The sequence below is a fragment of the Pogona vitticeps genome, chromosome 4, assembly GCF_051106095.1.
Source record: "Pogona vitticeps strain Pit_001003342236 chromosome 4, PviZW2.1, whole genome shotgun sequence".
NCBI classification, from domain to species: domain Eukaryota; kingdom Metazoa; phylum Chordata; class Lepidosauria; order Squamata; family Agamidae; genus Pogona; species Pogona vitticeps.
In genome coordinates, this window is record NC_135786.1 from 115,408,139 (window position 1) to 115,984,854 (window position 576,716).

The 576,716-nt window shown below is 42.3% G+C and overlaps 4 protein-coding genes and 1 long non-coding RNA gene across 8 annotated transcripts; 3 read left to right on the plus strand and 2 right to left on the minus strand.

The window, feature by feature from the left end:
- The first annotated feature begins 36,846 nt into the window (after positions 1–36,846).
- Positions 36,847–215,163, plus strand: XPR1 (xenotropic and polytropic retrovirus receptor 1). The gene is made up of 15 exons (XM_020789740.3): positions 36,847–37,317; positions 54,432–54,483; positions 98,623–98,724; positions 128,526–128,749; positions 139,479–139,628; positions 139,997–140,080; positions 141,097–141,178; positions 151,869–152,056; positions 155,630–155,809; positions 167,203–167,368; positions 167,811–168,005; positions 196,969–197,135; positions 203,220–203,359; positions 205,624–205,845; positions 207,631–215,163. Exons 1-15 carry the CDS (start codon positions 37,249–37,251, stop codon positions 207,689–207,691), a joined length of 2,082 nt encoding a protein of 693 aa, XP_020645399.1. The 5' UTR covers positions 36,847–37,248; the 3' UTR covers positions 207,692–215,163.
- Positions 215,164–217,438: 2,275 nt separating this feature from the next.
- On the plus strand, positions 217,439–283,675 carry KIAA1614 (KIAA1614 ortholog). Of its 3 annotated transcripts, none has more exons than XM_072998146.2 (10): positions 217,439–217,526; positions 228,343–229,321; positions 233,687–233,750; positions 243,318–243,461; positions 247,105–248,819; positions 256,108–256,291; positions 271,766–272,033; positions 273,144–273,271; positions 277,481–277,665; positions 280,506–283,675. In XM_072998146.2, exons 2-10 carry the CDS (start codon positions 228,367–228,369, stop codon positions 280,694–280,696), a joined length of 3,834 nt encoding a protein of 1,277 aa, XP_072854247.2. In that variant the 5' UTR covers positions 217,439–217,526; positions 228,343–228,366; the 3' UTR covers positions 280,697–283,675. The 3 variants fall into 3 exon arrangements, with proteins under 3 accessions (XP_072854247.2, XP_020645421.3, XP_020645419.3); XM_020789762.3 differs by lacking the exon at positions 217,439–217,526 and adding an exon at positions 221,504–223,501; XM_020789760.3 differs by lacking the exon at positions 217,439–217,526 and adding an exon at positions 221,504–223,424.
- A 5,148-nt stretch (positions 283,676–288,823) lies between these two features.
- STX6 (syntaxin 6) lies at positions 288,824–337,982 on the minus strand. 2 transcript variants are annotated; one of them, XM_020789728.3, is made up of 9 exons: positions 323,652–337,982; positions 315,543–315,712; positions 314,954–315,048; positions 312,503–312,565; positions 311,447–311,569; positions 301,487–301,593; positions 299,614–299,708; positions 297,998–298,081; positions 288,824–294,778 (listed from the first exon to the last, which is right to left on the minus strand). In XM_020789728.3, exons 1-8 carry the CDS (start codon positions 323,684–323,686, stop codon positions 298,002–298,004), a joined length of 768 nt encoding a protein of 255 aa, XP_020645387.1. In that variant the 5' UTR covers positions 323,687–337,982; the 3' UTR covers positions 288,824–294,778; positions 297,998–298,001. The 2 variants fall into 2 exon arrangements, with proteins under 2 accessions (XP_020645387.1, XP_020645388.1); XM_020789729.3 differs by lacking the exon at positions 297,998–298,081.
- A 27,028-nt stretch (positions 337,983–365,010) lies between these two features.
- On the plus strand, positions 365,011–366,891 carry IER5 (immediate early response 5). The gene has a single exon (XM_072998148.2). It carries the CDS (start codon positions 365,238–365,240, stop codon positions 366,159–366,161), a length of 924 nt encoding a protein of 307 aa, XP_072854249.2. The 5' UTR covers positions 365,011–365,237; the 3' UTR covers positions 366,162–366,891.
- Positions 366,892–518,367: 151,476 nt separating this feature from the next.
- On the minus strand, positions 518,368–526,822 carry LOC144588874 (uncharacterized). Its single transcript, XR_013544616.1, has 2 exons — positions 519,309–526,822; positions 518,368–519,271 (listed from the first exon to the last, which is right to left on the minus strand). It is a non-coding gene; the product is annotated as an uncharacterized LOC144588874 (long non-coding RNA).
- Between the last annotated feature and the right edge of the window lie 49,894 nt (positions 526,823–576,716).

Consider the following 576,716-nt stretch of genomic DNA (forward strand, 5'->3'; position numbering starts at 1 on the left):
AAGAAGTGGGTAGCCTGCTAGAGCTTTCGTGGAAAAGCTTAGTGGTGGGACTTCTGAACCCAACTGAGGGAACTTAAGATATGGAACCAACTCTAAAGAGTTGGTTCCATAGGTAAAAAATCCTTTTCACCTCAGGATTTGACAGACCCAGTGGGCTAGCTCGAAATCAAAGGCTCTGAGAGAAAATGAGCAGTGGTGGATAGGCGTGGAAGCCAGAACAGATCTGAGGTGATAGGAAAATAAAAAGCTAAAAAGAAAATTATTCTGGGGTCTTGAGGCAGGGATTGCTCAAACAGAAAGAATAACTAAAGTTGTGTGCTGGAGAGCAGCCAAGGAGAGCTGCTGGGTATAGCGCAACAAAATTACTGAGGGGAAAACAGCTGAAAGAGAGGTTCTTTTAAAAACAGTATAATAAACTACACTGACTCTAACATGCCACCCAAAAGAACAAAGAAATCAGCTATGGAAGGAGTTGAACCTCAGGAGGCTGGGGGATGGAAGCTGTAGCGTTCAGCCCTGCCCTCACCTGTCCGTCACAGCTAAGCAGTGGAAAAGGAGCCAATGAGGGAACGGAAGGTGGTGCTAAAGGGGGAGGTGCTGGGATATAAAGGGGAGTGTATGGAGTATGAGAGGGGTTTTTTAATGAGATCTGTGAGTCTGTGTGAGAGTGAGCCAGAAAGTCAGTGAGAGTAGGGTTCTGTGTGTCAGTGAGTTCAGGGAGTGAGAGAAATTGATTAGCAACTTGTGATTTACTTATTTTATATTACTGATCAAATAAACAAGTTTAAGTTTCAAAGCAACATATGTCTCAGTAAATAATTGGGACTGAATTGATATTGGTGGTAGCAACTAAAGAAGAAGTGTGAGCACCTCCTGAAGGCCTGAGATAATAGAGGCTTCAGCGCGTTCGCAACAGAAACCCTCAAATTTAGATTGAGAAAGAAACTGAGGGAACGGTGGTGATTGCCTCAGAGGAGGGAACTATTCAAAGCTCCCAAGATTTTGAAAAATGGAAGTTGTAAGTTGGAACAAGAATTCAAACTTAAGTAGAAGGAACTAGAAATTAAAGCCAGGGCTGAAGAGAAAGCTAAGTAACTAAAGTCAAGGAATTAGAGATTAAGGAGAGAGGGGGGGCTGATGCCAGACAAATGGAATTAAAAGAAAGGAAATTTGAGCACAGAGAACTTGAAAGGAAAAGGGAATTTGAGCTAGAAAACAGACAAAGAGAAATGCAATTTCAAATAGAGATGAAGAAACTGGAATTAGCTGCTCAAAATAATAATAGTAATAACAACAATTCTAGTGAGGTAAATCTCTCAAAAATCGACCTAAAGAAATTTCCTCAATCTAGAAAAGGGGATTGTCCTGGATCTTCCCTGATTTCATTTGAGAGAGCTTGTTGGGACTTTGAGGTAAAAGATGAGAGGATGATAATTTTGAGATCACAAATAAGTGGGGTGTTAGCTGGGCTTTATTCTCAGATGCCTCTGGAGTAGGCTAGAGATTTTGAGGCATATAGATAAATGGTGCATTCCAGATTTGGAATTAATTCAGAACACTTCAGAAAGAAATTCAGATTCATTTCCAAGAAACCTGAGGAGTCTTTTATCCAGCTTGGAGCATATTTGATGCAATTGCTCAATAAATGGTTGAAACAGGAATATGTCTCTGCCTTAGAACAAATGAAAAACGTGATTGGATTAGAGCAATTTTATTCCATTTTGCCAGGGGAATTGAGTTATCTGGTCAAGGACAAAGATCTTAAAAATGTATTACAGGCATCTGAATATGCTGATTCCATTAGTGAGATCAGAGATCCTCGATTTTCTGAGGTAAAATTTGGTAGGAAACTGTGGGACAACAGTAAACTTGTAAAATGGACACTGAACCTGCAAGACTTTGACTTTGTGATCCACAGTGTAAAAGGGACACAGAATGTGGATACTGATGCCTGGTCTCAAAGGCCAAATGACTAATGGGTGGATAAAAAAGTTTGTAATATTGTATTAAATGTTTTGTTTGTGTAATAGTTATGAAATATGATTAAAGTGCAAAGTTTGTCTGGATGTTGATGAACTGAGAGGTGTATAGTGATGGTAAAAATAATGGTGAGTAGCCTTATTAATATAGAGGTAATGTAATGTAATTTGTATTAATGTGTCGCGCCCACCCAGTGTCCCTTGTTTATTCTCTCTTAAACATAGGTTCACTCTCTGGATGCATTTCCTCTTTACACGCTGCCACCAAGTATTATCCACACAATACCAAATACGTATTTCAGGCACATGTGCTGCCAACTATAACAGGTTATTGAACTTTTAAGTTTGAGAATCACAGGAGTAAATTATAGATTTACTTTTATTGTTATGTAAATCACAAAGGGAAAATCACAGATGTTCTGGATCATTCATTAAATAGGATTTGGTTATGCATTGGTTTGAATGTATTTTTATTCACAACAACAATATACTTTTATTAGTTATCTATTCTCTATTCCTTATAACTCTTTCCCTAGTCTCTCTGTCACTCCAACTGTTCAATCTATGTATTAACTTTCTCAATTCAATCTCCTAACTCTCCCTCTTCAAATCCCTATCTCCTGCTTCTCTCTAACTCCCCAACTGTCATTCTCACTCCTCAACAGTCTCTTTGACTCCGCCCCTCCTGCCCTATCATAGACTCCTACCTTTTGAGCTTACATGATGGACAGACAGGAGTGACGTAATGTGATGGAATATTGTATTAAGTGGTTTTTTTGTGCAATAGTTATGAAATATAATTAAAGTGCGAAGTTTGTTTGGATGTTGATGAACTGAGAGGTGTATAGTGATGGTAAAAATAATGGTGAGTAGCCTTATTAATGTAGAGATAATATAATGTAATTTGTATTAATGTAAGTAATGCAAATGTTTTAACTGTATTGATTGTCTTGGTTGTTTGAAGAGGTAAGTTTGATTTGATGAACACAGTAATAGAGAGAAAACTGTATTATAAGGTATGTATGTATTGGTAAGTTATTGTTATATTTGCATGTACTTAGCTGTTTGTTTATAATGGCAAACTGATAAGTTTACCCTCATAAAACAAACTTATTAAGGGGAGAGGACTGTGGCAATCACCCTGCTTTGGCTCATATCAGAGATTATTTGCTTGTATCAATGGGAGCTGCTGGGAGGCGGAGCCAGAGGAACTATAAGGGAGGAGTGAGTCATAGTCTGGGAAGTTCAGTCAGGGAGAGTCAGAGATGAGAGTCTGAAGTAGAAGTTAAAGAAGGCAGTTAAGACTGTGAAACTTATAGAGATCTAAGAGAGTTAAGAGTGAAACAAGTTATTACTAATCTAATGAAAACATTAAAGTCTGTGAAGAATCTGTTTAAACAAACTGTAATCAATAAGCCTGTGTTGATCAACTTTATACTCAGCTGGGACCTCAATCTTTCTAATTAAAGAGTGTTGACAGAGGTCAACTGGTGGCAGCAGAAAGGAGAGAACATGTCATGGGCCTCAGGCTAGTGAAACAACCTGGGGACATGTGAGGAGAGTGTCCCATTTGGTGTCAGCTGGTGCGATATGTAGCTTGAGCTCTTTGCTTGGTGAAACAAGCAAGGGGCTATGTGGTAAACGTCACAGACCTTAATAGGATGGAGCACTGGGCCGAAAGCAACAGAATGAAATTCAACAGGAATAAGTGCAAAGTACTGCACCTTGGGGGGAAAAAACCAATTGCACAGTTATAAGATGGGAGATACCTGGCTCAGCAAAACTACAAGTGAGAAGGATCTTGGAATTATTGTAGATCACAAGCTAAATATGAACCAACAGTGTGATGTGGCTGCAAAAAAGCAATGCTATTTATTCTGTTTGTTTATTTATTTATTTATTGCACTTATATGCTCCCCATCTAGACATTGTCTACTCTGGGCGGCTCACAACAGACAGGATAAAAACAATTAATATATAATAACAGTTACAGCATTATACAATGAAAACAATGGTTCAAGATGGGAAGAAGAAATTTAAGTAGTGCCTGGAGGGAATGCCTGTTTGAATAACCAGGTCTTAACTTGGTTTTTAAAAATGCCCAGCGAGGGGGCCAAATGGATCTCGGAAGGGAGTTTGTTCCAAAGAGAAGGAGCCACTGCCAAGAAGGCCCGGTGTCTTGTTTTTTCTTTCCGGACCTCCCTCAGCATTAGGCTCCTCAATCACCCCTCCTGACTGGATCAAGTGGTACGGGTAGATCTAGGTGGGAGGAGGCGTTCTGTCAAGTATCGAGGCCCTAAACCGTTTAGGGCTTTGTATGTAATCATTAAAACTTTGAAATCAACATGGAAGCATATGGGAAATCAATGCAAGGCAGCCAGGGTGGGGGTGATATGTTGGTGTTTCCTCACTCCACTGAGAAGTCTGGCTGCCGCATTCTGCACCATTTGGAGCTTCCACATCAATCTCAAAGGTAGCCCCACATAGAGTGCATTACAGTGGTCTAATCTCGAGATTACGGGCGCATGGACCAGAGTGGTGAGTGCCCCAACAGCAAGATAGGGACTCAGCTGGGCAATCCACCAAAGATGGAAATATGCGGAACGCATCACTGATGCCACCTGAGTTTCCATGGTGAGCGCTGGGTCCAGATGTATCCCCAAACTGTGAACCTCATTCTTCACAGTAAGAGTCACCCCCCCCAAAAGAGAGGGAGTTTCCCAAACCGCCGATGGTGGGGCCACCCACCCTAAGGACCTCTGTCTTGTCCGGGTTCAGCCTCAGCCCATTTCCCTGCATCCATTGCAGTACAGTCTCCAAGCAGCGGTGAAGGAACAGAATGGCATCCACTGTGGTTGGAGAAAAGGAAATGTAGAGCTCAGTGTCATCAGCATACTGATGGCACAATGCCCCACAACACCGATGACCCCACCCAGCGGCCTCATATAGATATTAAACAGCATTGGGGAGATGATCGAACCCTGCGGAACTCCACAATTGAGGCTCCATGGGGCCGAGTCCCCCTCCAAAAGCTGAACTCTCTGAGGACAGTCCTCCAAGAAGGATTGGAGCCAGGCAAATGCCAGGCCACCAATTCCCAACTTGGAGAACCTCCTCAGGAGGATACCGTGGTTGACGGTATCAAAGGCGGCTGAGATATCGAGAACCAACAGGGACATTTCCCCTCTGTCGGCCTCCATCAATAGATCATCTAACAAAACAATCAATGCCGTTTCTGTACCATGCCACAGCCTGAAGCCCCACTGGAACAGATCCGGGGTGTTTGTTTTATCCAAATGCGCCTGTAGCTGATCAGCCACCACCCTCTCGACTACTTTACTGATGAAATAAACATTGGCGACGGGTCTATAGTTACCAATATTGTCCGCCACCAAATTGGGTTTCTTTCTAATGGGTCTAATGAGTGTCTCCTTGCGGGCGAGGGGAACCCTGCCCTCAAGGAAAGACCCATTAATTATTGCTGTGGCCCATTCTGTTGTTGTAGGCCTGGCTGCTTTGATCAAGAGATGAGGTGGTGGACCGACAGCGGTCTAGCGCTTTGTCCACAATATCTGACATCACAGGCTGAAAGAGATCGAGACTCACCAGGCAAGGCAAAGCGCTGGACATCTCTGCTCGATCCACTGTATCCTAAAAAGGAGAAAGCTCCCAGCAGATGGCCTCCACTTTAGATTTTTTAAATGCTACAAATTGGTTGGGTGAGATACTAGGGGGAGGCCCATCACTTAGACCAATTCCGGATAGGTCACGAACTATATGGAAAAGTTCCGCTTGCTGATTTGAAGCCTTGCTTATGCGGTCAGCGAGGTGAGCTCAACTAGCAGCCCTTATCTTGGCAATGTAAAGGTTAGTCGCGACTCTGACAGCTTCCTTATTACAGTACCATATTTGCCTGTGTACAAGATGACTTTTTTGGCCCAAAAACATGCCTCCAAGTGGGGGGGGGGTCGTCTTGTACACTGGGTGCACTTCATTTGGGCCAGGAAGGAGCCGCCGCTGCCGTTGAGTGAGTGACGTGGGGCCGCGCTGGCCAGGGAGGAAGGCAGGCAGGCAGGCCGGCAGTCGGTCCGGATGGAGGGAGGGAAGCAGAGACGGCCATGCCTGAGCGGCCAGAGCCCGCTGCCGGGCTGCCCGCCACCCCACGCCACTGAGCCAGCTGTGTGCTCGCTTGCCCGCAACCCACCTGCTTCCCCTCTTCCTCTTCCTCTTCCTCTTCCTGCTGCCGCCCACTTCCCCTCCTCCTCCTTCTCCTGCCGCCGCCCACGTAGCTTCTTCCCCTCTTCCTCACTCTCTCACTGCTGAGCCAGCTGCGCGTGCACTTGCCCGCCACCCGCCTGCTTCCCCTCTTCCTCCTCCTCCTCCTCCCCGCCCACCATGAACTTCCAGGGCGGGCCCGGGCAGAGCCCCAGGCAGCAGCCGCCGGCGCCGCAGCAGAGCTGTCCACTCTATATTTTGAGTGGAAATGTTGGGGAGTCGTCTTACACAGCCTTGTATGCCGGCAAAAACAGTATATTTCATTGGTTTCCTTCTCCACTTGCACTCTAGCCTTCTCCTAGTTTGCTTCATCGCTTGTAGTTCCTGATTAAACCAGGACGCAGGCCGAGCTCTGCGCCAGAGAGGGCATTTAGGAGCGATTGTGTCAACAGCCCTAGTGGCAGCTGTAAACCAGCCTTCAACCAGTGCTTCTACAGGAGCACCAGCCAGATCAGTCAGAATCCCTCTTGTGGTATCCTGGACTCCTATAGGATCCAGTAGCTGTCAAGGGCTGACCATTAAAATAGGTCCTTGTGAGGTGGGAGGGCCACTGAGAGGTTACATTTTATTAGGTGGTGATCTGTCCATGACAAGGGGACCGAAACAAGGTTAGTCACCATCAGACCACGCTCACTCCAATTGGTGGAAAAAACCAGGTCTAGCATATGGCCTCCCATGTGTGTGGGGCTGTTAACATGTTGGGACATGTCCAGGGAAGCCATGGTTTCCAAGAACTCAAGAACTGGACCAGAAATCTCCGCCTCCGCATGGATGTTGAAATCACCCAAGACTAAAAGCCTCGGGGATTCCAACAGTGCAGCGGAGACAAAGTCCACCAGCTCTGGTAAAGAGATGGCTGGGTCGCGGGGAGCACGGTAACCCAGCAAAATCCCAATACCATCCTTGGCCCCTGTTGACACGTGGAGGGCCTCCAAACCCGACTTCACCATCACAGAGTGCCTAGTAATCTCCAGGGTGTTTTTATATACAATGGCTACTCCCCCCCGTCCCTCCAGTCTACCTTGGTGCTGGACAGCATAACCGGGAGGACAGACAAGGGTCAAGGGCGGACCGCCTTCCCCACCAATTGGTAATGCATGCCAGGTCTCCATTCTCTTCCAGAATAAGATCATAAATAATCTGGAATTTATTAGATACAGACCTGCCATTCAACAACACCAATTTTAGAGTGGAGGGTTGGCAGTTCTGGCTAGCTCGATGCTGGCGTTTGGTCAGAGCCCCAGAACAGTGTACAGCTTTCAAACATCTGTTCACCATACTTCTAACATGAGTAGGGACTCTGCCAGCACCATATCTCCCTCTATACATAATCACCCAGATGTTCAATGGCCCCTCGCTGGGAAGGCAGGCCTTCCACTCCATAACAAACAGCAAAAGAAAAAAAAGGCTGAGAAAAAACACCAAATTAATACTGTTGAACAATAACGTGATAAGAAAATATAGCAAAATGAACCAGACGTATATAACAGTAAAGTATTAAACTAAGCAGTTAACAATAATCAAATTAAACAATTAAGTGCATAAAATTAAGAAAGAGGTGCATAGACCAATTAAGAATGAAATAAACAAAATAAAAATAAAATAAATAGAACAAAGCAAAATAACATAAAGTAAAATAACTTTAAGTAAAATAAAATAAAAATAAACAATAAACAATACAAATAAACAATGTATAGAAGGAAAGCAGAAATTAAACCCTGACTCCCCCCCCCCCATGCCCCATACACTTAAAGCAAATACTGTAAATAAAATTAAACCCAAGATTTCCCCCTCCCACTCACAGTCCTCTTCCGTCATGTTCTGTCTGGAGATCTTCTAGTTCCAGGAGTTATTAGAACACTTGAGAGGCAGTTTTCCAAGTTAAGATTGGGATATGTTTCAGTGTTGAGCAGGGAGCACAACAGTAGCAAAGGAGTTGGTAAGTAAAATGGCGCTACTGTTGCCGTTCTCCGAATCAGAAGGGCAGCCAACAAGTCCCCACTGCATCTAGTCTCATCAAAAGAAAGGGCAGAGAGGGTAGTTCTTGAAGGGGTTGGAGGCATGGCAGCAAGCAAGGGGGCAGCTAGCTGGATCCCACAACAGATGGGACCTGCCACTAGTTCCCCCACTCCAAACTCCCCAACGAAGCCTCCAGCTCTCCATCAAGTTGGGAACCGCCTCCAAGACTCCTGGCGGCATTCTCCTAAACTCTCCATGCTGTACCCTGCAGGCTTTCCCATCAAGTCCCTGGTTCACCTCCAGGCAGGATCCGTGGAGGACTTGCAGAGACTCCTGGCAGAGACTCCTGGGTCTCGGTCCCCAGCGTGCTGTACCTCCGAGCTCCGCAGACAGCTTCAAATCTTGCAATGTGCTAGTCCCCCTCTACTTAGCACTGGTTAGGCCTCATCTTGAGTCTTGTGTCCCATTCTGGACACCACACTTCAAGAAGGATGCTAACAAATTGGAACAAGTTCAGAGGAGGGCAACAAGGATGATCAGGGGGCTGAAAACCAAGCCTTAAGAGGAAAGGCTGAAAGAACTGGGCATGTTCAACCTCGAGAAAAGAAGGCTGAGGGGTGAGATTATAGCACTTTTCAAATATTTGAAAGGCTGTCATCCAGAGGAGGGACAAGATCTGTTCTTGATCATCCCAGAGTGCAGGATGCACAACAATGGCTCAAAGGAAGCCATATTTCAGTTGAATATCAGGAAAAACTTCCTAACTGTTAGAGCAGTCCAACAGTGGAACCAGTTACCTTGGGAGTTGGCAAGTCATCCAACACTGGAGGCATTGAAGAAAAACTTGAATAATCACCGGGCACTGAGCAGGGGGTTGAACTTGATGGCCTTGTAGGCTCCTTCAAACTTTACTTTTCTATGATCCTATGATTTTCACCCTAAGATGTATGTCAGAAATGCATGTGTACACGAGCTATATATATATATATATATATATATGGTCATTGCCCGGTGCTCAGGGAAGCTCGCCTTTTCTACTTGTTTTTGTTCTATTTCCTTGCCGCAACATGCCACACATTAATGGTAAAGTTCGTTACATCACATTTACAAATGAGCTTTGACTGGATGTTTGGATTTTTCCTACTCTCTTATCATTGGTTAACTGATCTTTGTCCTTTGAGGTGCATCTGTCAGATACTGTGCCTCCCCCACTCCCATCCCTGTCTGAAGCCAAGTAAAGTAATCATATTTACTTGAAAAAAGTTAAGAGTGTTTAGTAGATTGGAAGGCTGTGTAAAAAAAGTTGAACTTTGAATCTGTGTTTGAGTCTGTTTTATTACTGGAACTCCTGAGACGCCTTGGAGGAAAAACAGTGCTACTGTGGCTAGACTTCAGAACCATGAAATCTATAGCTTGAATCAGATACCTCCTGCACTGCATTCTAGGACTTGTTTTGCAGCCCTAGGACCTGGGCACCTAAAGCTTGGCTGAAACTGGGTCATGCAACAGAATAGTGATCCCAGCACACCAGCAAATCTACAACAGAATGGCTGGAAAAGAAAAGAATCAAGGTGTTGCAATGGCCCAGTCAACGTCCAGACCTCACCCCAATTCAAATGTTGTGGCAGAACCTTAAGAGAGCTGTGCATAAACAAATACCTGCAAACCCCAATGAACTGAAGCAACATTGTAAAGAAGAGTGGGCCAAAATTCCTCCACAATGATGTGAGAGACTGATAAAGTCATACAGAAAATGATTACTTCAGGTTATTGCTGCTAAAGGTGGTTCTGCAAGCTATGGAAATGTAAAGTGCACTTAGTTTTTCACACATGGCTTCTCCACTTATCTGGTGTAATATGTCATATGTTCTTGTTCATCAGAGGTAGTATTTACCTAATTTTCAGACCTGATAAGGACCAGATGATTTTTATTATGTCCTCCTGATATTTAAAACTATAGAATTCAAAGAGAGTGTACTTTCTTTTTCACATAACTGTATATGCTAATTACTTTGGATTACCTAGGTACTTTAAAAGGGCAATAACCTGGACTTCTGCAGTTGCACAAATGCACTTCTCCTATTTGCTCCTTTGTTTTCTGGGGCCTGCAGAGACCCACTGCCCAGGGAGATAAGTTCCCACAGAGGAATAAAGTGCCTGGTTCACCAAGTAAACAGGGAACAGATGAGGAACAAGGAATGTGTTTCTCTTCCGCTGTTGATTGATTGCAGCTTCCAAACTCCTTCACCACCAGCTATGCCAGCAAGGACCAATGCGGGAGTTGCAGGCCACTAACACCTGGAGGGCTATGTGCTCTCCAGCCCTGAGACAGAGCAACAGTGTGATAGAAATCACAAGTCAGCAGACTAACCCCTGCGATACAGGACTAGCCTGCAATCTCCTACATACTGTACTTATTTAAGAGTAAATCCCATTAATTGTCACTTGCTTTGCTTCTAAGTGGACATGCACAGAATTGCACTGAAGATTATGGTTAACCAGCCAGGTCTGGATTAGGGATCCTATAAACTCAGGGATAAACTTTGTTTTGAACAGCACTGAGGAGAAGTGATCAAAATGAGCATCAATGCTAAAGAGAGTAGAAGGGAATAAGAATAGCTCTTCTCAAGGTAACCCTCAATATTTGAGGCCAAACCATGGTTTATTTAATAGAAAAGGAGGGTCTGCAGTGGCTGCTACAAACAATACAAATGCACAGATTATCTTAACTGGAAGAGAGCATCATCTAAAGAAATTCAAGAAATGCACTTGAATAAACACCAAATAAAAGATTGTTAAGGCATCAAACCATTTCAAGGTTATGAGTGGCCTGCTACAGGTTTTACTGTTTCTACCATGCAGTAAGTTCTTGGCAATAAAGATTTTTACCTCCATCCATGCGTGAGAAAGAATCTTTATTGGCAAGAATTTACTGCATGGATGGAGGTACTGGCACCGGATTTTGTAACCCAGAGGACACATGCATGGGATGTGCTGCCTAAGGAGGGGGATGAGTACTCCATGACTCAGAGGATTCATCTTCTGTTCTCCATTTTGTTCCAATGGCAGAAATATATTTTAAGATTATATTTTGAAAATGTATTCATACCACAGAGAAAGAGAGAGAATGATTTATCACAAGTATTGGAGGTGGGAAGGAGGAGAAAGAAAGTTGGCTTAATATGTTTTGGTAACTTTAGAATAATGATTCTGAAATTTTAGGCCATCCCAATATGCAGACTGCTTCCAGTGAATCCAATAATGAACTGAGCTAATATAAATAAGCATTATACAGTCTCATGACATATTACATTTTAAAGCAAACCAGCTGAATCAAAAAGATAATGCCTACAGTCTTGAAAGTAAAGTGAAAATTAAAAACAAAAACTCAATGCAGTGAGAGAACAAGTGAAACATCCATGCTCAAAACTGTATAGTGGCTGAAGCGAGCAATTTACAATATTGAAGAATTAATGCAGTTGGAATTTAGAACAAAATAACATTTCAGTAGATATTGTGCATGTTGCCTTTCCAGCTCAGGGCAAGAGAAAGAAATGATAAATGACAGACAAAGGGAAAGAATGTGCTTTCTGATAACATCCTCACTGAAAAGATTAAACCAAATACAAATAAAGTAGACTATCTGTTCTCCTGACAATTTTTGCTGTCTAGTGAGTGACTCTTTCTGCAGCTGTACTTCCAGATGTTATGCCCATGTGAATCGAGGCAGCTGCAAGACAGAGGAACAGAAAATGATGAGCAATTGTGGTGATGGCACCTAAGCTTAAAAGTCACATGTTTGTCATCAGTTGTTGTCTCCTACTGCTAAGGGTCAGCTGGGTATCAGCTCAGCAGCATGATGAGAGACACACATCATGGAAATGTGTGCGGCTACAGAGAACCCTCATAAGAATGTCAGTCAGCTCTGTAGCAATGTGACACTCAACAGTTTCACATATAGTTGTTTATATTAAGGGTGTACTTGCCTCTGTATTCTCCTTACATTATATCAGAGCTCAGAAAATGTATTAACACACATCAACTCACTATAGGCTGAGCCCCAAAGATCAGCTATGAAGCTGGGATCACTCTAATACAGGAATGGAGAGCATATTACCATCTATATGTTGTTGAATTACAACTGCTACCATACTTTACAATCAGCTGGGCTGACTGGGATTGATAGGACTTACAGCCCAGTAAAATCTAGAGAGTCACGTATTCTTCTTAATTCTGTCTGGCACCCTTATGATGAGTTGCCAACATTACCTGTAAGTGTCTGGAAGTTAAATGCTGCTATGTTGCTGTTTTTTTTCCCCTTATAGCTCAGCAATACTCTGTTATGGATAGAATTAGTAGGCCAACTCAGAAAAGTAAGTGGAGAATTCAGGCAAGAAGGTGAAGCTATGGATTAATGGTTCCCAACCTTGGGTAAATCATGTGTTCCTGGACTGCAATTCCCATAAGCTTTCACCACCAGCTGTGCTGGCTGGGGTTTCTGAGAATTGCAATCCAAGAACATCTGGGTTACCCAAGGTTGGGAACCACTGCTGTAGATAATTCCAGGTGGGGCTGGGGACAAATTGCAGGCCCCAGAGCAACAGAGGTGGATGTTGTTCCAACAAAGTGCAAAGGCCAACTGGAAGTCTGTCAGGGTTTCTAGCGAAGAAAGTTAATCAGTGCTTAGAAGGTCCATGGTCAGTTCTTCAATTGATGGCTCTTAGGAATCTCAGAAACCTTCTTGGACATGGGGTAAGAGTTGGAGCTTTCAGAGCATGGACTGCAACGTGATATCTTCAAGCTGTAGGTGGCAGTGATATTTTGGGGTTCTGATTTCATGGGAAATCTGTTTGTGCAGGGTTTTCCAAGATTTATTCTAATGGCAACTCCTGCAATCACTCTTCATTCTCATCAGTTTTCACACATCTTTCTTCTGGCCACAGAGCACTTAGGTGCCCCTCAGTCATAAGAGGCAGTTTATTGGTAGATGAATTGAGCCCTTCATAGGCTGAGGTGGCCTAATGTCACAGAAAGCTTGGACAGGCAGAATAATGGTGTGGCTCACAAGGTAGGGCAGGCAGGATTGCCTCTTGTGGGGAGGAGACAGAGGAAGAAAAGGCCTAGGAAAGAAGAGATGTCGCTGAGAATGAACCAGGCTTTAAAAGATGTGCTAGAAGAGAGAAGGAATGAAGGTAAAGCCAAAGGAAGTTATGTGAAATGGGAAGAAATAGTTGAGTGAAAAGAGGCCAAGAAGAAATGTCCAGATGGAAGTTTCTACCCTCATAATATTGACAAAATGTTTCAGTCTCTTTGGCTTGGCTCGTCCCTGAGTACAATGAGTATGTGGTATTGCTGAGCCTCCCTAGCTACAGCTACTAACAAATGAAAAATACAACTGTTGGCACTGAGTCTAAATCTATCCATCCCCCCCACTCCTCCTTTTATGTATCCTAGGTAGTTCTTTCATAGTGGGACTGGCTAAATCCTCTTATAATTCCTGGCTCAGATCACCTGCTTTTAAAAACCACCACCGCCATTATTGCACAATGTTTCCTTCAGATCTTCACAGTCTTTTGAACTCCCATTTCTCCAAGAAACAACTGTCTCAGCAACTGAAATCTGTCAGAGGGTGAACACACAGGGAACAGCTGTGATTTCTTTTCTTCCTCTGATCTTTCTGACACTTTTTTCAGAAAAGCACAAAATCTTTATTGGCAGGACCAGTAGCTACATGGGTGGCTAAGTGCACACAACTTGGTTGGCATGACAGTGAATAATTGTTCACTTGTGCCTTCTTCTTGGAGCCCAAGCTTTGCTCTCACTGCCTTTTGCCCTTTATTCACTGGAATAGCATGTATTTGAATACAGGCCTTCCAGGATCAGGCCTTTCTTCATCAAAATCATGCAAACACTTAGTACAGAAAAGATACTACAGATGCTACAAGTGCAATGGCTTATAGATGAGAATAGAAAAAGAATGTGTGTTTCAGTCTTGAAAGAAAAGACACCAGCTGAAATTTTGTTACTCAACTCTACGTATGTCTGCAGTGTGAATAATGTCACCACCAATGGCAAATCACAGCTGATTACAGTCCTCCTTTGGTAATTGTGTGGTCCATGAGACTTTGTTACATTGTGTACAAAGTATGTGCATTCCAAAATTGCCAGAGGATGCCTTTAAATCAGTAGCCATTTGCCAAAGCTGATGATATCATCCCCACTGTGCCTGTGGAGCTGGTCAACAGGATTTTCACCATTAGAGGAGCTGTTCTTCCAATGCTACACCCTCTGTGCTGCACTGCTGAGAGGAAGACAGTGGGCAAAGAAGCAGGCAGGCAGAAGTGCCTGCTCATGCCTTCTCTCTAAGGTGTCTTCCTCTTTCTGCTGAGATGTCCAGAGAGGATGAAAAAAGAGGAGAAAGCAGTAAAAACTATTGCTATGTGCTCTTGCTTGCATGCGTTTCCAAATATAATATTCCGAGAGTGACAGGATGGGAGAAAAACTTGTGAGCTTTTCTAGCTGGGGAATCCCTCTACCCTACTATTTTTCAACATATGTTGAAAGGGCAGGGAAAACAAGGAGCAACTCCTGCTTAGTGTATGATACTTGCTTCTACTCACCTATCAACTACCTAATTTTGAAGACAAAAACAGCACTATTAGGCACCCTTTTTCAAATGTGCATTTAGTTAATCCTTAGAAGAGAACAAATTATCTGTTTCCTTAAGTTCTCGACCAGAAGAAACAACATATGGTTTATTTGGGGATTCTTTGTGGTGCTGCAGAATTCATCTTGCCTCCAGTCCTGAGTTAGGTTTCTGAAATTCATTGTTCTGCTGCCTGATAACTAAAGAATGGTGCTAAGCTAAGCCCTATTCAGGTTTCACCTTACACGCTAGACTTTTTAATTCAACTAAAACTAGATTGTTTTTCTATGCCATTTCAATTCTTTTTGCTTATTCCAGCATCATTGCATTGAGAAGAAACATTTCAGCTTACTTGGGCAAACACAGGGTAATCATATACAAAGCAAGCCAAGTTTCATGTATAGTGAATAGCCGGGTGAAGTACAGAATGTTGTTAATTACAGCTTTTCTCAGAACTGCATGAGAAGATATAGTCAGTAATGTCTCCTCTTCTGTACAATATTAAAACAGGAGTCCTGTTTTTCTTTGCATCTGTTCACTCTACTGTAGATGCAGGGCTTTTTAAAGTGCAGTTTAGAACAGCCTAGTGACACATGCTCTTAAATTCATGTACACATTATGCACCATGTCCATGCATTTCCTATATATACTTGCTTGCTTGCTTAGAGCCACAATCAATAACATTTAATAGCTTACTATGTCAAGTGTGTGTGTGGAATCCTCAGAACTGAGCATTTGCCATCAATAATGTAGAACAGCTTAGCATGAACGGCACAATGAATTCTAGCATAGTTTTATTTTGGAATAAAAGAAGAAGAAGAAGACCGTTGTAGGGCCACTGCCACCGCCTTAGATCTTTGCCTGGCCTGGCTTTTAAAAACTGCCAGGCCAATAATCATGGAATAGGCTTCATCAATCATCAATGTGCCTCTCAAAGAGGACCGGTTTCCCTGTACCCTCAAGGAGACACTCATCAAGCCCATTCAAAAGAAAACAAATTTGGAGATGGTTGATTGTAACAGCTATAGACCCATTGTTTATATATTGTTTCTGAGCAAGCCAGTGTAGAGGGTCGTGGCTGATCAACTTCAGGCACTTGTGGGCGAAGCCAATGCCCTTGATCCATTCCAGTCCAGGTTTGGGCCGTGTCATGGCATGGACATGGCATTGTTTGCCCTGCACAATTAAAGACCTTCTGAGGGAGCCTGACAGGAGCAAAGTGTCCCTGCTGATTGTCCTTGAACTCTCAGCGGCCTTTCATACTGTCGACCATGATATCCTTCTAGGGAGGCACTCGGGTTTGAGGGCTGTTGGCCTGACATTGTCTTGGCTTCGATCCTTTCTTGAGGACCCACTCCAGAGAGTGCAGCTTGGGGAGATGCGTCTCTGATTCGTGGACTCTAAACTGTGGAGTCCCACCATAGTCAATCATTTCCCCTTTGCTATTTAACATCTACATCAGACTGCTTGAGGAGATCATCCAGATATTTGGAGTACTGTGTCATCAGTATACACTGATGTGTACACAGCTCTATCTCTCCTTTCACCCATCTGCAGTCGATCCCATCCCATCCCTTGAGTGCTGCCTGACTGCAGTACTGTAGCAGATGGGGGCAAACAGGCTGAGACTGAACTCAGACAAGAGGGAGGTTCTCTGGACGGGGGCTCCTGAGGTCTGTGGATTGAGTGACTCTGTTTCTTTTGGAGAGGGCATTCTCTCCACCAAGGATGAGGGTTGCAGTCTGGGTGGACTTCTGGACCCAGCCCTGTCAATGGAATCTTGGATAATATCTGTGGTACACTCAGCCTATTACCATCTCAGACAGATTATACAGACCCTTGACTGAGGGTCTGTGCTTTGGTAAGGACAGATTATCCACTCTATGTGGGGATGCCTTTGAGACTGAGATGGAAACTTCAACAGGTCCAGAATACGGCAGACAGACTAGTCACAGGATCGTTTAAATATTATCATATCACCCAATACTGGCCACTCTTAAAGATCAGGTTCAAGGTGCTGGCTCTGACTTGTAAAGCCCTTAATGGCCTGGGATGTCAGTACGTGGCTGGCTGCCTCCTTCCAAGTGGAACTGCCCATCCTACTACTTCCCAGGCAGGACATTTGAGGTTGCCAACCCCTAGAGAAACCCAGAAAGAAAGGACAAGAATCTGGGCCCTTTCTGTGGTTGTCACCCATCTCTGGAATGATCTTCCATCTGAAATTTGCCTGGCCCCTTCCCGGGTAACATTAACAAAAATCTGAATTTTTTTCTATTCAGGCAGGCTTTTAAATATATTCCATCCAACAGCTGCTGATTATGTATATTTAATATCTATTGCTGCCACCTGTTTTTAATGTTTATTAATTCTGATTTTTTTTTCATTTCATGTTATGATATTATATTAATTTACTATGATTATGATTATTGTGTTTTGCTTTTCTGTACACCACACAGTGTGGCCTCCGGATAGATGGCACAGTATTAGATAGATAGATAGACAGGTAGGTAGGTAGGTAGTAAGATAGGTAGTAAGATAGGAGATAGGAAGATAGAAAAGGAATATAGAAGCACAAATACAGTATAACAGTTCTGCAGACCTCTTAGTACACTGACAGACTATGAGGTCCTGAAACACCAAGGAAGTAAACTCTTAAAGAAATAGCAATTCTTCTACTGCATGTTCGTTACAACATGAATAGAGAAAAATAGTAAGAGCACTTGAAGTATATGGAAGAGGTTTTGCTCACACTGCTGATTTAACTTGTCTTTTTCTGCTTCTCACAGGCCTTGCCAAAAACAACTGGGTTGTAACAGGCAATTGGAAGAGACACAAAAACTTAAGGCAAAGGCTTGCACTCTTGTTTTGAGAGACAAAGAGCAACTTTCTATGCCAGTAAGATTCCTCCAGGAGCTTTCAATGTGTTTCTCTTAATGGGGCAGCTGTGTAGGTGGGAAGGAAAAGCACACTCCCATGGGGGCAAACCAGCACAGCCTAACCTGCTGCTGGGCACTTAAGGAAAAGGTAAATTCTTTTGCTACATTAAAAAGAACAGGTAATGTTTGTGCTGTATTTTTAAGTTTATAATGTTTAGTATGTGTTTATGTTTATTTTGTTTTGTTTTATATCAAAGCTAATGGCTTTGGCAGCAGTGCATGCAAAAGACAGGTCTGGGTTTGGGCTTCTAAAGGAGCCTGAATGACTTAATTCACTTTTTTACTTCATTATCATTCATCTCTACATCAGCTCCCAGAAGGCAACATTTGCATGACTTAAATTTTTGAACTGCCTCAGTGTTCTTGTTGAACTGACCTCTCTCACTGTTACTTTCTGGGTAAGTCAGAATTCTTATTAGGGAAAATTGCATACTGTCCCTATTCATGTAATACCAGCACCACCATAAAAATGGGGCATTATAATACTGGTGATAATTCTGGACTGCAAAAACATACATTCTTTATATCAGTGGTCTTCAGCACTCCAGATACAGGATTCATTAATACTAAATGTTATAAATTTTTCTTGAACTTGTTATGTTTTATGTTATAAGCCGTCTAGAGTGGTCGAAATGACTAGATAGGTGGGGTATAATAATAATAATAATAATAATAATAATAATAATAATAATAATAATAATAATAATAATAATAATAATAATAATAATAAATTACAATATGGAAACTAAATTTGTATATTCTTCCTTCCTTCCCTTCCTCTTCTTTCTTTGTCTCTAGTCATCTTCCTCGTCTTCTTTATTTTTAAGCAACAACATTTTAAAAAAAGGATACCTCTAGCCAGGACACAATCCATTTATTCCAGACTAGTCTGATTACCTGAAAAGCAGTGATTTCAACAATCATTTCACAAATACCTCTCTATATACTTCAATATTCCATCTATAGAAACTGCCTTTCTTTTACATTACGTGTTCATTCTTTTTTAGCCTTCTGAAACTGCTTTTTTCCTTCTTCCAATGCAAAAGCTCTGAAAAGTGTGATTACTTTAAAGACCTGTTCTATTTATGAAAGATTCTATGCACATTTGACAAAACAAGCAGAAGACGCCACAGTACTAGGGAGTAGATTCCTAACAGTTCCCTGTTTGAATGTTTGAATGCAAATGATGTACTTGGAGACAAGGAAATGATATAATAGAGAATTAAAATAAGAATGGTTTAGTAAATCTGTGGGAAGGAGAATAGGAATGCATGTGAGAAACATGTGTTATGAGGCCTCCTTCATGCCAATCTGACAGGGAAAAGAATGACTAAATACATCAGAACCTCACTAACAAGAAAGCACCTCCATGGTCTCTTTAATGAATATCTCCTAGCTTAGGGAATTAATTAAAAGCATGTCACGTACACAGTGGTGATATAAATGGAAAGAACATGTAAATGTATATGATCTAAAGCCTCAAAGCCAGATGTACTATTAGGCAAGAGAACTGTCTTCAATTAGACTTGTTACAGACACTGACAAGCCAGCTGCTGGATGTAAGGTAGAGTTGAGAACTGTTGGCTTTCTGTTATCTGGTTATCATAACTGTTATCCCTGGTTATGTCCCTAAGTCACTCACTACATGAATCAAGGAAAATATAGGTAAGGAGGACTGTGAATAAATTACATGCACAAGAGGAGAACTCTTGCTAAACACCTCTGATGTTATTTTTGGGGAGAGGGGGATGGTGGCTTTACCTCAGGCTGCATGAGACAAAGCCAGTGAGCACTTGGAACTGGAAGTTACAGCTGAGCCAACTGCCTGTTCCTTGTCTAGAGAAATTCCACATACACACACATACACACACCCAAACAAATCTGAACAGGAACTGAGGAAGGTCAAATGCTTTATGTCACACACACCCAGTTCCCCTGTTTGTTCTCCACACAACCTAGGTTCACTTTCGGGTATGACATTTACTTTTCAACCCTTTTCGCTGCCACCAGAGGATTTATTCCTCACTCTATTAAATATGACTCTTAAATCTCAGTTATCCAATAGAACAATGTTTATTTATGTGTTTATAAGTAAATCATATAAAGTGAACCATGGATGGTCTTATTTTATTCATTCAATAAATTTTATTCATTCAATAAATTGTGCTTTGGTAACATTTATATTTGCTTAGGTAGAATCATTTTAATCAAGATATTTATTCATTTCTTATCACTTCTAACTCTTTCCAATCATAACCATAAACCATATGAGACTTGTACTTTCCTTGTCTTATTCTCTATCTTTTTTGTAAGCCGCCCCGAGAAGACATGGTCTAGAGGGGCGGGGTAAAAATCAAATAAATAAATAAATAAATAAATATCTCTCTATTACTCTTCTCAAACACGAGGCTGGTCCTACCTGCCTAAACTGCTTCTCTCTAACTGATATCCTTAACTGAAGTCCCTAACTCTAACTGATCTTTAACTGTCTTCCATTCTTCTTATATTTCCTTAGTTCCGCCCCTTCTGTCCGACAATTGGTTGTTAAATCAGGATTATATTGTGATGGACAGGAGTGATTACTGACCTGTCCATCACACTGTCCTTCTGGTCAATCATCCCATATCATTGGTAAATGTATCCTTGGGCCTGGACAAGGCTTCCTCATGCTTTAAAGGTCTGGCATAATGAAATATATCTGACTTTATTTCCAAACCAACAAGATTTATGTAATTGTTAAACAGGGACTTCCATATTTCTTTGAGTTACAGACTTCTGATTTCTACTCTGAATGTAATGGCTAAATTTGATCCATGCTTGCTTGGCTTACGTTGCCTCTGCCCCTTTTGCAGTCTACGATATTATGAATGTTTTGTTTCTTCATCCAAATTTCTATTTACAAAAAGTAATTTACGAAAACACTACATGCCCAGGAAGTATGTAACAGGCAATGATAAGATTTTAATTTGGTTTGAGGTCAGTACTTTTTGAACTGCTGATTCTTATGTTAGCACCCAATTTTAGGTTTCAATTCTCCGGCAGGGAATAACAGATAAAGACAGTGCATCAATCAGTCTATGTAATTTATTAAACATAGAACTGGACCCCATCCTAAAGGCAGATTGGGAACCCATCATACATGTGGTAAAGCATTTTATAAGTTTCATACACAAAGTACAATAAGCACAGTGTCCCCTTATTGGTCTCCTGAACCCTATGGGTGCCTGTTGGGTCATCCTATTGGCCGTGGTAGATGTGAGAAAAATACAGTGGGGTCTCGACTTACGAACGACCCTACTTGCGAACAATTCAACTTACGAACCCGCCCTATAGGGGAAATAAGGACTTGACATACGAACTTCCCTCGAGTTACGGACAGGGGAAAAAGTTCCCCCTCCCTCCCCTTAGAGGCTTCTGGAGGGGGAAAAAGGGTCAGAAACTTAAAAATAAATAAAAGAAAGTCATTTACCAGGCCTTGGTAGCCCCCAAACAGCAGGAAAAAGAGCAGGAAACAGCTAAAAGCAGACACCCACGGCTCCTGCACCCTCCTCTCCCCGCCTATCAGCTGATGGGCTGGCTCTGAAGAGGCTTGGAGAGGCTTGCTCAGCACCTAAAAAGCCTGCCTGTGTGTCTTTGTGCTGAAAAAATCAGCACAACATGCTTTAAAACATGATTTAAAATTGGCTTCGTTGACAAAAAAAGATTTCTAAAGTGCTTTGCAAACTGTTCCCTGCCTTCCTCCTGGATTCCTGAACCTAAGGGGAAAAAAAGAAAAAATATCCCCCTCTAGTGGCAGAAGGCGGAATAGCAGCTTCCCATTAGTTTCTATGGACGGAAAAGAGCAGATACAGATTAAATGGTTTTCAGTGCATTCCTATGGGAAATGCAGATTCGACCTAAGAACCACCTTCCAATACGGATTAAGTTCGTAAGTCGAGACCCCACTGTATCCAAATTGCATCCCAGGGTTAGTGGCTGCCAAGTTTGTGAATTTGTGTGAACCATTGTGCAGCTTATCTTAAATGTGTTAATGACGGATTATGTGCCATCTATGTTACAGTCTTTGCCTGAAGCGCTGCAGAGTTGGCCTTGAATGGGGGGTTCCCACAAAGCTGTGTGATAATGTAGGAATGTTTCTGTGAGTGCCAAGCGGGATGGGTCAGGAGATTCAATACTGTGAGATGAAATGAGGATACAAAATACATTGACTATAGAAAATGCATGCATATAGAATATCATTATAGTAAGGAAGGTACAAGGCATGATCACCTGTGCAAAATGCTGATTATGAATGCCAAGCACACATGAATCAAATAGCATGTGTTGTCTTAAATTGTAAAGCTGGTACTTCGTATATGTTATATCAGAACCTCATTCTTGCCCCCTATCACTCCCCCCTTTTAAAAATTTTGACAGCTGTTCCTGCTGGGTAAATCCCAAGACATGGAGGCTGTTTTGCTCACAAATGTGAAGAAACGAAATCTGCCCAAGCACTATATGATGATGTTTATGGTAAGTGTGTTTTGCAGATGAATCAATTTCTTCTTCCACTGATGAGTGGTGTTTTTTTTTTTCAGATCAGAGGAACAGAGCCTCTGCAAACCTGGAGAGTAGGGCTTCTGAGCAGTAATTTCAGTATCTCAAAAGTCTTTGGTGTCTGCATTGCTTTCTTCCCTCCTAGACCCTGCTAAACAAAAGTATTCAATGGTTCAGAGTTACATTTAAATATAAATCTCAGTCATTCTTCTCCACTTTTCTTTCTCTTCAATGAATTCTCTATACTAGACAAGAAACACAAATAAACAAAAACACCCCCACCAGGAGCCAAAAACGTTGTTGCACCGTCAAGACTGCTATACTGTATTTTAATGTGAACTTTTATGGGGCAAGTCTGCTTCCTCACTGTCCGAGGCACAGCCATTTCACACTCCCTGCCTCCACTCCCTTGCTCCTTATCTTTCCTGTCTGCTGGCTCTTCATGCTCCCTCTTGTCTAGGCCATTTCTTGAGTAACAAACTAGTCAAAACATGATGCAAAGTAATGTAGAAGACTGAAGTGGTAGTATTCCAGAGTGTACCACTTTAGACTGAAGGTGTGTGAAGGGGGATAGAGAATTTTTGTGTTACGTAAACTAGCACATTATAAAGAGTAGAGCTCTCTCTCTCTCTCTCACACACACACACACAAACTCACACTTTTCTAGAAGGGGGTAAGTCACACTGTAAGTCTGGGAAAAGAACTCTACCTATCTTTGTACAGGGATTTATTACTGTTTTTAACAGAGGAGCATTTGACCATGGGAACCCTAATCAGAAGTCTAAATCTTTATAGCCCAAGCAAATGCTTACCATTGCCTTTATCAAAACAGGGACTTTATAAGTACATGCTCATTTCCTCTTCATCCCTCCATTTTCTCCTCTGCTTCTCACTATCTTCCCCCCCCCCACTACACCAGCCTTTTGGAAACCCACCTACCTGATCTTCAGACAGCCTTTTTAACCACCCTGTTCAGGGAACAGCTGCTAACCTGAAGCAGAACTGCATTAGGCTTAAATCTGTACTACAAACATCACAAAGAAACTGAAGCTGTCCTCTTGGAATCATCATCATGACCCTGATCACAGTGGCAACCTTGAAACCATTGTTCTCTTTGGGGTAATCTTGGCAAATCTACAGTACATAGATTGGTCTTGGGCCACTCTGCATGTGAAAGAGTGGGTACTTGTAGGCATCCTCCATTCCAACTGAATTGCTTTGGGATCTGGTTCAATTCTCCTGCATTAGTAGATGTTGGACATTTGCCACCTCCAGAGACATTCACCACTCCTGCGGACCCTACACAAGCATATGTATGCATGTTTCCCATGCTGGTGTGGAAATTCTGGGAGCTATAGCCATCCAACAAAGTACCGTAACTTGACCAAGCTTGCCAAGGAGTTGACTTTCTGACTAACTGCACCTAGTCACAGCATACAGTACTTGTGGGCTGAGATAATTGTAGCATGCTTAAGGCTACTACTGTACCAGCTTTACTTTGTCTATGTTTATTTACAATCCAGCAAGGCTTACTTTCAAGTAAAAGCACACATCAGCACCCTACCTTTTGTGAAATTGTAGCTAAGGTGATGATTGAAATGGGAAATTCCAGTTAGGATTCCCAGTTCTTCGAACACTGACTGAAGCCTTTAGGGGATTGCTGTACTTCACTGGGCATCCAGGTGAGAAGACAAACTGCAGACTTAGTAGCCCTGGAGTAGCAGAATGTTAGACATTGTTTGTATGAGATGGTTTTAAACCTTGGACGTCCCAATCTAGTCAAGTTAGTGCATGAAAAAGCCAGGTGTAAAAGGAGGGGAATACGGAGAGATATCTGGTGGGTATACTTCCTTGGTACCACTCCGTTAGTTCTATAAGGCTATATTTTTAAATGAGTATTGCAAACACAATTAACTTTGCAAAGATGCAAAATGTTAAATCATGTAGCAAAAGCAACAATAACAACACTACCAGCAGAGTCAAATCTTGTTACATAAATATATTCCTCCTGAGTTCCATATACCTGTGAGGTGCCAGAGTAGGAAATGCTTGCAGAAAAGTTCTACAAGCTCTCTTTAGTCCAAAGAGCAGAGCACTCTTGTATCCCACAGTCTTCTTTTGTAAAAAGATTCAAGGCACAAAGATACATACCTCCAAGGGGTAAAAAAAAAAGTAAAGCCCCAAATAAAGGTGATAAAGGCCTGATTCCTGCTCCCAGAAGAATTAGCCCCCTCTCAAAATTCATACTTTACAAGCATAGCTCCTTCCCAATTATTTCCCCACCCACTGGGCTAACCCTAATACGAGTAGTCTACCAGGATTACACATCTACTTGGTCCACTGTGACATTCAGAGCCAAGCAGGGAGTGGAGCATGTAACTCCTCAGATTTCTTGCTATAAAAGTCCTGGCATCAGCAAGCCAGGTTCTGAAAAAACAACACCTCTTTTTTCCAAGACTACAGATGTGTCTTGGAGGTAAGGCCATGCAGGATATCAGCCTCAGTGATGATGGCAGCAACTACTGCTGGGCTCATTTTGCTAGCTAGTCAACTGCCCCCTGTTCCCCCCTGCCAGCTCCCATGTTCTAAAACCATTTACCTAGATTCCCCTCGTGCCCATTTCCAGAACCATCCAACTTCAAGATGTTCTTCTCCCACAAACCTTGCCTGCTCTGCTTCCTGTACCATCAACAGAACCATCTATACACATAAATCTTGGCTCTCAGGGAGGAGATGCTATTAATCTCATTAAACTCTCTTGGCCTTTATACTAGTTATAAAATAACACAGATCCATACATTTCTTAGAGGTGATTGGGTGGGGATGGATGGTTAAACAGCATATTGCACTGCCTATGTACTGCTGGGGCAAGAGACTGGGATGACTACTGAAGGAATACGAGTGGAAACCAGCAACCATTCCCAGGACCATCTTGTCTTAATAAAGAATTAAGAATCCAAAGGGGGAAAGAGAATACCAGCATAAGGAAAATATAGTGGAGGAAAACAGTAACTGCTTACCTGTGTCATACAACTAACTGACTCTCCAGGATATTAATTTCTTATGGTAAAACATATAGACTATTCTATCCCCTTGTTGAATACACACCCTAACATGGTCAAGGGGTTTAAGCATGCCAGTGAGGTTAAGAGCAATGCCATCAGGAGGCAAGGTCACCCAAGGCAGATTTGTTACAGTTGAGATACCAGACTAAGATGCATCCATCCTTCTTCTTCTTCTTCTTCTTCTTCTTCTTCTTCCTCTTCTTCCTCTTCTTCTTCTTCTTCTTCCTCTTCTTCCTCTTCTTCCTCCTCCTCCTCCTCCATACAAAACATATAGAACAGCAAAAAAGAGAGGACATAACAAAAACAACAAAGGACAGTAATGCTAAACATCTATACTACATATATAGATGAGAGATTTCACCATCATCTAGGTGATCTAATATAATCAAAAGGTTCTTGTGAGCACTGGTTTCCACGACTATCTCTTTCAGTAAGTTCCTGCCTGTTTCTGGACCCAATTGTATATCAGTTTCCAGCTTTCCTTTACAAAACATCTCGGTTGATCCCGTACTGCCTCTGAAAGCATATCTAGTTCTGCAATGTCCAGTAGCTTCTTTAATAGATCCTCCATCGTTGCTACTTCTTTTTATTTATTTATTATTGGATTTTCATCCCACCCTTCTAGACAGGAGTCTACTCAGGGCGGCTCACAATATATTGTGCACAAGCAACTTAAAACAACAATTAACATCTACAATAATACTATAATCAAGATGGGAGGATAAATAGCAAAACAAAGAAAAGTAAAAAGTCAAGTATTGGCAGGAGGGAAGGCTTACCTAAAGAGCCAAGTTTTTAATTGGCTCTTGAAAACACCCAGCGAGGGTGCCAGGCAGGTCTCTGGCGGCAAGCTGTTCCAAAGCCAAGGGGCCACCGCTGAGAAGGCCTGGTTTCTTGTTCTTTCTTTCCAGGCCTCTCTCACTGTCAGGCCCCTCAGCCGTCTTTCCTGGCTATGGCAAGTGACTCGAGTAGATCTAGGTGGTAGAACGCGTTCTGCCAAGTATCAAGGTCCTAAAGTGTTTAGGGCTTTATATGTCATCATTAATACTTTGAAGTGAATGCGGAAATGAATGGACAGCCAATGCAGGGCAGCCAGAATGGGAGAGATATGCTGAAATTTTCTTGTTCCACTAAGTAATATGGCTGCTGCATTTTGCACCATTTGAAGCTTCCGCATCAGTCTCAAAGGTAGCCCCATGTAGAGCACATTACTGTGGTCTAATCTCGAGATTACAAGCACATGGACCAGAGTGGTGAGGGGCCCGCCATCAAGATAGGGTCGTAGCTGGGCAATCTGCCACAGATGGTAATTGGCGGAGTGGACCACTGACTCCACCTGGGTTTCCATGGTAAATGCCGGGTCCAGATGTACTCCCAAGCTGCAGACCTCACTCTTCATTGTGAGAGTCACGCCCCCAAAAGAGAGGGAGTTTCCCTAACTGTCAATGGAGGGGCCACCCACCCTCTTGTCCGGGTTCAGCCTCAACTCATTCTCCTGCATCCATTGCAGTACGACCTCCAGGCAATGCTGAAGGGACAGAACGGCATCCACTGAAGTAGGTGAAAAGGAGATGTAGACCTGCGTGCCATCAGCATACTGATGGCATGAAGCTCCACATCCCCTGATGACCCCACCCAACGGCCTCATATAGATGCTAAACAGCATTGGGGAGATAATTGAGCCCTGTGTAACCCCACAATTGAGATTACACGGGGCCGAGATACTCTCCCCAATCTGAACTCTCTGAGGACGGTCCTCCAAGAAGGATCGGAGCCAGGCAAGTGCCAGGCCACCGATTCCCAACTCGGAGAGCCTCCCCAGAAGGATACCATGGTCAACGGTATCGAAGGTGGCTGAGATATCGAGGAGGACCAACAAGGATATTTTGCCCCCATCAGCCTCCCTCAACAGGTCGTCCAACAGTGTGACCAGTGCAGTTTCTGTGCCATGGCTTCGCTTCGTCCAGCGAAGTTCGCCCAGAGGGAAGCCATTTTACGAGCGCAGATCAGCTGTAAAAATGGCTGTCCTGCGAAGCATGGGTCCGGAAAACACATTTTGTGAAGCCGACAATCAGCTGTAGAAATAGTCGTTTTGCGAACAAATGGTCCGCGAAGCACAGACCAAATCAATGTCCAGCGAAAATTGCCCATTGAAACCACTGTTTTGCGAATCACTATAGCGATCGCAAAACATCATTGTTATGCGGATTCGTCGTTTAGCAGGGTCATCATCTAGCAAGGTACCACTGCACCAAGTTCCTTTTTTTCTCACCCCAACTACATTGATCCAGATGCTCTCAATGGGACAGCCAATCTCTTCCTCCTGTATTTCTGTCCAGGAATGTGTATTTTTGATATATACTGCAACTCCACCTCCCTTTCTAGTCTTCCTGTTCTTTTTCAACATTTTATATCCTTCAACTACTCTATTCCAGTCATGGGAATCATCTCACCAACTTTCAGTTATTCCTATCAAATCATATTTGCCCTTCTGAGCAAAAACTTCCAGTTATTTTTGTTTCCCATACTCCTGGCATTTGTATATAGACATTGGAGATTGTGTGATTTGTGGCCCGCTTTTCTTTGTACATTTTTATGAATATTATTATTAATGTTAATGTTATCATTGACTCCCATTAGAATTCTTCGGTACATTCCTCTTATTGTGTGTAAGGCTTCATCTGTCTTTACCTCTGTGCTTGTGTCTCCCTCCCCCTTCAGTTTAAAGCACTCGTCATGATGTTTTTCATGCTGTGGCCAAACACATTCTTCCCAGTTCTTGTGAAATGCAAGCTATATCTTGCTAGCAGTCCCTCTTCCAGGAAGCTTAGCCTGTGGTCCCGAAAACCAAACCCCTCACTTCGACACCACCTTTGTAGTCAGTCAATCACCTGGAGAATTTTCTTTTCCCTTCTACTCCTCTTCCGAGGACTGGTAGGATAGATGAGAAAACTGTCTGGGCCCCAAGTCCTTAGGTTTCTTTCCCAGAGCTTCAAAGTCTGTTTGAAAGCTTTAGGCAAGCATCCAGGAAGAAATTGATCATGAACCAAAACAAGACATACAGTGGACCCTTGACTTACAGACGGCTTGACTTACAGACTTTCTGAGTTACAGACTTCTCTGGCCGCAAAATTTAGGTTTGACTTGCAGATTGAGATTTGACTTACAGACCAGAAAAAAACCAAAATGGAACAAAAACGGCCTGTTACGGGATTAATCGGTTTTCAATGCACTGTAGGTCAATGGAGACTTGACTTACAGACTTTTTGACTTGAGAACCGCCTTCCAATACGGATTAAGTTCTCAAGTCAAGACTCCACTGTACTTATAATGACAGGTGACTGGAACACAAAAGCGGAACCAAATGTTGTTGGAAAAGTTGGACTAGGAGAAAGAAATTAAGCAGGATAACAACTCATAGAATTCTAGAAAACAAAGTCTCTTTACTATGAACACATGGCTGTACATGTGAACCTCAACGTATGTCAATAGACAGATGGAAGTAACTACTGTATGTAATTGGAAGCAAGAGACAGAGAAGCTGTGTTCTGTCTGCCAAAAAAGACCAGGAGGAAACTGTGGTACTGATCATGAAATGTTCAATTCCAATATTAGAGTAAAACTGAAAATGAATACTAAAGGGATCATAGTGCCAAAATATAATTTCAGTAAAATTTCTGATGAATTTAAAGTGCACATAAGGAAGAGATTGGCAGTATGAAACTCAATTGACTGTGAGCCAGAAGTACTGCAGATTGAAACCAGAGATCTTATTAAAGAAAAAGACAATTCCTGTAGTAAAAAGAAAGGGAAAACCTAGATGGATGATGGAATAATCACTTAAAATTGTAAAGGACAGGTGAGAAGCAAAAGTGAAAAGTGACAGAAATGGGGTCCTAATGCTGAATGCAGTTTTTCAGCGACTGTCGCATATAGATAAAGAGAACTATTACAATAACAGTGCAAAGAAATACAGGAGAACAAGAGGAGGTGGAAACCAGAGATGTCTTCCAGAAGATCCAAGAAATGAAAGGGAAATATAAGCCTAGATTAGGCATGCTGAAAGACCAATAGGAAAACACACGCTCTGACCAGAAGAAAAAAAAGAGAAGGTGGAAACAGTACACTGAAGACCAATACAAAAGAGATAAAAGGAGGAATCCTATGATGTAGAACCTGCAGTTCTAGACAGTGCAGTGAAAGCTGCTCTGAAAACAGCAGGAAGAAATAAGTCACCAGGAGTAGATTGCATACCAATGGAATTATTTCAAGCCACAGAGACTGAATTTGTCAAAATTCTAACAACTATATGTCAATAAAAATGGAAAACAAAGCCATGGCCCACGGACAGCCAATATTCAATGTACTTTGCAGTCCCCAAGAAAGGAAATGTGAAGGAGTGAAGTAACTATATGGTCATTACTTTAATTTTCCATGCAAGCAAAGTAATGCTCATGATGTTGCAACAAAAGCTTTTACCTTATATGAAGTGAGAAATGCTTAATGTTTAAGCTGGATTCTGAAAATGAAGAGGCACATGAGATCATATTGCAAATATCCACTGGCTACTGGAGCACACCAAAGAATCTCAGAAGATCAGTCTAGGTTTTATAGACTATAGCAAAGCCTTTGATTGTGTAGATCATGAGAAACTATGAGTTGTTCTGAAAGAAATGGGTGTGTCTCAGCACTTGATTGTCCAGATGTGTTACCTATATTTTTGGACAAGAATGTATCATTAGGACAGAATATGGGGAGACAGAATGGTTTCCCATAGACAAAGGTGTCAAAGATGAATTTCATCCCCTTATTGATTCGATTTATATGCAAGAACATATCATATGGAAAACCAAACTAGATTCAGATGAAGGACTGAAAATTGGTGGAGGAAACATTAGCAATTTAAGATAGGCAGATGACACCATCTTTCTGGCAAAAAGCAGCAATGATTTGAGATTACATTTAGTGAACATGAAAGAAGAAAGTGCCAAAGCAGGACTTCAGTAAAACATTAAGAAGACAAAAATCATGACTGTGGAAGAACTACACAACTTTAAGGCTGATGAGGAAGAAAATGAAACAGTAAAAGATTTTGTATACCTTGGCTCAATCATCAATTGAAAGACTGAAGCCAAGAAATCAGAAGAAGATTGAGACTAGGAAGAGCACTAATGAAGGAATTAGAAAAGATAATCAAGTGTAAGGATCTGTCACTGGAGACCAACACCCTTGTATTTCCAATCACCAAAGGTGGGTGTGAAAGCTGGACAGTTAAGAAAGCTGAGAGAAACAAAAAGAAAAAAAGAAAGCAAAGGAAAAAGATTTGTTTGAAATGTGGTGCCGGAAGAGAGCTTTGTGGATATCCTGGGTGTCCAGAAAGACAAACAAGTAGGTCCTAGATCAAATCCAGCCTGAACTATCTCAGGAGGCAAAAATGTTGAAATTGAGGCTGTCCTACTTTGGGCATAGGATGAGAAGGCAAGATTCCCTTAAAAAAGACAATAATGCTGTGAAAGGTGGAGGGAAAAAAGAAGACCAAATATGAGATGGACTGACTCTCTAAAAGAAGGAATAAGTTTGAGTTTACAGGAGCTGAGTAGGGTTGTTGAAGACAGGACATGTTGGAGATCTCTCACTGCATAATGTCAAAGGTGTCTTGAAGGCATGTAACAACAATAGCAACACAATTATATTCAATTCTGTGTGCATCATGTCTGTAATTTGTCAGTAACATTTCTGGAAAAGATTTTACACACGATAATTATGATTCATCCTCCTCATACCTCAAAGTGGACAAGTGCTTGCATATCATTCTACCAATGAGTCAGTGTCACACAATGAAGATGGCCAGTAGATAATACAGGAAAATGTGGAAGCATGTTGTAGTATGGAGGAGGGAAAATATTGCTAGCATATGACTAAATTTTTAATTGGTCTTGGCACAACGTTGTCTGTGGGATAGAGGTGCCATCAGGCTGTGTTACCTTAGAGAGTTTGGCTTATACCTGTTCCCTGCTGCAGTAGACTGGCAGGGATACTTTATTCCTCCACTCTCCCTCCCCTGCTTGGGTGCTTCTCTGCAATTTCCTGCCCCACATAGAGTCTTTCATAAGTAAATTTGGCCAGCAGGGAGATGCACCAGTAAGGAATTGTGCCAGCATACCCTCCATATTATCTTAGCATACATGTTCTGGCTGAGGTGTTATCTTAATAGACATGAGTGTAATGGGCCTTTCTCCTTATTCTAAGCCCCACTCAAGCTGGAATATCTGGAGTACAGGCTTGAAAATATTCCTACTGATTTATTCTCTTTTGCTGTTAATGTTGTTGTTACATGCTGTCAAGCCGGAACCATCTTATAGGGACCCTAATAGGGTTTTCAAAGTAAGTGAGATATTTTTCATCAGTTCTCACTCCTTAATTGCTTCAGCAATATGAAAGAAATGTTTGCTAAAGGTATATAAAATATTTAAAAGCAGCAAGGTAAGAAGTAGATGTTTTAATTGTTCCTTTTGTGCTACAGAAGGGCGTTTCGTTTTTTTTTTTAACTTTTAAGACATGGTGGGCAGGTGTGGGCCTTTAGATGTTTTAAGTCTATGGCTTGCTTAATCTCTTATAACTAGCTATGCTGGCTAGAATGTTAAGCTAAAAAACATCACAAATGCAACAGTTTTCCACCCTTGTTTAAGGAGTAAGTCACACTGGACTGCTGGGGAGCTCAGTGGTTGAGGTATCCATCAGTGGAGCCAGAGGCTGGGAATTCAGTTCCTCACTGTGCTTCCTTGGCAGGGGCTGGACTTGATGATCCATGAGGTCCCTTCCAGCTCTTCAGATATAACATGATAATGATGCATATGTACCATATAAAAATAGATAAGTAAAAGAGAAAAGGCAACTATCAGGCATTATAACTATCTTCTTGCCATCAATTATTGGCCAGAATCCTATTGTAGATTTGCACCAATGTAAGTGTAATTGCATAAAATGCACCAGGCTTCTGCCCACATTCATGATCACGATCATGTGCTAAATCTCCATATCTACCTTTTCTCTCCACAAACCGGTTTTGTTGAAGTACAAGATCCAGCCTGCACCCCTTCATGTGCTGATGACAAGGGACTTTCACCACATGACAAGAATCAAGGGCCAGCGAGCTCCCTGCTGTGGCTCTGTCAGTTTCTCAGTCTGTTTGCTCCAGGCAGCTTTTTTGTCCTTGAAAACTCAACATATAAAGGCCTTCTCAGCATGGAGTTGGTTCTATAAAGGACAATGCACCTGTGCTATCTGTTGAGCCACTGTCCAAGGTGTAGGAACTCTACTGTGGTGACTGTTTACAAACCCCATACATTGGTTTTACCCTTTCAGGATCTCCCTCAACCTGGATAACATATACTTTGCTACATGTATTCTCCATTCCTTGAGAGGAAATTGTTCGTGCAGACTTTTCTGCGCCAACTGACTTCAGGATGGGCAGCTAATTGAGCTTGATGGGCTCAGGATAGTGGCTGTTCAGCAGGGCAGCGCCCGGTGCAGCAACAACCATACAAAGGCTGCTCATCCACCCCATGAGACAGCCTCTGAGTGGGCCCCACTGTGCCCGTCAGCAGGCAGGAGGTGACCTGTTGAAAACCCTCCCCCTGTGCTCAGTTCCAAGGCCCAGACTCCTCCCGCCAGGAGAAAGCTGAAGTCCGGCCATGGAGCAGGAGGCGTTTTGGAGTGGGGGTTCTGTGGAGTGCAAAATCCCACGTGCTATTGCTTCCCACACCCCCGCTGAAGTGTCCGGTGGTGGTTCTGGTTGCTGCTGCTGTTGTTGTTGGGTGCCCTCAAGTCGCCCCCTCCGCACACTTAGGGTGACCCTGTGAATGCCCAGAACGCCCTGCCCTCTGCAGCCCTGCTCACCTCTTATAAACTCAACCCTATGGCTTCCTTGAGGGAGTCAGTCCATCTCCTATTGGGTCTTCCTCTTCTCCTGCTGCCTTCAACCTTTCCCAGCATCATTGCCTTTTCCAAAGAACACCCCCCCCGCCTTCTCATGAGACGCTCCAAGTAGGACAGCCTCAGTTTCATGATTTTAACTTCCCAAGAAACTTCAAGCTTGATTTGAATTCGGACCTACTTTTTTTTTTGGCAGTCCAATACTACTGCATAACAAGTACCCCCATGCACGGACGCCCCCCATGATGCCCCATTCATGGACGCCTGGGGCGGCAACCCCCCCGGTCCTTGGAAAATTGGTCTCCAACAAAACCTGTCCCTGACATTAAAACAGTTGGGGAGCACTGGTCCTTAGAAGGAGTCTTGTGGTGCTGTGGTTAAACTGCTGCTGCTGTTTTTTAGCTGTTAAGTCATGTCTGACTCTTCATGACCCCATGGACCAGAGCACGCCAGGCCCTCCTGTCTTCCACTGCCTCCCAGAGTTTGGTCAAATTCATGTTGGTAGCTTCGATGACACTGTCCAACCATCTCATCCTCTGTTGTCCCAGTCGCGCACCCCCAGTGACCCCTGTATGTTTTGCCTCTCACACAGGTTCACCTTTGGACACAACTTGTTCTTTTCCCCTTTTTCGCTGCCACCAGAGGATATTATCCTCATTATATCAATTATGAATCTCACACTCTTGCTGCCAAATATAAAAAGGTTTATTTATGGAGTAGTAAGTAAATCACAGAAGGAAAATCATGGATGTCCTATTACAATAACTTTCATTCAATAAACGTGGATTTGATTACATGTAAGCTTGCCTTCACGCTTTCCCTACATCAGGGTCTTTTCCAGGGAGTCTTCTCTTCTCATCAGATGGCCAAAGTATTGGAGCCTCAGCTTCAGGATCCGTCCTTCCAGTGAGCACTCAGGGTTGATTTCCTTCAAAATGGATAGGTTTGCTCTCCTTGCAGTCCAGGGGACTCTCAAGACCCTCCTCCAGCACCACAGTTCAAAAGCACAAATTCTTCGGTGGTCAGCCTTGTTTATGGTCCAGGTCTCACTTCCATACATCATTATTGGAAAAACCATAGCTTCGACTATGCGGACCTTTGTTCGCAAGGTGATGTCTCTGCTTTTTAAGATGCTGTCTAGGTTTGTCATCGCTTTCCTCCCAAGAAGCAGGGGTCTTTTAATTTTGTGACTGCTGTCACCATCTGCAGTGATCAGGGAGCCCAGGAAAGTAAAACCTGTCACTGCCTCCATATCTTCCCCTTCTATTTGCTAGGAGGTGATGGGACCAGTGGCCATGATCTTAGTTTTTTTTTATGTTGAGCTTTAGACCATTTCTTGTGCTCTCCTCATTAAGAGGTTCTTTAATTCCTCCTCACTTTCTGCCATCAGAGTAGTATCATCTGCATATCTGAGGTTGTTGATATTTTTTCCAGCAATCTTAATTTCGGTTTGGGATTCATCCAGTCCAGCCTTTCGCATGATATATTCTGCACATAAGTTAAATAAGCAGGTAGACAATATACAGCCTTGTCATACTCCTTTCCAAATTTTGAATTTTTTCCTGCTGTACTGCAGCCAAATCTGTGCACATGACCTGGGGTTCTATCCTAGTTTGCCAGCTCATGGTTGACTCAGCCTTCCATCTTTCCAAGGTCTGTAAAATGTATACCCAGCTTGCTGGGGGGGGGGGCAATGTGTAGCCTGCATAATTAACTTGTAAACTGCCCAGAGAGTGCTTTAAGTGCTATATAAGCAGCACACTTTGCTTTTTTACTTTGCTTTATTGATCATTTCTGCAGTGTTGCTTTGCCTCAGTGTTACCTACTAATGGATGGCAAGAGCAAAGACATTTACTTTGTTCCGTTTTGCTAAAGTATGTTTTCTAAAACAGATGAAAGTGTTCCTCCCTTCTGCCCTCCATGTGAACTAGTACTTCCCATCGTTACCATCACCCATGCGTATCAAGGTCATGGGAGCTCTAATCCAGTGTCTCTGGAAGCCACCAGCGTGGCTCTTCCTTAATTAAGCAACCACCTCAGAATGATCTCCGTCAGGCTCATCCATGCTATGACTGGTCTCCCCCTGTGCCATCCTGAAAGGATTCAGAATTCTGTTGTCTGCGCTGCAATCTTAGACATATGGGGGAATAAATCCCACTGAAGTTATTGGAAATCACTTCATAGCATTGTGTCACATGAATGTTTCCCCAGTCAGCCAGAAGTAGGGCACATTTTCCCCATTTTTAAAATATGTCCTATATAGACCAAAGACAGGAGAATGGCTTGATATATCACACGTATCCATCATGAAGATCTGAACTCTCAATAAATATAAAAGTTGTTGAAGGAAAAAATAAACTGATACTATTGAGCATACAGTATCTTACCTGCTTTCCCCAGAACAGAAACGGTTCTGATAGATAGGGAAAGGATCCAACTTTCCCTGTCCACCCCGCCCCCCCCCCCCGCTGCCAATAACAACTCAAGGTTCTATCACATCACTTGCTACAACCAAATTGGAACATTTACAAACAACCCCCTCCATCCATTTCACCTTAAGATGCAAGGCCAAGTTTACCTTCTCGTGTCCCTTCACCCCACCAACTTTTTGTAACATCTTGCTTGACCAAGAGATGTGGAAATCTCGAAAGTTTGCACATTTTTGTGCCCACACAATTGGTCTACTAAAAATATTACACTAACAGAGACATGGAAATCTTGCACACTTCTTCATACAACTGTTAGAAAATTAAAACATTTGTCTGTGTGTAAGTGCGCTTGCGTGCATTGTTATCCGTACATGTTTTAAAGGCGTTTCTGAATTACAGAGGCCATAACAAGGTTTTTTGAGGTAAGTGAAATGGTTCATTTCTTTTCAGAAATGGCAAGAGTGGTTCACTGTCACCACACACGCACCCATCCCGAGTTTCCACGGTTGAGCCAGGGCTCTCTCTGAACGCTTGCCTCCCGAATCCTCGCACCACGCTCTTTCCATTACATTACCCGGAGTCTACGTGCGCGCCTGGGTGTCTGCAAGCGCATATAGATATGTACACGTGCATATAGATATGTGTCTCAATTTTTATTTTCTGCGTTCCCTTTGACCAATTCTCCTCTCTGGCCGATAGAACGGAAGTTTCAACTCCGCTATGTGAAAGATAGTTCCCAAGGCGCTCCTTTCTCAGTCTCCGTCGAGATCCACTCTCCATCCGCTCCCGATCACATTAGACCCCGTACAGCGGAGCAAGGGGGCGTGCCACCTTTAGAGTTCGGCGTTGTTAGGCGGGCCCGGACCAATAGGGGCGTGGCGTGGGCGGGCTTCCGAGGGTATTAGCCGCGACCTCTTCAAGCTCCTCTTCCTCATTCGGGGAAGGAGGGGGCGGGCTAAAATGGGGAGAAATGGGCGGGGCTACTAGCGATGGTGTTTCATCCCCCCCTCCTTTCCCCTCACCCCTCCCTGTTCCCCCCCCCTTCCGTCTCCTTCGCTCTCAGGCAGGCGGTTATCGTGGCGATGACGTCAGGCGGGGAGGGTATAGAAAGGCGGGGTTAGCCGGGGGAGGAGGGAAGATGGCGGCGGAGGCTGCCGCTGCTGCAGGAGCGTCGGAGGACGCTGCGGGGCCGCAGTGGGGGGCGTCGGCAACGACGGCGGAGGCGCTAAGGCGACCCTGAAGGGAAAGTTCGAGAGCGTGTTTGTGCCTGTGTTGTGAAGGGGGGGGGAAGAAAGCGAGGAGAGGGCCCATGTGTGGTGGAGGCGGCACCAGCCCCGGTCCGTCGCCACCAGCAGAAGCGCCCACAGGCGGCCCCTCAGCCGGGTTCTGCTTCCGCTGAGCGGGGGCTCCGGGACAGCCCGGGTGGGAACGGGAGGGGAGAGGACGGGCTCCTTTGGGCAGGGCTGACGAGCCCGGCGGTGGAGCAAGATGAAGTTCGCCGAGCACCTCTCCGCGCACATCACCCCGGAGTGGCGAAAGCAATACATCCAGTATGAGGTACGTGCACTTGCGGGGGGTCAGAGGAAGGAGGGGGGTCGGGCCTTGGGAAGGGATGGCGGCGTCGGGGGCACTGTGGACGAGGGAGGGGACGGGCTGGCGGCGGCCTTGGGGGTTTTGGATTGAATTCCCCGGCAGAGGACGGCGGGTGTGTGTGTGGGGGGGGGAGAGGGAGGTTTGAAAATGCGCTCGCGGAGGGAGTGTCGTCGGGTAGGCAGAACGAACAGTTAGGAAGAAAGCGAAATTGGGAGGGTAAAAGGGGAAGAGGCGAGATGGAATAGAAGAAAGGAAGGAGATTATTTTCGAGTGAAGGCTGGTATCCATTTTCTTTTTCTGGTTTTATTCATTGGCGTAGCGGTGCCGCAGATGACTCGTTCTCATCCCACCTGCCTCACCCCCCCATGAAACCCCCTTCCTCCCTCCACCGCATTCTGCTATCCCCACAACGAATGTGCTTGGGTTCCTCCCATCTCTCTGTTGTTGGCTGTGCTTTCCCTCTTCCTCTGCAGTCACCCGTTTTTGCAGTGCTGCTACAACAGCGCTGATTTCTGTCTCCTTGCCCGCTTCATTTTATCCTCTTCCTCTGCGGATTTCCAAAAAATATGCCCTCACCTTCATGGCGTTCCACTTTGGGGAACCGGTCGTCGTGGAAAGGGGTGTGTGTGTCCACCCGCTTACAGTGGGAAAGAGCGGAAGCTTTGGGGCAAGCAGGTACCTTTGTTGAGGGACATAAGGCTGGTCTTAGCAATTAGGTTGGATTTGAAGTCCTTCATTTGGGATATTAGTGTTGTGAAAGAACATTTGGAAAAATAGAGCCTCATAGGCGTTCTGCCAATCACTTGACAAGGAAGCTAGGTGGCACCCTATGCTAGAATTACTGATGCCCTCTAGTTTTGACATTTCATTTTGTGTTGTTTTTGCCTTCAGAGTTAACAGGACTTCCCTGTGTTAGATTTGAGGGTAGGATTAGAAAATCTTGATAAGATCTGTCCTTGTGGGTGTCATGTTTCCTGGAAGTAGTTGTGGTAGCACCCCATCTTCCCTTGGCATTTTAAAAATATTTATGGCTTCACTTTTAACTTCTAAGACCTGTACCATAAAGTTCAGCGAGATCTTGTACAAAGAGCTTTGTCTTCCTTCTGCTGTCTCCCTTCCGCCCAAATTAGGATACCTTTCCATTTCATATGTTATGTACTTTTCTACAACAAAAAAGCACATGCATACAGCTGACTTGTATATACTGATGGAAACCCTCAAAGGAACTTTGTTCTTGTCAGCCACAGGGCAGAAACAGATATTAGGGCTAGACCATGATTACAGTTGAAAGCATGTTTGTGTTGAGGTGACTGAAGTAGTCTTTCTGTGTCTATGAAATCAGACTTCAAATGAGTCCCCTACTTAAGTTCTGAAGAACAAATGCAAAACAAGGCAAGCTAATCTGCACAATCCAGAGGGGGTGCTGTGACATTTAAGAGTTTTTCTATTCCAGTCACGTGCTTTCTCTAACTTCTGTTTCTGACTTCAGTTGTTCCTACAAATAGAGTAATTTACTTTATCCTTGTACTGTAATTTCTTTGACACCTCATGAGTTGTAAGAGTCTACCTCTATAGATTTAGGTACTCTTCTGAGTACTAGTTTCATAATTTGAAGTGGAAGCAGTCTTTCAGCACCCCTGTAAGTTCTCAGCATGCCACAGACTGAAATTCTCTTTAGCCCATTGGACCCTTAGTAAATTATTTCAGTATTGTTCCAAAAAAGAAGTGAGGAGAATTGTGGACAAAGACTACTTTATTGCTTAGAATTAAATATTTGGCACATTCATAATATTGCTGTTCTCAGAAGAGTACTATATGTTCATAATGAGTATATAACCTTATAGAATTCCAGGTGTACATGTCCATTGTCATGTTTTAAATTTTCTATTTGTTTGTGCAGAAGCATAATGTATGCTTTAAGCAGTGTTTCCCACCATAGCTGGGTGAAGGGTTCTGGGAGTTGCAGTTCAAGAACATTTGGGTTACCCAGAGTTGGAGACCACTGCTCTGAGCTGATCAGAGGCCATGAGCGTTTTCCTCACAGATTTTGTTATTATTGTTGACTGTATTGGATAGAATGCAAATAAGTTTAGTTGAAAAATAGCCCACTGGCCTTGGCATTTGAAAACTCTTTTGGAATTCTTTAAAATATAATTCGGGTTTACAAAAATGAAAATCGTTGTAGTAGCAGAGAAGGCCTGTGACTGGAAGGGTGGAACTCTCAAGAGTGGTATCTGGAATAGAGATGGGCAGAAAATGCAGTTTGCCCTGATTTGGCATGGAGTTCACACATGTGTTCTGTGTGCTGTTCACTCTCGTCCTCCACCTCCTCCAGCCAATCACCTGCTCATCGTCACCAGTGCGCTTGCCTCCTCTGTCTCTTCAGTGATTACCTACTCAGAGGTAGCACCATGGGCTTCCCTGCCCCCCCTCATCTGAGTGGGTGACCAGCAGAGGAGGGAGGCACACTGCTGCCAGTGAGTGGGAAATCACCTTTAGCAGGTGGAGAAGGGAAGTGCACAGTGCCCCATGGAACACCTGTGCAGGTGCTGCACCAAGCCATGGTTAATGCCCATCTCTAATCTGAGAGATGGAGCCATGAATTGGAAATCCCTGTTTAAAGTTTACCTCTACTATGAACTTAGTAATTTGCCCAAGGCTTTTCCTCGTCATCCTGCCAACCTAGCAGTTCAAAAGCATGTTAAAATGCAAGTAAATAAATAGGTACCACCTTGGTGGAAAAGTAACGGTGTTCCATGTCTAGTCACGCTGGCCATGTGACCACAGAAACTGTCTTCGGACAAACACTGCTCTATGGCTTGGAAACAGGGATGAGCACTGCCCCCTAGAGTGGACACAACTGGACTAAGTGTCAAGGGGAACCTTTCCCTTTCCCTTTTTCCTTGTCACTGTTCTGATTTTCAGTATGGAAAATAATGTTGACCATGTGTTGTAGTAGTGCCAAACCTTATCTTCTTGTAAGATACTTTGAATGCTCCGAAGCACTAAATAAATGCTTGTTACTGATCTGTGGCCTGTTCAGTGAGAGTTGGCTTTGAATTGTTATCTGTTTTCTAGCTTTAGAACATGTGATTTCATACTCTCTGTCTCTTAAATGTAAGAAAATTGGGAAAACTGACTATAGATTTCCCATGAGGGCTGAGATTTGGTCTTTGCTACATTCTTTAATGAGCTAATAATTTGAACCATTATTAGCAAAGCTACATATAAATATCAGCATCTCATAACTGCATGAAATACAGCTTTATATGTTATGAACATAGAGGGCAGGGACAAAAGTTTGGGTCATCCACAGCCACCTTAACATCTTAACTGGTTCCTTGAGTGAGAGACAAGTGAATCTGAAGACTTGTGTTCTGTGGTGGGAGACAGGATTTTAGTTGATAACTCAGGTGTGTGATCAACACACCCATTGAACCATTCTGGTGCATTTTAATGTTATAGACTTTGCAACTGCATGTTAACAATAGAATTGGTCATCCTGTTTTACCCTCATACTTTGGAGGTTTGACATGGGAGCTTCATATTCATCTCCTGGGGAAGACAGATACGAAGCCTGACAGCACAGCTGTTCCAACTGCCCATTCACATAAACCCCCAGAACCATCCTGGTCCATTTACTGGGCTCCTTGCCGCCTACCTGCCTGGTGGTGGTAACATCGTGCTAATTGTGGAGGAGCCCATGATTGAACCAGCCCGGTCCATGGTGAGTATTCATCTCCCCTATGAGATGAATATGAAGCTCCCATGCCTAGAGGAGACTTTCAAGGTATCAGGAAAGCATTTACTTAACACCAGCACACACGCACAGCAATATGCAGTAAAGAAATCCAAAAAGCAGAGTACATAGAATAGCTTTATACATTACATAGAAATCATAATTAATTAAGACTGCAGGAGTAGGTAATACCTTTATAGACAATTAAAACAACGTATTTGCTAGCTTTCATGCATCGGGATGCCTACTTCCTTAGGTCTGCATTAAGTTTGTGCAAAGAACTTAGAGTCCCAGAAGTTTATGGCAGATAGATGTAAGTTAGGAAAAATGCAGATTGCATTGGGCTTTAAAGTCACACCTAAGGAAACTGCTGATTGGATATCACACCCCACTTCTTCAGATATTGCATAATTACAGGCATTATGTATACACTTTCTCATTTGGCCTTTCTTTGAAACTACAAATGTCACAAAACCCTATGGAAATTAATAAATAAAAATTTAGTAATCTCATTAGATTTAGCCAGTTTGGGTTGAAATTAAAGTCAAATTAATATTACCTAGTGGTTGCAATCCTGCTTTGCTTAGATGGAGAGTCCACATGTCTTCTTGTTGGTGCATGATGGTGGTGGCTATTCTTGGTATCTTCATAATACTGTTGAAATAAAAGAGAGCCATGTGGTCAATACACAGTATAAATGCAAGAGTAGATGATACTTTTAAAGAAAATAATATAAATAAATAATATTACTGCTAGCTTTCATTGTAGATTCTGAAGACTTTCCAAGGTAATTCCACATACATGTGTAACGTTCCACATATAGCACTAATCCAAGAATATCATAACTATGTTATGTGTTACCATGGCCAAATCAGAGTTCCCCAGGACAAAGCATAACTTTCTGAGAAAAAAAGTCTCCATGCTATGAGGGTAGAACAGAAAACTGTTATTTATTTCAAGCTTTCTTTCTCAAAATCTTTCTTGGAAGTTCTTTCCTTACAGGATTTTTAAAAAACATTTCCTTTCATCTGGCCTGTCAAAGTGATGGATTTGAGTTGAAGATATGTTTATTTTGTGATATCTTCTTTGTTACAAGGATGTATATACTTTGTAAGAAATGGCAGTTTCCCATAATACATTGGGCTTTGCTGTACTACACACTATAAGAAAATACATTATCTATACAGTACATTTATATAATTGCTAAATTTTAATAGACAGCAGTGCCTCGCAAGTCGAATGAATTATTTTCATCTTGTGAGGCATCAGTCTTGGGGAAAAATTGTCTTGCGAAGCACGGCCATTGAAGGAGCCCTCTTGCGAGGCACTACAGCAATTGCAAAAACCATTCATCTTGCTGGTTTTTCGTCCCACAAGGCGTTCGTCTTGCGAGGCACCACTGTATATGGTTATATATTGGAGGTTACAATGAGAAGGAATCTCGTCAATAGTGTACTACACTATATGTTAACATACTAGTAATCAAAGTACAGTATATTATTCAATTGGCCTGCATTTTAATCTGACTAAACTTCACAAATAACATTCTTAAATTGACCTTTCTGATTTACAGTGTGCTTAGAAGAGATGATGGGAATCATGGAGCAGTATGGAGGGCATTCTGTTTTATTAATCATGAACAGGGGATACTGTTTTTCCCTCCTTAGAGAAAGAGTAGTGAAACACATAACAGCTGCTACCTCTTCTGATCCTCTACCCATCCAGCAGTTTTAGGTTGCAATTTCAAGTAGCTGTTCAGCTTAGTATGTTAGTAAACACCAGATTGGTCCACAGCAATCAGTTTTTATCCACAATATATTTACTTGTGGATGGAAGGTCCAACTTTTGTCATTAACAGGCCCCATTGCGTTTAGAAGAGCAGGAAGGTGGACGTCTGTCCACCTGCATACATGAGTGTTGTATAAACATATGTTGGAAGATCAGTGAGCATGTGTTGCAGACATCAGTGAGTAATCACTCATCAGAATGTTGGTCTAGTTAGGTGCCAGGTTCAAGTATCAGTAATGGGTTGATGCAGAGAGACAAATTAGGGATTCTGTTGTTACCATTTACCATCAGTCTTTCTGCCCAAGCTGTCTACAGTGGTGTTAGGTATGGTGTTGGAAGAACTTGTTGGGATTGTCAAAGATGGCTGGAAAAAGTCTGTTCTGGCTGACACTTAAAAAAAGATTCAGTTCATCTTAGTGACTCATATTGTTCAGTGATAGCAATCACTTGACAGTATGTTGGACCCTTCTTTTGATCTCTAAACTCAAAAGTAACTGGGAGGGCTGATCAAGGTGGATATGAGAGTAATGAATGCCTCCCAGGAACAAGACAGTGCTCCAGGATGCCTAAGAGAGGTTATAGTAAGATGATTGACAGAGAAGCATTTCTTGAATCGCATAATATTGGATAACTAGCAACCCATCTCCTCTGTTCTGTTCTAGGGTAAGCTTTTGGCATTTTTTGTGACCTCTCTGTTCCAAGGGTTTCTGGAAGAGATAGATTATCTAGATCCATTTCGGCTTGATGCCAGGCCTCATTATAAGATAGAGATAGCTTAGGTTGACTTTGTAGATGAGTTGTCTTGAGAACTAGCTTAGTATAGTGTGTACATGTTGCTTCTGCTGCAGTTCTCTGTTACATTTGGGATCATCAACTGTGATATACTTTGGGGCTGTCTCTTTGGAGTTGAACTGGGAAGCATGGTTTTGTATTGTCTGGAAAGTTGAACTGAGAAGTACCAGGGAATCCTGGTTGCTGCCCTGACCATTGCCTGAGGGAGTCCTTCAGGGTTTTGTTCCATTTCTTGTCCTCTTTAACATAAACATAAAACTGCTGGGAATGGTCCAACATTTAGGGGTTTGGTATTTCCAACTCTGTTTCTGATTTTTTTTTTTCCAAATCTGAGACAATTGTTCTAATTTTAAATTGGTGTTTAATGTCAATAATGAACTGGATGAGGGAGAAAATATTGAAGCTTAATGCAGACAAGTCAGAAGTATTCCTTGTCAGTTGAAAGCAGATCAGGGAATAGGGACTGGGAGTAGGGAGTTCTGGATGGAATTACACTCCTTGAAAACTCAGGTTTGTAGCCATGGTGAACTCTGGACTTTTTGCTAAGCCTGGATGCCCAGGTTTCAGCAGTGGCCAGGAGTGTGCTTGTAGCTAAAGCTAGTACTCCAGCTTTGATTGTTCCTGGAGAGCCCCGATTTGGCCATGGTAAAACATACCATAGTTATATTGTTCTTGGATTATTATATGCTGTACATGGATTACCTTGGAAAGTCTTCAGGAAGTGCCTTTAGGCTGTAGAACCCTCTTCCAAGGAAGGGCAGGTTGGCTCCTCCCTATTGTCCTTCTATTACAGGTAGATAATTTTTCTGTTCAGGGGAGCAACTAGCAGTTTTAATAGGAGATGCTGTGCTTTTAAATTATTTTATTTTTTTAATTTTTTGATTTTAATATGATGATATTAATTGTGTTTTAATAGTGTAATTTATTATACTTTTAAGCTACAATGTTTGAATGTTTCGTAAGCTGCCTGAAATTCCTTTATTTGGAGAAAGGTGGGTTATAAATAAATAAATAATGAATGAATGAATAAATAAATGTAGGAATGTATAACTTGAGGCACAGAATTGTAGAAAAGTACAGGATACAACTTCTGAAGTTTCTCACACCATAAAGAACTGACATGTGTGCAGTACAAGTATTGCAAGTGACAAATAGTTTAACATCAACTGATTTGGAGTACTAAATACAGAAAATCTTATGAAAGTACTAAAAATAATGTTTTGCAAAATCTCCCATCTGTTTCAGAAGCAAACATTTGAGTAGACCAGATAGGTGGGGTATAAATCAAATAAATAACTAAATAAAAATAAACAGAACATATTCAATATTTGTTAGAATTTTACTTTAAAAGTGAGCTAAACTGTTTTCAGCTCCTTTTCAGAGGTGTTTCACAGATCTTTCAAAAGATGGTAATGTATCATCTTCTCCCACAAATCTGTCTGTGGAAAAAAAAGGTACTATCAGGCATTGAAAAGAGTTGGGAAGTTGTCAAGAATTGATATCCTTACAAAATAAATAAAAGAAGAGGTGGACATAGTTTTTTAAACTTAACACACTTCCAGAAACATCAAGGGTTACAGCATGGGAAGCAAGTAAAGTCTTTTTCTGGGGCTTAATAATAATAATAACAACAGTAACAGTAGCAACAACAACAATAAGATTTGCAGCAAAGAAAAAGAGAGGATGGCAAAATAACAAGAACTAGAAAAGATACTGTCTTTGTGCAAAAAACAGTTAAAGCAAAACCAAAACAAAATTGAGGAAGAAGCTAAGTAACACAATATCAATTAAATATTTTGATGACACAAGAAATTGTGAAAAGAATGAAATTTGCAAGACAGTTTTTTTGAAAATACAAATAGATCAGGAAGAAAGAGGAACATCCATAATTCAGAACTTGAAAGATGAGTTGAGGAGTTATAAAATCTAGACAAGAAGAAATAAAGAAGATTGTAGAGAAATTTTATCAACATTTTTATCCAGAAAAGTAGATCCCCAAAGAGAAACAGCGAGAATATTTGGGTAAACACAATAATATAACACTGACTGGTGAACAAAAGCAGATAGTGAATGAGCAATTTTCATTTAATGAAATAGCAGAAGCCTTTAGGAAGCAAAAGAAAGGGAAATCCCCAGGAGGAGATGGGATTCTGGCGGAATAGTACAAAACTTTTGAGGTTATATTTCTTAAACCATATAAGAAACTGCTAGAAGCTGTATAACAAGAAAGGGAAATCTCGCCATCATGGACAGAAGCATTAATTACCATTCATAAAGAGGGAACAGACTCTATGGAAATCAAAAACTACAAGCCAATATCACTCCTAAATGTGGATTATAAAATTTATTCTACAGTATTGGCAACTAGACTGAAAAAGTTCTTTCACAAGTACTTCACCAGGATCAATCCGGTTTCCTACCAAAGAGGCAAATAAGAAATAATCTTAGAGTGATTCTAAATATACTTGAATACTATGAAGTGCATCTGGAGGAATCAGGGGCTGTGATCTTTTTAGATGCAGAAAAGACATTTGACAATCTGAACTGAAAGTTTATGATACAGCAATAAGAATTGATGGACATGGGAAAAAGATTTATCACGCCATTAAAGACTGTCTATACTAAACAAAAAGCGAAAATTAGAATTAATTAACTAATACATTAAGATATAGAAAGGGACAAGAGAGGGCTGTCCACTATCGCCATTACTATTTATAATCTCATTGGAAGTCCTCATTGAGCAAATCAGGACTAGTAAAAACATAAGAGGGTTAAAAATAAGGGGAGAAGAATAAAAATTACAGGCATTTGCCGATGATTTAGTTCTGATTTCGGAATAACCCAGTAAAGCTGTTGATGATATGTTGGAAATGCTAGTAAGTTTTGGGAAAATGGTGGGAAAGAAAGCGAATTGGCAGAATACAAAAATTTTAGGCAAAAATATTTGAACACAGGAGATTCACAAAGTGATAGACACAACAGGCTTTGAAGAGGAAAAAAGAGTTAAACATTTGGGAATCCAAATGACAAATATGACAAGGACATTAATGAAAGACAATTACATGAAGCTTTTAAAGGAAGTACACAGAGATCAGGAAAAGTGGAAGAAGTTATAAATTTCACTGGTGGAGAATAGTAAGAGTACTCAAAATGAATGTGCTACCTAAACTAATCTTTCTTTTTCAGACAATACCAGTGATGCTAAAGCAAACACTTTTCAGGGTTTTAATTTGTAAGTGGGTTCCTCTACTTTTGGGGGCAACCCTTCTTCTTCAGCGGGAAATGACAACAGAGATGTCTTTATAACTTTCGAACTTTCATCTTTATTAACACTTATTTACTCCAGCGCATTACTTATAGGGTCAAAAACTCTTAACTCTGGCAACAGGCCAACACTCATAGAACCAAAACTCTTGCCATAGTCCCATGAACTTAACGGGGATGCCCCCCATGCCATCCCTTGTATTCCAGTCTTGGGGGAGGAGTACTGCAGAGAGCACAGATCCTGCCACAGCATGCGTGCCGTATCCAGCCTGTTTCGTCAGGTCTATTGTAGAACCTGTTGTGGACTATCTTTGCCTCTCGTCGTAACACCACCTCACGAGGTACCACAATCGCTGTCCATTCTTTTGTCATATACATCGTTGGTTCCGAATCACCACAGCTAGGCTCAGGCAGAAATCCACTAACCTTTAAGTTCGGAAAGTCTCTTAATAGTCTTTGTGTCCGGATCCTTTCAAACTCTTTCCTTCTGGTTTCAGCTCTCTTTCGTTCATAATCTGCCACCACTGAACTAAACCAGCACACCCCTTATTTATATTTTCCTCCCAAACTGAAATTTCTTGCTCCACCCCTTCTTTCCCTCTCGCCTCTTCTACTAGGCAAACCTTCCGTCTTTCCTGCCTTTTCTCCTGATTCTATTTCTCCCGCATCTTTTGTAACTGTCACCCTTCATCTTTTTGTTCTACCTCCCTTTTTCTTCTCCTATGGCCTCTGTTATCACGGATGGCTCACTCGTACACTCCCCTCCTTCACATAATTAAAAAATAATGAAATTTGTTTGGCCAGGAAAGAAACTGAGGATTAAAAGCAAAGCATGCTGCTTATATACCACCCCATAGCACTTCAAGCACTCTCTGGGCGGTTTACAAGTTAATTATGCAGGCTACACATTGCTTCCCCCCCCCCCCCCCCCAGCAAGCTGGGTACTCATTTTACTGACCTCGGAAGGATAGAAGGCTGAGTCAACCTTGAGCCGGCTACCTGGGATTTGAACCCCAGGCCGTGAGCACAGTTTTGGCTGCAGTACAGTGGTTTAACCACTGCGCCATGTGGCACTGCAAGATTCTAAAAGGACAGGTTTTGGTCTCCCGGATTGGAATACCTACTACAGGGCTTGTGTACTAGCCTGGATTAAGGAATGGATTGCTTTGTAGAATGAGAGACTGCTTAGATTGGAAAGGACATGACCTTAGCCTGGGGTGCTTTTGTATGGTACCAAAAAGCTAAAGATCATAACGTTTTCAATAATTATATGATGTGCAAATGATAGGTATGCACCAGGTATGCAAATTTGTCTTATCTATGTTTTTCATTTCCTTTCAAGTACCTGAGATTTCTGGGTGCTTTTGTTTTTAGGGGGGTAAATCAGTGGTAATTATATATTCTAGAGAAGGGCCTGAACTGCAGTTCAGCATGTTCAGTGGATTATGCTCACAAATGTTGTTTGGGCACCCCAATTTCCCCGCCCTGCCTTCATCTTCAGAATGGGCACCCCTGGGAGGAGATGGGGTAGGGAATCCTGCATGCTTGTGCAACACCTGTGGGTCCAATCCTCCAAACCACAGTTCGTGCCCTATAGTATGAAATATTGTAAGAACAACTAATGAAATACAAATTGAAATAAAAAGCATTTAATAAATAAATATAAAATTAATGTAATACACACACACACACAGTCCACTAACTAATCTCGGTGGCTTACAATAACATGACCTTGACATAAAATAAATTTCAATAAATAAATGTGAAATTAAAACATGAAACAAAAGGAAAGCCACTCCTGTACTAATTAAATAAAAAGTAGTTGATACAAAAGAGAGTGGCAGAACAAAGACAATTGGGATAATATAGGCATGTGTATTTCTGGGGATAGTTAATTCAGTCATTGCTAATAAATTAGTAGTTAAAATCTGAATTTTAATATGCTAAGAATAGAGGAAGGCATGATTTATACGAGTTACATGCCACCTGTGTATGAGTGGTTTAACTTCAGTCACTGTTGTAATGAAAGAAAAGGAATGTATCTCTTTCCTACAAATATCAGCAAGAATCATAACAATCTGCTTCTTAGATAATAATGGATTAGTGAAGTTCTCAGAATAGGTGGTGTGAATGTTGGTTGGATCTTAACAGTGAATTATTGTTGCAAGGTGTGAGGTTAGCAGTGCTAAATATGAAAACATTGTGCTGTGGATAGTAAATTCATCTGTTTTGTAATTTTAGTTCTCCATGTGATTTATCAGAATCGCCCTAGATGGTAAGATCTTCTTTAGCTGGTGGCTTGGATGCTAAACCTTTGGAGTTCTTTGTTCCTTTATTTCTACCATTTTCCTTACTCTTTAATAAATAAATATCTATTATCTTAGACAACTTACCTACTTTGTAAAACTTTAACTTTAAGTGAGCATTTCTTCATATGTGTTCTACACATTTTTGTTTGCATTCTCCTAAACGTTGAATGCTAGTCATTCATTTGTTCTTAAAGGGTCAACATTTCGATAGGGAAAGATAAGATCTTAAAACTGAAATTAGTAGTTTACAAAATAATTAGCACTGTAACACTCCGTTGATTTCATTTGGCACTTGCCATTTTTGTTTGAGCATTGCCATAGTTCCTGAATAATTAAAAGTAAATTGGTTGCTGTAATAATAGAAACATATTGGCTGAAATCCTGAATCTTAGTGTAAGAAAATTCATGGCATTCAGTCCATTCCTAATCAGCAAAGAAAGAGTAATTTGTTGTGATTTTTAGAGATGTGTACCCTGAGAATTGTAGTGAGGATTTGGGGGGGGGGTGTCAGCAAGGAATGGACTGAATGTCTAGCACTACGCAATGGGATTTCAGCCAGTGACTTATTAGAATGCTGAATCTGAGTCACTTGCAGAGATCGAATAATTACTAAGCAGAAATTATGCATAACAAGTCACCCAGATTAATCAGCTGATGGTACCAATGGTAATACAACATTCTTTGCTCCCAGTACACACTGTTCTTCAAGTGGGAAGACTTGAAGAAAACATAAAAATAGATTTAAAAATAAAATAAAAAGCAGACAATGTCTGCCTTCCAGTTTAGAAAGACACATCACAGTGGGAAGAAATGATTGGGAAGAGAAAGACCAGAAAATTCAGCATCATTTTTTGTTACACACATCATACAGTGATCAGCCATGATGGAAACCATCTGATCAGTTGGAAGAATCAGGCCTTAAAAGTAAGGAAATCCTTGCTGTTGTCTTTTATTTATGAGTGGGCATAGAGAGATTCTTCTTTGTCTGTGATTGTATGGGGTTTCAGTGAAGGGAAAAAAATCGGGGGGGGGGGGTTTATCAGGATAGATTCTAACTCTTGAGGAGCCAAATCAGCCATGTGAGTTGAAGGTCTCCTCGACTGGTACAAAGGCTCTTTGAGCCTTTTGAAAAATTATTATTCATTTTTGATTGGGTAAGGAAAGATCATAGGGAAGGGGGTTTGGAACAGGATAGTGTACTGGGGTAAATATAAAAATACAGAATGTGATAGAGAACAATATATATCATTATTACTTTTGCTGATATGTTTTCTTACTAAGCTTACTTAACACCTACCTTGCCATTTTTCCTAAGTCTTTAAACTCTACAATTATATTTTATATCTTCTTCCTTATAATTTTAACCCATTCATGTTCTCATCCAGTTATACAAAGATAGGTTGATGATGATGCGTGAGGTGTCTAGTGTAGGTTTTGGTTGACTTGTTTGGTATTTGTTGAATTTCTGTTTTTGTCTGGCTGTGTGGTCCACCATTTCTTTTTCCATCATTATGTATGAGAGGGCATTGATCTTGTCCCAATCATGACTTCTCATTTTTTGGCTGATATTGTATGATGTGAAGGAATAGTAGTTCTTTGTCTGTGGAGTCCTTTTTTTGTGGGTTATGTGGATTCTTTCCCATAGGAAAGAATGCCCATGGGGAGCCCCCTCAGCTCGGTTATAGCGAACTTCTACATGGAACATTTAAAAAAACAAGCCCTGACTTCAGCACCCTTCATACCCAAATCTGATTCAAATATATGGATGACACCTTTGCAATTTGGAGCCATGGTGAAGAAAAACTGGAAGAATTTCTAAACCATCTCAATAGCATCCACCCAAATATACAATTCACTATGGAAAAGGGAATAGAGGGCCAACTCCCTTTCTTAGATGACATGGCCATACGCAAACCTGATCTATTGGGACACATGGTCTACAGAAAACCCACCCACACAGACTGATACCTACACAAACACTCCAACCACTACCCTGAAGAGCCTCGTGGCGCAGTGGTTAAACTGCTGTACTGCAGCCAAACTGTGCTCACGACCTGAGGTTCAATCCCAGGTAGCCAACTCAAGGTTGACTCAGCCTTCTATCCTTCCAAGGTCAGTAAAATGAGCACCCAGCTCACGGGGGGGGGGCAATGTGTAGCCTGCATAATTAACTTGTAAACCGCCTAGAGAGTGCTTGAAGCACTATGGGGCGGTATATAAGCAGCACACTTTTTTTTTCTTTACCCATGACAAAAAAGAGGCATAACCAAAACATTGACCGTGCGAATCGGAACTGTGAAGCTCAGTTTTTCAGCGCTGAACTCAGCCATCTGAATTGGGCCCTACAGACAAATGGCTATTCCAAGAACAAAATTGCAAGAGCCATCAAACCGAAAAAACACAAAACTGAAGAAGAAAAACAGCCACCCACAAATGAAATATTTTTGCCATACATCAAAGGGGTCACAGACCGCATGGGGAAACTTTTGAAAAAACACAACCTACAAACAGTATTCAGACCCACCACAAAAATACAAAAATGTTTCGGTCAGCAAAGGACAAAAGGGGCCCCCTCACCACTGCAGGTGTATACTGGATACCTTGCAGTTGTTGCCAGTTATATATTGGGACCACAAAATGCAGCATCCACACCAGAATCAAAGAACATGAGAGACACTGCAGCCTCGTGGCACAGTGGTTAAAACGCTGTACTGCAGCTAAAACTGTGCTCACGACCTGGGGTTCAAATCCCAGGTAGCCGGCTCAAGGTTGACTCAGCCTTCCATCCTTCCGAGGTCGGTAAAATGAGTACCCAGCTTGCTGGGGGGGGCAATGTGTAGCCTTTATAATTAAAATTGTAAACCGCCCGGAGAGTGCTTGTAGCGCTATGGGGCGGTATATAAGTCCAATAAATAAATAAATAAATAAATAAACTACCAGAAAAATTGAGTGTCTAAATATGCCCTGAAACAAGCTGGACATGAAATCCTGTTTTGCGTGTGTTTCAAAACACAGAACTACTGGACAATACCAGTAATCATTATCTTAGGCTACAAAGGGAAGCCATTGAAATCCACAAACACTGGCAGAGCTTGAACAAAAAAGAAGTCTAAAACTCAAGAAAGCCTGGCTCCCAGCACTGAAAAATACAGCCTGTAAAAAGGTCAATGGACTCTACCCAGCCACAAGGACTGGTGATCACTGTACACACAAGACTAGCTAACAACACCCATCAATCACAATGACAGATCACCTCCCCCCAAAGCAAAGCTGCCCATCGCAAATATACACCCATAACAAGAAACACCCTGATCACCGTAATCATCCAGTCTCCTGAAAAGGACAAAAAGCTGATCCCACAGCTACAAATAAGTTCTTAAGTCCGTATGTCATGACTCAGTTTATGAGCTTAATCCATCCCAGAAGATGTTTGTAGGTCGAATCAGCATTTCCCATTGAAATGCATTAAAACCAATTAATCCGTTCCAGCTCTTGTTTGTATGTAGAGGCATCGGTTGTAAATCGAAGCATTAGTTACCATAGGAACTAATGCAAAACCGGTTAATCTGTCCACTACCCCTAGGGGGAGATTTTTTTAAAACCTAAGATGACTTAGGTTTAAAAAAAGGGCAGGAAAGGAGGGAAGGAGGGAACAATGGGGAAAAGAGGAAAGAAAGAAGGTCATCACTGGGGCACACAGACCCATCAGACAAAGGTCTGTGCTTTTAAGCACAAAAAGAGAAGACAGAGACAATGTTTTTTTTTCCCCATTTGTGATATCTTTGTGACTTCTCCCTTGGTTTTTTTGTATCAGTTGTATCAGTTGCCCTTTGGTGTTTTTCCTGATGCTTTTGCGGCCATTTTAACTAAGCTGTGTGTAAGATATATCAAAATTAATGTACTCCCCCTAAAACAGAAATTCAGTTTGACTATCAGATCATTCAATATTGAATTATAAATTATTAATATAATAAAAATATCACATCCATCAATGTCCCAATGTCTCTATATTCTGTTAAGGTAAGAATGGAAATTAAGTTAATAGTCTTTATGTTTTCTTCTTTCTTCTGTCTTCTCTTGAAAATCCTTGAACCTTGATTAGCTTTGCTTTCCACTCTTCTGCTGTTGATTTGAAGCAGCAGATAGATACTTTCCGTTGTTGACCAACAGAGGAAAATCCTTTCAAGTTATGCCAGCTGTTCTTCCTCCTTGGGACAGCCATTTCACCTGAGAAAATGCCTTGGACGGTATGGATCCTACCAATTGTCTGTTGGCCAGTGCTGAGGGATCATAGAAATCAGTCATGCTGTTCCAAAAGAGATGGAGGACTCAAATCTCTCATTGGCCAGAGCATCTATTTGCTCAGTTTTGGTGAGAGAACAATAGTCTTGGCAGTTAGAATGGATGAAGCTGGACCTCTTTGAGTATCCTATCAAATATGCCTCCCACCTTCAGAGGTTCAATTTTGAAGGAGCTGCTTAGTGGGGTTTGATTACTTTTCTTTAATGTGGTCTTTATCCCAAGTTATAATATGTGTAATACTGTACTGTTGAATCTATACATTTCAAAAGCCTCTTTTGCTCTTTTACTTTAATGACCTATATAGAAGGTTTGCATATACAGCTGAAATATATTTTTATTAATGAGAGAACTGATGACCTTTAATGCAGCAATGTTAAAATTGGCATTTGTAGGTATACTCTTGGGCACAAAACTACTTGCTGACCAGGGGAAGTATTTGACTTTGGAATGTGATAGGTTTTATATTACAGACAGTTTTATTCAACCTTTTTAGAGCATACAGTTGTTCAACAACGTATTATTGTAGTAATTTTTAATGCTAATAAAATCTGTTATGTTTCTCCTTTCCTTCCCAGCCTCCCAGTTAATTTTATAACTTTGGCAGTAATCTCTTTAAAATATTTGCTTGAATGATCGTAGTCAGAGAATGGAGGATCTTGAGAATGTTTGGCTATTACAGCGAGCTGTTGTATGTAGTAAGTGTACAGTACAGTATTTATCCTCTTTGTACTGAGAATATATGTAACTGAATTAACTTCACATTCAGTGTTTTTCTCTGTCAGCTCTGAGGAGTAAAAAGACTTTAATTGCTACTCTGTAAGACAGACTGATCAAAGTAACTTAGTGTGTTGTGCTGACAGGTTTACCCTTTTTTCTTTTGGCAGGCTTTCAAAGAGATGCTGTATGCAGCCCAGGACCAGGCCCCTTCTATAGAAGGTAAGCAAATTATAACTTTATTCCTAGTAGTTTAGCTTTGAACACCAAGATCTTACCTGATTTAATGTTTCTCCTTGTAGTTATTGAAAATACTTTCTTTAAAACATTCTTTGGTGCTATATATAAGCCTAGACTGGGAGATGCTGGATAGCTTAGTGGTTTAGGTCTCTGGTTGTGGAGTCAGAGGTTGGTGTTAGATTCCCCTTTGTGCCTCCTTGACAGGGGCTTGACTCAATGATCATTGAGGTCCTTTCAAGCTCTGTAGCTCTAAGATTACTGTTGTTCTTTGCTATAAAGCACAGCTCTGTGTGCCCAGCCTGGTGAAAATCTGTGTGGATTGGAAGATAACTTTATGAAGTTTTACTGCTCACCTGCCCTTGTCTTTTGACTGTGTGCAGGGACTTTATGACTTTTAAAAATTTTTTTGCAGGCAAGTATATGACAATGCTTGATCTGGTTTGCGTTAGCTGTGGATCTCCCCAAAATGGGCACATTTAATACATAATCTAAACTATTAGAGAAGGAGGACCTTTAACTAGTTAAGAGGCTTTCTGTGTGATTTCCTCAGTGCTCTGTTTGAGATGTATGTTACAGTGCTTGACCTCTTCAGTTTTCTACTATGTCTCTCATCCCATGGAAAATGAAGCTGGCATGGTGGCTGTATATTATCTCCAGTATCAGAAGTAGCATTTCTCTGGATTCCAGTTTCAAGGGGAAAGGAGAAGATGAGTACCGTTGTGTGCACGCCATGCGATTTGCGGGCTTTCTATAGGCCTCCAGTTGACTACTGTGGGAACAGAATGCTTTACTAGATGTCCTTTGATGTGGTCCATCATGGCCCTTTTGTTCCAAACAGCCATAATCCTGGCTGGAAAATACTGGTGATTGCATAATGAGAGAAGTAGGAAGATTCTAATATGAACAGAAAGGGTTTTTTACTGCTGAAAAATACTGGCTAAATGGTGAAATTGTGTTGTATGCTCTGTAACATGTATTTATAGTAATACAAAGGAAGTAACCATAAGGTAAATAAAAAATTTCTGATAGCCTAGTAGAAAAATGTTGCAAATGGTTGAATGGGGCACATCAGAAGGTACATATGTGAACACATTTACAGAGTTTCCTGGCATATAAACATTATAAAAACATTCATTTCTACTTCGAGTGGTCGAAGGGGTAATGAATATCTCCATGTAGCAAGGTAGCATCCTGACATGCTTAAAGGAGGCAGTAATAAGACTGTTATTGAAAAAGCCCTCCTTGGACCCCACAGCGCTGGATAATTAGCAGCCAGTCTCTAATATCTCATTTCTGGGCAAGGTGCTGGAATTGATTGTGGCTTCTCAGCTCCAGGGGTTCCTGGCTGAGACAGATTATTTAGCTCTGTTTCAGTCTGGCTTCAGGCTTGGTTATGGGACAGAGACTGCTTTGCTGGGAACTGGACAGGGGGAGTGTGCCCCTGTTGGTTCTGCCGGACCTCTCAGTGGCTTTCAATACCATCAACCATGCTTCTGGATTTTTTTAAATGATGTAAATAAACCACCTTGAATTCTTTTTGAGGAGAAAGACAGGATAAAAATATTCAACCAACCAAACATTTGTTGCCATAGTTCAAAATAAGATTGGCAGAAGAAAATATAAGCATGGACTTGCTCTGTTCTTTTATGTTCACAATCTGTTTTATTTTTCACAGATTTTCTTTTGTGCCTCTCTCCCTTGAAGTTCATGTTTTTCAGAGCCGTTTGTCACTTTATATTTTTATTATCAGGAGTTGAAACTGGATTTTTTTCAGTACAGCTTATTCATGTATTCACACTGCTGGTGGATACAAAGCAAAATAAATGAAACAGTAGAGCATGCATTAGCTTAACAAGAATGTAATCTTACATGCACCTTACTGTTCCTTGGTTTTGTTGTCTAGTAGACAAGGTTGTTGTAATTATTTTAGTTAAGAGCAGTAATCCTTTGGTTAACCATTAGCTGTTATAAAAAGATTACTATGCAGCTTCTTAATTTCTAAAAAACTATAATCATGAAGGTTGTTGTGGGTTTTCGGGCTCTTTGGCCATGTTCTGAAGGTTGTTCTTACTGACTTTTCGCCAGTCTCTGTGGTCGGCGTCTTCAGAGGACTGGAGTACAGTAGTAACTCTGTCCATGCTCTGTTGCTGTTTGTTGGATAGTTGACAAACAGCAACAGAGCATGGATACAGTTCCTACTCCAGTCCTCTGAAGATGCCAGCCACAGAGACTGGCGAAACGTCAGGAAGAACAACCTTCAGAACACGGCCAAAGAGCCCGAAAAATCATGACATTTGCTGTCAGCTGTAGTGGATGATTCATTGACTGCTTCAAGTAAATGGTCAGATTGGGTGATACAGGAGAAAGGATAGTTATCTAAGAGAACAGCAAAAATAGGCAAAGATAAGTTGCCATTTTTGCTCCAGAGAATGCAGTTATAAAAATTATTTTGTTGTATCAGTTTCCTTGACATCTTTATGAATTGTTGTGTTAAAACTGGATCATATTCTTAAATATTGTCTCTCCCTGTGCTTCGTGAAAAAATATTGAAAAGAAAGAACAGTTTAAACAGAATGGCAGGGCTCTGGCTATCAATAGCACAGAGATTGTTTTTATTGCAACCAAATTTATGTATTTAAGTATAATTCTCATTGAATTTTTTCTTATATGCAAGTATACTGAGATTTGCAGCCTAGAGCTTGTTCCATGTGCTTTGTTGGGAGTTTCTTTCCTGCTGTAAGTTGATAGTAATCCTTTGCATTGAGAGGGATCTGTGATTAAATTATCCGTCAAGTTCCACAGCTGAGCATGTAAGACATATTGTATAATATTGACATCTGGGTTCAAAGAACTGAAAGCTTCATTCCCAAATAAGTTTATAACATGCATTCCTGGACTTGACATTTCACTTACTCCAGGAAAAAATAAGGCTTGCTGTCTTTTACTGTCAGGAATAGGTTTAATATAAGAGTCTTCTGAAATAGATGGATTGATAGATAGGAATAGTACTTGTTATTCATTGATGAGCAAAAATACTGGTCTGTTTATGAAAATGGTCTATCTGAAATCAAAGCCCATCAGAAATCTCTGGATGCATCATATCCTTTCTGGGACCAAAATCCTACTGAAGAAAACTTTTTGTAAGGGCTAAAGAGGGAAGGGCATGGCCAAAAAGGCAAATTCACTTGTTTTTTAAATTGTTTAATTGTTTAAAAGTTGCTGGAAGAGTTTTGTTAAATCCCTTTTTCAGCTAATTTTAAAAAGCTTTTTTAAACCATTGTGACTCCTAGTAGCCCAAAGTATTTTTTTTGAAAAGTTAAAAAAAATTGGGCATATGCCTTCCAGGATACCGGGCCCCCTTCAAAACATGGTAAACACACCTCTCCCTGTTCCTTAGGGGGAAGATGGGGAATTTCTGAACATTTAAAACTTTTTTAGGAGTTGGGATTGGGGGCTCTGAGGGGTGCCCATGGCTTGAATGTGGCCAACCCGTGTCTAACTAAGTCAAGATCTGGAACTTTGGTAGGCAAGTTTGCTGAAGCAGTATTACTGGTTCAGGATGGTAAATGTGCTTGGAACCATTATGAGTAGAGAGAGGTTTATTCCAATACACTGAGACCGTAAACTGCTAAATAAGTTTCAAGGTCATTTTTTTTACTTTGTTCTTCCACACTGGTGTGGGAAAATTGTGTGCAAAGCTTCAGAGAGCACCTATACCCATGATAGTTAAATAACTTCTTCAGTCTCTGGCATGTCAGCTGTTATCTGGTTTGGCAGCTTCCAGTCAGCAGAAATGAAGGGAAGAGAAAAATTATTTCTTCACATGGCTTTCTCTTTTCAAAGAGCTTCAAAGCATTGCATTGGTGGACAGATTTACTTGGAACTGCTTACTTATCTTGCTCTTTCAGGCTTTGAGGATCCATATACGTACTGACAGTCATGGATTGATGAGGATTGGTATCCAGGAAATAAATGTTTAGTTCCATATTTTTGGTTACAATCAAAACTACAGCTAATACTTTGCTGCATTTTGAAATTATTGTGTTTTTGTTTACAAAGGGTAACATCTAATGTTGTTTGGAAAATGACTGAAGGATCTGTTTAACTCAACAAATAATTTTTAAAGTGTGATTTGATGTCTGTTAATTACCAAAACTGACATGTTACCTGAAGTCAGATACCTGGAGTCACATTATATTAAAGCAGTTTTTATATTTTCACATGGGCAAAACATTAAACTAGAGCCCGCTTTCAGTTTAAAAATGTTGACCAGTTTGGATTGAACAAACCAGAATTCTGCAGAATTTTGGTTTATCAATAATGAATAAACACATTAGTACACTGTGTCTAGTCATACTCACTTCTTCCTTTTATTAATGAGAGTGGATTTGCCAGCTAGGAGTATGCTACCAAAAACTTGGTATGTTTTATCTTAACTGGATCCTTGATGTGTCATTTCCCAGCACACCTAGAATCCTAAGTTAAGAACAACTTAGAGAGGCCATTACCAAAGTACCTTGTTTCTGATAGTAACAATGTTCTTTATGATCTTGATGGCATTTCCAGATGGCTTTCATTTCTGTCAACCCCTGGTTGTGTTATAGGGGAATGTTTTTAATACACTGGAGAGCAGTGCTTGCTTCAATCTGGTGTTTTCTAAAAACTGAGAGCCCCAGTTTCTACTACACCAGAAAAAGAAGTTAAAGTCTAGCTGCCTGCCCAAGCTAGTTAAAGTCTAGCTGCCTGTACCACTTTTATCACTTTGGAAGTCTTTTTAGTTTGTGGACCTACAGTAACTGTTTGATGGATGAGTCTTCCAGTGTGCTGACTGAAATATTGCTGTCCTCAGTTAATAATTGGGGGTGTAACTGAAGAAGAAAGATAGTGGCTTGTTTAACCTGGTATGCTGCTAATCTGAAATAAGTAATTACATGTTAATGTTTTCACATTAACTAATGTTTTGCTTCTGAAATGTATTAATCACTAGATAGTACTATCATTACAGAATGGTATTATTGTTGTTGTTTAGTTGTTAAGTCGTGTCTGACTCTTCGTGACCCCATGGACCAGAGCACGCCAGGCCCTCCTGTCTTCCACTGCCTCCCTGCGTTTGGTCAAATTCATGTTGGTAGCTTCGATGACACTGTCCAACCATCTCATCCTCTGTTGTACCCTTCCCCTCTTGCCTTCACTCTTTTCCAACATCAGGGTCTTTTCCAAGGAGTCTTCTCTTCTCATAAGATGGCCAAAGTATTAAAGCCTTGGCTTCAGGATCTGTCCTTCCAGTGAGCATTCAGAGTTGATTTCCTTTAGAATGTATAGGTTTGATCTCCTTGCAGTTCAGGGGACTCTCAAGAGTCTCCTCCAGCACCACAATTCAAAAGCATCAATTTTTTATGTATTTCCATACATTGCTACTGGAAAAACCATAGCTTTGACTGTTCGGATCTTTGTCGGCAAGGTGATGTCTCTGCTTCTAAAGATGCTATCTAGGTTTGTCATCACTTTCTTCCCAAGACGCAGGCGTCTTTTAATTTCGTGGCTGCTGTCACCATCTGCAGTGATTATGGAGTCCAAGAAAGTAAAATCTGTCACTGCCTCCATATCTTCCCCTTCTATTTGCTAGGAGGTGATGGGACCAGTGGTCATGATCTTATTTTTTTTTTTTGATGCCACACCATTTTTTGTGCTCTCCTCTTTCACTCTTATTAAAAGGTTCTTTAATTCCTCCTCACTTCCTGCCACCAGAGTGGTATCATCCGCATATCTGAGGTTGTTGATATTTCTTCCGGCAATCTTAATTCCGGTTTGGGATTCCTCCAGTCCAGACTTTCGCATGATGTATTTTGCATATAAGTTAAACAGAATGGTATACATTCATGTAAAACATCAGCCAACTATGTGATAGTTAAAAAGTAATTATGAATGCAGCTTGAGAAAGTACTTTAGATAATTTAACAAAAAGTGGGGGGAAGCTGTGTGGTCCTTTTACATAATCCATAGAAAAGAGTGGGTGATACCTTTATTAGACAACCAAAGTATCAGAAGGAAAACATATCTTGACTGTGTGCAAATCTTCATCAGGCTGGACAGTGCAGAGCTGACAACATAAAAGTTACAAAATCCATGGTGAGGACAATTTTTTTGTTTTTTGTTTTGGTGTAAAGCAAATTCCAAAATGGGGGCTGCAAAATAAACTCAGAGGTGGTAAGTTTAGAAAAGGTTAGTCTGTATAAGCATATAAGGCAAAACCCAAAGGAAAATAAAATAAAATAAAAATTAAAAAACAAAAACCAGTGGAATAGACGAAAGGCTATCAGAACTCTTAATTTTTTTTTTTTTTTGCTTTCTCAGCAGTGATGTAGATTCATTTGCAAGTTAACGCAAACATTGGACAGTAAGATTAAAAATCTTCCATAAATAAGAAGGTTGCATACGTAATAAACATTTCTTTGATTAAGGATTTATAGAACACCCAACCTCTGGGCTGGTTTACTATGGAACAGTTGCAAGTACTCATTTTATCAACCTTGGGAGGATGGAAGACTGAGTCAACCTTGAGCTAGCTACCTGAGCCTTTTGGGATTGAATTCGGGTCATGAGCGGAGATTTGACTGCAATACTGCAGTTTGACTGCTGCATCACAGAGCTCCTTGACTTTACATTATTGTTGGCTCACCATTCAGCAGTTGAGTCGGTGAATCTGCTTTAGTTGGGAATAGTGATTTGAGTTAGTTCCTAGTTTGTGTATGATGAGCCACCTGTTTGTCACTGAACAAAGTTCGTTGCTAACTACAAGTTAGCAGTATGTTTGCCAGCTAGACTGTGAAACTGTTCCTTTTTGTAAATGTAAGTAGAAACAGGAGCCCGTATGAGTTCCTCCTATGGAATGACTATTGGCTGTGATTCTTGGTGTTCATAGTTTCTTTGAACACTAGCACAACCATATATCTACTGCCACAATCGTTTCCCTTTATTCAGTAAAAGAGTAATAGATTAGGGAGGAAGGATGTTATGGAAAGGTGCCTGCTGAACCAAGGTTGGCATATTAAGCTCAGTTAGGTAATAAGGATTTTACTGTAACACCCAAGTGTAATTACTGTACATAGGGAGAAGGATGGGACCAATACCAGAATTATTTGGACTTGCCTCTATTTGTGTGACTCAGTCTACTTTTGGCATTGACTCCATCTGCTGTTGACACTGGCGCTGTCTACTATTTTGTTTTTCCATGTTCAGGATCCATGTTAGCATAAAAAATTCCCCTATCACTTTGCTGTGTGCCATAGCCTTATCAGAATAGAGGAGGTGTGATGAAAAAAGACTCAGGACATAACCGGACAGGTATTTGTGCTGTTCTTTGTTCCTTGATCTTTTGGATATTTACTTAGATAATCAGACAGTGTTATTGCTCTTTCCAAATAGATCCCATATTTCTGTATGAGTATGCAGTATATTTTGCATATTCCTGAGCGCTCCTTTTTCTTTTTGCTGTGTTTCCCCACTTTTTTGGTTTCTAGTGTCGTTCTGGAACAATGCTAAGACATGTCTTGAGACCATAGATTGAGACATACTGTATATGGTTGAAAGTTAAAACATATTTTGTGATATACTGAAACACTTTTCAGCATTATATTGTTATTTTTTTTGGAAAAAAATATGAATCAAGATTTACATGCAGTGGAAGTATATGTACCATGAAAATTTTGAGAAATCCATGTTTCTGAAAACTGTAGTTTTAAGGGATGATTGCTTCCTTCATAACTTAAAAAGATTTGTACTATACTGATACTCTTTAAAAACATTTCAGCATTAAGGGTGGGACTTTTGAATTTTCTAGATTACAAATATAATTCTCTATTCTGGGAGTTCTGCCTACCTAATGGTGCCCTAATTGTAATTCACCTGGGGGAAAGTGAACTAGACAGTTTTGAGGCTTAGCTAGGCCAAGCTCTAGCCAGACCGCCTTCCTAGAAAGAAGTCTCCCAGCTAGCATCACGGCAGGGCCAGGAAGCTTGGGTAGAACTTGGTCTAGCTAAACCTCAAAACTTTGTAATTGGATCTTTCTCCCAAGTACATCACAGGCAGGTATTTGTAAGATATCTGTAAGGTAAATAGAACTGCCATAATAGAGAATTGTGGTATTTGTAGTCCAGAAATCCTGTCCTTATTCAGCACTACGTTGATAGCTGTTGATCAAATGTCCATTTATAAAAGCTGCCTGTAACGTATCATGGTAAACATATAGAAAAAAGAGGTAATTCCATGTTTCTAAAACCTGTAGAAACCCTACTCGCTTTGTTTAATTTAGAAACCATATTTATAGCATTTTACTGAAAAAAGGCAGCATACTTTTAATTATTACCTATCTGCTGAGTGTAAACTACTTGAAAAAAGCCTTTCATTTAAATAGCAGAGTAGCTGCTAAAATTCCAAATCAAGTGAGTAAATGCCTGACATAGATCATTTCTGGCATGTTTACTGTAGAGTTGGCTTTCTTGGCTTAGGATGTTATGATTTGTGGCGCCAACTTCAAAACTTAGCTGCTCAGTTTGTCTACATACATTTTTCCAACCAGTAATTTCAGTGCAGGTAATTGGTAGAGAGCAGTGTATCCTCTGTATATTTACTGTTGCTTTTTCATGATAATTATAGCAGGTTATGTTACAAATAAAAGAAAGAACTATGCTACACATATTGCCAATTTAGGGATAGGAAGCCTACCTAATGTACAGAACTGTTAATAGATACATATAGTCAAACTGATTGTTCACATTGCTGGATTTCAGAAACACAGGTCAGCAAGAAATACAGTAGTTAATAGTTGCATTGCCAAAATTTCACCTATAGATTATGCTGGAATTAAGTAACATGAACACACTTTTGATAAAATAGGTTTTTCATTGATGAAGATATAAAAAAAGTGAGGAGTGGTGTTAGACACTCATTGTATTTTCATAATACTTTAAGATTTCTGTAGTAAGATGAGAAATAGTTCAAATGGTTAGCAGAAACCTGGCATTTGGGGAGGAAGAATACAGTGACTTTGAATTATGAGCTAGTACATAATTAAGGGTGCTGATTCAGAAAGTTTATATTTGCACAAAAGACTACATATTTACCATGGAGTTTTCATCCCCCACCGGTAGTTGCTGTCTTCTATAGTCTAATAATCAAAGAAAAACCTGTGCAGACTAACTAAATGTGAATTATTAACAGTAACTATATATTCTTAAAGTGCCATACCAATTTAAATATTGACAGAATTTCAGTCAATACAGAGTACATTCAGTGTAACCACTCAAATCTACCAGGAAGCGGAGAGATCTTGCTCGAACATATCCAACTTGCATGATCCAGTTTTTATACTTTAGAAAACTCCAGTCAAGACTTTTAAGTCCCACACTTCCCTTTGTAACAGAATTTCCTCGCTTTAGGTGCGTCTTGCATTGTCTAGCAATGTTTTTCTTTAGACATGTCCTCTACTGTCTTTGCCTCATCTTTGCTGAAACAGGCAGGCTTTTTCTTGGTGACTGGCTGTCTAATAGGGGACTCTTTAATATTGGACTGTTGTGTTTCTCTTGCTTCCAAAGTACTTTTAGTATGATTTTTATCTACTAGTTTTTAATATTATATTTGTTTACTTTTTTGAAATATATCAATAATATATTCTTTTCAGCTTTTAATATTGTTTATATTTTAATACTGTGAGCTACCTTGGGTCTTTTTTAGGAGAAAGGTAGGGTTTACATATTTTAAAAATAAATAAATAACATGAAAGCCCATTCTCCGAGATTTACTTTGTTGAAGGAATAAATAAGCCTGATGGGTTATTTGACTCCTAGCTTAGTTATTTAATATTTAATGTAAGCACTTACATAATAATAGTCATATATTGTCAAGTCAATTCAGACTTAGTGATTCTTCCTAGGGTCTTCTAGGTATAGAGTAATCAGAAGTACTTGTTAGCCACAGTTACTGTCAACTTTTCCAAGGATACATAGGCCAGCTCTTCTCATGGGAGGCACACTGGAGAACCAAATTCCCAATTGTAGCTCCACAGCCAAAAATCTAACTCACTGAGCTAGGCTTCTTAAGGCCATGCCATGATTTTTGAAATTATTGCACACTCATCTTCAACCAACAATAGCCCATATAGGCCTCTATGTGTAGGGATCTTTGTATGAACTGAGCTTTAAGGATGTTTTGATCACATGTTTCATCCACACTGAAAATTCTATATGTGGTACAGAACAGGTGCATCAATTTGCATGCTCATTAGATTATGTGCTGTGGGATCACTTCCAGTTTATGGTAACCCTATAAATTAGTGAACTACAGAAGTTGCCAATATTAATAGCCTGGCTGAGGTCTTGAAGACTCAAGTCCATGGCTTCCATTATTGAGGCAATCCATCTCATATTTGGCACTCCTTTTTCCTGTTGCCTTCAGCTTTTCCCAGCATTATATATTTTTTTCCTAGCAACTTTTCTCGTTATGTACCGAAAGTATGATAACCTTGGTATAGTAATTTGTTTCTTCAGAGATTTCAGGCTTGATTTGCTCTGCCACCCAATTAACTTGTCTTTCTGTTTGTCCATGGTATCTGTAAAGCTCTTTTCCAACAGCATCTTAAAAATCACTGGGGTTTTTTTCTTGGTTTTCCTTAGTGTCCAGCTTTCATATCTATAAATAGTGACTGAGTGAATGCCATAGTATAGATGATCTTGGTCTAGGACTCCTGTGACTCATTTCATCATCCTCTCTAATTCCTTTATAGCTGCTTTTCAAAATTTCTGTTTTCTGTTTTCTTGGTTGCAGGTCTTCATTTGGATTGTAAGATGCTGTTGTCTTAGTTATTAATTAACTTTACGAAGTCTGATTGCTTGCAAACATGGTATTATGTGCACAGGGACGTTAAGATATTGTTTGATTTGATGTTTAAGATTAAACAATAATCTTAATTCTACTTTGTGTTTTCTTAGCAGGACCTTTCCTAAAAAAACCTTAACTATTTGACAGAATCTGTACAATAGAGAATACAGATTTTTTTTGCCTATAGGCCTACTTCTATTGTTTTTATAGGTCCTTTCCCTAAGTCTCATTCTTACATGCAAGCTTGAAGAAGAATCCCCATTGTTTTCTTTGTTCACTGATTGTAGCTGAGGGTGGGAAATCATCTTTATTCAGCTTCTCCCCCCTGCCCCCCCATATATGTGGAGAGTAGAACTTGCCTGCAGACATCTTGGTGAATATCCGTCCTCCCTCTCTCCCTCCCTCCCTCCATGCAAAATGACCTGTATTTATTTATTTTTTCCTCCCAGAAAGGGCAACTTCTGTTGCTGAAAATTTCATTTGCTTTTGCAAGGTACAAATTATTTTATTTTTTTAATTTCACATAACAAAACCTGTTCTTTTGAAATTTAGTACCTGCTCTTTTGAAGTTTGGCAGGCAGAAGGAGTTATCTCTGTAACAGAGAATGAAAATTTATAGTTGTTTGGTTTCCAGTATTAATCAATAGGCAGTATAGAATTGATTTGATTGGATGGACGGATTGGATTTGAATACTGCTTCCATTAGTGCCAAGGCACTACTCTGGACAGTTTGCAATAAAAACAGCACAAACTCAAATAAAACTACTAAAACCTATTAACAAATAGCCAGTAAAACTGATGGTGCTGAAACAATAATGCAAGAAAATGGCAGACAAAAAATGGCCAGTCAACTAGGGCCAGTGTGGAAAACCTCCCTGAAAAGCTGTGTCTTCAATTGTCTCCTAAATTTCCACAGGAAGGGGGCCAGGTGAAGTTCCTCTGAACGGTAGTTCTGCAAAGTTGGAGCCGCCACAAAGAAGACCCTATCTCTTGTAGATGACCTATGGGCCTCCTTTGTGTTGGCAAACTGGAGAAGCCTCACCTGTGAAAATCTAGCTGGTTGGGCAGATGACAATTAAGGAAAGGCATTTTGACAAGTAGCATGGTCCTAAACCATGGAGGGTTTTATATGTGAGTTTCAGAACCTTGAACGTGACCTGGGACACAACAGGTAACCAGTGGAGGTGAACCGGAACTGGAATTATGCAATTGAATTTGCTCACACCAACCACCAGCTCGGCTACTGCATTCTGGACCCACTGTAGTCTCTGGGTCAGCTTCAAGGAAAGCCTCACATAGAGAACATTGCAGTAGTCAATCCAGTAGATGACCAGTGGCTGCACCAAGGTCCTGAGGTAGCCCTGATTTGGGTAGGGGGCGGAGTGGGACAATAAGCCTCAGCTGGTTAAAGGTTGATTTGGACATGGCTGCAATCTGGGAAAAGAGCCAGATCCAGAAGGAAGCCCAGATTTTGAACTTGGTCCCTAAATGGGAAGGCAGTGCTATCCATCTCAGGGATAATCCCCCCAATCCTTCAGCTCTTCCCCCAGAGCAGAATCTCTCTCATGTCTGGGGTTCAGTTTGAGCCTGTTAACTCAGGTTCATTCCAGTACCGAAGCCAGGCAGTGCTCTAGCATCTGCATGGCATCCACGGCAGAAGAGGTAATGGAGAGAGAGGTAACTTAACTCTCCTGATGATACAGGTTTCCAGATTAAGCTTTGGATCGGGTCGAATTAGCTTTCCTCTGAATTAGTCCAAGGTAGACTTCAGTCTTAATTTAATCTTGTGGTCAATGCTCATCCTTACTATTAGACATTTCTGTACTGTTTAAGATTTTAAAGTAGCTTCTGAATCTTTAAAATCAAGATTCTCTTTCAGAGCTTGCTTAGTTGAGAAGAGCACACAGTCAGTGGAAATGTTTCTCACACTTCTCTTTCAGACAATTTTAAACTGGTGTAAATGAAGCAGATAGTAATTTTGTTCTGTACTGTAGACTAGAGAATGTACTGTGAGAATTTTGGAATTCTCTTAACAATTAGGAGCTGCTGCACAGGACTGTTACATTTCATGCTCAGCTGCCACCAAATGTATTAAGTAGCAATAGTGTTGGCAGAAGTTCATTTGGCACACTGTCCAATTCTGGAGACTCGGCAGCACAAGTTGCATAAAGTAGTGTGTGTTTCAACATGTTTTAAGAGTTCTCTTAATCGTGAAGAACCTAAGGCAAATAATTTGTATTATACCCTGCCTATTTAACACAATTATGATGACTGCAAAAAGTCAATTACATAATTCTGTAATAATTCTGTGGCAAGATCAGCTTAAGTTTAGAGGCTGAGTAAATTGTTACTTTTGATAAAGAAATGTTCCAGGTTGTCAATTAACTTATTTGCGTTTGGTAATTCATGACTATATTTCAGGTATGTTGGCACCGTCTGCATCACTTATGTCTCAGTACTTGTTTGTTATTGGAAACACTAAATATTCACATATTAACCTTGTTGTGAATTGAATAAGTAATATAACAGTGGCCTGTTTCATAGCTGTACTGGCACAGCAAGAGGGATATTACCAGGAGAAGCAGATTTCAGCTAAGGAGTTTCTGCTTTGATTTCCAGTTGTGTGTGACTTTTTTGCATTGTTAATATATCATGTGCAATTCAGAACAGAAATAGGAACTCATTAATTGCACATAGTCTGCCACCACTACTTATGCAGCTCCTGTTGTACCAGTAGACCTATGGATCGTGGTACTGGCTAGCATTACAGATTTTATGCAGTTATGTCTCGTTGCCTTATAGATTTTATGCAGTTATGTCTTGTTGCCGGATAAAGCAAAATATCAAAGCTTTGTTTCCTTGGAAAGTGTCATGACCCTGGAGTGCTACAGGAACCTGGAAATGAACTCAGCAGACTTAGGCACTCATGGAGAGCCAGAAGCTCAAACCTGATGTTGGAGGCCCTGGATCAATCCTGGTAGCCCATGAATCTAGCTCTAGAGCTTAGGACAGCATGCCTCTTTCCAAGAACCCCAGAATCAGTGAGTCATGTATTATATGCTAGGCACGAATCTTTGGGGAGATGAATTGCTAGGCTCCAGGCCAAATGACCTTTCAAGACATCCTACTTTATGGGTCAGGGTGGACCCAAGAGAAATAACGGTAATCAGACCCAAGAGAAATAAAAGGGCTTAGCTGAACACGAGCTCTTGTTGGAGGAACCTTCTCACTGAGAACCTTCTTGTCTGCTGCAATAACCATGCTACCCTTGCACATTGTCTTCTCTTTCCTTACTACTGTACATGTGATGCACTTCTGTTACTTTCCGATACATGAGAGAAGCTGCTTTAGAAAGTATATAGGATAATAATTGAGAAAGATCTAAAAAGGTTTTATCTTTCAACACATTTACAAATATATCTGCTATATTAACATTACACATATTGAAAATACAGTGGAACCTCAACTTACGGAATTAATCCATATTGGAACGGTGGCCGCAGGTTGAAAATTCTGTAGGTCAAGTGTCCATTTTCCATAGGAATGCATTGAAAACCCTGTAATCCGTAACTGGCACAATCGGGGGGGGGGGGGGACCTCCGAGAGGCCTCCCATGGCGGTGGAGAAGCCCTGGAAGGTATTTGGAGGTCCCCCTCTGGACCTTCCCGGGAAGTAGACTTCAGCCCCACAGTCAAGGTGGTTCCCCCCCCCCCAGGTGTAAAGGGGGCCCAAATGAAGAGGGAGGCTGTCAAATCAGGAGGCGGCAAGCAAAGGTGAGCTCTTGATCAGGCAGGGAGATTCACTCACCACCTCACAGCACCTCATAGCACCGCAGACGAAGGCAAAGCAGGGAGGGGGAGAGCCGTGTGGGATCCCCAGGCGCAGCTAGAGGAGGAGGAAGAGAAGCAGGGACTTCCCGTCCATCGGCTTCACTTCAGCGACAGCCACCTTGCCGTGTTCTGGTGGCAGCTGCTGATGGCAGAGAAGCAACTCACTGCCACCACCAGGGTCCCGTGTTCAGATCATGGCGCTGCTCCCGTCCTCATCTCCCCACACGGCACCCCGTCGCCCTTCCGGTGGTGTCTCACCTCTCCACCACCACCGCGGCGGCTGCAGCCTTGAGGAACTGAGGGAGGAGGAGGTGAAGCTGCCGCTGTGCCGGGGAAAAGTTGGCAGCGGGCGTCGCGAGGTGAGTGCAAAGTTCCAAAGAGACAGCCAGGCGAGCTAAGGCAAGGCTCCAGCATGGAAGAAAGGAGGGAAGGGGCCCTCCGGATGCCTTCCAGGGCTTCTCCACCACCATTGGAGGTATCTCGGAGGTCCCCCCGCCGCTCCTGCCACTTCCGCCTCCGAAGTACGGGCGGCGGGGACCTCTGAGATGCCTCCCACGGCAGCAAAGCCCTGGAAGGCATCCGGAGGCACAATCGGTGGCCTACAGATTGGAAGGAGGTGGGGAAAGTGCCAAATTTGAATTTGGCGCTTTTCCCCACCTCCTCCTCCTGGTCAGTAGGTTAATTCTGCAGCCGCAGGTCAAAGGGAAATTTTGCGGCCAGAGAAGTCTGTAGCTCGAAAATTTCGTAAGTGGAGCCCTGCATAAGTCGAGTGTCCACTGTAAGTGGAAGAGAGAGTATGGCTACCTGGGAAGGTGTCTGCACCACAACTGATGTTCAGCACATATCAGAACCTTCTCTTTCACATGTTTCCTTGAGATGCGACTTAAGCATGAAGATGTGCCTAGCTGTCTGGCATTATAGTTTTTGTGTACTGAGAAGAGAAAGACAGCAAGGGCTTCTTCTGCTTTTTTGTGTTCTCCAAACTCATAAATGAATTTGCACTTTTCTTATAAGTTCTCCAGCAAGTACATGAAGTTTGGTATAGTGATAGAATATTCCTTTACTCTTCCATTACTTGTCTGTTTCAAAGATAGAGACTAGTTATTAAGCCAAAATGATATGTACGAAACCCTGGTTGCTTTGTTCAGCGTGTTTTGCAAAATAAATGAATTGTAATTGATTATTACAAGTATTCCCTCAAACCTTGATTATCGTTCTGCCCTATAGTAGAAGTGGGAAGAACCAGACATGCTGCATTTGTGAAATTAGCTGCTTCTTGCCTGAAATAATTACTTCCAATGATACTGATGCAAAGTTGGAGCTTTTGAGTGCTTGGCTATACAGTGTGCAAGACATTCTTAGAGCAAAAGTAATCTGAATACCAGCCTGAGATATGAGAACACAGTGTTCTTTTCTGGTAGATTTCGTTGCTTGTAACCAAGATTTTGTATGCTCCATAGCATACTGAAGGATCCTAGCTGATAACATGCACCATTATGTTGCTAATTAAAATGTTTTAAAACTGTATCTTATCCCTACAAGTACAGAAGCAGAGGGTAACTATAATTGCAGACCATAACAGCACTACATTTTCCTTCCTTCCAGATATGAAAATTTAGTTTGAACAAAATCCTTGTCTTTTGAAGAAAATACTGTTGCATGCTTTATATCTGAGCACTCATGCAAAACGTGACATTTCAGAATTTATAGAGCTAGTGTTCCTCACTGTTAAAAGTTATAACTGCATAAATAAAATTTGGCTACTAATTTTTTTACTGAATATGCATTCTGAGAGTTTGTTTTGCTCTTATCTCATTTCATGTGGCATGCACCTTTTTCTGTATAGGGAAGGACGTGGGTTGAATGGAGCAGTTTTCTCTGGAGTAGTGCACAGGTATTAATGCACCTCCACATGTACATTTTAGTTTCTTTGCAGTCTTTCACTAGATGGGACACGATTGAAACACTAAGATGCCTATGAACGTTGTAATGTTCTGTTAAACATTGTATCAAAACATCAGAATGTTGGTGTTTCTCTTTTGTCGTTTTTATTCTTGCCAAGTTGTTGGACGTTATTCAACATGCATAATAAGCTAGTATAAAACTTTAGGTGGTGCTTGGCAACCTCATTACACATTTTGAATGAGCTATGAGTTTTGGTGGACAAGCCAGAATTGTAGCAATTAGCAGTCCCTAGGGATGTTTCTGCCTCTGTGCTGCTAGATGGCTAATATCAAAGCATTATTACTTGGTTAGTCTTACAGAAGATAGCAAAACGTTTATTATGAACTTTGATAGAAAGTAACAAAACATGCAATAGGAAGGACATGAACATTGTAAGCCAACAATCAAGGAGCTGCACAGGCTTTTTAATAGCTGCGTCAGAAAATTTTATCAGATTTGAGACAAAATTATTACCTTCCACAAATATTCTTTTTTTTTAAAAAAATAATGAAACAAAGGAGAAAACAATTGTAATCCCTATCCTTCTTTAATCAGTTACTGCATTCTATGGGAGAAGGTTATTAACAATTAAAATTCTGGAAAATAGTAGCTTGTAAGTAAAGGAGATTCTCACTCCTTCTCAGTGCTTTGCCTGCTAGAGCAACACATTTTTGATCAGTTAGGATAACTCAGGTGACCAGTCCAAGAAATATTACCCATGCACTTAACTAGTTACATTTGCTTTCAGAGACATTATCACTCAGTATATGCTCTCTTGGCAGGGATCACTCTGGGAAGTAGATAAAAGAGGTAAGAATAGCAGTGAAGCAATAGCACCAGCCTTTATGAAATAGTTGTGGATAGTTGTGCCTTATCAAAAAAGCAAAAACAAGAGCAAAACAAATAGCTGGGAAATTATTTTGGCCTACTTGAAATCTATCCATTGTGTAGTAAAATATTGAACATTAACTTGAAGTTGTATACATCTCATTTATAACTCAAGAATAGCTAGAAAACCTCTGCTTTGAACTGTTGCTTCCTTTGCTTTCTGCAAGGGGGTGCTGATAAGTATTGAGCCTTTCCCAGAAAAAATCAAGCTAGGAAGCTGTAACTGCCACACTATTCTACATATTCCCCCAGGAAGTCAATGCACTTGTGACATCTGTCCTGCAGTTTCTTAAGTCCCTGCAAATAAAATTCTTCTGACTGCTGGTGTAACCACTCATTTGCAGCATTAGTTGCCTCCAGAACACTCCCAAATCATTGTCCCTTTAGGTGGTTTTTTGTGTTTGGGGAGCAGATGACAGTCAGAAGGAGCTAGTCGGGAGTCTAGGGTGGATGGGGCATCACTTGAAAGCCTAAAGACATCAGTTTTGCCATTGTTTCACCTGCAGTGTGACGAGGTGTTGTCATGCAACAGGATGACACATTTGGAGAGCTTTCCTTGATGTTTTTCCTTGATGCTTTGCCTCAACTTTGTCAATAAAGCACAGTAATATTTTGTATTGATAGTTGAACCCTTTTGGAAGTAGTCCACCAGCAGAACTCCCTTCTTATCCCAAAAAACTGTTGCCATTTGCTTCTGCACCAACCTTTGCACTCGGAACTTCTTTGGCTTGGGGGAACCATGCTGCCTCCATTCCTTAGACTGTTGCTTTGTTTCAGGATCATAACAGTAGATCCATGTCTCATCACCAGTTACCATTTTGCCCAGGAAATCTGACTCATTTCTTGCAAAATGTTCCAAAACAGCTATCAGTGACTCCACATGTTTCCTCTTTTGTTCAGTTGTCAAACGTTTGGGGATCCACTTTGCTGCCAGCTTTCTCATTTCCAAGTCATTGTGGATCATGGCACCGACTCTCTCACATGATATTTTCAGAGATATAGCAATACTTTCGGCTGATATTTGGCAGTCCTCCATGATCATGTCATGGATGGCTTTCACATTTGCAGGTACAGAGACAGAAACAGGCTTTCCACTGGGTTTCTCACTTTCAACACTGAAATGGCCAGTTTTAAAATTGACAACCCAATGTTTAGCTGTTGCCTATAAAGGGCCACTGTCACCCATAATTTGTGACATTTCATCATGGATCTGCTTTGAACCTTTCCTTGGAGAAACAGGAACTTGGTTATGGTCCTATGCTCTTCCACATTGAACTTTTCTGGAGGTGCTGCCATGTTCACTTTGGACCTAAACATGACAGATAAGTTAAAATCATAGGTGCAGTGGTGCCTCGCATAGCGATTGCTCCGTTTAGCGACAAAATCGCTTTGCTGGAGGTGCTGCCATGTTCACTTTGGACCTCAACATGAAAGATAAGTTAAAATCATAGGTACAGTGGTGCCTTGCATAGCGATCGCTCCGTTTAGCAATGAAATCGCTTTGCAACACATTTTTGCGATCGCAAAAGCCATCGCTTTGCGATGACTGATCATCGCAAAGCGACCATTTTCGGCCAGCTGATCGGCGGTTTCAGAATGGCCGCCGGGAAAAAAACATGGCCGCCCGCTGTTTTCTGGGATGGATTGATCGCTTAAGAGGCACCAGAAATGTCCACGCTATGGAGGATCTTCGCTGAAAGGTGAGTTTTAAGCCCGTAGGAACGCATTAACCGCATTTTAATGCATTTCTATGGGCTTTTAAATATCGCATAGCGCCGTTTTCATTCTGCAGCGATTTTTGCGGAACGAATTAACGTCGCAATATGAGGCACCACTGTAGTTGATTTTTGCACCATTGAATACAGACAAATTGGCCAATGCACCTGCAATTTATAGCTTCCTATCTCGATTTTTTTTTTCTGGGAAAGGCTCAGTACATATCTGCATTGCCTCGTAATTGAGGCATTAATTCAGACAAACCTTGTTATTAGGCGAAGAGGATTTCACAGCAAGTAAAGTAATAGAAGTAATTTCATATAAAAGTTTACAGTATAAAAGTATTGTAATTTAAAATTACTTAAAGATTTAATATCACTTGATAATTGCTAAAAATTATTTGGGTCCAAAGAGGGATTCTTAATGACCAGCTTCGACATTTCCTGTTCTTCTTCATGGCCTCTATGAATCATACCCTGGCTGATTCGTGCCTGTGCGGAGCCTCATCAGAAGATTCTAGAGCTTCTGTGGTAGCAATGAACACATTAGAATATGCCTTTTCCCACCCGTATATGCCCCCACCTTGGCAGCAAGCGACCCCTTTCAGTTTCTTTCAACAGCCATGTTGAGAGCCTCATATTTCTGCTTCTGTGGGTAAAATAGAAAGATAGCTTATTTTTGATTCCTTCCTGTTATCAGTCTTATTGTTTTAAACTATTAGATCAAACTGCAGCACCCCCACCCAAACATAGCTTTTTCTCCTCAATTATTTTCTCCTGTTCATGGACCCTTTGGGCCCGTTTAAGTACTGCATTGTCTGTGATAATAAGATCCCACTTCTCAAAGACACACAAATCGAAACCTTCCATACCAAAGTCATCGACTTCGAAAACAACTTCTAAATGTTAGAGACCTACTGAAGCTGCTCCAGCTCCGGAGCCTGTTCCTCCTAAATTTATTTTATTTATTTATTTAATTTATATGCCGCCCACACTACCCAAATGAGCTAAACAGTCTAAGCCTACAGACATCCCACCACAACCACAACTTTCTGAATCGATTTCAGTCGGATCTCCCTCAGATGATGACAGAGTTCCATCTTATCAACACTGTTCTCAGTCTCAAGAATGGGATGATAGAGTCGATCAACGATGTTATTCCATCGCCCGAGGATTCCCATCCCAAATGGCTTGACACCGTTCCATATTCTATGCCCTTGAATCGACCACCAATCCCTAACCAGGACCGTCGACATCAACAATCTTGACAACTCGCTTTATCATGTGTGGTTCAAACAGACGCTCAGCACAAGCATCGGGTTGCCATTTGCCCTGACCAGTGCTCTGCTCAACAAACTGCACCAACTAGTCAACCAGGTGTTTTACCCGGTTCAATAATACCACCTAATAATCGGCCTACCTCTCGACAACCATCGGTGTCGAAGCAGCCACATCACCGAGAGGTGACTATACCTCAACCTGCTCCCCACTTGGTATCGAAAAAATCTTGAACAGTTTAGTAGATTTCAGCCACACATGAGGCTTTTGCAGCCCCAGCCTCCCGATACTTTCCTAGTACAATAGATGATGGAAATCACTCTTCATGCTCAGCATCACCAGCGTCAATTTATTCTACTGCTATGCCATTGCATCAGCAACCTCCGTTTCAACATCACAGAGACACAGGCTCTGATATCGACAATCCTCAATATTCATCCTGGTCTGTGGACACTTGCTCCATTCCGTTACATCAACACAGTTCCCGTCCTTTGGTAAATCCAAGTAATCGACCCGGCACCATTATGACACCAAACTCGACACAGAGGTCCATCCCTACCAGTCGAGGTCCATCGATGCTCAACCACTGTCTTTCAATGTCGACGATCCTCGACATCGACAGATGTCCATGGACATGCTGCCTCCATCTTTTCTGAATCATAACTGGCAATACTACTAGACAGCCTCTCGACACCAAAGTTGATCGACAGTCTGTCGACGCCAGACATGACCTCGATGGTTCTGACCATGGATCTCAGCCCTAGACTCCATCGGTGTTACTTACCTCTCCAGAGCTGGACATTGTTGATACCGACCCGCTGTCACTGGCAGAGGATTTCCAGACCTATGCCCAACTTATGATTTGCTTGGCTAAATCACTTGATCTGCAAATCCACCGACCATCAACAGAACCAGCCAATCATCTATATGATCCAATCTCTAAAAATACAACCACTCTGGTACATATCAATGTTACCATCTCTCCTTAGTACTGCGCAGAGATGCTGGACAAAACCAGCTTCCTCCCATACCATGTCTAAGCAGATTCATAACCTCTATAGAATCCATGACCCAGGAGCCATTTTCTCCCCCCACAAAAAAACAACCAAAAACTCAGCTCCAAATTCTATACTTGTCGAAGCCAACAATCTCTCATACCACCCAATAAAGACAGCCGATGAATAGACTCCATGGGTAGATGGCTTTACTCTTCCGCAGCCTTCACCAGGCAAGTTGCTAATTATCAAGGAAACATGGGAGCTTACCAACGCTTCTTCTGGGACAACATGTCCACCTTTATTGAATCCTTGCCAGAGGATAAAAAGATAGTAGCTCAAACCTTCCAACAAGGTCTCTCTGTTGATAAACAACAGATGCTTTTCACCCGCCACACTGTAGACGATATAGCCAAGTCCATGGCCACTTCAGTAGCCCTACACCATTTTTCCTGGCTCAGAATGTCTGACTTAGCCAAAGATGCTTGGGCACGTATCAAAGACCTCCCCTTTGATGGAGCAGGTCTTTTTCATGCTGAAACTTGATGATATACTAGAGAACGTACAAAAGAAACATTCAGCAGCCAGACATTGGGGAGTTTTGCCTTCCTACCAGCAACATCCTCAGCAAAATCAATGGAAACGACCCTATAACTTGTACCAGAGGTTCCAGCAAGACCCTCCACGACAAACCTCTTACAATCCATACTTCAAAAACCAAAGAGCCAAAACTCGGCAACAGCCTGCCACTAGGCGGAATGACCGGAAACCCAAACACCATGTTTGACATTCCTCTGACCAAGATAGTCACTCACCCCACCAACCCTGCCCTCTGGAAACACTTACCTGCATGGGAATCCATCACCACAGATTCCTCCATCATCAAAAAATGCTACCACATCCACTTCTTCAAACTTCCTCCAATACGTCCTTACTCCTCCATCACAACCCGTGCAAGAAGAAATAACGAATTTACTTCTCAAAGATGCCATACAATCCGTCTATCAAAACAACACCGGGTTTTTCTCTCACTATTAAGATTATTAAACAACTACATTGTCACCACAAAATTCCGCATGGTTACTGTAGAAACAGTTCTTCCCTTTCTTCGAAAAAATGACTGGTTCACTGTCATAGATATAAGAGATGCTTACTTTCATATTGCAATACATGGATCACAAGCATGCCAATTCAAAAGACTCCCGTTCGGCCTTGCAACAGCTCTGAGTGTTCATCAAGTGCATGACGCCGGTAGCCGCCTAGCTCAGACTTCAAAACATTCTCATCTTTCCATATATTGATGGCTGGCTCCTTGTAACACACTTCCATCGCAATGCTCGATTTATTTATTTATTTATTTATTTATTTATTTATTTATTTATACATACATACATACATACATACATACATACATACATACATACATACATACATACATACATACATACATACATACATACATACATACATACCCCGCCTATCTAGTCATTTCGACCACTCTAGGCGGCTTACAACATAAAGCATAACAAGTTCAAGAAAAATTTATAACAAATTAATTAATTAAATGATTCTGCAAGATGGGAAAAATACAAAATAAATCAAATAAAGAGAGAGAAAAGGAAAGAGGACAGGAATTAATTGGAAGGGAAGGCCTGCCTATACATCCATGTTTTTAGTTGGTTCTTAAAAGTACCCAGTGAGGGTGCAATGCGAATCTCCGGAGGTAGGTTATTCCAGAGGCGAGGAGCCACCACCGAGAAGGCCTGGTTTCTAGTTCTTTCCTTCTGGGCCTCCCTCGGCGTCAGGCTCCTCAGCCTCACCTCCTGGCTCGCGTGGGTGATACGGGTAGAACTAGTTGGGAGTAAGTGTTCCGCCAAGTATCGAGGTCCTAAACCGTTTAGGGCTTTATATGTAAGCATTAACACTTTGAAGTCAATGCGGAAACGGATGGGCAGCCAGTGTAGCATGGCCAGAGTAGGAGAGATATGTTGGTATTTTCTCACTCCAGTAAGGAGTCTGGCCGCTACATTCTGCACCACTTGAAGTTTCCGCATCAACTTCAAAGGAAGCCCCACGTAGAGCGTGTTACAGTAGTCTAATCTAGAAATTACGAGCGCATGTACTAAGGTAGTGAGCGCCCCCATGTCTAGGTAAGGTCACATCCGGGCAATCCGCCAAAGGTGGAAAAAGGCAGTGCGGACTACCGACGCCACTTGCGTTTCCATGGTGAGCATCGGGTCCAGCTGTACCCCCAGGTTGCGGACCCCACTCTTCGCGGCCAGGGCCACCCCCCCAAACATGAGGGAGTTTCCCAAGCCACCATCCACAGGGCCACCCACCCTCAGAATTTCCGTCTTGTCCGGGTTCAGCCTCAGCCTGTTCTCCTGCATCCATTGCTGTACGGCCCCCAAGCAGCGCTGGAGGGACAGGACGGCATCACCTGCAGTTGGTGAAAAGGAAATATAGAGCTGGGTGTCATCAGCATATTGATGACACGATGCTCCACACCCCCTGATGCCCCTACCCATATAGATGTTAAACAGCATTGGGGAGATGATCGACCCCTGTGGAACTCCACAATTGAGACTCCACGGGGCCAAAATACTCTCCCCAAGCTGCACTCTCTGGGGGCGGTCCTCCAAGAAGGAACGGAACCAGGCCAGAGCCAAGCCACCGATATCCAACTCAGAGAGCCTCCCCAGGAGGATACCGTGGTTGACGATATCGAAGGCGAGATGTCGAGGAGGACCAACAAAGAAATTTTAGCACTGTCGGCCTCCCTCAACAAGTCATCGTACAGGGCAACCAATGCCGTCTCTGTACCATGCCGCGGCCTGAAGCCCAACTGGAATGGATCCAGGGCATCTGTTTCATCCAGATGCGCCTGAAGCTGGCCCGCCACCACCCTCTCGACCACTTTGCTCATGAAAGAAACATTGGCGATGGGCCTGTAATTGCCAATTTCGTCCGCCTCCAAACTAGGTTTCTTTCTTATGGGCCTAATGAGTGTCTCCTTGAGGGCAGGTGGAAACCTGCCCTCAAGGAAAGACCCATTTATTATTGCTGTGGCCCATTCTGTTGTTATCGGCCTGGCTGCTTTGATTAGCCAGGCCGGGCAAGGGTCCAAAGAGGAGGTGGTGGCTCAACAGCAGTCAAGCACTCTGGCCACAGAATCAGGCGTGACAGTCTGAAAGGAGTCAAGGGTTACCAGGCAAGGTGGAGCGCTGGGCATCTCTGCTCGACTCACTGTGATTCAAAAAAGGAGAGAGGTCCCGTCGGATGGCCTCCATTTTAGATTTTAAAAAGGCTGCAAACTGGTCAGGTGAAAAACTAGGGGGAGGCCTATCATCCAGACCAGTTCCGGATAGGTCGCGTACTATACGGAATAACTCCGCCTGCTGGTTGGACGCTTCGCTTATCCGGTTAGCGAAGTAAGTTCGACAAGCAGCCTTTACCTTAGACAGGTAAAGGTTAGTTGTGACCCTTACAGCTATCCTATTATAATCCGTCGGGTTCTTCCTCCACCTATGCTCCAGCCTTCTCCTGTGTCGCTTCAGCGCTCGAAGCTCCTGGTTAAACCATCCGTTGGATGAGCTCTACGACGGAGAGGGTGTTTAGGTTGCAATCATGTCTATAGCCCTGGTTGTGAAGGTGGACCAGCTATCAACCAGAGCGTTGAAAGGAGTGCTAGCCAGGTCCGCCGTGACCCCTCTCATGACGTCCTGGAATCCAGCTGGATCCAGTAGCCTTCGAGGGCAGACCATAGAAATAGGTCCCTGCTCCCTGCGAGGGGGGAGAGCCACTTTGAGGTTACATTTTATTAGGTGATGATCTGACCATGACAAGGGGACTGACATGTCGATGAGACAACCGTTTCACCCTCACCCTTCTTCGCGATCTCGGTCTAACTATCAATGAACAAAAATCAACATTAAAACTTACAAGGACTATACATTAGATAGGCCTGCTCATAGACTCCACACGGACCCGTGTGTTCCTCCCTGCAGAAAAATAACAACATCTCTTCACCTTACTTCGCGGCTTCACTCCACATGCCTTGATACCTGCCTTAACGGTGCAACAAGTTCTAGGCACCATGGTCTCTATGATGTCAGTTGTACAACATATGCGTCTCAAAATGAGATCACTCCAATCCTGGTTCTGGCCCTATTCAATCCACTAACAGACTCTCCCCACACTCTCCTAAGAGTCACTCCAGAATTGGCCTCTCGGCTTTAATGGTGGCATTCCCATACCAACCTTTCTATTGGGTGACCGTTCCAACAACCTTGCCCAGAAATACAAGTCACTACCGACGTCAGTCACACCTGCTGGGGGGCTCATTGCAAATCCCTCACAGTCCATGTCAAATGGTCTCACAGAGAAAAACTGCTCCACATAAACAAGTTGGAGCTACTAGCCATCATAAAGGCCTGCGAGGCTTTCAGAAACCTTTTTGTTGGAAAAATGATACAGCTCGCCACTGACAACACCACAGTGATGTATTACATCCTAAAACAAGGCGGCACCCCACCCGCCAGCTCTCCTCTACCTAGTGGTCAACTTCTGGGAGTAGTGTCTGCAACATCACATCTGTCTCACAGCCTTACACATTGCTGGTCAAGACAATGACCTAGCAGACTCGCTCAGCCATACAGATGCTCAAGCTCACGAGTGGGAACTAGATCAATCAGTATTCCGCCGACTATGCCGGAAATGGAGCACACCAACTCTCGATTTCTGCCTCCCGAGCAAATTGGAAATGCCAACTGTATTGCTCCCGAGCAATAGAAAAACATTCCCAGGGAGATTCGTTTGTTGGCCATTGGCCCAAGACTCTTGCCTACCTTTTCCCACCATTCCCTCTCCTCCATGAAGGTGTCATGCGTCTACAAGAAGACAAAACCAATGCCATTGTTATAGCCCCTTGGTGGCCGAGACAGACTTGGTTCCCAGTTCTCTGCAGTCTCTTATCAGACATCCACCATCTCCCCCGCCTGCTAAACCTTCTCATACAGACCAATTCCCAAGTCCTACACCCAGACTTGCCTGTTCTGCACCTGGCAGCATGGAGGATTCTCCCTCGTTAATGAACGTTCTTCATCATACAAAAAAAATATTCCACAAGGAAAGTCTGCCTGTACAAATGGAAGAAACTTCAATCCTTTACCAAATCTTCCTCATCATCCTCCATCAATCCATCACTTTCCACTGTTCTTCGCTTCCTTCTACATATCAAATCCAAGGGCCCCTCCATCTCATCCTTGAGAGTCTACCATTCGGGAATAATATCATACCAACATTCCAAATTCTCCAGCAGCAAACTTCTTCAAACATCCAACAACAAAAAGTTTTCTGAAAGGTCTCTCTTATCTACCCTGATACTCGACCTTCCTCTCCACAGTGGTCGCTAACTCTTGTTTTGAAACAGCTGAACAAAGCTCCTTTTGAGCCATTAGCTACAACTGACTTAAGAGTCCTCACCTTTAAAACAGCTTTTCTCGTAGCCATCACCTCAGTTCGACAAGCTAGTGAATTGGCAGCTTTACACTATGTCTACTCTTATCTACAACTTTTCCCCGATAAGGTGAAGTTATTCATGGACATTTCTTTCCTCCCCAAAATTGTCTCTCAGTTTCATCTTTCCCAGCTGATTGTCCTTTCTTCATTTTTTCCGTCACCTTCAAACCAAGAAAAAATACTCCATACATTGGATGTCAGAAGAGCTCTTGCTTTTTATCTCCAACGTACCCAACCTTTAGACAGTCATCTCTTCATAAGCCATCAAATACCTACAAAAGGTCATCAGGTAACTTCCTAATCTGTCTCCAGATGGGTTGCCTCTACTGTTCATTTGGCTTATCAACTTGCTCGACAACCAGCCCCTAGAGTGGTTTGCCCTCACTCCACCAGAGCAGTGGCAGCCTCTGCAGCCTTTCTCTGCAGCTTACCTCTTCTACCTCTGCCACTTGGGCACAGTGTTGGTGTAAGTTAGCAGAGTTTTGTCCCATTCCAGGCATTACAGTTGAATCACACAGACAAAGACAGCTTCTTCCTTCACCAAGGGTATTTACAATATATACAGATGTTCAGCAGCACAAACCAGCAGCATGACATTCATAGAAGAGATCCGTACATCTTCTGCACATGTCCACACATGTCCATACACATACACATTTGCATACAGCCAATCAGTGTGGACATTGCATCATCCTAGGCTGCATGACTCAGCATTTTGCACACCTGTAAAGTATGGCTGCTGATTACCATAGGCCTTGTTCTGCCTCAGTATGAAATTATCCTTGACACACAGTCGTCCACGTTTATTCATCATTATAGACTCAACCTCCAGAAGAAGACAAAGCCAGTGCCATTGTTATAGCCTCTGCAGCATTTGGACGTGCTGTTCTAGCTTCTACCTTGGCGTGACACCCTGCATCCGGGTAAGACAGTCACCCAGGGTGTGATTCACAAAGGCCATGAAGAAGAACGGCAGGTTACTCAACTGTAATTGTAGTTCTTTGAGTGGACCTCTGTGATTCACACATCCCGCCCATCCTCCCCTCTGTCACAACATTGTTTGCTTATTATTAACCAGCGGTTGACACAACTGAAAGGGGATGCTTGGCGCCAAGGTACTTATATGGGTGGGGAGGGGCATATTCTAATGTGTTCATTGCATCTGCAGAAGCTCTAGAATCTTCCAATGACACTGTGCAGGCGCAAATCACCCAGGGTGTGAATCACAGAGGTCCACTCGAAGAACTACAATTACAGATGGGTAACCTGTTGTTTCAAAAGAGCAGTGGTGCTCTTTTTTGGAGGGAGACATTTGCCATCTTTTGGATACAGATGTTCATTGGTGCCATCCTAATATTATGGGGCAAGGGTTGAGCAATACACTTTACTGAGTACTGCATCAACATAATTGGACCTTTTACAACTAAATTTCTGACATAATAATAAACCATATGAAGTCTGAATGTGGATATGTTCAAAGATACAACTGCCCCTTTGTGATATCCAAGTGGATTTGAGTGTTTCTGTTTTTAAAGCAGTTGTGTGCATTTCATAAACAATATTGGGGGCTTCCTTCTTTCAGTGGCAATGAAACTGCAGTTCTTTTAATAAAATAAACATGGTCTTATTGGCAGAAGAGAAATGTCGTTGGGTAAGTGGATATAAAAACATTAGAGGCACATTTCTCTTTAGTTTAGGGTATCTGAACTGTAACATGTTTTACACAGACACACTTGTTAGCAAATGTTATTGATGTAGCTGAGTATATAGCTAATGGTAGACCAGGGTTATACATAGTGTGTGAACCTGATTGATTTCTGCTTTTGAGACTGATTTCTTGAGGGTGATAAAGTGCTGAAAATTGGAGACTGATTTTAATTTTAATTTCATCAGTGGATATACACATTTCTCATTAAATGGCTAATATAGTACTACTTTAATACAAAACTGTTTTGCTTCGATACCACTCATTCATCCTGAACACACCCAGTCTTGTTTACAATTTTTGAACTCAGCAGTGTGTGGCCTGATTAATAGTTGGATGAGAGATTGTCAGGGAATGCTGGGGATCCCTAGGTAGACCTTGAGAAGAATTGTGTCTGAAACCCTGGGGAACTGCCGCTAGCCAAGGCTTGTAAATAATCATTTTTGAATCTTTCGAGAGGTCCTGCCATCATAGCTGACAATACTGGCCTAGACGAAACAAAGCTCTGATTCAGTATAAAGGATAATCACATATTCCTATAAAACTGATCTTTGAAAAAATTGTTTGGTCAACTCTTGGATTAATGTAATCAGAGTGATGTTGTTTGTGTCAATCTAATCTAAAATAATGAGCAATAATTGTGTGTTCTCAAGTTAATTCTGACTTCCAGTGACCCTTTCCAGGGTTTTCTAGGTAGACAATACTCAGAAGTGGTTTACCATTCTCTTCTTTTGGGGGTGCCCTGGGGTTGTGCACCTTGCCTATGCTACCCCCCCATCTGTATTCTCCTCCTATACTATGGCAGTGATTCCCAACCTGGGATATAAACAAGGACATTTAGGGGGATGCAATATATATAGCATAGTGGCAGGAAAAGCCACATCTGTCAACAGTGTAAGTGATTTATTTATATCCTGAGCAGTGAGAAACTCATTGGCTTCTTCCTTCTCTCCCCACCCGCCATGTGAGAGCCCAGGCAATCACCTTTCACTCCAAGGCAGTGTCTGTTCTTCTTCCGCCACTTAACTCTGTGTGTGTGTGCGTGTGTGTATGTGTGTGTGTGTGTGAGAGAGAGACCGTGACCTGCCCCTTTCCTGTCGATAGCACTTTACACAGGACAGAATTCCTTGCAGATTCTAACCCTTTCACTGGTGCACTTGTGCATGCTACCAAAGGCAATGAGAAAATGGCCTGAAGACAAGAGGATAGAGAATCTCTCCAGCCCCAGCCCCTAATTTGAAGGCCACAATTCATGGAAGTGAGCAGCCGAGGCGTATGCAGTGAAAAAAATTGAGAACCATTGCTCTGGAGAAGTATTGTTCTGCCAGTTAATTGATTGGAATATATTGTGTAGTTCACATTTATTCTTCTCTTGTTCCCTTTAAGTCTAAGCAAGAAAGGCTAATTTCCTCCAAGTGTTATGCACCTTGTTGCGCTTCAGCCCCTGGAAAGTAAATATTAAGAACTGAAATACGTTGTAGTTCAGTCAGTGGGTAATTGCTTAAAAATTCATTATGGCATTAGTTGCTGTACAGTAGCAGTTTACATAATTGTTTCAGCATGCCGGATCCAAAGCTCTGCTATACTGCCCTGCTTCTGCTGATGGCTTGTTAAGCCCCAAAACCGCAAAATATTAACTGCCATTGAGTTCCTGCTTCCTTGAGAGAAAGTAATAGTGATACCAAGCATTCTTATATGCTTGAGATTTCACAGTATTTTTTTTTTGGTAAAGTGAGAGCTGATTGTGTTAATATGCAGTTGCTCAGGTCTTAATAGGAATAATGTTTTAACATCTCTATTAGCATGGTTAGTGTAGTTTTAATTGGTAATTCCTGTAAGCAGGAGGACTGCTTTATATAAATAGATGATTTATCATAGAATCATAGAAAAGTGAAGTTGGAAGGGGCCTACAAGGCCATCAAGTCCAACCCCCTGCTCAATGCCAGAATACAATCAAAGCATATCTGCCAGGTAATTATCTAAGTTTTTCTTGAATGCCTCCAGTGTTGGAGCACTCACCAGCTCCCAAGGTAACTAGTTCTGCTGTTGTACCACTCTAACAGTTAGGAAGTTTTTCCTGATATTCATCCAAAATTAGCTTCTTTTAACTTGAACCCGCTGTTGCCTGTCCTCCACTCTGGGATGATCGAGAACAGATCCTGCCCCTCCTCTGGATGACAGCCTTTAAAATATTTGAAAAGTGCTATCATATCACCCCTCAGTCTTTTTTTCTCGAGGCTAAACATGCCCAATTCTTTCAGTCTTTCCTCATAGGGCTTGGTTTCCAGCCCCCAGATCATCCTTGTCGCCCTCCTCTGAACTTGTTCCAATTTGTTAGCATCCTTCTTGAAGTGTGGTGTCCAGAACTGGACACAGTATTCAAGGTGAGGCCTAACCAGTGCTGAATAGAGGGGGACTAGCACCTCATGGGATTTGGAAACTATACTTCTATTAATGCAGCCTAAAATAGCATTTGCCTTTTTTGTAGCCACATCACACTGTTGGCTCCTATTTAGCTTGTGATCTACGACAATTCCAAGATCCTTCTCGCTTATAGTTTTGCTGAGCCAGGTATCCCCCTTCTTTTAACTCTTCTAGTAACTGAAAGCAGTTTTGTAGTTCCACCGGGGAAGAGTGTCTTCTCCTTCTTTGGTTCCTCCACTATGTTTGTAGTCTCTACAGCATTTTCCTCCACTGCAATGTTTTGGTTTTCTTCCATCAGCAGTGCCCCTTCTGATAGCTGCTGCTGGCTCAAGAGTTCTATCAGTGTAGATTTCATCTTCCCTTATAGCCTTGAGTGTGGCTACTCGCTGCTCAAGGTCTCTGAGTTTGTCTTCTAATAGTGCCACAAGCTTACACCTGTTACATGTATACAGCCTTTTCCACTCAGGAACAAAGTCAAACATAACACAAACTTGGCAGGTAACCACAACTGAATTGTCTTCTCCCTCCATAATCCCTTCTAGCTTTCAAACTTTCAACTGTTTGTTTAGGATCCCTGTCCCTCTTGTTTTGTTAGTTTAAATGTAGTTGTATGTATACCCAAAGGAACAAAAAAATTGTTAGGGGCCTCCCTCCTTTGCCTCCCCCAGCAAACTCCCTGTTTGCTATCCTGTTCTCGAGCTCTGTTCTCGAGCTCCCTGGGTCTGCCTTTAGCTTTATTTGTCAGATGTGCTCTGCCTGGAGTCAGGAATCAATTTGACTGATCCATTTTATTTTTTAAAATTAGCTACCAGTGTGTCCTCATAAATTACTGTCATAGCAGAGAGTATGTACTGACTAGAATATGTATGTATCTGCATCTCTCTTTACATTGGTTTCAGGAGATCAGAAGTGGAGTTATACCATGCTGTTATGATTTTGCACTACAGCAATCTACAGTGATTTAATAGGATTACTTTGTGAATTTATTTCAAACAGGACAGGTGGAGGCTGCTGCTGGGCCTCCCTGCAGCACTGTCAAGTAGGGTGAAGTTATAAATGTACAGTGGTGCCCCGCATGACGACGACAATCCGTTCCATTAAAATCGCTGTACAGCAAAATCATCGTCATGCGGAAAAAAGCCCCATTGGAATGCATTGGAAACCAGTTAATACGTTCCAATGGGGAAATACCTCCTCGTCCAGCGAAGATCACCAATGGAGAACCGTCTACCAGCTGTTTAAAATTGCTGTCTTCCTGAAGCTTCTGTCCGGAAAACAGCCATTTTGCAAAGGGAGGGAAACCATTTTGCGGAGCCGGAAAAAACATCGTTTTGCAAACAAACGGTTTGCGAAGCAAGGGCCTAATCAATGAAAAGTGGATTTCACCCATAGGAACCATCATTTTACAACTGCAATAGTGATCACAAAAAGTCATCATCAAGCGATTTTGTCATTTACCGGGGTAAGCGTCTAGCGGGGCACCACTGTATTTGCACAGGAAGAGTTCTTAAACCTGCACATCTTTTTAAAAAAATCATGTCTGGCTTTTTGATTGTCATAGCTGAGTTGGTTGCTAGATGTAAACAGAAGGAAAGAAATGTAAAATTAAATATTTGTAATTGAGGGATTACTAAAAGTGTTACTGGATTTCTTACTACAGTCATTCCACTAGCAACTGCCACTGGTTAATGTTCATAGGATGTTCCCTTCATAGGAATGAGAACAGTACTTAGTTTGTAGTAGTCTCACTCTAAATAAGAGTATCTTTGTTCCTCTCTGGTCTATTCCCTTTGGAAGAGTTCTATAAGTGGGGTACCTGTAATGGAATGGCATATACTCCCAACAATATAATTTCTGTTGTTTTCAGTCAGTGACAGAATGAAGGCATCCATTTGATACAGAAATGTAATCAGAAAGGTGAATCTTGTGATAAAACTCTACTGTCTCTTATTTTGAACCACTATTCTTATGTTTTGAATTAGCTAGAAATACAAGTTTTCAAATGGTGGTACTGATTTAATGTTACTTCAGCTTTAAGCACTGTATCGTGAAAATAAGTGTAAATGTAGACTTTTCCATAGTAACAATCAGAAGGAATCAAGACCACCAGTTTATATATGGGAATCTTGGAGCACATTCTACTCCAGTATGGCTAACATGAGAACATATTTTTTCACTCAAATCTTAGTTGAACGGATGGAAAGCAAAAACATGGTCATAAGATCATCAGGCATTTCATATTGCTTTTGATTTGAATGATAAATTTATCATTCCAAGAAAATAACATTAATGGGGCCAAAACAAATGTCATTGAAGGGTGAAAACCTATTAACTCAGTGTGATGCCTAAAACCATGTGTAATTTGAATGTCCTGACAAAAACCTTGCACAAGAGTGAAATAGGAATCTTGTTTTTGCAGTGAAAATGGGAAAAAGTTGTTTTGAATATTTGTCTTTTGGCAAATTTGTTTTAAGAATAAAAATATATTTGCTCTTAAGGTGTTTTTCTGCCATCAGTAACCAGGTGGCATCAGTCTTGCTTCCTTGCAGTAGCTATTTTTCCATATTTGATAGTTATCCTAATATTAACAAGGGATACTCCTAGTAGATTATTTTGTTTAATGGTCTTGTTTTTTCTTTCACTCATAACCCTCCTTTTATTCAGTGTTTCTGTAAAAAATGAAACAAAACAGTTTTATTAGACCTCCAATTCTGTTTTAATATAATTTTCCCTTTAACTCTGCTTTCTTCTTTCACAACATATATGGTCAATAAATTGGACAGATGTTTTCTTTTGTATCTTGTAATGTGGATATCTTTTAATTGTGAGTGTCATGTTTTAGCCACCTGAGTTATGTTTTCTTTATAAGTTGCCATTATTTTTACATTGTGCCTATCAGTGGTTAGTAATATGTCACTGGTACTGATAAGAAACAAAATCCACAGGCATACTGAATGGTTAAGACTATGAAGTTCATTTTCATTGTTATGTTTTAGGCAAACTGAGTTTAAATAGAAGACAAGAACTTTATGTTAATTTTGCTAGAACTTTGTAGTAGTATACAGTTAATTTTTATGCATTACCGGTATATATTTTTTAATTATTCAGATACATTGTTATGGCCAACACATTCTTCTTCATGCATATGATATTGTAAGCATGAGCTTTTGAATGCAAAGTCAGCATTGTTAAAATAATAAAAAATTCACTAATTAACGGGTATTGTTTGCTACTTAGTTAATGGGGCCCAGGAAGTGGGAGAAGAGATTGTTACTCACTCAAATAAATTGAGAACTGTAGGACTAAGGATAGCCAGCCACTAGATTTTCCAAGCAATATTGTACTAGTGGCATGAAACCAGAAGAAAAGTTGCTTCATTCAAGAAGATGAGAAACGGTCTGCAAATAAACCTGAAGAAAATATCCACTAGCATGGGTTTGACTTTTAATTCTAGTCTGAGATAATTGGTTTGTAGATCTGAAACATTTATATACAGTGGTGTCTTGACTTATGAATGTCCCAACCTACAAACATTTTGAGTTACGAACAGCTCAATTCACAAATTTTGCTTTGACTTGTGGACGGAACTTTGACTTACGAACAAAAAAAATGTGGGGAAGGCGGGAAATTTGAACTTTCAGTTAACCGTTGGCGAGCGAAGAGGCTGCTTGTCTGTTACCTCGCTCGCCCCAGCAGTTAGAGAGTGTGGATATGGAGAGAGACTTCAGACTGCCTACTGCCTCTGTACTGCCTGATACGGTACTGCCTGGTACTGTACTGTACAGACTGTATTTTTTGGCTTTTTTATTTTTGGATTTTTGAAATTTTAAAAAAGAGACTGCCTGTTCTGGGTGAGTACCCTGTATTTACTGTACAGGAGTTTTGCAGCTTGGGGTTGGGCTAGATGGCTAGGTGGGGGCATGTTTCTGTGCTGGCTGTTGGTTTTAAAATCAGAAAACTTTTTGCAAAGGTCTAGCTGGCTGTTGGGCTTTAAAGCTAAGTGACCTCTTGTTTTAAAAGGTGTTAGTGGGTGAGTTTAAAAGGTGCTTGGTTTGGTTTAAATGTGTTTTGTTTGAAAGTTGTTTGGTTTGTTTTAAAATGTGTTTGTTTTAAAAGTTGCTTGGTTTAAAATGTGTTGTAAAATGTGTCAGTTTAAAATATTTTTTTAGACTCCAAATTCTCCTCCCCAATTGTCTTCTCTCTCTTTGTCTTCTCTCTTTTTCTGAGGGGTCTGTGTGCCCCAGTGATGACCTACCTTCCTTCCTTCCTTCCTTCTTTCCTTCCTTCCTCCCTCCCTCCCTCCCTCCCTCCCTCTTTTCCCCATTGTTCCCTCCCTCCTTTCCTGCCCCTTTTAAACCTAAGTTCATTTTAAGTCAAAAAAAGAAAAACTCTCCCCCTAGTGGTAGAGGATGGATTAACCGGTTTTGCATTACCGTATTTTTTGCTCCATAAGACGCACCTTTCCACAAGACGCACCAAATTTTTAGGAGAAGAAAACAGGAAAAAAATAATTTGTTTTCTTCTCCTAAAAATTGGTGAGCCTTATGGAGAGGTCCATCTTATGGAACACATCCTAGGACCCTTTGGAGGCTCGCCCTGCCCCCCCAGGGGTCAGAGGGGGCGAAATCGCCAGGTTCTGGGACTTGAGGCTTGGGAAGCTTCAGAAGAGTCCCAGAAGCTGGCGATTTCCCCCACTCTGGCCGAGCGGGGGGTGGTGGCGGCAGGGTGAGCCTCCAAAGGGTCCTAGGGTGTGTTCCAGGATGCTTTAGAGACTCACCCTGCCCCCCTTGGGGATCAGAGGGGGCAAAATCACCACCTTCTGGGACTCCTCAGAGGCTTCCCAAGCCTCAAAAGACTCCCAGAAATTGGCGATTTTGCCGGTGATGGCCCTGTGCGGGGGGGGGGAGCATGGCAAGGGTCCTGGAAGTTTCCTTTGGACCCTTGCCACCCTCCCCCCCCCACGGGGCCAGGGGGGTAAAATCGCCAGCTTCTGGGAGTGTTTTGAAGCTTCCCAAGCCTCAAAACACTCCCAGAAGCTGGCGATTTTGCCAGTGCTGGCCCATGCAGTGATGGGAGTGTCACAAGGGTCCTGGAAGGCTCACCCGGACCCTTGCAACGTTCCCCCCATCTGGAAGCTGGTGATTTCGCCGGCGCTGGCCCCATGGGGGGTGGGAGAGCCTCGCAAGGGTCCTGGAAGGCTCACCCGGACCCTTGCGACGCTCACCCCCATGGGGACAGCGGCGACGAAATTGCTGCCTTCGGTCCATAAGACGCATGGACGTTCCTCCCCACATTTTGGAGGGAAAAAGTGTGTCTTATGGAGCAAAAAATACGGTAGTTCCTGTGGGAACTAATGCTTCAATTTACAAACTGTGCCTTGACATAAGAACAGAAAACAGCTGGAATGGATTAGTCGGGTTTCAGTGCATTCCTATAGGAAATGCTGATTTGAACGTTGCTGATGAACGTTTTGACTTACGAACATCTTCTGGGACAGATTAAGTTCATAAATCAAGGCACCAGTGTATTCATATATTTAAATATAATTCTCTAAATATGTCAGAAGGTGATTTGCTTAAACTTACGTTATTGTCTTAAACAGCAATCCCCTGACCCCATCTGTGGGTGGTATGTTCCAAGACCTCTCATGGATGTCTGAAACTGTAGATGGTAGCAAACCCTATATATAACATACAGGGAGTGGGACAAAAGGCCTCTTTGTATGACTGTTTTGGCCATGATAGCCTATAGATAACTGAAATCGTGGATACTGAATCTACAGATATAGTGATTCCTTTATAACACTTTTACTGTATATAGATTCAAAAGCTATAATCAGTTAACAATACTATTCATGCATAATGTATGTGGAATCCTTTGACTTATACAGTATTTGTATTTATTTTGATTTGTCAGGTGCTAACCTGTGCTTCTCTTTTCTTGCTTACTATAATTTCATGCTTCCTAGTGAGTCTGTAATTATTTGACTGTTGGAAACCATTAATATCACTATTGCTTCAGAATGAGAGGAGCAAGTACATTGTCCTTCCACTTGTGTTTTTTCTTGGGAATCATACTATGGATATGTGCTTAAAACAAAGAACTTTGAAATCAAATGTATTCTTGCTCTTCCATGTTCATTTCATGATTTATCCTATTCTGCATAGTTTTCTACCTTGGCTAATTCTAGTTTTGCCACTTTATGATCTGAGACAATGAACTAATATGAAATGTGCCTATTAGAAAAGTCCTTAATCATATTTCTGGGATTTTGCTACACATTTCTTGTCCACATTTTCAAGTATATAATAAAAGCTCCACACCAGAATTGTAAAAGAAAAACGGAAGTACTCAAGCTTAATAGCTCCTTCTTTCTTTTTCTTTTCAAATGAATTCTAGATCTATAGTTGTTAATTGCCATATTAGTGAATGCATTGTCATGTGGGGTTTTTAAGTTTTAACCTTTAAGCCATCAGAGTAGTGCTCACACTAAAGGGGTGGTATATAAAAGAAAGTAAGTCTGTCCTGCACTTGTTTTCTTTGGACTCCTGTGGAATTGCTTTGTAGGTACAATCTCTTTATGGCAAAATTTGAGAATTCCTTTAAATGACACTAAACTGAAAGTGCCTTTTCCCCTATCCAATTTAGTATTGGCATGTTTTAATTTAGTAAATCTTAATGTTGTAAATTGTTTGTTTATGTCCTAGGCATGTCTTTTCTCCCTGCAAGTTGCCCTGCCCTTTTCTAAAAGTAATTGAGCATTCTATGTTAGGTTTAATATTAGAGGACACAAGACAGGGTTTTGTGTCCTCTACCATAATAGCTCAAGAGATAGCTGTCCCATGAGATTCACCTTTGTATGACTTGGTTGCAAATAAGCATGTTGCAAATATGAATGAACATAATGACAGTATTTCAAAGCCAGTATTGTACAGATTGTGTGTATGATATCCATATGATTTCTGTTCCCTGAAAATGTGAACAGAGACTAAAGGAAAACTTAAATAAACTTAGATGAAGTAGAATGTTCAGTTGAGTGAACATGTCAAAATGGGGCACAAAGTCTAAAAACAGGGAAAGAAATTTGGCAGGAGCTCAAAATTCAATTTTTTCTGATGATGGCTGTCTTCCATGGACAAATTTTCCCTCCTCTTTCTTTTCTTTCTAATAGCTTTGCAAACATGTTGGTAGTTGTTTACAACCTACTTTTTGGTCTAAAACAATGTGTCTAAAGAATTTGTCCCAAAAACAAGTAGGCTTTTTTCCTCTGTCATGGACTGAGCATTTCAAATTGTTACATTTCCCAGAAATGTTGTTCCTGCAGGCTTTTTAAAAAAGGTCTTTTTCTTTGCAATCAAAATTATGCTTCTTTTGTAGAAAATTGCATCTTTTGAACATAAAGTATATAATTTTGTATTTAAAGAATTTTTTTAAATTTATTGCCCTCTAGCACATTCATAATCTAATGAGAATATGTAAGCTATATGGTTGGATTTATAGATATATACACTAAACAAATATCAATATTAGATACCATAATTTAGAAACACAGAAAAACATACAGTACCTCTGAATTTAATAAATAATAATCATGTGCCATCAAGTCAATTCTGACTTGTGGCAGCCCTTTTCAGAATTTTCTAGACATAGAGTACTTAGAAGTGATTTACTATTCCCTTTTTCTATGGGGTACTCTTGGACTGTGCACCTTGCCCAAAGCCACACTGGCTGGCTCTACTTTACAGGAGGAACAGTGCGGAATCAATCACCCAGCCTCTGACTCCACAGCCAGATATCTAAACCACTGAGCTATCCAGTCAGCAAATTCAATAAATACACATTCAGCAACGCCCCTATTTATCTAGGTCAGTTTAAAGCCTGCTTAAAAATGAAGGCCTTTGCCTGCCAATGGAAAAAGAGAAGGAGGGGGCCAAAGTGGCATTCCCAAGGAATGCATTTCACAACCTGCGAGCACCCATTGAAGACCTTCTCTCATGTCCCCCACCCGTGAGGCCACTGGGACCAAGAGAAGGTCTTCCCCAAAAGATTTTAAAGCTAGGGAGGCTCATTTGGAGTTAAATGATACTTCAGATAGCCTGGATGAGAAATGGGGGCTTTATATTCATATACAAATACAAAGCCCCCACGGCACAGGCGGCTGGCCTGATTACCTCCCAACCCCAGACTCTGCTGGACCACTTTACACATGGTGGGTGTCATCATTAGTGTGCCAATCATGGCAGTAAAGTGGGGTCTCGATTTAAGTAATTAATCCGTATTTGAAGGCAGTCCGCAGGTCGAAAAGTTCGCAGGTCGAATATGCATTCCCCATAGGAATGCATTGAAAACCATTTAATCCGTATCTGCTTTTTTCTGTCCATAGAAACTAATAGGAAGCTGCTATTCTGCATTCTACCACTAGAGGGGGATATTTTTTAACAAATTTTCTTAGGTCATGAAAAGTTCAGGAAAGGAGGGGGGGAGTCAGGGAACACTTTGCAAAGCACGTTTGAAATCGTTTTTTCACCTTGAAGCACCTTTTCAGCCAAGACAAGCCAAGACAAGGGGGAAAAGGGGGAGCAAAGGAGGGAGGGAACACATTTTAAGCCAAGAACCTTTCAATAACAGAACACCTCGAAAAGCACTATTCAAACAAGCCAAGCCAAGCACCTTTTGGGGGAAAAGGGGGGCAGCAAAGGAGGGAGGGAACTTAATCCCCCCCTACACACAGCAAGGCACAGAATCCAGCAACCATTCTTCCAGCACAAAAATGCCTGCCTTCCAGGACAAACACCACATCTCTCTCTGCCTAGAAAAGTTCTCCCAGTCTCGGTCCTTCCTCCCCACTCCCCCATCCCGGTCTCTCATACCTTTGAGCTGGTCTATTGCCTCAGTTTGGACCTGGCTTGCTGGGGAACTTTGCTCCAGCACTCAGTGGCGGTGGCGGCCAGATTCCTTGCCCGGGTGCAGGTGAGGGGGAGAGAGGAGAGGGCAAGGGAGGGGAGGAAAGTCAGGAAAGGCATGGGTGGGCATGGAGGGAAAGGGGCTCCCTGATGCAGCGATAGAGGGAGGGGAAGCAGCCATGAGGGACCTGCCCTGCCCTCCTCCTCCTCCTCCTCCCCCTCCCAGGGGACTCCCGGGAGGAGGGAGTCCGAGCATGGCTGCGATCGTGCGGCTTGGCTCCCTGTAGCGGCGGCGGCCAGATTCCTTGCCAGGGTGCATGTGAGGGGGAGAGAGGAGACGGCAGGGGAGGCATGGGTTTGCATGGAGGGAAAGGGGCTCCCTGTAAAGAGGCAACGATGAAGGGAGGGGAAACAGCCATGAGGGACCTGACCTACCCTCCTCCTCCCAGGGGACTTTGCTTCTCCTCCCGGGAGTCCGAGCATGGCTGGGATCGCGCGGCTCTGCTCCCTGCAGGTGGTGGCGACGGTGGGGAGGGGGAGACCTCCAAGCTGCCTTCCAAGGCTTCTCCACCACCATGCGAGGCATCTTGGAGGTCCCCCTCCACCGCCGATAGTGGCTCCAAAGCACTATCGGCGGTGGGGGGGACCTCCAAGATGCCTCCCATGGCGGCGGATAAGCCGTGGAAGGCATCCAGAGGCACGGCCTACGGACTGGAAGGGGGACGCGGGGAAAGCGCCGAATTTGAATTGGGTGCTTTTCCCACTTCCCTCTTCTGGTCCGTAGGTCGATTCTCTGGCCGCAAGTCAAAGTGGAATTTTGCGGCCAGAGAATTCCATAAGTTGAAAAGTTCGTAAGTGGAGCCAGACGTAAGTTGAGACTCCACTGTAGTTTGACTGCCGCAGCTTCTCCTCCCTGTTTGCTTAGCCGCTCCAGCAAGGCAGCGGGAGGACAAGTCTCTCTGCTCTGCTGCAGAGTGGCTAGACAAGCAGGGAGGCGGGGCTGTGGCAGCCGAGCTACTGCCTCAGTTGGCATGCTGACAATGATGCTGGCCACACACACCATCCAATAAGTCTGTTGGGGTCTGGGGGGGTATGTACAATCACCTGTACTGAGGGGTGGCTTTGTATTCATACACCTATACAAAGCCACCATCTCTATCCTGGGTCTAAGTCAAAGGGATTTAGAGCTGAGGGCTGTTGTGGGTTTTTAGGGCTCTTCGGCTGTGTTCTGAAGTTTGTTCTTCCTAACGTTTCATCAGTCTCTGTGTTCGGCATCTTCAGAGGACAGGAGTAGCACTCTGTGCTCTGGTACAGTTTGTTTGGGAGTTGAGTATAGCTGTGGGATCAGCTTTTGTCCTTTTCAGGAGATGGGTGATTATGGTGATCAGTGTGTTTTTGTTGTGGGTGTATTGTTGTGATAAGGAGGAGAGATTATCTGCCACTGTGATTGATGGGTGTCATTAGCTGGTCTTTTGTGTGTAGTAATCACCGTCCTTGTGGCTGGGTAGAGTTCGTTGACCTTTTGCATGCTGTATTTTTTAGTGCTGGGAGCCACGCTTTGTTGAGTTTTAAACTTTCTTCTTTTTTGTTGAAGTTCTGCTGGTGTTTGTGGATTTCCATGGCTTCCCTGTGCAGTCTAACTCTGAACAAGCTGACTTCTCTCTCTCTCTTTTTCTTTGTCAAATCTAGACATAAATAGCTTCACTGAAGCGGAGTAATATTTACTGTACATTATTCAGGAAATATTCTCCCTGTTTGGAAGTGGTCAAGGAAAGTTGCCCCTCTTCATTAATAACATTGACTCTTTTTTAAAATTCCGTGTATATTGGGCGATCCCCATTTATTAGTTGCTTAATCTCTGTTTGTTGGTTGCTGTCATATCCTTCCATATTTCCATATCCCTAACGTACTGGATTATTATAAGAAGGTAGAGGGGGGAAAGCAGATACCAGTGAGAATACTGTAGAACTGTTATATAAAGGGTTTTTCTTTTCTTTTTGGAAATACAAACATGGATGCAAAACCTAAGGTGGGGAAAGGAGGTTTGGCACCAGAAAGTACACCATTGAGATTGATGCAAGAAACTCAGTCTTCTTTATTAACGAAATAATATTTTGAGAAGCTCATGAGCACCATGCTCAGCCAATAGACAGCCCATTTTGATAGAAAGTTTGATGAAATTAAGTCTGATACTTCAGCCCTGAAAACTGAAGTGTCTGGCCTTTCCAAACAACAGGACGATATAAATGTACAAATGGAGCAAATGAAAGAGGATGTGCCACACCAGAATCAAGAAATACAGAAGACAGTGAGATTAGCAAAGAAAATGGAGAAGACAGTAATAGAACTTCAGAAGGACTTAGGAAAAGTTGAAACCAGACAAAACCAACATGAGCCATCAAGAACTCAAACCCATATGAAGAATGCATTACATAATCTGAGAATTTGGAATGTACCAGAAACTCAAAATGAAGACCTCCTAGAAGTTACAACTGATTTATTATCAGACTGGGCGGACTGTGAGAAGGATGAAATTAAGTGGAATATAGATGTGGCCAGAAGAACTTTCTCAGTATGTATTGAAAAAAATTAGATTCATTAAAATCACATATAGAGGCAAAATTCTGAAAGCAACGCAAGACAAGCAAAAAGAAGGAAGGAATCTGAAGACACTGAAACATATACCTTGGGAAATGAGAAATAAAAGGAAAATGTATGAGAATGAATAAAGATTATCAGCTACATAATCAATAATCAGAATAATAATATATCTGTCTGAATTTGATTTTTCCCTCTCGCTCCCTGTTTATATTTCTTTCTGACATGTGGAACTATTACTAGAAGAGAATGTATAGAATTACTATGAAAAATATTGATCTGTAATGTATCTGTTCAAATCCACCCCCTCCAAGAGTACCCCATCCCAGCTGTCCCTTACCTTACCCTACCTTTATAAAGAAAAAAATGTTTTTTTTTAAAAAAAGTTAAGAGAAGAGATCATTGCCCTTCACAAGCACAGAACAGGAGATAAAAAGATAGCAAAGGCACTGAATGTTCCTAGAGACACCTTTAGAAGCATAGTTCACAAGTTTAAAGTTATAAGGAAAGTGGTTACATTACCTGGACCGGGCAATAAAAGGAATCTCTGTTAGTGGCTGTGAAGTTTTGGAATTCTGTTCTGTGGAGTAGTGAGACGAAACTGGAACTTTTCGGCCCAGTGAATCAATGATATGTCTGGAGGAAGAAGAATGAAGCATACGCTGAAAAGAACACTCTGCCGACAGTTAAGCATAGTGATGCTCTGGGGCTGTTTTGCATCATCCGGCACTGGAAACCGGCAGCGTGTGTAAGGCAAGATGGATTCACTAAAGTATCAGGAAATCCTAGGATAAAACATCATGCCATCTATGGGGAAGCTGAAGCTTGGGCATCATTGGACTTTCCAACCGGACAATGATCCCAAGCGTTCCTCAAATTCCACCAAAACTTGGTTGCAGAAGACGTCCGGGTAGATTCTACAGTGGTCATCACAGTCACCTGAGTTGAATCCCATAGAAAATCTCTAGTGAGATTTGAAGAAGTCTGTCACAACATGCAGACCCAAGATTATTACTAAAATGGAGGCCATTGGTCATGAGAATTGGGCTAAGATTCCCCAGGAATGCTGCCAGAAGCTGTGTCAGGCAGTGCATCTCGTTTGCAGCAGGTTGTAACAGTAAAAGAGTGCTCTACTAAGTACTACAGATGCTTGCCATGAAGGGGTTTAATTATTTTGAGACTGCAGAATTCATTAAAAGTTTCATTTTCAGTTAAATTCCCTAAGAAACCACTTGAAGCATTTGTTGTGTTGAGCTATTTCAGTTGCTTTTGTTTGATTTGTTTATTGCAAACAGCTGAAAGTCTATGAATTTTGACATCAAATCTGATTTGCAACGGGGTTTGAATAATTTTGATTACAACTACTATTTCAAATGGACAGGATTAAAAATGACATGCGTTTCTCTTGTCTTTATTTTTTTACATTTTTCTTCTCTCTTTTTCTAGTCACAGATGAAGACACTGTGAAACGATACTTTGCGAAGTTTGAAGAAAAATTCTTTCAGACTTGTGAGAAGGAACTTGCCAAAATCAACACATTTTATTCAGGTGAGGTATTTATCTGTAGCTTTCAGGATATATAGAACATAATCTGGCTTTATTGTGACACCAGTTAAGACCTTACACTGTTAAGAGTGGCTTGACAACATACAGGAAGTGCATATTTTATAGAATTCGCCGTATACCTACTTAACCATGATTATTAGCATTTTTATCAGAATCTGCCACATGAAACTCCTCATACTACATGCTGACCTCTGGGATTATTCCCCCTACCCCTGGCCTGGGGTGTTCAGGAAGTGGCTGTTTGAAGGATTTGGAGAGTGACAGTTGACAAAGTTGGTAGCATGCTAGGGGTGCCAACTAGTAGTTTTCCCAGAGAACAAAGTTGCTCAGTGGGTAATCAAGCAAAGAGACAATACTGATTGTAGAAAGATTATATTGAATCAAGTTTGCAGCAAGGTTCATACATACAACATAGTCTTTATTCAGTCCTTTGGTCATACACGGCAATATCAACAGGTTCAGTCCATAAATCAGTCCAATAAATCTTTGTCCTTGTTAAATCTGTCTCTCAGTATTCCTCCTTACTCCTCCAATCCATGCCACAAGGTTGAATGCTGGAACTGCTGGCTTTATTCCACCTTCAGCCAATATTGGTTTCCTTACACAGCTGTTACAAGTTTTACTACATATCTAGTCACTTCACAGCTGTCTAAATCAGTATTTTACAGTATTTCTTTACAGTGATTCTTACAAATACTTACAGTATTTATAAGTTCTTACATATGGTTTTACAACAATGTATTAACATTCTACTCAGGTTCTTGTCAGACCTGTCAACAGTGTACAGTGGTGCCCCGCATAGCGACATTAATCCGTTCCGTTCCGGATTAATCGTCGCTATACGGAAACATCGCAGTGCGGGAGGGAAAACCCCATAGAAACGCGTTGAACTTCGTTTAATGCGTTTCTATGGGGTGAAAACTCACTGCTATGCGAGGTTTCCTCCATAGGGCCGCCATTTTCGCCGCCTCGGTAAGCGAGGGCAGCGCAGGTGGCCATTTTGGAACCGCGAATCAGCTGTGTGAAAATGGGGCCTTTGAGAGGAAAAGCCCCCATTTTCACACAGCTGGCGGGCTGGGGCGCTTCGGAATGATGGCGGGGGAACCCTTCCCCTACGGCCGCTCCGAAGGGCCTGCCGGCCAGCGGCTCCAAGCAGTGGCAGCGGCAGTAGGGTGTGTGTGGGCATCCGGAGCCCCCCACCCTGCCTCCGCTACCGGAAGCCGACCCGCGCCCACCTATCCCAGCCATGCTCAGACTCCTGGGAGTCCGAGCATGGCTGGGATAGGCGGCGCAGGGCGGCTTCAAGTGGTGGCGGCAGGGTTGGGGGGGGTCCGGAAGGCTTCCAGTGCTTTGCCTGGAAGCCCTCCGGATCCACCCTGCCCCCGCCGCCGCTGAGAGCCCTCCGAGCTCTCAAAGGTCTTTCTCCAATGTCAGAGGGGGGCCCTTTGAGAGCTTGGAAGGCTAGGACTGTAGACACGATCGCTCCTAAACGCCCTCTCCAGCACAGAGACCGCCCGGCACCCTGGTTTAACCAGGATCTCTGGGCGTTGAAGTGGATCAGGAGACGGCTAGAGCGCAAACGGAGAAAGGACCCGATGGATTATAATTGGATAGCTGTCAAGGTCACTACTAACCTTTACCTGGCTAAGATAAAGGCCGTCAGTCGAGCATACTTCGCTAACTGGATAAGCGAAGCGTCCAACCAACAGGCGGAATTATTCCGTATAGTGCGCGACCTATTCGGAACTGGTCTGAGTGATGGGCCTCCCTCTAGTTTTTCATCGGATCAATTTGCAGCATTTTTAAAATCGAAAGTGGAGGCCATCCGCCGGGACCTCTCTCCTTTTTTGAATACAGTGAGTCAAGCAGAGATGTCCAGCGCTCCTTGCCCGGTGACTTTCGATTCCTTTCAGCCTGTCACGCCTGATTCTGCGGCCAAGGCGCTTGATCGCTGTCGTGCCACCACCTCCTCCCTTGACCCTTTCCCGCCCTGGCTAATCAAAACATGATTATGATCTTTACAGAGACATGGCTTGATTCTTCCATCCCAGGGGAGGTAATTGAACTACAAGGACGCAGAGTACATCGAGCAGACAGGTCTATTGAATCTGGGAAGAGCAAAGGTGGAGGGGTTTGTGTTTACACAAACGATAATTGGAGCACAGATGTTAAAATAATGGACATTCACTGTTCTCCTGATTTGGAGTATTTGGCAGTGAAATGCCGCCCCTTTTACTTGCCTCGCGAGTTTAATGTTGTTATAATAACAGCAATATATATACCTCCTGATGCTAACACAACCACAGCTTTGAGTTGTTTGTTAACTGCTATCAGCAAACAGCAGCAGGCCTACCCAGATGGAGTGCTGGTGGTAGCAGGTGATTTCAATCAAGCCAATTTAAAGACCGTCCTCCCTAACTTTTATCAGTATGTGGACTGTCCCACTAGAGGGGAAAATACCTTGGATCAGGTATATTGTAACATCATGCATGGATATAAGATGAAGCCATTGCCTAGCTTGGGACAGTCAGATCATATATCTCTTTTTTTGATTCCATCGTACAGACCCCTTGTTAAAAGAATCATACCATCAATTAGAGAAATACAAGTGTGGCCAGTGGATGCAACTGAGCAACTTCAAGATTGCTTTAGGAGCACTGATTGGACACTGTTTGAGGAGGACAATGTTGATACTTATGCCTCGACAATACTGTTTTATATCAAAAGCTGCATCGATGTTATTACTACCACAAGACAAGTACGAGTGTTTTCTAACAACAAGCCTTGGCTAAATAGAGAAGTGTGACTTTTATTAAAAGCCAGAAATGCTGCTTTTCATTCTGGTGATGAACTACATTATAGAGAGGCCAGAGCTAAACTGAAAAGGGGCATTAGGGATGCCAAAGCTATGTACAGCCAGAGAATTGAACAAAACCTTGAGAATTCTGACACTCGTCAAGTATGGCATGGCCTACGACAAATCACGGGGCAGAGTAACAAAAACAGTCTGTGTAGCAGCAGTGATTTTTTGGCTGAGCAGTTAAATCAATTTTTCAGCCGTTTTGTGGTGGAAAAAGGAACAACCATTATTCCAGCACCTACTGTCCATAATACATCACTAGAATCTACCATCGACAGACAACCACTAGTACTGCAGATTTCAGATGTGAGACGCGCTTTCCAGAATATTAATTTTCGAAAGGCAGCTGGACCAGATGGAATCATGGGACGAGTTGTTAGGGGCTGTGCTGCAGAATTAGCTGGAGTTTTTACGGATATTTTCAATCTATCCTTGTTGCAGTGTTCAGTCCCCACTTGCCTGAAGACATCTATTATAGTGCCAGTCCCGAAGCAGTCAGCTGTGGTATCTCCCAATGATTATAGACCAGTAGCTTTAACATCTGTTATTATGAAATGTTTTGAGAGATTGGTGCTGGATTACATTAAGGCTAGTCTTCCACCTTCTTTGGATCCATGGCAATTTGCATACAGGAGAAATGGATCTACTGACGATGCTGTGTCCATCGTACTCCATACTGTATTGAGCCACTTAGAACAACAGGGAACTTATGCGAGGCTGTTGTTTGTGGATTATAGCTCTGCTTTTAACACCATTCTACCAAATAGGTTGTTTTTAAAAATGATCAACCTGGGATTACCTCAGGAGATCTGCATGTGGATAAAGGATTTTCTGACAGATAGGCCACAGTCAGTAAGGATGGGATCCCACCATTCTTCTACCCTGGTACTAAGTACAGGAGCTCCCCAGGGCTGTATGCTAAGCCCCTTCCTCTATTCCCTGTACACACATGATTGCACCCCACTATATAACACCAATGCAATTATTAAATTTGCGGATGATACGACAGTGGTGGGACTCATAAATAAGAACAATGAGTCTGCTTATAGAAAGGAAGTACAAAGGTTGATACTATGGTGTAAATAAAATCATCTCACACTTAACATCAAAAAAACTAAAGAACTCATAATTGATTTTAGGAGGAAGAGAAATGTACATTTACCACTGTACATAAACGGTGAGGAAGTGGAGAGAGTTGGTAGTTTTAAATTTCTGGGTACTTGCATCTCAGAGGATCTCTCATGGACTATAAATGCCAACATGCTAATAAAGAAGGCACAGAAGAGGCTGTATTTCCTGAGAATGCTCGGGAAGTTAAATTTATCACAGCATTTACTTCTGTCCTACTATCGTAGCACCATTGAGAGTGTCCTAACTTACGGCATTCTGGCATGGTTTGGGAGTAGCTCTGTAGCGGACAAAAAAGCTCTAAAGAGAACCATTAAAATTGCCCAGAATATCATCGGGCTCCAGCTACCAACCCTGGATGACATCTTCACATCCCGCTGTCTGAGGAAGTCACACAGCATCCTGAGAGACTCTTCCCATCCTGCTTATAACTTTTTTGAACTGTTACTGTCTGGCAGAAGATATAGAACAATTAAGACTCGGACCACACGTTTTCTAAATAGTTTTTATCCTAGAGCTATAATTGCAATTAATAATGAGCTTAAAGACCATCAGTAGTGAATAATTAGTTGGACTGTGTTAGTTGGCCTGAGGTGTAGATGTTTGTATTTTTAGTGGGGGACTTCTAGTGGGTGGGGAGTGTTTGGGGAATGTTATGTGTGTGCATGTGTCTGGTCTCTGGGTGTCTGTGAATTTCGTTGTATGGGTATACTGTGTATATACTTACAATGACAATAAATTATTATTATTATTATTATTATTATTATTATTATTATTATTATTATTATTATTGTAACAACGGAATGGGCCACTGTAATAATTAATGGGTCTCTCCTTGAGGGCAGGTTTCCATCTGCCCTCAAGGAGACACTCATTAGGCCCATGAGAAAGAAACCTAATTTGGCGGCGGACAAAATTGGCAACTATAGGCCCGTCGCCAATGTTTCTTTCTTAAGCAAAGTGGTTGAGAGGGTGGTGGCCGACCAGCTCCAGGTGCACTTGGACGAAACAGAGGCCCTGGATCCATTTCAGTTGGGCTTCAGGCCGCGCCATGGTACAGAAACGGCATTGGTCGCCCTGTGTGATGACCTGTTGAGGGAGGCTGACAGGGGCAAAGTGTCTCTGCTGGTCCTCCTCGACATTTCAGCGGCCTTTGATACCATTGACCACGGTATCCTCCAGGGGAGGCTCTCTGAGCTGGGAATCGGCGGCCTGGCACTGGCCTGGCTCTGTTCCTTCTTGGAGGACCGCCCCCAGAGAGTGCAGCTTGGGGAGAGTGTCTCCCCCCCGTGGAGTCTCAATTGTGGGGTTCCACAGGGGTCGATTATCTCCCCAATGCTGTTGAACATCTACATGAGGCCGCTGGGTGGGGTCATCAGGGGGTGTGGAGCCTAGTGTCATCAGTACACTGATGACACTCAGCTCTACATCTCCTTTTCACCAACCGCAGGAGATGCCGTTCTGTCCCTTCAGCGCTGCCTGGGGACTGTACTGCAGTGGATGCAGGAGAATGGGCTGAGGCTGAACCCGGACAAGACGGAGGTACTGAAGGTGGGCGCCCCCACAGCTGGGGATTTGGGAAACTCCCTCTTTTGGGGGGGGTGACTCTTCCCGCCAAGGATGAGGTCCGCAGCTTGGGGATCCATCTGGACCCGGCGCTCACTATGGAATCTCAGGTGTCGTCCGTGGTCCGTTCCGCCTTTTTTCACCTTAGGTGGATAGCCCAGCTGCGGTCCTACCTTGATGTTGGGGCACTCACTACCTTGGTGCATGAGCTTGTAATCTCAAGATTAGACCACTGTAATGCGCTCTACGTGTGGCTGCCTTTGAGGCTGCTGCGGAAACTACAGGTTGTGCAGAATGCGGCAGCCAGACTACTTAGTGGAGTGAAAAAAGACCAACATATCTCACCCACTCTGGCTGCATTGCATTCACTGCCCATCTGGTTCCGCATTGACTTCAAAGTGCTGATGCTTGCGTACAAAGCCCTAAACGGTTTAGGGCCTCGATACTTGGCGGAACGCCTACTCCCACCAAGATCTACCCGTGTCACTCGTGCGAGCCAGGAGGTGAGGCTGAGGAGCCTAACGCCAAGGGAGGCCCGGAAGGTAAAGACAAGAAATTGGGCCTTCTCGGCGGTGGCTCCTCACCTTTGGAACAACCTACCTCCTGAGATTCGTGTGGCACCCTCACTGAGTATCTTTAAAAATCAACTAAAAACATGGATGTTTCAGCAGGCCTTCCTTCCAGCCAGTTCCTGATGCCCTCTCCTCTCCCTCTCCTATTGTTTCCTCCCTCTCCTAAGCTTTCTTCTATTTAAAACTTTTTATACTATTTTATGCTGTTAGCCGCCTAGAGTGGTCTTAACCAACCAGATAGGCGGGATATAAATAAAATAAATAAATAAAATAAATGTCGGCGGTTGGCGGTGGCTTCGGTGTCCTTCCGAGGCCGCCGCCCACCACCGACATTTTCCCCCAGCTGAGTGGCGGGGCTCCCGCTGAGCTGGGGGAAAATGCCCCTTCCGAAGGGGAATGCAGGCGGTGGCTTCGGAAGGACCCTTTGGAAGGGTCCTTCCGAGGCCACCACCAGCATTTTCCCCCAGCTGAGCGGCGGGGCTTCAAAGCTCCAGCCGCTCAGCTGGGGGAAAATTGGGCTATGGGGAAAAATCGCAAAGCGATTTTTCCCCATAGTCAACATCACAATGCGATCGCAAAATCCGCATCGGTATGCGGATTCGTCGTTAAACGGGGCGCTCGTTAAGCGAGGCACCACTGTATTCCCATTTAGACACTGGAGAATCATGGTTCTCTGACCAGTGTAATTCCCTATATCCAAAGCAAAATATCGATTATATGGGTGTGACAATTCAGGTATAATATATGTTTGAATAATACAGTAAAGTAGATGATACACATTTGTAATGGCCTTAATGAATAAAAAATGCAAGGTAAGCCTTGTGGACCTCTCCGCATTTCTGGAGATGCTTGTATTTTGTGCAGGCTAAGCAGTATTATCTGATACTCATAAGGCTACTGCAGAAGCTTGTCGAAAACTATGCTTGGACTTGTTCTTTAAATGGGACAAGCACATAAACCAATGTTTAATCTCAGTTTGTTGCACAAACCATAAATTAATACAGGAGAAGAATTAGGATGTCCAAGGGCAGCAGGTAGTCTCAAGGCGTGTTTTGGGGTTTTTTTGCCCCTACATTCCCCTTGACCTTGGGAGGAAATTTAATTTAAAGACAACAGCTGCTCTTGAAATTCTCCAGAAGTGGCATTTCTCCTTCTAAATGTGCAGCCCCCCTAAACAGTTCCAAAGTTTTTGAAAAAGCATTTCCCAGTTTGATTTTCCTCATTTGGGGACATTAGTGCAGCAAGCAGCTGGTTATCAGGTAGGAAAACTGGCCTTTGGATCCCCCAGAGCTTGCCCATCCCTGGTTTTAAATAACAAGTGCTCCCCAATGTAGGATGTAATGAGAAACTCCAGTTTAAAATAGGAAGCTTCTGATCTTGCTGCTATGTTGGAAAAGAACTGTACCAGCTCTACAGTAGTCATACAATGTTAAATGCCAGGTTAGTTTTGTATTGAGACAGCTATGTAGTACATGCCTGGAACTTGATTTTTATATTAAAAACCTGGACCATTATGAATACCACTGAGTGTATACAGAATGTATATATACAGTGGTGCCTCGCTTAACGAGTGCCTCACTGAGCGATGAAATCGCTTAACGAGGCGCTCTGGGCCATCGCTGGAGCATTCGCTCAGCGATGGCCCCTATGGCGATTTTTCGCTTTGCGATATTCGCTAAGCGATTCGCTTAGCGAATATCGCATAACGAAGCGGGGGAGAACAGCTGATCGGCGGTTCCAAATGGCCGCTGGAAGGTCCGCGCCACATTTTCGCACCCTGCCCTCGCTTACCGAGGGCGCGAAAATGGCGGCGCTATGGCAGAACCTCGCACAGCGGTGAGTTTTCAAGCCATAGGAACGCATTGAACGAAGTTCAATGCGTTTCTGTGGCTTTTTTATTTCCGCACAGCGATGTTTCGCTATAGCGAAGGTTAATCCGGAACGGATTAACCTCGCTATGCGAAGCACCACTGTACATAATGTATAGGAATATTCAATAGTATTTGTATATATTATGAATATTACTGAGTACAGTATATACAGAATGTTTTCTCCAAAATATTCGGCAGTTAACCTGTCAGTTTGAATAAGACAAAAGAACTCTGCAAGGTGAGAATTTCATGAAGACTTTTGCCTGTAATTCCTTTCACAAATTAAAACCTTGCAGATGTAATTCATAAAGCTGCTTTGCTTAGACCAATTCTTTTACTGTTTAAGAGGAAATGATTTGCTACGATAGAGATGCTTTTCACCACAATCACCTTAACCAAGCCTTGACTGCTTGTTCCTGCTGACACCTGACCTTTTGTTTATATAAAGAGTATCTGTTTGCATAGTCAGCCTTGCAGATTTACAACAGTCACTGGCACTGGGAGTTCATGTGCCAGGTCAGGCAGTAACAGGAGTGTCTGGAAATGTGATTGACAGTGACAAAGTCTAGCAAGTGACCCAGGAGGTGTTGCCTTTCCTTAGCCAGAGAGGCTTTCCTTCTTATAGCATACTTAGCAAATTGCTCAGTCTGTAGTACACAGCAAAGATGTAGCTGTGTGGGTTCAGACAGACGTAGGAGGCTCTCGAGTTGAAAAATCAAAACTGCGCTTTATTGGAAACTCAAACAACAAATTATTATTCTCTAGGTTAGTTTTAACATTGTCACTCGCTGCCAACGGGTCCTACAAGGACAAGCAAACGGCTTTGGTAAATGGGTTATAGTCCAAGTCAGTCCAAGGTCCCTTGGTAAATGGATTACTTTCATCCATGTCCAGAGGGTCAGTCCCAGGTTCTAGTAACGGTATTATCTCTTCATCTCTCCCCTCTGGGTCGGTCCTCGTCTCCTCGTATGGGAGCCGATGGTCCTGCAGGTACCTCCTCCGCCGGACTTCCTCCAGCCTCCATGCTCGCTGCTCTCTTTCCGCTCTCTCCACAGCTTTTTTCTCCTCTCTGTCTCCAGCACCACTCACATGCCTCCGATTCCCCCCAATAAGAGGGTTGGGGAGGCAGACCCCTTCTCCTTCTGAAGTCTGCCTCCTCCCTTGGAACCCGCACCTTTTCAGACTTCCCAGTCCAGGGATCTTCCACCCATATTAACTCCCAGCCCCCCCCCCCAGTATATCGTTTCTTGCCCCTTTTATATTGCCCATTCCTGCCTCCACAGTGGATCTGCCTCTTTCTTCCTTTCCTGCCATTTCCCTCTCCATCTGAGTGGCTACATTCAATTTAGACAAACCCCGTTCTAACTCACAGGTGTCCACTCCCCATTATACCGTCTCAACGGCTGATGCAAGCAGGTCTGTTTGCGTCTCCTGTTCTTTCCTGAGGGAGGACGACACTCCGGCGAGGGCTTCTACCCCCCTCGCTTCGCACCTCACATACCCCCCCATCCAAGAGGGTCGTCCTCTCTTAATTCCTGGCCCATGGCCCCTGCCGAGAGAAATAATTTACATTAGCATGCTCGGGCCCCTTTCAGTATTGGACATTGAAGGCAAATGACTGCAGGGCAAGATACCACCGAGTAAGCCTCGGGTTGGTTTCTTTCATCTGGACCAGCCATTGCAGGGGAGCATGGTCAGTTACTAAGGTTAAGGGTGCACCTTGTAGATAATATCTTAAGGCATGGGTGGCCCATTTAATGGCCAGAGCTTCTTCCTCTATAACCGTGTACTTTTGCTCTACCGGTGACAGTTTTCGACTTAAATACAGTACTGGGTACTCCAGACCTTCCCTTACTTGAGACAATACAGCCCCTAACCCTCTATCTGAGGCATCTGTGAATAATGTAAAGGGAAAGTTGAAATCTGGGCGAAACATTTGGGAATTTCGCAAATGATCGATTTGAGGGTCTGAAATGCTTCTTCTTGGGCCTCTCCCCACCTCACTTGCTTTGGGGCTTTCTTCCTGGTCAGGTTGGTCAGCAGGGCAGCTATGGTAGAGAATTGTGGTATAATCTGTTGTAGTAACCTACTGACCCCAAGAACTGTTGAATCTCTCTCTTTGTCTTAGGTCTGTATCATTGAGATATTTTTGTTACCTTTCCTTGTTGAGCTTGGATCTCACAACAAAGGTGGATCTTTCTTTAAGGTCTTCGCACTCTGGCCCTAACTCTTCCTCCATCTCGGTTCCATATAGACATTATCTATCCACCTTTTCAGTAAATTTACGTGGAAGACTTGTTTCTTTTTCTTCCTATCCAGAGTCTCTATTTCGTAGTCCACCTCGCTAACTTTTCTTCATACATTGTAAGGCCCATGCCATTTTGCAAAGAGTTTGGAGGATTCAGTAGGTAACAGCACTAACACCTTTTGTCCTGGTTCAAATTCTCGGGGCTTGACCTCTTTGTCATACCTGGCCATTTGTTTAACCTGGGCCTGTCCAAGGTTGTCCTTTGCCATTTCCCATGCCACTTCTAAACTGTCCCTCATTTCCACAATTTGTTGTAGAGCACTATGGGAGTGATCTTCTCCCTCTTCCCATTTTTCTCTGATTAAATCCAACACCCCCCCTAGGATTTCTTCCATATAACAATTCGAAGGGTGAAAACTCTGTTGACGATTGAGGGGCCTCCCTGACCCCAAACATTAAGGATGGTAGGAAGGTGTTCCATGTGTGTGTGTTTAGTCGTTTAGTTGTGTCCGACTCTTCGTGACCCCATGGACCAGAGCACGCCAGGCCCTCCTGTCTTCTACTGCCTCCCGGAGTTGTGTCAGGTTCATGTTGGTTGCTTCGCAGACACTGTCCAGCCATCTCATCCTCGGTCGTCCCCTTCTCCTCTTGCCATCACATTTTCCCAACATCAGGGTCTTTTCCAGGGAGTCTTTTCTTCTCATTAGATGGCCAAAGTACTGGAGCCTCAGCTTCAGGATCTGTCCTTCCAGTGAGCACTCAGGGTTGATTTCCTTTATAACTGATAGGTTTGTTCTCCTTGCAGTCCAGGGGATTCTCAAGAGTCTCCTCCAGCACCACAATTCAAAGGCATCAATTCTTCGGCGGTCTGCTTTCTTTATGGTCCAGCTCTCACTTCCATACATCACGACAGGAAAAACCATAGCTTTGACTATTCGGACTTTTGTTGGCAAGGTGATGTCTCTGCTTTTCAAGATGCTGTCCAGATTTGTCATCGTTTTCCTCCCAAGAAGAAGGCGCCTTTTAATTTCAGGGCTACTGTCTCCATCTGCAGTGATCATGGAGCCCAGGAAGATAAAATTTGACACTGCCTCCATATCTTCCCCTTCTATTTCCCAGGAGGTGATGGGACCAGTGGCCATGATCTTAGTTTTTTTGATGTTGAGTTTCAGACCGTTTTTTGCACTCTCCTCTTTCACTCTCATTACAAGGTTCTTTAATTCCTCCTCACTTTCTGCCATCAGAGTGGTATCATCTGCATATCGGAGGTTGTTGATATTTCTTCCGGCAGTCTTAATTCCAGCTTGGGTTTCTTCCAGTCCAGCCATCCGCATGATGTATTCTGCGTATAAGTTAAATAAGCTGGGGGACAATATACAGCCTTGCCGTACTCCTTTCCCAATTTTGAACCACTCAGTTGTTCCATGACCAGTTCTAACTGTTGCTTCCTGTCCCACATATAGGTTTCTCAGGAGACAGATAAAGTGGTCAGGCACTCCCATTTCTTTAAGAACTTGCCATAGTTTGCTGTGGTCCACACAGTCAAAGGCTTTCGCATAGTCAATGAAGCAGAAGTAGATATTTTTCTGGAACTCTCTGGCTTGCTCCATAATCCAGCGCAAGTTAGCAATTTGGTCTCGAGTTCCTCTGCCTCTTCGGAATCCAGCTTGTACTTCTGGGAGTTCTCGGTCCACATACTGCTGAAGCCTACCTTGTAGGATTTTGAGCATAACCTTGCTAGCGTGCGAAATGAGTGCAATTGTACGGTAGTTGGAGCATTCTTTGGCACTGCCTTTCTTTGGGATTGGGATGTAGACTGATCTTTTCCAATCCTCTGGCCACTGTTGAGTTTTCCAAACTTGCTGGCATATTGAATGTAGCACCTTAACAGCATCATCTTTTAAGATTTTAAATAGTTCAACTGGAATGCCATCACCTCCACTGGCCTTGTTGTTAGCCAGGCTTTCTAAGGCCCACTTGACTTGGCTCTCCAGAATGTCTGGCTCAAGGTCAGCAACTACATTGTCTGGGTTGTCCGGGATATCCACATCTTTCTGATATAATTCCTCTGTGTATTCTTGCCACCTCTTCTTGACGTCTTCTGCTTCTGTTAGGTCCCTCCCATTTTTGTCTTTTATCATGTTCATCTTTGCGCAAAATGTTCCTCTAATATCTCCAATTTTCCTGAACAGATCTTTGGTCTTTCCTTTTCTGTTATCTTCCTCTATTTCTTTGCATTGTTCATTTAAGAAGGCCATCTTGTCTCTCCTTGCTATTCTTTGGAAGTCTGAATTCAAGTTTCTGTAACTTTCCCTATCTCCCTTGCATTTTGCTTCCCTTCTCCTCTCTGCTATTTCTAAGGCCTCGTTGGACAGCCACTTTGCTTTCTTGCATTTCCTTTTCTTTGGGATGGTTTTCGTTGCTGCCTCCTGGACAATGTTACGAGCCTCTATCCAAAGTTCTTCAGGCACTCTGTCCACCAAATCTAGTTCCTTAAATCTGTTCTTTACTTCCACTGTGTATTCATAAGGGATTTGGTTTAGATTATACCTGAGTGGCCCAGTGGTTTTTCCTAATCTCTTCAGTTTAAGCTTGAATTTTGCTATGAGAAGCTGATGATCAGAACCGCAGTCAGCTCCAGGTCTTGTTTTTGCTGACTGTATAGAGCTTCTCCATCTTTGGCTGCAGAGAATATAATCAATCTGATTTCGATATTGCCCATCTGGTGATTTCCATGTATAGAGTCGCCTCTTGTGTTGTTGGAAAAGAGTGTTTGTGATGACCAGCTTATTCTCTTGACAAAACTCTATTAGCCGTTGTCCTGCTTCGTTCTGAACTCCAAGGCCAAACTTCCCTGTTGTTCCTTTTATCTCTTGGCTCCCTACTTTAGCATTCCAGTCCCCTAGAATGAGAAGAACATCTTTCTTTGGTGTCAGTTCTAGAAGGTGTTGTAAATCTTCATAGAATTGTTCAATTTCAGTCTCCTCAGCAATGCTGGTTGGTGCATAAACTTGGATTATTGTGATGTTGAATGGTCTGCCTTGGATTCGTATTGACATCATTCTATCATTTTTGAGATTGTATCCCATTACAGCTTTTCCCACTCTTTTGTTGACTATGAGGGCTACTCCATTCCTTCTACGGGATTCTTGTCCACAATAGTAGATATGATAATCATCTGAGCTGAATTCGCCCATTCCTGTCCATTTTAGTTCACTGATGCCCAGGATGTCGATGTTTATTCTTGCCATCTCCTGTTTGACCACCTCCAGCTTCCCAATGTTCATAGATCTTACATTCCAGGTTCCTATGCAGTATTTTTCTTTGCAGCATTGGATTTTCCTTTCACTTCCAGGCACGTCCACAGCTGAGCGTCCTTTCGGCTTTGGCCCAACCACTTCATTAGCTCTGGAGCTACTTGTACTTGTCCTCCGCTCTTCCTCAGTAGCATGTTGGACGCCTTCCGACCTGAGGGGCCCATCTTCCAGCGTCATATCTTTTAGCCTTTTGTTTCTGATCATGGGGCGTTCTTGGCAAAGATACTGGAGTGGCTTGCCATTTCCTACTCCAGGTGGATTGCGTTTAGTGGAACTCTCCACTATGTCCTGTCCGTCTTGGGTGTCCCTGCACGGCATAGCCCATAGTTTCTCTGAGTTACTCAAGCCCCTTCGCCACGACAAGGCAGCAATCCATGAAGAAGAGGTGTTCCATGACTTAGGCTTTTCTGTCACCGATTTTTAAGCATACCTTTCAAGGTTCGGTTAAAGTGTTCAACCAGCCCATTGGCTTGGGGGTGATAAATTGAGGTTTTCAAAGGTTTTCAAAGACTTTAACTCCAGCATTTCCCACATCTGTTTGAATGTCAAACTCATAAAGTTAGAGCCTTGGTCTGTTAGCACCTCCTGGGGATAACCTACCTGTGAAAAAACCCCTAGGAACTCTTTAGCCAGCACCTTGGCGGATATGGATCTCAAGGGAATGGCTTCCAAGTACCGGGTGGCATAGTCTATTATCACCAGTATATATTGGTGTCCCCCGGCTGACTTAACCAAAGGTCCCTCAATGTCCATGGCGATCCTATCGGGTCTATCGACCAAAGGCATAGGCATCATCCCCCCTCCCCCCTGTCCAGCTTTAGGCTGGGTGATCTGACACACAGGGCAAGACTGGCAGTATTCGTCCACCGATTTAGCCATCTTCGGCTAGAAGAACCTCTGGCAAACTCTATCCAAAGTTTTTTGTGTGGCTAAGTGTCCTGACAATGGCATGTCATGTGTCAAGTACATGATCCAGTCCCGCCACCGTTCTGGTAGCACAAGCTGAGTCTCTTCTCCAGCTTCATTCTTAGTAACTCGGTACAGTAACCCTTGCCTAATCTCAAAGTTCGTTTCTCCTTCTTTGGTTGTCTCCTTAGGAACTGCTTGCAACCAGCTTTCTTCCAGCCCCATATTGTCTTGTTGCCAGTTCCTTACTTGATCTCTGGAAAAACCCCATACTTCTGATTCCATCACACAGTTCGCTAATTCCCTGTTACATGCCTCAGCTACAGTGTACGGCAACTTTTCCACACCGGGCCAGTCTCTCCCCAGGAGCATATCTCTTCCTAGCCCAGGTACTATGCCTACTTCCAACATCCTCTTTTGGTCCCCTATCTCTATCTCGGCCAGGGCTGTTTCATATTCTTTGGCATCTCTGTGTACACACTTGATAATCATGCTTTCGGGCGGGCGTGCCCCTTCCAGTCTTTTGAGTAGGGTTTTACTACACCCGGCATCTGTAAGGGCCCTTTTCCATTGTCCATTCACTTTGGCCTTTGCCGCCCACCCCGCGTGGTCTTCTTCACCCACCTTCTTTGTGACGGCATAGATGTCAGTCCATGCACACTCTTCTGCTGGGCAGTATTTTTTTACATGACCATATTGCCCACACCCAAAACACGAGATCATCTTTTCTTTGTTCATGTTCCAGGTCGTCGGTTGTTTTTTGGGCACCGGGTCCGAAGTTATTAGGGGCCTGGGAATCCGGGTTCTGGACGGGTTCATGAAATCTATCCGGTCTGACCTCATCGTCTTGTATCCCGGCATCACTGGGCTTCTTGTTGCAGCTCGCATGGTAGTCTCCAGCATCTTCTCCTTAGTTCTCAAATGTTCTGGCTATGTCATGGGTCTGCCTTGCCACGTCTTGTCTGCTTCCATATAGTCGTCTAACGTGGTGGGCTTATGTTTCATCACCCAATTCCTTGGTCCCGAGCTTAGTGTGGATATTCATTGTTCCATAATAATGATGTCCATTATCTGTTCTACGGTTTTTCCCTTTGGCTTCATCCAACGCGTGGCATTGGCTTTCATCTTTTGTGCCACTGTTCTGGGATGTAACCCTAGTTTCATCCTAAGGTCTCTAAATCGCCTCCAGTATGCTTCTTAGTTTAAGTTCAACGTGTTTAGGATAGCCATTTTAATCACTTGATAGTTATATGTCTCTTCAGGATCCAAGGTGCCTACTATCTCCTGTGATAAACCGCTCAAGTATGGGGTGATGATCAAAGCCCATTGTTCTGGTGGCCACTGGGCTGATGTTGCCACTCTCTTGAAGGTGTTCAGAAATACTGCCGGATCGTCTTGAGGACCGATTTTCTATAGCTTTATTGGTGGTCTGTTCACCATCGGGTTTTTGGATGACTCCTGTTCACCCACCAAATGAGTACTTATTTTCATGTGTTGTAATTGTTCTATAATCAATTTCTATTTTTGTGCTAATTGTCATATGAGCATTTCTTGTCCTTCCGTGATGTTTTTGAGCCATGCCTCTGTTTCTCTGTTGACCTTCGGAGGCCCCCCATTGGGCACCAATATGTGAGAGTTCAAATGGAGTCTCTTCTACTTTAGACACAGATGTAGGAGGCTCTCAAGTTGAAAAATCAAAACTGCGCTTTATTGGAAACTCAAACAACAAATCATTATTCTCTAGGTTAGTTTTAACATTGTCTCTCGCTGTCAACGGGTCCCACAAGGACAAGCAAACGGCCTTAGTAAATGGGTTATAGTCCAAGTCAGTCCAAGGTCCCTTGGTAAATGGATTACTGTCATCCATGTCCAGAGGGTCAGTCCCCGGTTCTGGTAACGGTATTATCTCTTCATATCTCCCCTCTGGGTCGAAGGGGTCTCCTCGTATGGGAGCCGATGGTCCTGCAGGTACCCCCTCCGCCCGGCTTCCTCCAGCCTCCAGGCTCACCGCTCTCTTTCAGCTCTCTCCACAGCTTCTTTCTCCTCTTTCAGTCTCTGGCGCCACTCACATGCCTCCGATTCCACCGAATATGAGGGTCAGGGAGGCAGACCGCTTCTTCTTCTGAAGTCTGCCTCCTCCTTTGGAACCCGGACCTTTTCAGACTTCCCAGTCCAGGGATCTTCCACCCATTTTAACTCCCCCCCGGTATATCTTCTCTTGCCCCTTTTACATCGCCCATTCCCGCCTCCATGGTGGCTCTGCCCCTTTCTTCCTTTCCCGCCATTTTCCTCTCCATTCAATGTAGACAAACCCCATTCTAACTCACAGGTCTCCACTCGCCGTTGTACCGTCTCGACGGGTGATGCAAGTGGGTCTGTTTGCACCTCCTGTTCTTTCCTGAGGGAGGACGACACTCTGGTGAGGGCTTCTACTCCCTCGCCTCACGCCTCAGAATAGCTTGGTTTAGATTGAAGCATCTTTTTAAATGCAAATAGAGCTCCATGCAAGTATCTAAAATAGAGTGGGTAATTTGAAAGTATGACCAGAGAGGGGGTTCAAGTACAACCCCCGGCTGTCACTATCTTCATGGGGAGATGTCTGAAGAAGAAAATTCAAGGTTTCTGATTCTGTGGAGAGGTTTTGCAGCCTATTTCCTTTCCAGGCTGTCCTCCTTTGCCTGTTCATAATGGGTAAAAGGTTGTCGAAGGTGAGACACTGGGCATATTCACAAGCAATTCCTGTGAAAAAAAAAGTGAGAAGCATCTTTAAAAAAACCACTGGTGTGGATACATAAAGACTTTCCCCATGATCTGTGATTGTAACTATTCACTTTTTCAAAAGAAAAACAGTGATCAACCTAGCAAAGTAGAATGAACTGCCTTCTAATCTGAATGACATAAAGAGGTGGTATGGGAACATTTCACAACTTAGGAGAATTCAAGTCTCCAGTGCCAGAAGAACTACATCCAAGAGTACTAAAGGAAATTATGTCAGACCCTTTGTGTTCTCAAGATTTCTTGGAGGACAGGAAAAACTGAAGACTGGAAGTTGCCCCATTTTTCAAAAAGGGGGTGTGGTGAGGTTATATAGGTAACTAACCAGCTTGACACACCATCAAGGATTTTATAACAGATAATTAAATAGTATATGAGCCCTTAGAAAAGACTGAGTTTATTATTAAGAGACAGCATGGGTTTCTCAAAAACAAGCCATGCCAGATTAATCATTTATTTTCCTCTTTTTAAAAAAATAGAGCTACAATCTTGATAGATATGGGGAGTCTTTGTTTTAATATTCTATGTTAGTAAACCTTTCATTGAGAAATCTTACCATAGTGCTTTGACTAAGCTGATAAACTTTGGGCCAGACAATACTTCTGTTAAATGGAATTCTACTGGTTGATTCCCACCAGGCCTAAGACACATCCTTGAGTTCCTGCCTTCTCATGATGTACCCAAAGTAGTGGACTATAATTCATTATATTCCCAAAGTCATGGACTATAAATTGTACCACTCTTTTCTGCTTTGGTTGTACCTCACCTGTGTTCTGGACCTCACAGTTTAAGAAGGAAATCAGTGTGTTAAAATACATCAGATGAGAGTGATCAAGATGTTGAAGGTCTGGAAACCAAGCTTTATGAGGAGTGGTTGAGAAGGCTAGCCACCTTCCAGTATTTGAAGGACTGTGGAGTGGAAGATAGAGCAATCTTATTTTCTACAGCTCTAAAGAATAAGACTGAAATTAATGAATTCCAATTAGAGGAAAGGAAATTTTAACTAAACTTTCAGAAGAATTTCCTGGCAATGAGAGCTATTCAGCAGTGGCATGTTTATTTAAATTGTTTATCAATTGTCAGATCATTAATAGTGTTTAATGTATGTTAACTATAGTATTGTTTACTCATTGTTAAATTTTGTATATTATATTCGTTTACTCTTTTCTCTCTTCTCTTTTTATTCTTTGGAGTGGAGCAAAAGGCTGCCCCCCAGCTCTGGAATATATGGATGATTACGGGTAGAGGGAGCTAATGGTGTTGCCACAGCTGTTGCTCATTCCAGAAGAATGGTGGACAGATGTCTGAAGGCTGTCCACTGTTCTAGCTCTGTGACCACCTGCCTGGCTTGAGGTAGCCAGCTCAGTTGCCCCTCCACTCTAAACTTGGTCCTGCTGAATGCCAGATCTGTATCCAATAAATCCCAACTTATCCAATACAGTGGTACCTCGCAAGATGATTACCCCGCAAAATGTTTTTTTTGCTAGACGTTGACTTTTTGCAATCGCTGTAGCGATTCGCAAAATGGTCTTTCCTATGGGGGATTTTGCTGGACGATGATTTGGTCCATGCTTCGCGGACCTTTTTTTTTTTTTTTTTTTTTGCAAGACAACGATTTCTACAGCTGATTGGCGGCTCCACAAAATGGCTTCCCTATGGGTGATTTTGGCTGGACTACGACTATTTTCCCAATTGGAATGCATTAAACTGGTTTCAATGCATTCCAATGGGGAAACAATTTTTGCTAGACGATGTTTTCGCTAAACAGCGATTTCAATGGAACGGATTAACATCGTCTAGCGAGGCACTACTATACCTTATTCTGGAGGAGGATGTAGATCTGGCTTGCATAACTGAAACTTGGATGGGTAGTGATTGAGGTGTTCCTCTTTCTTTTGCCTTCTCTCCCGGTTATGCTGTCCAGCACCAGGGTAAACCAGAGGGGCAGGGAGGGTGGGAGTTGCCATTGTTTGTAAGAATACCTTTGAGGTTGCTAGGCTCTCTGCCGTGGCAATGCTAGGTCCTGAGGCCCTCCACGTGTCGATTGGGGCCGGGGATGGTATTGGGATCTTGCTGGTATACCGTGCTCCCTGCGAGCTGGCAGACTTTGTCTCCACGGCACTATTGGGATCCCCAAGGCTAATAGTCTTGGATGATTTCAACATCCATGCAGAGGTAGAGGTTTCTGGTCCATCTCTTGAGTTCTTGGAAACCATGGCTTCCTTTGACGTGTCCCAATATGTTAACGACACCACCCACGTGAGTGGTCACATCGTAGACCTGATTTTCTCCACTGAGCAGAGTGAGTGTGGCCCGATGGTGTCTAACCTTGTGTTAGTACCCTTGTTGTGGTCGAACTACCACCTCATAAAATGCAACGTCACAGTGGCTCTCTCCCCCCGCAGGGAGCAGAGACCTATTTTAATGGTTCCCCCCCCCACAGGCTACTGGATCCTATAGGATTCCAGGATGCCATGCGAGGGATTCCGACTGATCTGGCTGGCGCCCCTGTCAAGGCTCTTGTGGATGGCTGGTATACCGCTGCCACCAGAGCCGTTGACATGATTGCACCTAAATGCCCACTCTGACGCAGAGGTCGTCCAGCGCCCTGGTTTAGCCAGCAGTTGCAAGCAATGAAGCGGAACATGAGGAGGCTGGAGAGCATTTGGAGATGGAACCTGACGGAAAATAACTGAAAAGTTGTGAAGATAATGACTAACCTTTACCTTGCTAAGGTGAAGGCTGTGAGAAAAGCTCACTTCACTGTCCGTATTAGCAAAGCTTCGAACTAGCAGGCGGAACTTTTCTGTATAGTATACGATCTATCAAGAACTGGACACAATGACTGGCCTCACCCTAGGATCCCATGTGACAGATTTGCAGCATTTTAAAAATCAAAAATGGAGGCCATCCGCTGGGACCTGGCTCCTTAATTGGAAACAGTAGATTGAGCAGGGACATCCAGTGCAGCACCTTGTCCATCAAGAGTCACAGGTTTCAGCCTGTGACATCCGTAGAGGTTGACAAGGTGGTTGATTGCTGTCGTCCCACCACTTCCTCTCTTGATCTTTGTCCGATCTGGCTAATCAAAGCAGTCAGGTCTGTGACAAATGAACGGGCTATTGCACCCTCAAGGAGACACTCATTAGGTCCATAAGGAAGAAACCAAACTTGGTGGCAGATAGTATTGGCAATTATAGGCCCGTTGGAAATGTTTCTTTTCTTAGCAAGGTAGTAGAGAGGGTAGTGGCCGACCAGCTTCAGGCCCTGTTGGATGAAACCAGCGTTCTGGATCCGTTTCATTCGGGCTTCAGGCCGCATCATGGCATGGAAATGGTATTGGTCGCCCTGCTAGATGACCTATTGAGGGAGACTGATGTGGCAAAATGTCCTTGTTGGTCCTCCTTGACATCTCAGCCGCCTTTGATACCCTTGACCATGGTATCCTCTTGGAGAGGCTCTCTGAGTTGGAGATCGGTGGTCTTGCTTTTGCTTGGCTCCACTCCTTCTTGAAGGGTCATTCCCAGAGAGCACAGCTTGGGGAGAAACTATCGGACCCGTGGTTCCTCAATTTTGGGGTTCCGCAGGGTTCAATAATCTCCCGAATGCTGTTGAATATCTATATGAGGCTGCTGGACAGGGTAATCCGGGGGTGTGGAGCATTGTGTCGTCAGTATGCTGACGACACTCAGCTCTACATCTCCTTTTTTCCATCTGCAGTGGATGCTGTTATGTCTCTTGAGTGCTGCCTGGGGGCCATTCTGCAATGGATGCAGTTGAATGGACTGAGGTTGAACCTGGACAAGACAGAGGTTTTGAGGGTGGGTGCTCCCAGCCTCAGTGGTTTGGGAAACTCCCTTTCTTTTGGGGGGTGACTCTCACCACAAAGAGTATGGTTTGCAGTCTGGGGGTTCATCTTGACCCAGCGCTTACCATGGAGACCAAGGTAGCATCTGCAGTTCGCTCCACCCATTTACATCTACGGCGGATTGCCCAACTGCGTTCCTATCTTGATGTTGGGTCACTCATGACACTTGTCCATGTGCTTGTAGTCTCGAGATTAGACTATTGTAACACTCTCTACATGGGGCTTCCTTTGAGATTGATGCTGAAACTTCAAATGGTCCAGAATACGGCTGCCAGGTTACTAACTGGGGTGAAAAGATTCTACCATATTTCCCCCACTCTGGCTGCCTTATACTGGCTACCTATCCGCTTTCGCATTGCCTTCAAGGTTCTTATAATTACATATAAAGCCCTAAATAGTTTAGGACCTTGATACCTGGCAGAGCACCTCCTCCCACCTAGATCTACCCATATTACCCATTCTAGCCAGGCTGGGTGGCTGACGGGCCTAACCTCAAGATAGGTGTGGCCTTCTCGATGGTGGCCCCTCGCCTTTGGAACACATTGCCCATGGAGATTTGCCTGCCCCCCTCACTGGGAGCTTTCAAAAGTAAATTGAAGACCTGGTTCTTTTGGTAGGCCTTCCCACCAGCTAGTACTTAGCTCCTACTCTCATCTTTCCTGTCTTGGATTTTCATATGTTATTTTTATTTTATTTTTACTATTTGTTTTAATCCTGTGTTTGATTGTAAACTGCCCAGAGTGGATTTCTCTAGATGGGCAGTATAAAAATTGAATGAATGAATGAATGAATGAATGAATGAATGAATAAATGGGCTACCTTGAAAGATATGGACTCCACTTCATTGGATGTTTTTAAGCAAAGGTTGGGCTAGCTGCTAGGCATGCTTTATCTGTGGACTTCCTGTATTAGCAAAAAAATGGATTAAATTTGGAATTGGGAATTTCAGTTAAAAATTAGTCTTCTTTTCTAGCTTGGTTCAGTAATCAATTTTATGTCAAAAGCAGGCAAATGGAAAAATGGTAGAAATGATGGATATGTTCTGGTTGGATATAGTAGGGCCAGGTTGATTATTGTACACTGGCTTTACCACTAGTTAAATGCTTTGTCGATTAAAAATTAAATTCACTAGGGACACGGTGCGACTTGCAAATGATAGATAACTTGTCCGTTTTAAGCTATATGGTAACAGGAGTTGTCAAACAGGCAGCATAAAGCATTCAGAAGCTTATACAAAAGGTATGAAGCTCAGCACAGCTAGAGTAGCCATCTTTTAAATCTCATTGAAAATTCAGAGCAGGAACTCCATTCTAAGGCTCTTTCTTCAGTTTTTAAAAACTAGATTGTGGAGACTGGGATCCCAAAGAATAAGGCTTTGTTTGGCTTTTTGCTGGAACACTTTTCTTTTGGTATTTTATTAAAAGGCCTGTTCCCAGTAAACTGGTTGAGGCTTTTGCCCCCTTTTGAGTGTGAAACTAATGCCAGTAGCATTTTCCCATGGGAAATTAAGTCATTTTATAGCATAAGATGAGCCTTCATCTAGTACAGCATCCTTGTTTTTACAGTGCACAAACCTATGTGAAACCCACAACCAAGACACAAGTAAAAACAAGCAATGTCCTTTTTTTGTTTCCTTGCATCTAACATTCAGACACATACTGCCTCTGATAATGGAATTACTGTAGACCCCCCCCCCCCCCATCTGCTGTTTTAGTTACTGCCGTTTCACTTAACTGCAGACTTTTCATCGTCTGCCTCTTCAGGCCAAGAACTGACAGCACATCTTCCCAGTGATTGCTTCGAGGGACAGAACTGAGTCAAAATATTTCCTCCAATGGGCCAGGATGCCAGTGGCTCAAACACTCCTCGGTGCCTTACTCCTTGCCTTCTGCCCACTCACCTCAGCACAAACTGGCAGCAGCATCCGTTGCTCTTGCATAAGCACTGATGCATTGAGGTGGAATGTGATGTGTCAGCCATAGGAAGCCAGAAGAGAGGCAGTGGAGGCAACCAGCAACCAGTGTGCACTGAACAACTTACTCACACTCTACCCACTGATCTCAGAAGCAAAGGGCCCAGTGGCAGCCCTTTACTTTTGAGTTTGCTGCAGCAGTGTTTGTTACTGTCCATGATTTCAGGCATCCATGGGGGGAAGCATGGAAACTATCCCCCACAGATATGGGGGTCCTACTTTGGTACAGCTTGCATAACAAGTAGCTGTTGACAACATTATGTGCCCTCCTGTCACATCTGACTTATAGCAACTGTAATATGGCTGTCAAGGTATGGGAGATATTTAAGGAGAGATTTTAGTACAGTGGTGCCTCAACTTACCAATTTAATTGGTTCCGGAACTCCAGTCGTAACTCGAAATAATCGTAAGTCAAAGCACCATTTCCCATAGGAATGCATTGAAATGCAATTAATCTGTTCCGGCCGAAGGGAAAAAAAAAAGAACACTGCAAGACCCATCGGAAACTCGATTAATCTGTTCTGGCCGAAGGAGGGGGGAAAGAAAACAAACCGTGCAAGACCCTTCGGAAATGGGGGGGGGAAGAAGAGCAAAGCAAAAAGCAAGCAGACACTGCAAGAGCCTTCGGAAATGAAAAAAAAAAAACCAAAGCAAAAAGCAAACCCTGCAAGACCCATCAGAAATTGGGGGGGGCAAAAAGCTAACAAATCCTGCAAGACCCTTCGGAAATGCAAAAAAAGAAAACCAAAAAGCAAACAAACCCTGCAAGACCCATCGGAAATGGGGGAACCCCCCCCCAAAAAAATCCTGCAAGACCCATTGGAAATGTGAAAAAAAACACCAAAGACTGCAAGAACCATCACAGCATAGAAACATAAATCCCCAGCCCAAAACCATGCTGCAAAACCCACCCAGAACAGTTTTTAAGAAGCAGAAAGCAGCACCTCACCAGACAGTCCAAAGCCACTCCAATTGCGCACACTCTAACTGCTGGGGCGAAAGAGCTACAAAGAAGCAGCCTCTTCACCATGAACGGTTAGCAATTTGAATTTCCCACCTCCCCCCCCCCCGCATTTTTTATCATAACTTGAAGCTCCAGTCGCAAGTCGAAGCAAACTTTTGCGGCCAGAGCTGGTCATAACACGAAATGGTCGTACTGTATGTTGGGATGTTTGTAAATCGAGGCACCACTGTATTGTTACCTCTCAGATAGTTTCCACAGCCAAACAGATATTCAAACCCAGGACTACTTTGTGTTGATGGCGTTAAACTCCATGAATGGATTGAAGCCAATTTAAAAGTTATCCAAGTTGATGGCAATCTCTATACAGTATTTGTGCACTGTGTACCAAATTCATTTTTCAGGGCTTGTAAAATTTTAGAATGTCTCACCAGTCAGTCAAAAATTTCACCAGTTAGCATGACCAGATTATAACCTTGCAATTTATATTTAAATTTAAATTTAAACTAGCCACTTTCTACATGTGTACAAACTAGAGATGAGGACAAATTTTAAAAATGTGATTCGTTGTGATCCATTATTCGTCAAGGTTAACGGATCAATGAATATGAATATACGAATATTCTTCGACAAATTGATCCATCGATTCATCTGCACTTTAAATGGCTATAACACCCCCCCCCATGACTTAGAGACACCAGATATGCAGGGAAGCTTCCTCAGTCGCTTTTCTACAACTCCTGAAAGTTTGGTGAACATTGGATCATGGACTCCCGAGTTATATAGTCACAAAGAGGACTCCCAAGAAAGCTCCCCCCAGATACTTAGAGAATCCAGAATCACAACGGAGCTTCCTATGTCTTTCCCCAACATGCCTGCCAAGTTTGGTGAAGATTGGATATCGGAACTCCGAGTTATTCACCCACAATGACTCCGTCAGGCACTGAGGAAGTTGGCAGCAGGAAAACAAGCTCTTTTTGCCCCATCGGGCACTGAGGGAAAAGGAAGCCGGAAAGCAGGGGGTTTTTTTGGCTGCATTGGGCACTGAGGTAGTTGGCAGCAGCAAAGTGGTGTGTCTTGCCCCATCAGGGCGCTGAGGCAGAGGGCAGCAGAGCAGACTCTGGTCTTCTTCAGCAACATCAGATTTGCCTGCAAAGGAAAGGTTTTTGTCCCCAGGAAGCAACTGAGGTTACTTGCAACTTCCAACAACACCAGGAGCACCATCAGATGAACATGGTCGGTGCTACTAACAGTGGTTAATCCACGGGGCTGTCAGAAACAAATCAGCTCTGCAATCTGAAGCTGGGTGATGGGGCAGCAAAGATGCTTGTTTAGAACTAGAAAACTGGGGATTGCAACTTGGCTGCTGAGACTACCTGGATATGATAAATATAGCTCTTGGAGGTTTGCGGGGGCTTAAACAGGCCAGCCCCCTTGGCACGGCTTGAAAACCAGATGAGCTCTGCAGTCTGAAGCCAGGCAATGGGGCGACACCCGGACATGGATTGGGTGGGGCAGAGCAGACAGACCTTTTGGAATGTAACCCAAGCGGAAAGAGATACAGGATTAGGAATTTTTTCAAATAGCCAGCAACATCATTGAGTTTTTGTCCTGTCAGGCACTGAGGAAGTTCGAAGCTGGAAATCAGGCTTTTTGACCCCATCGGGGCACTGAGGCAAAAGGCAGCCACAGGAGACTCTGTTCTTCTTCTTCTACAACATCACATTTGTCTGCAAAGTTACCTCCAGGTAACCCCAGGAGGCAACAGAGGTTCTCAAAGCAGCAGCAACAGGAAGAGAATAGGGTCCGACTGCAAGGTGTTACTAACAGCGGTTAATCAGGGTAGCTGCTGGGCTTCTCGAATCAATGCAATGGGGTGACCTGAGCTCTTGTTCCTGCTTCTGCCTACCTACTGAGTTAAACTGCTGCTGAGCCACTAGGCTTGTGGATCGGAAGGTCAGCACAGCAGTTTGAATCCGTGATGTTATCAATGGATTTCTTTGGAGGAGAGAGTTTGTCCACATGGAATTAATGCTGTTGGAGACCTAACTGATTATTTACTTGTCTGCCCAATTTATAAAGACTTTTAAGAATAATTCTGTTCAAAGAGTTAGGTTCACATTTAATAGATCTGATGCTTATGTGATAAATTTTCTGTTGGGGGATACTGTAACATATATTTCTGAAAAGGTACCCTGCTTCGCATTTAGAACAGTGGTTTTAAGGAGGAGGTTTTGTAGTGATGATGATCAGGTTTTATTTGTTGATTGAATTGTGTCCTTGAGAATATTGATTTTAGATAGCTTTATTTGAGTAATGTATTTGATTACAGTGGTGCCTCGCTTAACGAGCGCACCGTTTAACGACGAATCCACATAGCGATGCGTTTTTTGCGATCGCATTGCGATGTTTTAGATAGGGAAAACATCGCGTTGTGATGATCGGTAAGTGTTTCGCTTACCGATCTTCGCATTGCGATGTTTTACAAACAGCTGATTGGCGGTTCTAAAATGGCAGCGCCCTGCCCTTGCTTACCAGGCAGGGAAAATGGTGGCCGGATCGAGGATTCCCCGCATAGCAATGAGTTTTTCCCCAATAGGAACAGAGTTTAATGCGTTTCTATGGGTTCCCCCCCGCATAGCGACGAATCCGGATAGCGCCGTTAATCCTGGAATGGATTAACGTCGCTATGTGGGGCACCACTGTACTTTATATTATTCAAACTTCTTTTATAATGGCCATGGCTATGCAAATAAACTTTTCTGTTAGCTCGAGTCTTCAGTGTCAAGGATATTATTGGCTCTAAAGTCCATTACTCCTGCATTAACTCTGAAATGAAGTAGATCCTGCTCTTTGATGCTATGTGTTAATTGTCATTGACAGTTTATAAAGCATAAAGGCTGAGATTGACCCCTTTGATTCCGATACCGAAATGCCTCAGCATTGGGAGGCTAAAAAGAGTATCAGGATAGCAAAACATGTCATGGTGGTGCTTGACCAAGAAGCTATGTCCATTGGTGAAAATTTTGAAACCCAGGAAAAATAATTCAGAATGGACAAGTAAAAGGAGGCCAGAACACAAGAGTTTGGGCTCATAAACAACAGAGTCCAACTCAAAAAGAACTGAGCTGGTTTTTGCAATCATAGTCTAACCATTTATCTAGAATATAAGTAGAAATTATGGAAGCACACACAACTAGTCTCTTATAACATAAAAATAGGCCTATTTTCTAGTTTGGGATAGTCTGCCAGAGGCTTAGTTTGAGTTTTATAGAACAGCAAAAGAATTATGGCTAGTTTCCAAGTATATATTTGCTAACAAGGATTATGAGTGTTATGGTACCTGAAATGAAATAGAGAGCATGTTCCATGAAACTCATCACATTTTGGCAATTGTTTTGGAGGCCTTTACATTATCTCTGCACAAATATATGCTTTTTGTGGGGCAGGCATGACATCATTAATTTACCTAAGAGTAAAGGGTATGTGTAGTTCTCCATTGTGTGTGTTACACTTACTCACACTTTTGCTTCTCCATTTCATTTTTGGACATTAAGTCCAAAAACAGCCCTTCAAAATATTTTGGCACAAAGGGACTACAGCCACATCCCAGCTGTTTTTGCCTCTGTCCTCTCTCAGCAGCCATAGTACAGATCATATGCTCATCTTCTGGGATCCTTTAGCACGGGGTTATGCTCTGTGAGGGAAGTTTTTGTTAGAATTTGTGTGTGCGCGTGTGTGCACCCGCCCCCATCTCTCCCTTCTCCCCCCCTCCCCATTTTGAAAGCCAAGAAAATCCCATTTTAAAACACAGGAAAAAAAATTTAATTCATTTTCAGTGGAAATAGGATTGGGGTTGGGATATAAGGGGCAGGAGGTATAGATATGGGTAGGGGAAAGGTGAAATTCCAAAGAGCTAGACAGCATTCTTTACATCCGCCTATACAGTTATACTAAAAGGAAGATCACAAAAACAATTTAGCAGATTTTACCAGAATTTCTATAGTTAATAATCTCTCCATTACCTACTTGGACCTTGATACTCTTCTTTTATCTATATTTTCCAATCCATATTTTGAGTGCCAAGTAGGTGTGGCTTGTCAGCCATGGAAGGCAGCCCATCTAGGAGAAGGAAAACTCCGATTTCAAACCTCCACTGCCTTGTGGCTATATCCACTCATGGAAAAGGCTTCATGAGTTCACTGGAGCTGGAGTCCCGAAGACAGTTTGTGTCGTTCTGCTAACTCCTGCGACGTTGCTGGAACCAGTTGTATTGGATCTTGCCTTTCCATTGGACCATTTCAGCAATGTGGAGAGGGGGGATCTGCTGCTTGGGTAACAGCCTATCCTCCATATTACTTTACCTAGGCTTCATGCTCTGGAGAGGACACTCCTTGATTCAGAGCATGTTACCATAGTCTCTCGAGACTGAAGGATGCCTATGGAATTTTGAGTACAACTATAAAATTGTGATACCCATCCCAGAATTTTACTATATGTTTGCTTTTGTATCTTTTTCCAAACGCATAACAAAGACTTCCTTATCATAAGATTATAGAAAACTTTATGATCTTTAGCTTTTTGGTACCATACAAGAGTATGCCACCCCAGGCTAAGGTCATGTCCTTCCAATTTGATCAGTCTCTCATTCTCCAGAGTAATACATTCCTTAATCCACACAAGCCCTGTAGTAGGTTTTCCAGTCAGGGAGACCAAAACTTGCCCTTTGTTTAGAATCTTGTAGTGCTTTCACTTTAATCCTCGTTTTTTCCCTTGCCACACAAATTTCATTATTCTTAAAAATTAAAATCCTGAATGTGTGTGTGTGTGTGTGTGTGTGTGTGTGTGTGTCCCCATGCGTGCGTGCATGTGGGTGGGATGGGTGTACATGTATTCATGCAAGGTGTGTGTGTGCGCGCGCCTGCTGGGGAGTGGGACCGAGGTGTGCATGCAGGTGGCATGCATGCGGGCGTCTGTGTCTCTGTGGAGGGGTGCGGAGTGCACATGTGCGTTCCTTTGGCCCTTGAAGATCTGTCTTGGTGACCTGGTCCATCCAAGGCCACGGACCAGAACCGGTCCGCAGCCAGCAGTATACAGGATATACTCTTGTGCTCGCTACTGTTCACACTTGTTGAAAAGCAGCCATGTCAATTGCTTTATGTTTGGAGGAGAAAGCAGTTAGCTTCTGGAAATTTCCCTTGCTTTGTGTCACTTTGTGAATCCTGGTGTTTTGAACTGTGCATACAGAAACACAATATCCCACATTAATATAGCAGAGAGGGTTTTTTTTAATGATAATGAATTGATAGGACAAAAACATTGTTTCCATTCATAGTGAGAGTGTTACCCTTGCTGTGACAGATATGAGATTTTGACCCAAAATATATCTGTAGAGTGCAGTGTTGTCATTACTGATGGGAATATTTTTTAAAAAAATACCAAACATGTAAATCAGGAAACAATTCAGTTGTGCATAGCATAAGAGAAAAATAAGCAAAGATGTATGAAACCGTGGTGTCCCCCCAAACAAAACCTTCCCTTTTTGCACTTACATTTTTAATATTTGAACATTTGGTACACGTCTCAGTTTTCACTGCAGATGTTAATGTTCATCTTCATTTTCTGTCAAGACATTTGGCACATGTTCATACAGTATTCCTGATGAAACATCATTGGGTTAAACTTGGGTATATTGTCATTTGCAGCATTATGTGACCACATTCTATTTTTTTTCTACAGAAAAGCTTGCAGAAGCTCAGCGGAGGTTTGCTACACTTCAGAATGAGTTGCAGTCAACTTTGGATGCACAAAAAGAAACCAGTGGTCTTACCACTCTGCGTCAGCGTAAAAAGCCAGTCTTCCATCTGTCTCATGAGGAGCGTGTTCAGCATAGGAATATCAAAGACCTAAAACTGGCCTTCAGTGAGTTCTACCTCAGCCTCATTCTACTGCAGAACTATCAGGTACCAATTGTAGTCCTTAAAGGACAGTAATATCATTTGCTTGTTTCTTGCACATTTTAAATGTTTAAGCTGGAGATAGTGGCCACATATCTTATTAATACAGTGGTGCTTTGACTTACGAACTTCATTGGTTCCAGAACTCCGGTTGTAAGTCGAAGTACCATTTCCCATTGGAATGCATTGAAATGCAGTTAATCCATTCTGGCTGAAGAAGAAAAATCACCAAAAAAATCACCCCAAAATAATCACCAGAAAATCATTGCAAGACCCATTGGAAAAGCAATTAATCCCGGCCAAAGGGAGTGGGGGGAGAAAAACAAGTGAAGCATGCAAGACCCATTGGAAATGCAAAGAAAGCAAAGCAGAAAGCAAGCAAAGCGTGCAAGACCCATTGGAAATGCAAAGAAAACAAAGCAGAAGGCAAGCAGTGCGTGCAAGACCCATCTGATATGCTAAGAAAGCAAAGGAAAAAGCAAGCAGATCGTGCAAGACCCATTGGAAATGGGAGAAAAAACCAAAAAGCAAACAAACCTCCCAAGGCTCCCCCCAAGGACGCCAGACAGATCAGCTGGAATCCCTCTCATGGCATCCTGGAAACGCAGTGGATCCAGTAGCCTTCGAGAGCGGACCATTAAAACAGGTCCCTGCTTCCTACAGGGAGGGAGAGCCACTGAGAGGTTACATTTTATTAGGTGGTGATCTGACTATGACAAGGGAACTGAAACAAGATCAGTCACCATCAGACCACACTCGCTCCACTCAGTGGAGAACACCAGGTCTAGCATATGACCGCCCACATGGGTGGGCCGTTAACATGTTGGGACATGTCCAAGGAAGCCATGGTTTCCAAGAACTCAAGAGCTGGACTGGCGATCTCTGCCTCCACATGGATGTTGAAGTCACCCAGGACCAGAAGCCGCAGGGACTCCAACAGTGCCATGGAGACAAAGTCCGCCAGCTCCTGTAGGGAGGTGGCTGAGTCATGGGAGCGCGGTAACCCAGCAAGATCCCAATACTATCCCTGGCCCCAGTCGACATGTGGAGGGCCTCCAGTCCCAGCTTCACCACCGAAGAGTGCCTAATAACCTCCAAGGTATTTCTGTAAACAATGGCTACTCCCCCCTGCCCCTCCAGTCTACCCTGATGCTGGACTGCATAACCAGGAGGACAGGCAAGGATCAGAGGAACTCCCCCTTCCCCGCCCATCCAAGTTTCAGTTATGCACGCCAGGTCTGCATCCTCCTCCAGAATAAGGTCTTGTATAATCTGAGACTTATTGGACAGAGACCTGGTGTTCAACAGCACCAGTTTTAGAGTGGAGGGCCGGCTGATCTGACTGCCTCGAGACTGGCAGGTGGTTACAGTGCCAGAATAGTGAACAGCCTTCAAAGATCTGTTTACTGTTCTTCTAAAATAAGTAGGCACTGTGCCAACACCATATCTCCCTTTACCCGTAATCACACTGATGTTAGACCCCCTGCTGGGGGGGGCAAGCCTTCCACTCCATGTCAAGAAAAGAAGAAAAACAAGATACACTAAATTAATACAGTGAACAATAGTAAGAGAATTAACAAATAAGTTCAACATTTCTTGAAAACAATAATACAAGCTCAAACAATGATCAATTATTAAATAAATCAAATTATTAAATTAAACAATCAAATGGAAATGCAAAGAAAGCAAAGCAAAAAGTAAGCAGATCATGCAAGACCCATAAGAAATGGGGGGAAAACCAAAAAGCAAACAAACCCCCCAAGACCCATCAGAAATGAGAGGGGAAAACCCAAAAAACAAACCACCCAAGACCCATCACAGCACAGAAACATAACCCCCAAGTCCAAAACCACATTGCAAAACCCACCCAGAACAGTTTTTAAAAAGCAGAAAGCAGCACCTTACTTTACCAGGCAGTCCGAAGCCTCCTCTGATCGCACTCACTCTAACCGTTGGGGCGAAAAAGCTACAAGCAAGCAGCCTCTTCACCTACCAACGGTTAGCAATTTGAATTTCCCTCATTTTCCCCTGCCTTTTTCTGTTTGTAACTGGAAGCTCCAGCTGTAAGTCAAAGCTAAATTTTGTGGCCGGAGCTGGTCGTAACTCAAAATGGTCGTAAGTTGGGATGTTTGTAAGTCAAGGCACCACTGTAGTTAGTTTGATGATTTCCTTTGTTATTTCTGTTGAGATTTATAACATTGCAGCTTGTCACCTGATTCAGTACACAGGAAACAACTGGATGATATCTTGCAACATGAGTTTAGACTCTTCTGCATCATGATTTGGGGTATTAAGAACAAATCACATGAAGAGCAGAACCTCGCATCTCAATTCAAGTATTCCACACTATGATCATCCAAAGCATTGAGCTCAGTGGTACAAATCATTTTGTCAGTCTTTTCAGCCTGGGTGAATACTCTGTGCATATACTCTGTGCTTGGCACCTTGATTTTTAAAATACAAATACAAATAAATATAAATACAAATACAATAAATACAATAAGTACAAACCGAAAATTTGACCAAAAGCAGCGATGTAGCATTGCAGGAATTAGTATGCATTTAGGTTCTTCGTAGTGGCCTCTGAGAATTCACACAAATGGATTTATTCTGCGCCTGTGCAGGACGTTTGGAAGATTCTAGAGCTTAGGAAAAAGAAACAATTTAGTTCCCTCCCAGGGTGCAAGCTCCACCTCCTCAACTTTCCTTTCAGTTCCTCTTTTTCTGCCATTAGAGTAGGACGTGAGGAATAGCAGAGCGTTTAAGGAAAGTGCTATTGCCTTTTTTGTATTCTTATTTTGATTTCTATTCAATATGATTGTTTTTTTTAGGGATAGAACAACTCTTTAAGTTCTTTTGCTGTCTTTTTGCTTCCCCCGCCCCCCGGGATTCCCTTGTTTTTATGGCCCCTCGGGGTTTTAAGAAGTACGCCATTTGTATGCCAAAAAAAAATCCCTTAACAGACGGACACAATTTGTGCTTGTTTTGCCTGGGGGAACCCATCAACCCGTCGTGCTCCGCGTGCATAAGCCTCTCTAAGCAAGCTGTTAAGCTTCGACTACAACGTTTAAGGTCTTTTCTCTACAAAAAGACCCTTAATCCCGCTATGGAAGGGTAACCTGTTCCTTCTCCCCCTCCATGATCAGAACTTGCAAAGCTTGCCCCCAGCCCAGCTGCACAATCTTTGTCGAGCACGACTTCTCTACTTACCAAGTCCAAGAATTCTCAGAAACCAGCCAAACCAGCCTCTTTTAAGGCTCCTGAAAAGCCAACCAAGTCTGCAAAAAAAGAGGAAAGATAAAGACAAGGTTAGGAAGCAAAAGACTATTGTTAAACCGGCTATTACTCCGCTCCCTACAGCTCCAATGCATTTGGAGGGATCTTCAAGAGACAATCTTGGGCTCTCGGATAGAGAGGAATGTGTCATTCCTCCAGCTCACACACCTCGTGCCTTGCTCAGTTTCTCTCCAGGTTCGGGCCATGGTGAGGCTGATGCAACGTCCAGCCCAGCCTTAGCCCATTTTAGCCCTCGATCTTCAGGGTGGGCAGATACTGATGCCGAATCCGAGCAGGAGTCTGCTGTATGCACTCCGAGAAAGAGAACAGAGAAGCGAAAGCATACATCTCCATACCAACCATGGGGCCATGTGGGCCAATACTATCATCCCAAGGGGCCGCCGCAATATGGCTACCATTATGATGGATACCAGCCATACCTGTACCATGGCTACGCATACCAAGAGGAACACAGGGGATTTAATTATCCGCTACCACCTTGGTACCCTTCCGTGCCATCTCCGCTGGAAGCCCTTGCTCGACACCAAGGGGATGTCCCTACCCCCCCAAGTCGAACCATTGCAAAAGAAGACTGTGGTACCGGACCCCACCGTTCCAGCTAAGCACCTCAAGCACAGCAAATGTCATCCTTCAGTGGACACAACCATGCTCTACCCTGGCCTCCAGGGCCATCATACTGAGCCTTTTTCAGCATCCACACAGTCGGACGTTGAACCCCATCCTAGGGTTCGCGCGAGAGGCTTCCACCGCTCACCTTTGAGGGCCTCTGTTTCTCCAGATAAGGACGGCTCATCCTCCTGACAATCAACACCCCCCCCCCCCAGAGGATATCATGGACAGTCAACCTTTTTCATCCTCGGATTATTACACATCCTACGCCCAACTTATACTGCGTATGGCGAGGACCTTACAACTCGATGCTTAATTATCAGCACAGCATGAAACGGATCTAGTTTTCCATGACATGGACCAAGACAAATAGCCTCCACCTAGCCTGATCCTCATCCTGGCGCTCCTGAGACTCGCTAAGGAGTCGTGGGATAAACCACCCTCTACTCTACAATTGTCACTTAAAATCAAACACCACATGGAGTGGACGCAGACTTCCTCATCAAACATCTGATCCCTAACTCTATTGTGGTCGAGGCCACTCAGAATAAGTCCTGCAGCAGATCCTTTATGACTCCCGTAAACAGAGAGAGTCCGAACATTGACTCTTTGGGGAGAAAACTTTACACTCTAGCGGTGCTGATGATCTGAATTTCTAACTACCAGGCGGCGATGGGCACCTATCAGGAATATCTGTGGGACAGGGTTCTCCCCACTCTGCAAGCCCTACCAGATCCACCAAAGGCTGAAACTCTGAATGTCTATACAGAGGCCAATATGCTCGCCACACAACAAAGGGTCGCGGCAAAACATGCTGCCAACACCGCTTCTAAAACCATGCTAGCTTCAGTAGCAGTCAGGCGGCATGCTTGGCTTAGGGCAGTTAACATTGTGGACGATACTAAGAATAAGATTGAAGACCGCGGGGCTGTTTAATTCAAAAATGGATTATATCATAGAAAACATCCACAGGATGAGAATGACGGCCAAATCATACATACCATGCCAACCATATAAATATCAGAAGCCTTCTTACAAGAGGCCCGCATACCAACAGCAGCACCAGTATCAGCCCTTTTGGTACACTAAGCAGCAGCTGTCTGAGCAGGCTTATCAGCTGCCACAAACCAATCCCCTGCAATTTAAACAGCAACAGTTCCAAGGCTCCAGACACCCCTTTTGTAAATCCCAACACAGGGGTAGGCAATTCTCGTAATTTTTTCAATAGCCCCATGAGACTCTCCCCATTCCTCCCAGAGTGGTGGAGGATTACAACTGATAGGTGGGTTCTGGCTATCATCCAAAAAGGCTACTTAATAGAATTCTCAAAAATCCCTCCATCGAATTGCATCAGGCCCACCCCTTTCTCGGTACTTTTGCAGGAGGAAATATCCCTCCTCAGAAAGGGTGCTATAGTCGGGGTTCCACTTTCTGACTTGGGTGAGGGAATCTTCTCTCGATACTTCACCGTCCCTAAAAAGGATGGTGGCTTTCGACCCATCATGGACCTCAGAGACCTTAACGAATACGTACTTTATAGAAAGTTCCGTATGCTGACGCTTGACTCCATTCTCCCTCTTCTATCCCAGGGGAACTGGTTTGTCACCATCAATCTCAAAGACACCTATTTTCATATATCAACCCACCCGTCTCATCAGAAATTCCTCAGATTCAGGTTTAAGGATACAACTTACCAATTTGCCACTCTCCCCTTTGGGCTTTCAACAGCCACCAGAACATTTACAAAGTGTATGGCTCCTGTGGTGGTGTACCTCCCTACCAAGGGGGTGAAGCTCTTCCAATAGATCGATGACTGGCTCCTGGTTGCCCAATACTACCACAGCACCATTACAGCCACTCAAACCACACTCAACACATTAGACAAATTCAGCCTGAATATAAATCGGGAAAAGTCCCACCTGAGGCTTTCCCGACTTGTCAGTTACATTGGGGCACAACTCGACGCCCTGCAAGCAAAAGTGTTCCTGCCCCTCCAAAGAATCCTAAAGATCCAAAAGGTGGTACAACGGTTCCAGCCTCACAAGCTTGTAACTGCCCACGATTTACAGCAGTACCTTCTTGGTCTCATGTCATCCACGACGTCAGTGGTCCTCCATGCCAGACTAAAGTTGAGAACGCTCCAATCCTGGTTCCTATCTCAATTCGACCCCTCGACAGACAGCCCATTGAAGAAGCTGAGGGTTCTGCCATTCCTGGCAGACCAACTAGTCTGGTGGACATCGTCCACAATCTATCAATGGGCAGACCATTCAAGCCACCTTGTCTCTTGATACAGATAACAAGAGACACCAGCCCCTCGGGATGGGGGGCTCATTGTCAAGAACTCTGGATACACGGATTATGGTCAAAGAGAGAAAAAAATGCTCCACATAAATCAACTGGAGATGCTGGCCATCATGAAAGCCTTTCAAGCCTTCCTCCCACGTATCGAAGGAAGAGCCGTTCAGCTCGTAACAGACAGCAGAACAGCTATGCATTATGTAAATAGGCAGGGAGGAATTCGCTCCCTACCCCTTCTTCATCTAACCATAAAGTTACATTTTTCTTCATAAAGTTACATTTTCCTAACCATAAATATTTTCCTTCAAGCAATCCACATCTCATTGGATGACAACTATCTTGCAGATCGCCTCAGTAGACTACCCACCCGCATGCACGAATGATCCCTAAGCAAGACAGTTTTTCAAGACATATGCCTCCGATGGGGACAACCAGCTATAGACCTCTCCATACCGTCACAATACCAAGTGCCTCAGATACTGCTTGACCGCCAGCATAGACACAGCATCCCTAGGGGATGCGCTCATGATACCTTGGTCCGGAGAACTCACCTTTTTCCTCCGATACCCATGCTTTTAAGAACAGTAATCAGAATCATCCAGTACCGCATGGACGTGATACTTATCGCCGCATGGTGGCTGCGTCAACCATCGTTTGCCCACCTCAAGGAGAAAATGAGGGAAATGTTTCACTTACCTTCCATACCAACGCTCCTCTCCCAGAACGACAGGTCCATTCTCCATCCAGACATCCGATCCCTCCTCTTGACGGTGTGGAGGATATCCCTGAGTTCCGGGCAATCTTAGATCACGCTTGGAAACTGTCCACTTTGCAATCCTTCATCAAATTCACTCAATCCAAGGGACTCTCACTGGTCCCGACTTCCCTTAAAACGAGACTTACCTTTATCCTACACCTATTTCGTCTGGGACTTGCACACTCTACGATCAAAGTGTACGTATCAGCTATGATAGCCCACCAACCGACCAACTCCTGATCTATCAAACTTTTGTCTTATCCCACTGTCAGAGGATTCCTCAAAGCCCTACAAAATATCAGGCCCCAACACAGCAGATTGTACCACAGTGGTCTCTTCAACTGGTCTTGGAAGCACTTACCAAATAGCCATTCGAACCCATGGCCACCTGTAACGAGAAACTACTTTATATCAAAACCACCTTTCTTGTCACAATCACCTCTGCAAGAAGAGCTAGCAAATCGGCCGCTCTAAGAGTGGACCCTCCATATTTACAAATGCATCCAGATAAAGTTACCTTATACCTGGATGTCTCCTTCCTACCTAAGGTGATATCAGACTTTCATTTAAACCAGTTTATTACACTCCCAACGTTATTCCCATCTCCATCCACACCAATTGAACGAAAACGTCATACGTTGGACGTAAGAAGAGTCCTCACTTTCTGCCTTGATAGGACAAGGCACTTCAGAAACTTTCCTTGCCTATTCTTATGCTATTCTTATGCTATCATGGACCCAACAAGGCTCATGCCTCCTCAGACGTTGAGATGGATAGTTCAAATGATTCAGTTGGCGTACCAACTTGCAGGCAAGCCGATACCGGACCACTTGAAGTCACACTCTACTAGAGCAGTCTCAACATCAACCGTTCTTCATCGGGGCATACAGATGCAGAACATCTGTAGAGCGGCCACTTGGTCTAACCCTCTGACATTCGCGAAGCACTACCGCCTCAACGTCAGAGTCAAGACTGATGCTGCATTTGAAAGGGCAATACTGTCATCTTTGCTACCGTGACGTCCCTCCATCCGGTGAGTAAGCTTGCTATTCACCCATTTGTGTGCATTCACAGAGGCCACTACAAAGAAAGGTAGATTACCTACCTGTAACCATGGTTCTGTGAATTCACACATCCCTCCCTTCCTCCCCTCTGTCCATCACGTTGCCTGTGTTGGTACCTACTCTTGGTAATGGCAGACTTAGGGAACTGAAAGGAAAGTTGAGGAGGTGGAGCTTGCGCTCTGGGAGGGCACTAAATCGTTTCTTTTTCCTAAGCTCTAGAATCTTCCGAATGTCCTGCGCAGGTGCAGAATAAACCCATTTGTGTGAATTCACAGAGGTCCACTAGAAGAACCATGGTTACAGGTAGGTAACCTAACTTTTCTTATCTCTCTACTAGTTTTCAAAATTAAAAATAGCCCCATGGAACTCGCCTCTAGAGTAGGTTTATGGTACATTACTGTCACCCACATTCCCCAGGGATAGGGGCGTAACAGTTCTGAACCAATTTGTCTGACTAATGTTTGCTGCCTTGAGTCCCTTTTAGGAAAAGGCTGGGTAAAAAATATTTTAATACATAATAAATAAATGTTTTCCCAATTGCAGTCTCAATACTGCCCCTCCCTCATTTGCTATAGTTAAGAATAACATGGACTCTTGACAGCACCACATGAATTTTTAAACTTTTCACTAACTTTAAAAAATAATTTTAGCACATAATGCCTTACTGAGATTAGGAATTCTGTCAAGTGTTATTTGGGGGTGTAAATGCACAGGTCAGTCACAGGTACATAAATTCCAGTGTCTCTGTTTCTTTGCTTCTTTGCTTTCTTGTTCTTGGAGGGAGAGGACAGTTGTCACTATTGTCTGGAGAAGATTAAAAAAGGACTTAAGAATGAGCTAAACAGTCTTTTTTCCAGGCATAGTATGTATCACTTAAGTCTTCACCTTCTGTACTTGGTGATATTTAAACCTCTCTCCTTGGTTGTGTGACAAAAAGGAGTTTGAGTTCACAAATATTCTAAGAGCCACAAGCTGTTCTGTGCTTTAAAAAAATAATTTGAAGGCTCAGACCATGCAGTGCACCATAAGAATAAGCCCCGTTTCTCCATCCTGGGTTTACATTTTTCTCCTCTCTGAAATATTTAAGGTTAATATTCTGTGTTGAATTCTTTGTCTAAATTGTGTAGTTAGATGGAAAGACTTATAAAGAACTCAAGCAAATGTGATGTAGTAATACCAGGGCTGACAATAGCTTTACTTCCTGAAGCATGTAAAAAGCTATAATTACTCCCATTACTCCCATAGCAAGCAGAATTATTCCTCACAACAAATTCTATGGCTAAAATCATGACTTAGATTTGTTTTTCATTTCAGCTTTATGAACCATAGCACACAGGTCTCAAGGGAGGAAAATACTGGGTTTCTTCAAGAGAAAATAATTAAAATTTCTCTTGGCAGTAATATGGCTCATTAATGCATTGGCTTCCTGTTTTCATCTCCTTGTCCCTTCCCTTCCCTTCCTTACGTCTGTGTTCCATTATTAAATCACTGTAGGTGTAATTAAATTGAAAATAATTTGAAAAGAGTTGTTGTAGCTTCCCCATATTATTTTAGATATAGTTATAGAATAGATATACAGTACTGTAAAGATATTTGTTCAAAATGTGGTTGGGTATTTGTTTGGGTCTTAAATAAAATCAGTTTCCAAATTACATTATTATATAGCTTCAGATGTATTAGTTTCAAAAGGAATTTTGAAATAAATTAAACCTAATAGAACATTATCAGATTACAGTGGTGCCTTGCTTAGCAATTGCCTCATTTAACGATGTATTCGCTTAGCGATGAGGTTTTTGGAGCGATTTTGTGCTCCATTTAGCGATGTTTCCTATGGGGAAATTTCGCATAGCGTTGTTCGGGACCTTGCCTCACTTAGCGATGACAGTTTAGGTCCCCCTGTTTCGCTTAGCGATGTCCGTTTTCACTATTTTAAGTGTGTCTTAAAATGTTCAAAAACTGTTTTAAATGCTTGGAATCATTAGTGCACCTTGTAAAACCTTTGCAAACTTAATTTGGCTTTGTTCTGACTCTTAGTTAATTTTGGGTGAATTCCCCCCCCCATTGGAATGCATTGAACTGTAGGTTTGACAGCTGTATCAATGGTATCAATGTATTTCATGTGCAAGCATAACTAAATTGTAGAATAATTTTTCGTCTGTTGGCTAAATCTTGTGGATTACTCACATCTTTTCCTCTATATTATAAATTCTAGCTATCTCCAATTTTAGAAAATGAAACAGCAATAATGTATGGGGTAAGCAAGTTAACAGTAGATTTTAATAAGATATTAAACTTCTGGATAAAGCTCAAAGAAAAACATACCTTATAGAATTTGGAGTTCCATCAACAAGTAATCTCAAAAGCAGAGGAAGTTTTTAAAACATACAAGGCACCATACATATCAATTTCAAGAAATTATGAGAATATGGTAGCAAGATCAGTTCATCCTCCTCTCCATATTAATTTGAGCAACTGGAGTAGTTCAAAAATCTTTTGTTATTGAAGGCTAAAAAAAAAAAAGCTAACTTGCTTCCTGAAATCCAAAAATCAGTGATTTTACATGTCATCTCACTCGCAAATTGGTAGGGATTGACTCTTCATTTTTAGTCTTGACCCTTCAGTCCATCTAAAATACCTTTGCTGAGAAATAAGAAGTGTAGTACAGCAACAGTTATGATGAAATTGTGGGGTTTTTTTATCTTTATAGAATCTAAACTTCACAGGATTCCGTAAGATCCTAAAGAAGCATGACAAGATTCTTGAGACACCCCGTGGCGCAGATTGGAGAGTGGCTCATGTAGAAGTAGCGCCATTCTATACTTGCAAGAAAATCAACCAGCTCATCTCTGAAACAGAGGTATGATGTATTGACTTGTATATATTGTTGATTCTTAACCAAGCCAAAATATACTGGCCTATAGCTGATGAAATGCTGCTAAATTTATTTTTATTGCTTTATTTATTTAAGTTATATGCCGCCCACACTACCCAAAGGTCTTTGAGTGGCTTACAACTAAATAACATCAGGCATAAAGCTAATTAGGTACTTGAAAACTCCACTGAATTGTTCCCACTTTTTCCATATATCAGTGCCTTAATTTCACCTTCTTCTTAATGCTATTCCTATGGTAGCTGAAAGCAATTCAGCTCTTGCCTGTCTTTCCTTTGCTCGGCATTTATAATGCACTGGTCCTTAATTCAGTCTTTTGTTTGTTTGTTCTTTAGACTGTGGTAACTAATGAATTGGAAGATGGAGACCGACAGAAAGCCATGAAACGGTTACGTGTCCCACCACTGGGAGCAGCACAGGTACTAGAAAGATTAGAAGCATTTAAATGCATGTTATCCATTAGATGTAACTGACAAAAATTAACACTAGGAGTTGAAGGAGCTGACATGAGAAAATTGTGATGCGCCCCTCACGTGTCTTCAGGTCGTTTCACTAGCCTGAGGCCCACAATCCATTCTCTCCTTTCTGCTGCCACCAGTTGAACTCTGTCAACACCCTTTAATTAGAAAGATTGAGGTCCCAGCTGAGTATAAAGTTGAACAACACAGGTTTATTGATTACAGTTTGCTTAAACAGGTTCTTCACAGACTTTAATGTTTTCATTAGATTAGTAATAACTTGTTTCACTCTTAACTCCTTTAACTCTTTATAAGTTCCACACTCTTAACTCCTAACTCTGTCACACTCTCTAACTTTTACTTCAGACTCTCCTCTCTGACTCTACCTGACTGAACTTCCCAGACTTTGACTCACTCCTCCCTTCTAGTTTCTCTAGCTCTGCCTCCCAACAGCTCCCATTGGTGTATGCAAACAACCTCCTACATGAGCCAAAGCAGAGTGATCGCCACACTCATTTTCTTAGGATGATACTTTTTAGTCTATAGCAAAAAACATAGCATTTTCTAAATGAAAATGGTAGGAGTCCTACAATAGCTCTGTTACATAACATGAGATTTGGGGTTAAGGCTAAGTAATACAGATGAGGGTCAATAATGCATTTGCTCTTCTCCATGGCAGGGACTCATTTGCATATGTCTTGGCTGTTGTAGATATACAAATAGAATTGATTATGTCACAGAAATGGGGAAGAGATGCAACAGCTTAATGATGACCTTGCAGAGCTTGCCTAATTGAAGAAATTGGGTCTGTTAAGAGCATTAAAAATATAGATAGCACTTATATAGAATTTTTCCTGAGATCCATGTGCTCAGGAAAATTCTGCTCATGAAGTGAAATTTTCTCTAGTGTGACTGAAAAATTGAATTTTCTCTCTAAGTAGATGGTTTTTCCAGACTATTTTCTGTTCTGTTTGCAGCCTGCACCTGCATGGACTACTTTCAGAGTTGGATTGTTCTGTGGAATATTCGTTGTGCTGAATGTTACCCTCATACTTTCAGGTTAGTTTCTAACTATAATTATAACTATCCAACATTTGCAACCTGAGTCTAGGGATGGATTTTTCTGACCTGTTCATATGTTGATTGATGGTTATTAACTAGCAGTATGAAACATTACCAGAAGGCCAACAAATCATGAGCATAAGCCAGGTGAATACTAGAGTCAGATAAAATATTTTATAATAGAACTATTGTCTTGTGATTAAAGTTATAGTGCTACTTTTGAAGGCTTTAAATTTTTTTAGACAAATCATAGTTTTAAGCTAATATAGTAGGAGTGTTAACATTTTATTATGTTGCTATGTTATGACTTATGATAACCATAATTGATTTTTCAAGGTATGTGAAATATATATGCGTGATATTTGTGTTTCACTTGTGAAGAATGTTAGTGTATGTTATAAAATGTTCAGAAATGTAAGCTGGGTTAGCTTCAGACTCCATCAAAACCTTCTGTCATTGAAAAATTGTCTTAGGATTCCTCTGAGTCATGTCTGGTTTCAATAAAGCTTGCTTCTCTGGGAGTAAAATTGTAAACAATGCCAAATAATTGAAGTTATCTGGACCTCCATAATTTCTGTTGCTTTCCTTCCTTAGAAATTGCTAACTTGGAGTACATTACTAGTTGATGTTAAATTGTCCCATTTTGCACATATTTTCTGGCAATTGGGTTTTTTTCATTCAGTTAAATAAATGACATTTTAAAATGCCTAGAAATAAATCTCTAAATAATTCAGAGACTGCTGTTAATGTTGTACATAGTCACGTAATATACAATATGTAGTAGTCTGGGGCACTAACAATTTCATGAATTAATAATCAATATTTATCGTTTTGACAAGTTTAGTCTGTTTGTGCAGTTTAATTAATGGACCAACCTCCCCATCCAGTCTCCTAATGCCCCTTTGCTAATTATTCTTCCTTAATCAAAATTTTCTGTTTTTACTTTCCATGTAAAGGTAATGGGTACAGAAATTTAAATGCAGTTTTGGTAAATGAGTGAATGTAAGTGAAAACTACAATAACAATTTTTGTGTGCTGGCTTTCCATGTGCAGCTCTACTGAGTGCATCCTTATTGTCTTTTTTTTGATGTATTTGCTAGTTAGGAAGTTGCTTCTGAGAAAATGCATCTGGCAGTTATGACCAGAAGTAGTATATGTAAGTTTGGTCTTCAGTAAAGCACTGACTCTTGGGCTAATCTGTCATTCAGGATTATTAGTCAGGGGTATATTACAGGCTGGCCCCCAGGAGGATAGTGCAGATAGCTCGCTGTGAAAAATTTGCACAGCACTTTGTAGGCAAAATCACTCAGATCTGCTCTGATGGACGCTGTAGCTAATACAGGTCCTGAGGATGTAATATGGTACCTGATTATCCTGTGTTAATGGGTAAGTATAAGATTTCGTGGCCTGGTGGTGTGGACAGAACCCTTGGAGGGGTGAAGGCCACCACTTGTCTGCTGGACCCTTGCCCTTCCTGGCTTATAAAATCTGCCAGAGAGGGACTGGCTGCGAAGTTAGTAGGGGTGGCAAATGTCTCCTTGCAGCAGGGTAGGTTTCCAGCATGCTTAAAGGAGCTAGTAGTAAGACCATTATTGATACGTACCATTGACTGTGGTACCCTTCTGGGTCATATTTCTGGGATGGGACTTGAAGGCAATGTCTTCCAGTGGCTCCAATCCTTCCTGCAGGGAGGAACCTAGAGAATGCTGCTGGGGAACTCTAGTTCAACACCTTGACTGGTGGCCTGTGCTGTCCCACAGTATTCTGTTTTGTCCTATTTAATGTTCATATGAAACTGCTGGAAGAGGTTGTCTGAAGTTTTGGGGTTTGATGCCACCAGTACACAGATGACACCCAACTTTATCTCACCTTCCCATCTAAATCTGAGAAGGCTGTTTCAGTTCTATGTCTGGTGACAGTAATGGACTGGATGAAGGCGAATTAACTGAAACTTAATCCAGACAAAACTGAGGTGCTCCTGGTCAGTCAAAAGTCCAATCAAAGAATACTGTTTCAGCCTCTGCTGAATGGCATTACACTCCCTCTAAAACACAAGTGTGCAGCTTGAGAGTCCTTTTGGATTCATCTCTGAGCCTGGATGCCCAGATTTTGGCAATGGCAAGGAGTGCCTTTGTATAGTTAAAACTATTGTGCCAGCTATGCCTGTTTCTTGAGAGAGCTGATCTGGCCCCAATGACACATGTCTTAGTTACATCTTGGCTGGATTACTATAACACACTCTACGTAGGGCTGCCTTTGGAAGGTGATTGGAAACTTCACTGGGTCCAAAATGCTCCAGCCAGATTGCTAACTCAGGCTGGTTAAAGGAAACTTAACTCCCCTGTAATAACACCTCCATTTGCTGCCAGTCTGTTTCTGGGCACAATTCAAAGTGCTGGCTTTAACCAACAAAGCCCTAAATGACTTGGGTCCAAGCTATCTCAAAGATCTCATCTTCCTCTGGGAGCCTGATCATCCATTAAGATAATCAGGGGAGGCCTTTCTCTCATTCCTGCCGCCAGCCATTTTTAATTGTTACCTCATTTATTTGTTAATTGGGATGTGAAGATAATTCCTGGTAAAACAAGAAAGATTGAGCCATTTCTAAGATTCCTGAAGAATAAGAATGAGTTGTCTTGAGCTTCTGCTCTTTTTTCAACCTCTGTCACATTGGATTAATATTTTGTTAGGCAATTGAAATCTAAATCTTTATTGAAAGAGTTTACAAACAGCAATACAATTACTTTATAATATGCAAACAACTCTGAGATTAAATTCCACATTTGCTTCATGGCTGGGACAACTGAAGAATATCTTCAGGAGAGGTTTACTTAGGGAAGTGTACTTCCTGGTTGCGTATGTGGAAAGGCCATAAAAGTTTGGCTTCTTCATCGTGGTCTTCTGTGAATGCACACAAAAGGGTTAACCCAGCGCCAGCGTTGGGCCTCTCGGAACATTCTCGAGCTTTAAGAGAAAAGTAACAAGTTTAAGGCTGCCTATACTGCGCATGCTCCGCCCGCTCCAGCCTCAATTCCATTTTTCCGCCTAGCGGTTTGGAACCTCTCGCTTCGAGCTGTATATATTTTCATTATTCTGACTGATTTTTACGGCTTTTGACTTTGGATCAAATGGAATTTGTGAACTGTTCCTTTCCCTGACGCGAACTGTTCTTTGGCTTCACTCCGTTTTGCGTTTTTCCCTCGGTTTTGGCTGCTTCGGACTTTCCCGCCTTTCCCCCCGCCTTATTAACAGCTACCAGTAAGACTTTCCAGCTTTTATGTCCCCTTCAGGACCCTTTAGCCGTTGTGTGGTGTCCTCCAGGAAGATTCCCCACCAAGACGGGCATGATCGCTGCCTTTTCTGTTTAGGCAAGTCGCATATTGCTAAATCTTGCAGACATTGTAAAGCCTTCACTAAAGCTGCACTTAAAGCCAGGCAACAACGTCTTAAGTACCACCTGTGGGAATCTACTTTGGCTTCTACTGAACCTTCTGACCTGGAAATGGCCTCACCTTTGGCCACCCCTCGGTCTGAATCTGGAGCTTCCATGCAATTGGTTGTTTCTAAAGTTACGAAACCTCCTAAAAAAGCGACCTCTTCGAAGAAATCCGCTTTGACATCTAAATCTTCAGCAGCGGCTGCAGCGAAACCTGGAAAACAAGCAAAGGGGAAGGCTTCGGTTAAGTCCAAGGAACTCCCTGTGCAACTTCCACCTATTTCTGAGTTTCTACCCTCGCCGATTTTGGAGGATTCGTCGAGAGACCATGAATCCTTGTCGGAGGCAGCCCCATCGCTCCCTCCTCGACAAGTTGAGCCTTCTCTACCAGCGGGAGTCTCATCTCCAGCACCGAGTCAGCTTGCTGGAGCCACTGCAGGCTTGACTTCTGCCCCGCATAGCCCAATGCCTCTTGGGCAGGGGTCTTCGGCTCCCTCGGTCTCATCATCGCGTTCGAGGTCGAAATCCCCTCGGAAAAGCGCCCGTAGAAAAGGGAACACAATTTTTCGACTCGGCGTCGAGCCAAGCACCAACGTCAGAATGGATCCTGAGACTCTGATGACTCTGAGAGACCAAGGGCTCATCATCACCGTCGACGTCGATGGGAAGATAGCTCCTCTGATTCTTCTTCCTCCACGTCGAGCGATCGATGTCAAAAGCACAAGAAGGCGAAATATGTCTACATTTCTTCTTCTTCTGAGTCTCCACGTCCCTGACACTGCCATCGACGTTGACGGGTCGACATTGAGGGTTCAAAGGCTCCTGTACCACCCCCTGCGGACCCTGTTCCATCCACATTGACAGCCGCTATCTTTTTTTTTTTTTTGTATTTTTTATTTTTTATAAGGGATAACAAAAAGGAAAAGGGAATTGGGATTGATGAGGAAGAGGGGAGACAATAACATACTTTCATCCATTCTGTACCTATTGCCATATCAAGATTTTAAATTATTCTATTTACTCTTTTCTGCCTTCTAGATTCAGTTCTCCTTTCAATATGTACTGTTCACAAGCTGCCTGTTGATTCTGTCCACTTGTTAAATAGATCCCATCTTTCTGTTGCCTTTTGCAAGGGATAGTCCTTCATGACTTCTGATAAAATGTTCATTTCGGCTATTTCCCGTATCTTTTCAATAAGATCTTCTTGTTTCGGTACCGTTGATCTTTTCCAATTTTTAGCATATAAAATTCTAGCTGCCGTAAGACAGCCGCTATCTCTTCACAGCAAACTCAGTCTTCTAATCTCGACGTCGAGAGACTTCCTCACAAGAGGAAGCAGGACGTTTTTTCCTCGGATCCGGATGAAGCGCCTTCGGTAGCATCCTCTGATTTTGAGCAGGAGCTTCCGTTGCAACCTTGCCAGGGAGACCTGCCTGAGGGTGAGGTTGTCGGCTCAAATACTGATGATCCACATGCTTCATCTCCCTCAGAGGATTTTTCTTCGAACTCTCAGATGCTCTCAAGATTAGCAAGGGCTCTGAAATTGGAAGTAGACCAGCCTGCACCTCCTGGGGAGGACCTTATCTTTGGTGATATCAATCAAGAAAGGTCTCCTCCTCCAAGTCTCACCTTCGTCCCAGTGATTATGGACATTATCAAAGAGTTCTAGAAGCAACCTTCCACCTCCCCCTCTATTTCTCGTTGTACAGAGAATCTTTACCGTGTTCATGGCAGTAACACGAAATTCTTATTCAAGCATCCAATACCAAACTCTCTAGTGGTGGAGACCAGTTGTACTAGGCCCATTGGGAAATCTCATGTTACCCCCACTAACAAAGAGGGTAAAAAGTTAGAGATCATTGGAAGAAAAATCTACTCATTGATTTCTTTGCTCCTACGGATCATCAATTATCAAACTGCCTTAGGCACTTATCAAAAACAGCTTTAGCTTAAAATTCTGCCTGGTCTCAAGATGACCCCTGAAGATGTTCGGCAGGGTTTTCTTAACTCCCATGAAGAAGTTCAAACTGTATCCAAACATCAGAGATTGTCCACTAGACATGCAGCTGAGACTGCTGCCAGAGTTCTTATGTCAGCCATCACTATTCGCAGACATGCATGGCTGAGGTCTGCTGATATCCTAGATGACGTCAAGGCCAAAGTAGAAAACCTTGCCTTTGATGCAACCAGACTGTTCAGTGAGAAAACCAACAATCATTTGGAGGACCTTCATAAGGCAAAGAAAACTGCCAAATCTTACTCTGTCCAGACACAACCCAGGTACAAGAAATTTCAGTGGAGAAGGTCTTACTCTCAATATCAACAATCTTCGCAACAGTACAGACCTTGTAAGGACTTACCTCAGCAAAGGGCATCTCAGACTTCTTCCTCTGCTCCCAGTTATCGTCCTCCGCAATCCCAGCATAGACAATCCTATAAGCCGGCTGCCAAAAAATCAAAACAGTGTCTTTGACTCTGTCATAACTGTCGCCAGCAACCTCATCACCACACAGCTTCAACCATTTCTGGAAAACTGGTCCGCCATCACAAATGACTCATGGGCACTAAAAATCATCCAATTCGGCTACCGGCTGGAATTTATAGAATTTCCTCCCTTGGGGTTCGTAAGTCGCACTGCTTTCGACCCTGCTCTAGAAGAGGAAGTTCTATCTCTTCTAGGAAAGGACACCATTCAACCTGTCCCAACCACAGATCTAAAAAATGGATTCTACTCCTGGTACTTCGCCGTGTCAGAGAAAGGTGGGGGTATAAGACCTATCCTCGGCCTACGAATTCTAAACACTTACCTGCATCCAAGACGCTTCCGGATGGTGACCTTGGAGTCCATCCTGCCCCTGCTAAAGAAAAACAACTGGTTTGTGGTGGTGGATCTAAAGGACGCATACTTCCATGTGACCATCCATCCAGATCATCGCAAGTACCTTCGATACATCTTTCAGGGAACCATTTACCAATTCCTAGCCTTGCCCTTCGGACTTTCAACAGCTCCCAGGACATTCACAAATGTCATGGCTCCTGTGGCAGCTTACCTACGTCTCAACGGCATCCACGTCTACCCTTACATAGACAATTGGTTGGTGGTCTCCCCATCCAGGGCTCAGGCCCTGAAAGACACAAAGTTCATTCTACGGCTACTGCCACGGCTAGTACTTACCATCAACAGAGAGAAGTCCCACCTAGAACCATCCAAGATAGTGCATTACATCAGAGCATGTCTGGACACCATCAGGGTTCGAATCTTTCTGCCCAAAGACCGGATTCGAAAAATATGCAGGGCTCTCAGGAAGTTTTGGCCGGGGGCCCGTGTGAGGGCAAAACACGCTCAACACCTGTTAGGGCTTATGGCCTCTACTACTCCGGCTCTCACTCATGCATGCCTCAAACTGCGGTCCCTGCAGTATTGGTTCCTGGCACTCTTCAGTCCCATGGTAGACAGCCAGAAGAAACACCTTCGCTTCACTCCAGAGCTTGCCCAACAACTACAATGGTGGGACTACCCTCCACATCTGAGGATAGGCAGACCCTTTCATCCACTTCAGCTCACTGTACAGGTGACAACAGATGCCAGTCCGACAGGATGGGGAGCACACTGCGGACGGCACAAAGTTCATGCTCTCTGGTCTGCCCAGGAGAGAAACCTGCATATAAACTATCTGGAGATGATAGCTATCATCAAGGTCTTCAGAGCTTTCCTTCCCATGGTGCAGGGTCATGGTGTCCAATTAGTGACAGAGAACACCACGACCATGTACTATATCAACAAACAGGGAGGGATGCGCTCAGGCTCGCTTCTCTACCTTGCCATTCACCTTTGGGAGTGGTGCTACCAGCACCATGTCTTTCTGGTAGCGATTCATGTGGCCACCACAGACAATGTGTTAGCAGACCAGCTGAGTCGCCTCACACGTCAGACATATGAATGGGAACTAAACGCCCAAGGGAGGGATGCGCTCAGGCTCGCTTCTCTACCTTGCCATTCACCTTTGGGAGTGGTGCTACCAGCACCATGTCTTTCTGGTAGCGATTCATGTGGCCACAACAGACAGTGTGTTAGCAGACCAGCTGAGTCGCCTCACACATCAGACACACAAATGGGAACTAAACGCCCAAGTATTTCAGCACCTCTGTCACCTATGGGGGACTCCTGCCGTGGACATCTTCGCCTCTCATCGCAATGCGAAGTGCATTGAGTATGCATCCAGAGCCGGACTGGGCAGGGGCTTGTTAGGGGATGCATTCATGATCCCGTGGGATCAGGGACTCCTCTACATGTTTCCTCCTCTTCCTTTAATGCTGAGGTCTCTAAGGAAGCTTCGTCACTCATCTGTGGGAGCAATCTTCATAGCACCATACTGGCCCCGGCAAGTATGGTTTCCAACGTTGATGAGGATGTCCTCAGAGTTCAAGAGACTACCAGCGTTACCCGATCTCTTGACAAAGGATGCAGGCAGAGTGTTCCACCCAGACGTGGAGACGCTGCATCTAACGGAGTGGAGGATCTCCCCGAGATCAAGGAGGTGCTAGATCGCGCCATAAAGCCGTCCACTTCTCTACTATACAACTACAAGTGGAAGAGTTTCCTAAAGTTTACTGAAGCCAGGGGTCTCATTCCATCCCCTGTATCTCTTTCTACCTTATTACAATACTTGCGTTACCTGTTTGACTTCAAATTGTCTCTTTCCACTATTAAAGTTTACCTTGCTGCAATTATCTCCTTTCAGCCTAAGGACTCAACCCCATCATGTCTTTTTTCCCACCCCACAGTTAAAGCCTTTTTTAAAGGACTTGCTAATTTGAGACCTCCAGTTCGACCACCTGTTCCACAGTGGTCCCTTCAGTTGGTGTTGCATGCCCTTACTCACCCTCCCTTTGAGCCAATGGCTACCTGCGACCTCAAAATGTTATCTTTGAAAACATTGTTTTTGGTGGCAATTACTTCTGCCAGATGAGCAAGTGACCTCGCTGCCCTTTGTTCTGATCAACCTTTTCTACAGCTTTTCAAAGACAAAGTTCTATTACACCCTGATGTATCTTTTCTTCCAAAGGTGGTTTCAAACTTTCACCTCAACCAGCCTTTGCTGCTTCCCACTCTGTTCTCTACACCAGTGGTTCTTAACCTTTGTTACTCGGATGTTTTTGAACTGCAACTCCCAGAAACCCCAGCCAGGACAGTTGGTGGTGAAGGTTTCTGGGAGTTGCAGTCCAAAACTCCTGAGTAACCCAAGGTTAAGAACCAGTGCTCTACACCTACAAATGACACCGAGCGCATGCTCCACACTTTGGATGTCAGGAGGGCTCTCGCCTTCTATGTATCTAGAACCAAGGAATTCAGGTCATCCAATAGACTTTTCCTCTGCTACTTTGGGAAAAAGAAGGGTCTCCCAGCATCATCTTCAACGCTCTCCAGATGGCTTGTCTCCACAATCTCCCTTGCTTATGAGCTTCAGCATAAGACTCCACCTGAGGGACTCAGGGCTCATTCCACCAGAGCCATGGCCTCTTCTACTGCCCTCCTTTGTGGCGTCGATCTGCCTGACATCTGCAGGACTGCCACTTGGTCTAATGTCTCCACCTTCATCACTCACTACAGACTAGACCTGAGGGCCAAGAAGGAGACAAGTTTCAGGAGAGCGGTGTTGATGTCTGTCCTCCAGTGACAGCCCACCAGCCGGTGAGTAGGCGTGCTAATCACCCTTTTGTGTGCATTCACAGAAGACCACAATGAAGAAAGAGAGGTTACTTACCTGTAACCATTATTCTTCAAGTGGTCATCTGTGAATTCACACAATCCCGCCCTGCCTCCCCTCTATCTGTCACTGGTTATATCGAGCTCATGCTCAGGTACCTGTGGCGGATAAATTGAACTGATGCTGGGGCGGGTGGAGCATGCGTGGTATAGGCAGTGTTAAACTTGTTACTTTTCTCTTAAAGCTCGAGAATGTTCCGAGAGGCCCAACGCTGGTGCTGGGTTAACCCTTTTGTGTGAATTGACCACTTGAAGAACCATGGTTACAGGTAAGTAACCTCTCTTTTTAATTTTAAATGAATGGGTAGAAGACATGTATCATCCCCAACCCAGAACTTATTCTTGGATCAACGCTGTATGTAGCTCTGCATAAATGAATTTGTTGGCTTTTTTGGAGCGATCTTGTGCTCCGTTTAACGATGTTCCCTATGGGCGAGTTTAGAATGCTTGAAATCATAAGTGCACTTAATAAACCCTTTGTTAAACTAATTTGACTTTGTTCCAACTCTTTTTAAATTTGTTGTAATTTCCCCCCCATTGAGATGCATTGAATAGGTTTCAATGCATTTCAATTGGGGAACCGCGTTTCGCTTAGCGATGTTTCCTATGGCGATTTTTATTTATTTATTTATTTATTTATTTATTTATTTATTTATTTATTTATTTATTTATTTATTTATTTATTTATTTATTTATTGGACTTATATACTGCCCCATAGCGCTACAAGCACTCTCTGGGCAGTTTACAATTTTAATTATACAGGCTACACATTGCCCCCCCAGCAAGCTGGGTACTCATTTTACCGACCTCGGAAGGATGGAAGGCTGAGTCAACCTTGAGCTGGCTACCTGGGATTTGAACCCCAGGTTGTGAGCACAGTTTTAGCTGCAGTACAGCGTTTTAACCACTGCGCCACAAGGCTTTTTGCTTAAGGACGGTAATCCATTCCCATTGGAACAGATTGTCCGGTTTTCAATGCATTTCTATGGGAAACCGCGTTTCGCTTAGCGATGTTTTCCTATAGCGATGATTTTTTTGGAACCAATTAAAATCGTTAAGCGAGGCACCACTGTATTTGAGTATATTTCAGTTTTGTGCTCCGTGGTCGTTTAGTGTTCATTTTAATACATTATTTTCCCTTGTTTGTAAGTCCCATCCCTTCTTTCTTGTTAAGAGAAAACTGAACATAAATGAAGATATGTTACCCAGCAAATCATAATTGAGTTTATGTAGATATGTCTCTCATGGAAATTTATACGAGAATCTGGGTTTTCTACCTTCCACATTTCAGATGTCTTAATCAGGTTGCTCAAATTTTGAACAGTGGTGGCTGCATAATGATTTAATTCAAGGGCTATAGCTTTTAGTTTTTAACTGATACTATAATTGTAGAGCAGGGAGTATTCCATTGTGAAGAAGCAGGAGGCTAATAGTCTTTACTAAGTGGTTTATTCTGTACATCTTTTAATTTTCTCATTGATAGCCATATTTAAAATGAAAGGATCGAACGTATGGCCACTTATAAGAATCTATCGAGGCGGCTTTCTCCTGATAGAATTCCTTTTTCTCCTTGGAATTAACACATATGGCTGGAGGCAGGCTGGAGTGAATCATGTCCTCATCTTTGAACTCAACCCCCGCAGTAATTTGTCCCATCAGCATCTCTTTGAGGTAAGTATTGGAAGATCACAACTGATGGCAAAGGCTCTGCTCTTTCCCTCATATAACAGTGTAGCCTCATCAAGAAGAAGAAGATAGTGTTAGTATCTGTATGGTTTGATTATAGTGTAACTAGATTCTTTAAAAAGGTGATGTTTCATAAATGTTTAAAGTATGTAGGGTTTCAGAAAAAAAAATCACAGGAATATAGCCAGAGAGCCATAATTAAACTAAACGTTAAGGGTACATCAGGGGGTTAATTGTCTTTTACCTCCCTCAAGTGATTGTGGATTTTAATGCTTTTTCAAGGTAGTGTGTACAGAGGTTGTATAAGAAATGGCAGTTTGGGATGTATAAATCTTTTCCCATGGGTGATAACATGCCTTTTACATAAGAATGCCTTTGAAATTTCAGACATATATATACATGCAAACATACTTTGATTTATTTACACATTTCTAAAGCACATTTTACCCTGAAAAAGCAGGTTCCAGGGCAATGTACAGAAATAACATATCAACAAGAGAACATACTAATAAAACTTTGAAGGATTAAACAGCAAATCATCAGTTAGTTCAATGACTTATAAGCAGATTTAAATGTGGGAAAAAAATTCTTGAAAACCATCGCTAAAAAAACTTCAGCCTTGGCATTAGTCATACTTTTCTTAAGAAATTTCAAAGTTAGGGCACAACCACAAAAAAGTTCTTTCCTTTGTGCATGTACAATGTACTTCTCTCACCAAAGGCACCAAGATACCAGGGTGGTGATCTTCATGTATGTGAGGAGTTCGGTACAGAAGGACCCACTCTGGGTCATATTTTAATTAAAAGCATACACAAGCCTTTTGAATCTGGATTGAGAGCAGATTTGCAGCCAGAATAGTTTTCTTCCAGAATTGATGTATTGCGGCTCCACCTAGAGCAGTGATAAGCAATTTCAGTACAGTGGTGCCCCGCATAGCGACGATAATCCATGCAGCAAAAATCGTCGCTATGCGGGGAAAAAAGCCCATAGGAATGCATTAAAACGCGTTTAATGCATTCCTATGGGCAAAAAACTTACCATTATGTGAAAATCCTCCATACGGCCGCCATTTTCGCTGCCCGGTAAGCAAGGAATGGGCGCGAAAACACAGCGGGCAGCCAGTTTATTTACCCAGCAGCCATTTTGGAACCGCCAATCAGCTGTACTAAAAACATCGCTATGCGAAAATCGGTAAGCGAAACAGCTTACCGATCATCGCAAAGCGATGTTTTACCATTTAAAACATTGCAATGCGATCGCAAAAACGATCGCAAAAAACATCGCTATGCGGATTCGTCATTAAACGAGGCGCCCATTAAGCGAGGCACCACTGTAGTTCTAAGGTCTGTTTCCAAATTGCATATGCAGACTGAAACAACCCTTCTCTAGGCGGATCATATCTGAAGGTCACTTTGGGGAGTCCACTGGAATAGTCTAGTTGTCATTATTCTGTCAGGTTGAATTATTCTGTCAGGTCAGTCATCTTCAGGCACTGCAACAGCTTTTGAACCACCATGTATCAGCAAAATGCATTAGTCACTGCTGCTGAGATATGCCTAAATCCTTAGGAATGTTGAGTAGGACTTTTTTATTATGAATATCAGACCCCAAATATTACATCTCAAACAGTTTTCAAAATTTGTGCCAGTTCCACAAATTCTCCTATGAGGCAAAAAGTAATAAATAAATAAATAAATAAATAAATAAATAAATAAATAAAAGTACTACATGTATTAATTAATTAAAATATTGTTTGAGAAAAAATTAGTCTTCTGAGGTGTTTTTGGTTTCAAGCTACTTTTTAAAAGCCCAGATAATAGAAATTCCTTTGGTTTACTACAACTCTGGTTTCTGTTTGCAACTTGTACTTTCTCCTTCACCCCCAAAATGCCCTGGCAAAATTCTGGAACAGATTGTAAAGCAGTCATTGTGCAAGCACCTAGAAAACAATGCAGTAAAAACTAGAAGCCAACACAGATTTGTCAAGAATAAATCCTGCTAAACTAATTTGATCTCAGTTTTTGGTCAGGTCACCTCCCTGATAGACAGAGGGAATGCTGTAGACATAGTATATCTTGACTTCAGCAAAGCTTTTGACAAAGTGCCCCATGATATCCTGATGAGCAAGCTAACTAGGTGTGGGCTGGATAGATCGTGTCAGGTGGATACACAATTGGCTACAGAATTGTACTCAGAGGGTGATGATTAATGGGTCCTTCTCTAACTGGGAGGCGGTCACAAGTGGGGTACTCCAAGGCTCAGTCCTGGGCCCAGTGCTCTTCAATATTTTTTATTAATGACTTGGATGAGGGAGTGCAGGGAGTGCTTGTCAGATTTGCAGATGACACAAAATTGGGCGGAATAGCTAATACTAGAAGACAGAAACAAAATTCAAAATGACCTTGATAGGATGGAGCACTTGGCTGAAAGCAACAGAATGAAATTCAGGAGGGATAAGTGCAAAGTACTGTACCTTGGAAAAAGAAACCAATTGCACAGTTACAACATGGGGGGGGGGGAAATACCTGGCTCAGTAAAACAATGAAGGAGAATGATCTTGGAATTATCATAGATCACAAGCTAAATATGAGCCAACAGTGTGATGTGGCTACAAAAAAGGTAAATGCTATTTTAGGCTGCAACAATAGAAGTATATCCTGCAAGGTGCTAGTCCTCCTCTATCTATGCCTCACTTTGAATATTGTATCCCGTTCTGGACACTACACTAACAAATTGGGACAAGTTCAGAGGAGGGCGACAAGGATGATCAGGGGGCTGGAAACCAAGCCTTATGAGGAAAGGCTGAAAGAATTGGGCATGTTTAACCTTGAGAAAAGAAGACTGAGGGGTGATATGATAGCACTTTTCAAATATTTGCAAGGCTGTCATACAGAGGATGGGCAGGATCTGTGCTCAGCCATCCCAGAGTGCAGGACACACCAAAGTGGGCTCGAGTTAAAGGAAACCAGATTTCGGTTGAATTATCAGGAAAAACTTCCTAACTGTTAGAGCAGTACGGCAGCAGAACCAGTTACCTCAGAAGGTTAAACACTGGAGGCATTCAAGAAAAATTTAGATAATCACCTGGCAAATATGCTTTGATTGTATTCCTGCATTGAGCAGGGGGTTGGACTTGACGACCTTGTAGGCCCCTTTCAATTTCACTTTTCTGTGATTCTATGATTATTGTACTGAAATCTAAAATCACAATGGAACTAACAAAACACAAACAGCCCAAAACAAAACAAGTCAAAATGTATAACTGATCTATAAACAAAGCACAGAGTTGAATAAAAGATGTCCATATATTCAAATATTTATATGCATTTATCTATGTCACCTGCTGTTTTCAGTCCGTAGTATTCTTAAATTAGTCAGTTATGTTAATGCTTGATCGAGTTCTATCTGAAAACATCAATTTTTTCAAAAATATAAATAATTTTTCTAAATCTTAAAGCTTTTTGAAATATCACCTGTTTGTGCAGAACATAACCATTAAGTTTGGGAATGTTCTGCATGTACCACTGAATTCTTTTTTCTATCTTTCCATCCTATTAGATTGCTGGATTCCTTGGAACATTGTGGTGCCTGAGCTTACTGGCTTGTATATACGGTCAAGACACTGAATTTCCTATCCAGACAAACCCGCTCATCTTGTATGGATTTATGTTACTGTTTCTCATCAACCCTACAAAAACTTTATACTATAAATCTCGTTTTTGGCTACTCAAACTCTTGGTACGGTGAGATCTTGTCAAAATCCATTAACCCGTGTTTGCTTCTCCCCTAGATAAAATTTTCAATAACTGAATTTTCTTACAAGGTGGTGAGTTGCTTGACCTGTTTATCAACTAGCAATTTGTACAAAACATTTGATAAATGTTGCCAGTGTTGAGGAAAACTTAAAATAACAGCTCCATTTTGAATATCAGTAGATGTTTATGGTGCAATAAGTATCATTTTTCCTATCCCAAAGGTATTTTGACGGTTTGGAATACAACAACTCTGTATACATTACTTTAAAAAATGTTTATTTTAGATACCATCTTATTTAGATTATTTTTCTCATATGCTGAACATAGTGATTCCCAACTTCAGTCCCCAAAATGTCTTGGACTAAAACTCCCAGGAGCCTTAACCACTAGCTAGCACAGGATTTCTTGGAGTTGTAGTCCAAAAGCATCTGTGTACTTGCAGTGTGATGCCCCCATGCACATCCTACTGGTAGTTAAGGATTATAACATTTGTTTTTATGACCAATAAGTGGTTCAGTGATTACTCTGTTCTTCTTCATGGCCTCTGTGCATCACACTCTGGGTAGAGCCTCATCGGAATATTCTAGAGCTTCGGCGGTAGCAAAAAGAAACATAAGTGTGGCGCCCTCCCCCCGGTATATGTACCTTGGAACCAACGCTCTCCCTTCAGTTTCTTTTCAACCGCTGCGTTGAGAGCCTCTATCGTAGCTTCTGTGAGTTTTCTTTTTAAAAAAAAGAAAAGAAAAAAGAAAGAAAATTAATTACCCTTTATTATTTCAAAACCTCTTTCTTACCATCTTTATTAATTTATTTAAAATACCACTCCAGCCTTCGGGCCGATGTCCCCCCGCCTTCTCCAGTTTTGGTTCATGGGCTCTTCAGGCCCATTCAATTGTTGCTTGGTCTGCAATAACAAAATCCCACTCTCTGACAGTCAGACCATGTGCCTGTTTTGCCTTGGTGAGGCTCATCAAACCTCTCCTTGCCCTCACTGCAAAAACTTCAGGTGCAGAGTTCTCCATAGTCACCTTTCTAGGCTCAAACTTCAGCTTTCGGAACAATCTCTAAAGCCTACTAAATCTGTAATCCATGCTAAAGCCATAGATAAAACTGTTTCCGAGGTGGCAAAACAGCACCCTTCGGCTACTCCATCTCGTTCTGAACATCAAGAACCCATTTTGCCCCCGACGTCGACTCTGTTGACTGCCCTGTGGGCTCACAAAACCAAGCATTCAACATTGAAACCTTCAACATCAAAGATAGTCGCCAAACAGAAACCATTGACCGACATTTCCTTGGCACCTGAACCTTCAGCACCGAAGAATGCTAAGACATCGAAGTCAAAACCCTCCAAAGCGGTTTCCACTCTGACTTCACAACCACCCGAATCTGGAGACCTCAGTTGTGTCGGATCTCCCTCCGATGCTGAGGCACCTCCACCTCATCAGCCGTCACCATCGCAGATTCCCAAATGGAAACACCGTGTCGACCGACTCACAACTATTACTTGGACCATCCAGTCTTTCTTGATGCTCCACCTTGGCACCGACGATAGCCTTCATCCACTGCTGTAAGGCTTTCACCCCTCAAGCCTGAACTGTCTCTTTTAGTTGCCGTGTCAGCTCCTTTAAGACCTCAGCCTAAGCATCTGTATCCAACTCTCAAGGTGACCCTACTTCCAGAGTTGAAGCATCACAGGCTCCACCACACATAGCACCCTGGACTCAAAGATTTCGGCCTCGGATTCAAGATGCCAACTTCTTGATCAGCACCAGGGTCAGAATCCAACATTCGATTCCAAGCCTCAGTTCCATCACACTCCTTCAGTCATCCCACATCAACTCAAACCAGACTACCCAGCTCCAACTGCCTCACTAATGACTCCATCTCTCCACCAGAGTCGACCCAGCAGGGCCATAGTCAATCTGTGGGCTTAGATGACGTGCCCAATTCCAATGCGGCCTCTGTATCATCAACAGGTACTCCCTCAGTCTTAATAACTAATCCAGAATCCGATGTTGCTGACCCTCATCCCCCTTCTCCCTCTCCATACTTTCAAACCTATTCTGAGTTTGTCCTCTGCCTAGTCAAGGTGCTTAAGCTCCAGTCTAGAATTCCTCCTCCACACTGTTCTGATCCCCATTATGATCCAATAGACAAAGCTAACACTGCTCCAGTTCACCTCACTTTGATGCCTGCTTAATGTATGTTGCTAAAGTTCTGTTAGACAAACCTTCCACAGTGCCTCCGGTTTCTAGAACGGTTGAGAGTTATTATAAGATTTTTGACACAGTAATAAACTTCCTGGCCAAACACCCAATTTCATTGCGGTTACTACCTCACAATCAAAATCTAAAGGACACCCAAGATGGGCAGGTCATAGTGGAGAATTCTGACTAAACGTGATCCATCTGGACTGCAGGTAGGTGGGGCTCGTCAGCCTTGGAAGGCAGCCCATCTTGGAGAAGGAAAACTCCGATTTCAAACCTCCACAGCCTTGTGGCTATATCCACTGATGGAAAAGCCATTGAGGTGGTGCTGGGTAGGGGAAGGAATGGCGGTGAGGGTAGAACATGCCCAAGTAGGAGAAGAAAGGTTAGATATCTTACATTTATCCTCTCTTCTAGTCCTACCCCCAACCAGATGGTATCAGGTCACCATATCAGCAAACCCTCGAGCCACACAGTGCTGTTGAGGAACACCAGGTCAGTACAAAATAAAACTACCTCATCCATGATGTAATTCTGGTTGAGGGTGCTGACCTGGCGTGCATTACTGAGACCTGGGTGGGAGAGGAGGGTGGTGTTCCCCTCTCCCAGCTATGTCCACCTGGGTACTTGGTCCAGCACCAATGTCGCTCGGAGGGTCGGAGAGGGGGAGTTGCTATAGTCTATAGGAGTTCTGTCTCCTTGACCAGGCTTCCTATCCCTTTGAGAGGAGGTCTTGAGGGCCTGTATTGTGTGTTGGGCTTGCGAGACAGATTAGGGATTCTGTTGGTGTACCGCCCACCCTGCTGCATACCAACAGTCTCCCTGCCTGAGCTGACAGAGGTAGTCTCGGACCTGGTGTTGAGGACTCCCAGGCTGTTGGTGCTGGTGGACCTCAACATCCATGCCGAGGCTCCCTTGACTGGGGCGGCTCAGGACTTCATGGCCACCATGACAACCATGGGGCTGTCTCAATGTGTCATCGGCCCGACGCATGAGAAGGGCCATACCTTGGACCTGGTTTTCTCAACGGGACTGGAAGATGGTGGTTTGGATGTGGAGGGGCTGGTTGGGACCCCATTGTCATGGTAAGACCACTTCCTGGTCAAGTTTAGTCTATTAGCTTCTTCTCCCCTCTGCAAGGGTGGGGTATCTATTAAGATGATCCACCCTTGGAGAAAAATGGATCCAGATGGATTCCTGAATCTCTGGGGTATTATCCGTCTGATATGGTTGGCGCTCCTGTCGAAGCTCAGATCACCCTATGGAATAGGGAGATGACCCGGGCGGTTGACACGATTGCGGCTAAGCACCATCTCCCTACACGCAGAGCCCAGACAGCTCCTTGGTATACAGTGGTGCCCCGCATAGCGACGTTAATCCGTTCCAGGATTAACGTCGCTATCCGGATTCGTCGCTGTGCGGGGGGAAACCCCATAAGAACGCATTAAACTCCGTTTAATTGCGTTCCTATTGGGGAAAAACCGGTAAGCGAAGATTCCCCCATCCGGCCGCCATTTTTGCTGCCCAGTAAGTGAAGGTAGGGCGCGAAAACACTGCGGGCGGCTATTTTGCTGATCCGGCGGCCATTTTGGAACCGCTGATGAGCTGTTTTTAGAACATCGCAATGCAAAGATCGGTAAGCAAAACGCTTACCGATCATCGCAATGCAATTTTCGGCCATTGAGAACGTCGCAATGCGATCGCATTAGCGATCGCAAAAAACACAACGCTATGTGGATTCGTCGTTAAACGGTGCGCTCGTTAAGCGAGGCACCACTGTACTTCTGAACTGCAGGCAATGAAGCAAGAGGGGAGACGGCTGGAGCGCAGGTGGAGGAAATCCCGCTGGGAGTCTGATCGAACATGACTTAGAGCCCATTATTGGGCCTATTTCATGGCAATACGGCTGACAAAACGGCAATATTTCTGTAACCATATTGCTTCCTCAGAATGTCGTCCAGCAGAGCTGTTTCGGGTGGTCCGTGATCTTCAACCGGGAAATCCGGTGGAGGTCCCAGACTGCTCATCGACTCGCTGCAATGAGTTTGCCATCCATTTTGAGGGGAAATCACTGAGATTCGCAGTGGGTTGGACTCCACAGTTACTGCAGAATCAGAGGATGTGTCCAGTGTGCCATGGTTAGGTCAAGTATTAATGGATGAGTTTCAGTTGTTGAGACCTGTGGACAGGGTGCTTGGATCTGTTCATTCTACCACCACTCCGTTCGACCCTTGCCCATCCTGGCTAATCGGAATATCACCCAGGGGGTTCGCACCTGGGTCCAGGAGGCCGTGAATGCCTCTTTGAGAGAGGGAGTAGTCCCTACCACCTTGAAACAGGCGGTAATTCGACCATTCCTTAAAAAGCCTAACCTGGACCCAAGGCTGGTGGTTAACAATCGACCAGTAGCGAACCTCCCTTATTTGCGCAAAGTGTTGGAGCGGGTTGTGACTGGGCAACTCCAGGCGCTGCTGGATGAAACGGATTTTCTGGATCCATTTCAATCGGGTTTCAGGCTGGGTTTTGGTACGGAGACTGCTTTGGTCGCCCTGTACGATGACCTTTGCCGGGAGAGAGATGGGGGAGTGTGACCCTGTTGATACTCCTGGACCTCTCAGCGGCTTTCGACCTCATCGACCATGGTGTCCTTCTGGATAGGCTGGCTGGGTTGGGAGTTGGGGCACTGTTTTACAGTGGTTCTGTTCCTTCCTGGCTGACCGTGTCCAGAGGGTGGTGCTGGGGGACAGTTGCTCTGCCCCATGGCGTTTATGCCATGGGGTTCCTCAGGGCTCAATACTGTCCCCCATGCTGTTCAACATGTGCATGAAACCACTGGGAGAGGTTTGGGCTGAGGAGTCAGCAATATACTGACGATACTCAGCTCTACCTCTCATTTTCCACCAATCCAGGTGAGGCAGTTTCTGTGTTGAACTTGTGTATGGACCTGATAATGGACTGGATGAGGGTTAATAAATTGAAACTCAATCCAGACAAGACGGAAGTACTATTAGTGGGTGCTTCACCGGACAGGCTGGAGGGCCATTTCCCTGCCCTGAATAGGGTTACACTCCCCCTAAGGGACAGGGTTGACAGCCTGGGGGTGCTCCTGGACCCCAGTCTAACTCTGGAAGCCCAGGTGGACTTGGTGGCCAGAGGCACCTTCCTTCAGCTGCGGAAATTATACCAGTTACGGCCCTACCTGGACGAGTGGAGTCTCATGACAGATACATACACACTGGTAACATCCCGCATAGATTACTGCAATGCGCTCTACGTGGGGCTGCCTTTGAAGACGGTCCGGCGACTGCAACTGGCCCAGAATCGAGTTGCGCGGCTGGTGAGTGGTGCGGCCACTAGGGAACATATCCAGCCAATTCTGTTTAAGCTACATTGGCTACCAGTTGCTGCCCGGGCCCAATTCAAAGTGCTTGTTTTGACATATAAAGCCCTAAATGGCTTGGGCCCTGGAAAACTGAAGGACCGCCTCCTTCCATATGAACCTACCTGGCAGTTACAATCTAGCCTGGGGGCCCTTTTGAAAGAGCCGTCCCTTAAGGAGGTAAGAGGGACCGTTTGTAGACAAAGGGCCTTTTCAGCAGCTGCCCCTAGACTATGGAATGCCCTCCTGACTGAGATTCGTCTGGCGCCGACACTGATGACATTTCGGCGCCAGGTCAAAACCTTCCTGTTCCAGAAGGCTTTTAATTGAAATAATATTAGCTGTGGGTCTGATGGCAATTTTTATATATATTTTAATTGCATTTTAATTGTTCAGAATTTTTATCGTATTTTAAATGTTGTAAGCCGCCCAGAGACCTTTGGGTAGTGTGGGCGGCATATTAAACAAACAAACAAACAAACAAACAAACAAACAAGTAAGTTAAGTAAGTAAGTAAGTAAGTAAGTAAGTAAGTAAGTAAGTAAGTAAGTAAGTAAGTAAGTAAGTAAGTAAGTTAAATAAAGGCTTCAGGAGTAAGCCTCGAGGCAAAATCCAGAGCTAGAATCCCAGAGGCAGTTCGTGTCGTTATGGCAACTCCTGTGACGTAGCTGGAACCAGTTGTATTGGCTCTTGCCTTTCCAGTGGACTATTTCAGTGACATGGAGAGGGGGGATTTGCTGCTTGGGTAACAGCCTATCCTCCATGTTATTCTACCCAGGCTTTGTGCTCTGGAGAGGACACTCATATAGAGCGCGTTACCATGGTCTTTCGAGACTGAAGGATGCCTAAATAAGTAAGTAACAGGGAGGGCGATAAATTGGATTCCATAGGTAGGAAGGTCTACTTCACTGCCTCTTTGTCACATATTGCCAGCTATCAGAGTCCAATGGGTGCATATAGCAGGCATCTGGGTAGTCAGTTGCAACCCTTTCTGGACAAGCTACCTGAGGATTGCCATGCTCAAGCCAACCAAGTGTACCAGAAGGTCCTTGTAGTTGCCACTCAACAAATGTGAGCTGCGCACCACACTACGTAGTGCACAGCACACCAAGTGTCAATGGCAGTCTCTTTGCACTGTCATGCTTGGCTGTGTTTGGCAGGCCTCCCTGATGATGCCAGAGCCCGTATCAAGGACTTTCCTTTTGATGGTTTGTTTAACACCAAAACTGTTGACATCATGGAGGACCTCCAGAAAAAATACAAACACAGCCAAACATCTTGGGGTGTACCCCCAAGCTGTCCAATTCGAATTTTTCTACCCTTATATGTGCCATATTCCATATCAAACTACTAGACCACTGCTTGAGAGGCCACATTGCACCTATTCTGTGTCAACAACCTACGTCCCCAAACCATCACGCTCCAGGTATCGCCAGCCAGCTGCCACCAAGTTCACCAAATGCAAGTCGAAACAGCCTTCTGACCTCCTTCTACTGAGGTTCCTGCAAATATTCCACCCAACTTCTCACCTTTTCTCTCTCAGTGACGAACCATCACCTCCAAAACCTGAGGTCTGTCTAAAATTTGAAATGGATATGCCATACAATTCCCTTCACCATCCACTCTCAGCATATTCAAGCTCGCTCTGCTGAACACCACACTCCGTCTCGAAGTGTCTACCCTCCTCAACAAGGACACCATAGAACCAGTCCCCCTGTGCAACTACCATCACATTTTTTTTCTCCCAATACTTCACCGTTCCAAAGAAGGATGGGGGCCTGTGCCCCATCCTTGATCTTCGCGACCTCAGTAGTTTCATTACAACCTCAAAGTTCTGCATGACTACCTTGGAGACCATCCTTCCACTTTTCCATTGGGGAGATTGGTTTGTGGTCATCGAGCTTTGCCTATTTTCATATTCACATCCGTACAAACCACAGACTCTTTCTTTCACCCTCAGCTCTCAGGCTTTCCTTTTCAAAACTCTTCCCTTCAGCCTTTCTACTGCCCCATGTGTTTTTACAAAGTGCATGGTGCCTGTGGATGCTTACTTTCACACAGAAGGCACCAGGGTCTACCCATACATCGACAACTGGTTGCTTGTAGTGTCCTCCAAGCACAAGGCCTGACATGATATGCTTTTTACCCTCAGGACCCTGCAGGTCCTTGGCCTTTGCATCAATCCACAAAAATTCATCCTTCACCCTTGCAGAACAGTTCCCTTCATCAGAGCCATCTTGGACTTCCATTTGGGCTGTGCTTTCCTCTCTACAGAGAGGTAACTCAAGATTACCGCTCTTGTCCCTGTGTTCTCTCTGGATGCTCTTGTCTTAGCCCTACCGGCTGAGAAGCTACTATGCCTGATAAGCATCCACCATGTCTGTTGTTTCATATGCCCGACTTCGTATGAGGTCTCTCCAGGCTTGGTTCCTCTCTCAATTCAGTCTCCTCTGGGACTCCCAGACCAGACTTCTATGTCATCCTGGAGCTCAGTTCCCAACTGCTGTGGCGGTCCCAAGTGAACAACACTATGCTTGGCCGCAGCTTTCGCCCACTGTGTCCGAGACTTCAAATTACTACTGATGCCAGTCTGTCAGGGTGGGGCGCCCGCTGCAAGGGTCTTCAGGTGCGCAGTCATTGGGCACCCTCAGACAGGGCTCACCACATAAACGAGCTCAAACTATTAGCCATTCCTTATGCACTCAAGGACTTCCTTCCACTTCTCAAGGGAAGCATAGTCCTGGTAACCACGGACAACATAACCGTGATGTATTATATCAACAAACAAGGTGGTACTCACTCCCCACATCTCCTCTACTTATCAGTGCTCCTTTGGGAATGATGCCTAGATCACCACATTTTTCCCATTGCTATCTACCTACCAGGAGTGGACAACCTACTGGCCAATTCTCTCAGCCGCACTTAATCTCAGCTTCACAAATTGGAGCTTGATGACAATATCTTCTGCGCCATCACTACCTCTAGGGCATTCCAGAAGTGAACCTTTTTGCTACCTCTCAGAATACAAAATGCAGCCTGTTTTGTCCAAGGGGCAGCCTAGGATCCAACTCACTAGGAGACACTTTCACCATCAGATGGAAATAAAGGTTTTTCTAACTGTTCCCCCCTATTACACAGGGTAGCTGTCAAACTCGGTCAGGACAAGACCATTCTGATCACCCCCGGTGGCCTCGATAGGCCTGGTTTGAACCTCTTCTCCAAGTGCTACCTTTGCCTCCTGAACTCTCTGAACATCCTTCTTTAGAGCAATGGCCGGATCCTCCACCTGGACCCATGGACGTTTGCCCTGACAACCTAGAAGCTTTCCCCTCATTGATTGAAGTCTTCCAAGGCTCACAGTGCCCATCCATCAGGCTCTGCTATTCATATAAATGGCAAAAATTTGTATCCTTCACAGCTTCCAAAGGCCTCTTGCCTCTTCATCCACTCCTCCATCTCATGTGCGAGTTCTTTCTTGCCTTAAAGAAGGACAACCTTTCCTTTTCCACCATCAATGTTTATCTCTCAGCCATTGTGGCCAATCAATCCCAGGAGTCCCTGGCATCCCTCTTGTCCTGACATTGTACAATCAGATGCTTCCTCAAGGGCCTCCATAACTTCTTTCTGGATGTCCCCTCACTCCAGTGGTTTCTTACCTTGGTTCTTCACTCTTATGCAGTCTCCCTTTGGATCCTTGGCAACTACTTGCTCGTGTTTCCTTATGCTGAAGACGGTCTTGTTTCCATCACCTCTGCCAAGAGGGCTGGGGACCTAACTGGCTGCACTTCGCCATGATCCACGATTAATTCAGTTCTGCAAAGACAATGTGGTGGTGTATCCGGACATCTCCTTCATCCCCAACATGCACACTCATTTCCACCTCACCCAGCCAATTGTTTTCTGTCCATCTCCTTCTTCCTCATTGGAGAGGTCTCTGCACTTGCTGGATGTCAGGTGCACCCTAGCCTTCTACACAGCCAGGACACAGCTCTTCTGCAAGACTGAAGGTTCTCCTGTCTCAGCATAGAGATTGGCCAGATAGTTGGTTGACACCATCACATTGGCGTATCTCAACCCCCTCTCCTTACGACAGTGTGAGTGCATTCCACAAGTGCACTATCATCCTCTACAGCCTTTGCCAGGGGTGTCCCCCTTGAAGACATTTGTGCTGCTACTGTGTGGGCTCAGCCCTCTACATTCATATCTCATTACTGCCTTGATACCCATGAGCATGCCTCTGCCACTGTGGGTAGAGTGGTGGTGGCTTCTGTTCTCTCATGACAACGCACCAGCTGGTAAGTGAGTTTGTTACTCACCCATGGTGTGCATTCACAGAGACCACCAAGAAGAAGGATAGGTTAATTACCGTAACTATGGTTCTTTGACTGGATCTCTGTGAATTCACATGTCCCTCCCACCTCCCCTCCTGTCACGCTGCTCTTTAGCGGTGGCAGGGGAACTGAAGAGTGACCCAGAGGCTTGAACAGGCAATGTGGGAGGGCAGGGCCTCTAACAGTCTCCAGATTTTTCAGCTCTAGAAGGTTCCAAAGATCACGCATGCACACAAGCAAAACCCATAGTGTGTATACACAGAGATCCACTCAAAGAACCATAGTTACAGTAACCTGTCCTTTTCCTTTGAACATTTGTATTTCATTTGTTCTGCTGCTAATGGGTAGCTCAAATAAAGAAGGATTCTGAAAGAAGAGCTTAAGGTACATTCTTTAGCAGGGACAGCTACAAGCCACCTGCATGTGCTTGAAACACAGCACAAAACCTTCTTTTGTAGCCCTTTCTTGTATTTGTAGACATGATCATCAAAGCTAGATAATCTTAGTGTTGCCCTTTCAGCATCAGGATGTTAGTTGTTGTAACTAACCAGGCAGGAAGAGCTGTAATCCAAGCTAAATGGAGCATAAAATGGCCTAGCTTGAAAGGTATATAGCAGATTTCTCACCCTGAGGGACAAATGGGCTGGGATGGAGAACTGTCTTTTTCCTTGTAGTTCAGACTCCCTCCAGCCATAATGTTTGCAGACTCATGTGAGAGAAAAACATCTTCAGTTTCAATATTTGATGCCAAATAAATATCCTGCACCTGGTACAAAAAAAGGTTATACTATCTATATGAATGTACAGTTGTAAAATCGCTAATGTATTGTTATTACAAGTTTCTAAGTGGAAAACTAGCTGTCAGTATAGATCTTTCTACCACTGAATTCTGACAAAATTGTGTTCATATCAATCTGAATGCTGGATATGTTCAGAGTTCTCAACCCATATACTTAATCCAATATTGTGTGCTAATTTTCTATGAAAAACAGAATTAGTGTGATTTATACATGTATTGTAGCACTATGTATTAGCATTTATTAAAAAGTATGCAAGAGCACAGCACTAGAATAATCAGAGATTCCTATTACATGGCAGTTCTTATACAAAGTTTCATACTGTATCCAATAGTCTTTACATCTGTTTTATAAAACTGGATTATAGAAACAATGTATTTATTCAGTTGAAAAGAATATAGTAAGGAACTTGTGGCGTACTTCTGCTGCTTCTGTGAAAGCATACGGTTTCTGCTTCCCCCTGCAGCCCCCATGCATCCTAAAAGCATGTTGAGGCTAAAAGTAGACTGTGGAATGCTTCAGTACAATGGGAAGTGCAGAAAGGCCCCGTTCTGCCAGTGATGGCTGCAGACGTACAGTCTTTGATACAAAAGTACACCATCAAATCTGTCACCTTATGTTTCTGTGCCACTTTTTATTCTTTCTTATTTTCTTTACAGTTCCGGGTGTTCACTGCCCCCTTCCATAAGGTGGGCTTTGCAGATTTCTGGCTAGCTGACCAGCTTAACAGTCTGGCTGTGATACTTATGGATCTTGAATACATGATTTGTTTCTATAGCTTTGAGCTTCAGTGGACAGCCAAAAATGCATTGTTGGATAATCCAGGTATGCCAGTGAGAGGCCAAATCTAATAACTTCCATGTATGTGTGTGGAATATCTTTAAGCAAATTTGAGCTTTTTTGTTCAGTGAAAAACTGGAAGAAATTTTCTCCATTAAGTCACATTTATTGTGGAGGAGGAGGAGAAGATGTTTGTTTATACCCTTTATTAGCAGCTTGCTGCTTATAGAAAAATAAATCTTTTACAGCTTGGTTCACTGGGAGTCAGGAGGGAGACGGTTTTTGCACAGTGATGTTACCATGTTTCATTTATATGATGTACTGCTAAGAATACTTTTAATCAGTGGATTCGGACAGTTGGGAATTAACCTGCTGGTACTTCTAGAATTAATAGATATTTTTTCTTGGAAATAATGGACATATCTGGGGGAAAATTAAAGGAACCTCTTTCCTTCTTATCCTTTGAAATTTCTCTTTATTTTTACAGGTAGTCAGATCTGTAACACCTATGCCTATGGTGTGAGAGCAGTCGTTCAGTGCATTCCTGCTTGGTTAAGATTTGTCCAGTGCCTGCGCCGATATCGTGACACCAAACGGGCCTTTCCCCATCTTGTTAATGCTGGCAAATACTCTACCACCTTCTTTATGGTGACATTTGCAGCTCTTTACAGCACTCATAAAGGTATCGTATTTGATATTAACCTGGTTTCTTTATCTTAAATGTAAACTTCTATGAGATCTCTCAGATCTGTTGGTGGTGTGTCTTTATTTACTTTATATGCCCTGGATCTGTTCCAGTCGGGCTTCAAGCCGCGGCATGGAAACAGCATTGGTCACTCTATTTGATGACCTATTGAGGGAGGCTGACAGAGGCAAAATGTTTCTGCTGGTCCTCCTCGATATCTCAGCCACCTTTGATACCATCAACTACGGTATTCTCCTGGGGAGACTCTCTGAGTTGGGAATTGGTGGCCTGGCTTTTGCCTGGCGCAAGTCCTTCTTGGAGGACCGTCCCCAGAGAGTGCAGATTGGAGAGAGTTTCTCGGCCCCATGGAGCCTCAATTGTGGGGTTCCGCAGGGCTCGATTATCTCTCCAGTGCTATTTAATATCTATATGAGGCCACTGGGAGGGTTCATCAGAGGATGTGGGGCTTCGTGTCATCAGTACACTGCACTGATGATACTTAGCTCTACCTCTCCTTTTTTACAATTGTGGATGCTGTTTTGTCCCTTGAGCGCTGCCTGGAGGCTGTTCAGCAATGGATGCAGGAGAGTGTACTGAGGCTGAATCTGGGCAAGACAGAGGTCCTTCGGGTGGGTGTCCCAGACATCAGTGGTTTGGGAAACTCCCTCTCTTTGGGGGGCGGTGACTCTTACTACCAAGAGTGAGGTTCGCAGTTTGGGTGTACATCTGGACCCGGCACTCACCATGGAGACCCAGGTGTTGTCAGTGGTCCGTTCTGCACATTTCGACCATCGGCAGATTACCCACCTGTGTTCCTATCTTGATGTGTGGGCACTCACCACTTTGGTTCATGCACTTGTAGTCTTGATATTAGACTACTGTAATGTGCTCTATGTGGGGCTGCTTTGAGACTGACACAGAAACTTCAGATGGTACAGAATGCAGCGGCCAGACTTCTTACTAGGGTGAAAAGGTGCCACCCCCACTCTGGCCGCCTTGCGTTGGCTGCCCATTCATTTCCGCGTTGATTTCAAAGTTCAGCTCGCTAGGCTGAATATCTTTCCATCAGCAGCCCACTTTGGGAGATTCACTCGAACCCCCCGCCCCAACAGATTGTGTCATTCTTGTGCATCCGAACCCGACTCCCTGGACCACATCTTACTCCGGTGCCCATCCCACAACATCCCCCGTAAGCGGCTACTAGGCCCACTCCTCTCTTCCCTCTCCCCTTTCTTCCTCGACCTTACCCCCATACTCCTGAGCGATTTCTCGCCTTTTATCACCAGTCAAGTTGCTGACTTTCTCCTAACTGTTATGAAGACCTCCCCTCCCCCCCCTCCTCCTCCCCTAAACCCTCTATAAATCTCTTTGAACCTAGCCTACTACAATCCCAACCTCACCCTTCCCCCCATCCGGTATTGGAATGTAACTATCCTGTGTACTCCCTGTACCCTGTAATGCCAATAAAGGTTTCTGTATGTATATGTAAGTTCTTATGATTACATAAAAAGCCATAAACAGTTTAGGACCTTGATATCTGGCAGAGCCCACCCAGTTCTGCCAGAGTCATTTGTTCCAGCCAGGCCGGGTGGCTGAGGAGCCTAACGCCAAGGGAGGTCCAGAAGGAAAGAATGAGGAACTGGGCTTTCTTGGCAGTGGCCCCTCACCTGTGGAACAACTTGCCAGTGGAGATCTGCCTGGCTCCCTCTCTGGGTGTTTGCAGGAACAAACTTAAAACCTGGTTGTTTGGGCAAGCTTTCCCTCGTGCCGTATCTTAATTTCTTACACTTTTGCCATCTTGGATTTATAATATATGTTTTATAGTTTTTAAATTTGTAAACTGCCCAGAGTAGACCTTTGGTCTAGATGGGCAGGATAGAAATCTAATAAATAAATAAATATAAAATGAATACATGGTGGGAAGCATAACTGAATTAATAACTGTGCATATCTATTTCCAAGTGAATAATTTATTTGCCTTTTTTCTATCCTGCTATCTTGGTTGAAATTTGTGATAGTCACAGTAATTCAGTGAAACTGCATGTGCTTCATGCCCATATTTTCAAGCAATTGTGGTTTTATTCTCAATGTAATGAGAAATACTACAGTTCCTTTCCTCCCATTGAAAAATGTGCACAGTGTGGAAAAGTATCTCTTGAATGTCATACATATTTTTTAACTAAAGATGATAAAGAATTGCTTCCAAGCCATTAATCTGCAGAATGAAATCTCTGAAGCATTCTGTTCTCTGATATCCATGGAATCCATAATGATTTGCTTTTGCTCATCTTGTAGCTTAGTAAACTTTTAGTTGTGTGTGGCAGGCAATCACACTGTCTGTTTCTTTTCCCTCAACTCCCATGTCAAGCAAGAGCTTTCAGTCTGTTCTAAAACAGGTACAGATATAGGCATATGTTGTTAAACATACTCCCAGCTTACACTTTGCACGGGAAAGGTCATGGGGGTGGTTTGCTGAGAAAGAAGCAAGGTTGTGCTTTGGGTAGTGATATTAGAGAGAAATTATAGTCCCTTTATTAGAGCATCATGAATAAAATACTATTTGAGACTTTAACAAATTTTGTTTCTATTCATTTTGCACTTAAGCCACAAATAATGCAGTCCTGGAAGTGACAACCATGATCCATTTCAAAAGCACTGTGACTGGATGCAAAAGGAGAAAATGAGTAAACTTGTTCCTTGATTAAAAAGCAGCATTCATTACTCACGTGTCGGCTTCCATGGGCCGCTAGAGCCATCACTGCTTCTGAAGAAGAATGAAATGGCTGGATGTGGCAAAGCTCCATGACAGGTGCAAGAAATTATGGCGAGTCATTAGGTTCTATAAAGTGTACATCCCCCCCAAAAAAATACTCCTCCCATAATCCCTTGCAGATCCCATAGAGTTTTGCCACAACCAGCTATTTCTTCCTCCTTCAGAGAAAGCTCCTATGGGAGTAATGAACCCAAGTGTGTGGACTCAGATTTTTTCACTGCAGCATATAGAATCCTGGCTGGGAGAATTCCTGGTGAATTCTAAAAAATTTGAAAGTCCCATTCTTAGCAAGGAGATGGTGCCAAGCATGTTCACTGCCAGCCCTAGCTTAAGAGTTGAAGCTAAAATATATAATCTTGATACAGACATTAGGGGACTCAAGTTTTTCCTCAGATGTTTTCTTATTTGCACTCTTAACATGCTCAGAGAGGTCTATACCTATCAGGCATGATGTTGGCAGTTCACTGGCAATCCCAATTCTCCGCCAACCAGTCCACCCTTGATATTTTATTGGTATTTTTGCCACTGGTAGTGTAATTATCTCCGTCCCTATTCCTTTGACTTTTATGCTTTCTCCTTTCACTGTAAACTCTGAAGGGATTATTTCTGGGTGGCATAATGTCACTTGAGAGCATGAGTCTTTTAGAGCTGGATATTTAGTCTCATTTATATGAATAGTATCCCCAGAATATTTCATAAGTTCCTGATTATTTTCTACCAAGTAAGTAATATTGGAGAATTTGAGCTACTGAAAGTTGTTCTTGTGGTTCTGGGTTCTCTGCTCTAGCACTAACTGTGGTTGCCATGGCGCCTGCTTCATCTGCCTGTGTGGGTGCCTCCTTTTGCTCTACACAATCTACCTCCTTAGGCAAATTCAAATTCTCTTTTTGTTGCCCAAAATCTCTGTTTTTAACACATTGCATTTTAAAGTGGCCTTGTTCTCCACAAGAAAAACATCTAACAGCTTTTCGTTCAAAACTAGGAGATTTTTCTCCTTTCCCTTCCCAGTTTTTAAATTTCTGCTGGCCCTGCTTGGAGGACTCGCCTTTAAAATGGTTTCCAACTGTCAGTTGATCTCTGAGGTACATTTTGGGTTCTCTCTTTCTGTCATCCCAAGCTTTTCCCTCAAATTTCACCTCAGAATAATATGAGTTCTTTATTCCTTTTATATATACAACTGGTTTTGATAAGTTCCCCTCAGGATTTGAATCATTATTAGTATTTTTATTTTGGGCTGATAATTTCATTTGTTTCTTTTCTATCTGCAATTTCTTCTCTTTTATTTTCAAATCCAGTTCCTTTTGCTTAGCCTCAAACTCAGCCCTGATCTGTAAAATCTTTTCCTCAGCCCTAGCTCTTATTTCTTTTAATTTTTCTTCAGTCCTAGCTTTGATTTCTTTTAATTTAATGTCTTTTTGCAGATTCCAATTTTCAAGATCTTGCTTACTTTGTCTGGCCTGCGCCTCATATTTTTCTCTTTTTGAAATTTCTTCAACTGATAAATTGTTATTATTCTGACTTAGGAATGTTAATTCTAATTGTGCCATCCTAAATTGGTGTTTCAGTTCCATTTCTTTTTCCCTCATGTCCATTTCTCTTTCTCTGGCCTCTGCCTCTATCTCATCTATCATCTTTTCTCTTTCTTGCTCTATGGCCAATTGTCTGGCTTCAGCTCTTTCTTTTGCTTCTAACTCAGCCTGTCTTAGCTGAAATTCCCTTTCCCATTTCCACTTTAGAAACTCTTGGGAGGTTACAGCAGCTTCTCCTCCCTTTGAGGCATCATCCTCTTGAGCAGCCACCTCTTAAGCATCATCATTTTCTTGCTCAGCTACTTCGAGAGGACTTTCCTCTTCGTGAGGTAACCCTTGTCCTTCAGGTACCTCCATAGCTAACCTTTTCCCTCTCTTAAGAGGCATGTCTTATGTGTTCTCAGATTCAAAAACACAAACCTCTTTTTAAAAGGGACCTATTTTTTTCCCCTCTGTGTTGGGGAGAGATACTTAGTAGCTTACACAGCCTGCTTTAGGCTTGCTTCACTACTTTGTTATTCCAGGCACCCTGCCTGAGCTCCTTGTGTGATACACTGTTTCTTTTGGCTTTCAGTCACACACACTTATTAATGTTTTTTTTTCAAGCTTTCTGCTTGTTTCTGTTTACCTCAGATCTGTGTTTTGACCCTGGCTTCCGCTTCTTGTCCTCTCAGCACTCTCTTCTCAGAGCCTAGGACCCCAAAGCTAGCCCTCCTGGTCTTTCACAATCTTGAGGTAAACCTTAAACTGTTGAATTTTCCTCAGAGCTTCCCCTTTCTGTAGTCTTTCTCTGGTCTGCACTCTTTTTAAGCTTTTCACCAAGCTACTTCCAAGGGTCCCACTCCTGCCCTGGCAGCATCAGACTACTAGGTTCCCCAAGCTCATGAAATTCAATTTTTTCTTTGGTTTACTGGAATCTTTTTGGCTCACTGGATTATCTTTCGATCCCACTTCCGCTGCCACCACTTGTGGCGATCCCCCTGGTTGCCCCTTTATTTCTTTGGGCTCCTCAAGGTAAACACGCTTTTTTTCTTCTTTTCGCTGCCGCCAGGTATTTCTCTTAATACCACTACAATTCCCACACACAGGAGCTGCTCATATAACTTAGGAATCAAGGGTTTGATCAAATATTCTTTTATTAATGAACAAAATCATAAGGAGAATCAAATATATAACTGTGTCAGGTGTGCATATATTTCAGTGGTTCTTAACCTTTTTGAAAGAAACGCCCCCTTGAGCCATTGAGGAAGTTATCATCGCCCCCCCTCTTATTTCTTATTATATCTTATTTATTTATTTATTTGTTTGTTTGTTTGTTTGTTTGTTTAAGACACTTAAATCCAATGACCCCTGAAAACAAAATTCAATTCCAAGAAAATGAAATGCCCCCAAAAAGTAACATTTAATGATGTAGTTGCAAGCGAATTTTAAGACTCAAAAAGAAATATAAAAAGGGCATAAAATGCAGGAACTAAAAATTTCAAGACGAAAACTCTGAAACTAAATTAAGATAGGAGGAAAATATATATTCATGCACATTGTAAAAAGGCTGCAGCCTTCTTCAGAGGTTTGGCTTGCTCCAGCGCCCCCCTACCGCCCCCCTTCTGCTCCAGCGCCCCCACACCACCCCTTTTCATTCTACCGCCCCCCTGAAAAATGAAATCGCCCCCTGGGGGGCATTATCGCCCAGGTTAAGAACCACTGTATTAGATCATGCATTCAATCACTTGTATTTCTCATGTTATGCTTATGTGTTCATTACTGCTTGTTCGATATGTTTTACTCTTTCAATTTTCCTTTCTTAACCCCTTTTTATCTATTCCTAAACCCTAGCACCCTCTCCACATCTTCTTGTCCCTACTTCTATCTATCCCTATCTGACTCCAACTGTCTCTCTAACTGTCTCTTCCAGCTGTCTTCACTGTCCTTTTAGCTCCGCCCCTCCTGCTCTATCCTCTGATTGACAGGCAGGAATGACGTCATCTTTTGGATTCTGCTACACAGACAGACACTGATTTGGCAGGTCAGAAAACAGACAGTTGAGAAATTTCTCTTGAAATAGTGGAAAACATGGAATACCTTTTCACTAGAAGCAGTCACTGCAACCTGTCTTTAACCCCGCTTTATTGTGACTGAAAAGCCAAGTCATTCCATGCATCTTTCAGTCTGTGTTCATTGATATTCCAGCTTGTCTGTATATTCTAGCTTTCTGGTTAGCCATATACTGGGTAGTGTGTTGTGTATTTGACTTCAGAACTAGGGATGGAAACCTCAGAGTAGCTCCTATGCATACAAGCATCCCAAGATATAGATGTTTAATAATCTGGATACCACAAAAGAACATGAAATTCAGAACCTAAGTCTTCACCATTCAGCATGGCTGTGATTCTGAAGGGATATTACTGTAAAAGCAAGGGGGAGGGAACCTTGTTGCTTACTGCCAGAATTGTGCAAAAGAGCAGACCTGTAAGGGTTGCCTTGGTAACAGAAGTATGTTCATTATTTTTTAAAAGGCTTTTCACCACCCCCACCCCATTATGCTCTTGTATGCCAGTTGTTAGCTTCTGGGAGAAGTAGGGGCTCTGAGCTTAGAAACCAATAATCCTCTTTTAGAAGGTCAGTATTTTGTTGCCTGCCACCATCCCTTTGTGTGTGAGTTACTGAACATGTACAGATGTTTTGATGGGATTGTTTTCCTTAATTGATTTTTGCAGTCCAGGAAATTTCTGGCTTACTCCCAGTCTGAATCTCATGCTCATATTTTTATGTAGATTAGTTAGATGCTGACTGACTCCTGTGGGACAGAGTTTGAAACAGCCACATCAAACACTTCATGTAAGCTACATTCATTGCCCATGGCAGTAATCCAGAGAACCCTTTGGCTGCTGTTATGATTAAAATTATTAGGATGTGCTTCATATAGTGTCTTGAAACTGAAATGTTAGAATTTTTTACCAGTATAAATACCTTGTAGTTTTTTCACATATTGACCTACAGAAATCATATAACCAAAGTAGTACCATACTTTTTCATTCTGTTTTATTTCAGACATAGAAATGTGCCAAAGATTAAATCTGATTGCTCATTCTAACCCACTGAATCAATAAGACTTAAGTAGTATTGACTTAAATACAGTCCATTTGTCTGTTGGACCTACTCTAGTTGGGACTAACAATTGGATTTAGGATTTAGCCTTGAATCTCCTTGCTTCCTCACACCTCCTAACTTATCAAAAGAGACCAGCTTACATTAATGTGATATGTTTTATGTTTCTTTACATTCTGTTAAATAAGAATGAGATACCACTCGTGTAGGAGGAGCCTCATGTATAGTGGTGCCCCACTTGGCAACGATAATGCATTCCAGCAAAATTGCTGTACAGTAAAATCGTCATCAAGCGAAAGTAAAAAACCCATTAGAATGCAGTAAAAACCGGTTAATGCATTCTAATGGGGGAAATACCTCATCGTCCAGCAAAGATCCTCCATAGGGCGGCCATTTTGCGGTGCCTGTAAAGCGAGCAATCAGTCCTAAACACACCGGGGAGCCATTTTGCACAACGGGCGGCCATTTTGTGACCCGCCGATCAGCTGTTTCAAGACCATCGTTAAGCGAAAAATCGGTTCCAGAAGCAGGGAACTGATCGTCGTAAACCAGAAAATCCCATAGGAATCATCATTTTGCGATCGCAATAGCGATTGCAAAAAAACTAATCGTAAAGCAGATTCATCGTCAGGCGGGGTAATCGTGAAGCAGGCCACCACTGTACTTAGATTTCTAAGGTGTGTTGGGAGAATTGAGAAAATATAGGAGAATTTTTGTCCTCAGTTTTCCTTCTGATTTGTTCCTTTCTGCTTTACTTAGCTTTGGCCTGTTCCAGCCTCTTTCCCACCAAAAGGGGACCATACACAAACCTAACATGAACACCAACACAATTCTGCTATTACAGTCTGTGTGAATAGAGGAGTAACATTTTAAATACAAGTTATATCTCATTCTTCAATCTAGAAAAGATTCTTCCCTAAAAGGAGACAGAAATGGGTGTCGGTAACTTGAGGCTTCTGAAGTTTTTTTTTCAAGCAGCAAAACCACAAATAAAACATATTTGTCAGAATCCTGTTGGTTTTTGCATAACAATTTGCATAAAATTATCATGGCTAATTGTGGCTTAGGCATGTGACAAGGCATATGACTTCCAAAACTGGAATGACTTCACCTACTGACTTCTGATTTTGGTTGGAGAGGGGGGGTCATGGAAGTTGGCTGGTCTGTGGGGCCTGTAGAGGGCTTCAGGGACACATAATTGGGTCGTGGACCACCCAGAGTTGCCTCCTCCTGGACTAAGATTGGGTGCAAGGAATGGATTTGATAAGGATCTGATTGGCCTTTTTGCACAGATGATTCTTAGTTGTTACAAAGTGTCAGGGTGGCACGATGAGGCCAGTCGATGTGCTAGTCAGGTGTTGGTCAGGCAACCATTCACAGCTTGAGCCCCGCACAAGCTGCCATGAGATGCTGCCACTGTCCAGCGCACCAGCTGTACACCTCCCCACTTCCACCTAACTACACCACAGATGTTGAATAGGATCTTCCCCTGAAGACATGATAAAAGATAAGGGTAAGTTATAAAGGGGAAATTACTCAATATGAACATTCCATTAAATTCTGTGAATGAGGCAGGGCAACTACACAGCCACTTGGCATCTCCCTGCCAGAATTCAGGGAGTAGTTCTGGTAGTATCTAGAATATTACAGATCCTGTAATATTTCTTTAAAGCCTGTTTTACTCCTCATGGTGCTCCATGATTCAACCAATAGATTAAACAAATTACAAGAGGTTGGAGATACCTCTCTTGACATGCAAGAATAGGCAATATCTTTATATGCCACAAATAAAAAAAATCATATATTCAAGTTTCATGGACATGTGTTTGGGGTTATTTTTAGCATGGAATCCTATATCTTTGAATGTATCAGGCAGGAGGACCACCAACACATTTTGTCCAAGAAGCATGAGAGAGAGAGAGAGATCTAATTGACAGCACCAGACATGCAGTTTTGAGCATACACCTCTGACCTGAGACTCATTTTAAAATTTGCTTTAAACAGAGAAGCCTGCCCAAGATTTTGGAACTTTTATGTTGTTCTTGTTGTTGTTATTTGGTATATTGCATGGCTCTGTGTGCCCAGGCTGGTGAAAATCTGTGGATTGGAAGATAACTTTATGAGGTTTTACTGTTCACCCGCCCAGTCGTCTTTTGACTGGTGCCATATGGCTAACGTACCCTTTAATTTTCATCCCGGCTGGCCAGGGCTCCACCTCTCTCATGACTCCACCCCCACACACAACCAAAACCTAACACAACCAAAACCTAACAGGATTGCTACACAGAGGAGGGAAACAGCTGCACGGAGGGAAGCGGATTTGTGCGCACAAACACGCGCGCCCGGCTTAGTGGGAACCTTGTTTATGGCTTTTTTTTTCCGTTTGCAGTCAGGCATATGAAAATGTTTGCTCTGGTTTGTGGTAGCTGTGGATCTCCCCAAATTGGGCACATTTAACACATAGTCTAATAGAGAAGGAGAACCTTTAACTAGTTAAGAAGCTTTCTGTGCAATTTCCTCAGTGCTCTGTTTGAGGTGTATGTTATAGTGCTTGGCCTCTTCAGTTTCTCACTACGTCTCTGATCCCATGGAATATGAAGCTGACTTGGTGGCTGTATATTATCTCCAGTATCAGAAGTAGCATTTCTCTGGATTCCAGTTTCAAGGGGAAAGGAGAAGATGAGTACCGTTGTGTGCACGCCATGCGATTTGCGGGCTTTCTATAGGCCTCCAGTTGACTACTGTGGGAACAGAATGCTTTACTAGATGTCCTTCGATGTAGTCCATCATGGCCCTTTTGTTCCAAACAACCATAATCCTGGCTGGAAAATACTGGTGATTGCATAATGAGAGAAGTAGAATGATCCTGGTATGAACAGAAAGCGTTTTTTACTGCTGAAAAATACTGGCTAAATGGTGAAATAGGTAAAGCAGAGAAAACAGCAAGTCTCTCTCTCTCTCTCTCTCTCTCTCTCTCACACACACACACACACACACACACACACCTGGTGAAATAGGTAAAGCAGAGAAAACAGCAAGTCTCTCTCTCTCTCTCTCTCTCTCACACACACACACACACACACACACACACACACACACACACACACACACACACACACACACACGATTAACATTAAGTCAGAATATCTGTTATCTTACTTCAATATTTATCTTAATGTTAAGGCAGCCTTTTGATAATCTCCCAGATTTCCTGTTGCTATTATGATGGCTTCAACAATCAACAGAAACTGGCTTTAACAATAAACAGAAACCGCAGTTACCTGGAGTGGTTGACCCTCCCAGAATGCATATCATGACCATTGTGCTCTGTGGCAGTTTTCCAGTAAAACACAACATTGATTTTTTTATCTCCCAAGTTGTATTGAGCAGAATATATTGTTTGCTTTCTGTATGATAATTGAAGATTAAACAAAGACATTCTCTTGAAGCAGATTTAGTGTTACCATTATGTGCTATGGAAACATTTCTGTTATAGCAGGTGTTTACATGGTGCATATAAAGAAAATCTGAATGAATAATTATCTCAATATTAGCTATGCTTTCTGGAATGAGCTGTTGGAATTGAAGGTATTGAACTGTCTAGATTTTCTGGCTTTTTTAAAGGGACAGCCAAGTTGTCAGCTCTGCTGTGCCTCTTGAGGGAATTATTGGCTTCAGATATATGTTCTTCTGGCAACCCATCTTTCTGGTTGTCTGTTGATAGTATGCTTTGCATACTATCACAGATTATAGAAGGCAAGAACCACATGTTTAGGTTTAATAAATAAAGGATGGAGTCCTTTAGAGGGGAGGGAGGGAGGAAAGAAGAACAGTTTCATTCCAACAATTGGTTTCTCAAAAACCCAAAATTTACTGAGCAACAGTAACACAAAAACCTGTGCAAAGTCATTTGAGGCTCCATGTCTAATTCTGTAGCAGGAGCACAAAATTATGCCCAGGCGTAGCACCCACCATAACTTCAGCATCACCTTTAAACAATGCCCCCCCAAATATTAATGCTAGAGAATGTGACTTTTGCAACATGGCTTTCCATTTTTCTGCTTTTAGATTTTGCTGTATGGGCAGACTATCATTTTTGAAGAATTAGTATTTTAGGACTTAGGCTACAATGAAACTATCGGTAAAGTATTCAAATAGCAATACAAAATAAATGTACTATTTTGTGTTAATTTGCTGTTACTGATACACTATATTCAGATCACATTTCTAAAATTCATGATACACTTTTGTAGTTTAGCTACAAAAGCTACTTGTATGTGTAGCTGAGAGAGAGAAATAATGTATACAGAGAGGAGAACTGGTATTTCTTCTTCTTGGCCTCTGTGAATTCACACAAATGAGTTTAAACTGTGACTGCGCAGGACTCCTTAGAATATCCTACAACTTAAAAGCATGTGATTAGTAGGACGTTCCCCTGTGGCACACGTGCTCCGCCTGCCCGTAATGCCTCAGTTGCTTTTAGCCGCCACTGACTTTGGACTCCTTTAGCGACTATTAGAGCTATTTCTATCCTAATTATTCGTTTTTTTTATCACAGACTGTTTTTCGTTTACGATTTCAGATAACTGACTTCATTCTTAATCTACGGCATACGATCTTGGACAGTTTAACATTTACAGCTTTGGATATCAGACGTTTTCCCTGTGAGTTCTTGTATCCCCCCCCCCCCCCCGTTCAACTATCTAGGAGAGAGACATCAGACTCACTCCTGTACGGAGTGCAAAAAATTAACTAAACCAGCTCTTAAGTGTTTGCAAAGGCTTTGGTCATATCTCTGGGAAAAGTCCCTCAGACCCTCCAGCCCACCTACTAGCCCTGCGATGGAACCTACTGGTACTCCTGTTCCTCAGTCTGAGCTCTCTGTTCCATCAGCTCTGACGACTCCCTCCCCGAAGACCTCATTGAAAGTGCAAACACCAAAAACTTCTTCAGCATCAACGTCAACCTCAGTGTCATGGGTGTCTTTGGTCCCAAAGGACTGCTCTCCTAAGAAGAAGATGAGAGTAAGCAAAAGAAGACTAAATGGGTGTCTGCTCAGCCCCGTGAACCTGCAGCTGTTCACATTTCCCTTCCTTCCTCGATCCTGGAAGAGTAATCAAGGGACATCCTGGATCCAGATTCCCTTTCAGAGGCTGAAGAATCGGGACCACCCCCACAGGCTCAAGCTTCAGTGTCAGTACCAAGCTTGTCCACATCTCAAGGCCATTCTGAGGCTGATGTCATCTCCAGCCCGACCTCGGCCCATTCTAACCCTATTTCGATCGGGCGGGCAACTGTAATACAACTGTCCGACTCGGAGGCATCAGCCCCTCAGTCACCTCTGCAGAAACGATTGACGAAGTGTCATCACATCTCTCCAGCTTGGCAATATTCCCAGTACAGAGAGGTGATTCTTGTTCCTCATCCATCACGACGCCATGCGGTGTCAGAGTGTGGCGAACCCCTCTGTACCAAGTTGGATCTACATTCTGAGCAGTATTGGTACCACATGGATGAGATCGATCCTCATTACATCGAGGATTATTACAGACAATGTAAGCGTGTTCACTACACTTATGTCTCTCCTGACTCTTCCCAATCACCCTACCGCCTCTGCCTCCTCGGCGTCGACATCTAACACATCTCCAGGTCAATCCCGTACTCCCAATACCAAGGAAGTCTGCTTCCAAGCGTGACTTGCCTCAGTTGGAGGCCCCTTTGGAAGCAGTGCCATTGAAACGGTCACACACAACCTTGGTACAAGCGGCTTCGGTAACGCACTCGAGTGTTCTCCTCTCTAGATCCTGTTCACTTTATCATGGTTCTACCTCAGTGTCGACTCCTCAGTCAACACTGAGCTACATCTTGTAGCTACATCTTGAGCTCGTTGTTCTCCCTCACCTCCTCTCTCCATCTCTAGAAGTTCTTTGGTTTCTACTGTTTTTGAGCATGATCCTCCTTCTGAAGCTTCCAGGGAGTCTCCTTCTAACTTATCAACCCCCAATTCAGACGTTGCAGATGTTCATCCTCTGTCCCCATCCGAAGACTTTACCTCTTATTCCCAACTCATACTTTGGATGGCCAAATCATTGGAGCACAATATCGAGCAACCTCCTCCCCCTAAACAGGACCTCGTCTTTGACAACATAAATCAGGAAAAATCCCCTCCGTTGAGTCTAGCATTCATACCAGCCATGCTGGACCTTATTAAAGAATCATGGGACAAGCCATCTACATCCCTCCAAATTTCCAGACGGGTCGAGAGCCATTACTGAACACATGGAGCAGACACAGCTTTAATTGTCAAGCATCCGTCCCCAAATTCTATGATTGTATAGTCTAATCAATCTCACGCTGGTAACTGGTCAACAGTCACTCCCACCAACCAAGAGGGTAGGAAGTTGGATGTTCTGGGTCGTTGTTTATATTCTTTGTCTTCCTTTGTGACGAGAGTATCTAACTATCAAGTGGCAATGGGCGCTTATCACAGACAGTTATGGAACAAAATCCTTCCAGTCCTTCAATCTGTTCCTGAGGATACCAGGGCCAGGGCCATTAATACTCAACTGGAAGCCACTACTTTGACCAAACAGCAGCGCCTTGCATCCTGCCACATGGCAGATGCTGCCTCAAAGGCTTTGGCTTCTGCCATCACCCTCAGAAGACATGCTTGGCTGCGCTCAGCGGGGATCAATGATGATGCTAGATCCCGTATTGAGGATCTTCCTTTTGAGGGAGTTGGTCTTTTTAATGAAAAGATGGATGAGGTGATGGACAATTTACACAAAATTCGTAAGACTGCCTGCTCCTACTCCACTCAGCAGCCCAGATACCAACGCAGTCAGCAGCATAGGCAACCTTTCTGTCGTCCTGCAAGAAAAAACAAGCAATACTTTTGACTCGCCTCGTCTGGACCTGTTTCTCCCCTGCCCCCATCATTCACGGCTAGCCCCCTTCTTCAGCATGTGATTCTCCATCACCAAGGACACGGGTGCTCACCATTATACATTATGTTTACCTGTTAGAGTTCACGGAGCTTCCTCCTATTGGTAATCTCAGACCCACTCCTTACTGCCCTAGAGGATGAGATATCTTTTCTTCTCCAAATGCGCTCTATTTTGAGAGTACCTCCCCAAGATGTTCTGAACGGATTTTACTCCTGTTATTTCACAGTTCCCAAAAAGGATGGAGGCCTCTGTCCCGTCTTGGACCTGCGACTTCTCAGCACCTACATTCATGCAGGCATTTTGCATGGTCACCCTTGAATCCGTTATCCAACTTCGTTCACCAGGCGACTGGTTCATAGTTGTAGATCTACATGACGGATATTTTCATATTTCGACCCACAAGCACCACTTCAGATATCTCCGGTTTCGTTTCATGGGCACTGCCTACCAATTTTGCACCCTTCCCTTTGGTCTGTCCACTTTCACAAAGTATCTGGCCCCTGTAGCTGTCTATCTTCGTCTGCACAACATTACGGTATTTCCGTACATAGATGATTGGTTGATAGGAGCAGTATCATATGCTGCAGCCAAAAAGGATTCTACCTTTGTGCTGCGGACTCTGGCAGATCTTGGCCTGCAGGTCAATTACAAAAAGTCCCATCTCGAACCATAGCAGATCACAGATTACATCAGAGCACATCTCGATTCGATCACGGCCAGAGTATTCCCCCCTTCTGAAGGGATACGTTAAGGCAAGCCATTCACCCTTTTCGCCCTTATGCCACAGTCACTGCTCACCATATGCAGCACCTACTAGGTCTAATGGCTTCAACCACGTCTGTGCTCCAGCACACAAGACTCAAAATGCGGTCATTACAGGTTTGGTACCTGTCCCAGTTCGACCCTCTCTTAGATCATCCTTGAAAATGTCTGCTGGTTACCCCAGAGTTAGCTCATCAACTTACCTAGTGGAACTTTGTCCCTAATCTCTTGGTGGGCCGCCCATTCAGGCCCCTTCAGTTGACAGTACGTCACAACAAATACCAGCCCAATAGGATGGGGTGCGCACTGTGGTCATCACGAGATTTACGCCTTGTGGTCCAGCTGGGAGAGCTTGCTGCATATCAACCACCTGGAGATGCTAGCAATCATAAAGTGCCTCAGAGCCTTTTATTTTCTCATCACAGTTTGCGGCTTCCAGGTCGCCACAGACAATATGACTGTCCTGTATTATATCAACCAACAGGGTGGCACCCTTTCAGTGACGCTTCTATATTTAGTGATTCAGCTGTGGGAATGGTGTTACGGTCACAACATTTTTTCTGTAGCGATTCACGTGTTGACAAAGGACAACGCGGTGGCCGATCATCTGAGCCGTCTCACCACCCAAACTCACGAGTGGGCCCTCGATGACTCCATTTTCTCCAGTCTCTGCAGTCAGTGGGGAACACCAGTTCTCAACATCTTTGCCACTCAGATCAACTCAAAGTGCAGCAGGTACTTCTTTCAGACAGGAAGGGGCAAGAACTCTCTAGGCGATGCCTTCATGGTTTATTGAGGCGACACCCTTCTCTATCTCTTCCCTCCCATTCCTCTCATCCAGCGGACAATACTCAAGATCCGTCAGCTGCGGGCCAATGCCATCTTAATAGCTCCTTGGTGGCCTCAACAACCATGGTTTACCCCTCTCAGAGCCATGGCATCCGACTTCCTGAGATTACCGCTCCAGCCGTCCCTTCTGACTCAGGACAGTGGCCGGCTTTGTCATCCTGTCCTGGAATTTCTACACCACGGTGTAGAGATTCTCCACACCACGGTGTAGAGAATTCTCCACACTCCACAGTGTGGAGAATTCCCCCACTGTAGTGGAGGTGTTGGATAGGGCTAGGAAGCCTTCTACTAAGTTGTTATACTCTTATAAATGGGATGTTTTCCTTAAATGTGTTACTTCATGACGTTTACTCGCAGTCCCAGTTTCCTTGGACATGCTTCTCAAGTTCCTTCGTTATCTCTTTGATCAAGGTTTGGCCCACTCAATGTTGAAAGTTTATGTTTCGGCTGTAGTCTCATATCAGCCTGTGGCGTCTGAGGCTTCTCGTTTATTTTCTCATCCTACACTGAAGAGGTTTCTGAGAGTTTTGCAGAATATGCGCCCACCTGTCCAACCTCCACTCCCTCAGTGGTCTCTCCAGGTCGTTCTCCGTGCACTCCGTGATCTCCATTTGAGCCCATGGCTTCTGCACACCTCAGACTTCTTTCCATCAAGACCTTGTTCCTTGCAGAGCCTCAATTTTATCCCAACAAGGTTATGTTATATCCAGATGTATTCTTTCTTCCAAAAGAGATTTCTGATTTCCATATTAATCAACCTCTAATTATTCCAATGTTATTTTCATCTCCTTCTGATGTTGAATGCCTGCTCCACTCCCTCGATGTTTGTTGCGCTTTAGCTTCTTATATTTCTAGGACTAAGGACTTCCACACTTCTCAGCAACTCTTTGTGAGCTTCCACAGTCCCTGACATCTGTCGAGCAGCCACTTGGTCTATACCCTTGACTTTTGTGATGCATTACCATCTAGACGTCAGGGCTAAGAAGGAAGCAAATTTCAGCAGGGCTGTGCTGACTTCATTGTTAGCCTGATGGCCCTCCTTCCGGTAAGTTAGCTTGCCAGTCACCCATTTGTGTGCATTCACAGAGGCCATGAAGAAAAAAGAGAGGTTACTTACCTGTAACCATAGTTCTTTGAGTGGTCCTCTGTGAATCCACACATCCCGCCCATCCTCCCCGCTGCCTTTCCCTTGGTGTTTTGAGCTTTGCTATGGTCAGAACTTTAACAGCGCCAGACATTTCGGAACTGAGGTATTACAGGCAGGCAGAGCATGCACACCACGGGGAAATGTCCTACTAATCACATGTTTTAAGCTCTAGAATATTCTGAGGAGTCCTGCGCAGGCTCAGTCTAAACCCATTTGTGTGGATTCAAAGAGGACCACTCGAAGAACTATGGTTACAGGTAAGTAACCTCTCTTTATGAAGAAATTGAAGGTAGCTATAACATGTATGCCTTCTCACTAACATAAAACTTCAGTGTTTGGCAAGCAGTGTTTATGTAGTATTTGTCTGACTGATGTTATCTTACTACATTATGTGTCATCAAGTTGGGACCTTGGAAATATAGCAACCTTAATAGAGCTTTTAAGGTAATGGAGATATTTAAGGACTGATTTTATCTGTGCCATCCTCTGTGGGTTTTTCCAGGCTGTGTAGAGATTTGAACCCTAGTTCCTACTCCATCACTCCCTCTACTACACCACACTGGGTATCTATGTATAATATAATAGGAAGAGAAACAACCATGTACCTTTTGAAGTATGATATGAGATTTGATGTATGTTCATTTGGCAAAATAACCACTTTTTCTATGGTTCAAAAGTGATGAGGATAGTTTTCTTGCACTGAGATTGTCTTTGGAGTCTACAATTTTTTAAAGGAGAGAACTTGAATTTCTCTAAGTCTGACCAGCTATGAATCCATTATTCTTTGTATGTTGTGCAGATAACAGAAAACAACATGTTTGTAATGACCATTCATTTATAATCAACAGAATATGTAAAAGTTATTAGGATACAAAGAGTCTATTCAGAGTAAGGAAAAGTAAGTGTGTAAAGGTTCCTAGCTATTAATTATGTAGTTTATAAAAGATAATGATGTAACTCTGTTGCAGCCAAAACAAGGAAAACATATTATGGCACTTCAAATTAAAGACTTTGAATTAAAGACTAAGTTTTGAATTTGTCACTATGCTGCCATCTTTTGGGAAGTGGGAGACCCATTTACCTTACTCTCTAGATCTCAAAAGTGCCCCCAGGCTGGATATATATTAGTGCTTAAAAGATCATGTTGGATGGGGAAAGGCAGATAGTACCACCAGATACTGAGGGGGTGGCTCAACTTGACATTTAAAGACTATTTGAATGATCTTGCATCTGTTTCATGCCCAGTTAACCTTTTTTTTTTAAAAAAAAAAAACACCAAAAACCAGGAAGTAATTGGGACATTATTCCTGGTGTCTTTAAAAAGCTGGGAGGCTATTTAGGGCTTGAAACAGCGCCTGGGGAAAGTTAGCCTTTAAATAGCAAATTGTGCTCCTCTTTCCACCGTTTTCCAAGTGTGCTGTTATCTTTTGACAACTTTTTTGCCATGGGGGGCTGGATTGGAGAGAAATGGGGGATAAGAGCTGCATGCAGCCCACAGACTATGCTTTGCACCCTCCTGCTTTAAAAATGTATATTAATAAGTCACTCTCTAGAATTAACTATAATTAACCAGCTCTTAACTAGAATTATCTTAATAACTAATATTAGCATGGGTATAGGCTAACCTGAATTTCTGTGTGTTTTGAAATGACCATAACAAAGGTGGGGGCTATTTTGTAACTTGGAAGAGAGAAAGAAACCCCACTATGTTTGGATCTGAAAGTAAGTAACAGATGTTAGGTGCAACATCTTTTCCTACACACTGCCTGATTTTGTTTCTATCACTTGGCTAAATGAAAGCTCATCAGCATAATTTTCCCCCAATATGCAAACACAGCATGGACCATTTTTCCAAATGAAGCAGGCTTATAGAACTTGCAGGCTCTGGATGGAATACCAATGCCCTAATTTTTCAATCTTCCAAATAGTACTGGAGAGGGCTGCTCAGATTCACTAGGCTGAGATGTAATTGCTTGCCTAGAGCAACATCTTTCTGCTACATCACCTGAATACTAATTAGAAGAAATCATAGGGAAGAAAGGTGATGACCTGAGTCCTTTTAAACAGAATGTGGGGGATAAGAGCAATAGCATTGTTGGCAAACTGTCTTTAGTGAGCTCAAGAAGTGAAGAAAGTAGTTTCTTTTTCAAAAAATGTGTCTTCCGTGGGAAGCTTGCTGGTTCACTATAGTATAAATTATTATTTTCTAGCTCTGTAATTCAGCAAGAGGGCACCACCTAGTGCAGCTGCTGTTGTAGAGAACTATGACCTAGGGGTGCAGAGAGAGAGAAAAAATCTCCTTCTGCAAATTAACACTTAGTGCTCCTTTAGCTAGAAATTAGTAGTGGTCTCTCTGGCTCTTCTTTTCAGCCAATTACTTTTACTTGTAGTCATTTTTTAAAAACTTGTTCTTGTTTGAGCATTTTACAATTCTACGTGCAGCTTAAATATTCCTGGCACAAATTCAAAATGTTGAAAGCATAAAGAATAACTGTGTTTCTTATGGAGGTTGAGGGAATAATGTAAACTTCAGACTGATAGATATTTAAATACCTAAAAATAAAATGTTTCATACAGGATTCAAGGAATTTTTCTAATTCATAGCAGCAGCCTCATATTGAGTGTTGTTGCCTCTAGTGGGTTTACCTGGCAATATGTAGTTAATGTCCAAAATCAAATGGTGGCATCACTGAATGTCAGGCCATACAGATCTTCTGCCCCATAGCACTGCATGTGCCCAGTAGGAAAGCCTATTCTTTGCACCATCAGGGGAACTATAGCAGTTGCATTCTCTTATTCTGCATTGTAGCAACAAGTTTCAAATAGTTTTCCTCCTGCACTTCATTTAGTAGTGCAGTCCAGTGGAAGAAATGAGGAATAGTCCTTTGTGAATACAGGTTCTGGATACATACGGTATTCTGCTTATAAGTTAAATAAGCAGGGGGACAATATACAGCCTTGTCGTACTCCTTTCCCAATTTTGAACCAATCAGTTGTTCCATATCCAGTTCTAACTGTTGCTTCCTGATCCACGTATAGATTTCTCAGGAGGTAGATAAGGTGGTCAGGCACCCTCATTTCTTTAAGAACTTGCCATAGTTTGCTGTGGTCCACACAGTCAAAGGCTTTTGCGTAATCAAGGAAGCAGAAGTAGATGTTTTTGTGGAACTCTCTGGATTTCTCCATAATCCAGCACATGTTAGCAATTTGTTCTCTAGTTCCTCTGCCCCTTCGAAATCCAGCTTGTACTTCTGGTAGTTCTCAGTCCACATACTGCTGAAGCCTACCTTGTAGGATTTTGAGCATAACCTTGCTAGCGTGTGAAATGAGTGCAATTGTACGGTAGTTGGAGCATTCTTTGGCACTGCCCTTCTTTGGGATTGAGATGTAGACTAATCTTTTCCAATCCTTTGGCCACTACTGAGTTTTCCATTGATGATTATAAAAAAAAAAATAACACACTGGTCCTTTGATATTGGGCTGTGGCACCAGAGTGGGTGATACAATCTTTAGCTTGGCTTGTTCCTTTTTGCACACCACACACAGAATAATTAAAGTGGTAGGAAAAGCTCCCCCAACTCTGCGATGGCTGTCTCAACCAAGCACGTCATTGCTAGTACCACTCTGGCAGCCACTGATGATGATTAAATCCTCTGTGAGCTAACAAAAATTTAATGCAACTTGCTAGGCACGTTGGACGCCTTACTACTCCCCATACCACCCCATGGCTGGAGTGCAATGTGTTCCAGCGAAAATAGTGCACATCTTTATTAAACGTGGTGCATCCTGCTAGTTTGATACATATCCTGGCAGCCATTGATACTGATGATATATCCTGCTAGTTTGGTACACAGCCTGTGTAGATTCAATAATATTTTGAATTCAAATGATGTATGATTTCCTTCCTTTCAAATCAAGGGGGTAATGTCAGTGTATATAAATTTTTGGGGAGGTAAAAGGTAAAAACGTTCCCTGACCCCTTGTATAGAAGAACCACAGTTCTTTTTGTTCTTTTGATTTCTGCTATATGTAATGCTTAAATGCTGTGGGTGGAATTTGTGTTACATATATAGAGCCTATACAGTGATGCCTCGCAAGAAGAAATTAATTTGTTCCGCAAGTTGTGTCATTTTGCGAAAATTTCATCTTGCGAAACGCAGTACTAATGGTTGTACTATTTAAAACAAACCAAAGGGGGGGGAATCATCTCGCGAAGCATGGCCATAGAAAAATTTGTCTTGCGAGTCACCAAAAAAAAATCGCAAAACGCTTTCGTCTTGCCAGTTTTTCGTTGCATGAGGCATTCGTCTTGCGAGCCATCACTGTATTTCATTTTGAATGGAAATTATCTCCGAGTAATGCATAATTTGCTGATTCTCCTATCTGCCTCATGCAAAGTCCTGTCTAACTTGAAAAACAGTAATTTTCTGTGTCACAGCCAGAAGCCACTACATTCACATTCTAAACAGTTGGGTTTGATTTTTGAGTACTTAGAATTCAGATTATGTTGAGAAGAATAGTGTTTATTATGTCCAGCCTTTTGTATCATTATATAGAAATATTTTTTAAGTTCTAATAAAGGGGAAAATGGGAAAAGTTATCTGATATATCATTATGTGCAAATTAGGATAATTTAAAACAGACTCTAGCAATTTGATAAACAAACCGTCTTTACCTATTGAGTCTTCCCAGATGCATATAAAAGGAGAAGTGGAGCTGAAACACAGCTGGATCTTGCATTGTATTACTGTTGTCAAGAATATAAAAATTCACACTCATGGAGAGACAGCCCTGCTTGCATTTTCACCATTTTCAGACCAGACCAATTCTTGTGCTGGATCACTTCCGGTTCTGGTGGCTTCACACACTCATTGATACATGTTTCCACTTGGCAAAATGCAACTGAGCTTACTTTCAAGCTGCCTTTAAGAGTGAGGGTCCTTTCCTCCCTCCAGCCTGCCCCGAGATCCGTCTTCTGATACTCTCATTCTGTAGCACTAGGTGTGGGCAGAGCTAGTATATTTAATGCACGTTGCAATCTAGAGTTTTGTGCTTATTCAAAATATTTAATATATTTTGAGGGATTGAGAGTGGCTAGCCCCAACTTTAATGTTTATATGATTTTTCCTTTAATACTAAGATGTCCTGACCGAAGAAAACTTCAGATTCTGTTTAAGGGGGTATCACTTCATGAAAACTTGCTTATGCCTCAGTCTGTTAGTGTTTAAAGTGGCACAAGACTCTGGGTGGGGTTGAGGCATATATATTATTGAGTAGATAAACTCAAATTAGACTCAGTGGGATTTAATTAAATCTCATTTACTTTAGTGGGCTTACTGTAGGAATAACTAAGTATGGATCCAGTCTTCTGTTTATTCCTATGTAATAGATAACTGTCACTATTTGTAACCTACCCTGCATTGTACTAGAATTGCCAATTGGAATGAAGCTTCATCCTGTTTTGATAAATAATCAGATTTTCACAGTAATTCTTCTGTATCAGATTCTTTCAGAAATTTTCAATAGAATAGAAGCAGCAGAGATGGATAGTTTAACTGAAGTATTAAAAGACAAACAAATTGTTGAGGCTAGAAAAAAATGGGAACCTTTGTATAATTGAATGAGAGATGGTTTAAAATTATGAGGAAGAAGATATAAGATATAATTGTAGATCTTAAAGGCTTAGAAAAAAATCGGTAAGCTTAGAGTGAAGTAAACTTAGTAAGAAAATATATCAAGAAATTTTCTGTAGAGAGGCTTTACAGAAATGTGATTTGGTATAACAAAAGACTACTTTCCTGTTTCTCTTTCCATCTGTGAAGCATCCACTTCCCTCTACTGGCCAAAATGAAAAATAGCAGTTTTATCATTGATTTAAAGAAAAATAATCTATATTTATGATTTTTTCCCCGAACCACTCAACCTTCTCCTATTCATGACACTGACCATCTTACAAGATGGGCTAGAATTAACTATGCTGAAAGGTTTGTGGCTGTTTGAAGGTGATTTCTAATGAATTTATTTAAATAAGAAAACAAAATAAAACAAATCTGATTAAAATAATTGATTTAAATCAGACTTCCTTCATATATTTCTCAAGCAGCAATGCTAAACTAGCAATAAACTGTACTAATTTACAACTATGTGGAGTATTATATAGTGTTTTATTCTTACAACTAGGTTGTATCTCTTTATTGTACTGTATGCATCTTATATGGTTTTCTTCCTAAAATATCTCCATATATTACCTTTCTTACAACCAACAGATATGACAATTTAAAGTTAACTGAGATCATGTGACCTTGAAAATTAGTTAATTATATTTTCAGTGTTACTTTTACTGTGTTCTGAGCTATCAAGTCAGAATAGATTCATAGTGATCCTAATAGAATTTTCAGTGTGAGTGAGATATATCAACAGTTCCAGACACACATACACCAGTGAGTTTCCATGGCTGAGTGAGGTCTTGAACCCATATTTCCTCAGTCGGGATCCATCATTCTACCCACTGCACCACACTGAGTATCTCATTTTGCTATAGGAAGCCCCCTCCCACTAGCAAACAAAACTAAATTTTAGAGGTGTCTTTGGGGATTTGGATAAATCTCAAATCTAGGATGATATTGGGCTGATGTGAACTGAAGATATCTAAAGTTAAGCAGTGCATCTACGAATGGATTGAGTCAGAATCTGAACACTGAAGGAATTCATTGCAATTTAGATTTGGAAGGTGTGTGTCTCCATTTTCTCCTAGTGAGCTCATTTTTCTCAATAAACAACTCATTAACTGTTAATAAACTTCCCCTTTTTCTACTGATTTTCTTAATTGTCCCTATTTGATTATATTTGTTTTTATTGATTTTAAGTACACTTAGTAGGCATGAGACTTCTGGGTTAACACTATTGAGAAAACATGAAAGAGTCTCATGTTATCCATGTCCAATTCGTTCTGTAATTTACAATAAAGTCTGAAAACTGATTCATTTAGTTTAACTAAAGAAAGGATCGCAAAATAATCAGATCTCCTCTATTAGATTGCCTCCATTTGACCTACGTATTTAAAATTGCTTCACATTGATATTCCGACAAATATAGTCTCCCCGTCTCAGTGTCCTTTCGTCCTTTCCTCACAGCCACCACTTCTACATGCCTCCTGGCCCTGTCAAACAACCTGTTATTTCCCCTCTCTCTCATTTTCCCTCACTGCCACCCTTGCTGTGCACCTCCTTAGCACATTTGCCCATCTCACTTTCCTCCCTTGCCCAGCCCCAAAAACTAATGAAAAAACAAAAACAAAATAGTCAGAAAGAGGTGCCTTTTTATAATAAATGAAAAGAGTGGTACCCTCCCTCCAAAAAACAATAATTAAAGAGCCCACCCCCAAGAAACTGAACCAAATGAAACAGAACCAAAAGTTTCTGTTCTGCACATCCCTAATAATCAGGCTTGAGAGTTTTGCACTGAAGAGATGGCTATAAATTTATAAAGTAAAAAACAATATCTTTTAGCCCAATATTATCTATTTATGAGAATGCAGAAGGGTTCTTTTCACTGAAAGAATGTAACACGCTAAAGATCATTGTGGCAGAGGTAAGATATACAGTGATGCCTCGCAAAACGAAAGCGTTTTGCAATTTTTTGGTGACTCGCAAGACGAATTTTCTATGGCCATGCTTCGGAAGATGAATTTTTCCCTTTTTTGGGTTTGTTTTAAATCACACAACCGTTAGTACCGCACTTCGCAAGATGAAATTTTCGCAGTACGACACGACTCATCTTGTGAGGTATCACTGTAAATAGGGGATTTGCTGTTTGAACTCTTAATTATGATAAACAATATGGACTCATGATCTTAAAATCTTTTTTAGAATTGTAGCATAATATTGTATAATATTTCAGATCAGACTGTTTATTACAGGTTCAAAGATACAATAAAATGTGTCCAAATTTCAGCTGGAAAGAAACTTAAAGGTAGAAGGAATAAATAACCATTTAAACTAGTCATACAAAATACTGGCCAGAATCCTGTTAGTGTTTGCATACCGTTTATGTAACATGCTGCAGGTAATTGCAGCTACAAGTATCTCACAGAAGTGAGTACACCCCCTCAGATTTCATAAATATGTTAGTATATCTTTTCATGTGACAACACTGAAGAAATGACACTTGGCTACAATGTAAAGCAGTGAGTAGACAGCTTGTAAGGTAAAGGTAAAGGTTCTCCTTGACAATTTTTGTCCAGTCGTGTTCAACTCTAGGGGGCGGTGCTCATCCCCGTTTCCAAGCCATAGAGCCAGCGTTTTGTCCGAAGACAATCTTCCATGGTCACATGGCCAGTGCGACTTAGACATGGAACGCTGTTACCTTCCCATCGAGGTGGTCCCTGTTGATCTACTTGCATTTGCATGCTTTCGAACCGCTAGGTTGGTGGGAGCTGGGACAAGCAACGGGAGCTCACTCCGTCGCGTGGATTCGATCTTACGACTGTTTGGTCTTCTGACCCTGCAGCACAGGCTTCTGCGGTTTAGCCCACAGCGCCAACACGTCCAAGCTTGTATAACAGTGTAAATGTGCTGTCCCCTCAAAATAACACAACACACAGCCATTAAATGTCTAAACTGCTGGCAACAAAAGTGAGTACACCCCTAAGTGACAATGTCCAAATTGGGCCCAAGTAGCCATTTTCCCTCCCTGGTGTCATGAGACCCATTAGTGTCACAAGTCTCAGGTGTGAAGGGGGAGCAGGTGTTACCTGGTCACTGGAAGTTCCACGGGACCTCATGGTAATAAAGTAGCTGAGGATCTGAAAAAATGAATTGTTGCTCTACATAAAGATGCCCTAGGCTATAAGCAGATTGCCAAAACCCTGAAACTAAGCTGCAGCACAGTGCCCAAGACCATACAGCGATTTAACAGGACAGGTTCCTCTCAGAACAGGCCTCACCATGGTCGACCAAAGAAGTTGAGTGCCCATGCTCAGTGTCATATCCAGAGGTTGGCTTTAGGAAATAGATGTATGAGTGCTGCCAGCATTGCTGCAGAGGTCGAGGGGGTGGGGTATCAGCCTGTCAGTTCTCAGACCATACACCTCATACTGCATCAAATTGGTCTCCAGGGCTCTCGTCCCAGAAGGAAACCTCTTCTAAAGATGATGCACAAGAAAGCTTTTGGTCCCGTGAGACCAAGATAAACTTATTTCTTTCAGATGATGTCAAGGGTGTGTGGCGGCAACCAGGTGAGGAGTAAAAAGACAAGTGTGTCATGCCTACGGTCAAGCATGGTGGTGGGAGTGTCATGATCTGGGGCTGCATGAGTGCTACCGACACTGGGGAGCTACAGTTCGTTGAGAGAACCATGTTCCCTCAATGAATGTCAACATGTCCTGTGACATACTGAAGCAGAATATGATCCCCTCCCTTCGGAGACTGGGCTGCAGGGCAGTATTCCAACATGATAACAACCCCAACACACCTCCCAAACAACCACTGCCTTGCTAAAGAAGCTGAGGGTAAAGGTGATGGACTGGCCAAGCATGTCTCCAGATCTAAACAGGATTGAGCATCTGTGGGGCATTCTGAAACGGAAGGTGGAGGTGTGCAAGGTCTCTAACATAAACCTGTTCTGTGATGTCATCATGGAGGAGTGGAAGAGGACTCCAGTGGCAACCTGTGAAGCTCTGGTGAACTCTATGCCCAAGAGGGTTAAGGCAGTGCTGGAAAATAATGGTGGCCACACAAAATATTGACACTTTGTGGCCAATTTGGACATTGTCACTTAGGGGTGTACTCACTTTTGTTGCCAGTGGTTTAAACATTAAATTTGTTGCGTTAGTTTGAGGGGACAGCAAATTTACACTGTTAAACAAGCTGTCTACTCACTGCTTTACATTGTAGCCAAGTGTCATCTCTTCAATGTTGTCACATGAAAAGATATACTAAAATGTTTATGAAATGTGAGGGGGTGTACTCACTTCTGTGATATACTACAATTAACAATGTGCCATTGATTATATCAGTTGCATGCCTGTTCATGCACCTGACTTAGCAACTGAAATGTGCCGTGGTACCTCAGCATTTGGTCTCAGTAACAGCAGATTAGACAGGTCTTACATTACAACAAAAGGATTCCACCCAGTGCTTTGTATGACTCATTTCTGGCCACTGAGTAATATCTGCTCCAATGACTGTCTTCAGTAGTAGTCGTTCTTCCCCCAAATAAAACAATAAGCATCTGGTCTGCTTAATTATCTCCTAGCAATGGACAGATACTATTGATAATCTTTCTGTATTGTAGTATCGTTAATTCCTTTTAATATGCTGGTTTTCTATAAATTTTGAGATTTATGTCTTCCTGACTATGCTTATTCATATGTTTCAGTAGATATGGGTCTTCAAAAATCATATCTTAAAATCCTTGCCAATTTTAATTCATAATGATTATATGCTACTGTTATAAAACTACCATTGTCAAACATACCACAATGAATCCAAAAGGGATAACTAACCTCAGTACTGGGTGAGTAATATCCTATATTAGAACACCCTAAATTCAAGATAAATACACACAATTTAAACAATGGAAAGAGAGAAGAATATGTAGAATAAGTGACTTGGTTTATACAAGGAAAACGTATTACAGTCGGACAACTCCAGGAGAAAACTAGGTGTATAGCAACTAATTGGTATCAGATAACCCAAATCAGAAATTTGGCAACTCAACTGCATAAAACAAAGGACTCAAATATGTAGACCATTAACAGTAGACCATTAACAGAAATAGAGAAATATTGTATAGAGATAGGAAATAAAAGGAAAACAGGGTTAATTTCAGTAATTTATAAAAGTATTATAGATAAGCAACTTGGAGACAATATGGGATCCAAGATAGTTAGGGAGACAAACTTGAAAACTGAAATATTAGAAAACACATGGAAAAGAATATGGACCTCTCAAACTTGCAAATCAGTTTCATCTCAAGCTAAAGAAACAGTGTTAAAAGTAGTGCACAGATGGCACTTATACCCCGTAAAATTAAATCGAATAAATAAAGCAATATCGGACATGTTTTGGAGGAAGTGCAGGAATAAAAGAACTTTGGAAGATATGTGGTTAATATGCCCAAGAGTGGAAATTTTCTGGTTTGAGGTAATTAACTGATTGGAAAGTATAACAACAAAAAAAAAATCTCAAATGAAACTTTGCTACTTTTTTTTATTTATGAGGGAACGAAAACATTATGAATAAAGAACTAATTGCAATAATATTAGGAGGAGCCCATAATGAAATTGCCCAACACTGGAAGGACGCTCAGGACTTGTTCTTGTAAATGTTTCAAAATAGAATATGGAGACTGGCTCTGGTGGAAAAACTGACCTATCACATTAAACTCTATAGGGGTGAAATAAAACAAGATAAATTTATGGAAATATGGAATCCCTTGTTGGCCTGTGGTGCAGGAGATCAATTGGAAAATGGGTTGAAATTCTGGTTAGTTTGAATAACTGTGCGGTTAGAAGTAGAACATATATAAATGTTTAAATATTATTAGTATACTATAGATAAGAAAATTATTGAAAGGATAATTGTATTTATAGGTAATTATTACTTTTTTCTTTTTTGTTATGTGACCAGAGGATTATTATTATTATTATTATTATTATTATTATTATTATTATTATTATTATTATTATTATTATTATTATTATTATTGATAATAATAATAATAATAATAATAATAATAATAATAATAATAATAATAATAATAATAATAATAATAATAATAATAATAATAAAAACTAGGTTATAGTTTACTCACTGTTAGTTAACATTTCTGTTCCTCTTTATTGTAGTGCAAAAACATGGTGACACACCAGTGTTCTTTTATCTGTGGATCGTCTTCTACTTCATCAGCTCCTGCTACACCCTTATCTGGGATTTGAAAATGGACTGGGGTCTCTTCGACAAAAATGCTGGAGAAAATACTTTCCTGCGAGAAGAGATTGTCTACCCTCAAAAAGTGTGTATAAGCACATGGGTTTTGTAAAGATGTACCTGTATATTTAAAAATGCTTTGGGGGAGAGGAGTCTGGACCACTGAAACTGAACTATTTCAAACAGGCATGCTTTGACTAGATAAGTTAAAAGAGGGTCAATAATAATTATCCTTTATGTTGTGAGAACACTAAAGAATGGGGCAGTTGAGAGATCTGCTGGTATTTTCCTTTCTGCACTGCAACATCCTCATCTCTCTTTCTCCCCATCCCTCCTTCTCCCTCTCTCTCTGTCACTCATACACATGCCTCTCTGTGTGGTATGAAACAAAAACCACCAGCAGGTGATGCACTGAGGTTCTCTGACCCATCAATTGAGAGAAGGATATGTAGCACCTAGTAAGTAGTTACTGCTTGATACAACAATGAAGTGAAATGTAACATGCAGAAGCTTTTATGCAGCAGGCAAAACTTTCAAGACAGTGGGATTCCAGAATCCAGCCTTACTCTTTCAGTGCAGGTTTCCTGTATTTCTTGCAACTGATGGCTGAAATACAGTAGTAGGTTACACTCTGTCTGTCAGTCAGTCAGTCAGTCAGTCAGTCAGTCAGTCAGTCAGTCAGTCAGTCAGTCAGTCAGTCAGTCAGTCAATCATCCAACCTTTTTCCTTAAAAAGAACCCAAGGCAGCTTACATCATTAAAAAGCCACCCAGAGTAGACTTCAGTCTAGATGGGTGGAATATAAATTAAATAAATAAATATTTAAAAAGCTGAAAAACAGTAGGTATGCAAATATTAAAAAGAATTAAATAAGTATTACATTAAAAGCAGTAGCAAAACCAACACTAAAACACATTTAAAGCAACAGAGCATGACAATCCATTTAAAAATCCCTCTCAGACTACCAGTTATTAAGAGAAAGCCTGCCCAAAGAGAAATAGAGAATGTTACAGTAATCCAATTGAGATGTAACTAAAACATGTCACTGTGGCCAGATCAGATCTCTCAAGAAACAGGCGTCTGATTCACTAGTTTTAACTGTGAAAGGCACGCCTGGCCACCGCCAAAACCTGGCCATCCAGAGATGAATCCAGGAGAACCCCCAAGTTGCACGTCTGTGTTTTCAGAGGGAGTGTAACCTCATCCAGCACAGGCTGCAACGCTGTTCCTTGATTGCTTTTTGACTGGCCAGGAGCACTTCTTTGTCTAGATAAAGTTTCAGTTTATTTGCCCTCATACTGACACTAGGCACTGATTTAGAACTGAAACAGCTTCCTTGGATTTAGATGGAAAGGAGATATAGAGTTGGGTGTTATCAGCCTACTGGTGACACCAAACCTCAAAACTCAGGACAATCTCTCCCAGTGGTTTCATGTAGTTATTAAATAGCATAGGGGACAAAACAGCTTCCTGGGAGAACAACACAGACCAATGGCCAGGGTGTTGAATAGGACTCCTCCAGCACTACCCTCTGGGTTGCCCCTTCCAGGAAGGACCAGAGTCACTGTAAATAGTCCCTCCAAATCCCATCCCAGAGAGACAGCCCAGAAGGATGCAATAGTTGATGGTATCAAAAACCAGAGAGATCCGGCAGAACCGACAGACTCCCCCTATCAGGTTCCCAGCATAGGTTGTCCATCAAGGTGACCAAAGCAGTCTTTGTCCCATAACCAGACCTGAAGACAGATTGAAATGGATCTAGATAATCCATCTCATCCAGGAATCCCTGGAGCTGAGAAACCACAACCCACTCCAGCACCTTCTCCAGGAATGGGATATTAGAGACTGGCCATTAAGTATCCAGTACTGTGGGGTCCAAGGAAAGCTTTTTCAATAATGGCCTTATTACAGTGGACCCTTGACTTACAGATGGCTCCACTTACAGACTTTTCGAGTTACAGATTTCTCTGGTCGCAAAATGTAGGTTCGACTTGCAGCCGGAGAATTGACCTACAGACCAGGGAAAAAAACAAAAGGGAACAAAAACGGCCAGTTACGGATTAATCGGTTTTCAATGCATTGTAGGTCAATAGAGCCTTGACCTACAGACTTTTCGACCTCCAGCCACCGTTCCAATATGGATTAATTCCATAAGTAGAGGGTCCACTGTACTTCCTTCTTAAAGCATGCCGGGATGCTACCCTGCTGCAATGAGGCATTCACTACCACTTGGACCCATTCATCCAATTCCTCTTTGGTAGCTTTTGTAAGCCAGGAAGGGCAAGGGTCCAGGAGACAAGTGGTAGCCTTCACCTCTCCAAGGGTCCTGTCCACATCATCAGGCTTTGGTGAATCAATTACTCCTTAAGTTCCATTGATTCAGTAGCTCTACTCTAGTTTTGACTTACTACTAAATTTCAGCCAGTGTATTGCTACTTAGGTTTAGGCATCCTTCAGTTTCGATAGACTATGATAACACACTCTGAATAAAGGACATAGAACAGAGTCTAGTGTGGCTGAGAAGGCCAATTCAAGAGTGACAATCCCTTCCACACTGAAGACAAATACAATCTGTCCCCTGTCGAGCTCCCTGATTTTGCTGGTTTCAGAACTGCCTCTTTGCCTTGGCCTGCTGGACAAGTGTCTCTTCAAAATGGGAGAGGCCATGCTGCACTGCCTGCCTCCAGGCCGGATGCTCAGATGTCAAGGTTTCCCATCTGTTGAGGTCCATTCCTAAGGCGTTCAGATCCCACTTACAGATATCCTTGTATCACAGCTGTGGTCTCCCTCTGGGGTGATTTCCCTGCACTAATTCTCCATACAGGATCTTTTGGAATTCGACCATCAGCCATTCTCATGACATGCCCAAGCCAATGTAGACGTCACTGTTTCAGTAATGTATACATGTTAAAAATTCCAGCTCCTTCTAGGGATACTCTGTATTGCTACTGAATGAGTGAAAAATATAAACAAATATCTTAGTAACTGCCTGTTTATTTATTTATTTATTTATTTGTTTATTTATTTGTTTGTTTATTTATTTATTTATTTATTTATTTATTTATTTATTTATTTATTTATTTATTTATTTATTTATTTATTTATTTATTTATTTGGCTTCTATTTGGCCTTTTAGCACAGACTGGGACTCAGGTGGTTCACCCTAATATTAAAATAGGTAGAAATACAACATACAGAAACTTGTAATGCAAAACAACAATTAAAAATATAGTGTGGAACCACTGTTAAGCTAAAAATGTTTTATGAAAGCTCTTTTTTAAAAAAAAGGGTAGAGCACTACGCTGTTAATAGTTCATTTCTCAACATCCTGCCTTAATAAAAAGGTCTTTGTTTCTTAGCAGAAGGATAAAAGGGTGGAGGCCTGCCTAACCTCCCTTCATAGTGAGTTCCCCAATCTAGAAGCAGCCTTCAAGAAGATATTTTCTTGTATCCCAATCAAACAAGATTGGTGGGACTGAGAGGGTTCTGCCAAACATCTTAGGACCAAGGCAGGCTCCTATGGCAAAACTTGGTCATTCAGATCATCTGGGTCAAAGACATGTATAGCTTTCCACATAATAACCAGCACTTTGAATTGTGCCCAGATGCAGATATATAGCTGATAAAGCTAACAAGAAATGATTTGGGTGCTATCTTTCCATAGTCTCAGTCAGTAGTCTGGCTGCAGCTTTTTGAGCCAGATAGAGGTAACTTCACCCAGAGTGTGTTATAGTACTCCAGATGGGATGTAACTGAGGTGCCCATCAGCCACTTCCAGGAATGGGCATAGCTGATACACAGAAACTTCTGCCTCAGTTCTTAGAACTGAATCCAGGGGAACACCCAGATTTCATACCTAAATCTTCAGAGCCGTTGGATGGCCACCCTAATATCACTTACAGACAACCCTCCCAAATGAAAACAGCTACTAGCATTTAACAGGCAAAACAACATTCATAGATAGATAGGAACAACATTCTGCTACAAATCAAGATGTCACCTCTGTCCCCACATCTCCTGTGGCAGTACCATTACAAGTCCCACAAGCATCATCCACAACATCAGGAGCTTATTTAGTTGTTTACTTCTAATGTGATATAAATTGTTTACTACTAAAGTGATATATTGATGGCAGAAAGTGAGGAGGAATTAAAGAACCTTTTAATGAGGGTGAAACAGGAGAGTGCAAAAAATGGTCTGAAACTCAACATAAAAACACCAAGATCATGACCACTGGTCCCATCACCTCCTGGCAAATAGAAGGGGAAGATATGGAGGCAGTGATGGATTTTACTGTTTTGGGCTCCCTGATCACTGCAGATGATGAGCAGCCACGAAATTCAAAGACCCCTGTTTCTTGGAAGGAAATCGATGACAAAGCTAGACAGCATCTTAAAAAGCAGAGACCATAGGTCCATGTAGTCAAAGCTATGTCGACAAAGGTCCATGTAGTCAAAGCTATGTTTTTCCAGTAGCGATGTATGGAAGTGAGAGCTGGACCATAAAGAAGACTGACCGCCGAAGAATTGATGCTTTTGAATTGTGGTGCTGGAGGGGACTCTTGAGAGTCTTCTGGACTGCAAGGAGATCAAACCTATCAATTCTGAAGGAAATCAACCCTAAGTGCTCACTGGAAGGACAGATCCTGAAGCTGAGGCTCCAATAATTTGGCCATCTCATGAGAAGAGAAGACTCCCTGGAAAAGACCCTGATGTTGGGAAAGTGTGGGGGCAAGAGGAGAAGGGGATGACAGAGGATGAGATGGTTGGACAGTGTCATTGAAGCTACCAACATGAATTTGACCCAACTCCGGGAGGCAGTAGAAGACAGGAGGGCCTGGTGTGCTCTGGTCTATGGTGTCACGAAGAGTCGGAAATGACTTAACGACTAAACAACAACAACAAAGTGATATATGTAATCAGCTGCCAACAATACTCCTTTGCATTCTACATAGAATAAAGCAGGACTGTCTCTACCCAAGAGATTAAATGGACACAAATCTAACATCACAAATAGCCACACACCGAAATATTAATAATCTTAGAACTGCAGAGCTAAAAGGGACCTTATGGATCATTGAGCCCAGCCTCTGTCAAGGAGGCACAGATGGGGGGAATTGAATTCCCAGTCTCTGGCTCTGCTAGAGTTTCCAGTAGTTCTGATTTTGCCAGTGTTAGAATGTTTCCCAGGAGACTCTGTTACTGATCTTAAAGTGGCTATTATACTAAAAAATAAATCAGAAGGGAAGATTTGAGAAGGAAATAACTGAAGTTGAGTTACATTCATAAATTCCAGCACACATCTAGAGGATTAAACAGAGATCAGAGCTTTTTAGTACACTATATATATTTTAACAAGCTGGATTTCTCAACCAAATATAACCAAATACTTGTTTTTAGCAAAATTCTGACCACAACACAATCTACTCTACCTGAAAAAAATTCTAAAACCCAGGTCGTAGAAATTTAAATCATGTCCATCTTCTTTTATCTCATCCTCACCGTTCTCAACACACATATATTATATACAAACCTGTAGTCCAGATATTGTGCTCTGTATCGCTGAAGAAAAATATTTCATGTATAAGAACTCACTCTGAAAAGAAATGGTTAATCTTAAATGCTTTTACTGTATTTTTATTTTTGCTAAAACAGAGTAACATGGCTGTCTCTCTGAAAATGGCTTTGGAGGAGGGTAATCATGTTCACCACAGGTTTAATCCCTATTCTCTAACTTGTCCAGGAGCACCTTGGTGTTTTTTCTTTCCCTGAATTAAGCTTTTAAGTCTTTCTACTATTACATGGTGCAAGTGTTTTATGCTATGAATTTAAAATTCTTTAGCTCTCTGGTAAGAAATTATGGAGAAGGCAACCACCGTAAAGGCAAGAAGCATGTCAGCTCTGGAATTACAAGAAATGAAGCATGCTCTGTCATGTGATATTCAGCCAGCTGTTAGAATTTCATCTCACTTAATGAGATAGGGAAGGCAGATTACTATTCTGTCAGCAGAGAAACTCTGTCTGACTGTGACAGAGAAATTCTGTTGTGTATACAGAAAAAGCATATCCAAGAATTAGCTGGCTCTTTTGCTCTGCATATTTATTTGGACCTTGATCTGGATTGGTATTCTAGCTCTGTATTATTATGACTACATCTGTCTGTTTCTTCAGGCCTATTATTATTGTGCCATTGTTGAGGATGTGATTCTGCGATTTGCATGGACTATACAGATCTCTCTCACTGCTATGGAAATCCATCCTTATGCAGGAGACATCATTTCTACTGTGTTTGCTCCACTTGAGGTTTTCCGGTAAGATGTGTTGGTTAAATAAGTAGTGACGGGGTTTTGCAGACTTCTTTGCAAATGATGATAAGCAATATATAACTTCAAATGGACAGAAGTAGTTTTCTTGTATATCTTTGCTACAGGCTCCCTGACTCTTGTCTTTCAGTTATAAGTTAATGGCCAAAATTCTGTTGACTTAATCCTTAATAAATCGCAGTAGGGCAGACCCATTGAATCAACTGGGATTTCAGAAGTCAGCTCCTCCATGAATTCCATTGATCCAAATGAGCCTGCTCTAACTATGACTTATGTTAAAGTGAGTCGCAGTTAGAATATAGCTGTTTGTATCAATGGAACTTACAGAGGAGTTGACTGTCCAAATCCCATTGGTACAATGGGCCTTCTCCAGTGCATATTACTATACTAAGCAACAAGATTTAGGCCAATATCAAAATACAAAGCAAAAGGTTTGTTCAGGGAACAATATTCTTTGAAAGCTACCAAGAACCAGTTGCAGCACATGACTACAAACACTAAGAACTACTACTTTGACTCTATGCAAGTCTACAAGTGGATACAACAGCCCGGTATGATGTAATTCAGCCCATGCTAAACAGGCAGATGTGAAAGCTGTAGAAGCATTGCTAGATGCCTAATGCCAGTCCATATGTAAAATAAGTTACCCAGCAGGCATTGCACCCAGTAACATACAGAGAGAGGTAGCAGCTTATAGTGAAAGATTCAAATCATTTGCATCAATTGCACATCTGCTCTTTAACAACCATCTCATCCAACTTTTTCCACATTAAAATGCAGGAAAACTATTTTCAGAACATCTGTCAGTATTTATGTACTATAGAATAGGGGTCTCCAGCCCCCGGTCCATGGCCCAGTGCTGGTCCATGGCCTGGGCTGCGGAGACAGATCTCTCCCCCCCCCACATGCACTCCTCCCACAGAGCCTTCGTGCATGCGTGCCCCCCCGAGATCCCCACCTCTTTGCTCATGCACACATATGTGTGCAAGTGCCCCTTTGTGCATATGCCCATGTGAGCGAGTGTGCCCCACCTGTAGGCGCACGAGCATAGGAGGTATCCTGCCTTCCCTTCACATGGACCCCATCCTCCCCCAACCAATCTACAGTGTCAAAAAGGTTGGGGACCACTGCTATAGAAGACAATGTTAGAAGCTACAAATGTTCTTGATGTTGCCCAGTATTGTGAAATTTGTCTGATATAATTCTTAATTATATTGTGGTGCTTCTGCCATGAGCAAAGAAAGATAAATTATAATGGCATATCTTGTTATCACAGGGGTTTAGAGAAAGTTATTTTTAATCATTAATATAGCTGGCTCAGCCACAGGAGGCAGTCAGTGATCAGGGGAATGCAGTCATACAGAAGACAGGAAATAGTTATATTTACTGTTATTCTCTATCCCTTTCTTTGGTTCATGGCCATTGATACACAATGATTCCTCCAATGCTCCTACCTTTCATGCCCAGTTTTGCATAGTATGTCAGAACATTCAGAAAGCTAGTAAAATGTATGCTGCTCTGCAGTCAACAAAATTTGTTAAAATCAGTTTGTGGAAAATCGCAGTACATGACTTAATTGTAGTCTCTGAACTTTGGTTTGGCATATGGAGATCATACCCAGCCTTGTCTGCTGATAATTGGTACTCTGACATCTCAATTTCCTTTTTTTGCTTGTGAGTTCCCAACACTATAAATAGGGTTTATTTTGTTCTTACAGTGATCTTGTGTGGTCACTGAAGATGAGAAAAGATAGACTTGACCGGGACTTGTAGTTAAGTTTTATGGTTTCAGCAAAGAACTGTATCTGAATTTAGCGCTTTGGTCATCATATGACATTGTAGCTGATATTAAGAAGTTATGCTGAAGTTATGTAGGAAAACCACATAATTTTATTGATCATTGAGCTAAAATATTACTACACAGAAGCATCCCTGATACTATTTGTATACAATTTTTTTTCTTTGTCACTACCCTTTGCAGCAAAGAAAAATTTTTAGTTCACTAGTGTAGTGGTTCCAAACCTTGGGTCCCTAGACATTTTTAGACTGCAGCTCGCAGAAGCCCTTGCCAGGATAGTTAGTGGCGAAGATTTCTGGGAATTGCAGTAGAAGAACATCTGGGAACCCAAGGTTGGGGGACCACTGTACTAGTGGCCTTATTTCAGGTTTCTTTGCTCATAGATTTTAGCAGCTGCAAGGAAACTTTTACAACTGCAATATACTTTTAGCTTATTATTGTGTTTTGTTTTTCAGGCGGTTTGTGTGGAATTTCTTCCGACTGGAGAATGAGCACCTGAACAACTGTGGTGAGTTTCGTGCTGTCCGGGATATCTCGGTGGCTCCACTGAATGCAGATGATCAGACCCTGCTTGAACAGATGATGGACCAGGAAGATGGTGTCCGAAATCGCCAGAAGAACCGGGCCTGGAAGCGTAGCCAGAGTGTGTCCTTGCATAGACCACGTCTTGGTTCACAGTATGTATTTGTTGCTCTGTAGAACAAAGGGCTCATCTCTGCCCTCCCCAATTTTCATTTAGACAAATGTCCTAATATTGTACCTGGAAGACAAAGCTGGCTTTATGAGCCAGTTGATGCCATGCATATTCTGACACTCGGCTCACCTAAGGCTTGTAGAAGAGCAAATGCATTCTTTATGCAGTCAGGGCTTACGGTGTGTGAAAGTTACATTCTAATTAGACATTACTTGATGGGAGATTCTGAGAGCTATCTTCTAAAAAAGAGGAAATGTTGTAAGCCATGATTTCCAGTTGTACATAGTTTCATAATTAGGGCATACAGGATGTTGGAAAAGTGGAATTAGTTTATTATATTAATGTAAGAGAAAAACTATTGGATAAATTAATCATTTTGCTTTTTTATAGGGACTTCACTGATCTGTGTATACCCTGGTTTGAATACTAGTATATACTGCATGTTATTGTCATATTAGCAGTTCCCCAGCAAAGGGAGCACAGCATGCAATACTGGTTCGGTGTCATAAAGATTAGTACAGTGGTGCCTCTCATTACGACGTTAATTCATTCCAGCCAAATTGCTGTAGAACAAAAACGTCGTAATGCGAAAATAAAAAGCCCATTGAAACGCATTGAAACCCCTTCAATGCGTTCCAATGGGCTGGAAATTCACCGTTCAGCGAAGATCCTCCATAGGGCGGCCATTTTCAGTGCCTGTAAAGCGAGGAATCCATCCCAGAAAAGAGCAGGGAGCCATTTTATTTACCCGGTGGCCATTTTGAAACCGCCAATCGGCTGTAGGAAAATCCTCGTTTTGCAAAGAATCGGTTCCCACCGATCATCGCAAAGCAAGAAAAGCCTATTCAGACCATCTTCTCCGCTCCAGCCCCTCCCCCTCCCCGCCTCACAGCTGATCGGTGCTGGTCTTAGAAGCTTCCCCAGGCTTGCCCAGCAGGTAAACAGGCAGTGGAAATGCACTGGGGACGTTTTGAAACCTGCGCTTTGCCGGGGTGGGGCTGTGGCAGGAGCAGGCCTGCCATCCCCCGCGCGCGCCCCCACGGCAAAGCGTGGCTTTCAGAGGTGCATTTTCACTGCTGAACAAGCCCCAGGAGGCTTCTGAAAGGGGCGCTTTGCTGCGGGGGGGTGAGGGGGGTGGCAGGGGGTGGCGGGCCTGCCCCTGCCACACCCCCACACCCCGGTAAAGCGCAGGTTTCAAAGCATCCCCAGTGCATTTCCACTGCCTGTTTACCTGCTGGGCAAGCCTGGGGAAGCTTCTAAGACCAGCGCCTATCAGCTATGAGGCGGGGAGGGGGAGGGGCTGGAGCGGAGAAGATGGACTGAAAGCTGCGCTTTGCCACGGGGGAGTGGCGGGCCTGCCCCTGCCACACACCCAGCTACCCGCACCCCAGCAAAGCACAGGTTTCAGAGGCTTCCCTAGTGCATTTCCACTGCTTGTTTACCTGCTGGGCAAGCCTGGGGAAGCTTCTAAGACCAGCGCCGATCAGCTGTGAGGCGGGGAGGGGGAGGAGCTGGAGTGGAGAAGAGCACGCACACACCTAGTACCACTTTCAGAAGTGGGGGGGGGGCTTCGTTCTGCGAAACAGGGCCATAGTAAAAATCGTCTTGTGAAGCACAAAAACCCTCACTGGACTCAATCGTCCAGCGAATGCTTCGTCCTGCGAGGCAATCGTCTTGCGGGGCACCACTGTATATAAGGCTGCTTGGGTTCTGCTTTTGTAATTCAACATACTTCTCTTCAGCAATTTTTAATTGTATGTTTTCCCAGGTCCAAGTCTCGTGATACCAAGGTGTTAATAGAAGACACAGATGACGAAGCAAATACATGAAATGCTCGCAGAAAGAAGTTCCACATCCCTCGTGTTCTCTTGCTTTACTACCTTCCCCTCTTCTACTCCCAATCAACCTCTGGTATTGTTCCAGCTAAAAACAGGAGAAAAATCTGAACACGCTTTCTGAGCTCTTCCGGACCGGATCCTATGGACTCCAACAAGCTCACTGTGTTTTCTTTTTTCTTTTCCTTTCTTGTTTTTAATTTGATTTCTTGTTTTTTAAAATGAAAATGTAACTTCGTTTTGCCAATCAGAGGGACACTTAAGGAAGGAAATGTCTTAAAGATTGTTTACAATCTCAACAGGACATATGATCTGGATGAAGAAGCATCATCAGAATTCCCTCATGGGACACTAATGAGAACTTACTCTGTCTCTGCTCAGTCCAGTTTTGACTGGTTGAAACTGGACCTATGTTTTTAACTCTGGCTTGCGCTCTGGTTTTTGGTGTTTTTCTTCATATCCAGCGCCAAGGCACTGGCTGCACTTGCCGGGAAAGTGCACTTAAGAGCAGTACCTTCATTCACGAAGCTACTTTTTAATTTGATGTAACTTTCTTAGAATTCTTTTGGAAATATGATGTATTTGTTGCACATAATTTTGACATTATTTATGATAGTTAACAACCATATGAGAATTGTTTTCAGTCCTGTGCAATGAAGTTGGTAACTCTCTAAAAATAAGGCAAGTGGTGGGGGGGAAGGGGATGTAGATCCTGCATCTCTCTTGCTGCAAGGTTAAGCCCTTTAAAAATACCTCTTTGATGAGAGAACTTGCACCAGTTTTATCTGGATTTTTCCCCCTTCTGTTTGATTTTGTTTTAAACCAAAGGTTCTCTAGTGGGTTTTACTTGCTGCTGTTTCTGGTTCCTCAGAAACCTGGGCATCTTTCCTAGCCAGATCATCTATGAGTGTATGTGGCTGTGAAGAAATAGTACAAATAATCTTCAGATTTTTGATAAAGGAAGATTAATTTAAACCAATCCTGTGCAGTCCTTCAGACAGCCATGCAAAAAAGCCTTAGCTTGAAGGTTAAGAATTGATTTGCTTTTAATTAGCTGAGTAGGACATCATCCCATTTTTAAATAGGGAGCTCCAGCACCATTCTATTCACTTCAGCTAAATAATAGAGAATTTGAGCAATGAACTATTTGCCTTTTGTGGGATATAAGATGATGCATTCATCAGTTTATATGGGGGTAGAGCAGATATGCAAGAGCTTGTCACTCGGGTAAGCAAGAGGCTGTGTAGTCTCCAAAGACTGGGGAAGTTGGTATTGCAACAGAAAGGGCTCTTTAATTTTTTTTAATTTAAAAAAAAAACGGCCATACTTTGGCAAAGACTTGTCTGACAATCACTGGCCAAGAACATCCTCAGGTTAGCTTTTATGTTTTCCTTTCCTTTTCGAATCTATCTACCCCAAATCCCAATTTCCCAGCTTAGTGCTCGGTCTGCCTTTTACAAGCATTATGAGTGGCACTGCTAATTGGACTAAGGGTAAATGGCTGTAGAACTTAGGAAATTCTTTTTAAAATGTCCAGCTTCATTATTCCTTTAAAAATATTCGTATCAGCCTCCAGAGCCCGTAGGATAGAGCAGCATGGATGTCTAAGATGACCATATCCACTTGTTGTTGTTGCAAGCCTGTGTTGTGTACGCCAAGCAATTTGTGCTTAATGTTAGCAAATGAAATCTTATTTGTGCTCTGTTACACAGTGTGTTTGTGTATAAGGTCAACACCGTATAGTGGAAAAAGCTACTTCAAGTTTCTTTAGCTCTGTCTCTAATCCAAGACTCCACAGCAAGGACTGTGTTGTGTCTTTAAACTGTTTCAGGAAGCACCCTCTTTCTAGTTCATTGGAATTGTCTCTGGTTTCTAAATCATAGGCATACTTTTAAGCAAAGAGGATTCCTCCTTTAACCTCTTCATTTTTTTCCTTAATTCCTAATCTTATTCCTGTTCAAGTATTTATTCCTCACATACCTTCCCAATTCATTTCATAACACCTGTTTTATATAACAACTGTGGCTTTTTAAAATAGTGTGCATAACATGTCTGTAGCCCATAGGAAGTAGAGACCTACAGAAGAAAACAACTGAGTATAAAACTTAGTCACAGTTATGTCAGGGCCCTATGGCTGTTTGGAGAGTCATTGATTGAATCCTGGGATCACAATCACTTTTATTGTGCTTTAGCTTGTCAAGATAACTGCTAGTAAATAAATACACTTAACTCCAAATTTTAGTATGATGGAAGGCTAAGGCTGTGATAGAGAATGTGGAGTTATGCATTTTTAGTGTTTCTTGTTCTTTAAGAGCCACTTGACATTCTAGCATCAGGCTGCTCCAGAAGGAAGTAGCTTGATACAGAATCATACCCACATATTTGGGACCATTAGCCTCTAATCTAGTCATGCATTTTTGCTCAGATAAAATAAGAAGTAAAGTACAATTAAGATACCCTTTTTGACAGGTCAGCAGTTTTTGTATTAAATCAAACAGTGAATTTTTCAGACAGCATGCTGGTTGGTAACTGAAAGTCACTGGCTATTACTGAGAATAATGGTGACTACTTCTGCTTGTCAATAAGACAAAAGAATTAACCTGTGCCTAGGTTGTTGGTTTGAATGAATCATGTCCTCTTCCATCTTAGAATATGTACTGGAAATACTTACTGCATTTGTGCAGAAGGGACTTGACAGAGGAATTTGACAGTGGCTAAAAGCCTATTGCTTAGCATTGTAAATCACACTGTCTATTGAATCAGTTGGGATTTGTTGAGTGAACTCCTCCATAAGTTCCATTGAATCAAATGGGCCCACTCTAGATGTGACTTACTTTAGTGTAGGAAGTCACAACTAGAGTAAGCCTATTTGAAAGAGTGGAACCTATGGAGGAATTCATTCAATAAATCCCCACTGATTCAATGGACCTACTTTATTGTGATTTACTACATTAATGAACAGATTTTGGCTAATGTGAACAGAACAGAAGGGGCAACAAGTCACTGGAAAATCTCAGCAGCCATTTTTCTCAGATTGAATCAAGGAAAAGGCTACGGGCTTTATATACCTGATGGTTATAAACAGACTCAAAAATGATACACAAGTGTACTGCTGGCCTTTGATGCATACAGAGTTCTTTGTGTTTTGCCGCCTGTGGTCAGACATGTTCCTAAAGCACTACAAAGCAGAAAATCCTGATTACTGTAGCCAGTTTTATAGTGACGGAAGAACGTGTCACAAATAACAAAGTCTCCTTCATTCTACCAACACTACTATATCTGGCTTAATATAGCCAGTTCATTTGAAAGAATGAGTTAGTCTAGGGAACTTGATCAACTCTTGTGGGCTGCACATTTTTTACTTTTGATTACAAAATATAGGAGTAATTTTCACTTTCCAGCATTAATGAAGTTTTCAGAATTCAAGATCACAGTCAGAGGAGATATTATTATAAAGCCACAGAAACCTTGGTATGCAGCTTTCTCAGTGAGTTCACTGGTGTAATCTTCCATTCTAATCTGTGAAGATTCTCAGTCATCCAGGTGAGGTTATTGGGAACTTGAGTCATGGCAACTGGACTTCTTTATTAGGTTGAAACATTCCACTACTCATCCAAGACAGAAGAAGCTACTTGGATGAGTAGTGAAACATTTTAACCTAGTAAAAGATAAGTCCAATTGCCACAATTTAACTTCCAGACTTCCATTCTAACATGGATGCTTGAAAATCAGTATTTCAGTGTTGAAGAACTTATTTCTCTTAATGCTACATAGGGACTTGCATTTCTCACCAATTTTGAGATTCATCTGTTGCAGCTTGAATCTCAAATATTCTAATCTTGTGGATAAGATTGTTGAATTCCTGTTCCATATGTTTAGATATGAGCCAGTCATATTTCTGAAATCTCTTTAAAATATGAATCTTCAAATTCTTCTTCCAAGTTGTTCTTTTAATGCATAGTCACTGTGCAATGGGGGATTATCCTGTAGTGGTCACTTTCCTTAATAACACTAACAGGCAGTGATCCAAATCTTCTTATTTAGTTATGCTAGCATAGCACTAATGGTGTAACTTTTAGAGACAAATTGCCCCCAAATTAAGAAATCACAATAGACATTATCAGTTGCAACTGAGAAAGTCTATGGTAACTTCTTAACCTGTGGCAAGTTAAGCTATTTGCCTAGAGGATTTTGTCCAATGTTTCCTGAATACCTCAAACGGCAAAGCATAGTACAGACTGGAATGTGGGATATTTGGACAGCCAGAACATTGATTCCATTGTCCTAAAGTGGAGACAGACATGTTACTTTTTTCAGTAGCAGTGGTGGCTTGAAAGAATTATTGCATTTGGTATACATTCATCCCTTTCCAACTCCAATAAATAAGTTTTATGTTTTTAATTTCTAGAATCTGTTTCACCTGAGATAACGGAAGGACAAAAGAAATATTTGTGGGTTACATGGGAAACAAGTTGTCTCTGAAACCTCTTTCAGCTATATTAGAAATGAAAGCAGTGTGGTAGAATTTGACCCCAGCCACAGAATTTATAGTGTATCTTGTGTAAAGATATACAGAACCTGCTCACTGCTTTGTTTTTTATTTTTGAAATTAACCTTCCCCCTCCCACCTGCTTGTCTTTGGGCAAAAGGAAGAAAGCTCATTTTGTCTTAGTCCAAAGGAATGCTGCTGTTTCTTGTCCTTAATCTATAATGGTTGTCAGATGATGGAGGGCAATAATAATCTTCATAGTCTCTGAAATCAAACTTCATTCAGAGCATAGAGCAAAGAAATGTTTGACCAATCTTTTCACACTTCGCATTGTATTGTTTTCTTATTTCCTTTTGGTATATATTTTAGGGTCCTGCTCATGTTTTTGACTATCAGACAAACAGAAGCTTTCTAGTTTCTGAAATTTTAAGCCTGTATTTAGGAAGAGCTAAATGCATTGTGTTCTATGGCAGGGGTCTCCAAACTTTTTACCTTGAGGGCCACATTGGATACTTCCAAGATCTTAGAAGGCCAAAGGAACAGGAACGTGCATGCAAGCACACCCCATGTGCCTGCCTGGCAGCCCCTGCACAGATGCACCCAAAACAGAGATGCCCAGCCCCCCCTGCACACACAGGGTTAAGGGAACAGGCCAGATTAAATGGCAAGGCGGGCCATATGTGGCCTGCAGGCTGTAGTTTGGAGACTCCTGGTTTATAGGAACAGGGATGACTTGTGACCATATCAGTTGGAAATAGAAATAGAAAACAAGCCTATGTTTTTGACTATCGGATAAGCAGAAGGTTTCTGGTTTCTGAAATTTTAAGCCTGTCTTCAGGAAGGGTTAAATAGATGGTGGTCTATAGGAACAGGGATGACTTGTGACCATATCTGTTGGAAACAGAAATAGAAAACCAGTCTAGATATTTGTCTAGATCACTCCCTTGCAAACCATTCCTAAGGACAATGTATCCCTTGGAGACAGAAGTTCCTCATTGAGAAGACAGTCATCAGATGCACACTTTCTTGAAAGAGAATTGGTCCATTATTATTGCTCTTCTGACATGTACTGCTGCCAAGACATGTTGGGTGTGTTCATGTGGGGTACCTGAAGTCCAGCACTTAGCATCCTTTGTAAGCTATGTTCATAGATCACATCCCAGAATCAAATGAAGTGCACACTACTTCTTGGCAGCTGGGTTCTCTGAAAAATATGAAAGTCATTTATATTTTCCCAAGCTTCTCCTAAAGATACAAATTATTTTGTTTTAATCCAATTGTGCTTTGCTGTTTTATGCTCACATGAATTTTCACTTCCATGAAAATAATACCGATGAGCCTCACAGTTCTTTCCTGCCATGCACCAGCAGTGAGACAGAGAGTTCACCTTCTCAAAATAACACCATGTAGCTACTTGGTGTGACAGTGCTCTTCTTCCCTAGGAGCAATGAAGTATGCAAATATTTTCCATCGGGGATTTCTTGAATACATGAGTTGAATTCTAGATTTTAGCCATCTTCTGTTATTTTAGTTGCTGGATGTATACTGTCCCTGAAATGAATTCCTAGATTTCAGTGCAGTTCATCTAGGTTTTTATCAGCCCAGGTAAAGCAGGCTTATCATCTTTGAGCACGCAACCTTAGAGGCACTGGGCTCAATCAGGCAACCATATCAGGGCAATAAACTAACTTTCTTGGAAGCCTTGCTGGGGAAAAATAATCCTTGCCTTACATGATTATTGAAGTTCTTTGTTCAGCTGGTTATGAAAAAGGGGAAGATGATTTCTTTGGGATAGGACAGGAAAGATGGTTTTCATGATGTCAGTATCTTTTCCTGACATCTTTACACTGCTTTATACATTACAACTCAATGCACCAATGTGCTGGGTCCAAAGAGATGTCACACATTCTGAGGCAAGATAGTTGTGCCCATTTTGACAACACTTAAAAATGATAAAGCAACCAGTGTGCTAAGAAAATTGCTGATTCTTAGTAGAGGATGTGTGCTTTTGTAAACCCTGCTCCCAAGACTTTTTGTTCTTGATGTTTTGAAGGCCCCCCCCTTTTCCTTCTTTTGCACTACTACAGTAGTTGCAGGTTAAAGGGAGCTGTGGAGTTGGTAATTAAACTGCAATAAATTAATAAAACTACACAACAATAGGAATTCCTAAATACAAATTCCTAAATACATTGCTTATGATTAGAAATTTCATAAGATAATTATTTTTAAAAACATTTAAGGTATCGTTTCTCACTGGCAAACTAATGCCACTGCGCAAAAGCTGGCTACTTTTATTGTTACCGATGGGCACTGGTCTGCCAACTACAATAAATAATCTTATATTTGTACAAGTAGATGAGCCCTTTTGCCACTCTGGACTATAAATTCCCTCCAATCTGTTTAGTTTTTCAGCTACATACTGTGTAGCTGAAGACTGGAGGTAGCAATGAACTTGCCTTTTCATTCACACTTTTGCCCTGTTTTCATTAACCTCTTCCTCATTCCCATTCCTTTCCACCTTTCCAGTGTGTTGGTCTAAATGATGATTATATACTATGAAGCCCTGAGCTGTAGGTGTCAAAAGTAACTATGGAATGTGATTTAGTCCTCTTGTGGGTGCTTTTCTCTTTACTTTCTTCCTTTCTCTATCTCCTTCTCCACTCTTCTTCTGGCTTAGTGGAAAAGGTGAGGACAAAGACTTGCTGCTTGCTTGGACTCATGATGATGTTTTCCGTGATTGTGCTATTAGCTGCTTCTTCTTCTCCCCCTCCTTCCTTTAACCTCCCCCATGGATATAAGACTTTTCTGAAGTGTGGAATTGACTTTCTCGATAAGTAGGTTTAAAATGCACAATGTGGTACTGTTTCATAGTTCCTAGATGGTTGTATTTAAAAAGTTAATGTGGTTTGTGTTTTTTAAAAGGAACAAAGTGATTGGTTTATTAATCTTTTTCATTACAAGCTTTGTTTTCCAATGACATCTTGCCTGTTTGTTTTTTTCTCCTTTGTGTGTGATATGCAATTTCATTTTTCTCAGGTATTGATAGGAAGAGATCACATTGGATGCAGTCCATATGGGAATAGTTTATTCTAATATGTTCTTCTGAACTATTCTAAACACACACAATCTCTAGTCTTCACTTCATTCAGCAGTGTGATGCAAAATCAAGGTTGTACATGGTGCATGTAAAGCAAAGTTTACTATGGAGGACAGACTCCTCACAAATAGCAGCAGGATCCATGGAGCTGTTTTTCAAATTACTCTAGCCAGAGTGGCCCTAGGGAGGAAGGCTGGCCCAAGACTTTTAAGTACTTGAAGCAGAAAATCCAAAAGGCAACTAAGCAGTGCAAGGCACAGTTGTTTATATTATTGAGACAGAAACCAGAGAACAGAAACTGAAACAGTGGGTACTAAAATTGCAAATAGAATTGAGAAATGAGGGTGTTTTTTTTTTAAAAAAAAAGCAAAACAAACAGTTCAGAAGTACCAGAGCATCACGCCTGCTAGTATAACAGTTGTTACCATATGGATACTGCATTATCCATGGCCTCATACCTGCCCCACCAAGATGCAAACAAAAGCCATAATTCTACAAAAGGGGGCTTGTTTTTCAGACTAGTGGAATTGTGCACTTGCAGAATAGTACTAAAAGGCCGAAAACAATGGCAGCAATGGCCGAAAGGTATGCCTACAAAGCAACAGCAACACTGGCTATAGCCAAGGGTACGCATCTGACACTTCTCACCTACCTCAGATCTTTAATGTGCCTCATTTGATAGTGAGCAAGAGGATGGAGAAGCATGTGACTCTTGCTGACAGCAGCCATGTATTAACAGATGTAGGTATACCACCAATACCTCCAAATTTTGCTGTATTTATTCACAATAATGTGTTGAGTCACATTCCATTGGGAGTACCGTGTCAGAGGCTGCATGCTGGTTGTAACTAGTCCCTATTCCAGTGGGTAGAGTCGGAGTTCAAAGTAAGCATGAAACTCTTTTTTAAAAGCCCTATTCAACCAGTATAATTTGGAGGAGCACTTATCCTCTCTGTCCCCATCACCTTCCAATGGATGTGGGAGTAAAGAATCTGAAGAGAGTCAGGGTTCTGTATCCTTGGGGGCTCTCCACATGTGTCACAACAGTGGGCATTCCTTGTTTTCAGTCTTTTTTAGGAAGGTAATGGAAATGATAATGAAGGAAGTGGGATTAGAGTGCTCCCCTTCAAATGGTGAGTTTTAACACCTGTATAGTTCTTGCTCTTCTCTTTCATACAGCCACTCCTGCTTTCTTAGGGTCAAACTAGATATTAGAGGAAATACATATTGCCTAAAATGAACCAGTTTTCCTTTCCACAGCCTGATTCCCTCAGACATATATGCCTCAGCAGTCTTGATTTGCAAATGAAGTCATGTTTAGCTTCCAATAACCAGTCACAAAACATACGCTGAAGCCAAGTTAAATAAATAAGGAAAATCATGTGCTGTGACAGATATCCATACATGTGCGAAGTACCTCTGCAAGTATGGGAAGTACATCTGCAGAAAACCTAAATTTGTCATCATCTAGTTTGAAGGTGCTGCCACCCCAGTTTGGTTACCATATTTCCTCTTCCTTTCTTTCCCACCTGGCACACTGCAGAGGAAAGAACCATACCAAAGCATTCTCACCAAAGATCTGAATTGATCACTCATAGTAAGACTTTGAAATTAGACCAAGGGTCTCATTCAGCCCTAGGACCACATTTTATCTGTAGTAATACTAAATTACATGGCAACACACCAAAACATTACCTTCCTCACAAAACCGCTCCACGTCCTCTGTAAAAAACAGCACCAGTGACAAATTAATCTTCAGACTGATGGGATTTGTAAAACAGGCCACACCGGAAATTAAAACATTTGATTTTGCCACCATAGCAAATTGGAAGAGGGAGGAACAAGACAGACCTCAGTTTTTTTCCATAACAATTTTCTGGGAAAGCATTTTTAGGCGGCAAAGTTGATGTGAATGCATCCACTGCTGCTTTCCCAGTGAACTGAGAAGTCAACAGCAGTGGATGGGGCAGGGTGGATTAAAAGAATTTCATAATCCGAGCGATTTCCTTTTTTGATCGGGATTATGAAACCAATCATGAATATCAAAAGCTGCAGCTTAAACCAGCAACTTGGGACAGATGCTGTGCAGCAATGGATGCAGCAGACAAAGCAGCAAGCAGACTACAACGAAAAGCAAAGGTTTCCATTTCACTCAGTGACATTCTCCTTGCCCTCCCTTCCCATTACCAGCCACTTGTCTGTTCCTGGATTTAACTGAGATGGCTGCATGGTAGATAATTCAGGTAAGAATTCCTCCTTTAAAACATTTACCTAGTTATTCTGCTGTACCCAAAAGCAAAGGATAAGCATGAGCACTGCTTGCTGAACAATTTTATTTATGGGAACATGTGAAGAGTTATTTTTGAACCCAGCGTTGATCATAGTAGCAAACCTTTAAAACTGGTAAAACCTAAATACCTAAAACAAATAGCTAAGCCCTCTTAAGAAGTGTCTTAATCAGAATTTTTTAGGCTAGACTGAAAACCTTCATTCAGGCAGTTTGAGACATCACATCAGAAAGCACTGCACTTACTAAATGTAGTGGACTTATTGTTTGTAGCATTCAATATATTAAATAAATTACTTAAGTTGAACCAGCGTAGTGTAATGACTAAGAGACTGTGCTTTGAATCATAAAGGTCTTGGTGTGACTCTTGCCTCTCCTATGGCCTCACTAAACAGTTAACCCTTTTTCTGTAAATACTTGGGCACAATTCTTGACACCCATGTGCCACTATAACTCACATTACTGTATAACTAAGCCTAACCAGAAATAATTGGAATAGCCACATATTCCTTCACTATTTACCTTTCTTCCAATTTTCTTATGTTTCCTCTTGTTGTTGCCTTGCACTGAATTTTAGATTGTAGGCTCCATGAAGAAGGGAATCTATTCCCCTTACACCTCAATGTACAATGATGTATGTGATGTACAATAAAAACATTAGTGACAAATCATATTTATTCAGCCTCAGCCAGTCTATATAAATAAACATGTTTCCAACTTTGTTAGCCATGTAAAAGCTGCTAGGTATTTTTAGGATACGGTTAATAAGAAGACCCATGTGCTCATGCGGCATATGTTGCTATGATGTCTCTGTTATATAAACATCTGCAAATGAGCCTGTTGTCTCAAACATGGGATAGGATGGTGCCATTGTCTTTGGTTTAACTGACCAACTGGTATTTGACTCTGTTGCAGACACTAGTACTAGACAGCTTCCTGAACAGACTTGAAGGCAGCAATTTTTAGTTTGTTCTAGGAGGCATGTGGCACAGTGCAGCTCTAGCCTTCCACATTGTGACACTGCTTGTTCAATGTTCATATACTGCAATGCAGCAGCAGTGGAATGATCAAACACCAGACGAGAAGAATAGTATGGGCATTTAGAGTGCCTGTCAGGATGCCTGATGTAGACTGTTTGCTTCTCCTTTAATTGGTCTAGCAACGAGACAAGATAGGCAGACAGTCTCAAATCAGAAAACAGGGCAGTAACTCAAAAAAATAGAACACTAAAAAAAGAGCAGCTAGGAGTACTGCTGCCAGCTCCCAGAATCCACTGGTGGAGGGGGCTACCTCACTCTGCCTGGAAGTAGAGTCCTCTCTGGACTGATTCAGGAACAACAATACTAATTGTAAAGGTTTATTTGGTCACTTTATAAAAACAGGATGATAACTTTTCATTTATCATTATATATTGCCATATATATCATTATATTTTATAAACACATCCATTTCGTGGACACCACCCCTTAGACAACGGCTAAATTCAAGAAAAAAAATTCTGCATACCTCTCTGGACTCGATGATTCATAGGGTCCCTTCCAGCCTTGCAGTTTTAATATTACAAACTAAGATTATAAATATTAAACCAGAAGAGCTCAAGCCAAACCTATGGAGAGCAAAAACAGCATACCTTGCTGAATATATGAATACTGAAGAATGACTTCCACCAAGACAAGATTCTGGCTGGACCATCTGCAAATCACTTAATAGACTTCGAAGCAGGGTAGGAAGATCAAAGAATAATCAAATAAAATGGGGCTACTTAGATATAGGACACATTTTCTGTGAATGAGAAGAAATTCAATCAATGCAGCATTTATATGCATGCAATTTATGCCCAAACCATATGTACAAAAGATAATCTAGTAAATGGCTGAGGAAATGCTATTGAAGTAGCCCACTCCTGGTCAAAAATAATCCAATCATTTTAATATTGTGATTAATTTCAATTTTATTTTTATTTTATATAAGCGTATAATTTTAAATTGTGCCACACTCTGATACAAATAAAGACTATATATTGCTATATACTGCTGTAACAACACATTTACAACTCTAGTGGCATGCCATAGAGTAGGCAGTCAAGTCTTTGGACAGGAAAGGATAAACAATACTACTTCTGACTGCCATGCAGTCACAACACATGTGATTGGTTTTGGAAACAACTCTGATTTACAGTAAATCAATATGAATTGCCAGGAAGAAAACAGGACAGTGCTTAGTGGCTCCTTCCCCTACACATGTACTAAATATGTTCCGAAATGCCTGTCTTAGAGTTCAAAGTTCAATGTTAGCTCCAGATTTGAAGCCAGAGAATGTTAACATGGATTTTTAAGCATCAGTAGTTATGATGCAGACTAGAACATGAATGCATGGATGGAAGATTATCCTCACAAGCAGCTTTTAGTGATTCCTGTTCCTCAGCAAATGCTTTAAACCAAGAAAACGAACAACTGTTTTTCTTGTTTGCTGGCTTGTGTGACAGTCACACCAGGAATGCAATTTTAGTTTGTTATTACTGTAGTTTTTATTCCAAAGGTGAGGATAAGTGTTTGTGGGATTTTCTGTCTCATGTGGCAAAATAACTGGAATGATGTTGAGTACTCTGCACCATGACTGAAGAGGAACAGGGCTACTCCACCTCAGGCAGCAGGATAGCTGGCTGTGAGGGAACAGTTTTGGAAAAGAGCTGTTAATTTTGTCCCAAGTTTCAATGGGGTACATTAGAAATAATATTGTATTCTGACCCATAGCTAGTCCTGTTGATGGAAATGTAAGACTTTGATTCTGTCAAGCCCAAATTATTCCTTTGACATTCTGATTTTTTCCTGACCTTGCCAGATTCCTTTAGACCAGGTATGGGGAGCCAGTTCCAGGTGCTAGAGATAGATCCTAACACCTCTGATCCTGTGTAAGATTGATAACATGTGAAAGGATGATTATGTCCCTTGACATCACAGGCTCCACGGTCACAGCACTGGTTAGAACTCTGAGTTGTCACTGTGGCCAGAGTTTCATTTTACTCGCTTGTCATATCCCCCATTCGAAGGAAGGCAAAATGGCAGTTTGCATTTTTTATTAAATTCCACCAGCTGTGCAGCAGATGTGCAGAAGTTCACAGAGGAGAACAGCTTCCTTAGAGTAGTCCATCCCTTTTCTCAGTAACTGGCACTTAAGTTCTCAATAGTTCATTCTTAGACATTAGTAGCAAAAAGAATAAAAATGTTTCATTAATTACAATTGTGAAGAGATCAACAGCAAACTGACAAATATTGACTATTTCAACAGACTTCAACAGACTCTAGAGAGGGGGCTCTCCTTAATTCAGAGGCAAGGAATGAATGGCTAGTCTTGGACAGATAAACAGTCACCTCAGCTGACAAAGATCCCTCCCAGCCAAACAAATTACAGGCAGCATGCAATGTTTTTTAAAAAACAAAAAACATATCCAACAAGCAAAACAACACACAACCTCAGTTGTGTTCTTACTGCTTATCTTTATGTCTCAAAGGATTTACCCAGCTGTGCTTGCCCCTAAATGTTCCTGCAGCCAGTTTTGATCCTCAGAAACTTCACCTGCCTTATGTGCCTGCTATGGGCAAGAACACAAGGCTACTAAAGCTTCTGACAGTTTTCTCTTAACAGAGACAGGAGCTAACATCTCTTCTTCTCGGTTTAGAAGGCAAGCAGCAAGCCGGGGGTGGGAACCCTGATCTTTTACACCTGACCTCTAATAGGAGGTAAAAGGCAGATTCCTCTCCCCTGCTCTGTTCCTGAATAAGAGACTGAGTGGGATGGAGCAAATCCCTAGATTCTAGGGCCTAGAGGATGGGACTTTGGGGAGAGAGGAGGCCCTTTCTGGGCTGGGCTGGGATCACACACAAACTGGATTAGGCTTGGGGGACCTTCTACCCACAAGCCTAATCCAGTTTGTGTGTGATCCCAGTCCAGCCCAGAAAGGGCCTCCTCTCTCCCCAAAGCCTCATCCTCTAGGGTTTCCCTAGCCTGCTACTTGATTTTGTTTCTGTTAGGTGTGCTGTTGCTCTCTCCCTTGCTACCTCTTTCTGGTTTTGTCAAAGGTACTCATACTTTAAAATTAAACAGGTGGGCAAGACAGACCTACTCAGAAGCATAAACTTTGGAACTCCATGGTAATGGAGGCCCCTCATGCCTCTTTTTGTAGGCCTCCTGCCACAGCACAAAGACATTTATTTTCCATTAAGTATTTTCCTGTAAAGTTGGCTGGTTTTTAATTTCCTTACTTATTGACTGTACTTTATCTGCTGGCTTCTTAGTAATTTTTTGTTGGTTTTAATCTGTTTAACTTGTAAACTCCTTAAGCAAGCGGAATTTTAAAAAATCTAAAGAAAATTTCCTTTGCACGTCTGATTGTTTTCAGGCTATAATTTTCAGGCTGTAATTGAAAATATCATCATCATAACTGAAGATATCAACAACAAAAGAAGTTTGTGCCTATTCTTATTTTTTTTCAGATGAGTGTTCATTAAGGTCTCGATTCATAAATGATTTGTGAACAAATCCCAAAGTGTGCCCCTGTTTTGTTGCAGAGCCCTAACCTTTCACTTAGAGGGTCTCAAATACTCTGTCCTGTATATCACACCCAATTTAAATCCCCAAAGCCAGTGGAAAGATTCATTTTCATCCCAAACTGCCCTCCAAAGCCTCTGAAGGAGTTTAAAATTCTAACCAGCTCCCTACAAAAATAGAGACTAAACTAAAGGGAATTCCTGAATGGCAGCCAGAGATGGTTCAGCTTCCTTTCTTCTCTCTTTGCCTCTCCTTTTTCTTTTCCACATACATCCCTTTCTCAAAATGTCCCTCCAGTGGTTTTTTTTTCGGGGGGGGGGGGGGGGTTGCGGGTTGGCCTTGAAGTGTCCAGTTACACATTGTACTTTTTTTTCCTTTCCAGTCAGCCAGTTTGAGGACTTTTATAACATTTGCTCTCTCTCCCTGAATGGCTGTGCTGGTTTGTTGCCATGGCAACCGTACGGTCCCTCAAAACTAGGCAGAGCTTCTATAGCGGCCTGTTCCAGTGGTTAGTGTGAGTGATTTTTGGTTGGATTCCCTGGTATGCAGCTTCCAGCAAGCATACAGCCAATTCCATTTCCCAAGGCTTTACTCGTACACAGCTGGCTGGCTTGAGAAACAGAGGCAGACCGGAGGGGGGGCGGGGGAGAGGAAAAAGAGGTCACATTGCTCAGACTCCAGAGTTTTCCCCCCTCCTTTTCATTTCTTTGCACATCGCTCACTTTAAGGGGTGTGACGCTCAGAAAGCCACTGCAGGAAACTTCTTTTTCTCAAAGCAGGCTGCGGCCTAGCTAGGGGCTCCTGGACTTCTGTTTAGTGGGCAACTTAAAGCTGAGTTCTTTTCTGTTAGCAATAGTCCCTTCTGAGGATGCGAGCCTTTAAGTTGCCTGGCATTTGTTTCAAGTCCAACTCAAGTACAGCTTGAGGCCCTCTTTCCAGTTTCATAGTCATAGTTGTTGGTGGTGTTGGGTTGTTGTTTTATTTTAATTTTTACTCTAACGATTTGAGCCATTGTCTTTAGGAGCATGTCTCAGTTTGCAGCATTAGTGTGTGTACTATATATTGCTTAAGAAATTATGATCTGGACTTTAAAAAGCTGCAGATAACAAGCCAGAAGAAATGTCTCTTCTGCCAAGAATGAATAAGGCTTAATTAGCAGCCCCTTCAAAATCTAGCCTATGGCAGATGGGGGTGATTGTAGGCACGAAACTGGACCTTTGGCTGCAATTTCTACAACTTTTAAAAATTTAATTTGGCTGGATCTGCAGATCTTGGAAGAATGCCTTCCCAGAATGGTGCGTGTCAGGTATGGGTGCTAGTGGCACAAGCTCCTCTCTTTTTTCCTCACTGAAGCAAACATTGCTGTTGATCTAAGAAGGCTTGGTAAGTGTTTATTGAACTCTCCAAAATGTTGAAATGTTGATACTCATCTGGTGTGACGTCCCCTCTCTTTATTTACTATCGGTTGCTTGCAAATATGAGTGTTTTCTAATTATTAGCATGGAGGGTGGGAATTGCATGGGGGACAACAGTCATGAGACCCAGGATGTGAAGACAAGGGTGACAGCTCTCAGTGACAACATAGCTGTGAGCCCCTTAACATAAAAGGCATTAGTAGATTAAAAACAGCAGTTCTGCCTCAGTGCTTTAATTCTCCAAAGTACTCAATAGAAAGAGAGAACTGTAGCACTGTTGAAGTACTTGTTCCATTGCCATTTGGGGGCCTTGGTAAAAGCTCAAGCTTTCCAAGATCTGGAGTTATCCCTGGAAGTTAGGTGCTTCCCCCTACTCACAGTAGTGAAACTGCTGAGAGGATTATTGGGCCAGACTCAATGTGAATAAGAATTGGGCCCTCACCACTTTTTAAAAGAGACCAACACATACTTGACCTGCATAGCTCATACAGCTTAAATTCAATGCTTTCACATATGATTGCCTCTGGAACCTACCTGCAGATTTGGTTTCTTGGCTTACCAGTAATCATGTCTATCACTGGCATAGTAAATCCCTGGGGCGTCACACATTTCTTGCTTCACTCTCAAGCAGTCAGGCCAGCTCTCTCACAGGTCTTGCTGCCATGTAGTCCTATGGCCCATGGCTTTTTACCTGATGGTCCGTAGGCAACTTTTCAATTTGCCTCTCTTTGTAACTTGACTCTATTTGCCACTGTATGGGAATGTCTTAACTCTCCAATGCTTTGTTGAAACCTTAACTTTGTCTCTCCCCCTGTTACTTCCCATTCCTAGCAGCCTCAAATTATTCAGCATGATGACTTCTCTCTTTGTTGTGCTAGCATCACCCCTGCTAATTCTGCCTACACTTTCAGTAAGGGAGTTGCCCTTGGGCTGGAAAAGGTTAATAAGGCTAATGTCCATAACCATGTGTTATTTATTAAATGAACAACTTAAATGAACACATGCGGAAACAAGCTATGTTATCATTGGTAGAAGTGAGCGATTGACAATCTCATTGCATCATTTTCCATGTGACATTATATTGCAATATAGTTTGATTTGAGACATCTGTAGTGCAAGAGTGGCCTATGGTCTGAAGCGGGGAAGGGGGGCTCACCTGCAGGGTGTTTTATAAGGTGCTCTCTGTTCATAACATGGATTGCCTGTGTGTTGCATATAAATATGATAATGGCTGTTAGTCTTCACAGACTAAAACAGAAAGAGATGGGGTAGGTATAATCCCAAAGCTTCACAATCATGTCTGTGGCAGATGGTATCACACAGGAACACTTTTTTTTGGATGTGTGACTGTTTTAAATGGGTCAATCCAAAGATTATTGAGTTCATATCTCCCATGTTTTTTTTATCATTTTCAGCCATGGTCATTTCAGAAAAACGTGCATTGTACAAATATTTTGGTGTGGACAGAAATATTGTTTATCTTAACTCTTCCAGCCATATTATGGGGTAGCCATTAGCGTAGATTGTGATTTGTTGTTGTTTAGTCAAGTCGTGTCCGACTCTTCATGACCCCATGGACCAGAGCACGCCAGGCCTTCTGCTACCTCCCAGAGGTGGATCAAATTCATGTTGGTAGCTTCGGTGACACTGTCCAGCCATCTCATCCTCTGTTGTCCCCTTCTCCTCTTGCCTTCACTCTTTCCCAACATCAGGGTCTTTTCCAGGGATAGAGCATGATGCAGAGGAGCATAACATTGCATACCCTTTTGAGATACTGATTGTTTTCTGTTCTGAAATTTCATGCAAATAAGGAACTGGGAACTAGCAGCCAACAATATCAGCATTGTGGATGAAAGCAACCCGGAGACTTTTGAATGCTTTTGAAAACCTGAGTCTGAAAATACCTGTTGCCATGTATATGGAACGTCATTCGCCTCACTTGTCTAAATGGAAAGGAAAACTCTCACGTCTCCTCTTTGCTTCTCTCCCTATCTTCTTCAGAGAGTATTCAAAATCTTTGAAACATGATGTAGGCACTGTTAGGCTTTTTGTTGGCATGGTAACTGATGTCGTAAGCTTGGGGAGTGATTTCCCATGGCAGACAAGAATGGACACATAGGTTAGGCTCTCCACTCTTTTAAGATTTTAAAGATTCTAAAAGCTTGTTTTATTTGCATCTCTCTGAGCAGGAAACTGATTGCTGGTGCACAGCACCAACCAAGTCTGGGCCCTCAGCCAACAAAGTTAGGGAGTGCTCTGTTTTAGTTCAGTTTTATTTATGTTATATATATTTTTTAAGTAATCAGCTGCATTATAAGAACCATAGAGCTACAGTCTCCCTCAGTGGAGAAGGTGTTGATAACCTGTTTGAATGTAGCCCTGAATTCAGACAGCTTACTAATGCCCACAGTTGTGGAGCTTTTGTTTTATTATTGAAGACTAATGTGAGAGGCTGTGTTGACTTCTGCTCTTGTATAGCCACATAACTCTAACAATAGGCAGAAGAAGCAGGGAAGATAACACCAGGCTAAAAGTCAAACCAAGCCCTGCCATTCACCTCTGCACTGTGGAATTTTGGTGGGTACAAGTGCAGCTCAACATCAGCAAAAACCTCAGCTATACTCTTTCAACCTGAATTCTGCTGAGTTGTGCTGAGTATCTCACCTCAGCCTGAAGGCAGTGCTCCCATGCCCTCTGATTTGCCCTGAATTAACCTTGTTGCTCCCTTGGTACTCCCAGAATGGGAAAGAAGAAAAGACAAAGAGTTCCCTCGGGCCGCTCCTCATCTTTTAAACCCCCAAAGCAGCTTTGTATAGAAGAGATGATGAAGAACACAGAATCCGGTTCTCCAGCTGCAGATTCTAATCTGCTAGAAATGCTCATGGCATCTGATGTGAAGCAGTATTCAGACAGGCCTTTGCCCCATGAGGTAGCTGCTTTGTCAGAGCCTCATAGCATCAGTGACGTGCCTTACCCCCCCCCCCCCCGGAGAGTAATGAGGGGGATGTTTAAGGAAGTAAGCTGTCTGCCAGTCTTCTTGGGGTTACCACTGTGGAGGCTTCGCCCAAAGTGCCCCACAACTGCTGGAGCGTGGCATGTCATCTCTCTCACAGGGACAGGGAGTAGTATGGTGGGGAGCTACTCCTGTGCAGGACTTGAAGGCACAGTATCTCTGTGCCTTCAAGTCCTGCACAAGAGTAGCTCTCCACCATCCAGCTGCTTGACTTGCTAGGTGAATATGCCATGCTCACAGGGAGAGCGGTGATGGCAATATTTTCCAAGTTAGTTTCGCCCACCTTGTGGCATTGACCCTCATTTTTTGTGCTAGAGTTCACGGGTGTATTCCGGGGTGTAATCTCAGGTCTCTAAACCGTCATTGGTATGCCTTGTCATTTAGGTTCAATGTGTTTAGGATTGCCATCTTTACTTTCGTGTAATTTCCTGCTTCAAGCGGATCCAGTGTGTCTACTATTTCTTCTGGTGAGCCTGTTAAATATGGCGTGAGGATCAAAGCCCACTGTTCTGTTGGTCATTGCGCCGTCGTAGCCACTCATTCAAACATATTGAGAAACACCGCTGGGTCATCATGTGGGCCCATTTTTTGTATTTTTATGGCTTGCTATGAATGCCTTATGTGGCATCGTTTCTGGAGGCAGCAGTGCAGCGAGGTGGGTTCTCGTTAATTGCATAATCAATAGATTTTGCTGATCCACCAGTTGTTTTATCAAAGTTTCTTGACCTTCTGTTACTTTGCGGAGCCATTCTTCTGTGGGACCTTCTAATGGTGAAGGCCTCCCACGCTGGATGCCAGTATGTGAGGATTCAGCTTCAGGCTCCTTTCTTCGTTCAAATAAATCAGGAGTTTTTTGTAATTTAGAAACAGGTGTGATATTTATTGGTGTGTTCAACAAATAACCGGTGTCAACAAAATTATTCCACCGTTTTTCTCCTTCTGACAACGGGTCAGCCAAGGGCTTCCACTCTTCATCTAGAAACGGGTTCCCTTCACCTGAGTTCCATGGACCCGGCCAATCTATAGATAAATTCGGGTTGACTGTCTGTCCCACTTCACCTTCCAGCAGGGGCATGGTGTCATCCTCCCAGCCATCCACTCACACGGAACATCCAACGGGTGTGTGTGTCTTCCAGGGTCCTCCCTGTACATCCTCATTTTGCTCACCCTCCATTCCAGCCTCTCCTTCCTTTCTCTCTCTACTCTCTCTTTTTCTTATTTAGCTTTCTCCTCCACTCTCTGGCTTCTGCTTCTCCCCAATAAGAAGGTTTTGAAGGAATTTTTCTCCTCTTTTGGGACCCTCAGCCTTTCCCATGCTCCTGTCCAGGGATCCTCCATCTAGACCCACTCCCAACCTGGTGGTAACTGTCCTTCCCTCCTCTTTATATCTGCTGTTCTCGCCTCTATCTCCACCCTCTTTTTCCGCTCTGTTCCCACCGTTTTTCCCTGAGTTCCTTCAACAGTTCACTTTTGTATTTCTCCTTCTATGTCCTGTGTATCTGTCCCTCACTGCTCTGTTCTCTTGGGAGACGAGGCAGGCAGGGTCTGTTTCTCTTTCTTGGCATTAAGGGGAAGGGATGGCACTGCAGCAAGAGGGCTACCACTCTCACCACCTGTCTCACAAATAGTTAATATTTTTATTGCAAAGAATAATAGCCCTCTATATTGATCCCTCGCTAGAGAGAAATTATAGGTCCATTCTAATCCATCAGTTACATAGAATTTTCTCCTGGCAAGCAAAAAAGGTTTCGTTCATGCAGCTTTTCTTGTTTTCTTGTTTCTTCCTTCAACAACAGGTTTCATCGCCTGAAAGTGGGAGCATGGAGGGGAATTCCTCTTCTGAAAGAAGGAAAGCCTTGAAGAACATAAAGCAGTGTGTCAAAAATATTTCTAGATCCAAACACCCCCCCGAGAGCCATGAAGATATAAATGCCTACTGTCGGAACGGGCCAAACTGGGTTCCGGTGCGATTGCCAGGAGATCTGAGCAGGGGCACCTCTGCTCTGGAGATCAAGGTTAAGGAGCTGAAAGAGAAGAGGAGTGCTGTTAATAGACAGACTGAAGCACCATCCCATGAGCGAGCCTCTCCGAAGAAGACCTGGAAGGGGAAGACACTGACAGACTCCACATCCCACAATGCTGTGGTGGAACCACAGGCTCAAATCCGCACATACCTGACAGATGTGCTGCTGGACAGCACTGAGTACCCACACCTCAAGCAGGAGCAATCTCAGGGGCCAGCTTCATATGCCAGTGATTTTGAAACATTGCCAGGGTCTAAGACAGAAGGACAGCCTACAAGCATTGCCTGGAGTTCACCTGAGGAATACTGGAAGCATTCAGAAAGAAACTTGCTGGACAAAAAGAGCTATTCAGGAAGGATGGCAAGAAGGGCATCCCAAAATGGCCTCTATGGAGCTGGCTCTTTAAAGGACCTTTCACGTGTCCATAAAATGTTTGAGGAAACAAATGGTGGAGATGATCATGTACTTCAGGCTGGGGATTTTGAAAACCATTCTTTTCTCCTTAAGAATAACACTTGCAGGGTGGTGACAACTGGGCGGCTTTGGAGAACAGAGAGCTGGGATAGTCTTGGCAGTGGTGGAAGCAATGCTAGCACAGTATCCCTGGCAGAAAAAGTGGAGAGGAACCGGTCAATGCTGCAGGAGATGCTGAACATATCGCAGGTTAATTGCCATTCTTCACATGAACTACATACTCTACATCACCACAAAAAGGATGCCCCAGTCCTTGGGAATGATGGGCCTAGTAATGGTATGTTTGTTCATGAGGGGAAGACGGAACTGTAGAACTTGAAAGATCTTTGTAACTTGGGTAGATGGATGCCCAAAGAGCAGGGAGAGGTTACGTACAGGAGGAGCTTAGAAAGTACTACAGGAGGAAGCCGCAGCATAACTGAATCTCCATGACTATCTCCATGGCCCAAGGTCTTGCACATGAGTTTTCAGGACTCTAATTTTCTTCCTTCCCAAGGACTCCTCTAGTTGTAGGAGTAAATTCCCGGTGAAGGCCAAGAATTAAGAGAACAGATTTCTCTGTGCTAGACCTGAGAACTTTTGTTGTTTGCTTCACTCTCCATGTTCAACTGCTCAAGCATCAATTTTGCTGTGCCCAACAGAGAGCCTTCCATCATTCCCTGATCTGCCCCAAAGTATCCCTTACCTTTGAGGCTCAGCCTGCTGCCTTTTACAGTCTATGTGCAGATACAGTGGTGCCTCACTTAGCGATTTTAATTGGTGCCAAAAAAACATCGCTATGGGAAAAACCGCTAAGCGAAATGTGTTTTCCCATAGAGATGCATTGAAAACCAGATAATCCATTCCAATGGGAACAGATTGCCGTCCTTAAGCGAAATCGCCATAGGAAAAATCGCTAAGCGAAACGCGGTTCCCCAATTGAAATGCATTGAAACCTATTCAATGCATTTCAATGGGAGGGAAAAAAATTACAAAAAAATCAGAAAGAACGAAGCCAGATTAGTTTAACAAAGGGTTTATTAACTGCACTAATGATTTCAAGCACTTTAAGCCCTTTTTAAACATTTTAAAACCTTTAAAAAACAGTGAACATGGGGGCTGTCAAAACCATCGTTAAGCGAAACAGGGGGACCTAAACTGTCATCGCTAAGCGAAGCAAGGTCCCAAACATTGCTATGCAAAATTCACCCATAGAAAACATCGCTCCAAAAAACTCAGCGCTAAGCAAATACATTGTTAAACGAGGCAATCACTAAGCGAGGCATCACTGTATATGGCCTCTGCCCATTCTTCCCATATCTACTTCTTACTTGTCTTCTCTACTTCTTCCCTCAAAGTTCATGTTAAGGCCACTGATTCCTCTTTCTGTTTGCCCAGTATCTCAGGGCCAAATGTGATGCTAAATGTATGAAAATATAATAATAGACTCAGGAAGTTATTATCTACCACCACTGGACTACAGCAAACATTAGAGAAGGAGGAGGTTACTATGTTGCTGTTCAGTGGCAGCCTTGCCAAAAATGCCTCCTCTTCTACGGGTTGCTGCTCTAAAGCCTTGGGAGGGAAGCTCCTATTTGCATTATAAAGGATCTAGAAATCACACCCACCCTGGCTAACAGCAAGTTCAGAGAGAAATTTCCCTCTCACAGTAGAAGAGGAAAAGGGTAAATTTTCCTTGCATGAGAGATTGATTTTATTTGATTTTTATTGCACCCTTTCCCACTTACGGGGACCCAAGGTGATGTACAGAAATTTAAAACCAACAATTAATTACAGCAAACAGATAGCCTACAAATATTTTAAAACATTATTTTAAAGCTTCTCAGTTGCCTGCTGACTTCCTGAAAGTCTCTCTAAAGAAGTATGTATTTTTTCAGGAAAGAAATGAAGTGGCCAGCTACACTTCCCAAGGATGGGAGTTCCACAGTCTGGGATTAGCCAGGAGTCTGGGGGAGTGGTTTTAATGTTGCCTGTCTAATGGCTGACCATTAACATTACAGTGTTGTATCCAGTCTTATACAGTATGTGGCATAGAATTTGAATTCCTAACAATGCCTACATGTTCTTCCAGAACATGTGTAGACTTCATTGCTGCAGAGATTTCCTAGAGTTTATGCAGGCTTTGTATTCAAAGCTTAGAAAACTGTATAATCTGATCATGCATGATCTCCAATTTATTTATTTCATTTATATATCACAACTCTGAGCAGAAGAGGTATTTTCACTCACCCCCTCCTCCTCCTTTGTCCATCTAACGAGCCTATTCGGACCAGGGGGAAGGATATATCAGGGGTCTCCTACCAACTCTCCTCAGACTGAAGAAGCTACTTGGATGAGTAGTGAAACTTTCCAACCTAATAAGAAAGAAGTCCAGGTGCCATGACTCAACTTCCAGATAACTCTAATCAGTTTACAACAGTTAAAACACCCTACCTACCATAAGCAAAGACAAGTAGTTTAAAAAAAAAAGGAATAAGAAAGGAAACCCCGGAAATGACAGCACTCAGAAATCAAATTTGTAATGGGTCTATCATAGGGGGAGGATGTTTTTGAAGGCCTCCTTGAAAAGCCTGCTCTAACACACTTCCTGAAGGACAGGAGGGAGGGCGCCTGGCACACATCCACATTCATTCCTTCAGAAATGTGTCCGTTCTTTGAATTGTGTGTTAGACACAGTTGCTGCAACAAATGCACCAAATATATGAAAGACACCTCTGTCTTTAAACAACTTTTGTGCATATTCCTCGGAACCACAGTTGTGCCTGTCCGGTGTGCATACATTCATACGTGTTTAAAGCCATGGGTTTCTCGTTCACATTTTATGCACGCTGCTAGAAGCAGTAGTGTCACAATGGTGGGTTTCCATGGCAATCATGTCTGCGACATGGAGAGCAGAGCCATTCTTAACGTATTAATTGCTTCTTTGCCCAGTACTTGAAGAAAACCATTACATTGCATCAGAACAAAGAATGCAAGTATGAATACAATGAGCTATTTGGCATGTGTGTATGCATCAGAAAACTGCAAAGGTAAAAGGCTGGAAAATAGTTGGGATGGTCAACTAGCCAGGCACTTTGCTAATATCTAAATGTTTTCAGACATGGGCTACACATCTTAGAGGGCATCTTTGATTTATTGTAGGCTTTAGATTAGGTTTCCTTCAGTCTTGAGAGACTATGGTAACATGCTCTGTATGGAGGACCTGGAACAGCGTCTAGTGTGGCTGAGGAGGCCAATACAAGATTGACAATCCTTTCTACACTGAAGACAAATACAATCTGTCCCCTGTCCTGCTTCCTGATTTTACTGGTTTCAGGACTGACTCTTTGCCTTGGCCTGCTGGACAAGGGTCTCTCCAAAATGCGAGAGGCAATGATGCACCGCCTGCCTCCAGGCTGAACGCTCAGATGTCAGGGTTTCCCATCTGTTGAGGTCCATTCCTAAGGCCTTTAGATCCCGCTTGCAGATGTCCTTGTATCGCAGCTGTGGTCTCCCTCTGGGGCGATTTCCCTGCACTTATTCTCCATACAGGAGATCTTTTGGAATCCGACCATCAGCCATTCTCACAACATGCCCAAGCCAATGTAGACGTCACTGTTTCGGTAATGTATACATGCTAAAAATTCCAGCTCGATCCAGGACTACTCTATTTGGAACTTTGTCCTGCCAGGTGATACCAAAAATACCATGCACAAAAGGTCCAGGACTCACTGCAGTACAGGAGTGTACTCAGGACACAGGCTTTATAGATCTGGAATTTGGTATATGCTGTCAACTTCTTATTAAGCCATACTCTCTTTGTGGCTACAGACCTTTTAAATAAATGTGTAGAACCATGTGCCTAAGCATCCAGATTCTGTGCCAGTGTGCCCAAAAAAACCAAGCAGTGTCCCTATTGGGTGGATGTGTGTGTGAGAGAGAGATTTTATGCACATCTGTAAATCCAGGAGGCCCAATCTAGGGAGCCAGCCCATTATGATAAAGGAAAAAAATGCAGAGCATGCTTGAAAATTTTAATACAGTTTATTCAGGATGTGTAGAGTTTCATAAAGCCTTATGGGATTTGCTCCAGTAACAGTGTTAAAACGGACGAAGCAAATTTCTGAACAATAAACTGCAACTCTAGATGACCAACCTGCAGAATATACACAGAGATACAGAGAGAAGGTTTGAGAGAATATGAGATCACAGGACACCTATGGTTAAGATACAGCTCTCTCACATACTGCAGTTTCCAGAGTTCCTATTTATTGATGGCATATTCTTGAAAGGCATTTGTTTGTGATGAAACTTTAGCACATAATATACACTGCAATAGGGCAAGAAAGACAGTTAGTCCACCAGGAGCTGAAACAGACTTTCAGAATCTAAAGAAAACTAATTCTCCATTTCTTACCAAAGAGACAAGTGGTTATCCTATACATTGGCATTGGGCCCAGAGTGAATGCACAATAAGTATACATTTGGGCAAAAAATGTGGGAATGGGAGCAATGAGACAAAGAGATTCTCTCTCTCTCTCTCTCTCTCTCTCTCTCTCTCTCTCTCTCTCTCTCTCACAAAGCTGTGTGCTTTTCAGGACCTGCTGTATTTCATGTAGTTATGGTGTTCAAAATTGGTGATATATTTCTCTTGTGTTTGCAGACATTATGGCAAATGACATAGACTGGGATTCTGGTGTTTCATTACAGGATTCTGAAGGCTACCGGTAAGATTCCAGAACTGAAGGGTGGGTGGATATCAATTTCCCTTTTAAGAAAAGAAAACAATCCTAACATGCTGGTAGTAATTTATAATTATTCATGGGCAGCTTTCCCATTCTAACACTGATGGACCTGCATATTAAAGCTGAAGTTATGTACTGTATGTCAGTTGAAAGAGAGAAGCTTATCCCAGATATCTCAGCCCACACAGTGACTACACATATATTGCTAGCTGTAAATTGCTGAAGAGCCATTACCAATAGGATATGTTTGCTATCCAGTATTGCAATAAATTACCTAGCTTAAAGAACCTCTGCTTTTGCCAACTCTCTGCTGGACAATGATAGGCTTTCTCCTGATCTCTCACTAACTATCTGTACTTCAGATGGAGCTGTGTCTCATCGGGCTATTGAAGAACAGAATTATTCAAGGACCAAATATATATTCATTTACCATAGTGTACAGTACATTAAAAAATACAGAACACATTTTTGGGAATTCAGAAATCTTCAGTTACATCAAAGCATAACAATTTAGAAATAAACCCTTTAGCAAGTTTTTCCCCTTTCTTACCTGAGCTATAAAATCCATCATGTTGCAAAGTGTTCATTTACAAGAACTATGAAATACAACCACTCTTTCCCCAGTTTATATACATTTTCCATCACTAAGGAATGCATTTCACAAGTCATGTACCTCACATAAGTTTGAATTCTTCAACGGAGGCTTTGTTTCATGTCATATGACCTCAAGCACTGGTGGGTATGTAAGTCAGGATTTTCTCAGTAGCAGTCCCTGATTGTGGAGCTCCCCCTTCCCACAGAAGATAGGCTGACTCCATCTCTTGTTGGGGGGGGGGCTTCAGACGGGCAGTTAAAATTATACCGTTTGAAAGAGCCTTTGCTTTCTTCGTTTTTTTAAATCGACTTTAGGAGAATGTTTTGGTTGTGTTCTTAGATGATTTAAATCTGTTTCGGAATGTCTAATTCGTTCTGAATTTTTAAAATCAGTTCTTCATTTTGATGTATCATAAATCACATTGGGAGTTCTAAATTGACAAAATTGTGATGAACAGATGTTTTAAAGAAAGTAAATAACTCAATCTGAAGTCTTAATGTCTGTCATCCTTAGAATTATTGGTACTTAACAGCAATTAAATTCCATGTAGTGTACCTTTTTTGACATTTAAGTCAAGGCCCATGCATGCATATATACTTCAAGTATCTTTGTCACTATCTGACTTTTCAGGTTATGACTCTCATTTCATGCCTTGTTGAAAGCAGAAACTTAAACTATCATATTTCCTATGTTTAACAGATTAAAATAATTTTGAATCAATACCTGATACCTGATGTACGTGGTGTGTCTTCTCCATATGTCAAGGAGAAAGAAGTAAGAAAGTCAGAATGAAGTCAAATAGATACCTCCTACTACTAATCACCTGTTTTTTTGCTCAACCACCTCCCCTCATGGTTAGCACTGCTGTGACATGAGAATTTCTTCAGAAACCCTGTGTAATTAGCATTAAATTAATATTTCAGTTGTTAATTTTAAGTCATGGGCATTAAGTATTCCTTCTTAGATATTGTCCAGACCATTTTGTTTGTTGTCCCTTCAATACAATTGTGTGTTGTTATTGTTACTTATTTACATTTAAACAGTTTTAGTTAACATCTCTTTTATAAAAACTTTATATTAGTTTAGAAAAAACATTGGTTTAGAAAAAACTAAGATCATGGCCACTGGTCCCATCACCTCCTGGCAAATAGAAGGGGAAGATACGGAGGCAGTGACAGATTTTACTTTCTTGGGTTCCCTGATCACTGCAGATTATGACAGCAACCACGAAATTAAAAGACGCCTGCTTCTTGGGAGGAAAGCGATGACAAACCTAGACAACATCTTAAAAAGCAGAGACATCACCTTGCCAACAAACGTCTGCATAGTCAAAGCTATGGTTTTTCCAGTAGCCATGTATGGAAGTGAGAGCTGGACCATAAAGAAGGCTGACCGCTGAAGAATTGATGCTTTTGAATTGTGCTGGAAGAGACTATTGAGAGTCCCCTGAACTACAAAGAGAACAAACATATCCATTTTGAACCTGAGTGCTCACTGGAAGGACAGATCCTGAAGCTGAGGCTCCAATACTTTGGCCATCTCATGAGAAGAGAAGACTCCCTGGAAAAGACCCTGATGTTGGGAAAGTGTGATGGCAAGAGGAGAAGCGGACGACAGAGGACGAGATGGTTGGACAGTGTCACTGAAGCTACTAACAAGAATTTGACCAAACTCTGGGAGGCAGTGGAAGACAGGAGGGCCAGACGTGCTCTGGTCCATGGGGTCATGAAGAGTTGGACATGACTTAACAACTAAACAACAAAAAGAAAAAACATTTGGGGGAGAAAAAAATCCAGAAATTCTCCCTAAGTTTTTAACATCAAGAATAATGAAAACCCATAGCATGCTCACTCTTTTTGTACCTTTTGATCTATTTATGGCAAGCCGGGAGAACCTTTGGCCATCCAGATATTTTAAGAGTATAATTCTCATCATTCCTTATCTTTCGTCACTCTGACTAGGCTTTTGGAATTGAAAACCAAGACATCTGGAGAGCCAAAAGTTCTTGATCTCAGAAACCCATCTGAGGCATGCTATTCGTAAAAACAGGATAGAAAAAAATATATAATATTGTGATTAAGTTCGTTAGAAATTTGAAGCAGCTCCACTCTTTTGGTACAAAATGACGACTGAGCCTCTTTTAAAATATTAACAGATGTATTTGGATTAACATTTGGTGGTTCCACAACAACTTCTATAGGTTAAAAACAACTGATATCCGGCAACTGTCCTAAGTATGAAGACAAGGACTCCGTCTGTAAATTGGCAGGGTTCATTGAGGGTCTGGTCCAGAACATTCCCGGTCGGTGTTTTTCCTCATTGGAGCATCCCGAACCTCGCAAATTGTCCCGTAACAAGGGTGTCTGACCCAATCTCCCTCCAGTGGTGGTTGGCTGAAAGATTGGTCAGGTCAGATTACCTTCCTCAAGTGACCTGGTCCCTGCAGAAAGACCACAACTGTCCATTCTAGCACTGCTGTCGATGTTCCCTTTCCCTTTGACAAGTCAGGGTCAGGTAGAAATCCTACCTTCAAATTAGGGAAATCTTCTAATAACCCGCACACTCTTTCATATCTCTGTTCACCTTTTTCCCTCTCTCTACTTTTTTCCTCTTTCCTTCTTTCTCCCCTGGATATACTGAACACTCCCCCTCTTCTCTGATCTTTTATATCTTCCTCCAACATTGGTAGAGTTAACTCTTCCTCCTTTTTCCCTCTTCCTTCCTCCACTAAACAGACTTTTATTTGAGGGGACGGCTCACTCTCATCTTTCTCTCTCTGCCTTATTTCTCCTTCACAAATCAACATAACACATAAAAGTTAATCAGGATTCTGTTGTCCTATGGGGCAATTGAAATGGTTCAGTAAGAAGCAGGCTTCTGGTTATGTCTTTGCTTGACTCCTTCTCTTCTCTTAGAATCCTTCCTTCAGGATTTAACTTTCATAAACCTTTCACTTGTTCAAGGAGGAACTGAGGGTTGCTGTAGAAGAGTAGTAACATTTAAACTAGGCTAGTGTGGCATTCTAGTTCCAGTCTACATTTTGGTGTTGTTCAGTTATTTTTAGAAGGTCCCACCACAGCCACATACGGTTGCAATCAAAATTATTCAACCCTCATTGCAAATCAGGTTTATTATCAAAATTTACAGATGTTCAGTTGTTTGCAATGAACAAATCAAACAAAAGCAATTGAAATAGCTCAATAAAACAAATGCTTCAAGTGGTTTCCCCAAATTCAACTGAAAATGCAACTTTTAATTATTTTTGCAGTCTCAGAATTATTTAACGACACCCCCCCCCCAGAATCCCTCACAACAGTACAAATATGCAAGACAGGTGTTGTCTCAAGCATACCTAACACAACCAATCAAGGGCTTCATTAGTTGCACTAGTTGTGCTTGAGCCGGATTACATGAAATACTTGAACTGGCTAGGGGTTGTCGTAAAAGTGAGCTTCCTAAGAAACTGCTTTTACACGGAACAGAGAGGTGTCCGGAATGATCAGTTCCTTATCAGGTAAAACTGGGTCCTTTAATTTTACCCTAGGCAACTGTTTCACTCCTTCCCCAAGTCTGATCCGATTTTTAAGTAACAATCTCCAGTAATTCTAAAAGATTTACTCTTCTTTATCTTATATGTAGGACCCTAAATTGGTAGCATGCGTGTGGCCTGATTAAATAAATCAATTTTAAAGTAGCCAATTAACTAGAGTAGCTTGACGGTCTATTCAAGAAACCAACGTTCAGACAAACAGCCTTTTTATATTTTATTATAAAAATAGAGATTAGCTATAAATGAATTTAAATGAGCAAAACATGACATCTTTACATAAACAATCATTTCCTAGAGTGGTCGAAATGACTAGATAGGCGGGGTATAAATACAATAAATAAAAATAAATTTCCAACATACCCCAGCCATAGCCACAAGACATTTTCCTCTATAAAAAACCAAAATAATAAAATAGCTTACTGCATTTTAGAACAGAGATCTGTCTTACTGTCAGTTCCAAAAATAAAGTTCAGTTGGAGTTTTTCTCTAGCGTTCATTTCTCTGGGCAGGAATTCTCTTGCTGCGTTCGGGCAGGCGTCCAGGCTGTCTCTCCGTCCATCTTCTCCTTCTCGGCTTTTCACCCATCTTTCTTAAACGTACAAGTTATGTCCTTGTCCGTCGGAGTTTAGATAAGATAAAGGTCATCTTGCTCTTCTTGACTTTTTTTCTTCTGTTGAAGAAGAACTGACCTTGTACATTTTTTTTTCTAATTAGCACCTGGACACAAGCAGATTTCTAGCTTTTTCGTTGCTGCTCTGAAATCAATCCTATGATATACATCTCTATTCTATTTTCATTATCAAATTCATGACAGGGGTTTGGTGAGTATCACGTTTGACTGCATGTTAGAAATATGGCTAATCAAAAGAATGGTCCAAAAAGTTAAGAGAAGAGATCATTGTCCTTCACAAGCATGGAACAATATATAAAAAGATAGCGAAGGCACTGAATGTTCCTAGAGACACCATTGGAAGCATAGTTTGCAAGCTTACAGTTACAGGGTGAGTGGTTGCATTACCTGGATGGGGGAGAAAAAGGAAGCTATTAGTGGCTGCAATCAGATTTCTGAGAAGGCAGGTTGTAAAAAAAACGTCGAGTGACTGCAAAAGCCCTGCAGCAAGACTTGGTGGCAACAGGCACTGAGGTTTCAGTTTGCACAGTAATGCATGTACTAAACACAGAAGGTTTCCATGCCAGAACACCAAGACGTACACCACTACTGTCCCAAGAACACAAGAAAAGTCAGGTCAAATATGCTCAAAGTCATATAAATAAGCCGCAGAAGTTTTGGAATTCTATTCTGTGGAGCTGTGAGACAAAACTGGAACTTTTCGGCCCAGTGAATCAGCGATATGTCTGGAGGAAGAAGAATGAAGCATACGCTGAAAAGAACAGTCTGCCTATAGTTAAGCATGGTGATGCTCTGGGGCTGCTTTGCATCCTCCGGCACTGGAAACCGGCAGCGTGTGGAAGGCAAGATGGATTCACTGAATTATCAGGAAATCCTAGGATAAAACGTCATGCCATCTGTGGGGAAGCTGAAGCTTGGGCATCATCGGACCTTCCAACAGGACAATGATCCCAAGCATTCCTCAAATTTCACCAAGACTTGATTACAGAAGTAGTCCTGGAATATTCTACAGTGGTTATCACAGTCACCTGAGTTGAACGCCATATAAAATCTCTAGTGAGATTTGAAGAAGACGGTGGCAGCACGCAAAGCCAAGAATATTATTGAAATGGTGGCCATTGGTTATGAAGAATGGGCTAAGATTTCTCAGGAACGCTGCCAGAAGCTGGTGTCTGGCTATGCATCTCATTTGCAGCAGGTTGTAACAGCAAAAGAGTGCTCTACTAAGTACTACAGATGCTTGCCATGAAGGGGTTGAATAAGACTACAGAAATCAATAAAAGTTGCATTTTCAGTTAAATTTCGGGAAACCACTTGAAGCATTTGTTGTGTGGAGCTACTTCAGTTGCATATATTCGTGAAGGCTTTCACGGCCGGGATCTAATGGTTGTTGTGGGTTTTTCGGGCTCTTTGGCCGTGTTCTGAAGGTTGTTCTTCCTAACGTTTCACCAGTCTCTGTGGCTGGCATCTTCAGAGGACAGCACTCTGTGCTTTGTGTCCTCTGAAGATGCCGGCCACAGAGACTGGCAAAACGTTAGGAAGAACAACCTTCAGAACACGGCCAGAGAGCCCGAAAAACCTATAAAAAACACTATTTCATTTGGTTTTGTTTGATTTGTTCATTGCAAACAGCTGAAAGCCTATGAATTTTGATAATAAACCTGATTTGCAACAGGGTTGAATAATTTTGATTACAAATGTGAATTGTAAGAATTTTTTTGTTGAGTGAAATACAGTTTTCAAAATCATATTTACTATAGGATGTACATTTATGTGACTAAATCTGTAGGAAGATTCTTTACCTCACTCACTTGTAAAACCAAAGAGGAAGCTGCTGGAGCAAGGTGCATCGTAGTGCTGTAGTGTGGGTTTTTTGGGTCACTCTGGAAGTTTCTTCTTGAGCATCATGTCTGAATAGAATTTATTAGTTGGCTTCTGCACATGCTGTGTGATAGTTAGGTTCATTGTATTTTGCGCTGTGACAGGAAGAACAATATGTGTGTGTTGCAATACCCTTATGTGTCCAATGCTAAATGTTGTAGGCTACACTGAAAAGATTAAGCTCAAGGCAGCTGAACTGATGCTTTGAGCTGATTAAAATAATCATCAAGATTATGGTTGGAGCCAATAGGGAAGTTCCAAGCAGGCATGTTGGTGTGGTTAGTGCAGAAGGTAGGAAAAGGAAAAGGTCACATGATGAAACAGTGAAAAGTGAAGGAGGGGATCTCTCCCACATACTCAGAGGGAGATATACTGTATATAGAGAGATTGTTTTACTGGTGTTACAGCATGTGAGTAGGTGCAACAATGTTCATGGCTGTATCAGTTTACGTCAATATCAAGAAGAAAATAGAGGCATGGAATGAAAAGATTTTATCAGTGAATGCAGTACAAGACTAACTTTACTGTAGAAATCAGAGTCGCTGACTTGAATAGCATAGTCCTACTCAGAAGTAATTGCAATAAATTCATTTAGGCTTACTCCCTAGTAAGTATGCCTACCACTGCAGTGTTAGAAACCTGCATTTACAGTTATGTGAAAAAGAAAGAAGTTCTTTGTCGACTCACTGACTGCAATTTGCCCAGATCCCGTGGCTGTAAAACAGGCCCAGATCATCACCCCTCCATTACTGTGCTTGACAGTTGGTATGAGGTGTTTGTGTTTATATGCTGTGTTTGGCTTTTGCCATATGTAGTGCTGTACATTATGGACAAAGATTTCCACTTTGGTCTTGTCTGTCCAAAGGACATTATACCAAACCCCTTGTGGTTTATTCAGATGCAAACCTAAGCCCTGTTGCCATGTTCTTTTTAGAGACAAAAGGCAACCCTTCCAAATCAAACATACTTGTTTAGTCTTTTTCTGATGGTGCTGTCATGAACTTTAACATTTCACATGCTAACTGAGGCCTGTAGAGTCTGAGATGTAACTCTTGGGTTTTTTTCAATTTATCTGAGTATTGCTTAGTCTGACCTTGGGATTTTTGCTTGGATGCCCACTCTTGGGAAAATTGGAATGTTTTCCACTTGTGAATAATCTTCCTCACTGTAGAATGATGACCTTTAAATTGTTTGGCAATGTCCTTATGTAACCCTTCCTAGATGAATGGGCAGCAGCAATTGCTTCTCTGTGATCATTGCTGATGTGTTTCCTCCTTGCCATTTTGTTAACACACACCTGAATGTTCCAGACCAGCAAACTGCTAAAACTTTGCCTTTTATAGAGGTGGTCACAAGGACATTTGGTTAGCAACACTTGGCTGCTACTTAGTCTCTTAATTCCTATGGAGGCATTAAGAGTGTACCTAGTTTTTCACACATGGCTTCTCCATTTTGGCCTTTTTGTTTTGTTTTGCTTTTGTAAAATAAATCACGACACGGTGTAATGTGTCATGTGTTGTTGTTGATCTGAGGTTGTATTTACCTAATTTTCAGACCTGCTAAGGACCAGGTGATTTCTATTATGTCCTGATACATAAAAGCATAGAATTCAAAGAGGTATGCTTTCTTTCTCACATGACTGTAAATACTTACTCAACGACAGAACTCGGTCAGAAATGAGTCAGTCACTGTTTCTGCTCAGGCCACCATACAAGGTAATTGAGGGGATAAAATGGGAAGAAATCCATGGACACTCTTCCAGCCTTCTTAGACAAAGGAAAGAGAGAATGAATAAAGACTTCATGGAACAAGTCAGTATTTATTAAAAAGTGATTGCAACATGTTTTTAGCTTAATATTTTATTTAGTGCAAAGAAAACAAAACAAAAACGGTTTATCTGGGAATGTTGTCTTTCTTGTGTTAGCATGGGGAGAATGGCTTTTCTAAAGTAAGAAGAGTCTTGTGCTGAAAATGCACTAACATTTAACTTTACATACTGGCTTGCATTATTTTGCATATTTGATTTGTTTATACAGGAAGTATATGTTGTTGACTTATTATGAACCTAAGCAAGTCTATAATTGGGTAATCTCTTTTCAAGAGTGGAAGCAACATTCTGCAGTAGTTAATTATTAACCAGAGTACAGATCCTTGAAGGGTTTTTGCCGTTAACTGTGGTAAAAAAAAATTTGTTGTTGTATCAACTGAACTCAGTTGATAGCTGTCTGGCTGTTGTGGACATCTGCCTTAATGTGTCTTCCTGGAATAATTTATACAGTAGTTTTCTTTAGACATTGGTCAGAACAGTTAAAAAAAACCTGTCAGCATGAGCTGTTCTAAGGATACATTGTTTTGCATTATGCATTACACACACACACACACACACACACACACACACACACACACACACACACACACACACACACACACACACACACACACATGTATATTGTTTATAAATTTGTTTTTCTCTGAACATTGGTAGAGAATTCCCTCTTCCATTTTTATTCTTGGCCAAGCCACTCAGATAATCCAATGGTGACTATTAAGTTACTAACAAGCACATTCCTTTCCTTTCCCTTGCCTCTTAAATGTATGATTCTTCATGATCTGCCAAACACAATGCTCACTTTGTAGGTTTTCCTGCTGTTTGACCTCTGGTTAGTTTGAAGGCACACTTGATCTCTTGCCTTACAAAAGACCAGTTAGGTCCCGGTCTAGTCAGATGCCACCTAGTGTCAGCTCAGACTGCTGCAGGAACACCAACCCCCAGCTTCCGTGAGCATGTTGCCTCTGCATCTGCCTGTCACTGTTAAACCTCTCTTAATCCTTGTTATTTATTTATTTTTCCTTTAATCCTCTGTTCCTTGCTCCCTGTTGCCTTGCCTGCAGGGCCTTTGTTCCCAACCCAGAGCTGGAGCTGAGCCCCAGGCATGAGCAGGCTAAGCAGCTGCTACAGAGAGCTCGTATGAAGGCCAGGACGAACCCCCTTCGCGCCAGTCATCACATCCTGCCTATTGCTTCCCAAGAAAGGAGGTAAGATTTAGAATTTCCCCAGGGACGATCACTGCTTCCAGGAAGATTCGGGCCTGGGAGGAGAGCAGAGCAGGAAAGAGTAATAAAGAAGGGACGGAGTTACGCTTCCTACATTTAACACTCACAGTTCATGTGCTTTTTTTTGTGTGCACACACAATGCTTTTTTTGTCTGCTTGTTTTTCATACTTGTAAACCACTTGAACCTCTTCTCATACCCGCTCTCTTTGTACTCCTTCCCTCACATTTTATACAGTAACTATACCTGTTTGCTGTGTATACTGAACACATGCCATAATTTGGCACTGGCTCCTCAGCAGTAGATGTCATCTTGTCGATATAACTCTGTTCCAACAATGTGTTAACATGTACCGGTCCATTCAGAGCTATAGATCTAAGAATGAGATGCTATATAAGATTTTAAAAATACAAAATAGATAGAACAGCCAGGGTTTGCAATATTAATGTTTATTTATTGATTGATTCAAAACCAGAAAAAATATTTGCATTTGTGGGCTTAAATGCAAACATTTACTTTCGTATAACAAGAAAATGCAGTAAAATGTTAGTGTAATATTAGCTATAATTTATGGGGTGAGATGGGAAATCAGCTCAACTAAGCTAACATGTTGCAACAAGACAAAAAGGAAAAGGAAAAACAGAAAAAAGCCCTAAGAGTCTTGAGGAACAGTAAAAATTGAAAGTTTTAATTAGCATAAGCTTTCATTGACTTTAGCCTCCTTCTTCAGATGCATCTAAAGAAGTGGGCTGGAATCCATGAAAGAGTATGCAAAAAGTCTTATGCCAAAGAAAACTTGCTAGTTGTTGTTGTGGGTTTTTTGGGCTCTTTGGCTGTGTTCTGAAGGTTGTTCTTCCTGACATTTCGTCAGTCTCTGTGGCTGGCATCTTCAGAGGACTGGAGTAGGAAATTTGTCCATGCTCTGTTGCTGTTTATTGGATAGCTGAGTACTTATAGCTGTGGGAACAGCTATTGTCCTTTTCAAGAGATAGGGTGATGATGGTGATCAGTGTGTTTTTCTTGTGGATGTATTGTGATAAGGGGGAGAGATGATTTGTCACTGTGGTTGATGGGTGTCTTTAGCTTTTTTTTTTTTTTTTTAGGTGCAACGATCCCTGCTCCTTGTGGCTGGGTAGAGTTGACGTTTTGCAGGTTGTATTTTTCAGTGCTGGGAGCCAGGCCTTGTTAAGTTTTGGACTTTCCTCTTTTTTGTTGAAGCTCTGTTGGTGTTTATGGATTTCAATGGCTTTCCTGTGTGGTCTAACATAATGCTTGCTGGTGTTGTCCAGTACTTCAGTATTTTGAAATAGAATTTCATGTCCAGCTTGTTTTAGGGCATGGTCAGCTACTGCTGATTTTTCCGGTTGTTTTAGTCTGCAGTGTCTCTCATGGTCTTTGATTCTGGTGTGAATGCTGCGTTTTGTGGTTCTAATATATACCTGTCCACAACTGCAAGGTATCTGGTATACTCATGCAGTGGTGAGGGGGTCCCTTTTATCTTTTGCTGACCGTAACATTTGTTGTACAGTATTTTTGTGGTGGGTCTGAGTACCGTTTGTAGGTTGTGTTTTTTCAAAAGTTTCCCCATGCAGTGACCCCTTTGATGTATGGCAGAAATACTTTATTTGTGGGTGGCTGTTTTTCCTCTTCAATTTGGTGTTGTTTTCTTGGTTTGATGGCTCTTTTGATTTCATTCTTGGAATATCCATTCGCCTGCCACTGAAGAGAAAAAACAGTCACCCACAAATAAAGTATTTCTGCCATACATCAAAGGGTCATGGACTGCATGGGGAAATTTTTGAAAAAACACAACCTATAAAAAGGATTGAGACCCACCACAAAAATACAACAAATGTTGCAGTCAGCAAAGGATAAAAGGGACCCCTTCACCACTGCAGGAGTATACCAGATACCTTGCAGTTGTGGACAGGTATATATTGGAACCACAAAATGCAGCATTCACACCAGAATCAAAGACCATGAAAGACACTTGCAGACTAAACAATTGGAAAAATCAGCAGTAGCTGAACATGCCCTAAAACAGGCTGGACATGAAATTCTATTTCAAAATACTAAAGTACTGGACAACACCAGCAAGCATTATGTTAGACCACACAGGGAAGCCATTGAAATCCATAAACACCAACAGAGCTTCAACAAAAAAGAGGAAAGTCCAAAACTTAACAAGGCCTGGCTTCCAGCACTGAAAAATACAGTCTGCAAAAGGTCAATGAACTCTACCCAGCCATAAGGACCAGGGATCATTGTACAAAAAAGACCAGCTAAAGACACCCATTAACCACAGTGACACATAATCTCTCCCCCTTATCACAACAATACATCCACAACAAAAATACGCTGATCACCATCATCACCCTATCTCCTGAAAAGGACAACAGCTATTCCCACAGCCATAAGTACTCAACTATCCAACAAACAGCAACAGAGTAGTCCTCTGAAGATGCCGGCCACAGAGACTGGCGAAATGTCAGGAAGAACAACCTTCAGAACACGACCAAAGAGCCTGAAAAATCCACAAGAACCATTGAAACTCCATTTGTAGGGCACTTCTACTAGAAAAAAAAGGTCATATGAAAAAGATTTTGCTGATTCCTTTTTATTCCTGTGGCCTCCTCAGAAGCTGCACTAACCAGATCCTGGAGCGGTGAAGAAGTTGATGAGAGGGGTAGGAGAAGCCACTAGTGGAGACTTCACTGGAATGAAGTCCTTTATGCAAATAGAAGGATTCTTTTTTTCCTGGGCAGTCTGGAAATAAACAGTAATGAAGAGCCACAACTAATACTTTTAAAATTCACTGTTATGATCTGAAAAAAAGTTGAATACATCAAAGAGAGGCCTTTGCACTTTCTTGGGAGATGAATTAAAAACAGCTGTTTTACAAATGTTTGTTGTTCTTTCTTTGGGAGTGGGCTAGGGCAAGATAAGGTTAGCTTCTGCCTGTCTGTGAGCTTGAATTTATTCATATGCTACATGGAGACCCATTTAGGGCCAGTTCTTAACCTGTCATGTGATATTGCACCATCTTCCCAGACTTCAGCAAGAGCTATTTAACAATACCACATGATTGTTTGTTTAGTTAGTTACTGTGCTTAAGTCATGAGTCATGTGGGTCATTATCATGTCGCATGTCATCTTTGCTTTTAAAAGTATAATGCATCCTACCAGTTTAGTTGTGGGTGCTGTTCAGTCTTGATACCATGGGATAGAAAAGCAGAAGCCCCTTGATCAGTCCTAAGTAGTTGTTTGCATTCTGGCCTTATTCAATGACTGTCCAGACTCTCTAAACAACGCTTTGTATGTGCTTTTTGCTATCTTGAAGATGCAACAGCAAATGGTATTGGGGTGTTATTGTATGATGTAAACACAGACATTCAGATGCATACTACATTACTGGATGAATCTTGACAGAAGGGGGAGATCAGCTTGGGTAGAATTGCCATAAATAATATCCCAAGGACTGACACCTGATTAGACTTCAACAGATGCCCATTAAACTAAATGGTGTCTCTCTGTCTGAAGTTTGGAAACAGATAGTGCAGGCCCAGGTCTGATTAACTTGACCAACTCCACAGCTGCTGCTTCTTCTTTTTAATGTTATGCTTCAGGGATGCCTCTGGGATCTCTGCGGTGGATGCAAAGAACTTTGTTCTAAAGGATGGAGATCCCCGTGCCAGTGGAAACCTGAGTGACTCATCTAGTGGGGAGTCCAGCTGTGGACAGCAGAGGAAGCGAGGGCCATCACCATCCCGGGTGCGATTTGAAGATGAGTCTGCACGGGATGCTGAAGTCCGCTACTTGGAACGCCTGCAGCACCGTCGGAAACGGGTGTTGGATTCAGTTCTCTTATCCCTCGGTAGGGGCCCACTGATCTCCAAGCCAGATCTGTCAGCTTATATCAATGGTGATCTCCATCGCAATGAGAATGGTATTGGCAAAGCCGGTTGGGAACATCAGGGCAGTGGGCACACAGTAGGGTTGCTTGCTCCACAAGCCAGCGGTGGGCACTCTGAGAAGGGAAAGCCTCTAGTGATTAATGAAGAAGGGAAGTGCACTGCCTGTGGATCTTACATCAGCAATTTAACCACCAATGGGAAGCCAGATATTGTAGTAAACCAAACCAGGAAAGACACACATCAGACCTCTAGTTTCTCTCAAGAGAGCAAAGATCGAGGCCCTACCCTTAAACCCAAGGAGCTCACTGCTTCCCAGCAGGATTTAGGAACAAGGACCTTAGGCCCCAAAGGAACTCCAGTGTGGATCCTTCCATCCCGGCAGCGTGTTTACACAGAACGCATCAAGGAGACTTATATTGGAGAAGTGACTTGCATAGATGATGTTGATTCTGCTTTAGATAGCACCACAGACACATCAGACAGTTATAGGACAGACAGTGAAGAAACATGTACTGGTAATCGACAATCAATGGTTAAAAGCCATTGGCAAAATGGGCCTGGTCCAGTTTCTAAGGCAGAGAAAGAAACCAAGGATGGGAAAAAGACGATTGAGGGGGGAAAGCCTTGGGGGAAAGCCTGCTGCAGTGTCACTGGAGAGGAACCCCAGGATAATGTGCCTAGCGTCAGCGGAGACAAAATTGGGTCAAGTGTGAATGAAGCAAACAACTGTAACTTAAAGAGGACTTGTGAGGTAATAAGTCCAGTAACTAAAATGTCATCCAGGGAGACAGAAGCCTTCACCAAAGGCAACCAGCGTACAGATCTGTGTGAGCCGGCCAAGAAAGGCAAAGCTGAAGAACACAGGAGGGGATCCAAAGTCCTATTTAGTGAATCCACAACCACCAGCAGCCCTTATCAGATACCTCCCCACCCAGTTTCTGATGGTTGCTCAGACTCTGTGAATAGGCAGACAGTGGAAAGAGCCAGTCACACTTTCAGGCCAAGCAGTAGTTTAAGTCAAACCAGGCAAATAACGGGGCTTTCTCAGCAGCTAACTGAGCAGGCAGCTGCCACCTGCAACCTAGTGAATCGAGTACCTGCACCCCCTGCCACTGGAAGAGCTCCTCCCTCCCCTATGCCTTATAGGAGGGCTGCTTTGAAAGGCAGCTACAAGCTGAACAATCATGAACCAGGACAGCTGGACCAAGCCAATGTTTATTCAACTTTGCCTAATAATCTTCAGCATGTATGTGTGTCTCAGCTGGAGGATGACAGTGGCCTGCAGAAACCAAAGAAGTTCTCCAAGCATCAGCTGCTGACCTTGTCCACCAATAACTGTAATAATACGCATGCTAAGCACAAGCCAGAAACCTCTGTGACTGCTGCAGTGAAGCCCCAGGACAGCAGGATGATGGAGGTAAATCAAGGTAGGAATGGTGTTGACTTTTGATGGCTTTATAGGGGAGCTAAAGGGAGGATCTCCAACTGAACAGATAATGTTTCGTGTTCAAATTAAATCACACAAGTAATTTGGCATATTCAAAGCAGTGCAATTTACATGAATTTTTTTCAGAATTTCATGTTTTAGTCTTGGATGTCAGTATTTCAATTTGACACAATCTGGTTATTTTCAAGATAGATTTGGGACAGCTGGAGAGGAGGAATTTCTGGGTGAGAGTAAGGAAAACATTAAATGTAACTATAAAATGGGGCAGCAGATTTTTGTTAATAAAGTTGCTGCTCACAATGCTTTTTCTGTGGGATCAAACAAGTAGCACACAGTCAGAAATGAGAGTGGCAACCTGTTAATTAGTGGAAATTCACTGCTGTGGCCTATACAGTTATACATAATACCAGCATAACTCTAGGATTATGCCCAAAATGTATTTCCATGTGTGCATATACGTAGATCCTAGCTGGTTGGATAGCTCAGTGGTTTAGGTATCTGGCTGAGGGCCAGAGGTTGAGAGTTCAACTGCCCACTATGTGTTTTTCAAGTAGAGCAAGCCTGTGTGGCCTTGGGCAAGCTGCACAGTCTCAGCCCAACCCCTGGAAAGAAGGAATGGTAAACCACTTCTGAGGATTCTTCACCTGGAAAACCCTGAAAAGAGTCTCCATAAGTCAAAATTGACTTGATGGAACATGATTATTATTATTATTACGTAGATCTTAATATCCAAACCAAAATAATGTACAGTGCATTTACAAACTATGTTAATGAGAGTTATATTTTTAAAGCACAGTAATGTTATTCAAATGTATATTCCAATGCTATTATGAATTAAATATTTCTGCACATAATTTTTACTGTTCCTACAGCCTTCAGTTAGAGGTGCACAGGAGTACATCTCTGATATTGGGAAATCAGTTAATTCGGCATTCTGTAAGTCATTTGTGATAGGAGGGGGCATTACAAACAACAGGTTATAACTTTTTAATTTGTCCTTAACCCAGAGACATATTTTGCAGAGTAGTATACAATATGAGCTTGTGGACAAGTATTTTAAAGTTCTAATTCTTTTTAGGGAAAAAAAAGGTTGCTTACCCTCCTGCATGAACTCATCTTGCTACTTTTTTTATGTGTGTGACCTGGGACCCATTCTCTTTTTTTTCCAAATAGCTATCACTGTTTAATCAAAAGACAATTCTGTCCTATACATGCTTTCCTTTCTTTGAAGTAAATCTGCCCCATTATTTAGAAGATGTATTATGTGCCATCAAGTCCGTTTCTATTTATGGTGAACTCAGTATGGTTTCCAAGTTAAGTGATAGATTTAAGAGGATTTTAATTGTTAAAAGAAGTTAAGGGAACCTTAAAAGTATGTGGGTTTTTTTCATGGTGCCCAGGTATGCACACAAAATGGGTGTGTGCGCATGCGCAACATTGCTTTGAAAAATTCCAGAGCCTCAAAAGCGAAAGTGTCTTAGCCTATACTACAAACACCCTGCTTTCCTCAGTCCTTTTTATCTCTGCTGCTGTGACAGCATGTGAAGGACTGCTCTAGGGTCTTGCTTTTCTCACCTTCCTTCTTTAGTGAGAAACCTTCTGCTTTCTTCTCTCCCTTTTTCCTTCACCTTTTTTCTCTCTTCTCTGCATAGAGAGGGTTCCCCTTACGCTCCCCCCCCCCCCCGTAGCTGTGCCATCTCCTTTTCCTAACAATTTATGGTCTCTACCTTAATGAAAAAGAGTGCCACTTGTGGCAAGAAAATCCCCCAGTCCAATGGGCATGGTACCTGCTTGTTTTGCCCAGGTGAAGCCCATTTAGTTCAGCCCTGTAAAATTTGTAAAAGCTTTACTGCCTTTACGCTCAAGGATCATCAGTCTTGGTTTTAATCTTTTCTTTGGGAACAAACCCTCCAAGTCACGGATCCCACTCCTAGGATGATTTTGACCACCCAGGTGGATCAGTCAGGTCGTTTGGGGACAGCCCTGGATGTAGAATCCATCATTTTGTCCTCTTCAAAACCGCCATTGAAATCAATGAAGAAACTGGAGCGCAGCAGCCATAAATGCACAGCGGTCCCCATATTGACGTGATGAACAAGAAGTGGCAGCCTGTAGATGCCATCGCAGGCACGGCAGTTTCAGATCTGCAGTTATCGATCGAGAGTCTACCTTTGCACCCACTATTGATGCCCAGTATAAGGTCTCAGTCTTAGAGGGTGAATGCTTGAGCCCCTCTGTGCAGAGTATTGCCACCTCACCAAGAGTGCCTTTGCCTCTGAGTCTGCTGCAACAGCAGTCCTTGCTTCCACTGTCCAAGGATGAATGACAGTCAAAATCAAGATCCCTCTCCCTTACTCAACTGTCTCTACAACCAGGACACCACGATAGGGAGAGTAGGAGGTCCAGATCACTATTGTTCTCGCGATCACTGCCCTGTTGATACTGACCACACTGTTCAAGATCTCCATTAATGAGCACTTGGTATCGTGAGGATGCTTACTACGCACCCTTCTTCTGCCCTCCCTGCTTCATGTGCGGGGGCATGGGCTGGCCCTCCCAGTCATATAGGAGTCACCAGCAGTCTCGAGAGCTCAGCAGGTCTTGATCATGCACATGCACTCATCGTCGATCTCAAGAAATTTACGCTACCAACCCTCGGGGCTGATCTCTCCGAACCTGCTGTCTGCCTTCCATGAGACCAGTGCCACCACCAGGGCTCTCTCCCAGCTTCCACTCAAGCCTTGGCTCTCTGGCCCACCTCACCTGAGGTCTTTCTGCCTCCTCCTAACTTACCTCTCAGTTACTACCAGGCTTACTTCAGCTGCTGGCAACTCCTTCTGTTCCGGTAAGAGAAAGACAACCAGATGACAGCTCTGCCATTTCTGCCAGGGAAAGGCTCTGTCCTTGTCCCAGGATCCTCACCCCTTTTCCTAAGTTCTGACATCCAGGATGCCAGCTCTTCCTCTCCCTTAGAGGATTTCTCTTCATATGATGACCTGATGAAATGGCAAAATCATTGCAACTGCCAGTCTTTAAACCAGTACCTCCAGCTAAGGATGCAGTCTTCACCCGCATCCAAAAGAAGATGAACATCCCTATTGAGATGGCGATGCTTGACACCTAACATGCCTTATCATTAGCCTTGGCAGAAGCCCTCCTCAATCTCACCAATATCCCGTAGGATTGATAACTTCTACAGGGTCCAGCAGGACAAAGCTAAATTCCTCTTTAAACATCCTCTTCCATTGTCCGAGTGAGATCCAAGGGCTGTGCTCTTAACACCCCAGATAATAAGGAAAGCTGTGAACTAGGCTTGCTTGCTCACAAATCTATTCTTCAGTGGCACTCCACATGCACATAGTTAATTATCAAGCCATGATGGGTGCTTACCACCAGTTCATCTGGGAAAAAATTCAGAATATAATTGCTGCTCTGCCACCAGAAAAATGGTTTTCGGCCATCTCCTTTCAACTCTAGCCGCCTAGAGTGGCCTTTTAGGCCAGATGGGCGGGGTATAAATCAAAGTAAATAAACAAACAAACAAACAAACAAGAGGCCTATGCTCTGCCTGGGCAACAAATCCACTCCTCCTGGCATGTGGCAGATTGTGCAGCTAAGAGCATGGCAGCGAGTATCACTCTGCACAGACATGCCTGGCTTCGCCTAGCGGGCCTCCCAGCTGACTCCAAGTCCCACACTGAGGACCTCCCCTTTGACAGAGAGGATCTCTTCAACGACACAGCTGATGACTGTATTCAAGACTTTCACAAAAAAGAAAAGCAATGCAAAGAAAATGGGCATAAACTTGTACCACCCAAGAGCTTCTCATTTCCACCCTCACTGGAAAAGCCCCCTGCTCTACTCTCACTACAAGTTACCATCTGAGCGGTCCAAGACTTCTGATTGGTCTAATCACCAGTGCCTTACCCCAGCCTCATGCTCTGCCAAATACAAGCAAAAAGGCAGACAGGAAACCTTGGCAGCAATATTGACATGCTCCAGCCTGAGGTCGACACATGCACCTTTTATCACCATCACCTCACGTAACAACAGCTACAGATATACGCTTGGCACCATTCATCCATGCTTGGGACTCTATTACCTCTGCCTGGGTCTTCAACATCATAACCCATGGATACGTAATAGAATTTTCTGCTTTACCACCCATGGGCTGTATCTGGTACACACTCCACCTTTTCCCATCCTCCAGGAAGAAATCCACACTCCTGGCAAAAGGAGCTAACTCAAGGGTATCTCAGATGGCTTCTTCTCCTGATACAGTACTTTACAGTACCTAAAAGAAACAGGGCTATGCCCCATCTTGGACCTATGTGCCCTCAACAAGTTTATAATCCTAAAACATTTCTGGATGGTGACATTACAGTCCATTCTCCCCCTATTTCACTGGGAAGACTGGTTTGTGTCTATAGACCTCCACAACACATGCTTTCATATCTCAATTCATCCACGACATTGTTGTTTCTCCTCCGTGGCCTCTGTGAATACACACTGATGGGTTAATCTGCGCTCAAACAGAGCATCCTCAGAAACTTTCACAGGGAGGACCTTGTTTATTTGTAAGATCAGACTTTCTTTAGACATGGTGGATTATTTGCTATTTTTTCCTAGGTTTTAAGGTCAGTTGTATATAACATAACTGAGGCGAAACCTGATCAGTGCTTTCCTAATAGAGATGGACAAATACTCCACATCTTAATGCAGGGTGGGCTTACCTGGTTTTTCCCTAGCTTTTAAAGAGAATTTTTAGAGGAAAAACTTGGATAGAAAAAGCTTTAACAGACCTAGTTTTCCCTCTAATTCTCTGCAAATGTTTTTGCTTTCCAAATAGCTAAAAAAAAAAACTTCTCAGCAAGAGAGAATGCTTAGGAGAAATGGGGTCAGCTGTCTGAGGTTTCTCAGTATCCACAGAGTGACTAGGTTCTAATCACCATAGTTTTGACATTATCCACTAGATGACCCCAGTCAGATAACATTTTAGTTCTGTGCTGTTGCTTATAGTCTGCAGCATATTTTACTTGTATAGATATGGTGGTTTTCAAACTACAATGAAGCTCATATTTCAGAATATATAATGACACAAGGCCAGTGGAGGTGATGGCATTCCAGTTGAACTATTTAAAATCTTGAAAGATGATGCTGTTAAGGTGCTACATTCAATATGCCAGCAAGTTTGGAAAACTCAACAGTGGCCAGAGGATTGGAAAAGATCAGTCTACATCCCAATCCCAAAGAAAGGCAGTGCCAAAGAATGCTCCAACTACCGTACAATTGCACTCATTTCGCACGCTAGCAAGGTTATGCTCAAAATCCTACAAGGTAGGCTTCAGCAGTATGTGGACCGAGAACTCCCAGAAGTACAAGCTGGATTCCGAAGAGGCAGAGGAACTCGAGACCAAATTGCTAACTTGCGCTGGATCATGGAGAAAGCCAGAGAGTTCCAGAAAAATATCTACTTCTGCTTCATTGACTATGCGAAAGCCTTTGACTGTGTGGACCACAGCAAACTATGGCAAGTTCTTAAAGAAATGGGAGTGCCTGACCACTTTATCTGTCTCCTGAGAAACCTATATGTGGGACAGGAAGCAACAGTTAGAACTGGTCATGGAACAACTGAGTGGTTCAAAATTGGGAAAGGAGTACGGCAAGGCTGTATATTGTCCCCCAGCTTATTTAACTTATATGCAGAATACATCATGCGGAAGGCTGGACTGGAAGAAACCCAAGCCGGAATTAAGATTGCCGGAAGAAATATCAACAACCTCCGATATGCAGATGATACCACTCTGATGGCAGAAAGTGAGGAGGAATTAAAGAACCTTGTAATGAGAGTGAAAGAGGAGAGTGCAAAAAACGGTCTGAAACTCAACATCAAAAAAACTAAGATCATGGCCACTGGTCCCATCACCTCCTGGGAAATAGAAGGGGAAGATATGGAGGCAGTGTCAAATTTTATCTTCCTGGGCTCCATGATCACTGCAGATGGAGACAGCAGCCCTGAAATTAAAAGGCGCCTTCTTCTTGGGAGGAAAACGATGACAAATCTTGACAGCATCTTGAAAAGCAGAGACATCACCTTGCCAACAAAAGTCCGAATAGTCAAAGCTATGGTTTTTCCTGTCGTGATGTATGGAAGTGAGAGCTGGACCATAAAGAAAGCAGACTGCCGAAGAATTGATGCCTTTGAATTGTGGTGCTGGAGGAGGCTCTTGAGAATCCCCTGGACTGCAAGGAGAACAAACCTATCAGTTCTAAAGGAAATCAACCCTGAGTGCTCACTGGAAGGACAGATCCTGAAGCTGAGGCTCCAGTACTTTGGCCATCTCATGAGAAGAAAAGAGTCCTTGGAAAAAACCCTGATGTTAGGAAGGTGTGACGGCAAGAGGAGAAGGGGACGACCGAGGATGAGATGGCTGGACAGTGTCTGCGAAGCAACCAACATGAACCTGACACAACTCCGGGAGGCAGTAGAAGACAGGAGGGCCTGGCGTGCTCTGGTCCATGGGGTCACGAAGAGTCGGACACGACTAAACGACTAAACAAACAAACAAAATTGATATCTTTAGTTCTGCCAAAAACAGAATCTCTAGAAATTATGAACGTTAGAAACTAGAAATGTAATAAACTGGGCTTCTTCCTACTTGTTTCCAACCCATACTATTTTTACTATTCCATTTTAAGCATATTTTTAACATTTTCTGCAAATGAGAAGGCCATAAAACTACCTTAAATAGTGACATACCTTCTCCTCCTGCCAGTGCTGCTGCTGCTGTTTAGGTCTAGAAGAGGGAAAGCAATCACTAATAAAATTCTCCTTCAGCAAACTACCTATACCCTTTAGAGCAGAAATGGGGAGCATATTGGCCCCTGGAATGTCACTGTATTGCAGTTTCCCTCAGCCATAGCCGACATAGTCAAGGGGGAAAGATAATGTGAGTTGCAATCCAGTGACATCTGGGGGAGTGTGGGACCAGACATTCCCATTTTCTCCTAAGAGGAAGGCATGACAGTTAAGTTGAATAGTATTAAAGAAGTAGAAGCAATTATACACTTACATTCCCAATGCTAGATAGGCTATCACTGGACATGACAGAAGAGCTCAGACATTTTTGATAAAGGATCCATGTAGATGGAATTGTATCCTGTTACAGATTATCTCATGACACATTAGCTGAAGTTAAGGTGCAGGTCCATAGTGAGAATAATCTAAGGGAAGTGATTGCAAGCAATTGTTTGTGTTGTTACACTAGGTCCATCATCCTCAACAAGTGATGTTCCCATTGTTGCTTATAATGCCATCAGTTCCACTGCCATTAGTCTCTCCTTGACAACTGAGGAGACCAATGTCACTGCCTCCACTCATGCGGTCAGCACAGAAGCTCCAACAACAAAGGCACAGAAGACAAATCAAGGGCCAACAAGTGCAGTCCAGCGGTGAGTACTTGCGTTTTGCCTTTTTTGGAGAAAGGACTGGGATCAAGCCTCATTTTTCTCAAGTTAGCATGCACCAAGCATTGTTTTTATTGTATTTTATATTTCATTTATATAGTTGGCTGTATGCATTTGATGCTTTTTACTGTTACTTCTCAATAGTGTGATAATGGGATTGCCATACAGTTGTGGCCTGGAGCAGAATCTTATGCAAAAATTATCTATTCAACGAAATTCTTGGGTCCTCAGATTATATAGATGACAAAAACAAAAGAAAAAACAAATAAAGCAGCACAATGGGAAAGAGAATGGTCTTGCCCTTTGCTGTTCTGACCTGCATGAAGTGGAGGGAATCCAGAATTTTATTTTCTGATTGGCTGGCAACTTCAAGTTGGTGAAGAAAATGCCAGTTCTCCAACAACAAGAGAAAATGGATAGAAATGTATTAACTTATATTTTTCCAGTCTGTTTGATTTGTGTTCTTTCTACAATATCCCACTCCCGCATAACTAATTTGTCCTTATAATAAAATGCATTATAATTAATCATGTGCTCTCAGATCAACTCCTGTTGGTGGTGAACCTTTCCATGATTTTTTCAATATAGAATACTCAGTAGCAGTTTACCATTCCATTCTTTTGGGGGTGCTCTGTGACTGTGCAACTTTCCCAAAACTATACAGGCTGGCATAGTGAGAAATTAAATGCTCAGCTTCTGGTTCCAAAGCCAAATATCTAACTCACTAAACCAGTGGTCCCCAACCTTTTCCAAACCGCAGACTGGTTGTGGGCGGTGTCTGTGCACAGGGGGTTTGGCACCCATTTGCACACAGGTGTGCGTGGGGTACCCATGCACACATGCGTGGGTGGGCAGGGCTCCCATACATGCACACATGTTTGGGCGGGGGCACCTGTGTGTGCATGCGTGGGTGGGCGGGGTACCTGTACACACACGTGCAGGTGGGCGGGGCACTGGTGCGTGCTTGTGTGTGTGCGTGGGGGGCATATGTGCAGGGGGGGTGGGAGATCTGTCTCCGTGGCCCGGTACTGCCAAGGCCATGACCTGGTAATGGGCTGTGGACCTGGGGTTGGGTACCCCAGCACTAACTATCCAGCTGGCTAAAATCAGGTGAGCAAAGAGAAAGGGGTGGAACTATGAGAAGAGCTATGACATACAAAGAAATGAATGTCTTTTTATCTTTGTTCTGCAGCCATGATTTTTTTTAAATAAAAAGGTTTTCTAATCCGTGCTTAGTAGCACAAAGATGTAAGGATTACCTTATTTTTCTTTCCAATTTGACAAACATTTTTTTAAAATTACATAGGTATCTACAAATTCCAGTCAAAAATCTGTGGGCATTCTGAAACTGCTGCCAAAAATTGGTCAGAGTAATTGCCAAATGAATTGATCTATCACTGTGAAAAAAGTGCAGTCAGTACTATGACTCCTGAGGACGGTAATACAGATTTCTATGTGCTCTGGTTGGACACTGATTAATCATTCTTCTTTGGGCATACTGCTTCGGTGGATATTGTCTGTTTCATTTTGTTGTTCCTTCACAGTCTATGGAGTTAAGCCAGACTTCAGTAATTAGGCTCAGCGTATACACTATAGTAAGAGGGCAACCAGTCTTTCCACCCAGTGTGGAAACTGCAGAGGGGGATGGTAGTCATCTTTCTTGATACCTGCTTTAGAATTGGAAGGAAAACAAGGAGGTCATCCAACCCAGCTGCCAGCCATTCCTGGAGCAAGAAAGGTGGGGACTTGCTTAGAGTAGACAATGCAGTTTGAAGGCTCCTTGCAGTACTCAGTCAGTACTTTCAGCGTGACTCAAGGAGCAGCAATACATCTTCTGCTGGTGCCTTCCTTGAGAAAGTTGAGGGAGGGCAGCTTCTTGGTGCTGTTGTGTGAAGACATATGGAATACCTTCATGCAGCACACTCAAGCCAGTTTATGTTCCTCCCACTGCTCACGCTGTTTCCTTAGGAAAGAGGCCACAAGGTAGACAGGCAGCATGCTGTAGTAGGGAAATTGTCTGCAGGAGAGGTACTGGTGACTTCAGTTTTTGGCTTGACTGGTATGGCCAACAAAAAATTGTAACCTCTTGTGTATCTAATCTAGTCTCTCTATTTGTATCTCTTACCATAATCCTGAAAATTAAGGAAACACATGCTTTCTATAAGGGAGGTCTCAGGTTCTTCAGTTAATGGGAAGGGTAAGAAGAATTCTCAGATTGGAAAGCAATCAGTCAGCTACTGAGAAATTATGTATGTATGTATGTATGTATGTATGTATGTATGTATGTATGTATGTATGTATGTATGTATGTATGTATGTATGTATGTATGTATGTATGTATGTATGTATGTATGTATGTATGTATGTATGTATGTATGTATGTATGTATGTATGTATGTATGTATGTATGTTTTCATTCATTCATTCATTCATTCATTCATTCAATTTCTATTCCACCCATCTAGACCAAAGGTCTACTCTGGTCTATGTATGTGTCACAGTAAACTGGAAATTGTAAAGCAAGAAATGGAATGTATTAGCATTGCAATACTTCGTGTCCATGAATTAAAGTCACTGCAAAAAGATAATTCCTGTTCTGCTAAAGACTGGAACAAGATATTTTCTGTCTGTGAACTACAAAGTGTTCTATTCTGGAAATGAAAAAATCCAGAAGGAAATGGAGTGGCTCTAATACTGAGGGATATAATGCAAGATCTAACCAAATAATTTCAATCAGACTCCATGGAACATGTATGAACATAACCATCATCCAAGTCTATGCTTCAACTACCAGTGCTGAAGATGATGAAATTGAAAACTTTTCTGCAGGCATCCAGGAGGAAATTGATCACACACCAAAAATCATAAATAACTGGAATGCAAAAGCAGGGAATGTCACAAACACGGGTTCGAAAACTCACGTGTAAGCTTGGACAGAGAGCAATCAGGAGTTTGCACATGCTAAAATGGGCTGAATGAGTCCAAATTCAGCTAGCCAAGATACAACACTCCTTCTCACAGGTCTGCCCACATAAGAACACCCCAGTACTCTCAGATATTATTGTGAAAAGGTCAAGTGGGCTTTGTAGTCCTTAGACTTAACTTGCACCACTGACAGGACTCTAAGTAAGCTAGGCCGAGGCAACACTCTCAGATGACCCTATGACAAGTGTACTGTTCAGAAAACCAATTGAGTTTTATAATCTTTATTTTATTAAAGAAAAAGCATGTTACTAGGTATCAAAGCCAAATTAAATCAAAACAAATAAACTAGCATTGTGCTGTTTAGTTACACAGATGTAGTGAGGCAAAGAAAACATGAAAAATATAAAAGAGTTCAAAAACCTTACAAAAACACAAAAAGCCATTAAAAAGAATAAAAACAGTTCCACTCCAGTAATTCATTAGTAAAAACAAAATAATCCAAGTAGGTTATAAAAAGGCTATAGTCCTCAGTGATACTGTAGAATAAAAATCCCTTAACAAAAGTAAAAATCCCTTATATGTCCCATAGTCCTTAGAAAAGAAAAATCCAGTAAATATACCATAGTCCTTACAAAATTACAAGAGCATAGTCCATATGGAGTATTCCAAGAAAAGGAGTTCATAAAGAATATTCCATAGGTAACAGTCCATAGAAAATAGTCCATGCACAGTCCTTAGGAAAAATCCCATAAGTCCAAAAGTAATCCAGCAAAGCATAGGAACCAGTCCATGTAGGTAGGCCACCAGTCCGTCTCGAAAGACATTAGGGTGAGTCCCAAATGGCTGAAGAGTAGGTCACGAATGACTGAAAGGTCGGTCTTGGAAAGACAATGTCCATAGGCAAAAAGTTCCTTTTTCAAGAGTAACTGGCAAGGGCTCATTGCACCTTCCCACGATGTCATCCAATCAGAGTTCGTTACTAGGCAAACAGTCCTGTTACATCACATGACTTCCTTCCCATACGCACCAGATGTTATTTGGGTTTTCTGTGGTTTATCAAAGAGTCACAACAATTCCCATCTATCTAATCACACCGAGTCCTTTCTCAGGCTTTCAGAATAACATTCTCTCTGCTCGCCTAGAAAACAACTTGTCAGCATAGCAAAGATACTTTATACAAAGAAACAAGATGGAACCTCTCTGGCTCATTTCTTAATTACAAAACCCATATGCCTTAAAAGATTTTAACTCAAAAACCCATCTCATCACAGGGAACAAAACAGAACCAAATGTTGTTGGAAAATTTACCCTACAGAAAAGAAATGAAGCAGAACCCATAAGAGTTTTGCCAAGTCAATATCTGTTAATTCCAAATATATGTTTTAAGCAACTGAACATATGGTTCAGCATGGTTGTGCACGTGGACATCAGTAGATGATCAATATAGAATCAAATAGACTATGTACAGTACCTTATTTTTTCCATGTATAAAACAACAATTTTTCCTAAAACAATTAGAGGAAAAATTGAGGATCATTTTAAACGTGGAAGGCAGCAGCAGGAGGTGGAGACTGAGGCAAAGAAGCAGCTGGGCTCAGCCGCCTCTTGCTGCTGCCCATTGACTGCTGCCGCCGCCGCCCAATCACCTTCTCCAACGATCATCTCCTTGTGATCAGGTAGTGGTGGCAGCAGTGAGAGGCGGCCAAGCCCATCTGCTTCTTTGCTTCAGTCTCCACCTCCTGCTGCTGCTACCTCCGCTGCTGGAGCCCTTTGACCGCCGCTTTTCCCTTCCTTTTGCTAAGCTCTGTGCCTTCGTGAAAGGGAAAAGTGGCTGTCAAAGTGACCACCACTTTCCTCTGCCTTTTGCAAAGCCACAGGGCTTAGCAAAAAGGAAGGGAGAAGCGACATTTTGTTTTTGGCTTCACGAAAGGCAGGGAAAAGTGTTGGTCACTTTGACACGGGGTTGTCTTATACATTCAGGGTTTAGCAAAAAGGAAGGGAGAAGTTGCAGTCAAAGGGAGCTCTATGGCTTAGCAAAAGGAAGGGAAAAGCAGGGATCAAATTTTCTAATTTGGGGTTAGAAAAGAGGGATTGTCTTATACATCTGGTCGAAAAACCCGCAAGACAATTGGTTTTTGCAATTGCTATGATGCCTTGCAAGACAGTTTCTTCTATGGCCATACTTCACAAGACTTTTTTCCCCCCGAGACCGATGCCTCGCAAGACGAATACATTTGGGAACCTCGCAAGATGATTTTTTTGCAAGACAGCGATTCTTATGGAACGAATTACATTCGTATTGCGAGCCACCACTGTACTTTGAAATAGTTTCTTATAGGCAAAGCTGCCAGACATGGGTGTATTTTATCCCCTGGCCTGTTCAATCTGTATGCAGAATGTATCACACCAAAAGCCGGACTAGATTCAAATGGAGGAAGAATAAAAACCAATGAAGAAGCATCAGTAAGAGATTCAGATGACATCAAGTGTAAGGATGTGTCCTTTGATGCCAAGACCAAGATCACCCACACTCTTGTATTCCCAGTCACCAAATATGGGTGTGAAAGCTGGACAGCAAAGAGAGCTGACAGGGAAAAATGGTTTTTAAAAAATACGGTGTTGGAGAAGACCTTTATGGATACTCTTTAGTGCCAGAAAGCTGAACCACCAGGTAGGTCCTAGTGCACATCAAACCTTACCTATCTCTGGAGACAAAATGGTGAAAGAAAGGCTGCCTTGCTGTGGGCATATCATGAGAAAACAGAATTCTTTGGAAAAGAGACATTTTGAAGATCCCTCATTCATAAGTTGGAGGTGACTTGATGCCACATTACAACAACAGGAAGAACTCTGCCCGAAACCCTGTCAAAGGCACTGCCAGCTGCAGTAGATGTTGCTGAGCAAGATAGGCAGATGGTAAACTTTGCTCTACTTTTGCAGTTTTCTACATTTGTATGTCTCCTTGGTCTGCATCTTACTCTTCCTTTTTGTAACACCACACTGGCTCCTAGTGTTGCACCTTGGCATACCAGGGAATACAGCACTAGAGACTGCAGAATGAGACAAGGCTCTGCCCTTCTTTAGGAACAAGCAGTTGCTGAATGTTTGTGCTGCCACCACCTCTTCTTTCTCTTTTTGTTGCAAGCTGTCTTTCACTCAAATACAGCACAATCTCTGGCTTCTTTGCCAGGCAGTACAGCCTTGCTGGGGCTGCCAGCTGGCTATCAGCCCAGTTACTCTTCTTGCTGCATGTGCTCTCCCACCAACCCCGTATGAAATCTGCCTTGACCAGATTCTCCCTTTGTGCCAAAATCCCCAGAAAGTTGTTGCTATGGCTACCTTTCTTGATCCACAGAAATTAATCCTCTTCCATCATACCCGAGATTGTATCTAAAATGCTACAAAGGCACACAATTGTTTACTTCAATGTAAACTTTTGAAAATGAAATGCAGTAGCTTAAGCAGCCACATTTAACAAAATTAACTCTCCACTCCATTTAGATCATTCTTTTATCTTATTAGTCAGCTGGTAGGTAAAATAATTTGATTGGATACAGTCTCTTTACAACATGGCTAGACATGTTGATCTGAACCAGTGCTACCTTGACAGTGTTGCTGCAAATTAGGGGCATGGTAAATCAAGGCAAAGGAAGCAGAGATGATTCTAGTGGGGTATTTGTGAAGAAGGAGAGAGGAGAGTTTGCTCCTGATCTGCTAGGGCAGGACAACAGAATACAGAAATCAGGAAAGATCTATCATCCTGGGAGGGCTTTTTGGGCAGCTTCCGGAAGGAATAATCCTAACATTAACCATCAGATGTATTCTGCTTGGTCCTTCTTACAAGATTTTTGGAAGAAAGAAAAATGGCAAAAAAGCAGTGAAAAAACATTCATTTTATTTCATTAGTCTTATTTAGAGGCTGCCTTTTTCTCAATAAGGGGATTCAAGGTGGCTCACAGAGTTTAAAAAGTAGAATTAAAAACAATAAATTATACATTAAACAAACTGTAATAATAATTAAAATACATGGAATGATTACAACATTAAAAACTTTAAAACCTCAATTTAAAAACAGCATTCAGAGACTCGGTTATGATTATTAAAAGAGGATTTACATCACAGGGTTACAAATGGAAGTCATGGTTGTCTGGGATTGAACTCAGGTTGTGAGCAGAATCTTTACTGCAATACTGCAATTTAACCACTATTCTATATTGCTCTATGGGGACTCTATGGTACTTACCCCCTGTCACTGAATGGTCCCCTTCACTGATGGGAACAGCTGTATCAGAAGCCTTAGAGGAAAAGATGGACGGCTTTATAGGTGTGAGAAATAAAAAAAATAATGGAGGCATCAAGCCTCTGTGTACTATCAAAATCATAGTCATTTTGCTGGTCTTAAGGTTATTAGCTAGTTCTTAGGGTTTGTTTATTTTTGTTTGTTTGTTTGTTTTAAGGCTCAGAATCCTGTTGCAGTGGAGCACTGTGGAAGGAAATAAAATATAAAATGGGAATGCACAGAAAACCAAAGAGTCTAATGAAGTTGTTGACAGTGCTCACTGATAGATAGGCTGCAGGAAGAGGAAGACAGAGAAGTGGTACATGAAACAACAAGCTCTAACAATTATGTATATCCCCATTGATTCTAGTGATTAGAGACAGCTTTGATTTTTCCAAAAGAGAGTATGCAAGTGTACTGTCCACGTACTCCAGTGGCCTGTATGGAAAAGGGAGCAGTATCTGTATTTAGAGGACTCGTGCCCAACTGTGCCTGGCTTGCCTCCTCTGCTGTCTCGTTCCCTCTAAAGTTTCTCAGAAACTATCCTTTCAGTGAGGCCTAAATATACAGTACTTTACTGTCATTATACTTTGGAACCCTTCCTACCCATTCTTCTTTCCCCTCTTTCTCTTCCCTCTTGTACTGTGAAACTGACTGTTAACTCCTTGGGATAGGACCCTGTCTTCTTTAGTTCTTTAGGAGCCTATAGGTCTCCTGGACATAATTTTTAAATAAATAATTATTCTGCTTTCCTCTCACTAGCATTTAGTACTTAGGCATCCTTCAGTCTCGAAAGACCATGGTGACGTGCTCTGTATGAGTGTCCTCTCCAGAGCATGAAGCCTGGGTATAATAACATGGAGGATAGGCTGTTACCCAAGCAGCAAATCCCCCTTCTCCATGTCACTGAAATAGTCCAGTGGAAAGGCAAGAGCCAATACAACTCGTTCCAGCGACGTTCCAGGAGTTGCCAGAACGACACGAACTGCCTCTGGGATTCTGGCTCCGGATTTTGCCTCAAGGTTTACTCCTGAAGCCTTTTCCATCAGTGGATATAGCCACAAGGCAGTGGAGGTTTGAAATTGGAGTTTTCCTTCTCCTAGATGGGCTGCCTTCCAAGGCTGACAAGCCCCACCTATCTGCGGTCCAGATGTATCACGTTTAGTCAGAACTCTCCACTATGACCTGTCCATCTTGGGTGTCCTTTAGATTTCAATTGTGAGGTAGTAACCACAATGGAATTGGGTGTGGGGTGTCTGGCCAGGAAGTTTATTCCTGTATCAAAAATCGTATAATAACTCTCAACCGTTCTAGAAACCAGAGGCACTGTGGAACGTTTGTCTCACAGAACTTTAGCAACATACATTAAGCAGGCATCAAAGTGAGTTGAATTGGAGCAGTGTTAGCTTTGTCTATTGGATCATAATGGGGATCAGAACAGTGTGGAGGAGGAATTCTAGACTGGAGCTTAAGCACCTTGACTAGGCAGAGGACAAACTCAGAATAGGTTTGAAAGTGTGGAGAGGGAGAAGGGGGATGAGGGTCAGCAACATCGGATTCTGGAGTAGTTATTAAGACTGAGGGAGTACCTGTTGATGATACAGAGGCCGCATTGGAATTGGGCACGTCATCTAAGCCCACAGATTGACTATGGCCCTGCTGGGTCGACTCTGGTGGAGAGATGGAGTCATTAGTGAGGCAGTTGGAGCTGTGTAGTCCGGTTTGAGTTGATGTGGGATGACTGAAGGAGTGTGATGGAACTGAGGCTTGGAATCGAATGTTGGATTCCGACTCTGGTGCTGATCAAGAAGTTGGCATCTTGAATCCGAGGCCGAAATCTTTGAGTCCAGGGTGCTGTGTGTGGTGGAGCCTGTGATGCTTCAATTCTGGAAGTAGGGTCACCTTGAGAGTTGGATACAGATGCTTAGGCTGAGGTCTTAAAGGAGCTGACACGGCAACTAAAAGAGACAGTTCAGGCTTGAGTGGTGAAAGCCTTACAGCAGTGGATGAAGGCTATCATCGATGCCAAGGTGGACCATCCAGAAAGACTGGATGGTCCAAGTAATAGTAACCTTGGGAGGCAGCCAGTTCAGAAAAGACAGCTTGGTATCTCCTGGAGGAAGCCCACAGCATCCACTGATGTGCAATAGAAGACTCACCAAAGTAGTGTAGATGATAATATAGTAGAAGTCTTGTGCTTGAGCCATTCCCAGTCCCAAGGAATGTCATCTGGTTGGAAGTGCAGTTCAGCATAACCTACCTCCTTCCAAATAAAGGTTCTTTTAAACAGAACTGTAACCTAGCAGGATTACTGCATGTGCATACTTGCCTGGACGCTTTTCATGAAAGGTTATGTGATGAACATTTTGCATAATGGTGTTTTTTATTTCTTTTTGATCTTGATAAAAGAGGGTACCTGGTAAGATTATTCAGCCAAGTAAGAATAGCTGCTTGGTTTTCAAATGTTGGCTGAAATAGTTTTCTGCAGCATTGATCTTTTTAATAATAATCACTCTAAACGTAGATTATACATGTAGCTTTTATTTAGAAATGGTGCTCTCCTCACTAGGGAAAAGCATCTGTTTGTCATTACATGACCTTTTTTCATCACTGTTTCTTGCAGATTAGCTTGCTTCATTGTATAATTAGTCTTTGGGAGGTAAACATAGGTTTAATCTGCAAGTTGGAGGTTGACAGTTGACAGTTGGTCAAGATGGCGGCGCAAGCACTTGCAGAGGCTATTATGGACTCTACATGCTCAGGCACAAGTAATTTACAGTCGACAAGAATTATTATCTATTGGCAGAGAAGGTTGCAACTTTGAATCGAGGGTCTCAACTTACAACATCCCAGCTGAGCCTTTAAGACGGCCTGCATATCCGGGGGTTACTCCCCCTGCTCTCCCTGTCAGGAAGAAAAGAACACGGAGAAAACGCAAGCAGAAAAGAGGTTGCAGGGCCAGTCTACGAGTGAGGTTAGGCAAAAATCCTCACAAGCCTGCATTGCCAAGCCTTTTTGTCTCAAATGTTAGATCTCTACCCAACAAGATTGAGGAGTTGGAACTTACTATCTCCCTACAGAAAAATATTTGAGACTGTTGCGTTACGATCTTTACAGAGACATGGCTTGGGTGTTCCATCCCAGGGGAAGTAATTGAACTACAAGGATGCAGAGTACATTGAGCAGACAGGTCTATTCAATCTGGGAAGAGCAGAGGTGGAGGGGTTTGTGTTTACACAAACGATAATTGGAGCACAGATGTTAAAATAATGGACATTCACTGTTCTCCTGATTTGGAGTATTTGGCAGTGAAATGCCGCCCCTTTTACCTGCCTCGCGAGTTTAATGTTGTTATAATAACAGCAATATATATACCTCCTGATGCTAACACAACCACAGCTTTGAGTTGTTTGTTAACTGCTATCAGCAAACAGCAGCAGGCCTACCCAGATGGAGTGCTGGTGGTAGCAGGTGATTTCAATCAAGCCAATTTAAAGACCATCCTCCCTAACTTTTATCAGTATGTGGACTGTCCCACTAGAGGGGACAATGCTTTGGATCAGGTATATAGTAACATCATGCATGGATATAAGATGAAGCCATTGCCTAGCTTGGGACAGTCAGATCATATATCTCTGTTTTTGATTCCATCATACAGACCTCTTGTTAAAAGAATCAGACCACCAATTAGAGATATACAAGTGTGGCCAGTGGATGCATCTGAGCAACTTCAAGATTGCTTTAGGAGCACTGATTGAGCACTGTTTGAGGAGGACAATGTTGATACTTATGCCTCAACAGTACTGTTTTATATCAAAAGCTGCATCAATGTTGTTACTACCACCAGACAAGTACGAGTGTTTTCTAATAACAAGCCTTGGCTAAATAGAGAAGTGTGACTTTTATTAAAAGCCAGAAATGCTGCTTTTCATTCTGGTGATGAACTACAGTACAGAGAGGCCAGAGCTAAACTGAAAAGGGGCATTAGGGATGCCAAAGCTATGTACAGCCAGAGAATTGAGCAACATCTTGAGAGTTCTGACACTCGTCGAGTATGGCATGGCCTACGACAAATCACGGGGCAGAGTAACAAGAACAGTCTGTGTAGCAGCAGTGATTTTTTGGCTGAGCAGTTAAATCAATTTTTCAGCCGTTTTGAGGTGGAAACAGGAACAACCATTATTCCAGCACCTACTGTCTATAATACATCACTAGAATCTACCATCGACAGACAACCACTAGTACTGCAGATTTCAGATGTGAGATGCGCTTTCCAGAATATTAACGTTCGAAAGGTAGCTGGACCAGATGGAATCATGGGACGAGTTGTTAGGGGCTGTGCTGCAGAATTAGCTGGAGTTTTTACGGATATTTTCAATCTATCCTTGTTGCAGTGTTCTGTCCCCACTTGCCTGAAGACATCTATTATAGTGCCAGTCCCCAAGCAGTCAGCTGTGGTATCTTTCAGTAGCTTTAACATCTGTTGTTATGAAATGTTTTGAGAGATTGGTGCTGGATTACATTAAGGCTAGTCTTTCACCTTCTTTGTACCCATGGCAATTTGCATACAGGAGAAATAGATCTACTGATGATGCTATGTCCATTGTACTCCATACTGTATTGAGCCACTTAGAACAACAGGGAACTTATGCGAGGCTGTTGTTTGTGGATTATAGCTCTGCTTTTAATACCATTCTACCAAATAGGCTGTTTTTTAAAATGATCAACCTGGGATTACCTCAGGAGATCTGCATGTGGATAAAGGATTTTCTGACAGATAGGCCACAGTCAGTAAGGATGGGATCTCACCATTCTTCTACCCTGGCACTAAGTACAGGAGCTCCCCAGGGCTGTGTGCTAAGTCCCTTCCTCTATTCCCTGTACACTCATGATTGCACCCCACTGTATAACACCAATGCAATTATTAAATTTGCGGATGATACGACAGTGGTGGGGCTCATAAATAAGAACGAGTCTGCTTATAGAAAGGAAGTGCAAAGGTTGATACTTTGGTGTAAAGAAAATCATCTCATACTTAACATCAAAAAAACTAAAGAACTCAATTGATTTTAGGAGGAAGAGAAATGTGCATTTACCACTGTACATAAACGGTGAGGAAGTGGAGAGAGTTGGTAGTTTTAAATTTCTGGGTACTTACATCTCAGAGGACCTCTCATGGTCTATAAATGCCAACATGCTAATGAAGAAGGCACAAAAGAGGCTGTATTTCCTGAGAATGCTTGGCAAGTTAAATTTATCTCAGCATTTACTTCTGTCATACTATCGTAGCACCATTGAGAGTGTCCTAACCTATGGCATTCTGGCATGGTTTGGGAGTAGCTCTGTAGCGGACAAAAAAGCTCTACAGAGAATCATTAAAATTGCCCAGAATATCATCGGGCTCCAGCTACCAACCCTGGATGACATCTTCACATCCCGCTGTCTAAGGAAGTCACACAGCATCCTGAGAGACTCTTCCCATCCTGCTTATAACTTTTTTGAACTGTTACCGTCTGGCAGAAGATATAGAACAATTAAGACTCGGACCACACATTTTCTGAATAGTTTTTATTCCAGAGCTATAATTGCAATTAATAATGAGCTTAAAGACCACCAGTAGTGAATAATTAGTTGGACTGTGTTACTTGGCCTGCGGTGTAGATGTTTGTATTTTTAGTGGGGGACTTTTAGTGGGTGGGGAGTGTTTGGGGAATTTTATGTGTGTGCATGTGTCTGGTCTCTGGGTGTCTGTGAATTTCGTTGTATGGGTATACTGTGTATATACTTACAATGACAATAAATTATTATTATTATTATTATTATTATTATTATTATTATTATTATTATTATTATTATTATTATTATTATTATTAAGGCATGCAGCTCTGAAAGCATCCATTGCTGAAGGATCAACAGAATAATAGCAGGAAATATACAGTCCCTCTTATGTTTTGTCTCACCTTAAATCTATAAAACAGTTCCTTGGCCAAAGGTAGGATGGCTTCCTGAAGAATAATTTCTTTGTCAGAAGTAGAGATGATATCGGAAGTGCTTCCCTTTCTTTCCTTCTGTGGAATGGCATCCTTCTGTCTCGAGAGACTGTTACTGGCCAAATCTGAATTCAGGTCAGACCAGTGCTGGGTTCGAGTTCTCCAGCAAGGACCACAGGCTAAGGCACAAGACAGCTGAACAAGCCAATTTTATTTAAGTATAAAAGTTCAGCTGGGCCTCCCATCTTAAAGGCAAAGGAAGACCCAGAACAAAGAGTGAGTCTATGTTTTATAATCGTTACAGACAAAGAGCCACTACATTGCTATTGGTCATCTGTATCCCAACTTTTGGATCTCAGGCGTGATTGGACTTCAGGTGTTTCTGCAGTTGACATCATCTGTACCCCAACCTTGGATCTTGCTCTTCATTGGATCTGAGATGCTAACTTAGCCAGTCAGAAGTCAGAAGAAAATATCAATTTTATGGCCTGATGTTTCTTTGACCTGTGCCCAAGATGGGCCTGAAAGTCTGGGAACAATTCCCCTTATCGATATGTTTATGTTGCATTTCCTGGGCCCCAGTATATGGCCTTCAGGAACAGTAATTCTCCCTAGTGGTGTCAAAATATAGATGGTTATTTTCCTCCCTTACACATTCCGAAGTGGCCATCTGTCTCTTAAATTGCTGCTCCCTTGAAGGAAGAAAAGTTGTTTTGTTATTGTAAGTAAAACCTAAATGTTATCTCATTGTGGTGTGATATCTTCCTATTGCTTGGGTCCTAGAGGTCAATGTAGACAATGTGTTCTGCAATGCAGGAATGTTACCTGAAATCTTCAAAGTGGTAAAATACGGATAGAGGCTCAATGCAGTGAGATACAGAATACAGTTGCATAGTCTATATAATTACTGACACGTATTAAGAAACCATGATTGAGATAGATACAGAGTATATTGGTTACAGAAGTTACAGAAGTCATGTAAAATATACAGAGAATGCCTTTCTAAGTGTGCATAGCTAATAATATTGTATGTTAAAATGGAGTTTCATCCTGTCCCCCTAACAAGACTATGGTAATGTGCTCTGTATGGAGGATTTGGAGAATGTCCTCTCCAGAGCACGAAGCCTGGGTAAAATAAAATGGAGGATAGGCTGTTACCCAAGCAGCAAATCCCCCCTCTCCACATCACTGAAATAGTCCAATGAAGGTTTGAAATCGGAGTTTTCCTTCTCCTAGAAGGGCTGCCTTCCAAGGCTGACGAGCCCCACCTACCCAGCCTGCTCCCTCACGGCATGGATGATGGCGGCACCTCCTCCTCCTCCTTTTTATTCCCTTCAGATAAGGACGACGATGGCCCCACAGCATTCCTCCGCAGCGTACCTCTTCCTGACATCTGCGCTTCTGCCACATGGGCACAGCCGTCCACTTTCATCCGGCACTATAGACTCGATGTTCAGCAAAAGTCTGATGCAGCCTTTGGAGGTGCTGTTCTAGCCTCTACCTTGGCGTGACAACTTGCCTCTGGTTAAGACAGCTTTCTAGTCACCCAGAGTGTGATTGACAGAGGCCATGAAAAAGAAGAAAGGTTACCCATTTGTAATTGTAGTTCTTCGAATGGCCCCCTGTGATTCACACATCCCACCTGACCTCCCCACTGTCACACCATACAGCTTAAAAATGCGGCGGTTGACACAACTGAAGGGAGAGTCTTGGTGCCAAGGTACTTATATGGGTGGAGGGGCTTATTCTAATGTGCTTTTTGCTACCACAGGAGCTCTAGAATCTTCCGATGAGGCTCCACACAGGCGCAGATCACCCAGAGTATGAATCACAGAGGTCCACTCGAAGAACTACAATTACAAGTGGGAAACCTGTCATTCTCTCTGAGCACAGAGTGGCATGGCTTTGACCCTCTGTGGTGAAGTCCTTTTAAGAAAGAGTAGGGAGCCTGCTCAAGTTTAAACCACAAGTGCGGTAGAGGACTGTTGTGCGTATATGGCTCTAGTCCTCTTCTACCCTTGTGGCCCTAATAGGGTTGTGCTGTATAATAAATCTGAATGCTTCTGACAAACAAAAGATTGCATACTCAAAGCCTTGGGATGCATTTTAAAACTTTATGCTGTATATTATTCTTTGTTAAGTATTGAACAGCATGGCAAATGAAGGTGGGGTAGTTCTGCCTCCTAATTGTTTTGTCTCTCTCTCTCTCTCTCTCTCTCTCTCTCTCTCTCTCTCTCTCTTTTTTTTTTTTTTTTGGCCTTCCAGCAAACCCTTAGAAATAAATCCTGAGATAAAAAAGAAGCAATTTGCCAAGAAAGGAGGTACCTCCTCCTCCTCTGCATCAGGGCTCAAGAAATTCTTCACCACTCTGAGTCAGAGCACCAAGCAGAAACTGGGCAGATTTCGGTGCTACAGCATGGAGCAGATCTGTGCCCCAGAGTCACAAGCTGCAGCACCCATAGAAGAACCAGGCCCAGACACTACCAGTTCACCCAAAATGAAGAAATCTCCTTCCCTGCAGTCTTTGCGGCTGGTGAGTCCAAGCAGATATATCTGCTACAGGCCCCAGATCTGGCAGATCAGGATGAGACCAAGGCTACAAAAACCTTGATTAGATTATATAGGGCAGTAGTTTTTGAACTGTTCCAGGAAAACGCAAGTCTTTTGAGCTCATGGCAACAACTGAAAAGACCATTGGCGTACATCTACAGCTTGTTCCCCCGCACCCCCAACTTGAAACATATGGCCACAAAATATTCGGAAATGTCATAGGTCTGTTACCTTCAAACCATCTTGTAGCTGAACTTTTGGGAACCACCACATTTTTGCCTTAAGTTTTTTATTTAGCGATATTGCAACCAGTGCAGTGCATTTTAGGGTGGGCTGTAGAAAATAATTACTAAGACAGCAAGCTGGAAAACTTGCTGCTCTTTGTTTATCCAGTAAATGCTACCTGAGGTGTATAGGAGAGCTCATGGTGTGTGCTTCTCTTGTGTGTCTGTCAAGATGTCCAGGGTTGCTTCTGTCCCAAAGCCAAGTGGAATGGAATTTTCTTGGAAATGTATTTGCTTCCCCCCCTTACCTAGCACATTTAGCCATATGTTCTGTTGCAGTGCCCTTTGCTATATTTAATCACTGATTTATTTCACTGCAATGCCCAATGCTGACTGGAAATGTCCATTTTGCTTGTATGACCTGCTTCCTATAGCTGTTGAATATGGACTCCCAGACAGATGTTATTTGGAGGCTCCACTTGTTTTTGAACATCTTTTTTACCTTTTAAAGTTTCAGCAAGGACTGAGTACCTATGTTTCAGACCTACTCTGGCTTTTTGTGGCTGGAATTAAAGCTGGCATTTTTAATCCTTAATATGCTGTGGCCTAATCTTTCATGGTCTGGTTATATTGTGGCAGTTCTGTGTCCGCAGCACATGGTGGATGAAAAGTCTACAGTCCTTTAAAATCTGCTAAGCAAACCAAGTTGATCTTGCATTGTGAAGGTCTAGACACAAGTCAGTGAGAGTGTGTTGTTGCTTTTCAAGTTCTTTCACCCTCCAAAGGAATCAAAAGGATTAAAGGCTTTAAATTTTTGCACTCCTGGGGTTAAGTCACTCTCACTTTCAGTGCTTTCATTCTCCCACCAGGTGTCACCTTTCTGCCAACCAAGAAAAGCTTCTTCTGTTCAAAATCTCCATTCATTACTGGGAAAGAGTGACCGGTCCAGTCTCTACCTGTCTGGAGAGCAAAGGGATAATGAAATTGTTCCTTATAGGTAAACATCAGGAATCAAAGCATAATTATTCCCGGCTGTTCCCTCAAATTTATTGTTTTTATTGCTCCTGTTTTCTGAAAAACTGAATGCAATAGATTATGTTATGTCTGTGTCCGTTAAGATCTGTGATGGGACTCTCTCTTATAGCTGTTTATGTTATACTTCTGAATGCTGAAATGCATGCATGAGGCTACTTTTTGGAACAGGGTTATGTGTGTTTCAGCAATTGTCTTTTTCTGCAGTAAACCCAGAAATGCAAATCAGATCCTGCCCCAATTAGTGTTTCTGTGCTAGGAAGGGAAAAACAGGTATTGTAAATGCACACTCACTATTCAGATGAATCAATCTGTTTCCTGTACCTGTCATTCTTTCATATGTTCACTTAGAAATGTTTTCTATCCTTCAGCCATATTAATGTGCAAAAAGGGAATTTTAAAAAAAAGAATCTTCAGTGCTCCCCCCGAAATCATCATAGGCCATCATAGGCATCCTTCAGTCTCGAGAGACTATGGTATCGTGCTCTGCATGGAGGACTTGGAACAGCATCTAGTGTGGCTTAGAAGGCCAATTCAAGAGTGACAATCCCTTCCACACTTAGGACAAATACAATCTGTACCCCGTCTAGCTCCCTGATTTTGCTGTTTTCGTGACTGCCTCTTTGCCTCAGCCTGCTGGGCGAGGGTCTCTTCAAATTGGGAGAGCCCGTGATGCACCACATGCCTCCAGGCTGAACACTCAGATGTCAGGGTTTCCCATCTGTTGAGATCCATTTCCAAGGCCTTCAAGTCCCACTTGCAGATATCCTTGTATCGCAGCTGTGGTCTCCTTCTGGGGCGATTTCCCTGCACTAATTCTCCATACAAGAGATCCTTTGGAATCCGACCATCAGCCATTCTTGCAACATGCCCGAGCCAACGTAGGCGTCGCTGTTTCAGTACTGTATACATGCTAAAAATTCCAGCTCGATCTAGGACTACTCTATTTGGAACTTTGTCCTGCCAGGTGATACCAAAAATGCATCGGAGGCAATGCATATGGAACGTGTTCAGCTTCCTCTCCTGCTGTGCATGAAGGGTCCAGGACTCACTGCAGTAAAGGAGTGTGGCCAGGACACAGGCTGTATAGACCTGGATCTTGGTGTATGCTGTCAGCTTCTTATTGAACCATACTCTCTTTGTGAGTCTTGAGAACATGGTAGCTACTTTGCCAATGCGTCTATCCAGCTCAACATCTAGGGAAAGAGTGTTCAGAGATTGTTGAGCCAAGGTACACAAATTCATGGACAACCTCCAATTCTTGCATGGAGATGGTAATAGAGGGATGTGAGTCCATGTCCTGGCCCATGACTTGTGTTTTCTTCAGGCTGATAGTTAGTCCAAAGTCTTGGCAGGCCTTGCTAAAACGATTCATGAGTTGTTGGAGGTCTTCGGCAGAGTGGGCAACAATGGCTGCATCATCAGCAAGAGGAAGTCCTGCATGCATTTCAGCTGAATTTTGGATTTTGCTCTCAATCTAGAGAGATTAAAGAGCTTTCCATCTGATCTAGTCCGGAGATAGACACCTTCTGTTGCAGTTCCAAAGGCATTTTATGACACTTTTTCCACATCCTTGTCCAATCATCAATATCTATATTATGTCCAAAGTTACTTGCCCATTTTACCATCATCTCCTTCACCCTCTCATCCTCTGAGTCATACTCCAGTAAGTATATGTACATTTTAATTATTTTCTTATCAGTATATATCCACAGTTTATCTACCTGAACTTCGCCCTCAAAGAAACCCACAATTTTATGTTTTTTTATATATCAATTCCAGTTTCAACATTGACCACCAATCAGTGGCCACACCTAATTCCTCTAGCTCTTGCTTATCTTTTATATTCTGTTCTTTAGTAAGTAATTCTTTATATGTGAGTAAAGCTCCTTTCTGGTTCAACACTTTCAACGTGAGTGCCTCTGTAGTAGCTACCCATAATGGAGTTTTCTTAAAAGTTTGTGTTTGGAATTTTTGCCATATTAAACATAACGCCTTCCTCAGAATGTGTCCTGCAAAATGTGATTGTTCTTTATATTTCCCATACCACATATATGCATGCCAACCCATTTTTAGATCATGTCCCTCCAGTTTCAATAATCTTTGGTTTTCAAGAGTTATCCATTCTTTTATCCACATCATAGCACAAGCCTTGTAGTAATAATAGCCAATTTGGTAGTCCTGAACCCCCTTTCTTTAAGGTCTTGTGATAGTCTGAATTTTATTCTTGGTTTCTTAAGACTTCCATATAAATTTCAATGTCAGTCTATCCAGGTCCTTACAATATTTAAAATTCAATAGTATTAGCAAATTTTGAAATAGAAATAATAGTTGTGGTAGTATCATCATTTTTATTGTTGAGATTCTTCCCATCAAAGAGACTTGCAACTTACTCCATTCTCCCAAATTTTTCTGAACTTCCTTCTGTATTGTAAAATAGTTTTCTTTCATTAAGTTACTTGAGTTTTTTTTTGTGATGGTAACTCCTAAATATTTGTGTTTTTTGCACCACCTCAAAGTTAATTTTCCTCACCAATTTTTCTGCCTTTCTTTACATTTTAGTCATAAATTTTGTTTTTTGATAATTTGTTTTAAAACCGCCACCTGTCCAAATTCTTCTATGACTCTCAGTAATTCTTCCAAATTTTCTAGAGGATTTTCTAGTATTATTGCTAAATTATCCGCATATGCTTGCATCTTAAATTCTTCTCCTCTAATTTTAAGTCCTTTAATTCCCTCATTGTAAATCTGTCTGTTCAGGATTTACAATGTTAAAATAAAAAATAGGGTGAATAGCGGACACCACTGTCTTGTGCCTTGTCCAATCTGTATGTTTCCAGTTAGATTACTGTTAATTTTAATCCTGGCTTCCTGTTTGGTATATATTGTGTTAATTGTTTGTAGAAATCTTCCTTCCATTCCCATTTCTTTAGGTGTAACAACATAAACTCCCAGTTGACATTATCAAAGGCTTTCTCTGCATCAAGAAAAATTAACATAATCTGCTTTGTCCTTATGTTTGACAATAGTTTCCTTTTAGGGATGAAACCTGTTTGATCTTTATGTATTATTTCTTCAAGTACCTCAATTAGCCTTGTTGCCCAGATGGTTATAAAAATCTTATAATCAACATTTAAGAGAGAGATTGGTCTGTAGCTCATAATTTGATTTTTCTCCATCCCCTCCTTATGTACGGTGGTACCTCACAAGACAATTACCCTGCAAAACGGTTTTTTTGCTAGACGTTGACTTTTTGCGATGGCTATCGCAATTCGCAAAATGGTTTTTCCTATGGGGGATTTCGCTGGACAGTGATTTGGTCCATGCTTTGCAGACCATTTTTTTGCAAGATGACGATTTTTACAGCTGATCGGCGGCTTCGCAAAATGGCTTCCCTATGGGCAATCTTCGCAAAATGGGTGTTTTCGGGATCTATGCTTGCAAGACAGCGATTTAAACAGCTGACTGGCGCTTTGCAAAATGGCTTCCCTATGGGCGATTTTCGCTGGACGATGACTATTTCCCCCCATTGGAATGCATTAAATGGGTTTCAATGCATTCCAATGGGAAAACGCTTTTCGCTAGATGATGTTTTCACAAGACAGTGATTTCAATGGAATGGATTAACATTGTCTAGCGAGGCACCACTGTATTAAGGAAATATATGCCTCTTTCCATGAGTTTGGAATTTCCCCTCTGATCTCAGTATCTTCAATTAGCTTCTTAAATCGTGGACTTAAATTTTCTTCAAATGCCTTGTAATATTCAGCTGGCAGTCCTCTCTGACAGCAGTTCTGACAGTGTTTTTGAAGGCCTAGATTAACGATGGGTTAGTGGGAATACTGACAAAATAAGTTTCAAATAAAGATAAAGGCAACAATACTATGATCCCAGGCACTTTTCCTTAGTAATAATCCCCACTAGGATTCATCCTAAGAGGCTTGCAAGACCATCACAAGCCTCACTCCCTGGTCACATGGTACTCTGGATGTTGCTTCCACTTTTTCATGCATTTCCCATAATTACATGGAATAGCTTTTATTAAAAACCAAGGCAAGGAAGCCAGATTTAGTGGCGGCTGATGGGTTATCACTGTAGTCCTTCAGGTCATGTAGAGTCTTTTCTTTCCTGGACTTCTTTCCCACATACATCATATTTCCCTCCTTCTTTGCAGAAAACCAGGGGCCCAGCAACAGCGTTCCCTCAGTGTGGAGGATATTGGCTCCCCCAACTTGGTGAGAACTGTTGGGCGGGTGGTGGAGGTCTTCCCAGATGGAACTAGCCAGTTGGAACTGCAGCGCACCCCACAAGGCGACTTTGGATTTCGTGTATCTTCAGGCAATGGCCGTCCCGATAGAGGTACCATGGCTGATTGCTTTAAATCTTGAACATTGGACATCAGTTCACCCTTTAAGCCGGTTGCTCCGTATCTCTGACATTTAAAAATATGGCCACTTTGTTTGTTCTTTTGATACATATCAAGAAATTTTTTCTGATACTGCCTAACATTTATTTTGTTTATTTCATTTTATGAGTATGAAACTTTATGGCTTAAAACCATAGGCCATTCACAGTTCACTCCATTTTATAATACATGTTTAGTTTTTGAACCTAAGGGGCACTTGCAATATTTACTTTAACTCAAAGGTTTTATACATATTTAAAATTTCAGTGGAAATTCAAAGTAGTTGAACCACCAAATTCTCACTGACTCAATGGGCTTGCTGTAGATGTGACTTACTACTGGATTTCAGTCTAGATATTATATATATTATATACTGGATTTCACCCTAGATATTCTCTCTCTCTTACTCTCTCTCTCTCTGTCTCTCTCTCCATTGTCTTAAAGAGCCAGTCAAGAAACTGCCTGCAGCTGACTCTAAAGCAATGGCTTCAGCTGCAGGAACTTTCTCAACCAGCCCTTTAACTGTTTTTTAACTGAAGCAGTGCATTGGTGATAGTCCTTATAAAGGTTTTTTTTAATCACTTTCTCTGCCTCTCTGCCAAGGAGCAGAGGAAGTGATTAATTTGCCAATATCATGAAGAGGCTTGCTTAATTAACCTCCTTAATGCTATTGGCAGAAGCAATTTCCATGCAAACTATTGAGCTTGATTAGATCTCTTTAATCAAGCCCAACAATTTCAGAGTGGCCTACACTAGCTTGTTCCCTGCTACTAGTGTAGTTGCACCCCTAGACCCATTCCAAGGGGCTAACCATGCATTCCAAATCCATTTAACCTTTATGTACTACAACAAGGTACGTACATTAATTCCTCAGAGCTGTCTGAACATAGAGAACTAGACTTACCATGTAGCCATTTCTACACCATTCTTACCTGCAGAGTAGTAAATAATGTACCCAGATTTCAGTCCCTTATCGTGTGCAGCTTTTTTCCATTAAAAAGGATGGCTGGGACAAAAAGATCCCAACAAATCTTTTTGTTTTTCCTACTAGGTTACATTTTTTAGGCTTAGCCAGTGTAATATATTGGATCAAAAAATGGCATGTAACAATTTTTGACAAGTCTTGACGCAGCAAAGCATGAATGACATGTTGTGGTTGTGAGTAGTCTGGCCCTGTTTGGAGGAAATTAAAACTTCTTTCAGGAAGGTTATTGGAATTAATTAATTTGAGAAAATATCTTACAGTACAAGAAAAGGCTGCTTATATTATTTTATAAGATTCTCTTATTACCTTTATTTTACCTGGTGTTTTCTGGATCTAGGTATGTTCCCACTGCTGCTTGTATCTTTTTTAATTCCACAAAAAAAATCCATTAAGAAAGGAAAGGTATAAATAACTGCACAATGCCTTTTGGTTGGTATTGCTAAGAGCTGTCTGGCCAAAAGCACCTGATATCCCTGCGTGCTGTCCTTGAGCTTTTCTACCTCCCTAACACAAGTCAGGCACCACACTAGAACCAGACACGCCTTAATGGTTTTCAAACCATGGTTCGTGCTAATGATGGTTCAGTGTTCTAAATACCTCAGAAATTTGAATGCCAAGTAGGTGAAGAATAAAAGCAGACAAGCAGCTCTAAAGTATGGCTTGTCTGTATGTTTGGAAGCTTAGTCTATTACCTGATGTGGAGTCTGAATTGTGCTCATATTAATTGTTTTGTACTTTCAGCCTGACTGTCGTTTGGTGCAAAGGCAGTTGAAATATTCCCCCTAATAGTGGTCTCAGTGTGTGGGTGTAATCCTTAGTGCCCAAACCACCCTTTTTTTGAGAGAGATCTTTACTTACAACACTGAAATGGATTGAGATTTTTGAACTTACTCAGAGATCTTGTTATGCAAAAATCTCCTTGTACGTCTGTTGAAAGTGAGGACTATCAAAAGTAGGTCAGATAGTAGCAGTAACTGAACACAGATGTCCTTTTCCCAGGCAGGTTCCTGGGAGTAATGTAGTATTTGTGATTAAGGCAACAAATGTTTGTCCCTGATCCTTAAGCACTCTGCTTCCAGGAATGTAATATTTTCACTGCAGTGTCCTATGCGTCAAAGACACTTGACTCCACCTTAGACAATTTCAGTGATGAGCTGCAGCAGAGCCAGACCAGACCAGCTCAATTTCTTCACTTTTCTCCCTGAAGTTTTTTGTCCTATCCAGGAAGGAGAATCTTCCCATGATCAGGCAGACACAATTCTTCCCAGATGTTATCTTTCACTTCTTGTCTGTAATGCTGATTCAGCTGCATGCTAATTCACAATTTGCTTTCTTATGCCCAAGTATAAATATCAGAAAATTGTGTGTGTGTGTGTGTGTAAGGGAGAGAGTCTCGTGTGTGTGTGTGTGTGTGTGTGTGTGTGTGTGTGTGTGTGTGTGTAAGGGAGAGAGATCTTCAGTCTTCAGCACAGGAACGAGGGAAGATTTCAACTCAGCTCTTACTGATAGAAACCCCATTGAGATAAAAATTGCAGCTACAGGAGAGTCCTGGATCCAGCAGACTATGCTATCTATAATCTACACTTGTCACTATCCATGGGCTTGGAACCCATCCCCCATGGATACAGGGATCCTCCTGTACAGTAAAATGTGATTACAGCAGATAAAAAAAATAAATGTTGAGGACAGATTCCAATTTTGCATTTTTCCCCCCAAAGGAAACACAGACTTTTCCTTAGCCTCAAGAATTCTGGAAATGTTCCATGTTATAACATAGACTTCTTCTCTCCCCACCCCCTTCTTTCACAGGCATCTACGTCCAGGAGATGGCAGATGCCAGCACAGCTAAACTGTACGCTGGGCTTCTAAGAGTTGGGGATGAGATACTGGAAGTGAATGGTGCCAAAGTTGCTGGCCTGGGCCTGGCCCAGATCGATGAACTTCTCTTGTGGGCAGACACTCTCTCAGTGAGAGTGCTGAGGCAGAGACCTGTTCGATGACAGCAGAGAAGTGCTGGGTGTTCACAAGTGCTTGCTTGAGTGTGAAGATTTTCAATTGAGCAATACAAGAAGCCTCTGGTGCCTACAGCGCCTGCTTTGGACTTGGAACAGAGCCTAATTCACATCTCCATACCAATGCCTTTTTGACTGGGAGGTGTGGGCAATTGCATGGCCCCACCCTCTTGGTTATGCTGAAACACAAGCTGGGTGTGTGCTCAATATTTAACCGGGGGGGGGGGGTTGACAGGTAATATGGGTCTGTCATTTTGAGATATGTTCCTGCACATGTGGGATAAAGTGACAGGGACAGCAGTTAACAAACTTGTGGTTAGTAAATTTTATCTCCATCCTTCCAGCATACATTCACACTTAAAATGTGAAAGATGCTGGGTTGTCTTACATTAATATTCTCGACATAATATGCTGTTGGATGCTTAAAGGCTTCTGAAAGATAATTAAGCCACAGGTTTTTTTGCATTGGTCTTCATTAAATCACATCTCTTCTACTCCATCTGTTCAACATGTAGAAGCAAAATGTGCATAGATAACCATAAACAGATAGCCTTCTCAGGAAGCTCCTCAGAATTAAGAAGTCATTCACTCTTGTTTTGGGTAACATCTTTTGATGAAATAGAATGTTGGTCGGACTGGGCTTCCCTTGGCCAGCTCCGAATTGCACTTGGGCTAACAATGGGCATGTCCATGCACTGCAAATGAAATCTTTCCGAACTATATAAGAGTGTGTCTTTTTAGGGACTAAAGATCCCTATTAGAGATTTCTCATTCTCTCCCAACTATAACTCCCACAGTAAGATCAGGAACTTACAGTTCTTCTAAGAGGCTTCAAGGTTATTTCCAGAAAGCTATTGAAGTTTAAATCACTTTCAACAGTATTATGTGGTGACTCCATTTTTGGAGGTACTGCAAATCCAATCTAGGTTTTAGTCTTGAGTTCACAAAAGCTATCCAAGGAGCCTATATAGGTTCAGTACTTTCAAAAGATGCAGACTACAACCCAGTATCTCCAAAACTGGAGTCACTGGTCAACACTGACTTTCAAATCAATTTATCTTGCTAAACTGCTTTGAGGCAAACTCTCCCCTGCCACAATAAAGCCCAAGGCTGCTGTGGTGAGGAACAGCATTTCACTGTCTGGAATAAAACAAAGGAATTGTGATTTTTCCCCAATATAGGCAGGTAAAAATGGAGGATTTATGGCTTTTCCAGATTTCAGTTGCCTGGCTTTATGCTGCCTTTAGGGAACCTTGCTCTAAGGCAGGGATGGCGAACCTATGGCACACATGCCACAGCTGGCACACAGAGCCCTCTCTGTTGACACACGAGCCATAATTCACCATACAGAAATACTTACCCGTCCTCCGATCCCGGATTTCACCACTGTTCTCTGCTGGTGCAGTGGTCCAGTTGAGGAGTGCAATGGCGAACATTACTGGTCTACCAATGGGGGATTGGAGGACCAGAAAGTATTTATTTGTTAATACCACCTATAGGGGGAAAAACCAAAACAAAAAACCCACCATTTAACCCTTGCAGTGCAGGAGCAGTTATTTTTTCTAAACTAAAACCTCAGCATTCGGGCTTTAATTGCAGCACTGGCACTTTGAAATAAATAAGTTGATTTTGTATTGCAGTTTGGGCACTGGGGCTCAAAAAGGTTCACCATCACTGCTCTAAGGTCTCCAGGCAGTGTTATCAGCCTGCCATCAAATGTTAAAAACCAGCCTGGCTCTCATATTCTATCCGCACATGACAATAACCTTGTTCTCATGAAATGGTAAATTGGCATGTGACAGGTGCCATTTCATGAAAGATGGGGTTCACAGCAAATGTTCCCCCATACAGAATGATTTACAATGTGTAGAAAACTAGCATGTTGGTTAGAAAGGTAGTCTGGAAATTTTCTTCCTAGCATACTAGTTTCACCATTAAACTTTTAAATCAGTTCTGACTTATGGCCACCTTTTTCAGGGTTACAGTGGTGCCTCGCTAGACAGTTGCCCCACATGACAGTTTTTTCGCTAGACATTGGCTTTTTGCGATTGCTATAGTGATTCTCAAAACAGTGATTCCTATGAGGGAATTTCGCTGGACAATGTTTGGTCTCTGCTTCACAAACCGATTTTTGCTAAACGATTTTGACAGCTGCCTCTGCGCTCGCAAACAGGTGTTTCTGGGACCTAAGCTTCGCAAGACAGCGATTTAAACAGCAGATCAGCGGTTCGCAAAGCGGCTTTCCTATGGCCAATCTTCACTAGATAATGACAATTCTTTCCCACTGGAACGCATTAAACAGGTTTCAGTGCATTCCAGTGGGGAAATGATTTCGCTAAACAGCGATTTCAGTGGAACAGATTACCATCGTCTAGCGAGGCAGCACTTATCTGGGTAGGGAGTACTCAGAAGTGTTTTGCCCTTCTCTTCTTCTGTGTCCTGGGACTGCAGCTTGATCAAGCCCACATAAGGCTAGCTCTTCCTGGATGTACAGTGGGGAACTGAACTCTTAATCTCTGGCTCCTCCCCCAGGTATCTAACACACTGAGATATCCAGCCAGCAGTTTTCACCATAGGGATTTCTTTTCTTTTCCTTTTGTTTTATTTTTCCTTTCTTTTTATGGAGAAGCATTTAGTTATGGAAGTCCCTCCTGCAAGTCTGAAATGGTACAGACCAGGGGAATGGTTGCTGTCAGTAGAATTAGGTCTGAATTTGTTGACATGGTAAAGATGCATGCTCTTCTTTGTTGTCCTTGTCTTGGAGCTATCATGCTTTCTCGTGAGCCCTCAAAGCCAGAGTCACTCCTGAGCCTTGAAGCCAAGAACTGATTTTGACAGGAGAGGTTTCTGTTATGACACATGCTGTGTATGTAGCCCTACCCTGCAGACACAGGCTGTTCTTGGCAACACTGAAAAGCCTTTCTACCTTGGTTCACTGTTTTACTGATTAAATTATTTTAAAAACAACCTCAAGTCATTGTGAATTAACAGAAAGTATTCAGTGAAGTCACTGGTTGCAGTACCAGGGAAACGTGAAAAATTCTATAATTCAAGGCGTCTGCCTCAGACATTATGGTGCACAAGAACAGTGGTGCTCAAACCTGGGTCCCCATATGTTCTTGGATTTGGGTCCCCAGAAATCCTGGCCAGCAGAAAGAATGGTGAAGGCTTCTGGGAGTTTTGATCCAAGAACATCTGGGGACCCCAGTTTGAGAACCACTGCACTAGAGTACAAATGATGTCAAATTGCCTTTCTCTCCTCCTGCTATGATAGCATTATACATGTACCTTATGGGTTTCATGTGTGCACCCAGTACCCCCACTCCCAAATTTAAAAAAATGCTCAGAAGCCGCCGCCCCCTTGTGCCCTTTAAGAGGTGTGAGGACAATTTGGCTGTGTTACTTTATCAAATTAAAAAGAAAAAAGAGACCTGAATGGAAGCATTGATGGTTGTAAAGTTGCCCTTGCTGCTGTCTCCAACTGGCTCTTCAACCCACCTCATCCTTCTCCAAAAAGTAGTGGAGTTTGAGAAGCAATTTGGTAGGCAGATTCACTACTACACCAAAGCAAAGGGAGCACATTGGAAATGCAAAGAAAACAAAGGAAAAAGCAAGGGAAGCATGCAAGACCCATTGGAAATGGGGAATCCCCGCAAAAGAAACCAACCCCCCTAAGACCCATTGGAAATGGGAGAAAAAAAACACACACCCAAAGACCCATCGGAAATGGGAAAAAACACTCCAAAAAGTAACCAACCCCCCCAAGACCCATCAGAAATTGGGGGGGAAACCCAAACAAACCCCCCAAGACCCATCACAGCACAGAAACATAACCCCCCCAGTCCAAAACCATGCTGCAAAGCCCACCCAGAACAGTTTTTTAAAAGCAGAAAGCAGCACCTTACCTTACCAGACAGCCTCTTCTGATCACACACTCTCTAATTGCTGGGGCAAAAGAGCTACAAAGAAGCAGCCTTGTCGCCACCTACAGTTAGAAATTTGAATTTCCCTCCTTTCCCCCGCCTTTTTGTGTTTGTAACTGGAAGCTCCAGCCACAAGTCAAAGCAAAATTTTGCGGCTGGAGCTGGTCATAACTCAAAATGGTCATATGTCAGGACATTCATAAGTTGAGGCACCACTGTACTAGTGTAGTTTAACAGACTATCTTGGGAATAACAGAGCAGGATACTGCTGATTCAGTTTTATAGTGGAAAAGTCTGACAACCTTGAATCATGGCCTACCTGAATGACAGAGCCAAGTTTGTTTTTCTCTTTCACCTTTTGAAAGTTTTGCGATGAAGGGGCTGCAGGCTTAGAATTTACAACTGCCTCACATTGTCATCAAAGGACAATCCAGTATTCTTCCAAAGAGGTCTGTGCATTTAGACTGTTTAAAGTTATCCTAAATAATTGTAGTTTTTGAGTGAAGCTGTGTACAGTGGTGCCCCGTATAGCGACGATAATCCGTTCCGAAAAAATCATCGCTATACGGATTCATCGCTATGTGGGGCAAAAAAACTCATAGGAACGCATTAAAACATGTTTAATGCGTTCCTATGTTTAATGCGTTCCTATGGGGAAAAACTCAACCTTTAAGCGAAAATCCTCCATCCGGCCGCCATTTTCAGTGCCTCTAAAGCGAGGCAACACAGTGGGTGGCCATTTTGGAACCACCGATCAGCTGTGCTTCGGCGCTCTCTCTCTCTCTCCCCCCCACCCCTTGCAGGTCCAGCCTGGGCAGGGCGATTGAGGCACCGCGCTGCCATGGCTGGAATTGCGAGGGGAGAGAGCACCAAAGCACAGCTGATGGGCGGGAATTTGCAAAGATCGCGTGGAAGCCAGCTTCGCAAAACCCCGCCGACTTCGGCACACACTCTCTCCTCTTGCAGCTCCAGCCTGGGCAGGGAGACTGAGGCACCGCACCGCCACGGCCAGGGTGGCAGCACGGTGCCTCAGTCTCCCTGCCCAGGCTGGAGTTGCGAGGGGAGAGAGAGAGCGCCGAAGTACAGCTGGTCAGTGGGGGTTTGCGAAGCTGGCTTCCCCGCGATCTTTGCAAACCCCCGCCCATCAGCTGTGCTTTGGGGCTCTCCCTCTCCACCCCTCACAACACAGCTGATCAGCGGGGCCTTTGGGATGATTGTGGGGAAGCTCTTCCCCACGATAATCGCTAAGCGATTTCCCCCCATTTAAAACATCGCAATGCGATCGCTTTTGTGATCACAAAAACTCCATCGCTATGCGGATTCATCGTTAAACGGGGCGCTCGTTAAGCGAGGCACCACTGTATTTTTCACTCACTCCCTCAGCACTTACCCAGTGACTTTGCAGTGGCATCATGCAGCTAGGTTACCTGGCAGATGTCTGTCTTTCTTGCATGGCATGATGCTGCAGCATGTTGATACTGGGAGTTCCTTAAGTGGTGATATTGCATTGATCTCACATGAAGTCAGCATAGGTGGAAAAGATTATACTAGCCGAGAGGTTTCAGTCTTTCATGTGGGTGTAGCCAAGAAATATTTATCCATGTTAGTTTTCCATGTGTGAGCACAATATTTTAAAAGCATTCCAGGTGGTCCATATGATGGCAGGATCTGTGCTCCATATATAGATGCTGCCAGGAGTTTGTAACATTAATTATGTGCCATCAAGTTGACTGTGACATGTGGAGGCCTTTGCCAGGGTCTTCTAGGTAGAGAGTGCTCAGGACTGGTTTCCCATTTCCTTTTTCCACTAGCATTCTAGGACTGTACAGTTTGCCCAAGACTACATAGGCTAGGTCTCCTCCCAAGATGTACAATGATAACTCATTGAGTTATCCAGCCAACCAGGACTCTATGGCCAAGGAATATTGAAATCACAGACATATAAATTAGCACATTTGATATAATGCTTTATATGTGCAATTTCAAAACTGTTACACCTCCTCCGTGGAATGCTACTCTAGGTAAGAGCTGCTTGATTGCTGCACCAAAGCAAAATCCATTATATTTAATAGGGATCTGTTTCCCTCTGAATACATCTGCTTGCAATTCTTTGACAGATTACATATCTTCATAAAATAATAATACCCTTCTGCCCAAGAAAACCTAGGAAGAACAGGAGGCAAGGCAGCATTTACGTTGAATGGTGCAGCTTAACTGTGAGGCTGTTTTGGGGCCAAACGGTCAGCTTGAAAAGGCAGGGCTACAAGACACAACTTCAGATGCATGCATTTTTCCTATTCATGCCCATTGGGAAGGAGTAGCTCTTTGCACTTCCACCAGCAAGAAAGGTTGTTCTACTGCCCCCTACTTCTTGCAGGCACATTTTGCAGCTGGCTCCTCTTTCCTTCAAGCTGAAACTTCCTGTACTGTACTGATTTTTTTCCAAAGTCCCTTCCTTAGAAACTCAGCCGGGGGCCAGACAGCAGGGAGGGCATCTCCCTGCAATTGCCAGTGCCTTCAACTGACAAAAGAGAGCAGAGATGGATGCAGCAGGCGCCCGGGCTCTGTGCCAAACAATTCTGGGCTGGCAGCCAAGCCAAGAAGCCACCTGCTGGACTCCAGCTCTGTATCAGTTCTTCCAGCTGGCCCCACCTCGCACACCCAGCATGGCTCCTCCTGCTCCTTGGATGAGTAACCTCAGCTTTTGTTCTCATTTGCCTTCAGTGGCTGCATATTCCAAGACTGAGGACTCCAGGGTGCCTGGATAGATTGCCTGTTTCTTCAAAGAATAGGGAAGAGATCTTGGCTACTTGTGGTGCTTTTCTTCTCAAGAAAGTCTGTGAACTAGAACAAAATTGCCTCCCACTCATACCTTGAATAGCATTGTGCTTCTGCCAATGAAGCCCTCAGGAGAGGGTGGCCCTCTTTTGACTCAGGCGCTGAAACTGTCCTTGAAAAAAAATCCTGGGGGATGCAAGGTCATGGCTGCCATTTTAGATTGTGCAAGTGGGAGCTGTAGGCAAGATTTGCCATTATATTTTCTTTGATGTATCATTTTTCTATAATTGTGAACTCCAGTGGGTGAATGCTGCCAGGGTAGTCCCAAAATGGGGCCACTGAGAAACAAGCTGCAAGTTCGGGAGAGTTTAAACATACATGCAGAAATAGGCAGAACACTGAAAACTCCTTGAAAAGGGAAACTGCCCAATGAAGAGTGAGCATGCTTGGTCAACTCCAGATGCCAAAGGATGTCAGTGGTTAAACGACACAGGGAGGGAAAGGGGGAAAGTGAGCTAAATTGTCCCTTGTGGTTTCATATTATCTGGGAAAGAAAATATGACTGACTAGCATATAAACTAGTGGCATCTCTGCCAGGTAGAGGACACCCTGCATCACTCTGTGGCAAACCCCTCTCATTTGAGATGAAGAATATTGCAAAAGAGAATTTTTTAAAAGAGATACTTTGTTTTCTCCCTTATAATAATGACCATCAACACAGGCCCATTTTCTTTTTACACACAGTCCTTTAAGCAAATCGATATACATGGGCAATAAACGTGTTCATTAAATTTGTTTATCAGCAACATAAATAAGTCAGCCAGAAATAAATATTAGATGTATTCCTAAGTGATCTGAACCTTCCCCAATTGTTTGGAACACAATGTCTGTGTCTGCATATGTACATCTGCAATGCCCCATGCCATTCCTAAAGAGCTTTGCCATGGCAGGCAAGGCAAAACTTACCTAGAGTGTTCAACAGAACATATCCTCCCAATACAAATATTTTAAAACAAGTGGGGTAGGGAAAGATCATACACACCATCCTGAGCTCTTTGGAATAGTATGAAACACAGTACAGTATTAACTAGGCATCCTTCAGTCTCGCGCGACTACGGTAACGTGCTGTGTATGGAGGACTTGGAACAGCGTCTAGTGTGGCTGAGAAGGCCAATTCGAGAGTGACAATCCATTCCATACTGAAGACAAATACAATCTGTTCCCTGTCCAGTATTATTTTCCCAGTATTATTTTCGGGAAAAGGTGGAGGGGTATCGCATGGGCCAATATGAATGCCTGCTGTCTTGCCCTTCTGTACATGGACCCAAACAAAATGAATTAAAATCAGTTTTTCTTCAGGCTTTTAACAGCCGTGCAACTCCCATCAACTGCAATGTAATCAAAACTCCAGAGGTGGTAAGCCCATCTCCACTTTTAATACTGTAGCACGATTCTTTTTTAAAAAATACAACCATAACATGATTCCAACAGCATGAATAGGAAACAGTGGTTGATAGCATTTCAGAATTGCACTATTCATTTCAGTTGTAACGGTTAGTCTCTCTCCTTTTCTCTGCCCTTACCACCTGAGGATCTGTACTGCAATCTCTTGTCTCATTTTGCATCTAGATAACCATTTTCCCACCACTGGCAGGAATGACCACAGTTTATCTTCACAGTATATTCCAAAACTATCTGTAGATACTTCTGCAAAGTCCAAACTCTCTGATAATCAAATTGGAGACCGATGCTGTACAGTCATGGCATTTCAAAAAGAGCTATGAGCTCTGCTCACTAGAAGACTTCCCCTACCTTTATTTTGGGTGGCTAATATTGTGCTACAAGTAAAATGGCAAATAATTTTTCTGTTACAATTCTTCCTCTTGTACAGCAAATTCAAAGGGGTTTAGTCAATGGTACATACAGTATAGTACACATAATAGCACCACATCCATTAAAAACATGTCTGATTAATTTGTCATGTAATAGGTAAATGAAATGGTCTGTTAATGCCCAGGTGGCCAGCTCCCCACAAACCTATTTAGAAAACAGATTAAAATATCACTTATCTATTTATAAATAATAAACCTCTTCTTAAGGGAGTGGGGAGGGAACGTGAGACTGAAGCCTTCAACCACTAGCTAATTAGCTGCTCTTTACCCAGAATTTAAGCTACACGGGCTTTATGCTCACGTGGAAGGTAAGGCAGAAGGAGAAGAGCTCATTTCATTGCAGCCTCCCAACTGCAGACACCAATGCCAAAGGAAGAGTCAGGGTTGTCTACGGCCCATTAAATACACTTATGGCTAAGGGATGACTTGGAGGGGAGCCTTTCAAACTGGCAACCCACAGTCTTAGTCACCATCCTGCATTAGTTTTTAAAGGAATCATGTTAGGTGCAGTGGTTTCAGCCCTATAATGACAAGATGAAACAGTGTCCTTCTTTCCCATGATTTATAATTTCAACATTATACAGGATTTTTTTTCTCTCTCTCTGTTTCTATAAAGTAGCACAATATGCTTTGCCTTGTGTTGCCCTGCCTCTAGGTGAGGGCAGCGGAAAATAGTGGCTGAGTGAAAATATTTATTTCCACCAGATGTTTTTGGCATCTGATCAATGTTCACTGACCAATTTTAATAGGTCTTAATTAGAGTACCCCCGTTCTGGAGCTCCCGGTCGGCTATTCACTCCTGGAAGGAGGGAAAATGAGTCTCCCTGTCAGGCTGACAAGCGGATAGCCGACTGGGAGCTCTGGAGTGACTGGAAGGGAGAGTGGAGCAGCCGCTGACAGATGTGTGAGTGGACGGTCTGGCCCCAGGGGGCCGGATCCTCGTTACGTCCAGCTGTGCAGGGCTATTCATATTCATATATGAATACCCCCATCTCTAGTCTCAATGAATAGGCAACAGTAGAAGAGTAACAAGGAATGAAAAGTCAGGAGTAGGAGAGAGAATAAAATAGACAGAAACAAGTTGGCTGAAGCAGTGTTGCATACATTTACAAGAGTGCCACAGACACACTCCCAATACAGCTGGGAACATGTTTTTTTCCAGTAGAATCAAGGAAACAAGCCAGAAACTGCTCATCAAAGAACTAGCAGCTGCCATCCAGTACTGCTATTAGTACACAGAATTCTGGCTGCCAGTTCCTTGAGACATGTAAAATGACTGAACAATCGAGGGCAGCAGCAAGGGGGGGGGAGTACCAACCAGGCAGCTGTCCACCTATTGTTACTTGTTGTACCTACAAACTGGCTCTTTGCAAGTCAGGAAAAACCTATATAAGCTTTTCAAACTGTCTGGAATGTAACTGTTCTTCCTAAATTATATCACATGACAGGGGCCTAGGGCTTTGCACAATTCCAATATATAAACCACTGATGCAGACTTTTTTAAAAAAAGGAAGCCCTCAATCACCTTACTTAAAGAATGAAAGGGTTGCCCAAAGCAGTTTTAATCACAGAGATACAACCAGTGCAACTTCCCTCAGAGACAAATAAATCTGGCACTCCTCTGCAACGCGCAGGTGACTGCATCACTGAATCAAAGATCCAGCATTATCTCACATGGCTCATTAGTCTTTTTTTAAAGTTACACTTCACATTAGGAATGAGAGTGCCTTTCTAAAATCCACCCAGTATCATCATTTTGTAAGATTCTTTCCATCAGCAAAAAATCTGTTAAACTTCAGTAAGGCACATTCTAAATAAAGCAGGAAATCAAAATGCAATGTTTTTCATGGAGTGGGGTGGGTTAATATACTCTATTTTTTTATCTTTTAGTACAGAAGATCAGCTCTTTTGCTCTGCACTGGCATCACCTGTAAAAAAAAAAACTTTTTTCCCTTCATTTCCAGGCATAAAAGAGAAGACTTCTTTTTCTTTATGAAAGCAAGCAAGAAAGAAAAGTGTTAGAAGATTTCTAGCTTCATCTCTAAAAGTGGTTGTTTCATGGCATTTACTTCAAAACAAAGGGTCTGTCTGTTCCGAAGTGGCAGCCATACCAGAATTGTTCACACATACAAAAGTCCTCTTTGTTACAACTGTAGTCTGAAACCAGCTATTCAAAGGGAGGCATTCTGAGCCACACATACTTTTGTTAGTTCAATACTCTCCTCTTTAGTGAGAGGGGCATATTACAGACAAGCATGATTTAAAGAGGGAAACTACATGATTCAGAGTCTCTTAGAGAGACAGTAGAAAGTACTGCAGTATTAATACCCTGATATAAGAGCCGGAGTGTAGATAGTCCACTGAAAAAGTTAAGAGTTTTCACATAACTGTTTTAAAAATGAAGTAAAATAACCTGAAAGAAAATGCTATGCTGCAGAATGCTAAGTTCAAAAACTAGACTCAGCTCTCATTACTGTGCAAGCTTCTCCAATAAAGAACAATGTTGTTTGTTTCAGCCATGTTTCTTTCTCATCCATCACATGTTATTCCATATTTCATAATTTTTTCCTCCACAACCTAATCTATTATTCTGCTGTTAAGAGACTTACATGACTGCTCCAGTGGAAATCACTCAGGAATTATCAACTTCATCCACTACAGATGAACTGCTGTTCTTTATACTTCTTCTTGGAAACCTGGTGAGGCAGTACTCCACATTTGTGTTGAAGTCATTTACAAAACATAAAAGGTTATACCCCAAAGCAAGAAGCATTTTTTAAAGAGATGAGGCACATGATATAAATTAAGGGGGAACGTATTGATGAGAATATATAAATCTATACTGCCAGTGGTGTGATTCTATTTGTCATTTACGTTTTGCAATACTTTGTTATATTAATAAAGAGAAAAAAGAAAAGTCTGATGCCTTCAATTTCTGATGGCTCGCTGAAACTGTAAATTTGATTTTTCTGTATGCTTTTAAAAGTGGGCTCATAACACTGTCCACCATAGCTGGGCTCTGGTATCTCCTGCGCCCTGGGTTCTAAAGGGTTCTAAAGGGAGAAGGGTTACAACTGGCTAGGAGGCAGTGGACTCTGGGGCACATGCTGAGGGCCCTACTCAAAAAAAAATTAAACAGAATCTCCCTGTTTACCTAAGAGGGCTATATTACCGTATTTTTCGCTTTATAAGACACACTTTTCCACCCAAAAAAGTGGGGGAAGTGTCTGCATCTTATGGAGCGAATACTGTAAAACAGCGCTCCCTAGGGCCCAGCGGGGGGATGGTGGGGGGAGCCTCAGAAGGGGCCGAGAGTGCCCCATGGGGCGTGCCTCCGAAGGGTCCTGGAAGGCACTCTTGGACCCTTCCGAGGCTCCACCCACCCCCATGGGCCCAGCGGGCTGAAATTGCCAGAATATTTTTTCCTGTTTTCCTCCCCTAAAAATGAAGTACATCTTATGGAGAGGTACGTCTTATGGAGCGAAAAATACAGTATCACTCTTTGGAGTCAATGAAATAGTACACATTAACATCAGAACATACCCTGTCCCCTCAGACTTTCTTTCAAAATTCTCTCGCTGCATCATTGTTAAATCTGAGTTTAAAATTCTCTTAACTGCATCACTGTTAACAGCTGGTTTCCAAAAGAGATCAAGGCAAGTTGCCTGTGTAATACAAAGAAAGCCTCTGGGACATTCTTCATGATTTTAACAGGGCTCCAGTTCATGAGTGTCCCTGAATATTATCTTCCCCATTTACTAGTCCATAATAATGCCATTGCACTATCAAAATGATATTCACATCAAAAGATTAAAACTGAAATAGCTAAATTATTCCATTATCAAGGAACTGGAATTATGATGGAAAGACTAGCCTCTATCTTCTTTTGTGATGGCCCATGAATTTGTGTTCTCTTTGTTGTTGTTTAGTCGTTTACTCGTGTCCGACTCTTCGTGACCCCATGGACCAGAGCACGCCAGGCCCTCCTATCTTCCACTGTTCTCTTTAACACTTCCTAAACATGAAAAGGGGAATATACCTCTAGATAACCAATGTTATGTCCTTTATCTAGTCAGGTGCAGCCTCTTCATTGCACACACTCAGGATGGAATGAAGCCTAGTCAGGAGAAACCACCTTCCTTATTAACTGTTGTTATATGTTAGATCTGACACATTGTCCAAACAGAAGCAGCTATTAATAAAAAGCAGATGAAATATCAAGGAGCAAACTCTCTATGGGTAAGCCTTTCTTTTCATAAGGCCAGAAATATTTCTCTCTCTCTCTCTCTCTCTCTCTCTCTCTCTCTCTCTCTCTCTCTCACACACACACACACACACACACACACACACACACACACACAGCAGCTTGACTTTAGGTACAGTAAACTTAATAGTGTTCCACTTTGCAGTGCAGTAAAACCAGGTTAAAGCTCTGAAAACTGGAATCAAACTATAGCTGCTTGAGGACATGATATGGTTATAGTTCAGACACATACAGTAGATTTTGCCAACAATCTGAATGGGACTATTACAGCTGGCCCTGCCTCCCCTGAATGAAAGCAGAGATCAAGCCACCAGCCAAATTCCCAGACCTCGGGAAGATATGCTGAGCCTTTATCTGCTTCCAAGATATGCTGAGATTCCTGTTACATTTTGTTTCAATATGCACAGGTGCACCTCTACCCCATATGTACACTGCTTCCTCTAGTATCTAGTATTTAAGCAGTGAGGCACACAGTGATTTACCTTTTATGGTGTGAATACACAATTGTGTTCTGAAGGAAAACTAAAACACCCACAGTATGGATTTAGTTTGCTGTCCATTTGCTACTTTCACAGATCCACGCATATTTTCACGGCTACGTCATGTAACTGGCCTTTGAAGGGAGTCCTGCGGGCAATGGTCTAGTTTCCCGAAAGGGGGATCTGTTTCTACATGCATGCACCCTGATGTTTTCCGACCTTTAACTGCCAAGAATCTTGTCTTGAGAAACAGAAGAAAGGCATCTGAAGTGCTTTCTGAAAAGCATCCATACCTATTGCTGGACGGAAACATGACCAGACAATAGTCTCTTTCATTCTAAACCACCTGCCTTGTAGAGGAGCACACACAAAAAATCATAGATGTCCCAAACCCACAGGAACTGCTTGACAGTAGAGCTTGGACACTTGTTAGCCTTCCATTTTTCCCCCTCTGAAAACATGATGAGGATTATGAACAGAAGATCCATGATAGATACAGAGTCACGGCACTGGTGGCCATCCACAGAAGAGCAGTATCCACCGTATCAAAGCTCTCATAACAGGCTTTCTGTGGCAGGAATCCTCTGCGGTGAATAGAAACAGTGTCTGAGATTCCATCAAGAAGGGAGCTAGGAGAAGTATCTGAGCTCCATTCCGTCACAGCACAAAAAACAGGATAAGCACCACCAGGAGGATAACAAAAAGAACAATTATTGCACACCACTGCCGGCGATCTGAAAGAAAACATGCCCAGATTACTCCTTTGCTTTCTAGAAATCCCTTTCTATGTAATGCACTGTTTTAACATCTTGAGGCGAAAATTAAGAGAGAACATGAAACAGTTCTTCTGAAACAGCTTATCTGGAACTAATTTTATTTATTTTTTAAAGATAATTTTACCCTGCCTTTCTCCTAAAAAAGAACCCGTCAGCTTACATTATTAAAAACCGTAATATTAAAAGCTAAAAAAGTAAAATATTCAAATATTAAAGAATTAACAACAAATTTAAAATGTTAGGAAAAAGCATTAAAAAAGAAATTGAAAAGCAACAAAATATAAACCATCCTGTTTATTGTCTCCTAGACCAGTGGTCCCCAACCTTTTCTGAGTCACGGACCGGTTGGGGGCACGGGGAGCACTTGTGGAGGGGCACGCTCACACGCAATGGGGCAGAACGCACTTGTGCGCATACGTGACGGGGCAGAATGCACTCGCGTGCATGGACGAGTGGTGGGGCACGCTCATGGAGGGGCGGGGCATCCGTGTGTGCAAGTGGCAGGCCGTGCATGCAGGTGGGGTGGGTGCGTGGGTGCGTGTGAGGGGGGCAGATTTGTCTTTGCTGCCTGGTCCTGCCATGGCCATGGACTGGCACTGGGCCACGAACCTGGGGTTGGGGACCCCGTCCTAGACAATCAGTCACTAAGGAAAAGCCTGCCTGAAGAAAAAGGTCTTCATCTGCTTGTGGAAGGACAGCAAAAATGGGCCAGCCTGGCCTCTTGTGGGACGGAGTTCCAGAGTATGGAAGCAGCAACAGAGAAGGCCCTCACCCATGTCCAAACCAAGAGCACCTGTGACTGAGAGTGGGACTGAGAGAAAGGCCTCCCCTGAAGATCTTAATATCCAAGCACGTTCATAATGGCAGACACAGTCTTTGAGATAGCTTGGACCCAAGCCATTTAGGGTTTTACAGTCTGGAAATGGACTAGCACCCAGTAGAAGTGCTGTAACAGGGGCATTATGTTATCCCTGCAACCGGTCCCAGTTAACAAGCTGGCTACAGCATTCTGGAACCACAGAAGTCTCCAAGCACTTTCCAAAAGAAGCCCCAAGTACAGTTACAACTAAGGGTGTGTGGAAGCATAGCCATCAGGACCAGTATGCTCTGTATTCTTTAGGAAACATTCCAACTTTCGCCTCTGTGAGGCCCATTATATTATCTCTGCACTTTAGGATTTCCATTTAAAGCTTTAAAAATGCCCATCAGTAGGGGGACATGAGACAGCTATGAGCTGGTGGGGCTATGCAGATCCTTTAGTTCGTTACCTATCCACTCACAGCCCACAAAGCAATCATTCTTTTACAGTATCACACATGCTCAATCCCAATAGTGTAGTATTTCAGTATGCTCCTTGTGATATATTGGGGTTGTGTGGGGGTCAGAGTTTTTAATTTGTAAACTGATGGGAGTAGTGTGTCCACTAGACAGGCAGTAGGTAGGTAGGCAGGCAGGCAGGTAGGTAGGCAGGCAGACAGACACCCTACCTCACTAGGCACTGAGTCTTGCACTTAGTGCCACTGATGACTGGTCTAGAGAATTGGATATACATTCCAAAAGAAAACGAAAGTATACCCTCTTTGAATTATTTGGTTTTACGCATCAGGACATAATAAAAAATCACCTGGTTCTTAGCAGGTCTGAACATTAAGTAACTACAACCTCAGATGACAACAACACACAACATATTACACCATGTCATGATATATTTAACAAAAATAAAGCCCAAATGGAGAAGCCATGTATGAAAAACTAAGTACACCCTTCCTGCTTCCGTAAGATTTAAGAGGCTAAGTAGCTGCCAGGTGCTGCTAACCAAATGCCCTTGAGTAATTGATCATCAGCAAGTGTGCCTACCTCTATAAAAGCCAAAGTTTTAGCAGTTTGCTGACCCAGAGCATTTAGAGTGAGCACAACACCAAGGAAGAAACACATCAGTGATTATTGTACAGAAGCAATTGTTGCTGCCCATCAATCTGGGAAGGGTTATAAGGCCATTTCCAAATAATGTAAAATCCATCATTCTACATTGAACAAGATTATTCACAAGTGGAAAACATTAAAGATAGTTGCCAATATTTCCAGGAATGGACATCCAAGCAAATTCACCCCAGGATCAGACCCTGCAATGCTCAGAGAAACTGCAAAAAATCTACAAGTTACATCTCAGACTCTACAGGCCTCAGTTAACATGTGAAAGTCAAAGTCCAGACCTAAATCTGACTGAAATGCTGTGGTGGGATCTTATAAGAGCTGTGCATAAACAAATACCCGCAAACCTCAATGAGCTGATGCAATATTGTAAAGAAGAATGAGCCAAATTCGTCCAGTGATGAGACTCATAAAGTCATACAGAAAATGATTACTTCACATTATTGCTGCTAAAGGTGGTTCTAAAAGCTTCATAATGTGTACAGTACTTAGTTTTTCACACAGGGTTTCTCCATTTTGGCTTTATTTTTGTTAAATAAACCATGCCACAGTATAGTATGTCATGAGCTGTTGCTCATCTGAGGTTATATTTACCTAATATTCAGACTTGCTAAGGACGAGGTGATTTTTATTATATCCTGATACATAAAGCCATAGAATTCAAAGAGGGTGCAATTTCTTTTTCACATGACGGTCCAATGCTTTTCAATGAGAGAGAAAAAAAATCACCAAAAATTAACGACTCAGAACAACACCAAATTAAGTTTGCATAGGTTTCAGGAGGTGGGCTAACGATTGCAAGCATTAATCTGTTCCAATTGGAACAGATTAACCAGTTTTCAATGCATTCCTATGGGAAATGGTTTTTCACTTAACGATGTTTTCACATAACGATTTTTTAATGGAACCAGTTAACATTGTTAAGCGAGGCACCACTGTATTTGCCACCTCTTTTTTTAATTGCCCTCTTTCAGGGTTCTGCAGTACTGTTTTTGAAAAGTTCCATTTCAAGGAATCCTTTCCACACTGTGTTGGAACAGTTTCAGAGATTATGGTGCACATATTAGCACGCCTACATTTCACATGGCCTCACCATCACTATAAGGGAAGTCAAATCACTTCAGAATATTTTCAATACTTCTTTTGCCAAAGGAAGATCCACCATAATAGTAATGCTGTTGGAGGGGTATTAACTGCTTTCTTTCCTTTTTTCATGGATTCTGATGAACACAGATATTTGAATACCTCTTCATAGGAAAGTATGGTCATTCTCTCTATTCTCTTGGGATATTAAGCCCTGCCCAGATGGTAACTGTTGCTCTCGTCTGTCTAAACAAGAGGAATGCAGAAAAATAGGAAAACATATATACGATGAGAATTTAAAGGATATTTGTTAATACTGCACCCACTGGAACACTTCATATGGGCAATTCATATTTATATTTTCAGGATATGAATATGAACTGCAGCACAACAGGTGCCACAGAGGCCACTTATTGGGCTCTGCGCAATGCTGGATTCCTTCAGCAGCAGTGGTATACCAATCCCAGCAGGAGCTGAGCTAACCCTTCTCCGCCTCACCACACAGTCAACCACTTTGGCGCGGAGGCAGGATGGGGAGTCTCCCTGCTGAGCTGATGAGTAGCTAGCTGTGAGGCAAGGCGGGGAAGAGCCAGCCAGGCTCCTCTTGGGACTTGTGTGTCATCGCTGCCGCAGACCCCCACCGCCACTAAGAGCCTGGTTAGTGGCCCAGCTGGTTCTGGAGGAGGGAACTGGACCCTCACAGCACTTGTGGTGCTATGGGTGGTGTTCATATCCTGCTATATGAATACGAAGTACCTGTGCCTGTGTTTAATTTATAACTGTAAAAGGATCAGAATTTTAGCCCACAAAGTGAAAAGTAAACATCTGCCAGAAACTTCAGAAGTCACTCAAGCACCTCTGGCACTAACGTCTTGGAGTAACAGTCTCATTCAGGTTGAAAGTGTGGAGGGCTCAAAAGCCCCCTCCTCACCTGGAAGTCATGCAAACCCTCACAAGTTCACTGAGAAGGCCTGCGTAGATAGTGCAAGCAAATTCAACTGAATGCGTTCAAGGCATATTATAAAAGTCCCTGTGTAGATCTTTGAGGGAAACACATGAAGGGCTGCATGACTTCTGGGTGACGAACATTGATGGATAAAGCTTACATGCCTTCCCCCAACCTCTCCACCTTTTGAACCCTACATGCTTTGAGACTTAATGCCTGAATAGGGCTAGAGTTCATGGAGATCTCAAAAAGGGATGATATCAGAAACGCATGGGAGATGCCACAGTAGCACAGATGGGACAAACAAACCTCTGTGGACAAAACCCATAGCTGCTCCATATAAGGATTCTTTCTGCACACTGGGAGCTATTATACTGTGTAAAGTCAAAACAGACCTCTAATGCTCGAGATACTAGTCATTCACGGTGCTGTGAAATGTCAAATACATTCCATAGTAGCCATTCCTCAACTGAAGAAAAGGGTCCATTTCAAATCCTTTACTGCAGGGATGGAGAATTTGCAACCTTCCAGATGCTCATGGATTGTAAGTCCCAACATGCCTCATTCTTGGCTACATCAACTTGGGCTGATTATTGTGGCACCACCATCTGCAGGGCCACAATTCCTCACTCAAACTTTACTGGAAACAAAAGCACCCCCTAAAATTATGCTACGGGAAAGTCCTGAATTACTTCAGAAACCGTCTCCTCCTCTTCAGACCTCCTCAGAAGCTTTTTGCTAACCATGAGCAACCATTTCCTATCTCAGGACCTGCAATGAGAGAAGACTTAACATCTTGCGACACATTTCCATTTTATTCCAGGCTACTTACCACTGGTCATATGAGATACTTTTGCAAGCTTCTTCATCACATTATCTAGCCGCGACTGGGTGTTATCCATCTCATGAGCGAAGTCATCTAACATACTGGAACCACCAGAAATGAGGAGAGAATGTTGCATTATGCTACATGGAACAAGTTTTGACACTGGGCCTGTCCTCCCCTTCCCATGTTAATATTCAGAGCCAAAGGACTCTTTGTGGCAGGGCTTCCTTCACCGGCTCAGCCACACTGAATGCATTCTCTCAAAGGTGGTACCTTAGTTATGGAATACCTCCACCCCTAAAGGTCTCCCTAGCACAAAGAAAAAAATGGTCTGTTCAGCACTATTCTAAGTGCCAGGACAAAAATGTTTGTATTCCCTAGGCCAGTGGAGGCAAACCTTTTTTGGCTTGAGTGCCCAAAATGAGGGGGTGGGGAAGAAACCAGTGGCTGCCATGCCGCCCGGAAGACCAGAACCAGAACAGGAAGTGGCAGTTTCAGCGGGAATCATGGGGATGGACAGGAAGTTAAAGGGGGAATCATGGGGATGGACAGAAGTTAAAGGGGGAATCATGGGGATGGACAGGAAGTTAAAGGACCCAGAACAGGAAGAGAAAGGGGGATGTCGCATGCCAGAAGAAAGGGCTTCACGTGCCAGCTGTGGCACGCATGCCATAGGTTCACCATCACTGCCCTAGGCCATAATCTTGGCAAAAATCAGTCTGGCTTTATGCATCTTGGCTGTATTTGTATTGCTATAGTAACTATATGCTTCATCCCATAGGAGGAAGAATGGTATAAAGTAATTTCAATAAATAAAACAAAAAATATGATCAGGTAATGGCGAGTTCAACCATTTCTTTGTGGGGAATGGTGCTGTTGCTTCATTTTCTTTTGCTTCTGGCTAGAAACCCCAGCCCCATGTTCCTTTTCTCCTTGCAGGGTAAGGCATGTGGACCCAGATCATTGACTCTAGGTGGTAAACAGAGTGTAGAGGGAGATTTTTATTAGGAAAAAATAATCTGATGGGAAATCTTTAAGAAAACACACCCATAGCCCCACCCCAACCTCCAATGAGGACACTCCAAATATCTTCCATGTCATGTTAAATAGCCAATTCAGCTCCATTTCCCCATCAAGTGGTTACTCTTATTTGGCCAGACTCCAACTAGTGTTCATATAACATCTGCATAACTTGCTGTAGCTAATTGATAATGTACCTGTTCACATACCTGATTCTGCAATGGAGATGTGCTCCAGCACCTCATTAATTAGCTGCAGCATGTTATGTAGACCTTACAGGACCACCACCATGATTATGGTCATTTATTTGTTACACTTTAATTCTGAATACACCTATTCTACCTTTCCTACTGCAAAGCTCAAGGCAGCATACCTGGCTCTCCTCCTGGAACCTAGACTCTTGAATCCTAGTCTAGGATTCTTAACCACTATACTCAGTGGCCCAGTCTGCTAGGTAAAGATAAAAACTTGCAGACATCCATCAAGTGACATGAAAAGAATAGATAAATAGAACAAATACTGCTGACTCAATTCAATAAATATATTTTTTTCACAGTAGGGGAGGTAAACAGGACCAAATATTCCAAATGTTCAGCAAATGTAAACGTTTGGGGGTGAGGGCACTTCAGTCCACCTAAGGCAAACTATTCTTAGCTTTCGACATATCCCTTGGTAAAGTGGATGCTTTCGGTGGTGGCTGAGAATGCAACCCTTATTCCATTTAATCCAACACAGCTTTCAATAATGAATTGCTGTCTTTTCCAGAAAAGCCCAAATAGAGGGCACAAAGTCAATAAGAAGGTAATTTAACTGCTATGAGGTTATACAGCACATAATAAGACTAGAATTTAGTACTCACACTGCCTGTTCATCCAGCTCCCCTCCAATGCGCTGGGACATGTTCTTTAACACCCCAATGCTACCAGAGACCAGTTCCAACTGTTCATCCTGCTGCTCAATGATTAACTGGTATCAAAAAGGAGAAGGCAAAGATTATATAGTTAAAAGTATGTGTCATTCAAGTACCATTAAAAGGAGAGTCAGAGATGCTGACTTCAAGCAGAACTTTCTGAGCATCTAAAATCTACCAATAAGGAAAAGATATGGTTACTTATCATAACTGTAGTTCTTTGAGTGGTGATCCATGTGTCCACATAATGGAGTTTGCACCTGAGTGAATGCCGGTTCAGAAAGTTCCAGAGCCTCAAAAGCATCTTTGCCTATACCACACAACTGTGCCCCTGCTCTCCTCAGATGTCCACCTCAAGACAGAAGGTGAAACAAAAAGAAAGGTGGGCAGGTTGTATGGATACATGGAGCACTACTTGAAGAACCAGTTACCATAAGTAACCATATTTTCTTAATTGTGACATCCCTATATGCACACAAATGGGGTGACTGGCAAGCTAAGGTTTAGAGGTGGGAGTTAAGTCAAAACAGAGGATAGTAACACCAGGTGAATTGAGGCATCTTTCTGGGCTCTGAGGTCTAATCTGTAATGAGTGATAAGAGGCAGAGTTTGTGACCATGTCACCACTTGGCAAATATCTTGTATATCCATGCCCTGTAGGAAGGTACCAGAGGATGAGACTCCCCTGGCAAAGTGAGTCTGGAGTTTTAGGCAGTGGCTTGTTGGTAAGCGATGGAAATGGCCAAGACAGTCCATTTGGAGAAACACTGGGAGGAAACTGGATGTCCCTTTCTTGGACCCCAATAGTAGACAACAAGCCGGTTTGTCTAAAATCCTTTGTTCTGTCCAGTAAAAATGCCAAGACCCTCCGAACATCCAGAGAATGTGACCATTTGAGGTCAGTCTGTGGCAAAGGATAAAAGGTAGGTAAAATCAAGGGCTGCAACATGTGGAACTGGAAGGCCACCTTGGGGAGAAAGATTATATCTGTATGGAAGGTGACCTTGTCACAGGAGAAAACCAGGTATGGTGGGTCACAGTGGAGGGCTGTTGGTTCCACTGCCCAGTAGGCAGATGTGAAAGGCTGTCTTAAAGGTCAGCAGATGGACCTCTGTTGTAGCCAGAGGTTCAAAATAGTGCCTAGTGAGCTGAGACAAAACCTGTGTGAGAGACCAAGGGTCTTGTGGGGGCCGCACGTCCAGGTAGGCATTTTGAACACCCTTCAGAAGTTACATAGAATCATGAAGTTGGAAAGGGCCTATAAGGCCATAGAGTTCAACCCCCTGATTAATGCAAGAGAACAAATCAAAAGATATCTGCCAGATGGTTTTCTAAATTTCTCTTGAATGACTTCAGTGTTTGAACACTCACTATCTCTCAAGGTAAAGTGGTTTCATTGCTATACTGCTCTAACAGGACATTGTGGCGTTCACCCTTATTATGTTAAATAAGTCATGCATTATTCATGTTGTATGCTGATGTGGTTGAGAGGTGGGGCCACTAGAGAGGTTAAAAGGCAGAGCCTTAGAGGAGAAGGGAAAGTAGAGTTCAGTGCAATCAGAGTTAGAGAGGGAGTTAGTTTGGGAATCTGAGGAGTGATTAGTCTGAAGAGTGAATAATAACCTGTAAGATAATATAGAAAATTATTGATGCTTGATGAACCTGAAGAAGATACTTATGAATTATTAAAGAAACATCTGTAATCAATAAACCTGTTTTATTCAAAAGACAGTGATGAATGGACCTTCATATTTCCTAAGCAAAGCCTATTGATTTAGTGAATCAACTGGTGGCAGAGTGTAAAAAAAGTGGTTTTTGTTTGGTTGTTTGGTTTGCCTTCATGAGCTCCCTGTGTTTGGAAGAGAAACGGGCCACAAAGGGGCAAACATCACAACATTTTCCCTGACATTCAACCAAAATCTGGCTTCCTGTAACTTGAGCCTGTTGTTGTGTGTCCTGCACTCTGGGATGACCAAAAACAGATCCTGTCCCTCCTCTGTATGACAGCCTTTCAAGTATTTGAAAAGTGCTATCATGTCACCCCTCAGTCTTCTTTTCTCAAGGCTATACATGCCCAATTCTTTCAGTCTTTCTTCATGGTTTCCAGCCCCCGATCATCCTTGTTGGCCTCCTCTGAACTTGTTCCAATTTCTCAGCATTTTTCTTAAAGTGTAGTGTCCAGAATTGGACACAATACTCAAGATGAGGCCTAACCAGTGCTGAATAGAGGAGAACTAGTACCTCATGGGGTTTGGAGATTGTGATCTACGACAACTCCAACATCCTTCTCATTCATAGTATTGCTGAACCAGGTATCCCCTATCTTGTAACTGTGTGTTTGGTTTCTTTCTCCTAGGTGCAATACTTTCCACTTATCCCTGTTAAATTTCATTTTGTTATTTTTCAGCCCAGTGCTCAAGCCTCTTTAGATCATTTTGAACTTTGTTTCTGTTTTCCAGGGTGCTAGCTATTCCACCCATTTTTGTGCCATCTGCAAATTTGATTAGCATTCCCTGCACCCCCTGATACAGGTCATTAATAAAAATGTTGAATAGCACTGGGCCCAGGACTGAGCCCCATTTGTTACCTCCACCCAATATGAGGAGGAGTCATTCATCATGACCCTTTGAGTAGAATTCTGTAGCCAACTGTGTATCCACCTGATATTGTATCCAGCCCACACCTAGTAAACTTGCTAATCAGAATATCATGGGGCATTTTGTCTACAGCATTCTGTCTATCAGGGAATTTACCTGATCAAAAAATGAGATCAAATTTGTTTGGCAGGATTTGTTTTTGAAAAATATCTGTTGGCTTCTAAGTTGTTCCTGTATTGTTTTCAAGGTGCTTGCAGAGTGACCACTTAATAATGTGTTCCAGAATTTTCCCTAGGATTGATGTTAGCCTGACTAATCTGTAGTTCTCAGATTCCTATTTTTTGCCCTTTTTGAAGATAGAGAGAACATTAGTCCTCCCCCAGTCATCTGGAACCTCACCCATTTCCCATTATTTCAAGAAAAAAATCGACAGTTCTTCAGCCAGTTCCTTCAATACTCTTGGATGCAGTTCATCTGGCCCTGGAGACTTGAACTCATTCATAGTAATAAGATTTATCAATCCTCAGCTGCAATCTTGTCCACCTTCACTTCACATTTGTCTGGAGAGTCATAGTCCATCCTTTGGAAAAAGACTGAGCAAAAATAGGAACTGAACACTTCCATCTTTTCTTTTTCTTCTGTTGTCATTTTCCCCTCTCCATTGAGTAGCTGAGCCACTGTTTCTTTTCTTTGTCTTTTGCTACACACATACCTGAAAAATGCTTTTTTGTTGTTGCTTTATGTCTCCAGCAGCTCACTCTCAGCTTTTGCCCTCCTAATGCCATCCTTGCAATTCCTTGCTACTTGTCCGTACTCTTCCTTTGCGGTCTGACATTCCTTCTACTTCCTATACAAGTCCTTTTTTGTTTTCAGGTCGTCTTTGAGCTTTTTGTGAAGCCACACTGAACTTTTTTTTACTGTCTCCCACCTTTTTTTCTCGTTGGAATTGTTTGTAGTTGTGCCTTTAGAATTTCTTTTTTTAGACGTTCCCACCCTTCCTGGACTCTTTTTCTTCTTAGGATCTCCTGCCACGAGACCTCATTTATCCTTGTTCTAACTTCATTAAAATTGGCTTTTTAAAAATCCAGCATATACTGCTTTGGTTTCCTTTGAAATAAAAAATTCTAGTAGAACATGGTCTGGTGTGTAAAGAAGTGGGAAGAAGAGTGGCTGGCTGGTGGTGTGCTACAACAGCCGCAAGGTTGACCTTTAAGGAAGCGATGGAAAGGTTCTGTTGCCTGAGGTGCAGGAGAAAGTCCAGGACAACAGATAAGGAAGATGGCGAGTCCAGCAGACCACATGAAGATCTATGGAGTTGGAATTTCTTTCACTTGCAGCCTTAGAGGTGGTTTGTTGGATGGATGCTGGACCTGACTCAAGATGTTAGCAAGGAGAGGATTATCCTCCAAGCGGTGAGCTTCAGGTGAGGAATGTCTGGATACAGGACCACTCCCTTTTGGCAAAAAAGGAGGTTATGGCCCAGGAGGAGATGGATCCTGCTGGAAGCAGTAAAGAGAAGGGTCATAAACCATTGTTGGCAAGGCCATCAGGAGGTGATAAGTACACTAGAGCTGCTGTGGAGGATTTTTTCACGAGTGTGCGCTGGATCAGATGAAAAGGAGGAACGTGTATAGTAGGCTTCCTGTCCAGTCTATGGTGAAGGCCTGTCTGTACATGGTGCACTTGGAGTTGCTGGCAGTTGTGAAGATGTTCACTGAGGGTTTGCACCATTGGAGGATGAGGTAGTTGTAGACTGTGTCAGACAGTTCATGGGTTATGAGTCACCGTTTAGCAGACGTCTCACTGTCAGTACCAGAGATGTAAGTTGCTATCAGAGAAATGTGATGGGCGATGCACCACTTCCAAAGGAGGCAAGACAGATACAAGATGCTTAGAGACCTGGTGCCCCGTTTGTTCATGCAGAACATTGCAGTAGTGTTGTTTGTTGTGATCTGGACAGTGCAGCTGCAGATCACATTCCTGAACAGCTGTAATGCCTTGAAAAAGGCAAGAAGATTGAGGAAGTTGATGTGGTGGGGATCTCATGAGTGGACCACAAAGCCTGTACTGTGATGACAATGTGCGCCCCATCCTGTCATACTTGTGTCGGTGACTGGGTGATGCTGATGAAATGAAGTCCCGACTCATTGGCAACTCTGGACCATCCACCAGAGAAGTTGATGTTTGCGCCGTGCCAAAAGAGAAAGTTTTTTTGTGAGGGAATCCCTCCTGTTGTTGTAGGTGAGGAGGTAGAAAGACTGGAGTAGTCGCATTCTGAGTCTGCCATAGGGCAAGATGGCTTTGGTGGATGCCATATGCCCCAAAAGTGTTGCACTGAGTGGGACATTCCATGCTGGGCCCAAATAAGTTTCTGAGCAAGGTGTATAATAGTGTCCATTTGTGGCTGAGGAAGAAAAGCCTATGCTTGCTTCACATCTTGAGTTGCCCCAATGTAGTGAATGACTTGAGTGGGAGAGAGGTGTGACTTTTCCACATTTACATGAAACATGAGACTTGAAAGCACTTGCAGAATGAAGTCAATGTTGGCTTGCAGAATGCTTTGATCATGTGCCACTAGGAGTCAATCATCAATGTAGGGAGAGATGGTGATGCCCCATGTCCTGAGAAAAGCAGCCACCAGCGCCATGCATTTCATGAAGACCCTTGGGGCCATCAAGAGGCCAAAGGGGAGTGCATGGAAGTGGTAATCCTGGTGACCAACGAGAAAGCTGAGTAAATGGCGATGCTGTTGGTGAATTAAAATGTGAAATACTTGTCTTGCAGGTCTATAGATGTGAACCAGTCCCTTTGTTAAAGTAGGGGAGGACAGACTTCAGTGTCACCATCCAGAAATGTTTCGGGGTAATTCAGGGTGTGCAGGTCTAATATAGCACAGTGCCCCATCCCTTTTAGGTATAGTAAAGTACCAGGAAAAGAAGCTATCTGAGAGACAATGAAGAGGCACCGGTGATATGGCTCCTTTTGCCAACAAGGCATTAACTTCTAAGAGGTTGGGGGGGGGGAAATGGAATGCGTCAAATGTGCCCAGTGAGTGGGAGACTAGAGAACTCTATTGTGTATCCATGGGCGATGATGTTGAGAAACCCAGGTATCTAAGGTGATAGTGCACCAGATGTGAAGGAAGAGCACCAGACATATGTCTGAATGCATGGATATATTATGGAGAGGGTGGCGAATGTCAAGCCTGGGCTGTAGGTTGTCAAAACTGCTGTTTAGGCTTCCTCTATGATTTCTTGGTAAAGGCTGGTGGTTTGTATCTTGTAGAGAAGGAAGCCTAGTTGAACCTCTGATGGGCAAATGGGTCTGATGAATTTGACTTCTCAGATGGTGACTTATAGATGGTGTGTGGAAGAGAGCGCTTCCACTGAGGGCAGAAATGTGGTGCTGAACAATACATGGTGATGCTCATTCTTCTGGCATAAGTTTTCTTTTTGTGCAAGTCCTGCATGAAGTCATCCTTCTTAGTACTGAAAAGACCATTCCCATTGAAGGGTAGGTCTTCAACACATGATTTAGAATCCTTAGGAAGCCAAGCAGAGCCAAGGAGAGTGATCGCTGCCATGCTCTTCACTGCACCATCTGCAACATGGCATGCAGAGTGGATTTGCTGGCTGGCAAGTGCGTAAGCTTCTTGCTGGAAGGAGGCTGCAAAGCATCTGCTTCTCCTGGGGAAGCACTTCAATAACAGACTGAAATTCCTCCCAAATGAATTGGTGATAAGTTTCCATCATGGCTTGGTAGTTGGCTATGTGCATATGGAGTGCTGCCAATGACTAACATTGCAGGCTACCAGGTCAAGTTTACAGCCTTCCCTATTAGCAGGTGTATCCCAGGAAGAGCCCTTGGATCTGAGTGGAGCAGTCTGAACAATGACAGAGTTTGGTATAGGATGCTTAAAAAGAAATGTAGCCTTGTCCTGTTGGACTCTATAGAAGTTTTGAATCTGGTGTGATGTGGGGGGTGGCAGTGGAGGAAGGGTTTTGCCATGATTGGCTAATGAGATCAGTTAGAGTCTCAAGCACTGCCATATCCACTGGGATTTGGATTCTTTATGAACGTGGACAAAGACAGTGTCTATTGCTGGTGGCCCTGGTTTAAAGACTGGGAAATGTAACAACTTTGCCATTCTATCAGGTTGTTACACAAGGAGAGGTCCTCTGAGAATGAGAAAGGAGCAGAGTCCTGAACACTTGGATCAGGTGAGAGGCTTGGGAGGAGATCCAACTCGTTTCCCTCCCCTGGTCCTGAATCATATGAGCTGTCCTCTGACTGGTTATTACAGGAATGGAAGGTGTCACCTGGATCTGCTGATCATCACATGGCAGACAAGAAGTATGCAGTGTGGATTAGGAGGTGGTAGAAGTACTTGCAGTGAGAAGGGTCGAACAGTCAACGTATGTGTGGCAGCTTGAAGGTGTTGGTCCTGCGTGAGGTGCAGTTTGGTAGATTTTTGAGGGAGGAGGCCAGCCCTGGATGAGGGAGCACAGACAATATTGGTATGATGGAGATAATATAGCTGAGTACGATCTTGGGTATTCCTGACCACGGTGCTGTGGTGAGGCCAACCATTGGGCCAGTGGGAGAGATCGTCATCTGAATTGTCGTTCACCCTCAGACAAACGAGGAAAGGACGGCTCTTGTGGAGACTTTTGAGGAGAGGGAACTCTCAGAGAGATGGTAAGATTCTGCACAGACAGGCTAAGGCATTCACCCTCTGAAACTGAGACTGTGTACTGGACATTGGTAGTATGAGCAGAAGCAGGCTCTCAAACAGGCAGTTGGGAGTCCAAGGTAACCACGAGAAGCTCAGTATTCGTAGGCTGTCATTCTTCTTCTTCTTGGCAGGATTCATATTAGAGGCTGTGGGATGTTTGCAGCGATCGTGCTCCCATTTCTTGGTAGAGATCAAAGACAGTTTCGAGGCCAAGGACACCTCACGGTCCAGGGTAGAGGACTTGTCCAGTGGCACTGCTAAGTCCATGACTTCTGTGACTGGTTTTTGGAGTTGGGTGTCCCCCAAAAGTAGAATCAGTAGCCCGAAGGGATTGCTCCAAAAGAAAGGAATGAAGGCAGGATTGATGGTTTTTAAGAGTGAGAGTACTAAACCTCTCGCAAATTTTGCATGACTGGACTAGGTGGGTCTCCTCTAAGTTAAAAAATCACGTGTTGTGCCCATCCAACTGGGCATTTTTTTGCCACAAGTAGCATGCTTCTTTATTAAGGCAGATACCATAAATCAGTAAAAGGGGAACAGCTAGGAGCCATGAGGGGAGTGGGGGACCACTAAGGAAAAATAACTCTCTCTTGCAATACGCAAAAATGTATTGCAAATATGACACAAGTAAGTGAAAAGAGCACCCAGAGCAAACCAATTTGTGCTGTTGTGGTGGTGAACGTACATGTGGTGGTGAACGTACTGAGGAGAATGGGACTGTGCTTGCACAGTATAGGCAAAGATGCTTTTGAGGCTGGAACTTTCTGAACTGCCGTTCACGCAGGTGCAAACCCCATTTATGTGCATACATGGACACCATGATGAAGGTACAGTTTTTTCACCAAGATAATATTAAGAAGGAACAACACATGGTCTCAGAGACATGGTTTACATTTCCTCTTTAGTAGTTCCTTCTCTAAATGGCATCCTTGCCTCTCTGCCACGCATGCTTGCCCAAAACTCAGTTTATGATTTACTTAGTGCATGATTTACTTCAACCAGGTGGGGGACATTCACCTTCTGAATGCTCTTGCAATGCAACTCCAGTCAACCCCAGCCATGTAATCAAAGGTTAGAAATAAGGGAATTTGTAGAATAGTAACATCTACAGTAGAGGGCCATATGTTCCTTCCTTTGAGTAAGAGTCTTAATATTTATTTATCTATCTATCTATTTATTTATTTATTTATATTTATTTATTTATTTATTTATTGTATTTATACCCCACCTATCTAGTCATTTCGACTACTCTAGGCGGCATAATATTAGCAGAATTAACCACAATCTTTTGTGTAAGTATTATATAACATGTGTCTACTCTGTTATCCTTGGATTAAAATACATACACAGTTGGCATTACAGTGGTACCTTGACTTAAGAACTTAATCCGTATTGGGACTGTATTCTTAAGTTGAAAAGTTCTTAAGTCAAAGCACCATTTCCCATTGAAAACCGATCAATGCGTTCCGGGGGAAGAAAAAAGGCAGGGGAAAAGGGCTGGAAATTCAAATTTCCTGCCCTTTTCCCCTGCCTTTTTAGCTCCGGAGGTCTCAAAGGGCTTTCCCCCTCAACATCAGAGGAAGCCCTTTGAGACCTCCGAAGGCCTTTTTTCGTTCATAGGTTGAGGCTCCGTTCGCAAGTCAACAATAATTTTTGCAAACGGAGCTGTTCATATGTCGAAATGTTCGTAGATAGGGATGTTTGTAAGTCAAGCTCCCACTGTATTCTCTTTAGAAGAGAAGCTGAATTCTTGGGGAAAGCTGAATTCCTAGAAGAAGCTGAATTCTTGAGGGAAGTTTAATGGTGAAAGGGTCAGAGAGCCTTTTGCCTGTGTCAGGCTGGGAGAAAGGAGCTAACAGAAAATGGTAAAGAAGAGGAAGCCCTTGGGTTCAGGGCTATGTCTGAGGGGAATTCCTGCTTAGCACTGGATTGGGCTACTGAACAGCCAATTGCTCATATCTGCATGTAAAGAAATCCAAGAACACCAACAGACAGAAGAAAGCTACACAACCACAGGACAATGTTATATGGAAACAACTTGTTGCCCTGAGATTTACAAAGATCAAGATTTGAACATGTTGCAAAAAGAGGAACATCTTGTGCATATTATTAGTACCAGAGTAATGCCCTCCCCCCTGACTCCCCCTGCTAGCGATTTTGATATGACATGGTGTGCAGGATGAATATACCTATGTCCACTCGCTGGTATTGCTCTACAGCAAAAGGGGCTTCAGCAGGCTCCTGCTAGAGCAGAAGAAGAGCAGTACTCACTCTCCTTCCTATAACCCTATGAATCCCTCACTCTGGCTCCTAAATATTTGCAGGACTTCCTCCCCATTCTCTCTCATTTCTGTTACCTAGTACTTCCTGCTTTTCTTTTCACCTCCATCCTTCCCATATCTGTTTTCTCATGGGATTGTAAAGATTGTCTGTGCTTATGACTGTTGCTGAATGGCCTGACGACCTTATTAGGAAATTCCATTAGACATATGAATGGATGTCCTCTGAAAAATAAAAATACCTCCTCATGTATACATGAGGTTGCCTGTGTAAAGCTAATCTTACGAATCATTCTACCTGCTGTTGTGCCTGCTGCTCCTCAATGAAGTGTGAGTTCACAGACTGCATTTCTCGATCCAAACGGCCATACTTATCAGTTCCAGAACTCCAGCTTTGACTTCCACTTTCTCCCAGAAGTACCTACACAGCAGTCAAGAAATGCAGAAACTGGGCAGTTATTTCCCGTTTAAAGAATATATTTCATGCCTCAGTCTGATGTGATCATAACATGTTTTATACTTTTGAATACAGAGATTGCTTCTCTGATGACCAATCTTGTAGTAGTTTATTCTGGAAAGTGGCTTTTTCCACACAAAAGAAATAACAGTAATTGCACAGTTTTCGTTTGAAGGCAGACAATTAAAGGAGATCCTGAAGTTTACAAACACTATCAATAAATAGCCAGTAAGAGTACTCTTTTTATTACACCCTACATTCTGGAGTAGCTTGCTGGTTCAGGGATATAACGGATCCAGAAACTTATGAGAATCTAAGATGGAGCTATGCTTCCCAAGATCTAAATTTGATGGATTTTACACGTGAAATAAAAATACCTCCCTGGAAAGACACACAGCCAGACAGAGCAGGAGAAGAGAACTCCATCCCACCCCATCCTAAACAATATGTAAATGGAAGAGAGGCAGTGGAGATTGGCTGGCTTACCATTGTTCTGCCTCCAATTCTGACAGAAAAGAATGGAGAAGGGGTTACTGCTGTAGTCCTATGCAAAACCTCCAAAAACGCATAACAGAACACTATGCGTTTAGATGGGTTGGTCTGAACCATGAGTTGGAGGCAACTTGATAGCACATAACATTTGGATTTTCTTCAGGGAAGACCATCTTCTCTTTCCCAGATTATAGGAAAATGTATGAATGAAGACCAGAAGACAATGTTCTGGCAGTCTCTTATGCCATTCGGAGTGAGGCTCTGTATTATCTGAAGCAACAGTACTTCCTTTTAGCTGTGTCACTAATGTATAATATTTAAATACTGAATACTCAATAAAAAGCTTCTGAAACATCTATCAGATTTTGTGGTTAAGTCAGAAGACAATAAAGAAGCAATACAAACCTGCCTATTCTTCCTTTCAGTCAGTGCTTGAACAGAAGTATTTGACATCTGATCCTTCATATCCTATTAAGAGTGGAAAAGAGTGGATAAGCACAATTTATAGATGTGCTTGTTTAAACAATAAAGCCACACAGTTTACATGGTCACAGGTAGCCCAACTTTGGAGTATTTTCTCTTTTCTTTCCCAAAGGGGGGGGGGGAAGCAAAAAAGGAACTGGTGAAAATTCTTCCTCAGTGCTCAGAAGCAGATATTTACCTGGACACTTAATTTAGCATAGAACGTACCATAACAGTAATTGTATACTGAAACTATAAATTTATATACAGTGATCTAAGAATAAATTTCAGTGAATTCTACTTCATAGATATAGCACTACTGTATATGTAATATGTAAGTTATTGCTTTGTCAGAAAGTAGCATACTATGGACTTAGACATGAAGTATGGTTATTTTTATATTTCAGCTCATGGGCCTTGCTAATAATAGTAATGTAAATCACCACTGTAGGCACTAATCAGCTCCCAAATCAACACAGAGGTTCAAATATGCACCTGTAAAAACCAACCAACCAGGTATTTGACTAATTGCTTCAATGCATACCTTAGTATATAACCTGTACAGGTATAACTCAGGATGAAATCTAATAACAGAAGATATTCTTTGTAAGTGTCATGGCATCAGCTGCCATGATCCTTTATTATTATTATTATTATTATTATTATTATTATTATTATTATTATTATTATTATTATTATTATTATTATTATTATTATTATTATTATTGTTGTTGTTGTTGTTGTTGTTGTTGTTGTTGTTGTTGTTATTATTATTATTATTATTATTATTATTAAAAATACCAGGCACGATCAAAATTATAAAAACATTGACTAGTATTATATAACACCACTACTGGATTTCAGCCTTAGTTTGGTAATAGTATGTCATGTAAAATTCATCAAGCAATACTAAAGTTTGGCGTTAACGTCTATCTGGAAAATTGACACTTTGTAGATTCTTGCAAATGGAACAATGAGTCTTTTAAAAACTTTACTGTTTCCAGCTGAACATAACTGGTATAATTAGTAAGTAGTTCCTGATAAGGCATACAGCTCATAAAATAGCCCTTTTTTGTACTCTTGCCTAAGCTGACTCTCTGCATTGCTCTAAGAGTTGAACAATGCTCACAGTAGTGACTTGCTATCATGCGTGCTGCTCAGCAGGTGGGAAAGTGGAGGAGAAACTGCTGGAGGCTCTTCTGCTAATCCAGTAATGAATTTAAAGGCACAAGGAAAATCCCTAGGCTACAATTTAGCAGCCATAGTCATGCTCTCATACCACTGAGGCATACCACCCCTGAAAAGACAATGAAGCTGAAACAAAAGCTACATCACTAACTTACTCTAGAGTAAGGCATTGTAGTAAATGCTCTAGGGTTACTTGGTTATACCTTTCTTTCCCGTAAGACTGTTAAAAACAATGTCTTCTAATGCGGGGTCCCCAACCCCTAGTCCGTGCCCCAGTGTTGGTCCGTGGCCATGGCAGGACTGGGCCGCAGAGACAGATCTCCCCCCCCCGCACAGGTGCCCCCCCCACGCATGGACCCCGCCCACCCAACCGATCCACAGTTCAGAAAAGGTCGGGGACCACTCTTCTAATGATTTCACAGCTAACCTTCTTTCTTTCTTTGCAAACCAAACACTGCTTTGTTTTTTACTTCATTTAGGAATTCTGATTCTCACAACCAAAACCCAGAGATGTGAATTATTTTTAGAATAGCTGGAATTATTTTTCACTTATGGGCAATCATCAGCAAATTATTTTTGAAACTCTCAGGAGTTCAGCTCTGTGGTACAAGGAAGTGATTGTTGTTACAGAAAATGTCAGCAGTCTCACTTGTGAATACGGAGCAAGCTGTGCAGCTACATCTGAAAATAATCTTGAAAGTGTGATTATTTATTTCCATTTGAAGGAAAAATATCAAGCCATTTGAACGAAAAATATCTTAACAGAAACCTCAAACTTTCCCACTCCATTTATTTCTTTTGTTCTAGTTACATCCAACTCTTCATAAAAGCCCAGGATAGGTAACAAAAACATCAGAACACTCAGCAAGACAATAGAGTAATAAAACCAATACACTACCAGCAGTAAGACTGACTGCTTATAAACTACTAGGTTTACAGATGGGCTCTTGTTCAAACTGTCCGGTTTTAATAAAATTAAGATATGTTCTGTGGGCTATTTTGTATCTCACTTGCTTTTGAAAATTCAAAAATATATCCATTTCACAATCACATGTGAGGTTTGGTTTTCATTCAGCTGTGGCTGTTTTCATAATATGCTCATGTTTCCTTTTAATCTCATGGTGAATTAAACATTTATTTGCTGTAAGAACTATGATTTTGTTCTATAGTGTGGAATTACCTTCCCAAGAGACTTAAATACATTACCCTGACCACCTGCCGTGTACTCGTGATGAAGGCTTTTCTTACACCCAGTTCTGTTGCATCAAGGTTGAATTTTCGAGGATTTGCTTCAACAATGCGTTGAGAATAGCCAGTCAAGGAAACTCTATTTATAATTATTATTCAGAAGGCCTTAAAATGATGAGTTTTTCTATTGGGGGAGGAGCAGAAGGAATACCTTCTACAGACCTTTTTTAGAATTTGTATCAAAAGAGTGTGGAAACGTTTCATGCTCTATGATGTGACAATTTTATTTTTTGCCAATGCATTTTTCTTATACAGCCTTTCAGTCTTACTAAGGTGAAAAGTAGGATTCAAATACTTCAGAATTATAATTTGGACAATTCTGACATTCTTAGCTAGTTGAGTGCTATTAAATATCTTTGTGTAAATTTTAAATTTTTTTTTCTAAAGGATAACTTGAGATTGTGAAAGACTTATCAATCTCCTGGTTTCAACAAGTATCTTCAACATAAAGTATAACCAAACCTTGCCTATTTATTTGTGGAATCTGTGTCAAGAACATTTTTGCATCACTTATGTAGATTCATGGATCTGAGAACCCAAAGGATATTAATAGTTTCATCTAAGTCTTCAAGATCCCACTCAATGCTCCTTAAGTTGTTCCTTAGCTCATTCGTGGTCCAGTCAATTTCTTCTCTCGTAGCTGTAGAAGGATCTTGCAGAAGCTCTGTCCATCTCTGGAACAGCCCCTGGGCAGTGTTCACTGCCTTCTGAACTTCCCTGGAAGTCAAGGAAAAGAAATAAGCCAGTTACATAATTCAAATTTGAAAGAAAACTTCATTATTGCCACTGTGGAGGACATCAATATCTAGAGTAATAACATTTTGCACTTTTATAGTACCCAATCATTACATGCCTGCACTGAAATAGAAACCATTTAATTTTTTTCCTTGATGATACTTGTGTCAGTGCTAAACCCTAGGGGTCACTTCCAAATTTAATATCTTTACATGGAAGAAAAAGTGCTGCGTAGCCATGTAACCCTTCACAGTGTACACAAAGGAAAATATTTTATGACAGCTTCACATGTAGACCTGTGTGCCTACAGATGCATGTAGTTTAATTCTTTCCCAATGGTACAAAGGGAAGAGATCAGCCTGGATTTATATTACTGGGTAGCTTACACACACCATACATGGTGCCCTTCCAACTATGCAAAAGTGACAAATGTGGCAAGTATACAAATCTGTCCCACAAGCATTTAGGGAGAAAAAAATAAACTGACCTGGATAACTTAACTTGGTTTTTGCTCCTTTAGGGCAGGGGTGGGCAAGTTTATAGACCATCCAGAAAAGGGAAAAAAAGGAGTTGAAGTGATTAGAAGTCCACATCCTGTTTTATAAAACTCCTCTTCTGAGGGTTGGGGGAGGGCAAAACAATGAAAAGGACCATCCTGCACTTTGTTTTAAAGGAGAATTGCAGCCCCTGGTGGTGGGCAATGATCCCTACCCTTTCTTTAGAGCGCATCTGAACAACTGCAGCTGACTGGATAGTTGAGTGAGATGGGAACCTGGGAGTGGAGCTAAAGGCTAGGAGTTCAAAAACCATCACTGAATGCATTGATCCCAGGCAAGCTGAAAGAGTATCCTCAGAGACCAAATTGAAGGGACAGGGACTTAATCTATAACAACATGAAACAACATGATGGCAAACATGCCCTCAAGGTAATCACAGACAAACTGTATTGAGAAGGTTTAAAGGAAGCATGGCTTTGGCAACATCAGTTTGCAAAGCCAAAGAATGCTTGATATACTTAGATGAAATGTCCATTCTGCTTAAGTTTCGGTAACATCATTTCTACCATAAAGGAGGTTTATAGTAAAACTTCCTTTATAGGAATTTACCCTCATTCTTCTGTTAGAAACAATTATATGTTCCTCCATTTTCCAATACAGCAAGCATGTCGGAATGCTTATTTTGTCAAATGCTATTTGGTTGGAAATGATATGTTAAAGATTCTGCCTGTAATCCCCACAGCTGTTTCATAACTAGTTGAAACTTTTTTTAAAAAAATACATAACTAAGTTTTATATTTAGTCTTGTAGAACCAGCTTTTCAACTTCTATCCAACTACCTAACAGAAATCTGCTTGCGGGACATTCATGGAACCTAGTCATTTGTGTGGGAATCTGGTGGTTATCTCCAAAGTTAATTATTACAGGATTTTGTTGTGGCAAGAACTGGTCGGGTTTCAAGCAAGCTCCTGAAACTGACCACGACCTCTTGGTTCTGCCCCCCCCCAAGTTCAGGGGGGAAAGGATGATTGGCTAGGAGAAGCAGCGTCTGAAGCAGCAGAGATGACAAAAGTGGGGAATGGGATCAGTGAAGGCTGGTTCCCCCTCTGAAGTCGCATCTGAGGTGCATGGACTGAGGAGGAAGCCATCTTGGTAAGGAGCTGGGAACACCCCAAGCAAAGAGTGAGAGAATGCAAAAGGATATTAGAACTATCTCAACCAGAGACTGAGTTAAACAATTTGTGCATGTAAGGAAAATCTCCATGGACCCAAATTAACTGTGCAAAAAAAAGATCGATATAAAGAGTCAGCAAATGGGCTTTACCTTTTAAAAAATCTTACTGTCATGGAAGTAGCAAGCTTACTTCGGACTGGAAAAGGAGAAAAGAGTAAAAGGAAGAAGAGGGAGGAATTTACCTCTTCATTAAAGGAGATTAAGATAAAACTCCTGTGACTTTCTGAAATATTGACATTAAATCCTATTTACTACAAAGCATTGTGAGTCCTTTAAATTTTTATTGTTGTGAGAACTTTCTACCCAGATGGAAGCTCCACCCCTCTCCTGGATTGGACATTTAAATAAGACTGAGTAAGGTTTCAGCGACATCTGCTGACAGAAGACTTAAATAGCACTCCTTAAAGAAAAAGGAAGAATATAGCTGACTTAAACTAAGAAGAAGGGGGGGGGGAATCAATATAGCGGCAAAAGATGGAAAATGTGGAAAAGAAAGAACCCAGAGAGGTGCACAAGAACACAATCTCAGGGGGATATTGGGACATTTAAGGACTGGCAACAGAGTATTCAAGAGATGCTACTTACAGGCTTACAGCAATTACAAGGAGGGATGGCTCATGTGTACAAATGAAAGATTTAGGGATGCAAATGACTGATATTAAAAATCAAACTTCCTAAATATGATAAAAGCAATGTATACAAAGCAAGTAGCAAAAATAATTGTAAATGGAGAAGGAACAGACAAAATTGAGATTGACAAAGGTACACGACAAGGATGCCCACTTTCCCCATTGCTGTTTAGTCTTTCACTGGAAATACTGAATAGAGAAGTTAGAAAAAATGAAGAAATACAAGGAACAAAGATTAAAGATGAAATCTATAAGCTCCAAGCATTTGCTGATGATCTGGTCTTTATTCTGGAGAACCCAGTGGAAACAGCTCCAATTTAACTCCAAAAAATAAAGGAATGTGGCGATGTAGCCGGATTAGAAATGAACCAAGAAAAAACTAAATTTTTAACCAAAAACTTAACCCCCAAAAAAAGACCCAACTTATATCAAATACAGAAATCCAAATAGCAAAGAAAGTAAAGTATTTAGGAATTAATTTGACCACTAGATGTTCCCCATTAAAAGAAAACAATTATGGGAAACTTCTTGAGCAGATGAAACAAGATTTGGCAAGATGGGAGAAATTACAACTATCCTTTTTAGGTAAAATCTCAACGATCAAAATGAACATTCTTCCAAAAGAAATTTTCCTCTTTCAAAACTTACCAATTAAACTAGAGCAAAAATTCTTTGAAGAGTTAAACACTTTAGTTACAAAATTTATATGGCAAAAGAAGCCCAGAATGAAATGTAAACTACTAGAAGATGCAAAAGAAAGGGGAGGATTTGGTCTACCAAATTGGAATTTTTATTATCAAGCAGGTGCTTTAAATTGGATCAAGGAATGGATAAAATTAAAAAACAGAAGAATATTATATCTAGAAGGACACGACCTTCAAGCAGGTTGGCAAGCCTTCTTATGGTATGGAAGAGCAAACACCCATAAATACTTTGAGAAAAATGTAAGAAAGTCTGGGAAAAAATTAAATGTAAAATATACAGTGGTGCCCCGCATAACGAGCAATTCGTTTAACGACGAATCCACATAGCGATGAGGTTTTTGGTGGCAAAACATCGCTTTGTGATGATCGGTAAACGTTTCGCTTACCGATTATCGCATAACGATGTTTTAAAAACAGCTGACCGGCGGTTCCAAAATGGCCGCCGGGTAAATAAAATGGCTGCCCTCAGTGTTTTCGCACCCTTTCCTCGCTTACCGGGCAGCGAAAATGGTGGCTGGATAAAGGATTTTCACTTAAAGGTGAGTTTTCCCCCCATATGAACGCATTAAACGTGTTTTAATGTGTTCCTATGGGCTTTTTTGCCCCGCATAGCGACGAATCCGTATAGCGACGATTTTTTCAGAACGGATTATTGTCGCTATGCGGGGCAGCACTGTACATGAAAAGCCCTAGATATATCTCATCAATGGAAGCATTCACTCACCCAAACTGATTACATTTTGAGAAAATAACAACATACAATGAGCTCTTAAATGAGGAAGGACTATTAAAAACAAAAAATCAACTAGAGAGCCAAGGACTGATTTTTTCATGGTGGCCCCAATTGCAACTACAGTCAATCTATAATCAGGAAAAAAAACATGAGGATTTTATAGACAGTATACAACACTTGATAAAATATTAATTACTACAGAAAAACAATGAATTCCAAAAGTATATAAATTTTTATTGCAATGGGACACTCAAGATGAAGAGATTAAGGAGACAATGTTAAAATGGTCAAAAAATTGGATATAGTAGAGCTTGAAAAATGGCAACAAATGTGGACTAAAAATCTTAAGCTAACATTATTAGAATGTGCAGAAATGGACAGACTAACAAAGAGACTAAAAGGGCAAGAAAAATCAATTTATTATGAAAGCTGGAACCTATTCTATGAATGGTGGAAAACAAAAGTTTTGTAACAAACAGAAAGTAAATGAGTAAAATGAATAATATGGGGCAGATCTTGCCGAAAGAAAATAAAAAATAAATAGAATAGATGAGACATCAAAAACAACAGAAGGAAGACTGAAGATTTTGAATACAGAGATGGAAAAGCTAGAAAGGGAAAGAAAGCAAAATTAAATCACTCTTTTAAATCTACAAATGGAAAGAGCCAATGCCATACTTAGATTCCAGAATCTACCAGAACAAAAAGGAGAAGATACAATGCAAATGATTACTACTTATCTAGTATCCCTCAAGGAGATACGACCAGAGGATGTTCAATAAAATATAGATACAGCTGGAAGAATTAAGCATACAACATGAATAAAAATCTCCCCAGATAAATTCATGTTAAATTTACAAAACTGATCTCAAGATAAAGTCCTAAGAAATATACAAGACAAGGGACTTAATAGAAAATATAAAGAAATTAAGATCTTGAAACATATTCCATGGCGAATAAGACAGAAAAACAAAATATGTGGAGCTCACATCCTTCTTGAGTACAAACTCAATTACAGTGGTACCTCGTTAGACGATGACCCCGCTAAAAGACGAATCCGCATAATGATGATTTTTAAAGATCACTATAGCGATTCGCAAAACAGTCATTCCAATGGGCGATTTTCGCTTCACGGTGATTTGGTCCGTGCTTCGCAGACCGTTTATCCACAAGACGACGATTTCTACAGCTGGTCGGCGACTTCGCAAAATGGCTGCTGATCAGCGGCTTCGCAAAACAGCTGCTCTATGTTTTCCGGACCCATGCTTCGCAGGGCAGCCATTTTAACAGCTGATCAGCACTTCGCAAAATGGCTGCCCTATGGGCAATCTTCGCAAAATGACAAGGTATTTTCCCCAATGGAATGCATTAAATGGGTTTCAATGCATTCCAATGGGGAAATGGTTTTCGCATGACAATGATTTCGCTAAACAGCGATTTCTATGGGATGGATTATCATTGTCATGCAGGGCACCACTGTATGTATAAGTGGTGGGTGCCTGAAGTGTCCTCTTTGAATTCCAGGAACAGAGTTATTATATTAATTCAACGATGAAAGCACAAGATTTTATGAAAATAAAGGGGAAATAGCTGGGCAGAAAAGAAGGGAAAAATAGATGAGGAATGAGAAGAGGAGAAATCAAGTGGATTATCAGGATCTGAAGCTGAAAGAAACTCGACTAGAGCAGAAGAGCGAGAACCTTCAAAGGAAAACTCACTATAGAAACAAGGAAATCCAGGAGGAAGAAAGAAAATCACAATAATAAAGACGGACTAAATCAGTGGTTCTCAACCTTGGGTCCCCAAATGTTCTTGGACGACAACTCCCAGAAATCCTAGCCAACACAACTAGTGGTGAAAGCTTCTGTGAGTTTTAGTCCTGGAACATCTGGGGACCCAAGGTTGAGAACCATTGGATTAAATGAATAAAACATGAAAGTGAAAAATGAAGTGGTTAAAGACTAGGATAAAATAGGTATAAAATGGTGGACAAATATTAATGTCCAAAAATTAGTAACTACTAAAGAAAATATAGATAAGATGCAAAAAAAGGGAATAAAAATGCTTTTAAATAGTATGGGAAATGTAAAAAACATGTATATTATGTTTGATAGACATATAGGGAAATACTGTAAGTATATTAAAGCAGCGGTCCCCAACCTTTTTAACCCCACAGACCGGTTGGGGAAGGTGGGGACCACCCCGTGCTCATGCACATGTATGAAGGAGCAGATGCTCTCTCTTGCGCTCGTGTGCATGCGCGAAGGAGCGGGTGCTCATGCGGGCACTCTTGCGCATGCGCAAAGGTTGCTCAGGGGCACTCATGCGCATGCATTAAGGGGTGGGGGAGTGCTCGTGCAGGCGCGTGCATGCATGCCCAAAGGAGCTGTGTGGGGAGGAGTGCGGGCGGGGTGGGGGAGGGTCTGTTTCTATGGCCCAGTCCAGCTCAGGCCGCAGACCAGCACCGGGCCGCAGACTGGAGACTTTTGTATTAAAGTATGAAAAATATTCTGTTCCACATGACATTTAAATTGAATTTGTTCTTTTTATTCAATAGCAGACTTGAGATATTTGACAATAGATGTAATCTTTACAGTTATTAGATGGAAAATAAAAGAAGAAAACTGATTTCCTGGCCTGAGAAGACCTGACAGGAAAGACATGGGAAGTCCTGGAGTTGGAGGAAACAGAAGTAATAATTCCATAATTAGACTTGAAAGATAGCTTGGAAAGCATAGATTAAAGAAGAATGTGAAGGTCTAATTAAGGAATTACTACAGCAATACTGGGAAAATCTGCTCATTTCTTTTTATCTTTCTTTGCAGTATAAGTGTACAAGTTGATGTAAATGTACTATCTCACTCTCTGGAATTCTCCCTTTTCTCTATCCATACCTACCCGCCCAACCCTAAATTCCCTTCCCTATAACCCCCATTAAGGGAGGTGGTGGCGCTGTGGAAGGGACGTGGTGGCGCTGTGGGCTAAACTGCACAAGCCTGTGCTGCAGGGTCAGAAGACCAAGCAGTCGTAAGATCGAATCCACACGACGGAGTGAGCGCCCGTCGCTTGTCCCAGCTCCTGCCAACCTAGCAGTTCGAAAGCATGCAAATGGGAGTAGATAAATAGGGACCACCTCGGTGGGAAGGTAACAGCATTCCGTGTCTAAGTCGCACTGGCCATATGACCATGGAAGATTGTCTTTGGACAAAACGCTGGCTCTGTGGCTTGGAAACGGGGATGAGCACCACCCCCTAGAGTCGAACACAACGGACAATAATTGTCAAGGGGAACCTTTACCTTTAATCCCCATTAAATAGAATAAAAAATTGAATACAAATTATTACATACCACTCAAGTAATTTTTTTTTATTGATGGGATTTATCACACCTCCTGAGAATTAAGATTACGTATTATTAAATCCTGGCCACCTAGGAGTACAAGATGACACAGGGTCCTGTGAAGAGGCAGGACTTGCCTGGCAGCGTCCCGAGCACCTTTCTATGCTCCTCAGGACCCGGGGCTCCCTGCCCTGGGACCAGTCCCCACCACCAAAGATCTTGCAGCACAGACACCAAATAGCTGGGGAAGAGGTCAGGCCGGTGCTCCGACTCTCAAACACGGTCTCCCTATTATGCAAAAAGCAAGTGGCAGACCTGAGAGATCTTTCCATATCTAAGGCCACGGGTGGTGTGTGCTTATAGATTCCCCGGCCCCCTTCCTAAGCATAAACCAACTTGCATGCAAAGAAACCCTGCCGAGGGGAAAAGGACGAACAAGGCTGCCCTTAAAGCGTTCCTCTCGACGTGCTCGATTAGCAAAGAAAGGCCGGGCGAGGGGGAAAGGGCTCGTTCGGGGTGTTCAGGAGGAGGAAGCCGTGAGAAACCACCAGGCGGGAAGCGCTGGGATGAAAACCACGCCGCCCAAGCCGCAAACCCGCCGTTTTGCATGACGTGAGTCTCGGCCGCCTGGCGCGCCGATACGAGGATTCACGGGTACAGTCGAGACACGGATCGGCCACTTCAGAAAGAATACAAGCCTTGGGCATCCCCCTCCCCCCCCCGCCATCTCCGGCGCCCTCTTTGCTTCTGCCCGCCTTCATTACCGACCGTTTCCCCTCACCCACCCTTTCACCACAAAGAAGGGGTCCTCCATGGACATGGCGCCTGGCGCCCCTCAGCGCGCCGATTCCCGCTCGAAGCCGGGCCGAAGGTCCTCCAGGCCGGGCCGCCCCGTCCCCTTCAACAAGAGCCCCCTTTTCCTTTCTTTCACTGGCGGCCTCAGCAACAGGACAGGACACCCCCGCCTTTAGCCCTCTCTCCCCCCCTCCCACCGGCCGGAAGGTCTTGCTCTATTCGGCCATCGGCGCCCCTCTCACGTGATCCGGGACACTCAGTATTTCTCTTATTGGAGGAAAAAAAAGTAAGGTGTCACGTGGAAGGGGAGCGCAGAACTCCCCGCCCCCTTTGTTCAGACAGGAGCCGAAGATACTTCACGTTAGAAACTAGGGGCGAGCGTTCCGTAGGGCAGCTGGATCAGGCACTCTCAGGATGAAGTGACGTTTTATAAAAAGGCGTGGGGGAGGGGAGGTTGTGTGCTCTGCTGTCGTTGTTTAAATGCATTGCTTTGTGTTTGGCATAAGGGAGACCACGGTTATGTTACCCGCTAAAGGGGGGTTAGAGTGGGTTTATGTAAAGCGGCTTCCCCTCAGCGGGGGAAGCCTCGTTGCACATCGCTTTCCCCTTCTGTCTCGTTTTCTTAAATCATTTTCGCTACGCACGGAGGGCCCCCCCCCTGCAGAGGTCCTTCCCGGTTCGTTCGGCCCTTTGTAAACATTTCTAAACACTCGGCGGCCCCAGAAGGAGCGTTTACAGCTTACAGACCTCGTTCAATTTGAAACATACCTTTGGGAAGGACTTGGGAGTTCAGCTCAAGTCCACAGCAAGGGTGGCCAACTGTGGCCCTCCAGACGTTTTTAGCTCACATCTGCCCTAACGACTATGCTCGATGGCAATCCAAAAGTATCTGAAGGGCTACTGTTGCTCCCTCCTTCATGGATTGCTGCCTTGTCGTGGTGAAGGGGCTTGAGTAACTCAGAGAAACTATGGGCTATGCCGTGCACGGACACCCAAGACGGACAGGTCATAGTGGAGGGTTCCGAGTAAACGCAATCCACCTGGAGTAGGAAATGGCAATGCCACTCCAGTATCTTTGCCAAGAACGCCCCATGAGCAGAAACAAAAGGCTAAAAGATATGACGCTGGAAGATGGGCCCCTCAGGTCGGAAGGCGTCCAACATGCTACTGATGAAGAGAGGAGGACAAGTACAAGTAACTCCAGAGCTAATGAAGTGGTTGGGCCAAAGCTGAAAGGACGCTCAGCTGTGGACGTGCCTGGAAGTGAAAGGAAAGTCTGATGCTGCAAAGAAAAATACTGCATAGGAACCTGGAATGTAAGATCTATGAACCTTGGGAAGCCGGAGGTGGTCAAACAGGAGATGGCAAGAATAAACATTGACATCCTGGGCATCAGTGAACTAAAATGGATGGGAATGGGCACATTCAATTCAGACGATTATCGTATCTACTACTGTGAGCAAGAATCCCGTAGAAGGAATGGAGTAGCCTTCATAGTCAACAAAAGAGTGGGAAAAGCTGTAATAGGATACAGTACAATCTCAAAAATGATAGAATGATGTCAATACGAATCTAAGGCAGACCTTTCAAGATCACAATAATCCAAGTTTATGCACCAACCACCATTGTTGAGGAGACTGAAATTGAACAATTTTATGAAGATTTACAACACCTTCTAGAACTGACAACAAAGAAAGATGTTCTTCTCATTCTAGGGGACTGGAATGCTAAAGTAGGGAGTCAAGAGATAAAAGGAACAACAGGGAAGTTTGGCCTTGGAGTTCAGAACGAAGCAGGGCAAAGGCTAATAGAGTTTTGTCAAGAGAACAACCTGGTCATCACAAACAATCTTTTCCAATAACACAAGAGGCGACTCTATACATGGAAATCACCAGATGGGCAATATCGAAATCAGATTGATTATATTCTCTGCAGCCAAAGATGGAGAAGCTCTATACAGTCAGCAAAAACAAGACCTGGAGCTGACTGCGGCTCTGATTATCAGCTTCTCATCGCAAAATTCAAGCTTAAACTGAAGAGAGTAGGAAAAACCACTGGGCTAGTCAGGTATAATCTAAACTAAATCCCTTATGAATACATAGTGGAAGTGAAGAACAGATTTAAGGAACTCGATTTGGTGGACAGAGTGCCTGAAGAACTTTGGATAGAGGATCTTAACATTGTACAGAAGGCAGCAACAAAAACCATCCCAAAGAAAAGGAAATGCAAGAAAGCAAACTGGCTGTCCAACGAGGCCTTAAAAATAGCAGAGAGGAGAAGGGAAACAAAATGCAAGGGAGATAGGGAAAGCTACAGAAAATTGAATGCAGACTTCCAAAGAATAGCAAGGAGAGACAGGAGGGCCTTCTTAAATGAACAATGCAAAGAAATAGAGGAAAATAACAAAAAAGGAAAAACCAGAGATCTGTTCAGGAAAATTGGAGATATTAGAGGAACATTTTGTGCAAAGATGAACATGATAAAGGACAAAAATGGTAGGGACCTTGCAGAAGCAGAAGACATCAAGAAGAGGTGGCAAGAACACACAGAGGAATTATACCAGAAAGATCTGGATATCCCGGACAACCCAGACAGTGTAGTTGCTGACTTTGAGCCAGACATCCTGGAGAGTGAAGTCAAGTGGGTCTTAGAAAGCCTGGCTAACAACAAGGCCAGTGGAGGTGATGGAATTCCAGTTGAACTATTTAAAATCTTAAAAGATGATGCTGTTAGGGTGCTACATTCAATATGCCAGCAAGTTTGGAAAACTCAACAGTAGCCAGAGGACTGGAAAAGATCAGTCTACATCCCAATCCCAAAGAAGGGCAGTGTCAAAGAATGCTCCAACTACCGTACAATTGCACTCATTTCACACGCTATCACGGTTATGCTCAAAATCCTCCAAGTTAGGCTTCAGCAGTATGTGGACCGAGAACTCCCAGAAGTACAAGCTGGATTCCGAAGTGGCAGAGGAACGAGAGACCAAATTGCAAACATGCGCTGGATTATAGAGAAAGCCAGAGAGTTCCAGAAAAACATCTATTTTTGCTTCATTGACTATGCAAAAGCCTTCGACTGTGTGGACCACAGCAAACTATGGCAAGTCCTTAAAGAAATGGGAATGCCTGATCACCTTGTCTATCTCCTGAGAAACCTATATGTGGGACAGGAAGCAACAGTTAGAATTGGATATGGAACAACTGATTGGTTCAAAATTGGGAAAGGAGTACGACAAGGCTGTATATTGTCCCCCTTCTTATTCAACTTATATGCAGAATACATCATGCAGAAGGCTGGACTGGAGGAATCCCAAGTGGGAATCAAGATTGCCGGAAGAAATATCAACAACCTCCGATATGCAGATGACACCACTCTGATGGCAGAAAGTGAGGAGGAATTAAAGAACTTCGTAATGAGGGTGAAAGACGAGAGTGCAAAAAACGGTCTGAAACTCATCATCAAAACAACTAAGATCATGGCCACTGGTCCCATCACCTCCTGGGAAACTGAAGGGGAAGATATGGAGGCAGTGACAGATTTTACTTTCTTGGGCTCCATGATCACTGCAGATGGAAACAGCAGCCACGAAATTAAAAGACACCTGCTTCTTGGGAGGAAAGCGATGACAAACCTCGACAGCATCTTAAAAAGCAGAGACATCACCTTGCCAACAAAAGTCCGAATAGTCAAAGCTATGGTTTTTCCTGTCGTGATGTATGGAAGTGAGAGCTGGACCATAAAGAAAGCAGACTGCCAAAGAATTGATGCCTTTGAATTGTGGTGCTGGAGGAGGCTCTTGAGAGTCCCCTGGACTGCAAGGAGAACAAACCTATTAATTCTAAAGGAAATCAACCCTGAGTGCTCTCTGGAAGGACAGATCGTGAAGCTGAGGCTCCAGTACTTTGGCCATCTCATGAGAAGAGAAGACTCCTTGGAAAATACCTTGATGTTAGGAAAGTGTGACGGCAAGAGGAGAAGGGGACGACAGAGGATGAGATGGCTGGACAGTGTCTGCGAAGCAACCAACATGAAATGGACACAACTACGGGAAGCAGTGGAAGACAGGAGGGCCTGGCGTGCTCTGGTCCATGGGGTCATGAAGAGTCGGACACGACTAAACGAACGAACAAACTGTTGCTCCTCCATGGTCTATTGTTGGTTGCCACAGACTCCCAAGAATTAACTCAAGATTTAAAACCCTAAAGTGTATCAGATATTTAAAGTTTCTTATGAAGGGTCTCATCTACCAATAATCCTTGCTATAACGGCAACACTTTTTAAGATGGCTGAAAGAAGCTTCATTCTGATGCACCCTCATCAACAGCATTACTTCTTTTACGGTACAAATTCAGCCAGCAATCCACTCTGAGGTTCAGCCAAAATGTATTGTTACAAAATTCACTTCAATATTAAAATTTTACTTTTCCTGACAATAACCAAATAGATTTAATTAGCAGAAATCAAAGAAGAAACATGATCATGATGTCCGTCTTAATACACTTAATACACTCTTCTCTCAGCTTTTGACTGCACAGTAGCAAGAAATTTCATGTACTATTTCTCAGCCACTCAGCATAATTCACTTGTATGTTCTCACCATGTGCAAAAATATCAAACAGTTATTTCCTATTAAAGAGTTATTTTCATGACTGATTTTTGCTTTTGTTTGTTTTTAATGGAGGCAGTTGGTTAGAAAACCCTCCTCATAGGCATCCTTCAGTCTCGAGAGACTATGGTAACGTGCTCTGTATGGAGGACTTGGAACAGCGCCTAGTGTTTTGACACTACATAAAGCTGGAGTGTCCTCCCCAGGGCACGAAGCCTGGGTAAAATAATATGGAGAATAAGCTGTTACCCAAGCAGAAAATCCCCCCTCTCCACAAAACTGAAATACTCCAATGGAAAGGCAAGAGCCAATACAACTGGTTTCAGCGACGTCACAGAAGTTGACAGAATGACACGAACTGCCTCCAGGATTCCGGCTCTGGATTTTGCGCGAGGTTAACTCCTGAAGCCTTTTCCATTGGTGGATATAGTCACAAGGCAGTGGAGGTTTTAAGTCAGAGTTTTCCTTCTCCTAGATGGACTACCTTCCCAAGCTAACAAATCCCACCTACCCAGTCTGTTCCCTCATGGCATGGAGGATGATGGCAGCACCTCAGTGGGGGTTTGAAGTTGGAGTTTTCCTTTCCTAAGGAAAAGCCGCTGACAGAGTGCTGGATGAAGCTGCCTTTCATCTTCCATTTCTGATTATGGTGTCATGCCTCCAATTTCTTATCTTCTTCAGAGTCGTTGTGGTCACTGGTGATCCTTCCCCACCACCTATTTCAGTCTCCAAACTGTTAGAATACTTCACCTGATGTTTTGTTGGAGGAAAGCTCTTCTGCTTTTTGCACTTTTTGGCTTTCAGAAGTTACCACTTCATTGCAGAAGTTTTTGGTACTTCTGCAATGAAATCAGGCTGTTAAAGCAGCCCTTTAGGATCCAAAAAACAACGGTATATTTTAGGATGCCCAATAGGATGTTTCAGGAAACCTACAAGCAGATTTTTAAAAGGAGTACCCGGAAGAAAACTTTCCTCAACCACCTCTATGTCGGAAGCATCCTGCTCAGTCCAGTGAAATAGATTTGACTTCCTCACCCCAGTTATTTTGTTGGAGGAAAGGTCTTGTGTCTTTTCCACTTTTTTATTTTCAAGAGTTGTTGCCAAGCTGCTTTCCTCTGCTGAGGACATGATGACTCTACTTAAAGTCTCTGCTGGAGACTTTATAAAGTTGACAAAAAGTGACATCACAATGTGTGGTCAACGTATTGTTACCCGGTGTGGGGGTGCCATTCCCAAGGTTGCTAAGCCACATGGGTATTGTAGAGTACCTGCACAAACATGGGAGGTGTTCATGGGAGGCAATAGGGCTGCAGCTTTAATGAGAAACTGGGGAACAAACCTTTTCAAGGGACCCATCGGCGTAACTGGGCACCTGATCTTTCATATGTTGCCTAGTGCTGGTGATATTGTATAAGGCTCTATGGCACAGATAAGAAACCTGATGCCTCTTTCATGTTTGAGGCTTCAATTAGAACATGCCTGAGGCAGTTTTGGGGAACTATGGGAGTCTTGATGCAAACCTCTGTAGAGCACTATGTTGGGAACTGGGCCAGCTGGAATTCTGGAAGCTTTAGTCAAAAAATCTAAATGGAGTTTAATACATCTACTCCTAAATAAGCTAACAAGGTCTGCAGCAATAGACATTAATAGTTAGGTAACCCCCATGATTGGAACTTTTTAAACTCCGTCTGAACCTGTAAAGCATCATGAGATAGTAGCTTGCCTAAGGCTAAATAGCCTAACTCTTCCACAAGGCATAGGACTCCTGGCTCCTCAGGGAATCGTCAGTAATTTCTTTAGTTCCTGCTATTAAAGAGCAGTGTTCTCTTTATAGAGAATTTGTAGCTGAATTATAATAGAAATAGAAAAGAGTGATCTATTCTGATACCTTTCCTATTATCTTACTGGTTGGCAGTTGCCATGAGCTTCTTACCTCCATTTTGAACATGAGACTAGTATTTGTCAGGTTTCAGGGATCTGCTATCTGCCAAGAACAATTCATTTATGTAAATTGTGAACTTGCATTACCTTTAGTTTGATATGCAGAAGTTTAATGAACGCTTTCCTGTCAACAAAATACATTAGTACTCTTATGACCACAGTCAATAGGGGCCAGTATTCTAATTCCCCTGTGGCTGAAAAGGTTCTTGAACTTTTCACCCTACAAATGTTGTAGATTCATTCTGATTTAATTGTAGTCTCCGTCACTCCCAATGAAAGATGGGAGGAAGTATATATATTTGAAGAGAATGAAATATATTACTGTGGCTGTGGGAGAGTAACTGGGCATCTGATCTTCCAGTTCTATGATCAGATTTTGGCTCCACCTGTCATCCTCAATGGTTTTCAGGGACGTCCTCAGAAACAGCAGAAGCTTCTGTTGCAGCATCATGATAAGAAACCAGTTTCTGTATAATCATTGGCAACTGGACAGTCCAGCACAGCAGCTTTGAAGGTTTTAACCTATAAAGCCCTAAACAGTTTGGGTCCACGTTATCTCAAAAACTGCATCTCCCTTTATGAGCCTACCCAGGTGTTAAGATCATTGGGGGAGGCCTTTCTCCTGGTCCTACCACAGATGCGCTTGGTGGGGGACACAAGAGAGGGCCTTATCTATTGCTGCTGCCAGACTTTGGAACTCTCTTCCACAGGAGGCCAGGTTTGTTGTCCTTTTGCAAGGAGGCAAAGACCTTTCTCTTAAGCTTTTCCTTAGCAACTCTCTGGGATGGTTTGTAGTTTGTTGCTTCTAAATCTGTTTTAGTAATACTCTTACCTAACATTTTTATTATAATGTTATTAATTCTTTTTAAAATATTGAATAATTTACCGTTTTTAGTTTTTAAAATTGTGTTTTAATGATGTAAGCTACTTTGGGTTCTTTTTAAGAGAAAGGTGGTATAAAAATATTTTAAATAAATAAATAGACTTTACACAAACAACCAAGGGAAATTATGATTTTGTTCTATGTTTCCTTTTCTTTCTTGCATGTATACATGCATGCATGCATTCTATTTTAACTGCAAATGATCATAACATTTCTTCAAGCCTTCACAGACCCCTGTGAGGACATCATGGCCCTCCCCTGGGGATCTGTGCACTACAGGTTAAGAACCTATGATCTGTTCCATGTCAGTTGCAACTCCCTCTAGCTATCTGTAAACCTGGAATAATAATGCCCTGACTTGCATTATTGTAAGGAGAAGGAAAGCATAGCACTGTCAATCCATTTTCAAATAAATTTTATGAATGTAAAAGAGAGATTATAAGTAAGCGAAATTGCAGCAAAATGTTGGTTCTTGATATCACAGTTGCCTTTGATACCATTGACCATGGTATCCTCCTGTGAAGGCTTTCCGAGTTGGGGATTGGTGGCCTAGCTCTTGCTTGGTTCCAATCTTTGGAGGACCATTCCCAGAGAGTCCAGCTTGGACAGAATGTATTGCCTCCATGGCTCCTCAATTGTGGAGATTGATAATCTCTCCAATGCTGTTTAATATCTATATGATATTAAATAGCTGGGTGAGGTCATCAGCGTGTGGTGCTTTGTGTCACCAGTATGCTGATTAAATGCAGCTCTACATCTCCTTTTTTCCAACAGCAGTGAATGCCATTGTGTTCTTTGGGGGCTGTACAGCAATAGATGCACAAGAATGGACTGAGGTTGAACCCTCAGATCCTGAGGGTGGGCACCCCTTCTATCAGTGGTTTGGAAAGCTTGCTCTCTTTTGGGGGGGCAACTCTCACCATGAAGGGTGTGGTCCGCAGCTAGGAGGTCCATCTTGACCCAGCGCTTATCATGGAATTCTGGGTGGCATCTGTGGTCCATTGCACCCACTTACATCTTTGGTGGATTGCCCAGCTGCGCTCCTATCTTGATGTTCAGTCGCTCACTATTGTGGTCCATGCACTCATAGTCTTGAGATTAGACTACTGCTATGCTCTCTACGTGGGGTTGCCCTTGAGACTGATGCAGAAACTACAAATGGTCCAGAACATAGCCGCCAGACTATTAACTGGAGTGAAAAGGTACCAACATATCTCCCCCACTCTGGCAGGCTTACACTGGTTACCCATTCATTTTCTGCATTGATTTCAAGGTATTAATGCTTACATATGAAGTCTTAAACGGTTTAAGGCCTTGATACCTGGCAGGGCACCTGTCCCCACCTAGCTCTACTCGTATCATTCGATCAAGCCAGACCAGGCAGCTGAGGGGCTTAACCTCAAGAGAGGCCCGGAAGGAGAGAACAAGAAACCGGGCCTCTCTTGAGGTTAAGCCCCTCATCTTTGGAACATCTTACCCCTGGAGATCCAACTGGCACCCTCACTGGGAGTTTTTAAAAACAAGTTGAAGGCTTGGTTCTTCCGGTTGGCCTTCCCCCCTCCCATTACATAGCTTCCTTATCCCATCTTGGATTCTGTTTTCTTTATTGATCTTTACTGCTTTTATGAACAAAGTTATTTGAATGCTGTTTTTATCTTTATATTTTGTAAACCGCCCAAAGTAGATTCCCGAATCTAGATGGGTGGAGTAAAAATGGAACAAATAAATAAAATAAATAAATTCAAACCAATTTACACACAGTACAAAGGAGAACACAGAAAGGTAACAAACCCAGAAAATTTATCAAGCATTTCCCTGTAACTAAGCTCTTCTTTGCATTACAGCCAAGGAAAAGTTGGCAACTCGAGCAGTAACTCGAGTTTCCGGTCTGACAGATAATACATAACCAGTCACTTACCAAGATAACTTTGAAGATTCTCAGTCATCCAGGTGAGGTTATCTGGAAGTTGAGTCATGGCAACTGGGCTTCTTTCTTATTAGGCTGAAATGTTTTGCAGCTCATCCAAGTAGTTTCTTTAGTTATCAGGATAACCTTGAAATTTTTGCAAAAGGCAGATGTCCATTAGGGTTTGGCCAGGTAATGGAGTTTTTATCTTGGAAAATCCGGGAACATGAGGAAATCCATGGATGTGAACATGAGAAAGCCAAAGGCTTATGTAGTCCAGCATTTTATTTGCACAGCAGCTAACTGGATCCCCCAAACAAACATGAATGCAATAGTTTGTGCTATTTATATTCTCCAGCAATTAGGATACAGAAACCAAGTACTTCTGTTACTAGGGTTAATGTGGAGCAGGCATGACTGGTATCCGTTGATATCCCCATCCTCCATGAATTTACCTAACCCCTTTTCAAGATAAGTGGGTGGCTTTCAGTACATCGCAAAGCACTGAATTCCACAGTTTAACTCTGCACTTTGTAAGAAATAGATTCCCAGTGTGGTGTAATGAATAGTGACAGACTAGAACTCTGGAGAACAGAGTCCAGACTCTGGATTCAAATCCCACTTGGCCATGGAAATTCACTGGTGGAGTGAAACTGGTAAAACCACTTCTTAAATATCTTACCTTCAAAGCCCTATTGGGGTCACTATAAGTGAGTTCTGACTTGGTGGCACACAAATACAAAAAGTAAGAGGTAGCCTCCTTTATCTGTCCTGAACTCCCACCGCTCAGCTTCAGTTGATGGTCCTGGGATGACACACAAAGTTTTATACATCTTAGCTTTGTTCCCCCTTACTTATCCCTTTTCTTCACTAATGAGACCTAAATGTTGTAATTAGACATGGGGGCGGATATAAAAACAAATTGGTCAGATATTTGTTGCTTTGTATTCTTTGGGTCCAGAGACCCCCAATGAATATGAAGCAGCAAATATAACCCTTTTATATTTGTCCCTCTGTCTATCCCTATCTGCTTATGCCCCTGGGGATCAGCTGTTCCTCAGGGGGGGGCATAAGCAGAGAGAGATTTTCCCTTTGGGCGGCTTGCTAAAGCCTGCTCAAAGGAAATCCCACCACCTGTTTAAAAATGGGGGGATCACTTTGCTCAGGCTTCCCCTGTCTTTCTATGCCCCTGCGGTACACACAGGGAAGCCTGACCAAAGGAATTCTCCCTGCTGTCTTTGCAAAGACAGCAGGGATGGGGGATCCATTTGATCTTGCTTTGATCCCCTGTTGCATAGAAAGAGGCAGGAAGGGGGACCTAGGCGACACCCCCCCCATCTTGGCAAAGACAGTGGGTCTGAGGGAATGCTTCTGTCAGGCTTCGCTCCTCTTCCTATGCCCCCGCTATCTTTGCAAAGACAGTGGGGCTGGGGAATTGCTTTGAGCCTTTCCCTTCTTTTCCTATGCTCGCGCGGCATAGGAAGGCTGTGGGAACCAGGCTTTTTTTTTTTTAAGATAACCCCATGGGCTGTCTAAAAAAATGCCCTGACGAATCAAAGAAGCCCCATTTTGGCAGTTATCCCCATCTCTAGTTGTAATCTTTCCTTACAGTAAAAAGCAAAGCAAAGCATGCTGTTTATATACCGCCCCATAGTGCTTCAAGCACTCTCTGGGCGGTTTACAAGTTAATTATGCAGGCTACACATTGCCCCCCCCCCCAGGGAGCTGGGTACTCATTTTACCGACCTTGGAAAGATAGAAGGTGGAGTCAACCTTGAGCCGGCTACCTGGGATTGAACCCCAGGTCGTGAGCACAGTTTTGGCTGCAGTACAGCGGTTTAACCACTGCGCCAGTAGAATTGCTGTAGCCCAGTGCCAGCACACCTTGATTGGGGTGAACGGGGGGAGGGGGAGGTTCCATTTGCTGCTTAGTCTCTTCCTCAGATAATGATCCCCCCTATATATGCTTTTTCCTGGCAGAATTTATGTATCTTTCTAACAATGTTATGATATGGACAATAAGTTGTGTGACAATAAGTGCCTGCCACCACTGTATCATACAAGTGCAGCATTGTCTGCTGAGTCTCTACTTGTGATGCACCTGTTGAAGGTACAGGAGCATTACCCCCATTAAAAATGGCAACTTCATTGCATGTAAAGTAGAAAGGCAGCTAATTATTAGCTCTGTAGAGAATATGACCCGACACATAGCTCACATAAATGTTATAGTCACTAAAAGCAAACATTACAAAATACTCTGGACTTCAAACATAACATAAACCAATCCCTGCTGATCAGGTGTGTGCTGGATAGTGGTGGACTTGAATGTGGACTTTGTTCATCGCATCTGTCACCAATGTGCTCACCAGGCAGCCTTCAATAAATTACTAAGCCTTATTGCCCCATCTGTAAATTGAAAATAACCATGCCCTACTTCACTAGGTCATTATTTATTTATTTATTTATTTATTTATTTATTTATTTATTTATTTATTTATTTATTGGATTTCTATCCCGCCCTTTTAGACAAAGTCTACTCCAGGTGGGTTCCATCTAACATTAAAAACTAAAACAGTAAAAAACAATTCAAAACAATTCAAAACAATAGTAATTAGTAATGCTTAGTAGTGCTCAAGATGGGAAAACAGAATATTATAATAAAAATAAAGTCAAGTATTGACAGGAGGGAAGGCCTGCTGAAAGAGCCAAGTTTTTAATTGGCTCTTAAATGGCTCTTAATTGGCTCACTCAGATGAGTCAAATAGGGCTTTAAACACAAACAATGTGGTTGTTTTGCTGTGAGAGATCTTTAGGGACAAGCTGTGCCACTGACCTTAAGATGTTAGGGGGCTGGAATGACCCATTGTGGGATACAGAAAGGTGTGGAGATGGTGGCATGAAAAAGAGGGCAATGTGAGCCACAAACATTGCTAGTCCCTTCCCTGTTGTCCTTCTGCCATAGGGTTACTGTTCAGGCAGGCATTTCTCAGCTGACTGACCAACAAAGCAAGGGCATTAATGGGGGATAGTGGACTTTTTTACCTTCTTAAATATATTTTTTCATTCCTTTAAATTGTTTCTTATTCAGCTGGAGGAACTGTGAACAAAAAGGAACTTTGGAACACATTTGGATTTCTTGCCCCAAAGGCATTTTGGTACAAAGTAATTAGATGGATAGAGAGGCTGCCTAATCAAAAAATAGACATGAATGAAACATTATTGTTATTCTCAATATTTACAGGAGGAAATGAGAAACTGAAAATTAAGAATTAGTAGCAAATCTTATAGGGACAACAAAATCCGAGATCGCTAGAAATTGGAAAACTGCCCAAGATCTCTCATTGCATGAATTTATGAAAAAGATACGGCATACAATGCTGATGGAAAAAATGACTAATAAAATTAGATTATATAGAGGAGAAATAACAGTCAATTCACCGAAAGCTGGAAACCTTTATTAAAATATGCCAATAAAATAAATATGGAGACATGTGGCTTAGAAAACAATTTGGAGCATTTAGATTGTTGGTCAGTATTTCTTTAAGATGAAATGGGGAATGGTGTAAATGTGACTTTGTGAAATGTGAGGAATAGCAGATGGTCAACAATTAAATTACATAATAAGTAAGATGATAGATTATTATGTTAAGCCTTATATTTATTAACTGTAACATGATGGATTGTCAAAAAGAAATTAATTTTAAAAATTGTTTCTTATTCATTGTTTTTAATATGATATGATATAATATCATCAATTTGATTTATCCCTTAATTTTTATATTTTTCACTTTTGCTTTCTTTAACATTGTAGGCCTGATTTTATTGTCTGTTAACCACCCAGAGAACAGTGCGTTGCACTAACAGGAAGGTATATCAATCAATCAATCAATCAATCAATCAATCAATCAATCAATCAATCAATCAACCAACCAACCAACCAACCAACCAACCAACCAACCAACCAACCAATCAATCTATCAAATAAATAACTAAATTTGTCTTTTTATAGTGTAATTTATTATATTTTTTATTTGTCTTTTAAATATTTTGTATCTCTCATCGAGTCCCCTCATCGAGAGAAGATAAGAACTGAATAAATTAATAAAACATACTGGTTCTATACGAGCTGAACTGTTATCCCACCACTACCACCATGTTTTGGGAAATGAAGTCTCCTGTGGCTTTGAGGGGAAAATTCTCCTTGAGATTTCTGATCTTCTCCCTCCTCCGAACTGCAGCTCTTACTTCAAAGAAATAGCAATGGCCACTGGAACAGTATGCCTGAACTGGGCATATACAGTACCTTCAAAAAGACCTGTGAACAAGAGAAGTACGTATCAATGTATATAAAGACACACTGAAAGAAAAAATAAAGGCATATAAATGCATATAAGAGAATTTGGAAATAAAACAAGTCCTTGGTCTGAAAAAAACTGAAGGCAATTTGATAACGCTATAGTTCTTTGCATCGAGAGATATCATAAATGGAAGGAGGGTGTTGTAATAAATGTGACAGCAAGAAAGCCCATTGGTTTTGCTGTGGCTTAGGACTCAGCTGCTTTCTCTCTGCCTCTGCCAAAAAATGTTCAGGTAGTGCTGCCTGAACAAAACACCATGTCTCCTGTGCTAAGCTCTGGACTTTAAATCTTCATCTCACCTCACATTTTGAGAAGTTCCAGAGGCAGTGTCCACAGGGTTTGTTTCTGGGTGAGGAAAGGACACTGGAAATAGATCATCATTACTTTTTTAGACCCTACTTCCCAGAATTATTCACCCAGCAAACAATGCTGCATGCTAGGAGATTCTGGGAATTGCAGCCCTGAGAAATTAACTTCGCCAACATCTGAATACAATGCTATCTTTTATCAAAAACTACACCCCACAAATGCTTGTTTAGTTACAAAATATTAAGGACGAGTGGAACAAAAGCAGGCCCCGTAGACACAGGGATGGATTCTAAATAATCCTTAACCACACAAAGCAACAACATCCCCTAATGGTTACAGTTCTTTGGCCATCTGCAAAAATCCCTTTATTCCCCCCCCCCTTTTTGTGGCCAACTGCAAAACCATTTTCTACCCACTCCCCCGAAACAGTCAAGGAGTGACATGACTTTCAACAGTGAAGAATAGCCACCAGTGATCAAACACCACTGTAGTGTATTAAGTGTTACAAAAGTATGGAGAATATAATTACATGCCATCAGGGGGATAAGTTTCAAACAGCCACAGATCATGTCCCAACCTTCCTTTGCAGCTAATTTAAACCCAAATTCCTTCATGTATTTTGATCAAATTAACACTAATAATGATTACATGCCATTAAGTCAATTCTAGCTTACAGTGATCCTTTCCAGTGTTTTAGTTTGCCATTCTTTTTCACTCCACTATCTGCACATCTTTCTTCTGAGGGCATCTGGGACCAGGCAGCTTGCCCAAGGTCACACAGACCGACTCCTCTCCTACAAGGACAGCGGGGCACACTCCCAGCTCTACAAGCTCACTGACCTGGGTCATTTTAAAATGCAAGTATTTTTATTTAACTGGATAGTGTGTGGTTTTTTGGTGTGTGTGTGTGTTTGGCCTTGTAAACATTTATTGTATTGCTGTCTATATTGTTTTCCTAGATTGCATGCTTCTTAAGAGCTTCACTTTACTTCTTTGGTGAAATACACCAGTGTGTGTAGAGAATCTGACAGGCTTAATTTATTGCACTCAAATAAATTCTAGGATGTTGTGAAATGGAAAGCGTCCCTTCCACCAGCTACAGAAAGGGAGATACAGACTCACCTACTCCATCCTCTGTTGTAAAAGAGGGGTACCAATACCCGGGATCTAGAAGTTAAAATGTGCGGGTTAATGGTAGACTTTCAAACTGAGGACCATTTGGCGGGAACAGGTAAGAAAAAGAGGGTGGAGATTGAGGTGGGAACAGCAGAGATAAAAAGAGGTGAGAAAGGATTGCCTCCAGGTTGGGAGTGGATATGGACACAAGATCCTTGGACCAGAGAGAGTGGGAACGGCTCCGGGTGCCCAGGGAAGAGGCGGATTATTGCTGGAGATGGGAGATTCCCCCGCGTCTGTCCTACTGGGGTGAAGCCGACGCTCGTGAGTGGAGGCGGCAACTGAGAGAGGAGAAGGAAAAGGTAGAGAGGGAAAAACAGGAAGGACTGAGATGCAGAGTGGAGGCGGTGAGGAGGAGGGGTTCCCAAGGAGACTCTGGACCTTCTGCACCGACAACCCAGGATGGGTCGGAACCGGTGAGGATAAGACCATTCCCTTACTTCTCGGATGGCCTGGTCCCCGGAATCCAGAGGAAACAAACCCATTCCTAAATAATGTGAAGATGCCCCTGCCGGACCCGTTAGAGGCAGGAGAAATGTTATGGGACTATTTTATAGACAAAGAGTTCTTGTTAAATACTCCAATAAACCTTTCCCCTGTTGCAAAGTTACCAAAGTCTTAAGGATGTTTTTGTGGAGACCCAGGTTCAAAAGCCAGAACCCTCACAGATGTCCTTAAAGAATCTGTATAACACTGACAAGCAGGAAGTAAATCTGGGGAGATGTGATACGTAATTTTATAATGAATCTTTGGCAAATAAATTCAAATACTATAGATAGATAGATAGATAGATAGATAGATAGATAGATAGATAGATAGATAGATAGATAGATAGATAGATAGATAGATAGATAGATAGATAGATAGATAGATAGATAGATAGATAGATAGATAGATAGATAGATAGATAGATAGATAGATAAGAAAGAGTAATTATGTCTTTGCTGTACTTACAAATATATTGGATGTAAATTCAGTCCTTAGCAGATAGCCTAGTCACTCTATCCACATCAGACTCTCCTGAGAACCACTTACATTTTGCAGTATCAAGGTTGTACGAGAGTTTGTGGTTAACTATAGCTAGAAGGCCTCAGCACTCTCTCTAGGTTCAAAGTATGCTTTCCCCCTCACCCATCTGACAGCACTAGTCTCAGACTTCCCTCCTTTGCCCTCTATAAGCTTCTTCGCTTCTGTTGGTCACAGTCAGCCACATTTCCATTGGCGTTTCAGACAAAAAAGAGGTTTCTTTGTGCTTCCTTTCTCCTTTTTTTTTTCTTTTTCTGTCTAAGCAGCAAGACTGCTAGGTCCTTGTTCCATTTTGCATGGAACCTTCTGTCATCCTGCCTTCCTTTGTTTGGTTTTTTGCCTGACCTATTTGCATTCATTGTGAATTGAAGTGGAACTCCCAAGGCTTGGCCTACTGTCCTCTCCCTCAGGTGTTCCATTGTCACCCAGCACTAGATTATTAGGAGCTGAAAGTGTTACTAAGGCTCTTCTTTTAAAGAAGGCTGAAAAAGGTGGGGAGGGAGGAATATCTGCTTCCTCCCCCTCTTAACTTCAGGGGGAAAAAAATAAATTGGCACCACACAGAATATTTCAAAGACAGCTGACTGTGGTTAGGATTCTACTCATTATTGTGACATGCTCTCAAGGGAGGCAGAGAACCGGAAAGATGCTCAGCTATAGCAACAGGTACCTAATCACAGGAGAGACAGAAACAGACTCGGCAGCTAAAGCAGTCCTTTCTGTCTCATCCTGCTGGTCTTTCTGGTGTTATTCTTAAAAGTTCTTTTCACTGCAAAGGACTCGCTAGGGAAAAATCTTTGTTGTCACCCGGTTGCAGAAGGGATTCTTTAATCTGCACAGACACCCTGGAATTCCAAACTGGTTTCCACAATCAAATTGGAGCAGGTGAAGGTGCTTGTTAGAAGATGACTGCCCTGGCACATTCTGCAGAGTGATGACTTCTATCAGCCTAATAAAGCTTGTTGGGCTATGTTTTTCTGCAGAGCCCTGGGGCTGTTTCTTACCTTTGCATGCCTGCCTCAGGCAGTAAATATTTGTATTACCTTAAATAGGGAAAAAGAAAAGTCCAGTCATCATGATAAATATTTCACCTTATCTACACCATTTTAGTATTCTGTGGAACAGTAGCTTCCATTCTCTGATTCCACCCTACCTAAGATTAAAAGAGACAGTCTAATGCTTTTCTCTGTGTAATAAAATTTCAACACATTCATGTAGAAATCTAAGAATCAGATATTTTGTGTACGTACAGTAAAAAGCATTCCACAAGTAAAACTAAAAGATACAGGTGCCCAGACAAAAATTTATAACGGTGAAACAGGACCTCAGATCACCACCAACTTTGGCGCAAATATAGCAGAAAGTCTGTTCCTGTTCCATGCCAGATTTGGAGATCTTTGGCCAAAGGGTTGTGATTTAATTGTGATTTTTAAAAAAACATCAATGTTTTACTCCAGTGAACAGGCAAGCAACTTTTTTCTACAGCTCATAGAAAAGATATGGAAAACATGGATAAAACAAAATTTGCATACTTGGGGGAAAGCCCTTTGGTTTAACCTCTTTTTCTTAATCTACAGGAATTGGAGAAATCCTGGCTGTAATTCAAATTCCTTAATTACTGCTTTTTAACCCCTAAAACTTCTGAAATCATTGCTGTTCTCTATAACGTCTGAGAATTTCAAGGAACTATTTGCATAAACACAGCATTCTGACCAGTCAGGATGTATCTCCAGTCAGCCCACAGAGCAGGTGTAAGTCTGTCACTTTTAAGCCTGCCATGGCCTTCAGTGAAAGAAAGCATTTACAGTGGTGCCCCGCAAGATGATGTTAATTCGTTCTGCGAAAATCGCTGTCTTGCGAAATCATCATCTTGCGAAATGCGGTTCCCCATTGGAATGCAATGAAATCCGTTTAATGCGTTCCAATGGTGAAAAATCATCATTGTTTTGTGAAAATCGCCCATAGAGAAACCATTTTGCGAAGTGCGGATCAGCTGTAAAAATTGCTGTCTTGCGACAAACGGTTTCCAAAACACCTGTTTTGTGAGTCGCGGACCTAGCTGTCAAAATTGTCATCTTGAGAAAATCGGTCCTGGAAAAAAAAAGTCTTGCGAAGCACGGTCTGAAACATCGTCCAGCGAAAATCGCCCATAGGAAACACCGTTTTGTGAAGCGCTATAGTGATCGCAAAAACTCATCGTCTAGCGAATTAACCATTTTACGAGGTAATTGTCTAGCGGGGCACCACTGTAACTCCTTCCTGGCCAACAGTCTTAGCTCCTGCCTGTGGAAATATTTTAACAGCTATTTCAAAAAATAGATAGATAGATATACAGTAGCTCACTTACTCAAGCTGTAAAATTAGGGGTCCCCCCCCTTTGTGGCTTTGAATGATCTTAACACACATTTTACTTGGTTTACTTGTGAGTACGTTTACCCTGTTTACTTATTAGTTTACAGATCCACATGATTTCATATGATTTTTAGATATTATCCTCCTATACCAGTATCAGATCCTATTTGCACCCACAGAAACCATAGGTCCTTCAGCACATGGCATTGCAATGGCACAAAAACATGCATCTGAAGCGGATCTTGATAGAGCCGCATTATTTTTCCATGATAGGTTACACCATAGAAATCATGGGTCCCCCAGTATATAGCTTTGCAATGGTGCAAAACATGGATGTAACGTATGGATCATTATGCATCTGCATGATTTTTCTGCAGGATCATCTCAAAGCCTTTGTCCAGTCATAGATCCTATTTCTGCCCACAGACTACAAGACAGAAATCATGGCTCCCAAGGCATGGTTTTGCAGTCATGCAGAATCATGGATCTGAAGTATGGATCCTCATGAATCCACATGATTTTTACATAGGGTAATCCTGAAACCCATAACAAGCCATAGGGCTCATCTGTGTCCACAAACGATATCACAGAAATTATGGGTGTCCCAGCACATAGTTTTGCAGTGGTGCAAAACATGAATCTGATCCACGGATCCTCATGGATCCACATGATTTTTAACTAGGATGATGCCCAAACCACTGTCCAGTCATATGCCCAATTTGTGGTCATAGATTAGAACACAGAAATCATGACTCCAGAGACATTCTAACTGGTCAGAATGTTATGCAAAGCAAATGCAGTCATTTAGAATGTTCACATTTCTGTTATATGTGCATGATATGATAGTTGCAGGACATTCATTTTTGGTCGAGTGAGAGTTCAGGCTTGAGTTGATTGAGTACCCACTTTTCTACCATTCTGTCTGTCTTCAGTATCTGTACTGAACCACATTTCAAATTACTTGATTTGTGTCCCTATCTTTCTTCCCTAGCTCCTTTCGCATGGTATGCACGATTTTGACTTTGCTTTCCAGTTACATTCTTTGCTAACTCCAACCTCTTCTTATTTTTTTTAATTCTAAAAGTAAAGAGACATATTTTGGAAAACATGTACACAACATATCCGAACTGAGGGTCATGCCCATTTCTAGTGTGTACTCCATTGTACGTGCTGTACCTACTCACACCTTTGCTTCACCATTCCATTAAATCCAAAACAGCCCTTCAAAATATTTTGGCACAGAGGGACTATAGACACATCCAAGCAGTTCTGTCTTTTCCCAGTAACCATAACACAGATCCTATGCTCATCTTCTGAAATCCTCTACCACTGGGTAATTCTATTTGAGGGAAATTTCTGATTGGATTTGTGGGCAGCATATGTATACAGTATTTAAATTCCCATTCTAAAAAGCCAAGAAATTCAATTGTTAAAAAAAACACCTCTGGTTTATGAATGTGGGATATTGTGCTTCTGTACAAACAATTCAAAAAACAAAGAAATATTGCTGCAAAATATCATGCCCGCATTGCCAGCAGGAAAAGGGATGCCAAACTTTACATAGCAAAGGGCAGCCTGAATGCTGACAACACCAGTGGCAGTAGTCAATACGCATGGAGAGCCAAATCCACATGATCACTGGGAAGAAGTCGTTGATTGTTAAGCCAAAGAAAGATGAAGGGTATCCGTTTATGGGTACCCTTGAGAAACACAAAATTTCTGATTCTTTTAGTGCTCTTTATAACAGAACAGGCACCCTCTGAGGGGCTGGGAACCCTTGTTTCCCACCCACCCCGGTGTTTGGTGGACTGCACCACAGCCTCTCATTTGTATACATCTTCCAGAAATCTTGGGAGAACTGATAGATAGGGAGTTCTAATATAACATATACAAAGTACTGGCTTTACAATTTGAGATAACACATGCTATTTGATTCACATGTACTTACACAAGTAATCATACCTTGTACCTGTAATTGAAATATGATTTCACTATTTCCTTACTATAATGATATTCTATATGCATTTTTGTATCTGTATTTATATTTATTCTCTATAGCCAATGTATTTCGTATCCTCATTTCTCTCTTGGTGCTCCTGACCCATCCCGCTTGGTACTCACATAAACATTCCTACATTATCACACAGATAACATTCACAGCGCTTCAGGCAAAAGACTGTACTGTAACATGTTTCTAACTACACAATGGTTCATACCTTTACAAACTTGGCAGCCACTAACCCTGGGATGCAACTTAGATATTTTTTCTCACGTCTACCACGGCCAGTGGGATGGCCCAGCGGGCACACATGGGGTTCAGGAGGCCAATGAGGGGATGCTGTGCTTTGTTGTCCTTTGTAAGAAGCTTATAAAATGCTTTACCAATGTATGATAAGGACCTCCGATCCGCCTTTAGGACAGGGTCAAATTCTATGTTTAATAAATTGGCTTACATAGACTGAATACGCACTGTCTTTTATCTGTTTTTCCTGCCGGAGAATTTAAACCTAAAATTAGATGGTAACAGAACCATTTGCTGTTTTAATGCAACACATAGGCCCTGGCTAGTCAGAAATAGGAAGTGTGAGGCTGGTCGCTTCTCATTTCTAAAAGAGGCCAACTCTGGATTAAATGAGGCCTGAAGGCAAAATTACATGTAAATGGTATATTTCATCCCTTGCAGATTTTATGGTGAAATTGGGGGAGGGGGGAACTACACACTGGGGCCTGAGAGACTATTTTGATACATTTAAGAAAGTGCCAGGCAGATGGAATTGTATGGCATCAAGTCAGTTCAGACTTATGGCAACAATTTCCAGGGTTGTTTTTTTTTTTTAGTACTATAGTATTCAGATGTCTTTATGGAGCACCCTGGGACTGTGCAACTTCACCAAGGCCATGTTTTGTTATAAGCAGTGGTTGAATTCCTAACAAAATTTGTCTCTAGAATGCCCACCAAGATGATGGTTTCCTGGTGTTATGGATTTCCATCTTCCCTCAGAAATCAAATGAGGGTAGATTATAGCCCAGGGAATCTGGAAAGAAAGTGCCAAGAGGAGTACTGTATACTGTCACATTTGTGTTCTTCTGTTTTCAAAATGCAATGTCAGAATTGGCCATTGAAGGAAACAAGAGTATTTTATGTATTTTCTGATATGGGAAATAATGGCGACGCATAAAGCAATAAATTATTTTTACATGTAAATTAATAGCAGGCGACAAGCTGGCTGAGGGTAACATTCCAAGCTCTGAACAGTGAGAATTTCAGCCTGTTATCAGTAAGGTGAGGATTTCTACGACCTAAAAAATGTTAGAAATATGCAAGCATTTAAGACCTTAAAAATGTTTAAATATGACTGTGACGTGGCAGGCCACTCTGATGTCACTGCCAACTCAGGTCTCTCAAAATGCCCACCACACCACTTCACACTCGCTGCCACCAATTGGAATGACTATTTAAGAAGGACAGAGGTTTACTTCAAAACAAAACAGGTTTATTGAAATAACAAAATAAAATATGCAAATCACAAGTAGCTAATCATGATGTCAATCACTGTTTCTTATTTAATCAATCACAGACTTTCTCTCACTGAATACTTAGGCACACAGGCCTCTAAACAAGCTCTTTCTCTCTCACACTCCAGATCTGATCTTTTACACTCTCTTCACACCCCTTTTTCTTTCAGCTCCTCCCTCTTCAGCCCCACCCTCCGTCACCCCATTGGCTGATGATGCACTGCCCAGCTGTGACAGACAGGTGAGGTCAGGGCTGTCTGTCACAAAAAATATGACTTTACAGCTTTTCTGAAATTAGGCCCCAGCTTTTAAAAATCTCTCTTTCTCTCTCCCTCTCTCTCTCTCTCTCCCTCTCCCTCTCTCTCTCTCTCTCTCTCACACACACACACACACACACACAGACACACACACAGAGGTATATTCTTCTTCACTTCCAGTGCATAAATGCTAGTATTGAAGGAATCAAACAAACATTTTAAGACTAAAATGGTCATACCTAGATTAATTTTATCAACAGCAAAATTGCACTGGATGATCATGTGCATCTTGAGGTTATCAAACTCAGGATTCCCTCTGTATCGATCACTGTGTTCTTGTATCTGACTTCAGAAGAGCCTATAGAAACAAATTTGAACAAAACCAACTCATCTGGAGAGAATTCTGGTTCAAAGTCATCAAATTTTCCTTCAAGTCCATTTAGAATGTTCCTGATTTTGCAAACTGTTGAATACAAGTCACCCAGGATTAGACTGCAGCACTCTTTGCAGTTTATCACTAATTTTCTCAGCCACTTTCCCCTTTCTCACTTTAAATTACTCTTAGTTTGTATCACAGTTTTCAGTGCATCACTGAGTTCCATTCCTGCAGTTTCAAGGCAGATAACTGCTCTTGATAATCCACTGAAGTTAGATTTTATATACCGTATTTTTTGCACCATAAGACACACTTTTTCTCCCAAAAAAACTGGGGGGGAAATGCATGCGTCTTATGGAGCGAATACTGTCCCCTCCATGCCACCATCGCTGGTTTCCCAGGCCTCCGGAGGCCTCAGCAGGCCCCGTGGGGGCCTCCCCCAGGCACCATCGCTGGCTTCCCAGGCCTCAGCAGGCCTCAGCAGGCCCTGTGGGGGCCTCCCCCAGGCACCATCGCTGGCTTCCTAGGCCTCCGGAGGCCTCAGCAGGCCCCGTGGGGAGTCCCCCACCACCACCATCGCTGGCTTCTGAGGACCTCCAGGAGGCTTTTGACCGGTAAGGTGCTGCTTTTTACTTTTTAAAAAAATGTTCTGGGTGGGTTTTGGAGGGTAGATTTGGGCTGGGGGTATGTTTCTATGTTGCTTTGTGTTTTGGTGATTTTTTTGCAGTCCCAGCATGGGACTTGCTCTGTTTATTTATTTTTACTTTATTCTTTGGTATTTAAAAATTAGTTGCTGCTTTTTACTTTTTAAAAAATGTTCTGGGTGGGTTTTGGAGGGTAGATTTGGGCTGGGGGGCATGTTTCTATGTTGCTTTGTTTTTTGATGATTTTTTTTGGCAGTCCCAGTGTGGGACTTGCTCTGTTTATATATTTTTATTTTATTTTAATTTTCAGTATTTAAAAATTAAGTGCGTTGTAACGTCCGGTGCGTCTTATGGAGCGAAAAATACGGTATGCCAATTTTCCAGCCAATGTTTCAGAAAAGGAATGTTGTACAATACAGTATTGATGGAGGAAGATTCACAGCAGTCAAATTCTTTAACTATCCGCTGCAAGGAATAAATTTTGGAATAATACATAGCTGCATACAGCAAAGTCCCCCAACACATGACAACTGGTTGCGGAGGGAGAGCCAAAGTATGAGCAATTTCTTTGAACTTTTGTACTCAAAGTGGAGCTTTAATTAACTATTTTTTCTCATTTGAAATTATCTTATCTGCATTGGGATAGCTGCTTTGAATCTCTTCAGCCACTCTGTGTAAACCATGTTGAAGGCATGTGATGTGGATAAAGAAGTTTAAATCCCTTGGCTGCCTTAGTGATGTATGGAGCAGCATCTATTACAAAGAAGAGGATGTTTCCCCTTTTTACACCAGCCAGCCAGAGTAGTGTCATAGAATTGTCAAAGAGCATAGCAATAGTGGAATTGTTTACTATTTGTAGATTTTCACATGTTAGAAGAAATGCTTCAACAGGCTTGTCACACTTCAGAATGCTAATAATAACAAGTTACATATCTTCCGTTTACATCACTTGTTTCATTTTTTTGACACTGTGCACCTTTCCTTCAGCCACTGCAGCCAATTAGGTGTGTCAGGCAGAGTCATGGCTACCCAACCCATTTGTTGCCTTGTCAGGAGCATTGCCAACAACCAAAATATGACCAAAATATAATGTTTATTACAAAATTAAGCAGATATATGATATAACACTTTAAAAAGATTAAAATATTACTTTCCAGGCAAAATAAAAATGATGTAATCCTATGTGTCAACAAAAGTTAATGCTTATATATATATTTTTAATGTGACACACATCTTTGTTACTTTGCTGCAACAAACTGATATGGCTGCTTCTGTCTCTCATGGTAGCCCCTATACAGAGCCCCCAAATCACTGCAGATCAGAATGAGTACCACTTTACACAATTTGTTAGCTGATTCTAGACACGAATGTACAGATGCCATTTACAAACATACTTGATGGTAGCTTTTGGTCAGCATGAATATCATGCTACTCACATCTACTAAAACAATGTTCACCCCCTAAGGTGCCATGCAGGACTTCCCCACGGATGACAAATACAAATTTAGGACAACAGATAAGTCATGGGTGGACATTTCTGCAATTATGCAGATTTCCCACAAGCTGTTTCCTGTCCAGGATTCCTTATACCGTGGCTTGTTTTTCTTTCTAGGTGGGATATTCTGGCTTCCTGCTGATCTGGACTGATCCCTTCTGTACAAAGGCAAATCTCTTGAAAAATATATGAAAACATCAGCTTTGTCTCAGCTTCTGCCTACTTGCTTCCCTCCACTGAAGATGCTATTTTGGGAAACAGCAGCTGAGCCACAGGGAGAAGGATTGTTAATTGTTTGTCAAACCCTTCCAGACCAGTTAGATCACATGGAGAGATTAGTGCGCATAGTTACACCCTTTTCTCCACCTCCTCTTCCCCCTTGTCCCTCTGTGACCTGAGGAAAGAAGGAGGGAGGCAGGGAGGCAGAGAGGAGAGAGCTGTTTGTACAGCAGGATGGAGGCAGTAAGTCGTACGCAGCGTCCTGGTGAGAAAAATAATACAGGAAAGATATACGACCTGCCAGCCCAAGCTTATTCACATTTCAAAGCAGCGAGCATTATATATGTTCAATAGCCAAAATTGTACCATGCTCTAACCAATCACTGTACAGAGACAGGAAATATAGAGCATCACAGAACCACTCCCGAACCAATGGCAGGCTCTGTCTAAGAGCAACACGGGCACATGTGAGTCTACAACACACACACACACACACACACACTGCAGGAGCTCTCTCTCTCTCTCTCTCTCTCTCTCTCTCTCTCTCTCTCTCTCTCTCTCTCCCTCTGCCTCTGCCTCTGCCTCTGCACAAGCTTGCTCTCACTCCAGGGCAAGAAGGCAGACAGACAACAAAGCCACCCAAGAGAACCCTGACCTCACAAGGAATCATGTGACTGCTTTGGATGTCTGAAACTTACTAAAGCATTACATCAGTCTAGGGATGGGTGGGGGAGTGAAAACCACAGGAGAAGGGAGGGGAAAACCAGAACCAAAACATTTGCCATCTTAAAAGGGCAATCTCACTACTTTTGCACCTCTTTCTGCAAATTTACAGCAACCTTGAGTGTTAAAGACCGTTCATAAAAATGAATTAAAAAATTAATGGATATTGCCTTCAAAAGAAGCCAGTAGAATCCATTCATACAATTATGGTCATATTGCAAGTGGAAGACTAAGTCCAAGAGATGGGAAGGAAGGCTTTTAATGCTACCTGGTGAGTTCATGGCAGGAAAAAGATTTGAATCAGAGGCTTCCTGGTTCATTAATCAGTCTTTCTCCTTTCACTAATATTAGTAAATACATGCCGTCAAGTCACTGGTGACTTATAGCAACTCCTTCTGGGTTTTCTAGGTTTAGACTATTCAAGAAGTGGTTTACCATTCCCTTCTTCTGGGGACATCCTGGGACTGTGCAGCTTACCCAAGGCTACACAGGCTGGCTCTACATGCAGGAGGCACACTAGGGGATAGAAATCCCAACCTCTGGCCCCACAGCAAGATACTTAACTCAATAAGCTATCCTTTCACTAGCCTTGATCTATTTATTTGTGTCATGACCTGCCTTTTCTCCAAGGTGCTTAAAGATCCACTTAGCCACACAGCAACTCATTAAAATCCTATATTTCTTGACTCCAGGCTATTTGGAAGACCACATTATACATCCAAATTTACTTATATTCTGGTATTTTAGTTGGAGGCTGTTCTTTTTCAGTCTGTCAAGTAGGGTATATCGATCACTGTTTGGATTGCTGTTGGTTTGATTTGGTGCAAACCAAATTAAACATCCACATGTTTCTATTTCAATTGCCCCATCTTGCCCTTTTAAGAGCTGTCCCACTCCTTTCTGGTACAGGGCTAGGGGCTTCTGTTTTTTGTTTGTTTGGTTGGTTGGTTGGGTTTTTTTGACAGGATTCAGCATGCTTCTAATTATCGGATTGTGTAGCCTGTGTGGGTGGCTAGTTTACACCCAAATGGAGCTGTGGGTGGCATTATCAGAGATGACACCTGTGATGTAGTAGGTGGGTTGTGACATTAAAAAGGAGGACAGAAAAACCTCCTCTTTAGTTTTCTTCATCTTATATTTTTGCAGTGAAATTCTAATATGTGAGGTTAATGCATTGTTGTATTGATATGGCACTTACTTTATTTAACAAAAAATTCACAGCATCCCACCAAACAACGCTGGGGGGGGGGGGCTATGTTTATTCCAGGTCCAGCAGAGCCCTAGTTGAGGAGAAAGGCAGGAAAAGGAGAGTTACCTCCCTTCTATCTTCCCCACCTTCACCCCAACCTTTTCCCCTCATGCCACTACATCCTTACTCATGTGTAAATCAGATAAACTTAAATGTGAGTAAATTAGCAATCCAAACACCCGTGTGGACCCTTCTCATGGGAGAATAAACAATTCCAGAGTGAATGGAAGGATTGCTCAAGTGAAGGATAAAATAGGTTGTACTGGAAGATCACGCAACGGGGAGGGAACGAGTGAGGGAGCTGGCAGGGTAGGGGTGGTGGTAGGTGATGTTTTAATTTTATTGTCTGGTTCACTGTGTTTTAACATGTTAACCTTTTGTGTGCAATGGCTTGCACCATTTTCATCTTTTTAAGCCACCTGCCTCTCTTTTAGGGACATCTTATACCCCAGTTATGAGAAAAAGGCAGATGCCGAAAAAAAGGGTGGGATAAAAACTGAATAAGTTAATGGAAATTTCAGCCTTGTTTTATATCATGCCCCCAAAGCCTATGTTTCCTTGTTGAAACAGACTTACATCCATTAGGATTCTAAATGTTTTTACAGTGGACCCTCGACTTACAGACTGCTCGACTTACAGACTTTTCAAGTTACAGACTTCTCTGGCCGCAAAATTTAGGTTTGACTTGCAGCCTGAGAATCGACCTACAGACCAGAAAAAAACCAAAATGGAACAAAAACGGCCGGTTACGGGATTAATCGGCCGGTTACAGGAGACTCGACCTACAGACTTTTCGACCTGCAGCCACCGTTCCAATACGGATTAATTCCGTAAGTAGAACGTCCACTGTACTGGTCCGTCTGCTCCTAAATCATGGTCTATAAAGGTAAAGGTTCCCCTTGACAATTTTTGTCCAAGTCGTGTTCGACTCTAGGGGGCGGTGCTCATTCCCGTTTCCAAGCCATAGAGCCAGCGTTTGTCCAAAGACAATCTTCCGTGGTCACATGGCCAGTGCGACTTAGACACGGAACGCTGTTACCTTCCCACTGAAGTGGTCCCTATTTATCTACTTGCATTTGCATGCTTTCGAACCGCTAGGTTGGCGGGAGCTGGGACAAGCGACGGGAGCTCACTCCGTCGCATGGATTCGATCTTACGACTGCTTGGTCTTCTGACCCTGCAGCACAGGCTTCTGCGGTTTAGCCCGCAGCGCCACCACATCCTCACAAATCATGGGCTGAGACACAGTAAATTAAAGAAGTGAAGCTGTATTACTTTATTTTATGCTAATAAATGTTGTCCATATTTTTAAAAGTTGTCTGTCCAAGCACACAGAACCCAAGAAGGAATGGCAAAAACTGTAAATTTCATTCCTATCGTTAGTTAAAAGACTGGCTGTTTTTCTTGTTGGAAAAGGTTTTTTTTTCCTTGTGAAACAGCAGTCGCCTTGAAATCGCTGTGGCTGCAATCCAGTACACAAGGAGCAAGCAACAACATGCAGCTGTACCAGTGCTCTTTAGATGGCAGTTCCCAGCACTCCACACTATGGGCTGTGCTGAGCAGGCCTGATGGAATTTGTAGTCCAGCAGCATCTCATCACTGCCATGCTCATCTTTTTTGCAAAGCAGGCACTGTTGAACTCAGTGGGAGGTAGTTTTAAGTGTGTATACTTAGGTTTGGCCTGTCAGTTGTGGGGACTTTCCCACCTGTGAAGCTATTGAGGGGTAGGACATTATCTCTTATAATGTAAAAGAGAAATTCAGAATAGGCTACTTTTAGCATTGCCTCCTTTGACTCATTTCCTTTTTTAGATGTCTGCTTTGTGTGGCAAATGTATAGGTGGAAGGTGTTAGATGTTAAGTTTTGCTGAGGGTACTCATAGAAAGCAGAGCTCAGATAAGTTAATTTATTGGATGAAAGCTTCCAGAATCCCCCCCCCCTGCCAGCATGATCAGTGCTGGGGATGCTGGGGTTTGTAGTTCATAAAGGTAGTTTTCCCATTCTTCTGTGAAATCAGGCCAAGGTAAATCAAGTGAAGTGATTTGTCTGCAAGATCAGCTAAACAGATGGCTCTGCATGCTCAAAAGTGGGGTATGAAGGTGACAGTAACTCACAGCTGTTTGTTGTATTTAGAACAGGAGTGGGAAACATGGCCTTCCAGATGTTGCTAACCTGCAACTCTTGTCAGCTTTAGCCATCATAGCTAATTGTATGTCAGTCTGTACCTTTTTATATGGATGTTCCATTAGCCCTTAACACATCTGTCCTCCAAGGACTGGAGTAACCCCTTTTAGAAAAAGATGCAATTGGTTATTCTAAGTAATAGTATATGTATTGCCTTCAAAGTGCTTTATGCACACAGTAGCTAAAATCCTGTTCCATGTAAAACTGATGGCACTGCCAGCTGCAGCATTTGGGATACAGTATTAAAAATTGTGATTCTGAGCCTCCCATGCTTTCATTGCTTGGAACTTGCTAGGGGTTGCAGGGCAGGGGAGTCTTTAATTTTCAAAAATTAGAATTGACAGTAAAATCATCTTGGTAGCAGCAATTTTAGAAATTAAAGACCTCCTCCATCCTGCAGTCTCCAATAGCTTCTCCATGACAGAAGAAAGCCCATGGGAGCTGGGGAACTTTGCAAAGGGAAATTGCAAATGTTTATTTCTGGGGAAAAAAAAGGTCACAGCTAATGACACTATTAGTCTTATGTGGCATAAGTGCATGAAGAGGATTTCCACCATTGTCTTTCATGTGACTAAATTAAAATCTAAGAAAAAACATCTAGCTATTACCCTAAATACGACATATCCAGTATTAACACTTCAGAAGTGTCCACAGGTTTGCCACATCCAGGATGAGGATTCAGGCCAGAGGTGTACTTGCCTGTTTTTCACACCCTTTCTCTAAAACATTTGTCTTTTTCAATATGTATGGAATACTGATAACTTTTTCCAGAAAGGGCACATTTTCCTTGCATAGTTATTTTTCTTTTAACTTCTCCTGTTGTTCACAGTATTGTTATTTAAACAGCAATTGGCTTGTACTGCATCCTTTCCCCTTCCCCATTTCCCCCTCTCCTTTTCACTAGTAGATGATGTTCCTTGGTAATTTAGATTTCATATGAATGGTTTTGGCTCAGAATATTTACAAATCCTGATTCATCCTAAATAGTTTTTAATAGCTTTTTAAAATGATAATTTAAAGGTGTCACCTGGTAATTATGGTGGTGGCGAGCCACTGCATGTTTAATAAGCTATGTATACAAATATTTAGGCAGTTGTAATGAGGCAGTAATAATACCACTGGAGATGACATGTGAGGTTTTGTCAGACAGTTTTATGTGATCAAGCACTTGAGCAATTTACTATAAGTTGTAGCAATAATTACTGCTGTGGTATATATGTTTCTGTAGGGTGAGATGACAAACTATTTTGACATTTGCTCCGTTGCAGTTTTGTTTTTCATATTTTACTATATTGCATGCTATGTATTTTTATTTTGTGTTTTAATATTTGCTTCCTAACTATTTTGTTCTGTGAAGTTTCTTTGATTAAAGTCACTTCCTTACATTTTTCAGTGATCACAGTTTTATTATGTTTCTATACTGACATAATGTGATTGGTAGAAATTTTGGTTCTGAACTTCCATAAGTGAAGAAGTCAGCATATGCATTTACTGTTGTGTGTTGAGTTGTACTTAGTGCATAAAAGCAAATGCCCCTGTTGGCATGTCAACTTGTGACAATTCATAGCTGAGATTTATGCTGATTCAATTACATTGATGAGTGTAGCAGATAGAATCTTGGCCTATATGTTTTAAAAATATAGTAACCAATTGCTTGACAAAACAATTTCTATGCAACAACATAAAGCAATAAAAACAACAAATATTGGATACATTTCTTAATTGCACATTTAGCACTGTTGAAATACATGGGACAAGTTCATCATCTCACTTCTCTCATACCAAAGGCTCAAATCATCAAAGTTGTTCGAACTATGGATGTTGTTGTTTAGTCATTTAATCATGTCCAACTCTTCATGACCCCTTGGACCAGAGCACACCAGGCTCTCCTGTCTTCCACTGCCTCCCGGAGTTGGGTCAAATTCATGTTGGTCGCTTTGATGACACTGACCTACCATCTCATCCTCTGTCGTCCCTTTCTCCTCCTGCCTTCACACTTTCCCAACATCAGGGTGTTTTCCAGGGAGTCTTCTCTTCTCATGAGATGGCCAAAGTATTGGAGCCTCAGCTTCAGGATCTGTCCCAGTGAGCACTAAGGGTTGATTTCCTTCAAAATGGATAGGTTTGTTCTCTTTGCAGTCCAGGGGACTCTCAAGAGCCTCCTCCAGCACACAATTCAAAAGCATCAATTCCTCGACGGTCAGCCTTCTTTATGGTCCAGCTCTCACTTCCATACATCACTACTGGAAAAACCACAGCTTTGACTATGCGGACCTTTATCGGCAAGGTGATGTCTCTGCTTTTTAAGATGCTGTTGAGGCTTGTCATCACTTTCCTCCCAAGAAGCAGGTGTCTCTGAATTTCTTTGGCTGCTGTCAACCTCTGCAGTGATCATGGAGCCCAAGAAAGTAAAATCTGTCACTGCCTCTATATCTTCCCCTTCTATTTGCCATGAGGTGATGGGACCAGTGGCCATGATCTTAGTTTTTTTAATATTGAGCTTCAGACCATTTTTACGCTCTCCTCTTTCACCCTCATTGCGAGGTACTTTAAGTCCTCCTCACTTTCTGTCATCAGAGTGGTATCATCTGCATATCGGAGGTTGTTGGTATTTCTTCCGGCAATCTTAATTCCTGTTTGGGATTCCTCCAGTCCAGCCTTTTGCATGATGTATTCTACATATAAGTTAAATAAACAGGGGGACAATATACAGCCTTGTTGTTGAACCAATTTTGAACCAATCAGTTGTTCCATATCCAATTCTAACTGTTGCTTCCGGTCCCACATATAGATTTCTCAGGAGATAGATAAGGTTGTCAGGTATTCCCATTTCTTTAAAAACTTGCCATAGTTTGCTGTGATCCACGTAGTCAAAGGCTTTTGCATAGTCAGTGATGCAGAGGTAGATGTTTTTCTGAAACTCTCTGGCTTTCTCCATAATCCAGCACATGTTAGCAATTTGGTCCCTAGTTCCTCTGCTACTTTGAAATCCAGCTTGTACTTCTGGGAGTTCTCGTTCCACAGACTGCTGAAGCCTGCCTTGGAGGATTTTGAGCATAACCTTGCTAGCATGTGAAATGAGTGCAATTGTTCGGTACCTGGAGCATTCTTTGGCACTGCCCTTCTTTAGGACTGGGATGTAGACTGATCTTTTCCAATCCTCTGGCCACTGCTGAGTTTCCAAACTTGCTGGCATATGGAGTGTAGCACCTTAACAGCATCATCTTTTAAGATTTTAAATAGTTCAACTGGAATTCCATCACCTCCACTGGCCTTGTTTGCCATGCTTTCTAAGGCCCACTTGACTTCACACTCCAGGATGTGTGGCTCAAGGTCAGCAACTACACTGTCTGGGTTGTCCGGGACATCCAGATCTTTCTGGTATAATTCCTCTGTGTGTTCTTGCCACCTCTTCTTGATGTCTTCTGCTTCTGCAAGGTCCCTACCATTTTTATCCTTTATCATGTCTATCTTTGCACAAAATGTTTCTCTAATATCTCCAATTTTCCTGAACAGATCTCTGGTTTTTCCTTTTCTGTTACAGTGGTGCCTCGTTTAACGACGAATCCGCATAGTGACAAATTTTTTGCGATAGCTTTTGCGATCGCATTGCGATGGTTTAGATAGGAAAAAATCGCTTTGCGATGATCGGTACCCTGTTTTGCATACCGATCATCGCATAGTGATGATTTTTCAACAGCTGATCGGTGGTTCCAAAATTGCTGCTGGGTAAAAAAAATGGCCGCCCGGATTCCTCGCTTACTGGGCAGCGAAAATGGCCGCCATATGGAGGATTTTCGTTTAAAGGTGAGTTTTAAGCCCATAGGAACGCATTGAAGGGGTTTCAATGCATTCCTATGGGCTTTTTTAAACCGCATAGCGACACGGATTATCGTCGCTATGGTGGACACCACTGTATCTTCCTCTATTTCTTTGCATTGTTCATTTAAGAAGGCTCTCTTGTCTCTCCTTGCTATTCTTTGGAAGTCTGCATTCAATTTTCTGTAACTTTCCCTATTCCCCCTGCATTTTGTTTCCTTTCTCCTCTCTGCTATTTCTAAGGCCTCATTGGACAGCCACTTTGCTTTCTTGCATTTCCTTTTCTTTGGGATGGTTTTTGTTGCTGCCTACTGTACAATGTTACGAGTCTCCATCCAAAGTTCTTCAGACACTCTGTCCACCAAATCTAGTTCCTTAAATCTGTTCTTCACTTCCACTGTGTATTCATAAGGGATTTAGTTTAGATTATACCTGACTAGCTCAGTGGTTTTTCCTACTCTCTTCAAATTAAGCTTGAACTTTGCTATAAGAAGCTGATGACCAGAGCAACAATCCGCTCCAGGTCTTGTTTTTGGTGACTGTATAGAGCTTCTCCATCTTTGGCTGCAGAGAACATAATCAATCTGATTTCGTTATTGCCCATCTGATGATGTCCATGTGTAGAGTCGCCTCTTGTTTTGTTGGAAAAGAGTGTTTGTGATGACCAGCTTCTTCTCTTGACAAAACTCTATTAACCTTTGCCCTGCTTCGTTTTGAACTCCAAGGCCAAACTTACCTGTTGTTCCTTTTATCTCTTGATTCCCTACTTTAGCATTCCAATCCCATATAATGAAAAGAACATCTTTCTTTGGTGTCCGTTCTAGAAGGTATTGTAAGTCTTCATAGAATTGGTCAATTTCAGCTTCTTCAACATCGGGGGTTGGTGCATAAACTTGGATTACTGTGATGTTGAAAGGTCTGCCTTGGATTCGTATTGAAATTATTCTATCATTTTTGAGACTGTATCCCTGTACAGCTTTTCCCACTCTTTTGTTGACTATGAGGGCTACTCCATTTCTTCTACGGGATTCTTGCCCACAATTGTAGATATGATAATCGTCTGAGTTGAATTCGCCCATTCCCATCCACTTTAGTTCACCGACGCCCAGGATGTCAATGTTTATTCTTGCCATCTCCTATTTGACCACATCCAGCTCACCAAGGTTCAAAGACCTTACATTCCAGGTTCCTATGCAGTATTTTTCTTTGCAGCATCAGACTTTCTTTCCACTTTCAGGCACATCCGCAGCTGAGCATCCTTTCGGCTTTGGCCCAACCACTTCATTAGCTCTGGAGCTACTTGTACTTGTCCTCTGCTCTTCCTCAGTAGCACGTTGGATGCCTTCCGACCTGAGGGGCCCATCTTCCAGCGTCATATCTTTTAGCCTTTTGTTTCTATTCATGGGGTATTCTTGGCAATGATACTGGAGTGGTTTGCCAATTCCTGCTGCAGTTGGATCACGTTTAGTCAGAACTCTCCACTATGACCTGTCTGTCTTAGGCATCACTACACGGCATAGCCCATAGCTTCTCTGAATTACTCAAGCCCCTTCGCCACGACAAAGCAGCAGTCCATGAAGGGGCCAACTCTGGATAGAACAGGTCTAAACAAAAATTCTGTGGTGCAGTGGCCAAGATATTTCATTCAAGAAGCTTGTTTCCTCTTCCTCCTTTCCCATGTATTTAACTTTTGAATAATCAGCTGTAAAACAATCTATATTTCATTTCATTGTAAAAGCATTATACTTTCTGCCTCTTATGTGCATTATGACTATTGTCTTTACTCATTTCTCTCATAATTCTTCATTTGTCATCGTCTTGATCTAGGGCAGAGGTCATCAACACCAATGCCGGTCTGTGGCCTGAGCCGGACCGGGCCACCGAGACAGACCTCCCACCCCACCCCCGCATGCACTAACCCCCGCACAGCCTGTTTGCGCCTGTGTGCGTGCTCCAGCACACCATGTGAGCACCGCACCACTGTTTGCGCATGTGCACGAGTGTGCGAGCACCTGTGCGAGAGAGAGCACATGCTTGTTCGCTCATGTGCATAAGTGTGGGGGTGCTCCGCCTTCCCCAGCCGGTCTGCAAACCGCAAAGTTGGGGAATTCTTATTTCATGTGATAAATCCACACAATCTGTTTTAAAGTCTATAATTCCATGCTATACACCAGAAAAGACAACACATAGCATCATACAAAGCCCATTTGCAAAACCATTGCAGTTTTCATTGTCCATTACATTTTTCATAGAATCATAGAATTGTAGGAATGGAAGAAATCCCAAAGGGCATTGAGTCCAATCCCTCAACAAACAGAAGGTCTACATTTAAAACATCCTTGACAGGTGGCCAATCAATTAAATGAATTGCTGGATAGCTCAGTGGCTTAGGTCTCTGGCTGCGGAGCCAGAGGTTGGGAGTTCAATTTCTCACTGTGCCTCCTTGAAAGGAGCTGGACCCAATGATCCATAGGGTCCCTTCCAGCTCTGCAGTTCACAGGTTATTGTTGTTCAAAAACACCAGGCACAGTCAAAATTATAAAAACATTGACCGGTGTTATATAACAGATACAAGTTTTAACCAAAATCCTAAGTATCTGTTAAAAATTGGCACAGTATGTATGCTATTCCTAACATTGTTGTTTTTTGTTGCTCTGATGGTGTGATTTCTGGGATCTGCAACTGCTTATAGTACTGTGTGAAATTTCTTGATATTGTTCCCAAAGCCCCAATGACTATGGGTGCCGCTGAAGTATGTTTCTTCCAGAGGTGAGTTGTTTCGATTGCCAGGTTTATGTACTTTGTTAGTTATTCCAATTCTTTATTTTCAACTCTGGCATCCCCTGGAATTTCAATGTCAATGATCCAGACCCTTCTTCGTTCTATTACTACTATGTCTGGTGTGTTATGTTCAAGATGTCGATCAGTTTGCATCAGGAAATCCCACAAGATCCTGACATCGTCATTTTCTGACACTTTCTCTACCTGATGTGCCCATGGGTTTTTGGAGGCTGATAAGTTATATTTTTTGTACAATAACCGGTACACAAATTTTGCCACTCTAGCATGTCTAATTTTGTAATCTACTTGTGCAATCTTTGGACATTCACAGATGAGGTGTAACACAGTTTCATCTTTTCTTTTGCAGAGTCAACATTTGCTGTTAGCACTAATTCCTTGGATCTTAGTTTTCATCACGTTGGTTTGGAGTGCTTGTTCTTGTGCAGCAAAAATCAAGCCCTGTTTCTTTCTTAAACGTCCCCAGTTTTAGCCATGCCCATGTTGAATTATGATCATGCGTTCCATCAATATTTCTCAGGTGTTGTTCATGTAGTGGTTTATTTTTCAGCTGTTTAATTGATTATCAAATGGTTGTTTCTTATATTGAATGCTTGCTTCTGTTGTTTTCAAAATATTCTCGATTTTCACTGCCTCAAGTAATTTTTCTCTGCTTCTACTGATATAGTCATTTAAACTTCTTTTTTCCTCCTCTACTACTTGCTGTATTTGTATTAATCTATGGCCTCCGATTTTTTTATGGTAAATATAATCTGTCCACATCACTTTTGGGATGTAGTGCGTGATGCATGTTCATTAGTTTCCATGCTTTTTGATCCAATTCTTCTAATTTGTTTTGGGTCCAATCTATTATTTCAGCTGGGTATCTAATCACTGGAACTGCCCATGTGTTTATGGCTTTCATTGTATTTCCCCCATTTAATTCTGATTTTAGGATTTTCCACAGTCTTTTCATACATTCCCTTTCTGTCAGTTCTTTAACTTTTGTGTACAGGATGTTACAGTACCTGCTTCTAGTATTCCAAAGGATTTTTAAGTTTCATCACTTGAGAGCGATTTATAATATTGCCATTTTTAACTCTATTCCATCTAATTTTGGGGTCTTGCCACAATGTATAGACAGAGCTGCACATGTCAATTCCAAATTTTATTTGGATATTTTTACTACATATTTGCACTGTATTTAGCAGTGATTATATCTCTGTGGAAGTTTTTGCATATAGTTTTAGGTCACCCTAGGTCACAGATGATTGGTTTTTCCTGCTTGTTCTAAAATATGGTAGCCCAATCCAGTTTTATTTAATACAGTGGTGCCTCGCATAGCGATCGCTCCATATAGCGACGAAATCGCTTAGTGACGCTGTTTTTGCGATCGCAAAAGCAATCGCTTTGTGATGGTCCCTATGGGGAAATTTTGCTTTGCGATGATAGCAGGGAAGTGATCATTGCAAAGCCTCCATTTTTGGCCAGCTGATCGGCGGTTTCAAAATAACCGCCGGGTAAACCAAATGGCCACCCGCTGTTTTTAGGCATGGATTCCTCGCTTTAGAGGCACCGAAAATGGTGGCGCTATGGAGGATCTTCACTTAAAGGTGAGTTTTAAGCCCATAGGAACACATTAATCGCGTTTTAGTGCGTTTCTATGGGCTTTTTATTTTCGCTTAGCAATGTTATCGCTTAGCAGTGATTTTTTCTGCATGAATTAACATCGCTAAGCGAGGCACCACTGTATTATTGACATGGGGATTAGTGAAATGTTAAACAGCAGTGCTGACAAAGAATCCCCTTGAAATATTTTTTTTTGATGCTAGTTTCCCCAATTTCTTCACCATGGGCATTGAGACAGTTTTCCATATTTTTCTTGAGGAACTTCTGAATGTTTTTACTAATCCTAAAAAAATTTAGGCAGATGTTAATCCACTTGTGTGGCAATGAGCCAAATGCCTTTTTATGGTCTATCCAGACCACGTTAAGATTTGTTTTTCATCGTTTTGCATTCTTTAGTATCTTTTTATCAATAAGCAGATGATCTTTCGTGCCTCTTGACTTTTTGAAGTTCCCTTTCTGTTCAGTTGGGTTCAGTTAAGTGATTATATATTGATTTTGTCGATACTCCTCTGAGGAGCTTGAACATTGTTGGAAGGCATGTAATTAGTCAATAATTACTGGGTTCATTGCCCTTTTGATGATATTTTATTACCAGAAATGTATTGCCTGTTGTCATCCAGTCTTCAGTTGTAGAATTTTGAAGTAAGTGGTCAATTTGCATTGCTATATGTTGATGGAGACTTGCTAGATGCTTTAACCAAAATTTGTGCAGCTCCTCTGGACCAGGTGCACTCCAATCTTTCACAGCCTTTACTTGCCTCTTAATAATTTCAGTTGTTTAGGGACTTTTTATGTGTGCGCATGTGGGTCTGGTCTCTGGGTGTCTGTGTGAATTTTGTTGTATGGGTATAATATGTATATACTTACAATGACAATAAATGTATTTGATTTCATCCATTTGTTTTTCTTGAGTTTCTTTACAAATGTCTTTAATCCATGAGGCATTTATGTTATGTTTGGTTGGGCTTTCCCACATTTATTTGCAGAATTTTAGAGCATCATCTTTACATGGGCCTAATTTCTTTTGCTCTGCATTTTCTCCTAGTGATGTATAGAATAATGGTTGGTTATTTTGAAATTGCGTGTTTTCTCTATATTGTTTCAAGTTTCCATCATATCTTTCAATTTTCTTTGCTGTGGCTGTTACCCATTGTTTAATTCTTCCATAGTTTCAACTATTGTTTTCCTTTCTAGCTCATTTATTTTGCATAGTCTGGCTTTTATTTTTTCATTTTTAAGTTCTGAATCTTTCAAGTATTTTAAGTTGCTAATCTTTGGGGAGGCTTTGTCTTTCTGTTTTCTTGCTAATATGGGTTATTATTTTCCCCTCAGTTATGTTTGCTGCTCTATCAACTCATAATTTCTAAGTTGTTCCATAGGTTGTTCATCTATCGGTATGTTTTCTTCCACTATTGCATCTACCTCTACCCTCCATTTGTCTTCCACTCTATGGTCATTTTTCTGTGTTGATTTTTCTTTTGCCACCATTTCTAGTTCTTGCAATTCCAGTTCTGAAAACACTTTACTCCAGATTATAAACGTTCTCCGGTCCATTAATCGTTCTTTAGTTATGTCACTACTTGGGTATTTACTTTTCCAAATTTCCATCATTCTTATTTGAAAAACACGTGCTGTTGGCTTTGCCTCATAATAACATTTCATAATTTCTCAATTTTTGGTGAGAGTCCAAGTTTTGTATTTATGTTGCTCCATTAGCTTTGCAGCAGCCTGTTCTGGTTCCTCAACAGAGTCTGCTGAGCCCTGTAGCCCATTTGTCACCAGATGCCCAGGGGGTATAGCATCTGATGTGGTCCTTGTTGACCCAGGCAACAACTGATTCAGTATGGATTTCTGTTTATTTCTCCTCATCATCATAATTGATAGTGGTAGACACAATTGGTCTGGCTTCTCAGCTGAGACCTGTCTAGCTTGGGAGACCCTTCAGCATAGCTCTAAATCTCACTGAAGCATGCAAGCCCCTCTGCCTCAACAAGCCCTGTGCCCATGGAGGGGATGATGATTAAGTAGATGATTAAGTAGAACCTATCAGTTTCTGAGGCATGATTAAGTGGATGATTAAGTAGAAACTACCAGTTTCTGAGGCAGCTCATTCTGGTGCTGATCTGCATATACAGTTATGAAGAGAAAGGTCTCTCTGCTTGCAGAAGGACAGGAAAGTCTGGTCTTCAGCGAGAGGCAGGGAGTACCAGAGTCTGGGTGCAGTGACAGAGAAGGTCCTCTCCCAGTTGCCCACAAGCACACCTGTGAAGATGGTGGGACTGCAAGAAAGGTCTTCCCTGATGATTACAGCAGGCTCATAAAAGGAGACACTGTTCTTGAGATAGCTTGGATCCAAGCCGTTTAGGGCTTTATAAGTTAAAACCAGCACTTTGAATTGTGCCTTGAACTAGATTGACAGCCAATGGAGCAGCTGTAACGAGGGGCTACATGAGCCTTCTAACTAGCCCCAGTTGATAATCTGGCTGCAGTGTTTTTGGAACTGCTGAAGTTTTCAAACATTTTCCAAAGGCAGCCCCACATAGCGTGTGTTACAGTAATCCAACTGGGATGTAACCAAGGAATGTGTCATGTGTCACTGTGGCCAGATTAGATCTCTCAAGAAGCAGGTGCAGCTGGCTCACTAGTTTTAAGGCACTCCTGGCAATGACTAAAACCTGGGCATCCAGGCTCAGAGATGAATCCAAGAACATCCCCAAGCTGCATACCTGTGTTTTCAGAGGGAGTGTACAGTAACTCCATCCAGCACAGGCTGCAACCCTATTCCTTGATCTGCCTTTTGATTGACCAGGAACACCTCTGTCTTGTCTGGATTATGTTTCACATTATTCATTCTCATCTACTCCATTACTGACACCAGACACTCATTTAGAACCAAAAGAGCTTCCTTGGATTTAAATGGAAAGGATAATCTAAAATATGCATTTGATACCATCTTACTGGCAGAAAGCAGCAATGCATTGAAATGACTTTTGGTGAAGGTAAAAGAAGAGATTGCCAAAGCAAGTTGTCAGACAGAAACAATGATTGCAGAAAATTTACACAACTTTAACATTGACAATGGAGAAACTGAAATAGAGGTTTTGTAAACCTTGATTCAATCATCAATCCATACAAACTTTTCAGCCAAGAATCAGAAGACTGAGACCTGGAAGTGCAGCAATGAAGGAATTAAAAAAGATCACAGAGTATAGGAATGTGTCCCTGGAACCCAAGGCTGTCCACATTCTTGCATTTCTGATCAGCCACCCTGTATGGATGTAAAAGTAAAGTTGAGGACAGGACATTTTGAAGATTGCTCATTCATAGGGTTGCCAGATGTTAAAGACGACTTGATGGCACATAGCAACAAAAACAAGACACAAATATTTATTAAACTTCTACCTTGCTTTCCCATTCAATGGTGCAAAAGACACTAATGACGAATACGGGGGGGGGGGGGGGGAAGCAAAGTCAGAATCAAATCTCATCAATTAGCACATCAAATAAAACACAAAATAAAAGTACCCTAGAAATTACTCCAATATTATTCCCCACCTGCTATTAGTTTCTCCTAAGGGGAAACAATAGCAGGCGAGTCAAGGGCAGCCGAAAAAAACGTGGCGATTCAGTACAGTAGAATTTACATCGCAGCGACCACGAGAAGCCACCCCATTTCTTCCTCCCCCCTCCTTTCTCTAGTGCCTCTTTTAAGAGCCGTTCGGCGGGTGGGCGCGTCGCTCCTGCTGCGTTCGAACTCTCTTCTCACCCTTTCTCATTGGCCCAGGGTAAGGGGTGGGCGTGGGCAAAGGAGGCGCGCGCCGCAGGCTACTTGGCTGTGGGCGGGGACACAATTCAAGGCGGCCGGGTAGGGTTCGGCATTCTGATTGGCCGGGACTAAGAGTGGCGATATAAAAACCACGCGTTGCAGCGAGAGCGGCTTTAGTCGTCGGCACAACGGAGTGGCTTAGGGTGAACTTGTTGTAGCGCTCACAAGCAACTGCCATTTCACTTCGCTCCCCTGTGACGCTTGCTTTTTGTGGGGCGCCTGTTGACTACGGAGGGCTGTACAAGGAATAACATCACCACCATTGGAATAACATCACCATTGCATTGGGGGCGAGAGGAGCAAAATGGAATGCAAGCTGGAAGCTCACCGCATCGTCAGCCTCTCGCTGGGCAAGATGTACAGCGCGCGGGGCCAGCGCGGAGGCGCGAAGCTGCACAAGAACCTCCTGGTGTCGCTGGTTCTGCGCAGCGCCCGCCAAGTCTACCTGAGCGAGCTGGAGTGCTCCCCTTCTTCGCCCGCGCCCCCTTTTCCTCCTCCTCCGCTCGCGGTTCTCGTGCCTTCGGGGCCGGGTGCGGATCCGCTTCGGGGTGGCGGCGGCGGCGGCGGCGGCGGCGGGGACCCTCAGGCGCCGGCGCCCCTCTTCGCTCCCCCTCCTCATCGCGGCTTTTTACAACCGGCGCGGTCTGCGCTGCCGTCGGAGCCCCGGGCGGCTTCTCCAGGCTTTCCCGGGAAGCCCCCGCCGGACTGGGAAACGCCGCGGCTGCCCTGCTGCTGCTGTTCCGGCGGCTGCTGCTGCGGCTCCTCCTCTCTGGCCGCGACCGAGGGTGGCCCGCGGCCGCGGGGGACGCCGCCGCCGCCTTCGCCCCCTTGTTGCCCCAGGAAGCGAAGCGCGGCGAGGTCCCGAGGGGGTGTCGCGGCGCCCGAGGAGGGAGCGGCGCCCGCGGGGGGCTCCCCCTTGAAGAAGCCTCGCCAGAGGGAAGAGGAGGACGACGACGAGGAGGACATGGAGACGAGCAACGTGGCCAGCCTCATCAGCATCTTCGGCTCCAGTTTTTCGGGACTGCTCACCAAAAAGTCCCCCGGCGGCGGCGGCGGCAGGAACGGCAGCCGCCCGCGGCGAAGGCGGCAGGAGGTCGAGGAGGGAGCCGAGGCAGCGCTGGGGCTGGGGGCGGCAGCAGATCCTGAGCCCCCCGGGCCGGTCTGTGCCGACGGCCGTGTGCTCCGAAGTCTCCACCCGTGGAGGAGCACAGCCATCGTGGCTTTTTGACCTTGGCACCGACGCACAGGACCGGGAATAAATAGCGGGAACTCGCGTTGGGTCCGGAGTTGGAGGCGAAGTTTGACTTGGGCTTGTTTCCAAATCCTCGTAGCCTGGCTGGGCGCCGCCTGCTTTGTGTACGGTGTGTCGGGTGCGCTGCCCCCCCCTTTCCCGGGAGAGGTAGCCCTGGCTCGCCCTGGGACGGGGGTCCGAGGAGGCGCCTGCGCTTGAATGCCCCCCCCCGCCTTTCCCGGCCGCCGTTTGTCAGCCCCGCACGAAAGGGGTTTCGGCTCATCGCCGCCTGGTTTGAGACCCCCCTTCCCCCCAAGGGTCTGGCTTGGGCGCCCTCCTCCCTGCCCTTTTCCTCCCCCGACGTCGGTTTTGAAGGTCAAATGCCCTCCTTCGCCTGCCTTGCCGAGCGTGTTTCCCGAGCAACCGATGAGACCCAAGTTTTTATTACAAGCGGCAGCTTACGTTTGGGGGTGAAGGGGGGGAGGCCAGGGCAGAAGAGTTTTTTTTTTTCCTAATTGATCGTGGTGTTGTTGAAAGTGTGTTAACTGTTTACAAATCTGTGGTTCAAAGTTGACTCCCGGTCTTTGTTATATAAAGGCTCTTGGGAGGGAAGGTCTTCATGGACGTTTTGTACAGTATTCGGTTTCTCCAGCTGTTTATTTTGTATGGAAATGTAACGTCTTGCGTGGGCAACACGCATTAAATAGTTCAATCTTGTTAAACTGCACTTGTGTTTGTGTACATTTCTGGGCTTGGGGATGGGAGGGCAGGTGTTGTACAGCAGCCTTCTGAAATCTAGTTTTGGATGACGACTCCCAGAAGCCCTCAGCCAACATACTTGGAGAACACCAGGATGGAGAAGACAGTTTTACATCCTCTTCTTTACCAGTAACAAGGCTGCTTGAATCATTTGATTCATGTTAGTCCTAATACCAAGAAGAAGCAATAAGACATGAATTGTGCTGCAGGTGAATCATGGACTGTCTTAATCAGAAAGCACAGTATTTGGGATGCAGCTTTATTTTGATCCATCTAGCCCAGTATTGCAAAATGTTGGCAGGATGTTTTCCTACACCTACCTGGAGAGTCTTGGTATTGCTGGGTAATCTCCAGTCCAAGGATTTATTAATTTGATTTTTATCCTGCCTTTCTCCCCTAGTTGAATCCAGTACAGCTGACTAATTGATCCCAACCCTGCTCTGGGAAATGTGGTCAAACTGATAAGTTGGTGTTGAAAGCAAATGCTGGTGCAATTAAAGTTCTGTCTGGTAGTCCTGTCTGCTGCTCTTGTGGATGAGGAGCTGTGATGGGAAAGGTATGTGTGACCTTGGTTGAATGCTACCCCTTCTGCACCTGCCATTTAAAAGTCGTAGGTACCAAAGAGTCTTTTTCAGTGCCCTTCTCTACTTAGACATTGCTCTGTTGAATCTGTTCCAGTGCATTTCTCTTAGCTTGGATTTTTCCCTCTACCACTTGATGCATGGTAAACTATGTGAGTGATCATTGTAAAAGCTTTTGGAATTGTGAGAAAGCTTTACCAAAAGCTAGGCCTAGAATTCTGTGGCTTTTGAGGTTCCCTCTGGTACATGTCTTGGGGCTTCTGTTCAGCCATGGAGCAGCCAATTTGTTGCTCAGTTGGCCAGGTACTTTAGAATTTTCACTATCCAGAAACCTCATGTTCTGGAAAGTTTTGCAGGGGTGGATGGTACATGCCCTTATTTTCTTCTGGGCCTCAAAGATCAGGAACCTGAATACCTGCAGTCCCAGATGCCCTCACTAAATTGAATTCTAGGTTCTAGTCTGACACTTTCTGGCATAAATTAATATCTTAATGTCAAATGTTTTGCATTTTGTTAAGTCACATACCTGGATATAGGTGTTGTCACTGATATTTGGTAGGGGTTTCTTTCCAAATACAAGTGCACTATAGGTATAGTCACATAGTTGGTTGTATAGGGGACATTTCTTAATGTTCAGGTTGAGAAATGGCAGGCAGAAACTCTAGTTTTTAGAGGTATACTCTCTGCTGGCTTAACCACCACATTTGCTACCTGTTGAGAATTTGGCCTAGAGCAGCTGCTACCCAGCTAATGCCATTCACATATTTTGGATGTCACCTCTCATTGACCCTACCCAACATTGCAAGAGTTACCTTGGGCTTTTGATTTTACTTGCCAAGTGGAAATACCTTATTTTCTTTTTGCATTTATTTCTTTAAATGTAGAGTTCAAAACTTACGGGCACTCTAAAGCTGCTGCTGCAAGGTCACCAATTTAGTTACCAAATTAAGTCATCTATTGGGACAACAGAAGACTAGTTGTAAATTGTGAAAACTGACCAGCAGTTTGGGCCTTAAGTATGAAAATTTGTCAGCTGTCATTGAAAATATCTGGTGGGCACCAGGTTGGGAAAAGCTGGTCTGAGCTAACAATATGGCCTAGGAAAATTCTTTACTGTTTCAGTGGAATTAATACAGTCACTGCTTTGTTTCTGTAGTCTTATCAACATACATAATGGTTTATATAATACACTTTAGAGTGTAATGTAAGTTTGGAGAAAGTTCTTGGCCCACCGGAGATTTTAGCCTAGCTTGTCAGAGGCATGAATAATAGCTTTTCATTTATGGATGATAAGAGGATAAAATCAAAAGGTCTGCAGAAAATTAGGCTGGAGGAAAGCCTGACGGAAGAACCGGGAATTGTTGTGGGGTGTGCTGTAGAATTGCAGTTAACAGAAAAAGGGCTAAGTGTGCTTCTGTTAAGAGAAGGAATTTGTGGTGGAACTGTTACCCCTCACTTTTCTTCCATGGTTCTGCTGGCTGTTATGTCCAGAGGGAGTTTTCTCTAACAAGGGATTAGAAACCTAAGAAATCAGTCTTGCTGTTGCTGTGTGACTGCTATTAAGAACAAGCAGTAATGGAAGACAACTTAATGGCTGCAGATGTTGGAACAAACGTTTGGCCTTCATGGGTGGCAGGGCTCAAAGTCGGAACTTGAAAAGCTATTCTGGAAACATGTTCAATTCTGAGATTGGAGTTAACCCCTCCCCCTTAATTTAATGAGTTGTAGTGGTGAGCAGCAATCTCTTGTGGCTTTATTTAAAGAGTTGAGAAGCATTTTTAAAAAATGATACAAAAGAAAACTGACTGTCTCGCCACCCCACCTGCATTAAATAATTGCAAACTCGCCAAATGTAAAGTGCAGTGTTGGGATAAGATGAAATGTGAGGCACAGAGGAGGAGACGGAAGGGAGTGTTAACCCCAAGAGAGAACCCAAAAGTGAAGAGGTAGAAATGGGAGTGGGGTTCATACAATTTGCATTGTTCAGATTAGATATTTATTGAATTTGTGCTAGGATAATGTCATGTCTTTTTACTGCTTGTAAAAGCCAAAGTTTTTGATACGATGATTTATTATAGACTATCTGCCAGAAATTGATAAAGAACACATTGCACAAAAATATATGTAGGACACCTGTGCTGTAATGTGGAAGGAGTAGTAATCTAAAATATGTCTGCTCAAGCATTTATCCAGTGCACCACTGGAAGCATCCCTCTGAGAGTGAATGGGAGGTTGTTTTCATGCAAAGTGTGGTGAAGAAAGATTAGCTTCTTCCCAATGGTCTTGAGCCCATCATTGTTTACATTTTTTTAAAGCTATACACTGGCTGGATAGCTCAGTGAGTTAGTTAATCTGGCTGTGGAACCAGAGATTGGGAGTTCAGTTCCCTACAGTACATCCCAGAAGAGTCACTTGATGTGGCTTTGGGCAAGCTGCACAATCCCAGGAATCCCTCAGAAGAAGGGAATGGTAAACCTCACCTGAGTATTCTGTACCTAGAAAAGGATGAAAATGGTCACCATAAGTCAGAACTGACTTGACACCACACGATTACTGTTATATACAGTGAGTATGCAATGGCTTCTTTGATTCTGAAACTCTTCTGATACCTTTCCACGAACGCTCCATGTTTACGAATGCAATTGTAGTAGTGTAGTAGTAGACCTAGAAAGTAGGTAATAATTTAGGTAGGAGGAATGTTTTCAAGCCATAAAGTGATTAGAGAAAGAGACATCTGGCACAAAAGGATTTTGTGTGTCCTCTGAACTGTGGTGAATAAATACAAATTTCATAGGTAATTCTCTTATTAAAGGCTCTATGGAAGAGTGACTACTAATAGTGTCTTTAATTTAAACCTGTCTTGTTTATCCTCTGAAACCGTAAGCTGATTTCATAGACTTTGTTTTGATTCTGAGGGAGAACTGTGCACGTTTTTGCCAGATAACCTGTTGAGAAATTTTCACAGGAAAAGACTCTTTTATTGGAAGCAAATAGTAGTAGCTGGGCTGATTTCCACTACTCTCCAAAAAGCAGGAACACCAAGTGGTTGTTAATTGAATCACATAAGATATCCGTCACAATATAATCTCAGCAAGCTGGCACAGAGTATTCTGCTATAGGTTCAAAGTAATCTCTTCCAGTAAGAGTAAAATGTTCTGCTGGCCTGACTTGGGCGCATTTCCCCAACCTAGAGGAAGTGTTGGGTGAACAGTGCCATCATTCCTAGCCAGTGGGTCTGTGGTCATAACAAGTATGGGATTTTTAAGTCAACTCATCAGGAGGATACCAGGTCAGAAAAGGCTGTGGGAGAGCTTAATATTGAGAGATGGAGGTGGGGTAAAATATGTACAGTGGACCCTCTACTTATGGAATTAATCCATATTGGAAAGGTGGCTGCAGGTCAAATTCTGTAGGTCGAGTCTCCATTGACCTACAATGAATTGAAAACTGATTAATCCCGTAATCGGCTGTTTTTGTTCCATTTTTGTTCCATTTTGGTTTTTTTTCTGGTCTGTAGGTCGATTCTCCGGCTGCAAGTCAAACCTAAATTTTGTGGCCAGAGAAGTCTGTAACTCGAAAAGTCTAAGTCGAGCCGTCTGTAAGTCGAGGGACCACTGTATGTGATTAGTGCTCAGCCTTTTGGTTTAACTTGCCCATATAACACACAAATTTGTAACATATTAGCATTACAATTGGACAGCTGAGTGAAATCACACCCTTCTGTGCTTCCTACATTGACCTGAACCTTTAGCTTGGGGAGGAGGGAAGTAAATAGCTTGCATTGCAAGGTCTCTAATATTGTGCTTAACTGGTGCATTATTTGATAGTGAAGAGAGAATTTCAACAGGCAACAGGTTTTTTTTTTACCCACTTGGCCAGTGGACAGCTGCACATTATCAATGCTAGGAACACTTCTCTGTGTGAGCTTGTCTTTCATGGCGCAGCTACCTGAATCAGTGCAGCTCAGGCACATGCAGGTTAACCAGCACGGAAAGAAGCAGACTAGATTATGGTGCTGATACGTGGAAGAAGCTGCTAACAGAATTTGTAGAAATGTCTTATAAAACTGTTGGAAAGAAAGTAGAACTAAAAATAAGCATGGGAAAAGGTGGAGTCCCTCTTTTGCGGAAATTGCTGAGTAAGGATGTCAGAGGAAATCAAATGCACCACCCAGATGGAGGCAGTAAAAGTCACTTGACCTGAATTGGTTTAACACACATTAGCTAAAACACTCTTCCTGACAGCACACTCATGTGTGTCTTGTGTTTTAAAGCAGAAGGGTCAGCGGGCACAACTGATACTATCATTAAGTTTTCTTTCTCATCAGTGAAATATTCACAGTGCTTTGGGCTTCCATGTTTGTTTGGAAGTGCTACAATCTGATCCTAAAACAGGAACAGTTTCCGGATTGTGCCTGGAGAAGGCTTCTGTGCTATTAATCCCACATACAGTATGTATAGATTATCAGATTGGTCAAGTGCTGCAATGTTTCATGAGGGTGCTTTCTCTCCAGCAGAGAGAGTCAACAGGCAACCTCACTGTTGCATGTGTCCAACTTCTGATTTTGTTGCCTCTGCCACTTCAGCACAAGTAGGTTTGTGCTGAAGACACAATGGACCATAGATATATTTCTAATGGACAAAAATACTGTTGAGTTTTATTTTATTCTGCTGCATACTCATGAGCACTTTGGAAGGAATAAAGTTCATTGTCCCTTGAGAGACTTTTGTTATTTGTTCAACTCCATCCCTTTATTCTCTCTGAACAGTTGGCACTCAGAATTTGTAAGCATGTTTCAGTTGTGTGCAACCTGAACATTTGGTGTTGGAGGTGAGAAACTGGCCTTGCAGGTAATAGACTGATCTCCCAGAGTTCCCCTCCATCCTGTGCTATGTTTAACACTTAACAAGTTGCAGATCTGCAACATCTTGAGGGCCAGACCTGTGTATCTGCCAGAGCATCTGAGAAAGAGAGTGGATATCTGTGGCTATAGTAGGTGGCTGTTGTTAGTCTACAGCAGTGGTTCCCAACCGTGGGCAGCCCAGATGTTCTTGGACTGCAATTCCCAGAAGACTTCACCACCAGCTATGCTGGCTGGAATTTCTGGGAGTTGCAGTCCAAGAACATCAGGTTGCCCAAGACTGAGAACCATTGTCTACAGCAGTGGTCTCTAACCGTGGGCCTCCAGGTGTTCTTGGACTTCAACTCCCAGAAATCCTGGCCAGCAGATGTGGTGAAGGCCTCTGGGAGTTGTAGTCCAAGAACATCTGGAGACCCAAGGTTGGAGACCACTGGTCTACAGCATGAATAGACCATGGGGGGAAAAAAACAGATTTGTGTATGAATTATTTATGGTATAGGCCATGAAAGCCGTTTTTAAAAGTGTGGGCTTTGTTGTGTAAGGAGGACCTACATCTTCTGTGACCAAATCCAGTACACTGCTAGGTCACCCTAGAAAATTATGAGGCAGGGTTTTTCTTCACCTGCTACAACTGTGTCCTGCTTTGGAATAAAACAGTTGCCTTTATAATATGGAATGAGTTTTTCAGCCCCAGTTCCCTTTGGATTATACCGCATCCCCAATATCAGTAGTCAGGAGAGCCAGTGATTTCCTTCCGCTTCAGCTTTATCATCGCTTGGCTTTAGAACCCTTCTCACCTGAAATGTTTGTGATGTTTAGAACAGTGACAGCCAAGTTGTTTAGCATGAAGAGATTGTCGAAGATGAGAGCTAGTCCTTAGTTTCTTGGTGAAGAAAAAACCTTGTTGAGAGTAGACAAGTACCACATATTACACAGGATTACATTTACAACAAGGGAAACACACCATATGTGCATCCTACCTTTCCATTCCTGGTCACTTGCTGATGTGGTCAGACTCACATTTATCTCTGACATGGGACATCAGTCAAGCCCTCAATACCATCTGCTGTTTGAATGCATGCAGACCTGCCTTTGCTCTGTGGATCACCCCTGGGGGGCCGTGCTGATATTTGTGTGCAAGTGCACTAGTATTAAAGATAGAGTAGCATAGGTGGTAGCATCAAGAAAGAGTGCTATGATCTCCTTCAAGTTAGTTGTAAAATATTATTGCTCTGTATAACCAGACATTTTAAACAACTGAAAAATATTTGTAATGAGAGAGAATACAGAGCTGGCTGATTTTCTAAGCTAGAGAATGGACATCCCCCATACTTTTCTTACCCGTGGAAGACTACGACCTGAGATGACCAGCTTCATCAGCCCCTGTCATCCTGGGAAAATATAACATCTATTCATGGTTATAGCCTCCCTGTGGCTTGTCTCAGCTGTTTGGAATTTTGTGAGCTTATAGGAGGGAGAAATACACTTCCGGAGGCTGCATTCCTTCTGTAGCCTCTACTTAGCCTAGAGAGAAACAACTGGTTGCCCACTTTAGGAAGACTGGAAAGGTAATCTCGTTGAGGGTGGAGCAGTAGAGGAAAGAAATCTGGAGCCACTGGCAAACTGCTCAATCCATGCCTTTTTCAGAAGGGCGAGTAACCTTGGGAATAACAACTGACCTGCATTTTGCAGAGCAGCTTTTAGTTTAAATTTGTAGTTTGATTCTTTTGTTGTGCCTAACTGAAGGATATCAGTAGAGATCCAGAATCAATATGTTGTTGAAGAAGTGTATTCCTGTCTTGGAATAGGGCTCCTCTTTAGAAGTTCAGCTGCCCTGGCACAGAAGCTTTGTGGTGTTATTCAAGGCTTGAAGTGAGGAAAGATATTGGAGCAGCAGGAGGAGGAACAGAAGGAAAAGGAATTTCCTCTCCTCCTTGAAACATTCTCCCACCATGCTGAAAAAACATGAAAGGGTTCCAGGTTGAATTGATCCTACCAGCCGCAAGACTGAGCAGTTGTTACTATGTAATGGAGAAAAATGTCTGTGGAACAGAAAAGTTTCATCTTATGAAATGCATTTGATTGAGACTCACCCCTTCCCCGAAAGTACTATCAACTTTTAGGGCAACTCAAGTATGCCAATTCCTTCTTCCCATTTTTACTATTTTCACTTGACTTTCTTAATATTATGTAGTTTTGGAGGCGTTTGTGTGCCTCCTCTCATCTTTTACCTTATTAACTTCACTTCTGCCCATTGGGATTGTGTGATCTTGTATGGTTCCCTTCCCCCCCTTCTGATTTACGCTCGATGGACAACTCGGGGACACTGTTTCTAACAAAAGTTCTTTTATTTTTGACAACTTGTATTGTTCAGCATCAACTATAGATTCTGCCTCTTATTTCGAGGACATTGTGCCTTTTCCTTTTTCTTCAAACCATTAAAAAACCCTTTCAACTTGCAGAGGTGTAGAACTTAACTCCTTATATCGCCACCTATATGGGATGCCCAACTCCTAGGTTATATTAGTGCCTGACCTTATTGGGGAGGGTGGAAAACCCAGCCCACCCCAGGCTCCCATACCTTCTTGCCTGGGTTCAGTCTTAGCTTTGGTCTGAAGGGACTCGCTCCACGGGGTTTCCCAGGACATCGAGACATGACCCACTCTTCCATCTCTGGGCTTCTTGCTGTTACCACTCTTGGTACTTTTTCCTTCGCTTCATTTTTGCCCCAGTAAGGTAGTTTTCTATATATCTTCTTCGCCCATTCCTTCGTGGCATACTTTCTGGGAACTTTGAATTCTGTCCATTCCCCAGTTCGGGGGTCCTCTTGTACTACTCCCACCCAGTCCTTTTAATGCTCATCTTCAGCTTCCTCCACCTAACAAGCCTCTCCCCCTCCTTCTTCCCTCCTTCTATTCCTTCTCCTTTTCCCACCGAAATGGTGCCTTCTGGTGGTTCCTCCTTGTTTGGGTCTCTCTGCCCCTCCTCATCCAAACACACTCCCTTTAGGTTCTCCTATCTGTCCTTTCAGCCGAGGAGGTAGATGGTACACTCTGAGGAGTGCCCCTTAAGGTACTCCCAGCCTCACAGAAAGACACACAGAATTCTTAGTCTGAGGTTTGGGTGATTGCATTTTGCATGGAAATCTGTAGGAACAGGGCTATCCAAGTGCAGTATTGGAAGAAAGAAAACAAGACACTCGACAAAATATTTCACTTTAGCTTCCAGCCACTTATTTATTTATTTTTATTTCTATAAAGCAGAACAAAAAACAAAGTGTAAATCAAGCAATAAAAGTAAATAACATCTCAGATCCAAAAGTGAGGTGGCTCAGTACTTCATAAAAGAATGGCAGGGCAGTGCCAAAGATAATCATATGAGATTGCTGTCAAATTAATTTCTAAAAAACACTGTTTTCAGCAGCCTCTTAAATCTGGGCAGGGAGGGGAGCAGATGCAGTTCAACCAGGAATCAGTCAGAAGTACTGTATAGGTGTTATCACTGAAAAGGCCCAGCTTCTGGTTGACTTTTTCTTAGCCTCCTTTGGTATGACCACATGAAGGAGCATTACCTGAGTGGATCTGGTTGTGCAAGCAGATGATCTTGGGGAAAGGCACTCCACGAAATAACAGGGTCCCAAACCATGGAAGGCTTTATATGTAAGCATCAAGAACTTGACCTTGACCTGGGATGTCACAGGTAGCCAGTGCAGGCGAGCCAGGACTGGGTGATACGGTCAAATTTGCCACCAGCCTGGCAGCTGCATTCTAGACCTACTGAAATCTTCGGGCCAGCCTCAATGGAAGCCCCATGGGGAGAGTGTTACAATCGTTGATCCTCGAGATCACCAGAGTAAACGCCAACATCCTGAGGGATCTCTCATCTATGTAGGGAAAGAGCTGGGCGATAAGCCTCAGCTGATTATAGGCCAACCTGGTCACAGCTGCAATCTGGAAGTCCCAGGAGAGAGCTGGATCCAGATACAGACCCAGGTTCCAGACACAATCTCTAAGTGGAGGGATTACCCCATCCAGACCTTGGGAAAGTGCCCCCTAATCTATCTGAGGGGCCCCTCAGGAGGAGGACCTCTGTCTTGTCCAGGTTTGGTTTGAGCCTGTTTACCCTGGTCCGTTCCACTGCAGAAGATGAAAAGGAGAGATAGAGCTGTGTGTGATTAGCATACTGGTGACACCTTACTCTAAATCTCCTGATGACATCCCCATTAACATAGATGTTAAAGAGCACTGGGGAGATTAACGACCTCTGAGGAACCTCACAAGTGAGGGTCCAAGGGGTAGACAATTTGTCTCCAAGCTGTACTTTCTGGATGTGACTCTCAAGGAAGGACCAGAGCCAGCTAAGCACCAAACCTCTGATTCCCACCTCTGAGAGACTGTCCAGGAGGATACCGTAGTTGTTTTTTTTTTTTTTACTTATATACCGCCCCATAGCGCTACAAGCACTCTCCGGGCAGTTTACAAGTTAATTATGCAGGCTACACATTGCTCCCCCCCCCAGCAAGCTGGGTACTCATTTTACCGACCTCGGAAGGATAGAAGGCTGAGTCAACCTTGAGCCGGCTACCTGGGATTTGAACCCCAGGTCGTGAGCACAGTTTTAGCTGCAGTACAGCGTTTTAACCACTGCGCCACGAGGCTTGGTTGTTGATGGTCTCAAAAACATGGATAGATCCAGGAGGACCAACAGGGTCAGACTTCCCCTTTCAGCCTCCCTTAATATCATGCAGCATGACCAGTGTTGTCTCAGTACCACACCACGGCCTGAATCCAGACTGGAATGGATCAAAGCAATTCTCCTTCTCCAGTTATGTCTGGAACTGCTCCTCCTCCACCTGCTTGATCACCTTGCCCATAAATGATATGTCAGTAATACCCCATACTGGGTTTTGAATCTATTTGAAGTACAACCCACCCATGTTGAGGCAGAAATTCAAGAGAGTTTGATTTAACCACACATTGTCAGTTCAGTCCATTTTGTATCAAAAGTGATCTGAATAGATTTCCAGGACCGCAGGAGAAAGTCCCAATTTTTTTATGGCATTTCCCTTGACATATTCACTTGAGTGTGGATTCAGCAAGGCAGTTTCCTTGACAAAATCCAGAAACAACTGGTATTGTGACAAGAGGTGACCTTCAACTGCCATTGACTAATTTGGAGCCTGATATCATGAAGCTTAAAGAAAAGCATCTAACTTCAAGAATTGCATCAGGCCTAACATGTTTCATTTCATACAGTCTTTTCAAAAGTATTGTATGTCAGAATGTTCATGTTTTCTTGATGTTCAGTAATAAATGATTTTTTTGTTATCTATTCATGTTGTACTCTTGTTTGATGGGGGGAGGGGCCCTGGAACCTGAGAAGAGCTCATGGGATGGGGGAGGGGGAGGGGTAGAAAAAAAAAAGAAAAAAGTTGAGAATGGCTGCTGCTAGTCGATGCAACCTGATGCCGAATAGAATTTCTTTAGTTTCTGAGATGTTCCAAGACTCCTTGTGAGATGGCTTTAGGATTTCCATCAGGGCCAGCCCAAAATATTTTGCTGCCTGAAGCAAGAGACAAAATGACCCCTCCTGCCATGCCACAAACTAAAAAACAACCAGAATGATAGACAAATCTTACTTCAGCACTGTCAATGTAGGCGGGTGTCTTCCACAGCCAACTCTCTAGCTTAGCGGGTGCAGGACTGGTTGCACAGTGTCCAAAGCTCTGACCTCCAACGCATCTCTTCTCCATCCCCCCCACCCTGCTTCCTTGCTGCTCAACGCAGCTGCTTCAGTTTGCCTAATGGCAGCGCCAGATAGGTTTTTGATGGCTGAGTGCCAGAGTGTAAGAGGACATGGTGACCGGTGGTTCTGCTCATCTCCCTTCTTCCACAGCCTTCTACAAACCTTGGTGGAAGCAGGGGCTGCAAAATGGCAGGGGTTTTTACCTGGACCAGAGATTCAGATGATGGAAGATCTGGCCTCTGACATCCAGCCTGCAGAAATGTTTTGCAGAGCTTGCTGACTATTTTGTAATGCACTTGCTGGTTCTAATTAAAGCATTCGCTTTTTCACTGAACGTTCTCAACCTACTTGAGAAGGCCTTTAACATTTTTGCTCAGATTCTCCCTTTTTAAAAGTGGTTTCCCTCTAACTATGGGCAACCCTGCATATGCTATATTCCTTGACCTGGAAGTACATGTTGCATGTAACCCATAATAAGCCTTTTATTGTGGGATATCTGCAAACCAGAGGGGAATCATTTCTATCACATGTCCTCTTTAAATGAGGCTCCCACTTGCTTCTCTCACTGCTAAAGCTAGCAAGCCAGTGCTGAGGTAGCTGGGAAGCTTTCCAGCATTGGCCACCCAGCATAATCGTTTTTGCCTGGGATGGTCAACTTCATCAGGTCCGTTTTTGACTCATGTGGAGCATGCAAGGAGACTTCTGCTCTTCTTCACAGTGTTTGCTTGTCTGGAGGGTAGCTGGACAGCAGGAACCTGGGAAATCATGGCCACTGCCATCTTGCTGCCTGCTGGACAAACAAGCCCTGCAGAGAAGGAAGGACTCTCTTGCCTGGCTGAAGCCCTGAAGCTGGATGGGATTGTACACTTTTTGGGGCAGGGCCATATCCTTTATGTGTATGAAACTGGACAATGTACGTATAAGTTACATGTAGAATCAATAATCATAACTGAACTGTATAGGTTCAACAAGAGGGAGATGTTTATGAATGCAGACCAAGATGCATCTGTTCTCTTCAAGAACTTTCAGTTACTTCAGTGAAACAGAACTGATTGTTCCAACAGGGATGAGGGCAGAGAAATTCTTAAACTGCAGCCACTGGGCAGCAATAGAAAGTGGAAAGAGGACAAGGGCCAAGGAGCTTTCATAGACAAAGTAAGGACATTCAAGCTAATGACTGTCAGCACTGTGCCGAAGAAGGCAATGGTAAACATCTTCTGAATACTATACTTAGATCTCAAAGACTGTATGATGAGACTGTCCAAAACAAAACAAGAGATAGTTTTGATAAAGATAGAAGATGAGATTCCTAGGCAAGAAATGGCTTAGTCAGCTAGTGAGGAAGACCAAAGGGTAAGTATGAACAGCACTTCTGCAATCAAAGCCACTCAATTAAAACTAGAAGTCCAATTTCTGATTTATAGAGAGGCAAAGGGCATGATGCATATATCTAAGAAACAGAATGTAAGAAATATAAATCAAGGTAAACTCTGGATCATATGATTTAGACAAGTTACGTTGATGGCCAGCTTATGCTGATGATCTGCAACTCCAAGCAGCACTAGCTAGCATAGTCATTCGTGAGGGATCATGGGTTGCCTGACTCAATTTATAACAAATGGCCAGCATTAGATTATCTTAAAGCTTTTAATTATTTGCTATAAGATTATTTCTACCATACACTTTGAAGATTCCATGTTATAGCAGTTTCCTCCAATTTCTTACTTTCAATGACCTTACTGGATTGGGGAGTGAATAGATGGCTGTTTGTCCAAGTGCCTGTGCAGTGTCATCTACGTGATGTTAATTCTAATTGCAGGTAAATCTGATCATGAGTTTGCAGTTGATGTTGTTTGGCCAACAGGGCTTGTGGGTTTGTTTGTTTTGCATTTCTGCTTGCATTGTTTTGTGTTGCATTTGTCATGTGTGATCATCTTTACTTGGGCTTTGTTGCTCATGCCAGGATGACATCACTGATGATGTGTAGAATGGGGTGTGGCACAGGGGTGAACGGAATACCAAAGAGGGGTCTTAAGTCATTACTAGATGTGAAATGCCACATTGACTCACATTATTTGCATAATCAACCACTATCTCTTTATCTCAGGACCATATATAAATATTTGTTATTTAGTCTCACTCTTGTATCTGATGAAGTGGAGCTGATGCACATTAAAATATAGCAGATAGTCTATAAGGTAACAACATTTTTGTCTTAATTTTTTTTCTTTTTGTGTTATGTTTCGTTTCTTGTCTGATATGCTTGTAGACTAACATGGCTATTGCTTTGAAAACTTAGAAGGACCAAGAAAAAGTCTGTGTGGCCCCTAAGATTACACAAATGTAAGAATGGAACACTAAAAAATCAAACAAATTGCAAGCATTTGTGAATTCATCAAGCTGAGCACAATCCCTTCATGGCCAGTGCAGAAAATCATGGACAAGAATCCAAAAATTGATGGTGCACATCTGTGAGATGTGTATCTTTCCTTAGGCTGGCTACTCCTCAGCTACCCCTGCATTTGAAAGGAGTTTGGAAGTTAAAAGTAATAAATCCATGATTTCTCACTGAACCTGTCAGGGAAAGTGCAGAAAAATGGCTGGCCCTTGTGGAATAAAACACTGATCTCCTGTCTCCAAGACTAACCACGAGGCCTCAGCTGGAGGAAGCATTAACCTCTGGGTTTTACTGCTGCCCATTTACTCAGTAGAGAATGGCTAGGAGCAATCAGGCACTCCACTGTCCCCATGTCTTTTAATGGCTGACCTTTTTACCTCATCTGTTGGTGCTATTTATTTTTACAGCATTCCCTCTTGGGGGCTATTGAGTTCTGTTTTCAGCCCTTCCCCCAAGACAAAACACCTCTGGATGGTGCATCCAATACTCTTTGACCTCAAACCCTTCACAAACAGGAGACTGCCTGTTGTTTTGCCAAAATCCACATTATTCTTCCTCTAGCTGCTGCATTCATTTCTCCTGTAATGACCAGGCAGCCATTCAATTTCAGTCTATATTTCAATCCCTCTTCATCTAAAGGGAAATAGAGAAAGGAACAAACGAGGAAGCCCTCCATCAATGGCATTCATTTAACTTCCTCACTTTGGCACAAGCCGTAATAACAAACATTTTTATTTTAATGCAAGATGCGCACAATGGGCCACAAAACTGTGATCTGTAGGAGAATAAACAGCCAATTCCATTGTTATTATGTGCCACCAGTCATTTCTGACTTCCAAAGACTCTGTGAATTAAAGATCTCAGGAAGATCTTATCATTAATGGGTCACTTCTTAAAAGCTAAAGACCACGGCTTTCTTGATTGAGTCATTGCATCTCATGTTAGAGCTTCGTCATCTCCTGTTACCTCCCACTTTACCTATCATTACTGCCTTTTCCAGCGAGTCTTGTCTTCCCATATGTCCAAAGACTCAGTTTAGTCATTTTAGCTTCTAGTAAGAATTAAGATTTGCTTTGACTTTGAACCTATTTATTTATCTTTCTAGAGTATCTGTAAACCTTTTCTCCAATACCACATTTCAAATGAGTAATAACTTTTTTCTGTCAGCCTTCTTCATTGACTATCTTTCATATATGTATGTAGGAGAATACCATACTATGGATAATCTTGGCCTTGGTCTCTAGCAACAGATTCTTAAGGATCTTGTTTAGTTCTTTCATATCTGTCCTACCAAATTTCAGTGTTCTGATATCTTGATAACATTTGAAGTCATAATTAAACAAAGGTGTAGAAGTGTTTTAATAATTTCAGTTTTGTCATTGTCAACACTCAAACTAAATTCTTCTGTAGTCATTATTTTTGCCTTCATGTTCAGTTGTGATTCTGATATTGCATGTTCTTTTTTAATCTTGTTCAGGAGTTGTTTCCATTTATTCAAATCAATATTTTAAATATGATTAGTATTTACATACTCGCGGCGCAGTGGTTAAACTGCTGTACTGCAGCCAAAACTGTGCTCACGACCTGGGGTTCAATCCCAGGTAGCCGGCTCAAGGTTGACTCAGCCTTCTGTCCTTCCGAGGTCGGTAAAATGAGTACCCAGCTTGCTGGGGGGGCAATGTGTAGCCTGCATAATTAAGTTGTAAACCGCCCAGATAGTGCTTGAAGCACTATGGGGCGGTATATAAGCAGCACGCTTTGCTTTTTGCTTTTACATATATTCACTGCATGTTGTATGATTTTATAAGAATTATATTTTGTATTTTTCCTCGTTATTCCACTCAAAAGAACCTTCATAGATTGGAGAAGAATACAACATCTTGCTTTCAGGGTCCCCTACAAGTGCTTGTTCAGCCTTTCACTTGAAATTTCCACTTACACGAAGTCTAGAACCTACCCAAATGTCCTGGCCAGCAAGTCCTTTTTTGAGAAGACTCCACTGATTAGGAAGTAAGTATTGAGAATGAAGGTTCATGCCAAGTCAACCTATGAAAGCAGAAGTAGAAGGAGTGAGTTTGGCAGATTCACAACTCACAATCCCTATAATCTGCCACTGTATCACATATAAGTAGCCACATTTGGGGATTAAAAAACATTTTTATTTGAAACAAGATGCATGGGGAGGGTGTACATTAGTTAGGCATCCTTCAGTCTCAAAAGACTATGGTAACGTGCTCTGAATGGAGGACTTGGAACAGCGTCTAGTGTGGCTGAGGAGGCCAATTTGAGAGTGACAATCCCTTCCACACTGGAGACAAATCAAATCTGTCCCCTGTCCGGCTCACTGATTTTGCGACTTCCTCTTTGCCTCGGCCTGCTGGACAAAGGTCTCTTCAAATTGGGAGAGGCCGTGATGCACCGCCTGCCTCCAGGCTGAACGCTTTGATGTCAGGTTTCCCATCTGTTGAGGTCCATTCTTAAGGCCTTCAGATCTCACTTGCAGATGTCCTGTACATTATTTTAAAGGATAACTGTACTTGTGCAATCACACTTCTCCTTTGAAACAAGGTGCATACTCCCCACGTATCTTATTTTCCATGGAAATGCACAAAGGGGTTAGCACCGCCATAATTTCATCAGCAGGAACAAGGGTCACATAAATGGGTGCCTGCTCATTTATCTGACCTGCTTCTTTAGCTTAATTCCCTAGAATGGGGAGGGCAACATGTAGGCTCTTTTTGCTCTCACTGAAGTTCATTGCACCTCGAACCACAAAATGTAAATAATTTTATATTTATTTTTGCTGCATTCTAAGCGAATATAATAGTGTTTACACTTCTTGAACATTCTTCTGTGTCACACCTTTCAGCTTCTTTCCTTTTTCTCCTCAGCCTTCCAGTTCCTCAGTACAATGTTTGTTCCTTCCACAATTTCTTAGGAAAATGCTGGAGGGCAGCTAAGATTCCATTCCACATGGGATGTTTCCTTCATAAAACTAGAGCAACAACCAGCCCCTGACAAAATCTTTGCAATGACTGTTAAACAAGTGGAGAATTTAATGAACTCAATTAAAAAAGACAAGTATACAGCATCCATGCAACAATGTGGGTATAAGGGGAAGGAGGGATCTACGTATAGGGCTGAGCAGTCTTTTTATACATCTTTTTTCAAGGCAAGATACTGCTTTGATGCCTTGGAAACAGGATGGAGGTACACAAAGGAGTGAATCAGGAAGATTTCCCCCCCCCTCTCTTTTGGATCATATTTTCTTTTTAAAGCCCATGGGATCAGCACTAGCGAGTTGCTTCTGCTGCTATGATTATATAAGTTCACCCAGGGGATCCTCTCAGACAATGGAATAGTTAGAAGAGGTGTGAGAAGAGAATATTGCAGCCACCTCAGTCTTCCAGGTTTGGGAATACAAAATGGTTAAAAGGAAAAGCAGGACTGGCACTATGTAGTCCCTCGTCACCACCAATCTGCTGCAGGGATCTGGTTGGTTGTAACTTTCTTTTCTACTCATTGTAGTTAAATGGAGGGAAAGAACTGAAATTGGAAGAACAAGTAGGATGAGAAATGCCTGCTGCTACCACCATCCTCTTCTTTGAACTGCAGACCCTTTACCCCTTTTGTATTGGGGAAAGAGTTTACAGATTATATATGAGAGCAAGCAAACTATTGCCTCTTTCTACAGCCCCAGCATAAACCTTAACACAGACCATTCCAAGGAGCAGGTTAACTTCCTGGATACCACAGTTCAGCTACGTAATGGAGAGATAAACACTGCCTTATACTGAAAAACCATAGACAGTAATATTCTCCAGCTTTCATCTTAAGCACATTACAAAATCCAAATACTACAATACTATTACGTTTACTCAGAACTGTCTGAAAGGACGTCCTTACAGGAAGAGTTAAAAGAACTTTACTCAGACTCAAATACCCACCTGATGCAGTAACACAACAGCGCCCAAACCAGACAATAGAAAAATGCCCCTGGTGGTGACATATAGTTCCCAGCTGAAACCACTGAAGTGCATCATTAGAAACCTCCAGCCCATATTATATTGTGGTGTCTCTCTGGCAGTCTTAGGTCAACCCATGCTGGCAGACAGACAGACAGACACACTCATCCTGGACACTCTTTCTCTGATCTTAACCTTGCAGTCCTTGAATAAAGAAACTGAAAGGGCAGGTTCCAAAGGGAGACTCCTGATCTTCCAGTATCTGAAGGGTTGCCACAGGGAAGAGGGCATTGATTTATTCTCCATTGCACCCGAGGGTAGGACAAGAACCAATGGGTGGAAACTCATCAGAGGGAGATCCAACCTGGAAATAAGGAGTTTCTTGACGGTGAGAACCAAGCTTCCCGATGTTGTGGGTTGCCCATCACGGGAAGTTCTCAAAAAAAGATTGGACAGCCATCTGGAATGGTATCAAGTCTCCTGCCTTGGGCAGGGGGTTGGACTAGAAGATCTCCAAGGTCCCTTCCAACCCTACTCCTCGGTGGAAAGACTCCAGGCCACTTTTCTTTATACTTTATATCTTTGCTGCGACCAATTGTGTGCCATATGCAGCTCTATGCCTTGGAGGTAGGCTTAATCAGATTAAGGACACAAGCATGGCTGAGACACTTTAAATACTGGCTGAGAAGATGCTTTGTGGCCACCAATGACCCCTTAATTAGGGGTGTCTTGTCTGGTTCTTTACATTCTTCCAGTTTAAAACTGTTCAAACAAAAGGTGCAGACCATGGCTATCTCCCTAGACCACCTGGGTGCTCTACCTTTGGCTCAGTCAGATAGACTGCTCAAAGAGAGACTCCTGGATATCGAAAGGCAAGAACTCTTTGCGGCAGCCCACAAAGTATGTTCACCTTTAAATCTACCATTGACATTATATAGCAATAAATCGGCTGGTTGAACAGCAGGCCTTCACCCTAGCCAGATGTAATGTACTCCCATCCAACGTTTTATATGGTAGATTTAATTCGCAACCTCTGGAAACACGGCTCTGCTCTTGTAACTCTGGGTCCATAGAGTCCCTGGAGCATATGCTTCTCTGCTGTGCAATGATGTACAATGACATTCACTCTTCAAACCAGGAATCGATCCATGCTAGTTTTACTGGACGGGCGGAGGAGGCAATCTTGTACAATCTTCTGCTAGGCATGAATAAAACCTACACCAGACAGATGGCCAAATTTGTTAGTTTATTAATTCAGCGACGTAGAACTCGATTTTTAACAAACCCACCTGTCTAATCTTATTGGATGCAATTAATTATTCCTTTCTGTATAAGTTACAGATCATGGATAATGGCTATGTGTTACCTTGAAACTATGCACTGCTATATTCTGCTTTCATACAGGGTATATATCCCCCATCTATCTGAGGACTGCTGTTTGCTATACATTTTATGCAAATAAAGGTTATGATATAAAAAATTTTGCAACTAAAAATAACCACAGCGAACCACCCCCCCCCCCGAAAAGAACTCACAGGTTGGGAAACCATGAGTTGCACTTACTCAGTGAGTGCAGCTGAGAGGATGTGAGAGCTTTGCTTGAGTTGTAGAGCACACACTTTGCTGTGCAATCAGTTTGAAGTTGAATGCCGCTGATCTCTAGGTAGGTCCCAGGATAAAATCCTTGAGCACTGCTGGCTCTCAGTGGTGACAACACTGATCCAGACGGATGAACGGTCTGACTCCGTGTAAGATAGCTTCCCATTTTTCTCTAAGATCTCCTTTAGAAGCAACCATGTTCCATAAAGTGTCTGTGATAAGAACTGCCCCGTGGAAGCTTGCAAGAAACAGATAACCAGACTTTTATAATCCAGGGTGGATTCTAAATGTTAGCACCCTTTTTATAATATGTACGCTGGCCAAAACTAGCCCGTCCTTTTAAATGCAAGTTTAGAGTCATTGAGAAGGTAGTAGCACTCTACATAGTTTTCTGCTTCATTTCAAAACCACTTACATCAGAAATGAAATTTATGTCAGAATTGTACAAAACAATATGTTTGTGAAAAGCCTGTCTTGTTTCAATCTTATATTTCTATAAAACATCATCTCATGATGCATGCTCTCGAACTCATTCAACCAGTAACCCAAAGCTGCCTCTCTTAGGTCATCTGCTCTGCAAAGAAATCTGCACATGCTCTGAAATGCAAGGATCTGTTCAAATTGGCAAAAATTGAATTTGCCAATTTTTACCTGGAAGAAAGGGGGGAGAGGGAGAGGGAGGGAGATTGTTTTCGCTTGCCTATCCTTTTTTCTACTTGTAGCTCTCCGTTGACTGAGCACTCAAGTTTGCTGCAATGTGGAAGAATACAAACAGGTATGTCGCATCACCAGACCGTGAAAAGTGGCTTTTAAGGAAAATGTCTATCATGACATGTTGGAATCATCTGTGGCTATAATGTGTCACTATATTCATTCTTCTTAAATGCCATTTTCCGAGCACTGCATTTGCTAGAATGTCTAACAAAAGAGCAAACATTACAACAAGGCCATGGAAATTTACAAATATATAAGGAAGCCTCTTTCCAAACCAGGAAAGGGTATGTACAAGTGCATCCCCTCAGAATCTGAGGGCTTTGCTTTAGTTACATCAGCTGATTTTCGAAAGGTGTCCCATTCCCCTCATTCCTCCCTGCCTCAGAGCGATTCTCTGGGTCTGGACCATGACCGACGAAGCTTCCATGGACTGCTACCTTGGCTCCTTACGGCAAAACCACAGAGGCCAAACAGCAGCTCCTCTTTTCCCGCACACAGAGCCAGCCTGGCAAGGCAAGCCTGGACTCTTCCTTCCTGCAGAATTTGACCTGCCCCAGCACTCTTGCTTCCAAGTTTCCCTGGCAATGGATAGCCAGCGGTAGAGAGGAAAGCTCCAGATGGAAGCCATAGAGGGCTGGGGAGGGGGATGATGCCTGAGAGACCGCCACCCTGATATGTCACAGGGGCTGAAAGCCAGGAAGGAAGGGAATGGCAAGAGAAGACGCCACGTAGGTCAGGGACAGGAAATGCTCTTCCCAAGCCAGCCAGCCAGCCAGCTAGCAGGCTAGCCCTGGCTCACAGATCCAGAGAGAGGGGGAAGGAGGAAGTCAGTTGCAGTAATATTATTTTTTTTCCCACCAGCTGCACCTCATCCTTCCTCTCCAGCCCACATGAGAACAGAAGACCAAGAGGAACTGGGACCAAGGGTGTAACGACGCCACCCAAGGCCACATATGATCACACCCTTTCATCCCGTGTTAATTAGTGCACAGCACATGTAATACTTCCCCAGTTCCTCCTGTTGATTTTGATACTGGAGAGAATGCAAATTTGCCTAATATGTAATCCATCCCTGTGGCAAAATTCATATTTTCCTAACACAAAAGTTTATTGTGCCTTTAAGATGCAGAATAGAAGAGAGTTCAAGCCTTGGCAGTAGAGCGAAATCAGCATAAAATAAATATTCAGTCTTTTTTTTTTACATTTTTTTCTTTTTATTATATAAATCCATCCATATTGGTTTAACATCGTGTCACCAGGGTACAGCTTGTAATCATTTGTAAAACAACTACTACACACATTACGCTCCTAATCTATATAACATCCTTCTAACCATTGATAGAATAAGTCCCATGTTTGATAATATTTTGTATCTTCTTTTCCTTTGATTTTCAGTGTTAGTCTGTCCATTTCAGCGCAGTCCAATATCTTTTTAATTGTTTCTTCATCCATAGGTGTTCCTTCATTTTTCCAGTACTGTGCATAAATAATCCTCGCCGCTGTTAGAATATGCAGTATTAAATATACATTTTGTCTATCAACACCTTCTGGTATTATACCTAACAGAAAGAGCTCTGGCTTAAAATCTACATGCTTTTTGATTATTTTAACAAGCCATGTATGTATTTTGTTCCAAAAAATTTTTGCTTTATCACAAGTCCACCAGAGGTGATAATAGGTTCCAATTTTTAATGACATTTCCAACATTTACTTGACCTATTAGAATACATCTTAGCCAATCTATCAGAAGATAAATGCCATCTATAAAACATTTTATATAGATTCTCTTTATAAGATGTTGCTATTGTCATCTTATAGTTTCTAGACCACAGCTCTTGCCATTTTTTTAAGTCAATATTGTACCCCAAAAATTTTTGCCCATTGAACCATCGTTCCTTTGACCTGTTCGTCCTCCATTTTCCAGTTTAAAAGGAATTTATATATTTTCCTAATTAAGTTATCATCTGATGTTAACATTATTTGGTCAAAAGTTGTCTGTTCTTTATAAAAATCATACATTTTTAGGTCCCGTTCATATCTTGATTGTATTTGCATTATAGACCACCACGATGCATCTAACCCCTGGTCTATAAGAATTTGTTTTGGCTTTAATCTCCTATCTATGTCTAAAATATCTGTATAAGTCAAATTTTTTTCTAACATTCAAAAGGTTGGGATGAACAAATGCTTCTATGGGTAAAATATATGGTGATATATTCAGTCTTAAATTCCCCATCAAACCAAGCTAATGCAATACAAGGAAAATATAGCTGCTAGAATAACTTGTTCTGGAGTAAGGAAAACCCTCCCTCAAACTCACAAATCTCTAGAGAGAAGCACACAAACACAGTTCAATCCTCTGTATGCTTAGTCAGAAGTAAGTCACTCTGAGTCCAATGCAACTTTACTCCCAAAACAATAGAAACAAGATCACAATCCTAGGTATAATCAGTGGCAAAAGAGACATTTACATTCTGCTTCCTCCATTAGTATCTCATCTAGGACAAGTCATTGACTATAATTCAGACTTGGGAACATTTGGGATGAATACCAGTCATAGTGCTATATTTCCATCCAAGAATGAAAGGCTGGAAAATTAATTTTCCTGCTGGAAAGTAAATTGGAATTTGAGCTGCTGGTTTTCTGCAGAGAAAACCTACCTCACCTCCTCTCCCCTTCCCTGCTCAGGTGACAAAAGGCGCAAACACCTGAGATCACCTGGAGATCAGTGGCCAAGAACTGGAATAAGCAAGCAATTAGGAAAGGGAGAGGAGAGGAGAAACTCACAAGGGAAATATTAAGGGCATCTTAATCTTGCTAAACAATGCCTTCATCTTGTCCTTGATATCCTTTTTTTGGGGGGGGGGTGAGGGGAAAGGATATTTAATCTGGGGTGATTTCTCCATGTGATCAACCATGGACACAAGCAGGAATTTATATCCAATCCCTATAGCTCCATCTTAACTGTTTCAGATTGTGATCTCCTGAGATTCCTTTCTTTTATAGACACTAGAGAATGTGTGGGCTTGTGCGTATACACTGGCTGCGCTATGAAATGCTATATATGTCAGTGAGAGTTCATAAATTCTACAATTGTGAAAGATTTGATGGATTTTATCCACAACTATATGTTCCCTCAGCAAATTGGGGGGTCCCAATTGGAGCTGAGAAGAGAGGAAACTATGAATAAGGAGAGGCGGTCTGTGTGCTTAAGCCTTGTGGTCTGCACATGGACTCCTCATTCACAAGTCCGCCTTGCTTTCCCCAATCCTGCCTCTCCCATAAAATTTATTTCTAATCCCGGTATATGGTTGGGAGGCAAATGAAGAATGGAAAAATTGTATGAGAAGAAAGTTGACAAAGAAAAGAAGGACTGCCTGCTGATAATATAGTTTAATTTTTTTTAGCTGTTAATGTGGTTAACAACTAGTAGGCAGAAAAGAGTGAGCTTGACTCTTCTTACACCTACTGTTTCTCCCATGCAAGAAAGAGAAATATACAATTTTCCCCAGGCAGTTTTAGAAGCTGAGAGAGAGGAGAGAAGTGCCACCTCCCACCAGCCAGTTGGTTCTTCCCTGCACCTTTCCCCACCCAGCTCCCATGTCAATGTCAAGATGGAAACATGGAGTTGGAGACTTTACATTTCCCTCCTGTCTTACAGTTTCACCCTTAGAACACAATGAGACACAAGAGAGCTTTTATTTACTAGGGCAGGGCAGAAGGCTTGAATTGTAGTATTCATTTCAAGCTGGGTCAACTCAGAAGTTCACATGGTGCTTCCGAGCTGCAGTAGTTGATGTTGCAATTCCTCCTGTATCTCCGGAGGATGCTTGAGTCTAAGTACAAACAGGTCAGGAAGTTTGCCCAGAGGACATCTCTCAGCTGTGAATAGTTCAGTTGAAAGCCTAGAATCCCTCACACCAAGATTTAATTTAAATCAGGACTCAAACATAAGAATAAATGGGAAATCATTCTGCCACATCTCTGGATGCCAGCTGAAATCTAAGAGAATTATCATGCTAAATCTCAGAGCAAGTAGCACTGGAGATGAAAGTCTTGGTTTTGTACAAAAAGCCCACCCCCTGACCCTGCAAAATTATATATCATGTGGCTTTAAAGCCTAGACACTGAATTCTGCTTGGCAGCAGGGCTCATCAGTTCAGTGTAAAGTTGCTTGCATGTGCTTGCCCAGTGCTATTGTACTGTATAAAAAAAATCAAGAAATGAAGAGAGTGGACTGGAGAGAGAGATATGATAGGTATATGCTCTCAGGCTTATCAAATCATTTGCAGGGAGAAGCAGAGCACTAGCACTGCACTGCAACTCCTGAGCCTTCTTGTTGTACTAGCTATGAGAGTAAAAAGTTGCTACATGTATGCTTGATAAGGCTGCATAGGATAGGAATCCTACTGGATATGGCAGTAACTGATGCAGCTTCTGTCTAGGTGCCTCCGTGCCCAAAATTATTAGCCCTTCAAACTATTCTTGGTTACCATATTAGCTAGTTAGATGAATATTGCCTAGTTTCTGGAGACATTTATCAAGATTCTTCTAACACAAATTACTCTTCCCTCCCAACCATCTTCTGCTCTGCCCACATGACATCTCAAAGACCCATACTTTGGTCCTGAAATATCCAGGAATGGGAGTTCATTCTTGCAGTCTTAATGGAAAATCATCCTGCTTTGCATTTCAGAGCAAGGAGATGGAGAGTCATCAAAACAATACAGTAACCGTGGTCTGCAGAGAGTTACAATTGAGAAGTGTAGAACCTTTGTGGAAAACAGGGCAACAGGCTAGCCCTTCTTGACATAATGAATAGGGACAAATAAGGGGAGCCAGGAGAACCCCAAATTAGGGTTGTGATCTTCCACATACACACAGCATTTGAGAGATGATGCATGCTTGCCAGAGTAACAATACTTAGAATGTACCCAATGCCTTTCCTTTTAAACACACAGATCTGGATTCACTTTTAAACACACAGATCTGCTGCCATCACATTATTTTGGTCCTTTGAGCCCCCTTGTGGCTAAAGCTAGAATTCACACCAGGGAACATCTAGTCCATAACTCTTAAGCTGCTTTCTCTCTCTCTCTCTCTCTCTCTCTCTCTTGTTAGGTATATTCCTTTATTGACAGTCTTGTGCAGTTGCAAACAAAACAAAACACACTCCATAGTTGTTCGCCTCCTACTAGTCCTTCCTCTGCACGAGACATGTAGAGACCTGTCCTCAGGCTCAAGATTAATCCCCTCCAAAACCAAAGATGACAGCCGAGATCAAGAGTTGTCGTCAGAAAGGGAGAATGTGAAGGCCAAGGGGGTGGAATCTTTTTCTCCTCCCCCAGGAAGCTTCACGCATTCCCCAGACTAGAGCACTGGATGCAAAGAGCAGATGGCTGGGTCATTTTTTCTTCCTTGTGGCTGCATTAATAACTGTTGGCAAGAGCGCGGAAACTTCCCTCCGCCTCAGCATGAGGCTGTATGCAGATGCGGTGTGAAGGCAAGGGAAGCTCACAATGCTTGTGACACTGCCAACATAACCTTCCCTGTGGGGAAACTCCCATCAGCTCTACTGAAAAAAGAGAGGCTTCTGTACGCTGCTGCAATTCTCTTTGGCATCAGAGGTCACTTTGAAAACTGGGAAGGGAGTCTGCAAAGCTGGTCCTTGGCTGGCAGTACGTAGGGGTGGAAACTTTCATTGCTGGCAACAGCTGGGAAGTCAGTAGGCGGATTTAGCAGCATTTCTAGGCTGTTTCCATTCAACAAAAGAGGGGGATAAAACCTATGGAAGGGGGGGGTAGCTTGTTTTTCTCCGAGTACAGAATCAAACAGGGTCTGCCTTTCTTCTGTGATTGTGCAGATCTCCGTATGTGCCTAGCAAACAGAAAGAATCCATGAGGATCTTGTTATGAGTGACAGAGTGTGGCAGAGTGTGTGAGGGTTCCAGAAAGACCAGCACCCCAGATCTGAGAAGAAGATGGAGAAATCGCAAGGGAAGATGGGATAGTGTGCCTAATACAGAGCTGCAAAAGAAGATGCAAGTTGCCGACAAAGACAGTTTTGTTATTAATAAGAGACTGCTGTATGGGCAAAGGTTTGGATTTTTGCAGTTGTTGTGCCCAGACAAGAGGGAAGTGAGCTGGAGCAAGAAGTCCAAATATAACTAAAACTGGAGAAAGCAAGCTTAAGAAAGAGGAAGCAGGCTAACTGAAGCCAAGTCTGTGGCAGATGGAACAGACTGTACATGTGAATTAAAGCATTCCTGCATGACAACAGATTGTATCTGTTCAGGGAGCCAGGGTCTGCCCCCGTGTGCTTGTGCCAGCCCAGGTTTAGCCCATTAACACAGCCCACAAGGAAAAGACCTATAAGAAGGATGGCCCAGGAAGAGACAGGTGGGCTTCGGAACAGCACTGGAATGACCCCCATCACCCCTTCTGAGGACTGATCACCCTCAGAGCCTTCTGGATGAGTGAGTATCTTGTGTGAATGGGAAGTATGAAAGAGAGGCCTTTTGGTACCTTGTCTTATATTCTATGTTTTATGTCTTATCAATAAATATTACATGAATAGTGCTTAACCCAAAAGTATTGGTGTATGGTCTTCTTGTCAGTCGTCTGGCTGGGGTCTCTCTCTCTCTCCTCTCATGGTCCCTCTCCCCAAGATATGAAGAACAGGAACCTATTTGGGATAACAACCTCAAATTTCATTTTGCAAAAGGCATACAGAGCAGGTTTCTAGAATGCTTTGAGGAGGTGTGGCATTGTATTTCCCCAATCTTGCCTGATATTTGGCAGTATTTAACTAGAGGCAGAGGTTGGCGTGGGTTAGCTCTCTGTCCTGCAGCACATAGAGACTCCTTTACCAACACCTCCTCCTAGCATACTGTCTTCTCGCCCACTCCAGAGCAAAAAGTTCTACATCATCTAGAAGAGCCAATCCAAACTGTTTTGTTTTTTTACTATGGCCACCTCTAGGAGCTCTTCCCAGGTTCCAAGGCCCCCTTATCAAATAAGGATACATCGTGAACATCAGAAGATTACCAAACATCAAGTACACATGAACATTGCAACATGCTTGACAAAGCTTTCAAAAAGACTGTATTAAGTTATTCATTTGTTAGACCTTCCCAAATGGGTTGAGAACTTTCAGTGAAAAAGCGAATGCTTTAATTAGAACCAACAAGTGCATTACAAAATAGTCAGCAAGCTCTGCAAAACATTTCTGCAGGCTGGATGTCAGAGGCCAGATCTTCCATCATCTGAATCTCTGGTCCAGGTAAAAACCACACACACACTCCCCTGCCATTTTGCAGCCCCTGCTTCCACCAAGGTTTGTAGAAGGCTGTGGAAGAAGGGAGATGAGCAGAACCACCGGTCGCCATGTCCTCTTACACCCTGGCACTCAGCCATCAAAAACCTATCTCGTGCTGCCATTAGGCAAACTGAATCAGCTGCATTGAGCAGCAAGGAAGCGGGGTGGGGGGGATGGAGAAGAGATGTGTTGGAGGACAGAGCTTTGGATACTGTGCAACCAGTCCTACACCTGCTAAGCTAGCAAGTTGGCTGTGGAAGACACCCGCCTACATTGGCAGCGCTGAAATAAGATTTGTCTATCATTCTGGTTGTTTTTTAGTTTGTGGCATGGCAGGGGGAGTCATTTTGTCTCTTGCTTCAGGCAGCAAAATATTTTGGGCTGGCCCTGATGGAAATCCTAAAGCCATCTCACAAGGAGTCTTGGAGCATCTCAGAAACTAAAGAAATTCTATTCGGCATCAGGTTGCATAGACTAGCAGCTGCCATTCTCAACGTTTTTTGTTCCCCCCTCCCCCTCGTCTCATGAGCTCTTCTCAGGTTCCAGCCCCCCCTCCCCGTCAAAGAAGGGTACAACATGAATAGATAACAAAAAATCATTTATTACTGAGGAACCTTGTGGCTCAATGGTTAAACTGCTGTACTGCAGCCCAAACTGTGCTGATACCCCAGGGTCCAATCCCAGGTACCTGGCTCAAGGTTAACCCAGCCTTCTATCCTTCTGAGGTTGGTAAAATGAGTAGCCATCTCATGGGGGACGCAATGTGTAGCCTGCATAATTAACTTGTAAACCGCTTTAAGCACTATGGGGTGGTATATAAGCAGCACGCCTTGCTTTTTGCTTTTACTGAACATCAGTGTGACGTACAGAGAGAGAGTGTGCCGTCCTCAGCAGAGAAAGGACAGGAGGAGACATCCGGATGTGTAGAGGGAGAACTTATAAGGATAGAGGAAGATGAAGTGAAGAGTGAGAGGGCGATAGAGATATGCCTGGCAGAAGATAAGGAGGGGGATAAAGGAGAGGAACAAGATCTGATACTATGGGAGGAGGTTATAAAAGGGGATGAAGAAGTGCAGGAATTTAGAGTCTCTGGACCCATAACCCCTAGTGGGTGTAAGTTAGCAGAGTTTTGTCCCAGTCCAGGCAGTCCAGTTGAATGACACAGACAAAGACAGCTTCTTCCAACACTAAGTGTATTTACAGTATATACATAAGTTCAGCAGTACAAACTGGTAGCATTACAGCATGACATTCATAGAAGAGATCCATACATTTCTCCACATGTCCACACAGTTATGCACATGCACATTTACATACAGCCAATCAGTGTGGACATTGCATCATCCCAGACTGCATGATTCAGCATTTTACACACCTGTCAAGTATGACTGCTGATTATGATAGGCTTTGTTCTTCCTCAGTGTGAAATTATCCTTGGCATCCCCATCTATTTGCCAGGAGGTGATGGGACCAGTGGCCATGATCTTAGTTTTTTTTGATGTTGAGCTTTAGACCATTTTTTGCACTCTCCTCTTTCACCCTCTTTAAGAGGTTCTTTAAGTCCTCCTCACTTTCTGCCATCAGAGTGGTATCATCTGCATATCAGAGGTTGTTGATATTTCTTCCGGCAGTCTTAATTCCGGCTTGGGATTCCTCCAGTCCAGCATTTTGCATGATCTATTATGCATATAAGTTAAATAAGCAGGGAGACAATATACAGCCTTGTCATACTCCTTTCCCAATTTTGAACCAATCAGTTGTTCTATATCCAGTTCTAACTGTTGCTTCCTGTCCCACATATAGGTTTCTCAGGAGGTAGATAAGGTGGTCAGGCAGTCCCATTTCTTCAAGAACTTGCCATAGTTTGCTGTGGTCCACACAGTCGAAGGCTTTTGCATAGTCAATGAAGCAGAAGTAGATGTTTTTCTGGAACTCTCTGGCATTCTCCAATAATCCAGCACATGTTAACAATTTGGTCTCGAGTTCCTCTGCCCCTTTGGAATCCAGCTTGTACTTCTGGGAGTTCTCGTTCCACATACTGCTGAAGCCTGCCTTTGAGGATTTTGAGCATAACCTTGCTAGCATGTGAAATGAGTGCAATTGTATTGTAGTTGGAGCATTCTTTGCACTGCCCTTCTTTGGGACTGGGAAGTAGACTGATCGTTTCCAATGCTCTTGCCACTGCTGAGTTTTCCAAACTTGCTGGCATATTGAGTGTAGCACCACAACAGCATCATCTTTTAAGATTTTAAATAGTCCCACTGGAATGCCATCACCTCCACTGGCCTTGTTGTTAGCCATGCTTTCTAAGGCCCACTTGACTTCACTCTCTAGGATGTCTAGCTCAAGGTCAGCAACCACGCTATTTGAGTTGTTCGGGACATCCAGATCTTTCTGGTATAATTCCTCTGTGTATTCTTGCCACCTCTTCTTGATGTCTTCTGCTTCTGTAAGGTCCCTACTATTCTTATCCTTTATGGCATAGTCCATTGAATTACTCAATCCCCTTTGCAACTACAAAGCAGCAGTCGATGAAGGGGGAAAGGAAATTACCAGGCCAATAAGAATATCCTAATGACAATGAACAACACATATTGTATATAACCTTTAACTAATTTGGGAAATGAAATGGAAAACGAAAAATACAAATGTAGACTCTGGTAATGTTAAAGATATATGTATGTAAGCTTCTTGTAGTGGAAGATTCATAATGTAGTGCTGATTTTAATATTGACATTCTGGTGGTGTAAGAAACACTTGCCTTGAATCAGGTCAAAATTAATTTCATTGAAAATGGGCTGGACAGTCTTTCAAAAAGAAGATGGTTTCTAATAGATCTCTGATAGTCCCTGAAATTAGGGCTGTTGAAATATCTGGCTACTAGCAAATACATTGTTCTACAGCATGTGCAGACTGGGATAAAATAAATCATAAAGCACACTCTTAAGTTCAAGAAAGAGGCATTTAATCATCCAAACAAGACAGGAGCATTTGAGACTGGAGGCTGCCTTAGAATAGAGAAGCAGTCCAGTGATGGGAAATCACCTTGTTCCCCACGGCCATCTAGGGGATGTGGGGGGGGGGGGGAAGAAAGTGGCAGAAGCAATGTTGATAGATCTTGGGAATTGCTCAAGGCATCTGTTGGAGCCTGCTTTGTCAGCAAACAAGCACTTGGGACATGGAGGTCAGAGTGCCTATTAACTGGTATTTCTCAGCGATATTACACTCCAAAGGGGCCAAATCATAACTATGCTGTTTTCATCCTTCCGAAGCTGGATTCAATGAGCTCCACCTACAGCACTGTTTGGCCATATCTAGGCCACAGTCAGCCATGGCAGACATATAGAGTTGGGTGGTGTGAGTGCGTGAGGTATCTGACTGCAGATACCACACTGTGCTTCTTGGTAGTAATGCCAGCCAGTGTAGCCTTGGGCAAGCTGCACAGTCCCAGAGCACCCCTGGAAAAATGGGATGGTAAACCCAGAGAACACTGAAAGGGTTGCCATAAATCTGAGTTGACTTGATGGAATTAATATAAATTTATGTTGCTCCTCTGGAAGTAATTTACTTAGTGTTCCTTTCTTTGAAGTGCATCTAGAAACATGTCCACTACCCTTACAGAGAGACAGGCCACTAACTAAAGGGATGTCAAAGCACAATCCTCTGTTTGAAAGTTGGGTCTCTATTTGATGGGCTGTCCTGGCCAAGTTTGAGTTAAGATGATTGCCAGAAGGAGGAGCCTGCCAACTTTTGACAACCAACTAGCAGGCTGGGCAGGGAAGAATTCAAATAATTTGGTCACTGTATTCCATGTAATTGAAGGAGGTATTGCATTTCTGTTTTTAAAATGTCCAAATATGGATCTGCACATATGAATTAGTTTATAAAAATTACATGCTGATCTGTTTACTATTTTGTTCTCTTTTTGGCAATGTGTAAGAATTCACCCTACACTCATCTAGCAGGGAAAGCTAGTATAGTCCTGCTAGCATCCATCCTTTCCTGGTAGGGACAATGATAAGCTGTTTCTAAGATCAGTGAACAGGCTGGGACTGTGTTGTCACTCATATTAAAATGACATTCTGAATCTTCCAGGTTCCACACTTAGATGGTACTTTTTACAGGACAACTAACCTGACTCTCCTGGAACTGTGATTTTGAAGAACAGTATAGAATAATCTGAAAACTGGCTTCCGGTAGCACTAGGGTAGCTCCTGCAGAACATGGGACGTATTTACATGTCCATGTGTCATGTGTGTCAGAGAGATGCTTGTGTGTGTGTGTGTGTGTGTGTGTGTGTGTGTGTGTGTTTATATATATATATATATATATATATATATATATATATATATATATATATATATATATATATATATATATATATATATATATATATATATATATATATATATGTGGAATGTACAGTATGTGCACAGCGACCCCTGTACTCCAAGCCTAAGTGGTTTGAGACTAAAAGCAGAACAATCACAGCCCTCTCCCCAGCTATGACTCCTGAAAAAACAACCACCATCCGCCCTACCTCCAGCCATTATAAACTGGACAGGGCAGTCTGATGCTTGGTCCCAAAAGAAGCATGGCCGGAAAGGTGTCCCCTGAAAAGACTTCCTAATAGCTTCTGGGGAAGGCTTGGTCTCCTTTAGAACTGTGTGGGAACTGATTAGGATTCACCATTCCTGACTGGAAGGGTACTTTGGGGCCTCTTCTTCCTAATGCCTTGTAACCTCCCCAGGAGTCTTGGAGGAATCCAGTGGTTTAAGAACATGAGCTCTGCTGGATCAAAGGTCTATTGGTTGGTCAACTAGATGCCTCCATGGGATGCCCCTAAATGGGACATGAGCACAACAGCATCATGAGGATCCCAGATCCCATCATGGTGGGAGGCTGCAAACAGTTTCTGAAGTGTTTTGTATTAGTTGCTCAGGGTGTTTTGTCTTTAGCAGAGGGCCACAAGAGGCAAACTGACAGGAACATAGTCAGATACTGTGAATGGTGAAGAACTGCAGGTAGGAGAAGGCCCTCCATTTTGAGTCCAAAGGCGAATCTCTGAGGAAAAGGAGGGAGCAGCTGTCTCCTGTGAAATGTGGTATGGGAACAAGAGATAAGCAAGTCTGACACAGCCAAGGGGAAGGCTGGGATGCCTTCCTGAGTAGTCAGCACGGTTCACATGAGCCGTTTCTCTCTCTCTCCACACTGATGTGCACAAGCCTAGGATGTTAATTTCTTAATGCAGTGAGGGGAGAACTAGGTGGACTCTCGGGTTGAGGGCCTCTTTTCATTCCTGTCTGTCTCTGATGCATATTTTTGGCCTTCCTATGCCTTAAAAATCAAATACAGTAACATCAAACCAAATCATGCACACTTTCTTCCTCACATCTTGACTATTTTGGGGGATGATGGTGTCCAACAACTCATGGGTACCAGAAACATTATTGTCTTTAATTCTAACTTGCACCGATTTTAAAATTCCTTTTCTCCATATACTATACTACATGTTGGTACTTATTTCCTTACTGAAATTGACTTCCCATGTTACCTTAAGAATGTTTTTTTAGCATTTTCTATCCCTAACAATGAATTATAAATCATTACTACCTGTTTGATTGATTTTTTTAAATAAAGGCATTGCCTGCTCTTGTATTTGTCTTGTTTTGCCAATTCATGGATGCCATACAGTCAACAGCTGGAAGCTATGAACGATGTAGCGTTAGAAGCAGTTACTGTACAACATCACAGCCAATGGCGTAGAAGTTCAACAATACAATCCTGTCCTTTTATTACATCACACTGTAAGTATGGATCCCCTCTCAAAATATTCGCTCGAGGATCATATGTGAGAGCAGCCCAGATAGACAAAGGGGTAACCATGCTTTGTCCATGCTCTCCTGTAAACAGGTGAGGGTCCCAGAGTGTTTGTATTAGAGCCTGATGTGTGTTGAGCTAGAGTTAAAATAAACACAGAAGAAGCCCCTATGCCCAGTTCCGCACATTTTCCCTTGTGAAACACCCTCCAGGTTTAGATTTACCAAACTTGTCCTACGTAAGGGAGGAAGTTAGAAAACCACAGTTCCATCCCAGATTTTCTACTGTGCATTCTCAATTCAGATAAAAGATGCAAGTAGAGACCATCTGCTTTTAGAAGGTGAAGGACAAAGAGACAGAGTTGTGCGCTCCACAAATACTGGTGGGCGGGACAGAGGGCTAAATCCTCCGCCATTTGTTTCTGGGAGGAGACGACTATTGACACCAGACATAGGCCATTCTTCTCTGCAGTTAGATCTACTTTGGGAGGTCAGAATGAGAACACCCATGGTATGGATGGGGATGGGAATGAACCTGTGGCAAAATTGGGACCTTTCAACATGCAGGTTTCCAATTCATGGCACCTCCGTGACAGCATACCAGTTCTCCAGAGGGTACCATCCAACTCCAGGCATGGCAGAAATCGAAAGATGCAAGGAACTGCAGGCTCCTTGACCTTGCCAGGCCTCCTACCTCTTCTTCAATTTCACCTCCATGATGTTTTGGAAAGCGTGCTCAACTGGAACAAATGGCTTCCACCTGGGCCACTGGAACATTCCAGTTTAAGGCACTTCCTTGCCTGCACACTGTCATGCTAATGGCTCCATCAAGTGGCTGTAACTTCATGAACCAAAAGACAGAAAGAGTATCAGCAAGAAGACTAGATCGTGCAGTAGCCTGTACCTGTCATTCACATACATCATCAAGGCTTTTAGGAAAGTAGAAAGCATGCTGTGTTGGTCACCCATCAAAAGAAATCACAAAGAGCATTTGTCATGATCACCTATGTTTGATGAAGGTTGCCATCTAATGCTAAGTCTCCCTTGCAAAGTCAAGGCAAAGATGATGGGAATGGAAGGATAGATGGATGGAGAAATAGACTAACAGGGATAAGGAACTTGTGAAGATGGTTTGTCCATCAGAATCATGAATGGGTCCATGTCTTTCCTTCCTGCCTTAGCTCTTCCTGGCTGCCCTGGCTGATCTTGAGTAATGACATCATCTGACATCATCATATTCTATGGTGGTTATGCTCCCTGCCCCTGCCCCCTGGTTACCATAGGAACAGCCATAAACAATTCTGCATCATCACCATTCCACTACCTACTCCGTACCAGACGCTTCATCGGTTAGGAGTGTTGGAAGTGGTCTCCTGTGATTAGGAAAATACACTTCCCCAATCAGCTTCTTCACCATGGCAGGTAGGTCATGATGTCATTTCAAGGTTCAAATGGATCTTTTCTTTTCTCTCTTGGTTTTCCCAAGACACTCCCAGAAAAGCCAACCATGAAGCTATGGATGCTTAGCTGGAAAAAGCAAAGGGCCTTTGGTTAGATTAGACTAGGTAGAACATATGAAAGTGGAGATGGAAACAGAGGTGAATGAATTGGCAGGAAGGGAAAGGACTTTACATCTGCACAGGCACAAGGCACAAGCCAGCCACTTCAGTTACATGGGGACTTCCCAGTCATGCTAATGGGGTTTAGGTGGGCCAAGCCTAAAGCCTGTTACCTGACCCTCCATGGGACTTGGGTTTGAGCCAGAAGGCCCTGGGCAAGGGAGTGAAAGTAATACCTTTGAAAAGGGGGAGGGGAAGGAGAGGCACCGCTTTCCAGTCAGGCCTGCCTACAGGGAGGGGTACATGCTCTGTGCAGGTCCCTGAGCTTCGAAGAGGTTCTAAGGGGAGTCCTGACCCCAAAGGATCTGACCCATGGCTTGGGGCTCCATCAGGCCAGTGCTTGCCTCTGCACCAAACCTTCAGAATAATCTTGACTTTGGATGACTCTTCACCTGACAGACAATCGACAAGGCCTTATTTTGGTTTGCTTGTTTCGATTGGATTTAGAGGTGTTGGCTCTTAACGGACACTCAGCCTCCCAGCTCAAGCCAACTGCCCTCCATTCTAGAATCCCTTTCGGACCCAAACACTCTCGGAATTCCAGGGTTCCCAAGGCAACAGCAGCAAGCCTGTTCCTATGCTCCTGGTCCCAAACATTCCCCGTTCCCTACAGCTTAACAGAAGTCCGGCAAAAGGAGGACATGTCCTACTTTTCAAGAGCATGTCCTCCGTCCAGCAGGCAAAACTAAAAAACTTCAAAATGTCTGGCTTTTGTATCTCCACCCCACCCTCCCTCTCCCCTACCCCCTACAGCCCAACCGCTCCCTGTTACTTCCTTGGTTGAGGCACTTATAAATCCTCTGGTTCTTTCAGAGAGATTGGGTCGGAGATACTGTAAGCTGGCTTGATTGTTTAGGGCTGACAGCCCTGAGTAATCAATCCTGGGCTTGTGGATGGCTGCTTCTGCCTGGGAGCTGAATAAGGCAGGAAGGTGCAAGAGAGATGGATGGAAACGGACAGGAGTGAAGTGAGTGTGCACTTGCTTGCCTGCAGGAGGGGAGGCTGTTCTGGGGTTTGGAGGGGGTGGTGATTCAAAGCCAGTGTCATGAGTGCATCCAAAGATCTGGAACCAGAAGGGTTAACTGAGGCTGAAGAAAATGCTAAGAGATCGGAAACACCTGAACCGCCTCCAGATTCTCCTTCCACAGCAGACAAGCTTCGGGCCAGGCTTCGGGAAAGACTTAGGACAAGAAGATCAGAGGAGCACTCAAAGGCTGTCCACAGAAACCTATGTTCTGAGTCCTGAGTATTAACAGGATAGAAAGCTGTCCAGCAGCTCAAGCAGCTGTTTTACTATAAAACACCCCAGTGAAGCCAGAAATTCTGTGGAAACAAAGAGTCAAAACCTTGGCTTGCATCCATGCTTCTTGATCTGTGTTCCTGACCCTCAACTCTGGACTCTGCCCTTGGACTATGCTGGTATTGGACTTCAGACTCTGACCCTGGACTACACTGTGTATCGGACTCTGGACTTTGACACTGGACTTCATTCTGTGAGTTGATTTATGGACATTGGCTTTGCATTCTTGGTATTCTTGACCCTGGACTGGTTTATCGGACTTTGGCTGTTGTAACCCCCGGGAACGTGACAGCCAGGGAAATAGGGGCCGGGCCGGTCTCTCCTTCCTCCTAAAGCCAGGGAACAGGAGGCACTTTTATCTCCCCCTTCTGCCCTGACTCCCCCAACCCTGGGGAATGTGCAGAGTGTGTTTCCAGGTCCAGGAGCACATGCAAAGTTATCCTCTATGCTTGTGGGAGCTGGAGCATACACACACACAAGCGGATTTCTCCGGAGCTCAATGGGAGAGCTCTGTGGGAAGAAGAAGGTCCTGACTCTAGGGTCTGGCACATCTTGTTAAAGGGACACATGAGCACAAGGAGATCAGTCTAGGGAGAAGAGCCAAGAGAGCGGATGGAACGACTGACAGCCAGCAATGGTGGCTTTGGACATAAAGGAGGGAGGCTTCAGCCCCAGGAGAGGCAGCTTCGAAATTACACACAAGACGGATGCCCTGGTGGACCTTTTTTTTTCTTTTATTAAAGGGGATGGGACAGAAGGTTGTTAAACTTCAGATAATCAGGTCCTACAGAGAATATAGTAATGGAAAGTTTAAAAATTTTTACAAATTTAAAAAGCCTCCCAAAATGTAGATGCTGCTACAGGTTGAGGTGGAGAAAGGGAAGAGTTCTCCCTTGGTGTTTTTTTTTTTTTTTTTTTTTTTTTTTTTTGCTTTTTGGAGAGGTTGCAGAATAAGAGGTAAAAAAAGAGAGAAGGCAGCGGGAATGCAAAGAGGCTGCAAGAGAGAAACAAAAGACCATAGCCAGGCTTCCTGCTTCTGAAATTGAGTAAAATTGTACCTTTTATAATACCATTGGGTAATACCATTAGGTAAGATCGGCACTGGGTGGCTGACCTGTACAAGGGCCCTGGCTTACATCCATTGCGGGTGCAGGCAGGACTTGGAAATGCATGCTGAGATCCACAGGCGTCTGTTCTGGGCGTCTCTCGCAGACGGCTTCTGGAGGCTATGCCTGCTCCTCATACAGCTTCCAGACTTCTTAATGGGACTTCCAGTGGAGAAGGCCCCCCAAACGTTGGCCCAGGGACCTCCTTCTACCAGAGGGCAGGACCAGGTGAGCTTAGAACAGAGGCTCAGGCATCCTCTCTTCTCTCTTTCAGGAGCAATCGCCTCCTCTCTTGCCAAAGGACTCACCAACCCTCTGGGAAAGCCTGTGGAGACCTATAGCTGGAGCAGCATCTGCTCCCAGTCCTCTTCTGCCCGCCCTTCTGTTTCCTCTGCCACGGCATCTGCGGAGAACATCAAGATACTCCATGAAGGATCCCACGGTGAGTGCAGAAGGGAAACAAGTGCACACAGAACCCGTAGAGGCGAATTGGTTTTGTCCTGTCTTACCAAGGAAGCTGTCCCGGAAGTTGGAAAGGCTTTATTAGACGTGGGCCAATCCACCTTCACTTTCTCGCTTTCCCCGTTCAGCCCAAAAAGGAGAGAGCCAGTCACTTACATACAGCACGTCCCACATCCTTCCCTGGAAACATGAAGGAATCGCATTTCCCAAATGCCACCAAGGCCGCCAAGCAGATGTTCCTGGCAAACCTCAGACCCGGCTAACCCCAGGTTGCAGCAGAGGGCAAGTGGTGTACCAGGGTTTCTCTGGAGAAACGCAAGGAAGTGGTTCGAAAGGGAGACTCCTGCTTTTCTCTTTCTGTTAAGCAGGTGAGGGGAGGCAGCTCCACTGGATCAGGGCGTGTGTGTGAAGGAGCTCCACCCCCACGGCTGGAACTAGACAGCTGCTCAGGCTTTGCCCTGGCAATCAAGGGAAGAGTCCGTGCCTTCTGATTGAGGGTCCTGGTTTTGTTCCCTCTCTTCCAGGAGGGGATGGTCAAATAAACCCAATGTTGGAGTCTCAGCTGCTGCCTCCTGCCCAAGAGAGAAGTCTCCTTATGAGCTAAAGAGATGATATCCAGCTGCCAGAGAATCTCCTCACTGAGTCGCCAGATTTTGAGGACCTTGTCTCTTCCATGGAGCCCCTCCTTCCGGACACCATCATTCCCTCTCTGGATCCAACAGAGCCCAGGGACTCCGGGCAGGCCCAGGAACTGTTGGCAACCCCTCCTCAGCCCTGTGATGACACTGGAGGCCCGTCTCAGGAACCCCAAGCCAAGAAAGGTGTGGCCAGGCCAAGACCCTCCCAAGGGAAACCATCCGAGGCACCTGACAGGCCTAAATTCAATACCAAGGCAAAGAGGGGGAAAAGCCCAGCAAGTGAAGAGGAACCAAGCCGGAAGGGGAGAAAGACAAACAAAAGCTCAGATCCCACCACTTCTGGGGAGGGAATGGCTTTGGGGGCACATAAGAAGCCTTGCAGTTCCCTCATCAGTCGCAAAAATGGAGGCAGAGGTGCAAAAAAGGCAACAAAGGGCCCTGCAAACTGGGACGTCAGTCTCACGATGCAGAGTGCAGAGTCTGGAAAAGATCTTGCCCCGAGCAAGGCATCGAAAGCTGCGAAAAAGAAGACAACAACCTCAGTGACAGCAGGGGTGGGACCTAAGCAAGTGGCCACTCAGGAGCCCCTGAAGCCACTTCCTTGGAGCCATCTGGCCATGCAGATGACTGAATCCTTGAACATCTTCTACCCACTGAGGAAGGGCAAACCCCAGCTGGTGCCAGTGAAGAAACAGCTCCCTCTGGCTCCCTCTGCTCCAGAATACCCATTCCCATTGCCAGAAACATGGGCAAGATCCCTGCCTTCCCTACCAAGGATCCCCAAACTTTTAGCATCCCACTCAGGCCCTCAGCCACCCTCGCAGCCACCATCAAAATCTGTGGCATTCTCCATTCCTATTGTAGCCTACAGAGCCTGCAATCTTATCCCACCCCTGCAAACCGAAGTCCTCCCCATCCCAGCTATACGAGGCCCCTGGGTGGAGACGGCCGGCCAGCACTTCCATGAAGACCAGCGCTCCCCTTCCTCATCCCCCCATGTCTGGGCAAAGTCACTAGAGGGTGGCCACCAAAACCCAGACACCCTTGGTCGTTGTGCGGCATCCCATGGAGCCCCCTGCTTCTTCCCCATTCAAAGGGGACACTTTCATCCTGTGGAGGACACCCCCTCCTGACCTGGAAGTCTCAAAGCACATCACGAAAGAGCAATGACCAATTCGGGAAATGATGAAACATCGGGCCCAGCGGGAGAGGGAGGAGGCCACCAAATGGACCGCAGTGGGGCGGTCGGAGAACTTTGTGGAGCTGGAAAAGGAAATGGACCTCTCTATCATGTACGGGTACCCATGGAGTTCATATGAATTCGGGCAAGTTCAGGAGCCTGGAAAGCAATTGCTGAAATACACTTTGTCTGGCCGGAGGCCAGGACTGACCGTCGAAACCGTGGTCCGTTGTTGCTGATGGGCTGGCCTGCTCTCCCAAGAAACACAGGAATTCTAACTGGCAGGCAGCGATACGACCTTAGGTTGTGTCCGCGAGTTGATCAATTAGCTTTTTAATTGATCTTGCCATAAACGGTTTGTGCCTTAAGACACTGGGCTGGCCACCCTCTCCTTGGGTCATCTAGCGGTGTCTAAAATTCTTAGGTCTCATTCTGTAGTCATAGATTCAAGCCTTCGAAGCCCAGATGCTATTTTCAGTTTTGGAACTAAGAGATCATATACAGTACAAATGTCATTTCCAGTGGGCCCAAGCTTTCTCCACTTCAGAAAGACAATGCAGGGCGGGCACGCTTTGTTCCTGCTCTTTTTAAAGAAACGGGAAACACCACCCTTCTGAAAGCCCTTTTGAGGTTTGTTTCTCCCCCTCTTTTTAGGATCGATTGACTGGGACTGCATAGAGTTCTCCACGTATCGTCCCAAAATGTTTTCCCCAAGTAGTGCTTTTTCCAAAAGCAGGTAGAGCCCTTGGAAATAGGTTTCCTGCCAGCACAATGAGGTTATTCCCAGTGATGTCATTCAAGACAAGAAGATTGTCCTTGCAGCAACATCTGTGACATCACAATATGTTTGTATTTACCCTAAACCATCCCTGTGCCAATGGGGCAAGAAACCCCTACAGCTAGGCAACCATCAGCCTGACTCTCCTGAAACTGTGATGGTTCATGAAATAAGCTAAATCTGAAAAACCATCTAGAATAATACAAAAACCTGCTTCCAGTATTTAAAAAATAATCACTGCAAACTCCAGATGCTCCTTTGAAAGGTCTAATTTCACCTTTATAAAGATCAAACAGGACCATTGAATCCATTGGTCTGAAGACTTCTTTTACTCCTGGCTGCTTGCATCAAGGTCTTTATGTCTCTGATCACACGGACCTCCATCAGTCATAGGTTTTAATTTTCAATGGCTACCTCTTCTATCCTTATTCAGGTTTAAGGTTTTAGTCTCAATTCCTAGTTGAAATAAATTTGATGATTGTTTGTCCACATTCAGTGTTTTTATTCTGGACTCTTCCCATCCCATTCTTCTGGGTTGTCTCTTTCACTGTCTCCATCCTTTCTAAATTTAGATTCAAAGTTTGCAAAGGCAAGTAACCTGTTATTTCTTATATATATGGTTCCATAGAACACTGATGACATGTACATTACCAGGTCTGTTAATTTTTCTGTGCCTGGCAGAGGTGAGGAGGATAAACATTCAGAAACTGGTGCGAGGAGTTTCTCTATAGTGAGCTAGCTATAACCATACAAATGTTTATGTCTATCTCTACTATGGCACCAAAACTGGGAAATCTGGTCACTGAAGAGAGGAGGAGGAGTAAGAATACTTTGGAGCTTAATTTGGTTTTGGAAACCTAGATGTATTAATTTAAGATCTGGGGATAGATTGCAATACCATCTTCAGTCACTAGTAGGCGGCAGTGCTTCTTAACATTCAGGAGAGAGGAAGCTGCCCCCGTCATCCCCCTATTTTTTGTCATGAGCTTTCTCATACATTATTGCAATCAGTTTTCTGGACGGTGTTCTTCTTCTGCACTGTGCCGGTGAGCTCATTTTTCCAGACCACAGAGGAAGAAAAGTTTATGCACTCAGCCTGCCCATTCTGACTAGGTTCCTTGGGAAATAATGTACATTTAATGGCACATATGGTTTGATACAGTAAATTTTCCTCTCAGGTTATGTACAGCAGGTTAAATAAGGCAGCAGGTTAAATAGCAGGCAAAGGAACGAATTCTCATGGTTTTCCACAGCAGAAGCAATCTCTGAGTGGCTGCCAGTTTTCCAGGGCTGTTTCCAGAAGGAAAGTTCAAGGCCTCAGTCTCTGACCGACCCGCTCTCCGAAGGGAGTCCTTCTGATTTCCTCCATTCAGCCAGGCGCTTCTTGAACCATTTCTCAGAAAGAAAGAAGAAATGAGCAGGTGAATAGGGAGAAACTGAGTTGCCTGGCACAATGCACGCAAAGGCAGACATATTAGCAAATATCACCAAGGGGGAGCTGCTGAGAAGGCTACATGCATGGGGGTGGTGGTGGAGAAAGTGAGGTGTGGGATGCTGCAGAATCAGGTCAATGAATACCTGAGGAGAGTGGGTATATGTGTGCAAAGTGGACTGTATACCAACTTCAATTGAAAGTGGGCAGGTGGTTTTTGAATAGCCACCTTTAAAAAAGAAAACCTCCTGCAAGTAAAAAAAGCCACCATACTAGGGAGAAAGGTTCTTGTCATGTCCACTGATCCCTGTTGCTCTTTTTCTGTGTGCAAGAAGAGGTTTCCCTTTTTTAATGGAAAATGTAATCCACTCTGCGTAGCTTAAAGTGGTACAAGCCAGTCTTATTCTCTCAGGACTCTACCACTTCATTCTTCTGCACTGCAGATGGAAAGAGGGGGAGGACAAACTATAGATTGGGTTTGACACTGAATTGGACTGTGATATTTGGGGCTTTTGAACCTCGGTCCAGGCCTATTTGGCCAAAGTAGATCTTCTGAAAATGCCCCAGGAGCTGGAAGTGCTTGTGTTTGACTAGCTGGTGTAAACCTGTGGGAATTAGGCCATCAGGCCGCGGATACAACCATTGCATTGTACCCTGGTACTTTGGGGGTTTAAATTTGGTTCAGGCCTATTTAGCCAAAGCGGACTCTTTGAAATGACTCTGGAAACTTGGAATATCTGTTTAGCTGGCATCAATTTGCCAGGGATCAATTAGGACACAGATACAATCATCAAAGTGGACTGTGAGACTTGGGGGCTTCGAATCTTGGCTTAAGCTCTTGGGCAGCTGGAACAAAATGGCACAACAAGGACAATTTTGGGATGAAACAAAATCTACCCTTCAAACAATACTGGAAATAGTGAGACCCCACTACCAAGAGAAAAAATTATTCAATCAACATCTGAAGAATTATAGTCAACAAGCGACAGGGAACAACGAAGAAGGAAATGAGAGTGTGCCGGATGATGTATGCCAATCAAAAGAGGAGCTGGAGGAAATTAATGGGGAAAACCTAAGAGAAACAACGTCAATCTTGGATCAGAGGAGAGTATTAAGGGAAGACAAGGGAAGAAAATCAGCAAAATTAACAAAAAAAAAGCCTGGAAGATCTATTGAAGATAGACAAAGTGCATAAAGATCTAGTGGAGATAAATCAGATGCACAAAATGGTTTCAGAGGGCATGCTTAGAGAGAAAGAAACACAAAGTGAAAAAAGAGAAATAAGAGAGGGAATTACTTAGAAAGATGAAAAAGGGGGAAACAAGAAGGGGGCCCTTAATGTTGAAAAACATGTATGTATTTAACATCGGGAATTTTAAAGGAGAATTCAATTGAAATAAGGGAGCCATAATCAGGGTAAAGATGTAATATGGTGGGTTTTCATTTTAGGTAAACTAAACTAGATATAAAGCTGGGGCATAGATCTGGAACCACTTTTATTAAGAATGTTATTAGAAGACCTTGAGAATATTGTACACTATGAAAGTAATATTATGATAGTAGCCATATTATATACTAAAATATGTACATGAATGGTTTGAATGTTTAAAAGATGTCTGGAATTTGGGGGGCCAACTGGGAAGACACTGAGATGTAAAAAACAAATAACGTATTTTTCGCTCCATAAGAAGCACCTCTCCATAAGACGCACCAATTTTTTAGGAGAAGAAAACAGGAAAATATAATCTGTTTTCTTCGCTCCATAAGACGCACAGGCTTTCCACCCCCCTGTTTTGTGGGGGAAAAGTGCGTCTTATGGTGTGAAAAATACGGTAATTGTAAGCAAAGCATTAACACGATGTTTGACAAACACAAACCAATGTAGATAGATTGAAAAACTAATAAAATGTTTTAAAAAACCTATAGATTGGGTTTGATGCAGTATAAGACTTCCATGCACAGACAGCCTCTTTCGATTTGTAGGATGTTTGTGATATAAGGAGGAACCCAGTGATGGAAGACAGAAAAGCAATCACTGTAAATTCTGAACCCACCACAGTCCCTCACGCCTGCTCTCCCAAAGATTGCAGAGAATTGTGAAGTCCTCAAAACAATGGCCAAGGGTGGTGGTGGGCAGAGAAATGGGAACATTGCTTTCTTAAAGTGCTCCAGTTACTTGCTACAGTATTTGAAGTAATGCACTGTTGTTATTCATAATGCTGAAAAAGTAACTTCTTACATTATTTATTGTGCTGCTTGTCACTTCTTGTAGCTTTTTATTACTTTTTCTAGGGAACATATTGGGTTAAGAATGACATAACACATGGAGAATTTCTGACAGAAGGCCTTTAAAATACATTTTAAATACCCATTATTTTTTCCCCTGAAAGTAACTAGAAAACATCACTTGTTACATCAGCACAATGAGTGTATTCCTTAATTCTGAGGAGTTGTTTTGTTACAACGTATTTACCCTGAAAGGTAACTATTGATCTAGCTCTTTGGATAGCTCAGTGAGTTAAATTTCTATCTGTGAAGCCAGAGGTTGGGAATTTAATTCGTCACTGTGCCTCCCAGAAGAGCCAACCTGTGTGGCCTTGGGCAAGCTGCACAGTCCCATGATGTCCCCAGAAGAAGGGAAGGGTAAGCCACTTCTGAGTACTCTCTACCTAGGAAACTCTGACAAGGATCACTGTTAATCAGGATTGACTTGACAGCACACAATTATTATTTAAGGATCTTCCTTGCAGCACACTGTTTCCTTGTTTTACTTTGTTGATTGATTGATTGATTGATTGATTGATTGATTGATTGATTGATTGATTGATTGATTGAATTTGTACCCCGTCCATTTAGTCAACTGACTACTCTGGGCAGCTAACAACATATAAAATAAACCAATTAAAATATCGAACAAGCAAGACTGAGTAGGTTGAATGGTTATGGTATTGCCCCATGATCAAAGAGCTACAGTATTCTCCCCAATACCCAATTCCAAAAGTGACATGCCCCCCCACAACACCCTGTGCACAGAGCGCCCCCCAATATGTCCTCCTTTGTCCTTCTTTTTGGCTTTCTATGTCCTCCTTTTCATACACATGTATCTGGCAACCCTACCTAAGCATGACCATGCCTTAATTGTTGTTGGTGGATTTGGCACTCCTTATATAATTTTCAGATTACTTTTCAAAAAATTTCGCAAGCTGAAGCGGGACATATTTGTGATTTTAAAAGTGCCGTGTCCTGAGGTTTTATTTGAATGCAACGTGTTGTAAGGCATTGTTCTGTTTAAATTATGTGATCTACAATAAATACATATACAAGGTCACTGACATTTTCACTAGCCTTCGTGCTTTTAACAGCTGGTTGTGATGGCATAGATATTAAGTAGTGCAAAATGTGTATAGCTTTGACTGCTAATTTTGATGCCTCAGGTTGCAGTTCAGAATGTAAGTACAGCTTTCTTGTTTTGGATGAGGCGGTAAAGTATTTGTCAGGGGAGTCAGGACACAACTATTCATTCATAATTGTGAAATAATGGAGTGTTTTTGCTTTCCTTGTTGGTGATCGCCCTCTTGAGGGCATGCTTGGTACTGCAGGCAATTTAAGGTAGCCAAGCAACAGTTGCCATAGAACATGGCATGATTCCTTTTGTGTAATAAGAAGAGGGCAAAATTCTTCATACTGTGGAGCAGGTTTTCTCTGTGTTTTCAAAACCCATTGTTTGTCAGCCTTCCTATTTCTGCTTAGCTCTTTGAGCAGTTCCCAGAAGTCTTCATAGGTGGTGTTATATTGTCTGCTGCTAAGTTGCCTCTGAGTTATGCACATCAGGCAAAATCCACAGAAACAAAACAAAACAATAGAAAGAAAGAAAGAAAGAAAGAAAGAAAGAAAGAAAGAAAGAAAGAAAGAAAGAAAGAAAGAAAGAAAGAAAGAAAAAGACAAAAACGTGTGGCACCTTAAAGACTAACCAATATATTTTAATGTAAGCTTTCATGGACTTGTCCACTTCGTCAGACATTAAGAGACAGAATGAAATGTAATGAAATGTAGATGAAATAGCAGTTTCACATTCTAAATATTCATTGGTTGCATGCAGTAATTATGCCTATGTTTGTTTTATGGCCCTGTTATAAAAATACTTCAGGAAGGCAGAAAACATACCAGGTCTGAGCAGAAAGGAGAGGTGGCGGGGGGGGGGGGGAAGAGAACAGAGGGGAGTTGAAGATGCAGTGTATATCAAAAGGGGAAAGAAAGAATGAAAGAAATTTCCAGAGGAATTACATCTGTTAATGTAGAGAATATAGACAGCTTTTAGCTTAGAGCCTTGTGATGAGAGATGGGCATGGTAGTAGCGAAGAAAATGACAGTGGTAGTGGATAAGAGAAGAAGTCTTACATTTGGTCATGGCTTACGAAACCTAAATTTATAGTCAGTCCATTTCTATGGGTATCCATCATGTATATGAATTTTATTTCAGCTGTTTTCCTCTGTATTCTTGATTTGTAACGATTCTGTTCTAAAATAGTAACTTTTAAATCTTCTGCAGAGTGACCTGGTAGACTGAAACGGTTGGAGACAGGTTTCTGTGTATTATGGTTTCTGATGGCAGAATTGTGGCCGTTGATCTGTTTCTGTAGAGATAGTCTTGTTTGTCCTGTGTAGAGGGCAGAGGGGCATTGTTGGCAAAAGATGGTGCCTGTTTTCTGCCTTCCTGAAGTATTTCAGGAACATAGGCCTAATTACTGCATGTAACCAATGAACATTTAGAATGTGAAACTGATATTCCCTCTGCATTTCATTCCATTTCATTCTGTCTCTTAACATTCTTAACATCTGACGAAGTGGACGTGTCCATGAAAGTTTACATTGAAATATTATGGTTAGTCTTTAAGGTGCCACATGGTTTTGCCTTTTTTTGTGGGTTTTTTTTGGTATTGCTTTGTTTTGTTTCTTTGGATTTTGCCTGATATGCTGCCACAGACTAACACGGCTATGTCTTCCTAAACTACAGTTTTGCTTTATGGTAACTCTTGCAGGGTTTTTGAGGTATGCAAAATGTTCCTGGAGTGGTTTTGTGTTGCCCATTCCCAGTCAGTTTCTATGGATGAGTGGCCGTTTGAGCCCACAGTTGAGAGTCTTCATCTGATACTTTATCCACCACATCCCCTGTGGGACGGATGCTCATGTGGAGAAGAAGATCCATGGCATTGTCTCTGGTATTTTTCAGGACCTGACAGCAGAAAGGCAACATAGGCTCTGTTTGGTTAGTTGGTCTAGTTGGTTGACCTGCTCTGAACTATTCTGAGAGAGACTGAGGTGGTTGCTTCCTCAGTATAGGTGGTGCCACATTCAGATTTACCCACAGGTCCATCCAGCTTAGTAGTGTCTACTTCAGAGATAGGGAACCTCTCACCCAGGGATGGCTTGTGGGCCAACCTAGGAGGGGGATACTTCACCATTGATCATCTTGCCAAGGACTAATGGGAGCTGCAGCCCAACAGTATTTGTGTGTGTGGGGGGGGACACCCATTCTTTGTCCCAGGTCTGGCAGTGCCTCTCTAGGGTTTCAAACAGGAGTCTTTCCCAACCCTGCCTGGAGATTGCATCTGAGATCTTCAGATCCAAAAGATGTTCTCTTCTCCTTGGCTATGGCATCTTTTGTGTCCATTCTCTCTGATCCCTAGATTTTTAGCATTCTAGTTTGCCTGAGAAAGCTCAACTGCTGGATTCCACTCTAAATCACAGAGTAGACCCACCACCACCACTACATGGCCTGCTTTTGGAAAGGGACACTCTGCAGCTGTTCCTAGGGTCTTACATTCACCTTTCTCACAGGGGGCGGATGTCTAACTTTCAAGACTAGGCAGGCAGAGGTCCACCTGCTGGCTCCCTTTCTTGCTTAGTTGTCAACTACTGTATGGGCATTCTGTTTCCCATAGTGGGAGAAAAAGGAGGGCTTCTCATGAAGTGTGGGAGAGAATTGGCTTCAGGAGCTTTAGCAGAATGGGCAGCCAGACACAAAAGCGCCATGGGAAAAACTGGGCATACCTTGGAGGTCAGGTGTTGGGATGGACATCTGGAACAGCAATAGAGGGCAGAGACCCTTGCAGATGCTTTGGAAGCATCAAAGGACTATTGCGAATTGTTACCAAGTAGCCAGGTTTGTAGAACAACCGGGTGAAGCCTTACCTCTGCCAAGGCTCTTCTTCACGTTCTGCATAAAAATACTGATAAAACTTGAAACTGGTTTGGAAGGGAGGCTGCTAATGATGCCATAATACCCGAAGAGAAAGAATTAACCAGAAAATAGGAAAAACAAGCCCTTGTTGGTCAAATGATTTGTGATTTTGGTGCAGTTCCCCCTTTTTCTCCCAGTGCCTTGCCTACCATAGAAAACTCTTGAGCACCGTTCATTAATATCAAAGGTTCTTTTATTTTTAACAGACCATTGGCATTAACATTGGTAACCAACTCGGCCTCTTGCTTCAGAGACTTTCTCTCATCTATCTTCTCATCAAGCAACAACAAATCCCTCTCAACAGGCAGAAGCGCTGAACTCAACTCTTTGTATTTCCGCTTGCGTGGGTTGCCCAACTCTTTGCTCAGCTTCACTGGTGAGGGTGAAAGATCCACCCCACCTGAGGCTCCCAAATTTTCTTGTCCGGAGTTGGTCATGATCTGGGTCGGAAAGGACTCTCCCCACAGGGTCTCCCAGGAATTTCGGAACAGACCCTATTTTCACATCTCTGGGCTTCCCTTCTCTAGCACTCCTTGAATTTCATCCGTTGCTGCCTTTCTTCAGTCTCGCTCCAGTAAGGCAGCTCACAATATACGTACTCCACTCTTTCTCTACATACTCTCTAGGCACCTTAAAATCAGTCCATTGTCTTGTCCATGGGTCTTCCTGCACTATTTCTACCCAGTCTTTCTCTCAATCATCTTTCTCCTCTATTGCCCAACAACACGCCTTATCCTCTACCATCTCCAACTGCCCCCACCTTCCATCCTCCTGTCCTTTTTTAAAATCTTTTTTGCCTCCTGCCAAAATGTCACCCTCTGCTGGTTCTTTCTTTCCCCTTTCCCCCTGCTTATTCCCACTTGGTTCTCTCATGGCCTCTTCCACAGTTGACATCCTTCCCACTGCACCTTCACTCGAGGAGGTGGGTGGGGCACATTCTGAGGAGCTCCTGCCAGCCTCATACTATTTATTAATTAAATTTCTAACCTGTCTTTCTCCTAGGCAGCTTACAAAATATTATAAACACAAATATGAAAACAATCAAAAGCAATTGAACATATTCATACTTAGAAAGCATTAAATAAAATCCATTTAAAAACAGACTTTATCAGATAAAAAAAGACAACTACTCCCATTTAAATGACAGGATGATTCCATTCAGTGGAATGTGCTCCCAGATTATAGATGGTGCAATCATTGAGATGCTAGATATGAATACCCAGGTGAATACCTAGATATGAATACTAGGACTCAGGAGACCTGGGTTCAAACCCCCACTCAGCCATATAAACTTACCAGCAGCTGGTAATGGCAATCCACCCCTTAACCTTCTCACATACAGTATCTGGAAAACCCTATCAGGATCACCAGAAGTCAGAAGCAACTTGATGGCACGTGAACCTCAGGCAAAGAGGTTTGTCTCATTTCACAAAAGCAGACATCCTACATTAGAGGCAAGCCACATTGAATCACCTGTTTTTTTTATGCCCTTCTGGCAATCATGGCAGCAATCAGCCTAGAGTGTTTGGCCATTTCTTAAAATGTGCTCAAATTTACTTTTCATAAAGCTGAATGAACCTCTTTCCCTTTCTATTTAGGGTTCCTTGACACCTTGCAACCCATTGGTAGGGTGGGGCTATCGGAAAAGATTAGCCTGATGTGCAAGAGTATGAGTGGATCAGAACTAACTGAGAGACAAGGAGTGGACACCATGGAAGTAACAAGGGGGCTTGATCACTTTGCTAAACCATTCCAAAAACTTCATTAAAAGCCATGAGATTGCCATGTTTTTCATTCTAGTGTGAATCTACGTGCTTTTTCACCTCTGTTTGAAACTGCCTGCCTTGTGCTCCTGGAAGCCTCCCGAAGAAATATTGCTAACTTTTTTTTCTGACCTATACTCACTGAAGGCTTGTGGCCTTCTTCACCTGAAATCACTCTAACAGCCCACCGGAATCCAGAATTTAGCCAAAGATTCCTGCTAGCTTACCTTTCTGTCCCACATTCGTGGTTTGAGTCTATGGACTTTGTCAATCTGTCCTCTCTTAGAACTTCTGCGTAAGATTTCTCTTTTGTTTGCTTCCATTGGAGTTGCAATGCTCAAGACTAAAGAGAAGTAATTTTTGTTACCCCTAACTCCAACTTTGGAAGCACTTTCTTCATGCACTGGTGGCTCCTCCATTTATCCCTCTCTTTCATTGTATGAGGGAGTTAGGGAAAGACCTTCATTGCTCCCCTTTTAAATCTCTTTCCTCTTTTCATCCTTGTGCAATCTTTGCACCCCAAATGGCTCAGTCCTAAAGCTTTCCTTGTTCTTTGTAGTAGCTTAGGTATTAGAATTCTCTCAGCCTTGCCAGTTTGTTTCCTTTGAGCTGGTATTTCCCCACAACATTTCTGAAGTACATGGAATAGGTTAGTGATTTGCCATTTATGTAACTTTTGAAGAGACCCTTGTCCAGCAAGCCGAGGTCAAGAGGCAGTCCCGAAAGCAGCAAAATCAGGGAGCTGGACAGGGGACAGATTGTATTTGTCTTCAGTGTGGAAGGGATTGTCACTCTCGACTTGGCCTTCTCAGCCACACTAGATGCTGTTCCAAGTCCTCCATTCAGAGCACGTTACCATAGTCTCTTGAGACTGAAGGATGCCTAATCTAACTCTGCTGTATTCTTTGCCACACCTCAATGCAATTATTGTGTCCATTTTATTTCTTGTGTGTCCTATAAAATTCCCTTATTGAATAGCTCTGTGTGAGCGTGATTTAGGCAACCCAGTCTGTGTTAAGGCATGCTAATGCTGTGGTTTCAAAAAGATGTGTCTCAGAAAATGTGAGTTCATTCATGTGCTCTGATTACACACTAGCTAACAATCCCTCTCAAAAACAAAAAGGAAACCCCGCCGTTTGATAGGTACCAAATTAGCAGTGCAAGTTTGATGAAGCATCAGGAATAGGTAAGTGACTTTTTCACCAAACTAAGGGTGCACCAACTCTGCCACTTAACCATGGTTTATGCCAGAACGCAGTGTATTTTCTGTTCAGTCATAACTATAACTAATCCCAAGTAACCTGAACATTTTTTCATGGACCCTAATTGCTTTTTGTTCAATTTGCAGAGACTACAGATTTTTTTTAAAAAAAGCAATCCCACTTGCATTGTTTTGTTTCAGGTTCTAGCATGGGCCACCACTTATATGGACCCAAAGGGGTAGCAGCAAGTTGTGTCCTACAGAAATATTGACAGTGGGGCCTGTTTTTTATATTGGCAAGTCATGCAGCATTCAATTGACTTAACAGCTTTTGAAATTGCAGTACTCATCGGATATAATTCTAAACTAGGCAAGCATAATAACGTGGTTTGGTAGAGAGACAAGAGGCTCTTTTGAGAGGGATGATTCCAGTGGGGTTCAGTATAGCAGTACATTGTGAACATCCCCCTCAAATAAGTGGGTCTTCTCTCTCCTCCAAACAATATATTGTCAAATGTAGCATTATTTCAGATAGTTCCTGCAATTTCACAACCTAATATATCCATTTATAACTACCGTATGTCACTTATCAAATTAAGTTTTTCTTTAAAAAGATGGGGAAGAGGGTGGTGTTAATGAGAGAGGAGAGAATATGATCTCTGATTCCAGTGAGAATTGTAGTGATTTCAGTGAGTTTTACCCTGAAACTTGCCAGTTAATGACAACAGTGATTTAACTGCATAGGAAACTTCGATTCAGGACAGCTTCTCTGTCTACTCATTACCTAAGGTAGATACAGAAATGAATCATTCCTGAATAGCATGGGAAGGCTGCTAAGTCCGGTGGACAAAAATGCCAGTGTATCGAGATGTAGTAGGCATCCTTCAGTCTCAAGAGGCCAAGGTAACGTGCTCTGGACAAAGGTCTTGGAACAGCGTCTAGTGTGGCTGAGAAATCCAATTTGAGACTGACAGTCCGTTCCACACTGAAGACAAATACTATCTGTCCCCTATCCACCTCCCTGATTTTGCTGGTTTTGGGACTGCCTCTTTGCCTTGGCCTGCTGGACAAGTGTCTCTTCAGATTGGGAGAGGCCGTGATGCATTGTCTGCCTCCAGGCTGAACGCTCAGATGTCAAGGTTTCCCATCTGTTGAGGTCCATTCCTAAGGCCTTCAGATCCTGCTTGCAGATATCCTTGTATCGCAGTTGTGGGGCGATTTCCCTGCACTAATTCTCCATACAGGAGATCTTTTGGAATCTGACCATCAGCCATTCTCACAGCATGCCCAAGCCAACGTAGACGTCACAGTTTCAGTAATGTATACATGCTAAAAATTCCAGCTCGTTCTAGGACTACTCTATTTAGAACTTTGTCCTGCCAGGTGATATCAAAAATGTGTCGGAGGCAACGCATATGGAACATGTTCAGCTTCCTCTCCTGTTGTGCACAAAGGGTCCAGGACTCACCGCAGTGCAGGAGTGTGCTCAGGACACAGGCTCTATAGACCTGGATCTTGGTATATGCCGTCAGCTTCTTATTAAGCCATACTTTCTTTGTGAGTCTAGAGAACATGGTAGCTATTTTGCCAATGCGTTTATCCAGCTTGACATCTAGGGAGAGAGTATCAGAGATTGTTGAGCCAAGGTACACAAAGTCATGAACAATCTCCAATTCTTGTGTGGAGATGGTAATAGAGGGAGGTGAGTCCACGCCCTGGCCCATGACTTGTGTTTTCTTCAGGCTGATTGTTAATCCAAAATCTTGGCAGGCCTTATACTAAAGTGATTCATGTGTTGTTGGAGGTCTTCAGCAGAATGGGCAACAACAGCTGCATCATCAGGAAGCTGCACTTCAGCTGGACTTTGGTCTTCTCCCTCGATCAAGATGTAAACGAGGAGCAATGCACACTACTGTGCCTGGGTCTTACTCTCACCACAAGACAGGGGGTTGTCCTGATTTGAAGTTACCTGTGCAGCTAAATTGCTGTTATCATTCACATGGAATATTTTAATTGCCATGGGCAATTTAGATGGAGCATTTTTGTAAGCTGAAAAAGCCAGCTAAAAATTCATTCTGAGCCATTGCTGTCTGGCTTCCCATTGCATCAGAAGCATTAAAATATGTGTTCCCTGTAAGAGTAACCAACTCTGGTAGGATGCAGATGTAGCAATAATAGTGCATAGCCACAGGGTATGTAATCCTGAATCTACCCAGAACAGGAAAACCTTTTCCCATGCTACATAATGCCTTTCTTTTCTAAAGGTATCAAAGTCTTTGCCCTTTTTTAAAAAATGTCTTTTTAAAAAACATCATTTGTATATCTTGGCAAGTGGTAACAGCTTTCTTAGCAAATAGTAAATCCAAGAGAGGTGGTTCCCTGGAATTCTTAGAACCTGCATCTTAACTCATCTGGGAGAAAGTGACTGCATGGAAGTCACATCAGAACAACAGAAATGGCCCAGAGAACAGAGTTGTATGCCATGACTTTGTGTTGTTGTTGTTGTTGTTGTTGTTGTTGTTGTTGTTGTTGTTGTTGTTGTTGTTGTTGTTGTTGTTGTTGTTGTAACTGTTATCATGAGCAGCGGATGGTTTTCAGTTTGAATAACCTCTGCCAGAAGCCAGATGAAACTTCTGCAGTATGCCACCAGGTGGCACTGCAGGCCATGCTCCAAGCATGATATGGCAATACTGTAAATAAATAAATACAACAGGTGCCTGTAAGGCTGGCTTTCCATCTCTTGTGTTTGTCTGGCTAATAAGATGTTTGCTGGGGCATAGGAAGGCCAAATGGGATTAAGCAGGTCTCCTCAAATTCATGAAGCCTTTGCCCCACTGGGCACTTGACAGATATTTAAGGGGTATTCTAGACAAAACCTTGACGTCTTCCCGGCTTTTGTGTGTTCAGAAACTTACCCACCCCTCCCACATTGGCCAAAATCCTATTGCTTACTGTAGTAAATTTCACTCAATTAGTCTCCTTAAATCAGGTGACTCAATTCCTCCATAAAGTATATTGCTTCAAATGGGCCTACTTGGTCTGTGACTTACTTTAACATACTAAGTCACAATTAAAGTAGGCCCATTTGAATCAATGGAACTTACAGAGGAGCTGACTCACTAAACCTACATCAATTCTACTCTATAGTAATTTTATACACTAAGCAATAGCATTATGGCTGTTGGACATGTGTTCTGGGATACTGTTGGTTCTAGAGGCTGGGCAAAGCTGTGATCCATTTTGCAGTGTTCTTGAGTTGTGCATTTTGTGCGGAATTCTCAAAAGCTGCGCTGTGGTGGAGGTTTATTTGGAATAGATGACACCAAACTAGAGACTGAACAGTAAGTGGACTTCAAAGCTAATTGGCAGACATTCATTTTTGTAGTGCATTTTCTTGCCCAAATAACCCATAAGACCGTATGGGCATAAAAGAGATAAAAGATGAAGGGAGCTCAGTACTTACTATAGAGAGTAATACAGTGGGGTCTCGACTTACGAACTTAATCCGTATTGGAAGGCAGTTCTCAGGTCGAAAAGTTCTTAAGTCGAATCTGCATTTCCCATAGGAATGCATTGAAAACCATTTAATCCGTATCTGCTCTTTTCGTCCATAGAAACTAATGGGAAGCTGCTATTCTGCCTTCTGCCACTAGAGGGGGATATTTTTTCTTTTTTACTTTTAACCTAAGATGACTTAGCTTTAAAAAAAGGAAAAAAAGAGTTCGTAACTCGAATCTAAGTTCGTAAGTTGAGTCCATATATTCCTATGAGAACAGTTCGTAAGTCGAAACGTTCGTATGTCGAGCCGTTCGTAAGTCGAGACCCCACTGTACTGATTCAGTCAGCTTAGTTTGAGGCCCTTTCAGCTTGAGGTGAGGGAAATCGACCAGCTTACCCACCACTGAGGCCAGAAATGGTCACTAACTTTAGTACATGAAGCTGAGTGCCCATTCTCTATGGCATGGAGTGAGGCCTCAGCAGTATCACAACCCCCCCCCACACACACAGTAGTATTAACCCCTGCAGATGTCCCAAGCTTGATCTCTGCATGGGAGCAAATTCTGATCCGTAGGAGTAATTCCACTAGGAATCTTCCTTAGCCCTCCCATATATATATATTCAGACACAGACACAGACACAGACACAGACACACACACACACACACACACAGACACACACACACACACAGAAGTGTGGTGAAAAATCAGCATTTTGACATCATTCTGCCACTGATATGCTTTCCTACATCTTCCCTTCATGATGCTGAACAGATGCTCAGAAAACTGACAGTTTATTGAGTTGTAGAACTGGAACACTTGAACAGAGAAGAAGAATCCATTAGGCTAACATACACAGCAGCATCACAAGTCAAGGCCAATTGCTTACACACAGACACACACACTATACAAATCACAATGAGAATAATTTAGTTAATAAAATCTACTTCTCAACAGAGATCAGCCCCCCCTCCCCGGCCATTTGTGTTCCCTAGGGAACAAAAATCCAACTACCACCTACTTCTCTCTAATGTACACTGGGACATCTTGCACCAGAGAGTTATTTTGGACAAGCCTCATTGAGATGAATGAGGGGTACCTAAATGGCTAAGAGAAGTCCTGATGAGATGCATGCAATGGGGCTCGTCTGTTTTCCCTTCTCCTTGTCCTTAGGCTGTGGACAGAAGGGGTTGATCTTGGATAGGGAAAAGTTGGGTCCAGAGTAAGGAGGTTATGAATACAAAGGCTCCAGACACTGCCATTACTGGTATGCTTAGCCAGTCACTGTGCAAGCCAGATGGATGGGCATTGTAGTCCAATCATATATGGAAGGTGCCACTTTGACCCTGCCCTGGATTAGAGCAAGCCGTTGAGAAAAGGTGAAGAGAATGCCTCCCTTCATTTATATATATAAATGTGTGTGTGTGCACATGTGGAAAACACTATGGGTTTGGGTATGGCTGATTCACATTTCTCCCTCTGTTGATCAGACTATGCAATGGGAAATGTGAATTAGCCCAGAGTCCCTCCTCCCCAAACCTTAGCTTTTCCTGTCCACAAGGGAACCTTCTACTTTTTAAAAACTGGAATCATTTCGGATTGATTCAAGCATGTGATGGCTGTTTAGGTGCTGAGCAAGCCTCCCCAAGCCTCTTCAGAGCCAGCCGATTGCAAGTAGGGTCGTTCGTAAGTCAAGACCCCACTGTAAGCGGCATGCAGAACACTTTGCTTTGCGTTGAATTGCTGCAGAAAGAGAGGGCAAGAGTTGCAGATGCACACACACTCAAAAGTACCTTCCCACCTTCCTGCTCATCTCTTGTGTTTTACCTCATTAAGGCACACAAACACATACACAGTGCTGTCCCAGCACACACTCCGCCCAGCAAAACATCTCCCCAAAGACTCCTTCCTTCCTTCCTTCCTTCCTTCCTTCCTTCCTTCCTTCCTTCCTTCCTTCCTTCCTTCCTTCCTCGCTTGCTCGCTTGCTCGCTTGCTCGCTCGCTCGCTCCTGGGCAATACTCCTATTATTTTATTTATTTTATTTTTAACCACTTAGAAATGCAAAGCCTCATGTCAAAAAACTGCTGGATAGCTCAGTGGTTTGTTTAGACATGGTTGGGATCTCAATTTCCCATTGTGCATCCTGGACAGGGGCCCTTCTAGTTTTGCAGTTCTAAGGAGCTGACAGTTGAAACTGGGAAAAGCCTGTCTTGTTGCCTATTAATCCATTTCTTTGCAGTTCAATTTAAGTGTGGCTGCTTAGATCAAACAAACCCAAATTCCTTCATGAGACTTCACAGAGATTTAATGAGTTTTTCTATTGCTGTGTCATCACAGATCTAAAATGTGTTGTTTGTGTTTCTGCTTTTCTAGCATTCGCAAAGTTCTTCTGTATAAAACCTTGTGTATTGATTTCTGCTCTACTTGCATACAAAAGAATAGGAGAGGCTATGCAAATAAAAAAAGGTGGCTATGTAAATAGAAGGTGGCTTTGTTTCCTGCCACTCCCATTAAGTTCTATGGGACAAACATGGCTGCAATCAGAACAGAGTTGAAGAGTCACTACTGCCTTGAATAGTGGGCTAGTTTAGTCTGCTCTTGTTCTGTTTTAGAATACAGTCCTACGTTATCCCTATATATGTCAAGGGCTTCCATTCAGTTAACAAAACACACTGTGTTTGAGAAGACTAATGCAGTGATGGTGAAGGCTTATCCTGTTTTTGACAAGAAGTCGGAAAAGTTACATTTTTTGACTGCAGCTTCGTAGCCTCCAGTGACTGGGAAGGGAGTGCAAGGACTTTCTCTACTCAGAGCAGCTGCCTGTACTTTCCCAGTTTCCTTTGAAAAACTTAGACTTTTCCAAGACATCCCTCTATTGTAGTGACTTTAGCTTCAAATGGTGAAATCACTTAGCTTGTATTGGGCAGAGCAGGAGCAGGGTCTGGTATTTAGATCTAAGATATATTGGTCCCCAGAACATGCTTTGGTTTGTACTCTGTGATCTGTGGTCCCAAAATCCTATTCCCAGTACAGTATTTTAAAAAGAATTTTTCTTTAACCCTCCAGTACCCTCTTCAAAAGTCTACAGAATGTTTCTAGCGCTTTTTCTTAAAAATAATAATCCTTTGTTAATTCGTGTTCCTTATCCCTGTTTTTCTGCCCTCCCTCCTACGTTTTGCCATCTGTCCCTTTGCTGTACAAAGAGGAAATAATTAATTTTAATTGTTGGAACAACATGGTCTCCTCTAATCAATAAATTAACCTTTGCCATCACCCACTTAATAACATAAAAGCCTGCAACCTGGGAATGTCTCACATACAACTAATGGTTTCTCTCACTGCCTTGTTCAAAAAGCAAAATGGCCTCATTTCACTCTGGCACCACAGTGGCCTATGCTTTCTTCCTATGAGGGCCCGAAAGCAGGCATCATGCTGAGCTGAGGGAGATGCAACTTTGGCAGAGGTTCCTTTCACTTTCTCTTATCCCAGTCTGCAGACAACTGATGACAGTCAAAACATTTTCCTCAGACTCCATAATATTGCACAGTGAGTGGATTTTGCCAATGGAGCTACAGTTCCATGGAGCCTGTGTATCTTTACACAAACACCCCAGCTTTCTACATCAATTTAGTTGTAACATGTAGACTCCACCTTTTAGTCTTTCTTGCAGGGGGTCCCAAGGTGGGTTATTCTTAAGATCTGAAAATTGTCAACACGGTAAACCAAAAGTAACATTAGCAGTGAAAACAATCAGACTTGTAAGCCGCCCAGAGACCTTTGGGTAGAGTGGGCGGCATATAAATTAAATAAATAATAAATAATAATAAAAGCTTGATAAAGCAAAACACTGCAACTCTAAACATGTCTACGCAGAAGTACATCCCACTGAATTCAATGGGCCAAAGTCACTGGAAAGTAGATATATGCTTGCAGCCTAAGCCACACTTACATGGGAGTAAGACTCATGGAACTCAGTGGGATACATCTGGATATACATAGGTATTGAATTGCAGTGTTAATGAAGCAGGTAAATATAATACACAGAAAGGCCCTGTCTGGGGTAGGAGCTATATTGTCTAGGGGGTGAAATACACCTGCTCTCATGTTTCTAGCAACCACACATTCCAAGGTGGTAAAAGATGGAACAAGATGTTAATCATTTAGTAGGCAAATTCACGTGGTAAGGAGTGGGAGAGTATCTAGCCCGAAAAAGAGCTCCTTCCTGCACCCCTCAAATCTGTGCACATTTTTTTTAAAAAAAATCAGCATATGTCAGGGATCATGATTTTTACATTAATATTCATGGTCTTTTGTACCTGGTGGTTCTCCGCATATTTATTTAGAGTTTTGCTATTTGTTATTTGTAGGATTTCCAAGATACGTAGTTGTTTAAGACATAGTTTACCATTGTTTTCATGGCTCCCCAGTAAACCCATGCCCCCCGAGTCCCAGTCTGACACTCTTTCCACTATAGCATACTAGATTATAGTCAGCAGCATTTGTTAATTTTATTTATTTATAAAATTATTTGAATTGTCAACCTGAAGAAGGGCCGCAAGGGAACATATGAATTTAAACATAACAAATTTCAAAATACCTTTAACTGGTTTTATCCACTCAGACCATCTTTTCCCTGGTTCAGCTTTTGACTATGGGTGTGACCACATGGGGAAAACAGATCACAATTTGAATGGCTTGTGGAGCAATCACACAATACATGGGGAATGTGCTCCAGCCTAACCCCAATCTATCCCTAAGCTGAACCTTTTTTATTTGGCTGGAGGGCTTCAATCTTTGGGGATGGATGGAAGGGAGCTTTCCTGGAAGATGGAAAGGCTGTTTTTAAGAGAGATTGCTCCAGTTAAGGCAACTCTTTCTGGTGCAATCAGGCATAATGCCTTGACAGCCTGTGTCAAGCCCTAGGAACACCTGCCAGAGCTTACACTTCATTGACATAGTATTTGAAAACCCAGACTTACGTCCAAACTGATGAGGCAAGAGAGTAGCACTTTCTGGTAGAATATCATAATATGTAGATGAAAAACAGGAAGACGAAGAGGAAGGAAGAGACAAAGTGACAGTAAACTGGCGTGTAGAAATTATTCTGTGCATATTTGTGAGGCAAAGGGTAGAAGGGTGTATATGTAGTGGTGTCTCACCATCTCCCTGATCCCATGTCTACCATGCCATGAATAGCCTGTTGGTTTCCAAGGGACATGCAGGGGCTGTGTTCCCTGAGTGTCTGGCCCTCTTCTTCTTCCCCCTACTTCCCACCACTTCATTGCTTTGGCACCTGGGGATTTGGCAGTATTTTTCAGAGCTTGTAAAGCAGTGGTCCCCAACCTTGGGCCTCCAGAAGTTCTTGGACTACAACTCCCAGAAACCTTCACCACCACCTCTGCTGGCCAGGATTTCTGGGAGTTGAAGTCCAAGAACATCTGGAGGCCCAAGGTTGGGGACCACTGTTGTAAAGGACTTGCTTGGAGACTCATCAAGATTTTCCCCAGCTCATCCTATTTTGTCAAGAGATGTCTGTGGCTCCAACATTTGGGGTGGGAAAGGATGCATACAGTTTGTGGACTCAAATCCTGGAACCTCCAGACATAAGTCCTGTGTGGTTCCAGAACAAAAGGGAAAGACAGAAGGCAGAAGAGCAAACGGAAGAGCCCTTGTGATGGGACATATAGCAGACAGAGCAGATCTTGCTAACTCTGGGCAGGCTTGTACAAGAGAAGAGGCTCTTTCAGATAGTCTGTTCCCAAATCTCTTAGGGTTTTTATTCATGTTAATTGTGCCTGAAAGCAAACAGATGCAGACTGCTAGAAAAGTGAAGTAATATGGTCTACTCAAAGTAATTTGTTTTGCATGAGCTGTGGCTTCCACATAGTTTTAAAAGGCAGCCTGACATACAGTGGGGTCTCTACTTAAGAACTTAATCCGTATTGGAAGGTGGTTCTCAAGTTGAAAAGTTCTTATGTTGAATCTGCATTTCCCATAGGAATGCATTGAAAACCATTTAATCTGTATCTGCTCTTTTCCGTCCATAGAAACTACAGTGAAACCTCTACTTAAGAACTTAATCCGTTTTGGAATGGTGTTCTTAAGTTGAAACGTTCTTAAATTGAAGCAAAATTTCCCATAGGAATGGACTGAAAACCAATTAATCCGTTCTGGCTGTTTTTTTGTTATGTAGAGGTGCGTTCGTACATTGAAGCATTAGTTCCCATAGGAACTAATGCAAAGCTGGTTAATACGTACTCTGCCACTAGGGGGAGAATTTTTTTTTTTAACCTAAGATGACCTAAGGTAAAAAAAAGAGCAGGAAAGTTTTTTTTTTTCCTGTTCTTATCTTGGATTTCTGTTCTCAAGTAGAAGTAAAATTTAGCAAATGGAACTGTTCTTAAGTTGGATTGTTCTTAAGTAGGGACGTTCTTAAGTAGAGACCCCACTGTAGATTGTGTTGCGGTAATCCAATTTTGATGCAACCAAGGCATGTGTTACCGTGGCCATACATGTTTTATCTAGGAAAGGACAGTTCTCCTTTTTTCTGAAGCTGTGCTTAAACCACCTGGACACAGCCCTTATCTAGCAATTTAGGATCAGTGCTGGATCCTGGAGCATCTCCCAAGCTGTGAACCAGATCCATGAGCTGTACACCTGATCTTCCCGGACTGGCTTTCTACTGAAGCAGCAGCACCTGTGTCCTGTCTAGATTACGCTGCATTTTATTTGTCCACACTCAATCTACTCCTGTGCACTGACAATGGCTGTGTCCATGATTGCCAGCTCTAAGTGGTTGTCAGCTCACTGGTGGTGCCTAAACCCCTCGTCTGGATAACATCTTTAACTTATTTTCTATAGATGTTAAACAGAACGAGGCATCCTCTGCCTGCTATGAATTGCTGATGCAAATGTGCACAAGAGTAGAGGAAGGGAAACTTTCTGAGCTGAGCAGCATTTCATTTCTTGTGGCTTCGCTTGCTCTGGCTTAGAGTCCTATCCATGGTGCTACAGGAGGGGCCACTACTGATGGCAGCTCAGAGCCCTTCCCAACAAGATCTGAGACCTCCTATCACTTTAGGTTTTCCAAGAGGGATGGCTTTTGGAGTCCTGTGGAGCACTGCAGGAAATTTAAAGTATCAGCCCAGCGTTTATGAAGGTAGCCCACCTTGCCAAGGTTCTTTCAAATTTGGAGCCAGTTTTTGCTGTGTCTTATCTGGATTGCATGCCCCAGACTTCAAGCTACAAATTTTCAATGGACATAGCATGATACTATGTTTCAGTACATACCAGATTTCTGCTTTCTGAATGGTATTGAAATACTTTATATCAGGATATACACATTTCATTTTTCTGATCTTCTTAATATTGCAGACTACATTTAGTGACGTGGTCTAAGTGTAAGTTTTTTAATAGCATGGGTACCAACTTTCATTTTTGGAGATTATACATTAAGGCCTGTTGTACATGAGAAACAGATTTCTGCTGGAAGTTGTAAATCCAGTATGACAATCGCTGGAAGATCACTAGGACTAGGAATCAATAGGCCCCTGTGTCCCTATTAGCATGGTGCTCTGTGATAAGAGTGGGAAGCATGTGGCACTCCAGATGTTGTTGGGCTGTAAATCGGCCATTCAACAACTCCTGAAATGCCACATGTTGTCCTCCCCTCCTATATGGGCTCTAACTTTGTGAACCTGAGTTTCATAGCCATGGGCTCTCTTTTGCTGAGTGAGAAGATGAGAGGAGCACCCCTGCGTCAGATCAAAGGCCCGTTGACTCCAGCATTCCATTCACACAACGGCCAGCCTGATGACTCAGAGAAAGCCATTAGCAGACATGAAAGCAACAGCACCTGTCCAGTCATGCTCCTGAGCATGATATATAGAAACAGAGGCTGGACCTACAAGTCAGAAAAATGCCACCTCAAAGCAGATTAAGAGTGTTCTGAATTGGCAATGCACAGTGCACATCTTTCCTTTTGCTCCAGAATTAATATTAGGACTTCTCAGTGGGCTGAGCACCTGGATTCAGAGCCAGGTGTTAGGAGATTGATTCCCCATTGTGCTTCTCAGGAGAAACGTGATCCTGTGTAGCCTTGGTAAACTGTATGGTCCGTGAACACCACCAGAAGGACGAAGTGAACCACTTCTGAGTACATTATACCTAGGACATTCTGGGTCTTCTAAGCATAATTTGCAATTGATTTGACAGGACATAATAGCAATTACTTCTTATTAGTAATGTACCATAACAACAGAACCTGACACTATCGGTGTGGAGTACTGCACAAATAGCAGCCGTTTTAATCCAGAGTGGGGAGTGACACTGTGTAAGACAAATGAAATAACTGCAGATTGAGGATGAACTAAGAGAGACATGTAGATCTGACCATTCTGTCTCTGCTACAGACAGCTATTTGCTGTTAGTTTGGATGAAGCCGATCCAAATGAGAGGTAAATCCTTGCCTCTGAGAGGTAAGTAACCGGGGATAAACATCAATGAGATCAGCCGGATTGGTCTTCCTTGAAGGCATTGCCTGGGGTGCCACAGGTGGCAGAAGACTAGAAAATTGACAAAATTTGAGATTATCGAACAAAGCCAAGATCAAGAAGAAGTAAGTAAAATAAAGGGAATAGTTACTATAATTTATAAAATGTTAGTACGTTCAGGATTTGATCAAGCAACAACGAAAAACCAGTGACAGGAAGATTTTGAGGAAGATATTAAAAGAGAGGATTGGAATAAGATATGGTCACAAACAATAATGAAGAATATGTCTATAAAGGCAAAAGAAAATTGTCATAATGTTGCATGGAGATGGTATTGAACTCCAGTAAAATTGAATATAATAAATAAAAATATACCATCTCAATGCTGGAGATGCAAAAAAGGAAAAAGGGGTCTATATGGGGGATGTGTGAAATAATAAAGAATGGGCACTGGTTTTTAAGGAAATTAGATAAAATATTGGATGTGTTATTCAGATATTATTGCCCTTCTGAACATAACTAAGAATTATCATTTGAAAAATGATCAGAAAGAGTTGTTACAATGGTTATGTTAGCAAGATTAATATTTGCAAAGAATTGGAAAAGTGACAAACAAATTAGTCTTGCAGAGTGATATAAAGAAATGTGAAGTTTAGCAATTAATGATAAGTTAATGTGTGAAATAAAAATAAGAAGAGGAATGGTGAAGTCTAATTACTTCAAAGATATACGGAATTTATACTTGGAATATGTTTTCTCGAAGGAGAAAAGCTATTTGCCAGCAGAAGAATCAATGCATTTTTGGAGAGGAATGGGGTGAAAAGTGACACAAATTGATATCTTTGATCAACAGTCCCAAGGGTGAAGGTCGCATGGATGGGAAATGTTTATTGTGTATTGTGTGTAGTTACTACTGAGTTTGTAGTAAATTTTAGTTTTATTTCTATTATTTTTAATTTTCTTTTTTTAAATCAATAAACGAAAGAAAGAAAGAGAGACAGCACCAAAAAGAGTAACTAATGGTTAGGAAGAAAAAGAAGTAGTGCTCCAGATGTTTTCTCAGCCAGCTATGTATAATAAGCCTCCCCCCAATGACCTTTCGTGTCAGTGTGTTGAATCTAGCCTGCTGTGTGAGACCAGAAGAGACCAAACCAAGCTCTTCAGCTATCTGGCTTCAAATCTTTCAACACAAAGGGGGGCGGTGGTACTTCATTTGGTGCAGAAGAAGAAGGTGAAATTTTAAAAACTAAGTAAGAAATTGTGAATCTGCAGAGAAACACAGAGACAACTCAAGAGCTAGGAATGGACCTGAAATATGATAGAGACTCATTCTATTCAGGAGGTTACATGAACTCCCAAGACTGCCACTATGTCTAACGTAGCCAACTCTACCTCAGAGCCGACTCTACCATTGTGAGGTATATGCCTCAGCAGCTGATTTTGGGTGTTAGTAAAGGGTAGCAAGTGAACAAACTGTCTGATTTATTCTTACAGGCCAGGAGTAAGGCTTTTATGGAACGTTCTTCCTCAGGTGCCAAAATAGCATGACCAACCTTGGGTATCATGCTCCGCCTCAAACAACAAAATCTTTTGGGCAAACCCTATCCATGCTTTCCCAATCTTAGGATCAACCTCTTACAACATAGAGACCCAAATCCTGTTTTGTACTTGCCTGTGGAAAGCAAACAGCATAGCTTGCAGTGTGTTCTCGTGGGCAATTAATGAATCCCCACTTGGATTTTTGGGAGTGTGCACACCTTCTGGCATCGTTCAAACTGGAAAAATCCAAGTGAGGACATGTTAGCTGCCTGTGGGAACATGCTGCAAGTTGTGCCATTTACCATCCATAGATGTAACTAAGCAACAGGATTTGGGCTAAATTTGCCTGTAAAGGGAAAATTCTAGAAGCATTTAAGAAGGGTATCTTTTTTTCCATTTACTTCTGTGTGTTTGCAGGGTGATTAGAGAAAGAAATAATGAAGTACTGTTGGATCATAGGTGGCTGGAAAGGAACAGAAACTAAGTTCCTGAGAAGGGACAGGGCAATTCTTGAAGGCCATCCTGATCTAGATGCGCTTGACTCTGTAGCCTCTGGAAGACACGGGTGTCCCTTTTCTTTCAAAGCTTTTTTTAATGCTCTCATTAAAAGTAGAACTCAGCAGAATCTGATGAAAATATGGAATGCCTAGTTGGTAGCTCATTTTTCTGATTGCTCCTGAAAATAGTCAGGAAGGGTGGCTCATTTTGTCTTTTCTAAGGAAGATGTTGCATATCAATTTTGTGGTTTACATAAGCCTTTAGCTGCCTCACTGTGTACCACTTGTATCCTACACGGTTCCTTCATGGAGGAAGTAATTAGCACTTGTGCTGTGTTCAGTCAATACTGTAGCAAAGGTAAACAGGGAGGGGGAGAGGAGAGAAGGGATCCATGGCCATGTGCATCTGGATGGCATAAGAGACCCCTGGGAAGGTAGCCAACTTCGTCTTTCTCATTGATCATAATTGCAGCTTGCCCAGCAAGGAGTTCCCCGCAGCTCAGTGGGGTCTCTGCTCTCCTAGGTGGAAAGAGGGCAGAGAAGAGACAATAGAGAAGAGCAGAGACTACTTGATTGTGCCAGTCAAGGAGCCCCTGGGGTGGTGGTGGTCTTGAAACAGTCTCTTAAAACATATTTGCAATCCCCCCCATAGCTGGAGGCAATGCAGGTACCTGTATATTCCTATCTGGCAAAGAGAAAGACCCCATACACATGAAAGAAAAGGGGAATAAGAGAACAACTTGTTTTATTTTGTGTGTGTGTGTGTGTGTGTGTGTTTTCAATTTTTTCTTGCGATATTTCTCAAGCTGTTGAGGGACATTTTGGAAGAGTGACTTTTTAAAAAAGTTTCAGCCTCTTACATATGGCCAGATTGCTAGATCTGAGCAATGTGTGGAAGCTTTCTGAACTACACATTCCAGAATCCCATGCTGTGGTCATACTGGATGGAGGATTCCAAGAGTGATTTGAAAAAGTAACATTTCCAAGAACAGCAAGATCCTAGATTCCAATGCATTAATTGTAGTTTGTTTGTTTGTTTGTTTGTTTCTTTGTTTTTGGACTATGGAACCATAGCCTCAGTCGTGTAATTGTTAATTTGGAACTATAGGTATTCATTATGACACACACACCCCTGGAGAAAGTCAAAATAAGGTATCTGGATATATCAACAAATGATGGGGAAGTATTTCTTGTTAAATTAACAGCTCTTAATAGCTCATTCAAGACCAAAGTGCCCTGAAATGCTTTGTATTAATGGAGGGATACCTTGGAACAACATATGATTTGTGGGAAAATTCATCCCTCCCCTAGCTGTTTTAATGATTCCAACTAAGCTGAGGGAAGCCTGAAGGGGGTGGATGATGATGTTGTAGTCCTGCTTGTGGTGCCCAAACCTCCCTAAGGAGCACTTGGCACTCGGTCAGAGAGTTCAACAGGCCACTTACCTACCACCTTTGCACTGAGGCTAGTCCCAAGACCTCAGCAGTGCTTAGTGTAAGCCCTTTGAATAAGTCTGACCTTAAAAGAACACTTTACTTTTACCCAGTACTTTGCAAGTACAGACACATGGGCTTTGTGATTCCTTAGGTAGGACTCTTAAAGATAGCTAGTTTGTGGCCCTCTCCACTCCCTGGATTTAGCCAGACCCTGCTGTTCAAGAGACCAGTCCTTTTGGAAGAATTTTTATAATTATTTTTATTAGAAAAATAGATTTTCATAGAATCAGAACATACTCAAAGATTATTACAGTTAAATAAAATAACTAATCCCCATTAAAATAAAAAGAACTACTAAGCTGGGCTAAGGTGGGCTAGCCCCACTTCCTTCTTTCTCTTTACTCACATTCTCTCTCCTTCAAGCCACATGCTCAAGCCATCAAGTTCTTTTTCTCTCCCATCATCATGGAATCGAACTTCTCCCACATAACCCACCGTCCATTTTCTACATTATCTAACTCCACCCTTCTTCTTGACACTTCATGGCTGTTAACCAATTAGCCTCAAGGGGATGTAACATCTTCCTCCTCCCTCAATTCCCATGAAGATTCAGGTGCTTTATCTCTTCTCCAATTAGCTCGGAATGTGGAGTCTTCCATGGGCCTCTTTATCCGACTTTCAGCTTTATCTCAAACCACGCTGTACTGGTTTTCAGAAAAACACTCTCATGGCACTTAGAAAAACACATTCCAATGTCTCTCAAATCATCTTCACACAGAACCTGTCTAACTCCATCTTACATATTTCTGACTACATATCCCACACTGCTTCAGCTCCATTACACTGCCAATCAAAAACATCTCAGGGCTTTGAGTCTATGAGCCCTGGCTCCTCTACACTACTGCATTCCCTCTAACATTTCACAGATGAATGAGATGGCCTGCTTATGAATGGGCTCTCCCCTTCCACATGAGTAAAGAAATTTCTCTCTCTTTTTCTCTCTCTCCCCTCTCTCTGTCACATGAATGTGTATTTTGGACGAAGCAAACAGGGCTGGCTTTGCCATGAAAGGACAATTATATATTCATTCTTCTTGTTCTCATTGTTACTTTACTGTCAGGAAAGAAGAGAGAGGGTTTTGTGAGTTCTTCTGGCTTGGGTTCTAAAATGAATTGGCTGGGTTAGAATCCCTTGGCAATCTATGGATGGAGGGTTTTTTTGCTGCTGTACTTCAGACAACAAAATCTGCTGGACCAGTTTTGGAGAGTGAGGCACTTGAACATCTGAATAGTCCAACAATATGACAACTCAAAATGTGCTTTGCTGGCATGAGAAATAGCAAGCTATGTTGTGTGTCTTGGGAAAAGTCAGTACTCATGTGCAAACAGTGACACACATGAGTACTAACAGAGGCAATTATGCACTCACCCTCTGACCATTAGAGCCCCTGAGCAAAGTTGAAATCATGAAAACTGGCAAGACCTCTAATAACTCAAACTCTTAACTTCTTCCAAAGAAACACAGACAGCTGGAACACAGGGTAAATAAGGAATACTCTTCGGCAGAAGGTGGAAAGTTAATTGTAAAGCATAGTTCCAACGTTTAAAGGGGAATACTTTAAAAAATAAAAGTTATAATAACCTTATAACATGTGATAGTATCCTTTGTCAAGCCACACATATATTTGGGATAATTAATTTTCAAAGAACAAAAATCATGTCTTTTGTCTAAAGGCCAATAATGTGAACATGGATGATAAATCAGCATAGAATTGATCAGATCCACCAATTTAAATATTTAGGTGTCATTTTCCAATCTAACGGCTCTAGGAAAGCACATGGTGATTATGTGGCATTAAGTGCCCAGAGAAGTTCTGCTGCAATATTACAATTTATGAGAATGAGGGGGGGGGGGCATTACATTCCCTTGGCCATCAAATTGTTCCACGCGGAAGCAGTAGCCCAACTACTGTATGGCTTCCAATTGGGCCCCTTCCCAAATATTGCAACCTTAGAACATGTGCAATCAAAATTCCTGAGGGCAATGTTAGGAGTCCCCAGAGATGTCACCAATTTAAAACTAAGATTTGAAACTGGTCAAATTAAAATTGAAGCCAGGATTTGGATTGCAGTTCTCATGTACTGACTCTTATCTCCCTATTGGTCTTGCACCATTGATCCTGCCAGACACCTTAAAGTCAAAATGGGTTCAGTTAATTGAACAAAAAATAACCTCTTTTCTAGGTTGACTCTGCTAACCATGGGAATGGAACAGGCAAAGAAAATCATTAAGCAGCATATTGAGGACATTGAGAGACAAAATGATTTAAGCAGTGCCCCAGAATTCTATCTTAGGGACGACAGCTTATACAAGGTCACAGCAGCACCTTATTTTGCCCAGTTGGAGCAGCCCAGGTATAGAAGGGCGTTTACTCTGGCCCGGCTGAACACACTACCTTCAGCAGTGCAGGAGGGACGGTATAAAAAGATCCCCTGAGCAGAACGCCTTTGCTCATGTGGAATGGAGCAGATAGAGACAATTGAACACGTCCTGTTGTGGTGCACATTTTACAAGGATGTACATGAAGAACTTGTTTCCCCTCTGATTGGCCGATTTCCCAGTTGTACAGAGCAACAATGTATGCATGTGCTGCTGTCTGACTCCAATCCCATTCTTACACATAGGTGTAGCGTTCCCCTTTATTATGTCAATGGTTCGTGTTTGTTATGTTAATTGTTCATGCATATTCATGTTCCTGAGAGGCGGAGCTGAGAGAGATTGATAAGAGGCGGAGCCTGGGAGAGAGTCAGTCAGAGAGGGAGAGAGAGGGATTATGTGTAGCGTGAGAGAGTGGAGAAGGAGATAGAGTGTGGAGTTTGTGGAAATCTGAGAGGTGATTAGTTAGGAGTGTATTATCAAATAGAAGTTTGTTGTTAATAATAAATTTACCTATCGAAGATATTCATGAATTACTTTCAATTTCTGTAATCAATAAACTAAAGTTATATTTAAAAGACTTTGAAGTGTGGAAATGAATCTCCATCTTCCTGAAGTAATGGTGATTTAGTGATCACATGGTGGCAGCAGTGTAAAAGAGGGGATTGTTTGCCTTCAAGTGCTCTGAGTCTTGACGGTCAAGCAAGGGGGCACGGGGGCCAACGCTACAATAGGGTTGCCAAATTACTTACTGCTGCAATGGGCATTAGAAAAAGGACCCTAAAAGCGAATGAGCCTCTGTAGTTAGAGCATGGTTTGCTAGAAATTCTGGAATTGCTTTGGGAGATGTTTTGATGCTGTTGTTGTTCACCTCAGAACCAAGTATTTGCATTTGATCCCAATATTTTTGTATACCTCTGTATATTGATGTTTTATCTATCTATCTATCTATCTGTCTGTCTGTCTGTCTGTCTGTCTGTCTGTCTGTCTGTCTGTCTGTCTGTCTACCTCAGAGTCTCGGGGGAGCTGCGGTGAGCCAGTGTGATATAGTGGATAGAGTGCTGAACTGCAACTTAGGAGACCTGGGTTCAAATTCCTATTCAGTCATGGAAGCTCACTGGTGTGTGTGTGTGTGTTTGTGAGTGAGTGAGTGAGTGAGTGAGTGAGTGAGTGAGTGAGTGAGTGAGTGAGTGAGAGAGAGAGAGAGAGAGAGAGAATCGTAAACCATTTCTTGGATATTTTACTAGTTTGTTTGTTTGTTTGTTTATTTATTTGGCTTATATGCCACCCATTTAGACATAGTCTACTCTGGGCAGTTCACAAGACGCAGAATAAAAACAATTAATATCCGACAATAGTTTACAGCATTTACACAGAACAAAGTAGATAAAGATAAAGAAGAGAAAGTTATGTGTTGCCTATTACAGTTGCCTTAAGAGGGAATTAACTCGACAATATGTAATAAAACCGAAGGATTGCTGGCAGCTTCTGAAAACATGGTGTAGTTACCCGTCATGGCTTGTAGAGGGCAAAAGGGTACTTTCTGGGCAATCCCCCTGTGGCGTTCACCCTCGTGCCCCTTGCTTGACCTTCAAGCCTCTGAGCACACGAAGGCAAACACTCTCTCCTTTTATACTTGCTGCCACAAGGTGATCTCTAAATCACCATTATTTCAGAAAGATTCAGGTCCTCATTTCAAGTTCTTTTAAATAAAACTTTGGTTTATTGAATACATAGATTGATTCATGAATATCTTCAGTAGTTAATAATTCCTCAAAATTTCCTCGAACTACACTCTCTATTACACTGTCTCTTTCTCTGTACACACTCTGAATCTCTTTTAATCTCTACACATTCTGACTCAGGCTCTGCCTCTTATAGCATCTGTCTCGGCTCCCCCTCTCAGCAACATGAATATTCATAAGTCATTTCATAACAAACATGAACCATAGATCCCTTTTAAAAAAAATGTAGGATTTGGTGCTCACAGGCAGGGGTACTGAGGTTCACAAAAATGCCCGTCTTGTGGCCCAGACCACATTTTGTGCATCCTGACTCACCTGTGTTTGGACTCAGCTTCTTCTAGACAGTGGAATACTATGCATTTACTCTCAGAAAGTCCTGTTGTATTCAGTGAGGCCCAAGTCTCGGACTGAAGTCTAATTTTTCTAACAATGACAATCAAAAGAAACAAAACAATGCATTTTGACATTGTGCATGCATAAAACTGAGAGATAAGTTAACATGAAAGAGTAGAGATGTTTTATTTTTGTTCATGAAGACCTTCCACGTTCTGAAGAATATGGACCTCAAATTTAATTTTATTGGTTTCAGACACAACCTCTGATTGGACAAAAGGCGAGTTGTGATACCACTTCCAACAAGAAGCCATGTACTGAAATGGAGTAGGGACAGAAAATTAGGTAAATGGAGGATCAATTTTAAGGCAGTTGTTTAGATGCTAGCAGATGGCTCTTGTGCATCTTTTCACAGAAACAAGTCCCCCAAGATTGAAAGGATATCCATCCCTTAGTACAGTATAACTCAATTGTGTATCTTGCTGATTCTGGGACCTTCTTTTTCCTTTCGTACATTTCTAAAACAGAATGGTAAAGAAAAATAACCTTGGTGTTCACATTCACAGGATACAGAGATTGCATGACTGCCGTGCAGCTCCGCCCTGCTTCCTTTGCTGCTCCTGTCACTTGCTCTTCCTAGAATAATTGATCAAATGAAATGCCTTTCACCTCAAATGCTGGGACAGTGTACAACAGCAAGGATAATAGATTGTCTAAGACCTTGTGCAATTTAGAGAGGGCATTTCAGAGCATATCTAAAGTATCTCCACTAAGAAAGCCTTTCTCATAAAGGCACTTGGCACAAGATCTCAGCAGAAGATTCATAAAACACCAGTCAGTGTGATATGGGAAGTGGTATACCTGCAGGGCGTTGGGTCCCCAGTCACTTAGTGTTTTAAAGGTAAGTACCAGCATCTTGCACTGGCCCCAGAAACAAACAGGCAACCTGTATAGTTCTTTTCACATTGGAGTGATAGCTACAAAACCTGCCTGTATCAGAAAAGCTCTGGCAGACAAACTGCAACTTCAGTGTTGTCATTCATGACAGCCACATGTATAATGCTTTAAAGTAATCCACGTGGGAAGTTACTACAGTATGAATCATTATAACTGGACTATCAACTTGTTCAGGAATGGCTGCGGTTGGTAAACTAACTGATGCTGCCAAAGGGCATTCTATATCACCCAGGCCACCTAAACCATAACTGATGTTGCTAGATTTAGGAGCTCCTAAAAGCTGCAAACCTGATTTTTTTGAGTGGAGTCCAGCCTGGTCCAGAGCAGATTGTACACCTGATACCCAGTCCCGAAAACAATTCACCAGTGAGAACTACAACTTTTCTTGATGGTACACCGATTTATTGGGTGTCATCCGCCTCATTCCTGTATCCAGGCTGCTTTAAGAGATAGAGTATCATCAACATTTACCCCTTGTCCATTGACTCTAACATAGCTTTAACCTGTCTTCTCCTTCCAGGCCAACTGGAAAGGAAAGTGTAGAAGGGAAGAACAGATTGGCAGCCATGGGTACACAGATTACACAAAATATTGTAGTAACAGGGAACTCTCTTTCTCCATAATCCAGCGCAAGTTAGCACTTTGGTCTCGAGTTCCTCTGCCTCTTCGGAATCCAGCTTGTACTTCTGGGAGTTCTCGGTCCACATACTGCTGAAGCCTACCTTGTAGGATTTTGAGCATAACCTTGCTAGCGTGTGAAATGAGTGCAATTGTACGGTAGTTGGAGCATTCTTTGGCACTGCCTTTCTTTGGGATTGGGATGTAGACTGATCTTTTCCAATCCTCTGGCCACTGTTGAGTTTTCCAAACTTGCTGGCATATTGAGTGTAGCACCATAACAGCATCATCTTTTAAGATTTTAAATAGTTCAACTGGAATGCCATCACCTCCACTGGCCTTGTTGTTAGCCAGGCTTTCTAAGGCCCACTTGACTTCGCTCTCCAGGATGTCTGGCTCAAGGTCAGCAACTACATTGTCTGGGTTGTCCGGGATATCCAAATCTTTCTGATATAATTCCTCTGTGTATTCTTGCCACCTCTTCTTGACGTCTTCTGCTTCTGTTAGGTCCCTCCCATTTTTGTCTTTTATCATGTTCATCTTTGCGCAAAATGTTCCTCTAATATGTCCAATTTTCCTGAACAGATCTCTGGTCTTTCCTTTTCTGTTATCTTCCTCTATTTCTTTGCATTGTTCATTTAAGAAGGCCCTCTTGTCTCTCCTTGCTATTCTTTGGAAGTCTGCATTCAAGTTTCTGTAACTTTCCCTATCTCCCTTGCATTTTGCTTCCCTTCTCCTCTCTGCTATTTCTAAGGCCTCGTTGGACAGCCACTTTGCTTTCTTGCATTTCCTTTTCTTTGGGATGGTTTTCGTTGCTGCCACCTGGACAATGTTACGAGCCTCTATCCAAAGTTCTTCAGGCACTCTGTCCACCAAATCTAGTTCCTTAAATCTGTTCTTTACTTCCACTGTATATTCATAAGGGATTTGGTTTAGATTATACCTGAGTGGCCCAGTGGTTTTTCCTAATCTCTTCAGTCTAAGCTTGAATTTTGCTATGAGAAGCTGATGATCAGAACCGCAGTCAGCTCCAGGTCTTGTTTTTGCTGACTGTATAGAGCTTCTCCATCTTTGGCTGCAGAGAATATAATCAATCTGATTTCGATATTGCCCATCTGGTGATTTCCATGTATAGAGTCGCCTCTTGTGTTGTTGGAAAAGAGTGTTTGTGATGACCAGCTTATTCTCTTGACAAAACTCTATTAGCCTTTGTCCTGCTTCGTTCTGAACTCCAAGGCCAAACTTCCCTGTTGTTCCTTTTATCTCTTGGCTCCCTACTTTAGCATTCCAGTCCCCTAGAATGAGAAGAACATCTTTCTTTGGTGTCAGTTCTAGAAGGTGTTGTAAATCTTCATAGAATTGTTCAATTTCAGTCTCCTCAGCAATGCTGGTTGGTGCATAAACTTGGATTATTGTGATGTTGAATGGTCTGCCTTGGATTCGTATTGACATCATTCTATCATTTTTGAGATTGTATCCCATTACAGCTTTTCCCACTCTTTTGTTGACTATGAGGGCTACTCCATTCCTTCTACGGGATTCTTGCCCACAATAGTAGATATGATAATCATCTGAGCTGAATTCGCCCATTCCTGTCCATTTTAGTTCACTGATGCCCAGGATGTCGATGTTTATTCTTGCCATCTCCTGTTTGACCACCTCCAGCTTCCCAACGTTCATAGATCTTACATTCCAGGTTCCTATGCAGTATTTTTCTTTGCAGCATTGGATTTTCCTTTCACTTCCAGGCACGTCCACAGCTGAGCGTCCTTTCGGCTTTGGCCCAACCACTTCATTAGCTCTGGAGCTACTTGTACTTGTCCTCCACTCTTCCTCAGTAGCATGTTGGACGCCTTCCGACCTGAGGGGCCCATCTTCCAGCGTCATATCTTTTAGCCTTTTGTTTCTGATCATGGGGCGTTCTTGGCAAAGATACTGGAGTGGCATTGCCATTTCCTACTCCAGGTGGATTGCGTTTAGTCGGAACTCTCCACTATGTCCTGTCCGTCTTGGGTGTCCCTGCACGGCATAGCCCATAGCTTCTCTGAGTTACTCAAGCCCCTTCGCCACGACAAGGCAGCAATCCATGAAGGAGTTTCTTACATGCAGCATATTTGAAGGCAACATATAGCAGTCTAATTAGAAGATAGCAATGCTTTGATAGACACTGAAGGATAGTGGATAGCATGTCAGAGTAGGACTTAAGAAACCCAGGTTCAAATCCCTGTTCAGCCATGGAAATTCACTGGGAAGGTGGCAATGGTAAAACAACTCATTTAATGTCTCACATACCTCAGAAACCCTACTAGTGTCATCATAATTCAGAGCGCACTTGATGACATATAACAGCAGTGTTTCAAAATCAAGTTAACTGCAAGAGTGTCCCATGGTTTACCTTTCGGGGTGGAGTTTGAACAGAAAAATGGCCAGCAGAGAATTTTGAAAAATTCTATCAATTTCTTGCTCCCAGATGTAGCCCTCAAAGATTGATCTGTCTTTTTAAAAATTGGTAGAATGTTACATGGGACTGCATGTAAGATGCCTTGCAACAGCCTGTGCTGGTCTTGTAGGCTTGCTGGGGGAGCTCTCCATGATCCTGTTTTGTTTGGCCCAGTCTTGTATGTTTGAAACTTGGATTCTAGCTATTGGTGGATGTCTTACGCGACTGGTTAGGGTTCCATGGACTGGGGCATCCTCTAGACCAGCATTATCAATCTTTTTTTTTTTTTTTGCCACAGTCATGGACACAATATGAAAGAAATATAGGCCAAATCAGGATTGTATAAGTTGCATAACAGACTCTGTAAGGTGAAAGGACTGTTTCCAGTCTGTGGCCCCTTTAAATGTGTCAGGGGCCCATTAGGCCCCTGCTGAGAATGACTGCTCTAGACTCCTGTTCCAATTCATTATGTCTGTCTTGTACGTGAATCATATGTTTGCTCCTAAGAGTTCCACAAGAGTTTAGACGGTCACACCCAGAAATTCCTGGCTAGCACAGTGATGGATTCCAGGGGTGCAATTTTAAAAATAACTGTTCTAAGCTCTCTATGTCATTTCTGTTTAGTTTCCCAATGAGAAGGTGTTCTGGCCAGGTTAGACAGATATTCTCCCTACAGTGAAGACTGAAGGAAAAGACAAAAGCAACAGCAGGTACTTAAGTGTTTGACTGAACCTGGGAGATGCTGTTTCAAGTCTTCAGTAAGCTACAAAACTAATAGGGTGACCTTATACCAATTGCTGTCTCTCAGACTGCCCTCCCTCCCTTGGCTGTTGTGAGGATAAATGGAGATCCGTATACACCACTTGGGTTCCGTTAAAGAAAAGGTGGAATGTATTCTCAAAGGCTTTCACGGCTGGGATCTGATGGTTGTTGTGGGTTTTTCAGGCTCTTTGGCCGTGTTCTGAAGGTTGTTCTTCCTGACGTTTCGCCAGTCTCTGTGGCCAGCTTCTTCAGAGGACTGGAGTAGGAACTCTGTCCATGCTCTGTTGGTGTTTGTTGGATAGTATTTATAGCTGTGGGAATGGCTTTTGTCTTTTTTCAGGAGATAGCGTGATCAGCATGTTTTTGTTGTGATGAGGGAGGGGGGAGAAGGAGAGATTATCTGTCACTGTGTTTTTGTTGTGGATGTATTGCTGTGATAAGGGGGAGAGATTATCTGTCACTGTGATTGATGGGTGTCTTTAGCTGGTCTTTTTTGTGCAATTATCCCTGGTCCTTGTGGCTGGGTAGAGTTTGTTGGCCTTTTGCAGTCTGTATTTTCTAGTGCTGGAAGACAGGCCTTGTTCAGTTTTAGACTTTCCTCTTTTTTGTTGAAGCTCTGCTGATGTTTATGGATTTCAATGGCTTCCCTGTGCAGTCTAACATAATGATTGCTGGTGTTGTCCAGTACTTCAGTATTTTGAAATAGAATTTCATGTCCAGCTTGTTTTAGGGCATGTTCAGCTACTGCTGATTTTTCCGGTTGTTTTAGTCTGCAGTGTCTCTCATGTTCTTTGATTCTGGTGTGAATGCTGCACACCTTAAAAAGGTGGAATATAATTACTAATAAACTACAGTACCTCATGAGATGGCAGTGCTTTGGCTAGCTGCTGGCAAAGGTCAAACCATATTAGGCAAATCCCATCATTTAATACCCTGTCTTTGATAGAAAATGACTTAGCCAACATTCTGCCATTGTAACACATGCCATGCGGCAGTTTAGGGGCATTTTGTGAGGCAGATGAAGTACCTTACTGCTGTTCTTATTGTAAGGAAATGGAAGGAAACTGGGAATTGTAGTTATACTAAGATGGAGTCTTATAAATTAAATAAATAAATTAGGTTCTATGTAACATGAATTCAGAAAGAGATGTTTTTCATGAGCTTGTTGTACAGAGATGTTTGTCAAAATCACAAGGTCAGACAGTCCAGGAAAAGAAGGCGAAACAAAAGACTGTGATAAGACACCTGGAGCCTAGATCATGAAAACTTTGGGTGGTGATCTGAGTTACACCCACTTGGACTTAATTGGTTGTCAGTTTGAAAGTGTAATGAAGAAGGAGGTCCTAAAGAGATGTAAAATGAGAGGGTTTGTGTATGTGAAACAACAGTCCGTGAATGCTGTGGAATGTGAGACACAGAGGCTTGTTTTTCTTTTAAAGAAGAAGGGGGGGAATAGCCCAGTTTCTAGATGCCAACATGTAGGGACATAGAGCAAAGATGATTACTTAGCTGTTTTTATTTTAAATAGAAATTGTAAGTTTATTTAAACATTGTAAGAATCCGGAGAGGCTCAGTGCTTATGCTTTAAAGCTACAACTGTATGCTAATGGATTTACTTTATTTTCTTGATAAAACAAATATAATTCTTCAATGAGAATCTAGTCTCTTGATACAGCAGGACTATCTAAATCCAGTGTGGATGAAAGAAACTTAATGGTTGCTATTGTAAGTTAAAAGGTCCTCCTCTCGTGCTTGGTAAGGCTGTTGTGCATTCTAAGGAAACACAAAACCTATGTCTTATTGCTTTGGAAGGAAATCAAAGGTAACTTTTAAGGTTCAGGCTTGTCTATGGGTCATACTATGCACTTCTGGGGCCCAGAGGACCTACCTTAGGAAAAAAAAAAGGTGGTAGTTTTGTACCCAGAGGGATTCCCTGACTGTGATCATTGTCTCTTTAGGGAGATGGGATCGTTACACCTATGACAAAGGCTTCCTGCTTCTAAACTGCCAGCACATTACAGGAGTCAGCAGTGAGACAGATGTGCTGCTGATGTGTCTTTGCAAACCAATAAGCTGATCATGCTTGAGGAACGGGAGGCTACACTAAAGTGGAACTTTAGACCCAAGAATCACAATGTTCATTTTGGTATTTGAAAGAGGACACCAGCACTGTGCAATCTCCATTCTCAGAAAGGTAATAGTTGTTGAATATCTGTATCTTGTGCAACTAATAAAAGCAGAGGAGTCCAATGAAGAGGAATTGTGGGTTAGGAGTAACGTAGTGGTTAAACTGCAGTACTGCAGTCAAGACTCGATCAGGCTCAGGTAAACTCAGCTGTTGACTCAGCCTTCCGTTTTTCTGAGGCTGGTAAATCAAATGCCCAGCTCACTGGGCTGGCAGGGGGCAATGTGTATCCTGGATAATTAAATTGTAAATGGCCCATAGTGTGATTTAAGCTGTATACAAGTAGCACTTGTTCAAAACTTAAACTTGTTTATTCGTTTAACTAAATAAAGTAAGTAAATCACAAAATGTTAATCAAGGTCTCTCACTCACTGACACACACAGACTATTCCCTCACTGACTGACTGGCTCACCGGCCCATTGACACACCCATCAATCACTCTCTCAAGATCTCTCTCTAATCTCCTCTCCCTCATTATACACCCCTTTTTATATTCCAGCTCCTCCCCCTTCTGCACCACCTTCCGTCCCCTCATTGGCTGATGTTCCACTGCCCAGCTGTGATGGACAGGTGAGGGCAGGGCTGAATGCTACACTTAGTAACAATTATTTTATATTATTTTAAATGAAAAATAACCAGCAGCAGTTTTTCTTCTCACACAGACTCACATAACTCACTCCTCTTCCCCTCTCTCTGGTTGTGGCTATATGCTGTGGCATATTGGGACTTTGCCCTGTGCTAATCAACTTAAACCACTTCCCTCAGCCTGAAGGACCTCTTTCACTCTTCTTGAGTGAAGACCAGAAAGGGATCCCAACCAGCCTGGAAAGAAATATATAGACGTTGTCTAGAGGGGCGGGGTAGAAATTGAATAAATAAATAAATAAAATAAAAATATATATATGAAATGAGTCAGTTTCATGTCCCACTCTTGTAATGTCATCATGTGTTTTTAAGGGTAAAGTCCCCACTCTGGGAACCAGTGTCTCAGTCAGTTGCATTAGCAGCACTTCAGAACACAAGATTATGAGCAGATAGGTCCTGGCAATCTCCCATCGGGGCCCAGGGAGAGGTGCTGACAGACTTGCTGGTCTGGTGCCTTATGGAACTTCTGCAGGTTATTCAACAAACAAGATGAAACAAAACAAAACTGCAAATTCTTGATGGCTTCAGTCAATCGTATGAACATTTTATAGAAACACTCTTGGCTGTGGTAAAGGGAAAAGCTCTCCTGTGCCTTAAGAATCTGACAGAGTGTGAAAATCTTATGGGTATTATCTCTGACTCAGTCGCCCATGGTTGTCATATACACCTGAGATGTGCATTTCATATTGTTCCTGCAAAGAATAAAAGCAAACATTTTCCTGTGGTCCTGGAAGTGGGGGAAGGGGGCTTGGTTGCTTTGGCAACATATGCTATGTGTGTCTGAGGGGGGAACCATTCATTGGATAAATATAGAAATTCTTTCCTCCCTTGATTCACTTGTAGATGTAATTTTCTGTTAAGGGAACAAAATCTGAATGACTGCATGAGTGATGAGAGAAAAGGAAAATAAATCTGTGACTGGAAAATAGTAAGAAAAATACATGATGCAGAAAGAGTTCTGCTTCGCCCGCAGCTTCTTGGATTGAAATCCTTCAGCATTGTTCGCTTCTGTCTGATGGCTAGATTTACATTTTAAAGATAAGGGCATTAGTGTGATGGCTTACCTAGGAAGAGAGGAAAACTACTAAGGAGTTGCTGGCAAGAGCAATGAAGTCAACAAGCTGCTACTTCTAGCTGGGAATCTTTTGCTCGTTAGGAAAGTATGATGCTCTGTCAAGCTATATATTGATAAGGAGAAATCCAGCTGTTGGTCGCAACTAGTCTAGATTAATTAAATAACGGGGAGTTAGATAAATATTGACTTAATAAGCCCCATTCATTCAATGGGTCTACTTTAGTTGGGATCAACAATTAGTTTTGGTGGGTATTTCTATTTGTTGTTACATACTGCCATTTTGTCTCTGAGTTATGGTGACCCTATGAATGAGCAATCTTCAAGATGTTCTGTCCTCAACAGCCCTGCTCAGCTCATGTAAAAATCAAGCCCGTGGCTTCCTTTAGAGAGGCAATTCATCTCATATTTTGTTGTTCTCTTTTCCTGCTGCCTTCAACCTTTCATGGCTATATTGTCTTTTCTAGCGAATCTGGCCTTCTCACAATGTGCCCAAATTTTAAAAGTCTCAATTTCTTCATTTTTGCTTCCAGATACAGTTCAGGCTTGATTTACTCTAAGACCCACTTGTTAATCTTTCTACAAATTCAAGGTCTGGTAGTACCCATACCTGCCCTCTCTCATCCTCAAATGTATGCCCTAAACTGAAACAATGTTTATTTTGCATTGCTTCAGTGTTAACATTTACTGTGAATGACTTCCTTACAGGCGTCTATATTTGAAGACGGTGTCTCTTTATATTGGTTGCCCGGCAGTCTGAGCAATATTTTCCCCTTGGACATTACTTTTTACAGAAAGTTTGTTGTTGGTGTTGTTTACAAGTTAAAGATCATATATTGGGTTCACATGGATGTTTAAGGGCTTGATCACACTTATCAAAAGAAGCCCAGTTATACCAATATGGTATAACTGTTTTTTGAAATTGTTTCATGAATTTCTGAACAAACGACACACAGCCAAGATTGACTCATTTTCCCAACCAGTGGCTTATTTCCAGTTTATTTCCCCCTTGCCGGAGGGTTTTATTTTGTACCAATGATGAATTGCTTCATTTCTTATTGTTTCAGTTTGTTGTTGCTGTTGATTTATTTCTTTTGCAAAGGGGTTGGGTTTTTGGGTGCTATCGCCACTTAATGGCCACTATGGTTGTATTCTTTTTTGAATACAGACACACAAACACAATAATGTAGGAAAAAAAGTACACCCTTTTGATTCTACGGTTTTCTGCATCAGGACATAATAAAAATAATCTGGTCCTTACTGTGTTTAAAATTAGGTGCATACAACCTCAGATGAACAACAACACATGACATATTACACCACTTATTTAACAAAAATAAAGCCAAAATGGAGAAGACATGTGTGAAAAACTAAATACACCTTATGATTCAAAAGTTTGTAGAAACAACTTTAGCAGCAATAAGTAGAAGTAATTGTTTTCTGTATCTCTTTATCAGCCTCTTACATTGCTGTGGAGGAATTTTGGCCCACTGCTCTTTACAATGTTGTTGCAGTTCATTGAGGTTGGGGGCATTTGTTTATGCACAGCTCTCGTAAGGTTTTGCCACAGCATTTCAATTGGGTTGAGGTCTGGACTTTGACCGGGCCATTGCAACACCTTGATTCTTTTCTTTTTCAGCCATTCTGTTGTAGATTTGCTGGAGTGATTAGGATTCTTGTCCTGTTGCATGACCCAATTTCAGCCAAGCTTTAGCTGTCAGACAGATGGTCTCTCATTTGACTCTAAAATACTTTGGTACACAGAGAAGTTCATTGTTGACTCAATGACTGCAAGGTGCTTTGGTCTTATGGCTGCGAAACAAGCCCAAATGATCACCTCTCTACCACCATGCTTGACAGTTGGTATGAGGTGTTTGTGAAGAGATGCTATGTTTGATTTTTGTCAAATGTGGTGCTGTGCATTATGGCTAAACATCTCCACTTTGGTCTCATCTGTCCAAAGGACATTGTTCCAGAAGTCTGGTGGTTTGTCCAGATGCAACTTTTGAAAACCTAAGTTGTGCTGCCATGCTCTTTTTAGAAATAAGAGGCTTTCTCCTGGCAACCCTTCCAAACAAATCATACTTGCTCAGTTTTTTCTAATGGTCCTGTCACGAACTTTAACATTTCACATGCTCACTGAGGCCTGTAGAATCTGAGATGTAGATCTTGGTGGTGGTGGTGGTGGTGGTTGTCATTGTTGTTATTTTTGCAATTTCTGTGAGCATTGTACGGTCTGACCTTGGGGTGAATTTGCTTGGACATCCACTTCTGGGAAGACTGACAACTATCTTGAATATTTTCCACATGTGAATAATCTTCCTCACTATAAAATGATGGACTTTAAATTGTTTGGAAATGGCTACATAACCCTTCCCAGATTGAAGGGCAGCAACCATTGCTTCTCTATGATCATAGCTCACGTGTTTCCTCCTTGGCATTGTGTGAACACACACCTGAATGCTCTAGACCAGACTGCATAAACTTCAGCTCTACAGGGTGGTCACACTTGGTGGTGATCAAGGGGATTTGGTTAGTAGCACCTGGCTGCTAGTTAGCCTCTTAATACCTATGGAAGCAGTAAGGGTTTACTTAATTTTTCACACATGGCTTCTCCATTTTGGCTTTATTTTTGGTAAATAAATCATGGCACGGTGTAATATGGCATGTGCTGTTGTTCATCTGAGGTTATATTTACCTAATTTTCATATCTGCTAATGAAACATTCCCCATGCAGAATAACCCAATGCTAGAGGATTCCAGAAGATGAGCACATGATCTGTACTATGTTTCCTGAGACATGGAAGAAGCAAGAACAGCTTGGATGTCTGTAGTCCCCATGAGCCAAAATGTTTTGAAGGGACATTTTTGGATTTAATGGAATGATGAAACAAAGATATGAGTAGATACAACATACACAATGGAGAAACATAAACATCATTTAACCCCTTGGGCAAACTAATGTTGCCATGACGATTCCACAGAATGCAGGCTAAAAAGCTATGCTCCAATTTCCAAACCATTCCCTTCAGTTAGGTAAGCTAAGGAAGAAAAATTATGCCATACCGAAAGCTCTGTAGACATGTATATATATTTCAAAAAATGTACCTTTGAAATAAAAAAAAGGAGAGAGGCTGGAGTTAGCAAAGAGTGTCGCTAGAAAGCAAGGTCAAGAAAGAAAGAAACACAGCGAAGAAAGACAGGGATAAAAATCAACTCATTTGAAATATGGTGTTGGAGGAGAGCTATACACATACAAAAGACAGACAGAAAAGCAGAAAAGTGGGCAATCAAGTCAAGCCTGAACTCCCACTAGAGCAAAAATGAGCCTATTATCGTTTTGTTTAGTCGTATAGTCGTGTCTGACTCTTCGTGACCCCATGAACCAGAGCACGCCCCAAGATCAGAAACAAAAGAGCCTATCATACCACACACATATTATGGAAATAGAAAAGTGATCAGAGTAGAGTATATTGCTTGGAAAAGTGATGTGGAACAGTAGGAAAAGAGGAAGTCTTAACATGGGTTGACTCAATAACTGTTGGTTTACAAGATCTGAGAATAACTTAATGGAAAAGACAATATTGCTAGGAGACAGGCAGCAGGAAGAGAGAAGAATCTAATATGAGATGTTGTCAGTTTGCAAGATCTGAGCAGAGTGTTAATGACAGGACATTTTGGAAGTCAGTAATTCATGTACAGTAGTCACTTGATGCCACAGAGCACCTTTGAAGCTTTTTCTTAATTACTAAATAATGGAATAGTGACAAGATGGGTAGAATGAGCACCATCCCCAGACACAAAGCAGAAAAACTAAAACAAAATAACAACAAAAAAAACTCCACAGTAATTTCACAGCTTAAATTAGTGGGCTTTTGAGTATTTATTCTCTATTATTAGTACATCTTTTAAAATATTTTCACATGAGAAACAGGAATTATTTTTAATGTCTGTTTGGCCAGGAAGGAGTTAAAAAGTTCTCATTCTCAGAGTAATTTAATTTGGTCATGACTGGCAGTGTCAAAAGTTCAGCTCTCACTGTTGTTTATGTTTAGAACATTTGTACATATAAGGAAGTTAGAAAGTCATAGTTTTTTTCCCTTTGAAATTGCTTTTTTCCAATTCAATTTAAATTCAGTTTAATCTTCCTGAAGCTTGGATTCCTTCCAAATAAAAAAGAGGGGCTGGGACTAACCATTCTCTTTCCAGATAAGCAAGTTTGGCCTTTTCAATGTATTTGATCTGTTTGAAATCTGAGGCAGAAAAGGTTGCTGTTATTTGCATGGGACGGGGGAAAAATTACTTTTTTAAAAATCCTAACTCTAACACTGTTTGTCCAAATGTCCCCAAATCTGGCAAAGCGCAAGAGCAAACTGACTCCTATATCTGTGCCAAATGAAGTGCTTATCTGAGGTCCAGTTTCAAAGTTGCAATTTTTTGTTTGGGGTTCCTCCATATTTTTTAGTTGTCTTATGGAATACTGTTTTGCTCTGTTGCACGGTATCTATTAAAATAACATAAAACAAAAATCAAAAGCAGTACTGTGGTGTCTTAAATACTGAGACAACGAAATTCAGCATGTAGCAGATAATGTCTATGGACATTTCTTAACTTACAGTAATTTGCTTCCAAAAATGCCCTTTTTGTATTACAGGATTTCAGCCAATGTGAGCTTTTGTGGATTACAGTCCACTTCTTCAGATATACAGAATACAGTATTTACCCACAGTTTTATACACAAGAATACATTGTGAGGGGTGGGGATGCAGTGAAGTTGGACACAGGCACAGAAAATGAAATTTCAAAGTGACAATGAGATTAGATTAGATTAGGCATCATTCAGTCTCAAGAGACTATGGTAACATGCTCTGAACAGAGGACTTGGAACAGTGTCTAGTGTGGCTGAGAAGGCCAATTCAAGAGTGACAATTCCTTCCACACTGAAGACAAATACAATCTGTCCCCTGTCCAGCTCCCTGATTTTGCTGGTTTCGGGACTGCCTCTTTGCCTTGGCCTGCTGGACAAGTGTCTCTTCAAATTGCCTGCCACCAGACTGAACACTCAGATGTCAAGGTTTCCCATCTGTTGAGGTCAATTCCTAAAGCCTTCAGGTCCCACTTGCAGATATCCTTGTATCGTAGCTGTGGTCTCCCTCTGGGGCGATTTCCCTGCACTAATTCTCCATACAGGAGATCTTTTGGAATCTGACCATCAGCCATTCTCATGACATGCCCGAGCCAATGTAGACCACTGTTCCAGTAATGTATACATGCTAAAAATTCCAGCTAATTCTAGGACTACTCTATTTAGAACTTTGTCCTGCCAGGTGATACCAAAAATGCGTCGGAGACAACGCAAATGGAACGTGTTCAGCTTCCTCTCCTGCCGTGCACAAAGGGTCCAGGACTCACTGCAGTACAGGAGTGTTTTCAGGACACAGGCTCTATAGACCTGGAATTTGGTATATGCCGTCAGCTTCTTATTAAGCCATACTCTCTTTGTGAGTCTAGAGAACATGGTAGCTGTTTTGCCAATGCGTTTATCCAGCTTGACATCTAGGGAGAGAGCGTCAGAGATTGTTGAGCCAAGGTATTAAAGAAAGTGTTGCTGACACAAAGACCATAGTAACAGCAAAACTCCAGCTAGCGTCTGCCATTTTTGTTCATCTTCCCAATGCCAAAACGGCCTAGACAAGTGGGCCAAGAATTGTGATCAGCAGCAACTCTAGCATTAAAGTCTCTGAGAATGAACAGTGGTTCACTCTCAGGGATTTTTTTGATAGTAGCTGCCAGATTGTCATAGAATTTGTCTTTGACTTCTGTTGTAGATGATAGTGAAGTTACAATGACATTATTAATATAAGTAAGAAGCAGTGTTGCTTACATGAACATCATCATCATTGCTAGATTCTCCCCAAAGGAGAATAAAAAAAAATGCAACCAGTTGCATTGATTCATGCCAATAAACTCCTTTTAGTCATTTTCAGCTCCCTCATGAGTAGGTTTTCCATAAAAATGATGGACCCAAGCATCCCAAATACTTTGCATAATAACAAGGGTTACTCTCATTGTTGCTAGGATTCCCAATCCCTATCTCATAGCTACTGCAGTTAAGGTCAGAGAGAAGAGGGAAGCGTGGACAGCTGATGGTGAATGGTACCATTTGTAGGGAACAAATGGAAAACACTGGGGCTCTGACTTTGCAAGCCCTGGTTTCATTGCTGGTGTGTCCGTAGGCATAAACACCTGTGTGTCTTTAGGTATAAATACTGTGTTCGCCTTTCCTTACATAGATGTTCCTGTCATTTGCTGAGAAATTCTTCCATTGGAAACCTGTCCTTTGGTTTTGATGAAATGCAAATAAGGAGTCCTGTTTGTTGAAATAAAATGCCCCTGGGACCCAAATCATCATCAACAACCACAACAACCATTATTAATAAGCATTTATGCCAAATTTCTCAAAGCACTTCCCTCGATCACGTCTAGTTTTTTGGCAGTGAGATGGTAGGTAAGCAAAGCAATAAACATTCTTTCCCTCTCTTCTGCTGTCTGCCATGACTTTTCCACTTCAAAATCCCCACTCTCAAAGTGTGTTTGCTTTAACAAAAAGATGTGGGTGCACAGTTACACATTTTTATTGTGTAATAAACATTTAGCCCATTAGGCATGACTCATTGTTGCTGTCACATACTCGTTGATTACCAAACCAATTTGGCCTTTTCTAAATTCAACACACTTGTAACTTGAGATGATGAACCTTCTGCTCTTGTACAATGCAAGATGAATAGTGGTGCATTATTCAATAGTGGTCAAATTTGCTCTGTTATGATGTCTTCAGAACAGAAACAGGTTTCCTGCTGCCACTGGGTGATTTTTACCACTCTTGTTAGCCTGTTGCACTTTATGACAAATACCATAAGTGGAGGAGTAGTAGGAATTGATGAAGCTGTAACAGCTCTTGACAAGAATGTCATGGAGTTTTTCAAGGGGCATTTTCCATGTGTAGGCTTTAATGGAAATCTAAAGATTGCAAACTTTAAAAATATATGCCACCTAATAAGCAGCAGAGTGTGAACAGAATGTTGTAAAGAACTCTTTTTTATACCTTGTAATAAAATGTTCATGTGCTAATTTTATTAGATAGTATAATGTTTGATAGATTATAGTAACATGCTTTCAGACTTCACAGAACTACTGAGGAAAGAAACAAGAGATGTATGATATTTTCAAACTTACTACCTTCCAGCCTAAAACAAAAAAGGTAGGGCTGGTGTGGTTCTAAAGTTTACGCCCCATCACAGCTGAAAGAGAAAGCAAGAGCTCACAGAATAATTCATAGTCTTTCGATCTCAAGAGCCAGGATGCAAAAATTCCTAATCTTGCTGCAGAGATAGTAAGTAAGATGCCCAGACTCACAAGAAGAAATGACTATCTCTGCCAAATATGTAAGATCAAGTTCTGAACAATTCTTTGCCCTCCCAACCCCGGAATAAAGACGTGAAACAGTGATATGAGTTAAATACGGGCCACACTTTATTGATATAAATTCAGATTCAATTTTGCCATCTTTGGCAAAAGGAGGGGGCCTGCTGTAGTGTGGAAACAGATAAATGGCAGAGGTATCCAAATACCCCTTGATCAACAAATGGGCGGGTCCCCAGCCCCCAGGTTCCAGCGGTCTTAAAGACAGCAGGAACCCGGCCAGCCACTAATAAACACCCCCAGATTTCAAGCCATCTTTATTTGATGACTGTTGGTCCGGAAGTGGCCCAGTGCATCTTCCCGCCACAGGCATTGTAATCGCACAATCCGCAGTGCCGGGAGGTCGGATGCGCTGTTGGCTTACCTGAAATTACAGTGGGACACACCGAAACTACCTGTTTTTTCTGCATTGCCCACCACAGCATGGGGACTAGCCACGCTATGTCCCATGCCCGCCACCGAGATACTTGAGCTCGACAAGCAGGCCCCCTTTGATGTCTTCCAAAAAGACATCCAAACCTGAATCAAAAAGGTGGACACCATCTTTCCTAAAAAAACCTCAGGCTTCTCCATTTGGATCCTGTGGTGACCTATCACAGATTCAAGGCCACTGCAAACCTCTGTTAATGCCCTGCCAGGCCATATTAGGATCGCAAATATTCCTGGTGCCTCGCCAGGCTAACCGAGGAATGATCGTGGACCACACGATCCACATAGTAGGATACCTGGCATTCAACTACTTAAGGTCACAAATAATGTCCAGGATCAACACCTTGCCAGAAAGATTAGGCAAATCATTGCTTCCAAGCTGTAGTACTAGTACGTCTGCTGGAAACTGGCCGAATGCCGCCATGCTGCACAGCTGGATCCACTGCATGCCACGCAGCCCTTTCCAAGTAATGTGTGCATGGGCTCCAAGCCCCAAATCGCTCCCCCATGGGGATGTGGCAGCATAACGCTTTGCCCAATGAATGTAGCTATAACCAATGATCACAATGTACTTTCATCTTCCAGACCCTAGGGGACCTGTAAAGACACAAGACCAGGCCCCTGCCTACACGTTAGGTAGGGTTCTGATGTATCTTAAATAACGTGAAGATGACCATAGGCCTAAATGCTTAATTTCCTCTGGGCTATAATCCAAGGCTGCTGCAGTGGATGCCGCTCCAATCCTAAACGTATGGGTGCCAAACCTTATGCCCATAACACCTACCCTATTTAGAGCTAGATCAGTCAACTTCTAAAACTGATATTTAGTTAAAGGTGACTTATCAGCATGTTGGAAAAAAAATATCCTGCATCTTGTTCTCTGCATTCTAAGTATGCCCGTGTGGCTTTAACTGGGCATATACACTCTATACTGCATTGCCCAAGGACCATTTGCTTCCCCTTGCCTGTTTGATCGGCCTTGGATCGCCTAATTAAAATGTTTACTCTTACGTCCAGGACTTTAACATCCTGCCATTGTAGGGCCAGCCTGGATTTGTATGCTTTACCCCCAGCTACCAGTTCACTGATTCTGAGGGCACCGAAAAAGGCTATTAGGGAAGCTGCTTTAAATTTTAAAAAATTCATATTCATCCCTGCAAAGGAGTGGCTATTACTCACATATGCGCTCCAACAGTCGAGGGGAAATAGGCATCCTAGTGTCCCTCACTCTCCCCCTCTCTTTAGACCATCCCTGTAACATTTTCCTTATTCGATAGTCCCCTGAAAAATCCCTATATCCATTTATTTTCATGTGGAATGCCAGATCCAACAGCCTACCTTGAATAGTGCCTGGTGCCAGCTCTTTCCTATTAAGATATACTATAAATTGCTGTAAATGCTCGACTGGAGCTGGCCAGACCAGCTCCAGGTCAACCATCTTCCTAAAACTCTATACTCATGGCTGAGTAACCCTTTCTTGTCCTTGGTGCCAAGGCCAAACCTATTGCTCTGGATGCATCTTCACGCCAATTTGCCAGATCTCTGTAGGAAGAACTTCTGGTAGCTCCCTGGCTCCTGGGTCTAGCTCCCTGAACCGTTTGATCTGTTGGTGTGATAGAGCATTAGTTATCCTACTGTCCATGCCTGGAACATGCTGGGCATGCACCAGTATGTTAAACTGCAATGCCCGTAATGTAAATGCCCTGACTAGTGTCATAACCCATTCTGAGTGTGACATAAGGTTGTTTATGATATAAACAACCTCTTGGTTGTCACACTAGAAATGGACCATTGAATTTGACCATTCTTCTGCCCAGAGCCACAATACACCCACAACTGGAAAAAAATCCGAAAAGGTAATGTCCCTTGTGATACCTTTCTGATGCCATTCCTCCGGCCATATGCCTGAATACCATCTACCTTGGAAGTAAATTCTGAATCCTAAAGATCTGGCCACGTCCGATTTCACCTGAAAATCTGCTCTCAAACCGATCTCAGATCTCCAAAAGGAGAGCCCATTGAATTTTTTCAAGGAATTGACTCCACACTAGGAAATCTTCCCTCATACCTCGCATTACCCTGGTTCTGTGCATTGGATGGCGGAGACCCTTCATAGCAGCACACAGGTGCCTGAGGAATGCTTGTCCTGGGGCCACTATTCTACATGCAAAGTTCAAGTGCCCAACTATTTCCTGTAGATCCTTAAGTGATACTTTTTTCATATGCAATCAAGTCTATCCTAGACCTAAGATCCACCAATTTATTATGGGGCAGCCTTGAAGTTTGCTGTGCTGTGTCAGGTTCTATGCCTAGAAAAGTGAGGGATGTGGCCAGTCCCTCTGTCTTTTTTTCGGGAAGGGGCAGCCTCAGCTCCTTTGCCAGTGCCTGAAAGGTATCCAATATAAATTTGCAATTACCTGAATTCCTTTTCCCACAGAAAAGGAAGTCATCAAGGTAATGGGCCATAAAATTACATTGCACCCTGTGTCTAATCTTCCATTTGATGAATGTACTAAATTTTTCAAAAGCAGTGCATGACACCGAGCAGCCCATGGGTAAAGCCCTGTCTATGTAAAATGAGCCTCAAAAATGGAAACCTAGTAAGTTGGAGTCAAGGGGGTGAACTGGCAAAATTCTAAACACTGATTTAATATCACATTTTGCCAGTTCAGCCTCCACACCGCACCTCCTGATTATATTCACCACCTCATCAAATGAGGTGTACCTAACAGTACATAGCTCTAGGGGTGTCATTAACTGACATTCCCTCTGGAAAGGACAAGTGGTGGATTAGCTGGAACTCACCCTGGGCCTTTTTGGGTACTATGCCTAACAGAGAAACCCTCAAGTTCTCTATGGGTGATGTTGGGAACAGTCCAAGGACCCTACTCTCCTTCACTTCCTTATCAATCTTATTCTGAACAATGCCTTCCATGCCAAATATTGATTGGAGGTTCTGTGCCATAAACGCTTTGTGGTCTCCTACTGCCAGGATTCTAAACCTGTATCTAAAACCGTCCAAAAAATACCTATCATCTTCTTTTCAAGGGTAAATACTTAACCATTCCTCCAAAACCTTAACCTTAATTGGGCTGGGTCCCTTTTCCAGGTGTACCTCCGCCGCTGTTAAGCTTTTTGCTGCCTCCTGACGCTGGGCACATGCTTTGAAGCAGGATGAATTTGAGTGCTGCCCCCCACAGGTAATGCACTCCTGCCTAAATATATATGGCTTCCTTGTGCCCCTAGAATTGCATTCAAAGCAAAGCATGTGGGGTTGAACTGCCTGCCCTACACTGGGGTGGGGAATTTGGGTAGTGGCAATTTTTCTATTCAAGTGTCCACTGTCGAATCTGTCACCTGTATTTGGCCTGGCGGGGGTCATGTGTTGAAGCCACAGACCCAGCTGGGGCTTGTCCCAGTGCATGTTTGGATGAATGGAATGAATGCATGTGGAACGCTTGGTCATACTGAAGCCACGCGTGGCCTGCAAAGTCTCTGTAGGCTCTATATATAATGTCTAAGTATTGAATGAGAGCTTGATCCCTCCAAGGCTGAGCCTTAACTGTAACAACTGCATATATGAGGAACCTGGGAAGCCAGTTAGCCCATGTCCTATCTGGCTTTTTCTTTCTGCGCTTTTCTTTCCCTTTTTCATCTTCTTTATCCATATCTTTCTTATCAACATCTCTATTGAGTAGGTTGAATTTGTTTGCCTTTTCAGAACTTTTCCTTTGTAACCGGGGTTAGGTGATCCCCCAGGGGCATGGAGTAGTTTCCATATGGTAATGGGACTGTATTATAACCAGTATTAGGCACAAACCCCTGTACTAGCCACGTTATTGGTTTGTGCCAGTGGGGAAGGAGCAACGTAAGGCATGCCCCAACCATGAAATCGTGGATTGGTGCATGGCCAAGCAATGTTGGTCAGCCCTGTATTCAGTGTGTTGTAGGGTGTGCATACTGTGGAGCTGCAGGGAGTACCACCAGCCTAAGGCCATGCTGGGAGAGGTGTATGGGTCCCAGTGCAGTAGCAGACTCACCCTGCGAAGTCGTGACCCTGCAAGGGTGCGCCAGCAGATGTGGTGTATCAAAGCTGACTTCTTCCTCCTGATACTTGTCTTCCTGGTAAGCAGACAATGGTTCAGATGCCCCAGGAGTCGATGACATTTTCTGCTTTGCTATGCTTTGTGCCCTTGGAGTTGAGGAAGCCCCATCAGACTCACACCTGGCAAAACTTCTGGGACATGTTTGGACTCAAGGGTGGCAAATCTGTCCATTAGGTCCTGTGCCATTGCTTTTAATTTAGCTTTCTGATGGCTTTTAGTTTTCCTGGCCGATCAGAGTGGTTGAACCTCGCTCGACTAGGGAAGCTGTCTTGCCATCCTTTGTGCCTCTAGGGCCGAAATGTTTTCTTGTAATTTCTACCACACTCACCAGGATTCCTCATCTGAAGAAAATTGTGGGGGAGACAGCTAAGGGGCTGGCCTCTTCTTTGCCAGTTATTTCCCTTCCTGGTGCCTTGCCCCTTTCTTGATATCATAATTAAGGCTAGGCATTCATTAAGTGGTAACAATAGCTCACTGAACTCCAACCCAAGTGGCAGTGCAACAGAGCCTTTATGCTAGCTAGCCACTATTTTCTGGCCTGAGTAAAGCTTTTAAGTCCCACAATAACGTTTAAACTTGAAACCGGAGAAGGTCCAACCCACTGCCTCTCAGAGAAAATGTGTTAGTTAAAGCACCCTTTAATAAATACTCCCTATAGTCAATGAGTATTTGTTTATTATTTATCATTTGAATAACTAAGTATTATTGCAATCAAATGTTGGACTAAATCAACAATTTGATTAATTAATTATCTCAGTGAATTAACCCCAATTGATTACTATCAGGTAATTTATTTGTGATTAATTAGACAATTAGCTTATTTAAATTATATTCTACTGATTAATATGCATTATTAAATAATTAAAACAAATAATCAATTAGACAATTAATTTATTATTACTAGTATTATTCCCTTTTATTAAATTTATTCATAACACTATGTATTTAAATTATTATTTGATATATTTTATAACCTATTTATCTAGCTTTCCTTCTCACTCTTCTTTTTTCTTTATTATTATTTAATAATGTTGGGAAAAAGCCAAAAGCAGGTCCCTATCGCCCTTGAAACACTTCATGAAAAGGAGGATGCCCCACAAACAGAAGTGAAAACCCAAAAAGCCATTCTGAACTAAATTAGAACCTTCCGATAATGTAATACAAATCAAAACATCTGCTTAGAATAATTTTCCCCTCACTTCTGTTTTCTCTTCGCTAAACTTATTCACAAATGGTGGTTAATTAATTTCTGGTATTATTGTTCCCCAATCTTTTCCCCCTCTGTTGTTGTTGTTGTTGTTGTTGTTGTTGTTGTTGTTGTTGTTGTTGTTGTTGTTGTTGTTGTTGTTGTTGTTGTTGTTGTTGTTGTTGTTGTTGTTGTTGCTGCTGCTGCTGCTGCTGCTGCTGCTGCTGTTGCTGCTGCTGCTGCTGCTGCTGTTGTTGTTGTTTTTAAACCCTTTGCGCCGTCGCTTTCCCCCCCTTTTCACTTGGGACCAAACTAAATAAAGTAAATAATGAATAATACAATTAACAAAAGATAAATTAACAAAGAATAGCCAAAACTGGACCCTGGGAGGGAGCCAATGCTACCCTCCCATCTTGTAGAAGTTCTGTTGCCAAGTGACACAGGTAAAATACGCAGCAAGGCAGCGAGGACACTTCTCTCCAGGTGCCTGAAAAAGAAGGGGGCGGTGTGAGGGGGAGTGCTCTTTAAGTAACTTGGTACTCCCCCCCCTACTTAAAAATCTCATGAAACTTAGCCAGTCTCATGTTATCCTGGGTGTAGGGCAAAGAGCCAGCCTCGGTGCTCGAAACCCATGAACTCATCAGCAGCTGCAACATTGGCAATATCAATGAAAGAGGTGTGCTTAGAGCCTGAGGAAGTGGATTTCATCCACAAAAGCTTGCTATTTGTTTTATTTTTAGTGGTCCAATACTTGTGCATTTGTGTTACCTTCCAACCTGCATATAAAGGCTTAAATGCAGACTTGGACTTTTAGCACAACGAACTCTTCCCCCTCCCGAGTCTTCTATGAAGTCTCCAAAATTGTTTCCTTTGGTAAAACTCTGGCCTTAGTGCAACTCACTTCTTCCTGTGGGCTAAATGTCACCACTTCAAATACAACCATCTAATCATCATCTACCAGTTGATAAATAAATTAATTATTCTACCCATTACCAGAATGTTTATGTAATAAACAGTTAGATATTTCTTTACCTGTATTAATAATGTCATTGTCATCTTTCTACATCATTTGGTCCTTATTACCATCATGATGTTAACCTACTATACTCTTATGCATCTGAAAAAGCAGATGGTATTCTATGAAAAGCTCACACTGAAATATATTTGCTAGTTTCAAAGATGCCACAATACATTTTTTTCTGGTATACCTGCTGACCTGGATGATCATGGCTACCACTGTGAAGGCTGCAATCTTCTCTCGCTGGGGTTCCAGCAAAATGTTCATTTTCATATTTGAGGCATTAATAACTTACTAGGATTCTAAACTTTGATTGTTAGACCCTTTATTATGTCTTTAGTAGAAGATCACCTTTCTTTGGTAAATCCAGATCAGCAGGGCTGAAAAGTCAAAGGGATAAATTTTGTTTCTAAGGTTGTCTGGTACAGTACTTCTTAACAAATTTTACTTCAAGGCACAAAAATTAATAATATTGAAAAGATCAAGCACAGAATTATCACTTTAATATGCACACACTTTTTCTGCACCCCAAACAATAAGTTTAATTTAAAAAAATGCATTTGGATGTTTGTGGTCTTCAACAATTAGTTGGAAGACACAGGAATAACCCTTCAACAGTTAGTTGCTGAAAAGTCGGGTGCTGAGTGGCATGATTCCAGGAGATGTAGATACTACTATGTCCCTCTGTTCTGCAGGCTTCTGCCCCTTGCTGTGAGCCATCCCGGCTGTAACTCCTCTTGCTAACCTGAAAGGTTTCTGGATGAAGCTGAGTTTTTACCTCCACTATGGCAATATGAGCTGTACCTGACTGGCTCTACCCTCTGGATATCTGAGGCTTGCTGTCAATGCATCATGGCTCTTAAGTGGTGAGATCACTGTCCCCTATCCAAGTACAGGTGTGAGCTTCTCTTTGTCTGCTCCCAGATTGGCCTGCTACTAACATGATGGGGGTGGGTGGGCGGCTAAGCAAGAGGGGTTCTTCCAGCTACCCTTGAGCTACAACAAGAAGCATTAATTAGTAGATCAACCAATCTGAGATTTCACCAGTGTCGATTATCAAGAGTACATAACCAGTGGGGCAACAAATTTAAGCTTCTTCTTATTTGTTCTTAGACCTTGGCTGCTGTGTGGAATGGAACAGAACATCTGGTGTTGAGTTACTTGGTATGTTAAATCTGAAAGTTATCCCGTACATTCACTAACTTGAAAGGGCATCTTCTGTGTGGTTTTGGCATGCTATTCATCTTTCTCTTAACTGATTGATCAACAAAATTCTTTAGTGTTTTCTTAATTATTTTGGATGAAGTTCATAATAATCCCTTTCCCCTCCCATAAATAAGCTCAATATAAGTAAGAGTTTAGTGGGCACACATTTTGAAACCTGAAACAACATACTTCCTCTCCATACCACCCCAACATTGGATCTGGAAGGTTTCCCAGACCTCTGGAGCAGGCTTTTGAGATGCTCAGAGAGGGGACTACAGAGGGGATCAGCCCATCCCAGTTAACATTGATGGAAACACTTCTGCCAGTGGATCCACCCTGCTGGACGATATTGTTCAAGTCCTTCTTTCCCTCATCAGTCTGTTTAGATCCAATTTTCAGAAAACACTCTGCAGACTTTATATTCCTCCAATGTCTTATCAAGTGCCATTTTAACAGGACTCATGCCTGCATAGGTGTGAAAAGAGACTAGCCTGTCTCTGGGCATGCACTGGCCTATCAGCTGTCTTGTGCATGTGTGGGCAGAGGCAGTGGGCCAACTTTGGAACAGATGCCAGGCCTGCTGGCTTTGAAGATGGTGGCACAGATTGTGGCAGGTGGGCCAATGGTGGTGGGGGTGGGCATGGTGGGAGGCCCGAATATTTGGATCCCAGACTCAAATACCAAGCTTTGGGAGGGGGTGAGGCAAGTGACTCGAGACTTGGACTGGAGGTTTGGGCCCAAAGACATGGACTTGGGACTCAGGCCCCAATACTTAGACTTGGACACCCAAGACTTGCCAACATCCCTGACAAGGTGAAGGATGCTTGGCTCAGTAATACTACGAGTGAGAAGGACCTTGGAATTGTTGTAGATACAAGCTGAATATGAGTCAACAGTGCAATGTATCTGCAAAAAAAGTAAATGCTATTTTAGCTTGCATTAACAGAAGTATAGTCTCAAAATCCTGTGAAGTACTAGTTCTTCTCTATTTGTCAATGTTTAGGCTCCATCTTGAGTACTGACTCCATTTCTGGACACCACACTAAGAAGGATGTAGACAAACTGGAGCAAGTTCAAAGGAGGGCAACAAGGATGATCAGGAGACTGGAAACCAAGCCCTATGAGGAAAACCTGAAAGAAAATGTCTTGAGAAAAGGAGATGGGGGGGGGGGAAGATGATAGTACTTCTCACATACTTGAAAGACAGTCTTATGGAGGAGAGTCAGGATCTATAGGAAGCCAGATATAGAGTGAATATCAGGAAGAACTTCCTGTTAGAGCAGTATGGCAATGGAACCAATTACCTCAGGAGGCATTCAGAAGAAAATTAGACAACCATCTGTCAGATATACAGATATATATATAGGCCCCTCCCAACTCCATATTCTATGATTCTATGATTCTATGAGATCACTCCTGACTTTTTGATGAAAAGATGAAATTGTCAAGAACTGGAAGACATCTGATAAAGAGGGCTGTTGTGCGCAAAACCTCATGATACAGTAAATTTGTTCATTTTTAAGGTACCATAGGATTATATTGTTTTTGTTAAGAAATGAAAATTTGTTTGATGTTCCCATCCCATGCTGAAGAAGCTATTCATTTCTCAGTTTAAGCTTTACATTTTAAAAATACAAAGCAGTTTCCCTCCTCAGGGGTTGGAAATTCAAAGAAGCTGCTGATAAAACTGCCCTTCCTTATTTTCACTCCTTCCTTAATCTGTGCAAATGACTTGCAGGATCACAGCTGCAGGCAATGAACAGAACTGTTAGGCTTAACAGCAGAGGCCATTTAAACATATTTCTTTTTAGCAGCTGTGAGGCATGAAAGATATTCCTGGTGCAGAGGTAAATAGTAAGAAAAGCTTTACCTATTTCATTGAAATATAAAATGGTGAGCAGCAAGTATACTGGGGTTTATTGGTATATCTTGGGATTATCTGTGGTACAATGACAATGGTTTCCCCCAACTGTTTATAATTAAATCAAAAAGATTCCCCACAGCTAAAGTAAGCTGCTAAAATAAGGCAGAGAGAACGGAAGTGAATTTGTGTGCAAATAGGAAGGTAGCTTTCTCATATAGTGAGTCCTTCTCAGGGTAAGTTGGCAGACCTTGCTGTTCTGTATATGTGTTGTTACTCTTGATTTGCCACCTGAGGCAGAGCATTCTCCCTGCCTCAGAGGACACTGGTCTTTAAAAGCTGCCCAGAGACCTTTGGGTAGTGTGGGTGGCATATAAGTTAAGTTAGTAAGTAAGTAGGTAGAGTGAGCGAGCTTCCAGTTTGATTGCTTGCAATTTTTTTTTGTTTTTTCTAGAAGGTCCTTTAAGCCCTGATTAGGCTGTTTATCAAGCAATTCATCAAGTGAGTGGCTGCTTGTCAGACTAGATAGAGAATTAAATAGATTCTATTTTCCTGTTCAGTGCATTTATGAAATTAACCACTTACTGAGAAACTCAGAAATTGCCAGTGAGTTTTAACAACAAAACACACATACAGTTAGATAACATAAACTGTACTGTCAGAACTCTGAATTCTTCAAAGCAAGCTGTGGGTGAGGGAAACCCTTGGGACTCTCTAGTACAGTATTGTCTGATTCTGGTGTTTTACTAGGCACCCGAAGACAACAGAAATTTCTTTCTCTTTACCTTTCTCTGAAGAAAGCTTTTACTGTGAAGTCTGGGCAGTTCCTGTAGGAAATTGACCAACAGTAACCATGGAGAATATGATTATGCATCCCTTGGATGATGCTTGCATGTACCTAATTAATATAAGGTTGAACTGAGGTGAGATGTGGAAGAAGAATCCCAAGATAAATAGAAATGTAGCTTTTGGTATCTATATAACTCCCCGACTATGTGCTCTTTGTTCAGGGACACATCCAGAGGGAAGATGGGGTGGGGAGCTGGCTGTCATAGATGCAAACTGTAGACATTCACTGGTTTAGTTGAAAAATACTTTCTTTTTAAATTACATACTTGAGCGTAGCTAGGGTCTCCTATGAGGCAGTTCTGTTTTGCACTTCCTGGTGGTTTAAATTTCAATTCTCAGAATGCCTGACCACTGGGAATGCTGGCTAATTCTTCTGGGAGTTGAAATCCAAAGTAACTGGAGAGCCAAAAGTCAAAAACCACAGTTCTGAGCCAACTGTTCACCTGAATCTGGTTTTAAAGGAATTAATGGTGAAAGAAATCCAATGAAAAACAGTTGCCAATTTACAGTACGTGATTGCTGCGGACCTGCAGTTAGATTTATGATTACATTCCACAAAATGGGAAAAATAATTTGGGAATTTTTCACATTAGCGCCATATTGCCTTCACAGAGTGATGGGCATTATGGGGGACATGACAAAAATGTGCAGCACATCTGGCTTTGCTTGTTTCAAAAGGTTTACTGATCTACTGCGGATGAGAGTGGCTGGGAGGCTGCTGCAGCAATTGTAGTGCCTCCCGGGGTTTGTCAGGAAGCTCCCCTTCAACAATTAATTGAGACAAAAATTTATTTGTATTTAGTTTGCATGTCCTGGTGTGCAAGCCCAGGCATGAACAGAATACCTAATGCCTTGGACAGGCTTTTCAAATCATTTTCAAAAGACATGGGCATTCTCTGTGGCAAAAATAATATTTATTGCACCAGTCAAAGACCATGGCAAGGTAAAATAGTTACAATCAGTCAGAATGACATAAAATAACGGTAAAGGTTAATAGGTGGTATTTGACTATTATATTAAGGTACACTAAAATTTGTGAGTTGATCAGATTACCTTTGTGCTGATATACCGTATTTTCAGTACTGGTTTTAGTCCAGAGTCCTTAAAATTCTCCCTGCATCTAGCTGCCTTTATTGCAAATAGGGTGAGGATCTAGGTCACATATTGGTTTGTCCCTTGAAACAGGACGTCTAGTTTATCTTTTAACATCCCTCATTCGTTTTTGGGCTGTGGTTTGGGTCAGTCATAATCCCACTTACTTTCTCTCTCTTTCTCCCTCTTCCCCCATCCACCCCTCACTCCTTTCTCACAAGATGCAGCTGGAAATAGATAGTCAAGGAATACCTTACCACCTTGAACAAGTTCAAATCTCCAGGGCCAGATGAACTGTATCCAAGAATATTGAAGGAACTCTCAGAACCTCTATTCATTATTTTTTTGAAATCATGGGAAATGAGGGAGGTGTCAGAGGATTGGAGGAGGGCCAATGTTGTCCCTATCTTCAAAAAGGGCATAAAAGAGGACCCTGGAAACTACAGGCCAGCCAGCCTGACATCAATCCCAGGCAAAATTCTGGAACAGATCGCAAAGCGGTCATTGTGCAAATACCCTGTACCTAGAAAACAATGCAGTCAAGAATTTGTCAAGAACAAATCCTGCCAAACTAATTTGATCTCATTTTTTAAATCAGGCAACCTCCCTAACAGATAGAGGGAATGCTGTAGACGTAGTATATCTTGACTTCAGCAAAGCTTTTGAAAAAATGCCCCATGATATCCTGATGAGCAAGCTAATTAGGTGTGGGCTGGATAGATCAAGTATCAGGTGGATACACAAATGGCTACCGAATTGTACTCAGAGGGTGATGATTAATGGGTCCTTCTTCAATTGGGAGGAGGTAACAAGTGGGGTACCTTAAGGCTCAGTCCTGGGCCCGGTGCTCTTCAATATTTTTATTAATGACTTGATGAGGGAGTGCAGGGAATGCTTGTCAAACTTGCAAATGATACAAAATTGGGTGGAATAGCTAATACTCTTGAAGACAGAAACAAAATTCAAAATGACCTTGATAGGATGGAGCACTTGGCTGAAAGCAACAGAATGAAATTCAGCTGGGATGAGTGCAAAAGAAATGAAAAACACAGTTACAAGATGGGTGGGTACCTTGTTCAGCAATACCGCGAGCAATAAGGATCTTGGAATTATCATAGATCACAAGCTAAATATGAGCCAACAGTGTGATGTGGCTACAAAAAAGGCAAACACTATTTTAAGCTGCATTAATAGAAGTATAGTTTCCAAATCCTGTGAAGTGCTAGTCCCCCTCTATTCAGCACTGGTTAGGCCTCACCTTGAGTCTTGTGTCCAGGTCTGGACACCACACTTCATGAAGAATGCTAACAAATTGGAACAAGTTCAGAGGAGGGTGACAAGGATGATCAGAGGGCTGGAAACCAAGTGTTATGAGGAAAGGCTGAAAGAACTGAGCATGTTTAGCCTTGAGAAAAGACAGAGGTGTGATATGATAGCACTTGCCAAATTTCTGAAAGGCTGTCATACAGAGGAGGGGTTCTCAATCATCCCAGAGTGCCCGACACGCAACAATGGGCTCAAGTTAAAGGAAAACAGATTTTGGTTGAATATCAGGAAAAAACTTCCTAACTGTTAGAACAGTACGACAGCGGAACCAGTTACCTTGGGAGCTGGTGAGTGCTCCAACACTGGAGGCATTCAAGAAAAACTTAAGATAATCACCTGGCAGTTATGCTTTGATTGTATTCCTGCATTGAGCAGGGGGTTGGACCTGATGGCCTTGTAGGCCCATTGCAACTTAATTTTTCTATGATTTCTATGATTGTAAGATGGTTGTGAGAATAAAGTTGTGGGAGGGAGAGCCAAGTATACTGCCTTGAGCTCATGGGGGGAAGGGTGAGATATAGATGTAGCTAATAAAATGACTTAAAATTAAAAAGATACATTGATGATAATAGTTGCGTTAGATAATTTTGTCCCAAGCAAAGGGGCTTTCAAGTGGAAATGTGATAGCTTTTTTTAGGAGTGCCAAATCTTGTAAGAGAGCAGCACTCTTATTCCTGGTGGGACATGCAGCATCTGCTGCATTGAGAATGGCATGGTTACAAACAATATACTATAATTCTGTGGTTAAATATTTAGGTGCATGTACATATATATATGATGGGCGGTTATTCCAGATGGCATCATTTTCTACCCAAGAGAAGGAGAATAGGAGGGCTGTCAGAATATCAATAAAAGCTTGCCTGCCAAGCAACATTTTCTCTCTGTCTGCCTGCCCCAACATAAAGCTTAGAAATGTAGTAAAAGCTCTTAAACAGAATATGAGCAACCTTCCCCCCCAAAAAAAAAATGTGTTACATGTATAAAGTCCAGACTTCCCTTGGCCTGATGATCTGCAGGCAGTGACCAAAATATCTGGAGGCATGTTTTTGGTGTATTAAGTAAATTGATTGCTAATTGTGGAAGTGTTGCTTTCAATGGATATAAAGGAACATAGCAAATTGGAGCAAGGCAACATTAGTTAGGCATCCTTCAGTCTCGAAAGACTATGGTAACGTGCTCTGTGTGGGGGACTTGGAACAGCGTCTAGTGTGGCTGAAGAGGCCAATTCGAGAGTGACAATCCCTTCCACACTGAAGACAAATCCAATCTGTCCCCTGCCCAGCTCCCTGCTTTTGCTGCTTTTGCGACTTCCTCTTTGCCTCAGCCAGCTGGGCAAGGGTCTCTTCAAATTGGGAGAGGCCGTGATGCAGTGCCTGCCTCCAGGCTGAACGCTCAGATGTCAAGGTTTCCCATCTGTTGAGGTCTATTCCTAAGGCCTTCAGATCTCAAGCTGAAAAAAGCAACTTTTGGGTTGAATCAAGGCAGATGTTAACTATTGGCAGTGCTAGTGAGAAGGACTGGGAATGTCTCAAGCAACTAATTCAAGGTGCTTCTTTCATCTTCCTTCCTAGGAAGGCCTTTCTGATTTCCTCATTAGGAAGGAGTCATGTTAGGAGTTTGGGCTCCATTGAATGAATCTTATCATTCCAGTGCATTGCTGTGAGTGGGTCTGATTAACTAAGAGCCATAGGGCACTATAAAGATTATGAGAAATACTGTAGCATAAACTTTTGTGTCTATACAGCCTACTTCCTTATGCATGCCTGCATAAATCTGTTAAAGTGCCACACAGCTCTTCATTCCTTTGCTGGAACAGGCTATTAATGCTATCACAAGAGAAACTGTGAATGGGCCTGTCACTATGGAGTTGTCTAAGTGGGAACCAGGGATTTGACAAAAGAAAGTAATGGCCCAGTGACTGTGGATGTTTTTCCTTGAAGGAGAAATAATGTACCTGCCTTTATGGAATCTGTAGCTGTTGCTCTCTGTGCATATGCACATAAGAATTTGAAGGAGCGAGAATGTACCAGCTGAATTTAGAAAAAAGTGAGCGAAAATGGAGTTAGCTGAATTGCTGTCTTCAGCAGGAGAGGAGCAGTATATTTGCCTACGATAAGTGTTGCATGAATATTTGCTAATAAAATGCACATTGAAAGGGCACCAAGCTCTGCTTCTCTCTCCCATCTGAAGACAAAATGCTGTAGCAGTCTTGTGGAATGTCTCACTGCTTGGAAGTGGGAAATGCATTACACTAAGAGCATGCCCAGTCTTTGTGTTAGAGGTTGACACTTGTTCTTTGAGTTTATTTTTTGCTATTTGGTTTATACATTGGTTCCAGAGCTTTGAAAGCTACCTTTTGGACTAAAGCTTCAACAACTTCTATTTGAAGGGACAGTTGTCTGCCAAGATCTAGCAAATGTTTGCTTCTACATTTGGTTTGTACAGTGCTGCTTTATTTCCCCCTAGTTAACTTTTGGGACGTGGTTGTTTTCCTGCAGTAATGTCCATGGTCAATAACAAGCTCCCTGAAACAGATCACCAATAAATTCCTTTAGTTATTCTTGGAAAGTTATGGGAGGCTTTTGCCTTCATCTTTAGTTGACTCCCCTCCTCCTGATCTATAATGTAAGCTCCTCAGAACACATATGCTTAGATCAATATGAGAAGCTCAATGAACACTAACTGCCCATTAAAAATGTTGCTGCTGAACAACATTAATCAAAGCAAGAAGAATTTACTTAAGTAGGCTATGGTAACACAGCAGACTATACTGTGAGACTTAAATTGTTACCGATTTTATGTTATTAGTGTTCATGATTTCAAATTATACATGCAGTAAATGTCAGACAGAATATAATTGCTTTCAAACAGTACATTGGATAGTATACAGATTTAGTCATATGTACAGAAGATTGTCCCTTTACGGATTGCTGCCTTGTTGTGGTGAAGGGGCTTGAGTAATTCAGAGAAGCTATGGGCTATGCAGTGCAGGGACACCCAAGACGGACAGGACATAGTGGAGAGTTCCGACTAAACGCAATCCACCTGGAGTAGGAAATGGCAAGCCACTCCAGTATCTTTGCCAAGAACGCCCCATGATCAGAAACAAAAGGCTAAAAGATATGACACTGGAAGATGAGCTCCTCAGGTCGGAAGGCGTCCAACATGCTACTAAGGAAGAGTGGAGGACAAGTACAAGTAGATCCAGAGCTAATGAAGTGGTTGGGCCAAAGCTGAAAGGACGCTCAGCTGCGGACGTGCGTGGAAGTGAAAGGAAAGTCCGATGCTGCAAAGAAAAATACTCCATAAGAACCTAGAATGTAAGATCTATGAACCTTGGTAAGCTGGATGTGGCCAAACAGGAGATGGCAAGATTAAACACTGACATACTGGGTGTTAGTGAACTAAAATGGATGGGAATGGGCAAATACTGAAATCAGATTGATTATATTCTCTGCGGCGAAAGATGGAGAAGCTCTGTCCAGTCAGCAAATACAAGACCTGGAGCTGAACGTGGCTCTGATCATCAGCTTCTCATAGCGAAATTCAAGCTTAAACTGAAGAAAGTAGGAAAAAATACTGGGCTAGTCAGGTATAATCTAAACCAAGTCCCTTATGAATACACAGTGGAAGTGCAGAACAGATTTAAGGAACTAGATTTGAAGGAAAGAATGCCTGAAGAACTATGGATGGAGGCTCATAACATTGTACAGGAGGCCGCAAGAAATACCATCCCAAAGAAAAGGAATTGCAAGAAAGCAAAGTGGCTGTCCAACGAGGCCTTACAAATAGCAGAGAAGAGAAGGGAATCAAAATGCAAGGGAGATAGGGAAAGTTACAGAAAATCGAATGCTGACCTCCAAAGAATGGCAAGGAGAAAAAAGAAGGCCTTCTTAAACAAACAGTGCAAAGATATAGAGGAAAATAACAGAAAGGGAAAAACCAGAAATCTGTTCAAGAAAAGTGAAGATATTAAAGGAACATTTTGTGCAAAGATGGACATGATAAAGGACAAAAATGGGAGGGACTGAACAGAGGCAGAAGACATCAAGAAGAGGTGGCAAGAATACACAGAGGAATTATACCAGAAAGATCTGGATATCCTGGACAACCCAGATAGTATGGTTGCTGACCTTGAGCCAGACATCCTGGAGAGTGAAGTCAAGTGGGCCTTAAAAGCATGGCTAACAACAAAGCCAGTGGAAGTGATGTCATTCCAGTCGAACTATTTAAAATCTTAAAAGATGATGCTGTTATGGTGCTACACTCAATATGCCAGCAAGTTTGGAAAACTCAACAGTGGCCAGAGGATTGGAAAAGATCAGTCTACATCCCATTCCCAAAGAAGGGCAGTGTCAAAGAATGCTCCAACTACCATACAATTGCACTCATTTCACACGCTAGCAAGGTTATGCTCAAAATCCTACAAGGTAGGCTTCAGCAGTATGTGGACTGAGAACTCCCAGAAGTACAAGCAGGATTTCGAAGGGGCAGAGGAACTGGAGACCAAATTGCTAACATGCGCTGGATTATGGAGAAAACTAGAGAATTCCAGAAAAACATCTACTTTCTGCTTCATTGACTATACAAAAGCCTTTGACTATGTGGACCACAACAAACTATGGCAAGTTCTTAAAGAAATGGGAGTGCCTGACCACCTTATCCATCTCCTGAGAAATCTATATGTGGGACAGGAAGCAACAGTTAGGATATGGAACAACTGATTGGTCAAAAATTGGGAAAAGAGACTGATGTTGGGAAATTGTGAAGGCAAGAGGAGAAGGGGACGACAGAGGATGAGATGGTTGGACAGTGTCATAGAAGCTACCAACATGAATTTGACCAAACTCCAGGAGGCAGTGGAAGACAGGAGGGCCTGGCATGCTCTGGTCCATGGGATCACAAAGAGTCGGACATGACTTAATGACTAAACAACAACAGTAGATCCACTGACATCAATGGGACATAAGTTGGGCATGATGAACAAATCCCATGATCTTGGAGATGGCATTGAATATTTTGTTGTTTTCATACATGTAAAAAAGGATCCCTGCATTAAACATGCAGGTGGGTAGGATAATTTGGGATATCACCCCCCTTTTTTTGCAGTGGTTATAAGTTTCTTTATTCCTCAGAGTCTCAAACAATTTGCCTAATTTCTCATCTAAACAACCATTTATTTTCTCCCTCTTACTTCAGGCATTAAACTTATTAGTCCCTACTCAGACTTCGCACATTTACTTGACTGCTAGATTCATAGAACCAGTGCAGCTTATTTATGAGTACATGTCCATGACAAACCAGATTGAAACCTGACCCAACCTCTGTTGTTTTGGTGACATGACAACCTGATCCTTGTGTGGTCTGTGATATTTCTATGTTTCTGATTCTTCAAGGGAAAGAAACCCAATGCAAATTAGGAAATGCAAACAACAATTTTAGATCATAAATGCAATTGTGCAGGCAGGACAGAAGGACCTCTGGCCATCAGCAGTTTCCAAAACTGGATGTTCTGTTTCATGGTTTATTTTCTTCTTTACTTATTTTTTATAGCTACTGTGACTTTAAATATTTTAATATTTATATTACAGTTTACAAATGTCTTTCATTTCCTATGACAAAAATATGTGTAGGCATAGGAATATCCATCCTGTTGGTGGAACTATGCTGCACGACTTACATGATGTTATCATATGTAGACATTTTAGGGTAATTAAAAACTTCCTAGTCTGCCACCCCACCCCATGTTCCAGGAGTTCCTAGAGATCCCCTTTACCCTGGCAAAGCCTTTGGGAGCCACGGAACTGGGTAGGGAACAATTTAAAGTCAGAAAATCACTGCCAGCAAGTTCAGTGGTGTAAGTTGTGCAACATGATTCATCCACTGTGTGATAGTCGTTTCTTTTTGAGTATCAGTAAGTAGAAGACTCTTTATAGAAACATCTATAATGTTCATATAATTTTCCTTTTTTGAAGAATGTTTGGTTCTTCTGATTGTAAACTTTATAACTCTTGTGCGGATGCAAATAGCAATATTTGGGTCATTGTTGGTATGATTTGGTGTGAACCCAATTGTGTTTGCATATGTATATACTGTACTTAGATCAACCCTACCTGTCCCTTTAAGAGCAGTCCTGGTTCTTCCTGGAACAAAGCTAGAGGCTTTTGCTTTTTGGCACGATTTAGCATGCTCCTCAGTATCCTCTTATGCATGGCTAGTTTTGCACCCAAATGGAGCTGTGGGTGGTGTTATCAGAGGTGACAACCCTGTGATGTAATAAGTGGCTTGGGACATTAAAAGGAGAAACCCTTTCCTCTATTTTGACTTATTTTAAAAATATTACCCTAACTAACACAGTGCAGTTCTAATACCATGCTAGGTTGATGCATTGCTCTTTAGATATGCCATTTATTTTATTTAACAACAACAGAAGAAAGCCGCTATGCCCCCCTGGATGATGTCTGAGAGAAAAGACCAGGAAAGGGCTATGTTGATTCTGTACATAGGTTCTATCTTCACAAGGAAGTAAAGCCCCAGCTGAGGAGAAAGGTGAGGGAAAAGGGGGCGTTGCCTGTCTTCCATCTCTCCAACCTTCATCCCAACGTTTTCCCTTGAACCAGGACCACCGCTGTGAGCTTGCCCTGCTGGCTCTGCCTCCTTACTCATGAATAAACCAGGCAAACTTGTGACTAAAATCAGTAAACCTTTCACATGAGTAAACTGGTGACCCAAAGACTTTGGTGAACCTTCTCACAGGAGAAAAAACATCTTCAGTGTAGATTGAAGGATTGCTGAAGTGAAAGATAAAATAGATTGCACTGAAATGAAGAACCTTTCAAGTGTGAACTAGACTATTCCAAATTCATCTGTCTGGACAGGTCCTGAGCTTATTTTATTAGCAAATACTGTATAACTAATTTGTTCCTCTTTTTAAAGTTGCTGACTCTGTAATCAATTTATGCTTTGCAAACAATAGTTTCTTTGGCCATCATCAACTATCAATCCTTTTCTCCTAACCATCCATCTCCCATGAAAGAACAAAATTGCTTTTGCCCTTTGCTTAGGTTTCTCATAAATGCCTGCTGTATATTTTAATGAGCTTGGTGTGGGAACAAGCAGTCTCGTCTCACTGCTTTTGGAAAAAAAAACACATTACTACAACCACCCCAATAATGTTGTCCTAGAATAATTGCTATTTCAGATTTAGGTTTCAGCTCTTTATCCCTTGCTTATGGAACACTCATTAGGCTTCTTATTCAAAATATGTTAATTTCCTATGTTCCAAATGGGCCTTCCTCTTTGTGTCTGTCTGCTGTTTGGAAATCCAGCTTGTATTTATGGGCAGATATGGCTCACCACTTGAGTGTCCGACTCATTGTTGAGTTGTTCATCCCCTCCTTGTCCTGCTCACTGGTCCTTTGTTGTATGTAGATGGCAGTAAATGAAGCAAAAAAAGAGAGGATACTGTGAACCTAAAAACTATTAGATATATATATATCTAGATATAGATTATATATTAGGAAGGAGATCATTACTCAGAGGGAGACGCACACAGACAGGAAAAAAAAATATAGGTTATGGATGAGAAACTGTTGCCTTTCAAATGCTTTTGAACGACCACTCTTGCTTTCTCTGTCATTGCCTGTGAGGCTGATAGGAACCAGAGTTCAGCCATAGTCTCCTCACTCCTTTACTATACAGCAGGATATATTTACATAAAGTTAATAGTAACAGGATGTTTCCATTAAGATACACTTTACATTTGTAAAAAATGTAACAGATATACTAGATATATATTTATTAATTATTATTTATTTAAAATGCCCTACAGGCAAACCTCTAATAGCAGATGCATAAGAGTATTTAAAAGGACATATTTTAAAACAAGGTGACTCAGCAACCCCATAGTGGCAATTGTGGAAGGAGGGAAGGATTTCTTTAGCTGAGACTGTGGAAGTTAAGCCAGGATTTGGCAATGTTGCGGCTAAAAAATATTGTAAATAAATAAATAAATAAAATCCCATATCATTAGTTAAATGACACTAAATGCATATGTTAATGCTAGGATTCAAATCCAATCATTGAACCATTTTGAATTATGTCTCTTCATAATTTACATGTCTTTGAATTATGTATCTCTACGCATTCCTAGCTAGTGCCATGATTCACTGGCTCATCATGGAGTGAAAGGAACTTGGGAAGAGGGCCACTAAGTGCCTGCACATTGGTGCATTGTACCATTTAGGAGAAGATAGAAATGGAGCTCCAGAGTAGTGACTTATGAGACTTCTTGTTAGCAGCAGTGGCACATGATCTGGGAAGAAGCCCTCAGATGGCCTGGCAAGTGAGCCTTCCATTGCAATGGAGAGTTTGGATAAAGTCACCACAAGTCATGCATGTTGTAGGTAAGGCCACATATGATAATAGACATAGCAAGGATGGTGACAAGATGCTCAGCAGATTTTGTGATTTGCTTGTTTTAGTCTTTCCATCTAGTTGTGGGTTGCCATATTGCCTGGTAAGCAGGTTTCACTAAGTTCTAGGCAACCTCTCCCAGTGGTTTCATGTACCGTATATGTGAAAAAGCATGGGGAACACCACAGGCAAATGTCCAAAGTGTTGAACAGCAGTCCCCCAGCACAACTATTTGAGATTGTCCTCCAGGAAAGACCAGAGCCACTATTAACACAATGCCTTCAAGCCACATCCCAGACAGAGAGGCCTGAAATATAACATGGTCAATGGTATTGAAAGCCACCAAGAGGACCAGCAGAACCAACAAATACACACAGCTCCCTCTAGTTACTAGCATAGGTTTGTCCACTAAGATGGCTAAAGCTATATCTGCCCCAAGCTTGGCCTGAAACTGAATTAAAATGGATCTAAATAATCTATGTCATGCAGAACCCTTTGAGCTGAGAAACCACTGTCTGCTCTAATGCCTTGCCCAGAAAGGGAATAATGGAGACTGGTCAATAATTCTCTAAGACAGCATGGGGTGGGGGATGAGGGGGATTCAAGGAGGTCTTTTTCAATCAAGGGCTTACAACAGCCCCCTTTAAGCACACCTAACACGCCAATAGCCTGCCCTGTTGCAGGGAGTCACTTAGTATTCATCTTACCCACTCCCTCTCTGGCTTCTTGTATAAGAAGGGCAAGGGATCCAATATCCGTGTGGTGACTTTCATCTCTTCAAGGGTCCTGTCCACATGACCAGTCTGTATAGATAGATATGCATCCATTATAATGGGACAAGAAGGAGTCAAAATTAGATCCCTAGGACTTTCATAAACTACAATGTCCAAGTCAAGCAAATCTGAGCAGATTTGTCTGCAAACACTGCAATTTCTTCACATCAGGCTGCTGGATACTTAGCGTCTTGTTCTTGTGGGTGCACATTTCATAGGCCCTTGACCCTCCAAGACAGTTCTGTTGGCCAGCTTTCTGCATATGTAATAACAGCAGAGATGAAGAATTTCTTTGTTGCATGTTGTTTTCTGCTCTCTTCATTCTAGTCAACTGTTCAACTCGATTCATCACTGCCAACTCCCTAGTGAACTAGGGAGCGAGTTTGCTCCACACCATGGGAGGGGGCACTTTGGATCAACTGTGTCTCCAATCCTGGCCATTTCCCCATTCCAAAGTTCAATCAGGGCTTCAACAGGACTGACTGTCAAGGTGTCAGGAAACTCCTCAAGAGCTGTCAGGAAAGAATTTGGATTTATCAGGGGCAAACCATATTAATTGGTCCACCACCCCAAATGACTCTGCGTTCCAGTGAGTCTAAACCCACCAGACAGCGTTCTGTTCATGACACTAAAACAACACACCCAGATTATTATCAATATGCTCAGAACAGAACACCAGGTCCGGAGCATGCCCTGCTACATGAATGGGTCCAGATATAATTTGAGACATCCATGGAGGACATGAAGGCCTGAGTCTGTCCAGATATGCTGGCCTTGGCATGGATGTTGAAGTCCTCTAGCAGAAGAAACTGAGGGGACTCTAGCATCATCCCTGACATCCAGCTTAGGCAGGATGGCTGTTGAGCAGCAGGGTGACCAGCACACCATCAGAATGCTTATTCTCTCCTGGGCACCCACGTTCAATATTGCACACACAAACCCAGAAAACTGGGATGGGACACCTGGTGAGGCAGAAAGAATAATGATACACCACTGCAACCCTACCTTCCTCTCCTCCTGAGGCTAGCTTGCAACTGCACAGAAAACCCAGCTGGGAAGAGTTGGGACAGAATGACATCTCATCCAACCAGTTCTTCTTTGTGGCCTCTGTGAATGCACACAATTGGGTTGTTTTGTGCCTGCGCTGAACGTCATTGTAGCGGAATGCCAAAAGGTGATGTCCTTCCTGCCTGTCCATCACAGAAGCTCAAGGGGGAGGAGCCAAGGATAGAGCAGGAGGGGCAGAGCCAGAGAGACAGTTAGACAGGGAGTTAGAGAGTTAGAGAGAGACAGTTGGAGATGTGGAAAGAGAGTTAGGGTTTTAGCAGTAAGAAGAGGAGAGTTAGGGATTTGAGCTGAGAGTGTTAGGAGAGGGAATTGAGATAAATGAGATTGAACAAGCAGGAATGAAGTCACACGTACTATAAAAGAGATATTAATTACAAGTACATAGTAGATTGAAATAAAAGTGATTGCATACATAATCAAATCCATGTTAAGACCTGATACAGTTCCTACTTGATTTACCTTTATGATTTACTTATCAATAAAAGAATCTTTGTTAATTCAACCTCTGTCCTAAGTTCAATAACCCTTAGTGTTGGCAGCACACAAGTATAATGTAATTGGTATTAGGAAAATATTTGGTGGCAGCGTGAAAGGAAAGGGCGTAATCTCTTGTGAGGGCCAAAATAAACAGAGGCAACAAGGTAGATCACCACAGGTTCTATGTCCCAATGACTATTTCAACTATAACAAAAGATATACCGAAAGGTAGTTTAATAATTTACACATTAATTACTGCAATAGGAACAGTAAAAGAGGTACGGACAACTAGATTATATTTAAAGGAAGATTTTTAATATTCCATTTTTTTTCCTTAGAGAAGCCTGCTGTACCACTCTGTTTTTCCCTGATGCCTCAATCTGAAAACCTTTCCACTCTTTTGATGCACAAACACTTTTCTCTTTTATAAAATAATATTTTGCACAATACTCACAACCTAACTTTTTTTATTTAGAAAATCCCAGTCCTTCATATTTTTCTTTAAAATTTTTATATTGTTGCACTGACCAGCATTCAGGAAGACTATTTACAATATTGGAGTTGTTGTGATTTTCTATTCCTACCATAACAATAACAACAACAAAGCCTATCTGGAAAAGATTGCCATAACAACTTAGTCATCAACTAGATTAAATGGTTGAAATTCCAGTTGATTTCACCAGAAGAGATCTGAGCACACGCTTTACTACACACCCTTATCAAAATAAAATAGGCTGGAAAGTTTCAGAAAGATATTCCAGCTACCTGCAATGGCATTAGTAAATATTCATCCTGGCTTTTTCCCTCTCTCCTTCTCTTCCCACAGTCTCTAGCTAGAATTAGATTTAGCACTTCACACATGTTATCCTAATGCAGATGAGAATTCATCGTCATTTAGTCATTTAGTTGCGTCCGACTCTTCAATACCCCATGGACCAGAGCACGCCGTCCGACTCTTCGTGACCCCATGGACCAGAGCACGCCAGGCCCTCCTGTCTTCCACTGCCTCCCGGAGTTGGGTCAAATTCATGTTGGTCCAGCCATCTTGTCCTCTGTCGTCCCCTTCTCCTCTTGCCTTCACACTTTCCCAACATCAGGGTCTTTTCCAGGGAGTCTTCTCTTCTCATGAGATAGCCAAAGGATTGGAGCCTCAGCTTCAGGATCTGTCCTTCCAGTGAGCACTCAAGGTTGATTTCCTTTAGAATGGATAGGTTTGGTCTCCTTGCAGTCCAGAGGCTCCTCCAGCACCACAATTCAAAGGCATCAATTCTTCTGCGGTCAGCTTACTTTATGGTCCAGCTCTCACTCCCATACATCACTACAGGAAAAACCATAGCTTTGACTATGCGGACTTCTGTTGGCAAGATTATGTCTCTGCTTTTTAAGATGCTGTCAAGGTTTGTCATCACTTTCCTCCAAAGAAGCAGGCGTCATTTAATTTCATGGCTGCTGTCTCCATCTGCAGTGATCATGGAGTCCAAGAAAGTAAAATCTGTCACTGCATCCATATCTTCCCCTTCTATTTCCCAGGAGGTGATGGGACCAGTGGCCATGATCTTAGTTATTTTGATGTTGAGTTTCAGACCGTTTTTTGCACTCTCCTCTTTCACCCTCATTACGAGGTTCTTTAATTCCTCCTCACTTTCTGCCATCAGAGTGGTATCATCTGCATATCGGAGGTTGTTGATATTTCTTCTGGCAATCTTAATTCCAGTTTGGGATTCCTCCAGTCCAGCCTTTTGCATGATGTATTCTGCATATAAGTTAAACAAGCTGGGGGACAATATACAGCCTTGTCATACTCCTTTCCCAATAGATAAGGTGGTCAGGCACTCCCATTTCTTTAAGGGCTTGCCATAGTTTGCTGTGGTCCACACAGTCAAAGGCTTTCACATAGTCAATGAAGCAGAATACATATTTTTCTAGAACTCTCTGCCTTTCTCCATAATCTAGTGCATGTTAGCAATTTGATTGCTAGTCCCTCTGGCCCTTCGGAATCCAGCTTGTACTTCCAGGAGTTCTCGGTCCACATATTGCTGGAGTTTACCTTGGAGGATTTTGAGCATAACCTTGCTAGTGTGCAGGGCCGGACTGGGACCAAAAATCGGCCCTGGCATTTAGAGCACACAGGCCCACCGGCTGTGGGGACACAGGCCCACCTGGCTTTGTGCCAGGATTGGCCCTATGGACCCCTGAAATGCACCGGGGGGATTTTGAGCGAGGTGCTCTCACCATCAGCCTGGCCTACCTCACAGGGCTGTAGGGAGGAGGATAAAACTTGGGAGGGAGCCGAGGATATGAACGAAACGAATAAACAGAACCTCCCTGTGCAAGAGGAGTGTATCTTTTCTGCCGCAGCGCATCCTAAGGAGCAGGATAAGAAGGCAACTCGTATCTAAAGCGGGGTTATGACATTCTCAGGGGACGGTGAAATAAAGACAGCGTAGCCCAGCTCTGATGAGGAAATTTTCACTTTAAAAAAAAACTGGCCAGGAAAGTTCATCTTCCCAGGACCGGGTCAGGATCCCTCCGGTCGAGGCTGGGCTTGCCGACGAAACTTCAGCCCAGCCTTGTCAGAGGGGCTTTCCTGGGAGGCAGCATGGCCACCCCTGCCCGGGAGGAGAGGCTTTCTAGGCTTCCAGTTTCCGATTGGCCCTCCTCACCTCTTCCAGTCCCCCCTCCGCTCTTTCCCCCCGTCCTCGCCCCCTTCCTCCTCCTCCCCTCTCCGGGCCCCCCTCGGCTTTCCCTCCTCGCCCGCCCGCCCGGGGAAGGCCGGCCGAGGCGCCCGCTCCCTCTCCCGTCCCCCAGAGGCGCGCTTCCCTTTGGAGAGGCCAAGGGCGCCCGGTGAAGGCGACGCGCCCGGGCACCGTGCGCTCTCGGCCACCTGGGCGCCCGGGCAGCGGGCCTGGCCGGGCCGGGGCGGGCGAGCGGTGGGGGAGGATCTGAGGCGAGGCTGCCTCCTCCTCCTCCTCCTCCTCCTCCTCCTCCTCCTCCTCCTGCCGCCGCTCCCGCTCTGCCCTCCGGCCCTCCCCGGCCCCGGCACGCCAGGTCGAGGAAGCGAGCGAGCGAGCGGGGCGGGGGATGCGCCGGCCAGACCCTCCGGCCGGCCACCAGCACCAGCCGCGGCCCGAGAGCAGCCGGCGGGCAGGCAGGGCCGGGAAGCCGCGGCGTCTCGGCTGCCCGCGCTAGCATCGAACAAAGCGCGCCGCCACCAGCTCTGCGGGCGCGGGAGGGAGGTGGAGCGGCCGCGTCCCCATGGCCGCCGCCTCCACCGTCCGGAGCCCGCCTTCGCCGCCGCGCTAGGAGCCGGGCCTCGCCGTTGCCCCCCCTCGGGCGCGGGTGCGCTCTTGGGCCGGGTGGGGAGGTTGGGGGGGGACGCCCCAGCTGGAGGGGGCGGGAGGAGGAGGAAGGAGGAGGAAGAGGAGGAGGCAAGGCAAGGGGGCAGGGAGGGAAGGCTCCCTTTCGCTCTCTCGCTCGTTCGCTCTCTTTTGGGGAGGGGGGCTCAGCCTGGCCCTGCGCTGAGGCAGGAACCGGCCCTTCTGACCATCGGCCGTTCTGGCATTTGCCAGAATTGCCAGATGGCCAGTCCGGCCCTGCTAGTGTGGGAAATGAGTGCAATTGTATGGTAGTTGGAGCATTCTTTGGCACTGCCCTTCTTTGGGATTGGGATGTAGACTGATCTTTTCTAGTCCTTTGGCCACAGTTGAGTTTTCCAAACATGCTGGCATATTGAATGTAGCACTTTAACAGCACGATCTTTTAAGGTTTTAAAGAGTTCCACTGGAATGCCATCATCTCCACTGGCCTTGTTGTTAGCCAGGCCTTCTAAGGCCCACTTGACCTCACTCTCCAGGATGTCTGGCTCAAGTTCAGTAACCACATTATCTGGGTTGTCCGGGAAGTCCAAATCTTTCCGATATAATTCCTCTGTGTATTCTTGCCACCTCTTCTTGATGTCTTCTGCTTCTGTGAGGTCCCTCCCATTTTTGTCCTTTATCATGTCCGTCTTTGCACAAAAATTTTCCTCTTATATTTCCAATTTTCCTGAACAGATCTGTTTTTTCCTTTTCTATTACTTTCCTCTATTTCTTTGCATTGTTCATTTAAGAAGGCCCTCTTGTCTCTCCTTGCTATTCTTTGGAAGTCTGCATTCAATTTTCTGTAACTTTCCCTATCTCCCTTGCATTTTGTTTCCCTTCTCCTCTCTGCTATTTCTAAGGCCTCGTTGGACAGCCACTTTGCTTTCTTGCATTTCCTTTTCTTTGGGTTGGTTTTTGTTGCTGCCTCCTGTACAATGTTACGAGCCTCCATCCATAGTTCTTCAGGCGCTCTGTCCACCAAATCTAGTTCCTTAAATCAGTTCTTCACTTCCACTGTGTATTCATAAGGGATTTGGTTTAGATTATACCTGAGTAGCCCAGTGGTTTTTCCTACTCTCATCAGTTTAAGCTTTAATTTTGCTATGAGAAGGTGATGATCAGAGCCACAGTCAGCTCCAGGTCTTGTTTTTGCCGACTGTATAGAGCTTCTATACCTTTGGCTGCAGAGAATATAATCAATTTCAATATTGTCAGCTGCCCTAAGTCAAAAGTATTGGTCCTTCTCTATGAAGATTAGCCATATTAAACTGTATACAGGTGTGTACCTTACTGGGTTCCCCTTCTTTCTTGGTGTGGGTGTTACAACCCCAGGGCCTTTGTCCTGAATGTTCTTTGTCCTGACACTTTGTCCTGCCGGATATGGTCAACCAGGAGATGGCAAGAATAAACATTGACATCCTGGGCCTCAGTGAACTAAAATGAACAGAATGGGCGAATTCAACTCAGATGATTATTATATCTACTATTGTGGGCAAGAATCCCGTAGAAGGAATGGAGTAGCCCTCATAGTCAATAAAAGAGTGGGTAAAGCTGTAATGGGATATAATCTCAAAAATGATAGAATGATGTCAATACGAATCCAAGGCAGACCTTTCAAAATCACAAGTTTATGCACCAACCCCTGATGCTGAGGAGGCTGAAATTGACTAATTCTAATAAGGCTTACAACACTTCTAGAACTGCCACCAAAGAAAGATGTTCTTCTCATTATAGGGGACTGGGATGCTAAAGCAGAGAATCAAGAGATAAAAGGAACAACAAGAAAGTTTGGCCTGGGAGTTCAAAACAAAGCAAGGCGAAGGCTAAGTGAGTTTTATCAAGAGAACAAGCTAGTCATCAAAAACACTCTTTTCCAACAACACAAGAGGTGACTCTACACATGGACATCACCAGATGGGCAATTCCGAAATCAGATTGATTATATTTTCTGCAGCCAAAGATGGAGAAGCTCAATACAGTCAGCAAAAACAAGATCTGGAGCTGATTGTGGCTCTGATCATCAGCTTCTTATAGCCACATTCAAGCTTAAACTGAAGAAAGTAGGATAATCCACTAGGCTAGTCAGGTATAATTTAAACCAATTCCCTTAATTCACAGTGGAAGAGAAGAACAGATTTAAGGAACTTGATTTGGTGGACAGAGAGCCTGAAGAACTATGGATGGAGGCACATAGCTTTGTACAGGAGGCAGCAACAAAAACCATCCCAAAGGAAAGTCCAACGAAGCCTTACAAATAGCAGAGAAGAGAAGGGAAACAAAATGCAAGGGAGCTAGGGAAAGTTACAGAAAATTGAATGCAGACTTCCAAAGAATAGCAAGGAGAGACAAGAGGGCCTTCTTAACTGAACAGTGCAAAGAAATAGAGGAAAAGAATAGAAAGGGAAAAACTAGAGATGTGTTCAAAAGAGTGGAGATATTAAAGGAACATTTTGTTCCAAGATGGACATGATAAAGGACAAAAATGAGAGGGACCTAACAGAAGCAGAAGACATCAAGAAGAGGTGACAAGAATACACAGAGGAATTGTGCCAGAAAGATTTGGATATCCTGGACAACCCAGGTAGTGTGGTTGCTGACCTTAAGCCAGACATCCTGGAGAGCAAAGTCAAGTGGGCCTTAGAAAGCATGGCTAACAACAAGGCCAGTGGAGGTGATGACATTCCAGTTGAACTATTTAAAATATTAAAAGATGACACTGTTACGGTCCTTCACTCAATATGCCAACAAGTTTGGAAAACCCAGCAGTGGCCAGAGGATTGGAAAAGATCAGTCTACATCCCATTCCCAAAGAAGGGCAGTGCCGAAGAATGCTCCACAGCCTTTGACTGTGTGGACTACAGCAAACTATGGCACGTTCTTAAAGAAATGGGAGTGCCTGACCACCTTATCTATATCCTGAAAAATGTGTATGTGGTACAGGAAGCAACAATTAGAACTAGATATGGAACAACTGATTGGTTCAAAATTGGGAAAGGAGTACGACAAGCACATGACTTAATGACTAAACAAGAAGTTTGGACAAGAAGTCAGCAGCTATGATATTTCAAAACCAAAACCAAAACCAACTACCGAAAACTCTCATTCTGCAGCTCTGGTAGAAGCTGTACAGAGCTCTGTCTCTTTCTCCACATTGTGCTGTTTAGATATTGTTCTCACTCATTCTTAAATAAGTTTAAGGATAAGTCTTGTCTTAAACTTCCTTCACAATATGCCTCCCCTGTTCAACATTTTGTGGATTAAGAGATGATCTCCAGTTTAAATTTGGCATCACATAATGGAACTCCAGGGATATAACCCAAGTAGACTTTCAGAAAGATTTTCCACAGCCCTGCCTTCTCCATGAGCTTTCCCAGGACACAGATAATATTTACTCAGAGTCAACTAATAAGCAAGAGGGGCAGAATGAGAAATAATGTTGCCGTTCTCTTTGCATGTAGAACTACATGGTATGCCTTTGGTTACCTGGCAATCTGTATTTGTCTTAATAGGGGATTTGCAGACAGCTGTGGAGCAGAGGAAGTCAGGTTCATCCCCACAGAACAGCTGAAGGGATTAGTATTCATACTATTGTGTGACTGGAAATGTAAAGTGATAGATACATATGATTTGTATGTGTTTATACTCGGGTGGAAAGCAAATGAAAAAGCAAAAGGCATCTGCTCAACAGTAAACTCCCCAAGAGTTCAGTTCAGTTCCCCCACCACAAAAAGTAACCATGGAAACACCATACTCTGTAGCACTGCTTAGTCCCTGGACATCTCTCTCTCTCTGTTTGGGCTAGCCATCAAGAAGCGCTGTTTTGGAGACAGAAGTGGTGCTATGGAGAGGGAGAGAGACTTTCTCTAGAATATATTTAAGGTTTCAATGGTGAAATGCACAGGTCATAAAAATACTTTGTTGTGGGTCCCGCAAAGCTCTCTTTCCCCCCATTTCTTGTACATCAGGTATTTACACAAGTATTTTATTTTATCAGGTGTTTACTCTGGGGCCATACGAGAGCCATAAGGCTTATTTTGTGAAGCTTTACCACATTTTCTGCCCACCCACCCCCCAACTCTGGGGATGGGACCCGTATTGCAGCTCATATAAAGTCCAGGAGCTAGGTACAGTGTTTCCTCCAACCAGCACTGTTTAAAATAAACAAAATCCCACATGGCTACTTTGAGTTCTGTCCTTTTCAAAATGTTGGTGGTATGTGTGGCCCCAGATAAAGATCCCTGGGGCAGAAAACTGGCCCTTGGACTTGCCAAAGTTGTCCACCATCCAAATGTGTTGGGTCACAACTTTCATCATCTTCACCCAGGATGATGTCTATGCCAATCAGACTTCCAAAGGAAGAACATTTTGCAATCTGGTGCCATAGTCAGCACAGCCTTCACTAAGTGTTGTGCCTCAATGGAAGGACACAAATTTATTTATTTATTTAATTTATATGCTGCCCACACTACCCAGAGGTCTCTGGGTGGAGAGAATGTAAGTTTATATCTGTATTCCAAAAAACAACAGGTGTGAATGTGACAAGCATGTATTTGTTAATATGTACATTATTCAGGTATATGCCAAGGCAGGAGGGTTTCTTGCAGTCTTGTGTTACATGAGTGGCTGAAGCGAGGAGTGGACAAGCCAAATCCAATTCAGCAACTTGTCCCTTTTCTGTGTTTTGTTTCCTCCACTTTCTTTACTATCTTTTGTTTTCTCCACTTTCTTTACTATCTATCATCTCTTCCTTTCTCTCTCCACCTTTTAACTCTATCTCTATCTGTACCTAGCATGCCATTGAAGAGGAAACAGATTGTTCATAAGAAACCTGATCTGATCCCTTTGAGGAGACTTTTACAATCAGGGGGCAGATCAAAACACATGTTAAAGCAAACATGTTTTTCCTCCTATTACAACACCATTCTCCTTCCATGTATAATGTGTTACTTTTTTCTCTAGCTTATTGTTGTTTAGTCGTTAAGTTGTGTCTGACTCTTCGTGACCCTATGGGCCAGAGCACGCCAAGCCCTCCTGTCTTCCACTGCCTCCCGAATTTTGGTCAAATTTATGTTGGTAGCTTCTATGACACTGTCCAACCATCTCATCCTCTGTTGTCCCCTTCTCCTCTTACCCTCACACTTCCCCAGCATCAGGGTCTTTTCCAGGGAGTCTTCTCTTCTCATGAGATGGCCAAAGTATTGGAGCCTCAGCTTCAGGATCTGTCCTTCCAGTGAGCACTTAGGGTTGATTTCCTTTAGAATGGATAGGTTTGTTCTCCTTGCAGTCCAGGGGACTCTCAAGAGTTTCCTCCAGCACCACAATTCAAATGCATCAATGCTTTGGCGGTCAGCCTTCTTTATGGTCCAGCTCTTACTTCCATACATGGCTACTGGAAAAACCATAGCTTTGACTATGCGTACTTTTGTCAGCAAGGTGATGTCTCTGCTTTTTAAGCTGCTGTCTAGGTTTGTCATCGCTTTCCTCCCAAGAAGCAGGCGTCTTTTAATTTCGTGGCTGCTGTCACCATCTGCAGTGATCAGCAAGCCCAAGAAAGTAAAATCTGTCACTGTTCTCTAGCTTAGCCATTAGCAAAGGGCCAGATGAGATCTAACTGATGTGCCCCAAATCAGTGGTCCCCAACCTTGGGCCTCCAGATGTTCTTGGACTACAACTTCCAGAAGCTTTCACCACCACCTCTGCTGGCCAGGATTTCTGGGAGTTGAAGTCCAAGAACATCTGGAGGCCCAAGGTTGGGGACCACTGCCCTAAATCTTCATATTGTCTGTCCATGGAATAGATGATAGCCTTTTTCCAAACTGTTTACCCAGAATGAATGAAAGGAAAGGAAAACCTGGGAACAGGACTGCTAGCTTCATCCTCTCTGATGTATGTGTGTTCAGCATGACACCTGCAAAAGGTACTCTCCTGTGCACAACAGTGTATATCTCCAGTTGCACAGGGATTCAGACTGTAAAAAGCACCTGTACAGGGTTCTAAACATGCACAGGTGCCATTTTGCAGAATGAATATTAAGCAGTTGCTGAATATCAGTGGGGTAAAGTGCGTGATTCTCTGTTTTCTTCCTATTCCAACAAGGAGTCATGAAGCAGTGGGTGTCGGAATCTGGCTCCAGCAAACTGTGGTGAAGGGAGAGATCCTTGGAAGGGCCCAGGGAGAGATATCTGAAAAGGATGAGACTGCAGTCTTGTGATAAGGTTCAAAGTGTGCTCAGGGTCATCGGCTGAGGTTCAGGATCACTTCACTGTTCACTCGTGCTGATGCTGAATACCCCAGCAATGCCTGGCACCTCCTTTTATTGAGGTGTAAGTTATATAACATAACGGTCAGTTACATAACTAAAATGGCTGGACCAATAGGGCGTTGTGTCTATTCTGCCCAGCAACAAGTCTCACAAGAACATTAACATGAATATGTGCTAAGAAATATGTACGTTATGGTGCACATTCCCACAAATGGGGTTATGGTAGAATGGCATATCTGGAAATTGATGACCCCACCTCTTTCTGGATCACCTGAAGACCAGGGTTCTGAGCTTGGATGCACACGTTAATGTGATGAGGGATTCTGAGTGTATTAGGGAAGCTGAGCACACTACTCTAGGAGGCTAGACCCCAATATGGGTCTAGGCATTTACCAGGGATCCTCAAGCAAGAATGGCAAAAGCTGAGACACAAGACTAAGTTGTATCCATCCTTTTGTGGAATTAATGGTAATATCAGCAAAAGATAATCAGTAGTTACATTTGTGATGGGACAGAGAGATTCTTGAAAGGAAACTACTGAGCGGCAGCAGTAGTGGAAGGGAACACATATGGAGGATCTTTTATAGACAACAGGAGTGACACTGAAGCTAATGCTTATTATTGCAGTGTAGAAAAAAGCAGCGATAAACCACGTCTGTATATTTATATCCCAGAATCTTTGTGATATGATTATCCAAAATGAAATAATAGAGCTGGAAGATGAGACTAATAGATCAGAAAGCACTGATCTAATAGTCTCAGCACTGCAGGATAAGTGTGAATAGTGCCATTGCAAATACACCAACTGCATTAAAGCCAAAAGGTTGGCAAGTTGGTGAGGTACACAAAAGTATAAACCCTGGTGCTGCACTACGCATATAATTGGAATACAGAACATGAGGCATAACAATAAAGATAAGCATGATATTGCAACAAAAGAGATAGAATATTTTAACATGGTAATACTTTACATCAGTGAGATAAAGTAAACTAACAGAATATTTTCCATCAGATAACTGCAAGAGCTGGCACAAGCAATTAAGAGCTACAATGCAAAATCTGACTAAATAATATAAATACGCTTCATGGGAAGCATGTGAACACTATAAATCTTCTGGTTCTCTAGCTGACTGATTATCTGATAGGTCATTTCTACAATAACATTCCTGATTGTTGAATGTGCTTATATTGCAACGTGTAAATATGGAGGTGTGTTTGCAAGTCCTATAGCGATGTGTTCTGGTTTTCCAGGATACTGGTGCACCACAATTCTGTTGCATCAAATGCTTTATGCTACAGATATTTATTCCTCTAGGATTTGCAAAATTTTAGTCAAAACTGTTGTTGTTGTTGTTGTTTAGTTGTTATGTCTGACTCTTTGTGACCCCATGGATCAGAGCATGCCAGGTCCTCCTGTCTTCCGCTGCCTCGCAGATTTTGGTCAAATTCATATTGGTAGCTTCTATGACAACTGTTCAACCATCTCATCCTCTGGCGTCCCCTTCTCCTCTTGCCTTCACACTTTCCCAAGATCAGAGTCTTTCCAGGGAGTCTTCTCTTCTCATGAGATGGCCAAAGTATTGGAGCCTCAGCTTCAGGATCTGTCCTTCCAGTGAGCACTCAGGGTTAATATTACCATCATATTATCATCAGTTTGCCAGATTTTGAGTTACAATGCCTTAAATTTTTTTCTTGCTGTTCCAGGCGCCTGGAGAAAGGATTGTTTATAGTTGGAAGGTAAACAGCAGAAATAATTACAAATATAGGGAGGCAGAACACACAAATACAGATTCAACACGTCACAGCAATGCTTCATGGTACCCTGCACACACTGGATATAAACAACAATAATCATGGATTTTCTTCCATAGATGCAAACTGGCACAAAACTGGCATGGCTGAGTAAGAACATTATTTAGAATTGTGTGTTTGCGTTCTTAATATACTTAAAGGCTACAAAAATTATTTTTAAATACATTTTTTATTCTTAAGAGGTTGATGTTTTAGAGGTACTCCAATGTGCCTTTTTAGGCTATAATCGCCTGCATTTTTAGAATGTAATTAAGACATTCCTTTTGGTATTTTTATTGTAACTTTTATGCTCTTGTGTTTAGGACGAGTTTCTATTTAACCACATGCCCCTGCACTTTTCTATAGCCGTAAAACTTTTGAATTTTTTCAATATTTTGTTTTTTATTTGTGTGTTTATGGAATATAGTGAACGCAGAAAAATGTTTGTAGAATTAGACAAACTGATGTTGTCTGGAATTATTGCAACAATGAAAAGACTTATACCTTGATAACCAGATGACTATTGATATGATTGGAAATGATTGTCTGGTTTCATTCTGAAATTAACCTGTAGTTAGGATAAATGTCAGCTGTGATGAACAGAGGCTTCTGATTTTTCCCTAGAGATCTATAAAGTTCTGTAGGGCTGTTAAGGAGATGTTCCGGTGTCAGAATCCTTGACCTGACAACAGAATCATTAAGCAAGTCTGTGCTCCAGTTACAGATATTAAGAAGAAGGGAAATGTTAATGCTAATATACAGAAATGAGTTGATCACACACAAAAAGAAGATATTCTGATAATCATAGGCTAGATGAATGCAAAAACAAGAAGTAAAGATGGACATTAATGGAGAATTTTACTTAAGAGTTAGAAACAAGGCAGAAGAGTGACTCATAAAATTCTATGGAACCAACCATTCCTTTATAGTAAATACATGCAATAGATATCCACTTCAGGCAACCACATAGATGTCATTGAGTAGCTAACATAGAAATCAAAGAGACTACTGTATATCATTAGAAGCAGAAGATGAAGTAGCTGTATTCTCTCTGCAAAAACAAGCATGGATTGGACTGTGATACAAACAATGAACTGTTAATATAATAATAATAATAATAATAATAATAATAATAATAATAATAATAATAATAATAATAATAATAATAATAATAATAATAATAATAATAATAATAATAATAATAATAATAATAATACAGCTTGAGGAGAAAGTGTAAGGCAGCAGGAAAAGAGAAAGACCTAGCATGAGATGGATTGACTCAATATAATGAATGGCTGCTAAGTGCCATTTTATAAGTGGATTGTTTTACCTTTCTACATTTAATATGTTTTGGTATTGCTTGTGTTTTGGCGTATTGTATTCATTAATCCTTTTAGTATTGTATGTTCGTTGTTACTTACTTAAATACTTTTAATTGTTGTAAGCCACCTTGGGTCCATTTTAAGGTGAAAGGTGGGTTAAAAAAATTTAAATAAAGGAAAGAAGCCACAATCTTTAATTTGCAAGACCCAGGTTAGCTCCCTTGATTCTACTAGATGGTTCCTAACTTTGGGAAACCCAGGTGTTCTTGGATGGCAACTCTCAGCATAGCTGGTGACAGGGGCTTCTGGGAATTGTAGTCCAGGAATACCTAGGTTGCTTAAGATTGGGAATCACTCTACTAGATAAATATGTCTCAAGCTGAGTGACAGTCATTGAGAGGAAATTATTCACTTACATATTTAATTACATTTTCAGTCTGTCAGACCTGCTGTGCCATGGACTTCTTAAACCTAAAGAATTGATTAAACTGTGGGCCTGTGATGTCACTCTTCAGCGTTATCTGTTGGCTAGGAACTATAGCAAAATCTTTGTCCCAGCAAACTACCTTCATAATCTAGAATTCAGCACTTACCGTAGATATTTTATTTCCATCTGAGTTATTACAAGGAAAATACTTGTGCATCTGTTATTTGTAATGCCTTTGTCCTTACCAGTCAGGTGTGATGGAGATGATTGATCATGCTTCATTATATTGTCTCTTTTATAAAGATATATGGAACACATATATTTCTCCCACACTAAAACAATTTCCAAGCACGTTTGGTTAGTATTATGTCTCCCACCTTGTTGAGGTCAAAAGTATAATTCTGAAACAGAGCCCTCAGAACATTATAAAACTTTATAATACCTCTTGGTAGCTTGGGTCAGTGGTGGTATGTCATCTGCAGTGGTCTTTCAGATTTTGAGTGTGAGTGTGGGGAAGTCTTGTTTATAGTTTTTTTTTTCTCCTGCTGCTCAATAATCTAAGTATGGAATCCTGACAAACTTCTTTCTGATTTGTTAAGTAAAGTTACATGAAAAGGTAAAATTCTGTGCAATTGCATGTATAACTAGAAAGCAACTGGTAAATCATTGTATCGGTCATACAGGGTGCATTGCATAGATAGAAAGAGGTTTGGAAACTGCCATTGCATCGAGTAGACTTTATCAGAGAGCACTGTTATCGGCCTTGCTGTTCAATTTGTTTTGTTTTTAAAAGGCTGACTTATGGTCCTAATAAATGAATTTGTAGAACATGAACAGCACAGTTCATAATAGGACTGAGTTGCCCATGAATTAGCAGAAGCTGGAAGTGTTACTAACAAGAAAAACAAGCTTAAGGTAAAGGCACAATGTAATATGTGTAAAGTGTAAATGTTCACGTCTGTTTTTAATTTTTAAGAATTTTATGATGCCTTTCATAAATAGGGTTCAAGGCATCTTAAAAAGAAATGTAACACCACAGAATTGAAACTTTCTGTTTATTTCTGCTTGGATCCCTCCATGACTGGAAAAGAAAGACGACCCTCTGCTTTTCCTTTGGTATAGGGATCAAAGAGCTTGCCTCGGGGAATATTTTACCAGTACTGATCTACACAAGAGGATACATTTTAAAAGAGCTTGAAATATGGCATACAAGTGGCTTAACTAAAAAGCCTCTTGCCAAGAATATTAGAATATTATTTTGTACTACAGCTCTCAGAATCCCCAGTTATTATGGCCAGTGGCCAAGGTAGCTGGGAGATACTTTAACATATTGTCCAAAAAAGTAACCATTCCCACTTGGTTGGCTCTGGGAGTCATCTGAATGCTCCCGCCTTAGATGAAGGCCAGTTTTCAGGCTGAGCTCTTTGGATCTCTGTCTTTGCCCACCGCTTGCTTGTTTGCTTACTTGCTCTTTTCACAGCAAAATTTCAAAATGTGCACATGACCTTTTTATAGAATTGCTGCCAGATTTTATGTAGAGATTCTGTACGTCACTAATGACTGTGTGCACTGCTGTAGGTTTGTTAATTACATTTCCTCCTCACATTTCTTCTATAAATGGTGTTCAGCACAGCTGAACAGTTCACAAAACATCTGAATAATCATAAGAAATAAGCACAGGGATGCCTTCACTTGTTGAGTTCTTCCTATTGTGCAGCTGTTAAAGGTACAGAGTCATTTCACACACAATACAAATCTTTAAAGGCCATAGAAAAATCAGGGGTTGTATGCTATGTGGCCACATAATTTGAAAAGCCTAACCTTACCTGTGTACATGAGTGAGCGTGTGTCTCTGTGTGTTTTCCATTGCGTTTTCCCCTTCTCACAATTGGATGTCAGAGAGCTGGTTTCCATGGCTACTAAACAGAATCCATGCACTGAATTATTAAACTGGGCCTGTTCTTCGGAGCCATTGCTACTGGTAACAAAGTCAAGCTTGTGTAGTAAAAGCTTTTTCAGGCTGTTGAAAAGAATTTGCTCTTGCAAAAGGCTGAGGAGAAAAAGAGCGCTGGCTTGATAGTTCCAACTAGTCCCTTTCCACCCTATAGCTGCTGAACAGGTGTCCCTTTTCCCTTTCAGGTAAGAGATACTGGAGTCTGTAAAACTATCATTCTATAAATCAGGAGTCTTTGGCCTTCTGAGACTCAGGACCCACCTTTAGGTCACATTTGCCACTCTTCACTTTTTACCAGATTCATCTGAATCATGGACCTGCTGTTGTTGCAAGCCCATCTCACGAGGCCTAAGAGCACTGACTGAAGTCCCAGGGAATTACCCATATGACAAATCTCAGTTTAAGTGACAATGAAGGAGGAAAATGCTTGATTCTTGTGTAACAGGTAGTTTTAAAGCCCAGGCACCCGTCCTTACTCATTCCCAGCGGTGACAGAGTTTACAGGTGCAATGCAAAAGGGTTAGGAAGATATATGTCAAGTGTACACTGGTACCCATATTTAACCCATGAATAGGACTCAAGGAATGTTACCATAAAATAGTACAATTACATAAACTGAAAAACCCTTAAAAAAACCCCCACACAATTTAAAATTACACCAGCAAAAAAAATGCAGTACCCATTCTACTTAAAAGCCCTCTCTTGACCAAGCAAAGTTAAATGTCACGGGCTTACCTCCTAGGGATAAAGTAACTTTCCTTTGAACTTAAGGTGCAACAATTCAGTGGGGAAAATACAACTTGATCTGCTGTGACTTGCATCTGTGGAAACTGGGTTTCAATAGGTGAAATCACTGTAGATATCCAGATGAAAATTAGCAAGAGTCAGCAGGACAGAGGCAGAGAGCTTGGTTTGCACTGAGCTGCTACAGCAAAGTAGGAAGAAGGGCTAATTGGGAATTTTCAACTCTTCCTCCCTTCCTCCCCATTTTGTTTGTTTGTTCTCTATGTGCTCTAGTGAAACCATGTTTCTGGACTGAGTTGTTGTGGTGGGTTTTTTTTTTTAAAGAAACAATTTGGGAACAAGGAAGTGCCCCTTTTCTTTGGACCAGTCGCTCACACTGGCAGAAAGTGGACAAAAGTAAAGTCAAACTGATCACAGTAAATTTGTTCAGCCCTGGTGACGAAAAAAGACAATTCCTCACTCAAAAAAAAGTGATCCCACAATGGGCTTCCCCACACTGAATTGTGTAGCCATTAGGTTTAAATTCAAATTAATCAATATTCAATCCAACTTAAATTGTGTAGTAAATGATCAATGCAGTAACTCCCTTAGTTTGAATCCTTGGCGTATTCTGCCAAGAGTGGGTGGGGTTATTGCTTTCCCAGTAACAATATATTGTTCCGAAGTACCTCAGTTAGTTTGCAGAGCATTTCAGGGCACCTTCTTCTTCAATATGCAACAGAGAGCCCCTACCTTTACTAAAGACTAGCTTCTGATTAGGGAAAACTGCAGGGCCGATGTCCTGATGGTGATTATAAGACTGACAACATTTTTGAAGTATGTTGGGGGATGTATCTGAGAATCTGTGCTGGTAGAAAGGTGTTTCTATATCTGTTTATGTGTATGGATACAGAACCATAGACAATATTTTGTCCTCTCCTAAATGGTATGAAACAGGAAAAATGGTAATAGTTTTTCTTACTAACTGGCAGAAAGAATTGCTCTGAAATCAATTCACATTATATAATGGTTTGTTGAAGTCTGTACCTTTCTTGTCTCATTATATTATGGCATGATTTAGTTTGGTAAGTTGAGGAACTCATTGTGCATTTTCAAATAAGAAGTTGGTAAAATTGTCAACCCCTGCTGGCAATAGCCTGCATCAAGGACATCTCGTAATCACATACTGAGGTGGAGTGGGATGAGGGAGACAAGCAGCATAGTAGTTTGCAAGTATAATACACACAGTTAGCACATGCCTACACACCTGTGCATTTTTCGTACGTGTGAGACCCTAGGAATTGCATTCAATGACATTTAAAAGCTTATGAACAATGTCAGAACTTGATATTTGACAGTATTAATATAGGGTCCTCATGGGCCAGACTGATATCATTCATCCTTGAAATGTTAAGCAAACTGTAGGGAGTTTCACTGAGGTCTGCACAGAATACCTTCCTTGGAGCAGACCAGGTGTAGGATAAATAGCTATCCTTGATCAGGCTAGACATTCTGGAAAGGCTGTCTGTACATTTTCCTCTCCACACTGTTATCAGCCACTTTTTAAAAACAAATGTTGCAGCTCCTGAATTTTGAACTGTAGAAATATTTTTGAAGCTGTCGTTTTCACATACAAGGAAGCCTTGACAGTTAAGGCCACAGGCCTAACCAGATCACCTCTATTTGCGTGTGGGTTCTGTTGATGTTAAGTTGGAACAGACTTATAGTGACTCTAATAGAGAAGCAAAAAATTTTGGGAGTGATTTTACCAGTTCCACTCCTGCAGTAAGTTTCCATGGCCAAGTGAGGATTCAAACCCTGTTCTCTAGAGTCCTATCCATACCACACTGTGAATCTTGCATACATTAAAATAAATACATTTATCAGGGAGGGTAACACCTCCTTTTCTCTTTGCAGACACTTACAGAAAGCAAAAATGTGATCTTGCTCCCCCCAAACAATAAAATAAAATGGTATATTTTAACCAAGAATTCAAAATAATCATGGTATGTCTGATGGACTAAATAACACCTGTAGGTTGCAGATTAGTTACTATACCACCTGCTCCAAGATCATGTGTTCACAAATATTAGTGGACCACAGAATGTTCTAGCTTCAAATATATATATACATGCAGACCACACCAGACTGAAGTCAGGCCACCCCTTGACTAATCTGTTTAAATATATGTACTAACCCACATAAATATAAGCACATGATTCATTGTCTTGTATCAAGGCCAAGCTAAAAGAAATCAAGTGATGCGACAGAGAACCACAGATTTAAATTTGGGCAGGTAGTTACCCTAAAGAGGATGAGGTGTCAGAATGGATGTAGATTTCGTACTTTCTTTTTTTAAGTAGCAGACTTTCAGTGCAACAACCTGATTGACGCAGGCTTGTAGGAAACCTAGACTGCTGCCGTAGCAGGCATACATAGAGTACAGCTGAAAACCAATTTTACTTTATGTGTTTGGAAAGCCTCCACATTGCTTTAATTAGCTGATGATTTCAGTAAATGCAATAATAAATAAAGTGGGTGGCCAGCAAACATATAACATGGTCAGATATCTATTTTAGAGAGACATTGGATGAGTCCATGGAATGGAATGGCCCTGACACCCCATACAGCCATGCTTGCGAATCCCCTGTTAGTATATCGTTCAGACTAACAAGATCACACTTTGTGAACTAACTAGTATTTGTCATCAGAAAATCCAATAAACTTGAAAGTATTCCATGGCTGCACTAGGCAAGTTAATTCAATGATCACTCATTATTACTGAATGCCTGAAACCAGTCCTTATTGATAAAATCAATTAACTAGCAGGCATTGCTTCCAGTGACACAGAGGGAGGCAGTAGCTAATGGTGAAACACTTGAAAGAGCTACATTAATGTGAATATACTCCTCTACCACCATCCAGCCTCTCCCAGACTGAAATCAAGGAAAGGTATTTTCATAATATCTATGAACACCATGACTATAATGTGGAAAAAAAGAATGACCTACCTCTTAAGATGGAATGAACCCAGGGAGGTCTAGCTTCCAAACACACAGAGAACTGGATTACTTGAATGTCATTTACTAGGCTATGGACTAGTACTGGCAGAACCAATGTAAACCTAATAAAATGGGGCTTTTGCAAAGGAGCATGGAGAAGAACAGGCAACTTTACAGCTATGTCAGTGCTCCTCAAGAAGTACTGTAGAAGATCTGATATTAGCCATCCCAAATGTTCTTGATATTGCCTATTAATCAGTTAATATTCTTTGATATATTTGTTAACTGCACTGTGATGCTTCTGAAATAAAGAAAGAAAAGACTAGAATAGCCATACTCTTCAATATGTCATAGTAGTTAACATCTGGGAGATACTTGTTTAATACTAGCTGTAGAGTAGGTTGTGATGCAGATAATGCATTTTTGCCTCAATCTGTGGAAAGATGCAATGGTCTATGTGTGCCAAGAACAGGACGTGTCTACTAAATTTTTGTCTTTTTTTTACTCTGTACTGTATTTATTTTTGTTTTCACCTATAATGCTTGCACAGACTAACACGTGTACCTCTTCTACAACTACCTCAATTTAGAAAATCTTAACTTTCTGAACTTCTGGAGTTAGACATGCTATGCCCTTCTAAAATAATATGTTTTGACACATGGGAGTAAAACCCCATATCTGGCTACATGGAGAAAGCTCACTCAGCAGCTTGTGCCTACATTTCCTCCATTCCCATGAAGACAACACTAACACAGATGACAGCTACAGAACCTGATTAATTTTAAATAAATAAATAAATAAAATCAGTATAGCTCAAGATTTTGTAATTAAGAAGATAACAAATGGCAGCACCTTCTTTTGTGCATGTGCAGCATAAAAAGAGGGTTTGGCCATATTATCAGAAGGGGCTTTTTCTGTATTGGTAAATAAGCACCACAGAATTCAATAGGATTTGCCCCACAATAAGTAAGCCTAGGTTTGCAATGTGGGATTAAATCCTTTTGAACTCATTAGCACCTACCACTCTATAGTCATGCACAGGATTGTGCTGTTAGGTTCTAGCCCCAAATGCAAAAGAAATAAATGCCGCCTTCCAGTCTTTTAAGATGATTGCCTGCCTATTGCAACCTTGTTGCAGCACCCCGTGCCTGGCAAACCTACGAGTTGTCCTAAAATTATTTGAGGAAGTAGATCTCCACTCCTCCCAGTGAAAGACATTCAAGGGGTGCACCCGCAAAGACTGTGGGGGTGAAGTTAACTCTCTGGCACCTTAAGTTTCTTCATTTTTAAAATATTTGTATACTTAAGTTTTTGCCTTTAATATTGTCTTCGAATGATGTGAACTGCCTCTTTATCCTCATTGTTCTTAGATTTAAATATTGTATTTTAAGATGTAAACCACCATTGTCTACTCATTGTTTTCAGCTTTAAATATTGTCTTTCAGTTAGGTAAGCTGCCTTGGGTCCTTTCTGAGGAGGAAGGTGGGGTAAACAAAGAAACAAGCAAAGGAATAAATGAGTGAGTGAGTCAGTCAACCAGTCAGTCTGTCAGGTCTAAGACTTTTTTTGGATACCAACTAGTATCAATCAGTTTGTTTTTTTTAAGGGAAGGTCTGCAATATTATCTAGTGGCCATGGTCATCATTGGTCCCCATGTGGCTCATCTACTTTTTCTAGGATTTTTTTTTTTTTGTATCTTACAGGGATGAAATGTTTGTTTACATAAAATAGAACATGAGTGTACCTAAATGTGGGACATGGTGGCGCTGCGGGCTAAACCGCAGAAGCCTGTGCTGCAGGGTCAGAAGACCAAGCAGTCATAAGATCGAATGCACGCAACGGAGTGAGCTCCCGCCGCTTGTCCCAGCTCCCGCCAACCTAGCGGTTCGAAAGCATGCAAAATGAAAGTAGATAAATAGGGACCACCTCGGTGGGAAGGTAACAGCGTTCCGTGTCTAAGTCGCACTGGCCACGTGACCACAGAAGATTGTCTTCGGACAAACACTGGCTCTATGGCTTGGAAACGTGGATGAGCACCGCCCCCTAGAGTCGAACACGACTGGACAAAAATTGTCAAGGGGAACCTTTACCTTTACTGTACCTAAATGTAAGACAACAAGGCACTAAAAGCAAATATAGTCTCCTTGCCTGTATGAGCCAACTGAAGTTGGAGTCACACTTTATTTTCAAATAATATAATTTTAGCTGGCAAAGACATATATATTGAAAATGGGACACATTTAAATGGCTGGATTTTGAAAATTCTCTTCTTGCCATCCCCATATGTCCTGTTGGCTCCTGCGTTTCAGGTAGTCCTTGTTTGCTGGTACTCTTCTTCCTTGGAAATTTGGATCATCTCCATCTACTGCTGTTTCCAGGGATATGAGACAACATGCTGTCAGCTGAGGGTGAAATGCTTGGCCTAATCTTTAGCGAATTAGGAACTCTGGACAGAGAGTAAAGAAATCCCTATGGCACTAAAAGCTTACAAGCTTTGCAGTTTTGTCTTCTTGCAAACTTTAGGCAGGCATTCTTTTTTGTTGTATAGTGAGTAGCTTATTTATTTATTTATTTATTTATTTATTTAATTTATTTATCCAAGAGAAACATTTCCAAGAGAAACATTTAAACAGCAATAATAAAGGTGGAGAAAGAACAGAAGAGAGGACAAAATGGGTTGTATCAGGTGTAGAAGCTTCTGTTTGTGGACATGTTCTACAGAAGAGCTTGGAAGTCATTACGCACAAGAGATGTTATTTGTAACTAGTTACTTTTTAACTAGTTTTATGATTCTGTTTGAGAGTGCATGTGAAGATTTTGAAGTAAGGGGATCAGAACGCATGATTGTGATGAAGTCTCAGATTAGTGGCCAGTTAGCGGATATATATGCCGAAATGTCATTGGAATTAGTGAGAATTTTTGAAGAATTTAAAAAGTTGGTATTCTCACGGTCTCCTTCATGGATTGCTGCCTTGTCGTGGCGAAGGGGCTTGAGTAACTCAGAGAAGCTATGGGCTATGCCGTGCAGGGACACCCAAGACGGACAGGACATAGTGGAGAGTTCCGACTAAACGCAATCCACCTGGAGTAGGAAATGGCAAGCCACTCCAGTATCTTTGCCAAGAACGCCCCATGATCAGAAACAAAAGGCTAAAAGATATGACGCTGGAAGATGGGCCCCTCAGGTCGGAAGGCGTCCAACATGCTACTGAGGAAGAGCGGAGGGCAAGTACAAGTAGCTCCAGAGCTAATGAAGTGGTTGGGCCAAAGCCGAAAGGACGCTCAGCTGTGGACGTGCCTGGAAGTGAAAGGAAAGTCCAATGCTGTAAAGAAAAATACTGCATAGGAACCTGGAATGTAAGATCTATGAACCTTGGGAAGCTGGAGGTGGTCAAACAGGAGATGGCAAGAATAAACATTGACATCCTGGGCATCAGTGAACTAAAATGGACAGGAATGGGCGAATTCAGCTCAGATGATTATCATATCTACTACTGTGGGCAAGAATCCCGTAGAAGGAATGGAGTAGCCCTCATAGTCAACAAAAGAGTGGGAAAAGCTGTAATGGGATACAATCTCAAAAATGATAGAATGATGTCAATACGTATCCAAGGCAGACCATTCAACATCACAATAATCCAAGTTTATGCACCAACCAGCATTGCTGAGGAGACTGAAATTGAACAATTCTATGAAGATTTACAACACCTTCTAGAACTGACACCAAAGAAAGATGTTCTTCTCATTCTAGGGGACTGGAATGCTAAAGTAGGGAGCCAAGAGATAAAAGGAACAACAGGGAAGTTTGGCCTTGGAGTTCAGAACGAAGCAGGACAAAGGCTAATAGAGTTTTGTCAAGAGAATAAGCTGGTCATCACAAACACTCTTTTCCAACAACACAAGAGGCGACTCTATACATGGAAATCACCAGATGGGCAATATCGAAATCAGATTGACTATATTCTCTGCAGCCAAAGATGGAGAAGCTCTGTACAGTCAGCAAAAACAAGACCTGGAGCTGACTGCGGCTCTGATCATCAGCTTCTCATAGCAAAATTCAAGCTTAGACTGAAGAGAGTAGGAAAAACCACTGGGCCACTCAGGTATAATCTAAACCAAATCCCTTATGAATACACAGTGGAAGTAAAGAACAGATTTAAGGAACTAGATTTGGTGGACAGAGTGCCTGAAGAACTTTGGATAGAGGCTCGTAACATTGTCCAGGAGGCAGCAACGAAAACCATTCCAAAGAAAAGGAAATGCAAGAAAGCAAAGTGGCTGTCCAACGAGGCCTTAGAAATAGCAGAGAGGAGAAGGGAAGCAAAATGCAAGGGAGATAGGGAAAGTTACAGAAACTTGAATTCAGACTTCCAAAGAATAGCAAGGAGAGACAAGAGGGCCTTCTTAAATGAACAATGCAAAGAAATAGAGGAAGATAACAGAAAAGGAAAGACCAGAGATCTGTTCAGGAAAATTGGACATATTAGAGGAACATTTTGCGCAAAGATGAACATGATAAAAGACAAAAATGGGAGGGACCTAACAGAAGCAGAAGACGTCAAGAAGGGGTGGCAAGAATACACAGAGGAATTATATCAGAAAGATGTGGATATCCCGGACAACCCAGACCATGTAGTTGCTGACCTTGAGCCAGACATCCTGGAGAGCGAAGTCAAGTGGGCCTTAGAAAGCCTGGCTAACAACAAGGCCAGTGGAGGTGATGGCATTCCAGTTGAACTATTTAAAGTCTTGAAAGATGATGCTGTTAAGGTGCTACATTCAATATGCCAGCAAGTTTGGAAAACTCAACAGTGGCCAGAGGATTGGAAAAGATCAGTCTACATCCCAATCCCAAAGAAAGGCAGTGCCAAAGAATGCTCCAACTACCGTACAATTCCACTCATTTCACACGCTAGCAAGGTTATGCTCAAAATCCTCCAAGGTAGGCTTCAGCAGTATGTGGACCGAGAACTCCCAGAAGTACAAGCTGGATTCCGAAGAGGCAGAGGAACTCGAGACCAAATTGCTAACTTGCGCTGGATTATGGAGAAAGCCAGAGAGTTCCAGAAAAATATCTACTTCTGCTTCATTGACTATGCAAAAGCCTTTGACTGTGTGGACCACAGCAAACTATGGCAAGTTCTTAAAGAAATGGGAGTGCCTGACCACTTTATCTGTCTCCTGAGAAACCTATATGTGGGACAGGAAGCAACAGTCAGAACTGGTCATGGAACAACTGAGTGGTTCAAAATTGGGAAAGGAGTACGGCAAGGCTGTATACTGTCCCCCAGCTTAGTTAACTTGTATGCAGAATACATCATGCGGAAGGCTGGACTGGAAGAAGCCCAAGCCGGAATTAAGATTGCCGGAAGAAATATCAACAACCTCCGATATGCAGATGACACCACTCTGATGGCAGAAAGTGAGGAGGAACTAAACAACCTTGTAATGAGAGTGAAAGAGGAGAGTGCAAAAAACGGTCTGAAACTCAACATCAAAAAAACTAAGATCATGGCCACTGGTCCCATCACCTCCTGGGAAATAGAAGGGGAAGATATGGAGGCAGTGTCAAATTTTATTTTCCTGGGCTCCATGATCACTGCAGATGGAGACAGCAGCCCCGAAATTAAAAGACGCCTTCTTCTTGGGAGGAAGGCGATGACAAATCTTGACAGCATCTTGAAAAGCAGAGACATCACCTTGCCAACAAAAGTCCGAATAGTCAAAGCTATGGTTTTTCCTGTCGTGATGTATGGAAGTGAGAGCTGGACCATAAAGAAAGCAGACCGCCGAAGAATTGATGCCTTTGAATTGTGGTGCTGGAGGAGGCTCTTGAGAATCCCCTGGACTGCAAGGAGAACAAACCTATCAGTTCTAAAGGAAATCAACCCTGAGTGCTCACTGGAAGGACAGATCCTGAAGCTGAGGCTCCAGTACTTTGGCCATCTCATGAGAAGAAAAGAGTCCTTGGAAAAAACCCTGATGTTAGGAAGGTGTGACGGCAAGAGGAGAAGGGGACGACCGAGGATGAGATGGCTGGACAGTGTCTGCGAAGCAACCAACATGAACCTGACACAGCTCCGGGAGGCAGTAGAAGACAGGAGGGCCTGGCGTGCTCTGGTCCATGGGGTCACGAAGAGTCGGACACGACTAAACGACTAAACACACACAAACATTCTCACGGTATGGCATCAAGGCCGAGCATTCGAGATGAAAGTTCAGGGCACTGACAAAAAAACCTGAAGAATCCTACTCTTAATTGGGGGCAAACATGATCAAATATCTTGACAAATGGCTCCAACAGGAGGAAGTTGAGACTGTACAAGATATTACGAACATCATAGGGCTAGAGCAGTTCTGTTCACTTCTACCTGGAGACCTGAGGTACCTAATGAGAGATAAAAAGCCCAAAGACGTTCAGGAAGCTGGAGGAGTCACAGATTTTATTTCACATACTCGAAACCCAAACTTTTCTGAGGTAAAAGTGGGAAGAAAAACTTGGGAGGACAGTAAAAAGGAGCCCAAGGGTTATTTCAAGAACCAGCAAGCATGTGGTGGCCATTTTGTAGGCAAGCCCACAGACTAGAGCCAGCCAAAATACAAGCACTGGGAAGGGAAGGGAGATAAGATCCTTAGCCCAGAACAGAGAAATTCCAGATCGTGTTTTGGTTGCGGAGAGAAAGGCCATTTCATTTCACAATGTACTAAGGCCAGAGAAGGGGGTCAAAAGGCTAATTTACCCAAACCTAAGTCAGTGTACTGCATGCAGCAAAACAAAGTTACCCCAGAGAATGGTGAAACAGTAACTCACAATACAAATGCAGCTAGGGCAGAGAGTCAGGAAAGGCAAGCAGAACAGCTGCCTGAGGCTGAGATTCTCCACTGCTATTTAATAGAGGCCAACCAGGAACTTTTTAAAAGTTCTGAGGATAGTATTTGCGTAAACGGGACAAAATGTATTGCTCTGAAAGACTTGTGCTCTCAAGTTACTTTGAGCCGTAAAGACATAATCCCTCCAGAGAACATATTGAAAGGTGAAAGCCTGACAGTTAAAGGGATAGATGCAGAACTAATTACCATGCCAGTGGCTGAGGTACCTATATCAGGGGTGGAAAGGATTATGGAGAATATGCGTAGCTGAGTGGTTGCCGGCGGCTTGTTTAATTGGGATTGATCTCACTGAGCATGTCAAAAGTCTTTTAGTGCAGACTCGCTCCCAACAGATAGAAGGCAAAGCAGAGAAGGGCAAAATTCAGACAGAGCTGGTGAGAGGAGAAGATTCAGCACCTGAAGTAATACCTAGTAAGGTTCCCCTAGAAAGTACTGTTAAAAGGAAACAGGAAGCAGATCCCACGTTGGATCAATGTTTTGGGAAAGTTGGTCCGTTAACCCCCAAGAGTCCTGAAAAGTTCTTCCTAGGAAAAGATCTTTTGTATAGGGAGGCCTTAGTGAATCTCAGAGTGGGAGGGGAGACTCACCTCAAGCAACTGATTGTTCTTCTCAAAGATCAAGTGGGGATAGAGGAGCAGGGGCACACTGGTATCTTTGCAGCTCATATGGACATCGCAAACACTGACCAGAGATTAGTACAAAACTTTCACTGGCTTGAAATGGAGGAGCAGTTAAAAGAATTTGGCCAGAGATGTGAAGGAGGTCAGAGGCAAGGAGATTGCAGTGACAAAACTGACACCGAGGTGTGTCGTTACCAGTCATTTTGAACTCAGTACAACAAACTGGTTTAGAGTTGAACCATTGCCCAGAGTTACCCTGAGGGGAAACAAATTCAGTCTGAATATCATTGACGGGGCAAGACATTATCCCAAAGTGGTTCCACATAAAAATATTAAGACTCAGAACACTGTGGACACTCTGCCAAGGCAAATGGGTAGCATGAGGTTTGCTTCTGAGTTCTTCATGTGTTTAAGAACCTCTTTTCTGTCCAAGATGGTGAAAATAACCTCCCAAGTGAACGAGGGAGATTACATTGAACTGTTAAAGGGAAAGACAGGCAACTCATACAAAAGCTTTTGTCATATAGAAGCCATGCGTGCTCTAAGATGGGGTTGTCAACCCCCAGTGCCGGTCTGTGGGCTTGCTGGAACTGGGCCAAGGATACAGATTTTCATCCCCCGCACGCACACATGATGGGCATCTCATGCAAGCATGATGTGCCCCCTGCGAATGGTGCTAGCTCCCCCCAGTTGGTCTGCAGCCCCAAAACTGTTGGGGACTGCTGCCTTAAAAAATCAACATAGGCCCTGCAAATGAGGTCCAAGTACTGGACCAAAGACTGTGCCCTCCAAGGTTGTGCCTTAGCTATCTCTCCAAAATAGAAGAAACCTGGCAACCAATTTGCCCAAAAGCGTTCAGGCTTCCGGGACTGACACCTATCTTTACAGTGGGGTCTTGACTTGAGAACTTAATCCGTATTGGAAGGCTGTTCTCAAGTCAAAAAGTTCTCAAGTCAAATCTGCATTTCCCATAGGAATGCATTGAGAACCATTTGATCCGATCCGTATCTGCTCTTTTCCGTCCATAGAAACTAATGGGAAGCTGCTATTCCGCTTTCGACCACTAGAGGGGGATATTTTGTTTCTTTTTTTCTTAGGTCAAGAAAGGTTCAGGGAAGGCAGGGAAAATACAGTCCAGGCAGTACCAGGCAGTCTGAAGACTGTCTCCCAATCCACTCTCTAAACGCTGGGAGGAGTGAGGAAGCAGACAGGCACCCTTTTCACTGGCCAACAGTGAACTGAAAGTTCACTTTTTGCACTTTCCCTGCCTCCCACGTGGGTTTTTTTCAGTTCTTAACTCAAATCTAAGTACTTAAGTCAATATTTTCCTATGAGAGTGGTTCTTAAGTCAAAATGTTCTTAACTCAAGCCATTCTTAAGTCAAGACCCCACTGTATTGAGTTTGTTCTCGTTCTCTAACTCCTTGGTGTCCACCTCTCAGTTCAGTAATTCAAAAACATCTATATAATATCCCCTAGATGAGTTCATTAGTAGCTAGAGTCAAGCGATCACCTAACAGGAGGGAGTAGTCCCCAAATGGCAGAGACCTAAGGGGGACCAAATTACAACCAGTGTCTGTCACAGAAGGATAAAGCCAGAAACCTATATCCACTGTGGCTCCTTGAGGGGTGGTAAGTCTCCTTCTATGCACCAGTGCTGAGCCCCAGGAGAGCTGGCTGAGATGGCCCAAGCTGGTCCTGCATCTGGTTCCCAAAACCCAAAGGCCATAGTACAACTGCCTTGCTTGTGTCCAGTGTGATGGTGAGCTTACCTGATGCCTGGACTGTGCTGCCCTCACAGCTCAATGGGCCTGCATCCCTGCCTAGCCTACTAGCCTCACACCTCTGCACTTCTTTCTTTCCTTGGAGCTGGTACTTCAGTTGCCTGTTCTGTGGTCATGCCTGTTTCCACGACATCTGTAGCCCCCACTACTGACAACAAAGTAGCCTCTACCGGTCTCGCCATTCCAGAGGTACCAGAAAAGTTGCTCTCTAAAGCAACAAAATGAGACAATAAATTATCCGCAAGAGCTTTAAACTATGCCGTCTTGCATGCCTTTGATTTTCTAGCTGAACACTTAGGTTGGAAATCTCCCCCAGCCACTTCAGCTTGTCCTGCCCAGTGCTCTTCCAGTGCAGTAATCTTTGCAAGAAGCACCTCCGAAACTGGTCAATGTTCCTCATCAGATGATGACAACTCTAGTGGAGAAGCCCTGGCTGCCCTGTGCTTAGCCAGCTGCTTGTCCTTGCTATTGCCCTGACCTTTCTTAGGCCCCATGTCCAAAAACCCTAGCAGTATCCTGGACAATAAATTGTGCACTTCCACTGAATTTTAGTGTGTGCCAATAAAACAGAACTACCACCACCCCGGCATACCGGGGGGGGGGACTTGGGAGAAGTAATGCTTCAGCTACTACCCCTCTCCCAAAGAACTATCTAGTACCCTTTACTTGAGTTATTCACTAACAATAATGATTGTGATTAATATCCAACAGACTCTTGATATCCACCTACCACCAACTGTACTGCCTTGGTTTCTAATCAAGTAATCTGGCAATCCCCTTATCGCCTATCTAACACACCCTTGCCTCTCTTTCTTAACTCTATATTCCATCTGTTTGTCTGTTTGTCTGTCCGTTTGTCTATTTGTTTATTTTAAATCCAATGTAGACTATGGAGGACCTACAGAAAGAGATCCCACTAGTAGAAAAAACCAGGGCTTTGCCCCTGCTGGCGGGTCTGCCTCTGTGCACTCTTTTGAACTCCCCCCCCCACAGTAATTCATTTTAATTTATTTGCTTTTTTATCCTTCTCTTCCCCCCCCCCTTAAAAATAAGCCTGCCTACTGCAGGCTAGCTGGGGCTCTTGAATGGATACCCTGGTGCTCCAAACCTTGGGGAGCACCTATGCAACCGCCAAACCTAACAAGTGGATATTGCTGATTCTCAGTTGAGCATCTACTGAACATACACAACACAGTAGAGTAGACTTTATAGATTCTGAATGCCTCTTAAAAACCCAGGTATGTCATTGTGACATTCGCCCCTCATGCCCCCTTGCTTGACCGTCAAGACTCAGAGCACCCGAAGGCAAACAATCCCCTCTTTTACACTGCTGCCACCAAGTAATCACTAAGTCACCATTACTTCAGGAAGATGAAGATTCAGTCCACACTTCAAAGTCTCTAAATATAACTTTTGTTTATTGATTACAGAAATTGATAGTGATCCATAAATATCTTCTTTAGGTAAATTGATTATTAACAACAATCTTCTATCTGATAATACACTCCTAACTCTAATCACTTCTCTATCTCCTTCTCCACTCTCTCACTCTACTCATACTCTCTGACTGACTCTCTGACTCTCCCTGACTGACTCTGGCTCCGCCTCTTATCACATCTCTTTTGGCTCCACCTCTCAGCAACATGAATATGCATGAACAATTAACAGAAGAAAACAAGAACCATTGACATAATAAAGGGGAGTGCTACAGTCATGACTCCAAACACGGTGTTTTTGACACAATTGACACTCTCTTGCCTTTCTAAATGTGGCAAGAGGGGAGAAAGCCTGTAGGGAAAATGTTTATTTGACCAGTTTCTAAGCCTAGTGTATTCCTTCCAATTGTTTTGAATGACAGGACACAGAAAATTGTTAAGAGCTGCAGAAGCCACTGACCTACCTCACAGCAAGGGAGACAGTGAGGGACTGTTGTGTAGATAGTTACAAAACAGGATGAGCTATTTATGTGGGTTGCTTCTAGACTGTCAGCTCTAAGAAATAACATTTATTAATTTCATTTATATCCTGCCTTTTTCTCAAAGCATGGACCCCAAGAGGTTTTCTTAATTTATTAAGAAATCAGTTGATGGTGGTGGTGGTAGTTTATTAGTTAATGATTAATAACTAGGAATGGAATCATATTTCTTCTCTCTTAGGGTATTTTCCTTACTTCTAAGAGCTTTCTTCTGTATCCTCTCCTAATATCACATTTCTCATAGAACATTTTGATATTATGTCTCCCACTTCTAAATGTTTTTCTTCAATGATTTAGTAGAAGCTGCTGGTGGTTATGGTGTATGACTAGAACTAGAACCAAGCATCCATTGTGAGATGACAACCATACTTTGAGAGAAAGGAGTAGAGAATGAGTAAATGCCAGTGAGTGGGAAGCTATGACTATTTGTCCTCCTTGTTTTTCTTAAGTTGCCCATACCTAAATGTTGGAACTGGCTTTGCCAGCAGGCAAAGTAAGGAACAGCAGATGTCTGGAAAAACAGCAGCAACTCCTAGGCATTCTTTCTGAAACCACTGGAAATTTCTCACAGAGGCAAGATAGAGACATCTAGGCCACACAACCAGCTTTGGGTCTCTAACTCTAACCTACAGCTTTCAGATGCATTGGAGGGCTGGCCCCATCACAAAGAGAAAGGAAGGGGCTAGAGATGCACTTGGTATCCTGAACAAATGCAGGCAAATGGCAACACATAACATTGAGGTATCACGTACCATCTGCCATTTATCAGGCTGCTGATAGAAAAGCTTATTTTGCATTTTTGATTATGTAGCATAGGTCACTTTCTACTTCTCTTTGTTATTTCAATCCATCCATCCATCCATCCAGCCAGCCAGCCAGCCAAGATCAATAAACAAGAGGCATAGGAGAGTGTTTAACTATGTTTGATGGTGCAGGTGTGTTGCTGGCAATGTTTCTGGTAAACAAATGTCCTCATTTCAATGTGGGTATAGGTTTGGCTTTACAGAGCACTGTCCAATCTCTGAAGAGCTGTTCAGTTCAAGCATAGTTAAAAAGCAAAGACCCATTAAAAGAGAGATTGTTAAAGTTGTGCATCTACAGTTAGCACCTGGACAACAAACTGACATAAGTCACCGAGTCAAAGCCTTGGCCTCGATAAGATGTATTGCATTTTTTCTACATTATAGTCATTATTCATATATTTGCATATGGTAGATATAAATTTGTAAATTTCAGTTGTATGCTATTCTCTCTCTTACTTTTCCCTGATGTTTGAAGGGGGCAAGCTAAGACATTTTGCTACTTGAAATGATGGACAAGATGGGGCTTTTCTCCATTCCATATGCCACTAGACTGGCAGCTGACTCTTGTTTCAACACTGGTAATAGGACCACATCCTCCACTATTTCCATAGGCATCCTTCAGTCTCAAGAGATTATGGTAACGTGCTCTGAATAGAGGACTTGGAACAGGATCTCGTGTGGCTGAGAAGGCCAATACGAGAGTGACAATCCCTTCCACACTGAAGACAAAAACAATCTGTCCCCTGTCCAGCTCTCTGATTTTGCTGGTTTCAGGACTGCCTCTTTGCCTCAGCCTGCTGGACAAGTGTTTCTTCAAAATGGGAGAGGCCATGTGGCCTCTACTATAACTAAGGATGAAAAATGAACTGGCATTGTATGACACTGTCCTGCGACACCTTGGTGCTGCTTCCCAGCATCTCTCACCTGAGGTGGGGCTTGCCTTTGCTCAATGATAGGCCAGTTCGGAGATTACATGTATGTAAAATAACCATGGTGACTTCTGTATCAGCTTTTCATGTATTTCCAGTTCCTCATGAAAGACCTGAAAACACCCCTAGTTGATAAGCCACTCTTGCACTGCGATGGAACTTGTACCTGCTCCATGTTGTATTTATTCATTACCGTGCAATATTATCACCATTTACTGTTCACAGAAGTGGCTAATATCTGTTTTCTAGTACATCAATGCCATCTGGGATTCAGGCTTTGTCTACACCTGATGCACACTCTCATTACACAGCCACCAGTAATGTTATATTGGTGATATAAGCTAATGGTTCCCAGGACCTCTGCTGGATTTATCCCCAGGTAGGTGGGGCTCGTTAGCCTGGGAAAGCAGCCCATCTAGGAGAAGGAAAACTCTGATTTCATACCTCCACTGCCCTGTGGCTATATCCACTGATGGAAAAGGCTTCAGGAGTAAACCTTGAGGCAAAATCCAGAGCCAGAGTCCCGGAGGCAGTTCGTGTCGTTCTGGCAACTCCTGCAATGTCGCTGGAACCAGTTGTATTGGCTTTTGCCTTTCCATTGGACTATATCAGTGACATGGAGAGGGGAGATAAGCTGCTTGGGTAACAGCCTATCCTCCATATTATTTTACCCAGGCTTCGTGCTCTGGAGAGGACAATCCAGCTTCGCATACAGCGTCAAAGTCCTCCATACAGAACACGTTACCATAGTCTCTCGAGACTGAAGGATGCCTATGATGATGAGCTTCATAGGACTAGATCATAGGACATCATAGGGCAAGGCTGGCCTGACCTTACCTTTAGGCCTAGTGGGGCAAATGTCTCAGGCAGCAACAGGCGCATCTGCCAGTCCTACTGAGCTCCCATGGCCAGAGCTCTATGCAATACTCATGTTGTATTCCTAAGCTAGATTGTTGTGGTCAGGTGTACTTCAGAGTGACAGAATAGTAAATGTTGAGGTGTATCTTAGTACCTATAGTAGCATTCTCAAGGAGTGTTGGAAAAATACAGATGGCTATGTTGTTCCACATGAAGAAATGAATTTTAACCTTTGCTTAGAAAAACCAGTAGGGCTTCAACTGACCATTCAGAACTGACCATTATGCTAGTTATTTTTCTACATTGTTTTAATGTGTTTTAATTTTTGTAAGCCGCCCGGAGTAGACGTTGTCTAGAGGGTGGGGTAAAAATTAAATAAATAAATAAATAAATAAATAAACAAAACCAAGGCATTCACAAATACTTAGTGTGACAGGATAGCTCACAACAATATATTGCTGGTAAAATCATCCACCGTTAAGATTGCAGCTAGCTCAGACAAAACAAGGAAGCTTGTGAGGGGCAGGACAAATTATTTCATTATCCCTGCTAAAGAAAGACTTCTCAGGCTTCAACCTTGTGACCGCTGGCTCCACTATACCACTGATGGTGAAGAATGCTATCCTGTCACCAGTGCTGAAGTAAGGTTCAGCCACCAATCCAGTTAGCCTATGTATATGGGATGTGGATCTATTATTACCTGATAAAACGAGTAGTCTCTTAAACATTGTTGAGTCTTACAATAAATATATCTTTATTTTGGTTCTGATAAATGTCCACATCAAAAGAGGCAAATCCTCAGAAGGCATTAGCTATGACTTTACTAATGAACAGATTATTCAATGCTTAAAGGAGCAGAAAACCTATAAATATATAGATAACTATAATAATCTCAATATAAATAAGGAACTTAAATGATTATTTAGAAACAAATATTTCAATAGAATGCATTATTCAAAATGTAACTTGATGCAAAAGGAAAAATTACTTCTGTTACTGTGCTCCAGTATTATTCTTTTGGAACCGTAGAATGGAAATACAGTGATCTTATTTAAATAGGAAAACCTGAGTCCTCCTTTCAGCTCTCTAAGGGACTGAGTTCTGTGTGTTGTTATGCAAAACTATAGGGTTCTTGGTGATTTCTGGGTTGAGGTCAAGGTGCTGCTGCTAATGGATAGATTGACTTTGTTGTGTTTAATTGTGCAAGACTTTGTATATTTAGAAGACCCAAAAACAAGACAAATTTCCAAACAGGTGATGGGTGATTTTAGATATCTTTGGAAATTGGTGGCAGCTTCAAGTGTACATTTCTTCCCAATGTAACTAAAAATAATTAGATTTGGGTAAATAGAACTTTGGAGTGGGCACACTTTTAAAAAACATTTAAACTATACCAGTTGTGAAACAGGAAATTACACCTGTGCCTGTCCATCATGGTTAGCTTTTCCAAGACTTTGCTTTGTCTGCTTCTAAAAATCTATTTGCAACTTCCAGACAAATAACAAAATCTTGATAGAAATGCTCTGTTTTTGAGAGGTGTTGTATGATGTTAGGTTATTAGATACTTCCCTCACACACTTCAAATATGCCAAGGAGTGAGTTAGAGGGCAATAAACTCTTTTAAACAATCCAACTGACCTAAATTGCCAGATACATATTTATTATTCTAAGTATGCAAAATTGCATGGCTGTCATGATAAATCCCCAGTTCTTTCCTCCCCCTCTTCTTGGGTGGCTTTATGGCTGGGCACTTCCCTTACTGTTTTGATTTTGCTGGATTCCTTATTATTCTCCTGTCTGCCCCCTCTGGTGCGTGTGCGAGGTCTCCTCCCCCCCCCCCGCCCCATGCTTGTCTGAAATTTCTTTTCCACTGTGTGGGCAGGAGACAGATTTTAACTGTCTCAATTTTCATCCCCCTTCCCCATATTCTTCCCTTGTGCCCCTTCCCACCTCTCCTTCCTCAAGTCTCTTCTTCTGCTTTATTTCCTCCATCTCCTCGGCTCCCTTCCTTCTCCCCTCCCTCTTTCAGTCTCCTTTTCTCTTTCTATTACAAATAATGTCTCTGTAATGATATCACAACCCAGATCTAGGAGCCATGCATGTTATTCAAGGTAAGAGCTTGTTTTAGCTTTTGCTGTTTGCGATGATGGCTGTCTGGAGTAGATTGCTGGCTTTCTAAAAGTAGACAATGCCTCTTTAATTCTTTTTTTTTTTTAAATCTTTTCTTTTCTTTTGCGTTGTCTGTTTACACCTTGCAAACGGAATCCTAGACGGAGCGAATCTCAGTGTAATGCTGCTACCTGTTGGGGAGGAATGGCCGTTCTCTGATCTTCCCTTTGGGTGGAAAGTGGCGACGTCTTGCTTTTTATCTCACGAATAGATCTTGAGCTGTGCCGAATTCCATCCCCCGCCCGGGCTTTTGTTCCATCCTTTCTTTTATGGCCATACTGTACTGAGAACTTCGGATAGATGCAGAAGTGCTTTTATGGAGGGTACAGAGAGATGCAGCCACCTGGTCAGAGAGGTAGGAGCGCCACAGGTTCTTCGCACTCCTTCCCAGTGTGTGCCTGAGAGCATCCTGGTTTCCCTTGTGCTGCTGTTCCGCGGCTGTGGCGGGGGTGCGATTTTTCCCTGCCTTCCTTTACAGGTGCAGCTTGCCCTGTCCTTCTCGGTCGCCTGCCCGCTCTCTTTCTTGCTGGCTCTCTTGTTTAAAAGAAGTTCTAGAAGAGGAACTTTTACTGGAAGGGTGGTGCTCTGCAGCTTCGGGACTCTGCTGTGTTCTCTCTGGAAGTTTTTATTAAGGTAGCTTTTCTGCGTTTGGAGGTTACTCCCGTATTTAAGGTGGATCCTTTTAAGATGAGCTGTGACTAACAAATGCAAAGTCTCGGAGGAATGGCTGGACAGTCGTACCCTTTTACGGGATTCTGGAATTATAGGGAAGTGTCATTTGAGTCATTTCCTATGCCTTAGATTGCTCCCCCACCTGATGAAGATTGCATCCTTTATCACACCGCAATTTGTTTGATTGTTGCTTTGTTAATGTTGGTTTCACTCACAGTTTTTGGACCTGAGTTCATTAGGGCTCCTCCAGAGTGCTTTTCAGTTAATTCCTGTCATATTCCTATCACAACATATGTGAATCATTTCCCATTTTGTTGGCTGAATCAGAAATCTGGAAGCTTTTTACTTGATTTCTCCATCCTCTGAGCACAGTTAGGCATGAACTGGAGTGTTACATCCACAAGGCTACTGGATTTAAAGGTATGGTATTGCAATATTCTGTAGTCATAGCAGCACAGACATTGAATGTTTTACTTTGGCTTTCATTTTTTTAATATAATGGCGTGGAAGGAATACAACAAGAAATTAATGATCTCAGAAGATTTTACAAAGCCACTTCATTAAGCCCAATAGAATATTCTGTTTACTCAGATTTAGCCAACTATCTAGCCAACGGGGTAATTTTTATTTGGTTCCCAGTATCTCTGCCACATTTTTTAAAAATCAAAGCAAGGTTCTTGCTGCTGGTTTTCTCATAAAAATGTTTCTCAAGCTGTAAGGAATAGAGATCTTGTATGCTTTAATTCTGTACCTCTTCCTTGGCAGGGTTCTACAGTATGAGAATGTACATATTTGCATATGATACTATCAGAACACACATTCATCTAAACTACAAAGATGTTTCTGGTAGGTAGGGCAAAAATTTACTATGAATCCTGGTCCTTAAGAGGTGGTCATATTGTTTAACAAAACAGATACCTGGTGGTAGACCAAAGAAGAGATTAATTGTTCTAAAGCCTTTTGAACTGTATCTAAATTACTCCTGAAACCAAGCTATCAAATACAGTATTTATTTATTTATTTATTTATACCTCCTGTTAAAAATGGCTTTGCAGATTATACCACACTGAAAGTTCCACTATTTCCCAGAGGAATTGTTCTTAGGCAATTGCAGGTCCCTTTGTCTGGGACTGGTGATTTCCTTTCTAATCTTTTCCAGTAAGAACCATCAGTGCCGTAGAGGGGCACAGGGAAAGCCGAATATATGTTGTTGCTTTATGCAGAAAACCCAGCACTACCAACAGTCAAACGCCAGAGTGCCTGCTTTGAGTGCAGAAGGTCTGAAATGCAATTGTTGTCAACTCCAGATCAGAAAAATCTTGGGTGGCAAGGCTGAGACTGTACTTGACCAATCATATGCCACTGAGAGTAAACAAGGATGTTAGGACATTATATTGGGCCCTTCACATATTTTCAACAGGACTCTTCCCTTCTAAGTTTGATTCAAGTTAGTATAAGTACATTTATCCCTGCAGTGCTTCATAGCCTTGGCTCATTCACTCTGTACAAAGGAAGGTTCTTAACAATTTCCTCTTCAGTACTTCCTCAAACCTGGTGTCCCAGATATTCTTGAACTTTAACATCCAAATCCTTGAAGCTGTAGGTTGCACAACCAATGATTAGGGTTTCTGGGAACTGTAATCCAAGAATATCTGAGGGTTCAAGTTTGGGAACCTTTGTTCTGTAACAGTAAATGTTATTTTATTCTCAACAGAGAGAGAGAGAGAGATTTTGCCTTGCAAAGTGATTCCCAAGGATATACAGCAGATGAGAGAATATTGAGTGTGTCTCAGTACTATGTAGAGAGAAAAAAAATGTCTGCATTATACTGTGACTCATGCTGCACTGGATGAACTTTGGGCTTCACTTTTTAAGATGAAGAGGAAGAAACTCACAATGTGTTTAAGTATTTCTGTACTCGTGGCATATATTTGACACATAGACTGCACATATCACACACACACCTCTTAAGGCAACCACTTGGCACATCTGACAAGTAGGTCTGGAGTACAAATCCTTAGGATATGCTAAATAGTCTCTTCTAACAAGATGGCATTGCAAGATGGTTTCTTGATTTTCACTGCAACAGACTTTCTCTCTGGAATTTAGTTCTGTAGAAGCCCACTTGATGTAAGCTGGACTTCTTATCCTTTTGTAATTGATAGTGTTACAGTGGGACCCCCTTATCCACAGGATCAGTATCCACTGAGTCACTTAGTCAAGATCTGAAAATAATAAAAATATTTTTTTAAAAATCTAGAAAAAAACTATTTTCTTATATATTATCAGAACTGGCCACTAGAGAGAGCCAGAGATTGTGCTATGTATACTTGCTATTGAAGACTACTGGGCTCTGGTGCCCTCTAGTAGCCAATTCTGGTAATGCATGTAAAAATGTTTTTTGGTCTTTTCTTTTATCATGCTTTATAGAGCATTTGCTGTTATTCACAGTTTTCAGTATTCATGGGGGCCTTGGAACCAATCCCCAGTGGATATGGGGGTTCTACTGTACTTCTCAATTTAGAGACCTCCAACACAAGTAATTTAGTTGCCTTAATTTGACCCAGCAGTTTTCCATGTCAGAACCTACCTTCTTTTATCCGACTTATTGAAAATACTTTGTTTTTTTCTTTGCTGCCCCTTTTCAGTTCCTATTGATTTATGCAAAGCTAACTAAAGGAATAAACCGGAGGGCCCTGAAGATGTGTTGATTGTGATGTGATTAATCCCCCAAGCCTGTAGTTTGAATTATTTGTTTTAGTTCAGTGGCTCCCCCAACTCTTGTCCCTTCATTATAAAGCAACATGTTTTAAGGGCAAAATTGATTTTTCTTTTCTTCTTTCCCCTCTACCTGATACTGTACACAGAAATTTATGTTTCCCTTCCTTAACTTTGCTTATTGGCATATGGAGATCAATGCAAAGTATATTATTGCCCTGAGAATTCCTTTGATTTAGCTTACCTTGCTCAAAAAAATTCTGAGTTTATGGCGTATCACAATATGAGACATGTAGGCTAATTAGCTTGGGGAATTCAGGCATAGTTAGAGGGTTCTGGAATTTTGTACTAAAGTAAGCCTAGTTCCCCAACCCAAATTATAACATGCTGCAACAACTAAAATAAATTGTACGTATAAACTGGGTCTATTTGCAGAACTCTGTTTGCATGACTGTGGCTTACATGTTTGTTCGGAAGTAATTAGGGGCTAATTCCCAAATATGTTTGAACAGAATTGCATTTTTGATTAATTTCTTTGGTTTTCCTTTGCCAAATCTGGATTTTGGAGGGATAGTCGAAGAGCTAGGAAATAAGTTTGTTTTCAAAGTGTTAACAGGTGGCAGATATACAGGATTAAAATGAGGGGATTTCAGCACCATGGAGAGAGGTTGGAGTCTGGGCTGAATGAGAGAAGATTGTTTTGTACAAGTTAGATCAATGAAAAGGCCGTGTGGTCCCCAAGAGTACATGAATGTAAGAGTGACTGATACCTTTTATTGGACCACTAAAACTCAAACAAATTGCTAGCCTTTGTGGAGAAAATTCCACTTCTTCAGGTTTAGCACAACTCTTTTCTCAGTAGTGTAGAAAAATTATACACAAGAGTTCTAAAATTGGTGGTACATTGTCTGTGAGAGTGGATGCAAGTCCTCTCAAGGCTGGATCTGAAGCCTCCGTACAGCACAGTTTGGAATTCCAACACCCTCTCCTCAGACCTCAATTCAGTCACATTTACTCTAGACAAGACATTCTCTTCCTCCTCCTTTCCTGTTTCTGATATGTTATGGGATTATTTATGATGGCTACAATTTGAAAATGATTGTATCATTGACTGTATACTTTCCATCCTATGTTAACAACGATAATAAGCAAGCAAGCACAAGAAGAGAGTCTCAAGGGTACTATGTGTAAAAACTCCTGTGGATTCCCCTTTTAGTTATGAGAAGGGCTTTCACTGTAGGCTTTTATCTTAATGTGAATCCCACCTATAGACACAATAATTTCACAAATCAGAACTGCAACTTTTATACCATCTTTCCCCTGAACTTTCTGGTACATTTTTTTGTAAATACTGTAGCTGTTTGGGGTATTTTGTTTTTGTTCCAGTTGTCAGAGCTCCTTCCTCTTATTGTCCATTCAGTTGAAGTGTGCCTCCATGTTCAGTGTTATCCCTCTCTTTGTGGTGTGACTTATAATACAGAGTATTATCTTTTACCTTTATCTGCTCCAGCGTCATAAAAATTCTGTCTTATCAACACCCTCACAGAAATACATTTTGTTTTTGTGCCAGAGTGAGAGAGAGAGAGATCTTCATTTTCAGAAAATTCTATGAGATTCTTTGGCCTGGAGCTCAACTGCTATTTGGAAAGGGCTTTTAGGACTTGCATTCCAGCAGTTGATAGGGTTGGGACATAGGTGGGGCTAAGAATAGCATAGATGGGGCGAAAGCAAAGTGCATGTAAACAAAGGTAATTCTTTCTAATCTGGAGATCTTTTTCATGAAGTGTACAATGCACAGTTTAATTCTGTGCACAATAACTAAGCCATAGTACAACAACTTTCTGCCTGCAAAGTGCAGCTCAGTTCTTTACACTAGCTTTTCTCACTGCAAACTACAACATAGTTTCATTCCAGAGTTTTCCTGCCTGTAAACCAGAACTGCGGTGCCTTTAAAATTCAAATATCTTGGTAATAGCCTCTTGTCTCTAATTAGTGATTGGACATAATAACAGAAGAGGCTTTTTGGCTGAATGGGAACCCATGATTGCACTTCACAGGATGCCAGAGGTCCCACATCCTTAGTTTTCATTGTGGTGGAAAATGTAGCTCACGCTGTAAATATGGGCTCAAGGAATAAAATGTGTTCCCCCTCCCCCCACCTCAACATAGAGCACTGTCATGTCAAGGAGAATGAGGGCCCATGCCGGGGATGGAGGAAATACATGGAGGAATTCCATGATATGATCCATTATGGGAGCCTTGTGGCACAGTGGTTAAACTGCAGTACTGCAGCTAAAACTCTGTTCACAACATGGGTTCAATCCCAAGTAGCTGGCTCAAGGTTCACTCAGCCTTCCATTCTTCTGAGGTAGGGATGGTAAATTGAGTACCCAGCTTACTGAAGGAGCAATTTATAGCCTGCATAAATAAATTATGTAAACCACCAAGAGAGTGCTTTAAGTGCTATGGAGTAGTATATAAACAGCAAACTTTTTTTAGCCTACTGCCAGGCATTATTTTTCCATTCCAATGGCCAAAATCTTGTTAAGTTTAAGCAGCAGCAATGATGGTCATTAGCTTGCACTGCTAAAAATTTATTTTAAATTCATTAAATACTTCCTATCCACGATCACTCCGTTTTAGGGACTGAGGCTCCCTAGAGCTTTGGAGCCTTGGGGTGGAGGAGGAAACCTTTAAACACCAAAAAGCAATGGCAGATTATTTCCAATGGTCCCAATCCCAGCAGTGGCAATTTTTGATTAATGAAAACTAGGTCAACATTAGAAACAACAATCTATATCTTGCCGTGTAATTGCAACTGTCTAAACGTCACGGCACAATTCACTGGGTAAAGCAATCAGTTGACTAGGGTTCATTGTGTTGCGAGATAAAGGACAAAATTATATATCTGATATGCATTCCTCTGGTTTTCCAAGGGTTGGGACATCCCAGTGACAATGCAACCAGATTTACACTCCTTAGACTGAAAGTACAGTGGTGCCATGATTTACGACCATAATCCATTCCAGAAGATGGCCGTAAATCGAAATGGTTGCAAGTTGAATCGTCATTTCCCATTAAAATGTATTGAAACCTGTTTAATCTGTTCTGGCTGTTTTTTGGTTGTATGCAGAGGTGCCGGTTGCAAGCCGAAGCATTAACGAATACAAAAGTGGTTAATCTGTCCTCTACCACTAGGGGGAGAATTTTTCTTCTTTTAACCTAAGATGACTTAGGTTTAAAAAAGGGCAGGAAAGGAGAGAGGGAGGGGAGGAACAATGGGGGAAAGAGAAAAGAAAGAAGGTCATCACTGGGGCACACAGACCCCTCAGACAAAGGTTTGTGCTGTTAAGCACAAAAAGAGAGAAGATAGAGAGGGAGAAGAGAATGGGGGGAGAGTTTGGAATCTAAAACACCAAACCAAGGACCTTTTAAACAAAACACATTTTAAACCAAACCAAGCACCTTTTAAACAAAACACATTTTAAAACCAAACACCATTTAAAACAAAAAAAAAAAACATTTTAAACCCACCCACCAACACCTTGTTCCAGCAAACAGACCCCCTCAGCACAAAAAGAGATCACACACACACAGAGAAGACAACGGGGGGGGGGGGGAGACTTGCATCTAAACCCCATTTAACACCATGATTTTAAAACAAAAAGACTTTGAGGTCAAAAGCCCATTTTCCACCATGCCAGCCACAGCAGCCCCACACAGAAAATGTTTTGATTTTAAAACAAAAAGACATGGGAGTCTAAACTCCATTTTACACCATGCCAGCCACCACAGCAGCCCCTCACAGAAAATGTTCTGATTGTAAAACAAAAAGACTTCGGAGTCACATTTTAAACCCACACATTTTAAAACAAAAGAGAGGTCACAGTACACAAACCCTAGGAGTCACAGAATGCAAAAATAAATAAATTTTACATTTTAAAATTACAGTCTAATTTTCACATTTAATTCTAATTTAATATTACAGTCTACTTTTCACATTTTAAATCCACACTGCAAGACCCATTAGAGCACAGAAACATAACCCCCCCACCTAGCCCAAACCCAAGCTGCAAAAACCCTGTACAGTAAATATAATGTATTCACCCAGAACAGGCAGTCTCTCTGTTTCAAAAAAGGAAGTAAAAAATCCAAAAAGCAACCAAATTCCCCAAGCCCCATCAGAAATGGGGAGAAAAAACAAAACAAAAAACCCACACAAACCCCTCAAGACCCATCACAGCACAGAAACATAACCCCCAGCTCAAAGCCACACTGCAAAAACGCCCAGAACAGTTTTTAAAAAGCAGAAAACAGCACCTTACCTCCCTGCAAACACACACATGCTCACTCCGAAGCAGAAGGAGGCAGTTCCTATGCCTACGATGATGACACACACACTCTAACTGCTGGGGCGAAAGAGCTACAAAGAAGCAGCCTCATTGCCACCTACAGTTAGAAATTTGAATTTCCCGCCTTTTCCCCCTGCCTTTTTCTGTTTGTAAGTGGAAGCTCCGATCACAAGTAGAAGCAAAATTTTGTGACTGGAGCTGGTTGTAACTCGAAATGGTCATAAGCACGGATGTTCATAAGTTGAGGCATCACTGTAGAAGTTTCAGTTTCTTATCTAAAAATAAGAATGAACTAAACTCACAGAGTTACTGTGATTAAAACCTGAGAATTCTAATCAATACACCAATACTATGTACATGATAATATCTTATACACACCCTTGATATCACCAGTGATTTCTAATTCATTGTATGAAAGAAAAAAGAGCAAAAATTTGTATGGTCTAATTTATATATATTTAAACTTAAACACAGGGACCTGGTGGCGCTGTGCCCTAAACTGCAAAAGCCTCTGTGCTGCACGGTCAGAAGACCAGCAGTCGTAAGATCGAACCCACGTGACGGAGTGAACTCCCATCGCTTTGTCCCAGCTCCTCGCCAGACTAGCAGTTCGAAAGCATGCAAATGCGATTAGATAAATAGATACCACCTTGGTGGGAAGGTAAAACTGTGTTCCCTAGTCACACTGGCCACGTGACCATGGAAACTGTCTTCGGACAAGCGCTGGCTCTACGGCTTGAAAAACAGGAGAGCCCCCTAGTGTTGGACACGACTGGACTAAAAATGTCAAGGGGAACCTTTACCTTTACCTAAACTTAAACACAGATTTCAGAAGCAGAAGATAAACAGAAGATCTGGAAAATCACTTTGTTTGGGTTAAAACTCCCAAAGGCCAGGAAGCAGTTTGAAACAGTATACATTTTCAAGCTTTGTTTCATATGTAGGGTCTTCTAAGAGTTAATACATAACTAAAGATATGCTAAGGATAACTTTTAATGGTGAATTGTTTCTGCATTTTCAATAAAATGAAATGAAAATCTAAAGGACTTTAAAAAGAAATATTTGAAAATAAGTTTTGTTTTCTGTGACCTAGAAGCTGGAGCAAACTGGACATAGAAAGATTTTTGGATAAACAGTGAAAAGATAATTAAGTTGTCTAATGGAAGATGCCACTTTTCTAGTATCCAATCCTTTGTTCTGCCATGTGTTAGTGATGGCATTGTGCTGCTCAATGGGATGTGAAATGGAAGCCTGTAATCTAGGAAATGGGCCAGTTTTAATAACTGCACTTTTTCTTAACAAATAACCCTATACTGTGCAACAGCATTGTCTGAAGAAATGTCTTTTATTCACCTCTTGCTGAAAACATCTGTGTCATTGCTGTTGAATAGCTTCTGTGGCTAATGAATGCCAAGGACAGCTTTTACCTGAACTCCATCTCAATGCCAGATCTAGCAGCAAGCCTAATATTCAACCCTGTGCTCCCTCCAGTGGCAAATGAGGCATCTTCTGGCCAGCACACAGTATGCCTTTCCTTGCACTTCAGGGGAGTCATTCTGTTTGCAGAGCCCAGACTTTCCTAACTGCCTTGCCTTGCATCCTAGGCAGGTTTAGCTGAGGGAGAACTGTCTGTCACGCACCCCCAGTGACCCCTGTATGTTCTGCCTCCCACACAGGTTCACCTTTGGACATGACTTGTTCTTTTCCCCTTTTTCGCTGCCACCAGAGGATATTATCCTCACTATATCAATTATGAATCTCACACTCTTGCTGCCAAATATAACAAGGTTTATTTATGGAGCAGTAAGTAAATCACAGAAAGAAAATCATATGATCTTTCATTCAATAAACATGGATTTGATTACATGTAAGCTTGCTTGTATTCATTTACCTTAATCAAGGTCTCAGTATACTCTGCCTGTCTATGTACTTAACTCTTTAATATTCTCTAACACACCAACTGTCCAATATCTTGTCTAAACACTTCACAGTCTTCTCCCTAACTCTCTCAGTCACACACAGTTCTCTTGACTCCGCCCCTCCTGTCCTGTCATAGGCTCCTGCACTAGAGCTCTAAAATGACTGACAGGAGTGACATGTGGGCTGTCCGCCACACTGTCCTTCAGCCTTAATCAGTGTTCATTCTTCTCCTAAAAGAACCCTGGCTGATGGTAACTTTGGTTCGGGAGCGAGGAGGGGGGACACCATCACCATGCTGCAGATCTTAGGAGTATTTGAGACAAGTCCTGACAGTTAAAGTGATAAACATCTGAGAGATGCTTGTAGTAATGCTGTATCACCAGAGAGGTTTTAGAAGGTACTGGATGATGCAGTTTGCAGCCACCAAAGTTCTGAGCCTGAAACTGAAGAGGGATCCCACCAACATTTACAGGAGAAAAGCAACAGAATGCTTGCAACACTTGGAAAAGGACCATGCCATCAACAGGGTAATCTATCACCTGTTGTATCCTGGAGAGGCCCCCCCACCTGCCTTTATGGACTTCCCAAGATACACAAGGGAGGAGCTCCCCTCAGACCCATTGTCAGCCGCATAAACTCGACAATATACAACATTGCTAAATACCTGGCCACCATATTAGCGCCATTGGTTGGACACTCGGACCACCACATTCACAACTCGGAGGAGTTTGAGTCCAAGGTCAGGGAACTTTGATCATAATAAAAAGTGCGAGACTTTACAAAATATGCACTAGTCTTAATTTGTTTTTTTTTGTTATGTGCTGTCAAGCCATCTCTGACTTACAGAGCCCCTATGAATGAATGGTCTCCAAAATGTCCTGTCCTCAACAGCCCTGCTCAGCTCTAGCAAACTCAAGCCTGTGGCTTCTTTTAAAGAGTTGATCCATTTCATACTTGGTCATCTTCTTTTCCTCCTGCCTTCAATCTTTCCCAGCGCTCTTGGGTCCCCCCCCCTCTTCTGAATTTTAATTTAGCATCTCTTAATTTAGTCTTAAATTAAATTAAATCTTAAGTCAAAAGCTGTTGGGGTGATAACATGGCACTAAAAATGGATGTGCTACCTCAGATTTTATTTTGATTCTAAATATTCCATCATAATTATCCCAATCAAATAAAGCTACCAATAATTAACTGGCAAAAATTGATGTTAGATATTTTATGAAAAGAGAAAAACATTGAGAATCACAGGTAAAACTTCCTAGTACTGTATCTCATAATGAAAGAATACTTTTCCTGTTATAAAAAGATGATGATGCAACCATGTTATCCCATCTTGGATTTTATTTTAGAACTAAAAAGCGTTTATTTCTGGAACATGCAATATTTGGATGTACACACTCCTTGGCATTGGACTACTGTTGACCCTGATATCGTTCAATCAAACCCTTGTATGAGAAATGATAATAAAGAGATCAAGAATAACTTAGTAAGATAGAAAAAAGGCTTGTTGAAATAGGAGAAACAATAATAGATGATAGTGTGAAGGCAGCCTGTTCTAGTTTAAGCAAGCTGTGTATTTGATCAGTAAATTATTAAGAAAAAGATGGATTGCTCTAATGAATCATATATAATTTGAAATGATAATCAGTAAAGTGTATTTGGGGGAAAAATCTAAGACAACTTTATGATATAATTGGTAAATTGGAGCTGTTTTATCAATAGGAAAGGGAACAGGGTTAAAATGAAGATGATATCACAATAGACATGGAAAGAGATTTGAAAGCAAAGGTCACAACAAAATGTCTGTATGAATCTTACAGAAGGTATTTTTTAAAAGTCCTTTTCAGTGGCACTTAATGCCATTATGGATTTAAAAAAATCTACATAGGGATGGAGATGTGAAGTCTACAGGGTAGACATGTGTTACACCTTTTTTGTTCGTAAAAAAAAATAGCTGGGTGAATAGCTCAGGGAGTTGTCAGCCAGAGATTGTGACTTTGATTCTCCACTTTACTCCCAGGAGAGCAGTGACCCTGTGTAGCCTTGCACTGTCCCAGACTCTCCTAGAAGAGGGGAATGGTAAACCACTTCTGAGTACTGTACCTGGAAAGTTTCTCCATAAGTCGGAACTGATGGCATGTAATTGTTGTTCTTTTGTTAACCGGAGTGATATTTTAGGAGATACTGAAAATATTTCAAAAGATGCATTGCTAATGATGATACAGTTTTGTTACATTAAATCAGGAATTGTGTCAGAAAACATCAGAAAGATGGTTCATTTATCAACAGTATATTTAGCTATTGATTCACATTAAAATCCGTTAAGCCTCTCTTGAACTGAGCGGCTTTTTGGAGTTTGAAGCATGGGTTATATAGTCAAACCAATATTACTAGCATATTTTTAAAAAGGAAGAACATGGGAAAATCAGTTCATTGATGGTCGGAGTTTGTTTATTACACACCAGAATACAAGATACAGCTCAATTATTTGCTGTAGTAATAATGGTAGAAAGCTACATGAAGCTTAAGAGTACAGAAAGTTCAATAGTTTGAGAATAGTACATTATAAAACCATTGACAAATGTGTTACTTTTTGATTTGCTATTATTAAGTCTGGGCATAATTTAGATGCTTTCTTAAAAATAAAGAAATAGAATGACATTCATCTGGTGCTGTAAGATGGGGTGAGGTGGGGAGGGATTTTTAGTGACATAAACCATGAAAAATGTCTTGTTTGACAATGGAACCAATTACCTTGAGAGATGGTGAGCACTTCAATGCAGGAAATATTGAGGAGAAAATTGGACAACCATCTGTCAGATCTATTTTGATTTAGTTTCCATCACTGAGCAGGGGGTTGGACTCGGTGGCCTTATAGGCCCCTTCCAACTCCATTATTCTATGATTCTATGAAATACAAGAAAAGACTTGGATGTACATATGCACACATTCCAGCAGGTAGGTGGAAACTGAGGGAAATTTGGGTTACAACCCTGATGGAATATTGACATTCCTTGCCTCTATGTTTGGATTGGTTTAGTTTCCCATGTGCAGTTTTGTCTGCTCTGTGGGGCTTTATAGTGGGGGGGGGGGGGAATCAAGTCTCAGACATGAATTGAACATTGTTTTGCAGGAGGGCAGCAATATCTGTTCAATGCAAGTGGAACTCTTTACATAGATGTAGAATTGGTGTCTTTTCAGCTCCCTGAACTTCATGGTTAAGTCAATTCAGTCCACCCACTAAATCCAGTACAATGACTCAGAGACTTTTCATACATGAATATGAATCATTAACTCAAAGCGACACTGATGACTTTTTTTGTGACAGCTGATATATTTCTTTAAAATATAATCTTCTCCCCTCTTTTCAGGACCTTTTTTAATGCTTAAAGAAAGCTCCTTGGTTTAATATTTGGGAAATGGGCCAAAATCTACTGAGATTTGCTACTCTTATGGAACATTGCTGAGAGGGGCACTGTAAGAAATTACTGGGCAGCCAAATGTTCTTGGTAATATTAAAACTTTCTATTGGTCTTAAATATTACAAAGCTGAATTTGATCTTTACTGGCTAGATTGTAAGCCACTTGCTTTGTTTTCTTGTATAAGGAAGAAAAGAACTTGAGTAGAAAAGAAGAACCGGCTGATATCAGATAACATATCAGAGATCTGTTGCTAAGGATGATGGGAGAAGGGAATGAGTTGCTAGGTTTCAGTTCTGGACAGGGCTGGCCCACATTTGAACAGGTGTCTCCGGTGGGGGTGTGTGGAAGAGAAGGAAATACAATATACAAGGACCATGTATTTCAGCATCCTCTTTTCCAATCATGTCATCTAGTCTGTTATCTCTGGAAAGTGTTCTGGGAAGACACAAAGACAGAAGCTCTCCCTTGCCCCTGGAATCCAAGGGGGCAGAACCTGTGGGTTTCCAGCCCCAAGAGCAATCTAGCTTCCTTATTTTATGCACAAAAATGTAAACGAGCACTTACCAACCTAGTGCTCTCTAGATTTATTAAGACTATCATCATCTTCTGTTGACTAAGAATGATATGGGGTATCATCTCTAGATTAACTATCAGGAAGGCAGTAGACTGAGAGCAGATGCTGGCTCATTTGAAACCTACTTGTCTCACAGAAAGATGCAGAGGACTTGGGATTCTGTGGGAGTACCTGTGCTATAATTGTATTCCATGTTAACATCATAATGTTCTGTGCTTTTGTCCAGTAAACACTGTCCTTTTCAGCTCTCTAACTGAGACATTTTTATTCTGCCAATTTCATTTCTTTAAAAATATGGAAAATGTTCATTATGCTTCAGAGTGTTACAGTTGCATACTAAATTTGGTTTAGTTCACAATGATTCTTATTTGGCACAATGAGATCTCTTAAGTGTTGCCAAAGTGTGTAGGAAGCACAGAGCCTTGAGGGCACCTCCAGATGGGAGATTTGTCTGATTCACCAACAAGCAGTAGCCACAAGCCGCAAAAGGGGGTCTCCCTACCAGTCACTGCTGCTGATTACTACTGGTACAAAGAAAAAGCTGGTTCAAGTGGGCTGGTATATAGAGAAGGAAGGTATTATATGTTAGAATGGTTGTGCAAGCTTTAAAAAAAGCTTGTTCAGGGTTGACTCACTTGGAGTGTAGTATACTACAAGTAGTACTATAAGATGATGATGTTTAAATATGATACTGATAATTTAAGACCATATGAACTGAATGACTGTTACATAAAATATCATTCAATGTAAAACCAGTTCTGTGACATTATTTTAATGGGCTGACAAATTGTTACCTCTCATTTGCAAATCACGCCTAAGGACAACATGCTCTGCAGACGTTAGCATGTGACAGCTGTTACATACAGCACTGATGTTACCTGTCTGTCATGGGTTTGGAGGGAAAGTTCCATCCTATGGGGAGTGGAAGGCGGGACATCAGGAGGAGGGGCTGTACTGTATAAATATGTGAAGCGTGTGTGGAGAGTTGATGAGATGCTGAGAGACACTGGGTTGTGACGAAGCAGCAGCTGGGAAGAAGAAGCTGTTGTGGGAGTCTGTGTGTCAGACAGGGTACTACTGTGTGTCAGAGTACCAACCTGATAGGTTCAGGTGTCTGTTGGTTAGCCAGAACTGATAGGTTCAGGGTCTGTGCTTCAAGTAAGGTTCTGTGTGAACCAAACTGTATGCTTGTATGAGTGAGAATAAGCCACGTTACTTTATCCTATTCACCTGATTGTTTTATTTTCCTGTGTGTGTATTTAAATAAACCTTATTCTTTTTATTGTTTGAAAATCCATCCCTGGTCTGTGTGACTTCTTATAGGGAATGGTTGGTGGCAGCTTAGTGTAACTGTGTGACATATCCCAGTAGGTCTGGGTTTGTCACATTGATTGGTGTCCAGCGTGTGGGATACGACTGGTCCAGTTGTCCAGTGGTCCAGCAAAGCCTTGGCAAGTGTGCCCAGAGCAAGGGGGGTCTAGTCAGGGACAGTCTGAGGCGCGTAGGTAATCTTCTAGGTGTACCTCACGGGGAGGTGCGCTAGTAGAAGAACGTGCCAACTGGGGAGACTTAGATTAAGGTGCTCTGAGGCAGCCTAGTTTTGGCGGGAAAAAGCTGAGGCAAAACTGCATAGTAACAGTGATCTAGCCTGCCAGCTGAGAGGCCCAGCAGAGGGGGGTAGGCTCTGACTCGATACTGTTGCAATTTAGTGCTGAAGAACAGCAGCAATCTCTATAGGAAAGCTGGTTCTGAGGCAAGAGGAAAAAAAGTGGTCGTTTTATTTTGAGGCTTGACTTTTTAAAGCAGCCTGTTCTGAGGGGGGATTATGCCCTTGACTCGAAGCCAGATGGCCGAAATGAGTGAAGTGAAAGACCCCCAGATTGACCAAGGTTCTGAGGATGAATTTGGCTCAGTGCAAGGTGACAGCACAGGAGAGCAGAACCCAGAACTCAGAAAAATACTCCTAGCCCAACAGCATGAACTGAGGGTGAGGGAAATGGAGGAAAGGTTAGAGAGAGAGAAAATGGCATTTGAACTAGAGAGAGAGAGAGAGAAAATTGCTCTGGAAAAAGAAAGGATGGCGTTTGAATTAAGGAGATTGGAAATGATGAACCAGAACAATAATAATAATAGGGATTCTGAGGGAGGCCAATTGTCTAAGGCTGACCTGAAGAAATTCCCTGTGTACCACAAGGGAGATTGTCCTGAGGTGTTCTTTTCCTTAGTGGAAAGAGCGTTTGTGGACTTCTCAGTGAGGGAAACTGAGAAGATGACCATCATGCGATCTTTAATCAGTGGTAGCCTGGCTGAGGTCTATGCCGAGATGCCTGAGGAACTGATGAAAGATTTTGCAGAGTTTAAAAAACTGGTGTTTGCCAGACATGGGATAAATGCAGAGCAGCTGAGACAACGATTCAGGTCCCTCACTAAGAAACCAGAACAGACTTTTACCCAAGTGGGGGCCCAATTGGTGAGGCTGCTTGAGAAATGGCTGTCGCAGGAGGGGACAGAGACCTATGAGCAGCTTAAAGATTTGATAGCGCTGGAACAGTTCTATTCAGTCCTGCATGGGGAATTGAAATTCCAGGTGAGGGAAAGGAAACCGAAATCTGTGGCAGCAGCCGCAGAGATCGCGGATTTTATTTCCCAAATAAGAAAGCCCTTGGGTGAGGGGAAATCTGTAGGTAAACCCAAAGAAACCTACAGCAAGTACTCTCAGGGACCAGGGAAAAGCCAGCAAGGGGGAGGGGCCCATGGTGAAGGGAAGCCCTCAGACATGAAACCAAGACCTCAGATTTTGGAGGGAAAACCAAAACAAGATGAGAGAGAATCAAAATACACCAGAAAATGTTATTTCTGTCAGGGAAAGGGTCATCTAATCTCAGAGTGTGAGAAATTAAAGCAGCTAAAAGGAATGGTGCCTCAGAATTCTAGTGGGACCAAGCCAAAAGCTGTGTTCTGTGTCCAGAAAGAGCAAGGCTCAGTGTCACAGAGGGAGCCTGTTGCCATGACTACTCAGTCTGGAACAGCTACCTCTGCTGATCAGGCTGAGGAAAATGGTCCTCTTATGGAGGTAAAGCGCTGCTTGCTGATAAAAACAGATTCTCAGTTGTTTGAGACAGCAGGGGTGGACGTAGGAATACTTGACCGTCAGTATAGGGGGCTGCGGGACACTTGTTCCCAGGTAACCCTGTGCCATCCAGATATTATTCCTAGGGAGTTTATAATCCCAAATGAGAGCATGAAGGTGGCAGGGATTGAGGGGCAGGTAATCTCTCTGCCAGTAGCAGAGGTACCTGTCAACTTTCAAGGCTGGAGGGGAGATTGGCGGCTAGCGATTTCATCGACTCTGCCAGCAGCCGTGCTCGTAGGAAATGACCTGGCTGAACATGTGAAACGGGTGCTAGTGATTACACGCTCACAAGCCACCACGGGGACAGTTCAGGGGGGTAATGATGAGCCAGAGACGGAAGCAGAGGGGAGTTCAGAAGCTGTGGTGGAAACCTTAACCACAGACAGCAGATTTGGACAGGAGCAAAAGGCAGACGCCACTCTCCAAAAGTGTTTTGAACAGGTGACTGACGCCCAGCTAACACCGGAAACCCCAGTGAGATTTCTGGAGAAAAAGGGGATTTTATATAGAGAAACCCTGAGGAATATCTCAAAAGGGGGAGATGGGATCAGAAGTCAGCTGGTGGTACCTGAAAAGTATCGCCCCATGATCTTACAAAGGGGGCACTCTGACATGTTTGCTGCGCACTTAGGAGTGAACAAAACACAGCAGAGAATCACACAGAATTTCTACTGGCCTGACATAGGGAAGCAGATCAGGGAATTCTGTAAACAATGTGATGTGTGTCAAAGGCAGGGGAATAACCGCGACAGGACCAAAGCAAAGTTGTGCCCTTTGCCTGTGATTGACACTCCGTTCAAATGCATAGGGGTGGATATTGTGGGACCTTTGCCCAAGGCCACAAAGAGGGGGAACAGGTTCATTCTAACAATTGTGGACCATGCCACAAGATATCCTGAAGCCATACCCTTGACTAACATTGAAACTAACACAGTGGCCGATGCTTTGGTGGGGTATATGTCCAGGATGGGATTTGCCTCAGAGATAATCACAGATTTGGGAGCATCGTTCACATCAAAGCTCATGAAACGCTTATGGCAAATCTGTGGAATTAAGCACAAGGAAACCACTGCCTATCATCCGGAAAGTAATGGGTTAACTGAGAAGTTCAATGGGACTCTGATGCGCATGATTAGGGCTTACTTGGCAGAGAATCCAAACAATTGGGACCAGAAGCTGCAATCCCTTTTGTTTGCTTATCGATCAGTGCCACAAGCCAGTACCGGGTTCAGTCCATTTGAACTTTTATTTGGGAGAAGGGTGAAAGGGCCCCTTGATTTGATCAAGCAAAATTGGGAGCAGATCACCCAGGATGACCCACAAGACGTTGTGACTTACATAGACACCTTGATGAATGACCTAAGGAGAAATCTAGAGCTGGCAGCAGAAAACCTGCAAGCTCAGAAGGTCAGACAGAAAACATGGTATGACCACAAAGCTAGAGAGAGGCACTTTGACCCAGGGGAGGAAGTGCTTTGGCTTAGGCCCTGCAGAGAGAATAAACTGCAGCTCAAATGGGCAGGACCATATAGGGTCATTTCCAAGATGTCAGACCTGAACTACCTAATAGAGCAGGAGGAGAACCAAGCAAGGAGGGTGGTTCATGTGAATGCCCTAAAACCCTACTACAGAGGGGAACAGAGGGTTTTATTCGCGATAAAAGCAGCTGAGAGTGAGGAAGCGGAATTACCCTTCTGGGAGGGTAGAGGGGAAGTAAAATACAACCCAGAGGAGGTAAAGATCAGTCCTGCACTCACCCAAGACCAGCAGCAAGAACTAAAAATGCTGCTTAGTAAATATCAACAGGTGTTTTCCAACAAGCCGGGGATAGTGAAGGGAGTGATGCATCGGATCCACACAGGGGATGCACCCCCGCAGGCAGTATCCCCATACCGAGTAACGGGACCCTATAGGGACAAGGTGCGGAAGGAGCTGGACGAGATGCTGAGGGAGAACATAATCGTCCCCTCTTCTAGTCCTTGGTCCTCTCCGATAGTCCTTGTGGACAAGCCTGATGGGAGCATTAGGTTTTGTGTCGATTACAGGAAATTAAACCGTGTAACCACTCCTGATGCCTACCCAATGCCCAGGCTAGACAACCTGATTGAAACCATAGGGGGTTGTCGGTTCATCTCATCATTGGACCTGGTAAAGGGATATTGGCAATTAAGAATTGATCCCAGGGATCAAGAAAAGACTGCCTTTTGCAGCCCTTTTGGTCTCTATGAGTTTCGAGTCCTGAGCTTTGGTCTCAGAAATGCACCAGCCACATTCCAAAGGCTGATGGACCAGACCTTGGCAGGGCTCAGTGACTTTACAGTGGCCTACATTGACGACATAGGGATCTTCAGTAATACCTGGGAAGATCACCTGATACACCTGGAGTTAGTGCTGCAGAGGTTAAGTGCAGCAGGGCTAACAGTAAAGGCCAGCAAGTGTCAGCTGGGTAGCCCAGAAATAAAATACTTGGGTCACATGGTAGGGGGAGGAATGATAAAACCCCTGGAGGCCAAAATAGAAGCAGTTCGTGATTGGCCCAGACCCAACACCAAGAAAAAAGTCAAATCATTTCTTGGGTTGGTGGGCTACTACAGAAAGTTCATCCCGAGGTTTAGCGAGATTGCGGCTCCGCTGACCGATCTGACGAGGAAGACGGCTGATGACCGCATCCCGTGGACCAGCGACTGTGAGGCGGCGTTCCAGAGGTTGAAGGAGGCGTTAATCAACTATCCTGTCCTGCGTGCTCCAGACTTCGACCGGGAGTTCATCATCTACACTGATGCGTCTAACAGCGGCGTAGGAGCAGTTCTGTGCCAGGAGGATGAGAATGGTGACCAGCATCCAGTGTCCTACCTGAGTAGGAAACTTCGAAAAGGTGAGAGACATTTGGCAACCGTGGAGAAGGAGTGTTTGGCCATAGTCTACGCGATCCAGAAGGCCAAGCCTTACATCTGGGGAAGACATTTTGTTCTGTGCACTGACCATTCACCACTGCAATGGTTAAAGACAATGAAAACCCACAATAGCAAACTTATGAGGTGGGCTTTAAACCTACAGGACTATGACTTTGAAGTGAAGGTGGTCAGAGGGTCAGTGAACTGTGTTGCTGACGCCTTATCAAGAAGACCTGAAGAATGAAGACGGCGAAAGAACATGGACTATGTGTATATAATGTTGACAAAAAGTAAAATATACCTGGTTTTGATTTTGGTTTGTATGAATAAAGGTAAATTGATGTACTGTATATGGTAAATGTTTAAATGCCTATTTGCTATGTTTAACTTAGAATGTAAGTATGTAAGTATAATATGGTATGTATAACTGTTGTTGTGTATTTTACCCAGGTTGTTTTTTTGGGAAAAAGCACCTTAGCTTTCCCCCTACAAAACAACTTATAAAGAGGGGAGGTGTTACATACAGCACTGATGTTACCTGTCTGTCATGGGTTTGGAGGGAAAGTTCCATCCTATGGGGAGTGGAAGGCGGGACATCAGGAGGAGGGGCTGTACTGTATAAATATGTGAAGCGTGTGTGGAGAGTTGATGAGATGCTGAGAGACACTGGGTTGTGACGAAGCAGCAGCTGGGAAGAAGAAGCTGTTGTGGGAGTCTGTGTGTCAGACAGGGTACTACTGTGTGTCAGAGTACCAACCTGATAGGTTCAGGTGTCTGTTGGTTAGCCAGAACTGATAGGTTCAGGGTCTGTGCTTCAAGTAAGGTTCTGTGTGAACCAAACTGTATGCTTGTATGAGTGAGAATAAGCCACGTTACTTTATCCTATTCACCTGATTGTTTTATTTTCCTGTGTGTGTATTTAAATAAACCTTATTCTTTTTATTGTTTGAAAATCCATCCCTGGTCTGTGTGACTTCTTATAGGGAATGGTTGGTGGCAGCTTAGTGTAACTGTGTGACATATCCCAGTAGGTCTGGGTTTGTCACAACAGCATCGTGGAAAGTTTCACCTGCTAGTTTGTGCATATCAAGCTACTGGAAAAAGTCCAATGAACAAGGGTGGGTAGAAATATTCTTTATTTAGCTGGAAACTGTTTGCCGCATCCAAGTCCAAGTCCAAGATTGATTCCAATTTATGATAACCCTTTGCAAGGTTTCTTAGGTACTGATTACTCAGACGTAGTTCTACCATTCCCTTTTTCTAGAGCTAGTTTGGGTCTGTGCAGCTTGCCTGAGGCTGTGCAGGCTGGTTCTGCTCCTACGAGGCACAGTGGGGAATTGAACCCCAGAACTCTGGCTCCACCACAGCTCATTGAGCTGTCCAGCCGGCTTACATTGAATCAAACTCTGTAAAAATTGCTAGGCTACATGAGAACCACAAGCACACTGAATCCTGCCTTCTTTTCCTCCAGGACCGACTGCTTTTTCATAACATCCTGGTGGGACGCTCCTAAGCAGAGCAACACAGAGATATCCCTTGTGGCCGTTGTTGTTTGCCTCCTTTTCTCCTTATTTGGAGAGGCAAGATTTTAAATGTGTGGCTTCTCTTATTGTTTGCTTTTGTCATCTGCCTCTGGTTCCTTCTTTTTGATGTTTCTGTTATTTATCATGGATAATCTACCCAACACAAATTTGTGTCATCCTTATTTTAAACCTCTCTATCTTGGTGGCCATTATCACATCTTCTGCCAGTAACCTCCATAATCCGATTATGCATTTCATGAATATATACTTCCATTTGTTTCTCCTGAGCCTCCTTACCAGTCACATTCCTGGGACGACTAGGAGTTCTAGTACTGTATTCTGAGAGAAAAAGAGATAGAGAGGCAGGGACAGAGAGAAACGTCTTTGTTCACAATCTGTACATTGTTCGTGTTTTTGAGCCAAATGAGAACCAAGCTATGTTTAAGTGACCTCAGGATTGTGCGTTTTGCTTTGGGGTGCTTTTTTGCAGGTTTTTTTTAAAGTTTCCTACACTGAATCTCATCTGCTATTCATTGCCCAGTTTGGTTTTCATAAATCTGTCTCACAAAATCATCATAATCTCCTTAGGATTTTATCATTCTAAACAACATGGTGTTAACCTTGGAGAAATTGTATATTGGGAGGGGTTTTTTACATATTTAATTTTGGTATCTTTGTAAATACCATGGAAAGAACAGTCCTGTGCCAGACAAAATGTGTCCCAGACAAGAGCCAACTTGTCAGTCAGAAGGAAAATCTCTCCCTGCGGCTTCACATCTGCCTTCCGTTTTATCAGCTCTTCTGGTACCCAAGTAATGCTCTGGCTACTCCCCACTCCTCCTGCAAGTGCTTTCAAAAGGCTCTTGATTGCTCTTTTTTAACCTCCTCCCTGTCCCTTTGCTGGCACAAAAGATGGTGATAGTCAGCTTGTGGCTGGGATACTCTGTTCTTCTCTACTGTGAAGCTAAAGACCCAGCCACTGCTCCTGGGACCAGACATAGCTGCCTCTAACAACGAGAAGATGCTTGCTAATTAATGGCCTTAGCACCCTCCCTCCCTTCCACCCACACCTGCACTCACTATGATACTTTGCTTGATTCTGAACAACATGATGGTAGAATGCGAGAAAGAAAGTGAATTTGGAGAGGGAGAAGTTCATGTGATACTGTACACATTGCAACCCCCCCCCAAGCTGTTTCTTTGTCTCTTTGGGTTGGAGCTGGGACTGCATTATGAGGGATGATTCAGGATTAGGGCTGGCGCTGCTCCCTTCCATTCATGCTGCTTCTCTCTGTTGGGAAGAGGGCTTGTGGTGTTAATGAGTCCAGAGTTGCTACATGGCTCTGGTGTTCTTATTCAAGTGAAAAATCTGACACCTTACATGATGGGGAAGATGAGGCTGCTCTGCATGAACTCTTTAAGTTGTGCGAGCAAAGGGGTGACTCTCTGTGTAAAAGATATCAGGTCATGCACAGTATAAAAGATAGGACAATCAGATACACTGGAGGGTAAAATTAACTTGCCTTCTATTGTTCTTGTTTATTTTCGATATTCTTTGCAGCTAGGGTGGGACCTTGGGGCCTGAAGACCAGCGTGCCACAATATTGAGGGGACTATAGTTCAATTCACCACCCAGAAAGTGGCAGGGTATGAGGGCAGGTTGCCACAACCCCCTCCCCAATTGCTTGCTTCCTTCCTTCATTCCTGTTATACACAGAGACATAATAAGGGAGTAGTTGGCAAGATGTGTAGATGGTTAGGAATACACAGTTTGTTATTCTTACTTACAAAATATATTTCCAAAAAAGATATTTCATTTAAATAAAAAAGTTACAGTTGAAACTGCGCTACAAAAACCAAGGAAATTCAGACCATAGATCTGTCCCACCATCTGTACTAATGTATGGGCACCCTGATACACCCTGCTTGGACTTAAAGTTCTTCCCCAAGTAAACTTCACAAACTTACGAGGCACCCACTTCCCAAGCTGGCACATTATTAGTGGCATGGAAGAGATGAAAGGAAGCATCAGCATCCACGAATACCAGATCTGTGGTGCTGTCCTATATAAAGTGCACAGAGTTTACTAGCCTAGTCAAACTGGCTCATAACTGAGGGAAGGAAAATCTAGGCAAGCAGATTTTTGTTTTGTTTTGAGGGAATTAGAGCTTACCTTTTGTGTTTACTTGGGGTAAAAGATAAGGTATAAGAAATGTGCATTAATGGCCCTGTGATTCGAGTGAGGAAGGGATAGAATTTATGATTGCTCAGAATTCACTTGCATCTGAGATTCAATTATACCTTTCATCATCACCATTATAACCTTTATTGGCATAAAAATGTAGAGCAAACAAACAACAGTCCTCAGATAAATGGGGGGGCATATACCCCGTATGAAACAGATCAAAAAGCCTCAATGCAAGCAGACTATTGCAGTGCATAGTTAGTTTCAAGGTAACACATAGCCATTATCCATGATCTGTTACTTATACAGAAGGGAATAATTAATTGCATCAAATAAGATTAGACAGGTAGGTTTCTTAAAAATTGAGTTCTACATAGCTGAATTAATAAACTAATAAATTTGGCCATTTGTCTGGTGTAGGTTTTATTCATGCCTAGCAGAAGATTGTACAAGATTGCCTCCTCCACCCGTCCAGTAAAACTAACATGGATCGATTCCGGGTTTGATGAGTGAATCTACATTATTGTACATCATTGCACAGCAGAGAAGCATATGCTCCAGGGACTCTATGGACCCAGAGTTACAAGGGCACAGCTGTGTTTCCAGAGGTTGCAAATTAAATCTACCATATAAAACATCTGGCTAGGGTGAAGGCCTGCTGTTCAACCAGCCGATTTATTGCTATATAATGTCAATGGCAGATTTAAAAGTGAACATACTTGGTGGGCTGCCGCAAAGAGTTCTTGCCTTTCGATATCCAGGAGTCTCTCTTTGAGCAGTCTATCTGACTGAGCCAAAGGTAGAGCACCCAGGTGGTCTAGGGAGATAGCCATGGTCTGCACCTTTTGTTTGAACAGTTTTAAACTGGAAGAATGTAAAGAACCAGACAAGACACCCCTAATTAAGGGGTCATTGGTGGCCATAAAACATCTTCTCAGCCAGTATTTAAAGTGTCTCAGCCACGCTTGTGTCTCCAATCTGATTAAGCCTGCCTCCAGGCATAGAGCTGCATACGGCACACAATGGGCCACAGCAAAGATATTATAAAGAAAAGTGGCCTGGAGTCTTAGCACTGAGGAATTAAAGGCAGTTCAGCAGGTGATTGGCATAAACCTTGCCCACTGCTGACAGCAAGCTAATTGGTCTATAGTTGTCTGGAGACTTTCTGTCACTCTTTTTATGTATGAGCAGGATTATGGACTGGGTCTAGCCCTTGGGTATCAGCCCAGACCTGTCCACAGCTGTAAAAAGTCCAGCCAGGATTGGTGTCCACCAACCCGCTCTCTCTTTGAGTATATCAGGAGGCAGCAAATCAGGGCCAGATGCCTTCCCAGATTTTATATTAGCTAAGAATTGCTTGATTACTGCAATAGAAACGGGGGGGCCAATCAGATACTCCTGTGAGCGTATCCTTATCAAACTGGGGTTCATTTTTACAATCATCATAGTAAGTGAAAGGAATTACTGCTCCCAAGTGAGAGATGAGATTGGGGATATTGATAATGTTTTAGTCTGAAAGAAAACAACACCTGAAACTACTTCCCAGAATTGTTTGGGTTTCCTGAGTTTAATAGTGTTGGATAACATTTCTCAGCGGGCTGAAGTATGATGTTGTAGGTTTAATTTGATTGCCGTTGTTAATTGTATGATTTCTGTTTTAAATCAGTGGCCTCCCTTGCTTTGGGAATTCCTCTCTTTCTGAAATGTGGGAACCCATGTACAGTGGGGTCTTGACTTGAGAACTTCATCCGTATTGGAAGGCGGTTCTCAAATCAAAAAGTCTGTAGGTCAAGTCTCCATTGACCTACAGTGCATTGAAAATTGATTAATCCCGTAACAGGCCGTTTTTGTTCCATTTTGGTTTTTTTCTGGTCTGTAAGTCAAATCTCAGTCTGCAAGTCAAACCTAAATTTTGCGGCCAGAGAAGTCTGTAACTCAAAAAGTCTGTAAGTCAAGCCGTCTGTAAATCAAGGGTCCACTGTACATTACTGGTGGATATAAAGATGACATTTTGCAGTACACATTGGTACACTTTAAAATACTCACAGAAGCCGTCACTACTAGCTCTTCTGGCCAGGATTTCTGTAAATTCTAGTCCAAGAACATTTTGGGGCCTAAGGTTGGGAACCACTGCTCTAAGGCACTGTGACCCAAGCAGCCGGGGTATTCCATACCATGTCTAGAATTGGAATATATTTATTTATTTGTTTATTTATTTATTGGACTTATATACCGCCCCATAGCGCTACAAGCACTCTCCAGGCGGTTTACAATTTTTAATTACAGGCTACACATTGCCCCCCCAGCAAGCTGGGTACTCATTTTACCGACCTCGGAAGGATGGAAGGCTGAGTCAACCTTGAGCCGGCTACCTGGGATTTGAACCCCAGGTCGTGAGCAGTTAGGATGGGGAGGAGCATATTTGACCTAAGGCAGCTAGATAAATTGTTTTGTTATGTTGTATGGTGGAAGAAAATGTATAGGCATTGCTTAGCAAAACATAACTACTCCCTTGCAAGTGTTTGATTGTGATCTTAATGCCAAGAAATTAAAAGCAGCAGTGATGCTGAGAAAAACGGTCACACCTAAATATCCTTTCTTAAGTTTTATGGAAAAGGACTTTTTATTTAGGTAAGGTTGCCAACAATAATTTCCTTTCTTTTATATTACTGTCAGGAATACCTCATCTCCTTGATTGCCAGACATTACAAATAAGAGCAGCTGTAGCTCAAGCAAACACTGTAGCGACCCTAGATGGAGAGAACAGGGAACCTAGAAGAAAAGAATGGAAATGAAAGCAGTCTGAGCCTTTTTTTGCCCATTGCTGAGGAGAGGTGGTGAAAGGCTGAAGCAAAGAGGGGGCCTTCATATCACATCTGATGCATACTCCTCCTTTGGCCCATCCTGCTCTTTTCTTTCCCATGCAAACCATACTCATTTTTTTAGCCTTATGCTCAGCCATTCGGTGACAGTTCCCTGTAAAGGAGGCCCCATAGTTACAACTAATGGAATGTTTTGACATTTCTGAATTATTCTAGCATTTATTTTCAGCTATAGGGAATAAGAGAGGAGGAAGGAGGAAATGCATCGTAGTGGAAACATGAGGATCCATCAAAAGAGGTGACAGCAGCTATGGGAGGGAGCTCTAGTTGCTTTGCAAAAGGACTCGTAAGTGGGCAGGGCCCCCCTGCGCTGAAAATAACAACTTTTTAATTTAAAGGATAGATAAAAAATTATGTTGTGGAGACAGATTCCTAAACTTACTTGCTTCCACTTTCTTCAAAAATTAGAGTGGCCTAAGTTAAAGGATTTTAGTAACTCCAATTACTTTAGCTGAATTTTAGCAACTGCACCATGTCTCAGTCTTTCATTGTTATGTGGTGTGCTCTCCAGATGTACATGAATTAACTTATTTCCTGATAGTACATACATAGAAGAAGTCATCCTGGAGTATTGTCCTAGTGACTCACATTCACACACACAGTTATTTCTGGAGAGTACTGTAGAACCATAGAATCATAGAAAAGTGAAGTTGGAAGGGGCCCACAAGGCAATGAAGTCCAACCCCCTGCTCAATACAGGAATACAATCAAAGCATGTCTGCCAGGTTCTTATCTAAGTTTTTCTTGAATGCCTCCAGTGTTGGAGCACTCACCAACTCCCTGATTCCACTGCCATACTGCCCTAACAGCTAGGAAGCTTTTCCTGATATTCAACTGAAATCTAACTTGAGCCCATTGCTGTGTGTCCTGCACCCTGGGAGGATCGAGAACAAATCTTGCTCCTCCTCTGTATGACAGCCTTTCAAATATTTGAAAAATGCTATCTTATCAGCCCTCAGTCTTCTTTTCTTAAGGCTAAACATGCCTATTTCTTTCAGCCTTTCATCATAAGGCTTGGCTTCCAGCCTTATCATCATCCTTGTCGCTCTCCCTGAACTTGTTCCAACTTGTTAGCATCCTTCTTGAAGTGTGGTGTCCAGACCTGGACACAGTATTCAAGGTGAGGCCTAACCAGTGCTGAGTAGAGGGGGACTAGCACTTCACAGGATTTGGAAACTATACTTCTATTAATGCAGCCTAAAATAGCAGCCTTTTTTGTAGTCACATCACACTGTTGCTCATAGTTTTGCTGAGCCAGGTATTCCCCATCTTGTAACTGTGCAATTGTTTTTCTTTTTCTCAGGTGCAGTACTTTGCACTTACAGTGGTGCCTCACTAGATGATGATAATCCGTTCCACTGAAATCGCTGTTTAGTGAAATCATTGTCTAGCGAAAAGCATTTCCCCATTGGAATGCACTGAAACCTGTTTAATGCATTCCAATGGGGAAGAATCGTCATTGTCTAGCTTAGATTGGCCATAGGAAAGCCACTTTGCGAACCGCCGATCAGCTGTTTAAATAGCTGTCTTGCGAAGCTTAGGTCCCGAAAACACCTGTTTGCGAGCGTGGAGGGAGCTGTCAAAATCATCATCTAGTGAAAATCAGTTTGTGAAGCAGGGACCAAACATTGTACAGCGAAATTCCCCCATAGGAATCACTGTTTTGCGAATCGCTATAGCGATCGCAAAAAGCCCATGTCTAGCGAAAAAACTGTCATGCGGGGTAACTGTCTAGCGAGGCACCACTGTATTCCTGTTGAATTTCATCCTGTTGTTTGTCGCCCAGTGCGCAATCCTATCAAGCTCATTTTGAATTTTGTTTCTGTCTTCTAGGGTAGTGGTCCCCAACCGTTTTTACACCATGAGCGGTTGGGGGTTATGGGGTCTGTGCATGGGGGGTGGCGCTTCCTCGCACATACACTCATGTGCATGTGCGAAGGGGCAGAGGCCTGGTCTGGCCCAGGCCACGGACCGGGGGTTGGGGACCCCTTTTCTAGAGTATTAGCTATTCCGCCCAATTTTGTATCATCTGCAAATTTGACAAGCATTCCCTGCACTCCCTCATCCAAGTCATTAATAAAAATATTGAACAGCATCGGGCCAGGACTGAGCCTTGGGGTACCCCACTTGTTACCTCCTCCCAATTGGAGAAGGACCCATTAATCATCACCCTCTGAGGACGATTCTCTAGCTAATTGTATATCCACCTGACACTTGATCTATTCAGCCCACACTTAGTTAGCTTGCTCATCAGGATATCATGGGGCACTTAGTCAAAAACTCTGCTGAAGTCAAGATATACTACATCTACAACATTCCCTCTGTCTATCAATAAATGAGATCAAATTAGTTTGTCAGGATTTGTTCTTGACAAATCCCCGTTGGCTTCTAGTTATTACTGCATTGTTTTCTAGGTGCTTGTACAATGACCGCTTACTATCTGTTCCAGAATTTTGCCTGCGATTGATGTCAGGCTGACTGGCCTGGAGTTCCCAGGTTCCTCTTTTTTTGCCCTTTTTGAAGATAGGGACAACATTGGCCCTCCTCCAATTCTCTGGCACCTCACCCGTTTCCCATGATTTCAAGAAAATAATGGATAGCGGTTCTGAGAGTTCTTCAGCCAGTTCCTTCAGTACTCTTGGATGCAGTTCATCCAGCCCTGGAGATTTGAGCTTGACTATTTGTTTCTCTTTCTCCAGCTGCAATCCTGCCCCCCCCCACTTGTACATCAAATTTGTTTGAAAGTTCATAGTCTGTTTTATGGGAAAAGACTGAACTAAAATAGGAATTTAGCACCTCTAACTTTTCTTTGTCCTCTGTTATCATTTTTCCATCTCCATTGCGGAGCTGTGTACAGTGGTGCCTCGCATTACGAGCGCTCCGTTTTACGATGAAATCGCTTTATGTTTCCAATGGGGGAATTTTGCTTTGCGACAGTTCCCTGCTTCGGGAACCGATTCTTGCAAAGCGATGATTTTTGGCCAGCTGATCGGCAGTTTCAAAATGGCCGCAGGGTAAAAAACATGGCTCCCCGCTGTTTTCTGGGATGGATTCCTCGCTGCACAGGCAGCAAAAATGGCTGCGCTATGGAGGATCTTTGCTGGACGGTGAGTTTCAAGTCCCTAAGAACGCATTAATCGGGTTTTAATGCATTTCTATGGGCTTTTAAATTTTGCATTACGTTTTCGTTCTACAGCAATTTCACTGGAACGAATTAACGCCGTAATGCGAGGCACCACTGTATTTTGTTTTTCTTTTGCTACTCATATACCTGAAGGATGCTTTTTTAAATTGCTTTTAGTGTCTCTAGCTAACCTCAGCTCATTCTCAGCTTTTACCTTCCTAATGCCATTCTTCCATTTCCTTGCTACTTGTCTCTACTCATCCTTGGTGGCCTCGCCTTATTTCCACTTCCTGTACATGTCTTTTTTGGTTTTTAGGTCCTCCCTGAGTTTTTTGTGAAGCCACACTGGCCTTTTTTTGCTGCCTCCCCCCTTTGTTTTTTGTTGGAATTGTTTGTAGTTGTCCCTTTAGAATTTCTTTTCTTTTTTTTTTTTAGAAGCTCCCACCCTTCTTGGACTCCTTTTCTTGTTAGGATCTCCTGCCATGGAACCTTACTTATCCTTCTTCTGAGATTATTAAAATTGGCTTTTTAAAAATCAAGCAGAAGTGTGTGGCTACACTCTGCTTTTGTTTCCTTTGAAATCAAGAATTCTAGAAGGAAATGTCACTCTCGCCTAGCATTCCCCTCACTGCCACTTCCTTCACCAAGATATCTATGTTGGTCAGAATCAAGTCAAGGATAGCAAATCCTCTAGTTTCTTTCTGCACTTTTTGTAGGGGAAAATTAGCCAGGAATTTCTTGGAAGGGCCATATTTGGCAGAATTTGCCTCCCAACATATATCTGGATAACTGAAATCTCCTGTCAGTACTACATTGTGTCTCTCTGAAAACCCTGCAATTTGTTTTTCAAAATTTGTTGGCTTCTTCTCTTTGATTGAGTGGTTGGTAGTAGATTCAAACTACCAAGCTCCTTTTGTTTTTTGCCCCAACTAGATTGATCCAGATGGTCTTGATGAGACAGCCAGTCTCCTCCTCTTGTATTTTTGTGCAGGAATGCATATTTTTGACATATGCTGCAACTCCACCTCTCTTTTTATTCCCTTAATTGTTGTATTCCAGTCATGGGAGTTATCCAACCAAATTTCAGTTATTCCTATCAAATCATACTTACCCTCCTGAATTAAAATTTCCAGTTCTTCTTGTTTGTTTTCCATACTCCTGACATTTGTATACAGACACCAGAGGTTCTGTGATTTGTGACCTGTTTGTCTTTGTACATATTTATTAATATTATTATGATTATTATTATTGTAGTTGTGGTTATTATTGTGAATATTATTGTTAATATTATTATTGTTGCCCTTTTGATCAGTTTGGTCCATTCCTCTTATTGTGTGTAAGGCTTCATCTACCCTTAACTCTGTGCTTGCGTCCCCCTCCCCTTTCCCTATTCAGTTTAAAGCCCTCCTGATGCAGTTCTTCATGCTGTTGCGAAACACATTCTTCCCAGTCCTTGTTAGATGCAAGCCGTCTCTTGCTAGCAGTCCTTCTTCCAGGAAGCTTAGCTCGTATTCCCAAAATCCAAATCCCTCTTGTTGACACCATCTTCGTAGACAATCATTCACCCAGAGGATCTTCCTTTCTTTTTTGATTCCTCTTCAGAGAGCCAGTAGGATGGATAAAAAACCTATCTGGGCCCCAAAGTCCTTGGGTTTCCTTCCCAGAGCTTCAAAGTCAGACATAATTTCTTGGTAGCTCCTCTTGGCTGTGTCATTTGTTCCCACGTGGACAAGAAGAAAGGGATATGTATCTATAGGTTTTATGAGTGGTGGCAATCCTTCCATCACATCCCTTATCTGTCATATAGGGAGACAGCATACCTGGCGAGTCCATGGATCCTCCCAGCATATTTCAGTCTCAATTCCATGTAATAGGGAGTCCCCTACAAGAACTACTCTCCTCTTCTTCTTTTTGTAGGGTTCAACAACTGTATTCTGCTGCGCTTTGGACTCATGTCCTCCTGTGGGGTCTCCTCTGCATGCTGTTTGATGGACTCTTCTTCTAGTAACTGAAAGCAGGTTTGTAGTTCCATCGGGAAAGAGTGTCTTCTCCTTCTTTTGCTCCTAAATGTGATTCTTTTCCATGGTGGTTCCTCCACTATGTTTGTAGCCTCTACAGCATTTTCCTCCACTGCAATGTTTTGGTTTTCTTCCACCAGCAGTGCCTCCTCTGACAGCTGCTGCTGCTGCTCAAGAGTTCTATCAATGTAGGCTTCATCTTCCATTATAGCCTTGAGTGTGGCTACTCGCTGCTCAAGGTCTCTGACTTTCTCTTCTGACAGTGCTACAAGCTTACATTTGTTACATGTATTTTGTTACATGTATTTTACACTCAGGAACAAAGTCAAATGTAGTACAAACTTTGCATGTAAGCATAACTTACGCTGGGTACTTTCAAATGCCAGCTGAAAACATGGATGTACATACAGGCCTTCCCTCCTGTCAACTTCTGATTTCTTTTGCTTTGCTATTTATTATTTATTATATTCCTGCACTATTTGTTATTGTTGTAAGCTAATGTTTTATGTTTTTAATTATTTATGATATGCTGTAAGCCGCCCAGAGTGGTAGAATATACCAGATGGACGGTATATAAATCAAATAAATAAATCAAATAAATCAAATAAATAAATAAATAAATAAATAAATAAATAAATAAATAAATAAATAAACAAATAAACAAATAAACAAATAAATAAATAAATAAACAAATAAACAAATAAACAAATAAATAAATAAATAAATAAATAAATAAATAAATAAATGAGTTGTCCCCACCCTCCATAGTCCCTTCTAGCTTTTTTTACTTTCAACTGTTTAGGATACCTGTCCCTCTTGTTTTATTAGTTTGAATGTAGTTGTACATATACCCAAAGGAACAAAAAAAAAATTGTTAGGGGCCTTCCCCAGCAAACTTCCCATTTGCTATCCTGTTCGCAAGCTCTGGTTGCAAGCTCCCTGGGTCTGCCTTTAGCTTTATTTGTCAGCTGTGCTCTGCCTGGAGTCAGGAATCACCCACAGAAGTCAAAGTGTGGGATTACCCAGCTGAGTGTAATGATAAAGATAAAGGTTCCCCTTGACATTTTAGTCATGTTCGACTCTAGGGGGCAGTGCTCATCCCCGTTTCCAAGCCATAGAGCCAGCGTTTGTCCGAAGACAGTTTCCATTGTCATGTGGCCAGCGCGGCTATACACGGAACGCTGTTTGGTGTGTAATGATACCTATGGCTTATTTCAGGGTCTTCCAAAGCCTCAGAAGGATGCTTACTTGAAGTAGTGGCTTGGCAGAGTTCACATCCTTGTTCTGTATGCTGTGGCCAGTCACTGTGCTGAACCCAAATGGATGATGCTTGCTCTGTTTCGCTTTTTTTTGGGCAATCTGTTCTACAGAACTGTGCTAATTTTTTTTTTTTGTTATCATGTAGGAAATGATTTATAGTGACCCTAATAGGGCTTTCAAAGAAAGTGAGATATTTAACAAATGGCTTTACCTGTTGCATACCCCGAGTGAGTTTCCATGGCTGAGTAGGGATTCGAACCCAGTCCTCCTGAGTCCTAGTCCATCCATCACTCAATCCACTACACCATGCTGGGTACATACCCTATATCTTGGTCTGTGACAAGTCTTGAGTGAGAATGTGAATTCCTTCTAACTGGTATGTGGAGGTATGTAAGTAAGGAGAAAACTGAATAAAAAGTGGAGGGAGAGGAAAACCTGGAGGAGTGAAAAGTGTAGCTGGGATATTGCTCAGTTTGCTGTTGTTTATATGAATTCTAGGCTTGTAGTTCAGGGCAATGAGCTAGAGCTCTCCACCAGGGAATGCCAAACTACAAGGAGTCCTTAAAATGAAGCCATTATAGTTGAAGTGGGTGAGACAGATATAACTGTACAGCACAGGATCTGAGATATCAGCCCAAATCTGCAGACACTACTTTGCCCAGTTGTTTTTGAACAAATGTTACTGCTATTCTGTGTGTTCAACCAGACAGTGATGTGACTACAACTGACACTAAATTTTTAAGCCTTAGAGGAGGGGTAAATTAACTGCACCCCATGGAACACATGTGTCACCCAGGGGGCATTTTTACAGCACCTCAACTCTGCCCAAATTTATTTGTTTTTAGGGGGGTGGGGAAAGTTTGAGGCAGACATTTTTGTCAAGTTTTTAGTATTACCCAGCACACATGCCCCCCCCCCATATGCATCCTCCATTATACTAGGAGGCATGAGGGGCTTTTTCAGATTAAAAAATCCCATTTAAAAGAAAGTCAAACCAATGTTTTAGTAACAAAAACTCATTACTGAATCCATTACTAAGTCACATCTAGAGTAGAACCATTGGATCAATGGAACTTATGGAGTATTTTACTCATCAAAACCCTAGTGATTGAATGGGCTTATTCTAGTTGCAATTTACTGCTAGATTTCAGCCAATGTAGTAACCTTGAATAAATACATTTTAAAAATGATAAGACAAAGTACATCAGCCAATTGGGATCATGCCCCTCCTTCTTGGAAGTGTGGCCCTTGTGATGCCAGAAGATATGAATAAGGTGCTTTCACTTCTGCTGCAGTTGGCCTTGGAGAGGATAACTGGGAAGTAACTAATGATTCCCTCTACTGTACATACACATAACTTTGTGCAAAACATTTGGGCTAAATGGCATTGTTACTATAGACTTACTGTAACATAACAGTCTTACTGTAACTATGAAAGTTAGACTAACACCAGTATGTGTTATAGGAAACTGGCTGTAAATATTTTGCAGGTACATTTTGCCACCATTGAGAGCAGGATTAAAGAGCAAGTAAGAGCCAGTAAGATGATGGAAAGGTAAAGGTCACTTTCCAACATCATTTTATCTTTCAAGCTGCAATCTATCAAATATCCCCTTACTCAGAAGTAAGCCTGCTTGAATTCAGTGATATTTACTTCTGAGTAGGCATACAGACCCCTTCATGGATTGCTGCCTTAGGCAACAACAATGCAATGTATTGTTGTAAACTGCAGAAGCATCTGGCCCCAGGATTCATTTTCAGTGGTTCTTTTTTTTTCTGCCAGTGATACAATAGGACCCCTTCATGGATTGCTGCCTTATCGTGGCGATGGGGCTTGAGTAACTCAGAGAAGCTATGGGCTATGCCGTGCAGGGCCACCCAAGATGGACAGGTCATAGTGGTGAGTTCTGACTAAACGCAATCCACCTGGGGTAGGAACCGGCAATTCCACTCCAGTATCTTTGCCAAGAATGCCCCATGATCAGAAACAAAAGGCTAAAAGATATGACGCTGGAAGATGGGACCCTCAAGTCAAAAGGCGTCCAACATGCTACTGAGGAAGAGCGGAGGACAAGTACAAGTAGCTCCAGAGCTGATGAAGTGGATCGGCCAAAGCCGAAAGGACGCTCAGCTGTGGACGTGCCTGGAAGTGAAAGGAAAGTCCGATGCTGGAAAGAAAAATACTGCATAGGAACCTGGAATGTAAGATCTATGAACCTTGGGAAGCTGGAGGTGGTCAAACAGGAAATGGCAAGAATAAACATTGACATTCTGGGCATCAGTGAACTAAAATGGATGGGAATGGGTGATTTCAACTCAGATGATTATCATGTCTACTATTGTGGGCAAGAATCCCGTAGAAGGAATGGAGTGGCCCTCATAGTCAACAAAAGAGTGGGAAAAGCCGTAATGGGATATAATCTCAAAAATGATAGAATGATGTCAATACGTATCCAAGGCAGACCTTTCAACATCACAATAATCCAGGTTTATGCACCAACCTCCATTACTGAGGAGACTGAAATTGAACAATTTTATGAAGATTTACAACACCTTCTAGAACTGACACCGAAGAAGGATGTTCTTCTCATTCTGGGGGACTGGAATGCTAAGGTAGGGAGTCAAGAGATAAAAGGAACAACAGGGAAGTTTGGCCTGGGAGTTCAAAATGAAGCAGGGTAACGGCTAATAGAGTTTTGTCAAGAGAACAAGCTGGTCATCACAAGCACTCTTTTCCAACAACACAAGAGGCGACTCTACACATGGAAATCACAAGATGGGCAACATCGAAATCAGATTGACTATATTCTCTGCAGCCAAAGATGGAGAAGCTCTATACAGTCAGCAAAAACAAGACCTGGAGCTGATTGTGGCTCTGATCATCAGCTTCTCATAGCAAAATTCAAGCTTAAACTGAAGAGAGTAGGAAAACCCACTGGGCCACTCAGGTATAATCTAAACCAAATCCCTTACGAATACACAGTAGAAGTGAAGAACAGATTTAAGGAACTAGATTTGGTGGACAGAGTGCCTGAAGAACTTTGGATAGAGGCTCGTAACATTGTACAGGAGGCAGCAACAAAAACCATCCCAAAGAAAAGGAAATGCAAAAAGCAAAGTGGCTGTCCAATGAGGCCTTACAAATAGCAGAAAAGAGAAGGGAAACAAAATGCAGGAGAGATAGGGAAAGTTACAGAAAACTGAATGCAGACTTCCAAAGAATAGCAAGGAGAGACAAGAGGGCCTTCTTAAATGAACAATGCAAAGAAATAGAGGAAAATAACAGAAAAGGAAAAACCAGAGATCTGTTCAGGAAAATTGGAGATATTAGAGGAAAATTTTGTGCAAAGATGCACATGATAATGGACAAAAATGGAAGGGACCTCACAGAAGCAGAAGACATCAAGAAGAGGTGGCAAGAATACACAGAGGAATTATATCAGAAAGTTTTGGATATCCCGGACAACCCAGACAATATAGTTGCTGACCTTGAGCCAGACATCCTGGAGAGTGAGGTCAAGTGGGCCTTAGAAAGCCTGGCTAACAACAAGGCCGGTGGAGGTGATGGCATTCCAGTCGAACTATTTAAAATCCTAAAGGATGATGCTGTTAAGGTGCTACATTCAATATGCCAACAAGTTTGGAAAACTCAACAGTGGCCAGAGGACTGGAAAAGATCAGTCTACATCCCAATACCAAAGAAGGGCAGTGCCAAAGAATGCTCCAACTACCGGACAATTGCACTCATCTCACACGCCAGCAAGGTTATGCTCAAAATCATACAAGGTAGGCTTCAGCAGTATGTGGACCAAGAACTCCCAGAAGTACAAGCAGGATTCCGAAGGGGCAGAGGAACTCGAGACCAAATTGCCAACATGTGCTGGATTATGGAGAAAGCCAGAGAGTTCCAGAAAAACATCTACTTCTGCTTCATTGACTATGCAAAAGCCTTTGACTGTGTGGACCACAGCAAACTATGGCAAGTCCTAAAAGAAATGGGCGTGCCTGACCACCTTATCCATCTCCTGAGAAACCTATATGTGGGACAGGAAGCAACAGTTAGAATTGGATATGGAACAACGGATTGGTTCAAAATTGGGAAAGGAGTACGACAAGGCTGTATATTGTCACCCTGCTTATTTAACTTATATGCAGAATACATCATGCGGAAGGCTGGACTGGAAGAATCCCAAGCTGGAATTAAGATTGCAGGAAGAAATATCAACAACCTCAGATATGCAGATGATACCACTCTGATGGCAGAAAGTGAGGAGGAACTAAAGAACCTTGTAATGAGGGTGAAAGACGAGAGTGCAAAAAACGGTCTGAAACTCAACATCAAAATAACTAAGATCATGGCCACTGGTCCCATCACCTCCTGGGAAATAGAAGGGGAAGATATGGAGGCAGTGACAGATTTTACTTTCTTGGGCTCCATGGTCACTGCAGATGGATACAGCAGCCCCGACATTAAAAGACGCCTGCTTCTTGGGAGGAAAGCAATGACAAACCTTGACAGCATCTTAAAAAGCAGAGACATCACCTTGCCAACAAAAGTCCGCATAGTCAAAGCTATGGTTTTTCCTGTAGTGTTGTATGGAAGTGAGAGCTGGACCATAAAGAAAGCTGACCGCCGAAGAATTGATGCCTTTGAATTGTGGTGCTGGAGGAGACTCTTGAGAGTTCCCTGGACTGCAAAGAGAACAAACCTATCAATTCTTAAGGAAATCAACCCCGAGTGCTCATTGGAAGGACAGATCCTGAAGCTGAGGCTCCAGTACTTTGGCCATCTCATGAGAAGAGAAGACTCCTTGGAAAAGACTTTGATGTTGGGAAAGTGTGAAGGCAAGAGGAGAATGGGACGACCGAGGATGAGATGGTTGGACAGTGTCATCGAAGCAACCAACATGAATTTGACACAACTCCGGGAGGTGGTGGAAGATAGGAGGGCCCGGCGTGCTCTGGTCCATGGGGTCACGAAGAGTTGGACACGACTAAACGACTGAACACACACAGGCATACAGAGGGTGTAGTTACATGTCAAAACACTCCTGGTTTTGTGTTGGGGTCAGCAGGTTTGAAATCAGTGTCAAAATATCCGTTTAAATGATGTACAGCTAAGAACACATGTTTTTCGCTGGGAAGAGAAGCTTTTTATGTTCAGAAAGTGCTTTTTCGAAACACCCACTAGGGCCTAGCTTATTTTAACTTGATTATGAATGTGTTTTATAAGATTACCCTGTAGCCCATATTCTGACACGTATATGTATATATATTTCTATCTGAAGTATTGATTTAGTGCTATGGCAATTTGAGAAAAATAAATAATAAAATTAAAAAGTGAAACAAGTCACACTACAGCCGAAAAACATGGCTTCTGAGCCTGCCACTCCCATCACCTCAATGCAAGAAGTAAGTTTGTTGGGGCAGCGAGTGGTTATGAAAGGCAGGCAGTGCGAGAGTGGTTGCAAGACAAAAACCTCAAAAATGGTTCCAGGATGATGTGCCAGCAACCAGAGCATTTTCTCATAGCCATGGCTGCATGGGGTTTTATTTTAGTTTTTTGATGCCAACATTTTGCATAACTTTGGGAGGGAAGCTGGGGCCCCATTGTGCTCTTTGATCTATATACTGTGGTAACACATCCTCCACATGGATTAAAGGTTGCCCCAGGAGACCACACACTGACCCAAAAACCATGTGATTAGCATGTGATTTTTAACTGGCTGCAAAACCCCCAACACAGCTCCAGATTTATTTCAGTAGTGTAACCATCCCCAGAATTGCAATTAATTGCAACTTAGATTTTTTAAAAGGAAGTAATGTTTTGTCAAAGGTATAAAGCCTTGTGCAAATGTTTAAAGATAATTCAGAATAGACTATTCTGGAAACAGAACAGAGAGAAGGAACTCTGGTTATCGTTTCATAACTCATAACGGTCTTTCAATAAGTCTTTTTTGAGCATACAAAGCAGTTTTTCTACATTAGCTTAGTAACATTTGCAGCCACCCAGACGGCACTTGGGGAATGTGGCAACCATAAAGAGACTGAATGTGAGAGAAGCTCTTGGTGATTGGTTAAGTGTGGGGAGGAGAGCCGTGTTTGGAAATGTAATGGTAGAAGGGTAGTTGTGTTTGTCTGTGCAAGCATTATAGATAAAAGCATATATATATATATATACATATACTAGACACACATATCAATGGACTTAATATAAACCAAAGCTTTTTAGGGCACTGCTAGATATAAATACTACAAATATTGTACTGTACTGCATCTGCCAGATATCCCTCACCCTCTTAAGACATCCACCTCAGAAATCTCAAAGGGAAAAGAAATTGTGTTCTTGAACAGATGCTTTACTCTGCTCTTATGATCACCCATTGCCTGGGGTAATTCACACACTACTGCAACTGATTACAAAGGAAAACCTGTAGGGGGAAAGTGTTCATTAGCAACTGTAAATAGCCAATCTAATTAACATTTATTTTTACTCTACCATTATTTTATGATAGAGGTTCTCACATTCTTTACAACATAAGCTTCAATTAAAGACCTCCATATCAAATGTTTATTTATTTATTTTTTATAACATACATACCTACAAAAAACACAAATACCTACAAAACAATAACACATAAAATTAACAAAACATACAAGATTAACAGAACATACAGGCGGGGAGGTATTTCCCATACCAGCTTATCTATTTTATAAATTCTGACTACAGAAATAATATATCAGTGTGTATCTACACATGTTATATTCCACATCCCTATTTTGTGTATCTAATTAAGTATCTAACATCCTAAGTTTATAATAAATGTTGTAAATTCTCTCATCTGATTTCCATCCATCTAAATCTCATCATAAACATTCCCCATTTCCTCTTTAAAATTACAGTACTTTTCCACCATAATATCCACACAGGCCCATTCATTCCTCAATGATCTCCATTCTTATAAACAGAAAACTATATGTCTAATCTTGTCAACATAATCACTCTTATAGTTCACACATATTTGATATTTACATATACATGCCTCAGAAGCAAAACAACCAATATTATTATTCATCATCATTTCTGAAGTTCATAAGTCACATACGCTTGTCTAACCTTAATTTTCATGGCTGGCCAAATTTGCTTATAGTATATTAGTCATGTTGCTTTATATGTCAGTTATATATACAGTATCTTAAACAAATTGATTTCTATTATTTATTCAGCAAGTAAATTCCTCCTTTCTGATTTTTATTTATCAACTCCATCTTGTCAACATAGCCACTATTATAATCACACATATTTAATGTCTCAATATGTGTGCCTCACAAACAAAGTATCCACTATTATTATTCATCATCATTTCTAAAGTTCATGGGTTACATGTGATTGTCTAACGTTAAATTCCATCTCTGGCCAAGTTTGGTTATAGTATATTAGTCATATTACTTTGTATATTCAGCTCCAGTGTTATCAAACCAAAATTAGCCTCTTGCCTCCTTTATTCATTCATTTTTTCCCAGTTTTGAAATGCCATCTATAATATTTATTTAAGACACTTTCTATATGGTTGACTAATTTCATCCCCATGTAGTCAGTATTTTGGTTTTGGAGCAACATAGTGTGTGATCTCTGATCGTAAATTTCTGCCCTCAGCTTTGCCAATTTCTCCCCATTTACATTCTTTCTTTTCAGAACAGTCTTGAGATATTTCCTCCCTTCCCCGCTCCCCCTTTAGTCTTTTTTAGGCATCTTTTGAAGAAAAGGAGTCTTCTTCTTCTCTCTCTCTGACGATGGTAGCTGTTGAGTAAATTCCATGATTTGTCTGTGTTGCTTTAAGGCCATCTCTCTCTCTGACATTAAAGGCTGTTCATTAAAATTTTGGTTAAGTTGTTTGTCCTTGCTTTCTATCTTTTTGTCCAGAGCAGAAAAAGTCATCTTCAAGTCTGTTCTGATCTCCTCAAGTTGTGCCTCAAAATGATTGATTATGTTAAATTGACATTCTTGAAGAAGTCTCTTGATATAATACATTGTGGGTTGTGAAGATGAGTCTCCCCCTCCTTCCATGGCTGTAGCAGTGAGCAGGTTAATTACTCAGATTTCCCACAGATTTATTAGCTAGTCCACACTTAAAGTTTTATGAGGGGGGACCCCAAGGATGTTATTTGATTTATAATCCACCTTGTAGCCAGATTCAGAGTCACATAGGTTAGATTATGCAGAGTTATTTAGAGTTCTTAAGCCCTGGAAAAGCCAGTTTCTCTGGGGGGAAGGGCTACGAGAGAAAAAGAGCAGAATTGGTTTAGTTTTCGAGCTGTGACGTAGTAAAAAAACTCCGATGTTACAGGCATTAACAAAGTTATGCTGCTTGAGATCTTCCTTCTCATCAGCGTTCATAGAGCAGATTTGATCTTTTACTTGCTGTGGTTTAGCAGCAGATCGTTAATCTCTGTTCTGCAGTAAGATAATAAATCTTCTACCTCCCTCTCTGAGCAGCTAACTCACCATCATGGTGACTTCACGAGACAGATTGCGTGTAGGAAGGGAACTCTTCCAAAAAACAGACTGCCATCTGAGATTCGGCGGTTCCAAAGCCCCCACTTGCTAGCAAGTCCCACTCTCCTGTGGGAGCTTGCCCCCCCTTCTCCTGGGGGGTCCTCTGACTTGGATGTGGTCGAACAGGAGATGACAAGAATAAACATTGACATCCTGGGCGTCAATGAACTACAATGGACAGGAATGGGTGAATTCAATTCAGATGACCATCATATCTATTATTGTGGGCAAGAATCCTGTAGAAGAAATGGAGTAGCCCTTGTAGTCAACAAAAGAGTGGGAAAAGCTGTAATGGGATATAATCTCAAAAATGATAGAATGATTTCAATATGAAACCAAGGCAGACCTTTCAACATCACATTAATCCAAGTTCATGAACCAGTTACCAATGCCTAGGAGACTGAAACTGACTAGTTTTATGAAGACTTGCAACACCTTCTAGAACTGACACCAAAGAAAGATGTTCTTGTCATTATAGGGGATTGGAATGCTAAAGTAGGGAGTCAAGAGATAAAAGGAACAACAGGTAAGTTTGGCCTTGGAGTTCAAAACAAAGCAGGGCAAACGCTAATAAAATTTTGTCAAGAGAGCAAGCTGGTCATCACAAGCACTCTTTTCCAACAACACAAGAGGCGACTCTACACATGGAAATCACCAGATGGGGAATAATGAAATTAGATTGATTATATTCTCTGCAGCCATAGATGGAAAAGCTCTATACAGTCAGCAAAAACAAGACCTGGAGCTGATTGTGGCTCTGATCATCAGCTTCTCATAGCAAAATTTAAGCTTAAACTGAAGAAAGGAGGAAAAACAACTGGGCTAGTCAGGTATAATGTAAACCAAATCCCTTATGAATACACAGTAGAAGTGAAGAACTGATTTAAGGAACTAGATTTGGTGGACAGAGCGCCTGAAGAACTATGGATGGAGGCTCGTAACATTGTACAGGAGGCAGCAACAAAAACCATCCCAAAGAAAAGGAAATGCAAAAAGCAAAGTGGCCTTACAAATAGCAGAGAAGAGAAGGGAAACAAAATGCAAGGGAAATAAGGAAAGCTAAAGAAAATTGAATGCAGACTTCCAAAGAATAGCAAGGAGAGACAAGAGGGCCTTCTTCAATGAACAATGCAAAGAAATCAAGGAAAAGAATAGAAAAGGAAAAACCAGAGATCTGTTCAGGAAAATTGGAGATATTAAAGGAACATTTTGTGCAAAGATGGACATGATAAAGGACAAAAATAGTAGGGACCTAACAGAAGCAGAAGATATCAAGAAGAGGTGGCAAGAATACACATAGGAATTATACCAGAAAGATTTGGATATCGTGGAAAACGCAGATAGTGTGGTTGCCGACCTTGAGACAAACATCCTGGAGAGTGAAGTCAAGTGGGCCTTAGAAAGCCTGGCTAACAACAAGGCCAGTGGAGGTGATGGCATTGCAGTTGAACTATTTAAAATCTTAAAATATGACACTGTTAAGGTGGTACATTCAATATGCCAGCAAGTTTGGAAAATTCAACAGTGGCCAGAGCATTGGAAAAGATCAGTCTACATCCCAATCCCAAAGAAGGGCAATGCCAAAGAATGCTCCAGGTACCGTACAATTGCACACATTTCACACGCTAGCAAGGTTATGCTCAAAATCATACAAGGTAGGCTTCAGCAGTATGTGGACTGAGAACTCCCAGAAATACAAGCTGGATTTCAAAGGAGCAGAAGAACTAGAGACCAAATTGCTAACATGCACTGGATTATGGAGAAAGCCAGAGAGTTCCAGAAAAACATCTAATTCTGTTTCATTGACTGTGCAAAAGCCTTTGACTGTGTGGACCGCAGCAAACTATGGCAAGTCCTTAAAGAAATGGGAGTGCCTGACCACCTTATCTATCTCCTGAGAAACCTATATGTGGGACAGGAAGCAACAGTTAAAACTGGATATGGAACAACTGATTGGTTCAAAATTGGGAAAGGAGTACAACAAGGATGTATATTGTCCCCCTGCTTATTTAACTTAAATGCAGAATACATCATATGCAAACCTGGACTGGAGGAATCCCAGACCTGGATTAAGCTTGCCAGAAGAAATATCAAGAACCTCCGATATGCAGATGATACCACTCTGATGGCAGAAGGTGAGGAGGAATTAAAGAACCTCTTAATGAGGGTGAAAGAGGAGAGTGCAAAAAAAAAGGTCTCAAGCTCAACATCAAACAAACCCAGATCATGGCCATTGGTCCCATCACCTCCCGGCAAATGGAAGGGGAAGATATGGAGACAGTTACAGATTTTACTTTCTTGGGGTCTATGATCACTGCAGACCAAATTGCTAACATGCACTGTGACAGCAGCCACAAAATTAAAAGACCCCTGCTTCTTGGGAGGAAAGCGATGACAAACCTCGACTACATCTTAAAAAGCAGAGACATCACCTTCCAACAAATGTCTGCATAGTCAAAGGTATGATTTTTCCTGTATGGAAGTGAGAGCTGGACCATAAAGAAAGGAGACGGCCAAAGAATTGATGCTTTTGAATTGTGGTGCTGGAGGAGGCTCTTGAGAGTCCCCTGGACTGCAAAGAGAACAAACCAATCAATTCTAAAGGAAATCAACCCTGAGTGTTCACTGGAAGGACAGATCCTGAAGCTGAGACTCCAATACTTTGGCCATCTCATGAGAAGAGAAGACTCCCTGGAAAAGACCCTGATGTTGGTAAAGTGTGAAGGCAAGAGGAGAAAGGGACGACAGAGGACGAGATCGTTGGACAGTAACATTGAAGCTACCAACATGAATCTCACCAAACTCCGGGAGGCAGTGGAAGACAGGAGGGCCTGGTGTGCTCTGGTCCATGGGGTCACAAAGAGTCAGACACGACTAAACAACTAAACAACCACCTTGCAGTACACTAAAGCATGGCTTTATGATTTGTAAAAAAATGTGGTGAAAAGAGTAATATACAAGTATGGAACTCAGTCAGATATTTCTGCCCCTGCAGATTGAAGCTCTGAGACAAGTTTCAACATTTCATCCAAATGCGTATCAATGCTAGTTCCTTCTTTCATTCTCATGCTGTATAATCTTTCTTTCAAAAATATTACATTCTTACTTCATCTAGTGAGGTATTTTCTTTTTACAGCACCATTTAGTCTTTTAGCTGTTTTATACTTGGTTACTGATGGAGTCTCATGGTCTTCTATCCAAGAGTATAATATCATTAAAGCCTTTGCTTCTTTAATTTTATATTCATTCTGTGCTGGCTGACTTTCAGGTATATCTTGGTCTATAACATTTAACCAGTCTTGTACTTGAAGGGAAACACTTAATCTTGTATTCCACATTTGAAAATTGTTCTGTTTCAGCTTTGGAATCGCAAATATGCCACTGCTGTTACTTACACCCAGCTGAAAACGTTGAGTGGATGTACAGTGGTGCCCCACATAACGAGCGATTCGTTTAATGATGAATCGGCATAGCGATGTGTTTTTTGCGATTGCAAAATGGTAAACATCGCTTTACGATGATCGGTAAGCATTTTGCTTACTAATTTTCACATAGCGATTTTTAACAGCTGATCGGCGGTTCCAAAATGGCCGCCGGGTAAAGAAAATGGCCGCCCGCTGTGTTTTCGTGCCCTTTCCTCGCTTACCGGGCAGCGAAAATGGCGGCCGGATGGAAGATTTCTGTGGAACTGTGAGTTTTTTGCCCATAGGAACGCATTAAATGTGTTTCAATGTGTTCCTATGGGCTTTTTTGCCCCGCATAGTGACGAATCCACATAGCGATGATTTTTTTGGAACGGATTATCGTCGCTATGCGGGGCACCACTGTATTAGCTTCTGGAGTAGTAGCAGGAACTGTAGACATCTTGATACTAATAAATGTCTTCTAATAAGGCAAAAGTGAAATCTAGGACTTTGTTGAGTGATGAATGTTGCCTCCTGCTGTCAGTCTTATAGCTGTGAAGAGAAGTGGAAGGGAAAGGCCAATACTTAATAGAGAGAGAGACTTCCGGGCTCATCCACACTCTGGTGTTGTTTCCGGCCATTGTGAGCTTTCTCTTGGTATACTTCATTTCAGATTCGAATAGATTAATAAAGGTCCATATGTGGGGAGCGCATTTGTTGCTGTATGTACTGGGTTGCCTCAGTATTATTTGTTCTTGTACATCCAGAAATGTTCACTGAAGTCTCACTCTCAACACAAAGTGCAGTCCCCTTTGGCTTATGTGCACATTTTTGGTTAGAAATCGATACTGCTTTTTTGGTAGTTTAGCTCTACAAGAATAGATATGCCATTTTTGGCTGTTTCCTACACCTAGGTACATGCGTGTGTGTGTACACATGCACACATATGCACATGTTCATGCAGAGAAAATTGTTTTGTGTTTTCTTTTTTTGGCCCCTTCTTGTTTTTTATTTTTGTCTCTGTGACAGCCTCCTCACACGACACAAAGGAGCTGCCACGTCACACTCACACTCACTTTATTTCACGCTGCCACCAACCATTCCCTCATAAGACTCTTCAGACAAAAGTATGATATTTAAAATAAAAACTTATGTTTATTGATAATAACAAAAGGAATGGAAAATCACTATAATAATTAAAATAAAAGGCAATCAGTAATAATAAAGTACCCCCCCACACACTCTCTCTCAGACCTTCACTCTACTATATACTGTAGCACAGTACTACACAACATGTACAAGCCCTAACTCCCTAAGTCCCTATCCAGACCCTATCAAGTCCCTATCTCAAACCCTATCTGAGTCACACCTCCTTCACTCCCCCTTAAATACCCTAGCTCCACCCTCTTATGTCCCACCTCCCGTCACGCTATTGGTAGATGACAAACAACCATATCAATGACGGGCAGATGACATCACCGTTAACGTAACATTACCTCCCCCCTTATAAAAGTTGTTTTGTGGGGGGAAAGCTAAGGTGCTTTTCACCCCAAAACAACTGCACATAGAACAAAACATTGCGTACCACATTATAACACTTACCACAACAATATTAAACACATTTATGCATAACTATATCTTTAAAATATACTTACATCGGAAATAAACAATTGCACACATAATATCAATAACAATACATTTTCCAACTTTTACACTTAGTTATATTTTAAGAGTCCATGTTCGTTCAACCGTCGTTGTCGGGTCTTCGGGATAAGGCGTCAGCAACACAGTTCATTGTCCCTTTGACAACCTTAACCTCAAAGTCATAGTCCTGCAAAAGGAGAGCCCACCTCATTGGTTGACAGTTCTGGGCTTTCAAAGTCTTTAGCCACCTTAGAGGTGAGTGGACCTTGCACAAAATGAAGTGTCTTCCCCAGATGTAAGCCTTCAATTTCTGGATCAGGTGAACGATGTCCCAACACTCTTTTCCGATGGTCGACATGTACTTTTCTCCCCCTTGAAGTCTCCTGCTCAGGTAGGACACAGGATGCTGGTCTCCGTCGTCATCACACTGGCACAGCACGGCTCCTACCCCGGCGTTAGAAGCATCGGTGTAGATGATGAATTCTTTACTGAAGTCTGGAGCATGCAACACAGGGTGGTTGGTTACTGCTTCTTTTAGCTTTCCGAAAGCCACCTTGCAGTCATGGGACCATGGAATGCAGTCATCGCTCCTTTTCTTTGTCAGCTCTGTTAACGATGCAGCAACTTCACTAAATCTGGGGATAAATTTTCTGTAGTATCCCACCAGACCTAGGAAGGATCTTATTTTCTTCTTAGTATTGGGTCTGGGCCACTTGAGTATTGCTTCTACCTTGGCCTCTAGGGGTTTGATTATACCTTCCCCAACCATATGACCCAAGTACTTCATCTCGGGGCTACCTAGTTGACATTTACTGGCCTTTACAGTTAACCCCACGTTTTTCAACCTCTGCAATACTACTTTCAAAAGACATAGGTGATCCTGCCAGGTGTTGCTAAAGATCCCTATATCATCAATATCTGCCATAGCAATTGCACTGAGCCCTTGCAGAGCTTTGTCCAGTAGTACTATAGGGGCTGACCAAGCGCTAGACAAGAGCACAATAATTTGATTTTCCAGCCTTTCATCTAGCTCCCTGAGCACTTCTTCAACATAAGGACCAGTTATTCTGTAAGTAGTTACAGCCTGCGGGGGTGCACTACTCTTATTACTTCGATGTAACACTCCCTTGGCTACACCAGGTTTGTTGGAGAAAACCTGTTGATACTTATTAACCAATGTTTTTAGATCACTCTGCTGTTTTATGGATAAGGCAGGGCTGATTTGCACCTCTTCTGGGTTGAACTTTGGCTGACCCCTCCCTTCCCAGAAGGGTAACTCATGTTCTCCTTTATCAGCTGCTTTCATTGTAAACAGCAATTTTTTTCTCTCTACTATATGGCTTAAGGGCATTTATATGGACCACCCTCCTGCCCAGGTGCTCATCTCCCTCACTAATTGAACTGAGGTCACCCATTTCACGAATAACACTACATGGACCTTTCACCATCCCCTCTATTAACAGTTCAGTTGGAATGGTCCCACCAAACTGCTCCGATAATCCATCACTCTGCTGATGATAAGGAGAAGTTTTCACATGTATTACTCCACAAATCTGCCACCATCTCTCTATAAGTCTGGAGGCAAATGATGGTTCTATAATGTTTGCTTCAATACTTTTAATAGATGTTGAAATTACTGGTAAAGGGCACAGCTTAACCATGGTCTTGTCACTGTTATAGTTCTGTTTCTGGCACAAATCAAATTTCTGACAGAAATTTCTAATTTGTTTTCCTAATTCAAGCCAATAAAAGTTCTGGGTTATTCTCTGTGTGGTTTTATTTATACCCAAATGTGCATCAACTATGTCTGAATGTCCCATTTCCAAAATCATTGAACAATATTTACTGTATTTTTTGCACCATAAGACTCACTTTTTTCCCACAAAACAGGGGTGTGGAAAGTCTGTGCGTCTTATGGAGCGAAGAAAACAGATTATATTTTCCTGTTTTCTTCTCCTAAAAAATTGGTGCGTCTTATGGAAAGGTGCGTCTTATGGAGCGAAAAATACAGTATCTGGTACAACTAACTGGCTTCTAATCTCATGTCCCCCTTTTGAAATATTCATCAGTGTTTCTCTGTATGGCAAACCATGTTTAATAAGGAAATGTTCAGGGGATTCAGGGGATAATTCTCTACTAGCCACTTTATCAAAACAGCCTTTTAAAGTGGGGTCTGCTAGCTGCTCTTGGGAACATATAGTTTTCTGAGGTATTTCTAGAGAAAATGCCCCAGCTTGGGGTATATTTTCTTCTCTCTCTTGAAAATCAGTAACATTGCCAGCTGATTCAAATAATTGGGAATCAGTTTTTAGATATAGACAGTGTTTTATTTCAGCGATAGGAATATTATCGTCATAACTTGAGACCTCTCCACTAAAAGTATCCATTTTAGAGAGCTCTACTGCCTCTGCTGTTGTTTCCATGACAACAGGCTCTTCTCTAGGGGGAGCCATCTGACCATTCTGAATACCGTAAACAGACTTAGCCTTGTTTAAATTCATTTTCTGAGGTAAAATTTCTTTATTTTCTTTTGTTTTAGTACACTGGGAGGCTTTATGGCCCCTCTCTTGGCAGTTGAAACAAATTCGGTTGCTCCATGAGCTTTTCCCAGCCAATTTTTCTTTTCCCTCCAAAATCTGGCTCTTGGCTTGGCCCTGTTCAGAAGGCTTTCCAACAAAATGGATGCCCACTTTTTGCTGGCTTTTAACTTGCCCTTTGTAATATTTAGGGTGGTCTTCCCATGTTTTTCTCATATTCTTTCCCTCAGAATAACTTGAGTTTTGTTCTACTTTTATACATTCAGCGGATTTAGATATGTTTCTCTCAGGATTTGAATCATTATTAGCACTTTTATTTTGGGCTGATAATTTCATTTGTTTCTTTTTTAGCTGCAATTTTTCCTCTTTTATTTTCAAATCTAGTTCCTTTTGCTTAGCCTCAAACTCAGCCATGATCTGTAACCTCTTTTCCTCAAACCGAACTCTTATTTCTTTTAATTTTTCTTCAGTCTTAGCTCTGTGCTGCAACTTTCATTGTTCAAAATCTAGCTTTCTCTGCCTGACCTTGGCCTCATATTTTTCTCTTTCTAATTCTAGCTGCTTCATTCTTTCCTCAATATCTAGCTGTTTTATTCTGAATTCATGTTCTTGTTGTGCTAATTCCAATTTTCTGAGATCTGATAAATCTCCTCTAGAGGACTCTTCCTCTTGCGCTGTGGAAAATCTTTCCTCTCCCCCACTAGACTCTTTGTCTGAACTGGTTGCCATCTCAGCAGATCTCAGTTCAATTTCAGTTTTCTTACTGCGAGTTAAGAGCATATTTTTCACAAAAAAGGCTCTGTTTTATTTCCAAGCCTCTGTTTAAATCACTTTTTTCCTTTCTGTGCTAAGGTCTGATATTTAGTTGCAGCGTACACCAGCTGGCCTAGCTGTGAGCTGGTAACTGTAACTGCACTTCTTTGGCGTCTTCTGCCCCTTACACTGGGCCCCTTGCCAACTAAGGATACTTTATATTTCTGCCTTTGGCCCAACTTTAAATTTTAATACAGCTCTACCCACACTTAGGTTCTGCTGATTAAAATGGAGTTCCCTCAGCTTTGCTGCCCTTGGTCTGTGTCCCCACAGAGTTCTCCTAACTCTGGACACGCTGGCCAAAATGCCACAGCCTCTGCTTTGGGTCCTCTCCCTCACAAAATGGACACCACAGAGCTCCTAAATCAGTTCTCCCACACTGAAGCTCAAGCGCCTCTCCACTAGATTTGCTCCCCGTGAGTCAAATCCTAGAGAGTTACCCATGCTCTCCACTTCAGATGACCCTAACTGAAATCTCTTGCTCTGGTCACTTTGGCCAAGGCTTTACTGGACACTCGTATCCCAACTGCTGGACACCAGTTTTATTGTGACAGCCTCCTCACACAACACAAAGGAGCTGCCATGTCACATTCACACTCACTTTATGTCACGCTGCCACCAACCATTCCCTCATAAGACTCTTCAGACAAAAGTATGATTTTTAAAATAAAAACTTAGGTTTATTGATAATAACAACAGGAATGGTAAATCACTATAATAATTAAAATAAAAGGCAATCAGTAATAATAAAGTACCCCCCACACACACACTCTCTCTCTCAGACCTTCACTCTACTATATAGCACAGTACTACACAACATGTACAAGCCCTAACTCCCTAAGTCCCTATCCAGACCCTATCAAGTCCCTATCTCAAACCCTATCTGAGTCACACCTCCTTCACTCCCCCTTAAATACCCTAGCTCCACCCTCTTATGTCCCACCTCCCGTCACGCTATTGGTAGATGACAAACAACCATATCAATGACGGGCAGATGACATCACCGTTACCATAACAGTCTGTGCTGCAGAACAATAGGTAGCTCATATGGAACAAAATAGAACCAATATTGTTGATTTGATGTTCTCCAAGACTGACACATTTTATTGAGATGTCTCAAAAAGTGTCTAGGTTAAATTGTTTCTGAAAGATTTTAAAATATTTTACTTTTTAAAAAATGTTTTTGATTTGTGGTTTTAATATTGATAAATATTTAATTGTTTAATATAGCTTTTACAGCACGAAGACAAGGGAATATTGGATGGTGGGGAAATTTCTGGTATGCTCAGAGGGTACAAATGCTCCATCTGGAACAGCTTATGTTCGCTATGGCAGTTTCCGCTAAGCTGCATATGTAACAGGTGGAGTGGTTGGTAGCCTATATTTTGTCTTGCTTGATAAACCTTTTAGTGTATCATCATCCACTTTCATATGTTTGGGTGAAATGTGTTGTAACAAAAGTAATTTCTGCTTGATTATTATGTACTTTGGTGAATTTATGAGCCGCTAAGCATTCTATCCAAGGTGACATGAATGTTCCCTATGTGGGACTGAATCTGTGATGACCCTTTTAGATATGCAAGTAACAAACATGCATGTGTGGATAGAATTCCTCAGTACAATAGATCTTTGAACAATAAATTTCTTGCCATTCAGGCTGGAGACATACACTGTGATACCTGCAAAAGAGTTCAATGTTTAAGGACAGCTCTTCTTTTTGAACTGCTTGCCTTCTCAGTGCTTCCAGATGCCTGCTTCTCTTGTCCCTTGTTTTCCTGTTACTGCAGCTTCAGTCATACAGGTCTGCACAATTTATTCTGAGCACAGGAGCTGCACTATATAAGAGGGAAGGACAACAGGTTGTCTCTAAGCTGTCCCCAAACTTAGTTTGTTTAGATAGCCTTGATAACAAGACCCCTGGGTTGAAAATACTGCTATTAAACACTAGGTCAGTGAATGCAAAAACAACATCCATCTACAGTTGTGTTCAAAATTATTCAACCCCCAATGCTATAAAGGGGTTTAGGGACTATAGTGTACATTTGGAATTGTATTCAGAATGAAATCCTACAAGGACGTTTTAAAGAACGAAATGCAACTAAAATAACATCAATTGTTTATGTAATACAGTAGTAAATGTTTCTTTTGTGGTTTCTTCATTGCCACAATTATTCAACCCCTTAAAGACTACCACTCTGAAGAAGAGAGGTTCATTCAGGTGTTTTCGATCAGGTATTGAAAACACCTGTGGATGTCACCGAGCACCAATCAAGCATAATAAGCACCAATTAGGCAGCTTTAAAATGACTGTGATACTCAGCTCCTTCTAGACATTTACTGGTGTGGTTACAAACATGGTGAAGTCAAGAGAATGGTCCAGGAAGACAAGAGAAGAGGTGATTTGTCTTCACAGGAAGGGCAATGGCTATAAGAAGATTGCAAAGAAGTTAAACATACCAAGAGACACCATAGGAAGCATCATTCGCAAATTCAAGGCAAAGGGCACTGTTGAAATGCTAGCTGGTCGTGGAAGAAAGAAGATGCTGACTTAGACTGCTGTGCGCTACCTAAAGCGTAGAGTGGTGAAAAGCCCCCGTGTGACTGCTGAGGAACTGAAAAAAGATTTGTCAGATGTGGGTATAGAAGTTTCAGCTCAGACAATAAGGCGCACACTGCGTAATGAAGGTCTCCATGCCAGAACCCCCAGGCGCACCCCCTTGCTGTCTCCCAAGAATAAGAAGAGTCGACTGCAGTATGCCAAAAGTCATGTGGGCAAACCACAAAAGTTGTGGGATAGTGTTCTGTGGACTGATGAAACAAAATTAGAACTGTTTGGGCCCATGGATCAACGCTATGTTTGGAGGAGGAAGAACAAGGCATATGACGAAAAGAACACCTTGCCTACTGTGAAGCATGGCGGAGGGTCAATAATGCTTTGGGGCTGTTTTGCTTCTGCAGGTACAGGGAAGCTTCAGCGTGTACAAGGTACCATGAATTCTCTTCAGTACCAGGAGATATTGGATGAAAATGTGATGCAGTCCATCACACACCTGAGGCTTGGGAGACGTTGGACCTTTCAACAGGACAATGATCCCAAGCATACCTCCAAGTCCACTACAGCATGGTTGCAGAGGAAAGGCTGGAACATTTTGGAGTGGCCATCGCAGTCACCAGACTTAAATCCGATTGAGAACCTCTGGTGGGACTTAAAGAAAGCAGTTGCAGTGCGCAAGCCTAAGAATTTGACTGAACTGGGGGCTTTTGCCCATGAAGAATGGGCGAAGATACCCGTAGATCGCTGCAAGACACTTGTGTCAAGCTACGCTTCACGTTTAAAAGCTGTTATAACTGTAAAAGGATGTTGTACTAAGTACTAAGACTGAATGTTACTTGGGGGTTGAATAAAAACTAATAATGATGTGAGCACAGAAAAGACATTTGTGGTTATTTCATTATAAACTTAAGGTTATATTTCTCTGACCTACAAGTGCCTCTTTCATGTAAATGTAAGCAAGATGACTGAATGATCAAAATCAATGTCAAAATGGCCAAAACATTCAATTTCAGTGGGGGTTGAATAATTTTGAACACAACTGTAGGACTTGATCCTGCGTAAACCTGCCTGCTGACATTACATTACAGAAACTTGCTGGATTAGGCTGGGGGTGTTAATCTCACTCAGTTTTGTCCACTATGGTTCTCAGTTGCAACAGTAGGCAAGACCAAGGGTACGCGAAGATGGAGTAGCAATTGTTTATCGTGATTTCATCCCCCTCACCAGATTCCCCTGTTTCCTGGGTCTGAACGTATGCTTCTGAAATTAGGAGCATGGGACAGAATAGGTATTCTCATGGTGTGTTACTGGCCAATTTTGGGTTTCAGTTTTCTAGCAAGGAATCAGGCAAAGACGCAACAGCTGTACCCAAGGCCCAATTTATTCTATTGAATAAAAAGTGAGAAAGCTCAACTGGAGCTTCCCTTAAAAGCAGAGAAGATTGCGAAGATTGTGTACAGTGGTGCCCCGCATAGCGAGCGCACCGTTTAATGACGAATCTGCATAGAGAGGGGTTTGGGGCCATCGCTGGAGCGATGGCCTAGCGATCGCCCCATGGGGAAAAATCGCTTTGCGATCAGCGGTTCCAAAATGGCAGCTGCAAAAACAAAATGGCGACCGCTGTTTTGCCTCGCTTACGAGGCACCCAAAATGGCTGCCGCAATGGAGATTTTTCACTTAAAGGTAAGTTTTAAGCCCATAGGAACATAGTAAACCCATTTCAATACGTTCCTATGGGCTTTTCATTTCCGGATAGCGATGAAATCACTTAGCAAGGGTTTTTCCGGAATGGATTAACCTCGCTAAGTGAGGCATCACTGTACATATGTTTTATATGATACAAAGAGTCATAAAAGTACTACAATTCTATTGGTCATTTGTACTCCAACTTTGGATCCAGTCTCTTATTGGATAATTAATGCCAACTACAATAATCTATTGGTTAAATATAAGAAAGCATATTATGCCCCATCTTTCCCTGACCTATGCCCATGATGTGCCAGGGATGCGCCTAAAAGTCTGGGGAATGATCTATTTCCCCTTATCTATTGATATGTTTATGTGTTGTCTTCCTGGGCCTAGTTTCTCTGAGACCTGTGTTTTCTCTGCTAAGGGTTATCTGTGAATGCTGCTCTATTTGCCTGAGCTATGTATGAATGTTTCAGGGTCGAATTCTCCCAAGGCCTGGTTTTCCTCCAAACGTACTGTCAGTTACTAATTCATTGATCAAAATATAGTTGTCAGGTTTCCTCAGTATCAGGTATACCACCCATCCCATGGTACAACAGCCTCTCCTCAGAGCTACCTGAGCTGGTATCAGGGGTGGTGTTGGAGTCCCCTCAGTTTGTCATGCTGGGGGACTTAAACATCTATGCTGAGGCAGCTCTCTCAGTGGTGTCCCAAGATTTCATTATGACCATGGGTCCGTCCCAAATGGTATCTGCCCCCCACCCATGCCGCAGGCCACACTTTAGAACTGGTCTCCTGTACCAGCGTAGATGTCAGTGACCTGGATGTAGAGGAGGTTTTTGTGATTCCACTGTCATGGACAGACTATTATCTGGTGTGATTTGGAATCAGAGGGCTCGGGACTCAGAGGCTTTGCAGGGGTGGGGGTCAGACTAAGAAAATCTGCCCGGGAAGGTTAATGGACCCAGGTGACTTTGTGGCTGCCCTCAAGGAGTTTCCCGGTTGATCTCTGGAATGCAGAAATGGCAAAAGCCATCAACGTGATTGCTCCTAAACATCTCCTCCCTCAAAGTAGAGCCAAACTGGCCCCCTGATTCACCGGAGATTTGATGGAGATGAAATGAGTGAATCGTAGATTTGAGTGATGATTGTGGAAAACTCAGAGTGAATCTGATTTAAAAAAAAAGACCTACGAGCCCACCGGAAGGCCTGTTTCATGGCAGAGGAAGTGGCAAAGAAGTCATTCTTCTCTGCCACTATAGCATCTGTATGGGATCACCCAGCTCAGCTTTTTTCAAATGGCCAGAGGTCTGCTATATGCTAGCCCCCACAGAGATAATGCAGACCACACTGTAGCTTGCTGTGAAAAACTTGCACAACGCTTTGCAGGCAGAATTGCTCTGATCCATTCTGACCTGGATACTGTAGCTGTTTCAGGCCCTGTGAATGAAACTGTGCCCCCTGCTTCCCCTGTGTTAATGGATGAATTTCAGTTGCTGCAGCCTGACAATGTGGTCAGGATCCTTGGGGGTGTGTGAGGGCTACCAAGTGCCTGTTGGATCCTTGCCCTTCCTGGCTCATAAAAGGCACCAGAAAGGGACTGGTTGATTGGGTCGGAAGAGTGGTGAACGCTTCCTTGCAACAGGGTGGGATCCCATCATGCTTAAAGGCGGCCATGACAAGACCATTGTTTATAAAGCCCATCTTTGGACCCCACAGTACTGAATAATTTCCAACCAGTATCTGATATCCCATTCTTGGGGGAAGGTACTACAGCAGGTTGTGTCCTCTGAGCCCCAGAGGTTCCTGGATGAGACAGAGTATCTAGACAGATTTCAATCTGGCTTCAGGTCCGGTAATGGGAGAGAATTGGCTTTGGTTGCCTTGGTCGATGCCCTACGATGGGAACTGGATAAGGGATCTGTGTCTCTTTTATTTCTGATGGACCTCTCAGTGACTTTTGATACTATCGACCACAGTATCCTCCTGCCCCATCTCTCTGAAATGGGACTTGGGGGCACTGTTTTACGGTGGCTCCAGTCCTTCCTGAAGGAGAGAACTCAGAAGGTAGTGCTGGAATTGGCTATTATACTACAAGGCCTGTGCTATGGTTTGGATAAAAGAATGGATAACACTAGAAAATCAAATGTTGAAATTGGAAGGTCATGATTTTAAAATGGGCTGGCATGCATATGTATGGTATGGAAATTTCAAAGAACAGACACATTCCTCAGAACATATTGTGAGGAAACCGTCATGTTTAGTATGGCAAAAATTTCAACTGTAAACTTATAAGAACATTCCAGTATGGGTAGCCCCAATAGAGGCATTTACATTGGAAATGTTAAACCAAGTGGGATTTTTACTCACGTATAAAGATTTGTTAACTAAAGATCAAACTATGAAAAATAAACAAGAAAGAAACTGGGTCTAGCAACAGATTGGTGGTCAATGCTGAAATTAGAATCAAGATATGAAAAGGACAAATACACAGCAGTACCTTGCTTTACAAAAGCCTTGGTTAACATGATTTTCATTTTAAGAACTGAAATCCATAGAGAATAATGCCCTGGTTTACATTCTTTTTCTCCCCCCCCCCCCCCCGTTGTACAAAATAGTTTTCCCCAGGACACATTGCACCTGGAGGTTTCTAGCGCTGCCCTCATTCCTAGCACAATCTGCATATTTACAAAATTTCTGCATGACGTAACATCTTGGAGGATGCATTAATTTCGTAAACCGAGGTATGCCTGTATGCCAAGGTATGCTTCACAGGTGCGTTTGATGGGGGCACAGGAGAGAGCCTTCTCTGTTGCTGCTCCCAGACTTTGGAACTCCCTCCCCACAGGAGGCCACACTGGCCCTGTCTTTGCTATCCTTCTAAATTCAGGCAAAGACCTTTCTCTCCCTCCTCTCAGTAAACCAGCTATCTCTGTGTGGTTTTTAGATAGATTGTTATATACTGTATTATTGCTTTGACTGGATTTTTAGTACTGCTTACATTTTCCATTTTTGTGTTTTCCATTTCTCAGAGTGACTTTTTTGTATACTTATTGATCTTTGCCTTAATATTGGCTTTTAATATTGTAAGATGCCTCCTTATTCATTGTTCATATTTTTAAATATTTGTCTTCAATTATGTTAACCACTATTTGCATACTCATTGTTTTCAACTTTAAATATTATCTTTCATTGTTTGTAAGCCTCTTTGGATCCTTTTCCAAGGAGAAAGGTAGGGTGAAAATATAAGAAAGAAAGAAAGAAAGAAAGAAAGAAAGAAAGAAAGAAAGAAAGAAAGAAAGAAAGAAAGAAAGAAAGAAAGAAAGAAAGAAAGAAAGGCTGGTGTAATCTGAGATCTAAACAATATTTGCAGTAGTGACATGTTTACAACAGTGAACAGTTCTTCCAACTGAAATGATTAAATGGTATTTCCTTGCTTGCCCAAGGGATTTCTGAATAGCTAAACAGGTGAAGCTCTTTGGCCATTTACCTATTTTAATTATTCCTGGCCCTTGCAAACGTCTTGTTGAATGCCACATTGCTCTCCCAGTCTCCTGACTAATCCGAACACATGTTCTAGAACCTGAGTTTGAGTCCTTAGAATTGTCCCCCCGCCCCCATTATACTGGTGGCATTCATAAAATTTCACGTAATCTGGACAAGGACTTCAGAACTGACAGCATGCTAAATATGACTTTAATTCTGTTATCTTCTTCATCACTTCAAGGTTAGAGGGGGAGAGGAGGAGGGGAGAAATGTGGTGGAAAGGGAAAGAGGGGGCAAGAGGTGAGGTGGGAGGGTGCAGGGGCAGGTGACTGAGGGGGAAGGGATTTGGAGGGGTGAGGAGAAGAGGTTGGTTGAGGGACAGGGTGAGAGGGGAGGAAGGTGGTGAGGGCTGAAAGGGGAGGGAAGGCTGGGACTGCTTTTCTGGCAAGTGGACAAGATAGCAGGATTTTTTAAAAAAAACTGTAGGGGCGTTCACATATCAATTCCAATGAATCAATTCCACATCTGCCTCAAAATAAGTGGAGCTCTCCAGAGGAGCAGAAAATGTGCTACCTTGACCCAGTACTCCATGGGTGTATGTGTGCACATATGCTAAAATTTAAATCTTTTTTTAAAAGCAGAACCCGGTACTACACAAGGTTTTGTTGTGAATGGGATTGAGCCCCCAGTCATTCCTGTAGACGCCTGACAACAGAAGAATGAGTGGCCTCTACAATAATTAGTTATATTTTAATTGATTACAAGTAAGAGAATTGATTTAATTTTAATTTAACTCTTTTGTCTAAAATATACAAAATCAAATTTGCATGCTTCTTGTACATCACTTTGAAATCTTTAATTTCTATTTGTCTAAGTTCATAAATAAATCAATAAGGTGAAAGTTTGCTTCCTGCACCTGAGTGCACTTGGAGGTTGTTTGTGCTTCTGAGTGCTCTTGGGAATGCCTTCCTCCACCTTTAACACATAAGATGCTGCCCTATCTCTTTGTTTACTGTCATTATGTAATGACAATCATTACCAGCAGTGGGAAAAGATATGTTTCTGAACTGAGCTCTGGCTGGTGTATGTGTTGGTACCAGACAGAGTGAAAGAGGAGTGTGGGCTGTGTAAGTTCTTGCAGAGTGTGGGCAGCCTACTAGGCGAATAAGTAAGCAAGCAAGCAAGCAAGTTCCTGATGGGGAGAACCTTTTGAGTTGCAAAATAGTTTCTCAAGATGATGCACAAAGATTCTGTTGTAACTGTCTATTCAGTTACAACAGAGCCAAGAAGAAGAAAAAAGCATCATTATGATGATCAAAGTTACTCTTTTTAGATACCAAACAAGAAACTGGTCACGGTGGTGCTAAAGTGACTTCTCTAGAGCCATTTAATGTTTCTGCTTATAGAGCATGCTTCTTTTTTTAAAAAAGACAAAATGGATAGGGTGGGGGAGTCAGAATCTTCATATTGTATTTTGAAGTAGAGCTGTTTGACTTTATCATCCAAGGGATCAAAATTCACAGTAGTTAGCAGAATCCATTGCAGGTCCTTCACTATATTGATCTAAGTTGTATTCAATTGATAAATTAATTAACCAGAATAACGAACAGCATTTCACAAGCTTATTCAGTTTCGAAAGTGCATATTCAAAGTCATACAGATAGAAAGACTAATCCATAAAGGTGCAGGGGCTAAATGATAGTCAGGTGGAAAGAAATCTGTCATTTTCTCTTTCTCCTTTGGTCTGCTTTATTTGAGATGACAGATTATTGAAAAGGGCAATCAATCATCCTCAGCTCTATCATCAGCATATGGAGAATTCTTGTATTTCCAGCACTGAACTGCTTCCAATCAGGTAGCACACATAATTAAAGATAGCAGATTTTTATGTAGCAACTTGTTATTGTATTCCAAGAAAAGCAGTGAGAACATCAGTGCTGCATCTAATTTTATGTTTTGGCTTGATGATTTACTAAGTACATTCGCTGCATCATTCCAAAAAGCAAAAATGTTTGCTTTTCTTTAGTCAGTAAACCATATGTTCAGTAGAAATTGTGCTTCCAAAAACCTACCAACAAGCAGGAGATACTTGTTCTGTAGTATCTATAACATTGTGATATCCCAAGGGGGTGTGGTGGCGCTGCGGGTTAAACCGCTGAAGCCTCTGTGCTGCAAGGTCAGAAGACCTGCCGTCATAAGATCGAATCCACGTAACAGAGTGAGCCCCCGTCGCTTGTCCCAGCTCCTGCCAATTTAGCAGTTTGAAAGCATGCAAAATGCAAAAATGTGAGTAGATAAATAGGTACCACCTCGGTGGGAAGGTAAACGGCGTTCCGTGTCTAGTCACGCTGGCCACATGACCACGGAGGATTGTCTGCAGACAAACGCTAGCTTTATGGGTTGGAAACAGAGATGAGCACCGCCCCCTAGAGTCGGACATGACTGGACAAATTATCAAGGGGAACCTTTACCTTTAACTTTTAAGGGGGTGTATAAGTGCCTGAGTTGGTTTGCCTGTAATTCAGGCTTATGTGGATTACCTGCAGTTGAGTAGAAATTTTTCATTTTAGGGAAGGGTCAATTACCAAACTCATTCCCATTTTGCTTCTGATATAATGATGTTTGGGCCTGTTTCCCATGAGACTTTGAGATTTTTTATATTGCCACAGTTCCCCCCTCCCCCATAATTTGCTTGTAAGGGATGGGGAATCTGTCCTTTCATTGTGTTTAAGGGAGTATCATACCACCCTTAAAGCTTAGTGAACGCTCTTCAAGGGACATTTTCACAGAACAGTTGGAACCAAGTTGTCCTAAGGTGTTAGGGTTAACTGTCCTGTCAAAAGTGGTTGAATTTCATAGAATAAATGTCTAATACCCCAAATTTCCTTGGATTATTTTTTTCCTTCGTTGAGGAAGTATTTTTAATAATAATAATAATAATAATAATAATAATAATAATAATAATAATAATAATAATAATAATAATAATAATAATAATAATAATAATAATAATAATGATGATGATGATGATGATGATGATGATGATGATGATGATGATGATGATGATGATGATGATGATGATGGAAATAGTGATAGAAGGGATGATGTTAACAAGTTAACCCAGAGTTGCCAAAGGTGTATCACAGGCAAAAAGGACTAATGAGCTATATTTCTTAGATGCATAGTTACATGAAAGCCGGTGAATCTAGTATTTCTGTTTGGTCTGTCATATGCCATCAAGGCATCGAGCCATCATCTCTAACTAGGTGTGATAACTGCTTCAGCTGAATAGATATGTAATAGCTTAATAAAAGCCTCCTTTATTGAGCCTTTAGCAGCATTTAAAAACAAAAACAAAAAACAAAAACAAAACTTAAGTCTCTTCTTATTGGCCAAGAACTTTTCTCACTAACACTGCGATACTTTACCTTTTGGGGTCTCCAATTTAATTGGCATTGTTGGAAGAGGAGGAGTCTTGTTAAGTCACCCAATTTGGGAGGAGGTGCTTGGCCCAGTACAGAAAATGTTAGTACTAATTAAAGCTTCAGCCTAAGTTTTATCTGTTTATTTTTTGGAACTCATTTTTTAAGAGATAGGAAAAATTACTTATCTCTCTCCCCTTCAATGTGCTGAAATTGTTTTAAGGGGAAAATGTAAATACTGTATGTTACACAAACACCTGCTGTCAATTTTCTGCTTAGCTAATAGGCTAGTTATTTCACGAAGAATATTACTATTTGTTACTAGTGTGTCAAAATCTGGTATATAAAATCTATGGAATTGCTCACCAGCAGCTTGGCTTGAGTTCAGGATCAGAACTGAGCTATGCTACACATAACAATAGAGAAAGAAAATTTATCATGTAGTAGTATTAATTGCTTCTGCATCAAGTCCTTCCCCTTCCAGATCTACTACCAATTGGGTATACCTACTGTTTCAGGCAATACACAGAAACTGTGATGCACTGTTGTGCCCCATATAATTATATATCACAGTAGCCAAAAAGCGAAAGCATTACTAATTGACTGGTGTTGGAATACTAACAATGGACAGTCCCTTTGACCAAATATTAAATGAACACAATGTTAAACTAGTGAATTATGTTGGGTGTATGTGGGAGGCTTGATTTGTTATGCAGTTTTACATATTGCCTGATGACTAGAGTTCAGAGAGGAAGTAATCACTTAATAGGGTTTCTTGATTAGATAATGGAAGAGATGTTTGGCTTTTTTTATTTTTGAGGGGGGGAGCTTCAGAAAGCTGCCATTATAATTTTGGAGAGTGTGTTAAAAACAAACATATAAAATGGATACCAAGTAGGTGGGGCTCGTTAGCCTTGGAAGGCAGCCCATCTAGGAGAAGGAAAACTCTGATTTCAAACCTCCACTGCCTTGTGGCTACTGTATATCCACTGATGGAAAAGGCATCAGGAGTTAACCTTGAGTCAAAATTCGGAGCTGGAGGCCCGGAGGCAGTTTGTGTCGTTCTGGCAACTCCTGCGACATCGCTGGAACCAGTCGTATTGGCTCTTGCCTTTCCATTGGACTATTTCAGCGATGTGGAGAGGGGGGATACTATCCTCCATATTATTTTACCCAGGCTTCGTGCTCTGGAGAGGACACTCCAGCTTCGCATACAGCGGCGAAGCAAAATCAGGGAGCTGGACAGGGGACAGATTGTATTTGTTTTCAGTATGGAAGGGATTTTCGCTCTCGAATTGGCCTTCTCAGCCACACTAGATGCTGTTCCACGTCCTCCATACAAAGCATGTTACCATAGTCTCTTGAGACTGAAGGATGCCTACACAAAATGGATACCATCTCTTTTTAATGCACATGTATATAGGAACAGCTGTCTGTACAGAAAAGACACCCCACTTGTCAATTGCAAAGATGGAATGTTAGTGAGAAAGGGCTACATGTTAAATGAATCTTACTAAACTAGAAAATCTAATTATATTGGGGTTATACTGAAAGGTTTAAACATTTATGTTATTCTTCAATTGCTACTTAAATTCACATTCTGTTACTGTGTTGAAAGACAGAATGTAAATTTTAAAAATCCCATCTATGATTTTAATTCTTCATTTTACTTGCACCTGTTTTGAACTTTGGGGAGAATAATAACCCAACTCTGTTTATACATTCTGCTCATGCAGCTGTCTTCTTTTTTATTTTCCTGTGAGGAAGGTTAGGTTGAGAGAGAGGGATAGGATCCAGAGCACCTGGTAAGTTTTGTAGTTTTGTGGGGATTTGAGCCCATATCTCCCAAGGCTCAGTCCCACACCCTGTGCTATTTTGGACCAGCCAGAGCCTCAGTGTGCATATGTTCTTAGAGTCCTGAGGTAGCTGATAATCCACTAAAGCCACATACCATATTTTTCCGTGTATAAAATGACACTTTCCCCTAAAATAATTAGAGGAAAAATTAAGTGTCGTTTTATACATGGAAGGAAGCTGTCGCACGCTTGGGCACTTCTTGCTGCTGCCCAATTGTCTCTTCCAGAGTTCACAGCTTGTCCCCTCTGGTGGCCCTGAGGCAGCAGTGGCAGGAGGTGGAGGCGAAGGAGCAGTCACACGCACTCGAGCACCTCTTGCTGCTGCCTTCCCTGCCTGCCTGCTCACTACCCCCACTGGGACTGACGGGCTCAGCTCACCTCACTGCCTTGTCCCCTCTAGTGGTGGAGGCAGGAGGAGGAGGAGGCAAACAAGCACTCTTGCATGCTTGGGCGCCTCTTCCTGCTGCCACCGCCAGATCACCTCCCCCCACCATCTCCTTAAGGCAGGGGACAAGCCAGCAACGTGAGCTGGAGGTGAGCCCCGGTAGTCGGGAGTCGCACTGGAGGAGGTAATCAGGCAAGTAGCAGAGACAGCAGGAGATGGAGGTGGAGGAGCAGTTGCCCATTAACTGCTTCTCCACCTCCATCAAAGGTCAAAATTAGGGGGTCGTTTTATACCTTGGCAGTGTATACATGGTAAAATACGGTATATTTTTTGCATACATGATTGACAGGGATGCATCATGATATAATATGGCAAAAGGAAATACAGATGCACTCATCTGCTGGGGTTCTCGCATGAGACCATCTGGACATGTTCTTGAGGCCTATCATCACATAGATGACCACCGTTTACTGTGTCAGCATAGGCACTACCCTGACATAGGCATCTAACATGTTTTTATAGGTCTGTATGCCTATGATGGAACTGGCAGAGAAGAATGGAACACAATACCCTTTGCAGGGACAGAGAAAGTGTTACAGGTCACCTTCTTAGACCTGGACAGCATTTTATTTATCACGTGGTTAAGATACAATACTCTTAGGACAATTGGCATAGGTATAAGATATGAAAAACAGTTTTCCCTGTATTTATGACTCCCACAAATCCAGTGTCACGACATTAACAAAATATTTTATAGACGTGTTATGCAGTATATCTCCAGTCCTGTACACACTCTAACCATAGATGCTTTCCACATTAATCTTCATAGATAAATTCCCAAATCAAATTCAGAGTTGAGAAAAAGGCAATAAAAAAATTTGGGGCTTTCTCCAGCAGTGTTGGAAATTTATTTGGCAGCTCTCTCTTGATCCAAAAATCTTTTTGAAACTGACTGAACTGGCAATGTGCAGTTAAATCACTCTGAAGATCAATCAAGCTCTCTTGAATTTCTGCCTCAGTTTGGGTGGGTTGTACTTCAAATGGATTCAAAACGCAATCCAAGATACTCAGGTTTAACAGGCCATTAAATATTTCTTGCATCTCCTTCTGTATCTGCTTGAGAGGCTTCACATAAATGGTAAGATCATCGTCCTTCACTACCTCTGTGATTTGTCTTCAGGTTTGGAAATTGTAAAAATTCCTGATGTCCTATATTGTGCCACTAGACCTTGAGTTTC

Bases quoted from the DNA above. Each gene is read 5' to 3' on its own strand.
- STX6 (XM_020789728.3), bottom strand. From the start codon at position 323,686: ATGTCCATGGAGGACCCCTTCTTTGTGGTGAAAGG. The intron at 315,713-323,651 runs GTGGGTGAGGGG...CTTGACTTCCAG, and splicing joins CCCTTCTTTGTGGTGAAAGG to GGAAGTTCAGAAGGCAGTGA. The intron at 311,570-312,502 runs GTTTGTATTGCT...ACTGCTGTGTAG, and splicing joins CTGAAAGGAAGAATAGGCAG to GTACTTCTGGGAGAAAGTGG.
- IER5 (XM_072998148.2), top strand. From the start codon at position 365,238: ATGGAATGCAAGCTGGAAGCTCACCGCATCGTCAGCCTCTCGCTGGGC.
- KIAA1614 (XM_020789760.3), top strand. From the start codon at position 223,398: ATGCCTTCCCAGAATGGTGCGTGTCAG. The intron at 223,425-228,342 runs GTATGGGTGCTA...CTTCAACAACAG, and splicing joins CCCAGAATGGTGCGTGTCAG to GTTTCATCGCCTGAAAGTGG. The intron at 248,820-256,107 runs GTAGGAATGGTG...TTGTTACACTAG, and splicing joins GATGATGGAGGTAAATCAAG to GTCCATCATCCTCAACAAGT.
- XPR1 (XM_020789740.3), top strand. From the start codon at position 37,249: ATGAAGTTCGCCGAGCACCTCTCCGCGCACATCACCCCGGAGTGGCGA. The intron at 152,057-155,629 runs GTAAGTATTGGA...CCATCCTATTAG, and splicing joins CCCATCAGCATCTCTTTGAG to ATTGCTGGATTCCTTGGAAC. The intron at 203,360-205,623 runs GTAAGATGTGTT...TTTGTTTTTCAG, and splicing joins GCTCCACTTGAGGTTTTCCG to GCGGTTTGTGTGGAATTTCT.